Source organism: Macaca mulatta, chromosome 1, assembly GCF_049350105.2.
Source record: "Macaca mulatta isolate MMU2019108-1 chromosome 1, T2T-MMU8v2.0, whole genome shotgun sequence".
NCBI lineage: Eukaryota > Metazoa > Chordata > Mammalia > Primates > Cercopithecidae > Macaca > Macaca mulatta.
In genome coordinates, this window is record NC_133406.1 from 63943220 (window position 1) to 64513475 (window position 570256).

The 570256-nt window shown below is 45.0% G+C and overlaps 7 protein-coding genes, 11 long non-coding RNA genes and 2 pseudogenes across 56 annotated transcripts; 9 read left to right on the plus strand and 11 right to left on the minus strand.

Annotated features, from left to right (window-relative positions):
* Window positions 1-1263: 1263 nt before the first annotated feature.
* On the minus strand, window positions 1264-21713 carry FAM72A (family with sequence similarity 72 member A). 7 transcript variants are annotated; one of them, XM_078004704.1, is made up of 5 exons: window positions 21566-21713; window positions 19781-19998; window positions 15437-15514; window positions 11346-11470; window positions 1264-2390 (listed from the first exon to the last, which is right to left on the minus strand). In XM_078004704.1, the coding sequence occupies exons 1-5, from the start codon at window positions 21566-21568 to the stop codon at window positions 2296-2298; spliced, it is 519 nt and encodes a 172-aa protein (XP_077860830.1). In that variant the 5' UTR covers window positions 21569-21713; the 3' UTR covers window positions 1264-2295. The 7 variants fall into 7 exon arrangements, with proteins under 7 accessions (XP_077860830.1, XP_077860847.1, XP_077860839.1 ...); XM_078004721.1 differs by lacking the exon at window positions 21566-21713 and adding an exon at window positions 20188-20642 and having other exon boundaries at window positions 19781-19974; XM_078004713.1 differs by lacking the exon at window positions 21566-21713 and adding an exon at window positions 20188-20642.
* SRGAP2 (SLIT-ROBO Rho GTPase activating protein 2) lies at window positions 19477-268849 on the plus strand. Of its 19 annotated transcripts, none has more exons than XM_078004577.1 (24): window positions 19477-19587; window positions 21369-21977; window positions 116825-117017; window positions 148537-148699; window positions 189449-189511; window positions 197455-197670; window positions 198305-198433; window positions 205922-206146; window positions 209749-209850; window positions 210945-211142; window positions 220759-220843; window positions 224231-224258; window positions 226074-226098; window positions 234640-234700; window positions 241472-241549; window positions 242480-242614; window positions 244490-244595; window positions 250565-250789; window positions 254865-254944; window positions 257633-257813; window positions 259305-259451; window positions 263040-263364; window positions 264018-264112; window positions 265472-268849. In XM_078004577.1, the coding sequence occupies exons 2-23, from the start codon at window positions 21911-21913 to the stop codon at window positions 264105-264107; spliced, it is 2922 nt and encodes a 973-aa protein (XP_077860703.1). In that variant the 5' UTR covers window positions 19477-19587; window positions 21369-21910; the 3' UTR covers window positions 264108-264112; window positions 265472-268849. The 19 variants fall into 19 exon arrangements, 14 of the variants coding, with proteins under 14 accessions (XP_077860703.1, XP_077860710.1, XP_014973535.1 ...); XM_078004584.1 differs by having other exon boundaries at window positions 205925-206146; XR_013418269.1 differs by lacking the exon at window positions 264018-264112 and having other exon boundaries at window positions 258571-259451.
* On the minus strand, window positions 26514-29874 carry LOC144341434 (uncharacterized). The gene is made up of 2 exons (XR_013418357.1): window positions 29017-29874; window positions 26514-26841 (listed from the first exon to the last, which is right to left on the minus strand). It is a non-coding gene; the product is annotated as an uncharacterized LOC144341434 (long non-coding RNA).
* LOC144341421 (uncharacterized) lies at window positions 37273-39820 on the plus strand. Its single transcript, XR_013418345.1, has 2 exons — window positions 37273-37626; window positions 39554-39820. It is a non-coding gene; the product is annotated as an uncharacterized LOC144341421 (long non-coding RNA).
* LOC144341409 (ragulator complex protein LAMTOR5 pseudogene) lies at window positions 61627-62006 on the minus strand (annotated as a pseudogene).
* LOC144341428 (uncharacterized) lies at window positions 86452-94628 on the plus strand. Its single transcript, XR_013418351.1, has 2 exons — window positions 86452-88220; window positions 92734-94628. It is a non-coding gene; the product is annotated as an uncharacterized LOC144341428 (long non-coding RNA).
* LOC144341427 (uncharacterized) lies at window positions 92500-96009 on the minus strand. Its single transcript, XR_013418350.1, has 2 exons — window positions 93709-96009; window positions 92500-92771 (listed from the first exon to the last, which is right to left on the minus strand). It is a non-coding gene; the product is annotated as an uncharacterized LOC144341427 (long non-coding RNA).
* A 5709-nt stretch (window positions 268850-274558) lies between the features above and the next one.
* On the plus strand, window positions 274559-300798 carry IKBKE (inhibitor of nuclear factor kappa B kinase subunit epsilon). Of its 6 annotated transcripts, none has more exons than XM_015118038.3 (22): window positions 274559-274903; window positions 275362-275451; window positions 277459-277577; window positions 278592-278732; window positions 279419-279548; window positions 280749-280930; window positions 281354-281514; window positions 282413-282523; window positions 282814-282993; window positions 283594-283784; window positions 284522-284586; window positions 284674-284765; window positions 285004-285090; window positions 289185-289260; window positions 289382-289494; window positions 291963-292039; window positions 294772-294811; window positions 295579-295680; window positions 296944-297040; window positions 297187-297299; window positions 297836-297907; window positions 300022-300798. In XM_015118038.3, the coding sequence occupies exons 3-22, from the start codon at window positions 277491-277493 to the stop codon at window positions 300053-300055; spliced, it is 2151 nt and encodes a 716-aa protein (XP_014973524.2). In that variant the 5' UTR covers window positions 274559-274903; window positions 275362-275451; window positions 277459-277490; the 3' UTR covers window positions 300056-300798. The 6 variants fall into 6 exon arrangements, 5 of the variants coding, with proteins under 5 accessions (XP_014973524.2, XP_077860781.1, XP_077860785.1 ...); XR_013418297.1 differs by having other exon boundaries at window positions 274609-274903; window positions 297187-297323; window positions 297790-297907; XM_078004659.1 differs by having other exon boundaries at window positions 274610-274903; window positions 278592-278759; window positions 279365-279548.
* A 4882-nt stretch (window positions 300799-305680) lies between these two features.
* Window positions 305681-307446, plus strand: LOC144341418 (uncharacterized). Its single transcript, XR_013418337.1, has 2 exons — window positions 305681-305904; window positions 306030-307446. It is a non-coding gene; the product is annotated as an uncharacterized LOC144341418 (long non-coding RNA).
* Window positions 307447-311469: 4023 nt separating this feature from the next.
* Window positions 311470-390534, plus strand: RASSF5 (Ras association domain family member 5). 3 transcript variants are annotated; one of them, XM_001087653.5, is made up of 6 exons: window positions 311470-311998; window positions 339467-339588; window positions 384492-384602; window positions 385623-385920; window positions 386444-386559; window positions 388089-390534. In XM_001087653.5, the coding sequence occupies exons 1-6, from the start codon at window positions 311542-311544 to the stop codon at window positions 388239-388241; spliced, it is 1257 nt and encodes a 418-aa protein (XP_001087653.2). In that variant the 5' UTR covers window positions 311470-311541; the 3' UTR covers window positions 388242-390534. The 3 variants fall into 3 exon arrangements, with proteins under 3 accessions (XP_001087653.2, XP_077860900.1, XP_014973516.2); XM_078004774.1 differs by lacking the exon at window positions 386444-386559 and having other exon boundaries at window positions 388089-388253; XM_015118030.3 differs by lacking the exons at window positions 311470-311998; window positions 339467-339588 and adding an exon at window positions 358006-358982.
* On the minus strand, window positions 360493-419890 carry LOC144341440 (uncharacterized). The gene is made up of 3 exons (XR_013418365.1): window positions 419576-419890; window positions 363990-366810; window positions 360493-363118 (listed from the first exon to the last, which is right to left on the minus strand). It is a non-coding gene; the product is annotated as an uncharacterized LOC144341440 (long non-coding RNA).
* Window positions 362941-382711, plus strand: LOC144341439 (uncharacterized). Its single transcript, XR_013418364.1, has 3 exons — window positions 362941-363168; window positions 376095-377889; window positions 379202-382711. It is a non-coding gene; the product is annotated as an uncharacterized LOC144341439 (long non-coding RNA).
* LOC144341443 (uncharacterized) lies at window positions 377167-382099 on the minus strand. Its single transcript, XR_013418366.1, has 2 exons — window positions 381748-382099; window positions 377167-379613 (listed from the first exon to the last, which is right to left on the minus strand). It is a non-coding gene; the product is annotated as an uncharacterized LOC144341443 (long non-coding RNA).
* Window positions 392881-413523, minus strand: EIF2D (eukaryotic translation initiation factor 2D). 3 transcript variants are annotated; one of them, XM_078004909.1, is made up of 15 exons: window positions 413328-413499; window positions 412231-412421; window positions 410418-410501; window positions 409354-409444; window positions 406525-406632; window positions 404094-404347; window positions 403479-403596; window positions 401387-401432; window positions 400856-400959; window positions 400586-400735; window positions 400130-400219; window positions 398241-398336; window positions 396870-396990; window positions 394830-395004; window positions 392881-393528 (listed from the first exon to the last, which is right to left on the minus strand). In XM_078004909.1, exons 1-15 carry the CDS (start codon window positions 413381-413383, stop codon window positions 393524-393526), a joined length of 1689 nt encoding a protein of 562 aa, XP_077861035.1. In that variant the 5' UTR covers window positions 413384-413499; the 3' UTR covers window positions 392881-393523. The 3 variants fall into 3 exon arrangements, with proteins under 3 accessions (XP_077861035.1, XP_028683838.1, NP_001253699.1); NM_001266770.1 differs by having other exon boundaries at window positions 392966-393084; window positions 413328-413523; XM_028828005.2 differs by lacking the exons at window positions 403479-403596; window positions 404094-404347 and having other exon boundaries at window positions 392881-393084.
* A 16181-nt stretch (window positions 419891-436071) lies between the features above and the next one.
* DYRK3 (dual specificity tyrosine phosphorylation regulated kinase 3) lies at window positions 436072-450025 on the plus strand. Of its 3 annotated transcripts, none has more exons than XM_078004819.1 (4): window positions 436072-436383; window positions 437396-437489; window positions 438134-438245; window positions 448220-450025. In XM_078004819.1, exons 2-4 carry the CDS (start codon window positions 437473-437475, stop codon window positions 449795-449797), a joined length of 1707 nt encoding a protein of 568 aa, XP_077860945.1. In that variant the 5' UTR covers window positions 436072-436383; window positions 437396-437472; the 3' UTR covers window positions 449798-450025. The 3 variants fall into 3 exon arrangements, with proteins under 3 accessions (XP_077860945.1, XP_001086002.3, XP_001086117.3); XM_001086002.4 differs by having other exon boundaries at window positions 436072-436300; XM_001086117.5 differs by lacking the exon at window positions 437396-437489 and having other exon boundaries at window positions 436072-436300.
* LOC144341449 (uncharacterized) lies at window positions 448686-455090 on the minus strand. The gene is made up of 2 exons (XR_013418375.1): window positions 454041-455090; window positions 448686-451169 (listed from the first exon to the last, which is right to left on the minus strand). It is a non-coding gene; the product is annotated as an uncharacterized LOC144341449 (long non-coding RNA).
* A 31764-nt stretch (window positions 455091-486854) lies between these two features.
* On the plus strand, window positions 486855-535659 carry MAPKAPK2 (MAPK activated protein kinase 2). 4 transcript variants are annotated; one of them, XM_078004825.1, is made up of 11 exons: window positions 486855-486913; window positions 487134-487475; window positions 530028-530167; window positions 530353-530417; window positions 530713-530792; window positions 531339-531465; window positions 532054-532129; window positions 532504-532628; window positions 533012-533097; window positions 533211-533291; window positions 533966-535659. In XM_078004825.1, exons 2-11 carry the CDS (start codon window positions 487191-487193, stop codon window positions 534107-534109), a joined length of 1209 nt encoding a protein of 402 aa, XP_077860951.1. In that variant the 5' UTR covers window positions 486855-486913; window positions 487134-487190; the 3' UTR covers window positions 534110-535659. The 4 variants fall into 4 exon arrangements, with proteins under 4 accessions (XP_077860951.1, XP_077860958.1, XP_001085549.2 ...); XM_078004840.1 differs by having other exon boundaries at window positions 486878-486891; window positions 486982-487475; XM_078004832.1 differs by having other exon boundaries at window positions 486855-487475; window positions 533410-535659.
* Window positions 497177-498112, minus strand: LOC114680238 (small ribosomal subunit protein uS11 pseudogene; annotated as a pseudogene).
* On the minus strand, window positions 515499-516621 carry LOC144341450 (uncharacterized). Its single transcript, XR_013418376.1, has 2 exons — window positions 516029-516621; window positions 515499-515969 (listed from the first exon to the last, which is right to left on the minus strand). It is a non-coding gene; the product is annotated as an uncharacterized LOC144341450 (long non-coding RNA).
* On the minus strand, window positions 520782-523719 carry LOC144341448 (uncharacterized). The gene is made up of 2 exons (XR_013418372.1): window positions 523615-523719; window positions 520782-521970 (listed from the first exon to the last, which is right to left on the minus strand). It is a non-coding gene; the product is annotated as an uncharacterized LOC144341448 (long non-coding RNA).
* Window positions 535660-570256: the final 34597 nt, after the last annotated feature.

Consider the following 570256-nt stretch of genomic DNA (forward strand, 5'->3'; position numbering starts at 1 on the left):
ATCAAAACCAAAACCAAAAAACAAAAACAAAAAATCCCACAAACCAGTGTCATTTCGCCAGGTGTGGTGCATGCCTGTGGTCCTAGCTACAGGGGAGGCAGAGGCAGGAGATCGCTTGAGCCCAGGACTTCGAGGCTATAGTGAGCCATAATCACACCACTGCACTCCAGCCTGGGCAACAAAGCAAGACCCTAACGAAAACAACAACAACAACAATAACAACAAAAACCCTCAAACCACTCTAGTGTCATGAATATATTTCTTTAGATAAAACTTTATTAATCAGTTTTCTGTTTAGAATTGGCTTTCCCATAATCCAGTTAGCCAAAGGTAGTTGAGTAATTTGAAATATTCCCCAGCTGGAGTAGAATCACATTTGGGGCTTGCTTCAATCAGTGCACCTCTGTCTTGCTTTTGCTCTTCAGAGAGACCCTCGGTCAACCATAGCCTTTGAAGGCATGAGCTGAACGGAAACCAGATGAACTCTATTGAATTTTAAACTTGCCACATTTCCTATTCTAGTATTAAACTTTTCTTCTCTAGTTGAACAAGTTAACCAAAGAAGTATATATATATTTCTATCTTATAGATTATGCCCACCTAAGAACTTGAGGTTAAAACACCCCCCCCCCAAAAAAAAACCAAATCGCCAAATTATTCCATACTCATTTCATTGGTTCTTTTGATGGCCTTCTATCAGTGTTAATGGTTGGTGTGAAAGACTTTTGGAAAAGTTTTCCAGGTGGGAGTAATAGCATTTCCTGAAGCACCTTTTATCTTGGTTTGTGGCAAATGATTCTTTCAATGCCCTCAGGTCACTTATACCCTAAGACCCTGCATGAGTTTATTCAACCTTCAAATCAGTCACTTCTGCCCTCATCTAGGGCACATAACAATGTAGTTAGTTACCCAGCAGGTATCCTGGCTATGTAAGACCATAAATAATTCACATGAGCAGGAGCTTTTGGAGTCAGTCTTCTGTCTGAGCACTCTGACGGGTTATGCTACCTTAACCAAGTTACTTAACTTCTCTCTGTCTCACCTGATTTACCAGTTAAAAAAAAAAAAAAAAAGGATTAATAATGGTACCTACCTCATAGGTTTGTTGTGTGGAGTTAAATGTCTAAAGCACTTAGAACAGCATCTGGCATATGGTAAGTATTCAAGAAACATTAGCCTTATATTCTATACTTTAAGTACTATTTCTTTATACTGTTACATATGATAAGTGGGTATAATAAAAAATTAAAGGAAGAATGGTCATTTTTAGAAAAAACTTTATTTGCAAAACCACAACTCAGTCTGCTTTGGTATTGACAAAATCCCTACAACTGAGATATTAAAGAGATACATTTATTTTAGCTTTACATAAAACCAGAATCCAACACTACCCTACTTTCCTATTCCTTTGTGGCTCTGAGCACAGCTTTAAAAAAACAAAACAAAACAAAGCAAAGCAAAGCAAAGGGAAACAGCTCTTTATAATGTACAATGGCTTAAGCAAATCGCTTCTTTAGTTTTTTTTCGATTTAAGATTTAGGACAGACTACTCATCTAAAATTCGCTATTTACAGAGAAAGTCCTAGGGAACAGGATAACTTATTTAGGTTTAGCTCTCATCATACAGTATCCATAATGGCTTTAGAAGAATGTAAATAAATAACATTGGTAAACAGTGTACACTGATATTTTCTGACAAATTCATTTATCTAACATCATGCTGAGCAGTCGAGAGGATTCCTCCATATATTTTAAATTTTAATTTATTCTATTTCTTGATTCACAAACTCTTGCTCCATATTAAAGCAGTTATCACCAATAGAACCTATGAGAACCAGTGCCCATGGAAACTTAACAGCTTGTTTTTTACATCCCCTATTTAAACTCGGTTGAGCTTGATATATGCATGGTTGAAATATGCGTGGGCACTAGGCCTTTATTCGGGAATGTAAAATTAATGGTATCTGGTATCAAGTTGTAAGAAAAACTCCCCCAGATTGGGAGGTAACTGAGTGATATGTGAAAGAATCTTCTCCTGTCTGAATTTAAGAATACACCTACACTGGGCAGAAGAAGGTGGGGGAGAGGAAGTTTAGAAGTAGAGGAAAAGCACAACTCCACTGGCTTCAATCAAACTGAGGTAATTAATTAGAGACAGAAAATAAATAAATCAACAAACGTCCTATTTTTGTTTTCCAAAAAAGATCACTGGCAAACTAACAATTTTAAAGTTGACCCATTAATATATTTTTTAAATAGAAAAAAATCTGTATATCATATATATCATAATTTCATTCATCTAATACACTCCTCTGCTGAGATATTTAACACATCTTCATCTGTACTCTCTTCTATCTCTGGCAAGTTGCCCCAGAGTAGGACGTTTACACCTGAAAATAAAAAGTCATAAAATTCTTTAATGTTCACTACTGTTATAACTCAGAACACAAATTATGAAACTTTACATGTTAATATTCTTATATAAACCATAATGTTAGCAGTAAAAAGAGTAGCTATTAAAGAATGTACTGCAAATAAAATTATCTAATATTATCCATTTAGGACATAAACTTTATTTATTTATTTTGAGACAAGTTCTCTCTCTGTTGCCCAGGCTGGAGTGCCTGGCAGGATCACAGTTCACAATCACAGCTCACTGCAGCCTGAACCTCCAGGGCTCCAGTGATCCTCCTACCTCAGCCTCCCAAGTAGCTGGGACTACAGGCATGTACTACCACACATGGCTAATTTTATTTTGTAGATACAGGTTCCCATTATGTTGCCCAGGCTAGTCTCAAACTCCTGGGCTCAAGCGATCGTCTCTCGTTGACCTCCCAAACTGTTGGGGATTACAGGCATGAGCCGCCATGCCTGGCAAACACTTTTTTTTAAGGGGTAGGACATAAACATTCTTTAAATCCTTTTAAGCAAGGGCTTGAAATCTAGAATTTTACAGCTCAAAAGGCTCTCAGGAGTCCATTTACTCAAACCCTGCCTCCAGCTGCATTATACCATAATCACTATACACTGATAATTTTCTGATCTATTTTAATGATGTTTAAGAGTGGAGATCACACAAGATCCTTTTAGATTAAGTGCCTCTTTGGAGGGTTCAGGGAAAAGCCCTGAATAAGTCTCCTCATCCCTTCAATAAGCAGAGAAGTAGCTGGTGCCATTTTTCTGATTCAGAAAAAACGCAAGGGTTCAGAGCCAGTTATAATATGAACTGCAATCCTTGGTATCAGTGGGTTTCAGTCCACAGGCAGAGGTGTAACCTAAACTTTAGGGCCAGGTTGCAGCAGTCACTATAATAAACAAAAGAATAATCAAAAACTTCACTGAGAAAGAATAGTCAGATTTCATACTGAAGAATACAGCACGGGTATACAGTAAATGACTAAACATACAGTAGAGGATAATGACAAGTTTATTACTCTGGGCATATGTAAATTATAAGTTCAAAGCACTAAATGGAAAATAACTGACCTCTAGGATAGCCAATTAACTTCACAAGGAAAGAAAATCTTTTTTTTTTTTTGAGTCGGAGTCTTACTCTGTTGCCCAGGCTGGAGTCGAGTGGAGTAATCTTGGCTCACTGCAACCTCTGCTTCCCAGGTTCAAGTGATTCTCATGCCTCAGCCTCCCGAGTAGCTGGGACTACAGGCGAGTGCCACCATGCCCAGGTAATTTTTGTATTTTTAGTAGAGATGGGGTTTCACCATGTTGATCAGGGTGGTCTTGAACTCCTGACCTCAGGTGATCCCCCTGCCTCGGCCTCCCAAAGTGCTGGGATTACAGATGTGAGCCACCATGCCTGGCCAGAAAAATCTTAAGCTGTCCAGTTATCAGTGTGGACACAAAGAGGACTCAGCAATTCAGGATACCCACTCCATACACACTGAGATAGCAGCCATGTGGTAGAATAGAATGAGCCAGCATTTGGAGATTTGGTTTGAATCCAGTGTTCACCACTGCTAGTATACCATGCATGGTTTTACTACAAATGCATGTAACATAGACAATATATATTATTGTTTTGTGGATTTAAATTTTGTATAGAATGTTATTACACTATATATTGTTTTATAATTTGCTTTTTCACTCATTATGTTTTTGAGGTTAATCTATGTTGACTTGTTTAGATTTCGCTCATTTATTTTTACTTCTGGAGATTATTCCATTTTATGAATTTTAAAAAATGTTGCAAATGGAGCCCATTGCTCATCCCTTCCTCAGTTGCCCATCTTGCATAGGTGGTTCATGGAGATATGCACAGGGATGTGTAATGTGACACTGTTGAAACAGTAGAAATAATCAACTGTTTACCTTGACTGAGGGAGATACTGTAATCTAATCTGGCAAGAAGTTAGCATGTATTTGATGCTGACAGGGATACAGATGTGTATCTTACTATTTTCTATAATCTTTTTGTGTTTGAATTGCTTATAATGAAAAACGCTACCCCACCCCCACCCCAAGAATGAATGGTGTTCTGCTCCTGGTAAATGTCATGGAAGAGCTGACAGGAAGAGCTGTAAGGAATTGCGAGGCAAAAATCAAAGAGAAAATTAGAACCCATAAACGTAAACGTAGGGCTGAAGCCATTTTGCCTTTGAGGGCATTTGCCAATTTCAGGAAATTTGAGCTGAGGTTTCCCAAGGCTCCTCCAGAAAGTCCTGGGAAATCAGGTCTCCATATGAAGACTAGCCTAGAAAACAGACCTCCGGGAGTCCTTTTCAGTTTAAACATTCTAGAATTTATAAAGCTTGTCTATGCATTCCTTTGACACTGCTGGCTCAGGTGATTCAAGGACAGTTGTGACGCCATTAAAAACTTGCTTTGATACCAAGCATCTAGAAAATCTTGCTTAAAATCACAATATTAGGGTTACAAAGCAGAAGCTTGATATTCTTGGAGTCAGTACTCAGAGACATGAAGCTGCTCAGCACAATTGGTTCAAAGGAGGAAAAATAAACTAAGAGATTGGATCTGACAGAAGCAGCACCTTCCTTTCTCTGTTAAGAAGGGAGGAAGGAAATCCTGTGATACATCTGTTTCTTATGGATTAGATTCAGTGCAAATGGAGGAACGCGGAGCTTTTATCTTTGAAAAATTGACCAATATTAAAAAGTAAATCAAACTTGAAAAATCTCCACCCTGTGTTTTGAATCCTGTAAAGCAGGAAAAATACTATCAAAGCAGAAACTTCCTTTAATGTGTCCCATGGGCAATACAAATATAAAACTGGAGGCTTAACTTAGGAGACTGTATTCCATTTAGGGGAGTTCAGATAAGTCCTTACATGAAAACGGCCTTCTTAACACACCAAAGTTTTAAATTAAGACCCCATAAATGATAGATTGAGAGCCACAGTTGAATCTCAGATGATTAAAAAAAATCAAATCTATAAAAATCTAAGCATAATTGGAGGATTTAAAGACCCTTGAAAACCTAGCTTGCTATTCATGATCTTTTGGTCTGTGAAGGCAAATCATGTATTTAAAAATACATTTAAGTTCTAAAGGAGACTAAAACATGCATTTAGGAACCTAAGAATGCTAGTGTCGACTTAGATTGTCAAGTTCCTTAAAGTCGGCTGGCAAGGTGTCTCAGGCCTGTAATCCCAGCACTTTGGAGGCTGAGGTGGGCAGATCACTTGAGGACAGGAGGTTGAGACCAGCCTGGGCAAAATGGCAAAAACCAGTCTCTATGAAAAATACAAAAAATTAGCCAGGGATGGTGGCACACACCTGTGGTCTCACCTATTGAGAAGGCTGAGGTGGGAGAATTGCTTGAGCCTGGGAGGTCGAGGCTGCAGTGAGACGGGATTGTGCCACTGCACTCCAGCCTGGGTGACAGAGCAAGACCCTGTCTCCAAAAAAAAAAAAAAAAAAAAAAAAAGGAAAAGTTCCTTAAAATCAGCTTGGTCTGTTGTGTAAATAGATGTTAGATGTTGAGAACATACGTCTTACAACAAAACTCAATGGCTCAAGGCAATATAAAAAGTATTATGTAAATCCCCTTTAAAAATTGGTACTTTGGCTGGTGCAGTGGCTCACACCTGTAATCCCAGCATTTTGGGAGGCCAAGGTGGGCGGATCACCTGAGGTCAGGAGTTCGAGACCAGCCTGGCCAACATGGTGAAACCCCATCCCTACTAAAAATACAAAAATTAGCCAGGTGTGGTGGCGCACGCCTGTAATCCCACCCACTCAGAAGGCTGAGGCAGGAGAATCACTTGAACCTGGGAGGTAGAGGTTGCGGTGAGCTGAGATCGTGCCACTGCACTCCAGCCTGGGTGACAAAGTGACTTCATCTCAAAAAAAAAAAAAAAAAAGAATTGGTACTTCAGGCCAGGCATGGTGACTCACGCCTATAATCCCAGCACTTTGGGAGGCTGAGGCGGGTGGATCCCCTAAGGTCAGGTGTTCAAGACCAGCCTGACCAACATGGTGAAACCCCGTCTCTACTAAAAATACAAAAAAATTAGCTGGGCGTATGCTTGTAATCCCAGCTACTTGGGAGGCTGAGGCACGAGAATTGCTTGAACCCAGGAGGTGGAGGCTGCAGTGAGCCAAGATGTGCAATACCATTGCACATCAGCCTGGGAAACAAGAGTGAAACTCTGTCTCAAAAAAAAAAAAAAAAAAGAGTTAGTATTTCAGTGCCTTAGCGCCTTAACACAAGGAAAAATAATTTTTTTTTTTTTAAATGACGAGGTCTTTTTTTTTTTTTTTTTTAAATGATGAGGTTATTCAGGAAACCCTGTTTCTCTCATCTTGAAGCTCAGCTTTCTTTATGGCCCTCAGAGAACTCTCCATTCAGTTGATAGATGGGTAAATAAAACATGGGGAAGATTCACTTATTGGTCACTGTAACTTAAGGACCACACATCTCTTCTACTTGCATGTCACCAATATCGTCTTTTGGTAACACTTAGCTGCAAGGAAGACTAGGAAACTGAGTCCAGCTTTATCATCAGAAGAAAAAAAAATAGGACTTAGTATAATATATCATAATCTCTTGCCATACAATAAGACACTTGTACATTACTGGTGAGACTACATTAGTACAGCCATTTTGGAGGGCAATTTTTAGTAAAGTATACTTAGAAGAAATTTTAAAAATTAAATATATCAGTGTAAGTACATTTGAAAATGTAAATTAAGTTAATATAAGATATTAAATGATACATAAAGTACAAAACCATGCATGTAGTATTTTAAATTTTACAGAACAATATTTTTCATTGCTCATGAGTATATGTATGTGACAATAGCATAAAAACATGTATAGAATGTTATGTACTGACTTCAAGGTAATAGTAAGTTCCAGGGATAAAATGATGAGAGTTAGTAGGTAATTTGATATCTTAAAAGAATAAAAAAGACCTGAAGCAAATCTAGTAAAATATCACCATGTCGTTAACCCTAGATTTTGCGTATCTGTTATATGTCTTTTCAATGTATATTTGAAGTGCATATTAATAAAATTATGCTAAAAATAAAATCTAAAGAAAAAAAAAGAATTGGTAGTATACTTTCTTACTAAAATAATTTTTTTTTTTTTGGAGACAGGGTCTCACTCTGTTGCCCAGGCTGGAGTGCAGTGGTGCAATCTCGGATTACTGCAACCTCCACCTCCCAGGTTCAAGGGGGGTTTCATCATGTTGGCCAGGCTGGTCTCAAACCCCTGACCTCAAGTGATCATCTATTTTGGCCTCCCAAAGTGTAGGATTACAGGTATGAGCCACCATGCCTGGCCTTGCTAAAATAATTAGCATAGGCATACCTCAATTAATTGTGCTTTAGTTTATTGCACACCATAGATATTGGGCTTTATATAAATGGAAGGTTTTGGCAATTCTGCATTAAGTCTAACAGCAAATGCTTACCTTGTGTCTGTTACATTTTGATAGTTCTCTCAATATTTCAACGTTTTTCATTATTATTATATATATTATGGTGATCTGTGATTTTTGATGTTACTGTTATAATTGTTTCAGGGTGCCATGAACCACACTCACTTAAGACCACACCCACTTAAGACTGCAAACTTAATCGATAAATATTTCCTGTGTTCTGACTGCTCCACTGACCAGCTGTTCTCTCTCTCTTTCCTGGGGCCTCCCTATTTCCTAAGATACAACGATATTGAAATTGGGCCAGTTAATATCCCTACAATGATCTCTAAGTGTTCAAGTGAAAGAGAGTCGCATGCCTCTCACTTTAAATCAAAAGCTAGAAATGATTAAGCGTAGTGAGGAAGACATATTGAAAGCTGAGACAGGCTGAAAGCTGGGCCTTTTATGCCCAATTGTTAGCCAACTTGTCACTGCAAAGAAAAGTTCTTAAAGGACATAAGAAATGCTACTCCAGTGAAAACATGAATAAGAAAGTGAAACAGTCTTATTGCTGATATGGAGAAAGTTTTAGTGACCTAGATAGAAGATTAAACCAGTCATGACATTCTCTTAAGCGAAAACCTAATCCAGAGCTAGGTCTTAACTCTCTGCAATTCTATGAAGGGCAAGAGAGTCAAGAAAACTGTAGAAGAACGTTTGAAGCTAACAGAGGTTGGTTTATAAAGTTTAAGGAAAGAAGCCATTTCTACAACATGCAAGTGCAGGTAAAGCAAAAAGTGCTGATGTAGAAGCTGCAGCAAGTTATCTAGAAGATCTAGCTAAGATCATTGATGAAGGTGGCTACACTAAACAACAGATTTTTCTTTTCTTTTCTTTTTTTTTTTTTTTTGAGACGGAGTTTCACTTTTGTTGCCCAGGCTGGAGTGCAATGGCGTGATCTTGGCTCACCACAGCCTCTGCCTCCTGGGTTCAAGCCATTCTCCTGCCTCAGCCTCCCAAGTAGCAAGTAGTTGGGATTACAGGCATGTGTCACCATGCCCGGCTAGTTTTGCATTTTTAGTAGAGACAGAGTTCTACTATATTGGTCAGGCTGGTCTTAAACTCCTGACCTCAGGTGATCCATCCACCTCGGCCTCCCAAAGTCCTGGGATTATAGGCATGAACCACTGCATCCAGCAGAGATTTTTAATATACACAAAACAGCCTTCTATTGGAAGTAGACGCCATCTAGGACTTTCATAGCTAGAGAGGAGAAGTAATACTTGGCTTCAAAGCTTCAAAGGACAGGCTGAATCTCTTGTTAGAAGATAATACAGTTGGTGACTTCAAGTTGAATCCAATGCTCATTTACCATTCTGAAATTTCTATGGTTCTTAGGAATTATGCTAAATATACTTTGCCTGTGTGCTATCAATGAAACAGCAAAGCCTGGATGACAGCAAATCTGTTGACAACATGTTTTACTAAATATTTTAAGCCCATTGTTAAGACCTACTGCTCAGAAAAATCCCTTTGAAAATATTACTGTTCATTAACAATGCACCTAGTCACCCAAGAGCTCTGATGGCATTGTTTGAGGAGATAAATGTTGCTCTAATGCCTTAAAATAACATCTATTTGGCAGCCTGTGGATCAAGAAGTAATTTAATCTTTCGAGTCTTATTACTTGAGAGATACATTTCATAAGGCTATAGCTGCCATAGATAGTAATTCTTCTGATGGATCTGGGCAAAGTACATTGAAAAACCTTCTGGAAAAGCACATTCCTGATTCATGGGAGGAGGGCAAAATATCAACCGTAACAGGAGTTTGAAAGAAGTTGATTCCAACCCTCAGGGGTAACTTTGAGAGGTTTTAGACTTCATTGGAGGAAGTAACTGCAGATGTGGTAGAAATAGTAAGAAAACTACACTTAGAAATGGAGCCTGAAGACGTGACTGCATTGCTGCAATCTCATGATGAAACTTTAATGAATGAGGAGTTGCTTCTTATGGATGAGCAAAGAAAATGGTTTCTTGAGGTGAAATCTACTCTGATGAAGATGCTATAAATATTGTTGAAATGAAAACAAAGGATTTAGAATATTACATAAACATAGTTGGTAAAGTAGTAGTAGAATTTGAGAGGATTGACTCCAATTTTGAAAGAATTTCTACTATGTGTAAAATTCTATCAAACGGCATCACATGCCACAGAGAAATCTTTTGTGAAAGGAAGAGTCGATCCATGTGGCAAACCTCATCGTTGTCTTATTTTAAGAAATTGCCACAGCCATCCTAACCTCCAGCAACCACCACCCTGATCGGTTTGCAGTCATCAACATCAAGGCAAGACCCTCCACCAGCAAAAAGATTATGACTTGCTGAAGGTTCAGATGATCATTAGCAGTTTTTAGCAATAAAGCATTTTTTTTTCTTTTTTGAGACATGGTCTCATATTGTTCCCAGGCTGAAATGCAGTGGCATGATCACAGCTCACTGCAGCCTCTACCTCCCAAATTCAAGTGATCCTCCCACCTCAGCCTCCTGGGTAGCTGGGACGACAGTATGCACCACCATGCCTGGATAATTTTTGTATTTTTTTGTAGAGATGAGGTCTCAGCATGTTGCCCAGGCTGGTCTCAAATTCCTGGGCTCAAGTGATCCTCCCACCTTGGACTGCCAAAGTGCTGATAACAGGCATTAGTCATTGCTCTCGGTTGAATAAGTGTTTTTTGATTAAGGTATGCATATTGCTTTTTAAAGGTCCTGCTATTGCACACTTAATAGACTACAATATATTGTAAACATAACTTTTATATACACTGGAAAACCAAAAAATTGTGTGACTTGCTTTAATTGTGATATTTGCTTGCTTTATGATTATGGTAGTCTGGAATTGAACCCACAATATCTCCAACTGCACCTGTACAACATACTTTATACTTTGGTGTTAAATATTTCCCTTGACTAAAATTCTGTCATAACGTATTAACATAGATGTCAGGTCTGTTTTTATTCTGAAGCATCACCAGATACAGAGGTTACTTAGTCCTCCTCGTCTCAACTCCCATTGCCCTAGCCTGGCCTCTCCCTTTCTTACACACACGCAGATACACACACAGACACAGACACAGACACACATACACACAGACACACACACACACACACACATTTGACTGGCAAATCTAAAATCTTCAAAAATTCTCTGGAGTCAGAATATGTATTAAGGCAGCAGTTAAGAGCAATTATAATATTCATATTAAAAGACCAAGAAATTCAGCCAAGTTTGAGGCCTTAAGTACAAGGATGAACATAGAAATGACAATGAATTTTGCCTAATAGTTTTCATAAGTGAATGTCTGGGAAAAAAGAATTGAAGTTTCACTCTAGCTGATCCGGTTAAGAAGATCTAAAGGGAATCCCGAAATGATCTATTGGGAATTTTACTCAGGTATTGACAGAGAAATGTTACAGGAATGTGCAAGTCAATTGTTTCTTACCTGTGGAGTCTAGTCTGTTAATATCATAAACTGCCTGGCTGTGAAACATCCAGAAGTGTCCGTTGTTGCAGGAAAGAAGACAGGAACTACATGGAACAATCACGTGATAACCTACAATATTCCCACTAGAAAAGAAAGTAAATGTTACTAGATACCATGTAATAACTGGCCAGATAAGTCTTTTCATATGCTTATATAAATAGACCATATAATTTAGATCTCATTTCCTCCTAACAACTTTCATTGCTGGGATCTTTGGGATGGGATGGGGGTGCAGTTCTACCATCAAGTGGGAAAGCAGTCTTCAAGTGAATAACAGTAACATATTCTCACATTTCTTTGCTATTATTATTGTTGTTGTTGTTATTGAGACAGAGTTTTCCTCTTGTCGCTCAGGCTGGAGTGCAGTGGTGCCATCTCAGCTCACTGCAACATCCGCCTCCCAGGTTCAAGTGATTCTCCTGCCTCAGCCTCCAGAATAGCTGGGATTATAGGCATATGCCACCATGCCCAGATAATTTTTGTATTATTAGTAGAGATGGGGTTTTACCATGTTGGCCAGGCTGGTCTCGAACTCCTGACCTCAGGTGATCCACCTGCCTTGGCCTCCCAAAGTGCTGGGATTACAGGCGTGAGCCACCACACTTGTCCTGCTAGTATTATTTTATGCATTCTCCCTTCAGAAGTTAGCTTCTAGATGCCATAATGTTGCGATTTGTTCTATAAACCACCCAAACTGATGTGCTGTACAGACAAAATAAATAAACTCAGTTCTGTGTGTAAAGGTTTTTGCTATCCCAGGACTATGGCAAGTTGGGTTCTTACATGTTCTAGTTTCATGCCAGCACCTAAAAACTGTTTCAACAGATGGAGAGGTAGGAAGACAGCATGAGTCCCTGTAAACCAAATACAATCTGGCTGCTCTAATTTTAGTCTCAATGTTTTTGAAGGAATTCAGAAATAAAGCAATCTACAGCCTCTAGAGAAAGTTGCAAAAGTTTTTACAGTTTTCAGAATTATCTAGCTGATTATAAGTACCTCACTCTTTCACAATTTTTTTTTTTTTTAAACTAGCTAGTCACATATTAAATAGAGTGAACCTACAGGAAATGTTTTAGCTAGTACTTAAAAAAAACAGCAACATAAACTGTTTATACCTTGAGTTGTAAAAATTCTTATTGAAGCTAAATCTTACTCTGTGAGATTTGTGAGTCAGTCATTTTTATGAGACCCAATAAAGATTACTATAAAAGGTACCATCCCACCTAAAATATGTCTTCTAATTATAACTTGCTTGAAAGGCAAACAAATGAAAACAAAAGTTGTTTTTGGACTAGGACTGACAGTTATTTGTCATGTCCTATATATGCAATATATTGCAAGATATTTGTCATGTCATGTCCTATATATGCAATGTATTGCAAGAATAAATTCCATGGCTTTAATTACCACTTGCATTCATTCATTCATCCATTGATTCATCACTTAACTAACATTTATTGAGTATCTACTATCTGTCAGGCACTGCTCTAGGTGCTAGGAATACAGTGGTAAACAAAACAAAGCCCTTGTTCTCATGGAGCTAACATTCTAGTGGCTACATCAGATCATTCTGTTGCCTGGTTAAAACCCCTTCAACAGCCAAAAACAAAAATAAAACCCCTCCATACCAAGGTCCGGGTCTATGCTGTCAAGAATAATAGCGACTAGCTACATGTGGCTGTCGTACACTTGAAATGGGGCTGGCCTGAATTGAGATGTGCTGTTAAGTGTAAAATGTACACCAGATTTCAAAGAGTAAGAACAAAAAATGGAATATAAAACATTACATTAGTAGTTTATGTTGGTTACACATTGAAATAATATTTTGGATACATTGGGTTAGACAAAATATATGATTAAAATTTCCTGTTTTGGTTTTCTTTTGAAAATGTTGCTTGGGAATGGTGGCTCACGCCTGTAATCCCAGCACTTTGGGAGGCTAAGGCAGGCAGATCACTTGAAGTCAAGAGTTCGAGACCAGCCTGGCCAACATGACAAAACCCTGTCTCTACTAAAAATACGAAAATTAGCTGGGCATGGTGGTGTGTGCCTGTAGTCCCAGCTACTTGGGACGCAGAGGTGAGAGAATCACTTGAACATGGGAGATGGAGGTTGCAGTGAGCTGAGATCATGTCATTGCACTCCAGCCTGGGCAACAGAGCAAGACTCCATCTCAAGAAAAAAAAAATGTTGTTGCCCAAGCGTGGTGGCTCACACCTGTAATCCCGCACTTCGGGAGGCTGAGGCAGGTGGATCAGGAGTTTGAGAACAGCCTGGCTAACATGGTGAAATCCCATCTCTACTAAAAATACTAAATTAGCCAGGTGGGCTGGGTGCAGTGGCTCACACCTGTAATCCTAGCACTTAGGGAGGCCAAGGCGGGCAGATTGCCAGAGCTCGGGAGTTTGAGACCAGCCTGGGCAACACGGTGAAACCCTGTCTCTACTAAAATACAAAAAATTAGCTGGGCATGGCAGTGCGTGCTTGTAGTCTCAGCTACTCAGGAGGCTGAGGCAGGAGAATCACTTAAACCTGGGAGGCGGAGGTTGCAGTGAGCAGAGATCGCGCCACTGCACTCTAGCCTGAGCGACATAACAAGACTCCGTCTCAAAAAAAAGGCCAGTGACTTCATCTAGATTCTGTTGTATTTCCAGTCCTTGTAACAACAACTACCACATACTGGCTCCTCAATATAAGTATAGCTTAAATAAAGGAATGAAATAAAATAGTACATAAGAAGAGTTTGCCAATTTAAATTATTAGGATTGTCATTTATAATAGAAACCCCATCTAAATGAGAAAATTTCAACTTTTTTCCTCCTAAAGTGAAAATAACAACATGTCTGTCTACTTCTCAAAAGATTATAGTAATAGCTCTCAGCTGTGTTGTAATTTATAGTTTATTGAGCCTTTTAACATTCATATTTGATCTTTACAATAACTTGATAAGGTAAACACAGAAGATTATTAAATTTCTATCTTAATAAGACAGAATGGCTAGGCGTGGTGGCTCATGCCTGTAATCCCAGCACTTTGGCAGGCCAAGGTGGGCGGATCACCTGAGGTTGGGAGTTCAAGAGCAGCCTGACCAACATGGAGAAATCCCGTCTCTACTAAAAATACAAAAAAAAAAAAAAAAAAAAAAAAAAAAAATTAGCTGGGCATTGTGGTGCATGCCCGTAATCCCAGCTACTTGGGAGGCTGAGGCAGGAGAATCACTTTAACCTGGGAGGTGGAGGTTGCAGTAAGCTGAGACTGTGCCACTGCACTCCAGCCTGGGCAACAAGAGCAAAAACTCCTTCTAAAAAATAAATAAATAAATAAATAAATAAATAAATAAATAAATAAATTAAGGTAGGATGCGGTGGCTCACACCTGTAATCCCAGCCCTTTGGGAAGCTGAGGAGGGAGGATCACTTGAGGCCAGGAGTTTGATATCAGCCTGGGCAACATAGCAAGACCCTATTGCTACAAAAAATAAAAAACAGCCAGGCATGGTGGTGCCTGCCTGTAGTCCCAGCTACTCAGGAGGCTGGGGTAGGAGAATCACTTGAGCCTAGGAGTTCAAGGCTACAGTGAGCTATGATCATGCCACTGCACTCTAGCCTGAGCAACAGTATGAGACCACTCTAAAAACAAAGAAAGAAAAAATAATAACCTAGAAATTAAATAAGAAAACAGAGGTTCAGCAGTTTAGAGGCTTAAGGAGTTAATTCAAGATCACATCGAGAGTAAGGGTAGGGTCAGACCTCAAACATGATTTTTATTATTGTAAATCCAAGTGTTTTCCCCCACTAACCTACATTGCCTTGTTCTGAAAATTGAAGCGGATACTGTGAATACACTTTGAAAATTGTAAAATTATATACTAATGTGAAGCATCACAAAACCCCTTTTAAAAAATAGCTCTAAGTAATAAATGCTTTTTCAATGGCTCATTGCATGCTTTATACCAGTGCTTGTTGCAGCCCATTGAATCTTTCTCTATGCTTTGGTGTCAATATCCATCTTCCAAACCCAGGGCTATCCAGAATAGTGCCACAAATTACCATTTTAAACATGCGATGTCCTTCAGTTTACATTTGCAGATTTTGGTGAAATAGCATCTTCCAGTGAAGTCCACTGCGCTGGAGAGAGAAAGGTATAAAAAGACAGTCAAATGTACTTTACAAAAAATTTAATTGTGGCAAAAAATTAACAAAATTTACCAACTTAGCAAGTTTTATGTGTGCAGAGCAGATGTGTTAAATATAATCACACTGTTGTGTAATGAATCTCCTGGGTTCAAGTGACCCTCCTACCAGAGTTTCCCAAGTAGGTGGAACTATAGGTACCCAAACCACATTTTGTTTATCCATTCATATGTATAGTCAATGGACGTTTGGATTGCTTCCACCTCTTGGTTATTGTGAATAATGCTGTTAATGAACATGGGTGTGCAAATCTCTCTTCCAAGATCCAGCTTTGAATTTTTTGGATATGAACCCAGAACTGCTGAATCGGATAGTAATTCTATGCTTGATTTAGCACAAATTTTGTCAATCCAAAGAGCTGAAAGCTAACATAGAACTACAGTATATTTTTAAAGAGTCAGTTCAGATTTGTGAGCTCACCATAAACATCTGACAAATTTTCCATTTAAAAATTTTTTATGTGTTCATTGATTCACACACATCTTAGCACGCTAATTCATTACTATTTTAACCCCTACAAAGAAGAGCAGAAAATAGGAAAAACCTGATTCTATTCTAGACTTGGGTCTAACCTGTAACAATTCACCTAGCCTTCCTTATGACTGCCTTATTACTTACCATAGCTATTGCAATGAATGGGTTAATATTTTAAATTTGTGTATGAGCTACTAAAAAGAAAAAGCAGTGGACAATGAATCTCAGAACTTCGTAGCAGTAGGTTCTATTATTTATTTTCTAGTGTTTTTCCTTTTTTGAAATACATATATGATGCACACACACACAAATGTCAAATATTAACTTAGAATTTAAAAAAATTGATAAGATTTTAAAATAACCCATTTATCTCTGCAATAGATGAGAGCCTTTGGCTTTGCTGTTAGGCATGATTACACTTAGATCAATTCAGAAAATATTTCAAGAAAGGAAGAGTACACAGCTTTACCTGGGTAAATTTAAAAACTTGTAAAGCTTCTATCATTATCATGAAATTAATTTAAAATGAATTGTAGTTATTAGCCTGCTTCCTCTGGATCTGTATGCAAAGACTTAGAGAATAACTGTCCACTCATATTTTGGATAATTACTTTCCTTTTAATAATACAATTTCAATAAAGAACTAAATCTTGAAGATTCACGTAGGGCACATATATGGTGACTATGGAAAGGGAAAGTACTATTTAGAGCTAGAAAAAGGTTTATTTGAGTCAAATAAAATGGCTATTTTACCAAATAGGAGGCAAATTCTTAAGGACTCTACACCTGAAAGCAGTTAGTGGCTGAAAACAAACAGATTTTATTTATTTATTTATTTATTGAGACAAAGCCTTGCTTTTGTCCCCCCCACCCTGCCCCCCGGAGTGCGATGGCATGATCTCAGCTCACTGCAACCTCCAGGGTTCAAGCGATTCTCCTGCCTCAGCCTCCCAAGTAGCTGGGATTACAGGCGCCTGCCACCATACCCAGCTAATTTTTATATTTTTAGTAGAGACGGGGTTTCACCATGTTGGCCTGGCTGATCTTGAACTCCTGACCTCCGGTGATCCGCCCGTCTTCGCCTTCCAAAGTGTTGGGATTACAGGCGTTAGCCACCGCACCCGGCCACAAACAGATTTTAAAAGGGTTCAAGTATGGGAACAAATGTGTAATGTCCAAAATAGGCTTTATTGGAGATAAGGATTAAGGCTAAGTCTCTATTTTTCATCCCATAAAAATCTATTTACATCTCTTTCAGAGAGAGAGAGTTTTGAGGAAAGAAAACTGAATTTGATGAACAACGGATCTGATTTAGGATGCCAATTGCAAATAATGGTAGAAAACTGATTTTTTTTTTTTTTTTTGGTGCAAACTTTCATGGATAGAAATGAAAAACTTAAATGACCTCTCCTCTCCAACAGTACAGAAAATTTCGCCTGAATTTACCTAGAGTCTACGTCATGGACTTGATTCAGCGAAATAGGATGGTTGGGCAGGGCACTGAAAGGGGAATCAAACTTAAGAGATGTGTGGTCATATGACTATAATTGAACTAGAAGCATTATATCAGGACTGACCACCTTGGCTAAACCACAGACTTTGTCCAGACAGTCTGCCCACTTAGATATATTCCAAGGGGATCATCAAACTGGTGGGAGTGGCTGGAACACCGAAATGATAACCTCTTTGTTGACTCCCACAGATCCAAGCCATAAGTGTTCCCATTTAGTTAAAAGCTACCGTTGCCCGCCACTAGCATGACTTACTTGGTAGGAGGGATGTCTGTAGAGAAAAGGTCTATTTCAGTATCAGCCAGCAAAACAGCCTTCATTCCCCTAGAGCTGAGCACTTGTTTACAGAATTTGCAACACAGGATGGACACGCACCTGTCCTTGAAACTACAAGTGTTGGTAGACATGGTGTCGCAGGAAGGATGAGGTGTGAGATTTTGAAAAAGGAAACAAGAGCAGTGCTCCTACTACTTTGATTCCCCTAGGCTAAAATTCAAGTTGCGAGATCTCGAGCTTTTCTAAGTTCTGATATTGGGAAGGAAATTAGTTTTTTTCTGTTTTCCCAGTGGCGGAGTAGAAGTATTTATTGAGTAGGAACAGGGGAGCGCGGCAACTTGGCTTTTCTTTTTAACTTTTGGGGAAGGGAGTGGAGTTTGAATTGGAGAGGAGGCAGGTGGGGTTTGAAGGGAACTTCTCAACAGCTTTCCCTTTCTGCTGTCTAAAGGAGTCCTCTACTCTTCAGCCCCTGCCCCTTCATAGCAATTCCCTCAGCCTTCTCCGATCGTCTTATTTAAAGCTTCTCCTCTTTTAAGAGGCCCCTTTCCCAGCATTAAACCCCTCCCGCGGAGCGCTCCCGTTCCCTGCTCTCGGATCTCGGGCTAAGCGTCCCTTCCCACTTCTCCTCTTCCCAGGATTCAGAAACTCCCTTCGCTTTTTCCGCCAGGCGATCCCGGGTTCTCCTCCGTCCCGCCCCTCTCTCCTGGACTTTCCTCCGCTCTGCGGGTCCGCGGGCCCCCTTCCTGGCAACCCCCGGCCCTCAGCGTGCTCGCGCTGTTTCTCTCGCGTCTTTCCTCCTCTCAGCTGTCCCTCGTGCCCCCCGCAGTCCCCTCAGGTCTCTTCCTGGAGCGGCTGTTCCCGGGCGCGCGGTGGTGGTGGGGCAAGGCTGAAGTCGCTTTGGGGGCTCAGTCGGCGCTGGGGTCTGTCACCAAACACGTTGGTTTTCGCTCCCTCTTCCGCTTTTCCAGCCTCTCCAACCCGGTATCAGTTTGAATTGCCAGCGCCGCGCACCGATTGGAAGAACTAGAGTTCGCCCCAGTCCCTCATTGGAAGGCTCCGGGGCCTCCCCTGACGAGAGCTTAGTGGCTCGAAGACCGTAGGCACCGCCCAGTAACGGTGCTGAGATCAGTTCAGCTTTCTGGTTGGCTGAACTTGGCTCCGCCTCCGATCTCATTGGCCGGTTTCGGGAGGTTTCGGCAAACCCTCCCTTTGCCCTAGTGAAAGTGGCGAGGCACGCCCTTACCGCTTCTTATTGGAAGAGGTTCTACAGTCCCCACCGCTCTCTACTCTCTATTGGCTAAAATTACCCGCAACACCCCTCCTCTCTACCCCGGCCCAATTGGCCATGCCTTAGCTCAAGAGTTTGTGTTTGGTCGTCGGTTCCATCTTAATCCCGCCCATCAGTTCTACTCAGGGGTTCGACAGCCCCGGGTGGAGCTTAATCTGTGACCACGCCTCGGCAGTGCTAGTCACACCTCCAAGTTTTGCCAGCTCCTCCCCCTCATTCCGGGCCTCTTGGGATCAGCTCTTCCTATTGGCTATGGGCCCCATCGGTCGATAGAAAACGGGCGGTGATTGGTAAAGGGGTGGGCTCTGCTTCCCGGCGGGGTCCTGCGGAGTTGGCGGAGGCTCCTCAAGGGACTGGGGCAGCGGTCTGCGTAGAAACGGGTGGCGGGGAAGAGAGGGGAGGAGAGCTCTGAGTGGGAAGCGGAGCCGGGGGCCTGGGACCCGTCGCGTCAGAGCCAGGTAAAGGCTCCTTCCCTCTTCCTTTTCTTCCTCCCGGCCGCCGGGCTGGAGCCCTGACTGAACAAACCCGGGCTGGGGCGGGAAGGAGAGGGCGCGGATGCTGCTCGCGGCATCGCCTTAGCGGTGCCGCCCGGAATCCCTCAGACCGCCCCCCCTCCACCCTCTCCAAATCTCCCAGTACAGCCCATAATACTTCTCAGGACTGCGAGTCTCTCCGCCCATCACTGTACAGCCTGGGACTCTGTCCTGGCTCTCGGACCGCAGCCTAGCCCGCACCCAGCCGCCTCTCCCGTTCCTCCGCACACGGGCAGCCGCGGTCCGCCGTGGGGCGGTCGTCGTTGGCATCGCGCGTAACCATCGACCGGCCTCCTCCACTGTCTCCCAGCCCTGGCGGACAGCCCGGGTCCCAGCCTAGGACCTAGGAGGATGGGTGTTCGCTCAGCTTCCGGGGCTCTCCCCCAGTCCCACCCCCCGGCCCGCCCCGATGGACTTCTCTTCGCCCACTCCCTTTCCTAGACCATATCTCGGTCCCCACAGTTCCTGACATCCTTGCGCTTCACGCGACATCGCGACCCAAGATCGTCCCCCAATTCACCTCACCTCTAAGGCAGCCTTCTCCTTGCCCCCTCCTGCCTTCCGAGCGTGTGCAACTCCGTTTGTCCCCGGGCTCCCTTCCAGCCTCAGGACCCCATCTCACACCCGCCTCCCGCTTCCCGCCCCCCTGAAGCCCGCCGCCTCTGCTCCCTGTCTTGCTCCCTCAGTGTGGCCCCTTCCTCCAGCCGTGGGAAGTGGGAGACGCTAGCGGGAGCTTCCTCCTCCCGGAGCTCGGAGGAAAAGGAACGACCAACTAGGAAGGGTCGCTGCTGCGGCACGCGGGGGAGCTAGACGCCGGGCTCCGCGCTCCCGCTTGCGTCCCTCCCGCCTCCTGGGCCTGGTCCGGGGCAGGATCTTCTCGGGCACCGCCTGGTGCGAGGAGTCAGGACTGCGACCTCACCGACCTCCCCCCATCCCCAGCCTGGGATTGGGTGCGATATCTGGGATCTCTGGGCTTGGGTGGGAAAAAAATTTTGGAGGTGGCATTTATAGTCACTATCGTCCCTAGCTTGGGGGAGGCGACGGCTGCCTTCCGCTCGCCGCCCCCCGGTTTTCCCGGCTCCGACCCTATCCTCTAACCCGTTTCCTGCTTCAGCTGACCACATTGTTTTCCTGGATGTGTCCCGTGCCGAGCAGGCTTTTTCCTGCAGATTTGCCCCCCCTCACCCCGCCACCAACATTTTGCTGCCAAGAGAAGCTAGTAACCAAAAACAAAACAACTGGGAGGAGGGGCGGGAGGAGAAGAAAAGTTGTGCCCGGGTGGCTTGTCCCTCCCCGGCTTTGATCCCCTTTGATGTACAGGGAGGTGCCCCGGCCGGGGGTCTGGGGCCCCGTCCGGGGCTAGGTCGGGAGGGCTCTCTCAGGCTGGCCGCTGCCCAACGCTGGCGGGGCTCGGGAGGCCACCGAGGTGCCGCAGTCCCCGCCCGGTGCCCCGCGTTCCTGCAGTCCCCGCCCGAAGCCCGCGCAGGCGGCTGCTCCAAAGTGTTTTCTTTCAGCCTTAAAACAAAATCCGGAGGGAGCTTCCTTCCTCCCCACCTCGCCGCGCCGGGCTCTGCGGGCCAGGAGGCGTTAAGCCGACAGGAATGGGCCCAGGGCGGGCTCGGAACGACGTCCCCTACCCCGCCCCCGCCGCGATTAGGATCTGCGCTCTGGCTGATCGCCCCCTCCCCCTTTTCCTGCATTTACAGGCAAGTGAACCGGAGCAAACGACTTCCGATCCAGTCTGCGCTGCTGCGGCTCCCGTTTGGGATTTGATTTGCAGCATCTTTGAGCCTCTACGACAAAAAACCGCGAAGCACGCCCAGCCCTCTCCCGGTACCCCGAAAAGCACCCACTCCCTCCCGGGGACACAGCTGGGCGCGTCCACACCCCCGCAGCCCCACACCATGTTGTGCGGAAGGACTTCCACTCCCTGCCTGTGTCGTTGATGTCAGACCCCAGGCCAGCCTCCGGGCGCTGCAGTTCTCCCGGCTAATGCTGAGGCTGCGGCTCCGGCTCTAGCACAGGCACCAGCCGCCGCCGCACCCGGCCCCAGCGCCCACCGTCTGCATGTGCCCGCCGTAGCCGCCTGCCCAGCCCGCAGCCCGCGCTCCACGGAGCGCTGGAGACCACCGCGGGGGGCCCCTTGTGCCCTCGAGAGAAGCGGTCTTGGAGGTATTGATTTAGGTGTTTGGATTTTTTCCGTGGATCTATCAATTCACAATTCGAATTTGGAAGAAAGAAGGAAAACATGACGTCTCCAGCCAAATTCAAAAAGGATAAGGAGATCATAGCAGAGTACGATACTCAGGTCAAAGGTAAGGGCTTTGAAAAATAGCACACTGCAAATGCTCTGTGCACTGGTGAGGCGTGTATTTCCACCGTGATTTGCAGGTTGTTCATTTCTTTGGGTGGAGCAGATGGGGGCAGGCTGACCCCAGAGGTGGTTTGTTTCATAGATGGGTCTGAACCTCCAAAGGATGGGCAGTGCCAGGGGCCATTGACACTGGAAAGGAATTTTTGGAGTGGGCTGTAGGAGTATCTTTGTAGGGCTGACCATGATTTTGGCAGCCCTTTCCCCCAAGCTGGACAGGGTGGGGGGAGGGGCAGGAGGCTCTTAGAGAAAGGCACAATTTGCCTCCGGTTCTCTGGGTCAGGTTTCCTTAAAAGACAACTGAAATCTGACAGGTGTTTGGACGTTTGTTTCAGAGATTGAAGAGGAGTCCAGACAGAAAGGCAACCTTGAGAAGGTGTACCATTTGGAGAGCCTTGGGAGAGGCGGGGTTTTTCAGATGCACTGTATTAAAACATGAGATTTGCTGTGGCATTGGCACCAAAAGTCCATTGCCACCTTGGGTGCACCTTGCACCTGCCTGGTCTCTGGTCGGCCTGCATACAATCAGAGACCATGGAATAAGGCCACCAACGCCCGGTCTCCGCCCTCACCTAAATCTGAATAGAGTTGTTAGGGTAGCCGGTTGGTGCTGATTCTGGAAAATGGGAAGACATAATTGTTTAACCCTTCTGTGCTGTGACCCTCTGCTCTAGAAGACATGCTTTTAAAGCCCCATTTCCCTCTCCTGAAAAATGTGAAGGGTAAAGCAAAATGAGGACTAGGAGAAACCAAGTGACTTGTCTTCTCATCTGGTCGACTGTCTGACTTGACTCATGAATAAGAGCCCTTACTCAGATAGCGTTTTTTAAACCAGCACTTCCCATAGGAAGGGTTCCTGCCTGTTAAAAGAGCTGCAGCATGTGTTTGTGCAAGGCACTGTCCCTTCCTGGTCAGTCACTGGAAAGAGCCATGTGGCTCCAGCCCATTGAGACCTTAGCTGGAGAGTGGAAGAGGTGGGTGGCCTTGAATGTTACACCACATGGTTGGAGCTCTGGGTTTTCCTTTGTTTCAGAGTACAGAGGGAGGGGCCCCTCCTTTCCCTGCACCAGTGCAAGGAGACCTTTTCCTATCAGAGAGGACCTGGGAAGGGCCATGTCTCCCCTCTAATGATTGCTGGGGGTTGGGGGTAGGGGTAGAGTTTGAAATGGGCAGCTCCCTTGTCTCTTGGAAGGTTGGAAGGTAGTCTGAAGTCCTCATTGTACCTACAGGATCTTTTTTATGTCATTAGTTTGGTCAATGCTGGAGGTACCCTAAGGGGCCTTCTATCCACTTGGATGAAAACATTGGTAGGTTTATTACAGAGATGGGGGAGTTAAGTGATTGATAGCTTCAGTTGAACTGGGATTGAGAGAGGTGTGGTTGTGAGTTATAATTGAGGTCTTGGCCTCTTGTCACTGTTCATAATCCAGGCCTGTTTTTGTAAACAATAGGCCACTGACCTCCGTGTCCTGTCCAGATGCACTGCATTTGCTCTTGGAATCCCCCCTGCAGTTTTAACCAGATATGTCTTTTTTTTTTTTTTGTACACATCCTATTCTTAAACTGTTGCCGTCGGGAGTGTTAATAACTTTGATCTTCCCAGATTTCTCTCCAGAAGCATGCCATTTGACTAAGGTGCAAAGTGATTTTAAATGTTTATTTTTTGGAAGGTTCAAGGCGATAGGTGTTAATAGAACCATATCTGCCAATTTCTTTTTGGCAAAGGATTTCTCAAGAGTGTCTCAAAATTAAACACTTCGGATATTTACAAACATTGCTCATTGAGATGATGTAATGCAGATGGCTATTTGGGTTTTCTCTTCAACCTTGCCACAAACAGGAGACTGTTTTGCTTTGCTCTGATATTTTTCCATTGATACTATTCAGGATCATAGAATTTAATAGGTGGCTGAGCATGATGTCTTGTTCTGAGAAGGTGCCTGATGAATGCTTATGGAACTGATTTGAATAGTTTAGTCCTTCATTTTACAGCTGAGGAGAATACAGAGAACTGAAGAGGCTTGTCCAAGGTCACACAGCTAGATGGTGGCAGATCTGAAACTAGAAGCAGGTTTACCAACTCTCAATTCCCTATTCTGTATCTTTACTATGAAACATCATCTGACCAGGGTGGGAAAAAAATAAAAAATTCTTAAGGAGCCCAAATCTGTCAATGAATAATGGTAGTAATAATGATAATGATAATAGTAGATTACATTTTGGTTGCTCATTATGTTCCAGTCTGTCCCAAGTGCTTTAAATGAATGGTCTGGTTTAATCCTCACATCAACCCAGGAAATGGGTATTATTATCACCTTCCATTCACCATATAAGGAAACTGAGGCTTAGAGAGGATGAGAAGCCCTTCCAAAGTCACACAGCCAAACCATGGCAGCTTGACTTCATTCCTTTATTTATTAACTATTTATTGAGTGCTTGCTATGTGTTCTGGGGATTGGCAATACAGCTGTGAAGAAGAAAAAGTCTCCACCCTCGTGGAGCTTATATTCTGGAAGCTGGGCTCTCTATGGAACAGCGCAGAATTTGCAGACAAAGGGCCTGCGATCTGATTTGGCTCTGCCCCCCACTAGCTAGAAGCCCTGGGTCAGAATTATTATGAGTGTCAGCTTTTTATGTGTTATATGGGACTCATGGTGCTGCCAGACTTACTTCTCTTACAGATGCCAAGATAAAAAGAAAATCACTGTAACAGCTATGCCGTTTGGTTTGGTGGTTAAGTGCAATTTTTAGAGTCAAAGGGATTCAGGTTTAAATCTTGGTTCTGCCGGTTGCTAGCCTTTCACTTCGGGCAAGTTACCTGACTCGTCTGAGCCTCAGTTTTCCTATTTGGAAAATAGGTAAAATAAAATAGATTTCCTAAGGTAATAGTGAGTTGTTGATGAGATATATAAATTATTTAGAACAGTATCTGGCACTTGTAAGTGCTCAATAATGGTATGGTCTACTCTGTGAGCCTTTCTTTTGCTGAATTGGGCTGACTATTGAGACTGCATTGCATATTCACTCCCAAAATGCCAGCTATTAAATGATAGGAAATAAGTCAAGGAATGAAACTTGAGTTCTAGCTTAAGTTCATTTAGTCGTAACAAAAGATCTCGGGTCAGTCACTTAAACCCTCTGGACATCAGTTTCTTTTTCTGTTAGTGAACAAGTAAACTAATTATTGGCCACTGTGGTTCTGCATGTCTTTGACCAGAGTCCCAGGTCCTGTTTTTTCAGTCAGAATTGTTTGAGTCAAATGGACTCTAAATGGGACCCTCATCTCATGGGACCCTTTCTGGGACCCTCTCTATCCCTTGATTTTGCCTCCCTATAAACTACCTGCTTGCATGTGCCCTGAGGAACTCCTGAGGCTTCAGCCCCAACCCTACCCCAGAGTGGTTTTATGAGGGGTGTGCCTTCTTAGTCAGCCTGTGTTGTAGTGTCTTTTTAAAAACCATCATTGTTTCTGGTTTGTGGGTGCTCAGATTCCTTTGAAAGTTCATGCCTCTCGATGTCTGACTGAAAGCAATAATATTCTTAGTCTTTTTACATAGCTCTTTCCAATTTACAGTGTGCTTTCATATGTGGTTGTCCCTCAGTATCCTCAGGGGATTGGTTCTAGGAGTGCCCCCACTTCCCCCAGGATACCAAAATCTTCAGATGCTCAAGTCCCTGATAAATAATGGTGTAGTATTTGCATACAACCTATGTACACACATCCTCCTGTATACTTTAAATCATCTCTAGATTACTTATAATAGCTAATACAGTGTAAATGCTATGTAAATAGTTGTTATAATGCTTTTAAAATTCGTATTATTTTAAATTGTTATATTGTTATTTTTATTGTTATTTTTTTTTTCCTGAATATTTGCTATTCCCATTTGGTTGAATATGTGGATATGGAACCTGCAGGTATGGAGGGCTGATGTACAATAATCTCTGGAAATTCTTTACAACCCTGGTCGTATTCATGGTCATAACCTGAAGCCTTTGGCCTCTAGCCTGTTAGCTTGTTGCTGGGATTGGAGCAGCGAAAGTGGTAAGGTGCAGGGCATGGTTACCAGGGTTGTGAATCTGGGTGGTATTTGGGTGAATACACATGACTGCATACAGTCCCAGCTGTTGTTCTTTCCTTATTTAAGGCCCCTTTCCTTTACTCTCTCCATACCTTGAGTTTTTACAGTCTCCCAGAAAGCTTGAGATTGACAGTTCATGCAAATATTCCAGGAGAAATAGTCTGAAACAGAGTGGCACTGTATGCTGAGCAGTCACATTTTCTTTCTTGAGAACATTAGGGGTCTTGTCTTTTTTTTTTATGTCTTAGGAGAGCAGTGTATGTGTACCACAGAGCTGGAAGTGAAATTTTGTAATTTCCATCTGGAGCATTTTGATAGAAAAAGTGCAGGCCTTTGCCTGGAACAGTTTAACCCTTTCAGGACCCTTCAAGAGCAGGAGATGAAATTTAAAACTGGAGTCATATTGTGTATGTATATGTACTTGGGAATGCTGATGCCTGGTATATAAACAAGCTCTTTCCCTTGGGAGGTCTCAGCGATTTTTCATTCACGCCAAAAAAGGTCTTCTCCAAAGCTTCTTTCCTCACAGCTCCCATTCCCCAAGGGAGCTTTAAATATAATCAGTTAATCAGTTTTAAATATAATCAGTTAAATATAATCAGTTTGAAAAGCTGCAGTAAAACATTTAGTTGGAATCCTCAAGCAGATGCTGTCATTTTCCTGTAAGATGATTGAGGGCTCCTCATCCCTTGCTCAGGGGAAAAAACAGCAACAAAAAAAGCTACTCTGCAGCAGTAAGGTGAACTCCTGGAAGAAAATGAAGCTCTTGGAAGCATTCAAGTACCATACTCTACATCTTGCAATTGAAAGACCCTGGAGGAAGGTGGTGGGCAAGGAGCCAGGAGATGCAGTGTACTGTGCAAAGAAGCAGTAGTTGGAAACAGTGTTCATGAGGGGTCCTTAGCTTTTTCAATTTCAGGTGTTCTTTTGGGGAATGAGAACAGAAATTTCCTTTGAAGAAGCCTATCTGGTAGTTATGGCCACATCTGTTATGTATCATGCAGTTTGAAAGCTTCGACAGGCTCTGATCATTTCTCTGCTATGAGGTGTCCAGAGTTTGACCTAGATGCAGTATGTAGGCACCCTTACTATTAAAATCAACAGGTGCCCAGACCCTGACTCCCATTATTCACACCAGATAAATTGGGCTACCCAGTGACCCCTGTAGAGTTCTCCTTCCAGAAGTGAGTACTCTTCATGGGAATTGTGCTTACCTTATACCCTTGACCTCTGACAGCTACGTTAGGAAAATATGTCATATTGCAGGGAAAAAGCAGTTGATATGTAGATTTCTGGTTGTAATAAAATTAAAATGAACAGTTTTAACCTGGTGTCAGCTCCAGAATTGACTTTTTGGGGAATCTGGGAAAGTTGCCTTGGAAGTTATTTGGTTTAAAAATAAATAATAGCAGCACTTAAAAGCAGTTTTAAAAATTACAAAATTAACACCCTTATTGATTTTACAATAATGTGTAGGAACTCTCATATCTCCCTTACTCTCTGTAATTGTGGTAGAATACACAGGAGATTGACCATCTTAACCATTCTAGAGTACAGTTCAGTAGCATTAAGCACATTCACATTGTTGTGCAACCATCACTACCATCCATCTACGCGACTCTTTTCATCTTGCAAAAATGAAACTTTATACCCGTTAAACAACAACTCCCTATTCCCTCCTGCCCCTATCTCTGGCAAGCATCACTGTACTTTGTCTCTATTTGATAACTCCAGATACTGCAGGTAAGTCGAATCATAGTGTATATATTTTTTGTTACTGGCTTATTTCACTTCCTGTAATGTCCTCAAAATTCATCCATGTTGTAGCATATGTCCACATTTCTTTCTTTTTTAAGGTTGAATAATATTTAATTGTATATATATATCCCATTTTGTTTACCCATTCGTTCATTGATGAACACTTGGGTTGCTTCTACCTTTTGCCTAGTTTGAATAATGCTGCTGTGAACATAGGTGTAACATAGGTGTATTCTTTTTTCTTTCTTTTTTTTTTCAGATGGGGTCTCACTCTGTCACCCAGGCTGGATTGCAGTGGCTTGATCACGGCTCACTGCAGCCTTGACCTCCTGGGCTCAAGTGATCCTCCCACCTCAGCCTCCCAAGTAGCTGGGGCTATAGGCACATGCTACCATACCTGGCTGGTTTTAAAATTTTTCATAGAGATGAAGTCTCCCTATATTGCACAGGCTGGTTATTTTTTTAAAAGGTACACTATACCAAAGTTTTATAAGCCTGTATATACATTTCTATATAATCACTTGTCCTGATAAATTTTTTAAACTTAAGGTTTTAATATGTGCATTAGCTTGTATATTAGTATATTATTAATTGTAAAGTTGTACACCTTTTAATAATTACGTGAATTACTAAACTTTTACCATATTTTTAATAGCTTTATTGAGATTTAATTGACATTTAATAAATTGCACATATTTAAGGTATACAATTTGATAGACTTTGACATATATAACACTCATAAAACAACACAATGAAGATAGTGAATCTAATCATTACCACCAAAGTTTCTTCATTATAATGTATTAATAAACCAGTACTATTGGCCAGGCACGGTGGCTCACATCTGTAATCCTAGCACTTTGGGAGGCCAAGGTGGGAGGATTGCTTGAGCCCAGGAGTTCAAGACTGAATCGGGAAACATAGTGGGACCCCATCTCTGCAAGGAAAGAAAAAAACAAACAAAAAGACTGGCTGGGCACGGTGGCTTATGCCTGTAATCCCAGAACTTTGGGAGGCTGAGGTGGGCAGATCACCTGAGGTCAGGAGTTCAAGACCAGCCTGGCCAATATGGTGAAACTCTGTCTCTACTAAAAATAAAAAAAATAGCCGGGTGTGGTGGCAGGCACCTGTAATCCCAGCTACTCGGGAGGCTGAGGCACGAGAATCCCTTGAACCTGGGAGACAGAGGTTGCAGTGAGCCGAGATCTCGCCATTGCACTGCAGCCTGGGCAACTAGAGTGAGACTCCATTTCAAAAAAAAAAAAAAAAAAAATTATCTGGGTGTGATGGCACATACCTGTAGTCCTAGGCTCTCTTAGGAGTGAAGCAGGAGGATTGCTTGAGCCCAAGAGTTCGAGATTGTAGGGAGCCATGATTGCACCATTGTACTCTAGCCTAGGTGATAGAGCTAATAATTATGTTATAGAAAAGTCATTAGCTTCAAGATAACTAAGTGAAAGCCTGGTATTAACAAATTTTAAAAAGTAATGATCTAAGCCACCCAGATTAGTTTCTGGAAAATTTGTTTAACCAAGACAATCTCCAAGGGAAGTCGGGTTAATAATTGTATCTCAGCCATTACTCTGCTTTTAGGAGGGAAGGTACAGGATGGAGTGAGAAAGAAAAGAAAAAAAAATCATGGCCATGTTAGGAGTGGACTAATGACAGTATCTTTTTACATATAGATATGGCTTGGCTGGGCGCAGTGGCTTACGCCTGTAATCCCAGCACTTTGGGAAGCCAAGGTGGATGGATCACCTGAGGTCTGGAGTTTGAGACCAGCCTGGCCAACATGGTAAAACCTCATCTCTACAAAAATACAAAAATTAGCTGGGCTTGGTGGTGGGTGCCTGTAATACCAGCTACTTAGGAGGCTGAGGGAGGAGAATCGCTTGAACCCAGGAGGTGGAGGTTGCAGTGAGCGAGATTGTGCCACTGCACTCTAGCCTGGGTGACAGAGCAAGCCTCCGTCTCAAAAACAAAAAAACAAATGAAAAAATAGATCTGGCTTGAACCAGTTTTAGGGCCTCATGCCTTTTTAGAAGGGGTCACAAATGAGCCAGATATCAAGGAGAGGGTCTAGGGGCTCCCACTGGAGATCTACTCAAAATATTTTTAATATGGCTTCTTTCTTCTAATGATTGACTTCCTATTGCCTGCTAAATACAGACCAACTTTCTAAGGTAGATATGAACTTCCTTCTTAGTCTGACTGCAACCTCTTGTTTCAACCACATTTTTTATTTTGTTTTAGGAGGACTGGAAGTCTAACTTGACTGCTTACCATTCTTTAAACATGTAGACTACTAGCTAACGTTTGCTCTTTGTTGGATGCTTACCACTTACTAGGCATTATGCTAAATACTTTATGTAGATTATTCCATAATCCTTACTCCAACTTTAGGAAAAAGATGTTACTAGTATCCCATTTTACTGATGAAAAAAATGAGGTGTAGGACATTCAGTTATTCCGCCAGGGTCTGCAACTGGTGAATGATGGAATAGGAACCTTGGTTGTCACCAGAGTCTGAGTTCTGCGTGTTGTTCATGGAATGCCCCTTTTTCGCTGCCCAGTCCCATATCTTCACCTTTTGAAATCTCACCCTTCTGCCAGGTACAGTGGATCACCTGAGGTCGGGAGTTCGAGACCAGCCTGACTAACACGGTGAAACCCCGTCTCTACTTAAAATATAAAATTAGCTGGGGGTGGTGGCACATGCCTGTAATCCCAGCTACTTGTGAGGCTGAGGCAGGAGAATGACTGGAACCCAGGAGTTGGAGGTTGCTGTGAGCCGAGATCACGCCATTGCACTCCAGCCTGGGCAATAAGAGTGAAACTCCATCTCAAAAAAAAAAAAAAAAAAAAAAAATCTCACCTTTCTGGTAAAGCCCAACGTTTCTGGGATTCCTTCCTTAATTGCTCTGACCAGAAATAACCCTTCTTTTCTATTTCACCCACACAGTACTTCTCTTAATAGCTCTCATATGGCATTGATCTCATACTGCCTTATGTTTGGAATATTTGTATTTCATTCTTTTTTCTTCTACCAGACTTCTGAATGTAGGAATGTTTTGAAGTTGTGTAGTGCAATGCAAAGAATATAGGCTCTGGAACCAGCCCTCAGTTGGAGTCTTGTCAACTTCACTTCTTTGCTGTGTGACTTTGCTCAAGTCACTCAGCTTCTCTTCCAAGCCCCCTCTTCTGTGACATGGAGATAATGAGACCTATCTTGCTATTAATTGCAGTTGTGTTTAGAGTACTGGCTCAGTGTATGGCAAATATTAAATACTAAATAAATAGTTTATTATAAGGTCCCTTCAGATAGGAAACGTGTCTGGAAGACTGTTGTAGCTCAAATGGTGGCTGTCAGTAAACACTTATTGTCTGTAGTACTGAATGAATAAATGGATGACCTAACTACTGCAAATAATCTTTTGGAAGTAGTTTAATTGTATCCTGACACTACATCTTGCACAGTGTCACCAGACTGATTTTTAAAAACTCATTTTTTTTTTGCTAAGGTCATAGCATAAAAGACTGTTACTATTAATCACTTCCCACTTGCCCTGCTTACATTTTATACCGCCTTACAGCTGAACTGCCTCTAGTTTCCTTTCTTTATCATGTTGTGTCATGGTTTGTGCTTTATCCATGCTGTGCCCTCTCTTTGGAATGGGTCCTCTTCCTTGAACCTGGAAAACTTATTCATCCTTTAAAGCCCAGCTCAGATGCCACCCCTCCAGGAAGCCTTCTCTGCTACCCTGTGCAGGATCCCAAGCAGGATTTCTTAGCATCTTCCCTTGCCTTCTGCACAGAGTTCATCAGTACGCTCTCAGCATCTCCTCCGCAGTGTCTTTGTACACTCTTGTATTATTGCACTCATCATATTACATGGCAATCTCTTCGTTTACATCTCTTTGTTTACAACTCACTGAACACCTTCAGGAAAAAACGGTCTTTTATTCATTTCTGCATGTCCAGCTCCTGACACATAGTAAGCACTACAATGTTTATAAGTTGAATTGAACTGTCTTCTGAGTTGAGTTTGGATGTGACAGTGCCATGATGGCATGCTTCTGCATTTCTCCCCCATTCCAGTAATAAACCCATGTTAATATTATTTGAAATTTGATATAGATTAAACACTGTGAATATATTTGCATTATACAAGGACAAGTACAAACTACATAGCCTTATGGATTCTCCCCCATGGGAGTGTGTTTCTCCTTAAATTTATTGCGGGCACGGCCCTCTTTAGAATCGCTGCCCTCTTTAGAATCACTGCCCTAGAGCTATACTTGAGTTGACCAAATTTCTTCACTCACATCTCTTACCTTGGAAACCAAGAAAAATGTTAACACTGAAATTCCCGAGAGTTTAAAACAAACATAAGGCTTTCTGTAATTGAAGCAAAAACCCATTCTACGTTTGTCCAGGATTTATTCACCATTTTTATCAGGCACTAAAAGTCTAAGTTTGAGAAAGTTTGTCTGTCTTGACCTGGAGTTAAAACTGGGTTGACTTGAAAAAGGAACTGTTTTGTTACTCTTTCGAAGCACGGTGTGGAGAGAGTTATTGCCTGGTTAGAACCAGCTGTGAGATCTTTGGTAAATGGGGAAGGAAAGGTCCTAAGGGACAAGCAGGAAAATGGTCCCTTTTGGGTTTTCAAGTCATTTGGTATGAAATAGCCTTGACCTTATTTATATGTTGTGAATGAATGGTTCTGAACTTGAAATATGTATTTGTGTGGAAGAAAAACAGTTGGGACATGTTCTTCCATTTTGGTGTATATTTTAGGATGTCATCCTTTAGGGAGAAGGCAGATTCTCTTTGGGTTTTTTTTTTTTTTTTTTCTTAACCATATCTTCTAAATGCATTAATCAGTGGAGAGGTGACCCAGAAGTCACTGTGAAAGTTGGGACCTTATCTTTGCTGTTTGATCCCAGATCTTGCATTTAAAATCATGGCATGGTGGGCAGGATCTGAATACTCTCCCTGGAGAAGATGACCCTGGCAGCCATGGGTGGCTGGGTGGCCAGGGCTCCACAGGAGGACAAAGCACAGAAAACAGAGGGACTCAAGAACATGAGGTGGCCATGACAAGCCATGCCATAAGCTTTAAGAAATATGTCTTGTTTCTGAAGAGTTGGCTGTTGCCAACTCTTTTCTCTAAACATTGAAATCCCTTAGAAATTTGCTTCCTTTTCCCATTAGTTTTTTTGTGTGCGTGTGTTTATTGTTTTGGTAGGCGGTGGAGATGCTGCACCAGAGCTTGTCAGATGAGTAAGCTGCTCTTTGGGAAGACATCTTGACTGAGGTACCTATTCTGGAGCAACATTTCTTTTGGGCCAATACAGTACTTTGTAACACGTTGAGCTATAGAATTCTATATAGGCAGAATGATCCTAAGGGAAAGAGTGCTGGACTGGGAGGCAGAAAGCTTGGGTTCTAGTTTAGCTTTGTCATTTACTACTGTGATTTTGGAGATAACTCACCTAAGGTCTCAAAATCCCTAGTTTCCCTGTAAAATCCCTATAAAATGGGAACAACAATTCTTGGCCCTTATAATGACGATGATGATGGCTAGCGTTTATCAAGTGCTTCTTATGTCGCAGCTCTGTTTTAGGTGATTTACATATATGAACTCATGAATTTCTCAGCAGCCCTGTGAGGTAGCTGCTATTATTATCCCCATTTTACAGATGACGCACAATGAGGTTAAATAACTTGCTCTGAAGCACATGGCTAGTAAGTGATGAGGACAGATTATGAACCCAAACTGACTTAACACTGATGTGAGGCTGAAATGAAAGAATTCAGTTGAAACTATGAGATGATGTATACACTCAGTTGATTATCCTCATTTCCTAGTAACTTGTTACAATAAAGAATTAATGCAGTGTTTTAAATGTCTTTCTGTTACATACCTACTCTACCTCCCTATGCCTTGGTCTTCTCATCTAAGAAACTAGGGGTTAAACATTAGGAACTTTCTAAGATCCTTCCAGGTTTCAGGGTTCATGATTCTTGTTTATTAATATGTTGAAGATTGGCCGGGCTGGGTGCCTCAAGCCTGTAATCCCAGCACTTTGGGAGGGCGAGGCAGCCCGATCATCTAAAGTCAGGAGTTCAAGACCAGCCTGGCCAACATGGTGAAACCCTGTCTCTACTAAAAATAGAAAAATTAGCCGGGCATGGTGGCGGGCACCTGTAATTAATCTCAGCTACTTGGGAGCCTGAGGCAGGAGAATCGCTTGAACCTGGAAGGCGGAGGTTGCAGTGAGCCCAGATTGCACCATTGCACTCCAGCCTAGGTGACAGAGCAAGACTCCATCTCAAAAACAAACAAACAAAAAAGATGTTGAAGGTGATGATTTGTCCCTTTTAAGTAGACACACTTGAAAGTACAAAAACCATTATATTCTCTGAATGACATTCTTTCCACCCCCAGAACTTGCCATGCCTGCATGGCTGCTGCACACTTATGGAGGATAGGCCCCAGGTGGTAGGTAGTACCAGAGTGGCAGCTGACCTGGAGAGCAGTTGAAATGATACTTGTTGAAATATCACGATCTAATAGGAAGATGTGCCTCACAGCTGGAGAAAAATCGAGGGGAGAGAGAGTTACTTGATGGGCCTACAGTTGAACTTGTGACTGGATCCACTAGGGACAATGAATGCTTTAATCAGGATAACTATTAAACTTTGGACTTCCAGTAAGCTCAGAGACTTCCAGAGTTAGAAAATTCCCTGCTGTAACTGGTTTGTATGGTTTTCCCCGTCCATGTTGGTGGGCCAGAAATGGAATTTGTGTAACTCTTGGTATTACAGATATTTATGTTGTTGTGTGCAGTACTTAAATTTAAAAGAAAAAGGAAGTTAATTGATTGTCCTTAACGAAAATTAAAGAAATAAGGAAGTGGAAGGCTCTTAATCTCTGACATCTGGTTTGGGACAAACCTGGGGGAGGGAGTGTGGTTATGGAACTGGTATAGGGTTGATCTAGACATCTGGGTTGTTCGGGAAGTTCCTTCAGGCCCTTTTAGGATGTGGAGTGGCCTCTTGCCTCTTTTTTTTTTTTTTTTTTTGAGATGGAGTCTTGCTCTGTCGCCCAGGTTGGAGTGCAGTGGCCGGATCTCAGCTCACTGCAAGCTCCGCCTCCCGGGTTCACGCCATTCTCCTGCCTCAGCCTCCCGAGTAGCTGGGACTACAGGTGCCCGTCACCTCGCCCGGCTAGTTTTTTGTATTTTTTAGTAGAGATGGGGTTTCACCATGTTAGCCAGGATGGTCTCGATCTCCTGACCTTGTGATCCACCCGTCTCGGCCTTTCAAAGTGCTGGGATTACAGGCTTGAGCCACCGCGCCCGGCTGGCCTCTTGCCTCTTATGTTGCTCTTTATATATTAGGCCCTTTGTCAACTAAGGAGTTTCTTTGAGGATTGTGATGAAGCATGTCGTAATGCGGAATTGAAATATTTTCATGTTTATGTTTGTTTTATTTTCACCTAATGAATAGGCTAAGTAGCAGTCTGTTGTTTTAAATGAGTACTATTAATAATAATGACAACTCATATTTTTATCATTACAGCATTTAAAAAATATCATTCATAAGGAGGAAGAAATGTAGGGTAATGGAGGACAAGCTTTGTAATGTTGAAGATGTCATTCCACCTTTGGGATTCTCAACTTCTCAGCTGGAAAGTGGAAAGATGGATTACTAGTTCCTTGCTTCATGATTTTTAGGACATATGAACAAAAAATGGTTATTGTTAAGTGAGTTGTCACATAGAATCTGGATGTTGATTATTGTCCTGGAGGAAAGATAGAAACCAGAGAATAGATAGCACAGGTTCTTCCTACTCCCCTCTCCTGCTTCTGGTTTAAGGTTTCATCTTTCTTTTTCTTTGTTTTCTTCTTAAAGGTTTCATCTTTAAACGACATTAATTAGGCTTTGTGTTTTTAGCCATTATTAGAGTCCGTTGTGCTGTATCTCTTGATCTCTCTTATTTATTCAGTGATTTGTGGTTATGTAAGTTATCTCAGTTCTTTGCTGTCAGCAATTTTAAATCAAACATTGAAGCATTTTAGGTGGATGACGTGTTACTTTGATTAATGAGTTCTTGATCTGGATATTTTAAGGCCAGTAACAACACAATGTGGAAACACCTAATTCTCCTTAAAACTACAATTGTGTTCTCACTGCCAAAGCTGAAACTGATTTGTGCCAGTTACTTCTTTTTAACAGTGAATGTGTGTGTATGAGCTTTCTTTTGCTGTTTTGGCCAGGGAGCAGGACTGCCAGTCCAGAAAGGCCAGCTCTTCTGGATTCAGTAGCAAAAGAGTTAATCATTAAGCAGAAACAGAAACCTCCCAAGTTTCTAACCTTCTCTTGCGTTAAATCTCCTTACTCCTAGTAGAAGTAAAGGCATATGCACACTTATGCATGCGCGTGTGCGCATGCACACACAACCACCATACACACAAATACTCTAATAAAACTTAATGTAAAATGATCTCATGTTTATGAGAGCTGGAATTACTTGGGAGGGATACTTGTGTTCTGCAGGCTTAGTGGGCACGATGTGAAAGCAAGGCTATTTGGCCTGTGGAGATTGAAGATAAGAGCGTGATATGTAATTGAGTAAGAATTTGAAAAATTATCCGATAACATTAGGAGCAGCAAAGCAACTGCTTGTGCCTTTTTATGCTGGAAACTATTTGGAGTAGGAGTGAGGAGCTAGCATTGTTTTCAGGGCGTGGGAACCCCCTCCTCACCTCACTAGCCAAATATGTTTGCCTAGGCCGAGAGTGTCAGGTCTCTGAGAGATCATGACAGAGTATTTAAATACATTCTGCCCTCGGGCAGTTCTTCAGTCTTAATCATTTCAGGAAAAGGGCTGTCAGCTAACCTTTAAAATCCTTTCCAGAATAGTATACCACAGCCCATCTTCCCATCTCGTTCCAGTGACCCACCCAATCTATAAATGGTCAGTTCCTTCATTTGCAGAACTTGAAAGTTTAAAGAAGAGACTTGATGAATTGAACTCATGTTTTTGCTGCTGTGGCCACACCCTCTGTACAGACCTTTGCTTCATTTGGGTTCTCAGCAATTTGGGAAGGAGGAGGCTATTGATGAAACTTTCGAGGCGTTGGCTTATAGCTACTGGAGTGTTCTTCTTTCCAGTCCCCTCCTCTCCTCACTTCCTCCAGTGTTGGGACACTTTGTATTGAACAAGAAGATCATGAGCTAATTTCAACCTGACAGCCATTTATTTAGTACCTACTGTATGTTTTCTTTTTTTTTTTGAGGCAGAGTCTTGCTCTGTCACTCAGGCTGGAGTGCAGTGATGTGATCTTGGCTCACTGCAACTTCTGACTCCCGGGTTCAAGCGATTCTCCTGCCTCAGCCTCCTGAGTAGCTGGGATTACGGGTGTGCACCACCACACCCGGCTAATTTTTATATTTTTAGTAGAGGCGGGGTTTCACCATGTTGGTCAGGCTGGTCTCGAACTCCTGACCTTATGATCAGCCTGCCTCAGCCTCCCAAAGTGCTGGGATTATAGGTGTGAGCCACCGCGCCTGTCCCGTATGTTTTATACTACGCTAAGTTGTGGGCATAGAGAGATACAGAAAAAAGTTTCTGCCTTCAAGGAGCTGCAGTCTATTAGAAATGTCTTAGTCCATTTTCTGTGGATTATAACACAATACCTGAAACTGGGTAATTTGCAAAGAAACAATTTTTTTTTTTTTCCAGTTCTGGAGGCTGGGAAGTCCAAGATTGAGGGCTGAATCTGGTGAGGGCCTTCTTGCTGATGGAAAATCTCCACAGAGTCCCGAGGTGGCGCAGGATATCACATAGAGAGGGAGCTGAGTGTGTAAACTTGCCAGCTCATGTCCCTCTTCCTCTTCTTAAAAAGTCACTAGTTTCACTGCCAAGATAACTCATTAATCTATTAATCCATTAATGATGGCATGCCTTCATGATACAGTCACCTCTTGAAGGCCCCACCATGGGGATTAAGTTTCAACATGAGATTTGGAGGGGACATTCAAACAATAGCAAGAGAGGTGGACGGATTACGCAAGTATAGTGATAGGGTCACAGTAGAGAGATATTGAAGGCTCTGTGGACAAGGAATAGTCTAACAGTGAGTAATGCTGATGAGACTGGTTGATAGAGGAAGATGATGATGTTACATAGTATTTACAGGGCACAAGGCAGTCTATGAAGTGCCTCGCCATACTTTATGTTATTTAACCTCAGAATTGTACAACACAGGGCAGGATGATATCCGGCTTTTTTTGGTTATGTTTTTTTAAAAATTATTTTGAGATAATTATGCATTCACATGCAGTTGTAAGAAATAATGCAGAGAGATTGCACATCCTGTTACTTAGATTCCTCTGATGGTTAACATCTTGCAAAAGTATAACACAATACCATAATCAGGACCTTGACTGATATGTCAAAATTCTAAACAGTTCCATCACTGCAAGGATCACTCATGTTGTCCTTTTCTAGTCCTGCCCCTCCCAGTTCACTCCTTCATCTCACCCTACTGTATTCCTTAGTCCTTAACTGCTGGTAACCACTAATCTGTTGTCCATGTTTATAATCTTGTCATTTCAAGAATATTATAAAAATGGAACCATTAGCATGTAGCTTTTTAGGATTGGCCTTTTTTTTATGACTCAGCACAAGTCTCTGAAGACTCATTCAGGTTGTTGTGCGTATCAATAGTGCATTCCTTTTTATTACTGAGCAGTATTCTATGGTATGAATGTATGATGGTTTGTTTAGCCCTTCACCCACTGAAGGACATATGGGTTGTTTCCTGTTTTAGGCTGTTATGAATGAAGCTGCTATGAACATTCATGTATAGATTTTTGTGTGAACAGGTATTTTTTAGAAAGTAAAGGTAAGCCAGGCATGTTGATGATTACCTATAGTCCCAGATACTCTGGAGGCTGAGGCAGGAGAATCTCTTGAGCTCAGGGGTTCAAGATGAGCCTGGGCAACATAGTGAGATCTTGTCTCCAAAAAAAATAAATAAATAAAAAAAAGATGGAGGTGGTTTTTTTGTAATGGCAAGATTGTACATTAGAAGGTAGAAAAGTAGGTTTTGCATCTTACTAGGGAAGATACATGTATATTTCTCTCTCTTTGGACTGATCATTTAAGTTGTCTCAATTTCCTTATCAATAAACTGGCATAATATATGTTCTGCCTACATCCCAGGGCAGTTGTATAGATAAATTGAGATATGGCCTCCTCCCAAGTGACTGTGATTACAGGTTCGTGCCACAATGTCGGGCTAATTTTTGTATTTTTAGTAGAGACAGGGTTTCACTGTGTTGGCCAGGCTGGTCTTGAACTCCTGACCTCAAGTGATCCTCCCAGCTTGGCCACCCAAAGTGCTGGGATTACAGGCGTGAGCCACTGTGCCTGGCCCCACAGTAGTTCTTAAATTGCAATCTAGAGACAACTCTTTTAGGCTGTCTTGCTTTTTCTAATAATTGATGTGTAGGTGTTCCTTATATGTCCTATTTACTCATTGTTGACAATTATAGGTTGCAATACCTGCTCCCAGATTTAGTTTATCATCTTTCTTTTAATTGAATTATGTGATATATAAGAAATTGCAAGTCCAAGTGCGGTGGCTCACACCTGCAATCCCAGCACTTTGGGAGGCCCCGGTGGGAGGAACACTTGAGTCCAGGAGTTCTAGACCAGCCTAGGCAACATATTAAGACTCCGTCTCTACCAAAAATACAAATAAATTAGGTGGGCATGGTGATGTGCTCCTATAATCCCACCTACTCAGGAGGCTGAGGTGGGAGGATCACTTGAGCTCTAGAGGCCAAGGCTGCAGGGAGCTGTGATCATGCCAGTGCACCCCAGTCTGGATGACAGAAGGAGACTGTCTCAAAAAAAAAAAAAAAGAAATTCCAAATTTTAATGTAGTCAAATTTACTTTTTGTTAAAGAAATTAACTTTTTCTTTATTGTCTTGATTAAGACAAACACACACAATCATAAGGATATTCTTTTGTATTTTCATCTACAAGTTTTGCCTTTCACATAACATCTTGAATAAAAAAGGAGTAAATTTTCATCAACAGTGTGAGGGAGGGATCTAACTTTATTTTATATTCCATGTGGCTATATTTATTCAAGCATTCATCTTTTCCCCCATTGATTTGTTATGTCTCATTTGTACATATATTAAGTTTATTATACATATTTGTGGGCAAGATGAGTTCTCCATCATGCTGTAGTGGTGTTGCCCCTGGATGTACATCAGGGGTTGCTGATAAGGGAATCACATGTTTTCCCCTTTGAGGTAGTGGCACTAGGATGTCCCCATAGCTTCAACCAGAATAGCTCTGCTTTTATGTTCACGATATTGGGTGTCCCACTAAGATTTTATTTGAATAACTTTTTAGATGGAACAATTTTAAAAGTTAAAAACTATAATTTTTAAACAAATTACATTTTGGATAGTTGTTTGAGATAGCAAGGGTTTCGTCTCTTATCTTGGGTTGGATGAAAAGTGTAAGACACACAGAACTCAGGACCTAGCAGCGAGGGAAGTGCAGTGCGTGTTTTTCAAAGGGAAAGGAATGCGTTGTTTTGCAGTTGTCAGTGGTTCCAAATACATCAACTATACCACAAATAATGAGTATGTAGTTTTCATGAGAGATTTAGAACTGTCTAGAGCCTAGTCCTTATCGTTTATGATCATAGAAGCCATGGAGAAAAAAAGCCTACCTATAAGAAAGTAATTAAAAAAAAATTAACCCACAGCAATACAAGAAATGACATCAGCCAGTGGATGACTGAAAATGAGTGGTGTTGATAAGAACTTGAGGAATTTTGAGATGGGAGAGGTGTGGGCCAGAATGAATAAGACCTTGATTTATGGACTAGGATTTGGCTAAGTCGAGAGTAGGAGGAAAGAACAGTGGCAGTGTGTCTTCCCTCAGTGGAGTTCCCACAGCCCCCATCGTGCTTACTGCTCCTGTATCACTTCCTACACCCTAATACAATGATGGTTTTATCCACCCTCACCCCCACCCCCACGCTCCTTCCCCCAGACCACACTCACTACCAGAAAGCTTGTGAGTTCTTTGAGGGTGGGCAGTGGGCAGCCTGTCATTTCAACATTCCCAGCCTCCAGCACCATGTTTGCATGTGGTAGGCACCCAATAAATGTGTGCCAAGTGAGTGAGTAGAGTCTTGGGCTGGAGCAGAGGAGTCATAGACAGAGGAGTAAGATCAAACTGGATAGTTTTTGATGACCTTGAAGATCAGCTAGAGTCTGACTTCATACTGGGGCAACAGAGAACAATGGGGGCACTCGGACTTGAAGAGAGATGAAGTGTGATGAAGTTGTTTCCAAGGGACTCCCTGGTTGCTCTGAGTTGCCTAGATGGGGGCAAGAGGCTTGTTCCTGCCCACACAGCATACCAGGCCCTGTGGTGGGTGCTGCAAACAAACATGCTGTTAAATGGGTTCAATTACTAGAGTCACCTATGAGGGAATTGCGAGTCCCCATTTACTGAACAAGACACTTGAGTTCAGGGAGATGATCCGAAGTGATGGTGACCCATGGTGGAATAGGGACTGCAGCTCAGGTCTGTCCAACTCCAAAGCCTGCTGGTTCTTTTATCTTGGATACCATGTTTGACCACACTGTAATTAAGAGATACCACTAAGATGGGAAGATGAGCTGCTGAGATGGGTGTGGGGTCTAGGGGTGAAGTAAGAGTCAGGAATACCTGAGGTTTTTAGTTTGGGAGACAGGGAGAACGATGGTGGCAATGGCAGAAATAGACATATGGAAGCCAGGAAGAGGTGCAGCAGTTGGGGAGAGAATGAGCGTTATTTTAGATACCCTGAGTTTGAGATGACAGTTCCATTCAAGCAGGAATTTCATTAGGCAAGTGACAATGCCACCCCCATCCGCCTTTCATTAAATCTGTCATTTTCTTTTCTTCTAAATTGGGAGTGTTGCAGAGAAACTGTGAAATAGATGACACCTCCTGTATGTGCCAAATTACCTGACCTCCTTTTGCAGCTTCTTACCTTTCACTTTGAGAAATATTTTCCCTTGAAGGGGCTTCGTGTTTGTGTGCAGGAATTAATAGCATTTTCTTTCCCCATGCCCTGTAGGGACAGAGCACAGCTAAACAAGGAGAGAGAAAACTGGAATTCTGAGCTGCCTTGCTCCGAGTTTGGTTGGAGGCCCCTTATGAGGGTCAGCTGGGAATGAAAGAAAAGTCAAGTCAAGCCCTGCCAGCACCCTCCACCACCTGACCTCCCATGGGTGACTGAAGAGCTGGCTAAAGAACAAGTTATTTTAAAGAGAGCCTGGGGAGTGTGGGAGAGGCTGAGTTCAGCAAAACATGACTGGGTGGTGCTGGTGCTGTTTCGGGGTGTGGAGGCAGGAGTGGTTAATCTCCTTAATTTGAATAATTTTGGGATGGTGAGATGGCTCTTTGATAGAGGATTTGATTGGAGATTGTGATTGTAGGATATGTTGAAAGAGGGGATCAGGCTAAAGCCATTTATAGGAAATTATATTTCAGAGATTGGCAGTTGAACTTAATGTATTCCATTCTCACTTCCAAAGGCTTTGAATTTTTAGTGTTATTTCTATTTTGAGGAGAGTGGCCTGTACTTCTCATCCAGTGTGTTCAATCCAAGGAGACTATAGGAGTTATTACTCTCCTTCTTTTAAAATTATTTCTGTGTAACAGAGATTACCCACAGTTGCCTGGAGAGGTTTAAGCCACAGTTTGGTAGAAAAAAGACCACTCAGCTGGAGGTCAGAGGCTTGGGTACCAGTGGTAGCTCTGACCCTTGCCATCAACTATGTGGCCCTGGGTAAGTCTCTAACCTTTCCTGGCCTCAGCCTCTTCAGATATAGGATGAACATATAATTCCTACATCTAGGGGTTGCTGTGTTGACTAAATGAGGTAATGTTTGTGTATCAGCTTAGCAAATTACATACCTCAAACAAATATATGCTAAGATTTTATTTGCTGCAACAGAAGAAAGTGGACCATTTCTTGGTGTTTGTTTTGATGAGACTTGACCTATATAACATTGGCTCAAGTATGTTTGTTAAAGTGAATCACCTGTTGCTTTCTGGGCCATACTTGAAATGACATGCCATGTTATGGTGAACCCCTTTTGCACCGCCTCGAGTTCAGGTTGCCTTTACACAATTTGGGCGAGATAAATGAATACACACCTTCCTCCTTCTTAGAAACAAAACAGTGACTTGGGCAGGGTAGACATTAGGAAAGTGACTTAGCTGGTAAATATGTGATTAATAATGGAGATTTGGCCTAAGTATGAGTGCGAGCCTCTGAATACGGATGGGTAAGTGATAAATAGCAAGTCTGCCAAGTTGAGCACGTTGGGGAACCTCTTGGGCTCTGTTCATGCTTGAAGTATGACTGTGCCAATACTGTACTCGCTGTTTAACAAAATGAGGTCGTACCAGTCACACTATTTTGCACGTATTTGTTTACACATCTCTCTTGTTTGCTAAGCTGTGAGCTCTTTGAGAGCAGGGACTATTTCTGTTTATCTTTGTTTTCTAGCATCTAGCACAGTGCTTAGCATATAATAAATGTTCATTGGATGGATGGATGAATGAGTGAATGAAATTCTTTGCATTTTTATTTGGTTAGAGAGATTTGTTGAAAGGCATATATGTGGGATTATTTTTGCTGTCACCTGCTAATTTCATAGATGTCTTCTCAACTATAGACCTTCACATAAGGGCAAGACCTATTTATGCATAGTTGAGTTGTAGCTGCTGCTGCCCTGGCCTGATGGCACAGTGGTGAGGACTGTCTCAACATCTGTCCCATGTCTCTTTCATAGAATAATACCCTCCCTCAGCCCCTTTTCCCTGTACCTTCCTTTCAAGGATTGCTGTGTAGTTAAGTCTGCTTCAGGCAATTTATCTTATCTGTACTTTTGTCTTCCTTATTCCTTTTCTCTTTTCCAGTGCTTATTCAGTAACCTCAAGGAAGTCTGTTCCAACCCTTCTTTGCTGTTGGTGTATTCCTATTCATGAGTTAAATCCCAAACCAAACATACTCTAATCGGGGCAGTTGAACTTGAAAAGAGCCAGTGAGAAACCTGAAAGGAGGAAAAGCCTGGCCACAAGGCTCCAAGTGAAATGAAAGCCATAAACACCAGCTTCGTCAACCTTGAAAGCTTCTAAAAGTGCCCTTAAGCCTCCTTTTGAATCACTAAAAGTTTTCACTTACCTCCCTGTCTTTCTCAAATAAAATTTCCTCTTTCTCAACTACCAGTCTTAAAAAACAAAGCAAAACAAAACACTTCACACCTCCTTCTTACTCAGTTTTACACTAGTGGAAAGAACGGAATTTAGAGTTGGAAGGCCAACGTGAGCGCCCTGCTGCTACTTAGTAGCTGGGTGACTCTGGAAAAGTTTCTAGGCTTTCTGTGCCTCAGTTTCTTCAACAGTTGACAATACGACCATGTATCATCAAATAATATACTATGATGTGAAGTTTATGTATATGAAGAACTCTTTCAAGCGCACAAAGCGCCAGCTACATGTCAGATATTTCTAATGTTACACCAGTTTTTAATATTGTGTTTCATTTGCACATACAGTACTTGATATCTCAATTACATTAGAGGCTAAGACAGTTTTCTACCAGCACGAGAACTGAAACACGATAGCATGCCTTTTATGGCAAAATGTGTTTGAACTTCAAACAACAAATTGATAAAACTTATTATGCAATATACCCTATCAGTAAATTAATTGAAGGCTGCCTTTAGATTGTTAGGTGTGGATGACAGGAACTTTATTTCATACTTCTTTTGTACCTGCCATTGGTGTTTAACATAGTGTTGGGTTCATAACAAGTGATTAGACAGTCTTGTTGATAGTTTGGAGAGCCATCTTAATCATGACCTAGTATCATTCTTACTTCACAGCAACCTAAATGTCTTGACTAATGTTAAACTGACTAATTTGTTTTGAAGCTGAGAATGAGAAATTGGAGGTCCTTCTGATAGATCTGAGATTCCTTTTTATTCCCGAGTTGGATAAATTAGGGTAAACAAAATCAAATACTTGTAAAAATACGGTACAAAGGAATGACATATGTATGCTGGTTCCCTAGCAGGGTAATTCCATCAGTGCCTTTAAAAAAAAAAAAAAAAAAAAAGATTACTTTCCTTCTCAACCAGCCAAGGGAGCCATTTTCCAATCTCTTATCTTGTTGGGGTGTGTTAGAAAAATATACCAAGAGCGAGAACCTGTAAGCCTGGGGTTTATTAACCTGCTTAAAACCAGTTTTACTTCAAATAGCCGATCTTTAGTGTCGACCATTGTACTTTTGTCTGCAGGGAACAACTCAAGTTTTGTCCTGTCCTCAGTAAGCAGATGAGAGGTAGGGTTGACGTTAGAAGCCAAGCTTTTGTGGAGCAATAAGATAAAATTATGAAGGAAGCCTATTGAATTCCAGGAGAGTTTAAAGAAAAGTGTAGAATACTTTGTTAGCAAGGGTATGGGTGGGCTTCTGAGTGGAGGCAGCAGGCTACACCTTGGGATGTTTCCGTCCAGATTCTGTTTCAGAAGCTTCCTAAATGTATGCAGAAGTTGTGTAATTGTATTCATAACTGTTGAATGTATTATTGGTTTGATTTGGTTTCACTGCTCCTAAGTTCCTTTTGTCTTATCTTGCAAGCATATCACTGTGAGTACTTAAATCATTAACAACTCATTAAAACTCTTTTGACCATTTTCATTTTCTACCAAGCTGAAGCCTGGGTGTGGTGGAAACTTGTGCTGGCCTGCTTGACTGTGCTGTACCTGAGCAGCTCCTAGCAGTTTGGCTGTCAAAAGGCCACTGAATAAACAAATTGATAGGAATGGCGGACATAATCTGTGCAGTTCCTTGAAAAGAAGGAAGGGGCTGCAGAATACAGGATAGTCAAGGATGCTTTTCTTCAACCTGAAGGACTCTTCAGCAATTAACACCTTGACTCTCTTTTTATGCAACGCATTTTTTTTTTGTCCTCTCAGAGATTCTATTTGTACTTATTATTTTCTTCTTTCAGGATTTCTATAGCTTCTTTTAGAGACTCAAAGTGCTTCCAGTTTTGTTACCACATTTATTATTTAGGGGCAGGAATTAAGGTCTTGATGGAGATGAAGTGGTACATCACTTACTGGGTTGTGGAAGCAGTCTACCACAGGCAGTTGCAGCATTTCTTCTGGTTATGTGTTGAGAGAGATAATATATATGTACACATACATATACACACACACACACACACACACACATACATCTTACCTTATTTAGGATCTCCCATAAGAGAATTTTAAGTATTCATAATTTCTATATATTTTAAATGGCTCATAAGTAAAGAAAAAAGGTTTCTCTGCTTTTGACTTGAATTGTTGAACTATTTGTCCCTTAGTAAACTGATCAATTGCCACGCAGATTGAGAGAAAACCATTCAATCAATCAAAATGTTTCTGCTACATTGGCATGCTTTGTAATGGAAATGAAAACGACAGCATGTTTTTGTCAGTTTAAATGAATAGGTTTCCTTTAGATCGATGCTGAAGTTGGCATTATAGGTATCTAGCCTGTGAATGCTAATAATTAATTATGGAAATGCCTCATGGAAGCACTTGAACTTACCCCTGCATCTTACAGATATATCTGCCTGTTGGTGAAGTGTATGCCAGCGTTGGCATTTCTTGTGAGTGCTGGCATGACCCACAACACAGCCTCTGTGGTACCAGAGGGCCCTGTACTGTCTTCAAAGACATTTGGTTCAGTGCATTAAAAAAATTCATTCATTCAATCACTAATTCATTCATGTACTCAACACATGATTATGTATGCCCACTATGTACCAGGCTCTGGTCTCGTGCTAGAGATAGAGTTATTAACAAGACAGAACAAGTCCGTGCTTTCATGGAGCGGTTTTTTTTTTTTTGTTTTTTTTTTTTTTGAGACAGAGCCCAGGCTGGAGTGCAGTGGCGTGATCTTGGCTCAGTGCAACCTCTGCCCTCTACCTCCCGGGTTCAAGCGATTCTCCTGCCTCAGTCTCCCAAGTAGTTGGGACTATAGGCACACGCCACCACGCCCGGCTAATTTTTGTATTTTTTTTAGTAGAGATGGGGTTTTACCATATTGGCCAGGCTGGTCTCAAACTCCTGACCTTGTGATCCACTTGCCTCGGCCTCCCAAAGTGTTGGGATTACAGGCGTGAACCACCATACCCAGCCCGGAATGATATTCTTAACATATGGACTTTTGCAAGGAAGAGTGGCAGTGGCAGCATTGTATGGGGAGCTCTGATTCTCATTTATGCAAGATGTGTAATGCCTTTCTAAAGAATAGTGTTGCTGCTTACAGCTCGGGCTTGGAGATAAGACCCACCACTCTGCAGGTCCACTTGAACTTCTTTGTAAGCCCACTTGAACTAATCTGGAAGAGTTTCAAGCTTTGGTACCCTATTTGCCTACAGCTGGGTACAAAACCGCCTATTGGATATGATTTTAGGGCTGTTGTCAAGGTCCCCTGGAGGTGGATGGACTGAAGACATCTCTTCTACTGGTAGCTTTTTCTCTTTAAAACATTCTTTTATTGTATCTCACTCAAAAGGCTAGCTGTTTATTTATACTTTAGTATGAGATTCCATTTGTTTCTTTACAAGATTTTGATAAGGGTCTAAGGCTACTAGATGCCAGTCTAGTGAGGGAGGGCACTCTGGGGGGAAGTAAGCAGGTATATGGGGCTAAAATCAAAAGATTGAAGCACCTCCAGTTGGACCTACTTAACAGTTTTGCTTAGCCTTGAACCCTTGGTCTCTCTGATAGTTAGTTTTCTAATTTATTTTTTTTGAGACGGAGTCTTGTTCTGTTGCCCAGGCTAGAGTGCAATGGCATGATCTCAGCTCACTGCAACCTCTGCCTCCCAGGTTCAAATGATTTTTGTGCCTCAGCCACCCCAGTAGCTGGGATTACAAGTGTATGTCACCACACTCATATAATTTTTGTATTTTTATTAGAGACAGAGGTTCACCATGTTGGCCAGGCTGGCTTGAACTCCTGGCCTCAAGCAATCCACTTGCCTCCGCCTCCCAAAGTGCTGGGAGTACAGATGTAAGCCATTATGCCCAGCCTCGTTTCCTAATTTTAAAAATGAAATTGTTGGAGTAGATCATCACAATCCCTTTTAGTTAAGTCTGCTCACTGAGTAGCTTTGTACCTAACTGCCCAGCTGCCCAGGCTTTGGTGTTTTTCCCCATTCTGTGCTTCGGTGAGGAGATTCTGCATTTTCTTTCCGTTTGCTTTGCCAGAAAGAGCTCTCTGTGGCAACATAGAAAATATGAACTCACTGATTTCCCCAGAAAGGGAAGAGTCCACAGCTTCAGAATGGTATCTGTCCTGGTGTCTGCATTCTGGTCAGGTGGCTGTGTTCAGTGTCTGTGCTCCCGAGCTGGGGTGCTTATCTGTAGTAGCCAGACGGGCCTGAGTGCCCACAGTAAGTTACGTTTACATAGTGGAGAGGTGAGCAAGCAGATAGTCTGAAGCAAGTAGAAAGAACACTCAGGTCAAGGTTTCCCAGCGGAAAGATTTTGAACCATCATCAGTTAAAAAGAACAGAATCTTCTCTTCTTAAGATCACTGGAAAATACATAGCCAGGGAGATCCCAAGTATCGTGGAACCAACCTAATTATCGATACCTCCTATTTGCTTAGCATTTTATGCTTTTTAAAATGGGTCTCATTTCATATCTCATCTGATCCTAAATATCCTGTGAGGTAAGCAGGTCAAAAATTATCATTATTATTATTTTTTGAGACAGAGTCTCATTCTGTTGCCCAGGCTGGAGTACAGTGGCGTGATCTTGGCTCACTGCAACCTCCACCTTCTGGGTTCGAGCAATTCTCCTTCCTCAGCCTACCAAGTAGCGGAGATTACAGGTGTGCGCCACCATGCCCAGCTAATTTTTGTGTTTTTACTAGAGATGGGGTTTTGCCATGTTAGCCAGGCTGGTCTCAAACTAATCTCAGGTAATCCACCAGCCTCGGCCTCCCAAAGTGCTGGGATTATAGGCGTGAGCCATCTCGCCTGGCCAGCAGGTCAGAAATTAGTAATCCCATTTAAAATTTGAGAAAACTGAAGCATTAGGTAGGCTAAGTGACATGGCCAAGGTCACATAGTTAATAGGGCAGGATCAGAATTTAGAATGCATGCTTTTTCTTTTAAAAACAACTTTATTCAGGTATAATTTGTGTGCAATAAAATTCACTATTTGAAACCTATAGTTCAATGAGTTTTGACAAATGGTATTTATACTTGTGTAGCCACAATTATAATCAATAGGTTGAACATTTCTATCACCCGAAAAAGTCCCTTTATGTTCCTTGGCTTTAATCTTCCTCTTTACTTCCCCAAGTCCCCCTATCTTTTGATGTCTAATGCAATGCTCTTTTCACTGTCCCACACTCGAACTTGACAGTCCTTCAGCCATATCCTTCTGGAGAGAGTCCTGGCTGGCAACCAGCCCACCTCATCATGTTGAGTTATGAGAGTGAATGGGAAGTTAGTGGGTTGGTTACTCCATTGTTAGTTCCTTCCTTCCCTTCTTTTACCAGCTCCAGGCTATAGAAAAATTATGTGGGTTCTCCTTCCCAAGAAAGCTTGAAAAACAGGACACCAGCTCACCTGTCTGCTCTTGCTTCCTGGTAGCCTGCTGCGGGGGAGGGGTGTGAGTGAGCAGGAGGTGGTGCGGTGGTGGACTAGGCAACCTCTAGAGGATGCTCTACTTCTGTATCGTCTGCTCAGTCTCCTCCTTAGGAACCAGCTAGCTCTCTGCTGCCTAGTTGCAGTTCCCCAAGGCTTTAAGCAGTCTGAATTCCATATCCGATGAATGAATCCCAAAGGTGTTGAAGATCCCAGTTCTGAAAAATGAGCAAACCCCAAGTTTTATAGTAGAAACTTGCACAGCAGATCAGGTCCTAGACAGATCCCTCCCTCTGTAACTGAGTTAGGTTTTAAAGGGAGATATTCCCCATTATACTGTTCCTAAGTCCTAGATTTTGACTGTAGTGTTCGGGACATTCCGGAGAGTCACAGTGTTTATCCCGGTGCTGGACCAGAGTTGCTCCCCGGTGTTGCTGTGTGGCATCCAGCAAAGGCAGGTTGGGAGCCTGCTCCTTTTCATAGCCAGCTTTGCCTCCAGACCAGCAAGATGGAAGATAGGTGCCTTCACTAAGCCCCTCAGGTGGCCACAGGATGTGATCCAGAATGGTGGTCTCTACTTTTCTATTTGCTCCCATTTAGCCACCCAGTTTGGGAGCAGCCCTGTGATATTATGATTATCTCTTTCATTCATTTTGGGCTATTTGAGTTTTTAGGGCCCTTTCCTGTCCATTATCTCCTGTTCTTCTCAATAAGTCTGATATCTTCTGTTAGAGTAAAAGCTCCATCTCCTCTGATCTAAGACAGCTGCAAGGACAGAACAGACTCAGATTTCTTCTCTGCAAAGGCTCATCTTAAATCTTGGGCCCTATGGTATTGATTTTCTTCTAGTTATCTCTACAAATTTTTCTGGCTTTGCTGAAGGGGGAAAAAAATCACCAGACTGCATGCTTGAGCTTCAGGTTTCTCCTTAGCTGGCAACCTCAACCAGAAAAAAATTCTTTTTGAGAGCACTGAGCCTCAGGCACTAGTTTTGCCCTGTACTCCCCAGTGTCTAGCTCTTAACAGCTGGTGGCCATCCCTGGCCTCCATCTTTACTTTGCTGCATACCTCAGCTTGGTAAGTCCTTGATGTTGACTCCTTGACCTTACTGCCATCTTCTTTCCCCTGCAGGGGCCTCTTGAACTATGGGGAGCTTAGAAAATAGTGGGCTTTCTGTGTTTTATCTACCAGCAAAGCTGGGTACCTGAATCCTCATGTGACAGTGCTGCATGGCTGACTCCAGTATTCTTCAGGAGACACAGTAGCAGAAACAAAGACTTAGTTGAAAGCCCCAAGTGTGTATATCTGAAGTGTTAATACAGAGATGGGGACAGAGAGCTGCTCATGTCTGCAAAGCAGGACAGTCCCACTTTTGCAGAGGTGACAGTCCATAGCAATGCCGTATCTTCCATTTCCCATTGGAGTTAAGTTTCCAAAGGTCCATGAAGGTTTTATTCGTTTTTATGCCCCAAGAGAACTTTCCACAGTAATGAAAGAAATGTTAAGAACTGCAGGAAATGGGTAAGATTATAGATGGCCAAGGAAGGTGGCAAGGAACAAAAAAAGACAATGTATTTTAAAGGAAGACTTTATGGAGCTATTTCATGGATGCTGCTGGTCACCTGGGAAAATCTTGGATTTATTTGACAGTTCCCATTTTCCACTTAGGCTTCATGTATAAATGGGTTTGGGAGCTAGGAAGGGGAATAATACCCTCCCCAAGGAGCTGTGGCTGAGCTCCCAGTCCCCAGGACCAAACTGAGCTGCTGCAGCTGGGAAGCAGATTGGCGCAGCCCTCCTCAAAGAGCTCACAGCCCTGTGGTTATTCCCTGTCTTTTTCCCCTTGTATATTCCTCTTTGCAGCTTGTATCTTCCTTTTCTACAGGAAATCTCAGCCGCCTAGCCCACAGCTTTACCTGGGCCTGGTTGGGCTGCTGTCTCCTTCCTTTATTCTTCATAGCCCTTAATCACTTCTTATTCTTGGCCTCCCTGGGAGGGAGGGAAGAAGGGTTTTGTTCTGATGCTGGCCTCCTGGAAGGGCTGTATCCCACCAAGACAGATGGCTGCCTAGCCTATATTTAACTGTCTCTGGGGAAGAAGATTCCACAACCTATTTTGAAACCTGTTTCATTGATTGACAGCTTTCAAATTAGGAATTTCTCGCTGATACCTGACTTAAAATTTGACAGCTATAGTTGAAACTCATTTCCTTTCGTTTCTTTGAAATCATAGAGTTTGGGAAGGAGAGGGATTTTTGAAGTCATCTAGGCCTACCCCTAATGAAGAAAATAAGTTGAAGTTGAAACTGAGAATGCCTCCTCATCCTCTCATTGAGGATCCCATCAGTTTTGGGATCTGCCTTTGAAATCACACATTTGGGTACCATTCTGTAAAAATCAATTTAATTTTTGGGGAAAAACCAAGTGATTCTGGAGTTGGAAGTTTAGAGTGCGAGGCATTAACGACTTACTCTATTTTGTTTCTAGTGAGAAAGTTAAATGATGCTTATAGAATAACCTTGCCTCTATTGGCAGAGAATAAAAATAAACTGAGCTCTCCATATACAAAGGCTTCCCCAGTTCTTTTCCTTTCACTCATACCAATGCCTGTCAAGAAAAAAAAAAAGGTTATTTTTCTCTCCTCCATCAGTGGGATTCTCTGTATTTTAAATATCTAAGACTAATGTCAGGTGACTCAAATTCCACTGAAGTCTCCCTTTTTACTTGTCTTTCTGCTGCTGCAGACCTCTCCTGACGTGAGACTCTGCTGCTTCTCTTGACCGACTGCATCTCGATGGCAGAACACGGGTGAGAAGCTAATGATGTTGTCAGTGTGTGGAATCTTGTTATGTGGTATAGAAGTCCAGCATTCTAGGCAAATAAACCAAAAGGTATTAGACTGACTATAAAGGGGTCTTGGGAAGGGATCTTACTCCTTTTTGATAGTTGGTACTTGTACCTTTTCTCAACACCTGTGACATTGTTTTTTCCAGAGATAGCATCGCATGTCAAGTTGGAACATCAGTTGCTTGGATCAACCAATAAGTTGTATCCAGACCTGTGACCAAAACTGAGGTGGTATTTGGGACATCCTTCACCTTTTGGTCTGTGCTTCAGGCCATGAGTAGTTAGTGTATACCTCATGTTCACGGGCATTAGCATCTCAGGCTTTTGAAATACGGCTAAAATTTAGTATTCCACCTGCACTTGATCTACTTGAGAAGTATTTAACAGGTCTATTTTATAAAATCCCAGGGCAGCCTTTTCTGCTACCTGGTTGGATTGGGCTACGTGAATATAACTCATTTTGTTATCAACCTGAGAAATAGGCAGGTATACTGGAAACACCTTCTTATTTGGGGCAATTGGACTAGTAATTGGCCAGTTAATTCCAAAAGTCAGTTAAAACAGAGAGTCTTTAAAAACGAAGACAAAACAATTCTCTAGCATTTTATTTATTTTAATTATTTTGAGACAGGATCTCTCTGTTATTGCCCCAGCTGGTCTCTAACTCCTGGGCTCAAACCATCCTACAGTCTCAGCCTCCTGAGTAGCTGGGATTACAGGCACATGTCATCATCCAGTTAGCATTTTATTTTAATTTAAAAATATGTAAATGACAGACTGGCCAACATGTTGAACCCCATCTAAATACAAAACTTAGCCAGGCAGGTGGCAGGTGCCCGTAATCCCAGCTACTCGGGAGGCTGAGGCACGAGAATCACTTGAACCTGGGAGGCAAAGGTTGCAGTGAGCCGAGATCACACCACTGCACTCCAGCCTGGGCGACAGAGTGAGACCCTGTCTCAGGAAAAAAAAAAAGTAAATGTACACATATTCACAAATCTTTTTATGTGGGCCAGGACTTTTTCTTAAAGTATGGGTCCTTCAAGTAGAGTTCTGTTGACTTTCTTTCATAAATTATACATTTAACATTTGATCTGTGATTTTCCAGTTTCAGTTTAAGTGAACCAAGTTCTTAAATACATTTGAGAAATGAAGGACAGAATTCTTCCAGATTTTTAAGCTCCGCTACTACAACCTTTTACTATTGTCTTGCCCATATCTAATTCAGCAGCATTTTTTTTTTTTACCAACTTGCCTTCAAGTTTTTTCCAAGTATTCAACCTCTTTTTCATAGGAATATCTTTTTTTACACTGACATTTCACTGGTTTGTTTTATATAATAATTTAATATGTAATTAAAATAACAAGTATACCTATTATGAACTAACTACTGACCCTGAAGCAGCCAACCTGGCTGGTGGGAGTAAATGTGAGTAATACACAATCAGCCTCCAGTGTGCTATGCAACTTAGCCAGTTTATTTTGAAGAGTAGTTGAAGTATGTCACATAAGTTGGCAAGTCAGTTAAGAAAGTATCACCTGTATATTTCTCTCCTTTTTGCATCCACTGATTGCTATGGGAATTTTATCTTAGCACCTGTTATCATAATTCTTCTATTAGACTATAAGCTTTTGGATGGCAGGGCCCTTCTCTTAGTTATCTGTGTATCTCCAGTGTCTCCTGATACAGTGTCTGGCCTATAGTAGGTGCTCAGAAGTACTAACTAGATATATATATATATGAATGTATCTTTTAATTATATGTGTACATGTATGTGTATATTCATGTATCATGTACCATACACACATATACTTAGTTCAGTGCTATATATTTGTTGGTGCCAAACAGCTCTTTATTGAATAGATGGATATATGTGTGTATTACATAATGTACTCAAAATCCAAATGAGAACCTATAGAGTATCTATTGTTTAGGATTTTTGCCATACTGGTTCCTTGTGTTTGCATGAGAAACTGAAAATTGACTGTGGAGCTTTTAGGCTTGGATTGGAACAATATGTCTTTTAGGAAGATTACTCTTTTAATAATAACTAAAACTCATTCTTAGAATAATAAAAATCATATCAATACTAAGTAATATTTATCGATTGCTTACTATGTGCCAGGCAGTATGCTAAGTGTATGTTATCTTAGTTCATATCCACAGCCCTTCAGAGGTCTTCAGAAGACACAGCAAGGCATGTTGTGTTATTATTTCCATTTTTAGATGAGGACTCTTTGAGAGCCAGCAAGGAGGTGGTACAAGGTCTAATCTTTGAACAGTTGAGAAATGGGTAGTTTGTTTTCATAGTGTTGCTTCTTATTTTCAGGGTTGGGGGCCCTTCTAGGCGGGGTGAAAGGAACCCTTACATCTAGAGACTGCCTAGAGGGAGAAACTGACACTTGCTTTTGGCTTTCTGGGAACCAGGGTAGGTACTCTGTTGATTCCAGAGACTTAATAGGATCCTGTGACTGGGCATTGGGCAGAGTGTTTGAATAGCTTCTGGCCATGGTAGGTAAAGCCAAAGTGGCAGTGAAAACAAGCTACTGTGGGACATTAGACCCTGCCTGTCACTTTCTTCCCAGGCCACTCCCTTTTTGGAGGGCCCTTCTGAAACTCCTCTTGCTCTGTAGTCTGGATGCTTGTGAACAAGCTGCTTGCAGGTGCCAAAACAAACAGCAGTGTGGGTCTCAGGGCCTGGGCTGGAAGCTGGGCAGAGGGTGGAAGGGCTCCATTTGGGAGCAATGTTAATGGAAGTAATTTTTCCAGCTGAGGCATGGGGTTGGTTCTGAGCTGAATTTAAGAGAAGGCTATGGTCTTTTGTCCTTCCACACTTTTGGGACCCAGCAGATACTACAAATGCAATCTTTACAAATCCACTCACTGCCAGAAATGAATCTAAAAAAGTGCTAGTCTGTGGGCCTCTTGGTCAGGAAGGTGACAGCAGTGACAACAGCAGAAAAACAAATCAAACAAACAAAATGCCTGTGGGCTAGCAAACAGAATCTCTTTGCAAGGTTAATTCTGAATGTCAGACTCTTCCCTTTTTTGTAGGTTGGAAGGAGGCAGCAGCACAGGGAAAGAGAAAGCAGTTGGAGGCCACCTTCTTTAGTTCCCCTTCCCCAAAGAAGAGCAGTAGCTAGTATTGTGGTTGGCATTAAATTGATATAAAGACACCCTGACCTGGAAGTTAAATGAAAAGATTTTTTTTCTTTCTTTTTTGAGACGGAGTCTTGCTCTGTCACCCAGGCTGGAATGCAGTGGCGTGATCTTGGCTCACCGCAGCCTCCGCCTCCAGGGTTCAAGCAGCTCTTGTGCCTCAGCCTCCCGAGTAGCTGGGACTACAGGCATGCGCCACCATGCTGGGCTAATTTTTGTATTTTTAGTAGAGACGGGGTTTCACCGTGTTGACCAGGCTAGTCCTGAACTCCCAACCTCAGGTGATCCATCTGCCTCAGCCTCCCAAAGTGCTGGGAATTATAGGCATGAGCCGCTGCTCTCAGCCAAATGAAAAGACTTTTGATGTACTTTTTAGCCAGAGGGAGTTTATGCTGCTGTGTGGCCAGTTTTTCCGTATGTCTGCGGCAGTTACAATTTTTGACAGATATCTTGAGAAGAGTATAGATTTTGATAGAGGGAGTAACTTTATTAGCAAGACTGATTTCATGTTAGAATGAATTCTCTGGGTGTTTTTCGAGTTACTTTATGTTCCTTAAAAAGAAAGACATTGGGCCGGGCATGGTGGCTCACGCCTGTAATCCCAGCACTTTGGGAGGCCAAGGCGGGTGGATCACGAGGTCAGGAGTTTGAGACTAGCCTGACCAACATGGTGAAACTCCGTCTGTACTAAAAATACAAAAAAATTAGCTGGGCGTGGTGGTGCGTGCCTGTAATCCCAGCTACTCAGGAGGCTGAGGCAGAGAGCTGCTTGAACCCAGGAGGCGGAAGTTGCAATGAACTGAGATTGCTCCATTGCATTCCAGCCTGGCAACAGAGACAACGTCTCAAAAAAAAAAAAAAAAAAAAAAAAAAAAAAAAAAAGGCCTTGACTGGTCTTGGCAGTCTTTGGGTTTTATTCAGAACAACTGTGTAGAGTTGGCCAACTCAGGAATTCTAGACTAGGGAGAGAATTTTGCAGAGCTGTTGAGCATGTCTGTGGAAATGTGCTGTACTCATCACTATAGAATGGTTCTCCAGTTTGACTATAAACTCATGGAGCTGGCTCCTTGAAATGCTAGCATCCTAGCCATGCATGCATGCAAGCAAGCAGAATTTGTTCATGCCTAGGCCATATGTGGATGTCAGTCTTCTTCAGTTTCATATCCGGTTTCTGCTTGCCTGAGTTAGAAATGAAGTCATCCGGCACTCACAAAACCTCTGGTCTTAGAGGCTTAAAAACAAAAACAAAACAAACATAGCAACTATCCCACACCACCTTAGTGAGGTGGATATTATTGTCCTCTTTTCAGAGGTGAGGAAACTAAGGCTCAGAAATTAAGATACGTGCTCACGGTCACACAGGTCCTAGGAACTGGGATCCAGGATCCCAAAGTCTGCCTCTAAAGCCTATGCTTTTCCCATAGGGCTGCTGAACCTGACCTTTGCACTTCTTCCATTCCTTGGAAGTAAATTGAAATGAGTTTGGGTTGGCGCTGTGGCTCACACCTATAATCCCACCACTTTGGGAGGCTGAGGTGGGTGGATTGCTTGAGCCCAGGAGTTTGAGACCAGCCTGGGCAACATAAGGAGACCCCATCTCTACAAATAATTTAAAAATTAGCTGGACTTGGTGGTGCCCACCTGTGGTCCCAGCTACTTGGGAGGCTGAGGCAGGAGGATCACCTAAGCCCGGGAGTTGGAGGCTACGGTGAGCTGTGATCATGCCTCTATACTCTGGCCTGGGTAAGAGAGCAAGACCCTGTCTCAAAAACAAGCTAACAACAACAACAACAACAACAAAACTCCTAAAAAACAAAAGAAATGGGTTTGAGAGAGAAGAAGAGAGAGAAACTAAACTGTGGGTGTTTGTAGTTAGGTACTTGTGGAGGACCACCTACCATCAGATGGGAGTGGCTAGCCCTTTTGTTTTCATTTATGCAGACAGACTTCCTTTTCTACATCTGCTTGTTGTACCCGGTAGAAATAAGGATGCTGCAATAGAGCAGAGGAGCTAAACGTGACTTCCTCTGACTTACATAATAAAATAAGAATCTCCCCAATGGCCCTTTCCTGTCTGCTGGTCACTGTGATGAAGTGGGCCACCCTAGGGACAGCTTCACTTAAGGGCCTCCCCAGGGTTATCAGGTCCACAAAGGGTCTTGGGATCAAATGTGCAGCTAAATTGATGAGATCAATTCATTAGGATAAAGACTTCTACTTCTAAACAGTATGGTGCTTGGGTCAGTGTCTCTTTAGAAGTTAATGTATAGATAAAAAATTTCATATTAGGGAGAGCTCTGTGCTGCCCTTTCCCAAAGCTTTGGTTATTTGATGGGAGGGCAAGACTTCTTAAACCTGCATCAGAATATTCAGCTTTGAAAGATGACAGTTTTTCTTGAGGTTAATTTTGTACCTGCTGTTTCTTTTAGAAATGATTGCTCTATGGGTTTAAAAGGTGACCCAAATGACTTTTTTATTATTATTATTTTTTAACTCTGGGAGGAGTTTGCGTGTGTGTTTGTGTGTATGTGTGTTTTATCTCTTTCAACTCTGACCACCTGGCAGTCAGCCTAATCTCTGCTCTCGTGTTGACCCTTTAATTCAACATTTAATTACCTATCTTGGTATCTATATGAATTTTATTTTATTTTTTTGGCTTTTTTTGAACTCATAAAGGGCATCCTAGTTCCTAGAGGGCATAGTGCCCATCTCCCCCCATCCCCCGGTGGACACTCTTTTCCAAAAGACACATGGTACCCTTCACACCTGAGCTGTGGTGGTTGGGTTTGTCCCCTTTGCTTTTGTTCGCAGAACGCCTTTACACCTTTTGCAGTTGACGGTTCTGTTGTACTTGTAAGGAAAATCAGTTGAAATAAAAAGAGATTAAATTGAGAGACAAAAAGATGCTGTCATACTCCCAGTTAGAGGCAGACTTTAGTCTGTATTTTCAGATTTATTTTGATTATAAAGTATAGTCTCCCCACCGCCACCCCCTGGCTGCTTTTCTTTGTAGTTCTGTAATCAGGAGTCTGTTATTCTCTTTCCAGTGCTGTAATTAGTAGTCTGGTCTAAAACATAAAAACCTGAAAGTTATTAATGGAAATGTCACTACTCACCTCATTTTTACAGAGGCTACTTGGCCTCTAAGTCATTGAGTCTTTGGGAAAACATCATTTAGCATTGACTGTGTGCAAGAACTGTGCTGTATGCTGGGGATTTAAAGACAAATAAATAGGGTTCCTGCCTCTGAGCGTGCATCATCTCACTAGTGAGGCTCACATACAAACAACCAGGCAAAATTCAGTGTCATTGAGAAATGTTATAATTGAGTTATATATAGGGTTCTTATTTTGCACTTCTCTGTAGAGTAGTAGTTTCCATACTGTGTGGTATTTGCCTGTTCACTTGCCTGTACCATGTCTCTTGAGGGCCAGGAACAAATATGGATATAGACATGGAACCACAAGCGAATAGATGTTTCTTAATAATGCTAGGCCTGTCTTACAAGGTGTTCCATAGTGAAGCCACCTGTGAAACAATGGATTTTGCCTTCTTGTTTGTTAACTAAATGCTTGATTTGCTTTTTAGGATTCTATTAGGTTAAATCATATGACATTACCATTTTGTTGATAATTTCACATGATTTCATATAATAAAAAGAGATCAATTTTACAAACTTCTGGTTTTCTTTAAGTTTAGGTCATGCACAGAGGTGAAGTTCTGCACAGGTACTGGGCATCCTATATGTATTTCCACTAGGTTACTATTTCTGAGTGTGAGTCTCTATTTGGAACTTCAGAGAGGGAGCCTGTTGCCCAGTTATTCCAGTGTCACTCAGCTCTGGCGTGGAATTCTTCTAGGTAGTGCCTTTTTGTAGACTGGACAGGGAATAAAACTGCTGCTCTGTGCCCATTTATAAATATTTGCATTTACCTTGGAGAATGTACAAGACCCAGGCTTCATGTGTGTGTGAGAGAAAATAGCAAGTGAAAAGGATGTGTACACAGCAGCATGAATGGGGTGCTATTCTTAGCTGGGGCTCTAACCTAGAGAACAGGAAACAAGATGCTTCTGAATGTGGACTACGGCTGCCCTATGCTAGAGCCAAGAGGCTTTGAGTCATAGGGAAACTCATGACAGTTGCTAGTGTCCTTCAGACCTTCCTCTTTTGTAGAAAGTTTCATCCTTGGTGCATCTCAGACTGAGATGGAGGAGGGGGTGGCTCTCTTTTCTAAGGAATCTAGAGAGAAAGGGCAGATGTAGTCTTGATCAGTGGGCTTCTCAGCTGTGCTGCTTCTTCTGTAGAGACAATCTGGATCTATTTGGTTGATGGAGCAGCTCCTCTCATTCTGAGTGGGTTTAGCATTTGAGAAATAGTGGGGTAACTTGGCTGACTGGACTAAACCTTCTTTGGCAATTTATAATAAATGCTCTCTGATTTATTGTTTATTTTTTCACATTAAGGTTGAACCTGATTTGCCCTTGAAAGTTAAAGAGCAGGACTAGGACTAGAAATGCCTGATGTATACTGTAGCACACAGTGGAGTGTCGTCCATTTTTTAGTCACTTGGTGACTAGTGATTAATTGATTTGAATATGTCAATGTCTGGCAATTGGACCAATTACTCAGCTTCCCTATCTGATGGTGTGGTTGATAGAAATGTTTCCAGGTGGCATTTTCCCACAGGATTAGGATGGTGGTAGCATTAGCCAGGATCTCTTTTGTCACTACCACTGTTACTGAATGATCTGTATTTTGAACTTCCTTGACTTAGTATTATACATCCAGCCCCTACCCTAAATGCTTATTATTTAATATGGACAACTTACAGGTTAATGTTTTAAAACTTTTTTTTTTTTTTAAGATGGAGTCATGCTCCGTCACCCAGGCTGGAGTGCAATAGTGCAATCTTAGCTCACTGCAACCTCTGCCTCCCAGGTTCAAGTGATTTTCCTGCCTCAGCCTCCCGAGTAGCTGGGATTACAGGCAACTGCACCATGCCCAGCTAATTTCTGTATTTTTAGTAGAGACAGGGTTTCACCAGGTTGGCCAGGCTGGTCTCAAACTCCTGACCTCAGGTGATCCACCCGCCTCGACCTCCCAAAGTGCTGGGATTACAGGTGTGAGCCACCGCGCCTGGCAAAACAGCATATCTTTAATTAGAACTCAACATGAGATGGTATTTCTTCAAAGAGGGCCTGAAATTGTGGTATTACCTCCAAGCGAACTCTATGAAAGAAATCGGGTCGGTATATAAACCATTTAATTTCTCCATTTCTCTAAATAGGGAAAAAAAAATTTTTTTTTTCTTTTTTACTCAGAACACCAAGCGCATTCAACCACCTCAAAAGAGGTTATAGCTAGGGCGCCCCTCTTAGAAGAAAAGACATTTTTTTTTCCCTTAAGATTGGTGCATGGAAACTTAGAGCCTCATTTCTACCATCTCTCCTGATTTGATATAGATTTATGAGAAATGAATATGGGGAAAATACTGGCTGTGGACTTGAAAACTGTTAACTTGGTGAACAGCCTGTTCTTTTTCATGTTAACTGTGTACTTTGACTATTCAAGATCCCTATACTTCTCATTTGTCATGCCACATTATTGCTGCAAGTTAGCCTCCTTAGATAAGATACATAGCAGTTAGCTGTCTTCACCTGATGGGGAGGAATAGGGTGGAGAAAAGAATGTGACCAGTTGTTGTCAACTTCTCTGTGGAAGTGGTAACCATGTCAGAGCCAGGCCCTGGAGACCTGGCTTGGAAAAGCATGAAGTTTTCCTACCAGGGACTTCTTTTTTTTTTTTTTTTTCCTCCAGACAGATTTATTGAATATAGCAAAATTCTATATACAAAGTGACTTGGACCTGCTGCTTCAAAACATGATCCTTTCTTACTCATATCTTGATAGTTGGTCCATAGAACATTAGAAAGCAACTGACTCTTAAATAAATAGAAAAGTGCCCAATGCACATTAAATGAATGGCCTAACTTCTGGAACTTTAGTAGTTCTATAAGGTAATTAACATAGGTAGGATCGAGTTCCTGTGATAGGCTGCTGAAGAACAGATATGAGGCGTCAAGAGGCCATTTTGTGCACTGCCACTGTGATGCCATCATGTTTCTGGATAATAATGTTCCCATTATCTGATTCTAGACACACCACAGGAATATCAGTGGGGTCAGAGGTTAGCTTAGCTGCTTGCTGGGCTAGAACAGATACCACTCCAGCATGCTCGTCTGACAGGGTCCCACGGCAACCCAGATTAAGTCCTTGTGAATCTTGTACAGGACTCCAACAATGGAGGGATTCTTCATTGTGTCTTCCAAGTGCTGCTCCAAGGTTGCCTCCATCCCACCCACCGACCACCCAGGCCCAGAACCCAGCGACACAGCATGTCCTTCTCCAGCACAGGCCTCAGTCACTTCCCTACCAGGGACTTCTGTAGAGCCCTAGACCTTTCCATCTTAGTGCCGAGTTAAATGAGTCACATAGCCTTCAGGTAAAGTCATTTCCAAGGGATTGTGAGAATGTGCCCAGCTTGGTATGGACTGTGTCACGCTTACTTGTACTGGCTTATCTTTGCTACTAATTTGTGTGTGTGTGTGTGTGTGTTATTTTTCTTTTAACTATTGTTGATGATTTGAGTGATGCTAAAGATTTTGATGATGGTAACTTTCTGTCAGAGATATAGATGCAAGACACCCAGAGAATTGATCTTGCCCTTCATCTGACACATTGTGACCAGTTTGTTGAACGTGGTAAGGCCTGGAGTTGTCACTTCGAATGTGTTCTTAATCTGGGAAATTTGAAGAGGTCTGCAGCAGGGAGGCTGGTCAGGGAAGTAGCTTTGCAAAATAAAATCTTCATACTGATGCAGTCGCAGGGAACTTGCCTTTGGGTTTGTGATTGCAAAGTGCTGAATCAGTCTTTGGTGTGGATACAGAATATTTGAAGCTAGTTGAAGTGTAGGGGTGTCAGGACAGGAGAAATGATGAGATGAAGGCGTATCAGAGGCTGAAGGTCACGTGATTTTTTCCTAGTAAAGGTTCCTTTGATGTGGAATTTATCTGTTTAGTCCCCCTAATTGGAGTTGTGATCTGGTGTCTGTTCCTGAAGACTCTGCTTTTGGCCCTGGACTACTTAATTCTCTTTGCTCACCAAATCGATGACATAAGTTACAAGTTATGAGATTTAATGCTTAGAGTATGGTTTTGGATTATAGGTTCCTTGCATTTTTAAGTTAGCAGTTAGCAGAAAGAAACCAAGAGAAGCAGCATGGTACAAACAAAACCCCAAATAAGTGCTAGTGTTAGAAAGAACTGGGTTCAAATCCTAGCTGTGCCACATGTAAGTTTTATCATGAGAGTAAATTGCTTTATCTCCCAGAACCTCAGTGTTCTTGTTGCTAAATGTGCACAAAATAACTAGCTATCTTATAGGGAGGTTGTGAAGTTAGAGTGAGTGAAGGTGACATGTCTAGTAAGGGCCTGGCATGTAGAAGCACACAATCAGCTTTAGCTGTTTCTGTTATTAGCAGTGGACTTAGCACTGTGTAAATCTGTCCTTCCATGCTTCCCACTTGCCCATTTGTCAAATGGACTTGACATTCCTTGCTCAATGGTTGACAGGTAGCCAAGTGAGATATCTGAGCTGTTGGGGATGGATGTGTATCTCAAGATCCTGGCATCCAGACTGGGGCTCTACAAGTTGCACTATATTTGCAAGTTGTAGCAGAACTATATTAAAAACATGCCCTGCCTGTTTCCCCTTGTTGGTCCTCCCATTCAGAGAGGGGCTTTCTGGCCTTGTGCTTTAAATAGTCCTCAGATGGTAACGTGGATAGTAGATGAACACAATTCTTGTGAATCCATTTGCCTTGTGTTTGGGAGCTCTATTCTTAGACCACAATCACCGGAATAGAAGCCTCTGACCCCACATCCGAACTGAAGCTATGTGGGCCTGGCTAATGGATTTCTTTGGGAAGCTGGGACAAAGGACTGGGTCTGCTTCTGTCACTGACTAAGCCAGGTATGGAGCAGTCCATTAAAAACCAGTCTCCTCCCAATTGTCTGGAGTTTATGAGCCTGGCTTACCTAGGATCTTTTCTATGTTATGATCCTAATTAAAGTTCAGCTTGTTTACTCTGCTCCAGTCAAGGAGTTACAGGCGAATCAAGGCAGATAAGATGTTTATGGATGAACCCTGTTTCATTTTCCTCGGATCCACAATTAAAGAATTAACAGCACTTGTTATTTATTGAGCAGAACTGTGGGAGGGAGGAGGGCTTTAGTGCTTGTTTTGCTGCTTTTGTGAGCCCAGGGCTGCGCCAGCAGCATTTCACTTTTAATCCTTAGTATTGTTAGGCCTATACTTCCACCTATAGAGGTGGAAATTGAGGATCTTAACTTGCCCAGGGGTTCATGATCACAAACCTTCTGCTACTTCATACCTTGAACACCATCTCTTCTAATAGATGGGCAATAGTATGGTCATTTCTGTGAAGATACTGGTGACTTAAAAGCATTACTAAATGTTTATTAAACACTTGAATATAGTTATATATGTGAGAATGGGTTCACATCTAGGGCTCCTGACAGTATTTGTCAAGATGCTGGCCCCAAACCCTGAGTTTGTCATGTTATTTAGGCATATTTTGTTGCCCAACTCTGAAGCCAAATGATGCCAGGGAGAGGGAACCTCCATACTGTGGGGGTGTTTCTAAGAGCAGCCTGATCCTTAATTATCCTACTAAAGACAGTGTCCTCTGTTTGTGGAGTGCCTTTCTGCAGGGAACCCCTGGAGCTACCAGAGACATGATCTCAGCCTCATAACATCCCTGTTAAGGTAGGAGGGGGCTGAAATCATTTGTTCTCCTTCACATTGAAGGGAGACTCAGGCACGGATGGGAGACAGAGGCACAGAAGTTAAATAATTAGTCCAAGGTCACATCAAATGATTTCCAACTCAGCTGATGAATCTGTCTAGGTCTTGGTCTCCCAAATATTGCAGCTTCCCTTACAATGTAATTTGATCTCGAACACTTTACATGTCTTATTTTTCTTCCTCCTTTTTCTATTTTGGTAAATAAGATGTTTTTTTACACCTACTGCCTGATTAATGTTGGGTTTTAATTTAGCCCTTCAAGATGATCAACGACTTAACCGAGGAAACTGCTGCCAGAATGTAGTTTATAATGTACCCTTTTTCCTATGCTCAGTTTTCTGCTTCTATATATTGTACATTGTCAGTCTCTGTGGGTTAAGAACTTTGGGACTCTCAAGAGTCACCTTGACCGAGGAGCTTCTGCAGTTGGGAATTGTCACCTTTCTCAGAGCAGTGCTATTGGGAAAAAAAAAAAATCTAGACATTTTTGTTCTCAGCTTCACAGAGGAAGTGGAGCACATTCAAGGGTAGCCCATTGGCTTCTCCTATAGGAATAGTATAGATTTGGCTTATTTTATTCCTTGTTTATTATAATATTATTATTCATAAGCATACCTTTTTAGTTACCCTCATGATTTAGTATCTGTAAGAACATGAGCTTACTGTTTGTGTAATATTTGTCCCTGTATTTTAGATGGGAGTTGCTGAGGCGGTGTAAGGTTTGGTGACTGTATCTGGCCTCTCAGGGAAATGGCCAAGTTGTTCAGATTCTTAGCTGTATTATGTGAAGTTGTCAGCGTCATTGCTTACTACTGTGAAATAAGTTATAAAGAGGAACTTTTAATAAAAATAAATAAGATTCACTCAGGGGAGGGGTATTCATTGTTGGTGAAATATGTCTACTACCAGATGCTTTTTGGTCTCCCAATGACCTATCAAACTGCACATCTTTTGGCTTTGTAATATATTCAGTTCCACATTTATTCATTCAAGATTTTTTGTATCCTCATTATGTGCGAAGTACTGGGTTGGATGCTAGGTGACAGAGATGAACAAATCCCTAGTCTTAGGATTTCACAGTGGATGTTGGAATTTAGTGCCGTTTAGCTTCATTAGGTTCTGCAGTAGTCCCAAGATTTTCCAAGATCATCCTGTCCTCCAGTGTCCTATTGATTCAACTTCAGAATATATCCCAGACTCTGTCCCTCTTTACCCTTCACTGCTGTTGCCCTGGGCCCATCTGCCATTATCTCTCACCTGGATTATCTCAGTAGTTTCCCAACTGGTTTCCTTGTTTCCACTCTTGCCTCCTTCAGTTTACTCTCAATATAACAGCTAGAACAATCCTTTTGCAATGGAATTCAGATCATGTTTACTCCTCTGTTCAAATCCTCTCATGACTTTCCATTTTTTTATATGATCTGGCTCCTACTATCTGTCTCACTGAGTTTCCTACTACTTTCCTGCTCTTTCTCCTCTTAATAAACACTGGGCTCATGGTGTTTCCTTTAACATGCCAGGCATGCTTGACCCTGTCCTGTCTCAGGGCTTTGCTGTTCCCTCTGCCTGGAACATTCTTCCCATAGTGTCTGCATGGCTCACTCGCTCACTGCTTTGGATTGTTGCTCAAAAGTCACCTTATCAAAGGCCTTTCCCAAAGGATTAAAAATCATTCTACTATAAAGACACATGCATACGTATGTTTATTGCAGCACTATTCACAATAGCAAAGACTTGGAACCAACCCAAATGCCCATCAGTGATAGACTGGATAAAGAAAATATGGCACGTAAACACTATGGAATACTATGCAGCCATAAAAAAGAATGAGTTCTTGTCCTTTGCAGGGACATAGATGAAGCTGGAAACCATTATTCTCAGCAAACTAACACAGGAACAGAAAACCGAACACCGCATGTTCTCACTCATAAGTGGGAGTTGAACAATGAGAACATATGGGCACAGGGAGGGAAACATCACACACCCGGGGCCCGTCGGGGGTTGGGAGGCAAGGGGAGGGATAGCATTAGGAGAAATACCTAATGTAGATTATGGGTTGATGGGTGCAGCAAACCACCGTGGCACATGTGTACCTATGTAACAAACCTGCACATTCTGCACATGTATCCCAGAACTTAAAGTATAATTAAAAAAAAAAAAAAGAAAAAAAAAAAAGTAACCTTATCAAGAACCTCTAGGCTACTCTGCATGAAATATACCCCACTTCACATTTCCTATTTGATGTCTGACTTCCCCTCCTCCTTCACTGAAATGTAAGCTCCATAAGGGAAGGGATTTTGTCTGTTTTGTTCTGTTGTATCTGTAAATACCTAGAAGGTGCTTAGTAAATATTTGTTGGTTGAATGAATAAATCAGCCTATTATTTAATCAGTCAATGTCTTCTGTAAAAAGGACTTCTCATACCATTGGCACATATCTGTATGATGGCTGGTGTAGAGAGGGACATGGTCAGAGTGGCTCTGTCTGTGTGGAATAGTTTTCTTAGTATAATCCCGGAAGACTCCTATTCGGGTTAAGCCACAGATTTAGCCTTATTAGTACCACTCTTTAATCATAAAGTCAGAGGATGTTACGATTGGAAGGGATCTGGGGGACTGTTTGGTCCTCTTTTCTCATTATTGATGTGAGAATAACAGAGCCTAGAGAAAGTAAGTGAATTACTCACAGTCATAAATCTGTAGGGGCCAATCTGAAATTAGGCTTCTGACATCTGATTCTGTAGTCTTTCCTACATGTGTTCCCCCTGGCTGAGACAGTTTGTGGGCTTTCAGATTTGACAATTTTCTCTCCAGTCTCTAACCAGGAGCTTTTATCTGGACATTCTAGGTTAGCGTAGATGGACGATGACCCTGTAATGTGTGGAAATCCCAAAGGGTGAGCACTGTGAATGGGAACTACCCCAGATGTGTCAGGAGCACCACAGGCACTCTCACTCTTCCATTGGCAGATGTGTAGGGTGGAAAGGAAACCAAAATCAAGACCCTTTGTCACTCCAGTTCTTTTCTTACATGTCACAGTCAAATGTGTCTCCATTTAAATTCAGATTTTTTGATGAATGGCCAGACCAGCTGCAGGCCCTTTGGGCCAGAAGCCTTGATCTCGCCAACTGTTCATTTTCTTGATGGACTTCCTTATTTCAGGCATTTGTGTGTAGCTGGTCTATTGTGGAGTTGTCAGAGGGGTGTAGAGCTCACTCTTTGGGACAGTCAGTCCTCCCCGTGCAGCATGTCCCAAAGCTGGCCTGCCTCCATCCTCTTTCTAAGTGTGTGAGGTCTTTTGTTAAACAGGGTAAAGTGAGAGAGGACTCCTAAAGAGAGAAAAACTCCTCCAGCATTTGCTGGAACATGTTTGTGAACTGACCAAGATGTAATTGGGATGGTATAAAAAAAGACTTACATTTTACTTAATTTCTTGCTGTCCGGTTTGTGATATATGGTGCCCCAAATTGAGTTTAGAAGGAGCTTTGATCATATGTCAAGAAGGTGTCATATTTAATTCTACTCCCTGCGGCCTCTCTTACAATACCAGTCATGCATAAAGCCCATGGTTTTGCTGCATCTAGTTTTACTCAAGCAACGGCTCTGGACTTTCATAGTTTACACCGACATATTTCTAGTTTGCATCTGAAATGTACTCTGAGGATGCTGACTTCCAGATAGCTATTTTTGGGTTAAGGGAAGTTCACGTCTCCTGAGTATAGTAGTCATACCACCTGGAGAGCTTCATTTTGGTTTGGTGACAAAATTTATTTTAGCTTAGTTTTCTTGCATTAGGTGGGGAAAAGAAGACCAGAAAAGTTTAGGGCATTTTTCTGAGACACTCAGCAAAACTATGAGGCCTAGAATTGAGAACTGGGTATTACTCTGTAGATGATGTCTTTTCAAGTTGGGCTAGTGGAGTTTCTGAGCAGCAGCTGCATTCTCCTTATACATCTTCAGGTTTTGTAAAATTACCTTTAGCCCTCTAAGTGATCAGATCTGTCTCACTGTCACTCATGGGAGCCCTTGGTCTGGACAAGGTGGACCTAGAGTAGCTGAGTTCAAACAACTGAGGTGGCAGGAGGGGATCTCCCACTTGATTCTTTTTTTTTTTTTTCTTTGAGACAGAGTCTTGCTCTGTCACCCAGGCTGGGGTACAGTGGCGTGATCTCGGCTCACTGCAGCCTCCACCTCCCGGGTTCAAGTGATTCTCCTGCCTCAGCCTCCTAAGTAGCTGGGATTACAGGCGCCCACCACCATGCCTGGCTAATTTTTTTATTTACAGTAGAAACGGGGTTTTGCCATGTCAGGCTGTTCTCCAACTCCTGACCTCAAGTGATCCACCCGCCTCAGCCTTCCAAAGTGCTGGGATTACAGACATGAGCCACTGTGCCCAGCTCTTATATATTTTTTTAATTGAAGAGTTAGAGAAGCAATCTCAAGGTCAGGACAACTCACCCTGAGGTTCTTCTCACTTGTCAGGGATTGTGCTGGATTCTGACTTAGGTTCTGCCATCAAACACAGAATGCCCTGATCCTTAGAGGCAGAGGCAGCTCTTCAGCCTATGGGGTAAATAACCAGGGAATGGAATTCTCACCAATTCTTATTTTGTATGCTGAAAGTTTTACTTTAAGATTTGGGCCTGCTTTTTTCTTTCTCTCTCTCTCTCTTTTTTTTTTTTTTCCAGTAACAGTTTAAAATTGGTGCCTTAGACACAAGCAAAAGGATATTAGCCCTGCTTTGGAAATAAGTATGAGCCCACATGTAATTTTTTAGTTTCTCCTCTCCCTTCACTTTTTGGTCTCTTGGTAGTATGCTAATTATGTTCTTTTTCTGCATCTTTTTTCCCCGTTCTTTGGCAGATATTATTACTTGTTTTGAAAGAGTAGGTGAAGAGCTGTTTTTAGGACTCTTTGAAAAGGTACAGTATGGATGACAGTCTTGGCTAAATGTAATCAGATCCAGGAAGCTGGAGTCAGTGTGAGCTGGAATCAGTTCAAATGAACAAAGCACTGGCGCTCAGTGGCAAGAATACAAGTGACCACAAAGTGTTAAACACATCTGGAAAGGGATTCTGACATCATCCTGAAAATCTTCGGGGAATACGTGTAGCCTGTAGACCCATTCCTCTTTGACCCTATAAAGATTCTTTGAAGAGTAATACCCTGAGTGGTTTTCTGGCCAGCTTGCCTGCTCATTTATCTTTGAGGAGATGGAAGGAGACAATATGCCTCGTGGAGATCCACAGGCCCCAGAGGTGTATGGATTGTGCATTTGGAAGTGCTGAAGCTGAGAGACTGGGTCTCTTGGTGGACCCTAAGGGATCTGCTTTTCCTCTACTCATTGTCTCTACACAACTTTTCCTGGCAGCCGGCATTGCTGTTTAGATGGGTTGTTCTTTGCTGTTTAAGTTGTTTGGCAGTGGTGTGTCAGGATGCGGGTTTTCTGAATACTTTCCCAGCTGGTTACTTGAGTGGTGGTTAGGGAGGGGCTGTTCTGGGGCTGCTGTGGAGCTGTCGAGGTCGGGTGTCTGTCTGGATACTCACAGCTGGTCTATAGAGGAGAACGCTGTTCTCATTCTGCTGCCTTTGGTGGTGCTGTGTGTGGCTCTTTAGATGTGGGTGGAGATGAGTTGGGGGAGTTAATGAGATCTTTTTTGAGCTGCTTTTGATAAAGTAGACTGCACTACAGGATTCATTGTGACTTTTTCCCTTAACCTGTGCATACTTCTCTGCTAGCCCTTGTGAAAGAGAGTTCAGCCCCTCTTGCCCTCTTGCTCTTTCACTCTCTCTTGCCCTTCTGCCATGGGATGATGCAGCAAGAAGACCCTCACCAGAGGCATGTTCTTTGACCTTGGACTTCCTAGCCTCCAGAACTGCAAGAAATTCTTTTCTTTTTCCTTCCTTCCTTCCTTCCTTCCTTCCTTCCTTCCTTCCTTCCTTCCTTCCTTCCTTCCTTCCTTCTCTCCTTCCTTCTCTCTCTCTTTCTTTCTTCTTTTTTTTTAAATTATGCAGTCTGTGGCATTCTGTTATAGCAGCATGAAATGGACAAAGACGGTCTCCATTTTCAAGAGCAAGCCCTTTTGTAGTTTCTGAGCTAATCATGACTGCAAAGGAAGTTCTATAGGTAGCGTCAGATCTACCACCTAGTAAACCTGCTACCAACCAGATCTAGAATCTAGGATTCTAGATCAAGTGCTGGGCAACATGATACCTCTGCAACTTGGCATCTCTGTATATCCCTCCAGTTGGTTCGGCCCATCAGGACTAACATTGCACCTCATATCCTAGTCTCTCTTGTAGGCAGAAGCCTTGCCTAAACTCTAAGCTGCTTAGCTCACATTCTGTCTTGCTTTTTTTTTTTTTTTTGGAGGAGGTTCAGATATAAAATATACAGAAAAGAAATATAATGAATCTCCATGTACCAAACACCTGGATTAAACAGTTATCTCCATTTTGCCAGATTTGTTTCATCTACTTCAATCTCCCTAAACATTTACGTTTGTACAGGAGAAACTGGATAAATACCTAATTCTACACCCTACCTCCCATTTTAAGTCATTTTTCAGAATAATGAGTTAGTGACCTAGTAACCTCCACTGTAGTGACCAATAGTTTTTTTTTCTGAATATGGTTATGAACTCATAGATTATTGTTTGTATTTGATGTGTTTCAGCCCATTGTAGTCACTATTAATTGTTTTAGATGCTCATATTGTCTCATCTTAGGTTAATAAGTATCTCTTCAGGTTGACTCCAATGGCCTTTTGACGTGATCCTGTAGGACTTCGATGGTTTCCTTGCTTTCTGGCAAAAAAAAAGATGTTCCAGGATCTATATCCTGCACCATACATGGAGTCAGCCATTTCTCTAGGGGGCCTTGATTCCTTTTAGTAGAGAACACAGTTTGGGCTGTAGGACTGAATTATTTTTGTGAACCTCCTCTCCTACGATTACAGCCTGCACCCCTGCTTATAGCCAGTATGAACTCTTGCTGGGCATCAACAGATCGAAAACCACCATGTAGTTCTTCCTCATTCTTAACAAAGATTCATCTCTTGAGAATTTTGTGCTCTACCTCCATTGTAGTCTTTATGGTTCTGAAACTTTTGCTTCAGTCACCCTGAATTTTGCCAGCCATATGCATGCCATACCTTGGATTGCCAAACTGCCCTCACTGGAGCCAGTTTCTCTGGTTAGAATAGTTGTCCCAACTCATGCTTAATACTCTAGTAAGCAAGGTTCCACCTGGGCTCAGGTTAACTTTTGCTCCCTGTGTTCTACCAGCATTCCATTTATCCGAAACCCTCCCTCACCTCATCAAGATCTTATTTGGTCTTTAATGATTTGCTCTGCTGCTTCCTGGGTTCTAAAGAACCCAGTTCAGGAGTTCCTGTTTCAGTTCGAGATCTTATTGGCCTGTCTAATCAGGTTGGTGTCAGCCCAGCTAGGATTAGGCAGAGTGGTATGGGGGGTTGTAGTGCACTTTTGGCACAGCATGTATTTGGCTGACTACTTCTCTATCTTTTCTTTCCTATTGTGATTCATGAGTCTCAGCATCTTCTGAATGGTGTTTGGTGGGTCATCATGTTGATTTCCTGCTCTAGGGAGTAGCATACTCTGGCTGTGTATCATTGGCACACGGATTTAAGGTTAGATGATGGGCTGCAGTTTTGTTAAATGGAACAATATGAAGAGATGGCATTATAAAGAGGCTTGGCAGCAGGGCCCATTTGAATGGTTGGTTCTTGGTTCCCATGTTGATATAGGCAGATCCTTGACAGGAATTTTGTATGGCCCCAAATATGGTAAATCGCTGGTACATCAAGTCATCCTCAGAGTTGTCTCTGTAACTGTCTTGAATGCAGTTTTGTGAATCTCTGGAGATTGTCTGTATAGGGCTTAATCATTTAGTTATTTTAGTTGAGCCTGTTTAGCTTCTTCATAAGAAGATAAGAAATGTGAAAGAGATGCAGACAGTAGGGAAAAAGCTAGGAGCTTTGTTCCCCCCTTCTCTACTTGGATTCTGGAACTGGACTCATAGGTGAGTAGTGAGGAGCTGGGCTTAAGCGAATTAATCCTGGATCTAGCTCTGCTTTGTGCTTGCTCCAGTCCTTGTGTCAAAGTTCACTTTGAGCCACTCAGAATAGCATGTGGAGTGGTCATTCAGGACTGTGCTAACTTACACTTCATTTTATCAAATGGGAGATCCAGTAATTTATAGTCTATTATTTCTGGAGTCTGGAGATGGCTCTGTATAAGCTTTGCTGAAGCAGATTTTATTACATTAGAAGAGAACCTAGCTGGCTGCATCCAACACCAGAAGCTTTTAGATGCTAAGTAAAGAGGTCATAGTTAAGGTAACAGAATGACTCTGGAACCCATTACCCCACCCAAGAAGGAGAGTAATGAATTCTGGGTTGGCCTCTTTTCATTTCCCTTTGATTTTGAGTAATAAATTCCCTCCTTACTTCCCAGCTGAACAATTTGGGAGTCTGTATTCCCTAGAAAGACTCTGTTCACATACCCATCAGGCTAAATTAGGTGAAAACTCTTTGGCCTTAATGAATGTTGAAGGATTTTAAAGGGCTAATGGAAATTCTTCTAGAAGTAACAATTCCCATTCTGTTGGTGAGGCAGTTCTGAAGAAATTCCCTGAACCTCTTAGGTTATTTTATACAGCAAAAGAGCCAGCATTAGGTTTTCTTTGCTAATAGATGACAGGGAGAATGTAGACACTTGGAATCCATGGAGAATCCCTAAGTTGCATTTTAGCCTTTGTGTTTTGTCTCCTTTCCTAACCTTTTTATCAGAGCTGATCACAGGAAACAGCACGATAGATTTGCATGACTTATCTCCCTGCCTTCTCCTGCCATTCTTTTAGAAAGTGGTGAGTGGCTGCCTGCCAGGTAAAATCTGGGTGACAAAATCTAAAGTTAGATTCAGAGTTATAAGCATAGCCCCTACCCAGGTTGCTTCCAAAGAAAAGAAAGGAAAAATGTTGTGCAAAATCTTGCTTCCTTGCCTTTAAATTGGGTACTTACCACATTAGAATCGTGCATTGTGCTAGTTGTACTCCTGTTGATTGATTGATTTCATTCTACATTCATGGAACACCAACAATGTGCCTGGTACTATGCTGAGTACCTGAGATAAAAAGATAAACAGGAGTTGGTCCTTACCACTTAGAGCTCACAGTCTACTACTGGGAGAGTGTGGGAAGGTCTGATAAAAGCTATAATGGTCTTGCCACATAATTTGCTTTTGTATCTTAAAGCCAGTGGGGAACCATGGAAATATTTTAAGTAGGAGAGTGACATGATTCATTTGCATTTTATTTTATTTTTTAAATGAGGCAGAGTCTTGCTCTGTCGCCCAGGCTTGAGTGCAATAGTGTGATCATAGCTCACTGTAACCTCAGACTCCTGGGCTCAAGTGATCCTCTTGCCTCAGCCTCTTAAGTAGCAGGGATTACAGTTGTGCACCACTACACACTGCTATTTTTTTTTTTTTTTTGAAACAGGGTTTCACTCTTGTTTCCCAGGATGGAGTGCAGTGGTGTGATCATGACTCGCTGCAGCCTCACCTACCTGGGTTCAAGCGATCCTCCTGCCTCAGCCTCCCAAGGTGCTGCTATTACAGGCGTGAGCCACTATGTTTGGCCCCATTTGTATTTTTGAAAGATCACTGGTGGCAGTGAAGATACCAGTGGGTTGGAGGGAGGGAGACTAGAGGCAATAACAGTTTAGATAACAGATATTTGTTGAGCCCCTGCTAAGTGCCAGGCACAGATACAGGTGCTGGGAACCTAGGGGGCGAGTGAATAAGACAGTCTCTGCCCTCATGGAGCTTACATTCTAGTAGTGATGGAGTAGTGTGGTAGTAGGGAAGCAGACTATATACATGCAACAAATGATATTTTTTCAGATAGTGGTAAGTAATTTGAAAAAAAAAATAGAGCTATGGGAGTTAGAGTGTTTGGGCATTGGGATGGGTACTGATGGGGGTGGGCAGTGAAGGCCTCTCTGAGGAGGTGATATTTGAGCTGAGACAGCTATGAGAAGATCTAGGCAAGAGTGGTCCTGATGGGTATAACAGCAAGTACAGGGACCTAAGATGTGAACAGGCTTGGCATGGTGTTTAAGCACCGTAAAGATGGTCAGAGTGGCTGGAGCATAGTGGAGCCCAGAGGAGCAAGTAATAGTTAGATGAGGATGAAGCACCTTCTAAACCATGGGAAGGAATCTGGATTAATTCCAGTGGAGTAAGAAACACTGTGATTAATTAAATCAGGGGTCAGCAAACTACAGCCCATGGGTCAAATCTGTCCTGCTGCCTATTTTTATGAATAAGCCATATTGGAACACTGTCACACCCATGGGTTTGCATATCCTCCATGGCTATTTTTAATGTTACAAGAGCAGAGTTGAGTAATTTCAACAGAAAACATGGCCCAGAAGCCTAAAATATTTACTATCTGGCCTTTATAGAAAAAGTTTACTACCCCTGAATTAAATGATCTAATTTAAGTTTTGAGGAGACACTCTGGTTGCTGTTGAGATAATTAATGGTAGGCGACAAGAGTATATCTGAATAGTTCAGTTAAGAAATAACTAGGTGTTGAGCTACCAGAAAGCAAAGATCACACCGTTTTTGTTCCGTTTAAATACGCCTAGCTATACTTTATACTTATTAAATATTGTTGAATGAATGATGAGATGCTGAATAAGGGAATGCCAGTGAATATGAAGGGGAAGTGAGGTTTTGAGAGATATTTAGGAGGTAAAAAATCAGTGCAGCTCACTGTTGACAAGGTGAATAGAAATAGGAGTAGGACAGAAGGAGGACTGTAGGTGCTCTTCAGGCTTCTGGTACAGGGATCTTGGTGCATGGTTAGTGTTCCATGAACATAGAATGAAATAGATCAATCAACAGGCTATTAACTGAGACAGGAGAAGTGGAGATACAAAGAGCATATGCTACCAGAAAGAAGGAGTTAACCTTTGGACATGGGACACCTGGGACATCCAGGTAGCAATGTCTAAAAGGTAATTGGAAAGACAAAGCTCAGTGGCATGATGCCTAGACTTATGGTAACCAGAATTCCGGAGTCATCAGCTAGTGTGGGCTCTCCTAAGAAGGGTGCTTGATGAGAAGGGCAGGGATAGATTCCATAAGGCATTCATTTCCATTACATTTTGGATCCAGAGAGGAGGCAAAGGTAACTAGCTGTGTGGACAGTTTGCATCAGTCAGTCAGGTCATCCCATGACCATGGAATATTTTTTCTGCAGAAGCTGATAGGCTCAGATGAAGCCTTGCCTTATCTGTTCCTCTGGCCGCCAACCTCTTTCTCTTAGTTGGGTTGGCTGGGGCAGCTGGGAGGTTTCCTCCCAGACTCCCTGCTAACGTTGGAACATTTGTGGCCTTTTAATTCTGTAGGCGATTCATATTTGCATTTATCTTTTTTTTTTTTTTTTTTTTTTTTAAGAGACAGGGTCTCATCCTGTCACCCAGGCTGGAGTGTGATGGCATGATCATAGCTCACTGCAGCCTCGACCTTCCAGGCTGAAGTGATCCTCCCACCTCAGCCTCCCAAGTAACTGGGACCATAGGTGCATGCCACCAAGCCCAGCTAATTTTTTATTTTTTTGTAGAGGCAGGATCTCTCTATGTTCCCCAGGCTGATCTCAAACTCCTGGGCTCAAGTGTTCCTCTCACTTTGACTTTCCAGAGTACTGGGATTACAGGAGTGAGCCAACATGTTTGCATTTATCTAGTTGAGGCTATGGGTAGGTAGGAGGGTCTAGTTGTCCTTGGTGTTTTGTTAGAGCAAGAATTCTCTGACACAAGGGTTAGGCAAGTGGCTAAATTTTATTAAACATTGTTAAATATTAATAAATTTATTAAATATTATTAAATATTGTGGGCTCTTTTAACCCACAAAGCTAGATAAACTCCTTACATGTCCTGAACAATAGCTTCCCCTTTCCTTTTTGTCAGGGGAAGGGGAACCACAGAAATACTTAATAAAAAAAGCACTTGTGCTGAAAGTGGTCTTAAAACTGGATGCAAATCTCACCTTTACAAAAGTCCATTACGAAAACTCAAGGATGAAATCAACATTGTAAAGGGAGTAGGGAAGGAGGACCACTCTCTATCCCACTCTTCCACCCCCCTCATATTTTTTTCAGCATACTGTCACACCTCTATTGTTTTTACATTTTTCGAAGACATTTTTCGAAGACATTTTAACCCAGTCTTACATATAATGTTCACATTTTGGGGTCCCATATGTTTTATGAGTTTCTCCTTTTCTAAGGAAACAGTTGAGTGATAGTTTTGCTACTCCTCTAACCTAAATTATTCCTGTCATGAGGTTAGTAACTTCTGACAGACAGAGGTAAGTAGTCTAAAGCCTGATTACCTGGTCCCAAAGTGGAGGAAATGGAGCCTTGAACCAAATAAATAGGTAGTAAAGGTAAATTTAAAATATGAAAAAAAATTTTTTGAAAGGCATCTGTTGATGAGTATTATTTCCACCTCTGTCTGGTCCACCCTGTAGAACCCGTGCTCCTTATTATATGTCACTCTTAATAGTTCCTTATATAGCTGTGCAGTGTTTATGTAAATAAAAGGAGATATGAACATATGTTCTTACGCCCTCACATTCTTTTACATGAAAGGTAACTCATTATATAACCTGTTCTGTACTATTTTGTCCTTAACAGTATGTCTTGGGGATCTTTCCATGTTGGTACAGAGAAAGCTTTCTCATTCATATATCAGAGCTGCATAGTATTCCATTGTGTGGATGGCTGCCTCCTACTTTATTGACTCAGTTCCTTACAAATGTGCACTTGAGTTGTTTCCAGTATTTGCTATTACAAGCAATACTCCAGTGAACAAAAGCAGCTTTTTAAAGGGTCGCACAGTACTGCATATGCTACTTAAAATGAGATTATTATTCTTCATTCTTAGAATGCCAGTTGGTTTTGTTGGTTGATAAATTCCCAATTACTCGTATTCACGAGTGCAACATTGATGATGAATCTGACATCCCTTCATAACTTAAGAATCATTAGTATTACTGCCCCATGGAGGCATACTATTCTATCTCAGGTTTATTTCAATAATAAAACCTTTGGAAATTGTAATAATGAAACCTACTTAAGGCCCTTTGCTTAAGAAGTCTGAATCACTGATCACTGCAATTACTGCCATGGCAGCTGTAGAGCAATTTAACAGGATAATAGTGAATAAGATAAATTACACTTCAGATTCTTAATGGATTGATGTGCAGAAGTATGCAAGGGAAGATGGGGGTGGGAGAGGAGCGCCTTTAAAATTTCAGCACACAGTAATAAAATAAGGAACTGGGCCATTGTAGCCATTACTACTAGGAATTAGTCATCTCCTACAAACCTCTGGGGCTCTGTGGTGGGCAGAACGTCCTGTTTATTATAGACAACAAATTGGGTTAATTCTCTTGTTTGTGTGCCTCTGTGGAGTGGCTGGAAATTCTAGGTGATTTGCTAATTGTCTTATTTGGAATACTCCCCTTTCTACTAAAGAATTAGTATCTTTGGTATAAAAATAGGGAGGCAGACCAGTTTTACAAATAGCTGCTGGCCAGGAGAATAACAGTTTCTGCCAGGTGAGCGGTTAAAAAAAGGCAGACTGGAAAAATAACTGTGGAATGGTGTTTCTTATTTACAAGGCTAACATAAAGTCTCCCTGTGTGTTGGGGATGGGGGAGGGGACGGATCGGTTAAGAAGTAAGTACAGTGCTTGCTTTGTATGTCCCTCAATTTGTGTTTAGGGGAGAATAGTGAGGATGTGGTCATATGGGTAGGCGTGGGGCCCAAGGAAGGGGCCCAAGGAAGCAAATCCAGGAGACTTGGCTGCAGTTCTACCCTTATGGACATTCCTTGGCACCTGGTCACATTGTGGACACCTCAATATCTGCTGGTATTGATCTTGTATACCTTCACTCTCAGTACAAAACACTTAGCACCCATTATCTCATTCTTCCCCACCAAAGCCCTTGGAGATGAAGAGCAGGAGAATGAAGTCTTGTCTCTCTTAATGTTTAATCAGTATTAACACACCTTTAAGTGCCATTGGATTTAGAGCAGTGTTGTGTTGATATTAAAGCAAGCTAAATTGTCTTGAAGTGTAGAAAGCACTTTTAGAAAAAGGAACAAGTTTAGGCTGAGAGGACAAGACAGATGAGGTTACTCCTCTAAGCTGGAAAAGATCTTGTGTCAAAGGAGGAAGCCTCAGAGATAATCTGGGCCAGAAGATTCTGTGTTCAAATCCTGGTTCTGCCTCTTGGTCAAGTTATATAACCTCTGATTTATAATTACTTTAATCCATAACATAAAGAGAGTGATATCTACCATGCAGTTTTTTTTTTTAAATGATTAAACAAGATAATAGAAATAAAGTTGGCCCTCAATAGGTGGTAGCTGATACTATTAATATTATTAACAGAGAGTCTTCTAAAAAGTCTCATTTATAGTTTTGGAGCAAAGGAAGGCATTCTCTTTTACTTGAGGAGATTGGTACTTCTGGCAGTAAATCAAGAGGGCTGCCTTTAGGGTTGGGAAGCATATTGACAGTATTGGAGGAAGGTGTTAGTTGCCATGGCAACCTGGGAATTCATTTGGAGGGAGAGTTGTGACTGGAGGTTATCTCACTGTAAGAGACTGACTGGTGGAGATAAAAAAAAAAAAAAAGCTCGTCTGGCAGGAATGAAATCTTGCTTGCTGTATATCTGCAGGAAATACCAAGAGATGTGCTCTAGAGAAAGAGCCAAACATGAGTCAGAATGATGTGCAGGCCTTCTTCGGCAATGGGTGGTTGTGTCTTAGTGGGCCTAAATGCTGCCACCAGTTGATTGCTTTTGTTCGCATGTATTACTTTGGTAAAAAATAAATGTATGAATGGGATTTCAGTGAACTGTGTTTTTTCGTGGGGTTCTTTTCTTTTTTTTTTTTTTTTGTCATCTGAAAACATGACATCAGATTGTTGCATATTTTCCTACAGTTGGTTTAGTCCCCAAAAAGGTTTTAGTAAAAGAGCACGGATACAGAGCGTACCTGAATCATTTATCTTGTTCCTAAGGTAAATGACATAATGAATACAAGTATTTCCTCTTGATTGGGCAGGTAAGACTTTTTTTTTTTTTCCTGTAAAGGTTCTTCTGATAGTGCCACTTGATTACTGATTTTGAAAAGCCTCTTGGTACGATGTACATAATGTCCATTGTTAGTTTGTCTGCTTGTTTACTGCCTTTGCTGTTATCTGTTACCTTCTGATTGCAGCCTTGCCTGGAGACAGGGCTGGACCAAATGAACCCCTTACAACAGCAAGATTCTAGAGTTGCTATTTAATTTTTTACAGGCTTCCAGTGCTTACTCACATCTATTTCCTTCCTTCCCTTTCAAGTTAGAGGTAGTCATTTCACTTGCGTTGGCTGGCAAAATGTGGCCATACATGGCAATTCTGGGCAGAAGCAGTTGCCAGTATGGGACAGTTCAGTGCTCTCTTTTCCTGCCTTGGTGATCGTGAAAGTTTGTGAGCAGGTGGAACCTCTGTCAGTCTGAGCTCTTGAACTACAATGATGAACAGATTGCCCCTCCCTGACCCTTGTTGGATACACAGCATAAAAAATAAATGACTTTTTGTGATGGTAAGCCACTGAGATTTTGGGGGTTGGTTGTTCATGCAGCAGAACCCAGCCCATTCTTAGTGCTTCAGTAGTCATTTAATACATATCTATTGAGTATTTAAGTTTGTGCTGGGCACTGTTAGGTTGGGGATATAACAGTGAACAACACAGAAGTCTCTTCTCTAATGGAGATTACATCTATGAGGGAAACATAAGTAAACAAAGATAATTAAATATTGAGATAAGTGCTATAAAAGAAAATAAACAAGATCATGCGATAGAAAAATCTCCAAAGAACAAAGAGGCATGAAAAGGAAATGGGAATCCCCCAGGACACTTATTAATGAATTTTAATATTTCCCTATATGTCTTAAGACTCTGGATACTTCTAGAGTAGTTTCTTATGCCTTGGAAAGGGGATAACACTGAAGGCAAGAGAGCAATGTGTTGTATTATTTGGTAGCATGTGACAAAATTAAATAACTAGTGTACTTCAAAATAAATGACAGCCAGGAATGATGTTAGTTTGCTCTGCATCTTTAGAAACTCATTAGTGTCCCACTGGGTTTAGTGGAAGATGAAATCTGAGCTTTGTTTATGTGCTGTGTTAAGCCCCTCCCCGAGGGCATCCATCTTCAGCATTCAGACTTTCCAGAGATCTAGTTGCTTAGTAGGTACTGGTCCAGTTTAATTTTATTAACCAGACTCTCACACTGGGGAGAAGTGGAATGTAAATTGATGCATAATGCTTATATCTTGTATAATATAATTTTGGAAGGAAATAGAATGATGACATATTTCCTTAAATCTTACTTAACTGCTCTCCAGTGAAAACTTTGAGAATGGTTATAACTTTTCTGGAAGAAACATAGGGATAGAGCTCAGGTCTGATCATTGAGGAACATTAGGTTCAGTGCCAGTTGGCAATGATGGTTTACTTTGTGTGACCGTAAGAAATCTCTCGGTATGAGAGTGGGCAGCACCTATTTTATAGCCTTGATAGGAAGAAGTGAGAAAAGTGTTACTTGGGATTTGTAATGGGGTAGGGAGAGCTTTATCTGCTTTTCTTTTCTTCCTTTTCTTTGGGGCAAACCAAAGCAAGGAGAATAGGAGGTCAGGGGAGGAGGCATGTCTAAATGACAGTTATAAGGAAGAATCAATTCCTTCAGAAACTTTGGGCACTGAAAGAGTATGGGCTGTTTAATTCTATGTCCAAACTCAGAAACATGCTTTTGCAACTGCAATGAAGGGAATTCAGAGTGATGTGCATGGTGACATTTGCCCCTCATCCGTCGAGCCAGTCTTATGATCATCCCTGGAGGAAAAGTGAGAATCTCTAAACTGGAGCTCAGATTTTTCTTTCTGTCTTGAATATTTTAGTCATCTCATGTTGGTACATACTCTAAAAATCTGATCTGGATGAAACTCCAGGGAAGTAGGAGAAATTGATCAAAGAACAGCATCGAAGACACACGCATCCTTGCAAATATATGGGTTTATTAATATAGTGTAAATTTCCGTGCCAGGACACATGCTAACAGTTTAATGATGTGTATAGCGAAGTCCCTTGTTAGCCCCATTCAGAAACTCTAAAATAAGTTGCAAGGCTGAAAGTATTGAAGCCAAAGGCCAAAAACAATGATCATGTTACCTAGGGTCTCATGAATAATTCAGCTGAGTTTAATGCTTTTTCCATGGTGAAAATAAAAGCTGAAATATTTGGAATAATATAGGCAGATTGTACCCCCCTTCCTTTTGGGAGGATGGATGGTCATGAGGAATGTAAGGAAGGGTGGAGAAACATAAGGAATCTTTTCATATTTCTTTTAACCAAATATATGGAATCTCTCAACATTCTACCTCTAAAGAAGTAAAAATATAAAAATCAAGTTGGAGATTTAAAGGTGTTCTCTTTGAATGTTCATTAATAACTGAAGATTTGGGCTTGAGAGGCGCTTAGAAAATGGCTCCTAAAGTCCTAGAAAGATGGTTATAGAAATACCAAGAGAGGAGGAATGCTTGTTATTCTTGGTGATAGGAATCACTAAGAATAGTGTATTGGTCTGTTTCAGAAAGATAGTAGTAATTAGACATGAACAAAAGAGCATGTGGATATTCTTGAAAGTTGTGTGCAAATTGAATTACTGTAAATGTAATCATAATTTAAAGGCATTAGAAAAGCATTATAACAAAACCTGCCAGAAGATGAGAATTATTTTTCATAAAGTGAATGTATTTCTTTCTCTCCAGTTCAATTTTTAAACCTAGGTTTTTGTATATTGATTTAACTTAAATTGAGACCTCTGCTGTTCAGGGGATAAAGCTCTGGACATTCTACATCCTTATACTTCAGTTCTTGCCTCTTAAATAGGTAAACTCTCCTATTTCTTTCTACTTTTCTCCTAAAAATAATGAGAAGATAAGCAAGTTAATGGAATCTAAGACTGTTTGAGCTGGGAGGAGCTTAGAGATCATCTAACGCAGGTCACTTATTGGACTGAAACTAAGACCTAAAGAGGTTATGTCATTCTTCAGGGTCCCCACTAATAAAAGAGGAGGCGAATTATTATGAATAGGGCAAACATAACTCAAAGAAGGGATTCTTTTTATTAGAAAATATGAGAAAGGAAACAGACCTGCCTGACATGGCCCATTTCTTTCATTCTCTATGGTTTTTTTTGTTTGTTTTTTGTTTTTGAGGTGGAGTCTTGCTCTTGTTGCCCAGACTGGGGTGCAATGGCACGATCTCGGCTCACTGCACCCCCCGCCTTCCCGTTTCAAGCGATTCTCCTGCCTCAGTCTCACGAGTAGCTGGGATTACAGGCATGTGCTACCACGCCTGGCTAATTTTGTATTTTTAGTAGAGACAGAGTTTCTCCATGTTGGTCAGGCTGGTCTTGAACTCCTGATCTCAGGTGATCTTCCCGCCTCGGCCTCCCAAAGTGCTGGGATTACAGGCATGAGCCACCGCACCTGACCTTCTATATTTTTTATTGCTTAAAATATGATGAGATGCCTGGACATTCAGCTGCCATCTTGTGATGTAAAGTGCTGTGTTAACTCACTGAAGAATTGTACAAAACAACATGGATGAATCTCATAATAAGGAGTGAAAGAGACATGAAACAAGAGTGCATCCTATATGATTCAATTTATATGAAATTTTAAAAGAGGCAGGACCAATCAATCTACGGTGACAGTAATCCCTATCATGGTCACCCTTATGGAAGGGTAATGACTGGAAGGGAGCCCAAAGGGGCTTTTAGAGCGCTAGCGATGCTCTGTTTTTTATCTGGGTGCTAGTTGCATGATTTTGTTCACTTTGTGAAAATTCTTTAAGCTGGCTACTTAAGAGTTGTGTTCCTTCTGTATCTACATTACATTTTAATAAAAGGTTCACATTTAAAAATGTAAACTATTTACAAGCAGAAGATGAGGCTTTGGGTAAAGTCCCATGGAATAGGTGGACTTAGAGTCATTAGAGAGAATAATTTTTAATTCCAATTTCTACACTGCCTCTAGGCTCTAAAGGCCATTTTCTTTTCTTTATGACACTTCAAGGTTGTTCCCTAGATTTGTTTTTGCCATCTCCAAATTAAAAACAGAGTCTAGAAAAACAGGATAGAGAATGCAGGAGTACAGCCGAATACACAAAGGCATTTGGCATAAACCATGGTATTTCATATTGGTGGGATGGGAGAGAGGAATGGATTTTTCAATAACCAATTTTGAGACAACTGGGTAGCCATTTGGGAAAAAATTAAATTGGATCCCTGTCTTCCTCCTTATATGGAAGTTAATTTTATATTGATTAAAATATACATGTACAAAATGAAACCATAAAATATTAAAAGAAAATATAGAAGTATATATTTTTAAACCATGGAATATAATGTAAGCCTGACTGAAAATTCAGGAGCTATGTAAGAAAAGATTGACAAATTTTAAAAGTTCTACATGGTTAAAAATAGTATCATAAAGCCAAAAGATGAACTGGGAAAGATATTTGCAACACATGAGAAGGGGCTAATTTCCTTTATAAAGTGTTCATACAGTCAACAAAAAGTCAAAAAAGATCAGCAATCCAAAGAAAAAATGAGCAAAGAACATGAGCTGTTGTTTCAAACAGAATAACTAAATAACTTACTAACACCTGCAAAGACTTATTGCAACATGGAAACCTATGAACATAGGAAATGAATGATGCCAGGTCTTATTCATAATAGAGGAATACAAATTCAATTGCAAATACAATATGTAGTCATTTTTCACATATCAGATAAAAAACATTTGCTCATACATTGCATTCTGAGTACAGAGTAGCAAGAAGTCTCATATATTGTTGAATGGGCAGTATCAGAAAGAATTTAAGATGTATATACCCTTTGACTTACTGGTTCCCTTCTAGGACTTTATTCTGTAGATACACCCACATCTACATTCATTACAACATTGTTTATGGCAGCAAAAAATTGGAAACAATGGCAGGTACCACCAAAAAGGGACTGGTTGAATAAATGAAAGCATAGCTATGCAGTGGAATGCTATGCAGCTGGTAGAAAGAAGGGGCAGATTGATACGTTCTATACGAAAAAATCTCCGAGATACACTGTTAAATGAAAAAAAAGTGGCACATGTGCCACATTTTAAAAAGGGAAGGAGCATATACACAGATGGTTGTATACACAGAGAATATTTCTTGAAGGATATATAAGAAAATGGTTTCCTCAGAGGTATAGAACTTTGGGGAAGGGTAGGGATGAGAGGGAAACTTGCTTGTCATTGTTTACTGTTTCGTATTGAGAATGTTTTCCCCAGGTGAATGAATGTTATACTCATTTAGGAAAACAGACAAAACTAATTAAACCAAACCATTTCTATATGGTGATTATTAACGGAGATGCCATTGGCATTTTAGATGCATTTTGGGACTGTTCCCCACATTCATGACATTACATTCCTTTCCCTTTGCACTAAGTGCCAGTAGCACTTCCCTAGACACTGATAAACAAAAAGTGCTCCTCTAGATTTCTGAAAAGGCCAGGGTGTGGATTGGGTTGGTGGTGGTGTTTGAGTCTAAAAGAATGTAACTTCTCTTAGGGTTTCCTAATTTCCAGGTTATGTTGGTCTGGCAGGGTCTTGACTGACGTGGACGGTTATGGACCTTTACTTAGCGAAAAACTTGAATGAACTTCCTTTCTAGAACTCACGGTTTTCATTCAGTGAGACTAGACTTTGCCCTGGAGCAGTGACTGGTCAGGGAGCTGTATCTAAGTGGGAGCTGCACCTGTGTGGGCAAAAGTGTGGCGCTCAGATTTTTGTAACAATGGTCAAGATTTCAGGAAGCAGGATTTTGGTTCCTTTGCTTTAAAAAGCATGGAGAATGGCCGAATGTGGTGGCTCACACCTGTAATCCCAGCACTTTGAGAGGCTGAGGTGGGCAGATCACCTGAGGCCAGGAGTTTGAGACCAGCCTAGTCGACACGGCAAAACTCCGTGTCTACTAAAAATACAAAGCTGAGCATGGTGACACTTGCCTATAGTCCCAGCTACTTGGGAGGCTGTGGCACGAGAATCACTTGAGCCCAGGAGGCAGAGGTTGCAGCAAGCCGGAATCACACCACTGCACTCCAGCCTGGGCAACAGAGCGAGACTCCATCTCAAAAAAAAAAAATTAAAAAAAGCATAGAGGATTGGTTGTATCCTAATAGCACTGTTCCATTTTTCTGTGGTGTGCTTTTTAGCTTTTTTCCTAACAAAAAAATCTTACCACATGATTCTCTGCCAACAGATTTTCCTGAGCTGGAAGGAACAGATGTTTCTGTTGGAAATGGGCATCTGTTTCTCCCCTCACTGTGGCGTGTGCTTCCTATGAGCCCAGGCCCATGTAACAGTGAATTATCATTAGAAGGCTCTCTTGTAAGATTCACAGGGAAGAATCTGTAAGACCCTAGTCTTCCAGGAGGTCAGAAGGAGAGCAGAATGGAGGGTGAGCTTCAGAGCACAGAGCAATGCAAGGGGAAACAGTGCTGCTGTCCTGTCTGCTTGGCAGTGACCAGCAGCTGCATCTGGCCCTCATCAAACAGGAGGCGAGTTACTGAGACAGTAGAGAAACCCTGAGTCTTTAGAACTGTATTATCTACCTGGGCCTTATAACCTGGACATTCCCGGGGGTAAATTATATCCAAGTAGAAATCTTCCTTCTCAGAACATACCCAGAAATAATGATTCTCTATTTTGAGTACTTTCTTGTGCAGTATACTAACCAGGTGCCTACTGCTATAAATTAATTTTTTTTCTTTTTCCTTTTTCTCTTTTTTGATGGAGTCTCGCTCTGTCACCCAGGCTGGAGTGCAGTGGCACGATCTCAGCTCTCTGCAGTCTCAACCTCCCGGGTTCAAGCGATTCTCCTGCCTCAGCTTCCTGAGTAGCTGGGATTACAGGCATGCGCCACCACGCCCAGCTAATTTTTGCGTTTTTGGTAGAGACAGGGTTTCACCATGTTGGCCAGGCTGGTCTTGAACTCCTGAGCCAGGTCCTCCACTCGCCTCAGCTTCCCAAAGAGCTGGGATTACAGGTAAGAGCCACTGTGCCCAGCACATTTTTTCTTTAATCTAAGTGTACACATTAATGCATAGGAAATCCCCACCTTTCCCCAACCCCCTAGTTTTTCTTTTCCTTTTTTTAAAAACTGGATTTTCTTTCATTCTTTCTCTTTCTGCTTCCCATCCCTTGCCCTCCCCAAGGAGTGTCGTAGGTACCCCCAGACCATTGCCTCAAAGCATTCAGGATAGTGCTCTGCTGATTTTTAAAAAAAAAATTTAAAATAACATTTCCTGCTTTTTCTAATTAGAAAAGCAACATGTTTATCATAGACAATTTGGAAAATACAGAAAAGCAAAGTGAAGAAAATAATTATCAAGGAAAACAATATACCTTTCTTTTAAGCCATCATTTTCTCTCCATCTTTGCAGTCACAAACTCCTTTGTTCCACTTTTTATGTCTTAGAGTAGCTGGGGGTTGGCACACAGATGGTTGGAAGTCCTTGGATCTCTCTGTCTCCCTGTGTTGTAAGAGTACAGAAATACAGCAGGCAGCTCTTTGGCTTTGTTTTGAAGCCCTGCAGAATGGGAGAATGCTCTGCATCACTGGAGGACATTTGACTGCATTAATCTCCCAAGAAGAGTGGTTGCTGGGAGGAATGAGCAGAAGGAGTGGTGTGTACTAGACTGTACAGGAGTCTTTCCTCCCAAGGCCTGGTCAGCTTTTGCCCTTGGACAGGGAAAGAGAATATCTGGGGATTTATATTTTCTACCAGAATTTGAGCCTTGTCACCTTGACTGTCCCCTTGTGTCCTTGGGTTTTTAAAATGGAACCTCTTTGTTGTAAAATGTTAGTTGTACAGTTGAATTTTTCAGAGTAGAATTGGGATCCAGAGTGAGAAACTTTCTCCCTGAAGGGGCTCCCTGGACTTTTGCTCTTGGTGAGTTGCTGGCAGATACTGACACTAGAAATAAGTGTCAGAGAGTTCTGATATCATTTCAGTTTCAGACTGACCCCGGAACACCCCTTGAGGACAGCAGTGTGTAAGCTCAAAAGAGATTGTCCTAATTTTGATGACCCTCAGAGTTAAGGCTTCTGGGGGAACTCTTCATTTTCGTAAAAACCCCTCTGTGGGTAGTCACTGTGTTGAGAGATGAAAATTTATGAGCCTTTACCGTTGAAGTTGTTTTTATGACATCATAATATGTGCTTCTACAACTGGATATTGGGCTTGGGAGTATAGACATTGTGGGGCCAGGAGCTTTGCAGACTTCCCTTATTCCCAATTTCTTGGATTTTTTTTCTGTCCCTTCATTCAGTTGATTTTGATGCCCTAGTATCTTTTCCTAGATCCCAGATCAAGAGATACTTTTATTCCTAATTCTCCCTCTGAAAATTCTGTGTCTTTCAGAACAAGACAGGGGAAAAGAGAAATGAGCTTATTAAAAACTATGATATCACAAGGTCAGGAGTCCAAGACCAGCCTAACTAACATGGTGAAACCTCGCCTCTACTAAAAATACAAAAATTATCTGGGCATGGTGGCATGTGCCTATAAATCCCAGCTACTCAGGAGGCTGAGGCAGGAGAATCGTTTGAACCCGGGAGGCTTAGGTTGCAGTGAGCTGAGATCGTGCCACTGCACTCCAGTCTGGGCGACAGAGCAAGACTCAGTCTCAAAAAAAAAAAAAAAACTACGATGAGCTGGGCATGGTGGCTCCTCACGCCTGTAATCCCAGCACTTTGGGAGGCCAAGGCGGGAGGATCACTTGAGTGTAGGAGTTGAAGACCAACCTGGACAACATAGTGAGACCTCATCTCTACTAAAAATAAGAAATTAAAAATTCGCCGGGTGTGATGGCATTTGCCTTAGTCCCTGCTAATCCCTGAGGCTGGAGTGGAATGATTGCCTTACCCCAGGAGTTCAAGCTTGCAGTGAACTGTGATCATGCCACTGCACTCCAGCCTGGGTGACAGAGCAAGATCCTGTCTAAAACAAACAAAAAACTATGATGGTTAAAAAAAAAAAAATCTTGGTGAACAACCTCTCTGGATTGTAATTTCTCAAAGAAAAATATGATGTAAAGATTATTTCTCTTGCTCTTCCTTCCAGGTATTTCATCAAAAAGCATAAATTCCTGAGCTTTGCTGGCAACCATATTACTTTTTCTCTCTTCCTCAGTCCCTGTACCTTTCCTCTTTGTCCATTCTGGAATTGTGGGGGTGATAAATGGATTCAAAAATGCCGTTAAGGGTGATCTTTAGGTAGGCACAGATTCTTTATGATATATCCCTAATTAGGAGCCTTTACAGGTTCTCCCCAAAGCCTCTTTGTGCAGGAATAGGAGCCTGCTGTGTTTTAGACTGGATGGGACTCTGACCAATTATTTTTTGTCTTTCCCCACAGGGCATCGTAGTAGGTGCTCAGTGAAGATGTGTTGGATTGAAGTGGTTTGAATTAAATATGATTTGTATGTAATTTTATATTCAAATAAAGTCTGTTCCTGGTCTGAGTTACTTTTCAAATTATATATTGTTACTCTGAAGATTGTCATTTCCTGAATTTTATTTCCTTTGTTCCTTTTCACCCACTTGCTTCCATTGTTCCAAATTTAGTCGTGTTGGAAGTGAGACTAGATAGGTGTGGAAATAACTGTCGAATTAAATTGTTCAGTCAGGGGAAGAGGGGGTAGATGGCTAAAGACATCAGAATCTTTTGTGTGGACAGAAAATGGAAACTGGTAGAGCAAAAAGGTCAAAAAGTATAAGGAATACCCTGGTTTGCTTTAAATCTCTATTTGCCTTAGAGCAGTCATCTGCAGTGTGGTGACCACAGGCTTTCTAATGTGTATGGGTTTAACTCCCTAGAGAGCAATATTCCTTTGGGGTGAGGAGAGTAGGGGGCAGATTCTTTCCTTCCAGGGGCCTTCTCATTACCTTCTTTTTAAATTTTTAAATTTTTAATTTTTTTTTTTTTTTTGATACGAAATCTCGCTCTGTCACAAGGCTGGAGTGCAGTGGCATGATCTCGGCTCACTGCAACGTCCGCCTCCCGGGTTCAAGTAATTCTTCTGCCTCAGCCTCCTGAGTAGCTGGGACTACAGGCGAGCATCGCCACACCCAGCTAATTTTTGTATTTTTGGTAGAGACGGGGCTTCACTACGTTTGCCAGGATGGTCTCGATCTCTTGACCTGGTGATCCGCCCTCCTCGGCCTCCCAAAGTGCTGGGATTACAAGTGTGAGCCACCGCGCCAGGCCCCATTGCCTTCTAATAGCCCTTTTCTCTTCTCTTTTAGCTCTTGGCACTTGAATTCCTATGACCATTCCCAACACCCCCACATGAAAGTGAGGTGAAAATGCCATCATCTTTCTGCCTATCCTGCTTTTAATCATCTTCCAATACAGCAGCAAGTGCAATTCTAGTCCCTTTCAACCCCTTCCATGTGGGTGTTAGACTGAATGTTTAACTTCTTTATGAAAATGCACATTAGCCATTCAGAAACTTAATCTCCTAATGATTTGTGTGTATTGGTAAAAAAGAAAAGCCATCATCTCTGACTGGTATACTCAGATGTTCCCTTTGGTACACTGATGGCAGGATTTCAGAAGTGAAGGACCATTTAATTTAATTTTGCAGATGGCAGGAGGTAAGCAGGAAAGCTTGGTCACAATATGCCCCCTCCTGGGAGAGTGGCTTCAGTAAATTCAGGTTGCTGAGAGCCTTAGATGTGAGAAATTTAACCCTCTGCCTTCTTTCCACTTCCCCTCCCTTATATAAAACTTGGTGTTTTTGTGTGTGTGTGTGTGTGTGTGTGTGTGTGTGTGTGTGTGTGTGTGTGTGTGTGTGTGTATAGGGTGGGGTAGGGGGTGGAGTTGAGGAAGGGTAGGAAGTTGGAGGGAAGATAATTGCCTGGGTTGAAAAGCCAGTGACTGATGTGAGATTACCTCATAGGGATGCTGCTTTGGGCATATGGATTATGACTAGATACAGATTAACCCATTCCTCTTTAATTGTTTTATGGCCTCATCCTTCTGAAATTGCCCCCTTGTAACCTGAAATCCTTTGGGGGGGTTTCCTTAGGCTGGGAACTCTGCTTGCTGTTGAGAAATAAACCTGCCTCTCTCCAGGGCACGAGTTCCACAGTGAAACTGAGGAGTAGATGGATGAGGAATCTTCTTTTGTTTTATTTTTAAGTGGTGCCCTTCCCACAGGGAAGCAAGCTCAGGATTCTGAATTTGTTAATTGCACAGCAGCTGGGTATTTGCTGCCTAGTCCTGTTGAAATTCCAGGATTGGATATCCAAGCTGTTGGCTTTTAAGATACATCCCCAAATGGTCATCTATCACTCTTTTTTTTTTTTTTTTAGACGAAGTTTCACTCCTATTGCCCAGACTGGAGTGCAATGGCGTGATCTAGGCTCACGGCAACCTCTGCCTCCCGGGTTCAAGCGATTCTCCTGTCTCAGCCTCCTGAGTAGCTGGGATTATAGGCATGTGCCACCACACCTGGCTAATTTTTGTATTTTTAGTAGAAACGGGATTTCTCCATGTTGGCCAGGCCATCCATCACTCTTTTCAGCCAATAGTCACACCCAAAATTTTGGTGACTTTCACAGTCTGCTTATTGGATAAATTTGGTTTCAGATCTTGCCAAAATGAGGCGAAATTGTTTTTCTTCATGCTTCAGAGCCATGCTGCTCTATAAGGAAGTCTATATTAAATAGGTAAAGACATATTTCTTTATAAATCATTCTAGATGGTGGTATTCAGAAACTTGACAAAATTATCTTCCTAAAACTTGTTTGTTCCTGCTTACTAAAGGTTAATAGAAGTAGCTCATGGATAAGTTGTGAACTTTTTAAAGTTTCTGTTTTTTTCTTAAATCCCTCCTGTCTTTGCTCTTTTCCCTTCCTTTGTGGTGGCTGCCAGTCCTGCTTTGCAGGTAACTTCTCCCTCATGAAAACAGAGGAGGATCTGATATCATTAATTTATCCTGATAGTTTGACCATTGTAATGTTGTCAGTGAACATTTGCATTTCAGTTGTTTATCTATGAGTAGAAGGCCCACTGGCTGGGAGTGGTGGCTCTTGCCTGTAATCCCAGCACTTTGGGATGCTGAGGCGGGCACATCACTTGAGGTCAGGAGTTCGAGACTAACCTGGCCAACTTGGTGAAAAATACTAAAAATAAAAAGTAAAAAAATTAGCTGGGCATGGCGGCGCACACGTGGTGTGCTACTTGGGAATCCCAGCTACTTGGGAAGCTGAGGCATGAGAATTGCTTGAACCAGGGAGTCAGGGTTTGCAGTGAGCTGAGATCATGCTACTGCACTCCAGCCTGGACGACAGAGTGAGACTGTCTCAAAAAAAAAAAAAAAAAAGAGAAGAAAATAGAGTAGAACACCTTCTTTTTCTTTTAGTCACTACCAAGTGGGTGAAGAGATATTTATATCGTATGTTTTACAATTACTGATTGATTTATTCATTCACTCATCTGTGCAACAGGTATTTTTTGATTATCATGTATCAGACACTACTCTAGATGCTTTATTTCAGTCAGTACAATAAAGATCTCTCTGTGAGTTAACATTTCAGTGGAGGAAGAGGGAGACAAAGAATAAACATGATGAATATATAAATTGCTAGTATTTAGAAGGTAATAAGTACAGTAAGGAGCATCAAGAATGCTGGGTAGTCGTGAGGGGAGTTGCGTTTTTAAAATGTTTCTTCTTTCTTCTTCTTCTTCTTTTTTTTTTTTTTTTTTTTTTAAAGAGACAAGGTCTCTCTCTGTTGTCCAGGCTGGAGTACAGTGGCACCGTGATAGCTCATTGCAGCCTCCAACTCCTGGGCTCAAGGGATCCTCCTGCCTCAGCCTCCTGAAGTACTTGGGACCACAGTCACGTACCACTATGCCTGGCTAATATCTTAATTTTTAATTTTAATTTTTGTAGAGACAGGGTCTCATTTTGTTGCCCAGGCTGGTCTCAAACTCCTGGCTTCAAGCAATCCGCCCACCTCAGCTTCCTAAAGTACTGGGATTACAGGTGTGAGCTACCAGTACCTGGGCCAGGTTTCATTTTAAAATAAGGAGTAGGGAGCTTTAAATGAGGCCTCATGGAATAGGTCACATTTGTGCAAAGATTTAAAGGAGGTAAGAGTGTAACCTGCATGGATATTGAGGGAAGGGCATTTCAGGCAGAGGAAACAGCCAGTTTAAAGGTCTTAAGGTGGAGCCCTAAGGCTCGAGTGTGCTTGGTGTATTTGAGGAATGGCAAGAAGGCCACTGAGGCTGAAGCAGAGTAGTCTGGTGGGAATGAGGGGAAAGTACTAGGAGATGAGGTCAGAGAGGAGAGAGTGAGAGGTTTTTAGGAGGAAAGGAGGAGATGCCTGATCACATCATGCCATGTTAGGCTGTTGGCTTTTATTCTGTAAATATCTATATCTACATCAATTATATCTCTATCATGTAAACACTCTCAGATCTTACAACTTTCCATCTTTATCGTCTTCTGAACTCCATAAGATCTTTCTAAGAATTGAGGGGAAAGTTGATTATAAGGGAGAATATACAAAACCTTGCATTGAAACCTTACTAGAGACCTGGAACCTACTCTTTTTGGGACTTGGCAAATTGATGAGATTCCACGCGCCCCCACCCCCCATTCTCTGGCACACAGAACAGGAATACTTATATAGCTTACTCTCATCCCAACCTTTCCCTTCGTCTGCTTCAAGAATCTCAAATACTTACAATTTTTGGCATATTTGACATTATTTTAATTTCTGAACGTGTTTTCCCACTGTTAACCCTCTTACCCCAGACAGCATTTTGAAACACTTTTTTCTCTCTCTTTTTTTTTTTGGCAGGGTCTCTGTCACCCAGGCTGGAGTGCAGTGGTGTGATCATGGCTTACTGTAGCCTTGACTTCCTGGGCTCAGGCAATCCTCCCACCTCAGCCTCCCGGGTAGCTGGGGCCACAGACATGCACCACCACACCTGGCTATTTTTGTTTGTTTGTTTTTTGTAGAGACAAGGTCTCCTTATGTTGCCTAGCCTGGTCTTGAACCCCTGGACTCAAGCGATGCTCCTGCCTCAGCTTCCCAAAAGTGCTGGGATTATAGGCATAAGCCACCGTGCTTGGCCCTGAAACACTTTTCTATACCGGAAATGAACTTTCTGACAGCATCTCATTAAATGAAATAATAGAAGTGAAAGCACTTTGAAACTCAGAAAGTCCAGGAAGAAATCGGCAGGCTGTTTCCACTCTCTTCATTTACCCACCTGCATGCTGGAGGATGTACATAGCCAGAGGATCACTTTGGAGGCATTTCATTTCATTGGGGGAGGGGGGCGGGGGGCAGTTCTTTTGGCCAGTTGAATATTGGGCGTATCTGGATCTAGTCTAGCCCCGACCTCGTTACAAGTCCCTGGATTTCTTTGTGCTACAAAGTCCAGCATTGGTGTGGTTTTTCAAGGAAGGATATAGAATGGTTTATTTTGGATGAGAATTTCATTTTGTGTACCTGATTTTGTATTTTTTTTTCCTCTTAAGACAAGGTTTCACTATGTTGCCCCAGATGGTTGCCAGCTCCAAGGCTCAGGCAGTTCTCCCCCGTCAGCCTCCTGAATAGCTGGGATTACAGAAACGTACCATTGCGCCCAGCCCTTTTGTTTTTGAAAGCTGTCGTGTTACTGCTTAAAGTCTCCAAATTGTTATTGAGAACACTGACCAGAGCCCTGTCCATAGACCAGTGTTTTTCCAAGTGCAGATTGTAACTCCTTTGCAGAGTAGGTTGTGGAGCCATTTTAGCTGACTACTCACCAACTTTCTTCAAAATGTAAATGGAATAGGATAGAAAAAGAATGAAAAATTGTAAAGTGGATTGGATGCAAAAAGGGTAAATATTGTTGTGTCAAACTTTTTTTGGTGGGTGTGTATATGTTCACATACTGGGTCACATTATAACATGTATTGCTCATTATGGGTTGTGGTCAGAGAAAATTCAGAAAACACTGTCTCAGACTGTCCCAAAGTTGTATTTGCTTATTATGGGGACTAATGAGGATAGAAGATGAGTGGCTCAGAAGGTTGTATCTTGGTGAGATAAAAGAAGACATCAAATGACAGTTTTAGAAAAATAATCCCAATTGAGTTTGTTACTCTTCTATGAAGGTAGAAGATCCTGTGCCAGAACATTATGCTCTTCAGGTCAACAGGAACTAAGCTTGTTGTTTCTCTCTGCATAAAGAATTGTGCAATTTCCAGTGGGAACTCCCCTCTGGAGGTGGAGAGGGAAGGGGAAGGAAGAGTGGAGATAGAGGCAATTAGGCAGAAATCTTTATTGTAAGTCTTAGCTGACCCAGGATCTGCACATAGTTAACTCTGAGGCTTTGTTGGAATCTGCCAAAGATTCATTGTTAAAGACAGGGAAAGCACAACTCATTTCCATTTATTTCAGTTCAACATTTATGCCAGCTCTGCTCTAGGTGCTGGGATGTAACAATGAATAAGACATGGTCCAGGACTTAACGGTGCTCCTAACCTGGCAGGGAAGACAGATGTAAATTGCTAATTATTGTACATTGTGCTGAATGTCATAATACAGTGTAAAATGCTCCAGTTTATGAATTAGAGGAACTATGCTTTCAGCCTTTTATTCTGAGAAATGTGCCATTTAACAATAAAGAACTGGGATATAGGTTTCTTTTCTAAAATTTGGGGAAGACTACTTTATTGAAAAGGAAGATGAAATTTCCAAGGGAATCAGGTTCATCCAGTCAAGCTATTGTGTTATTTTGTGTCTTTTCCTCTAAAAGTATTCTAATGTTAAAATTTTTTTAAAAATCAACTTGACATAATACACACCTGCCCAGAGAATGTGGAGACCTGTAAAATAATTTAAAACAAATTTTTTTTATCGTATCCTTAAAAAATAGTGGCAAACATAGTAATAAGAACTTGAGACTAGGTGCGGTGGCTCACGCCTGTAATCCCAGCACTTTGGGAGACTGAGTTGGGCAGATCACTTGAGGTCAGGAGTTTGAGACCAGCCTGGCCAACATAGCGAAATCCTGTCTCTACTAAAATACTTATAATCCTAGCTACTCCAGAAGGTGAGGCATGGGAATCGCTTGAGCCCAGGAGGTGTAGGTTGCAGCCAGCTGAGATCACACCACTGCACTCTAGCCTGGGTGACAAAGCAAGATTCTGTCTCAAAAAAAAAAAAAAAAAAAAAAAAAAGAAAAAGAAAAACAAAAAACCTGGAGTGCTTTTCTTTGATGGAACTTGTAACACTTTGCTTTTACTTTCTTATTGATCTTTAAAATTAATAATAACTTTTTGGGACATGTAAAATCATGACAAATTCTACGAAAGTTCTCTCAAAGCAAGTCATATAGTCCGTTCAGGGTACAGAACCTGAATTCACCAGCTCCAGGCTGATTCACTTTTGTCAGCTGCATCCAACCTAAGCCTGGAACCAGATTGAATCAAATGCTAAGTTTTAATGTCTTTCATTTGGTTATTTTATTTAGTTCAGTGTTTCTTACTGCTAGCTGACTTGGCTCTGAATTTTGTTCCTGCCTCAAGCAAATTCTGAATATGCCCATCTATGGATTTGAACAGTAGGATGTTTTTTCAGAGGTGTGAAATGATCAGGCAGCTCGATAACTTTAGACATACTGTACGTTATGAAGCATTTTCTTGCTTCTTGTTGTCTTTTTCTGGTGGATTGAGTCAATGCAACTGGTAGAATCTTTTCCACTTATGTTATCGAGGCATGTGGTTGAAAAGTGGCCTTTAAATGGTGTGAGGTGGGTAGGCAGGGGATAAATTCTTACCACCGTTTCTCGGATGAGGAAAGTGAAACTCAGAGGCCAAAATCTTCTGACTCACACAGTGATTCTGGGGATGTCTCTAATATCTAAACGATGAGACTGATCTACTTGCAAGGTCAGGGCATGTGGTCATTTTCTTGCTAGCCTTTGGATCACCAAGCTGTCAGTATTTTGAGGGGGAGTATTTGCATTTTGTTTTATTTGGAAAATTCAGCTTGAGGGAGGCATTATTAGAAGATTCTTAGAACCCTCGAGCCCTCTGAAAATGAAAAGTCTCACATTTCCCTTCTACTTTGGCTCTCTCTTGGAGGGGATCACTTACGTCATTAAAAACATTGTAGTTTGCTTATCTAATTCCCACTCTGTGTTCACATTAATAGCTTCCCCTTGCTCTTAAGAACAATTCCATACTTCTTCAGACTATTTGCAATACTCATCAGAGCTTGACCTCTGCCTCTTTCAACAGTTTCATCTTCTTTTCATCTTCTCATTTAAATTCTATGCTCCAGTTACCCTGAATTTCTTCGATTATTTTAGTTCCTTGCATGCAGCTTCTTTTCTCTTGCCTCTGGGACTTTGAACATGCTGTTGGTTGGAGCACTTTTCCTGCCTTCTTCCCATAGGTAATTTCAATCCTTTAAGTCTAGCTCCTCTGGGAGCCCCTTGCTGAGCCCTAGACCAATTTCTATATATTCCTACAGTGTCGTCTTTTTCCCTGATAATGGGCTTTTTACATTGCAATTACTTCTTATAGTCTGTCTCTCTGGTAGACTAAATTCCTTTGGAAGGCAGGCCCAAGAAGGTGGTTTAAATTACTGGAGTCTGATTAAAAAGACTTTTATATTAGACTGATATTTCCCAACATTTAAAAATGTATGAACTTGGGCCGGGCATGGTGGCTCACGCCCATAATCCCAGCACTTTGGGAGGCCAAGGCGGGTGAATCATTTGAGGCCAGGAGTTCAAGACTAACCTGGACAACATGGTGTAACCCCATCTCTACTAAAAATACAAAAATTAGCCGGGCATGGTGGTTCACCATTGTAATTCCAGCTACTCGGGAAGCCGAGGCGCACTAGAATCACTTGAATCCAGGAGGCAGAGGCCGCAGCAAACCGAGATCATGCCACTGCACTCCAGCCTGGGCAACCGACTGAGACTGTCTCCAAAAAAAAAAAAAAACAAAATGAACGTCTTTCAGAGTAATATAATTTTGTGAACCCCCTCAGGAATTTAAAAAATGTCATTACTTTTATAAACTATTATAAAGCAAATTTATGTAAAATATTTTCTTTTACATCAACATTAAATTATTATACAGCTTATTTTAATATACACTTTAAAATTTAATAGCCTCCATTTTATATAAAGGTGTTTTCTCATTTAATAGGTGATGTACACTATTTAATTTATTTAAATGAATTATGTAAGAGTGTGATTTGTTTAAAGATTTTTAATAAAATATAGTGCTTAGTTTGAGACCAAATATACGTTAAAAATATAGTTGGAAATTTAATTACTTGTTTACATATGTTTTAAAAATAAGAGAAACCTGCATTCTTGACCTAATGTTTGGAATTTTTGCATTTCATACTCTAACATGACTACTTCTTACATGTAGTTTTTAAGTTTTGTTTCTACACGGTAGGGGTTACCACAGAGAGGTTCAACTGCATATCTACAAGGGAGTAACACCTTGTAGCTATGGAATGCCTTTTCTCTAACAGTTACAAAGCCAATTTGGATATGGTTATCCCTATATCTTATGTCTTTACCATTGGATTTTGAAATACTAAAGATTTAATCAGATAAACGTAACACAGTGATCTGGTGAAAATCATCTAGATGTGAACTGGATGGCTTGGTACCGTGAGTACTGGTAGTGTGAATCTCTTAAGCCTGTTTTTATGCTTCTAGTTAACAATTGGGTTTTATCAGTGTCTTAGACTTCTTGTTGTTTGTTTGTTTGTTGTTTCTGAGATACAGTCTCACTCTGTTGCCCAGGCTGGAGTGCAATAGTTCAATCTCTGCTCACTGCAACCTTTGCCTCCTGGGTTCAAGCGATTGTCATGCCTCAGACTCCCAAGTAGCTGGGATTACAGGTGCCTACCACCACACCCGGCTAATTTTTGTATTGTTTTGTAGAGATGGAGTTTCTCCATGTTGTCCAGGCTGGTCTGGAACTCCTGACTTCAAGTGGTCCTCCCGCCTTGGCCTCCGAAAGTGCTGGGATTATAGGCTTGAGCCACCGTGCCCAGCCGACTTCTTGTTTTTAATCCACAGTCCACTACGATTGTACATTTTATGATATATGGCAAAGAATAAGAGCAGTGAAAAATTGTAGAATGCTCATACCATCTTGGCCTATGTGGTGGTTGCAAAACAACCATGGCCTAGTTAGTGATGTTTATTAGCTCATCACCGCTAATCGTTGTGCACGCTCACTTGATATATCTGAGGCTCTAAACTGCCCAATTATAAAGGGATAATTGGGAAAACAATAAGGTTGTTGATTTTTTAAAAAAGGAAATGAAGGGGTTGCCATGATTGTGGTTAGCAGTGTGTGAAGATTCTAGAAGACCTGCTTGAACTCCTGGGGTGTTCACAGTCTGTTGCTTGGTCAGGAGCCTTAGAAAACTTAGACATATGTGTTAGGAGACTAGGTTTTGAAACCTGCTCAGGGTTGCATAAACTTCTATATTAAGTTCCATGATGCCAGATTAGTAGTTCACATTTGCACAGTAGACATGCTATTGCTGTTCCTTTTCTTATCACAAAAAGAGCAGAAGATGCAGATTATACCTGAGACAGAAAGACACAGGGGAGACACTGAGCTTGTCGCCTACCTTTGGGTGCCTCTCATGCCTTGTATTTCACATTGAGCCTCACTTATCAGTGACACAGGGAATGGTCCTTTTGATCTCCATCTTCCCTGTGGCTGCCTGGAGGTAGGGGAGGCAGATTGTGCCACTTGCTGACATTATGTTGCTGTGGATTAATTGGAGGGACAGGGACAGGAAATTTTCCTAGTGGTGCATGTGTCACGGGGGCTCACAGGGGTACTTTTAAATCTTCTCCTCACTGGCCACTGTGATTCTTTGACCCTGGTTATTACATATTCAAAAAGTGTCAGCTTATTTGAAAGGGATATTCTTATTTTGTATTTAAATATAAAATTTTTTTAAAAATTTTTTGGAGACAGATTGTTGCTCTGTCACCCAGGCTGGAGTGCAGTGGCGTGATCTCAGCTCCCTGCAGTCTTTGCCTTGTGGGCTCAAGTGGTTCTCATGGCTTGGCTTCCTGAGTAGCTGGGATTACAGGTGTGCACCACCATGCCTGGCTACTTTTTGTATTTTTAGTAGAGATGGGGTTCTACCATGTTGGCCAGGCTGGTCTTGAACTCCTGGCCTCAAGTGATCTGCCTGCCTCAGCCTCCCAAAGTACTGGGATTACAGGTGTGAGTCACCACACCTGGCCTATCATGCTTTCTGGGTTTCAGGATGCCAACAGTCCTGGATTCTGGCATCTGGATTATGGTAGCAATATTGAAAAAAATATTATAGTGGGGAGTAAAATTTAGGAAAACCTTGCAAATTTCTATTCTTACTAGCTTTGTTTTCATACTCCATAGTCAGCCCTGGGCAATTAAAACTTTTGTTCCAGTAAAGGTTTCATTCTAAAGAGGTTTCATTAATTATGAAAAATTCCCCATGGGCATTACATTGTGAATCCTTTTGTAGCTATCATAAATAATGAAGAAAAAACACTTGTCAAAATACAGCAGAGCTGACTAGATAATGCATCTCTCCTTTGATTTTTGATTGGTTTCCTTTTTTAAGTTTTAAAGGAATAACTCTTGATTATTTTTTAAAAAGGTAAATACTCATTATAAAAAATTCAAGCAAAACTGAAAAGTAAAAAGAAGCCAGCAATAAATTGTTCCAAATTCCATCACACAAAAACAGCTCTTGATTCATTCATTCAATGGGCCTTCATTGAGTGCTTACTCTGTGTTAGGCACTGTGGCATCGGGGATCAGCAGGGAACAAAGCGAAGTCCCTACCATCATGGAACTTATACTCTAGTGGGAGGAGAAAATGATAAACACCTAAGTAGATTTACAAGTGGCATGAAGAAAAATAAAAATTAGGTAAGGGCTTAGAGAGTGTCAGGGGCACTTTCAGATGGAGTGGCCACAAAGGCTGCTGTGAGCAAAGAGCTGAGTGAAGTGAGGGAGCTAACCACGTTACTGTGGGGAAGAGTGCTTCCAGCCAAGGGAAGCATATGCAAAGGCCCTGAGGTGGGCGTTTGCTTGCCATGTTCTATGACTAGAGAGACCAGGGTAGCTGGGGGCCAGTGAGTGAGGGTAAGCTGGGGTATATAAGGTTTTGGAAAGCCGTTAGCTTTTCTCCACTGGGAAGCCATTGAAAGATGATGAGCAGGGCTGCAGTGTGGAGAGTAGGCTGCAGGGAAGCAAGGGAGGAGGCAGCAAGACCAGTTAGGAGCTACCACAGCAATTTAGAACAAAATGAGGCTGAGTTGCACTGTTCAAAAGGTGGAAGGGTTGAATTCTAGACTCATTTTTAAGGTAGAGCTGATAGGATTTGCTCATGAATTGGATTGGGAATTTGTAAGAGAAGAGTCAATGATGATTCTGAAGGTTTGTGGCCTGGCAGGTGAATGGTGGTACCGTTACTGGGGTAGGGAATGTGCTGGGGTGGGTCAGGATGGGGTGTCAAGAGTTCAGGTTCAGGCATGTTAAGTTCTAGGTACCTGTTAGATGGCTACGAGGCAATGGTAAGTCAGTTGGAGGCTGGAGTTGAGTGAGAGGTCTAGACTGTAGATACACATTTGGGAATCACCAGACATAGAATGGAATGGGATCTGATAGGAAGCAAGGAGAGATAGAAAACGGGTCCTACGACTGAGCCATGCATGGGGCATTCAGCATTTAGATGCTGGAAAAGGAGAAGGCCCAACAAAGGAGACAGAATGTGTGTCTGTAGGATATCAAGAGAGGGTGGTGTTCTGGGGCTGTGGTGGTGGTGGTGGAGTCTCAAGAGTTGGCAGTATTTAGCCATGTGCAGGTCATTACCACCCACCACAAGAGTGGTAGAAGCAAGAGGCTGGTTACAGTGGCCTAAAGAGGAAAAGGGAAGAAAGAAGGTGGAGGCAGGGAGTATGGACACCATTTTGAGTCAAAAGAGAAGCCATGATGAAAAGGTAGGTGGGTTGGGAGAAGGGAGGAGATCAAGGAAAATATGTGTGTTTGTTTGTTTAATAAGATGGGAGAAAATACAGCATGTTTGATTGCTGATGGTAATGGGCCAGTAGAGATGGAAAATGATGATACGGAAAATAAGAGTATATAATTTTAGGAGCAAAGGGCTTGAGTAAGCAAGAAGGGGTGGGTTCTGGTTCCCACGTAGAAAGATAAACCTAGGGTAGGGGCTGAGACAGGGCAGGCAGATAGGAGGGGAAAGCTCTGGATTTGGTAATGGCGCATATGGACTTTCTCTTCCAATGTTAACATTTGGTACACATAAACAGAAGGGCGGCTGGTGAGGGTGAAATAATTTTATAAGAATGGCATTATACCATATGTGCTATAAAAATAAAAATAATTGAATTTCTTTTTACTTGAATTTAACAGAAGAAAAGAAAACTGAAATGAAAGTGAAAAAGCTGCTGTACTTAATTTTTCTCTACCAAAGATAATAGTTCCTAAAAGTTTTCTCTAAGGTTAAAAAAATGATTATGAAAACCATTAGGAGGCTAAAGTCATTATTAATGTATTTAAAGACATTTTTAGTTATATCTTCACTTTAGATGATTGTCTGGAAGAATTAGGTAATTCATGTTTTTAAACTTCCTTGCACTTCTCTTCCCTATCTCTCAATTTTTATAGCTTATCTTTTTTTTTGTTTGTTTCTTTTTTATGCCTTAGCAATTTTCTAACATTTACATTCCGACTTGCACGCTCCCATTTTTTGGTCTTGGTGCCATATGTAGCCACTTGTTCTTTGATAATGGCTTCCCTGTTCCTGTGGTTTTTGTTTTGATTGATCTACTGGGTGCAAGATTTCTGTTTCTCAAGACGAGTTTGTGGGTGCTACATAGGCTGAGATCTTTCAAGCTGCAGAGGAAGAGAGATGTCTGAACCTTTTTTACACTTGAGTGATGACTCAGCTTCTCCTAATATTCTTGGATCACAGTTGCTCTCTATCAGAATTTTTTTAGACATGCTGCATTATCTTCAGGCCTTGAATATTGCTATGGAGAAGTCTGAGACCAATCTGGGTTTCTCCTGTGTTTTGTTAGCAATCCATTGATTCTTAAATAACTCTTTCTTTATCCTTGAAGGGCAAAAATTTAAACATTGTAAGTCTTTGTTGATTTTTCTGTGTCCATTTCATGATATATTATGGGCCTTTTCTATTCACAGATTTAGTTCTCTGGATATTTTTTTCTGTTTTATTTATCGTCTTCCTCTGCATTTATTGTGAGTCTCTTAAGCCTTTTTTTTTACACACCATTAATTAGATTTTTAAAAACTTTTTATTATAAAACATTTCAAACACATACAGAAGTAGAGAGACTAGTGTTATGGATTCTCACTTACCCATCACCCACCTTACTTTGATAATCATCAGCTCGTGGCCAATTTTATCTGTATCCCTCACCCATTCCCACTCTCCTCCATTACTTTGAAACAATGGCAGGTATAATTTATCTTTGAATATTTCAATATTTATATCTAAGAGATAAGGAGTTTTGTTTGTTTGTTTTGACACGGAGTCTCTGTCGCCCAGGCTAGAGTGCAGTGGCGCTATCTCAGCTCACTGCAAGTTCTGCCTCCTGGGTTCATGCCATTCTCCTGCCTCAGCCTCCCGAGTAACTGGGACTACAAGGCGCCCACCACCACCCCCGGCTAATTTTTTTGTATTTTTTTTAGTGGAGATGGGGTTCCACTGTGTTAGCCAGGATGGTCTCTATCTCCTGACCTCGTGATCCGCCTGCCTTGGCCTCCCGAAGTGCTGGGATTACAGGCGTGAGCCACCGTGCTCAGCTGGACTGTTTTTGTGTTTTTTTGTTTTTTTTTTTTTTTAAGCTTAACCACTAGTAAGTGTCATCTAGTCTGTTTATAATCTTTTTATTAAATATATGACAACATTGCCTTGTGGTGTTTAGATCAGCAGCTTCTTTGCTCCAAAAGTGAATAACGACGGTTACTGGGCCTCAAAATCAGGAAGACGAAACTAAGAGAACAGGCCACAGGACTCTCCCTGATGTTGAATGGCAGCACCTTAGATTGGGCAACAGTAACATGAGTTGCATACATAGGAAGTGCCCACTGGTTCCTGGGTGTTCTCTGAATTTCTAGTGCTCACGTGAACTGTGGAGGGCAAAGGAGGAGGACACAGAATGTACAGTTTCTTTTCCAGCAAGAAGTGAAACTTAGGCCCTTTCTGATTTAATAATAACCCATGAAGAAGGAGCTGAGTGGTTTGAAGACTGTTCTAGTTCTGCCTTTGGTGGCCATGTGGTTTATTTCCACAGCTTTTCAAATAGCAGGTTGAGACCTTTTACTAAACTATGAAAGCAAATTAGTGAGCCACAACCAGCATTTAAACAGATACAGAAAATATCAGAGTTCATGACTAAGGATAAATGTTGTTTCATGACACTTTTCAGTTGTGTGTGTATGTGTGTGTGCATGTGTGTTGGATTGCCAAAGTTTGAAGCCACTAATTTTGTTCAATTCCTATCACTTTCTGTACCTTCTTTATCGAAAAGTTAAAGGATCAAAGAACCTATGGGATAGATTTTATGTATTATCAGAAATGTGTATCAAGTTGGGCACGGTGGCTCACGCCTGTAATCTCAGCACTTTGGGAGGCCAAGGCAGGTGGATCACCTGAGGTCAGGAGTTCGAGACCATCCTGACCAACATGGTGAAACCTTGTCGCTACTAAATACAAAAAAATTAGCGGGGCGTGGTGGCAGGCGCCTGTAATCCCAGCTACTTTGAAGGCCAAGGCAGGAGAATTGCTTGAAGCCAGGAGGCAGAGGTTGCAGTGGGCCGAGATTGCTCCATTACACTCCATCCTGGGCAACAGAGCAAGACTCCGTCTCAAAAAAAGAAAAAAAAAAAAAAAGAAATGTATATAGTGCTTACAATGTAATGTACCAGGAATTATTCTAATAACTTTACAAATATTGACTCATAAAAACTCTGTGAGGTAGGTACTGTTATTATCAAAATTTTACAGAATGGGGACATTCTGGTATAGAGAGATAAGTAATTTGCCCAAGGTCACACACAGCTAGTCAGTGGTGGAGCTGGCATTTTGAGCCCAGGCAGTCCAGTTCCAGGGTCAGGCTTTTCTCTGCGGCCTCTCCAGTTGATAGCATCTCTAGATGATGGCATGGACTTTTTCCTGCTATTGCCTTCAAGAAGAAATGATTAAAAAGGTGTTTCCTCCTCTTTCCCAACACATACCCTTAAACATTCGGAGTTAAGACAGTGAGTATGAGGATTCTTATTTGATTAAGTTGAAGGAATTCAGGGATTCTTTTTGTTAACCAGTCAACGTTGCCAGCCTAGCACTAAAAGATTCCACTATGACAGACAACCACATGAGGTCATATCTCAGCATTATAAACAAATGGATGGGGGAGAGTGGTTAAGAGCACTGATTTTTAGAATTAAACACATCTAGGTTCAAATCCTGTTGTGATCTGTCACTATCTGAGTGACCTTAGGCAGTTAACTGATCTCTAGGAACCTCAGTGGTCCCTTGTTGTGAAATGGGAGGAATCATGGTTGCCTTTTAATGGAAGCTTACTAGGCATCCGGCATGTAACAAGCACTTTATATTCTCCATCTCTTTTATTCTTCATAACAATCCAATGGAGTGGCTGCTATTACAAACTCCATTTTGTAGATAATGAAAAAGACTTTGAGAGATTAAGTGTCTTGTTCAGGGAGACACAGGTACCAGGTGGCAGAACTAGAATTAAAATCCAAGTTTTTCTCAATGCAGTCTGTCCTCTTAATCACTCGGCTTTGCTGCAAACTTATCTCCCTGGGGTGTTTTGGGGATTAAGTGAGATACCTTTGTACTTGAATAGTGACTCAATAGGAGCCTACTTGGCACGTAATAAGCACTTAATAAATGGCATGTGTGATTATTAGTAAATATATAAGATGTGTCTGCCTATAACTTTTGTGGGGACAGTTTACCTTTCCATAAAAAATAAACCATGGTCAACTAAACCAGTTCTTATAATCAGCCAGTCACTTAACATGTATATTGAGTTGCTGAAAAATAAATGATTAGCTATTCTGAAGGATCTGCTGGGCAGGTTCTTTCATTGGGATAAGTTTTGTCAAGGACAGGACTGTCTACCCAACATCCAGAACAGTAGCTGTCATGAGGTACTTTGATTCATGGAGCCTCCACTTCTCTGTACTTGTTGACATGACTGTTGATTGAATAGGTCACTCCAAATCTCATGCTCCAGTGGCAATAGAGAAAACCTGGGGTGGGATTGAGAATCACGCAGCAGGGGTACAAGGCAAAGCACTGTCAGGCTGGTCCACCAACAACATATGAAGGCCCAGGAACAGCCATTGCAACGGGAACTGGGCAGACTGTTTCAGCCAGCAGCAAGGTAGTTGTGTTCATCTGGGGTGATGCATAAACTGAATCTGGCAGAGCAGGCCCTCAATAATGATAGACTTCTCATTGCCAAAGTTAATGAGCTCTTTGACTTGCTGTCTTATTTAAATACTCCGTAGTTATTGACACTTTTGTACATCTCTCTTCATTCTTAATCTACTTTCCTATCTCTCCTTCCTTTGCTTTCCACCTAAATGGGGATATCCTAAGCCAACGTCTTTTTCATTCTACATGCTCTTTATGGACAGCTGCATTCACTTTCCTGGTTAACTTCCTAACTGCCATTTATAATATTTGCTGATGACTCCCAAATGTCTATTTCTAGACTTGACCTCTCCTGAGAACAGAAGGAGAATACAACTGTCTTTTCCAGTAGGATGCTTCGCAGGCATTTCACGGGCTACCTGAACTTCTTGGTCTTCCTTAATCATTTTTGTTTGTCCTTCTCCCTGGTAATGAATAGGTGCTTGGTCCCTGCTTGTTCAATAAATTTGAAACAATGTGCCAGTATGTATGTGCTGTATTGAAACAATGTGCTGTACGCTAAGCTGGGTCCTGCACAAAATGAAGTAAACTTTCCAGAGCCAGCTCTACAGGAACTTAGGGTCTGGATTTTAATATTGATCTGGTTTGTTTTCAACTCGATTGTGCTGGAGCCTTGAGCACATACAGTGTGCCATTGTCCTCTAAGAGAGTGGACATGTTTGAACTGACATTTGGTCTTTTCAGGAATTGTTTGGTAGGAAATTTCTTGGATTTTGACTCTCCTTGAGCTTTGACTCTTCTTGGGCTGTCCTGCTTTTCAAGACTGTCATTTTGCTTTGTCCAGAGTTTATAGAGCCCTTTAGAACTATGTATCTGTTCTGCTCATCACGCATGCAGGGCCCTCTCTGCTGGCCCTAGCCTGCTTTTCTACCCTTTCTCTTCATACTCTTCTGTGTGAACCTTCAGGTCACAGGGCTTCTCACAGCCTCCTGAGCTTCATCTGCCCATTTTAGCCTCTTTGACTTTGCTTTGCTAACTACAACCCTTCATCTGTCATCCCCCTCGCTTCCGTTTAAATCCTCCCCTACCCAAGGTCTCAAGAGGTCCATGCTAGATTTTACTGATTTCTTCCTCCCTTAATGTAGTCTGGGACCATTATTTTGGCACTTAGGATGCACAGTCTTATACTCTTAAATATTTTTGCATTTAGTCCTCCTTTTCTCCAATTCAATTGTAAGCTCCTTGAGAGTAAGAGACTGTCTTACATTTTCTTGTGTAAATATCTTACATTTTCATGTGTGTTCCAATGATTCATCACCCAGATCTTCCCATAGAGTTAGTGTTAGATAAATATTTGCTGGGTTTGTTTGTTGATTATTGTGGTCCTTGGGAACTGACGTGCAGCTTGTCACTAGCAGTGAATCAGGAGCATCAGACTAGGTGACATTTCCCAGAGGAGCTGCTGGTCTTCACATCCTGCATCTTTAGTTTGTGGTACAAATTAATTCTAAATTTTGGACCTAGAGAATTCTGTTTCTTAGCCATCTCAGCCAAGACCTAGGAGCTAAAATTACTACTTTGGCATTTGATGTGGCAGCTTTTTCATTTGGGAGCTTTTTGTCTTTAACTTGCTTTTGAGTCACTTGAAAGAACTAAGGTGGCCTGCCAGAGCAGTCGCGATGATTGAAGTTCATTGAGATATCCCTCTCATTGGCTTTATGAGATTGCCTTCTGTGCGTTCACTTGGGGGCTGGAAAGTTAATGGATGACTGAATGTCCTTTGGAAACTTGTAGGGCCATTTTTCTTCTCTTTTCCACTGGCTGGTTTCTCTTTGTTACCAAAGGTGCAGGCATTGTTTTTAGGTAGTGTGGAGTTAATGTAAGGGGAGGAGTGGTTCGTTCTTTCATAGCTTTGGGATAATCTGCTGCACAGCGCAGACACTTTTGAAGATGGCCATGTTTAAAGTCCATCACAGAGAACTACAGTCAAAAGGAAAGCCAGGGAGGCCAGGGTTCCAGTCACAACTGCCCCCACTACCCCCTTCCTCCCACCAAGATTACTGTCTTACCTTTGAACCCAAGGATGTCTCTTATGGCCAGTTTGCTGATTACTGTGAAGGGAAGTATGGTTTGGAATCATACGATAGAGTCATGGGCTCTTAAGTATGTGTTGTTGCTAATGATTGGTGTTGGTATGTGCAGAAATTTTCCACTCATGGAATTCTACTCATTTTGACCTCTCTACCATTCAGCTTGTATTGCTCATTAATGTCCACTCCATTTCTTCATTTAGACAGCATAGGACTCCATCCAGCAGACTTCCTTCACTGTGATCTTGCTTCAACTCCGTTTATTACATTCGTCATGACACAAACTTTTACCAGCTCCATTTCTGGCTGCTTGAGATCCAAACTACTCTATTGGCCTTTGGAGCTATTCCTCACCTTGCACCTTTATCTTTGACCAAGCCTCAGTGCCACCTTTTGTTCCAGTAAGGACATCCTCCTCACTACCCCACAGAGAGGGCACGCTCAAACATTCCCATCTCTTGGTGTATGTTTTCTCTAACTCTGGAATATCCCGTCACCCTTCATTTACTGAAATCCTACCCTCCCTCAGAATATTAGTTCAGATTTCCATTTCCTCCCCTTTCTCTCTCTCTCTTTCTCCTCTCCTGCCTTCCCTCCACAAACTTGGAGGCCTACTATAATGCTAGGTGTTGTTCTGGGTCCCACAAGTACATTAGTCAGCTGAACAGACAATTTATTCTTCTTTTTTAATTTTTTTTTTTTGAGACAGAGTCACTCCCTGCTGCCCAGACTGGAGTGTGATGGTGCATTCTCGGCTCACTGCAACCTCTGCCTCCTGGGTTCAGGCAATTCTCCTGCCTTATCCTCCCAAGTAGCTAGGATTACAGGTGTGCGCCACCATGCCTGGCTAATTTTTTGTATCTTTAGTAGAGTTGGGGTTTCACCATGTTCGCCAGGCTAGTCTCGAACTCCTGACCTCGTGATCTGCCTGCCTCAGCCTCACAAAGTGCTGGGATTGCAAGTGTGAGCCACCGCGCCCGACCAAATTTCTTATTTTCAAGAAGTTTAGACTACCTCCAGAAGCCTGACTTTAGTAACGGGATTCCCCACCGATCTCTCTGAGTTTTCAACCCTTTCATTGTAGTATTTATTCTTAATTTCATGTCCTTATAGTATACAATAACATAATTTCTATACTATATAATTATATATCTTGTGCAATTATGTAATATGAATTGTTATGTAAAATTTTGAAATGTATTGTATATTTGGATCATGTCTTCCCAGTTAGATTGTACGTTCTTGAGAACAGGGATCTTCATACTTCTGAATATTTCAGAAATCCTCACTTTATCCGTTAGGGCCTCTTTGCAAGGGACCAAAACTCCAAGACAAAGTGGTTTCTTTTGTTTGTTTGTTTCTTTTTTGTATATTTTTTATTTTATTTTATTTTTTTGAGATGAGGTCTCGCTATGTTCACCAGGCTGATCTCAGACTTCTGGCTTCAAGCAGTCCTCCCATCCGGGCCTCCCAGAGTGCTAGGATTACCAGTGTGAGCCACTGTGCCTGGCCTAAGGCAAAGTGTTTTAAGTGAAAATTGAATGAATTGACTTGTGTAACTGAAAGGCCTAGGGATAGGGCTGGCTTCTCGTTGTGACTTCATTCAGATACTCATGTTTCCTTCTCCCCATCTCTCAGCTCTGCTTCTTTGGGCCAACTCCATTCTCAAACAGGCTTTCCATTCACGATAGCAAGATGTCAGTGGCAGCATCACACTCTCTTTGTCCCCGGGTCTTCCATCTCCCAGCCAAGGCCTGGGTTTGAGAAAGCACACTATCTTTGACGAGGCAGATGTGTGCCACCATGCCTGGCTAATTTTTTGTATCTTTAGTAGAGATGGGGTTTCACCTATCTTTGGAGAAGTCAGGGGTGGAATCAGTTTTGCCAAAAGCATGTGGGGAAAACATGGATACAAGGAATGAAAAACAATTATTTCAGAAATGTAATAGCTCTTTGTTGGTTGGCTGTGCCTGCCTTATTTATTTTTTTGAGACAGGGTTTTGCTCTGTCACTTAGGCTGGAGTATAGTGGCATAATCACGGCTCACTGTAGCCTTGACCTCCTGGGCTCAAGCGATCCTCCCACCTCAGCCTCCTAAGTAGCTGAGACTAAAGCACGCACCACCACTCCCAGCTAACTTTAAAAAAATTTTTGTAGAGATGGGACTTTGCCATGTTGCCCAGACTGGTCTCAAACTCCTGAGCTCTAGTGATTGGCCCACGTCGGCCTCCCAAAGTCCTGGTATCACAGGCATGAGCTACTGTGCCTGGCCTGGTTTGTTCCTTACTTAATAAAGTAATGTGGAAAAAGTCACACTCTTTGAGGAAGAATATTTGCTGTTTCCTAGTTTACTGAAAGTATCTTGATGGCCTTTTCTTGGAAACTGACTACTCATAGATAAGTAATGTCAGTCACTGAAGATGTGTTACAGCCCATATAACAAATTGAGGGCAGTGCTGTGTCTCTCTGCTCTGTGTGCATACTCATTTGTTTATATTATTATTTAACTTTGTTTGTTACCGTTTTTTCTTCTTTCTTCCCCACTACCCTGCTAACTTTGAGGAAGTACTTTTTGTCTGTATTCTCAGAGCACCTGGAAGGCACTCAAATAAATGTTTGCAATAAGAGTAAGTAAAAGTAAGAAAGGACGTTGGGAACTCAGTGACTTGGATTTCAGTCTTGATCTACAACTAAATAGCTGTGTGATCTTGGTCAATCCCCTTTGCTGCTCTGAGCTTTGGTTCTTACATCTGTCCAGCAAGGAGTTTTGAGTCCTTCCTTTACTAAGTTCATAGAAAGGCAAATTAGCAGAGTAGAGAGCAAGACTTGGCAGGGCATTCTGGTATTTTGTTTCCTGAGGAACAGTTTTGAGAGGGGCTGATTACTGTTGTGATAAGAAGTCTTGGTAAGAGATATGGAGGGTAGAGCCTGAAAGCCTCAATTGTATTCTTATGTAACATTCTCTGGAAAGGTACTAGGAATTAATATTCCTGAGATGGCTGAGGTGATATCATGCGTTTTGAAAGGGCTGAAAATGGGTGAGGCACATTGGGTGGAAAAAGACTGACAGTCAGACTAGGTTCCCAATGGGGAGCATGGGCTGATCTTCTGCTCTGCGTGCTGGCAACAGAGCCTGAGGGAGATGCAGCTCCTGCCCCCTGGGTGCTGGCACATCAGGGAGAAAGGAAGGACATGCGTGTGTGACTTTCCTGAAAGATTACATCTGTCTCCTGGCCTGCCCTTCCTCCCCTATTTTCTCCTTAGAAATGTGGTATTCATGACTTAATCAGAGAAAATTCCTCAAGAAGAAGATGAATTTTGAAAGGAGGAAAGAAAGGGATCCTTGAATTGAAAGCAATAGGCTGAACACCCTCACCCCCTGTACTCTACTGGCTGGTGAATTCCCTGGATGTTCTCTGAAGTGAGGGCAGTCTTCAGAGGACTGTGTCATCTGCATTGGCAGGTGTTGTAATTTAGAGTCTACATGATTGTCAGCGTGGCGGGGCCCTGCCTGTTTTTGTTAAATGATCAGTATCCTATTAGGGCTAGTTTTTCTTCCAGTTGCATGCTTATCGAGATCCTTCAGTATCTTTCTAAAAAGGAAATACGCCTCTTTCTAAATACTAGGACGAGTGTAATTAGTATCTTAGCTGTGGCCAAGCATGGACAAGGAGGCAGCATGTCCCAGGGGAAGCTTTGTGGGTGTGTCTGGTGATCCTGGATTTGAATTCACATATAAAAACACTCCCTGGCAGGTCTTTATCTGACATCCTTTGGAATTGGTGATCTGCCAGTGGAGTTCAATGTCATGGCCAAGCCTACTGCCCAGAGGGGCAGCTTCCAAGATTTGCTTTAGGAATAGTCAATGCAGAATTCATTTAATTCATACACACCGGGAAATGGAAACCAAGAATCCATTCCTCCTTTTGGTTCCTGTTTGTTGGGTTATTTTCCCCTTCACTGGCAGATGGTGCTCAACAGAATATGCTATGTGGTGGGGTTCAATTTTTTTATCTTTTTTTTTTCAGTGAGATATAATTCACATACTGTAAAATTCACTCTTTTAAAGTGTACAATTCAATTTTTTAAACATATTCACAAGGTTGAGCAACAGTCATCACTATCTTAATTCAGAACAGTGAGGTTTAAATTTGTCTTGAGTCTTTGCATGAAATATCAACCAGAGGTCAACTCTGATTCTCAGGAACCTTTTTAAAAAATTTGGTTCTTCTTGCAAGGGAAGCTGCAATTTTTATTCAAGTGTCATTTTAAAAAATCATAATAAGAAAAAATGTTAGAGGACATTGGATTTTTCTTAGCCCTGTTATGTGATTTCTTTCTGCTATTGATGATTTTTAAATCTTAGATCTTCAGGTTGGGGCTTATTACCTCAGCTTTGTTACAATAAAGAATATTTAAAGCAGAAACAATAAGACTTTTTGTGTTCTCTTGTCCTTTCTCTTATTTGTCAAGCCTCTTTAGACAGGGCTTAGACCTGTCTTTTTCTCCTTTGTCACCATCACCTCGCACAGTGCCTCCATACAGGAGAGGCTCAGTAAGATTTGCTGAATAAATGGGCTCTATTGGGTGCTCAGGGGAGGCTGTTTGGGGGTGTATATCACTCCAGGTGGCTCATGGCGACCTTAGTACTTTGGCCTTGTGAATAGCCAGGGAATTATTTTGTACCCCTAAGATGTAGCTGCTTCTAGAAAGTGAGAGCTTGACTTCTTCCCATGTATTTCTAGGGAAGGAACTGGCAAGGACCCTACCATCTCCATAGCTCCCAAGAACTCTCATCCTACTGTAAACCAGATGTGTAAAGCCTTCTTGAGTTGGTATCGTGAAGCATGGTGTAAGTGGTATGAGTTGTGTGAGTCTTTGAATGTGCACACATGATGTGCACATGCATGATCGCCTAAGCACACAAGGGAGCTGTGAGGAGTTCCTCTGTGTTTTTATAATTGCCCCTTTCTTCTTTCTGCCCTTTTGTTTGTTAATAGGCCAGGGTTCAGAGGGGCCTCCAGTCTGGGCACATGGCCCAGGAGTGCTGGTATTCAGTGGCCCGTTGTTTCCTGCCCCTTGTGTGCATGGACGGGGACTGGGGCCAGCATAGCTGCCTTCTTGGGGACCATTGTTTGTCTTTGTAGGAGCAGCAGCAGCAGCAGCGCCTAAAGCAGCACATTTTGCCCTGGATAGAACAATTGTCCTGTCTTGGAGCTGTACGCCTAAGAGTGAGAGTGGTTAGAATTTCCCTTAATACCTGTGTGGATGCTTTGAAGATGGTAACGAGGGAGCCATCTTCTTCTTTCTTCTTCCATTCTTCTTTCTTCTTCCTTTCTTCTTCTTTTTCCTTCTTCCTTCTTCATTCTCTTTCTTATTTCTCCTCCTCCTCTTCCTTCTCCTCCACCTCCTCTTCTTCCTTCCTCCTCCTTCTTCCTCTTCTTCTTTTTGGCCAGTATTGAGGGAGGGGAGATGCTCAGTGGTGTCATATCACAAATAAATCACACTGGCAGGTGGTATCTATTAACAGAGCCTCTTTTTTTTTTCCTGGATCAGGGGTGGGGATACTGCTTTCTCACAGTCTCTGTCCCCTGGGCTTCCTGGTAGACCTCAGGGTGCACTCACAGGACAAGAAAAGCACTTCCCTCTAAGCTGTCCTGTAGGGTAGATCTAGGAAGTGGGGAAGGGATCCAGTCTGGTTGTGGACAGATTGAAACATAGCTAGCTAATGAGTCAATGGGCAAGTCTATACTTGTCTTAGGGGCCTGAATCAACCCTCAGCTGGAAGGTGGAAAAGGCGATGTTCCAGGAGTAAGAGTCATGGTCACTGTGATTTACCCAGAAATACTTTCAGAGACTCCAAACTGGTGTTCTATTTCTCTTGTTTTTGTTTCTCTGACCTACTATTAACCTCTCTGACAAGTCAAGCAAACCTTAATTTAGCTCCAGCTCCACTTGCGTGATCGTTGACCCTTTGGTAAATTACCTGAAGAGTCTTCAGTTTTCTCCTTAGTGTAATCAGGATTATTGTGTATACCTTACAGACTACCTGTGAGAATTAAATGAGATGATATATAGAAAGGCCCATAAAATGTATTCAATAAACACATGCTCCCTTCCCTTCAGGGTCCCAGAGGGAGTACCTGTGATGCAGCATACACTGTGCTGCCCTCATTGAGGCACCTGACAAAGTCAGGCTGGATTTCCTTGCTGACTGGATGTGCTTGGGGGTTTCTTACATTAAATCACATATCTCAGAGGCCTCCTATGAAATACTTGTTCCTTGGACAGGCTAAGTCTGGAGTGGCCTACTTCTGGAACTTCATGGGACTTTGCCTCGTCCTCTCTTTTTTTGGCAGAGGGTGGGTGTCATCCAACTAACTGTTTCTTTCTATTCTCCTGGCGAGTGAGATTACTGAGGTAAATTCTTAAGTGCATTACAGGGGACTCAGAGGGACCTGACAGCCTTACTGTCCATCCGTATCCCCTGTACATCTGTTACGATTCAGTACTTGGAAAGCCTTTCTACCCTAAAGAGGCCTTGGTTCTTAATGGATGAGATTTAAGTAATATTAGTAAGCATTGTGAATGCCCTCTCAATGCACAGTTTGCCTACCCAATGCTATTACTATCAGCTTTTCACTAATATATGGAAGGGGTACAATGCCTTCAGGAATAGTCTCAACAAGGGCTGTTCCCTTTAAGAGACCCAGAAATCCCTGGCAAGAACCAGATGCCTGACATAACCTCTGCAGATCTTTACCCCCAATACCCTTGTAATCAGACTCCATAAAACACAGAACAAGAGAGCTTTGATGAGTGATGAGGTAGGCAGCTTTTCTGCACAGCCTTCTGTCTGCATGAAACAATCCTCTGGAGCTCAGTTTCAGTTCAGGTGAGGTTACTGCAGGGCTGGTTGGCATTGGTGGTTGACAGGGAGAGAGATGAGGATGAAGAGGGTGAGAATTGCGCTTACAAATCACCTGAGATCATCTGCAAAGGGCATACTGATATTTGTAAAAACAGAAACAAAAATGTAGATGGGGACAGATTATAGAGCCTCAACTACTTCAAGGCAAAGCTAAATGCACCATTTACCCACCCTCATTGCTTCATGAACATTTCAACATCATAGTTCTCATCCTGTTTTTCTCTGATTTATCTGCAGCTCACATGAAAACTCTAGACCCCCTCTCCCCATAATGATGCATTACATAGCATAGACAGAAAGCATTGTTACAACTGTACTACTTGGGAATGAATTTGGGGCATGCATAAGGAAAGGCATAATATAGGTGATCCTTTTCTGTGGGTTTGGAGTCACTGTCACATCCTAATGCACTTGGAGCTAAGTAGGCTTGCAGAGGAAAAGGATGAAAGAAATGGCTCCATTCTGACTCAGATGGGGATTGGGACATAACTTCAGCAGGATACACACTGCAGGCCTTCTCTGAGCTGAAAATCAGTCTGGCTTTGGCAGACTGCTTCCTGTGAGTGCCAGGTCTCTTGTCAGTAACAAATGCGGTACTGCATTTGAGGCAGATCTGGTCGCATCTGTAGCTTCCTTTGCAGCAGTTCCAGAGAGAGTATTTGCTAGCTCCATACAAGGACCCTGACCAGCCAGAAATCTGTATGCTAGAGCTTAACCAGAAATATTTATAGCTATGACACTATAGAGGCACTTCAGCATCCCTGAAGATTAAGCAACACGGATATGAGTGATATTTGTTAGTGAAAAAAAATCTCTTTCCAAGTCTTCTTTAAAAAATGATTTTCATTCTGTGATATTGGAAACTGTGAAATCTGATTGACAGTGAATGGTTTGCTTGCCCAGAAGTTCTTGTGCTTGTTTTGTTTTGATTGCTACGATTTGACCTTGGGAAATCTTCTTTCAATCTCCATTAAAATATCCTGACCTTCATCCTACTTCATGAAGATGCTAAACAACATTTTGAAATGATGGGGAAAGTGCAAAAAGTAGGAGCATGGGCTCTAAAGTCAGTCTCTTGGGGTTTGAATCCCAGCTTCACCACTTAAAAGTTTGACTTCTTCAAGACTCAGTTTTCTCATTTTTAAAATGGGGATAAGGTAGTACCTGCCTCTTAGGATGGTTGGGGTGATAATTCATTTGGGCCCTCTGCCAGAAGACAACCCAGATTGTGGCTCTCTGCCACTAGAAACATAGTAATATAAATGGTAGATAGGAATATTATTATGTTTAATAAGCAGCTTCTCCTAAGTGATTCAGCAGATTCCTGGTTCACAATGTTCTTTAATGGTGTAAAAAGGGTTGGCATTTTTGGAGGTGCCTCACATTGTATGGACAGTTTAGACTTTAGGCTTTTTTGTTCAGGGCTTTGAATTTCCCAGGGCACGGGGAATAAGTAAATGGAAGGTGGGTGAATATTGGCATGCATGGTGGTTTGTTCAGGGCTGTCTTTCTGACTGTCTTCCTTGTTGTTGTTGTAGAGATCCGTGCTCAGCTCACAGAGCAGATGAAATGCCTGGATCAGCAGTGTGAGCTTCGGGTGCAACTGTTGCAGGACCTCCAGGACTTCTTCCGAAAGAAGGCAGAGATTGAGATGGACTACTCCCGCAACCTGGAGAAGCTGGCGGAACGCTTCCTGGCCAAGACACGCAGCACCAAGGACCAGCAATTCAAGTAGGGGCTCTGTGGCTGTTACTCTCAGACCTTGGAATGGGGTCCAGGGTGGAGCGGGGCAGGGTACACTACTTAGATCCAGTTGGATTCAGGAGCCGCTGGCTTCAGATTGGTTGAAAGCCCTCAAGGACTTCTCGTTTTTCAGATCAGGCTTGTGTGCAGTTCAACATTTCATAGAGATGAGAGTAGATGATGAACCATGCTAATAACAACAGCCAACTTGTTTATAGCTCTATTGCCAGGCATGCTACTAAGGGCTTTATGTATATGTTAGCTTGCTTAATCCCAACAACAACTCCATATGATGGTTATTGTTATTATCCCCAATTTATAGATGAAGAAACTGGGGCATAAAAAGGTTAAGGGGCTTAACTCAGGGTCTATCTTAATCTCTCTCTCTCTCACACACACACACACACACACACACACACACACTCACACACCCCTAGTAAATAGTAGAGCTGGAATTCAAACGCAGGCAGTGTGGCTCCAGGGTCTATGTGTTTAACCATTTCACCAAACTGTCTTTAATTAGGAGAAATAAAAGATGTTGAGGCCATTATATCTAAATCCCTGTCCAGGCAGTTGCTAAGGTCTATTTCTTCTACATGTACTTTATTTTATACAGCTGGCCCCTTCACTTGGTTCCCACTGCCATTGCCCTAGTTTAGATCATCATCTTTTTTTGTCTGAATGATTGCAGTATTTACTATATCTTCTATAGCAGATTTTCAACCCTGGCTGCACATTAGAATTCCCTGGAGAACTTTAAAAAAAATACAGAAATCTGGGCCCCACTCCAGACCAATTAAATGAGAATCTCTGGGAGTGGGGCCTGGGTAACAGGGTGGTGTAAAAGCTTCCCAGGTGATTCTAATGAACAGCCAGCATTGAGGATCACAGTCCACAGCAGGGGTATCCAATCTTTTGGCCTCCCTGGGCCACATTGGAAGAAGAAGAATTGTCCTGGGCCACCCATAAAATACACTAACGCAATAGCTGATGAGCTTTAAAAAAAATTGCAAAAAAAACCTTACAATATTTTTACAAAGTTTACAAATGTGTGTTGGGCTGCATTCAAAGCCGTCCTGGCCCCCATGCAGCCCACAGGCCGTGGGTTGGACAAGCTTGGTCTACAGCTTCTCCCCATTCCAATCTGCTTGCTCCATTGTGATCACAGTTAATCTTCCTGGAACACACTGGTAATCAGAGAGTTTCTTTCTGCAAAACTTTCAGTGTCTCTCCATTGTCTATGTTCTTTTTATTATGATTTTTATTATTTTTAGAGATAAGGTCTTGCTCTGTCACCCAGGCTGAAGAATAATAGTGTGATCTTGACTCACTGCAGCCTCAGACTCTTGGGCTCTAGTGATCCTCCTGCCTCAGCCTCCCTCTTGAGTAGCTGGGATTGCAGGTGTGCACCATCATACCCAGCTATTTTTATTTTATTTTAATTTTTGTAGAGACAGTGTTTCGCTGTGTTGCCCAGTTTGGTCTCAAACTCCTGGTCTTAAGTGATCCTCCCACCTCATCCTTCCAAAGTGCTGGAATTACAGGTGTGAGCCACCACACCCAGCCCATCTATGTTTTTGATGTTCAAATTGTAGTTTCCCAGTGTCAGCATCATCTGTACTGTTAGAAATGCAGAATCTCAGGTCCTATTCCAGTCCTACTATAACATGATCCCACAACATAGCATGTGATTTGTGTGCACATTGGCATTTGGGAAGTGCTGTTCTGTTCACAAAGGTGCATGCTTTTTGGCTTGGTCTTTAAGCCCCTCTACATCTGGCTTCAAACAGCTTTCCAACCTTATTTCTTGTTTCTGTTCCACTATACCTGAGCCAAACAGAACATTCACTCCAGTGGGTCACTGGCATCCTGTTATTTGAGCTTATGTGGTCAGTCTTTCCATGTTTGCATGTCTAAGCCATGCCCATGTCTTAAGAACCATCTCAGGTTCTCCCTGTTCCAGGAAACTTTCCTGATTGTCCCAGAAGAAAGAAAGTTCTCCGTCTTCTGAATTCTTGCAACGTTTTATTTGCTCTTCTCTTAGGGCATTCAGCACTATCTGCCTTCTGTTATCTTCCCTTAGCGGACTGTATAAGTTTGTTTGATCTTCTAGAGTCCCACAGGGCCTAGTATAATATGTGGTGTATAGTAGATGCTCACTAAATATTGTGGAATAAATAAATGAATGAATGAATTTAAGAATTAGTGCCAAGTGTATCTTATTTTCCCCATTTTCTATTTTTATTTATTGCCTTAATAATACAGGACACAAATTATCCTTTAAAAGCCAGCTCTGTGCAATGAAAATGGGGTTAAGGTTGAGGAGAACATGACATCTGAAAATAAGCCAGAATAAGAATTTCCTCCAGATGTTTTTTTTTCCTCAGAGTTTATCTTTCCCAAGTCTCATTCTCTTTATGATAAGAGAATCATCTGATAATAAAATGTTATTTTAGTATGTGATAAATGAAGACTTAGGGGAGGAATCATTTGCTTTAGAAAGTGATTCAAAGTTGGATTTATTCTGTTGGTAATCTCATCCTAAATTTAAAATAGCATTTGATTTTTAGTACTATATCATATTCTCAGCTTATGGACTTATTTGTTACAAATTAAAGTTCAGATGTGTTAATCTCCAAGCCATCTGAATTGCTCTGATTAAGATCACATACTAGGAATAGGGTGATTTCTCCAAGTCTAGAATAATTGATTTTCTGTTAAAGATGGTACTTGGCATCATTTTTTCTCAAATAACCAGCGAGTATTTATTGATTGACCAGTTCTGTGCTTATACAAGGCATTGGAAAATACAAGAGAGGTTGAGAGAGTCATTATGTGATTGGAGATAAGATTTTGAATACAAGAAGCAATTAGACCATATAAAGCAGTAATGATCTCATTAAGACATCATTGGTGTTACATACAACATAGATCTGATGAGAGGTCAGAGATGGATAAAGGTTCTGGAATAGTCAGGAAAGTTATCATGAAGCAGGTGGGACCTAGGCTTGAGAGGTAGATTTGTGTGGCAGAGGAGAGAACAGCAGGTGCAGGTAAGAGGAAGCAGGAATATTTGGTGATAAGGGGGTGTAGGGGCTAGTGTGGGATCCAGCTTTATTAAAGGGAAGGTTCCTAACACATTCATCTAACTGATTTCCATTGCACATTCCTTGAACTCATTTGTGCCTTGGAGTGTAGCAGGGAACAAACTGCTTCTTCCACATAGCACTTAGATGAAGAAATGGGCATTTAACAAATCACACAATTAGATATATAATTTAAAGTTGGGGTAAATGTTGTGGGAGGAAAGTATTTAATACAAGGTGGTACAAGAACCTGGAAGAGGGTGACTGTTAAACTTCATAGCTGGTTTACTCCGATAGCTTCCTGCCTGATCGTATCCTGAGTAACAATCAATCTACTTATTTAACAAATTCTTTTTAAATACCTACGAGTACTGTGCTCTCTGTTGATTCCTATAGGAACTAACATAAGCTTAGGAGTTCCTGGTTAAGTAGAGCATGGTGACTTATGTCTGTAACCCCAGCACTTTAGAGGGTAAGGTGGGAGGATCTCCTGAGGCCAGGAGTTGGAGACCAGCCTGGGCAACATAGCAAGACCCCATCTCTACAAAAAATAAAAAATTAGCTCAGCATAGTGATGTACTTCTCGGGAGGTGGGAAGATCGCTTCACCCCAGGAATTGGAGGCTACAGTGAGCTATGATTGCACCACTGCACTCCAGCCTGGGTGACAGAGTGAGACCCTGTGTCTCAAAAAAAAAAAAATCTCTGGTTAACAGGGAAAAGAGCTACGTAAGTAGTATAATATGAAAAGAACTTTAGTAGAGATATGAGAACACAGATATTTTCAAGAGCAGTAGAAAATAAGTTAAATAAGTAGAGTAGACCCCAAGTGATAGCTCTTTGATAGTAAGCAGAGAAGTTCAGATTGGGTGTGGCAGCATTTTAGTGGGTTCTCTGGGTTCTTAGGTGGGGAGAGAGACATGAGGAAAAGAGAAGGCCAGGATGAAGGTTTCAGGGTAATCTACACAAAAAGTAAGAGAAAAAAAATGGAGGGAGTGGAAAGGAAGTAGGAATATATTGAGAAGGTATTCAAGAAACTAAATAGGACTGGATAACTGACTGGATAAAGCATAGAACCATAATGGTCAGGGGTGACCCAGTGTCTCTACCCTGGTGACCTAGAAGAATTGTGGCATCCATGATAGAAGTGGGGGTGTTGAGGGAAGATCTGTTTTGAATGGTGATCCTACTTTGAACATTTTGGGTTTCGAGCAGTATGAGGCCATCAGGTATGCAGGTGGAGGTGGCATACTGCTGAGGTAAGAGGTTATGACTGGGGATAGCTAGCAGAATCTTCAGGGTAAAAGTGATTGTGGAAGAGATGAAAGTATATGAATTCAGGGAAGAGAAAGAGGAGAACAAAGAGCTAAATCCAGGACCCCAGGCTTCGAGAATAAAAGTTACGCATTGGTAGTAAAAGTTACTATGAGGAGAAGCAAAAGCTACCTGTAGAGAGAGAGAGAGAGAATAGTTTTGTTTTTTAAGGCAAAGGATAGAAGGTAAGGTGGAAAAGTGGTGTCTGATGGAACTAGAAGTGTTTCAAGTAGAAGATCTGTAAGAGCAATTTCTTATTGATATTCTCTCATATATAAGGTATTGTGAGAGATGCAAAGATGACTAAAATGAGCCCCAAACCCAAAAGCTTTCAATTTCTTTGGGTGAAACATATGAAATTGCTGGGTTTTTTTGTAAGGCAAAATGGCAATTTCATATGATACAGCCTGGTAGAAGAGGAGATAGAACATAGTACAAATGCATTGAATACAGGCAAGATGGTGAGAAACTCAATAAGAGAGGCTCAGGCAACATCCTACTTTCATGCATAATTTATTCCTAAAAGTGTATACAGAAGTCAAATGGTTGAATGTCTAACTGCAGTTGTATGTGGGGTAGGTAAGTTCTATTATTATAAATAAGTGTATATGTGAAATTCCAAATTATACCTCATCTGATATATTTTTAGCATTGTATGCCTTGTCTTTAGTTCTATTTGTTTGTTTTCCATGATTAAACTCATGGCCTGCCTGCTCAAGTTCAGTGAATACCTAAAGAGTCCACGTAGCTGATGAGTTCTGCCCTTATCTTAGTAATACAATGATGAGACCTCTACTTCGCAATGCAGCATTAGTAACAGCACTTTCATTTTTCCATTTCCACTCATTTTTGTGTTGCAAAAGATAACCAAGCGTTCAGATGTGTGCATACCCAAGCATTGCTATGCAGAGACAACCATCCCGCTGAAACAGACTTGGTACCTGGCAGTCAGTATCACTGAGACAAGCTTGAAACATGTGCTGGCAACTGAAAATTTGACATTTTGGCATAGGAAAGGCATCTTAGGCATGTCTGATTTGGTAAAGATATAAGTTTGACTGATGTAATAGACCCCAAGTAATAACGGCATACACAAGATAGAGGTTGATTTCTCTCTGATGTCATAGTCTAGGTGTTAGCCATCCAGGGCTCTCAGCTTCTTATTCCATCCCGAGAGTGTTGCCGTTTTCTGTATGACTCAAGATGGCTCACTGCCACCATGGTCTCATTTCAGCCAGCAGGAAGAGGCAACAGGACAAGGGGCAGTTATGGCCTTATTTTTCAAAGGTGCAGTCTGGAAGTGGCACACACATCTCTTCAACTCGTATCTGACTGGCCATAACTTAGTCACATGGTTATGCTGAACTGCAAGGGAGGCTGGGAAGTATAGTTATTGTTCTGGGTGACTATAAAGTAGAGTTTCTATTAACATAGAAGAAGGAGAAATATTGGGGGGCAATCAGCAGCATTTGCCATATTGTCCATGTGTGGTGTATGAAAGGACAAGTGTAGGAAAGACCATGGCCACCCATCCATACAGAGTGTCACAGGTGCACAAAGAAGAGATATTTCTTCCGATTGGGGGACTGGAGAGGGCTTTAGGGATGTCAAGTTCAATGGAAGGGAGATGAAAAAATTAAAGTGCCAGTGCTAGGTATTGATCCTTTAAGCTTAATACAGTTGAGATAATGGAGAAGTTGTAGAAAGAAGGTAAAAAGATGGGAAAGGAAGCATTTTAGATAGAGAGCGCAGTGTTAGAAAAGGCTAACAGAAGTGAGAACAAAGGCTGGTGAATAACTCATCTGTTTTGCTGAAGAACAGGAATTATAAATATGATAGTGAAATAAACCTGGAAAAGATAGGGGCCAGAAGATTAAAAAGGTCTATGAATGCCAGGTGACAGGATTTGGGCTTTATTCTGTAAGCATGGGGGACCACTGATAGTTTTTGAGCAAGGAATATAATTATGGCTGTGCTTTCAAAGGGTAACTATGGCAACGATGCATATGATCAATTGGAGCAGAGAGACTGGAAGGAGGAGGACCTGTTAAGAAAGGAGTCCAGTGGTGAGGTTAATGTGGGCTGAAACTGAGGTCATACCCTTGGTAATAGACAAGATGGGGCCAAGTGTGAGGGCAAGAATCAATGGAAGTCGAAGAAGCTGGGACACAGAAAGTGCTCTTGGTTTCCTGGGTCTCTGGAGTGACAATAGTACTGTATTTTCATTCAGTCGGTGAATTGTAGCCTTGATTTTGCTGACTCTAGGACTGGTCCCAGAATAGTTCATTCTCTGCCCAGAACATCTCAGCGGGCACTCATCACCTCCCCCGGAGCTGTAGCAGCTGTTGGGCTAGCAATGCCATGAATTTGTCTTCCTGTACTGCCAGGAGAGCAGCTGCCAGCAGCAACTCTGGACAGACCCATCTCAGGGACGTGGAAACTATTCAACTTGGGATGCAGCAGGTTGGCCAGGGCTGAATTCGGTCCACATGGATTCATCCCACCTTTTTCCAGGCCACTTTCTTACCCTGGCTAGGTTTCAACCACTCATACTGGGTTAGGTTGGGTATTTTCTTACAGTTCTAAGTGACTGCATTTAGGGTTGGACACTGCTGAACTGCTTTCTTCGTCTTTTGGACACCTCTTCCCCTGGAAGCCATTACCCTGTCACCCTTTGGCTTTGCTTCCTACTCTGCTCTGCTCCTGCTCACCTTTTGTCCTCTCCCACATTGTGCTCAGTGCAGACATCCTCATTAAAGCCTGCACAGTTCTGACTCCATTGCAGGCTAACCCTCTGATTCCATCTCTCTCCTTCTTTCCCCTTCCCCCAGAGAATGAGAGATGCCGCAGATAGAACTGTGGTGATTATTTGACCCTACCTTATTCTGCTTTGTTTAAGACAGGTAACATGACTTCCCCCATCCCTGTGAATTGTGGGAAGACCCTGCTAATAATGTCTGAAATTCTGTCAGCCTGGTTTGATTAAGAGCAGTGATAAAGTATTATGTGAGGGTAGGAAGCCTTTCTAGGGAAGATGTTCTTGCATTTTCTTTGGCTCCTTGAAGAGCATAAATGTATTCCTATTTGTTGCAGAGCCTTTGATTGTCTCTTTTAAGTGGAATCTGTGTTAATATTTCCCAGCAGGACTCTAACTGATAATGCATTGACTGTTTTTTTTTTTTTGTTTTTTTTTTTTAAATAGACTTGCTGTAAATTACCTTTCAGTCGTAGCTCACTTGGTTTTGATCTCCTGCTTTTAATAACTCAGGGTTTTAGGTAGCTTTTTTTTTTCTGTTGAAGTTTTAGAGCAATACTTCTACATTGCTATCCTGCTGTGTTCCTTGCAGAGACCTTCTGCTATTTTATAACCCACTGTCAGTATCTTTTCAGTGTTTCTCCTAGCTTCTTTTTCTCTTCAACACATATTTGTTGACTATTTTAGAGATTTTGTTCTAAACTCTTTAGAGGACAGAGATCCAAAGAAATCAAAGGAGTAGTTCTTTCCCATATGAATTTATAATCTAGTCAGGGAGAAATTAAAATCAAATGCAAGAATACAAATCTTCAACATAAGGCTATAGGTAGTAAGTACTAAGTATATACTGCAGAAGAGATGAGGCTCAGTTGATGTAGTCAGGAAACTTCAGTAAGGAAATGAGATTTGAACAAAACTTTAAAGAAAATGCTCTTGAGAGGGAGGGGAATATATTCTAGGAAAAAGGAGCACAGCTAGAGGACAGAATAAAGCAATTTTGAGGTACAGTGAGTAAATTGGTTTAGCTGGGAGTATAAGTGGATATGGAAGAAATGGACAAAGTGAGATAGGTTTGTATTGTGGAGGGGCTTGACTCTTGATTAGAGATTTGGCTCTATGCAACAGACACTGGAAATCACTGATGGTTTAAATAGGTATGAACTCTGATTAAGGAAGACTAACCTAGTGGTAGTTTGCTAAATGACAAGAAACATGAGACCAAGGAAACCAGTTGCTGCAGTAGATCATAAGGATCTAAATTAGGTTGGGATGGTAGGAATGAAAAGATGAGGAATTTATCCTTCTGTCCATTTAGCAAATATATATCTTCTTACCATGTGCCAGACACATGCCAGATACCCACCCCTGTACTCCTAGAGCTTACAGTCTAGAGACAGATGGAAAGCACCTGGTGCAGAAAGAATCTGCAGGAATCGCTGACTAATGGGATTCAGGTTTCAAGTGAACTTGGAGGCCACAAAAGAAAGAAGGTCTGTAAAGTATCTTTTTGACTTGGGTGATTGATAAATTAATGGTATCTTTAAAAGAAATATAGAGGGGCTTTTTAAGGGGTTTCTGTTGTTGTTGTTTGATTTTTTTTTTTTTTTAGACGGAGTTTCGCACTTGTTGCCCAGGCTGGAGTGCAATGGCACGATCTCGGCTCTCCGCAACCTCTGCCTCCCAGGTTCAAGCTATTCTCCTGCCTCAGCCTCCCGAGTAACTGGGATTACAGGCCTGCACTACCACGCCAGGCTAATTTTGTATTTTTAGTAGAGACAGGGCTTCTCCATGTTGGTCAGGTTGGTCTTGAACTCCTGACCTCAGGTGATTTGCACACCTTGGCCTCCCAAAGTTCTGGGATTACAGGCATAAGCCACTGTACCCAGCTGAAATCTAGAAGTTTTTTAACAGAAGTTAGGAGAAGGAATTGTTTTTGAAGGGGTAAAATATGAGAAATTTGGGTTTTAGATTTTAAGTTTAAGGTGTTGGAAGAGTATTGAAGCTGAAATTTCTAGTAGTTGACAAAATGAATGGCTGTATGCAGGGCTAAAGAGATTTTTTGGCTGTTGGTAGAGATTTGCACATGTGCACAGAGAGGGGATGGTTGAAACTGTGGAAATATTTGTGATTTCCAATAGTAAGGGTTTAGAAGAACAAAGGGGAAGCTTCCTTTGTATCATCTGTGATACTTAGATTACAGAGAGTATAAAGGAATTTAAATGATGTATTTATTTGTGTATCATTCAGTATACATTTTGGGAACCTAATTATGTATCAGCAATTGGGCTTGGTACTGGAGATAGAGAAGAACAAGACAATCTCCTATGTTCACTAATATTAAATTAGCAAAATATCAAGGAGGTAGACATAGAAAGTAAACTTTCTTGTTTGGCTGGTTATCAGTTGTGTCACCATTGGAAGGGATATGAGGGAGCAGGGCCTAGGTATCTCAAGAATTTGGTAGACATTCAACCTGTAGTACTCCTTTCAGTGGGAGGTTAGTTACACAATTAATTAAAGAAAAAGTATTGTAGAGTCTGTGTTCTTGGCCTCAGGCCCAGTATTTGAATGTGCGCCGTCTCTGTAGTTACATCACTACTGCGGATGGGTTCCTTCTCTGGAGGTGAGTTCAAAGTCATTCACCAGTCTCACAGGATAGCATTGGGTTGAAAAGCAGAGTCAGTTGGCCATGGAAAATGTTATAGTTGTGGTTGCAGATCAGAAAAGGGTGGAAGGCCAGAAAGTTCCTCATTGACTTATGGAGTGACCTCGAGAAAGAAAGTACCAGGAAACATGAATCTCCTGGGAGGGAGAACCCCTGACTTCCTGGGACCAGTGCGTCACTCACTCACTTTGGACATATTTGGGAGCTGTTTGTTCCCTCAGGAAAGATTTTGCCCAGATGTAGCATCTCGTGTTGCAAGGGTTGGCTTCCCTTCTCCATGGCTCAAGATGCCTTTCTTCAGAAATTAACAGAAGGTTCTTTGGTGTGTTTTGCATGGGCTCAGTTCATGTAGAACCTTAGATCATGGTTGAGTCCTTTTTGGAGGAAGAATTGGGAGGACTTCTCACACATGGGTAAAGCAGGATGGAAGAGACACAAGAAGGCCACTTGGGAATCAGCAAGACAGGGTGATCCAGTCTTTGGAAGAGAGAAGGAATTCAGTTAAAAGTTATTTGGGAAGCTTTGTGACTTAGTGGGAAAAACCAGAGCTTTTAGCCAGAAAAACTTGGGTCTGAATCTTGTCTCTTCTACTCCTAGCTGGTAACCTTAAGCAAGGCACTTTACCCCTGTTAGCCTCAGTTTCTTACCTGTGAAATGTTGACAGTAATACTTACCTTGAAGGGTTCTTCTAAGGATATATGTAATGTATATACAGCACTAGCTATTGTCTGTGACTTAATGGATGCTTAATAAATGGTAGCTGATATAATTACCAGGAAGAGTCAACCCTGATAGTTAAGATCAGCCACAGGAAGAGTCAACCCTGATAGTTAAGATCACAAGTTCTGGGAACCAGATTTCCTGGGTTCACAATCCTGGATTTCCCCCACTTACTTGCTGTGTGATTTTAGATGAAAGTTTTTAATCACCTCAGTATCTTCATTTGCAAAATGAAGGTAATATTCATACCTACCTTATGGAGTTGTTATGCTGGTTAAGTGAATTAATATGTGAAATACTTAGGACAGAGCTTGGCACATAGTAAATGTAAATAGTAGCAACAATTATCCCTATCCTCAGGATTTGGGCCTGAGCACAGCTATACTGGGTAAAACACTGGTATATTAGATGCACTAGTCATTCCCTGTGCACAGTTAAGTATTCCTAAGCCTGGCTGGGTAATATGTCAAGTTTCCATTTTCTTCAGACCCCTGTGGGCCCTCATGAATGACAAATTTATCCCCCACCCTGATTTTTATGGTATAGCTACATTGGGCAGGACATAAGCAATTATGTGACTCTATGTAATTGCATGGTCAGTCCCTATAAAAACTCAGCAATTGTATGTTTTGTTCTGTAAGGTGTCATATAGTTCAGCCTTGGTGAGTTACTTTTAGATCCACCATTCCATACTTCACATTCATGAAGAGTAGGACATTTGTCATACAGCCACTCTCTGATTTTCTTGTCCTCTTGGAGTTAATAGTTAGCCCTGTTGCCAGATTGCTGAGTTTCTATAAAGATATACCGTTCAGGCCCACAGGTCCCAATTTTGACTTGGGCAAATAAAAGAAGGCCAGTCCTATTCAGCCTCCTGCAGTATCTACCATCGAGGCCAGCAGGCCAGTGCAGTACACACCTTAGTCATGAACATAATAATATGTGGTTTACTGGGTTGTTTGTCTCATGAGGCCAAACAGAAGCTCCCAAGCTTCTGCATAAATGGCTTTATATCTTCCTTTTAGGGTAGGGAATGATAAGAGGGCAGGTCAGAAGCAAAATATGCTTTTATGAGCAATTGGGAGGATGTTGGAGACTCCTGAGAGTTTCCTGTGTCTCCTAGGATCTGCCACTGGAATGTCAGCAGGCCATACCTCAGTCTTTCAGCTCCATGGAGCAAAGACAGTAGTGATCACGTTCCTTGACAACAGTGCTAGTGAGCGGGGAGCTTTTAGTTTTCCTTTTCTCTGCTCCTGTAAGCCCCATAATAATTCTGTAGCAGACACAGGAAGCAATGTGTCTAACTACTACTAGGCAGTGTGTTCTTGGGATTTTTAATTCTCAGGAATTTGCAGCCAATTAAATGAATTTACTTTGATCCAGTTCTCTTTTCAAGGCAAGAGCTGTGTCATCTTATTGGGAGCTGACTGTGTTAAGTGGGAGGGTTTACAAGATAAGAAGAAAAGACAGTCTCTGCTATACATGCTTTTATAATTGAAATGGGGAAAATCGGGCAGGCTGAGAGAGACTAATAAGAACACATGTGCACAGGAATTTAAAAATAGCACCCCATTTAAAGCAGGTTCCAGTAGTCACCAGGAAGAGAAGAAAGGTGCAGTACTCAGGAGGGAAATGTACTTGGTTCAGTCAGGGAAAGGTAAAAGACAGTATAGTTATGTTCTCAATTAGATTTGTTCCCTAGTTAATTGGAGTAAGGACTTTAATATCTAATTCCTGCGCTGCACAGAAGTATCACATGGTGAAGAGAAACAGCGTGACATGGGAAGGACTCGTTGTTAATGAAAGATTTAGAGAGAATGAGAAAAATGTAGGGTTTGGGTTTTTCAGAGTTGAAATAGGTCCATCTTTTCTGCTGGCGCCTCCTCTTATGCATCCCCACTGTCATTGCTCCTTGGGTTTTAAATTCAGGGAGAATCAACGAGCACAGTTCTGCTTCTTAGTATATTTAGGGTGCAGCTGGTTAAAGAGCCAGGATTAGAAAACGAATGGAACAAACTAGGATTATCTTCAATGGTAGGATGCTGAGCTGTGTTTGCTGATTCCTGCTTAAGCAGTCGGGACAGGGCATCCTTGCATGAAATTCAGACATCCCTCCCTGGCAGCCTCTGTGTTAAAGTAGAGGTTGCAGAACAAGTCTGGCAGCTCTCAGCCTGAACCCTTGTAAACAACAGATGTTCATAACTAAGTTCTAGGGTGGGGGTAGGGGTTATTGTTGATGCTTGAAATTCTTTGAATTTATAGGCAGCATCTCAGGGATTTAGCAAAAGGAGGAAGTTGTACAGAATTGATTTCTGCAGTGTACAGGTAGAAATGATGCCTCAGATGGATTTTCTTAAAGACAAAGCACAGGCTATTGAGTGGACTCTAAAACAGAGCAAGGTGAACCCAGGAAGGCAGGCACAGTTAAGAAAGGGTTGGCTTCTTAGTGTATTGATTTCCTCTCCTCCTTCTCCTCCTTCACCCCTTTTTATACATGGACTGGATTTGTCAGTCTCCTTCTTGCTCCTGTTTTCTCCGGTAATGGGTGGAAATGTGTGCCCTTTCTCACCACAGAGTCCTAGATATATGTGCATACAAATTACACAGCATATTAGGCCATTTTTGCGATGCTATAAATAAATACCTGAGGCTGGGTAATTTCTAAAGAAAAAAGTTTGATTGGCTCATGGTTCTGCAGGCTGTACAGGAGGCATGGTGCTGGTATCTGCTTCTGGTGAGGCTTCAGGAAGCTTACAACCAGGGAGCCAGCATGTCACATGGTAAGAGTAGGAGCGAGAGTCAGGGAAGGTCCCAGACTTTTGAACAACCAGGTCTTTTGTGAACTAAGTGAGCATGAACTCACTTATCACCACGGAGATGGTGCTAAACCATTCATGAAGGATCTACCCCCATGACCCAGTCACCTCCCACCAGGCCCCACCTCCAACATTGGGAATCATATTTCAACATGAGATTTGGAGGGGACAAACATCCAAACCATATTACATAGGGGGGAAAACACACAGGAAGAGCACACAGGTGCACTTGCCTTAGTATCTTCTGAAGGACGCAACTCAGGTTTTTTGTGATACACTGATTAATGGCTTATTGTTATGGGCTTTGTCTTGGATTTTAACCTTATACTTTCCAATGTTGGTTTTGCTAGATATTCATTACTTCATTAAACAGAGGTGCTGGGCATGGTGGCTCACGCCTGTAATCCCAGTGCTTTGGGAGGCCGAGGCGGGCGGATCACGAGGTCAGGAGATGGAGACCGTCCTGGCTAACACGGTGAAACCCCTTCACTACTAAATACAAAAAATTAGCTGGGCGTGGTGGCGGGCGCCTGTAGTCCCAGCTACTCCGGAGGCTGAGGTAGGAGAATGGCATGAACCTGGAAGGCGGAGATTGTGCAACTGCACTCCAGCCTGGGTGACAGAGCAAGACTCCATCTCAAAAAAAAAAAAAAAGAAAAGAAAAGAAAAAACAGAGGTCAGTGATGAGAATATGGCTTATGAAGACTTCAATGCTGCCTCTTCTTTATCCCCATCCCCTAGTCTCCAAGCACACGTACCAAGTTCCCAGCCAGATGATCAGTGCCTAGGAAACCTTCTACTTTACAGCATAGTTCAGGGAAGCCGTAATAGAAAAAATATAATACATCTTTGGTAGGCTTCCTTGGTACCAAATTAAAGAAGACTTTAGAAAGGTTCTTATCGTAAATCAGATGAAGAAAAGCAATTTACCAGATCCGGGAATGTTTTTGAGCCACTCTAGCAAGAAACAACTGGCTTGAAAATCTGTGCTAAAATAACTTATTCTTTTGGAAGCTAAGAACATCTTTGTACAATTTTTTTTTTTTCCAGATGGGAGTCTCTCACTCTGTTGCCCAGGTGGGAGTGCAATGGTGTCATCTCAGCTCAGTGCACCCTCTGCCTCCCAGGTTCAAGCGATTCTCATGCCTCAGCCTCCCAAGTACCTGGGATTACAGGTGCACACCACCATGCCTGGCTACTTTTTATATTTTTAGTAGAGATGGGGTTTTTCCATGTTGGCCAAACTGATCTTGAACTCCTGACCTCAGGTGATCTGCCCGCCTTGGCCTCCCAAAGTGCTGGGATTACAGGCGTGAGCCACTGCACCCAGTCCATCTTTGTGCTGTTATTCCTTCTGGAAAACAAGTCCACCTCTGGCTGTTTTGTCCATTTGTATGAATTTGGTGAATACCAATCCTGGTATGGGAGGTTCCCTTAATTTTTCAGCAAACATTTATTGAACCTTTATTCTGTGCCAAGAGTTGTACAAGGAATTAAATATACATAGAAGAATAAGCTACCATTCTAGCTCATGGAAGTTATTATTTAATGTGAAATATTTTAAGTTTGTTTATGTGTATTTGTGTGTGCTCTGATAAGGCATAGACTTCCAGGTTGAGGAGACAGAATTGTTGGGTTATGAGTCATCCTGTTAGTCACCTTTATTATATGTGAATCATTAATAAACACTTGACTTCATTCTCATCACTAATGACCAATAGGTTCTCCGCAGGTTTGGGGTCACAAAGCGGTGTAGGATCCTGTTCTTTCCCTCAGGAAGCTCATGGTGTCATGTGGAAGACAGAGAGTTTATATGAAAAAGATAACACAAAATAATACACACTTATTGCCAAAGGAGCGATGGGAGAAATGATTTCATTTTTCTCCAGAATGCAATCTTTAAACAGTTTTAAAATTTTGCCATAATGTTAGACTTACAGAAAAATCACAGGAATAGCACAAAGAATTTTTGTATACTACCATTTTATCCAGATTGCCCCAAAATGTTAACATATTACTACGTTTGCTTTATACTTCACCCTTTTCATACCCAGTTCTCACACATATTTTGCTTTTCTGAAACACTTGAGAGTAGATTGCAGACATGATGCCCTTTTATCCATACATACTTTAGGGTATATTTACTAAAAATAAGGATGTTCTTTTGCATAATTGTAGTGTAGTCATCAAAATCAGGACGTACAGATTGATACAATACTATTTTCTAATCAATAGACATTCAGATTTTACCAGTTGTTCTAAAAATGTCCTTTTTTGGCAAAAGAAAGTCCAAGATTATGCAATTCATTCAATTGTCTTATCTCTTTAGTTTCCTTTAATGTGGGATGATTCCCAAGTCTTTCTTTGTATTTCAAGGCATTGACCCCGTTATGTTGTAAAATGTCCCTTAATTTGATATTTCTGGCAATTTCTGATAATTTCCTTATGATTAGATTCAAGCCACACACTTTTGGCAGGAATACCATAAAATGGTAATGTCACTTTCTTCTCAGTGCATCATATCAGGAGGCACTTGCTGATGATTTGTGCCATTACTGGTGATGTTAAATTTGACCATTTGGCTACAGTTGTGTCTGCTAGGTTTCTCCACCATGAAGTTGTTCTATAAACTTTGTAATTAATGCATATATTGTAGAGAGATACTTTGAGACCATGTAAATATCAACTTACCCTTCAACTGTTATACTCACTAAGTTTTAGCATCCATTATAATTCTTGCTTGAATCAATTTTTATTACAATGGTTACCAAATAGTCATTTTTCCAGTTTTCATCATTCCTTCTACATTTATCAGTTCCATTTCTACTGTAAAGAAGAGCTTTTCCATTACCCCCACTTTCTGGTCTAGTTGTTGGTTTATATCAGTGTGGACTTGTGGATTATTATTTTATTCAACAGGTTATAATCCTTTGCCATCTTTATTTTAATGTTCATATTGTTCTAGATTTGGCCAATGGAGTCCCTTCATGCTGGCTCCTGTGTCTTATTGATATGTCCCCATCATACTTTGAGCACTTCCTTACTTCATGGCACAACAAGGTGTTCCAGGCTTAACTTGTACTTTCCTTGCCTTTACTCTGGAGTTGGCCATTTTTTCAGAGAGCCTTGGTTGCTTTTAGTGGGAAATGGTATTTAGAAACCATGGATGCTAAATAGGCTGTTTGTGACCGAAGTACCATTATTTATAGTCCCTTTCAGCAGACAGAGGTAGTAGATACATGTATGTACACATAGACACACACACACACACCCATGTACTTCTATAAATAACTGTTTCTTTATCGGTCTGTATGTTTATATATATTAAAGCCTATGAGTTCATATCAGTATCTTTCATTCCAATCCAATACCATGTGTTTTATTTAATTTTCTCCCCTTTCCTGTTCTCTGAACAGTGAGAAACCTGGTTCCTCTTATCCATAACTCATATGTTCACTTAATTGCTCCATCCTAGAGTGTACAGAAAGTTGCTTCAGAATTACTAACCCATGCCTCTGAAAAAGAAGACTACTGACTAGATTTTAATACTGGTTTAGAGTTCTTTTTGTTATTAGCCTTGAGGGCCAAAATACAGTGTTCAAAAGTTAGCTGACTAGTTCTTTCTTTCCTATCTTAGTCTGTTTTGTGTTGCCATAACAGAATACCTGAGTCCAGGTAATTTATAAAGAAAAGAAGCTTATTTGGCTCACGACTGTGGTGGCTGGAGAGTATAAGAACGTGGCATCAGCATCTGCTCAGCTCCTGGTGGGGGCCATGTGCTGCCTGACAACATGGCAGAGAAGCTGAAAGGCTGGGGAACGAGTTCAAAGACAGCAAACACTAGGAAGAAGCTTGCTTTACAACCCCTCACTCTCTCAGGAACTAATCCAGTCCCACGAAAGTGAGAACTCATTTCCATGAGAATGTTAATCTTATACATGAAGGATTCTTCCCATGACCCAGACAACCCCCTAATGGCCCCGCCTCTCAAAACCACTTGCAATTGCAATCAAATTTCAACATGAGTTTTGGAGGGAATGGACCATATTCAAACCATAGTATCCCTCAACCTCCAGACCTTCAATGTAGTTATATTATTTGTTTGAAATATAATTTGGTTTATTTATTTGTTTGTATTTAATGTTTTCCTCTCCAGAATGGGGTCTTGACATTTCTCACTGCCAAACCTTTTCTCTTGACTAAAGATGGAACAGATTCGGGAGAAGTGAGAGACCCATGTATCCATAGATTAAGTCAGGGCTTTAGCAGAAGTCAGTGATGGGGACATAGGCCAGACGTGCACTGAGAACAAACCAACTATTTCCCCTACTTCTGGGCCAACCCTGTCTCTAGGCAAACCATCTTATGGATTGAAACCCTTGCTGATTTCCACTAAGCCTACTCCTAGGTTCTCCTTGCCATTCTCCCTGATCACCTCTTTTGCATTTAGCGAACCAAGAATCCAGTATCAGTATCAGCATCTGCTCAGCTGTAGGCCATGATTGTGTGTACTGTTTACCAGCAGCTCATGTAATATGCTTGATGTAAGACCTTAGGATGATGTTGATCTGGCCTCTCAGACATGAAGCCCCAGGGCACTGCACATTGACACCCAAACTTGCAGACTTTTATGTCCTTTTGCAAGACTGTTTGCTAGTGCCTTGTTCTGAAATCCTTGAAATTTCTCCTCCTGGACTTTCTTCAGTTACATGCTTTGGCCTCTCTAATAGCTGTTTTGCATCAATTCTGATGACCTGGCCATTTTCTCCTGTCTGTCTGGGAATGGCTTCCAGAATCCCCTTCCTCTGCCCCATTTAACCCTCTTCCTCCATCTCCCACACACTCATTTTATTTCTCTTTCCTCCAGACACATACAACCTGGTCAGTGCTGCTGATTCCAGCTGTTCTGAATCTTGTCTACAGCTTAAGTTCAAAAACAGATGGGCCCAAAGTATCCTAGATGCTGTGCCAATTTCCACCACATGAAAACAAATTACTGAAAAGCATCAGGAAATTTTAGAATAGTTTTGGGGTTTGATTCTCTGCCTTCTCAATGGTCCTTCCTCCCCAACTCTTCCATTTCTCTTCACCCTGCCCCCCCCCCCCGCCCACCATTACACCTTGCCACTTTCCATCTCTTCTTTATATTCCTCACTTAGCAAAGGCTGGTTTTAAAAACCTTTATCCTCATTTCTCCTCTTTCTATGTACTGATAGGTTTAACCATCGGGATGGGACTGTGTTGATAATCAAGCTAGGGCTGTTGGTTGTTTTTCTAAATGTTTATACCCTTTTAAAATCTTCCATCTAAGACTAGGGACCTTACATCCTTTTGGTCATATAAAGAAGGTGAGGCTGGGGCCTCTGTGTCTGTGGGTACCTTTATAGGTCAAATAATTCAACAACTTGCGAATAAAGTAGATATTCTTCTACTGACTTCATCACTAGGGGTGCAAAATTGTGGCAGTGCCACTGTCTGCCCTTGTCGGGAGCAAGTAGACACTCCCTGTAGACAGGGAACTTGTTCCTTGGAAAGCAGTGGCTTTGGACCCACACCATTGCTTTCAGAATCCTCATTCTAGGAATATGCCAACTGCTTTCTCCCAATGTTCTGTAGATCATTGTTTAGTTTTGGCATTCCTAGTCACCCTAAAAATAAGAGGAAAACAATCATTGTAGTGGGACCACTTATCTTAGAGGTATATAAGGAAGACACTGGCAGTCATTTACAGAGCATGGGGAGAAAGCTGTTGGCATGGTACAGTGGTTATTGGGTGCCTACTGTGACCAGACATTGTAGGAACTGTCCTCAAGAGAAGCCCTTGAGGGACAGGCTTCTAGAAGTGCAGGTACACGCTGGATTTATCTATGCAAATTATAGTATTTCCCCGCTTCCCTCCCTCCCTCCCTCCCTTCTTTTTTTTTTTTTTTTTTTTTTTTTTTTTTGAGACAGTCTTGCTCTGTCGCCCAGGCTGGAGTGCAGTGGAACGATCTCGGCTCACTGCAAGCTCCACCTCCCGGGTTCACGCCATTCTCCCGCCTCAGCCTCCGAGTAGCTGGGACTACAGGTGCCCGCCACCACGCCCGGCTAGTTTTTTGTATTTTTAGTAGAGACGGGGTTTCACCATGTTAGCCAGGATGGTCTCGATCTCCTGACCTCGTGATCCACCCGCCTCGGCCTCCCAAAGTGCTGGGATTACAGGCTTGAGCCACCGCGCCCGGCCTCCTCCCTCCCTTCTTTAGAAGAGAATACTTAGAAGAGAATCCTTAGATTCTCAAAAAGTATCAAGCAGAGCCCTATGGATGGTAACTGAAAAAAAAAAAAAAAAAAAAAAGATTCTCAAAAGGATCTGGGATACATAATTATCTCCCATAATTTAAGACCATTACTCTGGAGCAGTGACTTTAAAACATTTTGATCATGAATCTCTGTGTTTTATACTACAAGCTGGAATAACATATATACACATAAATAGCTGAGAACAACACTTTCACAAAACAATGCTTATCTTTGCTCTGTATGATGTACTCTGAGATTTTCTACTTTGTTCTGTTACTCTTTTTTTTGTTGAGGTGGGGTCTCACTCTTTCACCCAGGTTGGAGTGCAACGGCGCCATCTTGGCTCACTGCAACGTCTGCCCCCTAAGCTCAAGCGATCCTCCCACCTCAGCCTCCCGAGTAGCTAGGACCACAAGTGCACACCACCACGCCCAGCTAATTTTTTGTATTTTTGGTAGAGACAAGGTTTTGCCATGTTGCCCCAGGCTCGTCTCAAACTCCTGACCACAAGTGATCTGCCTTCCTCAGCCTCCCAAAGTGCTGGGAATGCAGGCATGAGGCACTTCGTCCAGGCTACTTTTTTCTGTTATTCTGTTCTACTGTTTTCTACTTAATTTTTTGAGAAATGCTAGTTGGTGACCTATAAGTTGATTTTTTTAAACCTCACTAATGGGGTGAATCCCACAGTTTGTAAAATATTGCTTTAAAAGCATTGGTTTTTAAATTTTTGGTGTGCATAAAATTACCTGACATGCTGATTTGAAAGGCAGATTCCTGGGCATCAGTCCACCCATAATAAGTTGTAATCTCTGGCAGATGAGCATAGGAATCCACATTTTAAACAATCATTCCAGGTGATTCTGATGCAAGGTGATTTGGGGTCTTGAAGCCTCACACTTACAGAAACTGCTCTCTTTTGCATTTATGAACCTGGCTGTTTAAGGCTTCAGATCACATACTTGCTTGGGGATGGTAGATACTACTGGGGATCATCTGACTCCAGACTGAGAATCTTCTCATTACAGAATGACCCCAATCACTTAGGTTTACTTCTGGATCTTCACAAAAGAGTCCTCTTTTACTGATGTCTCTTATGGCCCTTAAGAAGGCAGAGAAGGGGTTAACTTAGGCCACAGAATAGAGTGAAGGAACTGAAGGGTCATTTTACAGAGTAACTGGGGTGTGGCCCAGTCCTCCAGTAGGTGCCCAGAGCCAGTCCAAAATTAGAATGGGGTGGGATTCAAAACTGCTTTTCCTATTCACTTGCCTTTCATGTGTAACCACATGCAGTGTGTCAACATGCTTTCAGGCGCCGTTAGGCAGCAGCAGTTTTGCTCCCTCTGGGTTCACGGACCCTTGGTATTCCTGTTATGTGTTGTCTTAGAATAGCTCTGCGCTCTGGGGCTCTGAGCATTGTCCATTAACTCTTTTAGCACCAGCCCTTTGAGATGCTAAGGGCTTTTTGAATGAAATGTAATAACCACCACAATGAAATAAGAAAACAGTTACTAGTCAGGAGACCTGGATTCTTGCCCTGCTCCACCACTATCTGTGTGACCTCAGGGTCCCTGAGCCTCAATTTCCTCACTCAGAAAATGACAGGCTTGGTCTAGACTCTAGACCATCTTGAAAGTCCCTTCTAGCTCTGAAATTCCATGATTCTATTTTTGTACACACTGGCCTTTTTTCTTTGCACATGATTCTTTCATTTAAAGTCTCAGCTAGGTTAGGCACAGAAGATTCACTGAGTTTGGGAATTTCCAGAGAATCAGATGATAATAGCAACAAAATGTATTCCTAGCCAGGCAAGGTGGCTCACACTTGTGAGCCTGGCACTTTGGGAGGCTGAGGCGGGAGGACTGCTTGAGCCCAGGAGTTTGAGGCTACAGTGAACCATGGTCATGTCCCTGTACTCCAACCTGGGCAACAGAGCAAGACGCCATCTCTCTAAAAAAAAGAAAGTATGGGCCGGGTGCGGTGGTTCACGCCTGTAATCCCAGCACTTTGGGAGGCCAAGGCGGACAGATCACCTGAGGTCGGGAGTTTGAGACCAGCCTGACCAACATGGAGAAACCTCATCTCTACTAAATAATACAAAATTAGCCGGTTGTGGTGGCACATGCCTGTAATCCCAGCTACTCGGGAGGCTGAGGCAGGAGAATCACTTGAACCTGGGAGGCGGAGGTTGCAGTGAGCCGAGATCGTGCCATTGCACTCTAGCCTGGGCAATAAGAGCGAAACTCCATCTCAAAAAAAACAAAACAAAACCAAAAAAAAGAAGTATTCCTATTTAGTATACTAATGAAGTAGGAAATTTATGAAATAAGTTTATTGTAAGAGGAATTTTGAGATGTATTTGTCTTTTCAGACATGATTCTAGTCACTTTGTTTTGTGGGTATGAATTCATTGTGTGGGCTGTTGAGTAATAATAGTTGTTAATAAGAAAAGATGTTCATACTGATATATAGTTGTAGAACACTTTCATGTTTATGGGCATCACCTTGTTTGATTGGATCTTCACAAAAGTCATTGTGTTAGGTAGGGCAGGTCTGCTGTCCCTGCTTATCCCGTTTTTTTTGTTGTTGTTTTGTTTTGTTTTGTTTTTAAGAGACAGGTCCTACTGTGTTGCCCAGGCTGGTCATTTACAGGCACAATCATTGTGCACTATACCCTCGAGCTCCTGGGCTCAAGCGATGGGCTTAAGCGATCTTCCCACCTCAGCTTCCCGAGTAGCCAGGACTACAGGCACGTGCCACCATACCTGGCTTCCATTTACTTTTTAAAACAGGTGAAGAAATTTTGAGACCCAGAATGCATTCGTGACTTGCCCAAAGTTACCTGGCTAGTAAGTGGCAGAGCTAAGCCTAGTCTCTGGGTCTTAAGCATAGTTCAAGGTGCTTCCCACAGAGTATAGATGGAGTTTCACATTGTTCATCCAGGTTCCTTAAGCACCTGAACTTGATAATTTGATCTACTAACCTGGAAATTGACTAGGGCATCTTTTCTACCACTCAACCCCTTAAAGTTTTGCCAGTAAAGTATCAACATGGTTAATAATATGCTATAATTTAGAGCATACAAGAAGCCAATGGACATACAAATTTGGTCATTCAGTAGCCACCCAGAGAGTGAGTACAGATACATGCTGGAGCAGCTGATTTGGCAAGTTTAGTGGAGGCTGAAGATATTAACTAGTCATTAGATGAATCATGGTCTTTCTGTCCTCAACATTTACAGGATTGCTTTGGCTCTGGCATCTGTTGTTAGTCAATACTGATTAAGTACCCACCTATTCTTGGTGATAGGTGTTCATTAAACATTCTAAATATACCCTGTCCTCAAGAGAATTCCTTACTGGGCCTGGGGGTTGTTCCTCCTGCACCCCCACACAGAAAGAGACTTCCTTCTCCAAGATAAATATCCAAATAACACATGAGAACTGGTAATGACACATGCATCCAATCTGATGATTACGTAGACTTCATTCCATTTAGATCCATAGTTTCACAGAATCAAGAATTTTTTTTTTTTTCTCCTTTTCATTGTTGTTAAGAGCCATGTAAGGGGATTCATTATCCCAGGGACAGGTATTTAGAGGGGGAGATCTTTATGGATACCCTTTCTTCTCAGTGGCTTATTGCTATTTGGCATACTAAAGTACAGTTTGCTAGCCAGGAGGAGTTTCTGGCTGTAGATCAAGCTTCTCCGCTCATGCCTGGTGCCAGGGAGATGCTTGCTCTTAAGGGGGTGGTTACTGCTTTGATAATAAGTGTGTGGATTTCTGAGTGACGTCATTCCACTTTGGCACAGACAGGTATTTATTTCTCTAGAATGAACTACCAGGGGTGAGCCAGACTGTCTGCCTCAGTCATCTCCCAAGGTTTCATTTATTTTAAAAATCTGCTAACACATCTGCGTGTATTTTTTTTTCTCTGTGTGTTTGTCATGTGCTATAATTACTTATGGGGCTTCTGGTGACATCTTAATTAACTAGACAAGAAAAAAACCGAAGATATAATTGTAGAGTTGTTCACAGATTTTTCTGTGGACTTTGTGGATCCAACTATCAACATGATATCGATGGTTATGAATTATTTTTAAGCTGAGAAACGTATAAATTTTATGTTCCTCGGTCATCGATCACACCTTTGTTCTGTCTTTTACCCTTGCTATAGTGTTTTAGTTTAATTGAATGAATGAGTCAGCTCAGGCCTTTGATGTGATCACACCCTATTTTGGGGGGCTTTCAGGGAGCATATTTAATACCTAAGTGAATTTCTAGGCCCTTAGTTCTATGGATTATATTGGGGTGGCATTGTAGCAGGTAGATTGTACCAAGAGAGTTTAAAAGCCTCTTTATTTATTCCTCCCTGTAGTTCTGGGAATGCTAGTGCTAACACATGGGATGTAAACAAAGGGAAGGTCCCAGGTCTACAGAAGCTAGAGAGAGAGCTGGTGGGCAGGCAGATTTTCTAAGTCAGCCAAATCAGGGTTTTGCAATGGGTTCATCCTAGCCACAAGACCAGGATAAGATGTGTGTTGTGGCTGCTGCACAGTTGAGGAGCAGGAAAGCCATGTCTTGGATCCAGAAAATCCGCAAACATGTGAGAAGCAGGTCAGAAAAAAGAAGGTTGATCCTTTTATTCCTAGAACAGTGTCTAGCCCATAGTGGGATGCTCAGTTAATATTTGTTAAATGAATGAATGAAGTAAGAAGAGATCAGGGACTCAGAGAAGGAGCCTGGACAATAAGATATCAGAAACTAGGCAAGAAATAGGGATGGCAGAGATTCAAATCCTGTGTAGACTCCCATGTCTGGTCTTATGGGATCCATAGATCTGTCTTAAGTGATATGAAGACCCTCCAGCTGCCTCCTTTCTGCTCTGAGCACGGTGCCATAGGGGTGGTTGAAAGGAAGGCAAAATCTCTCACTTAAAATAAATTGATGGAGACATTTCCAGTTAGTGTCTACAATGACTTATATTGGGGGGCCATTCCTAGTTCTCTGACCTAACCCACAAGAACCTTGGTCCTATAATCATTCAGGAAATCGTGATTAAGCACTTAATAGATGTCAGACACGGTGCTAGTCCAGTTCTCTACTTCAAAGCAGATTCCTAAGCTCCGGCTCTTGGGTATGCCATTCTCTCAAGGGTGTGGTTCTGCTCCATGGAACTAATCCAGAGCCACAAGAATCCTATTTTCATACAGTCCTTCCCCCAGACCTGATTATAGGGGACAATTTAGGCTATTTTGAGAAGGTGGGTCTACCACTGCTTGAATCCTTTCTAATCATCTGTCTAGGCTACTGAAGACAATTTGTGGTACTCACTTGTCCCTGAAAATTTGAAAGCTCATTTCTCCATATGTAGACTATATTATTTTTGCCTTTGGCACTTTTCTCTGTCTCTGAACTCTCCTCCTCTGATCTCATTGCTGGCAAAGCTGAAGCCAGAGCTGTGATAAGCCCAGAGAAGTGTGCCCGCCCCCTGCCTGCCCGCCTGTCTTTGAAAGATACCTTCAGGCTGCTGCTGTACTACTGGGTCACAAAACCAGCATCCACCATTACAGGCAGAATCATTTTCAAGTCAGTTCCTACCTTGGTGCTTTTTACCCCCTCCTTTTAACACCTTCCCCAGCAAATCCAATCCATCCTCTGGCTTATCTGGGTCAGCAAGAGTCTGATTTTATGTGTGGCACTGTCAGACCATAAATCCGCTGCAGCTTTGCCTCTCTATCCAGCCTGCCTGCTTCTGTCAGCATCAGCAAAATACAAAATAGAGAAAATAAGCCAGAAAGGCTAATAACACTCATCTGAATAAAATAATCTCTTTGGCTGCCTCAGTCCATTTCATTTTAATCAAGGTGCCAGGAGGGAATTTAGGTTAAAAAAATCCAACCTTCTTGTCACTAGTTCCCTGTCCAACCATCACTTAAATGATTCCTTTTTATCATGCATATACCTTTTTTTTTAATTCACCACATAGTTATATGTTCAATAATATATATTGAGTGATGTATTTAACTCTTTGGGTTTTGTCTATCATCACAGATATGTCTGTTTTTAAAAGTGAGAAATTATATTCTGCTTAGATGTATTGATAGTTGCCATCTCTCTATGCAGATTGGCAGGTTTGATAGGAATTCTGAGACAGGGGATGGGGGCTTAGTATAAGTTGCTGAAGCATCTAGGGTTCCGGCAATCTGGGCTCCCTTTGGATTCCTTTCTGTCAACCTCAGCACACAGTTCCCAGTGTGGAATGCAGGACTGATTGTTCTACCTTATCCCTTAGGGAAAAGACAGTGGGAGGTTAAAATCTGCTCTCCCGTTGGTATCTCTCTCACGTCTTCCCAGAGACTTACAACTGCTTTCTTAATTGCCTGTTGCTGCTGTCTTACTCCAACCATTATTTGCTGAAGGCTGTGCATTTTCAGCAGGCAGCGATCTTGGCCCTGGCCCAGAGCCGGGTGAGAAGCTTGTTGGAAATTGATGAAAGCTGAGTCCTAGTTTGTTTGGAAATAAAAATAATAATATTTCTTCACATTTGTATAGTGCTGAACTGTTGGCATAGTTCTTTTGCGTCCATCATTTCATTTGATCCACACAACAGCCCTGAGAGGTGAGCAACTTAGAGACTATTGACCCAAAAGGAAACACACCTCATTATAGCAATGCAGAAGCTCAAGCTATATTCCAGCAATGCCAGTCTCATGCCATGCATTCCATCTGCACAGCCATGAACATAGCAATTATTAATTAAATGGCACCTTAGGTCAGGAGAGCTTCCAGGATTTTACAACTATACTTTGAAGATCTTTAAGGAGTGAGATGTATACCAACAGGGCATGTGTCCATTTTATAGATGAGATGATCAAAACCAAACAGAGGGAATATGGAAAAGAACCATAATAGAGAGGCCAACTTGGACCTTTATGGACTTGGCTCTTCGCCATGGATATTTTAGAGAAATCCCTTTAAGCGCTTGTTGCTAAGTTTGTTGAATGTCCATAAATAGTCCAAGTTGAGGGAGAAAAGCTGGGCTAATGTCTTCGAAGCTAATGATTCAACTGTGCAGGTTTATCTCTTTCAGTGCATTTACAGTGATAATGTCTTTGGCAGATGTACAGGCAGCCTGTGACTTTCCAGGTCTCCTTTCTTTTGACTCCAGAGTCATTCCTTCTAAAGTACAGTATGATGTTTTCTTGATCTTCCTCCTGAAAAAAATTTTAAGAAAAATACTCCTAGATATTTTGTCTGCTTTTTAGGGATTAGTTTTTGAGGAGGTTTGCAGCTGTTCAGCACATTCCTAAGGGATGCAGACCCTTTCCTTTAAAGGCCCAAGTATTATACAACCTAAGGCTCTGGGGGTGGGGAAAGTAAAGAGACTGTGCAAACAAATGATAGATGGAAAAGATATAAAGACAAATTTCAATCTCCTAACCAAACGAAGTTCCCTTGGCTCCAGCGATCCCAAATAAAATGAGGCTGCAAAGCTTCTGGAGCAGGAAACCACTCTAGCAGAGCCTTAATATGCTCCCTATGAAATCACGTCTCATTGCCTTGCTTATTTTCCAGCCTGAAGTGTGTTTCATCTTTGTTCGTGTTGGCTGGGAAAATTGTCTGTATATTTGTGATCCCCTCCTCCCACTTTCTACCTTACTTGCCCTACCACCACCCAAAAATAAATAAATGAATTAATTAAAACACCTCAGTTGAAAGGAAGAATATGTCTGAGAAAGCTTACAGACTCAAAGGACCAGAAATATTGTGTGAAAAGCTGCATTAATAGTAGGAGAGGCGGAGAATTCCTAGAAGAAACAGACAACAGCATCTAGTGCTGGTTTTTTAAGCATAGACTCCTTTCTTAAAATAAAAGTCTTGCATAGAGCCTGAATATATGAAAAAGATCAAAGCAGTATTTTTATTGGTATAAATCTACTTTTAAAGTACAAATTTATAGAGTACTTATTATACCATCAGTCAATGAGAACAATGAGGCTGTTTTCATGAACTAAAAATATTGAGATCAGGATTATGAATCAGTTACAGTTTTATATTCATTTCAGCATCTGGTTTTGGTTTAGGTAGCCCAATATCAAGAAAATTCTGATTAGCATAGATGAGTTATTGTAATCTTGAGCTTTAAACTGATTTAGACGGAAAAAAGAAGATATTTTTGTTTTAAAGTTGAGTCATTATCGTCACCTAGCAGCTATTCCCCTTCATAAATATTAATTGGATAAGCCCCAACATGTATAATAGGCATTGCAACAACTGACAATGAGATGGTATGATATTAAGCATGTTGATTTTCACTACCCAACCACAGTGTAACATGAATCCAGCCTAGGCCCTTGAGCCTTCTATGGCATGTGATTAAACCTTGCTGCTGTGTGTCAAGTTATAGGCTCACCTGTACAGCTTTATTGGAGGAGGTGCACATAGGCTTGAATGAAAAAATAAGCCTATGCAAAGCTACATGTATTCTAATCAATAGCATATTGTTCAGAAGTTCCAAGGCATACAGTGATTCTTTCTTCCAGGGTTTGCATAAAACAATGCTAGCAGCCTGCGAGACATTACGGTGGTATCTAATGCAGGGAAACTGGGTCTCTTGCTCATGTCAATAAGGGTTGCTCATATGAATGGATGTGTCACCATTTTTTAAATTGAAATGTGATTTTCTGCTAATTCCAGAGTGTCTCAGAACACAGTTTAAAAGCTCCTGCTCACTGAAACCAATACTAATACTGTAACTATTGCACAAAATGCTGTAAGAATAGAAATAAATACATGTGGTAAAAGTACTTGTAGCACCTTGCAAGTTCTATTTTCTTTTTTTTTCTTTTGTTTTGAGACGAAGTCTTGCTCTCATCCAGGCTGGAGTGCAGTGGCATGATCTCAGCTCACTGCAACCTCCGCTTCTGGGGTTCAAGTGATTCTCCTGCCTCAGCCTCCCAAGTAGCTGGGATTACAGGTGTGCACCATCTTCACCCAGGTAATTTCGTATTTTTAGTAGAGATGGGGTTTTGCCATGTTGGCCAGGCTGGTCTCGAACTCCTGACCTCAAGTGATCCACCGCCTTGGCCTCCCAAAGTGGTGGGATTACAGGCGTGAGCCACACCTTACAAGGTCTTAATAAAACTTATTAGCATTAAGTGATAAGGCATTTCATTTTAAAAGATTTCTACTGCCAGCTATCCTCTTTATTGACCCACCTTTGTTCACTCATCCTTTCTTTTGAGGACACCCTGGGGATATGTGCTCTGCATCCTTTCCCATGGTGTTAGGTTGGTTTTGCCCCCTCTGCTTCCTCTTTTGATCTGTAGTCTACCTTTCTGAGCTAGCTGGCCCTTTTTCTGTACCGCCATTAAAGTTCTATTTTACTATAGGTCTTTCTTTGTCTCCCTTACTATATTGCAGCATTCGTACTTTTATAACCACTAAAGCCCCTAACACCATGCCTTGTTCATTTAAGATACAAATGTTTGTACATTTGTGGAATTGAATTGTGGCATCATTTGTGTGTATGTAAAGTGCTATAGGGAAAGAACCTATATAGACCCCCCCATCCATGTTCTCCTTTAAGAAACAGATTTAAACCAATTGTCAATGTAAAGTCTCATGAGATCTGCTCCTTTAAAAAGCATGCTTACCGAGGACATGGGTATCTTGCCGAGAGACACCACTTGATTAAAATGTAGATTAGATTATTTAGAATTTTGTAACTGAAATCTAACTGGAATCATTTTGAAAGTTTTCTTGCAGTGGAAACATCAGATGCCATGGAATGCATGTGTTCAAATATCTTACCATTTTGAATTTAGGATTGTTTCCTGTTCACTTTTTTTTTTCCCAGATACTAAACATTTTGAAAGGAGTAAATTAATTATATGTCTCTCTTCCTCTCAGCTAGTATATTTTTGGTTTCCATAGAAATCTTTCAGTTTCTCTCAAAAGGTAAGTGTTGTCACAGTGATTGGCTGTCTTAAGAGTTAGTGATTTTGGCTACAGAAGAGTGATGCCTGGGGCAGGGGGTGGGGACCTGGATACAGGTTTAGAATATTTTCAATTTGGACTCTAATATTAATTGGTTTGAAGTAACTTCTTGGTTTGGGTTAGACAGATATTTGATTTGTCTGATGTTTTCTGAAGTCCAACTAGGTGTGGCATGATAATTTGTTAATAGTTTTTACTACAGAATTGGAAAAGCCTAAGTTGAACTTCACCCTTTACAAATCACATAGTGCCTCGCCTTTAGTGCTGAATGGAGGCGGTACTGACTCAAGAACTAAGCTACTCTCAGCTCACTTTCTTTGTAGTAGCAGTTTGATTGGAGGGAGGAAGAGAGGAAAGAGGGAAAGAAACAGATCGTTATTATTTGCAGTGAATGAGAATACTTGCTTTGCAGTTACAGGCTTGGTTTGAATTCTGGAATTGCCACTTTTTAGCTATATGACCTTGGGCAAAGTGTTTAAAAATTTTTAGTCCACTTTTCCTCATCTGCTAAATGTGGTTAATAACACCCACCTCATCAGGTAGTTGTGGGGTTTAAGTCAAACAACATGTATAAAGGGCCCAGATACGTGTACAGTATCCCTTGATAAATAGTACTGCAAATTATTCCTACTTTTGTTTTTCTCCTTAAAGAAATCCAACTTCCAAATGTAGAACTTTCTGTTGCTTAAGTTGCTTAAGTTAGTCAATAATTCTTTTGGATCACAATGTTTTCATTAGAAATGAGCATCTAGGGCCAGGCATGGTGGCTCACACCTGTAATCCCAGCACTTTGGGAGGCCAAGGTGGGTGGATCTCTTGAGGTTGGGAGTTCAAGATCAGCCTGGCCAATATGGTAAAAACCCATCTCTACTGAAAATACAAAAATTTGCTGGGCATGGTGGCAGGCGCCTATAATCCCAGCTACTAGGGAGGCTGAGGCAGGAGAATCTCTTGAACCCGGGAGACAGAGGTTACAGTGAACCAAGATTGTGCCACTGTACTCCAGCCTGGGCGACAGAGTGAGACTTTGTCTCAAAAAACAAAAAAGGAGTACCTTGGTTTAGCACTTTACTGCTCCACTCAAGCTGTAGACATTTTAGGAACACATATGTTCAGGTATGGTTTGTGTTCTTGATTGTATGGGACATGAGATTATGGCTCAATAAATGAAATCAAAACTTCCTTAGATATGTTCTGTGGAACTCCAGAGTTTTCAGTAATGTTTTAATGGCATACGTCTCCAAAGTTGCCTTTATTAAATCCTACAATGGATAAATTTGTGGGCATTTTGTAGTGCTGTAGTGATTTTTGTCTCTAGACAAAATCTCTAACTTTGGTTTCTACCCTAGAGATAAACCAAATGACTTAGTGGCTAAAGTGATGGACTTCAGAATCACCTTAGACCTGGTCTAGCCAGACAATGCAGAACTGTTGTTCTAGTCCCTGGCACCCTCTTACTTGTTGTGTTAGCCTTACTCGCTGTAGACAAGTGACAACCTCTGTGAGCTTCAGTTTTCTAATCAGTAGAAGGGGGATAATGGTAGTTCTTTTCTTACAATGAAATGATAGAGCTTAGATGAGATAATACATATAACGTATTCAGCAAGTTCTTAGAACATTGTAGGTGCCTGATAATCCTGTTTCTCCTTCTACATCCCCTCTTCCCCCTCTCTCCTTCTTGTCCTTATTTTCTCCTTTTTTCTCCACTGAGTTTTTAGAAAAGGAGAAAACTAGAGAGGTGAGCTTCAGGAAAAATATCTTTATTTCTGGATTGGCTTTGATTTTTGTGATTTTAGGACACGGACTATAGTTGTAGATGTTGCCCTGGCTGCGTATCAACAATGACTTCTTTTCCTTGATGTTTCTCCACAGGAAGGATCAGAATGTTCTCTCTCCAGTCAACTGCTGGAATCTCCTCTTAAACCAGGTGAAACGGGAAAGCAGGGACCACACCACCCTGAGTGACATCTACCTGAATAACATCATTCCTCGATTTGTGCAAGTCAGCGAGGACTCAGGAAGACTCTTTAAAAAGGTACAGAGATATTTCTAGTCACAGAGGTTCTTGGGTGGAGCAATGACATTCTTGAAATTCTATTAGGTATTATGTTGATTACCTGGGTGACAAAATTATCTGTACACCAAACCCCTGTGACATGCAATTTACCCATGTAACAAACTTACACATATACCCCTTGAACCTAAAATAAAAGTTAGAAAGGAAAAATAAAAGAAATAATATCTTATTGGCCCACTTCATAGGCTTTCCACTAGTCATTCCCTACCACATACTTGTGGAGAAAAAAATATTTGAATTGGCATTCCTTTCTTCCTTTCTGAGCTGAATTAATAGTAGCCTTGGGAAAGGAACCATTTGCAAGGTACAAACCCAGGACTGGTACCATAATTCATAAGCTGCATCTATTAACAAAAACTGTGTTTTGGGAAGTTTCCTTAAAGTGATTTGTGAAGCTTTTGAGCTTAAGTGGCCAACAGTGTCATTTTATGTTTTCCTATTCTAGTTCATTTAGCAAACTCATATACGTTTATGTTTTTAGTTTAGTTTTCTTCCCAGGGTCTCATCTGGGCCAAGGTAAGCTCAAAAGTGTGGTTATTCTTATCGTGATATGTCTTTGTCTTTGGGTCTCTGAATGCTTTCAGAACTCAATTGTTATCATACTTCCTTGGGTATAGGTTGAACAATTTGACTAAGGAAAACTCAAAATAATCATGATAATCTTAAGGAGCCAATTACCTGTCAATGATGGACCTAGCCTCTTGAAAACCCAGGAAGCTCTTTTCTAAGCTGTCTCAGCTTGAGCTCAAAGTGGAATCATTTATTCATGAGGTTTGGTTACAAACAGCGGTGAAGACCCCAACCATTGTATATGATATGCCATGTCTACCATTCAAGCGTTGACATCCCCGGAAGACTTTTCAGAAGGCAAATAATCTTCCTATAAATTATAGGTAGAAAAAGGTGATAGAGGGCTATTTAGAATTCATCAGTTTCCAGGTGACAAAATCCATTATTAAAATTTGAAAGTGTGAGAGAAAAGACTGTAAACAGGATTGTAGTCAATACAGTCAAAGCTCTTGATCAGCTTTCCAATTCTCAGTTAGGAAGTTTTCCAGATTTCACTAGATCTGGAATTAATACCCCATTTTTTTCTGTAATTACCAGCCTGATCAAATAACTGATTTGGAATCTTCCATCTACCTAATTGCATCCGTGAAGGTGCTTTCCCTGTGTCTTAGAGACAGAATATTGAGGATACAATCATCTGTCGAAGAAAAGAAGACAGAGAAAGATAACTCCTCCCAGAGCTCACTGGCTATTTTTAGTAGCCCGGCTGTCCTGTGGTTGGGGCCACACCTCATTTTGGGGTGAGGGTACTTCTCACCATCTCTTCCATGGTTTCCAGCATCAGCTTCAGCTTAGTTGTCATTCATTTGAATTATTCTGCAATACTTCATGATGCATGTGTGTGACTAAAATTAAAACTTATTTAGGTGAAATTTTGACAGCTTGTCTCTATGACCTTGACAGCCACTTTTAGACTATCTCAAGAAGGAAAGGGCTTGACTGATAGTTTCCTCCTCCATTTTCTTTGTTCATCTGAGAAAACAACTTTTATAAGATCTGTTCACCTAGCTAGCCTTCACCCAGTCTCTCAGCTCCCTTTTCTCCCAACCTTAGAAGGTTAGAGAAAAACCAAGCTGAGAGAATTTAATAGCCTCTCCAGATCTCAGAGATGCTTATACTGAAGGCAGCCAGATATCAAAGCCACGAGTGTTCCTGACTCTTCAAGTGCCCCATGTATATTTCACCAAAACACTAGGTACATGGCACGTATACAAGGTGTGGGGCGTATGACCTCCATGAAAAAAATTTGTCTGTGAATGATATTCTTAGCCATGCGCTCAGGGTTGACTTCCTTAAGCTGTGTATTACTATGCTAGAGTGCGAGGAAGAACTTATTTCTCACAGGACTGTTTATGTATTACATTTCACTGAAGAAAAGGATGCCTATCATAATTTAATAGCTATATGCATTTTCACAAACTGAATTCACACCTGTGTAACCAGCACCCAGATCAAGAAACAGAACATTTCTGTACCCTAGAAGCCCCCTCATACTCCCTTCGAGGCATCTCCCCACCCTAAATCCCCAAAGATAACAACTGTCTTGACTTTTAACAGCAGAGATTAGCTTTGCTTGGTTTCATACTTTATATAAGTGGAATTGCACAGTATGTACTCTTTTTTGTCTAGTTTCTGTCAATATTATGTTTGTGAGATTTATTCATACTGTTGTGTATAGTTACAGATCATAGGAATTTCTCTTGATCTTTGTATCAATTAAATTGTAGTTGATTAGACTATGGATCAATTAAATTATAGTTGATTAGAGACATTCCAATGATTACTATCCCACAGCATTAATAATTTCTTTTCTCCTTCCCTTGGGGGGGTTCCCATGTAGGCAGAAAACTCTTAAGTTAGGAGCCGGTTGGCAGATCATAAAAATAGATTCAGCCAAGCACCGTGGCTCATGCCTATAATCCCAACAACTCAGGAGGTCAAGGTGGGAAAAATGCTTGAGGCCAGAAGTTCAAAAACAACCTGGGCAACATAACAAGACCTTGTCTCTAAAAAAATTTAAACAGTTAGCTGGGCATAGTGGCCTGTGCCTGTAGCCACAGCTACTTGGGATGCTGAGGCGGGAGTATTGCATGAGCCCAGGTATTTGAGGATGCAGTCAGCCGTTATCATGCCACTGCACTCCAGCCTGGGCAACAGAGTGAGACCCTGATAGTTTGAGGATGCAGTGAGCTGTAATCATGCCACTGCACCCCAGCCTGGGCAACAGAGAGAGACCCTGACTCTTAAAAAAAAAAAAATTGATTCATTCTATTTTGGCTGGGTAAAGAGCCTTTCTGCTTTCTAGTAATGGGCAAAGAAACATTCTTCATACCCCACCCCAGATTTTTAACCTCTTTTGTGTTGTTGCACATGAAGAATTAGAATCCTACTGGTTAAGATGGTATCAGATAAGAGTCCTAAGGAATATCCTCAGCCATTCTATAGTTACATGAATCTTCCCCGGGATTTGCTTTGTGTTATCAGAGGAGATGCCTTTTCCAAGTGACCGTTTCTCTTGGGCCTAGCTCTGCTATTAACTCTGAGACCTTGGACAATGACTTCTTTTTGTGCCTCAGTTCCCTAAACTTTAAAAAAAGAGTGTGGTCTATATGATCTCCATGGTGCCTTCCAAATCCAGGATACCACCGTTCTGTGACGATAAGGGGATTTTACACTGGGAGCTTCCTTCCAGTTGTTAGGTTACCTTTGTTAAATTGTGATAGGTAAATTGTAATCCCACAGATAAGGACAAACAAAAGTGGATATGGGTGTGGAGAGGGCTAGCTTAAGCAAATGAAGACCAAATTTCTTGAAAAATGAAGCATTACTTCAGGTGCTGATATCTACAATGTCAGCAACCAAGAAATACCAAATGGGGATCCAAATATATAAAATAGATATGTTTTACCGGTAAATTTGGTTCCAGTGGCAAAAGGAGCCATTTCTCTGGGGACTTAGGCTTAGAAAAGATACCTTAATTTCTGGTATGGCTGTACACACCTGTGCTTTATGTGAATTTGAGTCTATTTGTCACTAGCCAAAGTCAACATTTTTAAAAATCTTGTTTTAATGTATAAAACTTAAGGATTCACTGAAAACATTATAATAGAAGTCATTATATTTTGAACCTGTATGTGCCAGGTATTGTGTTAAGCACTTTATATGTATTATCTCCTTTAATCCTTACCATAATTTTATAAGGTAGTTACTATTGTTATCATCGATGTTTTGTGAAGGAAGAAACTGTGGCTTAAAGAGATTAAGCAGGCCAGGCACAGTGGCTCAAGCCTGTAATCCCAGCCCTTTGGGAGGTCGAGGTGGGAGGATCGCTTGAAGCAAAGAGTTCAAGACCAGCCTGGGAAACATAGCAAGACTGTCTCTACCCACCTCCCCCCTCCCCCCAAAAAAATTAGCTAGGCATGATGGTACACACCTGTAAACCTAGCTAGCTAGGAGGCTGAGGCAGGAAGGATCACTTGACCCCAGAGGTTTGAGGCTGCAGTGATCTATAATCATGCCACTGTACTCTAGCCTGAGTAACAGAGCGAGACCCTGTCTCTTTGAAAAAAAAAAAAAACAAACCAGAGGGCTGGGCGCGGTGGCTCCACGCCTGTTATCCTAGCGCTTTGGGAGGCCAAGGTGGGCAGTTCACCTGAGGTCAGGAGTTCAAGACCAGCTTGGCCAACATGGTGAAACCTCGTCTCTACAAAAATACAAAAATTAGCCGGGCAAGATGGCCAGTGCCTGTAATCTCAGCTACTCGAGAGGCTGAGGCAGGAGAATCACTTGAACCCAGGAAGCAGAGGTTGCAATGAGCAGAGATCATGCCATTACACTTCAGCCTAGGCAACAGAGCGAGACTTCGTCTCAAAAAAAAAAAAAGAAGAGAGAGAGATTAAGAAAAATGAAATGAAGCTAGTGTTTAACTCCAGTCACCTGGCTCTAGAATCCAACATTTTCATCTACATGCTGTATTAGGATTCTCTAAGTATGTTGTGCAGAGAAGAGAAAATCCTAGATTTTCTCTTTTTCATTGAATTCAGATATCTCACTTATAGAATTAACCTAATTTTTTCTTTTGCACATAAACCTTCAAAGGGTATGGAGATGTTGAACATCAACATTGGATTGTTTTTCCTACCTGGGGTTGGGGCAGGCAGCTGGAAGCTGGGAATGAAATAGGGCAGCATGTTTACACTCCCCAGGGGCAAAATATCTCTGCCCCCTGTAAGAGGGAAACAAGGACTTATTAAATGTGAGAGCTGGCCCAAAATCTGACTCACAGCTAATTTAGCTAATTTAGGGATGTCAGGGTGGCTGCACAATTGGCCCCTCTATGGTATTGAACCCCCTTAAGGGATGCTCCTTGCTAGCCCTCTGGTTTGTGGTAAGGTCTGCTGGGACATATTTTACATTTTGCATGAAGCCATGTTGGAGATTCTTTTAGCTAAATATAACATCTGGAGAAAGTAGCCTCCTGTCCACAGCTTAAAAACAGACTGACTTTGTCTAGGACTCCAGGGAAAATTGAGCCCGTTTGGTGCTCCTAACATCTCCTTTCATGTAATGAAAGTTCAGTCTGTCTAACCTCTGTTGGAACCAGGGTTTGGGCAAATATTATTGCTGCCACCTTCATTTGTTTAATGCGGTGGCTTCAAAAACCATGCCCAAAAACTGCCAAGTTTGGCTCCCATCTGCCTGTGGTCTCCGTGAGGGGCATGTTCTAAAGAAGCCCACCAAGAACAGAAATAATTTTTCCCACTTGCTCAGTTTAAACTGAAATAAACTTGAGTGTGCTTTTTCCTACAGCAGAGAGGATAATCCTGTTTTCTCTTTTTACTTAGCTGGAACACACTAAAAGTACCTCTGACTTTGCTTTCTCAAATCACTGTTTCTAGCCTTTCACAGCTGCTCACACTTAAGCTTGGAAGCTGGTCAGTTCAGACAGTGCTAAGACTCAGTTGCATCCTTGTTTTTACAGCACTGCAGTGAACTGTACTCCTGTTTTACTGTTAGGACTCTTAAGTTTCTATGGCAAAAACTTAGGTTAAATTGAAAAAGCCAAGTCAGATTCCCTGTAGACCAGTAGCTTTCAACTTTGCCTGAGCATGAAAGTTACTTGGGGAGTTTTAAAAAAATCTTTGTGACCTTGAATAAACAAAGGTTTCTTAGGATATAAAAAGCATGAACTATAAAATTTTATAAAGGATAAATCCGACTTCCTCAAGTCTTGGACTTTTGTTCTTGGAAAGACTTTATTTACAAAATGAAAGACAAGATGCAGACTATGAGAAAATACTTGTAATGTATATCTGACAAGGACTTATATCAGAATATAGAATAAAGAACTCTGAGAACTCAGTAATAAGACAAACTGCCCAAATTTTTTAAAATGGAAAAAGGTTTTAATGAACATTTCACTAATAAAAATATATAAATGGCTAATCAGCACATGAAAATATGCTGAATATCATCAGTCATGATGGAAATGCAAGTTAAAACTGTAAGAAGATATACCATACGTTCACTAGGATGGTTAAAATGAAAATATCTGGCAATACCAAGTGTTAAGGAAGTTGGCCAGAACCCTCATATGTTGCTGGTGAGAGTGTGAAAATGGTACAACCACTTTGGAAAATAGTGGCAGTTTCTTATGACATTAAATATGTACTTGTCATACGACCCAGTAATTCCAGGTATTTATAGGCATCTACCCAAGAGAAATAAAAGCATATGTGTAAACAGAGACTTGCACCTGAATATTCATAAAGTTTTGGGATAGGCTGAGTAATGCCCCCCTCAAAAAAAAAAAAAAAAAAAAAAAGAGGTGCATATTCTAACCTCTGGAACCTGTGAATGCTACCGTATGCATGTAATACTTTGCAGATATGACTAATTTGAGGATCTTGTGATGGGGATATTATGCTTGATTAGCCAGGTGGGCCCTAAATGCAATCACAAGTATCCTCATAAGAAGGAGATTACAGATAAAAGAGAGGAAGGTCATATGATAGAAGCAGAGGGAAGCAGAGTCATAGAGAGAGGATGCTATGCCACTAACTTTGAATATGGAGGAAATGGCCATGAGCCAATGAATACAGCTCTAGATGCTGGAAAAGACAAGGAAATGGATTCTTCCTGAGAGCCTCCAGAGCAGAAGCAGCCCTGCTGACACACTGGTTTCAGCCCAGTGAAATTGGTTTTGGAGTTCTGACCTCCAGAACTCTAAGAGAACAAATGTATGTTGTTTTAAGCCACCATGTTTGCGGTAATTTGTTACAGCTGCCTTAGGTACTTTATTCATAATAGCCCAAACTGGAAACAACCCAAATGTCCATCAACAGATGAATGGAAAAACATATTGTAGTGTATCCATATATTAATACTACTCAGCAGTAAGAAGGGAAATGCTGATACAATGTAAATGAGGTCAAAAAACATTATGTTGATAAAAAGAAGCCAAGCACAATGAGTACATTCTGTATGATTCCATTTCTATAAAATTTTAGAAAAGACAAATCTGATCTATAGTGATAGAGAATAGATCATTGATTGATTGCCTTGGGGGCAGGATGGGGATGAAGGATTGACTGCTAAGGGACACGAGGGAATTTGTAGGGTTTTTATAGCCTACATTATATAACATTTTAAATGATGCTTTATAACATTTTTATAATGTTACATAATCTTGATCGTGGTGGTACATTAGACAGAATTTATCATATTATACACTTAAAATGTGTACATTTTATTATGCAAATTATACCTCAATAAAGTTGATCTAATTTTAAAAACACCCATGCCAAGACCCTACCCCAGCACAATTGAGTCCAGAGTCTGTGGAATAGGACCTGGGTGATTGTTGCCTACAGCCAGGACTGAGAATCCCTGCTGCAGTGTTTTCCATCTTGGGGAAACTGCAGAGCACAGAGAATATCTGATGCCCTAAGATCCTATCTATCTGTATGTGAGCCATGTTTGCTTCTGCAACAGACAGTGTTAAAGCATCTAGGCTAGTTTCTCTAGGCAACCCATTGTGGTTTCCTACTTTATTCTTGGAGGCTGATGAAGGGTGAAGTTAGCTTCAGATAAATAAATCTGGTGACAAAGGGTGAATCTGGCTGCCTTCACACTGCAGGAAGTGGAGAATGCATGAAGAGTGCTGAGGAAGGAATGTAAGAGGCTCAGTTAATACTTTTCCCCAGGGCCCTGGAGATGTTAAACATGTCCTTTTGCCATTAGTGAATCAGTCACAAGAGAATTGCCACAACAGTCAGATTTCTTTTGGCACCGAGGAAATGAATCTGGTAGTTAAAAAGGATAAAGGAGATTTAAAACTAAAAGCAGTGCATGTTACCTATCTGTTTGGTATCCCTTTGGACTGGGATAGGATTTCCTATGGTGTGTTTTGAGTCCAGCTGTTTGGCATGCGTGAGGAGAGTGAATAATGATACTGTGAGAAGGCATGTTGGGTGGTGTGATGGTCATAAATAAGAAGAGAAGAAGTGACCCACAATGCTGTTATAGTTGAATGTCCCTGGTAGGTGCTGTTGATTGAATGAATGGAGAAAAAGAATGGTTTTCCAAAGGTTGTGTCCCTGTGCTCTGCCCCATTAAGAAAGGGTTTAACTCTTTGGGAGAAGGAGTAGATGAGTGATTTAACCCTCCCTCCCTTCCCCGTCCACCATATCCCTCCTGCTCCTCTGAACTCAGTATCTGTTATTGGACTGAATTTCCTCCACATTATAGCATGGTCACTAACAGTGTTTGCACAGTGCTTTACAGACAGCTGTTCCAGTTGCCCAATTTATCTTGTTGGTAGCAAAAATCTGTTCTAATTAATTGAGATTTATTCTCTCATATCCGATGAAAAGATCCTCTTTGGAGAAAAGAATAGGATGTGAAACTGAGCTTATTTGAGTAGGGAATGGAAAGCTGCCAGCTACTTCAAAGGTATCTCTGCTGATAAGGGGCATCAGGTTTGCTGCCAAAGCCAACACCAAGGGGAGCTTTGCAGCTAGTGCTGTTGGGGGTGTTTTAGCTTTGGTTTCTGTGACACTGGGTCAGCAGCATCTGTGTGCTCTCCCTTGAGGCTGCTCTCTGGGTGGTCCAGGCTTTTATTTGGACTTAGGAAGGTGCAGCTCAAAGGGATTGCGTGCATCAAAGATGTCTGTAGTCTTTTGCTTAGGTTAGTTTGTGTGTTTGCCTTTTTGGTGTTTTAGTTCTTAGGTATCTGCCTTTTCTAAAAGAGCTCAAGGTGCTATATTTAGAACTTTCAAAGGTATAATAGTACTTCAATTTGTATAAATCAAAGGATTATTAAGGGAATCTAAAGAAGAGGAATGGAATATGGGAAATAGAATATGGGAAAGAGAGGTGCAGTAGACAAAAAATAAAAGTGTCCATATGCAACCTTGTATTGGAATACTACCCTAAATTAGGAGATTATACCGTCAATGAGTATTTTAGTGAATACCGTATACACAGCATTATGCTGCTAGGTGCTTAAAATAGCTTGAAAATCAAATTGAGGAGTAAGATTTGCCTCCCAAGGAAGCTTTGGGTCTTTGGTTTATTTAGGTCTTTCAAAACTTTCTGTGGGATGATGATGACAAAATAATAATAGTAACCTTTTGTAAAATTCACACTGTGAATACCTCCTACTGTAGTAGGCCCTAGATGTGTATTTCTCTGAACCTTTCATCTGTTTTTGCAAAGTTTTTTTCCTAAACTATTTATGAAAGTTAAAATACTTAGAGAAAATACACATATTATAAAGTGTACAGCTCAATGAATTTTTACAAACCAAACACAACTATGTAATCACCCAGATGAAGAATGTTACTAGTATCCCCTGAACCCTCCTTCTCTCCACTTCAAGCCATTACTCTCTGAAGGGTAACCACTATCATGACTTCTAACACAATATAAGTATTTGTCCATTTTTAAAAATTTGTTTATGTAAATGGAATCAGATAATTTTTTTCAACAATTTAAATATGTAATTCTTTTGTCTTCTGGCATCCATTATTTCTGATGAGAAATCAGCTGTGGTTCTTAGGTTCTTATTATTGCTTACTTGTGTGTAATATATCATCTTTTTGTTTGTTTGTTTTAAAGAGGTGGAGTCTGTGTTCCCCAGCCTGGAGTCCTGTGGCATGATTACAGCTCACTATAGACTCGAACTTCTGTGCTCAAGCAATCCCAGTCCTTCCATCTTGGCCTCCCAAAGTGGTGGGATTACAGGCTTGAGCCGCCGTGCCCAGCCCTTCTTTATTTGGCTGCTTCCAATATTTATTCATTGTCTTTGGTTTTTAGTACTTTGACTACTATAAGAGTGTAAGCGTGGTTTTCATTGTATTCATTTGGCTTGGATAAATATAATATTCAGACAATCCCTGATCTGTCAAATATCTAATTTGTAGAAATTATAGGAAAAATATCAGATTTTTGCTCAACTTGAGAAAAAATGTTGGCAAATATTTTTTTCTGTCCCCTCTCTTTCCTGCTTTGCTTTGATATCAATTGCATGTATGTTAGACTGCTTGATTCAGTCCCACAGCTTGTTGATGTTCTGTCCATTTTTTTTCAAATTTTTGTTTTCTGTATGCCTTAGTTTAGATGATTTCTAAAGTTTGCCAATTTGGCTGAGCGTGGTGGCTCACACCTGTAATCCCAGCACTTTGGGAGGCCAAGGCGGGTGGATCACTTGAGGTCAGGAGTTCGAGACCAGCATGGCCAACATGGTGAAACCCCTTCTCTACTGAAAATACAAAAATTAGCTGGGCGTGATGGTACGTGCCTGTAATCCCAGCTACTCAGGAGGCTGAGGCAGGAGAATCACTTGAACCCGGAAGGTGGAGTTTGCAGTGAGCTGAGATTGCGCCACTGCACTCCAGCCTGGATGACAGAGCGAGACTCCATCTCAAAACAAACAAACAAACAAAATACCAGTTCTTTCTTTTGTTCATCTAAGATGCTATAAATGCCATCCAATACATTTTTTTATTTCAGATGTGTGTGTGTGTGTGTGTGTGTGTGTGTGTGTGTATATATATAGATATATATATATATTTTTTTTTTTTCTTTGAGATGAAGACTCACTTTGTCACCCAGGTTGGAGTGCAGTGGTGTGATCATAGCTCATTGTACTCTCAAACCCTTGGGCTCAAGCGATCCTCCCACCTCAGCTTCTCATGTGTCTGAGACTACAGGTGTTTAGCTAATTTTTTTAGAGATGGGGTCTCGCCGTGGTGCCCATGCTAGACTTGAACTCCGGGGCTCAAGTGATCCTTCCCCTTCAGCCTCCCAATTATTGTATGGATATTTTTAAAACATAGTTGGTACTTACTTAAAACTTCTTGTCTGCTATTTTTAACATTGACATTATCTCTAGGTCTGTTTATTGATTTTTCCTTTTGACCATGAATCACATTTTTTTACATGCCTATTAATCATTTATTGCATATTGGACATTGTAGATAATATATCATAGAAACTCTAGGTGTACTTATCTTCCTCTGAAGAGTATGAAGTTTTATTCTAGGAGGCTATTAAATTACTGGTTGATCACCTTGAACTTGTGGGGGCTTGACTTTATACTTTGTTACAGTGGGTATATTTTGGTTTTCCCTTCATCTTAGAATATACTACATACTTAAGGCATGGCCTTTCTGGGGTTTCCATGGGAAGCCCAAGATGTTTATCAAGCCTGTCTAACTTGGCAGGCTTTGAGTGCCAAATTCTATCTTCCCTACAATGGACAGTACCTAAGACGACCAACTATCCTGTTTGCCTTGGGCTGAGGGGGTTCCTAGGACATGACACTTTTAGTTTTATCTGGTAAACTGTTGATGGCATTTGGGTAGTTTTCAGTTTGAGGCTATTATGCGTGTTATAAATAATGCTGCTATGAACATTATATTGGGAAGTTATTCTTTCCAATGTATGGTTGAACCTGGTCACAAGCCAGGCTTTAAGAATAGTGAATTCAAAACCTTTTCTCTCTCTTTGTCTTTCTTTCTCTTTCTCTCCCTCCTCTGTCTGCCTCTCTCCCTCCCCCTCTTCTTTCTCCCATTCCGCCTTCCCTTTCCTCTCCTCTTTCCTTTTCATCTTTCCTTCTCTGTCTCCTTGTTTCCTCCCTCCCTTCCTTTTTTCTATTCTTTTGAATAATCTTTTAAATTTTATAGTAGATATATGTTACAGAAAATGTAAAAATACAGAAAGTAAAAATATGATTTTAAAAACAGATTTATTGTACATACTATTTTGTAATCTACTGCTTTAGTCAAGACCTTCTTTATATTTCAACAAACTTTTGTCTCATCTCATACCCAGCCCATGTAAAGATTTCATTAATTACCCTAAAAATCTCTTTGACAACTAGTTTGTTGAAGCCAGTATCTAATACACACTGGTTTTATGTCCCTTAAGTGTACTTTAATCTAGTATTGTTTTCTTTCCATGAAACTGATTTGTTGGTGAGACCAAGCCAGATGTCCTGCAAAATCTCCCATCTTCTAGATTTGTCTGGTTGTTTACTTGTGTTGTTAAGCTTCTGCCTGTATCCCATATTTCCTGTAAATTGGAAGTTGGTTCTAAAGGTCCAAGTGGATTCAAGTGACTTAAAATTCATAATAAGTAATGTTAGTACTTCATGTAGCATCAGAGCAGGAAGTACATAACACCTAGTTAGTCCACTGATAGTGATGCTAATATTGGCACCCTCTAGAATAGGGTGGTGATAGTCTGACCCTTCCATTTTCTAGTTACATTTTTTTTTTTATCACATAATAGAAACCTGATTGTAAGGTGTTATTCATGGTGTCAGCCTACAAATATTGGGTGCCAGTTCATTCATTCACCTGATAATTTTAATATCAGTTGATAATTTTAGACAAGTTACTTTTTGTCATCTCTGTACCTCCCTTACTTGACTGTAAGATGCCTCTCTGAGGCTGGGCGCAGTGGTTTATGCCTGTAATCCCAGCACTTTGGGAGGCAGAGGCAGGTAGATCACCTGAGGTCAGGAGTTTGAGACCAGCCTAACCACCATGGTGAAACCCCGTCTCTACTAAAAATACAGAAATTAGCCGGGCGTCGTGGTGTATTCCTGTAATCTCAGCTACTCAGGAGGCTGAGGCAGGAGAATCGCTTGAGCCTGGGAGGTGGAGGTTGCAGTGAGCCAAGATTGTTCTGTTGCACTCCAGCCTGGGTGACAGAGTGAAACTCCAACTCAAAAAAAAAAAAAAAAAAAAAAAACAGATGCCTCTCTGAGAAAAGGAGAGGACTGTTAGTATAGCTCATAAGTCACCATGCAAATAGTAGTTTGTAAAAACGTATTAGTCTTGGGAGAAACCATGCACACGAATAGCATGCAAGCTGACTAGGTATCAATTTGTTATAATTAAGAATCACAGCAATAATTTTTTTAAAAAAAGCATAATTCTAAATGAGTACTAACCATGCCTAGGGACATGTTAGGTGTTTTACATGTATTAACCTATTTAATCTCATCACAACAACACTTTGAGATGAGTGCTGGTTTTATCATCCGCATTTGTAGATAAGAGCATGGGCAGGGGGTTTAAGCAGTTTACTCAAGATTATACAGCTGGTTGATGGGAGAAATGGGATTCAAGCCTAGGCAGTTGGCTTCCCCTGATCCCTTCACATCATCATGCTCTGCTGCCTTGCGTGTAGGAAGGTGGCAGTCATATTGGTAAGCTAAAGAACCAGTGTTTGTGCAAGGAATTAATGGCTTATGCATTCTGCAGTCATACGTTGCTGTGCTTCTGTCAGGTCAGAATTTCCATTGTGCTATTCTGATTCTGCCTCTTGCCCAGCTTGTCCAGAGAGGGTAGGCACCTTTGATTTTAGCCTCCCTTGTTGCAGGACAGGCTTCTGTTGATTCTCCTATTTATCTTTGTCAAGACTTTTTATTTGAATTCTTCCCTGCTTGTCTGAGCATGATTTTTATTTAAAGTGAGGACAAAATTTAAATTTTCCTTCTTTTGACACAGCATCTTCAGTTTTTTTCATTTTCATCTTCTTTCCTTGTAATACTGGACTTTCTCTGGTCTCTTAGTTTTTCTACTGGATCCTACCTTTCTTTGATTTTAAGCCCAGCCCTTGGGGTTTTTTGTTTTGCTTTTCTTTTTTTCCTTTTTCTCTGTTCTCTACAAATCATTTGGGTCTACATCCAGCTTTTCCCAGCATTTACTCAACATGAAACTTCCAGTTATAGATTAATTTGAATTCTTTGCACTAATTATTTAAAAGACCATAGGAACCTAGGAACCTCCCTTTTCATGGTCTCAAGAGCTCCCAGAATCATCCTCTTGGTAAGCTAAGCAGTTATTAGTAAGACCCAGGGACAGGACTGAGAAGTAACATCTTCCATTTTTATTTTAGTTTTCCTTTCATTTGGAAGCAAACAAACAAAAAACCCTTCAGCTTAGATTTTTCTCAATTGTTAAAGTGATACTGAGCTTCAGTTAAGGCTATGAAAGAAAAGAAAAAAATTTTTAAAAGTAGTAACATGTTTTTTCAAGATATTGTGGGAAAAACATAATAAAAAGAAAATAATAATTACTTGGAATCATGATTAACATTTTGATGTATTTCCTTCCAATCTTTTTTGTACCATTTTTTTAAAACATGAGAGTTACTTTGTATATTAAGCTTAGTGTAATTTTTTTCATTTAACATTTGGAGTAAGCATTTTTATCATGTCATTGCATCTTCTTTTAAATGTTGCTTATATGGCCGGGCGCGGTGGCTCAAGCCTGTAATCCCAGCACTTTGGGAGGCCCAGATGGGCGGATCACGAGGTCAGGAGATCGAGACTATCCTGGCTAACACGGTGAAACCCCGCCTCTACTAAAAAATACAAAAAAACTAGCCGGGCGAGGTGGCAGGCGCCTGTAGTCCCAGCTACTCCGGAGGCTGAGGTAGGAGAATGACGTAAACCCGGGAGGCGGAGCTTGCAGTGAGCTGAGATCCGGCCACTGCACTCCAGCCTGGGCGACAGAGCGAGACTCAGTCTCAAAAAAAAAAAAATGTTGCTTATTTGATCGTAAAGCAGTCTGTATTCTGGCTGTCCCATAGCTTTTTCATATATTCCTTATGATTTTTTGGCTATGTTGTCTTTTTTGTTTGTTTGAGACGGAGTCTCACTTTCTCAGGCTGGAGTGCAGTGGCACGATCTTGGCTCACTGCAACCTCCGCCCCCCAAGTTCAAGTGATTCTTGTGCCTCAGCCTCCCAAGTAGCTGGGATTACAGTCATAGGCTACCACGTCCAGCTAAGTTTTTTGTATTTTTTTAGTAGAGATGGGGTTTCATCGTGTTGTCCAGACTGGTCTTTGACTCCTGAACCCAAGTGATCTGCCTGCCTCGGCCTCCCAAGTGCTGGGATTTCAGGCATGAACCACCACGACCAGCTGGCTGTTATCTTGACTCTCCCCTGGACTATGTTCTTGTACATCTAGAAGCAATTAAAAATCTCATTGTTGTCTTTTTGGAAATCACTTATTTTTAGGATGACTAGGTAGCCAGTGCTTTCATTTGGAAATACCCTACTTCCATTTACTATAAGGCAAGGAGAGAGGGTTTTTCCCTCTTCTGCTTTCCCTTTTTCTTCCTCTTCTGTCTTGCTCATTGTCTTTGAGTTTAGCTGAGAATCTGGGCCTCAGCGCTGTGCCTGAGCCTGGGCCCTGGCTGGCTCAGTGGAGTTCTTTCACCATACTGAGTTTCAGTTTCCTCATCTTTACACTAATGAAATTACTCATACCCTCACTGTTCCTTCTCAGAATGCTATAGGCATCAGTAAAACCTGGGAACAAAGTGCTCTGCAAAGTTATGTTATGGTCAGATGGTGTCTGGTTGTGTTCATGTAGAAGAGCGTGTGTCTTGTGCCTTCTCCCAGCTAGGGTGGTCTTTGCAATCTCTAAGCTAATCTTTTTTAGCAGTGTGTTATCATATAGGATAGAAAGGAAATACAGAAAACAAACTGGGCGATCCAGTCTCCAGCTTTAATCATCTCTTCTCCAAAGCCAAGATAATCCAAGCCTTCTGCCCACATAAGCACTGCATCCCTTCCTGCCTTGCCTCTTCCCATGACCTTGTTTTCCTTTTGATGTTCATTTTGAGGGTGGAGAGTAGAAAAAGCATTATCTTTTTGCTGCTCTCAGAGTCAGTGGTCTTTCTGGACCTTTGAGTTCTCAGGCAAGGAAAACCACATAGTCTACCTGACCTTTCAGGGACTAAAGAAAAAAAAAAGTATTGCTTTACTCAAATTCAGGAGCACAAGTAACCACTACCAACCCATTCAGTTCAATTTAATAATATTATTTGATTGTCTGTAATTGCTCAGTATTCAAGTTGGCAGTATAAAAGGCCTGCAGAGCAAGCTTAAAACATGGTTCAAGATCTCAGATTTCTTACATCTCAGCTGGAAAGACAGGCCATAGACTCCCAAAGCAGGCTACAATTTAGACAGCAATGTAATGAGTGGTACAGACAATTTGTTGTCTATAGGATCTTGGAAAAAGAACAGATTCATGAAAAGTGAGTCAGGAGAGTTTCATAGAGGGGAAAGAATTGGGCCGATTTTTTTAAATTACCTGCTGCCAGGATTCTCAATTAGCCATCCGTTTCTTATCTTACAGAAATATCTTTTGAAGATTACCATATTATCTGATTCCAAGTTCCTTTCCTGTCTCTTTGTCCCCATTAGAGATGTCACTCATGAGGACAGTCCGACAACAGAGACCTCCTTTTGACCAGCAATGGGAGAAATATGTGGAAATAGCCTGAAGCCTGAGTGTAGAAGGCTTTGAATGCCAGTCTATGGAGTTCAAATTACAGGTCAAAGAGAGCCATTGACAATTTTAGGCAGGGCAATGAAATCTTGAAAATCATCATTTCCAGTGGCATTGGTAGCAGTACTCAGTGTGGTTTAGCTCGGAAGAAACTATATAGGAGCCTGCTACAATAATTCAGAGGGGTAATAGAAACTAGTTCTTGGATAATGGCAGTGGGAACTAAAATAATTAGATTTACCACAAGACAAAGGAAAGACATTATAGACAGGACTGAGTGGCCTGACATGAGGTGGCCTGACATGAGGTGGGAGGAGGTCATTCAACTTAGTCATTCAGCAGTTCACTTAGTCATTCAACAGATATTTACAGTGTGCCTCCCATGTTCCAGGCACTGTGCTAGGCACTGGAATACAGCAGATAACAAAAGGTTCTTGCCTTCATGGAGCTTATATTCTAATAGTTGAAACAGATAATACATAAAAAAGTGAATATATAATATATCAGATGGTGATAAAATAGAACAGGGTAAAGAGGATGGGGTACAAGGCGTATTGCTCTTTTATATAGGGTGGTCAGAGATGGCTTCACTGATAAACTGGCATTGGAACTGATTCTTGGAGGAAATGAGGGATTTTGCTGTTTAGCTGTTTGAGGAAGGTATTTCAGGCAGAGATAATAGTGCACGAGTAAGGCCATGAGATGGGAATGTGCTTATCTGGTTAGAGAAACAGTAAGGAGACCTTGTACAGAGTAGGCAAGAGGAAGAGTGGTGGGAGATGTGGTCGGGACAGGAAGCAGGTCTCATCAGGAAGGGCCTTAGAGACTACTGGAGGACTGGAGAGGCATGATACAGTCTGACTTCTGTTTAAATAGGATTATTCTGGCTTCTATGTGAAGAGAGGGCTTTTGGAGGAGTGGGGTGGAAGCAGCAAGGGAAGACAAATTAAGGGAGCTTCTATAAATAATTAGGACAGGAGATGATAGTGGATTGAAACAGGTGGAGCTGTGGAGATGGTGAAAAGTGGTCAAATTCTGGGATATAGTTTGAAGATGGAGCCAGTAGGATTTGCTGCTTGACTGATATGGTGTATGAAAAAAATAGCAGTTGAAGATGACCCTAAGCATTCTGGCCTGAACGTTTCAAAATTGAAATTGCCATTTATTGAGGGAAGTGTATGGAAGAGCCACTGATTCTAGTCAAGCCCTGTAATTCATGAAGAAGCTGAGAGCCAATGAGAAGTAACTTGCCTTAGTTTACCCAGTTAGGTAGTAGTTGAGATGTGACTGAAACTACCAGGTCTTCTAAATTCTACTCACTGTTCTGTCCAGTGCATACCATATTTTCTGACTTCAGCTTTAGACATGGTAAAGGGAAGGTTTAGTGAGGGCAAGAGCTAGAAGAAGACTTGAAAATTAACCACATAAAACTGACAATTGAGGCGATGAAAGAGTATTCAGAGTAAAGGGTAGTTGAGGCCTAGAAAGGAGACTTTGAAGAGCTAGCAAAGAAGAGAGAATAACAAATTAAAATGGGCAAAAGGAAAATGAGAGTAATAAGGCTCAAAGGACTTGAGAGAAGAAGACTCAATGATGAGTTCTATGAAGAGGTCAGGAAGAATGGGAACTGAACAAATGTTATTAGATTTGGATTTTAGAATCTTGGGAAACTGTGGTGCCTACAACGTAACCTCCTCTAAACTTTTAAGCACTTTTCTTGCCGTTTCAGCTAATAATGAGAAGAAATATAACAGTGTAAGCCTGAGACAGAGAATTAAAAACAAATTTACTTCCAACTCCTGCATTACCTTCTTGTGAATCCTACACAAGAATTTGACCTTCCCAGACTCCCATCTGCCCATCTGTAAACTGAACAAGAAGCATACTTCTTGCCCCTTTGCCTCCTGAAGATCCTGTGAGGATAACAATGACAAAGGATAGGCAACTGCTTTGGAAGAGAAATTTTACATAAATCAAGATATCCTTTTCTAGTTGACTTTAAATTTTTAATTTAAGAAAAATTCTTGAAAGAGTCACAAAAAACTTTACATTAGCGATACATTAAATGCAGGACATGATGACTGATAAAATAGATGTTCTTCTTTGAAACAAAAATACTTCAGTATCATTTTGATTAAATCTTGCTTAATAAGTGTTCGTTAGACTCATATCAAATCCTGTCTTGGCTTTGTTATTTAATTTAATTTAATTTTGTAGTCATTGTTACCCAACCACAAAAGAATTACCCCTGTCCTTAAGGCCACACAGATTTTTCAAACATTGACAGATCAGCATTGGTCCTTACGAAACACAGGATGAGGTTTTCCCTGCTGAGTGTCAGGCAGTCTGTCTGTCTCAAGCTGCAGGATAAAGCCCCAGTGGAACCTTAATTCCATGCTTCCAGTCCCCTTCATACGAAGAGTGGGGAATAATAGGAATGGAAATTAATTGTACCTTCTGGCATTACTAAAGTTAATCAGTGCATATCCCCTCTTGGGCCAGGAGGATTTAAAAGGGTGTGGTAATCAGAGCAGATGATTTCTGACACACTGGATGGGCTTCCTCCCCAGGTTAGATGTAAGGAAGTGATCTGAGCTTGTTGCCTCTGGCCTGATACCACATAGCTCGGGGCTATGCAGTATCTGCCTCATCCTCCCACCAGCCCTGGAGGAAAGCCAGGATCCTGCTCTCTGAATCAGAGATCTCTTAGGTGGGAAATCAGGCCTTCTCACTTAAGACTAGTGTATTCTGGCTGCACATTCCTCACAAGATGTAGTCAGGTTAGGTTAGACCTTAGAGTCATACCTTGTTCAGGTTCAACCTGAGTGAAATAAGGAATTGAGGTGCTGCTCCCTGGTAATTCAGCTCATTTTAGCAAGAGTTTATTAAATGCTTTCCCCAAGCACCACACCAGGCCCAGACAATTCTGCCTGTACACATCCTGTGGTATTTGTTGGTTGGAGGAAAGAGGCTCTTGTTGTAGTTTATGAATTTAAAAAAAAAAAAAAAAATTCCTGATCTGGGAGTGAGAATCTTATCCTACCTTTCACACTGACTCACAGCCTAACTTTGACTGTGAATGCCGCCTAACTTTGTAACCTGTCTGGAACTTATCTGTAAGATAATGGTTTGGACTAATCTTTCTAAGATTTATCTCTGAAATTCTGTAATTAAGTAAGGGAATTTCTATGAAAGTGCTTGGCAAACCATTGGGCTATTATGGTAGTTGTAAGTGGAAACAGTATGTCTGGTCAATACACAGTGAATTGAGTTCTGACTCTCTGGGGGCAGATTGAGTTCTGACTCTCTGGGCCGTGTGTTGAGAATATGAAGATGACTGACATGGCCCCTGATGTTGAGTACAGTGCCTAGTGGGCGAAATAGACATGCACATAAGCTATGATGATACAGTGTAATAATGAGTTCTTGGGTGGAGGGAAATATGAGGTGAGGTTTGCCTTATGATGTCCTTTGTGTCTCAGGAAGAATGGGAGTGTAGGAGAGGGGAGCATAGGGGATTTCTGGGAGATGAAACTGTTTATGCAGAAAGCAAGGGAGTATAACAGGTGAAAAGCATTCTGGAACTACAGGTGGTGTAGGTGAGAATGGCTGCACACAGGTCCCTTGTAGGGGAGTGGCAAGCGATGAGGCTGAGGAGGTAGGCAGGGCCTTGCCTGCCACACAAAAAGGGCTTACACCCTGAAGCCAGTGAAGCAGAAGCCCCTGTAATGTTGTTATTGTTTTAACTTCTTGTTTTGAGATAATTTCAGACTTAAAGAAAGATTGCAAAGTAATCCAGAAATTCCTCTGTACCCTTAACCCAAATTCCCCAAATGTTAAAATCCCATCTTTCCAATATTTGGGGTCAAGATTTCTTAAAAATCTTGTATAATCACAGTACAATGATCAAAATCAGGAAATTAACACAGAGGTAATACTGTAATCTCTCAATCTTACTGAAATTTCACTTGTTGCCTTGCTAATGTCCAATTCAAATTTCTGGTTCAGGATTCAGTTTAGGATCACACATGATGTTGAGGTGAACTGTCATCTTAGTCTCCTCTAATCTCTGACAGTTCCTCTGTCTTGCTTTGTCTTTCATGGTTTTAAAGAGTTCTGGTCAGTTATTTTGTAGAATGTTACTCAATTTTGGTTTGTTTGATTTCCTCATGATTGGATTCAGTTTAAGCGATTTTGGCAAGAACACCATAGAAGTAATATCATATTTTTCTTAGTGCATTATATCAGGAGGCACTTGCCGATGGTAATAATTTTGATTACTCGGTGAGGATGGGTGTCTCCTGATTTCCTTACTGTAAAGTTACTACCTTCCCCTTTGCACTGTAATAAGTGTCTTGTGAAGATACTATGTAAATATCCTATTTCTTCTCATCCTTTGCTTCCTAATTTTTAGAATGCTTGTTAACTGAAACAACTCTACTAGCGGATTTCCAAGAGAGTACCATGGACAGATTTGCCTTTTAGAAAGATTACTCTGAAATGTTTGGATGTCAGAGAGATGTGAGAACAGGGAAAAAGTTACTACAGTAGTTCATTTAAGAGAGGGGCTCTGATCTAAGGCAGTGAGAGGAGGAGTAGAGAAGATGGGAGAGCCATTTAGGCTATGTTTGGAATCAATAAGCAGGGTTTACATTTTGTACTATAGATTTAAATGCTGGAAAAACTTTGAAATGGGGGGAATATCACAGTTTTTATAGATTAACAGATATCTATATAACCTCTGGGTTGCTGCTCTTTTTTTTTTTTTTTTTTTTTTTTTTTTGGAGATGGAGTTTTGCTCTTGTCACCCAGGCTGAGTACAATGGTGTGATCTCGGCTCACTGTAACCTCCGCCTCCCAGGTTCAAGGGATTCTCTTGCCTCAGCCTACCAGGTAGCTGGGATTATAGTGTGTGCCACCACACCTGGCTAATTTTTGTATATTTAGTAGAGACAGGGTTTCACTGTGTTGGCCAGGCTAGTCTCGAACTCCTTACCTCAGGTGATCCACCCACCTTGGCTTCCCAAACTGCTGAGTTTACAGGCTTAAGCCACTGCACCCGGCCCTGGGTTGCTCTTCTAAGAATAGCTGACTTTGTTAAACATATTGTAGGTTTCATTAAATGATGTTTCACAAGGTGTTGCTTCTCCTGGACCAAATTCCTGTTGTTCAACCAAGAGCTATTTCTAATCTCCAGTGTGGATGTACTCATCATTTGGTTATAGGATGTGAGCAAATGAGATGGTGTTCTGCGTAGCCCAGAGGCTGCTTCCATTAGCCCTTTCCCCAAACTTCTGCCACTTTCTGGCTTAGCAGTATCCCCTTCTTGGGTTCAGAATGCCTGCTCTTTGCCCCAATACAAAACCTAGAGCTGTAGGCCATGTTCTTATGATTTGACAGTATCTGGGAAGCATTTCTTAATTGGCTTTTCCAGAGAAAGAGAGAAAATAAACCAGCAAAAAGACAGAGGGGAAAAGGGAAGTGGCTCAGTTCTTACTTTAAGAAACAACATGGAGGATATGTTTGTTGATTTGAGGGTGGTGAATTTTTGCAGTATAGCTCTGTAAGGGAGCTGGAAAAAGCCTTTCAGTTTTTTATGACTGGGAGTTTAATTTGGTTTATAAAATTACTTCAAGATAACTTTGAAATTGGTCTAAGAACTTAGGGTTGGTCCTGACCCCAGGTCAATGGTCTACTTGACCTAGGCAAGAGGAGAAAGAGTTAAGGACAGGGAGTTGAGCTTTTTGCTCCAAAATCTATAGAGGGTACACCCCTCTTACATTCTGGAGTCTTACTGGGTTTCTGAAAATGCCCTTGTGGGTCATGAAACAATAGCCCTTTGAATATATTTCTGCTGCTGCTGATGTGAGCTGATTAAACTGGCAGGCAGATGATGGAAGGAATGGTTACATGTCCCAGGCGGGAGGTCATGACAGTTGGATCTGTGGTTGACGGAGGAATTTCAACACACATTCATATCAGCTCCTAAGATAGATTGTCTGAGTTCCCTGGGCCTGCCTCATGCCCTCCTCAAATGCATTTGACTCCTTCTGGCCCATAATACTCACGCTTCAAATGTTTGGCTTGGCATCCACAAATCAACTCAGGGTGGGGTGGGGGTACTGATGAGCAGTGATGCCCTCTTTGGGAGCTACCACAGCATAGGAAATGAACATTAGACCAGGAATCAGGTAACCTGGGTGGGGACCCAGGGTTCTAGATGGTTTATTTCTTTATTTTTCTTATTGGTTAAAATCCCTACCGCAGTTTTGACATTCTCTTCTGGATGTTGACTGTGGTCTAGAGAAACAGCTAAGGAAGGCAAATCTGAATTAAAATCTGGCTCTTGGGAAAGAATTGAAGTTTTCAGATTTTGCAAAATTATGGAGAGTGCAGACTAGGAGAAAAAGGACAGGCATATTTGTTACAAGGAGCTCTGTTTTCTAATTCTGCATTCTAGAAACAGTACTGATGAGTCCAAAAATATAGAGATAAAATTGTGTCTTTTTTCTTGCTTTAAAAAAGAAAATGCTTCTAAATGTGTACATACTTGCCTAAGAAAATATTTCTCAACTCCTCCAGAATATTTAGTGTTAACTAAAAACTGTAAAAACATACCACAGACCTAGTACACTCTTTATGCCTAGGGTTTACCCAGAAGGTCTGCATGCTCTGGCTTGGAGACCCTGACCCCATCTCCTCAACTTGCTGGTTTCAGCTCTACATATTTGGCTGCAAAGCCCTAAGGCCAGGAGGAATGCGGAACTGACGAGTCCACCCCATCTACAAGCTAGAAGGACATCTTGATTAAATTAGTGTCAAGGGGGGCGGAGAGAAAGGCACAGTGACACAAAGGGTGTTTTGAGGAGCCCTGTAGCGCCTGTGGAGAATGAATGTTCTCGTTAAATATGGCTGTGACCTGCAGCTCCACACATGCCAGAGACACAGCTCAATTGTCCCCAGGATTTGGGGGGTGGGGACAATCATGGGGAGAGGACAGCCTGGCATGGAAAGGCAGGAATGCAGGAACGCCTGTTGTTGCTTTCTTTCTGCTGTAACTACAGCAAGCAATTCTTTGATCATGGTCCTTGTGTTTGGAGAGTGTTTGAACCTTTGCTCTGCTCCTCGCTTCTCTGGGTATTAAGGGGACTCCTGAAAGCACCCATTGTCTTCAGCCTTTTTCCACACCCTTCCTTGGGGCTCCCCAAGAAGGATGTTGCCTGAACTCTGTAGGGCAAGAATGAGAAGCAGTGCCCCCAAGACAGTGCCTACCCTTGTCATTTATCCACCATCCTCATCTCATTTATCCTTAAGTCCCAAGACCAAAGCAAAGAACACATGGGCTGTTGAAGGCTTCCACAGGACTGCCTGGGTCAGTGGGAAAGCAGTAATGCCTTCTAACTGGGTAACCCCTTGGCTGAGTTCCATCTGCACTGTGGCCAGGGTGCTTGATGAGACATGCTTTTGCCATTTGCCCTTTGAACTGCCAACAATCCCAATGTAGCAGATGGATTTAAAAGCTGATTAAGTTTTAAATTTCTTTCCTTTAACCAGAATATTCTAGCAGCTTATTTTTTATAGCTCTGCTTATATGATTCTCTTTTTAACAGATGGAATCACAACCTTTTCAGCAGGAATTTATATCTAAGGAATTTAAAAACTGATACATCAAGAATATTATTTTGTATTATGTCTTTCTTGCGGTGAAAGTTTATGACCTTTCTTACCCCCATCTTCGCTCAATAATTATTAGTTGCTTACTATATGCAAGGTATTGTATAAGATTAGGAGAATACAGATAAGACAAAATAGCATTGAAGGAGTTTATGAGTTCAATTCCAACTTCACCAATTAGTAGTAGTTCTCATGAACAAATTGCTTGACCTCTCTAAGCTTTAGCATCTGTAAGTACTAAGTGCTTTTTGTGCAGAGAGATGTAGAGAGGTGAAATTTGAACTGGGGTTTTAGTGAATGAAAATGATTTTAGTAATTAAAGATGAAAAAGTACAGAGTTTGTGAGCACAGAGAGGGAGCTGGAGTCAAAGGATATTCCATATGGAAGAACAGGCTTCAGGATGAAGGAGAGCACAGGAATGTGTGAGGACTCTTCAGAGGGTGGTGAGTAAAAATAGTTTGGCTAAATCAAAGTGTTAATGAGGAGAGCAGCTGAAACAAAGCCGAAAAGAGCCTCGAATGCCAGACTAAGGAGTTTGAACTTCATTCTGAGAGTGCTAGGGAATGATGGAAGATCTCCTTATAGGAAAATGATAAAATATTGCTGCTGTTTCCAAAAGACTGGGCCTCTAATTCCAGGACAGGGTAATAAGAGCCTGAGATGTTGTAGCAGTGACAGGAGGAATGAAAAGAAGGAGACAGATGCCAGACATATCATGAAGGAGAAATGAACAGCGTATGGCCACTTATTGGAAAGAGAATTTGAAGTCAGTGATTACTTCTTTAAATTTTTTTCTGCTAGTGCCACTTAGGAAAAGCCAGTGTGCTGTTACAGAATTTGAGGTGGCTGGTGAAGCTGACATTTTCACATATGCTCAGGAACTAGATGCCCAGATCTTTCTCAGACCCCAGATGGCCCCATACAGAGTTTTTATATGTGCCAATTTTTAGAATTTCTTGTAGACTTCCTCCATTTGGTGGTCACCAGAGGATCTCTGAGATTAGTATCTGGATTCTTAATCACTCAGCTAATTTCAGAGATGCCCTTTATTTGAGGTAGATTTAGCCTCCTTTTTCTGTTTGATGGAGTGTGGTTTTTGAAAAGTCCCTAAGGAAGTAATGTGAAACCATATTTAAAACCTCAGGCTTGCTTCTCTCTTGTTTTACCAGAATGCTTTGGTTACCACGTCCTGGGAAATGAACAACTTAAAACATAAGTGTGGCAAGCCTTCACTATCACCAGTATCTGTTCATTGTACCAAACAGAGCATATTTCCATTCTTATTAGGTTTCCAGAATTGCACTGGGCCTGGTGATGGCTACAAATAAACATAAGATAATCTGTTTTCAAAATTTAAACTTAGAGTTGTGCTTCTAGAAATGGCAGCTTTTCTAGAAGAAAATTCAGACCAATCCTTTTGCTTCGTGGGAGCTGCTTTCCTTGAAGAGGCTTCTGCCATTTTGGAAAATATTAGTGTCAAAAAGCTGAGCAGAGTGTTTAATAGACTTGTAGGGCTAGCAGGACAAATATGGGAATTTAAGGCCCAGGAGGGGTAGCTTTGGTAAAATTCCCCAGGCTTTGAGACACCAAAGGGATACAATTAAGAAGTAAGGATAAGCCAGAAATAGACTAAGGCAGTTTCACCGAGACTGAAGCCTAGCTTCAAATTATCTTAACCTCTAATTGGATTAAGGTGATTTAGGATAGCCAGTGGCTAGAAACAAATTTAAATCCTCTCTACAGGAAGATACTATGGAAAGACACTATCATACTAGACCTAATACATCACTCATAATTTTTCATTATGATGTTTGGCACTCAGTTGTAAATAATTAGGTCTATGAGGAAATAAGAACTGTGACCAAAAGCTAAGAGAAAAAGCTAGACCCACAGGAGATACTAGTAATGGTGTTAACAGATGCAAACTTTAAATTAACTGTGTTTAATATGTTTTTGAAATTAAATTATAAGAACAAACCTGGAAATAATAAAAAAAGAATTAACTCAAAATGGATCAAAGACATAAATGCAAGAGCCAAAACTATAAAACTCTTAGAAAATATAGGTATAAGTCTTCGTGACCTTGGATTAGGCAGTGATTTCTTAGATATGACACCAACGCACAAGCAACAAAAGAAAAAATAAATAAATTGAACTTCATCGAAATCAAAAACTTCTGTGCTTCAGAGGACACTCTCAAGAAAATGAAAAGACAGCTATAGAATGAGAAAAGGCATTTTCAAATCATATTTCTCATCAGGGTCTAATTTTCAGAATATATAAAGAATTCTTACAACTCAGCAACAAAAAGATGGCCAGTCCAGTTTAAAAATGGACAAAAGACTTGAATAGGCATTTCTCCACAGAAGGTATACAAATGGCCAACAAGCACATTTTTGACACTGTTATTTATTGGGGTAATGCAAATCAAAACCACAGTGAAATACCAGTTCACACCCACTAGGATAGCTATAATTTTAAAAAGGAAGAAAGAAAAGGAAAGAAGAGTTTCGGAGAGGGTGTGGAGGAATCAGAACCCTCATACTTTGCTGGTGAGATTGTGAAATGGTGCAGATGCTATGGAAAACTGAAAATTCCTCAAAAACTTAAGCACAGAATTACCCTTTGACCCAGCAATTCCAAACATACGCTCACACAAGAACTTGTACACAAATGTTCATAACAGCATTATACAAAATAACCAAAAAGTAGAAGCAACCCAAATGTTAATGAAGTGATTTATGGAACAAACTTAAACAAAGTATGGCATACCTATACAATTGAAACAAAATGTGTCATGTCCATACAATGGAGTAGTACTTAGTCATAAAAAGGAAGGAAGTGCTGATACATGCTGCAATATGGATGAACCCTGAAAACATTGTAAGTGAAAGAAGCTAAACATAAAAGGCCACGTATTATATGATTCCATTTGTAGTAAATTTCCAGAGTATGCAACTCTCTAGAGACAGAAAGTAGATTAGTGGTTGCTAGGAGCTGGGGGAAGGAGAGATGGGGAGTGACTACTAACATGTTTGAGTTTTCTTTTGGCGTGATGAAATGTTCGGAACTTAGATAGTGGTGGTGGTTGCACAACCTTGCAAATATACTAACAGCCACTGAATTGTGTACCTTGAAGTGATGAATTGTACAGTGTGTGAATTACATCTCAATAATTTAAAAAATAAATTTTAGTACAAAAAATGCAGTAACTAAAAGAGCTCAATGTGTAAATCAAGTAGCAGATTAGAAGGTGCTGAATAAATAATTAATGAACTGAAAGGTCAGAAAACAATACTGAAGCTCAGAGAGATAAACGGATGGAAAATACAGAAAAGAGCATAAGAGACTTATGGGATAGGGTGAGTAGGCCTAACATGCTTCTACTCGAAGTCTCAGAAGAAGAGAACAAAGAGAATGGGATAGAAGCAGTATTTGAAGAGATAATGGCTGTGAATTTCCCTAAACTAGAAAAGACTTCAAGCCACAGACTGAAGCATTATGATCCCCAAATAGGAGAAATACAAACAAAATACAAACAGCTAGAGGTAAAAAAAGATTTATTATCTTCAGTGGAGCAACAGCATGGTTGACAGCTGACTTCTGAACAAAAGCAATAGAAGGCAGATGACAGTGGAATGAAAGTGTAGAAAGGAATACCCTTCAAAAATGAAGGTGAACTAAAGATGTTTTCAGACAAGAAAAATATGAGAAAATATATCGCCAGCAGACTTGCACTAAAAGAAATACTAAATGGCAATGTTTAGGCAGGAGGAAAATGATCCCAAATAGAATCTTAGAAATGCGGTAAAGAAGAATGAGGAGCAACAGAAACTATATGTAAGAATATAGATCAGCCGGGTGCGGTGGCTCACACCTGTAATCCCAGCACTTGGGAGGCCAAGACGGGCAGATCATGAGGTCAGGAGATCGAGACCATCTTGGCTAACATGGGGAAACCCCGTCTCTACTAAAAATACAAAAAAATTAGCCAGGTGTAGTGGCAGGCACCTGTAGTCCCAGCTACTTGGGAGGCTGAGGCAGGAGAATGGCGTGAACCCGGGAGGTGGAGCTTGCAGTGAGCCGAGATCGCGCCACTGCACTTCAACCTGGGCGACAGAGTGAGACTCCATCTCAAAAAAAAAAAAAGAAAAGAAAAGAAAAGAAAATATATATATAGATTGAAATGAATAATCACTGTTAAAAACAACACTAATAATCATCTGTGGGGTTTTTCTTTTTTAGATGTGTGGGTGGGAGGGATGGAGTCTTGCTCTGTTGCCCAGCCTGGACTGCAGTGGCACAATTATAGCTCACTACAGCCTTGAACTCCTGGGCTCAAATAATCCTCCCACCTCAGCCTCCCAAGTATAACAGCTGGGACAAGAGGTATGTGCCACCATGCCTGGCTTATTATTATTATTATTATTATTATTATTATTATTATTTTTGTAGAGAGAGGGTCTATCTGTTGCCCAGGCTGGTCTTGAACTCCTAGCTTCAAGTGATCCTCCTGCCTTCCAAAGTGCTGGGGTTACAGGCAAGAGCCACCACACCAGGCCGACCCTGTGGGGTTTTAAATATGTATAAAATTAATATAAATGGCAACAATGAAATCAACAATAGAATCTGTGTCTGGGTGGGTATAGGGAAATGGGTTTAAAGATATTTTCAGAAAGTGGTAAAAGTAGTAATTTGTATTAGATGTTGGCAATTCAAGGATGCATGTAATTTTTGGTAACCACTCAAAGAATAGTATCTCTACCAATCTAAGAGAGGGACAAATTCAATTAATAAAAAAATAACTCAAGGAAAGATAAATTCTGGTGAGGGCAATATAGAGATACAGAACAGATCAATGGCTTCCAGTGGTTAAGGGTAGAGGAGAGTTTGATTACAAAGGTGCAGGATACAAGAGGTTTTTGGTGGGTGATGGAACCGTTCTGTGTCTTAATTGTGGTGATGGTTAGACAACTCTGTGCATTTGCCAAAGCACATAGAACTGTATGCCAACAAGAGTGAATTTTCTGAATGGAAGAAAAAAAGAAGGTAGAAAAGGAGAGGAAAGGGGAACATAGAAGGAACATAGAAGAGGCAGGACAAATAGAAAGCAATTAGCAAGTTGGTGGGTTTAAACCATAATATAAGGTGTAAATTGACTAATGCAAATTAAAGACAGATTTTTAAAAAGTAAAACTGGAGTGTATGTTGCTTGTAAGAGAACAGATACCTTTAAATATAAGGATAAAGAAAGATTTAAAGCAAATTGATAGGAAAAGATAGCTACAATAAAATCAGGCCAGGTAGCTCCTTCCTTCCTTCCTTCCTTCCTTCCTTCCTTCCTTCCTTCCTTCCTTCCTTCCTTCCTTCCTTCCTTTTTCTCTCTTTCTTTCTTTCTTTCTTTCTTTCTTTCTTTCTTTCTTTCTTTCTTTCTTTCTTTCTTTCTTTCTTTCTTTCTTCTTCTTTCCTTCTTTTTCTTTCTTTCTTTCTTCTTTCTTTCTCTTTCTTTCTTTTCTTTCTTTCTTTTCTTTCTTTCCTTCTGTCTCTCTCCCCCTCTCTCCCCCCTCTCCCTCTCTCTCCCCCCTCTCCCTCTCTCTCCCCCCTCTCCCTCTCTCTCCCCCCTCTCCCTCTCTCTCCCCCCTCTCCCTCTCTCTCCCCCCTCTCCCTCTCTCTCCCTCTCTCTCCCTCTCCCTCTTTCCCTCTCCTCTCTTTCTCTCTTTCTTTCTTTCCTTTTTTTTTTTTCCCAAGTCTTCCTCTGTCACCCAGGCTGGAGGGCAGTGGTGCAATCTCAGCTTGCTGCAACCTGTGCCTACCGGGTTCAAGCGATTCTCCTGCCTCAGCCTCCCAGATAGCTGGGATTACAGGTGTGCGCCACCATGCCCAACTAATTTTTGTATTTTTAGTAGAAACTGCATTTCACCATGTCAGCCTGGCTGGTCTCAAACTCCTGGCCTCAAGTGATCTGCCCACCTGGGCCTCAAAAGGTGCTGGAATTACAGGCCTGAGACACTGTGCCCAGGCGGTCCAGGTAGATTTTAATGCCAAAAGTATTTTTAGTTATAAATAGAGACATTTCCAGGCTGGGCGTGGTGGCTCACTCCGGTAATCCCAGCACTTTCGGAGGCCAAGGTGGGCAGATCACTTGAGGTCAGGAGTTCGAGATCATCCCGGCCAAAATGGTGAAACCCCATCTCTACTAAAATACAAAAAATTATCCAGGCGTGGTGGTGCACACCTGTAGTCCCAGCTACTTGGGAGGCTGAGGCAGGGGAATCACTTGCACCCGGGAGGCGGAGGTTGCAGTGAGCCTGGATGGCACTACTACACTCCAGCCTGGTGACAGAGCGAGACTCCGTCTCAAAAAAACAAAAGAGAGAGAGACATTTCCTAAAAAGACTAAGGTTCCAGGAGGAAATATATACTTAATAACGTAGCCTTAAATATGTAAATCAAATGGGACAGAATTAAAATGGGAACTAGATAAATGATCAACCCCAATGAGAGATTTAACACACCTGTCTCAGTGAATGATTAAACAACCAGACCAAAAAAGTCAGTGAAAATACAGAAGAGTTGAAAAACAACAAACTTGACCTAAATGATATAAATGGATACTGTGCCTGACAACTGCGGGTAGATACACATTCTTTTCAAGCGTACATGGAACATTTATAAAGTTAAACCTGAAATGGGGAGGAAAAATCGAAGAGCTTAGGGGAGAAATTAGAGCTGGAGACTGGAAATCTCCAGTTCCAAAGTCTGTACCTTCTTTTTCTCACAATTCATTGATTTTTCAGTGGGAGTGGGGTACTGGCCAAGAGGGAAGGTATCCTCCCCCAAGAATATTGATTTTTCTTTTTTCAACTGTATGTAGGCCATGACTAATGGGAATGGCTACCCATGTGTTTACCGTGGACAAGGACAAGAGGCTGCAAACCACCACTGTAGCTGATCCAGGCTCAGATCTTCATCCCAGTCCCTAGGCAATGCATTCTAATTGCTGTCAGTAAAGGGATTTACTCAGTCTCCCAAAGTTGGCTTTGTGCTCCTCTTAGGTCCAACCCTGGCACCTGAGGTGTCAAGAAAATGCTGTCTTCATAACCTTCCGGAGCCTCTTCCTCTCTTGATTCTAAAGGCTACTCCCAAGTGTTCTAAAACTACACACATGAATTGGCTTTGCTGCTGGGTTCCTCTTTCTTAAAAGTATTTAATCAGCGATTTTCCCAGTGCCCCAGGCATTTCCTGTACGAGTGCTGCTGACTGTTTTACTTCCTACCAGGCTGCCCTCCTCCTCTTGGCATTCACACTCCCAACTTTCAGATGAGCTCTATTAACTCCTGTTCTTCCAGCCTCCTCCTGGCCCAGCCATCTGGGAGCCATACAGGCATTCTTCCCATCCCCCAGCTCCTAGATTTCCTTATTGTAGGAGGGCATATGTTTTCAAGTACCTTATCATTCTGGCTCTTTTTTCCCGCCTTCTCTCCCAGTTCCAAGCCATTGATTGCTTTTCCTCCTTCGTTCATTTTACAGCTGCTGAGAGATTTGTGCTCTCATGTTGCCTGTTTGCTTTTGTGTCTTTTGTCCCTTATGTCCTGGTCTACTCAAGGATACCCACAGTCACCTAGATAACATTTCTACTCTGTGCTTCTAGTGTCCTGCTTGGGAAATGGGGTGATCACTCATCTTAAGAATGATCTCAAGAAATGCTTTGGCATGAGAGATCAGGGCCTGAAGACATTACACCCCCACCCAAATCATTATCCAAAAGAGTAAAAGATGGAAATTTGCCAAGACAAAGATCACAGTGGTAGTTTAAGAAATGAAAGCTTAGATTTGATTGTCTGTTTTATTTTAAGGGATGTTGTTTTGATCTTATTTTCTTAGTATTAGGATAGGTCATTCAAAGAGATTGGAACAACCATGGAAGAACATTCAGATTGTTATAGGACTGTGTTTCAGACTGGGAGAGCAGAGGGCCTTTAGCCTCTTCCTGACCCCACCCTGAACTCCCCTGAACTCCCACCCTTGTCCCGAGTATGCCTGTCCCTGACAAGAGACTTTGGTCAGAGACCAAAGTGAGCTTTGTTAGTGAGCATTCACAGAGGATAGGAGCTGAGTCCATGGATTTCACGTCATGCCAAGGAATGGATTTTCTCCCAGGGCCACTAGCATTACTTGTGGGTTATCAAGTGTTATTGCTCACACATTCCAGAGCTTCTGGAAAAGACTTAAGGAAATGGCTTTCAGAAAGCCATTTCTGTCCTAGAGGAGAGGGGTCCTGGATTTCACTGAACCAGAACTTGATGGGTGGTTTTGGTATTCTGTGACGTAGGTAGTGAGGAACCTCCTACCTTTGGATGTTTCCTTTATGCCCGCAGTCTAACCATTTCCTAGTTGTACAGCCAAGAAGGATCTTTTCTGTTTAATCGATCTGGAGGAATAGAAGGTAAATGTATCCTCCTTATTTTCATTCTGCCACCCCTACCTTCATCATTTCTTCCTTTCTGCTAAGCATTTTTTATCATCTTTCTTTGTTTTGTTTGGGGAGTTTTGTTTTTTTGTTTTCTTTCCTCAGGAAAGCTGAATTATTTCTTACAGAGTCATTTAGTTCTTACTGAAACTGGGGAGGAAAAAGATTATGCAACAGCAGGCGTAAGGAAAAACAGAGAACCTTCTTCCCTTCGGGCCCACAGAGCCCATTGGAGGGGTTCAGCTACAGTCCTGCCTGGGAAGTAGTTTCCAGGACCTTCACAATTCCACATAGCATCTTTAACGTGTTTGAGAGTACGTAAGGAGGCAGCATAGTGCTGTGGAAAGAACACTCAAGTGAGTGTTGAGGGGGCTGGACTCTAATATTAATGTTAGCCAACATTTATTGAACAGGCTAGGTGCTAGATTCTGTTTAAAGCACTTTATATGGATTATCTCACTACTCTTATTATCCTATTTTACACATGTGGAAGCTGAAGCACAGAGTATTTAAATGTAATTTACCCAAGGTCATCAGTTGGGGAGTAGAAGTAGGATTTAATTCCTGCTCCAGAGCCTACATGTTGAGCTCTCTTTTAATACTGCATATAGTCCCTGATAGGCTACTGACCCTGGAAAAGTTATTTCAACTTTTAGGGCTCATTGGTGAACCATAACCAAAGGGAGCTCATTGTGGCTAACCTCTGATGGAGTTTCCACTTTTAATAATTTATATGATGAGATGCAGCTATATTGTTTAGTTCTTGTCATTATGTGAAAGCATAGTGTTTAAATTTTGACCTCATTGATTCAGCAACTTACTATTTTATGGCCACTGTGCACAAAGCAGTGGGCTGGGTACCACAGAGGATTCAGAAAAATGCTTAAAAAGTTAAAACCTATCTCTTCCATTAGCTTTAGATGGTTTCATATTGTAGTTGCTTTGAGGTTTTTTTTAGACTAAGTTTTTCAGATAATTAAACAGGAATCAAATTCAAAAACTATTCATATTCCAGAAGAGGAATCCTGAAACAGGTATTGGACCTTAGACTATGTCAAGTTTCTGACATTTTCTTTTAAAATGTAACTTTTGTCACTAGGATGGTTTATATCCATTAACTCCTGAGTGAAGGAGCTTCTGGTGAGATTATTTTTTATGGTGCTTACAAGCTCAAGGGATTCTATAAAAATGGAATGTGACTGCTTTGGGAGTCACTAATACTGAAGCTGGATCATTATAACCTGAAATATCCATTAGTAACTTAGAAAGGCAAACTCAAAGAATTTACTATGTAATAGCTGGATTTTTTGAAATCAGATTTTTTTTTCTGGCAAGCTGGATTCAATATCTAGCTTTCTGTGGAGTTAGGTTATGGTGTGGAAACCTCTTGGCTGGGACAGGAAAAAAAATTGATCTTAAACTAAAAAACTAACTTAAGATATTCCATTTCTGGTAATACCTTTGAGATTGGAAGAATTGCATTCTGATGGGCCCAGACGTTAGATTAATGTCCATCTTTCTCAACAGATTGTAAACTTTTAAACTTTCTGTTTTGCATTCAGACCACAAGTGCCTGACACTTCATAGATGTTCTATAAATATTTGCTCATGGACTCTTTACTGCTCACTCCCTAAAATCCAGCCATTTCTCCCTTGCCAGCGTTCAATAATTGAACCTGCTTTGAAACATCTGATCAGCCACTTCAAGAAGGCAAGTTATTTTAGCTCCTTTCTAAATAAGTTAGTGGGCTACAGTCCCTAAACCACTATTTTCTTTATTAATTCCTCAAGTACAGACTTTTGTATATATCCGGTCTTTTTAAACCTGTGTATAATGACTCATTAATGAGTTGTAAAATAAATTTAGTGAGTTATTACCGACATAAAAAAAATAGAGAAGGCCAGGCACAGTCGCTCGAGAATATAATCCCAGCTACTCTAAGAAGCTGAGGTGGGGGGATCTTTAGGCCAGGAGTTTGAGACCAGCCTGGGCAACATCACGAGACCCCATCTCTAAAAACCAGTTTTTAAAAAATTAGCCAACCATGCCTTTACCAGCTACTTGGGAAGATGAGGCAGGAGGATTGTTTGAGGCCAGGAGTTTGAGACCAGCCTGAGCAAACTCAGTGAGACCCCATCTCTACAAAAATTTAAAAAATTAGCCAGTGTGGTGGTACACATCTGTCGTCCCAGCTGCATGGGAGGCTGAGGGAGGAGGATCACATGACATTTGAGCCCAAGAGTTCAAGGCTGCAGTGAGCTATGATCATGCCACTGCATTCTAGCCTAGGCAATAGAGGAAGACCTTGTATCTAAAAAGAAAGAAAGAGAAGAAAAAAAAAGAAGATAAAAGAATAGGAAATATCATAATGGACAGCACATAAGTGAGAGGTGAAGCCAGCTGGACTTCCTGGGTCGAGTGGGGACTTGGAGAACTTTCCTGTCTAGCTAGAGGATTGTAAATGCACCAACCAGCACTCTGTAAAAATGCACCAATCAGCACTCTGTAAAAACGCACCAATCAGCTCTCCGTGTCTAGCTAAAGGATTGTAAATGCACCAATCAGCACTCTTAAGAGCTGTAACACTCACTGTGAAGGTCCACAGCTTAATTCTTGAAGTCAGCGAGACCAAGAACCCACCGGAGGGAACCAACTCTAGACACATAAGTACTTTTATTATAGACACATATTATGCTGTATTGCAATAAAAAATGTTTTTTTTTGTTTGTTTTTTTTTAACACCCTAGCCTAACCTGTCTTCAGAAGGCAAAAGCACCTCTGGTGTCCCTACTGTGGCATCTCCTAGCCTACCTCTCTATAAAAGTTTTGCAATTAAGTATATTTGTGTTTTATACATCCTTGGGCTTCACGTAGTTTAAGTTCCTAACTGGAGTTTGATCTTTCTCAGAGCCAACTCGTGGTATCCTAACCAATGAATGAATGCTGAATAGAAAGAGCTCTGCTTGCATATATGCAGGTAGTGTGGTGGAGGGGAAATCTAGAAGTCATTTCTCAGCTCTGACCTGCGGGATCATCACCCCTTGAACCCCCAGAGCCTCGGCATACAGCCTCACACCGGCATACAGCCTCACACTGTACCACCTATTTTGGTGGTCCAAGTTAGGTGAGGGAGAGGACCAGACACAGTGCTCACCATCACCTAGCACTGGCCGTGCTACTAAACAGTCATTCCTTTTAGCGCTCTCCTCCCCACCAAAAGCATTTCAGGCAAAGCGCCAGCTCCTGAAATGTGGCCTCTTTGAAGTGGTGAGTGAATGCTTCTGAAACCACCACCTTATGTACGGTGGTGCTTCTGCTGCCAGAGCTTAATACAGGGTCGTGTTCCTTTCCTCTGAAATCTGTAACATAAATTCAGTTTTAAACTGGATTTTTTTTAACAGTTGGTCTCTGAACAATCTTTAGGGTGGGGAGGGGATACTAGTGGTTGTGGGGGAGATATGTGCCCTTGAAAACTAGATTCTTTTTTGGAAAACTGCTGATACAGGCTAAATGGCAGAGAACTAAATGACCGTACTGTTCCTACCTGCTGACAGGCTCAGCCTTGGGATGGGGCTGAAATGAGCTCTTGCCACATGGCAGAGACATGCCTTCCTCTTTTTCTTCTTCTTTCATACAAATAGAAGGTAATTTTGTGCCTGTCAAAAAATACAGCTTTGAGATGTAGATAACCAATAAACAACAGTCCCCCCCCCAACTTGGAAAGCACATGAATGCTGATCTAAATAACTAGAGAATCGGTAACAAGTAACCTCCCTGTTGAGAACAGGTCTGAAATCTCTTTCATAGTTGGTGTTCTTTGGGAAACGCTGAAAGACAAACCCATCCAAGCTCAGGAAACGTGCTGATTTAAAGAGGTCCAAGGAAGAGTGACCAGCCCAGTGGCCAGGCATCCCAGATGCCTAGGATTCTCATGTTTCCGTACATATCTGCTGTTACATCCTTTCTGTGAGCAAGGAGGCTTTGGAACATTACAGTCTTGTCTTGGGGAGACGAAATGACACTGTGCGTTTCAGTTCTGTTTCCAATGCTGTTATCTGTTGGAAAATGAAGCTTTCCTACCCATTTTGTCAGCATAAAACTGGTAGGAGCTGTTGCAATCTCATTGTCTTCTGATCAGCCCCTCCTTGGCAGCAGTCAGAGTGGACGCCCCGTGAAACACACTCTGGCCAAACGGTTGTGGTGAGTTTCAAAATAAGAGATCCCAGCCTGGGCACACCATCACACTTCCCATCCCATAGAACCAGCATTGTTAACTGTGCCACATCTCTATTCTAAATTTAGGCATCTTTTTTTTTTCCAGGCAAAGATTACTATGCAAACATTTAAGAGAAAAACTTTGTCCAAAGTAATTTTTTCCCCCAACTTCTATTTGGTTTCCTGCAATGTTTAGATGACTCATTCTCTTCCAAGAAATTTTAAAGAAAAGAGATGCAGGCTGTATGTTAGTACACAAAGACTGCTCTGTAAATTCTCTTTTTCTTCCCTGTCTAGAAACCCCTTGCCTTTTTATAGAGAACAGAAAAGCTCTACAGTCTTCGTTGTCATGTACTCGGCCTCATCAGGTTTTGTTGTTCCCGGGAATAAATGTCCCCCTTGTCTTTGGGTGGGGCCCCCTTGTGGCTAACCAGCTCTGTCAACCCCGCTGCAGTGGCCAGCACGGAAGCCCTTCCTGGGACCACGCTTTCCCCCAAAGGCACACAGTTAAGGTTTCTGAAACAGAGAACGAATAGCCTTTTATCATCTGTGAAAGGAGAGACACTGGCAATTTCCTGCCTCTGGCCTAGTGTCAGAATTTCTCCTGATTGCTAGAGGCTGTATTGTACATTTTAAGTGGGCTCGCTACACATGTATTCCCAGCCCAACCCTCAGCCAGAGGGAGTGGTAAGTCAGATCACTTCAGCAGCCTGTTCAAATAAACAGGGATAATCGCTGAGTGGTCCTCCCAACTAATCAGTACATGAAAGGAAACATCTGCCTGGGCTTAATTGCTGTTTTTTTGGTTACTCTTTTCCCTCCTCTTCTTCCCCCATCCCCCATTCTGGGGCTAGGTTATTTAAGTCATGGGTAAGCAACAGGGTAGAGGAATAGGAGCTTTCTCCTTTAACCTCTGCCATTCAAACAGAAGGAGGAGTTAAGAAACGATAGGAGGCTAGCAGGGGGAGCTGGCCCGGAGGCAGGAGGGCAGGGCAGTGGGAAGTGATACTCATGGTCACTTCCTGACCCTGTTGCTGACTCTGGGGCTCGGAGTGAGTCATGTTGCCTCACTTCACCTCCTTGGGTCTCTTGCTTCAGTGGAGCTCAGCTTTTCTCTCAATGGAAAGGAGAGGCTGGTATGTGAGATCACAGATGAAAGGCATTCCCTCTTGTGACTTCTTCCAGCAGTTGAGGTCATTGGATGAGAGACCCTGGGAATGGTAAATTTAAGACTGGCAAGATGCCCCTGAACCCGTCCATTTTGTAGAGCATCTGGGTCGCCTAGGAGAACTTGCTCATTATCTTCTAAGCCAACCAGCGGTACACTAAAGGGAGTGATGTTTGAAGATAATATGGACTCTAGAAGCCAGGCAGAAGATCATGTAGAATCATAGAATGGCAGAGGTTGGAAAAGACCTTAGAAATGTTTTAGCTGAAGCTTTTCATTTTATAGAAGGGAAAACAGAGGGCCAAAGAGGTTAACCAGGTTGTCCAGAGTTATCTCTTTGGTAATGCAGGAGCCAGGAATAGAAAGAGAATCTTATGATTGCAAATTTAGGGCTCCTTCCACCCCTTTCCCCACTATCAGATGTAAAAATTCATGCCTACTCATGACAGAGGCTACACATAGGTTATATTCCATAATGAATACCTTAATAGAAAAAATGGGCAGAGAACACCTTAATAGGAAAATGACAGATTATAAAAGAAAAATGAAAATGACTGATAAACATTTTTAAAAATGCTCAGGCTCACTAGAATCAAAGGACTGCAAATTACAGGAGGATACCACATCAAATTGTCAAGACAATAAAATGTGAAATAAACATTCATATATGCTATTGGTGTTATTTTAAATTGGTACCGTTTTTCTCAAAGGCATTTTAGTGGTATAAATGGTAGTCTTTGACCCAGCAATGTTATTTCTAGGAGAAAATAATGAAAGGTGTGTGCATTAGATCATATACAAAGTAATGTGATATGGCATTTTTTATCACAAAAATTTAGAAGCAAAGTACATGTCCAAGAATGGGAGCTGCGGCCGGGCGCGGTGGCTCAAGCCTGTAATCCCAGCACTTTGGGAGGCCGAGACGGGAGGATCACGAGGTCAGGAGATCGAGACCATCCTGGCTAACACGATGAAACCCCGTCTCTACTAAAAAATACAAAAAAATAGCCGGGCGAGGTGGCAGGCGCCTATAGTCCCAGCTACTCGGGAGGCTGAGGCAGGAGAATGGCGTAAACCCAGGAGGTGGAGCTTGCAGTGAGCTGATATTCGGCCACTGCACTCCAGCCTGGGCAACAGAGCGAGACTCCGTCTCAAAAAAAAAAAAAAAAAAAAAAAGAATGGGAGCTGCATCAATATAATGTATTATAATGCTATAGAAGAATAATACATGTGGAAATGTTTACAACATATGTTTAAGCGAATAAGTTACAAAACAGGATTTATAATGCAATCCCAATTTTGTAAAAATAGAGAAGATTAGAAAAGTACATAACAACCCTTAGAGTGATGATTTCTTAGTGGTAGGCATTTAAGAGTTACTTGTTTTCTTTTTTGAGGTTTCCTAGTTTCCTTATTATAATAAACATACATTACTTTTGTAATCAGAAAAAAAGTATTTTTTAAGTAGAGATATATGTATCTTGAAAAAAAGCAAGATTTTAAATGATTGTGTATCTGACATGAAAGACCTTCCTTTTTTTGTCTGGGAGCTAGCAGCCATGGTGGGAGGGATGGGAGACAGTATTATAACTTCTGTTAGGATGGCATTTTGATATCCAAATTTCTAGTAGGGAAGATCTAGAAGGAGCTGGCAAAAGATAAAACAAGGGGTTTCCCTCTCAATGACCCATACTGCCAATCAGTGTTAGCCCTCTTAGGTTTGGCATATAACACTTAGTATAGGAGGTGTGACAGTTTCCTTCCTGCTTCCTCATTCTTTCTTTTCTTTTCTTTTCTTTTCTTTTTTTTTTTTTTTTGAGACCATCTCACTCTTGTCGCCCAGGCTGGAGTGCAATGTCGCAATCTCAGCTCCTTGCAACCTCTGCCTCCTGAGTTCAAGTGATTCCCCTGCCTCAGCCTCCTGAGTAGCTGGGATTACAGGCATGTGCCATCACGCCTGGCTAATTTTTGTATTTTTAGTAGAGACGGGGTTTCACTTTGTTGGCCAGGCCGGTCTCAAATTCCCGACCTCAGGTGATCCACCCACCTCGGCCTCTCAAAGTGCTGGGATTACAGGTGTGAGCCACCGTGCCCAGCCCTATTCTTTATTTCTACTGCTCTATGTAGTTAGATGTCAGCCCTGGGTGGCAGCAGCAAAGAACCCAGGAGCCATCACTGCTCAAGATTAACTAGTTGGAGACCCCTTAACATAGATTTTCAGCATCTAGTAACAGCTAATCTCGCAGGCAGTCAATATTGAGATATCGCTGCCTTGTGAGTTTCGGGTAGAAATAAAGCAAGTAAGAAATATAGTTCCATCCTGTTTGGAGTTTTCTATTTAATTAGGGACTTTGAAGTCCCTGGATGTTTATATACTTTTTCCTATTTCATCCCATTACACATCTTATTTTCCTTTGAAATCTTCTGGAATGCTTGACTGCAAGTATCTGAGAAACCGTGTTCCACCTAACAACAGTTGCTAGGTAGGATGTGGCTTTCAGTCCTGCTCTTCGGGGACCAATAGAAAAATCAAAGGCTACCACCCTTTTTCCCTCCATGCAATTGCCTTTGCTGGGCTATAGAAAGGGCACATTTCATTTTATTAAAACTCTTTGAGTAATCTGACCATAATTGGGTCTGATTGGAGTGGTTATCTGATTTGCTGGGTTAAATAATGGGCCTTAATTGAGTCTGGGTTATTTGTAGAGCCAGTGCGGCTTTTGCCTTCATTGCTCCCTCCTCTCTCTTCTGTTTCCCAATTAACCTTCATTCCTCTTTCCTTGCAGAGTAAAGAAGTCGGCCAGCAGCTCCAAGATGATTTGATGAAGGTCTTGAACGAGCTCTACTCGGTAAATCAGATGGGTTGCTTGACTCTTTAATAAGCAGAGGGAAGCAGCATTTGGCAGCTTGCAGCCATAGTACGTCAGCAACAGAACTGAACTGAGGTTGAGGACAAGTGCATGGTCCCCACTGGGGGTGACCCCACCCATCTCTTTTTTCACACTCGTCTTTTCAAAACAGAATGAGTCAAAAAATACTTCCTCAAAATAAGTTTTCTCCTCAGCTGTGCAAGCTCACCCTGGCTTTATTTGGGGCATAATTGCTAGAGACCAGCCAGAGTCTAGGTCATTGGCACAATGGACCCCATTAGCAGCAAACAGAACCTAACGGCAAGGAACGTAGCCTGCATTGCACTATTAATATGTGCCTGTTGGAAAGGCTTTATTGTTCTAGGTTTTGCATCAGATCTTGGATTGATCTACAGATTTGAGACTAGAACAAATGCTCTAGAGGGCAGCACAGAGTCCTAAATTCCCCCAACAAGAGGGACCAGTTCGGGCAGAGAGAGCTTTGCACTGGCTTCCTGGAGTTTTATAAAGCCAAACCTCAGTGACGAGGCAGGCTGCGGGCTTAGAGAAGAGAACACAATCTGTTCTGAGATGACTGGTGCTTCAGGCACATGATGCCTGTGGCTGGTGCGTGTTAATTCATGCGCAGAGAGGTGGTGGTGGTGGTGGTGGTTGTTCCCCAGCCATGTTTTTCTAATTATAATGAAAACAAACACACACTCACACACATACACACCAAGGAAATTCGTGTTGTTATACAGGGAATACTTAAGTTGTACAGCTAATGCCTTTCAGGGGCCCCTTCTCCAGCTTGGATGTGCCAGCCTACTGTGTCATTCTCCAGCATTTCTCCATCCTATTTGAAGGTGATACTGATTTCTAATGTTTACTTGCTTATTTGCTGCATTTTTCTTTTCTTTTCATTTCTTCCTTTCCTTTCCTTTTTTTTTTTTTTTTTTTAATTCACAGAACAGGCAGTGGTGACATGCATGATAGGCATATGGGATCAGATGTTGCTGATCCAGAAACCTAGGTGTGACCATTTTGTCATAGCAACTGTTAAGCAAGTAAATAGGGTAGAGTAGTCATCTGACTTATCTCCAGTGATGTTCAGTTTGTTTTGAATTTCTACTCTGTGACTCTTCTGCTCTGAGGCCAAGCATAGATAGATGGTACCTTTGGTTCAGCTCCCAACTTTTCATTTCTCTCAAACGAAGTTAAGAGTTTTTAAAAATAGAAACACATCGATGTGAACCATTTTCAGACTGGATGGGTTTCCTGAACCTTGTCTTTTTAATGCTTTACTTCTGCTCATTTAGAGCATTTTCTAAGCACCAAGAAGAGCTATCACTCCTTTCTCTTGGCAGAGAATTCCCTAAGATAGAAAATGACACATGTAGTCACTATATAAATTCTTTTATTTTCCTGTAAGCATTTTGACCCTCTACTATTTGCAGCTGTTTCTGGGAAGTAGTTTGGATAACCAACAAACCTTGCCACTTCTTTAGTGGGACTCAAGGCAGCAGAAGAAGACTAATGTCTAAGGATCTATTAGCTTTTACCCAGGGTCCTATCTCTCTTCATATGTTGTGCTTTAAGAAAAAAATAAGTGAAAGGGCGTAAGCTGTGTTCGAGTGATGAAGAAAACCTTGAAACTTATTTCTCTGGTCTGCAGAGGGCTGAGCTGCTACCTCTGACTGCAGACTTAAGACAGCCCAATATTGGCCAACTACTTTACTGGCCATTGTGAGGCCACAGTCAACGTAGAGCATAACATCTTCCCGTTGATGTTCAAACTGAGAATTGCCTGAGTGTGGTATCCCCTGTCATAAGATGAGCTGGAATATACCTTCATAATCTGTCAAAGGCCAAAATTAAAATGTGATGTTTTCCTCTAGTAGGCAATGGAAAGAGGGAAAAAAGAGTAGAGGCACTAGAAAGTTTCAGAGAAGTCAAAACATTCTGGTCCAAATGGAGTTTTAAGCAGAGGGAGTTTTACCCCAAGGGGACATTTGGCAATGTCTGCAGACATTTTTGATTGTTACAACTGGAGGAGTAGAAGGTGCTACTGGCATCTAATGATCTAGAGGCCAGGGATGCAGCTGAAATCCTACAGTGTACAGGGCAGCCCCCACAAAAAAGAATTATCTGACCCACAATGTCAATATACCAAGATTGAGAAATGCTGGTCTAGTGACTAGAGTCTCCTGAATTAAGCAAGCTAGATTCTACCCTGTCTTGACTACTAGCTGTATGAACTTGAGGGATACCCCAAACCTCTATGACCTTGGTGTCTGCATACTCTCCATGCACTGGTATTTCTATGTCCTAGGGGGTGGAGTAGTTGGGTGAGTTATACTTCCTGAAATATTAGACTATAGCTAAGGATCAAATAGGTTTCCAGATTCTGTAGGCCATTAGAAAGTCCAGTGAGCCGGGCTCGTGCCTGTAATCCCGGCACTTTAGGAGGCTGAGGCAGGTGGATCACGAGGTCAGGAGATCGAGACCATCCTGGCTAACATGGTGAAACGCCATCTCTACTAAAAATACAAAAAAAATTAGCCGGGCGTGGTGGCGGGCGCCTGTAGTCCCAGCTACTGGGGAGGCTGAGGCAGGAGAATGGCGTGAACCTGAGAGGCGGAGCTTGCAGTGAGCCAAGATTGCACCACTGCCCTCCAGCCTGGGGGACAGAGTGAGACTCTGTCTCAAAAAAAAAAAAAAAAAAAAGAAAAAAGAAAGTTCAGAGAATAGAATTTTTTCTTCTGGAGATTAAGATAAGTTTAGGACTGGTCTGAATAAGGCACCATGGGATTATGGTGACTAACTGTCCCTCTTTGCCTAGTACTGAAGAGTTTCCTGGGACATAAAATTGTCAGTACTGAAACTGGAAAAGTTCTAGGTTAAAAAAGGTTAATTGGTCACTTTGCATGGGAGAGTGGTTTTATCAGGTGGGAAGCTGGGACCATTACATGCTAGCTTTGGGAAGCTGCTTGCTGTGTGCACACTCTTGAGGAGTCAAGAAGAGAACAAGGGAGAGTTTCTTGTAAGGAGCTTTCCCATTATTTTCTTGTCAGGAAGGCAGGGAAGGGCCTCTTGTTTCAATGACATTGTAGTAATAGAACTTATTTGGGATCCTTGGAAAAAGGAAACCAAGCATATAAGAAACCCATCCAGTTTTTTCAGTGCTCTTCACATCTGCCCCTAATACCCGTTAATACCCTTTTTTAGGGGACTAGTTATCCAAGGGTTGGTAATTTTAGTAACTTTGTACCTTGATGATCCAAGGAGCAGGACCCAGGTGTTCCCAAAGAAAGATGCCTTTGGGCAGGGGGCCCAGAATACCACTGTAAGTGGCCAGCTGCCCCTCTGCACCTTCCTGTTTTCTGCTTGAAGGGCCTTTGATTCCCCTGACTTGGCATTCTGTGCCGGGGCCTGCTTCCCACAGCTGCTATTCAGAGAGCAATCCTAGCAAGCATTCTTCTCCACGTGTTTTTCCCCTGATAATGAGCTGGCTAGTATATAAACCATGGCATAAACGGTTTTCATTTTCTGACGGATGCACCGGGAATGCCTTTGAAGTCAGAACACACTGCTTCCCAAAGAACTCTGGGATTCTTTGCCTCAGTTGTACTCAGAGGTCGTGTCTGGAAAACCCAGCAAACCCCCACAGGAAGGAGCATACATGGAGGCACTGAAGCCAGTGTGGATTGGCTGAGTATGAAGAGTCAAGGAGGCTCTAGAATTGAGAAAGAAGAGGCTTTAGGACACTCTGGGGCTGTTATTATCCCAGAGGCCTTATGCTTCTATACTCCCCCTAAATATATATCCCCTTGGCTTGGAGCAGCAGCTGTGTGCTGGCAGAGCTACCTCAGACTGGTATTTAGCACCTGTTCCCTTGAAACATGGCACTTAATAGTCCCTCAACTCTGCTTGCCTATTTGACCCTGGCAGTAGGCACTAGGGAGACAAGAACAAATAAGATGTTTCTAACCTCAAGGCGTTTAGTTTTAATTGGGAGAGACAGAAAAGTAAAGCATCAGGTGGAAAATGAAGTGACAAGAACTCATTTACATGTCTTCACAGAGGACAGGGATGAAGTCAGGCTCCTTGAAGAGATACTTGAGTTGAATCTTAATTGCCAAGAACTCTTTTCTTGTTCTCTACATGTTCCCTTTTTTGTTGCATCCAACTTTTGTTTCATGATGCAGTATCATTTTATTTCTCATTTATCTCTCCATGGCTATTATGGATATATTGTTTTCAAACTTTTCTTCTTGTTGTATAATATTTCTTCTAAATTGCTAGTTTTGGTCTTGGTCTTTCATATTAGACATTTCCTTTAAATGCCTGGTTATCCTTAGCTGCCTGTTCACACTTTAAAGTGAGGTACTAAAAGATTCTATATCAGCTGTGGCCTTCACAGTAGGGTGTTCTAACTGGGCTGTGTCCTTGTGGAAGCCCCAACTTTAGTATTTCTAGGTCTCTTATCTTGGATGGTCAGATTGCCAAGAGATCACACTTTTGATCTCCTACTCATGTCTGGGGGCTGAGTTGTGAAGAGGCCTGGACCATCTCAAAATTTAACATAGACTTCAGCTAATCCTCCTGTTGAAGTTCAGTATCCCCCTATTACCGCTGAACCTTGTATCCCCTAGTCCATGGACCCTCTCTAACACAGTAAACCTCTCATCTAGTATTCCGCTACAGTGGGAGAGGGGATCTTGGGATCTCACTGTTCTCAGATTTTCAATAGCTTATTTTGTGTTTAGCTCTACCTTCATCCCACTGCTACTTATTTCTCTTCGGGCTTCTGTGATATCAATCTGGCTGCTTCCTGGTTTACTCTAGTTTTGGTTTAGGACTCAAGTAGATCAGTTACTGCTTGCCTGCCTGTTTTTCAGCTTCTGCTTCCTTTCTTTTGTTTTTTCTCAATTTATACCTAAATGACAATAATTTTAGAACCTTTTTTTCCCTATTATTTTAGTGTGGCTGTCAGAGGGAGCAGAGCTAAATACATGACTTCAGTGTTTAGTTTTTCAAAGTAAAGTAGAATGTTCCTCACAGAACTGAGAATGTAGACTTTTCAATTTTTTGCTATAGTTTGTATTTGCCTCACTATATATAGATAGAAGTATGTATATCTATATGTATACATATCTATATATACATATATGTATAGCTGTATGTCTAAGACATAGATATATAGATATACATATATTTACATATGTATATGTATATAGCTATATATAAGTCCTATCTTGACTTTCTCTAAGTCCTATGTTGACTATAAATATATATTTATAAACATATATTTAATATGTATATGTATATCTATATAAATTTCTAAGTCCTGTCTTGACTTTCCTATTTTTTCAGTTGTTTCGGCTTCAGCTTCTGGGTACCTCAGTTTTCTCTTGAGTTGAAAGGCACTAATAAAGCTTCTCCACTATTTACCCAGAAGAGAGACTGTGTCATGCAGTCATTTGGGCAACCACTTTGTAAAACCACCATTGTGTATATGACATATTTCTCCACTGTGAGAAGAAAACACAAAAGAAGTAGAGCTTACCCTGAAGAATGTATAGTTTCTTAGGCAAAGTAGTGTTTTACTCTCTTTTAACACGAAAGTTCTTTAAGTTTTTTACGGTAAAGGAACATTGTAAATTGTTGATTTTTATTACTTCATTTGTTGACTTGGTAGCGCTATTCTTTGACCTCTTTTTTATCTCATGTTTATTCATAGCGTTTTCTCTTTATCGTGCACCTTCATGAAATAGGAAATCACTTTAAAAAAGAAAAAAACCACTCACTTTTGTAACTGCTCACTAAGCTTTTGAATCCCATGGTCAGATTCAGGTGGAAAAAGAGAAAAAAAAAAGGAGCCTGCTATCTACACTTCTTCATCTGGGATAACAGATGCCTCTTTTCCACTTCTTAGTTAACCTGGAAAGCTGGGGGTCTGTTTGAATTACTTAGAAAGGCTTTTAAATGCCATTGGTTGTTAAATATTATTTCTTCTGTATAGAAAATATGAAGAGTATTATCCTGGTAAAATTTATGGGAAGTAGTGTTAGGTTCAGAAAAAGGTGAAGCTAATTTAAAACATTCTGCATTCAAAATGAGACATAATTTAGACTCTAATGTACTTTGACTTTGTCAGTATCCCAATATTCTTTATTCCTTTGTTTGCCTCCAGCTGATCATAGGGGCTAGATTAGTCTACTCACAAAGTCTTTCTAAGCTAGGTTTTCTCAACCTCAGCACCATTGACATTTGGGCCAGATAATTAGTTGTTTTGGGGGCTGTCCTGTGCATGGGATGTTCAGCAGCATCCCTGACCTCTACCTAGTAGATGCCAGTAGTAATCCCCAAGTTGTGACAATCAAAAATATTTCTAGACACTGCCACATTTCCCCTGGAGGCCAAAATAGCCCCAAGTTGAGACACTGTTCTAACTCAAGTTCATAAATGGAACCAATTTCTCTTTTCAAGAATATCTTGACCATACTTAACCTTTCCTCCCAACCGGTTCAGGTCCAGTCCTATCCAGAGGAGAGTCAGTGTTGCTTAGTGGCTAAGAATGTGGTCTTTGGAGTCTGACAGACCTGAGTTTGAATCCTGATTCCGACATTTTGTATGACCTTGGGTGTGACAGTTAATCTCTTTGAGCCTTATTTCCTTATCTTTAGAAATAGAAATAATAACATTTTCTTTCACAGAGTTATTGTAAGGATTAAATGAGGTAATGTACCTAAAGCCCATGGCACACAATGTTTATTAAGTGGTAGATATTAATAATAATATTGTACCTTGGCACTCCTCTGTTACACACACACATGCGCGCGCGCACACACACACACACACACACACACACACATATACATACATCCACCAACTTCTACTCTAATTCTCCCTCTCAAAGAAATCTTAGGGCATCACACTTTCAACACTGTTGAACTCCCTGGTATGGAAACAGAAAGCTCCCCACAGAGTACAGCAGGCACCGGGTGGCTGAAAGTAGTATGTTTAGTAGGATTGGAAACAAGCTTGAGTTCTAGGCTTCCTGGCTTCCCTGTTAAGAGAAAGGATTGAACTCCTAAATGGTTGTCTTGATGGAAAATCATCCTTCACCTTTTATACTACTTCCTTCCTGTGGCAATTCCAGTTATACTTCATAGGGATTTTATTCCTTCCCAGACTCTTACCTGAATTGCTATGAAGGCTTACAGTCTTCATAGGGTTGTTGTCTAGATTGTGGAATTGCCCTAAGGATGAAATGAGAAAATGTGTGTGTGGTACTTGGCATAAAGCCAGGAATATACTAAGTGTTCAGTAAATGATAACTGGCATTGTAATTGCTGCTGCTGCTCTAGTTGCTGTGAGAGGGTGTTTGATCTGGATAAAGCAGAACAGACAGATCCCCAGAATGCCAGGCCAGTAGAAAGAGCTTTTGGAAGCTTTTCCTCTTCCCTATTTTATATCTGAAAGGTAACAGAAAGCATAGGCAGTACTCCATAGGCTGCACTGCCCTCTTCAGGGTTCCTGACCAGCCCAGGAAGGCTTTGCCCTTGGAGCCTGAGAGGGGTGGTGGTGTTTCCCATCTACTCGGTATTACGAGGTGACTAAGTGATAGAAATCACCTGGCCAATATTAAAGAGAAATGATTACAAATGATAATGAATCGAAGTAAATAATACATGATGGATAGACATGAAGTTATTTCAATGAGAGGAAATGTTGGCTCATTTCGAATACTGCTTTCCTGTGCTTTGGAGTGGTCTTTAATCTGTGTTTGCTGAACCAAACACTTCTGAATTTTTCCCTTAGGGGTGTGAGGATATTACTTCATGGGGGAGAGCTTGAGCTGAGTCGCTGAGTCTGTAAAGCAGAGTATTGACCCCCTTGGCTTGACCTCGGGGGTGGGGGTGGGCGATGTCTTGCAGGTCATGAAGACATATCACATGTACAATGCCGACAGCATCAGTGCTCAGAGCAAACTAAAGGAGGCGGAGAAGCAGGAGGAGAAGCAAATTGGTAAATCGGTAAAGCAGGAGGACCGGCAGACCCCACGCTCCCCTGACTCCACGGCCAACGTTCGCATTGAGGAGAAACATGTCCGGAGGAGCTCAGTGAAGAAGATTGAGAAGATGAAGGAGAAGGTACGTATGCTCCCACAGCTATAGATGCTGGGAAGCAACATTCGGTAAGGCATGGATGATAGGAATTTCCAAATAGGCTCTGGGAAGAGCAGACAAGGAAGCTCTGGGTTCTTTTAGTGCCTAGTGACTAAAAATGAGGCCTTGCTCTGTGCCCTGGAGGGAATACTAGGTATTGGGAGAACTGGGCACGTGGGCTCCAAGTTTTTAGCCTCTAGCAGCAAGAAACAGTAGTCACCTTTCCCAATCCATTTTCCAAATAGAGCTCAATATCCTATTGCTTTGGAGGGGTTGGGGGTGACTAGATCCAGGATTTGGTTTCAGGTATCAGGTGTTCAGGGGCAAGAGTAGTGGTACCTTCTTCAGAGTGGCATTGCAAGAATGAGGAATGATATTTGAAGATAGAATCAAAGTGGAGCACGCATCTTAAGTAGGGAGCCTCATTAACCTTTCCTGAATTGATCTACATTGTGCCCTTGAATCTCATTAAACAGAATTAGAACCCAATTTAAGGCAGATGCGCATAGGGAGTAGCAGCACAATTGTAGTTCTTGAGTACACTGTACTTTTATCTTTTAGAGAACAATCCCCCCTTAAAAAAAAAAAAAGTAAAAGTGAACTTCTGTTTCCTTTTCAGCGCCAAGCCAAGTACACGGAGAATAAGCTGAAGGCCATCAAAGCCCGGAATGAGTACTTACTGGCTTTGGAAGCGACCAATGCATCTGTCTTCAAGTACTACATCCATGACCTATCTGACCTTATTGATGTAAGTGCTTAAAGCTGAGGGCCTGAGGGCACCTCTTTTCTGGTTTCAGAATCCTCATCAGACATTCCCTGATACTATTGTTCAGGAATCTGGTGCATTTTGAGAACAATTATGAAGACAGCAGCCATGATCCATCAGGGTGCTTGCCAAGCACCAAGTGAAATACTTCACACTTATCTCATTCAATCCTAACTGGAATTCTGGGAGGAAGGCATTATTATCTGTATTTTTACAGATTAACAGAGAGTTTAGATGACTTACTCAGAGTCAGTTAACAAATGACAGAGGCAAAATTTGCACCTAGGCCTGATGACTCAACCCAGGCTCATAACCACTACGCTCGTCTATCTGCCAGGAAATACTTTCTTCCTTTTTTTTTTTTTTTTTTGAGATAGAGTCTTGCTTTGTCCCCCAGGCTGGAGTGCAGTGGCCCAATCTTGGCTCACCGCAACCTCCGCCTCCCAGGTTCAAGCTATTCTCCTACCTCAGCCTCCCCAATAACTGGGACTACAGGCATGCATCACCATGCCCAGCTAATTTTTGTATTTTTAGTAGAGACAGGATTTCACCATGTTGGCGAGGCTGATCTCGAACTCCTCACCTCAGGTGACCTGACCTCAGGTAATCCACCTGCCTCAGCTTCCCAAAGTGCTGGGATTACAGCTGTGAGCCACTGCACCCGGCCTAGGAAATACTTTCTTACATCAGCTTCTCTTGCACAGAAGTGAGTGGCAAGAATTTAACTAGAGTTACAATGCCGTACCTTACATTTGTATAGCATTTAAGGTTTCTCAGTGTTATCTCATTTGATTGTCACGTCACCATTATGGGTAAGCATTGCTGTCTCCAGTTGCTGGATAGGGAAGCTCAGGGTCCAGAGGACTACGAGACTCACCTGTCCAAGGTTATGCTGCAAATTAGGGTCCTGTCAGAAAGGTATCCAGCTCCCCCTGACATCTGGCAAATTTTTTCAAAGGTGATTGAGGAAAGCGGTTAATAGGCACATGTGTTTTGCAAGGGGCAAGCCCAGGGATAAGCTTTTTGTTTTTTGCCTGTGAGGTATTCTTGGCCTTGTTTTTCTTGCTGCTTCCCCTTACAGTTGAGTCTTATAAACCTTCTCACCTACAGACTCCAATCTGGCCCAGGTCCTGAGCCACACCTAAGTGAAGCTCTGTAATTACACCCTTTCTCACCTCTCCTTCCAGTCATCAAAGTGAGGCATCTGGAGCCAGTCAATTTAGCAACCCAGTCTCTGGGGCTTCAAGTGTATCTTGTCTCTGAGGCCTGCCATTTATTTCAGGGTCTTGGTGGCAGCAGTTGGGCTTTGCAAAACTTTGGCCAGACCACTCATGCTTTCCTGCCTTGGTTTCTCCACAAGCAAACCTGCCACACCTCACAGCATCATATGGGGTTTGGGTCCAAGTCTTGCTGTTATATCACTACCTGGGTCATCTAGGCTTGTCACTGAATTGTTGTGGAACCCAGCTTTGTTTCCTACCCGACTCCCAACCTCCTCTAGCCAACTGAAGAACTGGACTAATTCCCTGGTATTGAAATCTGGCCTCACGTAAGAGTTGCTCGGGGAACTTCTCTGAAATACAGATTCCTGTCTCCCTTTAGCTGAGGATTTTTGGTTCAGTAGATTTCAGCCACTTAATGCCCTAGGTGTCATTGTCTTGCTGGGTTAGTGGAGCCTTGCTCCCTGTTCTGGTACCTCTTTGCTCTCTCTGCTTGTTGATGACAATCTGAACACTGTCCTTCAATGGAGGTCAAAGCCCTAAACAAGATCCTTTCTTCTCCTTAGGGTTGGAGCTCCTCATTGTTGGGAGAGAGGCCTGTTCTCAGCATGAGGAAGAGAATCTATTCTTTCTTGTGCACAATTTCTGCTATTTATCTCGCATTTGGTAAAAATTCAGACTGTGTTGTCTGCCACACCTCTACTGTTGGTTAGCCCTCTTCTCTTTTTTTGTACTCAAGGCAACTTCCCTACCTTTTTCACCAAAATGCTGATCTCAGGGGAAGGGAGGGGCTACTGCTGTATCAGCCACAACCTTTGCAATCCATAGATTCTCCATCAGGTATAAGCAAGTGTTTTAAAATCAGTCCAAGAAGCAAGGTATTTTGTACCTTGTTTTCATCATTAAAAAAAAAAAAAAGTCTGTTAAGAGCCTGATTTCACAGGATGTGGTGTGACATGCCATTGAAAAAGAGGCTGCCTTAGTACTTGGCAGGGTGTGGGTCTATCACCGGGATCAAGAGGCTACATAGGTAGTAATAAAGTTTCTCATGTTTCTTTGCTGCTGTTTTGGTTGTGTCTTGTTTTATTTTGTTGGTTGGTTGGGTTTTTGTTGTTTTTCCTGGGATGAGGACACATTCATTATTTTTTTTAAAGTTGTATTGTTCTGCTCTATAAACGTTCAGTAAATATTTATTTAGGGAGAAGCCACGTGCTCAGTATCAGGGGTAAAAATGGAATATAGTAGTTCTTGCACTAACTCTAGTATTCATAGACTGTAAGACAGCATTTTTCAAACCATCGGTGAGATCCCTTAGGGAAAGCAGGAAATCACTTTTTTTGGTTTAATCTGTGGTTTCAAATGAATAGATGAGACTAGAATAAGAAAGAAAATATTGGAGTACATCACATTGGTAAGATTATGTGAAACTTTTATGTTAGATGTGTATGTACACACTTGTACATCCTATGGGGGCGGTGTGACAATAGACGATGTGTTTCTTATTGTGAGTTGGGAGTAAAAAACGTGCTTGTGAGCCGTTGTACTATGAGCAGAGAAAGATCTCAGTCTCCTCTGTTAAGTTCTGTGAGAGCAGGAACCAAGAGTTTTGTTTACCTTAGTAGCCTCCAGTGCTTAATATATAGCTGAGCACATAGTGTGTTTACTGAAGGAAGAAAGGAATAGAAAGAGGAGGATGATCATCTAAGCTAAGATTGGTTTTTCTTTTTGTACCTTTCAGTATTGTTTTGAAGTATAATTTACATACAGTAACTAAACTTAAGTGTTACAGTTTCAAGAGTTTTGACAAATTTGTACATCTTTGTGACCTACATCAAGATATAGAATAAATATTTTGATAATAGATATATTTCCATTGCCTCAGAAGGTTTCTCTTGTCTCTTCCCAGTCAGTCCCCCACCCCAAGGCAACCACTGTTACGATTTCTTTCACCATAAATTAGTTTTGCCCATTGTAGAACTTCATAAAGATGGGATTATCCTTTTTTGTGTCTGGCATCTTTTGCCCAGCATGATTAATTTCATCCATGTTTTTGCATGTATCAGTAGTTTCTTACTTTTTCTTGCTGATCTATGCAATAAAAAGGGCCAAAAGGATGCAGTTAGAGCAGGACTAAGTGAGGAGCCTGGGATATTGGCATCCTGATCTTAACATTATCCATTACTTGCTTTAAGACATGGGATGAATCCTGTTTCAGTCTATTGCCATCTGTGTCATGTACACCCTTCTGCCTCCTTCCTATTGGTTTTGAAGCCAAATATGTGCATAAGGCATTGAGGATAAGTGAAAAGAAGTTATTTTTGTCGATGCCATTACATTGACCAAGGACTAGCCTCCGAATTCTTTTTATAGTATAGTGTAAGATTTAAACTTCAGACTGTAGGAATCCAGTTGAGGCTTCTGCCACACTAGGGAAACCTTGACTTCAAGCCAAAAAGACGTTCTGAGCTCAATTGATAGCATTTAAGAATGGTAGGCTCACTGGAATGTACTTTTGCTCCCCCATATTCTTCTGGCTCTCTCAACCCAAGAGCAGATGGATGAATGAAGAACAGGGCGTTGTCTTCATGCATAGCTGGAGTGTTGTAAGTGCCGTGTACATGTATAGAAGGTCTGTGACACCATGTGCACCCAAATCAGACATGAGGGAACTTGGCTGTTTCAGTAAGAAATGTCATTAAGGACAGTTCTTTTTCTCTTCTGTGGGAACTTGAAGTGGGTATTGTGAAACAGCCATTTTTCCTTTCCAGGCCTTCTGGAGTCTCTGGGTGAGGATATCAGTTGGGAAAGGGTTAATGAGCTATCAACTCAAGTCATCATACATCTGGATGGGCTATCATTAAATTCTTACAAAAATTTGATTTCCCCTGAGAGATTATTCATCAAACATTTATATAACCCAGAAATGGCCAGGGGAGCCCAGCGTGGCCACAGAACTCATCAGAAGCCATGGAAAGCCTGCTTTGTCCCCATTGTGAGCAAAATAATGTGCTTCCTCTACTTACTGGTATTCTCCTTGGAACAGGATGAAATATTCAAATCTCATTTACCTAACCTTGCCAGATATTGCTTCTTCGCTAACTGCTTGGTTTCTGGCTGTTCCCCTACAGGTATGTAGATAGTCAAGACTCTGGAAAACCTCTTCTGAATCTGCCTGGTTGGCTAGAGGTGTAGAGGAGCCAGGGGCATATTGTGACTCAGACCCTCACTCATTGGCACAAAGAACCTACAGAACAGTTATATAAATAGAGACAGTGCACCAGCCTGGGAAAACTCCCAGCCTCCCTTTGGCCATAGAGTGAGCAAAACAAAAGGCTTCACTGGCCTCATCTACCCACTTGACTTAGGTCAGTATTCAGCCTAAGTGCTTTATTTCCTGAGAGGCTGGAATCTGTACTTGTGGCATCAGTCAGTCAACTGAAATTTATTAAGTGCCTACTGTGAGCAAGGCCTAATGCTGAGGGATGTAAAGAAGGGTGAGAAGGTAGTCTGGTTGGGGTGATATGACATGGCAAGTCATAGAATGAAGAAGTGTATTCCTTGTCATATGAAAGCTGCAGATTAGTGTGGTTCTAAGTAGAGGCTAGGGTCATTAGAGTCCAGGATTGCAGGGTTGGCTGGCTTCCCAGAGGCTGAGAATTTAATTTGGATCTTGAAGATCTGGTCCAATTCCAACAGGTGAGAGGCGTAGGAAACATTTAAGGAAGAGACATTCTGGGAGCTGAAGGGCAGAGGTCAGTGGATTTGGAGCTATATTAGTATTTTTTTAAAGTGTCTACATGGTACTAAATATATGTAAATATATTGCCTGTTAGCCTACAACAACCTGTGAGGCTGGTGTTATCCTCATTTGAGGCCCAGAGGGATTAAGTAGCTTGCTTATGGCCATATAGCTGATTTGAAGCTTAATACTATACCCTAAACAGAGAGTATTTCGTTGGATTAGAGCAGATGAATCTGAAGAAGAAAATAAAGGGAGCTGATGTTGGATGGATAGATTGAAGACAGATTACAATTTGTTCTGGCTGTTGGACCTTGCTCAAATTATTTAACTTCACTGAGCCTCAGCTTTCGAGCCTGGAAAATTGAGATAATACCAACCTCATTGGGGTTATTATGAGGATTAAAATGTAGAGTGTATATAAAGGACTTAGCACATGGACTGACGTATAGTAAGCATACTTAGTGAAATAGAAGCATTTTTTAAATTTCAAAACTGAGGAAGGTGGATTTTACCTTGGAGAAAAAAATGAGAGGTATTTTAGGTTCTTCAACAGGTAAGTGCCATAATTAAAGTCACATTTTAGGACAGTGAAGCAGACAGCACTGGTGTAACACAGTAAGGGTATGAATAGGGGTAGAGGTAGTGAGAATGGAGAGGAAAGGGAAATTACCAAAAATGGGTAAAGGTTTTTTGAAGGGTAACTTTTCTCTCCCACATTTACCCCCTGCCCACACCCCCTCCACCCACACACATACACTCTGTGGGCCGTGTTACTTCTGTTCATTAGACTTACAGGCACAGAGCTCATCAACAGGGTCTACATAGAGCTAGTCAGGAATGTTTACAGGTTCAAGGGCAGCCTGGTGAGACCAGCAGCATCTCCCAGAGGGCCTGTGCACGTGCAGCGTCCTAATCAGCCGCTTTTGTCTAGCTTCCATTTGCTCTTCCCTCCCAACTGAATTTAATGTCTTTCCATCCTCTGCCTCTAGTTAAGCTGTAACTGCTGTTATTCCACTGCAGCCAGGCAGCTGCCAGGGCCTGTTGGCACTGAACCCAGAGCCCAGCCCAACTGATGCTCTCACTGAGCTTCTTGTCAGATGCCGGGAAAGAGGAAGCACATCATAGGCCTTTTCTTCCCCAATAGTAGCTGCTTCCAATGCGATCATGATGAGAGGAAAAGGCTGTGGGGAGAGTTAATTTGATGCTTGCTTGTGCAATGAAATGGCAATCAGGCAGATGGCCTTACTCTATGCATGGATTCTTCTCTGATGTTTCTTCTCAGGACCTGGACCTCAAAGTTGCTTAAGCAATAGGGAGGATGATGGATGACCAAGGGATTGGGATCTCTGGGTCCTTGGGGAGGGATGGGGAATATTATCACAGAGTTACAGAATGCCATTGCTGAAGAGGGCCTTAGGGATTACATTTGGTCCAAGGATTTTCAGACTTTTCTCTAACAGAAGAATTATTTCTTCAAAGCAGACCTTACATAGAATCCCTAAATATTAAATAGAAAAAAGAGCAGAATTCGCTTGGTTGAAGGAGGAATGGAAGACTCCAAGTCCTAGTAGTTGGGCTGTCCTTTTACCCACTTCTCAAGGGCAGCCTCAGTGCCGGCTCTGGTCTACTGCTTGAAAGCCACTGGCCTGGCCAAATCTGTTCATTTTACTATGGAAGAAACAGGTTTAGAGAAGGGGAGTGGCTTTTCCAAGGTTGCTTGATTCTGTGCCAGTGCTTTTTTTATACAGTTGCCTCTTTCATATCATTTTCGTTTTGTATTTTGTTGTAAAAAATCAGAATCCTTTACATGGCATGAATTTTTCCAGTAACACTTATGCGTAGAGCTTTTTAGTCTTGTAAATGCTATTTCTGTAGTGCAGGGGCATCTGTTGTCAGATGCCAGGAAGGAGGAGGCATGTCAGTAAACCTTAGTCTACAGCTAAGGCCTATCCTAGAATGTTGGGAGTTGGTGGGAATGATGACCCACAGAGTCAGCTCCCTATTCTGTCTTTCTCCCATGTAGAGTTGAGCTTGCATACATTAGCTGCTGTTGCAATACTCTGCTTTCAGAACCCTGAAATGGCCTGGCTTGGTTGCTGTATAGTGATTTAACCACAGTAACCCTCAGTGAGTGGCAGGTTGTATTTTTATTGTTGAATTTTGTTATAATGGCAACCCCAGATAAACTTAAAAATGAAAGAGGATTCTCTTTAACTCTCAATTCTTCTCATGTTTATGAAATAGCACTTAATTAAATAATGTCATTTAATCTTATGAATCTTCTTCCTCCCAACCACCTCATGGCCCTCTAGGGTGTGTTTAACCATTGAATTGGGAATCAAGAACTGAGAACTCTCACCCAGGCCTTGGAAGTCAGAATGTCAGCCCTCTTCCCACTGCACAGCCAGGCTTATTGATGTGGTCAGATCTGCCCTCAGGACCACCCTCCGTTTCCACCAAGCCTTGGGGCTGTCCATGGTGTGCTCATGTGCCTTCTCCTTCCCACAGCAGTGTTGTGACTTAGGCTACCATGCAAGTCTGAACCGGGCTCTTCGCACCTTCCTCTCTGCTGAGTTAAACCTGGAACAGTCGAAGCATGAGGGTCTGGATGCCATCGAGAATGCAGTAGAAAACCTGGATGCCACCAGTGACAAGCAGCGCCTCATGGAGATGTACAACAACGTCTTCTGTCCCCCTATGAAGTTTGAGTTTCAGCCCCACATGGGGGATATGGTGAGGCCCTCTCCCTATACCTCCACCCTCAAGGGGCTTGAGTGGACTTGTCTAGATTCATTACACAGAAGCCACATTATTTTGGGGTGGGAGAGGCCTGGGCCCAGCTTCTTGTCAGGTGGGTGAGGCATATTCCACTTACTGAGCAAACACTTAGTGAGTGCATGCTGTCAGACACTCGGGCTTGGCTGCAGACATGGGAGATTAAAGCCCTTGGGGAGCTTACAGTCTGGGGAATAAGGTCGCTAAGGGGAGAGTTAGAACTATGCACAGAGAGGGGCATCCAAAGGGGCCCAGCAGGATCAAAGAAGGTGAAAAACAGCAGGTGTATTCTAAAAACTACCAACGGTTCAGGATGGTGAAAGGAAAGTGAGGGAGGGGAGCGCTTCCAGTGGTGAGGCTAGAAGAAATGAGAACTGAAGTGGGGCCACATCCTAGAGGCTTTAGTGGAGAAGCGACAGCTAGGCAGGGAATGTTGTGATCTTTTGGCATTTGGCAGAGTTCTGAATAATCTTATTCTCCTGAACTTAGAAGACTGTGATGAAGTGTATAGTTTTGCTTGGGTATTGAACAAAAAAGAATGGGTACCTGCAGGAAGGAAAGGAGCTAAGATGCCATCCCAAAGGCCTGATGCTGGTTGCCCAGACAGGGGAGCATGAACATGGGGGCCTTGTTTTGGACTCTTCACCTCCAGTGACTAGAATAAGAAGGGCCTAAATACACTAAAGTGAGAGGCAAGAGAAGCTCCTGGGTTTTCATCGTTCTGAATCTTTTGGTTCCACTTGTGTTGTTGTGTGTACGAGCCAGAGTGAACCTCATTCCTGTGGGTAGGAGCCACCATTTCACCTATTGGTGAAATCAGAAGGAGGTTGTATAGGCTTATGTGATAGAAAAGATCAAGATGGACCTTTGAGTATAGTTGGCTTTAGGAGGAGGAATTTTACCAAGACACTGTTTCGCTGTCTCTGCACTACTTCCTGTGTGTTAGCTCCATTCTCAGACAGGTCATTCTCCCATGGAGGCAAGGTGACTGCATTTCCAGCCTTCCCTGGTAGGTTGAAATCTAGTGGAAAGAGTCTCTGCCTCCCTCCTCAAAGCCCCCACAAAGTTTCATGTGTCTCTGGTTTTGATTGGGTGAAGTGCTTATGCCTGGGTCCATGCAAAGCACATGGCCTGAGCTGTGGAGTGGGAGGTTCCCCTCGCTAAGGGTAGTCAGACCAAAGCTACCAAAAGAAGGAGGAGTGGATGCCAGGGGACCAAATAACAGCAACATGTGTGCTCATCAGGAATGACGCTTCTCTCAAGATTAGCATCCAGACTCTAGAAATCTCCGCTCCAGAATGACAGCTGTGGCAGTGGAACCAGAGGATTTGCTGTCGTCAGTCGGCCTCTATGGAGAGTGAGACACTGTCCTAGAGACAGAAATGTGGAGTTGATTTCCTTTCTTTCCTTCTTGGGGAAAATCAAACCATTTACAGTTCATTTCCATTGCTGTGACTTAGGAAATGTCAGTGTCTGAACAGATGGAGAAGTGAGATGATAGCATGTGCAATTAGAATTGGGGGAAGGGGTGTCACCAAGCCTCAGGAAGTCCCATTCTTCACCTGCCCTGGCTTCTGGTCAAACTTGCCTTCCAAGCCCCTTCTCCGGCTGTCACTGAGATTCCTTCCCAGGGATCAGTGGAACTTGGGGACCAGCTGAGTGGAATGATACATTTTCTGGTGTTAGTGACTGAGTTGCCTTCTGAGCCAAACAGCTTGTCTCCATAAAGGAGGATTCCAGATGCTGGGTGCTCAGGCCCCCACCTCCCCCTGTCAGTGTCTTATTTCCATACTCCAGAGCGCAGCTGAAGTGTATTACCTTGCACCCCGGTAGCGGACCACTGCCAAAGCATGCATCATCATCAGCTCTGCTACTTCTTAAAGGGACAGGCTTGGAGGTGGTTTTTCCTTCCCTGATTCCTCTCTGCTAGGTCTGGGTTACTTTAAAAATCAATAGCTCACTCTTCTGCTGGGGCGCTCTCTTTATGTGATATAGCTGATCAGTGGCTGAGCCAGGCAGGGGCCAGGACCAGTTCAGGAGCTTGTGAAGGTTCCGCATTCTAGCCTAGCCTTCGTATGAGTGAAAATAAAAAGAGATGAGAGGGTGGGTCATTCTTGGCCTCTGCAGCCAGTCTGTCCCCATCAGTGTGGGTTGTCTGCAGATTGTGGAGGCAACAGGAGGGAGCTGCCTGCAAGTCGTTGGATTAGGGCCAAAGATCGGGTGGCATTTTGACCGGAAGCCTTGAAATTGGCCAAGGCCCCACACTAACTGGTGTTCTGGGGTGCGCAGCATATGAATTGATGCCAAGTGCTCTCAGATGTACTAGGAGGAGGTACTTGGCTCCATTTGTGGTGCCCTCAGAGGCTGTGGGACTCTGGATGCCTGACTGGTGACATCAGGCAGCCAGAGAATTTCACTCTTGGCACTAACCGGTTCTGGCCACTGAGCTTTCTCCATTGTGTCTGCTTATCCAAGAGTTAGAGTGAAATCAGCTCTCTTCAGATCTGAGAGCTGGCTCAGACCAGCCCCTCAGCTGGGGGAGGAGGTCAAGTCAGTTGGAAGCTTAAAAGCCAATGGAGGAAAAGGTCAAGTCCCAGCCCCCTCCATTTGAAGAGAGGTTTTGTCTTTTCAAGCAAGGGAATGGTCTGTGGGCATGTGAATGTGCCCACTCGTTGCTGAGGAGGTAGGAGGCCATTTCTATCCAGATGTCTCTCTGCAGACAAGAGGCTAAAGGACGAACGGTAACAAGGTGACAGGAGCTGTCTCCACATGGGTCCTGCCTCCCAACTCTCTCAGCCTTCTGCTCCTCATCTGTCATCCACGGGACTGTGGATGACCTCATCCCATAACCACATCCCCAACAGGAGACAGTGGAGCAGCCATTCCTTCACACAGGGGAAAGCTAATTGGCAATAATCCTTGTGGGAAAGGCAGACTCCTCTCTTACAGCTCTAGGGAAGGCCTGGGGTAAAATGATGGCTCTTTGGAAAATGCCAAGCTCCTTCAGATTCCATACCCTCTCGGGCCCTCTAGCATAGGTGACCAACTTGTTCCTGGTTTCACGCTTTCTCATTGAATCAGAGCTGTCATGCATGGCCTGGATTTATAAACACATGCTGGCTGCCAGCAGCGGCAAGTTAGCCTCCTGACCCACTTCTCTCCTGCTTTCACTCTGATGTATGAAGGGGGATGAGGGAGGGGCCAGAGAGGTGGCCACTTGGACTTTCGGCAGGAAATATTCGCTGTGCCAAAGCATTGTGTTTCTGGAGCTGGGGCTGCCTGAGGCACTCTTCTCCAGCCTCCTCAGCCTTCCATGGAGCTGCAGACCGTACATAGACCTACCCCTGCCGGGCTCCAAACAGATCCCCCTACCCATTCCTTTCATGTACTGTTTGGTCCTGGAAGAGGCTCACACAAGTTGGCTTTGGATTTTGCTTCAACATAGAAACCACGAGCCTTATACCTTGAATATGGGTAGTTTCATTGCCAGTAATGGGAACTCTGGAACTGCCAAGGGGACTGTATCCTCTTTCTGACCTGGTGTTGCTTTCTTTTGTTAGGCTTCCCAGCTGTGTGCCCAGCAGCCTGTCCAGAGTGAGCTGGTACAGAGATGCCAACAACTGCAGTCTCGCTTATCCACTCTAAAGATTGAAAACGAAGAGGTGAGTTTCCTCCTTAGGAGGCTCAAAGCCACACTCTGAGTTTCCCTGTTGAAACTTTTGCTGCTGCCCGTCTGGGAGCAGGTGGAAGGAGCATGCAGAGAATGTCCGGGTGGCCGCAAACATTTCCTAGCCAAATGTAGGCTTGGACTTTCCCCCTCTGCTACATCCTGCCCTTGAACTCCAGGAAGTTGCTCTTGCATTGCCAAAGGTTGTGCTCTATTTTGAGCTTTTGCGAAATGCTTTTTTTTCCCCTCTACACATTTAATCAAAATGGCACTTGGCAGCTGTGTGAACAATATTGTGTCTCTGAAACCACCTCCTCATGCCTAGCTTTGTCTAGCATGTTCAAACAAACAGAGGCCTTTGACTTTGACACTTCAAACATCTCCATCCTCTTAGGAAAGGGTGAGTTTCTTCTGGGCTCAGTGTATTTGCTTTCAAAAAGCAGTTCAAAAGGGCAGGTGATCCAGCTTTCTGTTGAGCTCAGATGGCTTCTTACCTTGTGTCTCAGTAAGTCTTATTTTCCGCAGGAAGATCAGGAAGAAGTAGGGATAGGTCACTTAGTTTGCAAATGAGCAAACAAATTCATCAGTTTATTGAAGGTCATGAAACAGAACCTGGGGCTTTGCAGTGCTAGGCCCATCACACATTTTAATTAGCTGTTTGTATGAGGGGGTTGGTTTAGATATATTTTATCCTCTTTCCCTTAACACTTCTATTATAATATTGCTGTATAATATTATAATAATGCTAATGTTAAATTGTAAAAGTAAACATTAAAATATAATATATAATATTGCTATATGATATAAAAAGGCTAATATTAAATTTTAAAAGTAAACATTAAAAGATCTGGCTCAAGTACATAGCATGAAGAGTTGTAGTGGCTTTTAGGTTTTCACTGTAGAGAGTATCATGCTGTAGCAGAGTCCATGTGATGTTTACCTCTCACTTAGCACTGTCCAGTGGGAAGCAGAGCTGCACATTCTGATGGCATCCTCTGGCCTTCCCCAGCCCACTCCCTTCAAGCTTCTCCATCACCTGCTGTTTTACAACCCACCCTTCATGCATCCTGTTGACCCTTGTCGTGGCAGGTAAAGAAGACAATGGAGGCCACCCTGCAAACCATCCAGGACATTGTGACTGTGGAGGACTTTGATGTGTCTGACTGCTTCCAGTACAGCAACTCCATGGAGTCCGTCAAGTCCACAGTGTCTGAAACCTTCATGAGCAAGCCCAGCATTGCTAAGAGGAGAGCCAACCAGCAAGAGACAGAGCAGTTTTATTTCACAGTAAGGGAGCACTATGGCTTTTAAAGAGCGTCAGCATGCACTGCAGCACTCAGGGAGATTTGGAACTCAGAGTCCCTGTTAAGTGTCTGAAGGACAGGCGTTGAATATCTTAGATATGAATGTGGGCATACTCAGAGACCATCCCTACACTTAAAGGTGCAAGCATTTATAAGTTGTGTATGTCTAACAGGGATCCCCCCAAGAAAAAAGATGCTCCCAAGTATACTACTCAGAAGATTTTCTTTTTTAAGAAATTTTTAACTAGCTAGTAGGCTTTCACTGGAAAGTTTCCTTCTCAGGCACAGGGGATCCTGAAAGGGGAACTTCATCTTTTAGTTCTTGGAAAGTGCATACAAATATTCGTGATAACACATGTTTTGTTTTTAAAAATCTATAATCTTTTCTAGGCAATATGATGACATTATTTTATAATTTTCAATGTTGGGAAACTATTTTTTCTAATTATTGCTAAAACTTAAAGGATGGGTTATATGCAGCATTACTATTTTGCACATAAATCCAAAACATCATATTTTCTTATTCATGTATCTCTAGTCTTCTTTTAGACAGTTGGAGCCTTTTATTCCTTTTTTTTTTTTAAGTATTGTTAACAGTCCTTTGGAAGTCCGCTACTGGTCTTTGGTGCTGCTTTTTAATAAGTGAGTTATTTTGAGCTTGCCAAGTAGGATCTATTGCCTGGGCTAAAATTTATTTCCTAATCTTCTGATGACCAAGAAAGGAAAAATTAAGTTTGCAGATGTGAGATGAAATATAGCCAGTAAATATGCATACTGATTCTGAATGAAAGGAATTAACTTTTCAGTCAAGAAACAGTCTGCATGCAGTAAATTGAATTTTTCCTGCAACTGGAGTGATTTGTTTAATTATTCTTTGAACACTGCCTTTTCTGCATTAAGAACACTGAAGATTTGCTAACTTTTTTTTAAAGAAATCTGTTTTTTTAATTAAGCTCAGACTTCCTCATATTTTTTATCCTAGAGAAAACTGCTAAAAGGGAATGATGTATCAGTACTATTCTTCTAAAACAACTTTTAAAAAATGATTATACAAAGCCACATATGCTCATTATATAAAATTTAGAAGCAAAAGAAAGGAAATAAAAATTGTCCGTAATTCTACCAGCTAGAGATAATGGTGTTAGAATATATTCCTTTCTAATCTGTTTTCTATACGTGCACAAACACATGTGTGAGCACATATTTATAATTTTATTCTAAAAAATAGGATACTGCTGTACATATTGTTTTACAATCTAAGTCATATAATTATAATATTCTTTAAGCATACTTCTGAGTAAAATATTAAAACCAATACAAAAAAATAATAGAATGGCATTTTAGCTCATTTATTGATTTTTGTTAAATATTTAATACACTCCGTGGTTTGTAGTTCGCGTTCAATAAATGCTAAAACTTTATCTTCACCATCATCATTAATTTATTTATTAATCATTATTAAATTATTCACTGATAGTTTTTGAGGATTTACTATTGCCAGACACTGTGCTACAAGCTGGGAATGCTGAGAGTATAAGATAAAGAGGGAAATGATGGGGGATGGGTCATGTAAAGGGAGAACTTCCATTTTTACTTCATATATATCTGAACAGTTAAAATAGGTTGATTTTTGTAGTTTAAAAAATGTAAAAATGCATACATGCACTAGTGCATGAATGGCAGCCAGGATGAGTGGAGTTGGGGAAGCATCACACACAAAGTGACTTTTGTGTTTGATCTTGAAGAATAAGCGAACCAGGCAGGGAGTCAGGGAGGAGAATCGCATTCCTTGAGGAAAGAGCAGCATGTGGGAAAACATAAATGCACGCAATAACCTGGCTCACACGTTAAGATAACTTTCTGACTATAATGAGGGATGTGTCGCTGCCCCAAGCTTCATTATCTAAGGAGCTTGTTGAACACTCTCTAGAGGCTTTTAATAATAGGATTGTTTAGCTGGTCTGTCTGGACTGCTTAGATATAACACTATTTAAATGACCCAATCTCATTATATTGTGAAGATTTCCATTTTTTAGGTTAAGTAAGAAATTTTGGACCTAAAAATCTTGAATTTTAAGACAGTCGTTGTCAGAATTGCTTTTTGGCTTTAAATGAATTCTGTAACATTTGTATTCTAAGTTGACCTTTAGTAAAAGCAGGAATGGCCGTATTCAAACTGGTGACCTCGCAAATTCTGCCCACCCTTTCACTTTCTGTCTCAATACACTGATGTCCTCTAATCTATTTCCTGTCTTATGTGGTGGCCCTAGTGCCACTTATCAAAATTGTGTGCAAATTTCCTTGGCTAACAGGAACAGTTTTTGTCTGGGCTTGTCTAGCAGTGGGATTCTGTGCAAGTTCATCATTTTTGTGACTGGTACTTCGCATCAGATGATTAATTTCATGATAAAAGGAGCTTTTTGGGGTGGTGAAATAGACATTTATGGAAACTACCTGTTTACCATACAACCCACACAAAGCCAATACAACTACAGATGTGCTTTCTTTAGTCTGTTGCCTCTGCAAACATTGCCCGTGTGTTTCCCTATGCCCTTCAAAAACATCAGAGCAGCACATCCTGGAAGATCCTATCTTTTGGAAGGTTAGGAAGCAGTCTCTTGTCACCGCTTGACTCCTGGGTGGTGTGCCTAGTGACCAAGAGGGCTGCTAAGAAAGCTTTCTGACCACTTATGGCTCTCATTGGACTGATTTGCCCAGATGACATCAATTGGGAATGTGAGGCATGACCTGTAAAGATGAGTTGCTTGCAGGAGTCTCAGGAAAATAATTGTGGAGTGAAGAAACTTGAAGCGATTTTTTAAAATTACCTAACCCAACCTTCTTATTTGAAAAATTAGAAAAATAAATAGGCCAGGCATGGTGGCTCATGCCTGTAATCCCAGAACTGTGGGAGCCTGAGGCAGGTGGGTCTCTTGAGGTCAGGAGTTCAAGACCAGCCTGGACAACATAGTGAAACCCTGTCTCTACTAAAAATACAAAAATTAGCCAGGTGTGGTCATGGGCGCGTATCACAGGCCAGTATCACAGCTACTCAGGAGGCTAAGGTGGGAGGACCACTTGAACCCAGGAGGCAAAGGTTGCAGTGAGTCAAGATTGTGTCACTGCACTCCAACCTGGGTGACAGAGTAAGACTCTGCCTTAAAAGAGAGAGAGAGAGAGAGAGAGAGGGAGGGAGGGAGGGGAGAGAGAGAGAGAGAGAGAGAGAGAGAGAGAGAGAAAGAGAGAAAGAAAGAAAGATTAAAAAATAAATAAATCTGGCTGGGTGCGGTGGCTCAAGCCTGTAATCCCAGCACTTTGGGAGGCCGAGACGGGCAGATCACGAAGTCAAGAGATCGAGACCATCCTGGCTAACACGGTGAAACCCTGTCTCTACTAAAAAATACAAAAAACTAGCCAGGCGAGGTGGCAGGCGCCTGTAGTCCCAGCTACCTGGGAGGCTGAGGCAGGAGAATGGCGTAAACCTGGGAGGCGGAGCTTGCAATGAGCTGAGATCCGGCCACTACACTCCAGCCTGGGTGACAGAGCGAGACTCTATCTCAAAATAAATAAATAAATAAATAAATCTGCCGGGCATGGTGGCTCACGCCTGTAATCCCAGCACTTTGGGAGGCCAAGGTGGGCGGATCACCTGAGGTTGGGAGTTTAAGACCAGCCTGATCAACATGGAAAAACCCTGTCTCTACTAAAAATACACAAAATTAGCTGGGCATGGTGGGACATGCCTGTAATCCCAGCTACTTGGGAGGCTGAGGCAGGAGAATCACTTGAACCCGGGAAGCGGAAGTTGCAGTGAGCCAAGATCACGCCATTACACTCCAGCCTGGGCAACAAGAGTGGAACTCCATCTCAATCAATCAGTCAATCAATCAATAAATCCAGAGAGAATGGGTAGCTCACAAAAGCTGGACCCACTGCTCTGATTACTGGGTCTCTGGCCACAGGCTGCTTCTCTACACGCTGTGGAAGAAGCAGAGGTAAAGGGAAGGGCTCAGGAACAGCTCAGCAACTTTCGCCTCTTATTTGCCCTTAGTGGTGACATGTTTCCTGATTTTCTTGGCTTTGTGTTTATTGCTTATCTTCTATAACACATAGTTCAGCAATGTCTACTCTTTACCCGTTGCCTTTTTTATTGTGATTGTTAAAAATCAGTATTTTTAAAGGATGCAGATATTTAAAAGGGTATACAGGAAAACCTACTATAAAGTTTCTTTTCATTCCTGACTCCTCTTTCCCCTCCCCTCTGCTGGTGGTTGAAACCAGTTTCTTCTGTGTCCTTCCAGAGATACTCTGCATGGACAACAACTGACGTATCTGTAAATACCCTTTAATGCAATAAATTACATTAGAAATGTAATGAAAGAAAATGGAAGTAGATATAGAAGTATACCACTTATACCATTCTTCACTTTTTTAACATTATTTGTCTTGGATCTTATTTTTATGTTAGTCCAAAAAGATCTGCCTCCTTTTTAAATAGCTGGACAGAATTCCACGGTATGAATATGCCATCATTTGTTTAGCAAATTCCCTCCTCACAGGCAGTGATGCTCGCTGTTTAGCCAAGGTTTACCAAAGCTTTATAAGGCTGGCATTTTCCTAAGTATTTCCTTTGTTTTTTGGAGCCCGAGCCTCGCTCTTGTTGCCCAAGAGCCCAAGGCTGGAGTGCAATGGTGCAATCTGAGCTCGCTGCAACCTCCGCCTCTCAGGTTCAAGCGATTCTCCTGCCTCAGCCTCCCAAGTAGCTGGGATTATAGGCACCCACCCCCACCCCCAGCTAATTTTTTGTATTTTTAGTAGAGACGAGGTTTCACTATGTTGGCCAGGCTGGTCTCGAACTCCTGACCTCGTGATCCGCCCTCCTCAGCCTCCCAAAGTGCTGGAATTACAGGCATGAGCCACCACACCCAGCCTAAGTATTTCCTTTTATAGGGAGTTGGAGAATTAGGTTATTGTATGGGGATAGAGCAGTGAAGGGGTTAAGGATCATGGCTGATAAGGTAACAAAGCTAAACAGTCTGAATTCTTAGGGACAGGTTTAAGGAAGGTAATAGAAGAGGAGGCAATGCCTTGGCCACTGGGGCAATGAGCGACCACTAGACTTGGAACTTGTGGTCTGAGATCTTTTTATCTTGGTATTTTCTTGCAGGCCCTTGGTAAACGTGTGCTGGCGAGTACAAATGAGTGAATGCCCCTGTGCTGTCAATTAAACTCGGGAGACATGCTCCATTTAAGGTTTACTCTATTATGTATTCTATCTGACAGCTGTTTCCTATTTTAAAAACTGACGGGGAGAAGGGGAAATGTCAGCATGCCTGCATGGTGGGGAAACAGCCACTATAATGACATCTGTATATCTCTGAGCATGGGCTGGGTAGGTGTACTAACTTTTCCTGCCTTGCTGCAGTGGATACTTAGGGTCTTAGGTTCACGCAGATTAAATCCAAGGCATAAGCAACATCCAGTGAGTTTTATACCCCCATGGTAAGAGTGTATTTAAAGAGAAGAGGTTTTTAGAAATGAAATTTGAAAAGCATTCTAGTGCCTCTTACTACTTTTTTAAGGCCCAAAACCTTCTGCTTTCATTCTGCTTTTATTTTAGCACAAAGCAAAGACACTTAGGGAAGGGATGCTTTTAGGCTCACTGAGGAGGTGATTCAGGTATAAGGAAGCCAGGCCCTGTGCTAATCACAGTAATGCTTATTATCCAATTTCATTCTCACCAACCTTGTGAAAAAAAAATTCTCATTTTTCAGATGGAAAAACTAAGACTCGGGGTTAAATGATTTGCCCAAGGTTAGAAGAGTTAGTAAGTGGTAGGACTAGAATATTCCAACTCATGCTTTTTCATTGTAATGCAACTAAAGCATCTATCAAGGAGGGAAAGTGCAGAAAGAAAAGTTATTATATTAATACTTTTCAATAAACAAAACTCACTGCTGACAGTTAATATCCAATTAGGAATTATTAGGAAATGAATTAATGAGTCATAAAAACTGAGTTGAAGTTTTACAATGGCACTAAACAAAATGCCCAATAGATTCTTTGCCGCCCTTCCTACTTTTTGAAGAAATTCTCAGTTTTGATAAAGTGTGAAAGTTGTTGGGGGTGGGCACTGGTCAGACTGTGTTTTAGGAACTTGATTTTATTTTGGTGATACCTAGAATAAAATATTACCTGTTCTTTTGCTCCTTCATTGAGGAAAACCCCAGGTAGCCACTTTGATTTTGGGTGTTTGGTGAAGGAACGAAAAAGAATTACCTAATATTGGAACATGCCCTAAGTAAGGAAAGTGATCCTCATTGCCCAAGGAAGGAATTTTGAGATTGGAGATTATAAGCATCCCTTTTCCTGGCCCCCCTCATCTCCAGAAATCATTAAAAACCACCTATTCTTCCCTTGCCTTCTTCAGCGGTCTCAGCTCCTTTCTCTGTGTGTCTGTCGAGCAGCAATAGAAGCCTTCTAACTCACTTCCACCAATTAAAGACAAGGTCACTTATCCCCAGCGAGTCTCTCATATGGATAAATGCTGACTTATGGGTGGTATGGGGGAGTGATAAATAAAATAACATGCCTGCAGACTCTGAGATGCCTTTACCTTTCCATACCTGGCTTACCTGGATGGAAAACTCCAACCATGGTTTCCACACCAGTATTAGGGATGCAGTTCATACCTTGACACAGTTATGATCCTTCAGGATTTAATGGAACCCGAAGAGGTAATCCGTCATACATCTTGACGAGATTGTTATTTATTTTAATGGTTCATCAAGTGACAGCCAGAGTTAACTAATGAATTGTGAACATGAATTTAAAAAATTGATTTCCGGAATCACAAGTAGTGAGAAGAAGGAATTTGCATCCATCTCCTTTGAGAACTGTAGCTGTTTTCTGAGCAGTCTGGTCTTGTTTTGAGGGTTACAGTTTCTTGGTGAATTTTCCTCATTAGGAAACCTTTAGCGTCTCCTGGGATAACCTTCCAAAGAGAGAGGCTTTTGAGGCTTGCATTGTTGGCAGTTGATATTTCCTGAAGGCTTTCCACCTCTGGGCCCTAAAGTACTGTTTCAAATCCACAATTAGGCATTGGTTGGGGATTCGGATATTACCCCGGGAAGAATGACAGCAGGTGAGCTGGCATCTGGAACAGATGGAAAAGGGAAGGTGACAACAGAGCCTCTTTCCTTGCAGATGTTCTTGTGCAAAAGCATAAAGGCACAGAGAGAACAGATCATGAATAAGGCAGTAGAAATGATTTGGAGTAAGATTTGGTTTTGGCTTGTTTTGTTTTTAATTCAGTGAGTACGGGCACAATAGGGGCTTGGTTTGTGACTGCTGAGGAAGGGTCTACCCAGAGGAGAGTGAGACTGCTCATTCATTTATTCATCATGCATTTATTGAGTATCTGCTATCTGCTAGGTGTGGTACTATCAGGGGTGCAAAGAATAATAAATGGTCTCTGACCATAGGGAGGAAGCAGTCTGGAGAAAAAGACACATGAGTAATAAACCCCCTGTGACCGGGCTGTATGAGAAGTGCTGTCATGGAGATTTGCATGGTACCCACAGGACCATCTGGGTGAACATGGGAGGGCTAGGCACTGCGTCCCAGAGAAAGCAGATTTTTCTTTTGTTTTTAAACAAGAGAAAGAATCAGATGCAAGCTCTTAGTTAAAAGTTCACATTGTACAGAAAAGTATAGAGTAAAAGTAACTCACATTTGTTCACTTTTCTTTTTTTGTTTGTTTTTTGTTTTTTGAGACGGAGTCTTGCTCTGTTGCTCAGGCTGGAGTGCAGTGGTACAATCTTGGCTCACTGCAAGCTCCGCCTCCCAGGTTCAAGCAGTTCTCCCGCCTCAGCCTCTCAAGTAGCTGGGATTACAGGCACTCACCACCACGCCCGGCTAATTTTTGTGTTTTTTGTTAGGGATGGAGTTTCACCATGTTGGCCAGGCTGGTCTCAAACTCCTGTCCTCAAGTGATCCATCTGCCTCAGCCTCCAAAAGTGCTACGATGATAGGCCTGAGCCACCACACCTGGCCCTGTTCACCTTTTCTTTCTATCACTCTTAATCCTAAGTGAAATCAAAGGTTTGATGTATAATTATATGTTTTACTTAATATACATTAAAAGACAGACAGAACTATTACCATTTAAAATGGTGCATCCACCTAACTACCTCAGTGATCTCACATGTCACCAGTAATTCACGGATCACACTTTGGGAAACCTGGCCATTTGACTTCTGAGTTCAGACATAGGCAGATAGCCCCTGATCTGGAGGATAAACCACTGCAGCAGGAGGCGATCAAGGCAAACTAAGACCCCAAGAATGGCTGTGGAGGAGAGCGGAAAAGATACTTTAAAAATCCAAAGGCCTTGGGTTGGGCCTGACACTACCACTTGCTAGCTTGCAACTCTCAGCAGTTTATTTGATACCTCACCTCCCCTGAGATCATCTTGTCTGTAATAAGGAAGTAATATCTTCCCTATATGTTGTGCAGTTATTTATTATAAGAGTCAAATGAGAGAATATGTGGTAAAGTGCTCTAAAACCTGCTATGTTGCTGCATGCATAGAGCGTTAATACTATGAAGTTTAGTTCTGCTTCTCTCCTTCTCCTGCTCTGTACCATGATGGATGGGACATTTTGTCATAATGGTTAAGAGCACACGCTGTATTGTCAAACTGCCTGTATTTGGATACTGACTTTACTACTCACTAACTGTTTGACCTTGAGCAACTTAATTAAACTCTCGAAACCTCAGTGCTCTCATGTGTAAAATGGAGATGATGATGATGATGATGATGATGATGATGATGATGATGATAGTTCCTAGGGTTGTTTTGAAGATTCAGTGAATTGTCTGGGGACATACGGTCTCTCACTGGGCAGACGAGGGTTGAGAGAGAACAAATCTGAAAGTGCAGCACAGCAGTCATATTTTGACTGTGAGAGCAGGTGGGATCACATTTGTGTTTGGACCTGGATTTGTGTATGCAAGTGGGGGATGGCAGCCCCTTCCACTGAGTGCTCAGAAATCCAGAGCTTTCCATAAAGACTTCATGCAGAATAGAGAAGGAAGCTGTTGAGGATATGGCTCAAAGATGCTCCACATCCCAGGCTTACAGCTGAGGCAGGGACTGAGCCTGCCATTGGCACTGCTCCTAGTGTGATGGAATGCCCTCCCCCTCCTGCCAAGAGGCCAGGACAGGGCAGGATGTCAGTAGAGGTGACAGATAGCAGGTGTGTGTCCTCACACCAAGAAGACCAGGGCTCAATGAGTTCATCCACCCTCCCTGCTCTTCCTCAGTGAAACTGCGGGAGAGGGGCTCTAGGAAACAGTTTCTTTATACTGGCCATCATGGAACTCCCAGAAAAAACATGGAGAAGGATATTAATCCACCATGAAAATCAACAGCTGCCCATATGATCAGTGCCTTAAAGAAATTAAAAAATGGACTGGTAGAAATTGGGTCAGAAACCAAATGACCTCTGTAAAGGGGAATTGTTCAGCTGAGCATCTGTGATTTTTTTTTCTTCTTCAGGAGTCTGATTGCTCTTTTTCCTCCTCCTCTCTTACAGAAAATGAAAGAGTACCTGGAGGGCAGGAACCTCATCACCAAGTTACAAGCCAAGCATGACCTTCTGCAGAAAACCCTGGGAGAAAGTGAGTGTGGGAACCCTCTGCTGGAGGCTTGACAGTGAGGCCAGCTGGAGCTTTCTTGCTGAGCACACGCCTCCATCCTCAGCCAAGTGGACCCGGTCTTGTTATATGAATGCCTTTCTTTTCCCGGCTTGTTTGATGTGGAAGCACACGCCCCAAATGACTGCTTGAGTAATGGGAAAAGGCCAATGCTTAATGAAGCACTAACGTGTATCATCTATTTGTTTAAATGGAGCGTGCCTGCTCTCCACCCAGTCCCTCCACCCTTGCCTCCTCTGCCACTTCAGGGTAGAGAGGCTGAGGGGTTATTTATTCTCCAGACACTTTGTTAAAACTTCTAGCTCCTCTGTGGCAGCACTGAGACTGGAGCAAGAAGGTAGGGAGCCATGAGATGAGATACGCAGCTGCTCTAAGAGGAGAGAATTCTCAAATGCAGGAGATGGACAGACTGCCGCTTTCTATAGCTTCCAGAAAGAGCGTTAGTTTCTTTCTGCTTTGAAAGCTCTTAATGCTGTTTAAGTGGCAGCCCTCTCTCCTGTGGCTATGCTGAGGCCATGGTGCTGAATGGACTGTCTTGTCTTATAGAATGATTTTAACCAGACCCTGGAAAGTAGCAAGGCAGAGAACTGGACTGGCACTCTGGACTTTCTCTCTTCAACTGTCAAACAGAAGGTGGAGGTTGAAAGAGAAGCTTCCCCAGGGTTTTTTGGCACCCTGCCCAGATTTCCTGCCTAGCTCTCAGCATCCTATGATTAATGGGATTCCCAAGTTGGGGATGCCTCTGAATGCCCCACCCCTCCTCCCTGTCCCACTAATCTCCTCACTTAAAGATAAGGGGGAGAGGAAGGGAGAAGCTGCAGGGAATATGGCTAACTTCAGTTACAGGCAAGCCTGTACTTACACAGAGATCTGACATTTTAAAATAAATTATTGAGCACTCTTTAGACAAACTGCAAAGTTTAGGAAAGTGTGCAGTACTCCTTGGCTCATTGGCCCCAGGAATTGGAGCCTCACTTCTTATTATACCAGAGCCTCCTACCCACCTTTTTTGCCCTGTCCTTTTCCTGCCTTGGATGGTTTCCCAGATGATTAGTTTTTTTTCTCTAATCTTTAGACAAATGACTTTTTTTTTTTTTTTTTGAGATGGAGTCTCGCTGTGTCACCCAGGCTGGAGTGGAGTGGCACCATCTCGGCTCACTGCCAACTCCACCTCCTGGATTAAAGCGATTCTCCCACCTCAGCCTCCTAAGTAGCTGGGATTATAGGTGTGTGCCACCACGCCTGGGTAAGTTTTGTATTTTTAGTAGAGACGGAATTTTGCCATGTTGGCCGGGCTGGTCTCAAACTCCTGACCTCAGGTGATCCACCTACTTCAGCCTCCCAAAGTGCTGGGACTACAGGCATGAGCCACCATGCATGGCTGATCTTACGACTTTTTTTTTTTTTTTTTTGAGATGGAGTCTTCCTCTGTCGCCCAGGCTGGAGTACAGTGGTGTGATCTCGGCTCACTGCAAACTCCGCCTCCCAGGTTCAAGCAATTCTTCTGCCTCAGCCTCCCGAATAGCTGGGATTACAGGTGCCCACCACCATGCCTGGCTAATTTTTTTGTATTCTTAGTAGAGACGGGGTTTCACCATGTTGGCCAGGCTGGTCTCAAACTCCTCACCTCAGGTGATCTGCCTGCCTCAGCCTCCCAAAGTGCTGGGATTACAGGTGTAAGCCACCGTGCCCAGCCTGATCTTACGACTTTTAGGGCATTTTCTTTTATGTGAAGAAAGCCTGTTAGATAATTTCTGTTCTCTCTTCCTCACCACCAAAAGGACTCAGACTAAACAAGTTTGGGCACTGAGGACCAAACTTTGCTTATAGAAAATCCTTACTCTAGGGTTATCAGATTGCTCCACGGAGAATCAAGACAGTCTAAGCATAGTCCATAAGTAAGACAGAGAGCAGGGCCTTGGGGTCATACAAATGCATATGCGCTCACACTTGTGTGTGTGAGTGAATGGGTTTACTCACACATTTATGCACTAAATGTGCTACTATGCAGGAACGAAGGCTGACCATTCATTAGTGCTGCAAATTGCCTTAATCTAAAGATGACAAGTTCTAGCAATAAAGAAAAAAACAAAACTATAAATCTTTATGTGTGCAATTCATCACGTCCCTGCCTTCTGAATGTATTTGTCACCATAATGCAGGAGTCCCTTGTTCTTGCCATAGAGGGATAATTGATGTGTATGAATATTCCAGAATGGAGATGGAACAGATGTTGAAAATAATGGCTCAGAATAATATTTTTGCACATAAGAGCTGAGCCTTTGGTAACGAGAGACAGTTAGGGGTGGGTGATGGCATTGCTCAAGAAGAGCTGAACTATAAGCAACAATTACCAACCTTTAACGGCAAGGAAAGGCCCTGCCCTCCCTCCCCCAGCCCTTGGAGTTTCCTTTGCAAGAGCTTGGATGGGGAGGAGTGTGGGAGCTGATTTTTACTTCCCCGGCTCAGCACCTGCTAGGGTTTGCCCCTGGTTTAAATAATGCAGGTCTAAAACAGATCAAGCTTCATTAACTGTGGACCCAAAGAAAGCAATATGTATCACATCATTTCCCATGTAGACATGCACGTATATTTTTTTAAAACATGAGAATACTTCTCATGAACTTGAAGATTTTCAGTTTCATTTTTTTAAAAGCTAGCAATGACCCATTGAACTCCTAAGGCCCACTATTAGATTGAGAACCATGATTTACTAGTAGTATCAACATTGTATCTCCCATCTCCCTTGCCACCTCAGTCAAACCTAACAGGAGAATTTACTATGAATCTCAAGCTAGAATATCCATATCTTCTCTGTTCTGTCCTGCAAACAGCTCCTCTTGTTCTCCCAACCTCCAGCTCTGTGTGTGTGTGTGTGTGTGTGTGTGTGTGTACGTACACTCAGGAGCAAGTAAACTTGGCCTTCCACCCCACCACACACACATCCAACATAAGAGAAGCTGAATTTCATCCCTGGGAGAGCTTCTAATAATTTATTCTATTAAGTATGATCTGTGTTGCTATTGTTCCACTACATCCATCCGTATGTTCCCATTGGGAAGCAGAGTTGGCTCTAAGATTTAGGGAGACCAACCTGGACTGGGAATCAGCATCAGAAACAGTTCTTGCCCAGAAAGAGGGTCTTGGTGCTTTCTCTTCTTTCTCTCTGTCTCTCTGTCTGTCTCTCTCTCTCTCTCTCTGTCTCTGTCTGTCTCTCTCTCTCTCTCTCTTTTGCTACACACTGTTATACTGTGGCTTCTAGGGGAGATAGGCATGGTAGTTACTAGGAGTGGGTCTCCCTCCCTCCCTTCTCCTTTAACATAATGCTTTTTGCCTTTGTCTTTCCAACAGGTCAGCGGACAGATTGCAGTCTAGCCAGGTGAGTGTGGCCTGGGACAGGCCTGGGAAGGGATAGAGGCCTGGGGGGTAGAGCAATCTTAGTCTGGGAGAAAGCCAAGGAGTTGAGTTGTAAAGGCATTGAATGACTTTACAGAGCAATGGCCTGGGGTGGGGTTTACTTCTCTTTGCCTTGCTGACCCCATCTGATCTCAGATAGAAATGGGGTTTTCAGGGACTTCAAGAAGGAGCTAAGCAGAACTGAGTGAAAGGGGTTGTCATTTGCTGAAACTGTACCAGAGACCCCCAGACGCCACTGAATTGCAAGGAACATAAACATTCAACTCTAGAGGATTCTGGTAACCTAACCTTAGCTGCCAGACTTCAACATAGGGGCTCTGGGGAGTCTTTGACCCAGAGAAAGATCAGGAGATGGCATTTGATTTTTTTTTTTATGCCCAGAAAAGAAGGCAGCCCCTAAGTAGTAGTGACTGTTGCTGGATAATGAAATATTACATTGCATTGGCTTGCCAAAGAGCATTGGTAGAAATATTTGTCTGATGTACAAGTATGTACCCCTCCCAATCTTTCCCCACCTTCCCCTTCCTCCTCCACCCCAGCCAAGTATTTTCCCTCAGTCACAGTGCTGCTATGAGAAAATTTGTGAGCTGTTGGAGAGCAAGGTATTCATTCATCCAACAGTTCTCAGATGCCTAGAAATGTGCTTATTTAACTAGAGAAGGGGCTTTAATGGGTTGGACTCCTTAGAGACCCTGGGTTAACCCATTATATCAACCACTTATATCTGCCAAAACACATAATAATCATGAGGCCATTTACAATTATAGGCTCATTATTTAGAGATAGCTTCATTTGACTTTCATTGTTTTGTCATTGTGAATTACAATAAAGATCCCATTAATAAACCGGTCTTGATGACTGGAGGGAACCAGGATAATGGGATTCTCTGGAACACATCTTTTTGGTGTTAAGAGTCTTTAAGTTCACCTGAGCTCCTGAGTCTGTGGAAAGCTCTGTAGGACTGAAAAGAGCTGAATTGAATTTCCTGGTGCTGAGTTATTTTGCTCTGAGACCTTGGGCCATGCTTTTCCCCTCTCTGAATTCTGGTTTCCTCTTCTATAAGACCAGAGCACTCCGCTAGATTCAAGGAGCTCTAGTGGCCTGGTGGCAGGAACAGAGCAGTGACCAGCAACCAGGCTCTGGTCCCATCCTTCACTCAGAGCAGGACAGCCCTGCCTCCTTGGTTTGGGTGTTGTGCCTCTGAGTCAGATTCCCTTTGAGAAAAGGCTTCTGAGGCTAAACACAGATTGGAAAACATTGACTGAGAGGATCCTCAAGGTTCTTCCGAAACTAGATGTTCTGCACTCTAAATCCAGAAAAATTGTTCCCTGTAAAGATAGCAATCTTTAAAGATTTCCTAGAGAAACAAAACAAAACAAAAATTGTAGCATCCTTTGGTGTTTCCTAGTGTCTCCTAGCAGACAAAAAAATCTTCTTATTGTCTAACCCAAATGTATTTTACTACAAATTGAACCAGTTCTCTCCAATCTAATTTTGAGTAGTGCTAGATATTAAAAGCAGGGACGTCTGTGCTTTTGTGAAAAAAAGAGCTTTAGTAGGCTTTATTGTGGAAGTTATTTATCAAGTCTCTTAGCCATTTCTGGGACTGAACTGAGTGATGCCACATGTTTCATTAGCCACCACACAGATTGCTTTTAATTATTAAAAACTTTACTTCTGGGTTTAAGACTGGTTGTTTATCTCATTCGTCCCAATTTTCTCTTTTTCTTCCTTGTTGCTGGATTGGTCCACTCTGATTTGGCGGGATTGGTCACAGGCGCAGCTCAACTGTGAGGAAGCAGGTAAGGGCCCAACCCCCGGGCCAGGCTGGTCTGGCCTGAAAATATAGTCCATCCCACAGGCATTTATTGAACCCCACTGTGTGCAGGACTGACACCTCTGACTTCATGCCTGCATTTGGAATGTATCATTTAGTCATAGTATGTTTAATATTGTGGCAATATCATTGATTTAACTAGTTGGAGTGCCCATAGTCTTTTTGACTTGTTCCTCTCCTTTTCTAGTCATTTATCATCTTGCATACTAGGGGTTTGGTTTGATTGGTGCAGACTGTTCCAGAACTGCCCATGGCATCCTTTTCCAAGACCGCAAAAGAGGCTTGACACTTCCTGCGTATGTGCTAGCATATCAGTAACTCACAGCACCTAATTAGCTAGACCAGACAATCTCGCTTTAAGTTGGCAGATTTTGTTTGATTGTTTCTGGTGGTGTAGTCATTCTAGATGGATTCCTAAGACATGCTAACAATGCAAAGATTAAGTCTGGTCTGGGAATGATAGGCAAGAGCCATTCGACTCTGCAATTTGGTGCATGATCTTCAGTGTTGTATTAAAATCTGCCACTGGGCAGCCAACTCTCATTACCCATATTAGGAGGGATCTTAGCAGTGGCATGGATAATCCACATCAATGGATAATCTAAACAGCACTTGTGCTTGTTTAAAAAAAATTAATTGAAATATTTTTCGCAGTAGCAAAATTGACTCCTAATTATACTTTATGGCAAATACTGAAATGATTTTATGTCCCCTAAGCTCATACCAGCTATGCAGTAGACAGCAGGGAGGGCGGGTGGAGAGAGCTCAGAAATATCTTTGTGTCTGCTCAGGGGAAAGCTAATCCAGGCTTTAAAAAATCATTTTGGGTAATTCTCAGTGGCTCTAGCCACAGGGAGATAATCGAATAAAGAGGGCGCGTGGTTTCTATGGTGTTGGCAGCCCCGGCATTTCTTCAGCTCATCTGACTGCTCTGACGGGGTGGACCATTAAGCTGGGGAACTTGGATAATACAGGCCTCGCTTATCTTAGCTTTGCTGTCACTGTTTTTCCCTTCTCTACTTGGGATCTCATCTTAATGAGAATGCCATCAGATGCAATTACACATTTTTTTAATTATAAAAATTTAATTGCAACTCTCCTCTCTCTTTTTCCTCTATTTCTTTCTTCCTCCTCTTTCTTCCATAATTTCATTTAAAACTGGAGAGGAATGGAGTGACTCCTAGGGATAATTCAGTGCATTTAAAATTAATAGTGCATATCTTGCAGAGGGAGCAAGCCATTTTCTCTTTAAGAAAAGGAATGAACTTGAAGTTTGTTCTTTCCAGTTCCTGGGTTGAAACCAGGCATCTTGCTTATAGCTGGAGCATGTTTGCAAGGGATTTGCAACCTCCACTGTGGCTACAGGAGTGCCAGACACATCAGTTTGGCAGGTGATCTGTGCCCTTGGTTGGGCTCACCGTTGGAGGGGAACAGCACCCCTCTGGTTTGCATCCTGCTGCACCTAAGTAGTTGCAGGCAAAGTGTGTTTGCCTGGTGCTAAATTTGCATAGGAGTTACAGGATATACCAAAATCCCCAATCAAATAAAGATCTTATTTTCATTTGGCTGCCCCAGTTTCTAGCAGTTCAAATCTACTAGTGGATCAGCAAAAAGTTTTCCTAAGATGGTCAGAAAGGTAAAATAGATAGTAAGTTACTTGGAAGGTGAGTAATCTTGTATAAGTAACAAGGAAGTAATTATTTGTTTATGGCAAATCAGGCAAACAAGAGGAAGAAGCTAGTAGTTTTTGTTTTTGAGGGTCCCTAATGTGTTCCAGTCATTTTTGACCCTGTCAAAGACTAGGTTTAAACCATCCCAGACCTTTTTTAAAAAGGAGACAGTCCCACTGCTGCTTCCAGGCCTTCCCTGCTCCCTGTAAGCTCAGCATTATTTCTCTCCTGGCCATGACTTCATATCTTCTTTGTTGGCCTTTCTCCATTCCTCTAAATTGAGGCATTTCTCCAGGGCTCTGTCCTCTCACGATGTCTCTCTATATTCTTTCCTTTGTCACTCTTATTCCCTTAGATGAATCTTTCTCTTCTTCCCTAAGCATATTTTTGTTCTATAATGCTGTCCTTTTGAGTCTTTGGGTGTAACTCCTCAGTGATCGACTAGACATTTATGCTTGAAAGTTGTGATAGCACCTTCTACCTTCAGCATCAGTCTCACCCTCCCCCATCACATTGTGATTTGCATAGCCCCTCCCCTCACTTCTCTGTTTGTGTTCAGGGGGACTCCATTCTTCACAGTCTCTGAGGCCTGAAATCTTATCTTTGATGCTTTTTTCCCTCATTACTCACATATAATCTGTTGTAAAGATTTGTATTTTCTCCCTTGGTAAAAATGAAAATTAACAAATGTAGTACAAATAAGTACCTAACAAAAACTCTAACCCTCTTACTCATGTGAAATTATGCCAGATAATACATATTCACAGATTTTCTGGCCATCTTTCTGATTTTTTTTTTTTCGAGACAGGATCTGGCTTTGTCACCCAGGCTGGAGTGCAGTGGCACAATCTTGTCTCCCTGCAACCTCCACCTCCTGGGCTCAAGCAGTTCTCCCACCACAGCCTCCTAAGTAGCTAGGACTACAGGTGCACACCACCACGCCTGGCTAATTTATGTATTTTTTTTTAATAGAGACTGGGTTTCACCATGTTGCCCAGACTGGTCTCAAATTCCTGAGCTCAAGTGATCCACCTGCCTCGGCCTCCCAAAGTGCTGGGATTATAGGCATGAGCCACTGTACCCGTCCCTTTCTGATTGTTTTCTCCTGCAAATCACTGGACCACTGCTTTACTATGTTTTCCAACTTAGGCCCTACCTTTCTCCCTCTGCTTTTGGTTTAAAGTTCCCTTAATCTGATTAGATGAGAATTTGGCCTGATTCCTTAAAGGCCCCTTCTAACCCTAAGATTTCATGACCAAAAAAAAAAAAGTGTATGAGGGAATTAAAGTGACAAGGGTTTCTAACATTGGAGGAGGGAAGAAGAGAAGGAGAAAGGAGGAGACAAATAGTACATAAAAACGTAGAAACTGCTCAGTCAGGGCTCACACCTATAATCCCAGCATTCTGGGAGGCTGAGATGGGTGGATCACCTGAGGTCAGGAGTTCGAGACTGGCCTGGCCAACATGGTAAAACATTGTCTCTACTAAAAATACAAAAATTAGCCAGCCGTGGTGGTGGGCACCTGTAATCCCAGCTACTCGTGAGGCTGAGGCAGGAGAATCACTTGAACTTGGGAAGCGGAGGTTGCAGTGAGCCGAGATCGTGCCATTGCGCTCCAACCTGGGTGACAAGAGTGAGACTCTGTCTCAAAATAAAATAAAATAAAATAAACTCAGTCAACTCTATACAAAGGCAATGGTGAAGTGCTGGTCATCATGGCACCACAGGAGTGCACAGGCACGTCCCAGGGAAATTAATTTACTCATTGCTCAGAAACACTACAAGGAGAGAGGAGGATGGCGGGAGTGTTCAAAGCCTTTGTGACTTTGTCCATTTTGTGCTCCTACTGGACTCTTAGACTCCACTGGAGCAGTGGGGACTAGAAGATGCTTGTGCAGTAGGACAGGTCATCTGTAGCCCACCCTTGTCTGCCACAGATTATCCATTGGGGACTGCATGTGAGTGCTGCTGGTAACCACAGACATGCAGGTTAATATTTTTCTTGCCCTGTTTCCTGCCAACCCTTCCTACTTACCTTTACCACTGATACTCTGTTTCCTGCATATGCCGGCCAAATTTTGTACTCACACAATTTGTTGAAGCCAGTAGCCTGTAAGCTTTCCAGCTTTTCTCCCTCTAGGTCATATTTAACGTAGGACCAACAAAACTATGCAAACACTCATATCACTATCTTCATTATCTCTGCTGCTAGTATTTTAAAATAATTTTTATTAATACATAATTGTACATACTTATGGGGTACATGTAATATTTTGATACATGCATACAATTTATGATAACCAAATCAGGGTAATTAGGGTATCTGTCACCTCACATATTTATCATTTTTTGGTGTGTGTGTGTTGGGAACATTCCAAATCTTCTGTCTATTTTGAAATATCCAATAAATTATTGTTAACCTATTATCATCCTACTGTGCTATCAAACATTAGAACTTATTTATTCTAACTATTTTTATACCCATTAACCTCACTTTTTTTTTTTTTTTTGAGACAGGATCTCGTTCTGTTGCCCAGGCTGGACTGTAGTGGTGCGATCTCAGCTCACTGCAACCTCTGCCTCCCCGATTCAAGCGATTCTCGTGCCTTGAAAATCCCAAGTAGCTGGGATTACAGGCATGCGCCACAACACCTGGCTAATTTTTGTATTTTTAGTAGAGACAGGGTTTCTCCATGTTGGTCTCGAACTCCTGACCTCAGGTGAACCGCCTGCCTCAGCCTCCCAAAGTGCTGGGATTACAGGCGTGAACCACTGTGCCCTGCCCAACCTCACTTCTTTTTTCTTTTTTCTTTTTTTTTTTTTGTGATGGAGTTTCGCTCTTGTTGCCCAGGCTGGGTTACAATGGCACAATCTTGGCTCACTGCAACCTCCACCTCCCGGGTTTAAACAATTCTCCTGCCTCAGCCTCCCAAGTAGCTGGGATTACAGGCACCTGCTGCCGTGCCCAGCTAATTTTTGTATTTTCAGTAGAGACAAGGTTTTACCATGTTGGCCAGGCTGGTCTTGAACTCCTGACCTCAGGTGATCCGCCCACCTCAGTCTCCGAAAGTGCTAGGATTGCAGGCATGAGCCACCTCACCTGGCCCAACCTCACCTCTTAACCCCGCACTCCCCGCTACCCTTCCCAGTCTCTGGAAACCATCGTTCTACTCTCTGCCTTCATGCAATCAACTTTTTTAGCTCATGCATACAAGTGAGAATATGCAGTATTTATCTTTCTGTGCCTGACTTATTTTACTTAACACAATGTCCTCCAGTTCCATCTATGTTGCTGCAAGTGACAGAATTTTATTCTTTTTTATGACTGAATAATATTTTATTGTGTGTATATACCACATTTTACCCATTCATCCATTGATGGACACTTATGCTGCTTCCATATCTTGGCTATTGTGAATAATGCCACAATAAACGTGAGAGTACAGTTATACTGATACTTCAATATACTGATTTCTTTTCTTTTGGATATATAACCAGCAATGGGCCTGCTGGATCATATGGTAGATCTATTTTTAGTTTCTCAAGGAGCTTCCATACTGTTTTCCGTGGTGGCTGTACTAATTTATATTCCTGCCAGCAGTGTACAAGCATTCCCTTTTCTCTGCATCCTTGCCAGCATTTGTTATTTTTTGGCTTTTTGATAATTGCCATTTTAATTGGGACGAGATTATTTAAAAATTTGCATTTCTCATGATTAGTGACATTGAGCATTTTTTCACATACCTGTTGGCCATGTGTATGTCTTCTTTTGAGAATGCCTATTCAAACCATTTGCCCATTTTTAAATCAGATAGTTTGTTTTTTTGCTATTGAGTTGTTTGAGTTCCTTATATATTCTGGTTATTAATCCCTTATCAGATGGATAGTTTGCAAATATTTTCTCCCATTCTTTAGGTTGTCTCTTCACTCTGTTAATCATTTCCTTTACTATGCAAAAGCTTTGTAGCTTGAGATAATCCCATTTGTCTATTTTTGCTTTTGTTGCCTATGCTTTTGAGGTCTTACTCAAAAAATCTTTGCTCAGACCAGTATCCTTGAAGCATTGCCCCAGTGGTTTTTTTTAGTCATTTCATAGTTCAGGTCTTACATTTAAGTCTTTAATCCATTTTGATTTGTTTTTCTATATGGTGAGAGATAGGGCTCTAGTTTCATTCTTCTGCTGCTATTATGTATAAATGAGAAATGTAATAACAGAAGTCTGTAAACATAAAAAGACTTCCCCCAAATTGAGCTTTTTTTGGCATTTTTATAGTGGAACCCAGTTTCTTCCTTAGAATAAGGAAGAGAAGACAAGGATTCTTCCCCTGAGATCACTCTAGCCTAACTGGCCAGTCAGTGATGCTGACAAGAGGGCAGACGCTGGCTGCTATAGTTGGAAAGCTGGAGGAAACAGATGGGTTTAGGGGTCATGAAGATGAGCATTTGGGTCGCTGAGACCATCCTGACACCAGCTCCACCTTGGCATATACAGTACTCCCTTTGGCATCATCTCTGGTTCCCAGAAAGCTTGAGAGCTAGAGGCTAAGTCAGCTCTTCTCTCAGCCTGACTTCTTTGTGAGACCCAGCTGCTTGCCTAATAGTGGCCAAACCCTATGGCTACAGTAGCAAATTCAGAGCCAGGGGAGGGATCCACGCAAACCTGTCAAACAGGCAGAAGCTACACAGAGCCATCCCACTTGACAGTCCAGTCTCTGTCCTGAACATCTAAAGCCCTTTCTAGTGAAGTTCGGGCCCCTCTCCCTGATCTCTTTCTTCCTCACAGCTGAATTATTGTACATTCAGCTGCATTATAAAACCCTACTGGTTTAGGCCAGGTACCATGGTTCATACCTGTAATCCCAGCGCTTTGGGAGGCTAAGGCAGGAGGATTACTTGAGGCTAGGAGTTTGAGACCATCCTGGGCAACATAGCGAGACCCTCTGAAAAAATAAAAATGTGCTGGGTGTGGTGTGGGTACCTGTAGTTCCAGCTACTCAGGAGGCTGAGGCGGGAAGATCACTTGAGACTATTTGCTCAAGGTTACATTGAGCTATGATCACATCACTGCACTCCAGCCTAGGCTACAGAGGGAACCCCTGTCTCTAAAAATAATAAAATCGTTTAAAATATAAAATAAAACCCTACTAGTTTTGAGTAATACTTGGTATGTACACCTGGAATGTTTGCTGAACTGCTAGGGTGCAGTATGGATAGTGGTAAAGTGTTAGGTCTCCGAGGGAGATTGCCTGGGTTTGAATCCTGGTTTTGCCACTTGCCAGCTATGTGACCACAGCAGCTACTTAACCTCACTAAGCCTTCATTTCTTCATTTTTCTTTTCTTTTTCTTTTTTGAGACAGGGTCCCGCTCTATCACCCAGGCTGGAGTGCAGTGGCTTCATCTTGGCTCACTGCAACCTCTGTCCTCTGGGATCAAGCAGTCCTCCCACCTCAGCCTCCCAAGTAGCTGGGACCACAGGTGTGCAACACCACGCCAGGCTATTTTTAGTAGAGACAGAGTCTGTTGCCCAGGCTGGTCTCACACTCCTGATCTCAAGTGATCTACTGGCCTCGGCCTCCCAAAGTGCTGGGATTACAGGTGTGAGCCACCGCACCTGGCCTCACTTTTTCATTTTAATGAGTATAATAATAATAATATGTACTCCATAGGATTGTTACCAGCACCAGTCCATCTAAAAGACTTAGTACATGGTCTCACACCTCTTTAAATTCCTCTATAAATGGTAGGCACTAATGTTCATGTGCTAATAGGAAATATTACTCTCCTTGCCTCCAGTCCCCTCCCCAGTCTGTAGAAGGCAAATTGAGGCCCAAAAAAGTTCAATGACATGAGCCAGATTGTGAAGCAAAACAACAGAGCAAAGATTGACATCTGGGAGGCCTGCTTCTTTGCTTAGTACCTGTTAGTCCCCACTATTTAGAGGTAGTTTTTCTTTTCTTTCTTACCTTTATACCAAACAAACCGTCTTTCTGAAGCTCCCATTGGTTCATTCTGCTACCTTCAACTGAGAATAATTGAGCACCTCTTATGTGAGAGCATCATGGCCAACCCTGGACACCCAGGAATTGACATAGAATCTGCCCTTGTGAAGTTTGAGCTGTAGTGGTGACAAGTGCCAACAAATATTCACATCCACACATTGGAGTCACAGTCAGGGTTAAGGAGAACATGCCCCCAGCAGGAGCAGCTCAGGCAAAGCCACGAGGCAAAGGAGGACTTTGCAGAACAGAAACGTGGCCAGCATGACTGTAGCAGAAGCCAGGGGAAAGAACAAGCAGTGGAACTGGAGGCACAGGCAGGATTCCTGGCATGCAAGGCTGTGTAAGAGAGTAATGAGAGGTCTTTGAAAGAGTTTAAATAATTAAATGTGCACTTTTAAAGATTACCTAATCACTATGTGAAGGAAGAGAAATGCGGGTCAGAAGGTGGCAAGGATGGGAATTGAGGTATTGGTGGATTGAACTAGGTTGGTGGCAGTTGAGATAGAGAGAAGCAAATGGATTTGAGAGATATTTAGAAGGCAGACATGACAGAATGTATTGATTAATTAGGTGGTGGAGAAGGTGGTGAGAAACTGGTTTGGGATAAAAGATGATCAGTTTTATTTAGGACATGCTGACTTTAAGGCATCTGTGTAGCATTCTCTGTAGGTAGTTGTATTTTTGTGCTCTGGAACTTGGAGGACAGGCCAGGTGCTTCTTTGTAGACCGGCCACTGATCCACTAAGACAGTTCTGCACGATTTGGCCCATTTTCTCTGACCCTGGGCTATCCCTGTTTGAAGATTCTAATGTTGTGTTTCCCTTTGGCTTTTCAGGACTCCAGCCAGGCAATTCCTCTGGTGGTGGAAAGCTGTATCCGGTTTATCAGCAGACACGGTAAGCAGGATGACAGCCTTGTCCATATTTGTGCAAAGATTGGGAAGAACTTCCAGGAATTCTTTGTAGAGTAAGAATAGAGATTGACTTCCCATCCTGACATTCTCAGAAAAGGAATAAGTTCTTATTTGTGCACATAACTTTTGCGACCTCAGAATAGCCACACCTAGACATTGAAAGAAAGGCACCATGTATTTTGACGCAAAATGCCTCAGCCACTTATCACACAGCGTTTTTTTAGCTTGAGAGTAAGTTTGAAATTGCAGCTGTTATGTAAATACAGCTGCTATTACGTGGTAACAGTAGTTTCACCATTACTCACAGTCTTTGCAAGTGTGGGTATCTCCCACTGTACAGCCTGACCATTTTGTCACTTTCTGTACCAGACTAGTTTGAAAACATCTCCTTTCCCAATGTTGCAGTGATTCCTTATAATCAATTTTTGTTCTGGTTTGGTCTTGCTGGATACAGCATGGCCAAGAGCTGAGTTAGTAGCTGGTCTTAAAGCTGTATCCAACTTTTGAGAATCTGCAGAGGCAGGCTGCTTCTCAACCTAGGTGAAATCATACTCTCTTCTACTTGGATGAAGCTGAATCTTATAAACACCATTCCCCACCAGCTACTGGTCTCATTGGACGGAATTTAGCGATGGAAATAATTGCCAGAGAATTGATTTCCCAAGGATTAGAGTGTTTAGAAAGGACAGAACTAGTGCTATGAAAATTTCTAGGAACTGGGCATGAGAAATTGTTTTTAGATGCTGTTCTTTCTGTGATAGGAAAAGGGGCAGAGTGACCTTTCTGGAGCTAAGGAGGTAGATAAAATATTGCTTGTCTAAATTCAGAGGCAGCTATTCTCTCTCCCTCTCCTTGCCTTTTTCTCTCCCTATAAACTGGGGCATTGCTCAGGTTCGTTTTTGGGATAGTAATTATTATAGCATGGTTACAATTGATCTCATTCTAATCAGCTATAATTTTTAAATCTTATCCCTATTCATTTAAAGTAACAGCATTGTATATCAGTATTGAACAGTCAACAAATTTATCAAGTCCCTGATCAATGCTGGGTACCATGCATTGCCATGTAGGAAAGCAGAAACAGGAATAATATACTGTTCCTGTCTTTAAGTGGTTTTATTTTGCAGTTGGGAGAAATAAGTAAGCAAGTGATAAGTTAAATAAAAAGAGATAAGCTGTGGTAATTCAGAATAGGAGTATAAGAAATTTCACAAGATAGTAATGATTAATAGTCAAACAGTTTGCAAAGGTAAGTCCAAACTGAGTTCAGGGGAGGATGAATTATTTGTGCCTAAGGGACAATAGGAGAAAGAAAGTCTGAGCCACTGCTCATTCAGCATACATTCATTCATTCAACAAATACATATTGGTTGCTTATTATATCCCAACAAAAAGATCCTGCCTTCATGAACCTTACATTTCACTGACAGGTGGATAAGCAAATGACCAATTGATCAGCCAGTAAATACAATATGTCAGGTATTGGTGAATGTCTTGAAGATAAGTAAAGCAAGGTGAGGGGATGGAGAAGGAAGAGGGGACACTGTTTGAAGCTGGTTCAGAGAAAAGACTTCTGCTAAAGTGACATTAGGGCAGAGTTGTGAGGGAGTAAGCCTTGTGGTATCTGGGGAAGAGTATCTTGGGGAGCGGGAACAAGTGCAGAGAACCTTGCCACATGCAGGAAGCCAGCGTAACTGGAGCAGAGTGAGTGAAGAAGAAAGCGGCAGGAGATGAAGCTGGAAGCCAGACTCTTAGGGCTTAATGTGCTAGGATTGGATTTTATTCTGAGGGAGATGGGAAGCCACTGGAGAATTTTGAACAGGGAGTCATCTTTTTAAAGGATCCTTGGCTGCTCTCTGGAGATAAGACTGTAAGAAGGAGACAGGAAGCAACTGCAGTAGCCTGAGGAAGACATAATGGTGGCCTAGACCAGGGTGTTAGCCGTGGTATTTGCTGAAAAGTGGACAGGTTCCAGATATTGTGGCGTGAATGTACCTGTTTCTACCCATTACAGGCACAGTGCATGAGGAGACAAAAATTTAGCACATTACTGTGGTGAGGCTCTGGGGAAACAGGCACATTTATATGTTGCTGATGGGAATGCAAACTGATACAACTCTTTTGGAAGGGAATTTGGCAGTATCTAACAAAACTTCATATGCACTTACGATCCAGCAGATTCTAGGAATTCTAGGAATTTACCATGAAGTTACATCTCCAGCAATACAAAAATGCATGCGCACAAGGTTATTTGTGACAGCATTGTTTGTAATTGCAAAATACTAGAAAGAACCTAAATGCCCATACATAGAGGAGTGGTTGAAAAAATTATGGGACATTCATTCAGTGGAGTACTATACAAGAATGGGGAAGATTTACATGAACTGATATGGAGAGATTCCCAGGATATGTTGTTAAGTGAAAAAAACAAAATGTGAAAGAGTCTGTATCGTGTAGAATACCACAGATGCTCCTCGGCCTCTGATGGGGTTACATACAGATAAACCCATAAAAAGTTGAAAATGTACTCAATATACCTAACCTAGGGAACATCAGAGCTTAGCCTAGCCTGCCTTAAGTATACTCAGAACACTTACATTGGCCTACAGTTGTGCAAAATCATCTGGCAACACTATATACTGTAGAGTACAGGTTGTTTACCTTGGTAATCACGTGGCTGACTGGGAGCTGTGGCTCTCTGTTGCTGCCCAGCATTGTAAGAGAATATCATACTACATTTTGCTAGCCCAAGAGAAGATCAACATTGGAAGTATTTCTCCTGAATGCGTATCATTTTTGTACCATCATAAAGTCAAGAAATCGTAAGTCAAACTATTATAAGTCAGGGACTATACATATAGATATTCTTTTGCATTTCATTACCTTTTATGTAAGAGAGAAGAAGATATAAGAATATCCATGTATCTTCTCATTTCTGCAAAAAGAAATGCAGGAAGGATGAATCTAGGAACTAATATTTAATTGGCTACCTATAGGGGATGGATAGAAAAGAGGTGAAAAGAATGGGGCAATGGGAAATGGTAAGGAGTGGCGTTTCTCTTACCTTAGTGTAGTTTTGACTTTTAGAACAACGTTAGTGTTTCCTGTACTCAAAAGATAAATAAGCCGGGCGCAGTGGCTCACACCTGTAATCCAGGCACGTTGGGAGGCTGAGGTGGGCAGATCACTTGAGGCCAGGAGTTTAAGACCAGCCTGGCCAACATGGCGAAACCCTGTCTCTACTAAAAATACAAAAATATTAGCTGGGTGTGGTGTTGGGCACCTGTAATCCCATCTACTCGGGAGGCTGAGGCCCGAGAATCACTCAAACCCAGGAGGTGGAGGTTGTGATGAGATCACACCACTGCTCTCCAGCCTGAGTGATAGGGTAAGACCCTGTCTCAAATAAATAAATAAATAAAGGCAGTGTGTGGGTACAACCCAAAATGGAATGCAGACAGTAACATATAAACCTAACTGTATTACAAGTGAATAACATAACCACAATGAAGAGAATAAGGAAAAAAAATAACCTAAGTAATTTGTCTTGACTATAATATAAATCTAAAGATAAAAAGATCTCTAAACAAATATTTTACAGTAATTAGTAGTTTTTTTATCACACAGATATGGATTAGCAATTCTAAAAGTATTTTATATATATTCTAGGATCAAGCAAATAAATATATTGTGGATTTTTAAAAAATTGAGCACATAGTAGCTGCTCAAAAAACATCTGTTCCACTAAATTGATTTTTCCCAAATAGGGACCTAAGGTATTCATGAACTCCCTAAAAAACCACGGTAAAAATTTTTGTGTGTAGGCATTTAATGAGGATAGAGCTCATAACCTGTGTCAGTCTTGAAAGAGTCTGTGGCCCACTGAATGCTGGGGATTTTCACATCCTAACTATCCTCAAATCCCTTGGGAGGTAGACATTATAGTCCCCATTATATAGATGAGAAAGCTCAGTGGTGGGTGAGGGTGATTCAGGAAGGCTTAAAGGAAGAGAACGGATTTGAGGAACAATCGAAACTGAATCATGATGGGGAAAAAAAAAATTTTCATGAGGAAGGGAGCAATGTAACGTGAACATGAGATGGCTGCTATAGAAATCATTTCAGGAATTCTCCAGGAGAACAACTTTTGGCAGTGGTTGGATTCCGTGCACAATGGAAGGTTTTGTGCCATTTCCAAATAACTTATCCAAGTCTGATGAGTTTTATACTTTCATGTTCGTGTGAACTGAGAAAAAATTTGAAAGATCATGGATGTGTCACTTTGGTTATGCAAGGATTCACCTGCAGTATAATAAAAAGCCAACTGGTTTTTCTCTTTACTTTCTGGAAACCAGCCACTTATTAATGTTTCTCCTTCCAGAATCTAGAGATTCTGTCTGTTGAGCAAGAACACATAGTAGTCCCTCCAAAACATAAGTTCTCAAGAGGAAACAGAGACCAGACCTAAAGAGAGCTCCGTGTGTTCCAGGCCTGCTGCCTGATTTCCAATGAGCTCTCCTCTCATTTCTTCTTGTCCTGGACCCCCAGGCCAAGGCTACTTTTCCTTGGTGTTCTAACCTACCAAAAAGTAACAAGATGATGACACTGTTTCAGGAATGTGTTCAATGGCTTCACCAACTAGAACATAGTGAGTAGCCCGGTTTCCGAGATGACATTTGCTTATACCATGTTGTGACGTGTGGCTGTTTCTCTCAAAGCACTTGTTGTTTACATACTATATTTAAACAACATTATCTGGCTTTTACATCGCATTTGTAACTAGTATTATAGTCCTATTACACTGGTACTAATGAGGTTTTAACGTTGCCTGCCACTCTGTGAGGAATATTCTGGAGATTCCTTTACAGGAGCAGACAACTTAAGGCCTATTACAAGCCAGGTGACTACATTTCCTCTGCTTACTTCTTAATGTTGTTTCAGTTGGATTCAGAATCTGTCCTGGCCTATGTGGTTTACCTCCAGAGGTCTAGCTGATAGAATTCATCTGCTTTAGAGATAAAAGCAGATGAGGCACAAGAGGGTTTCTTAACTGAAGAAACCCTCTAACGGTGGGCAAAATGGAGCATTAGTCTATTTTGTTTTCCTAAAATAAAACTTGAGATTTCTCCAGCATGTCAAGGTTTTTGAAGGATTGTGCCATAACAGAGGGATTTTTGACAAAATGCTTAAGATTGAGACCCAGGGATCCTGAGAAAAGCTGAGCGGTCCTGATGCAATCAGAGATGCTAGTCTAGTCCAACCCCTGGGGCTGGCACTGATGACACACTTGCTGGATTTCTCACCGGTTTTGCAGTTGTGTGTGTGGTGCTGTCTGTAAGTCATGTCCATGCTCAGACTGACCAATGTGGTTCCCAACCTCTGCACTTGCACTCCGATAGGCTCCACAAGCCTGGTGTTGAAGACTGAGTATGATTGCAGCCACAAGGCCTGAGTTTGAGTCCTGGCCCTGGTTCTTACTTCCTGTATAACTTAAGGCTGGCTGTCACTCATCAGTCTCCTCATCCAGAGAATGAGATTGTTGCCAACCTTTACCTTGTTGTGACATTATTATTGTGAGCACCAAGTAATTTGTTTGTGTGAAAGCATTGATTAGCAGCAGTTACTATGCCAGCATTTTTTTTTTTCATGATTTGTTTTTCTCCTCTAATAAAACCAAGAAGTTCTTGTGCACATTATCGTAGTATAACATTCATGCATGTTTGTCTTTAGAGTAAAGCTGTAGTCAGGAACCAGTGCCTAGCACAATGTCTGGCAATACTATCCGTTGACTGATCACTTAATAGCAAGCTTGTTCAACCTGTGGCCCATGGGCTGCAGCACAAATTCGTAAACTTTCTTATAATATTACGGGACTTTGGGGGGATTTTTTCTTTCTCATCAGCTATCGTTAGAGTATTTTCTCTGTGGCCCAAGACAGTTTTTCTTCCAATGTGGTCCAGGGAAGCCAAAAGATTGGACATTCCTGACTTATAGTTTCATGTCCACTCTTTTTCGTAAGTATTGAAAGCATTGCCCCCTTGAACAATCAAACCATGTTAAAACAGCTAAAGCAATATTATAATCTCAGACCTTATGAAACTCCTGATGAGAACTAATGCCTTGACCCATTTCCCATTCTTTTTTTTTTTTTTTTTCTTTGATATAGGGTCCACTCTGTCATGCAGGCTGGAGGGCAGTGTATGATCATAGCTCATTGTAGCCTCTAACTGCCAAGTTCAAGTGAACCTCCTACCTCAGCCTCTTGAGTAGCTGGGACTACAGGCATGCTACAAGTACTGTGCCTGGCTACTTTCAAACATTTTTTAGAGACAGGGTCTCATTATGTTGCCCAGGCTAGTCTCAAACTCGCGGCCTCAAGCAGTCCTCCTGCCTCAGCTTCCTGAGTATATTTTTCTATTCTTGACCCTAGATGATTTTAAAAAAGTACCAATGGGTCACTTCCTTGCTTTACAGATGGGAACAGAGAGGCAAAGACAAGGAAAGGAATCTGCCTCATAGTCGCCCTGGAGTCAGAGGAGTCTCTAACTTGGTGCTTTCTAATGAAAACGAATGCCTAGAAATTATTCCAGTGACTTTTCCAACATCCTTGCACATGTTTTTCTCCTTTGGCCTAAAGAAGAGAGACAGCGTGCTTAAACACACACTGGTTGGGGGAGACAGGTATTCAGCTAAGCTTACCACTGTGCTTGTGAATATGCTTTTTCTTCTTGATCACTTTTCTGTGTATCGCCAGGACTACAGCATGAAGGAATTTTCCGGGTGTCAGGATCCCAGGTGGAAGTGAATGACATCAAAAACGCCTTTGAGAGAGGTAAGGAAACAGTCTTGAAGATAAAACCAAATATTTGCCAGCCCCCTGGGGTATTGGCTCCACCCTTTCTTCCCTAAGAGGTTCCCAGAGGTCAGGAAGCCAGCTTACCTGTCTCTTCAGAGGGTACCTGCTCTCTTGTACACATTCCCCTGTAGATATGCAGGGAAATACCAGGGCACATCCCAGTTTCCTTCTTCCTTCACAGCCCTACCCATCCTGCCTCTTTCATGCCGATGATCTGCCAAAACCCAAGAAGTTAACTATGATATCTGGGCGGTTTATGGCTTCATCTGGAACCCTTGGTGGCAGTTAATATCAAGGCTAATGCGCTTGTTCATTGTAGCCCATTTATTATTTTGTGGGCTATTAAGGTAATGGGCAAGCTTTGGCAATTTCCGTCACTGTAATGGATATATATAGTTTCAATTTGAGGTTGGCCCTATCATTAAATCTAATTACATCTGATATGAAATTTTCCATGGGGAGCTCTGGCATGATTGTTCTGTAAGTAGGTGTTCTTGTTTGCAGGCCAGGAGACGTGAGAGCCAGTCTCAGGAGCTGGCCTCCTTGGCCTCATTTTTCTCCCCTCAGGAGCTCAGTCCCAGCCTGGTTTCATGATTCTTGTGAGAGACAGTTGCTGTGTCCCATCCTCAGCCCATAGGGACCATGTCCCTGAGCCAGGCTGGCACAAGAGAGTTTATATTGATGGACTCGTCTGCCGTGCTTTCGTCCTGGAGCCCCTGAAATGGAACAGTCTTTGCTTTATCTGTTCCCTGGTCTGTCCCACTCATGGCCACCATGCTGAGCAGAAAGCTGATGGATTGGGACCAGGACATACATGGTTCACCCCCTCCCCACCGCCTCTGTTTGTCCTGTGTGTTTTTGCCTCTCTCACTCTCTTTCCTTTTTGCGGGGGTTGCTTATCCTCAGGAGAGGACCCCCTGGCCGGGGACCAGAACGACCATGACATGGATTCCATAGCTGGTGTCCTGAAGCTTTACTTCCGGGGGCTGGAACACCCTCTCTTCCCCAAGGACATCTTTCATGACCTGATGGCCTGCGTCAGTAAGTACGATTCTGGCTTCAGATTGGCTTCTGGGGCACAGCACCGGTAGCAGGAGATAAAAAGTTTCCACAGGGTCTGTGTGTTCTCATAAGCTTTTCAATAAAGTTTTTCTTTTCCCCAGTGAAATTTCTCCTCATCCTCACTCCTTCATCCCCTGGTGGGAGGGGAACGAGGAAAGACTTTTCAGTAAGAATCTAGGACCCTCAAGTCAGGACTCCTGGCTTTTTTTTTTTCTTCTGATTCATCTCTGGGCTTTATCTTCTTTTAGTAAAGTACCTTTACTTTCAATTATGTATTTGAAGCTTATACATCAGTGCTTGTGCTTTTCATGGTACAAGGGGGAAAAGCATAAGCGTTGCAAATATTTCATGCTTGTTGCATTAAACAAGACGTGGCTTACCTGCTAAATGTATTAATATGTGTTCTAGGAACAAAAGCCCTCTGCACATTTAAAAGTAGTAATAGGATATTTTCCCAAAGAGAAAGATATATTCTCTGCTTTATCCTCTTAGGAGTTCTCTGCCTCTAACTCTAAAATTTGGGTCTTGAAAAGCTATTCCTAGCCATTTGGTTTAGCTTGTGGTACTGGAACACCCTCTCATTTGTTTGCCAGGGAAAACAATCAATGGAAACTTGGATTAATACAGGTCAGCCTGGAAGCAGGCCCTGTCTGAGTGATGGCTGCAGAGGCTGGAGGGAGTGGTGCCTTTGAATGGAGAAAAGATCCTTCTTCCTAGGTTGACCAGATCTTCATACCTACTGAGTTTCCAGTTTCACTCAGTATCTGCCCTGAGTACTTGTCCCTCTCTGTTATCCTGAGAAATTTCCAGGGCATTTGGGAAGCTGGCTCTCTGGTTGGTTTGTTGACTTCTGTTTATGGGTGTCTAGTGGAAGTGAGTTATGTGGGTGATTAAGAATGTGATTCCCTTGGGTCATGTCTTTGTGTCTTTTTCCGACTGGGCCTAGGTGAAGTATCTTAAGCTGAACTGGGATTGCCAAGATAGTAAAGATAGTTCAAGATCCCTTGGCTGCCCAGTCCTTCCCTGGAGATACACTCTTCCTCCTAATCCAGTACTTCCCATCTCTTTTTCATATAAAGGCACCCATAGAAAATGGCAGTGTTTACATGGCACACTGTGGAAGTGAGAGGCTGCCTATGATGGAGGACCTGTAATTGACCTGTAATTAACCTCTCCACAGCGCAAGAAAGCCTTTCAGGTCTCCTTCCCCGTATCACTACAAACCCAGGGGCCTGCTGCCTCTTGCCTCAGACCACTTTTTACTCATTTGTAATGCAGATAAGGGAGGGGGAAGATAAGCCACACTTGTCAGAGGATGAGATGGCACGTGTGGAGTGAGCAGGACAGGACTTGCACAGCCTGTCTTCCCACCAAGATGTAGGCCCTCTGAGGCTTTGTGTTGAGCAGTTATAGCAGGTTAGCGGCAGCTCTCTCTCTGTGGTTGTTTGAATAAGAGGGTGGTAGATGCTGTGGGGAACATTTCTAACCCCATTCCCTGTGCCCAAATCCAAATCCAAACTTGTTATTAACAACAAAATTACAACAACCCTAGTTCAGTTTAATTTTAATAATGTGTAATAATGAGTTTGGATTTGGATTTGGCATAGTTCCCCGTGCCCAAGAAGTATACACTACATCCTGCAATGGCAAATGCCTAGAGCCCAGCAAGTGCCCTCTTCTAACAGCCCTACCCCAAGGAGCAACAGGGATGACTTCCTGTCACTGCACCAGTGCTGTGTGTGGGCTTGATCTGATGCTGTCTGTGTTGCCCCTGCTGATAGTAGGTACTTCTGATCATTACTTCCTGGGATCCCAGTCATAGTGGAGGATAACACATGGCTTTCTTCTTTTCAGCAATGGACAACCTGCAGGAGAGAGCTCTGCACATCCGGAAAGTCCTGCTGGTCCTGCCCAAAACCACTCTAATCATCATGAGATACCTCTTTGCCTTCCTCAATCAGTGAGTAACCTTCCCAGTGAACAGCCGGATCAGGCTTTGGCTTGGGCTACTGGAAGTTCCTCTATGGACCTATGCCTATTCACCCAACCCAACAAAATATTTATTGAGCACCTACTGTGTGCTAGCCACAGTGCTAGACTTATTTAATACATTGTTAAATAAAAGATGAAAGCCTTGATGTCATTTAGCTCCTGTTCCAGGGAAGGAAACAGACAATAACAGATATATCAGGTGGAATAAGTGCTTAGAAGAAAAATAAAAGAGTAAAGAAACGGGGGAGAGTGCAGGGGTCTGAATGAAAGGAGGGAGAAGCACTGTAGTTGAGGTGGACAGCAGAGACCTGTCTGAGAAGACAGTGTACAAGCAGCAACCCAGAGGAGGGGAAAGTGTGCCATGGGGCCATTTAAAACCCCAGAGTCATGGTAGTAGCAAGTTTGGATTTAGATTTGGGAAGCAATTAGAATTTTTTTTTTTTTTTTTTTTTTTTGAGACAAAGTCTCGCTCCATCTCCAGACTGGAGTACAGTAGAGCGATCTTGGCTCGCTGCAACCTCCGCCTCTTGGGTTCAAGCGATTCTGCCTCAGCCTCCTGAGTAGCTGGGACCACAGGCATGTGCCACCATGCCCAGCTAACTTTTGTATTTTTAGTAGACACGGGGTTTCACCATGTTGGCCAGGATGGTCTTGATCTCTTGACCTCGTGATCCACCCACCTCAGCCTCCCAAAGTGCTGGGATTACAGGCATGAGCCACCATGCCTGGCATGTTATTACCTGATTTGTGTATTTTATTTTTTTTTAACCTGCCAACTGCTTTGTGGAGAAGTTACTGGAAAGGGTCGTGAAGAGAAACAGGGAGACCCTATTCCGAGGTTACCGTCTGGTCTGGCCAGAGGTGTTAGTGGCTTAGTCTGGAGACTAGTGAAAACGGGTCAGGTTTGTGATACATTTTGAGCATAGCATTAACAGGATTTGCCCATGGATTATACATAGAATATGAAGAGAGAAATCCTAAATTGTTGGCATGAGCGACAGGGACATAGGAAGGTTGTTTATGGAGTTGGAGAAGACAAGGTGTGGAGAAAGGGATCAAGACAATGTGTTGATGTGGTAATGGTCATTTGAGGCACTTGTGAGATGTCCAAATGGAGATTTTGAACAATTGGACCTAGGAATCCAACCCTAAGGGAGAAACCAGGAGTGGAGCTGCCAATGCGGGAGTTACCCATGTACTGGTGGTATTTAGCTAATCACCCAGGGAACAGATGTGGCTACAACAAAGGTCTGAGGAGCAGAGGGACGGTGGGCATTGATGGGGCATTTCTTGTCCAAGCAGCATGTCCTTGTGTGAAGCAAGCTTTGGAGTCCCCACATGACAGGAAAGGCACCAAGCAAGGACGTGATTCTTCCCCTCTGAGGCACCTCTGTCTTTTCACTTTGCTTTTGCTGCAGTTTGGCCCTCAACAGCCTAGACCAAAGGTTATACATGGGCACCCTGAGAGCCAGATAAAGCCAAAAATGTGTTCCCTTCAGGTGTCTATTGTGTCTTGAAAACAGTGAAATCGTGCTTACATTTGGGGAAATTTCACTTTTTAAAGACACAGATTTCTACCTTCTTTTGAAAAATTATTAGATCTGGCGATACCGACTCTGCAGTCCCTGGTGGCAGCAATTCCCTGTGGAGTAAGGGCTGTGCCCCCTCGATGGGGCAGGCACTCCCCAATTCACCACAACCCCCAGCCCTCCCCGTTGCCCCCCAGTCCCAAGGCTGAATTCAGTTGCTATTTATCATCACTCTTGCTTTGTGGTTTTCATAGAGAACAAAAATGTTTCTCTGGATCCATGAATCTATCAAAGTGGGGGAAACAAAAGGTAAACCAAGGGGCCAAGGTGTTTTCGCATATATTTCTTTGTGAAAATGAAGAGCCTTCCTACAAAGTTAGTCTCTGCTTAAAAGGAGTACAACTTTAGAGACCATTTCATAAGTGTCAGCTTGCTTCCAAGTTCGTGGTCAACCTGGCCTTCTAGGTATTTGGGTTAGTGGCCCCAGCTTGAGACCTTTTCTGGGGCCCCCACACTATCATGTAGCCCCCTTGCTGGCCCTGCAGAGCTACAGAGGGTCCTTGTTCCCCAGCATCTCTTCGACATGGTTGTGTCTGCTCCATTCATCGGCCAGGCCCCGACTCAGCACCACCACTGCCTTTGGATTGAACACCCCAGTGAGTCACACAGCGTGTTCATGTGCAGCCTGGAAACTCTGCTAATTACTTTCGAGTTAGTCCCTTCAAGGCTACCAGTCATTGTCTCCCCTCGGAGACCAATACCTGCCCTCAACATGAGCCTAGTCTGTGCCCCTAGAGCGAGGAGCATGAGCTAGGTGAGCAAATGGTGATGAGGGGAAAACAGGGAGGGCTGGGGGACTGTGTGTGAAAGTACAATGGGGAGAAACAATAGAATAAGCATCCATGCAGAGTTGCTGCTTTCAGAGATGGCAGTCACTATTGAAGACAGCATAGGAATTGCACCAATTCAAATTAATTCATTTGGTTTTGCTTTTATTGGGGTTTTTTCCTGATTGAAACGAGATCGATTTGCTCATCAAAGTGTTAACATTTTAAAAATGCAGCATTAATAATGAAAGTGTTTTCTAAAATAATAAATAGAATGCAGGACACAAATGATAAAGCAGACCACCTCCACAGGAAGACAACAGCCGACAGGTGTGCACTTCCAGACAGAGATAGCAGTAATTGGCAGGTAGCTCCCGATGCAGACTCTGCCTGATGGCCCAGACCATCAGGACCCTTTTTCTTCATTGCTGTGAGTCCTGGATGTATGTGTACTTTATTTCTGGCTATGGTTTGTTCTTGGATTGGACACAACACTGTCAATCTCAAGGAACCAAAAAAACTAATATCTCAGTTTCTGTGGGTCTGGAATCCAAGTATAGCTTAGCAGGGGCCCTCTGGAGAGGTAATTGCATATCATAAAAGAGTTAAAAATCCAGAACAGTGCATGCTAAAAAGTAAGTTTCCCACACTAATCCTGGTGCCCCCAAAAAGCCTCTGTTCCTAACCACAATGCTGAACCTTTTTATGAAGCATAAAAGATGACTTCAAATCAATTAGGAGAATTCACTAATAATATGAACTGAAACTGTAGAAATACAGTAGAACTCTTTGAGGACATAACATGAGTGGATATAAGTCGACACCAAAAATTTTAAAGCAGGGAGTTGTTACTAATGTTATCCATTTTAGATATTTATTTTTGTTGTTGTTGTTTGTTTGTTTTTGAGATGGAGTTTTGCTCTTGTCCCCCAAGCTGGAGTGCAATGGCGCAATCTCTGCTCGTGGCAACCTCTGCCTCCCGGGTTCAAGCAATTCTCCTGCCTCAGTCTCCTGAGTAGCTGGGATTATGGGCACACACCACCAAGCCCGACTAATTTTTTTGTATTTTTAGTAGAGACAGGGTTTCTCCATGTTGGCCAACCTGGTCTCAAACTCCCGACCTCAGATGATCCACCTGCCTCGGCCTCCCAGAGTGCTGGGATTACAGGCGTGAGCCTGTAATTACACCATGCCTGGCCTAGATATTTCTTTAAAAATAAAAATCCAGTTTTTTATACTCTTACACTAGACACAGCCTGCAGGGACTTCAAAGATTATTAACACCATGACATTTTACACAAAACTGTGTGCATTTATATGTGCACATATATGAATTTTTCTGGGGAGAGAATCCCTAGTTTTTGTCAAGTTATTGAAGGAACTTGTGTCCCCTAAATAGTTAAGAACCACTGCTTTAGGCCGGGCGCAGTAGCTCGCACCTGTAATCCCAGCACGTTGGGAGTTCAAGGTGGGTGGATCACCTGAGGTCAGGAGTTTGAGACCAGCCTGGCCAACATGGCGAAACCCTCTCTCTACTAAAAATACAAAAATTAGCCAGGCGCAGTGGCACACGCTGAGGCAGGAGAATCACTTGAACCTGGGAGTCGGAGGCTGCAGTGAGCCAAGATCGTGCCACCGCACTCCAGCCTGGCGACAGAGTGAGACTCTGTCTCAAAAAAAAAAAAAAAACAAAAACAAAATCCCACTGCTTCAGCCCCTAAACTTAGAACCACTGTATATTGGAAAAGAAAAATGGATTTTGGTCTATATTTTGATGGGAGTAAGAAAATAGACCTAGATTCATGAGATCACAGTCCACGAAGATGTGTCTCCTCTTCAAGCTCCTGGTCATTGTAGCCACCTATGAATTGAACAGTCCTTACCTTAGCAGGCTTCCCAACATTTTTCATCTTTCACAGAGCTTTGACTCAGGACTCTCAGGACTAGAGTTTGTTTCCCTTTGACCACCAGGCTTCCCAGACACTACTGGTTTTCTTTTATGTTACCAAAACATTGTCAGATCACTCTAAAGGATCAAGGCCTTCCTCCTCTTTGTCCCTCCATGACACCAGGAACTGGCCAGGCTGGGATTAGCTACATCTTAAGACTGTGGCACCTCACGCCTCAGTTGTGCGCACTGAGGTTACCAAGGTAATTATTGCTCCTGTCTCTCCCCAGTTTTAATTTGACTAGGAAATAGACTTAGAAACTTCCCCCAGTCTTTTCTAAATCTCTGCTCTCTTTGAACTCAGGATCCAGGGAAGGATTATACACTTTTAAGAACTCCTGTGAAGCAGTCCAATGAAATTTGTAACCTCCCCCATTGCTGGCCTCTCCTGCATTTGATTCTAGGCCCTAGAAACAGTGATTCCCAACCCTTTCTTCCCATCACGTCCATAATACCACTCTTCAAGTCCTTCAGTGATTCACAAATGGACAGGGGCTACATCTCCAGGAGGGGAGAGAACCATTGAGTCAGAGGAAATGGACTTTGTAATGTGAGACTGGATGAGGGGTACACTACAGAAACAAACTCTGCAATCAGTTCTGAAGAACAGCTACTCAGATGGAGACAGCTGAGTCTCAGGCCTCTAGTTTCCCAACAGAGGACCTTTGGTTCCTTCTCAGAATCAAATCCTGCTGATGCCCATACGGGAGACTCCTCAGCAGAGCTCACAACTCTGCAGACTGTGTTGGGGAGGTATCCAGAGCTGGCCCAGCCCTCAATGCCTGGATGGGCAAGACCCAATGGGACTCATCAGGTGCAATGGCTCATTGAAGACCTTGGGTCCTTGGCCGAGGTTGGAGGTGTGGCTGGAACAGCTGCTGGCTGAGAAGGGGAGAGTTCCCAGAATAAATAAATACCCGAGAATGAAGTCAGCCTGCATCCAGAGGAAGCCCAAGCAGAAGCCAAATGGCATGCTGACCTTTTCCTGAATAAATCCTGAATGTAATAATGTAGAAGGAGATTATGAACATGAAAAACAGTTGCATTCGCTGTTCTAGGAAGAAATTCACTGGCTTGGTGGAATACAACAGCTAATCAGTTGGCTATTTTTTAGTAAGTCTAGAGGCTAGAAGGGAATATCCCTAATAATTTGATTATTTTGTTATGCAAGAAGGTACACAATGCACAGTGCCTGTGCCTCTGACCATATCTTTAGCAGGGCAGCCTGAGGGTCCCTATCTGCCCTGGCAGCTTAGTGTGTTGGTGTGTAGGAGCCATATTCAGCTCTGCAGAGTGACATGTTCTCAAGGTCATGTGGCTTTTTGTAGATAAGATCTGAAGATAGGGATGAGGATGGGGTGGTAAGTAGAATTTGAAATGGGAGCTGGAAAGAGAGAATGGGTCAGAGCTGCAAATTAGCTACCTCTAGTTTGCTTTTCCTGAACTCCTGAATGACCATTCTGGTGGTTACTCTTCTCCCCAGCTTACTTTCTGGAAAGCCTCTGACACCCAGAAAGGCAGGTGGCAATTTGTGGACCTTCTGCTTTTGCTTTTGGCAGCGCCTCCTGTGATTGTGTTTTCTGGGCATTCATGCGAGAGCTTTCCAGCTTACCCCCTTTCCCTTCTCCTCCAGTTTATCACAGTTCAGTGAAGAGAACATGATGGACCCCTACAACCTCGCCATCTGCTTCGGGCCCTCGCTGATGTCAGTGCCGGAGGGCCACGACCAGGTGTCCTGCCAAGCCCACGTGAATGAGCTGATCAAAACCATCATCATCCAGCATGAGAACATCTTCCCAAGCCCCAGGGAGCTGGAGGGCCCTGTCTACAGCAGAGGAGGAAGCATGGAGGATTACTGGTAGGGGGCTTGGGACGGGAGGAGGGGAGGGATTCACTAGCACACACTGGCATGGGAGCCAGATGGCCACACGAAAACCAAAGGGAAACACCCAGATCCTCCCAACTCCTCACTCCCAGGCTGCCAGGGTCTGGGGATGGTATAGGCAGCCCCCACCTCGGCCCCACCCACAGACTAAATGCCACTTCTTGCCACCTCCCTTTTTGATGAGTTCTGAGTGGCAAGGGACTATTTTGAAAGATACTGACAACATTAATTGTGATACTAATCTCTAAGAAAGGACTTTTTATAAAGTTGCATCTTTATTAATCAACAGTGTCTCTTGGGCTTGTACTCTGCTCTGTATTGTGAGAAAAACCATCCTGGGTCCCAGGGAATTGCCTTCTTATTGGGAAGAGTTTAGATAAAAGGCATATATTCCTGACTGAGTTTGGTAAGCTGGCACTTCAGAATGATTTTAGAAATTTGTGAAGAGAAAGAAGGGTCAGCCTTGTTTTTGGCAGGTTAGGGATGGTCCTCCCCTGAAGCAGCATTCCATTCTGTGGGGCCAGGTTTTCCATGACCTAGCTTCGGAACAGAGATCTAAAAGGAATCCCTGGGATATATCTTTGCTAGACCCCTCTGTTAGACAAAGAACAAATCACTATTTCCATTTTATGGATGAAGTCGCTGCAACCCAGAAAGCCCAGTGACAGTATTTTAGGCCACTCTAGTGATGGGAATTTAACCCCAATCTCATCTCTTAGTACAGGATACAGTCCGTTACCCCATGCCACCTGCCATGGTACCATTTACAGTGTCATTTTTTTACTAAACACAAAGACAACTGCCTCTCTCTTTTAATCCCTAATGTCCCTACCTCCCCCCTCCTCCTCCCCCTCCCTTCTTCCCCTAAATAGTGTTTCAGCCTGAGCTGAAAGCACAAGCCAGCCCAAATCGGATTCCGTCTGAATTCAACATCTGGAACCAATTCGGCCAGCCCCATTGCTATCGACTGAGGTAGGGGAGGACAGGGGAGGTTGTTTACTTAATGAGAGGCCAATTGGGCCACACTTCTCCCTGACCCCCACAGAACATCCTCTTGCCCAAAGAGTGAAGAACGTGGCATTTGTGTTCTGTGAACATAGTAATATCAGTGACATCCCTGGGTTCATCCCTCTCTGCTGTACTGCAGATTTCAGTGTCTGGGTCCAAGCTGGAGGAACCTATGCTGGCCAGCTGGGAGAGAAAGCTTTTTGTCACCGACAGATGGTTGGTGGTGACTGGGGAGGTTGTTGGTCACTTTAGGTCTCAGCCTACTGGATGATGAGCTCCAGGGAGCTGTCCTTGTGCATGTGACTTAGAGCTTTGGTTTTTCCCCTTGCATGAGTGGTGGAAAGCTGTAGAATAGCATTTCCTTCCTTCTAAAATCAGGCAGAACCTCCGCCCTCACTTCTCAAACATCAAACCACTGCAGGCTGTGTTCCAGTGCCCAGGGCACAGAGATCCCTACAGCCCTGGCCCCTGAGTCCCAGCCCAGTGGGACAGAGTCCTGGAGGGGTGTGGCTCACGGGCACAGACAGGCGGGTGCCTTCCTCTAGTTTCCTCCAAGTTCTTCTCCCAACCTACCCACCTGTTTCTTGTGCACTCAACATTTATTAGCAGCCTCTGGAAAAACCACAGGATTAGTCAGGGAATATTACTACCACAGACTGGGTGGGAGGCCAGAAGCACCTGAGGAACAAGAGTTGGCGACCTTGGGTTGAGAGGGACCTGTGAAACCACTGGATTCACACCCACCTGGAAGGTTCATGGCCTCTCCTCTCCCTTCTTTGGGAAGTGAGAGAAGTGCCAGCCCTGGGAGCTAAGGCGGTGAAGGAGGTGAGTGAGGGTGGTAGAAGGGGAGATAGAGCACTGAGAAGAGAATGGAGAATGGTCAGGAGACCCAAACAGCCACGGAAAGGAGAGCACCAGGCCACATGGCCTCCCCACAGCTGTGGAGAGGAGAGACAAATCCATTTCACCACGCTTTCCGGTCCTGAAACTGGAACCCAGTTTTCTAGGACTACCTGTTGGGTGGCATGGTGGGCTGCTCCTGAGACCTCAGGTATTTTTGGGCCTGGGTGGGTGCACAAGGGCAAAGGCTGGGGATGAGGTGTGTTTCGAGAGAAGCATAGGATTTTAGGGCTAGAAGAGACCTCAGAAAGCATCCTCTTGCCTTTCTCATAAAGCAGTGGTTTTCCAAGTGAGGTCCCTGGACCAACAGCGTCTGTGTCACAAAGGACTGGTTAGAAATGCACATTATTTGGCTCCACGAAGACCCAGGGACACAGAAACTCTGAGGGTGGGGCAGTGTTTTTTAACAAGCCTTCCATGGCTCCCTGAAGTTTAGAACTATTGCCTTACTGGCTGGCCATGTAAATACACTTGAAGCCCTGAGGGAAGTTTGCCTTTGAACCTCTCCCCCGCCACCCCTAGCACCTCACGGGTTTCCAGAACATCACAAAATTCATCAGATTCATCAGATGGTTTTTAGCCCTAGAAAACAGTGAGAAATTGTGCCTACATTTTTTGACAAAGAGGAATCTCCATTTATATTCTTCTAGAATGTTCTCTGGAGCCTGGGAAACCTCCTTAGAAGTGACTTGCTCTACACAGGACGAGTTCTGAACTGGTCACCCAGTCTGTGAGGAACTTCCCAGGAGTGTAGGATCCATCTCATGGGGAAAGAGGCTGGAGGGTTCCAAGGTGGAAACTGTGCGGCCAGGCTGCCGGGCTGAACGGGTGATGGTGCTTTCACACAACTGCCTGGAAAGCCTCACCTGTTACTGCCTACTACCAGAGGAAGAACTTTAGAAATGAACAGTTTCTGTACTTTTCAGGAAGTAAGAACTTCCTGGTGCCCATCCTCATGAATTCTGAAGTCCACGAGCCAGGAGATCAGGAATAGAAATGACTTTCCTAGTAACCTGCCTATCCTTTCTCGATTCCTTACACTGGATTTTTTTTTTTTTTTTTTTTAAAGACAAGATCTTGCTCTGTCACCCAGGCCAGAGTGCAGTGGCACGATCATGGCTCACTGCAGCCTCGACCTCCCAGACTCAAGCAGTCCTCCCACCTCAGCCTCCAGAGTAGCTAGAACCACAGCATGCACACTGACTTTTTTTTTTCTTCTTTTTTTGTAGAGACAGGATCTCACTAAGTTGCCCAGACTGGTCCCAAACTCCTAGACTCAAATGATCCTCCCAAAGTGGTGGGATTACAAGCGTGAGCCACTGTGCCTGACCTACCCTGAATGATTTTAAATTTCATGAATTATTTCAAGAACTTGACCCAGCTTCTATCCACTGCCCTCTAGTCCATAGCAAACTCCTGTCCTCTAGCCCACAGCAGATTCTTCCTCCCCTACTTTTGTTTCCCACCCACTCCTATGACTCGCCTTCCACTTTTTCACCAGTTCACAGTCTAAACTACAAAGCAACCTAGAGGCACCAACCAAAATGAGAAAGAAGGGAAGCAAGTACTATTTATTAAGCACCCGCTCTGTACCAAACTTGTTACTAAATTACTTTATTAAGTCCTCACACAGCTGAGGATATAGATCATTATCTTCAGTTTATAGATGAAGCAGCTGAGGCTTAAGGGGATTAAGTAACTTGCCCAGGATCACACAGCTACCAAGTATCAGAGCTGGTTTTTGGATCCAGTTTTATCTGATGCCGAAGCCCAGTGTTTCCCTTCCACCCTGCTTCCCCCTTGAAAACCAGGAATGAATTCACGTAGAGAATCAGCCCTTGAGGAGTTGAGTTGTTCTCTATTTTCTAAAGAATTTAGCTTATACCTTCGAAAGGGCTTCCCTTTGTCTTGAGATATTCTGAGTTCCAAGTAGTCTCAAGTGGTTTTTGTAGCAGGAGCTAGACTGGAAAAACTCTAGAGCTTTGTATTTCATTATAAGCATTTGTCTATTGTGTGTAGTTAGAATATAGAGAGAGTAAGATGGATTCAGTGCCCTTGCGCCAGGGAGGCTGTATGAAGGGGAAGAGGAGAATTTTATAAGCAAATGTTAATGTCCTGGTCCCTCTTGCTTCTGTTGCAGTGATAGCCCTCATGGAGAGACTACCTCGGTTGAAGACTCAACCCAGGATGTGACTGCAGAGCACCACACGAGTGATGACGGTACGAGGCCCTGCTTCCTGGTCAGTGGGGATGCCAGGGGTGAAGCAGAAGGAAGTGATTATATATCCTGTGCATCTAATGAACCTGTATGCCCAGTGGTCCCCTGAGGACAGGCAGTGAGCTCCCTGTCTCAATTTCATTCTCTTCCTTCCTTGGAGAGATAGCCCACCTTCTCAAATAGAATTGCTCTGTATTAAACCAGAGGTGAAGAACTAGGCCTTCCATAGCCCTTCAGCCTTCTTGCCCCACCTCCCAGCTCCTTGTCTGGCCTGAGTGCAGCATGATGTTGGTGCCTTATAGCCTAGACTCCTGCCAGACAGCAGGAGAACAAAGTGAAGGAAATTTCATTTGAAAAACAGTAAGCAATTGGGTGTGGTGGCTCACGCCTGTAATCCCAACACTGGAAGGCCCAGGAGGGAGGATCACTTGAGTTCAAGAATTCAAGACCAGCCTGGGCAACATAGCCAGACCCTGTCTCTTAAAAAAAAAAAAAAAATAGTCTGGCATGGTGGTGTGCAGCATCCCTGTAGTGCCAGCTACTTGGGAGGCTGATGTAGGAAGATCCCTTAAGCCCAGGAGTTCAAGGCTGCAACAGGCTATGATTGTGCTACAGTATTCCAGCCTGGGTGAGACAGTGAGACCCTGTCTCAAAAAAAAAAAAAAAGAAACAGTAAGCCTGGGGTGCGAAATAGCAGAGCTGAGTGCCCTGAACCCAACAGAAGCAAGCCAGAGAGAGTGGGAATGAGGATGTAGAAACCACATGCTTTCACACCTACCGACTGGAAAAACTGACCCTTTCCAAAGTACAGACATGCGAGTGCCGAGCAGCCTGGTGGGCGTGCATCAAGGGGAGGAATGCTCAGCTGTCATCCTCAGGCCCCTCAGCAGTGCCCATGCTTTGTGAGGGTCTGTCCAGCCAGCACATTTCCCCTGCTTCCAACAGCTCCACACCTCCATTTCTGGATCACATGGGCTCTGGAAGTCTCAGCAGCTGACAAGGGGCCTCAGAATTTTCTGGGCACAAGAATGAAATGGCACAGTCTGTGGAGCTTTCCCTGTTCCTGCCTTGCTGGGAATTCTGCAATTCTTGGCCAGCTTTTAAAGGAGAAAAAAAAATAGGACTGCTTATTTAGATCCTGATGTCGTAAGGATCCATATGATCATTTGCTACATTCGAGGAGGGGAGTAGGTGAACTAGGAAAATTAGTAGTGGGTTAGAGCCTACCTCGTGGCCAGCTCTGCTAGAGGCTTTCTGTATGTTATCCCTTAATCCCTAGTGAAATTGATATGGCTGCTATTTTACAGTTGAGAAAATGCAGGTCAGGGAGGTCGAGTAACGTTCCCGAGGCTATAGAGAACTGAGATGGGTATATTTAGACAGGCCTTCTCTGACCAGCCTCCTATAGTGAAATCTCCAACCCCTCCTGTTCAGGAGCAGACCCACCAGCTAGGGCCATCTAGGCATGGTCTTATTTTTAAGCAGCCTTTCTCTCTACTTCCCAGAATAGCTGACTTTCATCTCAGGTTCCAGCTTTCTGGGAGCCTTCTCTTTGCTCTTTGATCTCTACCGCAGCCTAGCACAGATGAAGATAATGATAACAATAAGTCATGCACACATACCACTTACTGTGGGCCGGACACTGTTCTAAGCACTTTTACAAATTGTAATTCATTGACCTTCATAACAACTTCATGAAAAAGACACTATCATTATCTCCATGTTACAGATGAGGAGACAGAAGCCCATACAAAAATGAAGATACATTGCATTTGTAAACCCCTTTTACTTTTTCAGGTTACTTTCATGTACATTTTTTTCATAGATTGGTCACAAAATATATTTCCATATATTTTGCTCCTTGGAAAGTTGATTGAGCAAGTTATTTTCTCTTTATAGTGACAAAAAGTTCACATTCTACTTACTATGGGGAATGGATAACATAAAATATTTAGAATATAGTATGATACATTTTCTATAATTATTGGAATTATTATATAATCAGAAAAGAAATAATGCTTAAAAATATAGTATGGCAAGTTTGATGATAGACGTCAAAAGCATAAAGAGCTTTAAAAGAAGTTACTGTGGAAAGCAGGGGATGCGGCCGGGCACGGTGGCTCACGCCTGTAATCCCAGCACTTTGGGAGGCCGAGGCGGGCAGATCACGAGGTCAGGAGATTGAGGCCATCCTGGCTAACATGGTGAAACCCATCTCTATTAATAATACAAAAAATTAGCTGGGCGTGGTGGCACACGTCTGTAGTCCCAGCTACTCGGGAGGCTGAGGCAGGAGAATCACTTAAACTCGGGAGGCAGAGGTTGCGGTGAGCCAAGATCGAGCCACTGCACTCCAGCCTGAGTGACAGAGTAAGACTGTGTCTCAAAAAAAAAGAAAAAGCAGGGGATGTTGAGTTGTGTTTTGATGTGTTTCATCAGGCAGGTAAGAGAGAAGAAGATTCCTGGTAGAGGGAACAGTGTGAGCAAAGGCAGGTAAAAGATGATACCAGTGCTTTCAGGATAATGGTACAGTCTGCATGGGAATTTCTTGCTTTATAGATCATCCATGGCTTCGTTTTCTAAGTTATCTTCCCACCACTGTTAAGTTCAGCTAATTCAGCTTTTCCACCCAGTTTCCTGAGTCTGCAGGTCCCAAGAACGTGTGTTTACTTCTTTTCCACCCTTCTCAGAATGTGAGCCCATCGAGGCCATTGCCAAGTTTGACTACGTGGGCCGGACAGCCCGAGAGCTGTCCTTTAAGAAGGGAGCATCCCTGCTGCTTTACCAGCGGGCTTCTGACGACTGGTGGGAAGGCCGGCACAATGGCATCGACGGACTCATCCCCCATCAGTACATCGTGGTCCAAGACACGTACGTTGGGCCCATGGCATCTTTGCGGGTGGTCCCCAGCTGCTCTATGAGAGTGAGACTTCATTTCTGGAGCCATAGGACTATGAGGGAGGCCAACCCCTGGGGGGTCCAGTGCAGTCCTGAGGCTCACACAGTTCCTTGAAGAGCCCCCCCACCCCACTCCCTGCACTCAGTGGAGAATTTTTTTAAATCTCTCCACTATCTGTGCCCCCTGCAAATCACCCCCTAATCCAGTCATTTTAGAAACCTGCCAGCCAGCCAGCACTCATCCATATTTATACCTGATGAGTGATAACAAGGGGTTTTTATTTGACCACCTATATTTCTTTTCTCGAAAGATCAGGCTGGGAAAACATTTTTGCCTCCCCCTTTTTTTTTTTTTTTTTGACAACTATGCTCACCCCAACCTGTTGAGCCACTCTTCCACTTGCAAACTAAAATGACTAGTTTTCTAGGAGAAATCCGGCTTAAGCAGTCTTATGGAAGTGACCTAGTTCATTTAATCAAGATGAGGTTGATTTGGGGTAAGATGGGGGAAGGAGGGAAAAGGATGTCAAGGAACAAAGGAAACCTGAACTGGTCCCAGAGAGATCTCATCTGAGAGGCTGTTGGTTGATTCTCACACTTTGAAGTAGTTGTCCCGTGGGCCCACCCAAGCCTGCCCCGTCCCTTTGCCCTGCCTCTGTCCCCAGCTCCCCTCCCTTGGATACGATGCTGTCAGTGTTTTTAGTCCTTCCCTTAATATTATTTTTTAAAGGTTGATATCCTGAGTGAGTCTGCACCCTCCCAGCCTCTTCCCGGCTCGTTCTGCAGGGAAATCCTCCCTCTGTTGATAGCATCGCAAACCTGGTGGCAATCTGTGCGTGGACAGGACCCTCCCAAATTTAGCATTATGACTTCACTACAGGATCAAGAGAAGATGAATTGTGGGGGAGAAGGGGCTTTCTTTGTCATCAGTAGCCAGAGGGGCCAGGAGAGCAGTGGAGAGACCTGGGACCGGCTTGGATGCTCTGAGCGGGCCTAGAGGCGCTACGACAGTGTGTGGCGGTGTCCTGCCACGACGCCGCCATCTCCAGAGCCACCACACAGTTGACTGTCCTTACCCGGCAGTGCTCAGGACCTCAGCCGATAAACCACAACCTGGACTTGCCGCCTCCTTCTCCAGGAGGCCGCCCCAGCACGGCCTCCCCAGGAAGCAGCATGGGGTAGAAGGCAGATGCCTCGAATCCAGGTGTCCCCTAGCCACGCTTTCCTGAGGAGCTGAGGAGCCCGCAGAACTCAGTGGATTATTTATTTTTATTTAAACGACCCTTCAAAGGCCCTTAGGTTTCCTTGCCTCTGCTCACAGAACTAGCCCAGCCAGGTGTCGCTGCTGCCTCAGAGCTGTGTGGGGTCGCGTGTGTGTCGGGGGGCCATCTTGCCGATTTAACACTGCTTTTTGTGTTGTTGTTGTTTTCCCTCCTCCCTGCCTGCCTGCCCCTTCTCCCCCAGCGAGGACGGTGTCGTGGAGAGGTCCAGCCCCAAGTCTGAGATTGAGGTCATTTCTGAGCCACCTGAAGAAAAGGTGACAGCCAGAGCGGGGGCCAGCTGTCCCAGTGGGGGTCATGTAGCCGATATTTATCTTGCAAACATCAACAAGTAAGCTCTGCTTTTCATTTTCTGCTCCCCTGAATGACTTGCAACACCCAGCCTCACCCTCTGGCCTAACCCCCCATCTCCATTCCTGTGCTGCACGTAGGGCTCCCAGCTCCCCCAGCCTAACAGTTTGCATGTGGTCACTGCTGCTGCAAGGCGGACAGGGCTGAGGATGCTGCTACAAGCCTCGGGGCAGGCCCACATCTCCAGCTAGCTGCCCTCGTGCTGTGGAAGGGTGCTTTACTATGTGTTCCCGCAGTGTCTGTCCACCCAGACCTTTGTGGCAGTCTTACAGCTAAAACTTTGACCAAAGCTTTGGTCACTTTATGCAACCTGGTTTTGTACTGTTTCTCAGAGGTGCCTTCTTTTTTCCAATCCATACTCAAATAATAGTCTTTGATGTCTGTCTTCCTTGACCCGTGTTCGTGCAAAGATTCAAAGTCTGTGTGTGGCTTCTACTAGGCTGATGTTACACCAGGTGGGTTTATTGAGATATCATGTGTCTGTTCCTCCCCCTGTCCTGCATTCACTCCTGTGGAGGAAAGGAGGCCACAATGTCCCTAAAGAAAGCTTTGTCCTGAGCTCTTCATTCATTGGCTAACCCCTACCTAGCTCCCTTTTCTTCTGCCCTTTCACACCGGGAGAAATAATTTTCCATTTTGTTCCTATTGCTTTGGCCCTGTGTACTATTCTACCCCCTTAGTCCCTTTGCAGATCCCCACTCCTGCTCAGCAGGCTCTTACCTCTGACCCCCAGCTTTCATTGTGGCTGTTAGCAACATCCTGGGGTTTTAACTCCACCCACGCCCGATCTGGCTGTCTAGAGGGATTCTACGCCTGCGTGCTGCCGCCTCCCCAAGAGGCATTCGGGTTATTGGAGAACTAATCTCATCTCAAGGGGCCAGACACCAAGTCCCAAAGCCTACAGACCTCTTTCCGCCAGACCCTGAAACCTGGCCCCGTGCCAGCAGGATGACAAGCCCCAGGGCGCTCCTGATGAATATGGATTGGAGATGATGTACAGTTTTTATTCCCCTCTGGCTTTTGAGGAATGAAATGATTTGCACTTTGAAAACCTGTTAACCATAGCCTCTGGACACTGAGACTGGAAGGAGAATAAAGGATGCTTGTTGTTTTTAAACTATACCAGGTTTCCCAGATCTCTTGGCTTTTTTCCACCCAGACGGTAGCAGGGGGAGTGGTTGGGGCACGTGGCTCTTTTCCATCTCTTTCACCCTCAAGTTAGTAAAGTCATTTATTCAGATCACTTACTGAGTGTAGTTATAATTTAATTCAGACCAGTTAAAAAAAAATTGAGGAGTTTCTGTTTCCCTTCAGCACACTGCCCTGCTGGGAGGGCAAGCCAATATCAAGGAACTGTGGGCTAATCACATTTTTTTTCTTATTTACAATTCTATGTTAATTATAACCCTACAATCAAAAGGCCATAATCCTATACTTAACCCAGAAACCAAGGCAGGGTGGGTGGAGGAAGAGTTAGATAATTAGTTAAGTACATATTTTTAAGCCATCATATATTTGATACCATTTGTGCATAGAAATTGTAGAGAGTAATAACTGAAATGGTAAACAAAAAAAGAAAAAAAAAAGAGTATCTGGTAGAAAGTTAAGGTGGTTCCCTTGATCTCCTTGCTTGCTGGCGTCAGGAGTCTTGGGATGGGGTTCTTGGAGGACAAGCCTCATCACCTGGTGGGTGGGTGAGCGGCGGCCCCCGGGCATGTCTGGCCCTTAGAAGTGAGTTGGCCTTTCAGTCTTACCTCCTGTCCCCCACACCACTCCTCCTCCGAAGTTCCTTCAGTTTCCTGAGTGCTCAGGTTCTCTCTCACCCCTGGGCCCTCACACCTGATGTCTCCTCACCTGGTCACCTCCTCCTCTCCCTTCAAGACTCAGCCCAAAGACTTAGCTCTTTGGGAAAGCCCTTTTGACATCCCTGAGTTCCCCAGGCTGAGTGAGGTGCCCTTATGCTGTATTCCAAAGGCACTTTGAGTACCTTTTGGTACTCACGCTGCACTCAGATCCCCCAACAGATTGAGCTCCTTGAACCCAGGAACTGTATCTTCCTTTTCTTTACATCCCCAGGGCCTGGCCCGGGACATGGCACACCACAGCCACCCCATAAATCTGCCTTCTCAGCAGTTTTAGCCTGTGAGTCAGCCATCTTCAAGCGGAAAAAGGAAAACAGCAAAGAGCTATTAGGGTGTGGCACTTCCATTTAATTCTACACATTTATTAAGTAGCTACTGTTGTGCCAAGCACTGCTGGTGGTTATTCAGAGATAAAAAAGACAAGGTCCCTGATCTCAGAGCTCACAGTCTGGCAAGGTAAAGACCCTATGGACAGGTAACTGAAAGGTAGCATCAGGTGCTCTGAAGGTACAGAGGAGGGAGGGGTCCATTCTTCCTGCAACTGGAGTTAGTGCTGCAGTGGTGCCAGTGCAGCTGGAGTTAGTGGTGCCAGGGAAATCCTTGCAGAGAGGGGGGTCATTTCAGCAGGGCTTTAGAAGACTCGGAGAACATCCTTTTTCCACTTGAGAACGGCTGACTCACAAGCCTAAAACTGCCAAGTGGACAGATTCACGGAGTGGCTGATACATGCCAGGTCCTGGGCCAGGTGCTGCAGGCAGAAAGATGAGGAAGACCTCAGCAGTGAACAGGACTAGGACTGACTTAGAGCACTGTCCCTACCTCACAGACCAGCTCCTTATCTTCAGAGTATGACCCCTTCCCTCCTTTCACCTCAACTCCTGCCTAGGCCCCCATCTCTCTTAGATTCAAGATCAGAGCTGTTCAGCGGCCATCCAAATCAGAAGTTTCATTGCCTCTTAGATTAGACCTTTTCAGATCTGATTCCAAGACAAAATGAAATTATCCAGCCGCAGGCAACACTAGGATTCTGCCAAGCCATTTTGTTTGAGAGCCCTAAGTGGTCTGAAACAAATTCGCCCAGATCCAGGGTTCAGCCCAGTATCGGTGACTTGAGAGTCATGTATTTCCACACTAAGAAAATGCACAAACTGGGCCCTAACTCTGCAGTATTGCTGCCTCTTGAAAACTATTCTGTTCCATGCCTACAGAATAAGCAACAACAGCCTCTGGCCAGAGCCCAAAACAGTTACAGACTTTTTGGAAAAAGAGACATGCTAAAATTTAGAAAAGTTAACTATCCTCTTACCAACAATTCCCGACCTCTTTGGTGATGGTGAGACTTCTTCTCCTACCTGGGGCCTTAGGTTTCTGTTCATGGCAGGTCACAGAAGGGGCCTTTCCATGAATCTCTTTCCCATTAGAAACTTTTGCTTAATCAGACATTTTTTCTGACAGCAACTTACATCTTGACAACACAAAGCCCGTGACCACCAAGTAAGTATCCATTTCTCCTTTGCCCAGCTTGGGGGTGGCCAGGGAATGAAGACATGGAGAATGCAAGAGAAGACGAAGCTGAGGACAGAATGTGTTCGTGTCCCTCTCCTTCCGAAGTCCCTGGGGGCCAACATCTGCCCCCTCCCACTTGTCCTAGCTTCCTTGGAGCCAGGGCTCCCTGATCACACTGCCCTTTCTGTTTGTGATTGAAGGCAAAGGAAGCGTCCAGAATCTGGGAGCATCCGGAAAACTTTTCGGAGTGACAGCCATGGGCTGAGCAGTTCCCTGACTGACTCCTCCTCCCCAGGGGTGGGGGCTAGCTGCCGCCCATCCTCCCAGCCCATCATGAGCCAGAGTCTCCCCAAGGAAGGGCCAGATAAGTGTTCCATCAGTGGGCACGGGAGCCTCAACTCCATCAGCCGCCACTCATCCCTGAAGAATCGGCTGGACAGTCCACAGATCCGGAAGACTGCCACAGCAGGAAGGTCAAAAAGCTTCAATAACCATCGGCCCATGGATCCTGAGGTCATTGCTCAGGTAACTGTGGGCTCCTGGACAGACAGCATGAGTCTACATTCATCACTACCACTTAGTGCCACTCGCCTAATTATGACAGAACTTGAAACAGAACGATTATTTTGTATGTCATATACTGAGTATATATCCACTCTGGACCTGTGGACCCGATAAGACAGCTTAATAAGCAGTCTGCCTGTCCCTCTCTCCCCAGGAAGAACCTAAAGACAGAATAAATAAGCCTAGCTTCTTGCTCATACACTGACTATTAGGAAGGCTGTCGTAATTTTTAAAGCCAGTATTAAGAGTATTTTGATAGCCCAAGTTTTGGGTCTAAAGACCTTGGTAGACTTTAGTGAAACTGCCCAACTATTGAGGCTCAGGTGTAATCCTGAGGCTCAGGTGTAATCCTGGCCACATTTTTATATTGCTGTGCCCATCACCATCATCACGATTCCTAAGGCTAGTCTCTGGTACCGAGTGGGTATGATCAATTAACCTGCACCTGGTCTTAAAGACCTAAAAAATACTCTGGCTGCAGAGAGCTCTGGTAACCAAAAGGATTTGCAGCAGCCCAAGCCTCCAGAGGCTGTGGAGATGAGCTCCCTGGTTGCAGGGTCTTCCTTCTGTGTAAGCACCACACTGATGACTCTCTGTTTTCCATGAAATATTAGAGATCCAACCCCACTTCTAAAAATCCGACTACCGGGGCCACTCCAAGCAGTTCACTCAGACGTCTCTCCCAACTATATAATTTTCATTAGACCAGGTAGGAACTAAGGGCTCATTGTTGCCTTCTTATCTCACCTGAGTTGAGATTCTCCTTACCCCATCTTCCAGGGGGTGATAGAGGCTGGGCATGGTCTCTCTTGGCTTAATTGTGGTTCTCTGCTTACAGAGATGTACCTGGCAAGCCCAGTATTGAGCTACGGGCCTGAGATGTCTTGCTTTGCTAGCCTTCTATTCTGTGCCTCTATTTAAGCTCTTGGCTGCAATCTGCCTTGCACTACGGGTATCCTCCCAGCTCCCTCCTTGGCCAGGTGTTAATAGGAATGTCAGGAAAGGTAGACAGCTGGGACAGACTAGCTGTAGAGTGCGACTGAGGAGGGAGATGGAGTTCTTCCTGAGCATTTTAAAGGTTTGAGAATGTCACAGGGATGAGTGAAACTGAATCACTGTGAACACAAAGCATGCATCGCTCTGTAGGACAAAGAAACCTTAACTAGAGGCCTTCACTTGGAATGTGTGAAATCTTTCCATGTGAACCTAATCCCAGGAAGAAATCCTGTGGTAGTTTGGGGGTGCCAGATACAGGTTTATGGGGAGGGAGCGGGGAGCTGGGAAGTCTCGCTGGGAGGCAGCTGGCTTGCATACAAAGGTTCTTTGGTTCTGCCTTGAGACCCTGGGCTAGGACTGTTGTTGGCTAAGATCTAGAGTGTTCCATTGATTTGCAGGCAATTGATTCACCTACGTGGGCTTTGGCTCCCCCTCCTGGTCACTCTTTGGTCCCCCCTGTGGTGATGGCTGGAAGGAAATTGTTTCAAATTGGATGCTGCCCTGAGCTGGAGAGGAGGGGCGGGGGGAGGTGTCTTGGGCTCCTGAAATTTTCCTCAGCCCCTGAGGAGGAAGGACTAACCCTTTTCACCTTTGGCCTTGAAGTCCAAGAGAATAAAGATCATACATCATCTCTACCACTTTTAAAAAAGTGTTTATTATGTACAATTTCAAACCTACCCAAAAGCAGAGAGAACTGGATAACAAATCCCCATGTACTCATCACCAAAATCCTGGCCCTTCTTACTTTGTCCATGTTTCTCCTCCCCACTAGATTATATGTCACTTCATCAATAAGTATTTCAATATCTGTCTCTAAAATCCAGGGTCTCTAAAAAAACAATCAACTACTTTTTCTAAAGGAAAAAAAAAAACAATCTCATGACAGTAAAAATCCCTCTGTCCCCCTTTCCCCACTTTCTGAGCATTCATATGTTGGAGGATTTGGGCCAAGTACAATGATCTGGACATCTTACGGTCGGTTTCTTCATGCCTTGGCCTGTGTTGTTGAAACCGGCTCCTTGGGGAATTCTCCCCTTATTTGCCTCACCTCCTCCTTTTTCCTGTTTTGCAGGATATTGAGGCAACAATGAACTCAGCCCTGAATGAGCTACGGGAGCTAGAACGGCAGAGCAGCGTCAAGCACACCCCCGACGTGGTTCTGGACACCTTGGAGCCCCTCAAAACCTCCCCAGTGGTGGCCCCCACGTCGGAACCTTCCAGCCCCATGCACACCCAGCTCCTCAAGGACCCCGAGCCCGCCTTCCAGCGCAGCGCCAGTACTGCTGGGGACATCGCCTGCGCCTTCCGGCCTGTCAAGTCTGTCAAGATGGCTGCCCCTGTTAAACCACCAGCCACACGGCCCAAGCCCACTGTCTTCCCCAAAACAAATGCCACTAGCCCTGGTGTCAACTCATCAACTTCTCCACAGTCCACTGACAAGTCTTGTACTGTCTGAGGGATATAATTTAATTGTTCTAGACAAAGGGATTATAGGGACTGACTGTTATTAAAATCTTCCTATTTAACTAGCTTGGGGACTTCAGTTGAAAATTAGGTTCTAAGTTGTTCTTGCAGGAATTAGCCTCCCTGTCTCCCAAAACCTTGAGAATGAAACCCTTGGCATCGCCTCTCCCTTCCCACTGCCCTCTGCTTCCCCCAGTCGTCGTAATTCAGCCAGCTGCAGTCTGTACCGTTCTTAGATTAGCCAGAGACAGGTTTTCATTATCAGGTCACTGTGAAATCTGGTAAGGCAGTCCCGAGGACATGGGCTCAAGTCTCAGTCCCCTCAGACCACAGGGATGCCTTGACCAGTTGGTTGGCTACAGCCATCCAGCTTTCAGTGGCATCTTGTTTTGGGAACTGATTATAGAGAATCATATGTAGTCTAATCTTCATTTTACACACACACACATATTTTACACACACACACATTTTACATACACACACACACACGTTTTTCTAGTCTCTGGCATGTGTAGCCTCTCCTGGTCATAGACCAGTCTCTTTGTAAGTTATTGTGGCAGTTCACACAGTAGCCACCAGGGGTCTCTGTTTCCGTTACAAACTTCGTTCTGTCTGGGCCAGAGAACCTAGCCTTTGAAATTTCTCCATCATATGAAATATCACGGGATGGGACAATCCCGTAACCTGTTTCGGGTTGGGGGCTTTCTCTCTTTGTTCTTTCCATTGATGTGAATTGGTCATTGGTGTTTGCTCTTGCTCTCCTCCATCCCCTAGAAGTACACCCCAGTCTTATTAAGGAGCTTTTAAAGTTTTTCTGAATGTATAGACATTTCTCGGGTTCCTACCTTTGTCTCTGATGGACCATTTTCCATTTAAGACATTTTCCTATATAAGACAGTTTTATAGCTGGTTCGTTTTAGGGTAAAGAGTCTTAAGAGAGTTTTATTGTGTCTGTGGCAGGTTTGGAAAAGGTAAGAAATGGGTCCTTTTTCCGCCTAATGTTTTTGGCACTTAAAACATAAAATTCATTATCCTATTAAAAAATTAAATTCAGCTTTGCTAATCCAGAAATTGTTCCCAAATGAAAACTTGTTTTAAGTCCACCCCTTAGTTTGGTTATTTTACAAGGTCTCTCTTCAGGGACCAACAGGGGCTTAGAGAGCCTTAGTTAGATTAAAGGGAGACCCTGCCTCCTAAAACCAGTTTTCATTGATCCAAACAAGGACAATTAAGGGAATTCTGACCCCACGGGTTCTCAAGTCTTCCCAAGGCTGGAATCTAAAGAAAGTTAAAATTTGAATGCTGAATATTTTGGCTCTACTCTGGCCTTTTTTCTGGTTCCCTTCCAAAATGCACAAATATACCCTTGTCTGCTCCAATCCAGTCTCCAAACCTGGTGTCCGTGGTCCTGGCCCCCCTAGCATCATGCTATCCCAGGAGTACCAGGACCGGAGACATCCACAGCCAGGCTCATGGTTCTCAGACAGCAACTTGAGTTAAAGCTGAAACTCATCCTTCTTCTCTGTGTTTTCTGGTTTAAAAGCTGCACTTACATTTTGGCCTTATTTTCTGTAGTTCAGGAGAGATGGTGGGTTGCCATTCAGGTAGGAAAATCTGAGTTTTCTTATCTTTGACCTAGAAGAGATTATTTTTGGACAAACATGTGAAATTGGTGGTTACATCTATGGAAAGTGGTAGGATTTTTTTTTTTTTTAATCCTGTGCAAAGGAAAAGAGGTGCTTTATGGGAAATCACTAATGAGAAGGCTAACCTGCAGCACCAGAGAAACCTTTCCAAGTGCTAGAAGGGAGAACTAAAGAACTGCAGTGAAATGAGTCAGCCTGGAAGAGGCAACCCACAGTCTTGGTGTGTGTTGCTGTTTCCTGACCTGTTCTTGCCTGTCACCTGGGCCTATACAGGTCCTGAGCCAACAGGGGGCTTTCATACCCAAGGATCTGTTTCCTTGCTGAAAATGAAACCCCATCTTTCACTTTACATTCCTTTCAGTCCAACTGATCAAAACTAGTACCCACACTTGCCGTTTCTCCCTCTCTCCAGCACACTCCCCTCTAAGAAAGTAAAAGCAAAGCTTTCTTAATGGCAACGCTTTGGGCCTGTTCTGTTGCTCCTGCCTTATTTCTCTTTCAACCCTGTATGTAACTCGTGTTCACCATCCCCTTGATCAGTGTCCATCCGCGCTAATTTGCATCATGAACTGAACAGTGTGTGAGTGGTCCCCTACTAAACCCAACTCTGGGGGCAGAGCTGTCTTCCCCATCTCTGGTGCTCCTGACACCTGTGAGATGGTCCTGTCGAGAGGACTAGGAACCGATAGGAGGAGAGTCCTTCTCGGCAGAGCTCACTGCAAACAACTGGAATTGAGGTTGCACACTGTGATTTTTACACCGAAAAGCCAAAAGGAGCTGGCCATCCAGGGCCTAGGGAGACCAGCCTTCCTCAGCTATGCTTGCCGAAACCAGCATGATGCTTCAAAGAGCCCTGCTCTGCCCCTCATGGCATGGATCCTTTTCCTGGTGTGGACTCCGAAGGGTCAGTCTTTGGGGAAGAGAGGTGGGGTGGGGCTACTAGCATCCCAATTTAGAAAATAGAGGAGTTTGTAGCCAGAAGCCTGTAAACTGGAAACACTGGTCTCAACCAACCTCCTCAGGGCGCCCTGGCTTCTCCCCAAGGAGATGAGGAGCAGTGATGCCAGCACCAGTATGCGCAGAGCACTGGAAGGGCTGGTGCAGATCTACTTCCCGTGCGGAAGAGAAGTCAGATCTTCCAGGGAATCGCAATGTGGTGGCGTCTGACTTGTATGTCACATTTGTGTAAAATGGTATATTCTTTAAAATAGTGTTGATAACTGGAATATTGTATGTATGCTTGGAGATGCTTTGTGTGAACCTAAGACTGTCACTCAACAGATGTTGGATTGGGGAAAATCCAAAGCACAACTTCAAAATAAAATACATTTTTAGGTTTCGATGCTGCAGTTCATATCCCTTCTCTCCTCTTTGAAATCTCTGATTCAGGACTCCAGCTGCCCAGGAGGGATTTTGATTCGTCTGTGCTAACAGAGCCCTGCCTGGCAACAGAGAGAGCAACGAGATGACCTTACAGCCAGCCACCTTCTCCCTCCCCACTAAGGCATAGCACACTTGCATTTAGAATGGGAGGTTTTTTCCCCAGCATTTCCATTTAGCCTGTGTGTGGATTCTCATAGGTTTTGTGGAGAGTCTTCCAGCTCACCATTGGACCGCCTGTTGCCATGAGAACCATTGCCTTCACAGAATCCACCTTCCTTGTTTTCTATCTCTAGTCAGATTTCCCCACTTCAGGGAGTGGGGCCTAAGAAGTTGCTTAGAAACTTGGCAAGCTACAACCAAGGGTGACTAGAGGTTCTCTTTCTTCCACAACCAAAGCCCTGAGTCATTCTGCCCTTGACAGCCCCCTGCCTCTGGGAGAAAAGCTGACCAATTTGCTTGTGCTGTTGGTGGGAGTGGGGGATACAGGTGATAGATTGTGAGTCTAGCACAGCTTAAGTTCAAGGGTGAAGTTATTCAAAGGTAACAACTTGAAACAAATCCTAGAGCTCCTAGGGCCAACACTTACTTTTAACAGGCTTGTTCTAATACCAGATGCCCCTGGGGATGGATCACATCTCTCCAAGTGGGTACCCTGTGTTCAGTGGTAATGCAAGGAATCCTACCCTCAGCTCTAGACAGGACACTTTACAACCCCTTCTTAGGTTTATCATCCCTTTCCGTTATTCATATGTCTTTTATTCAGCTTTGCTATGCCCTTCCAGCCTACTGTCTCTTCCCTTCCCCTGTTTTCAAGGAATAGCTACATCTTGAGCTTCTCTTGCTGGGCCCTTGGCCTCGGGTAAGTCAAGGCCAAGGCTACTGTGCCATTCTGGTAGGAATGAGTTCTCCCTGAGTGCAGGGAGAATGGGGATGGCCAGGAGCACCCCATAATAGCTGTGACATGGAGCCAGTTCGTAGGCCGTGAGCAGGGGACAAAAGAGCCCCTTTTCAGAGGGTCCCGAGGCAAAGGCAGGCTATGCTTTTTAGGTCCTCTTTATCCATATATGGTTCTTTTTATTTCATATGTCCTGATGGGGGCTGGATGGAAACTAGTGGCAATGAACTCTGTCAAAACACAAGCCCGTTCCATCCAGATAGAAACCAAAAATGTAGACCAGATGTATGTTAACTTAGGAAACAGTCTTTTAAGACTATCTAACCTAAATGTTTATATCAAACTTGTCCAACCCACAGCTCAGGATGGCTTTGAATGCAGCCCAACACAAATTCGTAAACTTTCTTAAAACATTATGAGATTTTTTTGCAATTTTTTTTTAGTTCATCAGCTGTCATTAGTGTTCGTGTATTTTATGTGTGGCCCAAGACAATTCTTCCAATGTGGCCTAGAGAAACCAAAAGATTGGAAACTCCTGATTTATGTTCATCGGTATATGACATTTCCTTTTACTCAGGAGTTAACCTTGGCATATTACATATACTAAAGACAGTCATTTAGTCAGTCAACAAACATTAAGCTTCTCTCTGCAAGCACTGTCCTATAGTACTGAACAGAAAAAAAAAAACAGGTAATGGAGCTTTCTAGTCAGGGAGGACAGATGAAAAAGCAAAATGAGTATTACTCTGAAAACGAAACTGTAATAAGATAGGAGTTGTTCAGGAAATGAAGGATTCTGCTTGACCTGGCAAGGCTGACATGACTAGTAGACATCTAAGTGGAAATACCAGGTAGACCCTTGGATATACGAATTTGGAGATTTGGGGGTAGATAATACCTGAAAACCTATTAGGAACTGTTACATTATAGATGTATTCAAACAGAGATTCCCAGGAAGAGCGTGGAGATGGAAAAAAGAGAAGGTCCTGATCATTAGAAATGCAGCAGAGGGGCTGGGTGCGGTGGCTCACACCTGTAATCCCAGCACTTTGGGAGGCCTAGGCGGGTGCACCTGAGGTCAAGAATTCGAGACCAGCCTGACCAACATGGAGAAACCCCGCCTCTACTAAAAATAGAAAAAAATTAGCCTGGTGTGGTGGCGCATGCCTGTAATCCCAGCTACTCGGGAGTCTGAGGCAGGAGAATCGCTTGAACCCGGGAGGTGGAGGTTGTGGTGAGCCGAGATTGCGCCATTGCACTCCAGCCTGGGCAACAAGAGTGCAACTCCATCTCAATAAAAAAAGAAAAATGCAGCAGAGGAAGGGGGGCAGCAAAGAAGGCAGAATGAGCAAGTGGCAGTGAGGTAGGTGGCTGGGAGAGCACAGGGTCACAGACAGCAGGAGAGGACAATGCTTCAGCAAAGGGGGAATCTGCTGTTGAATGCCAATGGGGTAAAGTGAGGCTGGCGTAGAAAGGGAATCATTGGTGACCTGGACAAGAGCATTTTCAGCAGAGGGGGAATGAGTCCAACTGGAGTGGGTTAGGTGGCAAATGGGAAGGGAAGAGGCAGTAACTTGACGGCTCGTTGAATGGGGAGCATCGGGAGACAAGGATAAGATGGGCAGTGCAGAGGTGCATTTGTTTGACGGGGTGGGCAGGACGCAGTAGAACGGGAAGAATGAATGTGCAGGAGAGGAGAGGGTGAGCTGCAGGGCACAAGCGGGAGGGTTGGCCATGGCCACTAGAAGAGGCTCAAGAAGAGGCACTTCCTGCTGTCGCGTGGGAGGGAAGGCAGGTGAGTACAGACAGGGCAGGCAGTGGATGTGGGGGAGGAAATGAGGGAGTTCCCTTCTGATTGCTTCTTTTATCTAAGTGAAGTTTAAGGCAAGGTCCTTAGCTGACAGTGTAGGAGGGAATGGTGCGGAGGAGGTTTGAAGAGTGAAGACAATGAGAGAAACACTTGCTTTTCCTCGAAAAGAGATGACGCTGGCACCGGCGCCGATTTCCTTCAGTGGCCTGGATGCTGCCCCACAGCTTGTCCCACTGCTTGGGGCCATAGCAGCAGGCCTGACTGCAGTGTTTGTCCCTCCTTCCACACCCAAAGCTCCTGGCCAGAGCTAACCCCTGCAGGTGACAAGAAGCCGGGCTCCGAGACCTCGTCGCTCAGCCCTTCGCCTTTGTGACTGAGCATAGCAAATACACACTGCCTGGCAATGCCCCCCAGTCTCTTCCATATGCACCCCACCAGTACCCGAGCCCTTTCTGCTTCCCTTTAAGGCACTGGGCAGGTGAGTCTGCTGTGGGAAACTGACTCAGGCCCCTTAGGGGCGGAAAACGAAATTAATATCTCTTCAGAGTGGACCAGGTGCCAGGAGCTTCATCTCATTTTACTTTCAAACCGGCCCTATGAGGAACGTCGAGTGACGTGCTAGGCTCACCCACAGTAGGTGGTAAGATCTGAACTCAAACCTCCATGGCAATGGAGCTAGCCCCTGCCTTTCCCGCTATACTTTTGGCCTCTTTGTAGAAGTCACATGAGATTTTCTTTCTGACAGCTGCTGTCAAGGGCCGTCCTCTTCCGCCTCTGGTCCTTGCACTACCCTTGGATTGCCACTTCTATTTCTAGGACTCCTCAGAGCCACTTGGGAACATGTGGCGGGGACTCTTACAGACTTCCTCTTCCCTTCTGGAGCCCGCCAGCCCCCTGCACCTTCCTGGATGCAACTGGCTGTGCTGCCGACTGGGGCACAGGCAAGACATTGCTTCACTGTGTCCACACAGAGGATGTGACCTCACAGAGGATGCCCAAGGAAACTTGATCTGTCACGGCAAACATGGCTCCAGGCCACCTCTACCTCTCCCCCTTTTCTCAGCCTCAGTCCAGCTCTTCTCATGCTTCTGTACCTCTGCATGTGTGCCCACAGCCTGGAATTCCATTCCCCCAGCCCCCTCTCCTCTGCCTAACTCCCCTCTTCCTAAAGTCTGGCCGAGAAACCCTTCTGGAAAGCCATTCTTGATCACCTTCCTCCCTGCTGCCTGCCTGCCACTCAGCATCTGCCATGCCGTCCTGGACCTCCAGGCTCCTGGTGGGATGCCCAGCCTTTACGCCCTCAGCACACAGTGCCTGCCTCATAGAAGGTGCTAGACACATGGTAGTTGCCTTTGAACGTGCTAAATACACTGGGAAAGAGATTGATGGAGAGAGGAAAGTAAGAGTGCTGCTGAGGACCCAGCAGGTTCATCAGGGTAAAAAGTGGGTAAACATTATGGATCGTCTAAGTTATGTAGCAAACCTCGGTGCCCTAAAGCAACAAAGGCTGATTTCTCACCAAAGCCAATGTCCCTTGTGAACCAGCAGGGGAACTCTGCTCAGGACAGTCACTCAAGGACCCAGACTAACAGAATCACACTGCCAGAAAGCAGAGCTCTGGGAGGGTCTTGCATCAGGAATTAAATGCTTTGGTGGGGAACTCACATGCTCCCCGCATCACAAGGTAACTAGGATGTGCAGTTCTCCCATGTGCCAGGCAGGCAGAAACCTGGGAAGACTAGGCTGGGCGCGGTGGCTCACGCCTGTAATCCCAGCACTTTGGGAGGCCGAGGCGGGTGGATCAGGAGGTTGGGAGATTGAGACCAACCTGCTCAATCCACCTCACCAACCACACAGTGAAACCCCATCTCTTCTAAAAATACAAGAAATTAGCCAGGTGTGGTGGTGTGTGCCCGTAGTCCCAGCTACTCGGGAGGCTGAGGCAGAGGTTGCAGTGAGCCGAGATCGAGATTGTGCTGCTGCACTCCAGCCTGGGTAACAGAGCAAGACTCCATCTAAAAAAAAAAAAAAAAGCAAGCTGGGAAGACTGGGTGGAACATGAGGATCTCAGGCACTCAGGCACATTCCTCCAGGTCCTGCCGTGAGAAGCTGCAGCAGCTCCTCCAGCTGGCAGTGTTATGGGGAGGTCTCTAACAAAGCACCAGGCAGTTCTCAGCTCTGCTCCTGTTCTAGTGTCACTGTGGGAGGGGTGGCGCTGGCGGAGGAAACCACCAGGTGTGGCCATGGGAAAGTCCCTCCAACATTCTATAGAAACATGGAATTTCCTGGTTTTAACCATTTCACATCCAACTGCCATCTCAGAACTGACCAGAGCAGCACAGACCCCTCCAGCCTCCTAGGACATTTGATGCGGGGCATCGAGTCCTGGCTGGGAAGTTGGCACCTGGCTTCCAGCCCCAGCAGTCTCTGAAGAGAATGGGTAAATTCCTGAAGTGTGTGGGCCTCCATACCTTCAAGGCTTTCTGTAAAACACTTTCCAAGCTCCAAACAATTCCAAATATATCCATGTCATCCAATCAACCCATGGAGTAGCTGTTACTGTCCTCCTGCTGCAGGTGAGTGAGCTGGCTGGGAGGGGCTGCATGCTGTGCTCAGGTCACACTGGAGGGCATCAGCTGGGTCCTCGCACTTGCTCGGACCTCTGCAGGCCTCCTTGGAAGGTGACTCAGATCCAGCTTCTAGGACTGGGTCGGCATAACTCCTACATCTCCTTGGGGCTCCTGGGTGCGGGAGCGTGGACTTCCCAGGCAGCTTTCCACTTAGTTAACTTGCCCAACCTGCTCTGTTGACTCCGGGCAGAGTCCTGAACTTCCCTGCTCCAGGGAATTGTGCGAGATGCCAAAACAGCACCCAGCTGCCCACCACAATGACCAGAAGGGCCCCAGTTCCTGGCTTCTCTGTGGCTCAGACTCTGGTCCTATCGCCTACACTTGGGAACTCAGAGCATCCTCTTTCTCTTTGCTGAGCTGGTGGCTGCACCGAGTTGCCTCTGTCTCTTTAAGAGAGAAAGAGAGCGAGAGACGGAAATCAGGAAGTGTGAGAGAGCTGAGAGCCAGGACTCAGTGCTGAGCTTGGTGTCCCACCGCCACAAGGAGGCAGGGAAGAAACCCACTAGTCCCAGCTCCTGGGGTGGCACAGGCCATTGCAACTGGCCCTGCCTGTGGGTCCTAAGGGCCCTTGGCCACCAGGAGGCTGAGAACACTGCTCATGAATGACAGCAAGCCCTGAAAGTTCTGGGAGTGCCACCCAGTCCCACAAACCTGCATCCCCTGCAGTGGAGATGGGGTGAGTGTGCAGCGTGTGGAGGGGGGCGGGGGTGGAATGAGGGGGCCAGGCAAGGGGCAGCTGCAGGGCAGCTCAGCCGGGCACAGGGGTGCGGGCCTGTCGGTAGTGGTGCTCTCACATAGAGCGTTGTGTGTGGCATAGAGGTGAGCCACCATGGGCCAACCACAAGCCCTCCCTGGGCTCTGCTTACCAACACCCAAAGCCAGCGATCAGCTCCCAGCACCTGCCCTCACCTTTCCCAGGGTCTTTCTCCCTGGCCAGAGTCTCAGGAGTAGGAGATGCCGGGAAAGTCTCCCTGAACAGTTGGGGTATAGAGCTGGAAACCCCCAGCCCAGCCCTCTGGGGGAAGGTGACAAACAGGAAAGGGTTAAAGGGCTAGAGCCGGTGGCCTTTGATGGAGGCTGAGAAGCAACTGCACTGAGGGGCGCCTCTCATCCGCCCTCCTCTTTCCGGTGTAGCTCAGCTCCTGGACGTGCCACAGACAGAAAGCATAACATACGCTCACCAGGAAGAGCCTTTGCCTGACTCAGGGCAGCTCAGAGTGTGGGGTAAGTGCATTTGGCCACAGCAGAGCCCTGAGAAGGAAGGGGAGGGGAGAGATGGGTGGGCGGTGGCTCACATGCTTCACTGTCCACTGCTCATTCATCCAACCACTGGTTGAGGGCCGCTGAGCCCTTCTATGCACCAGGTGCTTGGGGTGGTGGGGGGAGGATCTGCAGAGCGTGCAGAGTTGAGCCAGATGTGCCACAACCAGAGCTCCTGGGCACAGAACCCAGGGGCACGCCGCCTGTCTGGGGCTCTGTGCTTTGCACCTCACTGCCTATTATCCCAGAGTCTTCAGCTGTTCCTCGCCCCAGTATCAGAGCCTTTGGTCTTGATTTCAGCCTGCTCTGCTCCAGCCCCAGCCCCCAGACCTGCTGGCTGGCTCCAGCCTCAGCGGGGAAAACCAGACCCACTCATTCATGCTGAGCTACTGTGTTGTCTTCAGGAAGCCTCTCAGTACTTCAGTTGCTTCTGCGTAATGTCCACTCCTACCCGATCTGAAACTAGGAGTTGACCACTGATCTCTTCAAGGGGCCTCTGGCTCAATGAACTGACATTATCAAGGATTTGCGTTTTTAAAAAAGATTATACAGAGAAAAAGTTCAGAATGAAGGAACATAGGATTCTAGGCATGGCAACCCTCAGTTTGAGAACCTCTAAGATGTTAGAACATGAAGACACCTTTTCTAGTCTAGCGTTTTTTAAAAGTATTTAAGTGGCCAGGCATGGTGGCTCACACTGTAATCCCAGTACTTTTGGTAGGAAGCCCATGTGGGCGGATTGCTTGAGCTCAGGAGTTCAAGACCAGCCTGGGCAACATGGCAAAAACCCATCTCTACTAAAAATACAAAAGACAGCCAGGTGTGGTGGTTCACACCTATGGTCCTAAGCTACTCAGGAGGCTGAGTTGGGAAGATTGGTTGAGCCCAGGGGGTGGAGGTTGCAGTGAGTCATGATTGCACCAGTGCACCCAAGCCTGGATGACAGAGTGAGACCTCATGTCAAAAAAAAAAAAAAAAAAGAAAGTATTTAAAGGATGGTGGCCCTTCTAATGCTTCTGTCCCCAGGTATCCCAAAAAGGCCAGCCCTGGCCTTATTTTTCAGAGAGAAATTGAGTTTAACTTCTGAGGATACACTTTCTGGTACTAATTGCTTTAGGAGAACCAGGCTGTGGAGAAAAGATGAGGACAAAGATGGGAAACAGACTTGTAAGATGTTTCCGATTCTCCCAATGGCCAAATGATGAATGTTGCCTCCCCTATACCCTGCTCTCACACACACACTCACACGCTTCTCCCCAACCCCCCTACACAAATACACACACACACACTCACACACACACACACACACTCACACACACTCACACACTCTCACACACACACACACTCACACATACTCACACACTCTCACACACACTCTGAAGCAGCCCGGTCTCTCTTGGAGCAGCACGGACCCAGCTGTCAGCTCACAGCAGCAGGAAGTGGTGGGCCTGGCAGGCAGGCCAGCAGGGGCTGGGGGAGTGGCTCCAGGCTCATGTTGCAATCCTGGAGATTTGTGGTAGTGTGGGAGATGCTGCCTGACCCCAGGCCCTTCCTCCTATACTGTTTCTGCTTCCTGGGACAGTCTCAAGCCTGGATGCCAAAACCCAGAATCTTCAGTGCTGGGGAGAGGTGATAGAGACAAGAGGTTTGTCTCTGTTGAATGACCTGCCTGGGGAGGGGCTTCAAGGGGACTTGGGGAGCCAGGACAGGCAGAAGGCCAGGCCTCTTAGGTGGAACAGGTGCCGGCTGTGGGCTTAGGGCTCAGTGGGGGCCCTCTTGTTGTGCTGTGCGTCCTTTTGGGGAAGTTACTTAACCTTTCTGTGCTTCATACTTCCCCCACTCCCTTGCTTATGGAATGCCCACATGGAGCCCTTCTTAGGGTAGCCTTGGGGCACAGTTACAGGTCAGGCCACCAGTGGCCACCCCATGCCAGGAATGGAATCCTGGGCCCCCAGCATGCTCTTTTTCTAGGCAGCAGGTGACCAGCCAGCTCAGGGCAGGAGATGCAGAGCACAGCCAATTACCTGTGGCACACAGATGACCTGCTGGGGCAGGGGGCCACTGCCAGTGTGTACAAGGCCCGCAACAAGGTAGGAAGCAACCCTGGCCAGGCCTCTGGCCAGCCCAGCTTGGCCTCCTCATGCCTTGCAAGCTGGCCCAGTCAGCCCCCAGAGGGCATTGAGGGCGGTGGGACAGGGATCTCGGGACGTTGTGCAGCACACTCACACTGTGGGTTTGAGCAGAGGGATAGGGAGCTGAAAACGGCTCCTTGAGAGGATGCCTCTGTCAGGCACGAGTTGGGCAAGAGAACTATGAAGTCACAAGGCAAACATCCGAGGAAGGTAGCAGCAAATGGGATCTAGGAAGAGCAGAGGCAGGAATTAGGCCTTGTTTGGATTTATCCTGCAAGAATATACGAGATGATATCCACTCTGTTTTACTTAAGAGTGGTAGCCGGCTGGGCGCAGTGGCTCACACCTGTAATCCCAGCGCTTTGGGAGGCCGAGGTGGGTGGATCACGAGGTCAGGAGATCAAGACCATCCTAGTCAAGATGGTGAAACCCCATCTCTACTAAAAATACAAAAATTAGCTGGGTGTGGTGGCGGGCGCCTGTAATCCCAGCTACTCGGGAGGCTGAGGCAGAGAATCGCTTGAACCCGGGAGGCGGAGATTCCAGTGAGCTGAGATCTTGACACTGCGCTCCAGCCTGGGGACAGAGCGAGACTCCGTCTTAAAAAAAAAAAAAAAAAAAAAAAGGAATTGGAGCCAGCCAGACCAGGTTCCAGTCCCTTCCCTGCTGCTAACCCCAGGGAGTGTTAGCTGCCCTGTGGTGATTGTCAATGGCAATTGTAATAATAACAACAAGCCATCCCTTGCAGGAGATCAGAATTTCAGGCTCTTGTCACCTCCCATTGTGGGACTGTCTACCCCTTGAGAGGAAAAGGAGGTGTGGATGGGAGCCCCCATCCAACCAGGCTCATCTCTGGGTTGGGCTGGCGGGAGAGGCTGAATGGAGGCCCAGGAGAGGGTGGCTGCTCCCCCGCGGGAGTGGGACGTGTGCTAATCCCCATGCTGTCTCCCACTGCTCCCTCCCCAATGGCAGAAATCCGGGGAGCTGGTTGCTGTGAAGGTCTTCAACACCACCAGCTACCTGCGGCCCCGTGAGGTGCAGGTGAGGGAGTTTGAGGTCCTGCGGAAGCTGAACCACCAGAACATCATCAAGCTCTTTGCGGTGGAGGAGACGGTGGGTCTGGTGCTTGGTCAGAGGATGGTCTTGTCCTGGACCCTTGTCGTCTGGGGAGAGTCAGGCCACACAACAATAGAGACTTGGTCCCATGCTCATCAGCAGGTCAGACAGAGCAGGCAAATTGCAGAAGGGAGCAAAGGGTGCAAGGGGGTGGGAGCAGTACACGGGAAAGGAACGATGGGCAGAATCAGTACCTAAGCAGAGAGGGCTTCCTGGAATAGGTGACTTTGGATTCCAGTGTTTGAGATCAGTGTGAGGACAAGGAGGGAAGGCCAGGCTGGAAGCTGGGACCTGGAGAATGGGGACTCTGGGCTCCATCCCCACTAAGATGGATGGTGTGATGATGGCACAGTGGCATGGGTGTGCTTAGTGCCAATGAAGTGTACACTTAAAATTAGTTAAAATGGGAAATTTTGTTATGGATATTTTACCACAATTGAACACCTAATCAAAAGAAGTAATACAAAGAGAGGTGCCGCCCTTGGGGAGACAGAGCCACCACTCCTCTAGGTTTCCTAGAGAGTCCGGATGGCACCTCCATACCCTAGTGTCCTTGAGACGCCCTCCTCAGCCCCATGTGTGTCTCTGGCCTTCTGCCTGTCCCATGGCTCTGAGCCACTTCTTCCTAGTGGGTGGGGAGGAGAAGCGCTGTCCTCAGGAGCCCCTCTCTGTCCCACCTGTAGGGGGGCAGCCGGCAGAAGGTACTGGTGATGGAGTACTGCTCCAGTGGGAGCCTGCTGAGCGTGCTGGAGAGCCCCGAGAACGCCTTTGGGCTGCCAGAGGATGAGTTCCTGGTGGTGCTGCGCTGTGTGGGTGAGCCCCTCCCTGTCCCTGCCTCCACCCTCAGACCAGCAGCAGGCCTGGCACAGACGCTGACGGGCAGTACCCAGGCGTCTGACTCCTGCTAATCATTCCATTTAAAATTCCAACTTAAAAATTAAACCTAAAAAGATTGTACACCGACGTTCTTAGCAGCATTATTTACAATAGCCAAAAGTTGGAAACAGCCTAACTGTGAAAACAAAATGTGGGCGGTTCCTAAAATAGAATATTATTCAGTCTTAAAAGGAAAGAAATTCTGACACCTGCTACAACATGGATGGACCTTGGTGACATTATGCTAAGTGAAAAAAGCCAGACACAGAAGGACAAATCCTGTATGATTCCACTCATACATTCACAGAGACAGAAAGTACCATGGTGGATGTCAGGGTCTGGGGGCAGAGGAGAATGGGGAGTTGTTTAATGAGTGCGGTTTCAATTTTGAAGAATGAGGCTGGGTGCAGTGGCTTATGCCTGTAATCTCAGCACTTTGCAAGGCCCAGGTGGGCGGATTATTGGAGGTTAGGGGTTTGAGACCAGTCCGGCAAACACAGTGAAACCCTGTCTCTACTAAAAAAAAATACAAAAATTAGCTGGGCATGGTGGCGTGCACCTGTAGTTCCAGCTACATGGGAGGCGGAGGCATGATAATTGATTGAACCCGGGAGGCAGAGGTTGCACTGAGCCGATATTGAGCCGTTGCACTCCAGCCAAGGTGTCAGAGTGAGACTCTGTCTCAAAAAAAAAAAAAAAAAAAAAAAAAGTGGACAATGAGAAAAGTTCTAAGATGGATGGTGTGATGGTGGCACAGTGGCATCGGTATGCTTAGTGCCAATGAAGTGTACACTTAAAATTGGTTAAAATGGGAAATTTTGTTATGGATATTTTATCACAATTGAACACCTAATCAAAAGAAGTAATACAAAGAGGGGTGCCGCCCTTGGGGAGACAGAGCCACCACCCCTCTCGGTTTCCTAGAGAATCCAGATGGCACCTCCATACCCTAGTGTCCTTGAGACGCCCTCCTCAGCCCCATGTGTGTCTCTGGCCTTCTGCCTGTCCCGTGGCTCTGTCAGCCCATGGGAACTCCTGTGTCTCTGGGTCCAAGGACAGCCTGCCCACCAAGATGAGCCTCAGACACTAGACTTTCCCTGGCCAGAGCCAGCTAGTGGCTTCCCTGTCTGTCCCCAGTGGCCGGCATGAACCACCTGCGGGAGAACGGCATCGTGCATCGCGACATCAAGCCCGGGAACATCATGCGCCTCGTGGGGGAGGAGGGGCAGAGCATCTACAAGCTGACGGACTTCGGGGCTGCCCGGGAGCTGGATGATGACGAGAAGTTTGTCTCAGTCTACGGGACTGAGGAGTACCTGGTGGGTGAGCTGCTGGGGACCCGCTGCCCCCCTTGTGAGCCCCTCAGAGCCCCCATAGGGAGTGTGGCCCACCTCCTGCTTCCGACAGGGTTATGTCTCTCCCCTGTACCCCAACCAGAAGAATGCATTCTGTTCTCTAAGACAGAAAAGGTGAGGCTGCAGCCTGGCCAGGCCACCCAGCCTTGTGCAGTTAACTCCTTGCCGGGACTCTCGGGAGGATGGGACGTACAGGTCCCCAGGGCACAGGGTGGCCCGACGGAAACGCTCTGGGTAGGGCGAATGTGACACCCGTTTTTAAGATGACAAAGGAGAAGGATTTGAACAGTTCTGTTTTCACCTGCAGGCAGTGGAAGGGAGTCTGACAGGTTTCAGGCCCTTGCCAGCCCTCCCGCTCCATGGCCGCGTTCTGGTTCTCTCCGGCAGCACCCCGACATGTATGAGCGGGCGGTGCTTCGAAAGCCCCAGCAAAAAGCGTTCGGGGTGACTGTGGATCTCTGGAGCATTGGAGTGACCTTGTACCATGCAGCCACCGGCAGCCTGCCCTTCATCCCCTTTGGTGGGCCACGGCGGAACAAGGAGATCATGTACGGTGGGCCACAGGGCAGGGAATGGGACAGACTGGTGGTCCCCTGGCCCTTCTCCCACCAGACCCTGCTGTGTCTCCTGGTCCCCTCACACTCCTTTGTTCCACCCCCCACCCAGGCTCTTTGTAGACCTCTTTTTGTTAATCGGATCAAACAAGCAGCTGAGCTCTGCCCGGGGCTGCCGGGTGTCTGTGAACACACCCTGTGTTAGTTCGGTGCTTCACTCTAGCCCTCCGCTCCCTTACTGCTCTCCTTGTCTTAACCGAAGCTCAAAGAGTGACTTGCCCAGGGTGGCAGAGCTCGCCAGGGGCAAAGGTGGCAGCTTCCTGTTTCCAGGTCCAAGGTCTTTCCATGGTTTTGTGCCATCGGACAGGGAGGTAGTAAGTGGCTGGAGACGGCAGCGGCTCCCTCTGAGCGCACCACCTGGAGCAGAGACGTCAGCTGCTTAGCGGGAAGGTTGCTGCACTCGCCTCAGCCCGGGGGTCCAGCTGTGTGGAACCTATATCAGGACCGTGAGAGGGACAGGAGACCCGTGTGGACAGGGGTTGTCAGGGAAGGCTGGACTCTGAAGGGAGAGAAAGAGGATGAGAGGATACTGGGGCCATGCATAGCATGGGCAAAGGTGTGGAGGAGGCTGGCCAGGCTGAGGGAAGTGTAGCTGGGAGGGAGGCAGTGGACAGGGCAAAGGTGTCTCTATCTGAAGCAAAGGGCTCCAGGAGGAGTGCTGAGGCAAGGTGCTCTCACAGCTGAGAGCCAGGTCTCTCACATTCCATCACTCAGGCTACCTTTGGGTGGCTGGGTGACTTGAACCTGTGCTTGGAGCCCTTTGTGCTGAGTGTGTCGTTGCCTCGCAATGTGACGGCTGGGGATCCCGCTGACCCGGTCTTGCTCCCGCTAGGTACCGGATCACCACGGAGAAGCCAGCTGGGGCCATTGCAGGTGCCCAGAGGCGGGAGAATGGGCCCCTGGAGTGGAGCTACACCCTCCCCATCACCTGCCAGCTGTCACTGTGAGTGGGACCCTGCTGGGTGGGTGATGCTGGAGTCTGAGCTGGGTATCACTTCTCTCTGCTGAGTCAAGACTTCTGAGGCCTGTTCCAGCAGGTTCCGGGCATGCTGCAGGCTTGGGCACACCACTTTCCCATCTGGATGCTGGAACGAGTTCTTCCAGCTCTTCCTCCCCAACCCACCTGGCCCCACCACCTTGGTCCTAGCTCTTCAGGACATGCCCCTGTTGCCTGCTTAAGGAGGACAGGTCTGGGCCCCCACCCCTGACAGTCTCCATGTCCTGGGAGGGCAGGGGGCTGCAGAGCCAGCTGGTGCCCATCCTGGCCAACATCCTGGAGGTGGAGCAGGCCAAGTGCTGGGGCTTCGACCAGTTCTTTGCGGAGACCAGTGACATCCTGCAGCGAGTTGTCATCCATGTCTTCTCCCTGTCCCAGGCAGTCCTGCACCACGTCTACATCCATGCCCACAACACGTAAGTGGGGACAAGGGAGGGAAGCAGTGAGAATCTTCTGTACCCAAGCAGCGGTGCCTGTCCAAAGCAGCATCTCCCACAGTACGTTCCGAAGAGTGTATACGTAGGACCGCTTCTGGGTCCAAACATAGTTTGGAAAAAGACTAGATCTACAAAGTTAAAGCTAAACAGGTTTTCTTGCATGTACTTCGGAGAGTCAGTACCTTTTCTAATGCTAATATGCATTATACATCTGGGAAGTGTGTGCGTGTATGTTGGCTGTACATTTCCTAAATGTACGGCTCATAGAACCCTTGATTCCTGGATAATTTTACAGAACTAGGTAAATGTAATGGCAGTGTGACACGAAGAGGTGCAGAGTCAGAGACTGGGTATTGGGACTCTTGGGGCCTGTTCCCACTCTGTCTCCATCACTATAAGATGTGAACTCTCCCCTTGGCCTCTCCACCCTTGATGACAGAGAAAACCACCCCCGTCCCTCCCTCTGCAAAACAGAGCCCTGCCTATGGGCAATGCTTAGCTGGGGCTTAGGAGTCCCTGGCCCCCTGCCCTGCCTACTGACACCCCCTGTCCTCTGCCCCCCACCATGGCTATGTCTAGGATAGCCATTTTCCAGGAGGCCGTGCATAAGCAGACCAGTGTGGCCCCCCGACACCAGGAGTACCTCTTTGAGGGTCACCTCTGTGTCCTTGAGCCCAGCATCTCAGCACAGCACATCGCCCACACGACAGCAAGCAGCCCCCTGACCCTCTTCAGCACAGCCATCCCCAAGGGGCTGGCCTTCAGGGACCGTGAGTAGAGCCACCTGGGCTGGATCTTTCTCCTCCCCACATTTCTTGTGAGACAGGAGTTTGCAATCCAGGCCATTGGTTACCTTCCTTTGTGGGTGTTTCCTTGGGGCCACAGGGAGCCAGAGGCAGATGTGGGTTTTAATTCTACAGATGCGGGTTCTAATTCTGCAGATGCCTCTGAGATGCCACATGATGTGGGCTGGTGGCTTGACCTCCTGGGGGCTTTCCAGCATCCTCAGAGCTGTGGAAAGAGCTCCAGTAGAAACAGAGAGATCTGGATTTAATGCAGTTTCCATCATCTCCGATTTGTGGGGAAGCCTCAGACAGTTTGTGTTGGAAGAAGCCCAAGTCTGAGCTCCTGGAAAGAAGGGAAGGGGGTCAGGGGTCCAGAGCTTGAGCCTTTCTCCAAATCCTAGCAAAAGTTTCCTTTCTTCTCACTTGAATAACTCCAGTTTTATCCTCCTGCTCTGAGGCTAGGAAGGGGTATTCACCTCAAAACCTGTGGGCAAGAAGGTGATTTAGTCCATTTTCGGCCCTTGGGCATGAGCATGTAGTTCTCAAAAGTGGCCACAAGGTGGCAGTGAGGGATCACAACTTTAAGTGCGGCCAAGGCTGGCAAGGTGGGGGGCTCAGGGTGAGTTGCAAAGCCTGAGGTGGGAGATTGGCAGTGAGGGGTGAGTGTACGCTGGACTTAATGAAAGATAGGCAGGCCCCTCAGACAGGGTCTTTGTCTGCAGCTGCTCTGGACGTCCCCAAGTTCGTCCCCAAAGTGGACCTGCAGGCGGATTACAACACGGCCAAGGTGAGGGGCAACCCCCAGGTGGCAGGGAGGGGCATGGCCCAAGGGTAGGAGGTGTGGGACCTGGCCCTGTGCACCTCTGTGTTTCAGGGTGTGTTGGGCGCTGGCTACCAGGCCCTGCGGCTGGCGCGGGTCCTGCTGGACGGGCAGGAGCTAATGTTACGGGGGCTGCACTGGGTCATGTGAGTAGCCATGAGGGCTGGGCACAAATGGGGAGGTGGGCAGGAGCGGGAGGTGGGCAGGAGGGGGGGTGGGCAGGAGACGGAGGCGGGCAGAGAGGGGAAGACCAGCAGGAGGGGGAGGCGGGCAGGAGGGGAGGCCGGCAGGAGGCGGAGGCCAGCACCCTGGGATGCTGTCTGCATGCACAGTGCTCTGAGTCCCCCGATCAAGGCAGCTCTGACTCAGTCTCCCCTTGGACAGGGAGGTGCTCCAGGCCACATGCAGACGGACTCTGGAGGTGGCGAGGACATCCCTCCTCTACCTCAGCAGCAGCCTGGGGACCGAGAGGTGGGTGTTTGCCCCAGGCCGCTGGGACCTCTCAGCCCTGCTCTGCTGCTCCTCACCCTTAATACCTCCAACAATGCACCTCTCCTCCCCAACCCAGGGCTCCTGCCTTCCCTGCCCTCCTAGAATAGAGGCACCCCCACCCTATCCCTTATCCCCACCTCACCAAATAACTGCAATGGCTCCCCCCAAACCCAGTCCCTCACCTGCAGGGGAAGGGGCCCATGGGGGCACAGACTCTCCAGGTACCAAGGTGGCCTCCCTCTCCCAGGAAGGGGCTTGTGTCCTGCCAAGTCCTTCTCTGAATGATTTAGAATGCTCACGCTATGCCAAGTGCCAGCAGAACTCTAGGGGGAGGACTCACACCCACACACAGAACAACATCCCGGTGGTCTCGTTCTCCACACCTCATCTCCTGCTTTCTCTGACTCTTCAGCTTATCCTTGCCTTCCTTGGGTTCCCTGCCCCAATCCTTGGAACCTGACTCCCTCCACTCCCATGTCTCGGGCTAATTAGTGGGGATGAGTTGGAAACAGAGAGAGACTGGGGAGGAGGAAGTCAGGTGGAAGGGTCTGGAGATGGGGAGCGTGGGAATACTTCATTGGTCAGAACACGATTGAGAAGTGGGCACAGCACCCCAAATCCTGGAAGGCACGAGGCCATGGTACGGGTGAGGGTGGGAGCTCTGCAGCCTAAGGATGCCACTGGTGGCGGGAGTCTTTGGGGACAGAGGATCAGAGACTGCGCAGATGCCTGAAGGCCCTCCTCCTCTCTCGCCACCCCCCAGCCCTTGTCTCCAGGGAGCTCCAGAGAGTTTCCCAGCTGTGGGCTGACTCATGCAGCCCCGCGTGCCTCCTGCTTGGCAGCAGCAACACAGATGATGGGGCAGCTGGGAGGTGGAGGAGCAGGGAGGAGGAAGAGGAGCATCTCCAGATAACAGGGATGGAGTCTCCATCCAGACTGAGCCCCTCTCAGACGGTGACAGAGAGTGGGGTTCAGTCAGCAGAACTGCGAGTGAATCTCCTTTGAGCAGAGCTCTGTCCAGGACACAGAGGGGGCTCCGGGTAGATGTGGCCTCCTGTCATTCAGAGAGGCCCATGCTTCCTGCGGAGCAGCTAGCCCTTCCTGGACATGTGAGGGCTGATGGGATTGTTGGGTAAGAGGAGACTTGAGATGGGTAGAGGCAACCACGGAGGCCTTCCTGAAAGGTGAGGCTTTTAAGGCCAGAAGGAAGGAGAATACCTCAGGCAGGAAGGTCTGTGCAGAGACAGAGAAGAAAAGGGCCCTGTTCAGGGGGAACGAGGGGGTGCTGGGGAGGCTTACTGAAGCCACAGTCATGACGGCAGGTAGCCCAGAGCTAAGCCAGAGGCAGACAGAGGTGGGTGAGGAGGGGAGGAAAGAATGCATAGGGCCCTGGAGGGTCCAGCTAGAGGGAGGTTGGACCCCAGTAAAACAACCAGCCGGGAGCCACTGTAGATTGTTGACCTGGGAAGATGTGTTTGGAAAAGCTTTGTGGGTGTCTCTCTGCCCACTTGCCCTGGATGGACAGGGGCTGGGGGCGAGTGGCACGCTGGCCTAGATCTGGCGTCCTGGCATCCTGGCGTCCAGTGGCTGCTGTTCCCCTGTTATGGCTCTGCAGCCTCCTCCAAGGCGGCCTCGGTGGTATGTCTAGAGAGCTCGGGTCAGGCGAGTGCCTGCTTTGAAGCCTATTTCAGCCTCCCATCAAGGAGGAAGATGGGGAGCAAAACCAGTTGTGAGCAGGGAGCCAGAGGGCCAGGTGCAGCCTCTTCTCTTAGTCTGGGTGTGACTCCAGCCCGTTGTCACCTTCCCCTACCTGGGCCTCTGTGTCCTCATTTCCAAAATGAGAGGGTTGGATGATCTCTGCGGCCTCCCAGCTCCCACATGTTGCAAGCCCATTCTTGCCTGAACATCCCCAGACCTGTAGATTCTCCTAAGGTCTGAAAACACTAGCTCCACCCGCAGTGGAACCAGGTATTTTCATGAGCTGAATGTCACACTGGAGGAACCCAGCACCTCATGCCAAGTGGCCCACCTTTGCCCAGCCTGGTGACTCGCCCCTCTCCGAGTGTGCTCCTCCTGCCTCAGGTTCCCCAGGACAGCTCCTCTGGCAGAGCAACCTTGCCTTTGTCCTAAAGCTTCCTGGCCCTCCTGGGCAGCTGCTGTCATCCGGAGGCACTGCTCAGGCAGCCAGGATGGGCTTTGGGAATCCTAGGGCTTCCCCCAGCCCCACCACCAGGCAAGACTTTCCAGACAAGACTTCATCTCTGAGGTCCCTTTGGATCCCTGTAAACACCTTATTAGGTGGCAGGAAGGAAATTTGTCTCCTCATTTTATAGACGAAGAGCCTGAGGCCTGGAGAGCTAAAGGACTAACCCAAGGTCATGCAGATAGCAAATGTGACTGCCAGGACTAGGACTCGAACCCATGTCTCCTGACTCCCTGTGGAGATGGATTGGGTCCAGCCTCACCCTCCTCTGCCATCAAATATCCCAAACCTTCATCCGTATGTGCACTCAGTAAAGCCTTCAACATCCATGCACTGACGGACTACTGCGTGCTGAACACATTGCTAGGCACTGGGGCCGTATGAGGAGCAGAGCAGCGGCACCCCTATCTTCAAGGAGCCTGCAGTTCCTTCCTGATTCTCTCTTTGCTCAGCTCCCCTTTCCTCCGCTAATTCTCCATTCCCAAGCCAAAATACACAGGATACTTTTTAAAATCATGATTATTACTAAAATGTATATACTAATGGTAGAAAGTTAGAAAACAGAAATAAGCAAAAATAAGAAAATTAAAATCCTGTATCCTACTATCTAGAGATAGGTTATCACACCTTAGAAGGACACAACCTTCTAGATATTATTCTACTACGCGTAAACATTAACCAACATGAAATGATGGTGTATTTGCCATTTTATAACCTGTTTTTGGGATCACGTCCACGGTCCCACCTTCTGAACTCATCTAGAGTTTCCCCTTGAAGTTGTTTGTCTTGTCCTTCTTTCTCAGCATTTCCTGTAAACTGGGAAGTTTAAAAAAAAATTTTAGTATTTTATTTTATTTATTTTCATTTCTTTTTTTTTCAAGGCAGAGTCTCACTATGTTGGCCAGACTGGTCTTGAACTCCTGGCCTTAAGCGATCCTCCCACCTTGGCCTCCCAAAGTGCTGGGATTACTGGTGTGAGCCACCATGCCAGGCTTTTATTTTGTTTTTTATTTTGTTTTATTTTATTTTATTTTATTTTTATTTTTGTAGAGACAGGGCCTCACTATGTTGCCCAGGCTGATCTCAAACTCCTGGCCTCAAGCAATCCTCCCACTTCTGTCTCCCAAAGTGCTGGGATTACAGGCATGAACCACTGTGCCAGGCCTAAACTGGGAGTGCATAAGGCTAGATGGATTCCAGTTGAACATTTTTTGCTAGAATACATTATTGATGATGCCGGGTATTGTATGTCGATATACCATTGGCTGGTGACAGCCTGATTCCTCTACTGTAACGTTACATTTTCCCTGTAGAAGAAAGAAACAGAGTGGTGTGACCTTGTCACCGTGCAAATGCTCACCCCTTTATCATCTATCATTGCTTGTAACGCTATGCCTCAGATAACAATTTCACTGGGCAGCAAGATGATAATGTTCAAACTTCTGATACATCATTGCCTAGTAGTCTACAAAATACAGCTTTTCCCTCATCAGAAAGCTGTTGGTTATCAAGAAATACAGTTTCTACTGGACAGGAACTTAATTCTTTCTCTTTAGTTACAAAGTTTCCTGGTAAGGAGATCATTAATAGCAGCCTTGCATCATGGGCCCATGGATTTTCATAGACTCAAGGTGTTACAGTCTGTCTCAACCTTTATTCTTTGCAATACTCAACAATGTCACAACTTGGGTGAGTAGGACCCTCTTCAGGATGGTGCCTCTGTCCCAAACACAAAACTCCCCAGAGACCCGGAGAGCCACCAAGGCTGTCCCAAGATGCTATGCCCAGCATGTGCCCACAGAGCTCTCTGCCTCCCACCTTGGCTGCTCCCAAGCCCCCAAATGTGGCCTTTCTCCTTGCCTCCCTCAAGGTCCAGCAGCGTGGCTGGAATGCCTGAGATCCAGGAACTGAAGGTGGCCGCAGAACTGAGGTCCAGGCTGCGGACTGTGAGTGAGGCTGGAGGGCAAGGGCTTAGCAGGATCAGAGCTGGGGGCCCATGGTCCAGCCAGCCTGCCCACCAGTGCCCAGGCTGAAGACCCCACGGGGGTCTGCCTTCTTGCCCCACAGCTAGCTGAGGTCCTCTCCAGATGCTCCCAAAATATCACGGAGACCCAGGAGAGCCTGAGCAGTCTGAGCCAGGAGCTGGTGAAGAGCCGGGATCAGGTACATGAGGACAGAAGGTCTGTGGGATTTTCCTTCTTTGTGGGGTGGGAGTGGGGGAGTGGGCAGCACCAAAGGTCCAGTAGCCTTTAGCCTTTACAGACGTCAGCTTGCATTCCCCTTTCTCTTGGCAAGGGTGCTAGGGCCTGGGGGAGTGGAGGAGATCCAGCAATGAACAAGAACCCCCCGCCCTGCATGCCCCAGACACCAGCCGGGAGGAGAAAACGATCTGGGGTCCTGCTCCCATCTGGGAGTTTGAGGAACATTTGGGAATCTTAGCAGGTGCAATAATTCTGAATAAAAGAAGACTTTAGTTCTCTTTCTCGTGTCAGGCCCTTGGGCAGGTCCTCTCACATACAGCATCTCATTGAATCCTGAAAACAATAATGATGCTACGATAATGCCCTTTTTGTAGAAGCTCGGTCAGTGAGGTTAACTTATCCCAAGTCACAGCCAGTAAATGACAAATGACAGAGGTGGCTTCAGGTCGGATCTGTCCACCTCCAAAGCCTATGTTCTTGGCCTATGCCAGGCAGGGGTTTACAAGCTTTAAAGCACGACTGTCCCTTTCAACAGATATAGAAATACCCCCTTCCCCCAGCCCCAGCTGACTGTGTGGAGCCGCTGCCTACCTTGCCGCCTCTGACCAGGGGGTGGGTGGTGCCCAGTGCAGACCTCCTCCCCATTCTCTTTGGTGCCTACTGTAATCTGGGCCTATCCCCATCCATCATCCCATGCCCTCAATTCTAAATTCAAACAGCTCTGAACACCACAGGAGGTTTTCTTAACTGTTTTGGTCATAAAACCTGACCTAAACCGAATGAGGCTCTTTACAGACTTTATCCCACTTGGGGTGAATGTTCTTGTGGTTCTTTGGAGATGTGAATGTGTTTGATTAGGAGTTGATGCCCTGCTCAGGCCGTTCCACAATACACTGTGTGGGCACCAAATTGCCTTTCCAATATCAGAAGACAATTCTGAATTCAGAGCACATTTGGCCCCGAGCCTTTTGGATGAAGGCTGCAGATCTGAGGCCTGTCCTTTTGGATGAAGGCTGAGGATTGAGGCCCCGTCCTTTTGGATGAAGGCTGTGGATCCCAGGCCCTGTCTTTTGAATGAAGGCTGTGGATCCCAGGCCCTGTCCTTTTGGATGAAGGCTGAGGATCTCAGGCCCTGTCCTTTTGGATGAAGGCTGTGGATCCCAGGCCCTGTCCTTTTGGATGAAGGCTGAGGATTGAGGCCCCGTCCTTTTGGATGAAGGCTGTGGATCCCAGGCCCCGTCCTTTTGGATGAAGGCTGAGGATCTGAGGCCCTGTCCTTTTGGATGAAGGCTGTGGATCCCAGGCCCTGTCTTTTGAATGAAGGCTGTGGATCCCAGGCCCTGTCTTTTGGATGAAGGCTGAGGATCGAGGCCCCGTCCTTTTGGATGAAGGCTGAGGATCGAGGCCCTGTCTTTTGGATGAAGGCTGAGGATCGAGGCCCTGTCTTTTGGATAAAGGCTGAGGATCGAGGCCCTGTCTTTTGGATGAAGGCTGTGGATCCCAGGCCCTGTCTTTTGGATGAAGGCTGAGGATCGAGGCCCTGTCCTTTTGGATGAAGGCTGTGGATCTGAGGCCTGTCCCAGCTACTTCGTCTTCCACCTGCATATTCCTGGTGGGGCAGGCTCCTTCGGCTGGCAGAGCCCTGGAACAAGCCCGTGCTCTGTTCAGAGTCCAGCTCCAGAAATAGCAGAGATGGGGTCACTTGGAGGTGCTGCAGGGAGGGAGTGGAGCTACATAGGCCTGAGGGTGAGGAAGAACTTTCCCCACACACTCCTGACTTCTCAAACAAAGTGTTTGTATCCAGCCTGAAAAGGGGAAGGAAGAAATAATAACGACCTTCAACCCCAGACCAAGAAGGTCTTCAGGAGATCATCTCCCCCGTTCCTCCACCTCCAGGCAGGACCAAGGCCTGTTGATTCATTCTTGTTTTCAACAAGGATTATTGATTCATTATTTATGTGAAGTTTCTGCTGTGTGCCACGCATTGGGTAAACCAAGAAGCTATACTCTTCTGCCTTTTCCAGTCGACCAGAGAGAGATTTTAGCTCCCCTCCATCCCCAAGCGGTCACTGCCAGACACGCTCCTAGGTTTCACGGGGCCTAGGCTTCTTCCCAGGGCCTAGTCCCACAACTTCTCATGTAGGAAAGGCCACGTTCCTGTCGCCTGTCCTGCTTGGCTTCCTGTCTCTCTTGTCTCTTACTTAACTCATGCTGTGAGTGCACGTATGTGAGAGAGAGGAAGAATAAGCCATGAGGATGAGAGAGGGCTGGCTGACTGTATGGGGTCTCAGATAAGCCTAGAGACAGTCACCTCCACTCCCAAATTGATCCCCCAAAACTGTGGCAGTGAGGCTCCTCCCCTATTCCACTGCCACCCTTCGCCTCCCTCCTCTTTGCTCTGTGCCGTTAGATTCTTCCAACACCTGGTCCCTGTCATCTGCCCACAGCATCCAGCAGATTCAGTGCTGTTTGGACAAGATGAACTTCATCTACAAACAGTTCAAGAAGTCTAGGATGAGGCCAGGTGAGCCCGGGGAGGGCAGATGCCCCTTCTCTCTCCTCTGTCTCCCTTCTTTCTTCCTTTTCTCTGGTGAGTCATTGCTACCAGTGGCCACTAACCTCCAGCTAAGTGGCCACTAACCTCCAGCTGGTGGTCTTGGAGGCCCACTAAGTGGATGGTTCTGTGCAGCTGCTCTAGGGCAGGGCCCCTGTCTGCAAGCTGCCTGCAGGCCGGTGGGGGACGTGAAACCTTTATATGCCTGCCTGTTGCCACATGAGAGACTTGGATCACGTGGTTGGGGGATCCAGTGGGGGATCCACCAGGCTCCTGGAGCCTCGCTGCTCTAGGAGAGGTGGTCCTGGAAAGAGATCCCTCACCTTGGCAGAGCATTTTAAAGTATAAAATGTCACTGTCCATTGTGTCCTTGGGGCACTGAGATAGTCAGGTTTTCCAGAAAAGGGGGGATCAGGAGAAGTCCCATTTTGAGTCACTGAGTCAGGCATTTTGGCTGCATGATCCATTAATCCTCACAAGGACGTTGTGGCAGGTTCAGCCCATTCACAGGCTCGGGGGTGGGAAGCTGCGTGTCCAAAGTGACTGCCGTCGTGGGGTAGTGCAAGGGGGGACCCAGGGAGGGCTGGTGAGGGGGTTGGAGGGAGCCTGCGGAGGCTCCAGTTGACACTTCTGGTTGGGGAACTAACACACCAGGAACCAAACCTCCCCCTCCCCTCCCAGGCCCCAGGCATTTCCTAATCTGTAGACTGAAGGTCTTGGGCTTGATTGCCAAATTATCTTCTATCCTTGGGATTATCTAAAAACCACTGTCCAATAGAAATGTAATGCCAGACACATGTGTAATTCTAAGTCTTCTAGTAGCCAATTTTTAAAAAGTAGAAACAAGTGAAATTAATTTTAATGTGTTATTCAAACCAATATATCCAGTGTCATTTTAGCGTGTAATCAATATAAACAAAATCACTAAAGAAATACCTTACATTCTTTTTGTGCTATCACATAAATACATAACTTATTTCCTTAGCAATTCTGTTTATATTGATTACATGCTAATATATATATTTGAGATTCTCTGTCACCCAGGCAGGAGTACAATGGCATGATCACTGCCCACTGTCGCCTCAACCTCCTGGGCTCAAGCCATCCTCTCACTTCAGCCTCCTGACTGACTGGGACTACAGGATGCTTTCCCATCACTTTATGGTTTTATATTTCACATATATATATAATTCATATATATATATATTACATTTATAACACATCTCTGTTGGGAAACTAAATTTTATATGTGTGTGTATGTGTGTGTATATATATATATACACACACACACATACATGGAGCTGGGTGCGGTGGCTCATGCCTGTAATCTCAGCACTGTGGAAAGCTGAAGCAGGAGGATCACTTGGGCCCAGGAGTTCAAGACCAGCCTGGGCAACATAGTAAGACCCCATCTCTACAAAAAGTAAACAGAACTAGCTGGACATGGGCATGTGCCTATAGTCCTAACTACTTGGGAGGCTGAGGTGGGAGGATCACCTGAGCCTGGGAGCTGGGAGTTGGAGGCTGCAATGAGCTGAGATCACACCATTGCAGCACTCCAGCCAGGGCAAGAGCGAGACCCTGTCTCAAACATCAACAACAATAATAAAACCTCTAGACATCATTACCTTCCCCATTTTATAGATGAGAAAACCAAGGCACAGAAAGGTTAAGCAGCCCAAGTAATCTAGGCCCAACTGCTTTTAACCATCCCATGTCACAGCCTCAGAGCAGTTTTACTTCTATTGGTCTTTAGGAGTCCTTTATTAAAATTAAAAATGAACATCTAACTGTTAAAACCCAGCGTGTTGAAAGATACCATTTTTTAAAAATGCCCAGTGGTCTTCAGGGCACTCTCGCTTGAGCCTCACGGGACTCCCGTGTGGAACCTGTGATGGATGAGGAGACAGGCTCAGCGAAGTGAAATCACTCGCCTAGAGCCGCCTGCCAACAGGAGAAAGGGCTGAGGTTTGTCCCAGGTCTCTTGGACTGCACACATGCTCTCAGCTGGCCAAGTGCAGGGCCCAGGAGGGGGACTCTGCTATTGGAGGAGCGGGATGGGGAGGCCCACCAAGAGAACCTCCATCATCATTTCATCTTGTGGCTGCCGCCACCCTGGAGGCCCATTCCTGCGGGGAGCAGCAGGGGGCAGCATATCCCTAGTATATGAGCCTTAGGGCCCTTCAGGAGGCAGCCAAGGCCATGAAAGCTTCAGCCTTTGTGGCAAAAGTGGCTGGGCAGAGCGGGGACGTAGAAGGTGGTGGCCTGGTTTCTCTAGCTCATTGCAGGCAGAGCCCGTGAACATTCAGGGATGAGACCATCCAGCTGCAGGCATCAGTCACTCTGGGAGGGTGCTAGATAAGGGGCTATGGCTGACTGAGCCTCCTTCCAAGCCCATTCATCCCCCACCTCCCACCCGAAGCATCCCCCACGTCCCCACCCTGGCCCTGTACTTTGGGCTGCCTTCCCCTGGGGCCCTCATACAACTTCCCCATGGCTTCTTGAGGCCCCGGCTTTGTCCTAATCAGCTACTTGGGTGCTGGCTTCACTCCTTTGCCCTTCCTTTTCCGCTGGGCCGTGAGTTCCCGTGAAGCAGCATGGGCTGGGCCGTCTTCGTCTTCGAAACTGTCTCCCGACCCTTGCTGCACTCTGTTTGGTTGACTGATTGAATAGGTGACATCTGTCCTGTCTGTTTCCTCCAGGGCTTGGCTACAATGAGGAACAGATTCACAAGCTGGATAAGTGAGTGGCCTGTCCGCCTGCAGGCGGGTGGGCAGGAGGGTGGGTGTCCTCGGGGCAGAGCGATCCTCAATGCCAGAGGAGAGGCCGTGAAGGGCCCTGCCCCGGGCTGCAGCTGAGCAGCTGGGGATAATAGGTTATCTGGGGCCAGGGGAGGGAGTGTGCATAGCTTAGTTGGAGGGAGGCTTCTCAGATGCAATCTTGATGTAACTGGATTTGCTTCTGGTATGGACAAGACGGTTTGCAGGCTTTTTTTTTTCTCTCTAGTCGTCCTCACTGAGGGACCACTTACCACTTCCTGCTTCTGCCCTCTGCCTGCACCTTCCCTGCCTCCCCCTGCTCCTCTGTCTCCCATGTTTCCTGGACACACTCATGTCCAGGAGGCCCTCCCTGATTTAATGGTTATCTGGGAACTCACTCCCCCAGTTCTACAAGCACCCAGACCCCCCACACACGGACACACACACCTTCTTTCCACGACTGCCTCACTTTCCCTTCCCTTTCTTGAGGACTAAGCTTGAGCACGTGTGTGTTCCCCGAGGACCCGCTGTGTGTCTCCCATGTCTCCCTGTTGATGTGGGTTTTGCTGGCCACCGCAGCTTCACAATCCAAGTGTGTGACCGTCCTTCCTCCTTTCCCAGAGACATAGCCCTGCTGTGGTCGCAGGGCTTGGGCACTTATGACAAGGTGGCGACAGAGACTGAGGGATGGTGGGCTTGTGCACAGTGGTTCTGGCGGCTCATCTGTGCCTTGGTTCCCTGTCATTCTAGGATGAATTTCAGCCATTTAGCCAAAAGGCTCCTGCAGGTGTTCCAGGAGGAGTGCGTGCAGAAGTATCAAGCATCCCTAGTCACGCACGGCAAGAGGATGAGGTAACAGCCCTTCCTGAGCTCATGCAGCCCAGGGCCTGGCCTGGCCCTTCTAGACTTCAGAGGACCCAGGGCTTTGTGGAGCCCTGAGGGAAAGGGAGGAACGAGTGAAGGGGTGTGAGCAGATGAGTGGTTTTGTGTCTCTGGGTGGACCAGGCAGTTGGCTGGGAGATTTCTATAGCTTAGCTTATTTAATCCCACAACACCTGCCCGATACGGCAGATATCATCACCCTATTTCCTAGACGAGGAAACTGAGGATCTGAGAACAGGCATCCTCTGCACATCACATGGCTAGTAAGTGGCAGACCCAAGACCCATATGTGGCTCTGTCTGCCTCTACAATCTGGGCTTTTGAGGGTAAAATCAAATCAAATCTGGATTCTTTCTACCGTTCCACCTGGTTGTATTGAGAAATCTCCTTTAGGAGAACACTAGATCCCCCTGGGATAAGGACAGTGGCAGTGGCCCTTAAGGAGAATCCTCTGTCACGCCGTCCCCTTCAGGAGTTTTGGGTTCCACCTTCTCAGATCAGGCCCACTCTCCATTCCCCTGCCTGTGTGAAAGTTGGCCCCTCCAGAGAAGAGAGGACAATTTCCCACGTGCTGCCACATTCTGAGGCCTGTAGGACCTCACCTTGTTATGGGGCTGAGACCTGGGCACTCACCTGTCCTCATATCGGAATACCAATGCCTGCTTCTCCTACTCCAACCCACCACACATTCTGGTGTAATTGCTCTGGTGCAGGGCTTGGATATCAGTGTAGTACAGCTTCTCCAGGTGATTCTAATGTGTGGCCAGGGCTGAGCACCAACCCCTGATTTCACGGCTCTGGGCCTTGGGGAAAATGTTCCTGCTCCTTCTCTCCACTTAGAAGCAGAAGAGAATTCACTCTGGAAATGAGAGTGTGGGCAGTTCCCCACACTGACAGCCCTAGTGTGGGCTATCCTCTGCCTCTCTGCAGCCTGACTGGTGCCACACTCACCATAGCTGGCATGTGTCACCCAGCCCCAGCCACACACATGTTGTTGGTGCTCCCCACTGCGGCTCTGAAGGGGCCCTCCCAGCCTCAGCCAGCTGTGTGCATCTGCATTATTGCAGTGGGGCGGGCAAGCGTGGAGGGCACAGCTGGCAGGGCAGAGGCAGCGAGGGATGCAAATACCCAGGACCCACCTGTGTCCATGTGCAGACCCGATGGCAGCTAGGCAAGCCCTGGTGAGTGGGCTGAGTCCTGCTCTAATTCTAAGTCTCTGTCTGTTCTCTTGAGGGTGGTGCACGAGACCAGGAACCACCTGCGCCTGGTCAGCTGTTCTGTGGCCGCCTGTAACACAGAAGCCCAGGGGGTCCAGGAGAGTCTCAGCAAGGTGGGCATGGCAGAGGAATTCTAGGTACCCTGGGGATGCTGGCTGGGGCTCTTGTTACCCATGTCTTCACCTCCTCAAGTACTGCCCTTACCCAGCCACACATAAGCTGGCTACTAAGTGCTGACCAAAGTATGGCTTCCCTACAGATCCTGGAAGAGCTATCTCACCAGCTCCTTCAGGACCGAGCAAAGGGGGCTCAGGCCTCCCCGCCTCCCATAGCTCCTTACCCCAGCCCTACACCAAAGGACCTGCTTCTCCAGTAAGTGCTGGGGAGAAAGGGGGTGTGTATCTGTGTGGAAGGGAGTTGTGGGGAGCATGCTGAGGTTAGACCTTGAGGGGTTTGGCCTCATGCCAGGCCTAGGAGGCAAGATTAAAGAGACTGGCTGGGTGCAGTGGCTCACGCCTGTAATCCCAGCACTCTGGGAGGCCAAGGTGGGTGGATCAACTTGAGGCCAGAAGTTCAAGACCAACCTGGCAAACATGGTGAAACCCCAACTCTAGTAAAAATACAAAATTTAGCTGGGTGTGGTGGCATGCACCTGTAATCTCAGCTACTCCGGAGGCTGAGGCACAAGAATTCCTTGAATCCAGGAGGCAGAGGTTGCAGTGAGCCAAGATAGTGCCACTGCACTCCAGCCTGGGCAAGGGAGCAAGACTCCGCCTCAAATAAGCAAACAAAAAAGAATAAAGAGGCTTCTTTGGTGGGGCTGCAGAGGAGGGTGGGCCTCCCAGGAAAGGGGTCTGGGCAGGGCAACTTCCAGCCTCAGCCACTTCTCCTGCCTCTGCCTTGGGCAGCATGCAAGAGCTCTGCGAGGGGATGAAGCTGCTGGCGTCTGACCTCCTGGATAACAACCGCATCATTGAACGGTAAGGAGCTTTCACCTTGTGTGGGTCAGGGCTGGGTCTTCAAGCTACCCTTGCCTGGGGGCGGCGAAGAGTCCCCAAGCCTGCCCATGCAGGTTTGATGACACGTGTCCATTTTCCAAGCAGCCCTGTTGAAGATTAGGCGTTTTCCACAAATGAGTTGACATCCTCAGGAGGTGTAGGATTCAATTATAGCCTTTAAAATGTGACCCCCCATGCCGTCAGGGAGGTGGGGGCCTGGAGGCATGGGGTTTGCGCCTGTGTCCAGCTCTGCACTCCATATGTACTCTGTGCCCAAGCTGCCCCAGACCGCCTCCTTCAATCACAGCCATCCTCAGGGTAGGTGCTGTTTTCATCCCCATGTGCTACCCCAGGAAGCCACAGCACACACACCTTGGGTACGATGTCCAAGGCCAGTGTTTCTCTGGCCTTGTGGGGCTCCTGTCCCTCCTGCCAATGCTCATGCGCCAGCCCGGGGCTGCAGGATCATCTCCTGATTCAACTCCCCTCCTCGGGGCACTGAGGGGTCGTGAGAGGTTGGTGTGGGAACGCAGCAGGGCTCCGGCTCGAGATTGAGATTTTGTGTACCAGTAAAAGTTCTTTTTCTTTTTTTTTTTTTTTTTTTTTTTGAGAGGGAGTCTCACTTTGTCACCCAGGCTGGAGTGCAGTGGTACTGTGTCGGCTCACTGCAACCTCCATCTCCTGGGTTCAAGCAATTCTCATGCCTCAGCCTCCCAAGTAGCTGGGATTACAGGCACCCACCACCACATCCAGCTAATTTTTATATTTTTAGTAGAGATGGGGTTTCACCACGTTGGCCAGGCTAGTCTCAAACTCCTAGCCTCAGGTGATCCGCCTGCCTCAACCTCCCAAAGTGCTGGGATTACAGACATGAGCCACCACGCCTGGCTACGTACCAGTAAAAGTTCTAAAAGAAAACTCAAGACCAACAGAGTTACCAGCTGCTCACATAACCAAGTAAGCACATTTGAAGTGAAAAAAAAAAAAAAGCCCTGCCATCGAGTAACCCCACTTTATAAAACACATGTTATCACCAAAGAGAGATAACCTCAGGATAAAGGATGGTCCTTGCTTGCCCTGAAGGCCAGCAGCCCTGTTTATATACATGTACACACATGCACGCATCTCCCACTCCTGCCTGTCATCCTCGTGTCTGTCATTTTCCTGTCTGGGAACCAACGGCGGGGTAGAGTCAGCAGAGTTTCCTACAGGATTTCAATCCTGACCCTGCTTCTCACCAACTGCGTGATCCTGGGAGGCGTGTGCAGCTTTGTGCTTCACTCCCCTCCCCTGTGAGACAGGAGTAATAATTTCTACCTCATGCTCTTGACATAGGGATTAAATAAAACGAGATATGCGAGGTGCTTGGGGGTAGGGGCTGTGGAGGGAAGGGCTCACTAAATGTGACTTCTTCCCCAGAGGCCACTCCAGTCTGACACTAGAATTGGGGCCAGGAGGTAGGGAAACCAGGAGCAGAGCTTGTGGTTTGTCCCCAGAGTTTCAGGGGGTCCTTGGGTAAGGGAGGAATCTCCTCCCTGTCCTGTTCCAGCAAGAGAACCCGTCCTCTTAAACACCCACAAAGAGGACATTTGACAGCTTCTTGGAAGGATTTTCCAAAACAGCCCTCTTGGTCAGGAAGTTCTAATTTTAGTGACAACATAAATTGCTCTTGCTGTGTTATGTGATCTATTTGCAGATAGCTCAAAACTGTATTTTAGTGAATTTTCACTTCCTTATTCAGAGCTGTAGCCAAAGAGCCAAATGAACCAGTTTAAACTCCTTTCTCCTCCTCCTAAACCTTGGCTGCACATTGGAATCACCAGGGGATCTTTTAAAAGTACAGACGCCTGGGTCTTGCCCCAGAGACTCTGGGTGCAGCTTGTGGTTAGGATTTGTATAAGCTTTCCAAGTGATTCCAACATATAGTCAGAGGTGAGAGCCAGTGGGTTCTTGTCAGGGAGTGAGGCTGCTACAAGAGGAGAGCTGAGGACTTGAATGGCTCAGTGTTCTTGAAAGCTAGTTGTGCTGGGTCCTGGAGTGTGGTCTGCAGGCCTCTCCAACAGGTGGGCAGTGCTAGCCTGTACCTTTTCTTGTAGGCTAAATAGAGTCCCAGCAGCTCCTGATGTCTGAGCTCCATGGGGCGCGTGAGGCATCCTGAAGCATTAGAATGATTCCAACACTGCTCTCCTGCACCGTGAGACCAACCCAGGGCAAGATCCCATCCCATCACATCAGCCTACCTCCCTCCTGGCTGCTGGCCGGGATGTCGCCAGCATTACCTTCCACTGCCTTTCTCCTTGGGAAGCAGCACAGCTGAGCCTGGGCACCAGTCCACCTCTGTTGGGACCCACAGGAAAGAGTGTGGCAGCCACTGCCTGGGCTGACCTTTCCATCTTCTCCAGGCTCAGGTACTGCTCCTCCATGCCCCTGGCTGGGCTGTGGGGAGAAGAGGCTTCCATATGTCCTCCCACTCCCTCTGGTTTACAGGACTTCACTCCCTAGCCAACAGGAGAGGAGGCCTCCTGGGGTTTCCCCAGCGGACTAGGTCAAACGACCTCATCACAGTCTTCCTTCCTCTTCAAGCATTTCATGTTGAACCCAGCTCTCTCTGCTCCCCTGTGATTTCTAAGGGCCACCACTCTCAGCCCCAGGCAACGTAGAGCCTCCTGTTCTTTCTATGCTTGGTCTGACTGAGCCTAAAGTTGAGAAAATGGGTAGCCAAGGCCAGTGCCAGTGTCTTGGGGCCCCTTTGCCTCTCCCTCACTCTCTGAGGCTCCGGCTGGTCCTGGGACATGCAGCCAGGCCTGTGAGTCTGGGCAGGTCCAAGGCCTGCACCTTCAAGAAGTAGAATAAATGTGGCCTTCATTTCTGTTTCTGGTGGCTCTCCCTGGGCTGTGTCTGTGAGGCAGGGAAGGCTCTCAGCTGAGTGTGCTTGGCAACCAAGTCGGGTCTGGGCGGGGATCTATGAGAAGTGCTGGGAAATGGGGGTGGGAATCGGTCATGTCCTGATTTCTGCCTTTCCCCTAAATGGGCCCTAATTTCAAGGAAGAACCCAAGGGGTGCCTTCCCATTCCTTGCGTTCTCTTGCCCCCCATCATTTGGAAAGCTATGTGAAGGGCCTGGAACTTAGGGAGAAAGGTATTCTTTTTTTTTTTCTTCAAACCCACCATCTAAGTGGCTACTGCTTTTTGCCCATCTCCACCACTGTTCAAAACCTAGGCTATGTCCTAAATAGTGGGTTTGAATAGTAGTATGGGTTATTTTAAGCATTCCTTCATTTTGTCTAGAATCTAGAGTGGTGCCTGGGCAAAGCATTCTGACTTTTGCAAACTGCTTGCAAATTTACCTCCAGCCTTCCCATAAACCAGAGCTGGACTACCCACCTACCTGGGTGGGTGAAGGAAGGGGAAGGGGAAACGCAGTAAGGTAGCCCCAGTAGGAGAGAGAGATGAGTGGGAAGCCCCCCTGTGCTTTGAGGCATGAAGACACATTATGCTTGACTGGAAATGACCCCAGAGATCCTTCCTGCCCATCTTCATGGGAGCCCCCACATCCTGAGGCCACTCTACTGACCTGGCAGGGCCAGAAGTGGGGAAGGGTGAGTCCTGGAGGCTGCTGTCCTTTGTGCTCCTTCTCTGTGGAAAGACCAGCATTCTAAAGGCCCAGGGGAAGGTGGCTGGAGGTTATTTCCTTGCATCAGGCCCAACTGGCTTTGTGTTTGCTATTTGGGCCTCAAGCCCATGGAGTCACTTAAGCCCAGGGGTTCAAGTCCTGGGGCCTCAGAGACCAGCTGCTGCCTCGATGTTTCTGGGTACTAGACCACCTCTCGCCCACTCTCCTGGCCTGAATTTCTGGCCAACACTTCCGGCCCATGAGTGACCCTTCAGGGAAGTCCCACAATGGGTTTTCCCTGGCAGCAGCTGCTGCTCTGGACCCCATGTGCTTGGTGGAGCTCAGTGAAGAGCCAGGGGATCCCTGAACGCCAAATGCAGATTTTTGGGAGATGATATGATCCAGGCTCTATGATCTCATGAGCAAAGCCCATGAGATGTGGTGGACACTCACTCAAAGGCTTCAGTTCAGTTTGTTTGTCTTTTTTTTGGGCAGGGTTTTGCTCTGTTGCCCAGATTGCAGTGGAATGGTACAATCTTGGCTCACTACAGCCTTGACTCACTGTAGTGATCAAGCGATCACCACTACTACTCACTGTAGGACCAAGCAATCCTCCTGCCTCAGCCTCCCAAATAGCTGGGACTACAGGCGTGCACCACCACATCCAGCTAATTTTGTATTTTTTGTAGAGATGAGGTCTATGTTGCACAAGCTGGTCTTGAACTCTTGAGCTCAAGCCACCCTCCTTCCTTGGCCTCCCAAAGTGTTAGGATTACAGGCGTGAGCTACCACGCCCAGCAGCTTCAGTTCGTTTCTATGCCAGGCAGAGCTGCTGACATCAGTGCCTCCCCGGATCTGAGGTTCTGCAGAGCTGCTGATTCCATCTCAGTAGAAAACGAGGAACTGGACCAAGACCCAGAACAACCCAAAAGATCCTCAGGTGTCTGAAGACCTCTTTAATGTACCTCTCCATTCTCTGCAGTGATTCCTAACATAACACTTAAAATGAAAAGAGCCCATTCAGTTCACCAGACGAGAACTAAGCCCTCACAATGCACCAGGCCCATGGGATGCTGGAACTACAGAGGTGACTAAGCCACCTTTCTGGCTCATAGTGAGTTCACCTCTGTGGGGGAAGACAGGCATGCCACAGATAGCTTCCCATCACGGAGGAGGTGCTGCGCTAGGAATGCAAATCTCCAGTGTGGTCCTGAGTCACCATCTTCACAAGGGAGGGTGCTTAGGTCAGGCTGGGAACCCTCCTAAGTGTCAGGGAATGACTTTGAGAGCAGGTGACTCCAAAGAGGAGTCTTAGCAGGTGAACAGGTGATACCTAGCAAAGAAGGCGTGGGAGGCACTCCTGGCCGTGGGAGCAGCAGCAGCACAGGCATGGGAAGAGCTACAAGTATTTCTGTATGACTGGAGAGTAGGTTAAAGTTGGAAGCTGGTATTGTGGAAAGGGAGGAGCCAGTCCAAAAGGTCCTTGCAGGCCACACTGAGGAACTTGGGCTTTACCCCAGAGACCACAGACAGGTTTTAGGTCCAGTCCAACTGGTATTTTAAAGGTACTACTCTTTGGTGCCCGTGCGGTGAGTGGAAAGTTATGGGTAGGAATAGATTAGCTATGTGCATAAAGTGCCTAAAACACAATGTTATTAATATTATTATTTTTTGAGACGGAGTTTCGCTGTTGTTGCCAGGCTGGAGTGCAATGGCGCGATCTCAGCTCACCGCAACCTCCACCTCCCAGGTTCAAGCTATTCTCCTGCCTCAGCCTCCTGAGTAGCTGGGATTACAGGAGTGTGCCACCATGCCCGGCTAATTTTGTATTTTTGGTAGAGACAGGGTTTCTCTATGTTGGTCAGGCTGGTCTCAAACGCCCGATCTCAGGTGATCCACCCATCTCGGCCTCCCAAAGGGCTAGGATTACAGGCGTGAGCCACTGCACCGGCCCAAAACACAATATTATTAACACAATAGTTTTCTGCATACTCTGCTCACCTTCCTCATCCCCTCCCTACCTCATTCAGCTATGAGCCCCTGCACAGGGTAGGTAGAGGAAACAGAAGGTCTTGTCTCAGATGGGCTGAGTCGGGGGCTCAGATCGGTCACAGATATCTGGGAAGATTCCATGTGGCATTCAGATTCATGGCTAGCAGACTCTTAAAACAGGCTGACCCAAGCTAAAAGGGGGCCTAACTGGAAGGATGAGGGGGCCTGTCCCAGGTACCCAGGCTGGAAGTACAGTCAGCTCTGGAGGGCATGGTACTACAGGGCCACATCTCTATTTCTCTCCCAGAATCCACACAGTTTCCTCTCTTGAGACTGCTGTCCTGGTTTCAAAACACATATTTTGGGACCCCACTCAGCTCCTGAATCCAATCGTTAAGGGTGTGGCCCAGGAATCTGTATTATTGATGAGCTTCCCTGGTAATTCTCACACCAGCTCAGGTTTGAGAACGCTGAGGCAGAGTTTACAAAGATCCCGCAGAGGGCATGTGAATGGTCCAACAGAAGCCAATTGGCAGTGCATGGTACACTGGACCAGGCACCCCACCCCATACCCACCCTGAGAGCTGAGGCCAGGGCAGCCAGTCTAAGGACAGGATGGATCTCAACCATGGCTAGGCCACCCACCTACTGGAACCACAGTTTGCTTTCACGGAGCCGCTTTGCTTCACTATCCTCAAAGGATTGCTGCAACTGGTCATTTTGGGTTCACTTCCAAACTGCTTCGCTGATTTTTTAAAATTTATGTTAATATATTTATTTAGGACAGAGTCTTGCTCTGTCACCCAGCTGGAGTGCAGTGGCGCAATCTTGGCTCACTGCAAACTCCAACTTCCTAGTTTAGGTAATTCTCCTGCCTCAGCCTCCCAAGTAGCTGGTATTACAGGCACGTGCCACCACGCCCAGCTAATTTTTGTATTTTTAGTAGAGACAGGGTTTCATCGCGTTGGCCAGGATGGTCTCGATCTCCCGATCTCGTGATCAGCCCGCCTTAGCCTCCGAAAGTGCTGGGATTACAGGTGTGAGCCACCGCGCTCAGCCTGTTTTATTTATTTATTATTTATTTATTTATTTATTTGAGACAGAATGTCACTCTATCCCCCAGGCTGGAGTGCAGTGGTGCAATCTCGGCTCACTGCAACCACCTCCCAGGTTCCAGCCATTCTCCTGACTCAACCTCCCTAGTAGCTGGGTCTACAGGTGCCCGCTACCACGCCTGGCTAATTTTTGTATTTTTAGTAGAGACGGGGTTTTCGCCATGTTTGGCCAGGCTGGTCTCAAACTTCTGACCTCAGGTGATCCGCCCGCCTCGGCCTCCCAAAGTGCTGGGGTGACAGGTATGAGTCACCAGGCCCAACCATGCTTCGATGATTTTTTAAAGGGTGGAGTTCTGGCTTCTTTTCCCCCATCTCACAAAGGATCCTTAATCAGGCAACCCCGATGGGAAGTGTTAAGGAATGAGCCAGGCTGACCTGAAATAGCTTCAGTTTCTGTTCCTTGGGAGCTCAGAATGACTGCCGCTGGAGCAGTGTGGTGCCCTTCTCTTCATTCTTCACCAGAGACAGAGGAGGAGGGGTGAGATAAGAGGTGGGAGTGAGAAAGGAGAGAGGGAGGGGGAGATGAAGACGGATGGAGAGGGAGAGGGAGAGAGGATGAGCAGGGCACGGGGAGAGGGAGCAGAAAGGAGAGGCAAGACAGGGAGACACAGAGCACAGAGGAGGAGACAGGTGGGGGCCGGGGTGGGGCAGGAAGAGCCTGTGAGGTCACCCAGGCCACCCTGCTCTCGCTGGTCTGTTGTAACCCAGTCCATGACTTCCTACCACCGCAGTGGGCCAAGTTGGCTTAGTGCTGGAATGCAAGTGGCTATGGCTTGGAGCTTTCCCTCTGGCTGAGGAAAAAAAATTGCTGACAAATCTGCCTGGAATATCTGAGTTTTTCCAATGCAGAAAGAAGAAACATACAAACACACACACACACACACGTACACACACACACCAGTCTTATCATAAGCCTGGTAGAGCAGTTCAGGATGGAAAATTTTCATAATTGAGATGGATGGAGGAGGTGCCACTAAAACTGGTGGAAAACAAGCCCCACCTGCCCCCACTCTATATGATGACACCTTTCCAGGAGCCCTCGTATCCCTCCCTGCTTTCGTCCCCCACCTTGATCTGCCCTTCTTGTCCCCAAGTACTGTCAAGGACCTAGGAGATCCCCTTGGGAGCACTGGAGTTTGGTGACACACAGAAAGCCCATTCCACCAAGAGTGGAGATGGTGCCCCACCAGCCCTCAGCCCTGGCCAGCTACAAGCATCTGGAGGCAGGAAATTCACCCAGTGACCAGCATCTTGGAGGAGGTACATGAGTCTTAAATGGAGCTCCCAATACTACTCCAACTTCTACCCCGCCCCAGCAGGTCCTCGGGGACCTTCCATGCTCCCCAAACCAAACGATTCCTCCATCTCTCCATCTCTGGGTGCAGGGGGCATGGCTTGAAGAGAAAAAAATCCTGGAAATTTACGAAAAATCCTGGAAATTCTGGAAATTTAAGAAATCCTGGAAATCCTGGAAATTTAAGAATCCTGGAAATTTAAGAAAAATCCTGGAAATTTAAGAAAAAAATCCTGGGATAGGTACAGGTTAATGAGCATCTCCAGTTAGCCCTGCATGGTGGGATCAGAAAGACCACAAGACCCAAGTAAGGGAGGCAAACATGTGCAAACTGAGCTGCGACTCATGTTAGGATACTCTGAACGTCAGAGGTACGATGGGCTTCTTGTGAGATCCCAGGTAAGGAGCCATGAGTGAGGTCTGGGTGACTCTGAGAAGGCTCTGGAGGACCTGGCGTTTGGACTAGACCCTTGGAGTGGAGCGGGGTTTCCACAGGGAGAGGAAACTGGGAAAAGATTTTGCTGATCCTTCAAACTGCACCTACAAAGCGTGATCAGAGATTCTGAGCCCTGCCCTTTCTACCACGCCAGCTGGGCAGGACAAAGACAAATTCGTGGACCTGAGTGGATATGAGTCCAGACTGTGATACCTGTTTGGGCCAGTCACATGACTTCTCTGAGCCTTGATTGTCTCATCTGTAAAATAGGAATTACAGCCATTTCACAGAGTTGCCATGAAGATGAAGTCATTCAAGCCAAAAGTGCCTGCCACATAATAGATGCTCAATGTATGTTTCTTGAGCAAATATGTGTAACATATGGCACTTTACAAGGGATTTCTTTCACAAACACAATTTTGATCCTCCAAAACATTTTGTCATGGTCCCTGCTCTCAGTCTCGTAATGTAAAATATGACTGACCCCCATCACACATTGCAGGCAGCACTCACTTCCTGGGAAAGCTGAGCTCTGTATGCAACACGCTGCCCAAGAAGGAAAGGAAGCAGCACTGGAGACCTGTGTTTCGTCGTTAATCAAGATAAGGGCATTTTTTTCCAAATGTCTGTGGAGGGGGTCACACAATTTTAACCATTCACTGCTGTAACCCCATTTTCAAAGTGTGGTCTGTGAGCCATATGAATCAAAGTTTCTTGCAAAATCCAGGCCAAAATCCAGACATAAGGAATCAGAGGGTCGGGTCCAAGAATATGCATTTTGAACAAACTCAGGTTCATAAAGCTTGAAAAGTTTTTGAGGCTGTTGTGCCTGTTGTTCTCTTAGTCTGGTACATTCTTGCCCAGAGAGACAAAGGGCTTGCTTCGTTCAGGTCTGTTTAAATGTCTGCTCCCCAGAAAGGTCTTTCTTGACTACTCAAATAGAGTAGCCTCTATCACCTTCATCCCCTTAATGTGCTGGATTTTTATCAAAGTACTTACAACCTGACATCATATTATTCTTGTGTTTGTTTATTGTCTGGCTCTTTCATTAAATGTAAGCTTCATGAACATATCCATTTCACTGTTGTACCTTTAATGCTTAGAACAGTGCTTGATACATAGTGGATATCAGAGAATTACTCATTAAATGAATGAATAACTGCTCTATGCCCTTGAAGACTGCACTGGTCATTAGTGCTGACTGCCAACTATTTCCAGTTCTTTCCCCTTCTGAGCACAAGGTAGACTTGTAAATCTGCTCCTGTTTGTAGGATGGGTTCATATGACTAGTTCTGGTCAATAAGCTGTGAGTGAAAGTGACTGGAGCTTTTAAATGCTGGTGTGGGATCCTCCAGGCTCTCCGAGTTTCCCTTTGGCACAGTGATTGGCAAAATTAGACATGGTGAGTCTGATGAGAAGAGAGCCCATGCCAACCTGCAAAAGGCATGTAACGTGAGTGAGAAAGGAGACTGTTATTTCAGGGCACTGAGCGGTGGAGCTTATTACTACAGCATAACCTAACTTGTCCTGACTCTTACAGCGATTCCATGTAGACAGTTGTGCAACTGTGAGAATCCCTGGGAGTTCCCTGAAAGCTTCGGGGATTTCAGGTGACTTCAAACGCCTCAAAGCCAAACAAAACCAAAAAACGTCCCTTTCAGGAAGTCAGGCCATGTTCTGTCCTTCCATTTTCCTTCTTACTAGGGGACTTGGGGAGGGAGACTGAGGGACGGTGGTAAAACAACTCACCCAACAGGAAAACCAGCACGCTCCGGGACCACCTCTGAAGTGATCTCACACCCTGACCACACACTCTAACCTCACTGTCATAATCCTTCCCCTTGGTCAAAAATAAAAGCAGCACACCCACTCTGCTGGGAGTGAGTCACAAACAGAAAAAAGTCAATGGGTCTGAGCCAAGAGGATCTACTAACAAGGGGGAAAAGCTCCCAGGGGAGGTGTTTCAGCAGATGCTGTGGTCTCACCCTTGTAGCCTGAATGACCAGACAGATCCAAAAAATGTTAAAGTCCGGGCATCCGACACTACCCCAGCAATGTCCTGACCTTATAATGAGACTAGAGTTTCTTTAGCACTTCTTCTCTGGAGAAGAAGGAATAAGTTGCTATTCATGTGGGGGGTGTGTGTGTGTGTGTGTGTGTGTGTGTGTGAACAAGAAAGAAGTCTATGTGTGTGTGTTGTGGGTGGTGGGGGGATGCTATTTCAGGGAAGAAGGGGACTGGGCTGGGAAAACTGGCATCAGAGGAGACATGCCCCAGCCAGGGAGCCTCATGTTGAGGTTGAGGAGGGCAACTACCCGCCCCAACTCTAATTTCTTGGCTCAGGGAGATGAACTTTAAGATAAACTTTATGATAAACTTTTTGGATTGGTTACATGGAGTTATATGATTAATATCTCCATTTTCATCTCCATTCCCATCCAAGAAGCCAAATGTAGGGCTCTGGCCCTGCACTATCTCCTCCCGCATTCATGCTAAGAGCAGCCCCTGCCACTCCACCAAATCAGAGCTGCAGGAGGAAAACAAAAACTAGAGCATTTTTCTGTACAGCCCAGACAACTGGGGAAGAGCTTTATGCCTGATGGTTTCAGATAGTCCTCAGTTTCCCATGGCCAGAGATGATGCCCCTCCCCATGAGTCTCTCTATCCAGGAAATTTCGGCTGGGATGCCCAAACCATGCTTTGAGGCTGCAGGGAAGGACAGAGATGGAGACTGTTAGCAATTATTTCACAAATGGCATTTCAAAGCCGATCTTCCAGGGATGCACTTGTTGTCAGATCCCTGCTGCTTCTTGCTCCAACAGGCTGTCACTCAGAGCTCAAGCTGGGTCCATGCCCAGGACCTCACCCACCCACTGTAATCCTGGAAGGGAAGGAGTCTCAAGTGTGTGGAGATGGGCAACAGGGTGTGGACACAGCAAATGTTTATATGGAATACAGATTTCTGCAACAACCCCAAGAGAACTGCTTGCAGAAAAAGTAGGAGATGAAAATAAGACACCACAAGAGCAAATTGTATTTTCCCTTTTACACCTTCAGCAGAAAGTATTCAGGAATAGCCCCTATTGGGCTTTTCTCTGTCATGTCCACTGAAGTACACTTGTCCTGGGGAGAAGGAACAGAGAAGCTCATTCTCTTATCACCACCTCAGACCTAGAGCAATGGTTTTCCAAGTTGGGTCCCTGGATCAATAGCATCAACACCTGGGAACTTGCTAAAAATGAGTCATCTCGAACCCCAGCCCCAGACCTATAGATTCTGAAACTTTGGGGATGAAGCCCACTAATCTTAACAAGCCCTCCAGGTGACTGTGATGCATACCAAGGTTTGAAAACCACTGATGTAGCAAAAGCAAGGTTAGGAGAGGGAAGAGGAAAGGTAGAGGAGGGGTGGGGCAGAGGGGGTGGCCTGTGGCTCACACCCCTCTTCGGAGCTCCTCTATTTGGTAGCTCTGTGGGGTTGATTGTCCCCTGGGTCATTCCTCAGAAACCACCTCATAGGGTGAGCTCCGGCCTCTGGTGAACCCCAGAGCCCCAGGAACCTCTCATCTGCTACAGATATGGGAGGCAGAGGACTATGATTACCATGAGGGAGAAGCCATGGACTAAAGCTGACTGGGAATTCCCTGGCCACTGGACTCTGGAATTCTTAGGAATTACCTAAAAATTACCTCCAAGGGAAAAATAAAAAGCAAAAGTGAAGATTCCCCTACAAAGCACTAGGGGGAGACCAGTCTCTGGCCTGGGAAGAGAAAGGAGAGACCAGGTCCAGAAGAATTTTAGACTATTCTTCTAAAAAATGACCACCGCTAGACAGACCAAACTGAACCCGTGTTTTAAGAGGAAAGCTGTGATCACTGAGTCATAATGACGGAGCTGGAAACACCACGTTAACACCCACCCGTCTCGCTACCTCCAGCCCAGTGTGCAGTTAACAAAATTGGGGCTGGAGAGGGCCCAGGCCCAGGTTCAGAGATCCAGGAGTCCTCCTTATCCATGAGATGGGCCTGTTTCCATGGGCAAAGGTGCCTGTCAGGAAAAACTACATAATTTGTGGGAACCGGTGCAAAAAGAAGACGCCTGGCCCTTTGTTCAAAAAGTAAGACTTTCAAGATGGTGACCGCAGAGCGTTAAACCAGACAGGAGTCCATGAAGCAAGCCTTCATTGGGGAAAGTGCCGGGAGAAAGGAGATCTCTCTTTGGGTCCCATGACTGAGCCGTCCATACCAGGTTCCACGTAGGGCATTTAGGGGAACTGGTATCTCCATAGTAATTACTCGAGCAGCTCTAGGGAGCGGAGGGTTGGCTAAGGAAGAAAAGCTCCCCCAACCCTTGGGGCGCGGGAGCATTCTCTGCATCGAGTCCCCCTACCTCCCCCGCACCAGTCTTCCAGGAAAGAGGAATACCCTACCCGGCAGGACTGCAAAGGGAGGGGAAATCCAACCAGAGCGAAAGTCGCACGCGGACAGCTCTGCCAGCCCCAGCTGCGCTGGCTGCATCCGGCGGTCAGCCACGGGACAACGCGCGGCTGCCGGAGCACGAGCGGGGCATTCCCGACCCGCGTCGAGCTCGCCTGTAGAGGGGGCGGAGGGCGGCGACAAGCCGGAGAGAGAAAGGGCCAAGGAGCACTGCCCTTCTGTCCGCACGATCAGCGGGAGGGTGGCGGGCGGACGCCTAGACGGAGGGGCCCTACTGAGACCCCATCAAGCCAGTTCCCAAGCCTTTCCCTCCGACCTGCTCCCTCCCGGGGCGCGTGAGGGTGCGGGTGGCGGGTGGACCTGGTGTTGGGGGAAGTGATCGGCAAGGGAAAGAGGCAGGGCTGAAGGCCGAGGGTCCCTCGCAGAAATGCGCCCTCTGAACTGTACTGTACAGAGGCGCTCCTCTGCGGAATCCTGCAGCTGCTCCAGGTGACGCCCCAAATCCACACTCGAGCAGACGTCACCCCGCACCTACCCTACCCCTCGGTCAGTCGGTGGTTCCCTTGGGTAGTTCTTCCTGCCACTCCGACTCTCCCCGCCCCCGCCCCGCCCAGCAGGCTGCGGTCCCTTTAAAGGCGCGCTGATGTGGGGCCGCCCCTTCTCTCGGGGCTGCCTCGGGAGTAGCGCAGTCGCCAAAGCCGCCGCTGCCAAAGCCACAGCCACTAGCCGGGCATGGCCATGGCGTCCTCGGCCATCGGGCAGCGCCCGTACCCGATACTCTTGGACCCCGAGCCGCCTCACTATCTACAGAGCCTGAGCGGCCCCGAGCCGCCGCCGCCGCCCCCCGACCGGTCCTCGCGCCGCTGTGTCCCGGCGCCCCTCTCCACTGCGCCCGGGGCGCACGAGGGGCGCAGCGCCCGGAGGGCTGCCCGGGGGAACATGGAGCCCCCAACCCGGGCCTCCCGACCCGCTCGCCCGCTCCGGCCTGGTCTGCAGCAGAGACTGCGGCGGCGGCCTGGAGCGCCCCGACCCCGCGACGTGAGGAGCATCTTCGAGCAGCCGCAGGATCCCCGAGTCCCGGCGGAGCGAGGCGAGGGGCACTGCTTCGCGGAATTGGTGCTGCCGGGCGGCCCCGGCTGGTGTGACCTGTGTGGACGAGAGGTGCTGCGGCAGGCGCTGCGCTGCGCTAGTAAGTGTGAAGGCAGGGGAGGGGCGCGCGGGGAGACCGCAGTCTGGGGGCGAAGGACTGGTAGGGCCCTGGGGCAGGGAGAGAGGGGCCATTACACTCTCTGGCTCCAGGGGAGCCCCGACCATAAGGAGGTAACCCCTGGGGACAGTCTTCTCCTTAGCTCCCTGCCCTGTATCCTTTAGTGCCTGCCCACTGCCTAGGTATGGTTATGCGGTAGTTAACAGATACCTGTCTCCTGACAGGTGCATGCCTCGGCCCTACACACACACACACACACACACACACACGCAGGTTGTGGGGGGTGGGTGGGTGATGGCCTCAGCGACAAGGTCATTCTGTCATCTCCCTGTGCACCCTCATGGTTTCGTTGTGAGTTCTTGGGAGTGGGTTGTGAGACTGCTGTTAGATGACCGTTTGACCCTTGCTTATTAGGGTTACTGACAAAACGCTTGTTTGTCCGCTCAGACCTCTCCTCCAGGCTCAGACCTCTCCTCCAGGGGGACCTATTGGGACAGGGAGGAGACCTTGTTAGGCTCCGGATAAAGGCAGGCTGTGAGACTGAAGAGAGCCTGAAGTCACCCTGAACCCGTGCCCCCTCCTGCCTTTCGCCTCTGGCCCCTCAAACCTTTGGACTCTGCTCCAATGTTTGGCTGTGCCCTGCCTCCTCCCCTTCCTCCTCCTGGGTTCCTGCCCTAGTCGTCATGCTCTAACATTACTCAACTCCTGACAGGGTCCCTTCATCTCCACAGCTCTCAGGCCCCTCCAGTCACCTCCTGAGCCAGGCTCTTCTCAAAGCCAGAAAACACTGGGCCCCCAGTGTATACATTTTCTGAGCTAATCTTCATTTTTCTTGGGGGTTTATTATTTTTCTCCTCCTACAGTTAGGGGTGCGTATGCCTTTAATAGGTGTCCACCGTCCACCCCCTCCCCGGCATTTGCTCTTGCGTGTTTAGCAGAGGATATCCACAGCCATGTGTTCATGTGTTTACATGATATTTCAAATAACTGAAGCCCAAAGCACAGACAATGGCACAGCCTCTAACAAGCATCTCTGGAAATGGATTGTGGTTTGCATCTTTCAGCAAAGGCCCTTCCCCCATGACAGCAGCCTTACATCTCCCATCCAACGGTAGCGTTGGACAGCAGCAGCGATTTCCACATCAGGAAAAGCCTACCATTTTTCTGCCTGCAGTCTGCAGCCGAGGATGTTCAGTGTGCCACCCGCTGCAGCTGGCTGCAGGGAAATAGAGCTCAGACTCTAAGCCTGGATCAACTGGAAGGGAAAGATTGGAAGGGCAAGTGGGTGGTGCTCTTTCCTCCACCAGAACTCGCAGTTCAGGTGCTAATTAAGAAGGAAGGAGCAAAGGTTTGTAGAGGTACATGTTGTGGGTAGAGGGGCTGCTGTCCTTTGGTAAATGCCTTTGACTGCAGTAGAATCGAGTGCAACTTACCCTTGGGTGTGTCGGCAGCTTTTGCACTTTCAAGATTCCCTTACTGCATCCAACAACCCCTACACACAGGGAGAGAGCCGGGAGCCTCAGTGAAATGAGTTTTATCATAGCTGGAATCCCAGGAAATCTGCTTCATTGGCATTCTAGTTTGTAGTTAGACTTTGGGGGACTATATCACTTGTTGAAGATTTTGCACATAGTTTTGTGATTTTCTTTTTCTGGTTTGGTGATAATGGTACCTTTGTGTGTATTTGTATGTGCCTGTGTGAGATACTCCATGATTAAATGAATTGATCATCATGTCACATCAGAATTGTCGATCTCCTTTGATTAAGTCATACATCATTTCTAGTGGCAGGAAGACTCAGGCCCCCAGGCAGTACCTCTGACTTTGTGCGTGACTTGGTGAGGTGTTTTTACTTTCCTGGGCTCTCATGGCCCCCCACATAGTTGGTTTAATACTAACGATGTCTGAACACTGGAGAGAAAGCAAAACTGGAATCAAGGGGCTACAAAAAGGAGTCTCTGTTTGTCATGATTAATATTTAACTAATTGTGAACCTATGGCTGGATGGCAAAAGTTGAGAAACGTTCTGATGTGCAGATGAGGGCTGGCAGGTGGAGACATAGCAGGCCAAACTCGTGGAGCATCTTTCTTCAAGCTGAAGGGTCTGATTCCATGGTGGGGTTGCTTTGTTTTATCTTCATTTTGAAAAGCAAGTGTTAGAAATAGGACTTTAAAAAATCATACTATGCAGTAGTTAAGAGTACAGACTGGAACCAGAGCCCTGGGTTTGAATCCTGACTACCACTTAGTCCCCATGTTACCCCCGGACGTCTGTGTTCTGCTTCCTTGTTTAAAAAAAAATGGGGATAATGATATTACCTACTTCAGCATGTTAATGTGAGAATTAAATGGATTAATATACATAAGGCACTCGGAACAGGGCCTAGCAAAATGCAATACGAATGTTTAATTCGATATGATTGTTATTGTCCCCTCCCATCTAACAGCTGTAACAACTAGTCTGGGCTCGTGACACCTCCTAGGATTACCTTTCGAAGCAGTGAGTACAATTTGCAAGCTCTGCCTGGTTGCTGAGCTAAGTGGGGAGGTGACTGCCATAGGCATCCCAGAAAATTTGGGTATTAGGCGTTCTGTAGAAATGCCACTCCTACCTGATGTCCTGCTGTGGCTGAGGAGACCCTTCTGTGCCTGGCATAGGGGCCACAAAGTCCTTGGCTCCTTGTCTTTGTGTTACTTGCACCTAGCAGAGTGCCAGGCACACAGCAGGGTCTCACCGCGTGGTGAGTGATGAAAACGATGGCTTGTTTGTGCTATGAAATATCCCTGCCCTTGGAAACAAGCAGGAGGGCATTGGGTATGTGAATGTGAGTGACATCTGTCTGCCCAGGAGGCTGACACTGGGTGGGAACCATGTTGGCAGAAGGGGCTTTTAGTAAGGAAAACATTTTGGAAAACACTCTTCCCACTGTCTGTCTGCCTTTTTAGCAAAAGTTCATCTAACCTAAGCTTACCCCACTTCAAGGTCTGTAACCAAGCTCTGGTTAATGCTGGATTTGTGAACAGGGAAGTTCAGAGTTAATATTAATTTCTAGGATTAAAGAAATCATAGTTGTGAGATAGAGAAGGAAATCCAGTGGTGATATGTGGAAAGACAGAGAGAGAACGAAAGGTTGTGTGAGCACATGTGTGTGTTTTGGGGTAGGGGTGGTGGTGATGGTGAGAATGCATTTCTAGCATTCTAGCGGGGGAATGGTCAACAGCAAATAACCAGAGAAACTCACTGGCTGCCCTTTGACTTTGTTCTCAGGGACTTTCCCTTACAGATGATGTCCCTTCCTCTTCCTTCTGTAGAAGGTGCATGGAGGTGGCCTTTTACCTTTCATCTCATTTTGGTGACTGCGTAAGCCATCCTGGACCAGGGAATGGTCTGGCACTTGGAGAAACCTAAGCCTTACTCAAACCCTCCTGGAGATGCTTAGACACACCTTGACCATTGTCAGTGGATGCCACCTGTCTGCTCCTGGAGTCCGAGTCTCTCTCCAGAGGGGGCGTTATTCAGGGCTGTGAAGTGTTAAGTGATTGGAATTACATGGTTGAAAGGGAGGCCCTCTAACCTCCCGACTCTGTGATAGATTTTAATGATGCTGTGAATACAAGGCCCTGCCATGCAGCCCTCAGGGAAGGGCACCGGGACTATTCTTATTAAGAATGGCTGATGTCTCCCAAGGCCTCTAGTCCGGTCTCTCTAGTCTTGCTGCTGCACTATTGGCTGGGTTCAACTCTACTTTCTGCACTTTCTGCACGGCTGGAAGCACCTGCGTGACAGCCCCCGATCCTGCAGACCCATCCCCCCCTTGTGCATTCTTTGTGAAAAAGGCTCCTAGGACATTGGCACTGATTCTTCCTGTAGCAGAGAAAGGTCTTCATTTCAGGCCTCTCAGAAATCATCCTGTGTTATTCTGGCGGCTTCTGTATTTATTTACCTTCGGCACTTGGAAGGTATTTGTGCACCCAGCAGCACTGAGTGTGTCGTGTGTGTTTTCCTTGATTTAGCCCCATGTTTGGCTTTAGAGTTTAAGAAAATGAAGCACAGAAATGGATATTTTGTTGTTAAAGATTGTGGGAATCCCCCACTCCCAAGCCCTCTCCTACCCCTGGCTCTAATTGGGGTCTTCTTCTTGGGCAAGGTCCTGTTGGAGGATGTGTGTGTTAGGGGCCAGGGAAAGGACCTGGAATGCTTTCAAAGAGGCCTTCTGAGCTCCCCACGCTGCAGCCCGGTTTTCCTCTCCTCCCTGCTTCCTGTCTTATCAAAAGATGAAAGTGAAAGGATTAAATGTGCGCTTAATTTTCCCCACTATTCATCAGAGCATGAAATTTTCTGATTATGGAGTGTGGGGGGCTTGAATCCCAGGTACAGTCAAAAATGATTAATGCCACTTGTCTGCCAGCCTAATTAGACTTGGTAATGAACGTGTGTGTTTGCCTGCTGATCCTGCGGAGTTATTAGGTGGAAGGGAATTGACATCTCCTCGCAGCATTGAGGGTTTGGTCTGCTATCCTCTCTCTTCTCCCCAGTTCTACGGGCGAGCCAGCCTGTGCCAAGCCTGGCAGGTAGTCCCTGAGTAACAAAGAAAAGACAGCCCCCAGCCCAGTCCCAAGGGCCCTGCTGGGTAGGAGAGTGAATTTATCCTGTCAGGGAGCCACTTCCTGTGAAGTGTGAGCAGATCTGGGGCCAGAGCTCAGGAGAAGCTGCCGCAAGGCCGAGTCCAGGTCTGAGAATGGGCACAAGAAGAATTCTTCGCATGTCAATAGTGTCTTTTCCCTGAAGAGCCTAAAGTGTTTTCATGCCCCCTGCTACATTCATGCTCAAAATAGCTCCATGAGGTCAGAATACAGGGATACAGGGATGCTTAGCTCAGTTGAAAGGGAGTTACCTGGTCAGAGGTTACTTGCTGGCTTTGCCAGGGACAGTGGTAAAGTTAGAACCTCTCGGGCGGGCCTCATTCTGACAGGTCTTCAAGGCTGTCGTGATGTCTCAGGCCCTCAAGCCATTTCCTCCACTTTGGGCTTCAGATCCAGCACCTCTGTGTGAGAGGCAGTTACCTGAGATGGGATGGCCATGGGTGGGTCCCAGCTCCTGCACCCCAGTGTTCTCCCACAGGGCTCTCTCTGGCTCCCACACCCACCCCTCATCCCTCAGTTTCCCCGTGGAGGGCAGCTGCTGGCACTCTTGCCCTGCCCAAGCTTACTATGAAGGCTGCTGAGGAACCTGTAAACACATCTCTGGCCTCACCAGAGGCCATTCCTGTTCGCATTCCTCAGATGGCAAGGTGAGTATCCTTGGGTGGGTGAGTATTTGTGGGTGTGCAAAGCATGCAAGTTCCCCACCCCCAGCCCTTCTGAGGGAACCATGTTCCTGGGGCTCAGTCAGCGCCAGCTGGTACAATGTCCTTCTCACAAGCTTGCAGACCTGGGTCTGTGCTGGTGGCAGGATGTTTTCTGCCCCCCTGCAGGGTCTCGCTCCCTCTCTGCTGACTCTGGGCACCTGCCCCTCCCGCGGGGCTCTTTCTGACTCTCCAAGGCTGGGTGGGGAAGGGCTGGCGGCAGCTGGGAAGGCCGGGCCTGACTGGGGAGATGGTTTTGCATTTAGTCATTTTCAGTTTTTTTCCAAGAGTTTTGGCAAGCCTCTCTCCACATGTTCCGGGCTGGATCTCAGGGTCGGAAGGGGAACAGAGCCAGTTTTGGGGCTTAGGGGAAACAGCAAGGAGGCTGAGGTGATGATGTTAGACCAGGCAGAAGGTTGGGTTCCCTGGGGGCACTGGTTTAAATGGAATAAGGTCGGAGCTTGGGAGCAGTCAGGGGTTGCCCCACCCCAAGGTCAAGACTATCTTGACTCAGACCTGGGGAAGTGACTTTGAGTTTTTTCTGAAGCACTCATAACCATGCTGAGGAGACTCAGGCAGAGCCTGGTAGACCCCAAGAACTCTCCGTGGTGTGGTCTTTGGCTGAAGTGGCCACAAGGCCATGCCGGGCCTGTTCTAGCATGCCTGTGGTTCCTGGAGTACACAAAGGTTTGTGAGAGATGTACCCATCCGGAAATCTTTGAGGTTTGATTCTCTTTTTTTGCCCTTTTTGGAGAGGAAGGAGGAAGAGCAGTGGGGTCCCTCCGGGCGTCGTAGCATGTGTCCAGCCTCCCAGGGGAGAACGCCTCACTTTGGCTGAGGAGTCTGGTGACCCCTGGGAATTGTAGCACGTCCCAGATTTTCTTTCGGATTTTCCTACCTATAACTACTGCCCTGGCCCCATTCGAGGGCATGGGGCAGAGGGTTGAGGGGGAGTGCAAGATGTGCGTGCTGAGGGTCTGCAAGAGGGTGGTGTTGGAAAGAGCAGTCTGTTCATTTTTGTGTGGCACCGAGCAGGTGAGTGGATGGCTGAGTATGACATTTACCTGTGACAGGTTTATTCTTCAGTGGAGGGCCTGTGTGCCACCTTCTTCTGAGGTGATGATGTTATCCTGTGTGCTCCCCATTCCTGTTTTTTGAACAAACATATTTCCAGGGTGGGGCAGGTCTTATTTAGATGTCTGCAGTGGCCATTGGCTGGGGCTCCTAGAAAATTAAATCGTGGCTTACACAGACCTTTAAGAAATCAGACTCCAGGTTTTCATGAAAGTCAGGCCAAAAAGAAAAGCGATGTTCTTACTTTTTAAAAATCCTTTTATGTTTTGTTTCTACTGGACGCTAGAACTGGAAAAGAATTACCATTGTGTTTGCTGAAGATACAAGCTGGCATTCTGTGAACCTGCTAGGATGAGAATTTTCACATGGAAAAGGAAGAGTTGAGAATGCAAAGAAACTGTCGGAGCAGAAATAACTGTTGCACTTGGCCGTCACTAAGGCCATTTGATATGCACTGCCTCTGTCAGGATTGCAGTTCTCTTGTTTGGTCGATAGAGCTGATGTAATCAGGGCCATCTCATAGATGAGGAAACACAGCATTCAGGGAAGTCAAATGACTTCACTAAGATAACCCAGATCATTAGTAGCAAAACCAGCACCAGAACCCAGCATGGCATTTTGCCTTAGACTAACATCATTGATCACGCAAGTTAGTTGAGTTCACTTATTCATCTGCTGCCCTTCTGCCAGTGAATGCGGAAATGTCCAAAAAGGGAGGTACAGAAAAAAAAGGAAGGTGAGCCATATGCAAGCTAGAGAATCAGCCAGGGCTGGGTAATTGAGAGTTGGCTCCACTTAAGCCGATTTTCAACAATCAGTTTCTAAAGTGATCGTCTTCATGTGTAAATCATGAGATCTTTAGACAAAGGGTGAAGTTTTTCCACATCTTAAGATGAAAGAAACAAGTGTGTCTCTCCCCATTCCCACCTCACTCCATAGGTGTTCAGTGTGTGAAGGGGGTGGGCCTGGAAATGCAGATGGAGGATCTTTTTCTGTTCCACTTCTCCTTCTTGCCATGGCCCAGCTGTCAGAGCTCATGACACAGGACTAGTCAGGGGCCAAAGTGAAATTAACAGACTGGATGCTAGAGCGGACAGCTAGGGTGCAGAAGAGATGGAAAGGGACTGGACAATAATCTGAGGTTGCCTAATGGACCTCTGGCTCTAATCTCAGGCAGCGATGTGGCCCCACGAGAAACAGTACATCTGGGGAAACCTCCCACCCCTAAGCCAGCTCTGACTCTGTATATTTCTCCAGGTCCATCTCTTATTTGGGAGCAGGTACCATTGCTTATTTTTCTTGCTGATTTGCAGGAGGCTGTTTTTTCTACCCAAGTTGAATGGAAGTTGCAGACTTCGTGGTTTCTGCTGAAAGAATTATGTGGGTTTTTTGCATCTGAAGAAGGTATTAACCTCCCCCCCCAAACAAAACTTCAGGGATGTCTTATTATTCAACTGGAACAACAGATTCCAGTTGTAACATGAGAGTTTTGAGAGAAATGTTGAGCATATTGTCCATGAATGTCTATCCTAGTGATGAGTGTTTTTTAAAAGCCATCTAGAGGTAACTTTCATATAAAATAGGGTGATAATATATTGTACCCCAGCAAGTAAGATGGTGAAGGTTGTTGCTTCAAATTATGCCAGACTTTGGCCGGACTTGCCTCCAGCATGGAGGTCCTTGAGTCATCACTTAGATGTTAGAGACAGCAAGAGGTCATTGCAGGCATTTCCCTGCCTCTAGGTAGTTCTCCTCCCAGACCATCATTACAGTAGAAAAATCTATCTAGTTTTCCAAAGGTCAGGAGTGAAGATCCTAGAGCTTCTGAAAGCCCCATCTCCAGACTCTGCCAGTTCTTTCCTGTTGTCTTTCCCAATGACTTAACCTGTCAAAGAACAGCTCAGTGATGAGGAGAAAAGAGAAGTGAGGTCAGCATATTCTGCAGCCCAAACGGGGCATTCGGAAGGGATTTCCCCACATTACACGTGCCTTTTTCTTTTCTTTCTTTCTTTCTTTTTTTTTTTTTGAGATGGAGTCTTGTTCTATCGCTCAGGCTGGAGTGCAGTGGCGCAATCTTGGCTCACCGCAACCTCTGCCTCCTGGGTTAAAGTGATTCTCCTGCCTCAGCCTCCTGAGTAGCTGGTGCTACAGGTGCATGCCACCACACCCGGCTGATTTTTTTGAATTTTTAGTAGAGATGGGGATTCACCGTGATAGCCAGGATGGTCTCAATCTCCTGACCTCATGATCCACCTGCCTCGGCCTCCAAAAGCACTGGGATTACAGGTGTCAGCCACGACGCCTGGCCGTGACTCACATTTTAAAGTTCCCCCAGGAGCCCCATGTTCTCTTCTTTGAGGGCAGGGATGGGAATGAGACCTTGCCTGTGCTCAGCCAGGCAGGACTTCCTGGGCCTTCTTGGAGATCTTGGGTGCAAGGACTAGAGTTACAGCGGGGCAAGGAACTTGGCTCCCACCCCTGGCTTGATGGTCCCAAGTGTCATTTCAGGACCTGGACTTGCTTATGCCCTTCTTCTGGTACAGAAGTTGCTTGATAAACTAGAGAGGGCCACAACAAAGGCTATGGGCAGCTCCCTTCTCCCTGAGGAAGCATTAGGGAGAAAGAACCAGTCTGCCACTGAGGAAGGGTGGCATCTGAGCACAGACGTGTAAGTGCATCTTCCACAAGAGATTCTGCAAGTGTGTGATTCCTCTGAGGTGCACTTCCTCTGGTTAAGGGAGAGGTGTCCCTGCTGGGCATGGTGGCTTCACACCTGTAATCCCAGCACTTTGGGAGACTGAGGCAGGATGATCTCTTGAGTCCAGGAGTTCAAGACCAGCCTGGGGAACATGGTGAGACCTCCACCTCTACAAAAAATATAAAAATTAACTGGATGTGGTGGTGCCCGCCTGTAGCCCCAGCTACATGCTGGGAGGTGAGAGAATCACTTGAGCCCAGGAGGTCGAGGCTGCCGTGAGCCATGATTGGACCATTGCACTCCAACCTGGGCAACAGAGCAAGATCCTGCCTCAAAAAAAAAAAAAAAAAAAAGAACAAGTGTCCCTCCTTCCTGTTAAACTGGTCCCCGCTGGTGGTTGGCAGGTGAGTCCTGTCATCTCTGGGCAGCCTGGGAGGGGCACCCCTCTCTAGTGGCTTTTCTGGAAGGCTCTGCTGCCTGTCTGGTACCAGTCTTCTGTCTTGGACTGGGCAACAGGGCCTCCCAGAACTTTTCTACTAGGGCTTGGCAGATTCTAGGAGTCAGACTGAGGGAACACCTGTGAGTACTGTTTTGGGGCAAGAGAACAACATTTCTGCCCTTTTGTGAGAGACTGACCTTTTCTCACCACCCCGCATCCTCTTCTGCTCAGGTATCTAGTCTCAAATAAATGAATGGCCTGACCCTCTTAAAGCAACACCACCTCCTTACGGGCCCTTCCCCCACCTGGGCTTAGCACGGGAGGATGTGAATTAGCTCCAGTTTGTCCCTTAGGAGCCTGTACAGCTGGTGAAGCATTAGTAATCCACCATCCCCAAAGAAATCCATTAACGATCTCCTGGGCTGGGCACGTGGTGTGAGGTAACCGATCACTTCTGTCGTCTGAAACTTTGGAGACATTGATTTTCAGACTCACAGGCACGACTGAGAAGTGAGGCTCGGGGCAGGCTCTTCCCTGCAGCCTGTTTGGTGGGGGCATTTTTATCTTATCAAGCTAAAAGCCCCAGGAATAGAAAGTTTTCCATTGGGGGAGGTGGAGGGGAAAGGACCTCAGTGCGGAGAGAGAAGGATTGTCAGTCAGTTGGTGCGTGTACCAGAGCCTGAGGGCCCAGGTGACTGTCCGGGTCATGCGAGGCCCAGGGCCCTCCCCGGAGCCCTCCCCCACCCGGCACTCCACCCCTGACGCCAAGCCCGGAGAAAAGCTATTGATCTCCTGTGCTGAGATGACTGAGGGCCAGGAGGAGAAGGCTACCACTGCCTGCTTTGGGACGGTCACTGCTCAGCTCCAGCGGCTCTTCTGCAGGCTCCCGAAGAGCCACTCGGTCTCCAAAAAGCACCAGATCCTGCAGAGGTTCCGCAACGGGGCCCGGAGGGCTCGGGGTAGGTCCAAGACAATCTGGTCGGGGGAGCTTGGGTTCTGAGGCCTCTGCTCCTGGCCTCTCCCATGGAAAAGGAGTACAGGATCTTTCTGGCAGTCTGCTATTTAGTGCTGAATTCAGCACTACTCCTTGGCCCTCCTGATTCCACAGAGAAAAGGCTTAGGTACTGTCACCTTGCCTGGTATGGGCTGAACAGCCAGACCCAAAGGACATGGTCTGCCTGTTTCGGAGGCCTTGAGTTGGTAGTGGATTTTAACAACTTTTTGTTGGCTGACAATTAGGGCCAAGCAGTCGTCTTAATCAGGATCACTGAGCTGGCAGAATATGGGTATCTCAGATGGCCACTGTTTTCCATTCTGCCTATCCTGTAGCCCTTCAGACCCTGCTGAGCTGCTGAATCAGCCTTCTGAGGACCGGGGAGCAGTGACGTTTCCCAGGCAAAGGCTTCTTACCTGCAGAGTTAGTGAAGGTGCAGGCTGCACGGGGCTGGAGGCTGCTGGGCAGAACACAGCTGGACAGGAGCCCTGGCCTCGGGAAGTGGCCAGACTACTGATTCCTCTCCTGAGCACTAACTAGGGCGAGAACAGTCCTTGCTTGAAGAAGGATAACTGGATGGCATAGCAGTGAGTGAAAGATAAGAGGCAGAGACAACTGCAATCCAAATCATCATAGGACCTTAGGTCATCCCATGCCCCTTTTCCAATGAAAGAAAGCTAGGACCAACAAAAGGCAGTCTGCTGGTGGCAGTGCCAGGACCAGGAACCCTGGACACGTGCCTTCCAGCCTTGGATTCCTTCCGCTGTCTCATGCTGTCCACAGCATCTTACATTTCTGTAGCACTCTCTGCTAAAGACTCAGAGCATTTACGTTTGTTTGCCTTCACTATCATTTATTTCCTCCAGATGCTGGTGTGGTGGGAATGGGAAGGGGATTATTCTGTTTCACAGATGAGACAGCTCACACAAGTAAGGCCCCCGTTGAAGGTCATTGCCATCTGGCCGGGTCTGGAACCCACTTCTCTTTAACGGTTGGCACTCTTTGGGGCATACACACTTTTCTTGGGCCCCCTGTCCCCATTTTTCTCTATACTTCTCTCATATACTTTCAAGAATCAGTGGGGATCTAGGCAGGGCACCACACTAAGTCGTAGGAATGGGACTAAAATGAAGTGCCATTTTTGGGCTAAGTTTTTGGAAGCAGAGTTTTAAAAAACAATAGGATCTTGACTATGAAAAATATGACTTTTCTGATTAAGGCTTTCCCTCTTGAGAAGTGGAAATTTTAATTGAACTAGACCTAATCCCCATTTGGAGACAAATATTCCTTAGCCAGCCTGAATAATTTATCCTCATCGATAGCCTAATACATACTGTGACCTTCACTGAGAAGAGAATTGGACACCGAGTTCCTCAATTTAAATGCTCACGAGCATGTTGGTATTCATCCTCTCTTTCCCCCTCCCTTACTCTCTAAGAATTATTCAACAGATCATTTCCTTGCTCCTTTGCTATTCAGCCCAAGGAGTTATAGATTTAAGTAAAATCAATCAGGGCTGAAGTGGTAGCATTAAGGTCAGGGCACATACTGCACTGTGGCTGCAATGGGCTTGCTTAACTTGTGTTAGCATTTGGGCTTAATTGACAACAGAGGAGGGGAGAAGACAGGATGCTCACGATGATGGGAAAGGTGGACTGCAGACTGTGGACGTCTGGAATATCCTAACTCACTCGCAGCCTGGAGTGTGGCATTTAAGAAAACGTGCTTGGTGGCCAGGTGCAGTGGCTCACGCCTGTAATCCCAGCACTTTGGGAGGCCAAGGCAGGCAGATCATCTGAGGTCAGGAGTTCAAGACCAGCCTGGCTAACATGGCAAAACCCCGTCTCTACTAAAAACAGAAAAATTAGCTGGGCAAGGAGATGGGCACCTGTAATCCCAGCTACTTGGGAAGCTGAGGCAGGAGAATTGCTTGAATCTGGGAGGCAGAGGTTGCAGTGAGCCAAAATCGTGCCACTGCACTCCAGCCCGGGTGACAAAGCGAGACTCCACCTCAAAAAAAAAAAAAAAAAAAAAAGAGAGAGAAAAGAAAACAGGCTTGGAGCCAGGCTGCCTTGAGTCAGTATCCTGGAGTTACCACTTTCTGGCTGTAGGGCCTTTCTCCTACAGATTAGCCTCTCTGAGCCTCATTTTTCCAAGTATAAGATAGTGCAGAAAATCCCAACTGGTGTGGGGTGGATTAAATGTCAAACAGTTGAAACCATGCTTGGTGCATAGAAAGCCCGGCACTGGGAGCTGCTGGTGCTGAGTGCTCCCAGGAAGACTTTTCAGAACTGCTCCCCGTAGGTCACTGGGGCAAGCCTGCAGCACGGTTGTCTGCTCCTCCATTGTACCTGGGCCAGGGTGGACTGCCTGCATCTCAGGGGGAGAGATGGGATTTGAAGGTTGCCCAGGCAAACGTAGAGGAGAGACATAAACTCATAAACACATTCCCTGGAAAAATTCCTATCATTGAGTTTACTGCATCACATAATTAACAGGCAGAGCTAGATTAGCCCACTGGGTATCTTTAGGAGCTAAGCAAGCATGTCACCAAGGAGCAAGTCATATGTCATTTTAAAAGGCTGCTGGGAGGTCTGCGGGAAAGAGGCCTGGGTCTTTCCAGAAGTCTCTGGTGGTCCTGGCTGCAGCGATGCAGCTGTAAAGAAGCCTTTGTGTGTCTCCAGGAGAGAGAGCCTCTGACATAATCTATTTACTTTCCTTCTCACTGCAAAAAAGCCTGCTTTCGCCCAGTTGATGATTGGCATTTTGAATGGCTGCAAGTGACATCAAAGCAGGTGTGGAAAAACCAGTTGGATGTAGTAGCCTGGCTGTCCCATGATGGACTGAACCTGCCTGCTCCTGGCCTCCTGTGACCTCCTGGCACTAGAACTGGGCATACCTGCGGTGCATTCATATCTGTATTTCTGTACCAGCTTCATCTGCCATCCTGCAGTTTGCATATGCCCAGCCAGGTCTCCTTGCAATCCTATTTGGCTGTCCTTATCTTTGGGGTCTGTGGCATACTACCACAAATATACTCCAGGCTAACAAGAAGCTAGGCTGCCCTTTGCCCCTTCTCAGAGATGATTGCCTGCCTTAAACACAGAAACACAAGCAAACAAAAGCAACCCTCCCCTCCTCTTTCCATATGTGTCCCTCACCTCTACAGCCCAAATCCTTTGTCAGCTACTCAGGGTCCTCCGTCTGTCTTCTCAGGGGCCCCAGGGATGGCTGAGAGGGCCCAGAGCCCAGGGCTGGGGGACCTCTGCTGCTTTGTCTCTCTTACACCCGGAGCACAGTGACACATGCCTAGAGGAGGGGCCCCTCCTGAGCAGGCCTGGGGCCGAGAGGGTATCTGACAGCTCCACACTGGCTTTGGATACCACGGGCTTGTTGCTATTTGCTGAGTTCCCTTAAACCCAACTGCCTACAGTGTTTTAAATTATTTTTTATTTTCTTAAGGTGCCTGGCAATAGGATTTCTTTTGTGGTGATGATCAAGCCAGTATATCTCTTTACTGAGCTCGCTTTCTCTCTCTCGAATCCTTTCACACACTTCTTCCTGTCACACACAGTCTTGGTTGTGACTGCCTGTGCTTTGTAACAGTGAGCTATGGGAGGCCCTCAGTCAGCACATGGTGAGTGAATGCAGGCTACACGTGCACAAATGAACAACTGGTTAGGAACTGGGTGGATGTGGAAAGAGGGGAGATGGAACCATAGAAAAAGGTTCCCTCTTCTCTCCTTGTGTATCTCTGAGTACATGTGTCCTGATGGTCACACATAATTTAATTGCCCTGTTCAGAAACTATGCTATGTCTTTGCACTTCTCTCTGCATGGCCATACCCTAAATGCAAATTGAGCGTTTCCCGATATGGTGTCGGAGGGTCCAGGTGACAAATCTCTCACATTCACTTGCACGTGAGGAAAGAGGTCCGTTTGGTTTGCTCGCCCCAGCACCCTGCACCAAACCATTTACTTTTACACTTTCTCCCAAAATAGATTGCCTCTTACCATTCTTGACCAAGCGGGGATTCTCAGGGCTGCTCTGTGATGTGCACCGAGGGCCTGCAGACTTTCCCACCTCTTTCTGCGCCCTCCACATTTTCTCTCGGCCATCACTGTCATCAACAAGCTGTACTGCATGAGGCCACAGTGCGATGGTATAAGAAGGTCGGTCAAATAGAGGTGCATCTCTTAAAGGGGCATAGAGCATCATCAGGAAACATAATGTATATAAAAATTACAAAGAACCCCCTAAAATGTAGTCAAGCCAAAAATGAATTAAAATTTAAGAAATTTAAAAAGGTTTAGCTATTGTAAGATGACTGAATTCATTTAAAAGTAAAGCTAATTTTAGACAACAGTGGGCTATGGTTAAAACAATAGAAACGTTATAAACATTGGATGTATTAAAAATATATATGCCAGGTGTGGTGGCTCACGCCTGTAATCCCAGCACTTTGGGAGACTGAGGTGGGCAGACCACCTGAGGTCAGGAGTTCAAGACTAGCCTGGCCAACAAGGTAAAACCCTACCCTACTAAAAATGCAAAAATTAGCCAGGCATGGTGGTGGGCACCTGTAATATGATATTAGGAAACATCAAGGGATAGGGGTAGAAGAGATGGGAAGGAGAGCTCTCACATTGTCCTAGCAGGGAGTCAGTTAATACAGTCTAAAGTTGAAGCATAGTTTGCTAAAAATGACTCAACACTATTACATTTATTTATAATACACACACACACACACAGAGAGAGAGAGAGAGAGAGAAAGAGAGAGAGAGAAAGTGGGGACATGCTTCAAGCTGCAGCACCCCCAAAGAACAAAATGGTGGGAACAGGCCATGTGGAGAAGGTGCCGGGGGTCAGGCCTGTCCCCCTTGTCCTGGGTGCCTGGCAGGCGCTCCTCTTACTTCCTGCATCTTGTGTGAACTTGTTGTGAACTGTCTTGCCCTCTCTTCCTCTGCCCGCTCCTCCCAAGACACCCCCACCTCAACACGCCCAGCCTGGCCTGGCCACAGTACCTTCCTTTTGTTGGTGTTTTCAGCCTAGGGATGTGTGGTTGTGTTGGAGATGGATGATTAATGTGCCTGCCTGAAAGGCACACCCACCCACACCCACCTACGTGAGACAGGATGGTGCCCCTACGGGCCAGCCGGGGTGCCCAAGTTCTGCCAGGCAGGCGGGGTGTGTTTGGGAGGAGGGCACAGGGGACACATCCAGCCTACCTGGGAATGTGGCTTGGAGAATAAATCACTGATACGTTGGGACCCAGGTTCCAGAAAGAATTTTTTTTTTTTTTTTTTTTTTTTAGAGACAGGGTCTTACTCTGTTCCCCAGGCGGGAGTACAATGGATCAATCGTAGCTCATTACAAGCTTGAACTCCAGGGCTCGAGCTGTCCTCTCACCTCACCCACCTGAGTAGCTGGGTCTACAGGCACACACCACCCGCCACCCAGACTAAGGTTTTAATTGTTCTGTAGAGCTGTTTTGTTTTGTTTTAAAGAAAAAAACAATTGTTTTAATTGTTTTGTTTTGTTGCCCAGGCTGGTCCCAAATTCCTGACCTCAAGCAATCCTCCTGCCTCAGCCTCCCACAGTGCTGGGATTACCGGCGTGAGCTACCTTGAGGGCCCCAGAGAGAATTTTAATATCTGCTTTGGTCTCTGAGCAACAACTGAGCAGATCTTATGCCTTTCCCTTTAGTAAAAATGGCCGCTCAAAAGTGTATGTCAACCCCACCCAGCCCTGCCACACAGAAAACTGATAGAGTCATTTTGGAAGAGAGTAAAGACCAGGATCTTGGGATGGTCTTTGGCTCTCTTGCCTGTGCCTCGGTTCAGCAGAGGCTCCCAGCTTCACCCCATGTTTCCAGCACTTTCCCTCCTCGCCGGCCTTGGAGGAGCCTCCTTCCATAAAGCCCTCCACCCCAACCCACTGTTTTACATGGGAACTCAGCATCTGAGCCAAACTGGAGCATGCTTAGGCGCATCCCCTCTTGGCTCTTCCCACAGAGACGACAGCCCCTGGGTGTCAGCTGCCCATCTTGCCTGTGCACGTGAGGGGCTGGCCATCTCTGACCTTAGAGTTCCAGGTCACTCATCTTACCATTACATTGAGCTTTCCTGTTTGCTTCCTGGCTTGTTTTCTGGCACTGTGTGTGTGTGTGTGTGTGTGTGTGTGTGTGTGTGTGTGTGTTGGAGTGTGGAGGGAGGGAGCAGTTGTGTGCCTCCAGGCCCTCTGGGTTGGGCTGCGGGATGCTGAATGCCCCCAAGGTGGTCTGTCCTCTAAATCAAGGAACTACAGTAAGTGGTCTCAAGAGGGCTGGGGTTCGCCTCCTTCCTGGAAACATAAGGATACAGATGTCCTGAGCTGGCTGCCTGACCCTTGGAGTGAGGAGTTTCCATTCCGTTGCTGCCAGCCTCACTAGGAGTTTAGCCAGGAGTTTGAAAAACTTATAGATCGTGTTGATTTTGGCAATGGCTGCAGACCTCCAGGCTTGACTATCACAGTCTCTCTGCCTTCCCACTCACCAACAGCCCCCTGCTTTACTCCTCTGGACCCATTAAAGGCAGAAGTTGGAGGGAAGTGGGACCAGGTGGGAGGAACTCAGAGGAGCAGGAAAGTTGCACAATTCTTCTTATCCTAATACATTAGAAGAGGACCTGAAAATTGAGAGGGTTTTTGGCTGGCATCACATGCTGAGTCCACAGGAAGCTGGGTGGACTCAGGCATCTCACAGCATTGAAAATGACAGCTGCCATTTACTGAGCACCTACCATATGCCAGGTGCCATTGGATGCTTTGCATATATACTCTCTAATTTTGGCAACAAATTTGCTAGCAAGAAAGATATTACCAGCGCCATTTGCAGTTGAGGAAATTGAGGCTAACTAAATTCCATACTTAACTGAGGTTAATTGTCCGGGTGTCTCATACCCAATTAGAGGGAGGGCTCAGGCTCAGACTCTGATTCATGTGACTCCAGAGTCCAGATTCATTCCACGCCCCAGCTCCCGACTGAGTGTTCCATCTTTTCCACCCATTCTCCAAGACCTCTATCGCATATGTTAAACAGTGTGTTTCAACGGATCCCACCATCTGGGTAAGGATTTCTGATGTATGGCTGGTAAGTGGGTGTGCTCTGGTGCCAATCTGTGAGGCAGTTGGTGCTGGGAACGTGGTGTCCATTTTGGCTTTGTAGGGAGTGGGTTTGCAGAGGCTGGGCCTCTTTCAGTGGGGAAGGCTGAGAGCCTGCTGTCTTGTGGAGCCTGAACTTGGCTGAAGAGCTGAGCCCTCAGGACAAGAACCTTTGGCTGCTGCCTGGGTGGTTCCAAGTCTCCCAGATATGGTGTTCCAGAGACAAAGGGGTCATGGATGGAGGACCAGTTCAGAGCAGGCAGACAGTATGGGTGGCTTCAGAAACTCCCAGGATGCTGGCAGCCTCCAAGGCTGAGTGACTTGGTTGAGCTTGGAGGACAGCTGTGAAGTGGCACATCTCAGGCCCTCCAGAGACAGGACAGAGACCTCAGGTGGGGCACTCTCCCTGCTCCCTGTTAGGACAGAGCAAAAAGCACTCCTTTCCCAAATTCCTTCAACCCAGGCTCCTGCTGGCCTTGGACCACCCTGACTCCCATCCCTGATGAAGCCCATCCCTGGCCTCACGCAGTGCAGAGTAGGGACCAGGAGTAAGTGGAGGGGATGGTTCTGAGGAACGGGCTGTTGAAGAGCAGCCAGGCGTGATGCATCTTCACTGTCCACCCTGCCACTCGCCAGCTACGAGGCTGCCAAAGGTCATTTAACTCTTCGAGTCTCAATTTCCCCATCTCTAAAATAGGAGTAGACCCAATGAGTTAAAAACTTATGTCCACAAAAAAACCTGAATAAAGTTGTTTATAGCAACTTTAATAAAGTTGCTATAAACAACTTTATTCAGAGTTGCCAAAATTTGGAAGCCACCAAGATGTCCTTTGGTAAGTGAAGAGATGAATAAACTATGGTCATCCAAATAATGGAATATTATTCACCAATAAGAAGAAATGAGTTGTCAAGCCATGAAAAGACAAGGAACCCCATAAATATATATACAACTTCTATGTACCCACAATTTTTTTAATTAAAAAAAAAAGACAGGGAAATAATACTAAGTGAATGCATAGTACTAAGTGAAAAAGCCGATCTGAAAATTGGCTACCTATCTTATGATTCCGACTATATGATATTCTGGAAAAGATAAATCTACGGAAACAGTTAAAAGATCAGGGGTTGCCAGGGTTAGAAAGGAAGAAGGGATAAATAGGCGGAGCACAGCGGGTTTTTAGGGCAGCAAAACTACTCTGCCTGGGGCTATAATGGTGGGTGTATGTCATTACACATGTGTCCACAGCCATAGACTGTACAGCACCAAGAGTGAACCCTAATGTAAACTATGGACTCTGGAGATAATGACGTGTCGGTATAGGTTCATCAGTTGTGACAAATGTACCACTCTGGTGGGGGACGCTGATAATAGGGGAAGCTGTGCAGCATATGTAGGGGCAGAGGATATAAAGAACTCTCTGTATTTCCTGCTCAATTTTACTGTGAACCAACATTATTCCAAAAAAGTCTATTTTAAAAAAATTAGCAGTGGCTAGGCACAGTGGCTCACACCTGCAATCCCAGCACTTTGGGAGGCCGAGGCAGGCAGATCACTTGAGGCCAGGAGTTTGAGACCAGCCTGGGCAACATGAAACCTCGTCTCTGCAAAAAATTAAAAAAATAGCTCTCTCCTCCCACCACCCAAGATGCTGAAAGGAAAGAAGGCCAAGGGGAAGCAGGTGGCTCCAGCCCCTGCTGTCATGAAGAAGCAGGAGGCCAAGAAAGTGGTGAATCCCCTGTTTGAGAAAGGCCTAAGAATTTTGGCATTGGACAGGACACCCAGCCCAAAAGAAACCTCACCTGCTTTGTGAAATAGCTCCACTCTATCAGGTGGCAGCAGCAGAGAGCCATCCTCTATAAGGGGCTGAAAGTGACTCCTGCCATTAACCAGTTCAGCTGGTTAATGCCAAACAGCTACTCAGCTGCTTAAGCTGGCCCACAAGTACAGACCAGAAACAAAAGCGAGAGAAGAAGCAGAAGCCGTTGGCCCTGGCCGAGAAGAAAGCTGCTGGCAAAGGGGACGTCCCCACTAAGAGACCACCTGTCCTTCGAGCAGGAGTTAACACCGTCACCACCTTGGTGAAGAACAAGAAAGCTCAGCTGGTGGTGATTGCACACGACGTGGATCCCATTGAGCTGGTTGTCTTCTTGCCTGCCCTGTGTCGTAAAATGGGGGTCCCTTACTGCATTATCAAGGGGAAGGCAAGACTGGGCCGTCTAGTCCACAGGAAGACCTGCACAACTGTTGCCTTCACACAGGTGAACTCGGAAGACGAATGCGCTTTGGCCAAGCTGGTGGAAGCTATCAGGACCATTTACAATGACAGATGCGATGAGATCCGCCGTCACTGGGGCGGCAATGTCCTGGGTCCCAAGTCTGTGGCTCACATCGCTAAGTTCAAAAAGGCAAAGGCTAAAGAACTTGCCACTAAATTGGGTTAAATGTACACTGTTGAGTTTTCCGTACATAAAAATAATTAAAATAATATAAATTTTCCTTCAAAAAAAATTAGCCAGGTGTGGTGGTGTGTGCCTATGATCCCAGCTACTCAGTGGGAGGATCACTTGAGCCTGGGAGGCCAAGGCTGCAGCGAGCCGTGTTCACGTCACTGCACTTCAGCCTGGGTGGCACAGTGAGACCCTGCCTCAAAAAAATCAATACAATAAAATACAAATTAAAAATTGGGGTAGAAACACAAATTGCCCAGTCATAGTATGGATTACATGAAATAATGCATGTAGAATACCTGGTGTATGGTGGGTTCTGAGTAATGGTACCTGAGGTCATCACAGTATGGGTACATAATTTTTCTTTGTTCCCTTTTTGTGGCATTTTTCCATTAGGAAAGAATATATTTTCATTATAAAAATTTAAACAATTTAGAAACTATAAAGGTAGGAAAAGCACTTGAAATCCCATCACTCAAAGCAAACACGTGACCTGCCTTCCAGACATCTCTCTGCATAATGTGTAAGTATGTATAGATTTTATATCACTGAAATCATAAAATGCAACCTTTTTCCTTTTTTAGATCGATGCTGTGGACATATTTTCATGTTGACCAATATTAATATGCATCATCTTATGTAATGGCTACACAGTATTCCATTTCAAAATATAATTATAACTAGTCTTTTGTAGATGGATGTGGGGGTATTTCTAGCATTTTGTTGTCATAAATAACTGCGTGATGAACATTTTCGTGATGATATATTTAGATATGAGTAAATACACACTCAGAATGAATTCCTGCAGGAAGTTGATACCACCTTCTCATTAGTACCTTCTCATTTCCCCACATCCCCTTTAATACTGGAAGTTATTAACTTTGGTTAACAATTTTCTTTTCTGACACTAGAGTGAGATTTTAGAAGTTCAAATGTTGGAGGAGGGGTGAATAGAAAAGCAGGGAGGAGGGATGTTCCAGGGGGCCGGCAGAGCCTTTCTGCCACGTGGGGCAGGGTTACCCCTTGCAGACTCCAAGCAAGTACACCCAGCCACTCCCCACTGCAGGGAGTTGAGCCCTGGGGCCTCCCTTGCTCATAGGGGAGCCATGGACATTCTGAGGATGATCAAGACCTTTTCCTTAGGACCGTGATGCACCTACAGGTGAAGGTCTGGAGGAAGGTCAGTGGGCACTGATGGGGTGTGCACAGACGGGCTTTCGGGATGAGGATGTCTGATGCTGCGGCCACTGGCCAGATGGACTTGGATGTTAGGGAGGTAAAAAGAAGAGCTAATATTATTGAACTCCTAGTATGTAGCAAACGTTGTGGTGTTATTTACATAACTTTCTCATTTAATTCTCAACAACTGTACTGCTATCATCTCCACTCAACAGATGAGGAAACCAAGGCTAGTAGAGAGTTAGGACCCCGGCCTGGGGTTGGATCAGCATTCGCACTCTGGTCTCTCCACTTCAGCAAAAGGCAGAGAACCATTCCTTCCTTTAGTCACTCAACCAATTCATAGTAGTCCCTTTCTGAATGCTTGCCAGTGAATGGGCTTCCCAAACTCGAGCAGGGCCCAGAGCAAAGGGCTGCAGAAAGGGTCGCATTCAGGAATTGTGGCCGAGGAGATCTGGAGCAGGCGGTGAGGCTGCAGAGGGAACGACTGTGTCTATTGTATGAGAGTCTGAGTCTGAAGGGACATCTTGGGGCCAGGTTGAGAGGGGGTATCCTAGCTGGGGAAGCTGACACGGTAGAGGCTGCAGGGTGAGGGTGTGGGGGGCTGGAGGCCCCAGGGCTCAGCTCCCTGCAGTGGGGAGTGGCTGGGTGTACTTGCTTGGAGTCTGCAAGGGGTAACCCTGCCCCATGTGGCAGAAAGGCTCTGCCAGCCCCCCGGAACATCCCTCCTCCCTGCTTTTCTACTCACCCCTCCTCCAACATTTGAACTTCTAAAATCTCACTCTAGTGTCAGAAAAGAAAATTGTTAACCAAAGTTAATAACTTCCAGTATTAAAGGGGATGTGGGGAAATGAGAAGGTACTACTTTATTGATGGTATCAATAAAGCCGCTTGGGATGGTCTGTGCTCAGAGGGCACTGGAGACCCTCTCTGGGTGGTCTTGGAGCTGCCATAGCTAGTCCAGCCCAGAGGCTCCACCCAGTGGAAAAATGGGGGATTCTTAAAGGAGAATCCCCTTGAAAAGGGAGTGAAGATAGGCACCATGAGATGACGACAGTCCCCACTGACTTGTTCAAGAGGATCAGGACAAGCTTTATACCTGTCTTTTTAAAACTTTGGTAAATTGTAATTTTCCAATGCATATTATTTTTTCAGATTTCCCTGTAGTGCCTAAGAACAAAATTATCTTAAAACTAAAAGTGATTTGTGTGCTTGTTTTGGAAATACCTATAGGGTTAAGGCTGGTGAGACTCAGGAATCCACATAGCAGAGCAGTGGAAGGAGAGGGTAGGGGATGGATCATTAACTCTTAACTGGGAGCCTCCACCTTCCAGGGCTTCTATGTAGTTCTTGACATCAGGAACCCCATTTAATCCTCATGGTAGTCCTAGGAACTGGCTACTATGATTCCTATTTTAAGGTAGAGAAAATTAATGCTCAGAGAAGTTCATAACTTACCCAGGGTCACAGAGCTAATTGAGCGGGGCCTGGAGGCCACGCCTTCTTCAAAGTCCATCTCTTTCCATGACATCATAGCATAGGCCGCTGGTCCTCAGGGAGAGTGGGGAAGGGGGTGTTAAGGTTTGCTGTAAGATTGGCTTTCTTCAAAAAGGCCTAGCAGTGTTCAGAGAATGGACATAGGTTCCTGGATTCAGAAGTTGTCCTGCTTTCCCTCAGGCATCAGAAGTTGCTTTGTCCATGCAGAGTGAGAAGCTGCTGTTCACTGACCTGGGATTGACCACAGGGGAGGCTGGTAGCTCTGCTGTCATCCGGGCTCAGTCACCTCGGTGCCTGCCTCGCCCTCACCCACGCCTTGGCCTGGGCTGGAGGCAGGGAGAGTTAAGTGGAGAGTTCTGTGTTGTTTCTGTATCTTGCATGCAACTCTGGGGTGAAAGGGCCTTAAGGGTTTCTTATCAACAGAATAAGTTCTTATCAACATACCCGTTTTCTGGTTCAGAAAACAGCCACTTGGGCTATGCAGCCACACGGCAGAGGGTGCATGTGTATGCCTCTGTGTGTGTGTGCATTTGGCAACTGGGGTGGGGCAAAAACTAACATTGGCAGCCCTGGGGATTAAGGGGAGGTTTGTAGCTTCTGAATTTTGGAAAAAGTCTCCTAGCTGTGGAACTCCTATGTAGTTCCACCTGCTGGCTTTACCTCCTCAGGGCTAAAGGGAAAGAAGTAATGCCATCTCCAAGCACAGGCCACGATGGCCTGTGGGCCATGTTTGAGGTGACCTTGGCAGTAACCTTCAGGGACTGTGAAGCTCAGGAGCACGCCTGGTGGAGGTAGGCAGGCCACCTTGGCCTCAGTTTACCACTCCCTAGCCTCCCCGTCCTGTCCTGCCAGCCCACTGTGATCTCTGGAGAAGGTTTCCAGTAGAAACCGCCATCTGTTTGGGCCTAAGGGCTCTGTGCTCCTAATATGGCCCAGGGAGGGTCCATGTTGTGGACTGAACTGGGCTTTCCCCCAAAATGATATACTTAAGTCCTAAAGCCCAGGCTGGGCATGGTGAATCACGCCTGTAATCCCAGCACTTTGGGAGGCTGAAGTGGGAGGATCACTTGAAGCCAGGAGTTTGATACCAGCGTGGGCAACATAGAGAGACTGTGTTTCAACAGCAACAAAAAAATCAGCTGGGCATGGTAGTGCGCACCTGTAGTCTTAGCTACTCAGGACACTGAGGTAGGAGGATGGCTTGAGCCTAGGAGTTTGAGGTTACAGTGAGCTATGGTCATGCCACTGTACTCCAACCTGGGTGAGAGAGTGAGACCCTGTCTCAAAAAAGAAAAAAAAGTTCTATCCCCCAGTAGCTCAGAATGCAACCTTATTTGGAAATATGGTAGTTGCAGGTGTCATTAAGATGAGGTCACACTGGAGTAGGGTGGCCTCCTAATTCCATATGACTGGTATTCTTACAAGAAGACAGAAGCACAGGGAGAATGCCACGTGACGATGGACGCAGAGGCTGGAGTCATGCAACTGCACACCGAGGAATCCAGCAAATCATCAGAAGCCAGAAAGAGGCAACACAGGACTCTCCAGCATATTTCAGAGCAGGCCTGGTCCCGCCAACACTTGATTTTCATCTAGCCTCCAGAACTGCGAGACAGTAATTTTCTATTTAAGTCACCTGGTTCATCATACTTGGTTCCAGTGGTCCTGGGTGCTGAGGTCCTGGGCCCTCCATCCCAGCTCCTGGTTGTGGCTCCCTCCTGGGGAGAGGGGCTCCTATTGTGGTTTGTCTCCTTCGTTTCCCTTTACAGTTGTCCCCTTCTATATGTTTTCATAGGCCCCTCTTCCAAATCCTGGAAGCACATTTGCTTTCCTCAAAGCATCCCCTAGGAATAGGGATAGGGGCTCTCGTTGGAAGGAAAGGTTAGAAAGGGGAAAGGATCATTTGACTTTACAGATGGCAATGTCAATATCAAGAAATGCCTCTTCTCCCAGAGAAACTACAGCTAGAACCTACAAATGTTGCTCCCTAATCTGTTGCTGCGTCTTGTTGGCGAGATGCTTGTTCTCTTTAGTGATGACAGAATCCCATGCCTCCTCTTGGCCCCTGTGATTAGGTCATAGGGGTTACCTGGAGTCTGATCTCCTCTGGAAGCTCCCCAGAGCTGCCTGCACCCTGAAGCCCTCCCTACCTGCTCTGGCTGGCAACTGTCTCTGGTTGAGCAAGCTTCCTAAGTCTGTGCCACAGCCAGGCCCCTGCTTTGGGCTGTCTCTGTTGTTAAATATCTTTTCACATGTGCATCCCATCTGCCCAGTGAGCCTGGGTTTCCCAGGTTTCTTGTCTAATTCATCCTCACCCTGTGGCTGGCACAGAGCATGAGGAAGTCCCCATGCTCCAGACATTGATGCTGCTGCCAGAGGAGATGGCACTAGCTGTCCAGGGAGGGCTGACCCCTTCCTTCCTGGAAGCTGTGCTCCACCCAGAGTTTCACTTTTCCCTCCCTCCTTCCTCATCCAAACTGAGCACCTACCCAGGTGCAGTGGCTCACACCTGTAATCCCAGCACTTTGGGAGGCAGAGGTGGGGAAATCACTTGAGCCCAGGAGCTCGAGACTAGCCTGGGCAAAATGGTGAAACCCTTTTTAATTAGCCAGGTGTGGTGGTGGGCGCCTGCAGTCCCAGCTACTCAGGAGACTGAGGTGGGAGGATTGCTTGAGCCCAGGAGGTGGAGGTTGCAGTGAGCCATGATAGCGCCACTGCACTTCAGCCTGGGTGGCAGAGTGAAACCCTGTCTCAAAAAGAAAAAACAAAAAAAACAAAACATAAATTGAGCGCCAGCTGAAGATTGTGGAGGACAGTGGAATACCAAGGATAGGGTTTGGTTTGGTTTGGTTTGGCAGCAGCCCGTGATGGGCTGCCTTAAGGGAACTGCAGTCTGTGGAGAATTAACCACCGGGCTCTAGTGGAAAGTGGCTCTGTCTTTGGAATCTTATGGGTCTCCCCAATCCCTGAACACGTCAGGCCTGCAGGCTGTTGCTTTTGGGTTTGGAGAAAGGCATGGGGGCTCTGACTTCATCTCTGCTGGCCTAAAAGCCCTGAGCTTGGCATTTCCAGGACCAGGAAATATGAAGATGTGCTTCAGGTTTTGCTGCAGCCTGTGATTACACGGTCCGATGGAACAAAGTCTTTGGTGCTCAAACAAGCTTCTTATAAAATCCCAGAACACTTCCCAGAGTCTTCTGCTCCTTAGCGTTGTCCAGCTCAGCATGGTGATGTTTTCAGGGTGTATGTGTGTATGTGTGTGTGTGTGTGAGAGAGAGAGAGATTCAGATGCACAGAGGGACACAGACTACCTCTGCCAATAGGACGAGAGCTAAAAGAGGAGGCGAGAGAAACTCCTCCTCTCCCAGGTGCCTTCCCATTTGTGCTTTATGGCAGCTCTCATCACCGTGGAGTTCGGTGAGCTTTCAATCCTTCCTCCTTTTCCTTGTGGCCACTTTTTGGCATCCCCAGAGCATTCTTCATCGCTCAGAGCTCTGCCCGAGCCATATAGGTGTGTCCCAGGGCCAGCGCCGGGAACAATGCTGTCCATTGAGGGCTGTGGCCTCAGTGCTCCCTTATCAAAGCCCTGGTGTTTCTGGGCACTGCGGGCAGAAGTTTGGCCTGCACTTCCCTTTGTACCCTTCACATTACTAAAGGGGAGGCTGTTTTTGTGCTGAGCAAGAGGTCTCCCACGGAGGGCCCAGAAATGCATGTGGGTGCCTGCAGGTGGATGGGTGCATGCCCCAGGGAGCTGACTTCATTCATTTCTGTCTCCAAGTGAGAGGAGGAGGGAGGCCTAGCGAACCGTGGGATCTGAAGGAGAGGATATTGGTGGGCTTCACTTTCGAGCACAAGAGAGATGAGCAGTGCAGCTTCCAGACGCTGTTGCAGAAAGGTGGTCGGGCCATGGGTAGGAAGGTCGTGTAGTTCTTGGATCTCTGTGTGTCCCCACATTTGTCAGGGTGCTCCCCTGCAGACATTAGTGGCAAAACCCATGCAAGAAACATGGCCCAGGTGCTTATCTTTGGGTGAGTAAGGGAAGGGGCAGCTGGGGAGACGGAGGTGTCATTCCAAAGCTCCCCAAAAGAGGGGAGAAAAGGAGCCATCACTCCTCCCCAAGACAGCGTGTTCTGTGGTGGCTTTAAAAGTCGACACCAAATGTACTGAATTTTTGGAGCTTGCTAGAAGGAAGGAAAAGCGCTTCAAGGTGCCTGAGCCTTTATCAACCAAAAGTGGTCCCCTAATCCCCAGGTATGCAACCAAGTCCAGGCTGTCACGACTCCTGCCACAAACCCCGACCACCAGTCTGGGAGGCAGAAGATCTGACCTTGAGAAAGTCACTCAGTCTCTAGGCCCCAGTTTTCTATCTGTAAAATGGAAATAATAATGATTGCAGAGTCACACAAAGTAATGCAGGTGAAAGCAGTTTGCAAACATGTAAAGCACTTAACTTGCATCCTTCCTGGGGGCTCGGAGAGCAGGGTGGCATTGTCACGCTGTCTCCCGCCCCACCACTTCTTTCCTGCACTGCTCTTCCCACGGGGAACTAATGCAATCTTCCAGGTTATTTCTCTGTGTGAAAGTGGGGAGGAATCCTGCCTGTCCCCTAATCTCCCTTTGGTTCTTTTCCTCCAGACTGTAAATTCACCTGTCACCCAGAATGCCGCAGCCTGATCCGGTTGGACTGCAGTCAGCAGGAGGGTTCATCCCGGGACAGACCCTCTCCAGAAAGCACCCTCACCCTGACCTTCAGCCAGGTAGGCGACAAAGCTCCCATGCCAGGGTGGGAACAGCCTCTGCCGGTGCCCCAGCTTCCACTTTTTCTCCCAGGAGCTCTGGTGAGCAGGAAGTGGCATGAGGCCTCAGATTCCACATGCACTGGATGGAGTTCACAGACACCCTGCTCCAAGGGGACTAGGGGCAGTGACACAGAGAACTCTGAAGATACTCAGAAGTCCCCTGTAGTTCTCCCCCAGTACAGAGCCTATTGTGGCTTAGGGCTCTGAGCCAGAGGTGTGGGTATGGATGAGCAGTGGGGTGGCTTCCAGAAAAGCCTTCTGACGGTCCCTAAAGGCCTCACAGCCCTGGGACAGTGGAGATGCTGGGGCTGAGGCATTTCAAGCACATTGTCCAGCCAGGTCAGCCCAACCTTCAGAGGGGCTGGGCAAATGTTCCCTCCCTGTGTTAAAGAACCAGAAAATGGATGTCCAAAGCAGTTTTTGGTTCTGGGTTTTGTAAAGACACTTGAACTGCAACGTATCTGAACTTTGATTTCTAGGATTTAGAATGGAGACAGAGGAGTGTGTTTGTTGCTTCTGGCATTGAACAAGCATTTATTGAGTAGCTACTGTGTACCAAGCATGAGTGAGAGTTGGGGTAATAAAAGATACATCACAGTTCTTGTCCTCAGATAGCTTACATTCTGGCAGGGGAGGCAGAATACCAACAAATAGCATATACTGTGATGCATGTTGCAATAAAAGTATGAACCAAGCATTTGGATATATAATACAATTGTTTCTGCTGGGAGAAATCAGGGAAGGCTTTCCAGAGGAGGTGATGTTTGATTTAAGCCTTAATGTGTGGGATGAAGGTTGCAAGTCAGAAAAGTAAGAATATCATCCTTTAGTTCATTTAACAAATAAGTTTCAAATGTTTACCATGTGCCAGGCCCAGGAATGCTGAGGACTTAATGATGAAAATAACAGACATGGCTTCTACACATCCAGGGTTTACAGTAGGGTAGGGGAGCGAGACTTTAAACAAATACATATCCTGTGTCTCTGATGGAAAAATCTCAAGGTGCTCTGAGAAACTATACTGGGGAACCAGGTGCTGGATGGGGGACTCACGAGCAGCCCCAGGTCTCCAGAGTAGCCATCACATGCTTTTTCTGGAACACAATCAACAATGTTCAAATGCCTAATTCACCATGGGTGTTACCAGCCTCCCAGCTGTTCTCCCATGCCTTTCTCTCTCCCTGGACAAAGAATTATTAGAAAGCAAGAATGATATGTTTTTATAAGGGTGATGCTGGATTGGTTCTAAAATGTATATTTTAAAACTCTGAACATCTCATCAAAGACGCTGCGATAGTAACTATTTCTGGTATAACCTGAATGTAACCAGGCCTCTTGGAAGGGCCTTGCCCTTAGCAGGAACCTGTCCATCCAGGGTGGGGCACAGGGAAAGGGGGGGAGGCACATCTGGCCCCCAAAAGCGCTGATGGGCAGTGCAGATGTTTCCTAAAAGTTTTCCTCAGAAGATGGAGGGAGGAGGTTACATAGCACACCATAAAGCAACATTTCCTAAAAATCGTATCGAAGCAATCTTTTCTGGTTTCGATTTGCTTTTCTCTTTGGGAGCTTCAAGTGTCTGTCCTTTCTGGTCTCCTCAGCCCTGCCCGTGCCCCGCCCTGGAGCTCGGCTGCCCCTATTACTTTCTGGGTCTCCTCTTTGGGTCTCTTTCTATTCCTTCCTCTAGAGCAGCAAGTCTCAAAAGGCGGCAGTTTTGCTCATCCCCTAGCACGTTTGTCTGGAGACATTTTTGGTTGTCACAACTTAGGGGATGCTACTGACTTCTAGAAGAGGCCAGGAATGCTGCTAGCCGGCCTGTATTGCATAGAGCAGCCCCCCACAACATAGAATTATCTGACCTCAAATGTCACTTGAGCCAAGACTGGGAAACCCCGCCCTAGAGTGGCCTAGCCAGCTCCCAAGTGTGGCAGGCAAAAGGCCCGGGGAGGCCTGGAATTGGCTGGATTCATTGTCTCATCCTCCAAATGTCAGCAGTGAAGAGGTGCTTTCAAGTCTGAGTTTTTGGAAACAGAGTGACTCCCTTTCATCTGTTGGAGAGAGGAGTCAACCTTGGAACCCTCTGGCAAGTGAAATCAGGGCTTGTCTAGAGCAGAAACACCACTGAAACATTGCAGAGGAAAGAGCCAAGAACCCCACGTGGGAGCTGAACAGCCCCCAGTGGGCAAACAGCCTGGCGTGGGCTTTGCTTCTGGGCCGACCGGATCAGGCTGCTGCTGTATTTGCCTTGGACAGACCTGACTGCATGCTTCAGCAGAACTGGGGCAGGACCCAGCCTTCTATCAATAAAACCTGGGCCCTGCTCCAGGCCCACTCGCCTCTTCTGAAAAGCCTGTTTATGCTCATTTCCGCCTTGGCTTGCTTTTCTGTTAAATCTCAAGATGGAGCTTTCTTTCACCTTGACATCGTCACCTGGGCTGAGCTAACTTCATGTGCTAGTGCTGTTTTCTTGGGGGATTTAAGGGAGCAGGGGCTCAGGTCTGAACTCAGCTAGTTTTGGGTACATATGGCTTAGAGGGTCTCATGTCAGTGGTATTTCTCCTCTCTGATCTTTTTTCTTTTTTCCTGAGACGAAGTCTCACTCTGTTGCCTAGGCTGGAATGCAGTGGCACAATCTCAGCTCACTGCAACCTCCACCTCCTGGGTTCAAGCAATTCTGTCTCACTCAGCCTTCTGAGTAGCTGAGATTACAAGTGTGCTCCACCGTGCCTGGCTAATTTTTGTATTTTCAGTAGAGATGGGGTTTCACCATGTTGGCCAGGCTGGTCTCGAACTCCTGACCTCAAATGATCCACCCGCCTTGGCCTCCCAAAGTGCTGGGATTACAGGTATGAGCCACCACACCTGGCCCTCTCTGCTGTTTAAGGAAAAGAAAATCATTTATTTTCCCCCATCCAGAGAGAACCATTCTTTATTAACATTTTTATGTGTTCTTCCTGAACATTCATATATTTTTTCAAAACATGATTGAGATCACCCTGTAGATAAGTATTTGGCCCCAACATTTTAAAAGCAACAATCCCAAGGTTCTGACTGTCTTGTCTCTGCCATACCAGAGGGAGGCAGCTGGTGAGGAAGGAGGGACAGGTGTGGAAGCGGGCAGGCATGAGCTCAGAATCCCCAATGGCAAACTCAAAAGGTCACTGGAAACAGGCATCAGAAACCAAGGGAGGCCACTGGGAGTTGTTCTGTGGTCGTTTTGTCAACCACAGAAACGAGGGTTTCGGAGTCTCTCCTTAAAGATCTCTGAGGTCTCTGATGTCTGACTTTTCCTTGGGCACCCATGTGTGACCAAGCAAATCTCCTTCAAGTCTACCCTAGACCCCTTTTTCAGTTTAAGCCTCATTTGCTAAGGAACATCATCGCTATTGGCTAAAGACCACACTCAGTTACCCAAACAGCTGCAGTTCTTTTATTTAGGATTTTACACCCCAAAGAATTTATACTTCTGGTGGTCTTTAAGGGGCTCTTATCATGTCACCCCTGGGAGGAAAAAAGCCCTCAGTGGCTCACGATGAAGTGAGGCCTCTGATGGCTTGGTTCAGTCCTTTCGCTGCCTATGGAGAAGCTGGCCCCAAGAGAAGAAGTCTTTGTCCTTGCCCACCACTGTGGATTCTCATTATCACCTGCTGCAGCCCAGGGCAACCCCAGCAGCTCTGTCCCTTTGGCCTTGGGTGCCACTTTTCTTGGTACATGGAATGCACGGATTGCAAAAGAGAAACTACCCCTTCCACTGCAATCCCTTCCAGCCAGTGCTCGTGTTATGCCAGCAGGCCCAGAGCCCGACCCCTTCCTCCTGACCCTCCAGAGTCCCTGATATGGTTTGGATGTATGTCCCTCCAAATCTCATGTTGAAGTGTGGCGTCCAGTGTTGGAGGTGGGACTGGTGGAAGGTGTTTGGGTCATGGAGGTGGATCCCTCATGAATGGCGTGGTGCTGACCTTGCGATAATGAATGAGCTCTCGCTCTATTAGTTCACACAAGAGCTGGTTGTTTAAGACAACTCTAGCCTCTCTCTCTCGCTCTCTCTCTCGAATGTGACACGCCTACTCCCGCTTCCCCTCTACCATGAGTAAAGGCTTCCTGAGGCCTCCCCAGAAGCCAAGCAGATGCTGGTGTAATGCTTATACAGCCTGAAGAACCCCTAGCCAAATAAGCCTTTTTTCTTTATAAATTACCCAGCCTCGGGTATTCCTATATAGCAACGCAAAATGGACAAAGACAGTCCCTGGTCAGCAACCTCGGCAACCAGGCTCCCAGGCCCTCAGCTGCAAAGGCCAGCCCCTCCCATGGCCATTCCCAGACCACACTCAGGCACCTTCCCCACTCAGGACTCTGGCCCTGCTCATGTTCCACCTGTTGACTATTTACTTAACATTTCTCTTTAAATAGACTTATTTTATTAAATTTAAATAAACTTGTATTAAAGGAAATTTTAAAATACCCTTGAATCACTGGTGTGATGTACTTAGGAGTTTTTTCTCAGCACACATTAAATAGACACTTATAATTTCTTTTAATATGTGTCTAAGGACTGCCTCAAATTTATTCCACAAATACTTATTAAGCCAGGCACTAGCCAGGCACAGTGGCTCACACCTTTAATGTCAGCACTTTGTGAGGCCAAGGCAGGAGGATTGCTTGAGCCCAGGAGTTTGAGACCAGCCTGGGCAACATAGAAAGGCCTTGTCTCCACTAAAAATTAAAAACATTGGCCAGGTGTGGTGGTGTGCACCTGTAGTGCCAGCTACTTGGGAGGCTGAGGTAGGAGGACAGCTTGAACCAAGGAGAAGGAGGCTGCAGTGAGCTATGATCATGCCACTGTACTCCAATCTGGGTGGCAGAGTGAGACCTTGTCTAAAAAAAAAATCCAGGCACTGTTCTAAAGTCCTTTCAGGTGTCATTTGTGGGAGATGCTGCCCTATAGAGGCCACTCTCTTTGGCCATCTGGTGCCTGGACTACCAGGGCACTGGGTCCAGGGAGTGCCTAAGGGGCAGCGTGAGCAGTGGAGAGAACTCCTGGGATGCTGAGAAGGAATTGCCAGCTATTCTTACCAATACCAAGGTGCTCTTCCAAAGGAGATGTGGATCTGGATATACTGATACAGAATTGTGCACGAACGCAGGTCCCTCCACAGTACATATAGGACCAGGTCATTTGTATTTTGCAGGTATATATACACGTGTGTGTGTGTGTGTGTGTAAGTGCAGAACAAGGGCCTGGCAGTGCTCAGCTAACTACTGAAAGAGATTTCACCCTGGGACGGGGTGGACATTGAAAGGGGTAGAGTGAGACTCTCACCTCTTGCCCTTTGTTTCTGTGTTATTTGAATAGCCGAATGCTTTTCAGATGTTCCTAATGTCATTTTTTTTTTTTTGATATGGAGTCTTGCTCTGTCGCCCAAGCTGGAGTGCAGTGGGGTGATCTCTGCTCACTGCAACCTCCACCTCCCGGGTTTAAGCAATTCTCCTGCCTCAGCCTCCTGAGTAGCTGGGATTACCGGCGAGCACCACCGTGCCCAGCTAATTTTTGTATTTTAAGTAGAAACAGGGTTTCACCATGTTGGCCAGGCTGGTCGCGATCTCCTGACCTCATGATCTGCCTGCCTCGGACTCCCAAAGTGCTGGGATTACAGGTGTGAGCCACCGCGCCTGGCCGTGATGTCATATTTTTAAAGGCAGTAAAGGTTTTCTTAAAACACAGACTCTTAACCTGTATGCCTGAATAGCTAGGTTCTAATCCAGATTGTGTAGACGAAATACTTGACATATGAGCCAGTACGAGCCTCTTAGTTTCTTTGAGTCTCAGGTTTCTCCTCGGAGAAATGGGACCCTGTGAGGTTCCATCAAGAAGAGGCATGTGAAAGCGTGAGTGGACAAAAGCATGAGCATTCTAGGTGACAGTCCTGGGCCATCTCTGGTACCTCTAAGAGTCTTACTAGATTTTTTAACTTTGTTACTCCTGTGATGAAAACCCTCAGTGGCTTCCCATTGCCTTCAAAATGAGTCTAAATCTGGATTAGCACACACAACCCTTATGGTCTGGCTCTGCCAACTCTCCAAAACACCAGAAAGTAGGGTTATCGTCCTGGATATAAAACCAGGACTCTCTGGCTTTGTGATCTGAGTGGACATTTTTTGCTCTAAGGCTTATAACTATCATTGAGGCCCCAAGTCACTGTTCCACCCTGTGGATGAGTCCCTGTCCCCACCCACCAAAGGGACAGATGGCTTCCAGGGTTCCAGGATAGATCAGCCCAGCCAGCCAGCATTTCAGCCCTGCAGGTCCCTGCTGCCTTTCTGCCTACACCCGCAACCCCAAACGCTGTCAAGCCTTAGCAGGGCCCCTGCTGTAATCACCCCTCAGCCCCTGCCAGTCCTCAGCCCCTGCCAATCACCCCTCAACCCAGTGGTGACTCCGCTGGCTTGGAGTTCTGTGTTTCCTGGCTCCCAGCCCTTTGCTCCCTCCTGCAGACATGCCACTGTCTGCGTTAACCCGGTCTCTACCTTTCCAGACCCTTGAGAAAAAGAAGCTCCTGTGGTCAGTCCTGCCTTGTCCCTCGGCCCAATAGCCACGTGTTGAACCTAGGATGACCACATGGGGGAGCCAGAGAGCAAGAAGAAATGCGCCTAAAGGGGCAGGTGCTGGGGGTGGGGGAAGATGTCCTTGCCTCAGGCCCCGGGCTCCCTAACACGCTTGATAGACCTACCTGCACACCTCTCAGGAGGTGCAGGGTCTTGGGTCTCTTCTGAAAGCTTCAACACATGTTAATTGAAATGTGACTGATAACAATAGTAGCTGACATTTGTTGAGGCATACCTGTGTTGTGTCTACTCATTTCATTTATTGTTGAGAGAAGTGTTGAAATCTCCAACGATAATTGTGGATTTGTCTATTTCTCTTTACAGTTAATATGCCTGTATTTTGAAGCTCCATTATTGGGTGCATAAACTTTTAGGAATTTCTTGTTTTTTGTTTTTTTTTGTTTTTTTTAACAGACAGGGTCTCACTCTTTCACCCAGGCTGGAGTGTAGTGGTGCTCATTGTAACCTTGAACTCCTGGGCTCAAGTGATCCTCCAGCCTCAGCCTCCCAAGTCACTGGTACTACAGGTGTTTGCCACCATGCCTGGATATTTTTTGAATTTTTGTAGAGATGAGGTCTTGCTCTGTTGCCCAGGCTGGTCTTGAACCCCTGACCTCAAGCGATCCTCCCACCTTGGCCTCCTAAAGTGCTAGGATTACAGGCACAAGCCACCACCTGGGCTACTTTTAGGATTATTATGTCTTCTTAGTTAATTGACCTGCGTATCATTATGAAATGACCTTCTTTATCCCTGTTAACATTCTCTACTATGAAACCTACTTTGTCAGATAGTACCATAGTTACTGTAGCTTTCTTTTAATTACCATTAGCATGGCATTCCCTAATCCACCCTTTCATCTTTAGGCTATGTGTCTCTTTATATTTAAAGATCATTTCTTATAGGCAGCAAATAGTTGGATCTTGTTTTTCTTTAAACCAATCTGCTCATCTCTACCCTTTGAGTATTTAGATCATTTGCATTTAATGTGATTATTGCAGTGGCACAATCCCAGCTCACGATATAGCTAGATTTTAGGTCTATCTTCTTACTACATTTTTTCTTTTCTTTCTTTTCTTTTCTTTTTTTTTTTTTTGAGACAGGATCTCATTCGGTCACCCAGGATGGAGTGCAGTGACACAATCATGGCTCACTGCAGCCTCAACCTCCCCAGGCTCAGGTGATTCCCCACCTCAACCTCCTAAGGAACTGGGACTACACATGTGCCACCACGCCCGGCTGACTTTTTTGTATTCTTTTGTAGAGACGGGGTTTCGCCATGTTGCCCAGCCTGGTCTCAAGTAATCAGGGGCTCAAGTGATCCTCCCACCTCAGCCTCTCAAAGTGCTGGGCTTATGGACATGAGCTATGGAACCCAGCCAGCTATTGGTTTTCTATGAGTATTCTATCTGTTCTTCGTTTTCTTTTTCTTTTTTTTTTTTTCTTGCCTTCTTTTGGATTAATTGAATATACTTTATGATTGCATTTTATCCCATTTGTTGCCTACAAGCTTTAATCCTTCGTTTTGTTATTTTAGTGGTTGTCTTAGCGTTTACAGTATATAAATGGTCCTTAATTTATGGGATTACATCCCAGTAAACCCACTGAAAGTTGAAAATATCTTTTTTTTTTTTTTTCTTTTTGAGACAGAGTCTCGCTCTGTTGCCCAGGTTGGAGTGCAGTGGCCGGATCTCAGCTCACTGCAAGCTCCACCTCCCGGGTTTACGCCATTCTCCTGCCTCAGCCTCCCGAGTAGCTGGGACTACAGGCGCCCGCCACCTTGCCCAGCTAGTTTTTTGTATTTTTTTAGTAGAGACGGGGTTTCACCGTGTTAGCCAGGATGGTCTCGATCTCCTGACCTCGTGATCCGCCCGTCTCGGCCTCCCAAAGTGCTGAGATTACAGGCTTGAGCCACTGCGCCCGGCCGAAAGTTGAAAATATCTTAAGCCAAAAATGCATTTAATACCCCTAACCTACCAAACATGATGGCTTACCCTAGCCTATCTTAAATGTGCTCAGAACACTTACATTAGCCTACAATTGGGCAAAATCATCTGACGCCAAACGTATTTTCTTATAAAGTGTTGAATATCTCATGTAATTTATTGGATGCTGAACTAAATTATGGTTTCTATCAAATATGCATCTCTTTAGCACCATCTTAAAGTTGAAAAATGATAAGTAGGGCCATTCTAAGGAGGGAACCATCTGTACATCTTTAGCTTATCACAGTCTACCTGTCAAATGATACTATGCCACTTCATGTATAGTATAAAACCCTGGCCAGGCACAGTGGCTTACACCTGTAATCCTAGCACTTTGGGAGGCCGAGGTAGGAGGATCACTTGAGCCCAGGAGTTCAAGACCAGCCTGGGAAACATAGTGAGACCCGGTCTCTATTTTATATGAAAAAATAATTTTAAAAAAAGAAAAGAAAAAACCAAAAATAATAGTATCCTTCCATTTCTCATCTACAGACCTTTGTACCATTCTTGTCCTGTATTTTATTTTTACGTATACTACAAGCCAGGGGTCCCAGCCCCCAGGGTCACACACGTGGCCTTTTAGAAACCAGGTCACACAGCAGGAGGTGAGCAGTTGGAGAGCAAGCCAAGCTTCATCTGTATTTACAGCCACTCCCCATGGCTCGCATTGCAGCCTGAGCTCTGCTTCCTATCATATCAGTAGCAGCATTAGATTCTCAGAGGAGCACGAAGCCTGTTGTGAACTGTGTATGTGAGGGATCTGGGTTGCGTGCTCCTTATGAGAATCTAATGCCTGATGATCTGTCACTGTCTTCCATCACCCCCAGATGGGACCATCTAGTTGCAGGAAACAAGCTCAGGGCTCCCACTGATTCTGCATGATGGTGAGTTGTATAATTATTTCATTATATATGACAATGTAATAATAATAGAAATAAAGTGCACCATAAATGTAATGTGCTTGAATCATCTGAAAACCATTCCCCACACCCCGGTCCATAGAAAAACTGTCTTCCACAAAACCAGTCCCTGGTGCCAAAAAGTTTGGGGGCCGCTGCTGTAAGCCCCTTACAATATTTTATTTAAATGGCCAATTATATTTTAAGGAGATTTAAATGATAAGAAATTGTTTATTCATTTGGTTACCATTTCTGGTACTTTTTGTTTTTTATTTTGGTAGATCCAGGTTTCCATCTGATATCATTTTCTTTCTGCTTGAAGGACTTTCTTTAACATTTCTTGTATTTGTGGGTGTACTGATGATGACTTTTTTTCAACTTTCTGTGTCTGAAAAAGTTCTAATTTCATCTTCCTTTTTGAGAGATTTTTATGGGGTAGAAATTTCTAGGTTGGCACCTTTTTTTCTTTCGTTGTTTTAAAGATGTTGCTTCACTACTTCCTCACTTGCATTATTTCTAACACTAAATTTACTGGTATCTTTATCTCTGCTCCTCTGTATATAACATATTCTTTTTTTTCTTTTTATCGCTATGTATTAGTCTGTTTTGTGTTACTATAAAGGTATACCTGAGACTGGGCAATATATAAAGAAGAGAGGTTTATTTGACTCATGATTCTGCAGACTGTACAAGCATGGCACCAACATCTGTTTGGCTTCTGATCAGGACCTCAGGAAGCGTTTGCTTATGGCGGAAGGTGAAAGGAGAGCAGGCATGTCACATGATGAGAGAGGGAGCCAGAGAGAGAGGAGGAGGTGCCAAGCTCCTTTGAACAACCAGCTCTCACATGAAGGAACAATGCGAGATGCTCATTACCATGGGGAGAGCACCAAGACATTCATAAGGGACCTGCCCCCCCTCAACCTAGACACCTCCCACTAGGCCTCCTTTAACATGAGGGGTCAGATTTCAACATGCCATTTGGAGGGGACAGATAGCCAAACTGTATCACACTGGTTTTGAGCAATTGATTATAGTATGCCTTTTGTAGTTTTCTTTATGTTTCTTGTTCTGAGTGTTCATTGAGTTTGTTGGATCTGTGGATTTATAGTTTTCATCAAAATTGGAAAAATTGGGGGCATTATTTCTTCAAATATTTTTATACCCCCCCCCCCACTCTGAGGGATACCACTTACATGTATATTAGATTGCTTGAATTTGTTCCACAGCTTACTGCTCTGTTCATTCAAAAAATTATCTTTTCTTTCTGAGGTTCATTTTGTTTTGTTTTGTTTTGTTTTTTGTTTTGTTTTGTTTTGAGACAGAGTCTCGCTCCGTAGCCCAAGCTGGAGTGCAATGGCGCATTCTCGGCTCACTGCAACCTCTATCTCCTGGGTCCGAGCAATTCTCCTGCCTCAGCCTCCCAAGTAGCTGGGATTACAGGTGCCCACCACCACACCCAGCTAATTTTTGTATTTTTAGTAGAGATAGGGTTTCACCATGTTGGCCAGGCTGGTCACAAACTCCTGATCTCAGGTGATCCACCCACCTTAGCCTCTCAAAGTGCTGGGATTACAGACATGAGGCACTGTGCCCGGCCTGTGCTTCATTTTGGATCATTGCTATTGCTGTGTCTTCAAGTTTGCTAATCTTTTCTTCTGCAAAGTCTAATCTGCCATTAATCCCCATCTAGTATATTTCTCATCAAAGGCATTGTAAATTTCATCTCTAGTAGTTTGATGTGGATTTTTAAAATGTATTTTCCATTTCTCTACTTAACTTTTTGAATAAATAGCATATACTTATTCAGACATTTCTCTGGGCTCCTCACAGCCTATCCCCTTCTACCCTAGAAGCAGTGGGCTGCCTGAGACACCAGAATTAGTGTCTTTGAACAATGCTAATATCTGTGTCAGTTGTTGTCAGTAGTCGAGACAGAGTCTCACTAAGTTGCCCAGGCTGATCTCGAACTCCTGGCCTCAAATGATCCTCCCACCTTCCACTCCCAAAGTCCTGGGATTACAAACATTAGCCACTGCACCCAGCCCTGTGGAAATATTCCTGAGTTTTGTTCTAGGACCCAGTTAAATTATTTAGAAGCGGTTCGATCCTTTTTAAGATTTTAAGATCCTCTTTAAGATTTGTCAGGATTGGAACAGTGCTCAGTCTAGGGCTAATTACTTCCCACCGCTAAGGTAAGACTCTCTGCGTACTCTGCCCAGTGCCTAATAAATGATGAGGTTTTCAGGTCTGGCTCGTAGGAACAGGCACAATTCCTGACCTCTACGAGGGCAGACACTGTTACCTGTAATCCTTTTGGGTGGTTCTTTCTCTAGCCTTGGGTCATTTCTTCCCATGCACACACTGATCAGTGGGCACCCAGGTGAATACTTTAGGGGCTTTTCTGCAGTTCTCTCTCTCTGCAGCTGTCTCCATTCAGTTACTCTATCCTGTGAACTCGGGCTGCCTTTGTCTCCCTAGACTCTGAGCAACATCTCCTCAGCTTCAGGGGGTTTTCCAGGCTTCACCTTAGTACCCTCTCTGCACCACGCCTGGGAGTAAACTGGGAGTAAATGTAGGGATCAACTCATTTGTTTCCTGTCTCTCAGGGATTGCTATTCCTCGTTACCTGATAGCCAGTATTTTAAAAACCACTGTTTTGTAAGTTGTATCCTTTTTTTTTTTTTTTTTGGTTGTTTTGATCAGGAGGATATATCTGAATCCTATTCCCTCACCTTTGGCAGGAGCAGAACTCCCCCAGGCACTGATCTAATACTAATTCATACTAGTTCATTTAATACCCAGCCTTACACATTGGGTAAATGCCTTGAGGGCAGGGATCCTATCTTTTGCCATTTAGTCTTCCTCATAATGCACTGGGCCTTGCACATAGTCGGTGCTCAAGAAGTCCTTCATTTTATTCGATTTTGAAATTGGATTTGTAGAGGTTTTTGGCATTCAGAATGCTGGTTCTCCCACTCACTATGACACTAGGAAAGTACATAACCTCTCTTAGCTATTACATGGGGACACCAGTGTGGTCGCTGTGGCAACTGTATAAAAGCACTTGTAAACTCCATGGAGCATGAACCTTGTTTGTTTGCCAGTGTGTTCCCAGCACCTATCACAAGGAATATATATAATAGGACTGGCACAGAGCATAGTTTCCCTTGCCCCCATGGTGTCTGAGAGCCTTCAGCCTAGCAGGCTGCCTGCCCTCTGTAGACACATTATCCTTAAGATAGCTATGGGTGTGAACCATGCCTGCTCTCATCATCTTAAAATATGGTGACTCTCCAAAATGGGAATTTTGTGTTGTGCCCTGAGCACACGGTCACAAATCCATGTGCCCGCCCTGGTACCCAGTCCTAAGGCTGCTGACAGCCCCTTTCTGCCATCTTGGAGCAATTTTAGTGCTCCCAGCTCTAAAATCTGGCTTTCAATAGCTTAATAACTTTATGATCTAGCGACCAATTGATATTGACAGCATCTTTTGTTATTCTCTGGCCAGCAGAAATAAGAGGAGACTCATCACCTTTAGTTGACATGGCAGGAATGTCAGAAAAGTCAGAAACTAGGGTCCCACATCTAATCTTTCCTGGTAGATGTGAGGGTGGGGAGCGGAATACATTAGACCCCACTTCATCCCTCAGTCAGTATTTCCTTAGATTCCAAACCCAGAATTTGGCACTGCTTTCTATTCTGACTCCTTCCCTTGATAAGAAACAAATGACTGCTCCCAGGGGATTCTAGAGGTGCCAGATGCACACCAGCCCACCTACATCTGCCAAGAGAAGGAGCCAGTCCCCTGCTCCCTCCACCTTACCCTGAGCAGAACATCCTTCATCCTTACCCTGACTAGGCTATCCCATCTGGGACAGCCTTCTCCATGGCTCCTTCGCAGATTCCTGCCACACTTTAGAAGCCAGAAGTGCTGGCCAAAGCTGTCAGTGATTCATCTGCACTGGACAGCTGCCCTCACAGGAGCCTCTCCAAGGCCTGTCTGACCAGCCCCAGATGGGCTGGCCCACGCCAACGTATTTCTGATTAGGCAGAATGGAAATGCTTCCCAAAAACGAGGCACCTGAAGTCCTGGCCACGTGGAGGGGCAGCGCTCTGGTGCATATTTCTCTAGAGATCCTTAAACCCTGGAGACATTTCTCTGGGCTCTTCACAGTCTATCCCCTTTTACCCTAGAAGCAGTGGGCTTCCTGAGATGACCCCCAGCTGGGCTAGGCTAGCCCTGAGGCTCTCAGGCGAGAGGCAGCAAGACCTTCCTTGCTAGATATAGCAGTGCAATAGTTGTTCACGTCTCACCCTGGTGACCATGCTGCCCGGGATGTTGGAGGATTGGCCCTGCCCAGAGAAGGGCACATCAGGGAGATGGCTGTTGATCAGAAATGTCTTTTGTCACTCTCTATTCTCACTAGGGAGGAAAAATAGAGGACAGAGCCCCTGGGCCTGACTCAGACCCTGACATGAATTCCTGAGGGTGTGGACAACTTGGGTAACTCAGCTATCTTCAGTAGTTTCAGTGTCAAGGCCTATTGAAGCTGTTAGCCTGGCAGCCAATCAGAAGTGTGGTGTGGGTTAGCACCACTGAGAAAGTGACTGTAGGGTGAGTCTAACCTAAATGGTGTGCCACCACTCACCTCTTACAACAGGAAGTCATCTGGGGAGACACTGAGCTCCCTGCTGTACACAGCCATTGAATGCTGAAAAATGCTACCCTAGGGATGACTGGCAGCATGTTAAGATTCAACCCAGATAGGACATCTGGTTAAGGATGCTTCTCAGAGTCAGATGGAAGGTGTGGGAGGTATGGATGATATTGGAGAATATGTGTCAGGAAGTAGGGAAGACATAGGAGGAGGATTTTGACATCAGAGGAGAGAATAGCAAGAGCTAAGCCACAAGAGGGAAAGGTGGCTTCTGGGAATGTGAATCGAATTTTGTGCAGCTGTAATGAGACTTGCTTGACTGCACCTGGAAATGGGTGTGAACTGTTGGCTGGGTGTGCACCGTGAAGGGTCTTGAAAGACCTGCTCAAGAGTTTGGAATAGGCGCTGGGAGTTGATGGAGAAAGGACAACTGTAATGGAAAGTTACAGGGGCTCTGGGTTTGAATCTGATTCTACCATTTGTTTGCTTGGGCAAGTTTACTCTGAACCTCAGTTCATTTATCTGCAAAATGCCTTCTTGCAGGGTTCTGAGGATTAAGTGAGATAATGAAATGTGTAACTTTCATTCAGTAACTTTAGTAGACCACCTTATTCAATGTTATTATCACTAGACTGTATATTATTAGAAGGTAGGGACTGTGTCTTATTCATGCCCAAACTCAAACATCCAGTCTAGTGCTTGCCTGAAGGAAGTGCTCAGTAAATATTTGTTAAATGAAAGAAAGAACAAGCAAGTAGAACTTGATATGTAGTAATTATTCGATAATTTTTCATTGAAATCTGAATAGAAGTTGTTATGGTACCATGATCAGATCTTCATCTCAGAAGGATAACTGTGGCAACAAAAAGGTAGGGGGTTTGGAAGAGGCAGAGATAGGAACAAGGGGAACTCTTGGAAGGCTTTGCACTAATCTTGGTTAATGGCACTGATCAAGACAGGAAATACTAAGGGAGGAAAAGAAGGAGCAGGTAGTTGACAAGGCAGGGAATAACAAACTCAATCTTGACCCTGTTGAGAGTGAAACTCCAATAGGAAGGGCTGGGTACTCAGTGAGCTGTTATAGATACCCACCTGGAGATACCTGGGAGAGAAAGAATTATGAGCCCTGAGTCTGTCAGGTGTGGTTGATACCATTGGCATAGGTGAGACTTACCCCCCAGGGAGAGCAAGGGTACACGGGGGAGAAGAGAAGACCCCAGGAAGCTGAAAGGAAGATGGGGGCGTAGGCAGATGGAGAAAGTGGTTCCTAACTTGTTTGTAATGAACTGTAATTTCAGGCATATTGTTATTATGTTATTATGAGAGTAATCACAGAGGTAAACCATGAGGCCGCAGAGTTTAGAGTTCAAGGACTTGGGTTCTGGAGTCAGACCCAGCGGGATTGATATTTGGCTCACCATCAACTAGCAGTGTGGATATGTGCAAGTTACTTAACTTGCCTTAACCTCCTTTTGCTTTCTGTAAAATATAGATAATAACTGGAGCTTCCTCAAAGGATTGTTGTAGGGCTTAAATGAAATTATGAACAAATTATTAGTACAGTGCCTGCACATACTAGCTAACAGTGATTTCAAAATATGTCTCAGGGGTGGAGTGGCACCTCGCCCTGGTTTTCAGCCTCTTTATATGCCACTACATCTGATCATAAGATCATAAGGTCCTATATCTGATCTCTACCCCGGCTACCCTTCAGTTGGACAGTTGAGGAAACCTGATGTCCATGGTTGCTCAAGATACCGTATCAAGCTGGAGTTGGAGCTGGGACTAGAATACAAGCTCCTGACTTCCAGACCTGTATCACAGCTTTTCTGGTACATGCAGAACTACAGGGTGGATCTTACAAGAGGATCTGGCCACATGACAGGATTGCATTTGAGAAAGGAAAAAAGCTTAAAATAATGTCTTTCATCATCTGACACTTTGAGTTAGGAAAGTGGCCCATTCATCATTTCAATGGGGCTTTCTGAACCCCAGCACGGTGCCATGGATTTAGGGCTCTGGCTGCTACAGCTTTAGATCCAGCCTCCTCTTCCTAAGTCCAGGGACAAGAACAGCCAGTTCCCATCCTTTGTGCGATTGCGTCTCAGGGCCTTAAACGCTCTTGCTCAGACTCTTCCATGCCCCCTCCCTCTTACCCTGGCCAAGCTATCACTATTATTGATTATTCATAGGGAAGAGGTTCAGAGGTTCAGACAGGGCCATTAGATGCTGCAGGGAGTCCTGTCTTTCTTCCTTTGAGACTCTGGGGCTTCATTCTGGATTTTTTCTCCTGGAGGATGGCCAACTTTGGTAGATCATATATGATCTTTGTATATTTCTTCTAGTCCTAAAGTCCCTGCCAGCACAGTCTCTGTTTTGCTGACTTCTTATACATGGCTTTCTTCCAAACCTAGATTCACTGACAGCTGGGATAGGGTAGGGAAAGAGACATTAACTAGAAGTCAAGAGGCTTTGAAAGTAATGAGCTGTGATGGAACAAGTTACTTCCCTCAGTTTCCTTATCTATAAAATGGGCATAGTACCTGCTCTTAAGATAAAAGAGTAGCCTGGGTGAAATAATGGATGTTAAAAGGGTTTGAAAGGCTCTATTCAGATATCAGATTTTCATAATGTTTGGAATGGCAGGGAGCAGCACCCTAAAAGAACACAGTGTCCCTGAGAACTTTCCTAACCAGGTCTGGCATCTGGTGTGTTGCTTCTAAGGAGAGATTCATGCTGACTCCTGGGGTACCTTGGCTTGGTGTTTGAATAGGTTGTTACTAACTGTATTTGAAGATTGCACATTTTGGACATGCAGCATTGCCGTTGCATTGCAGTTTCCCCGCATGAATCCAAGGACACGGTGTGGCCACAGATAATCTGGGTCCTGGTTTTTTTTCTTAAGTATTAGATTCCCACTGAGCAAGGATGTTCTTTTTATGAAGAAAAGCATGTTGCTTAGCTGGTTGGACAACGCAGGTGAGCTGTTATTGATGGCCCGAGGACCACAGGAAACCACCTCTCTGGGGAAAACCCCCCAAAACAGCCTCTAAAATACCCATTTGAAAAAAAGATTGCTCCAAAGCCAGAACCTACTTTCACCCCCATTAATGTGAGATCTTCCCTTGCAAACACCCAGTAGCTCACCCCAGCCCCTGGCGCTGACTGTCTCCTCTTATCTGCCTGCCAGAGGAGACAGCTACCGGTATTGACAGTTCTCCTGCGCGGAGGGCAGCCAGCCGGCTGGGGTGCTGACTCTCAGCTCTCTTGTGTTTGTGCCTGCCAGGCACTCGCAGGCTTCTGGGAAGAAGACTGTGTGGGAGGATGAAGCCAAATTGGGCTGCAGTTTGAAACCTTCCTGAGCACTGACGGAGCTGGCTTAGGTGGGAGAGGGAGAGGCTTTCTCATGAAGGTAGCCAGAGCTTAAGATGGAGTTGGCAGCTTGGTGTCCGGGGGGCTGAGTCTAGTCCTCCACCCAGCTTATTTTCCCCAGGACGGGATTGTTTCAGAACTGTAGGAAAAGTTACACAGATTTGGAGAGAGACCTGATAACCCCTCTCACCCACTGTCCAGGGCACTCCGGGGTCCATGAGCCATCAAACTCCATGAACATGGTAGCAAAGCCAGGTCTCTGGAGGCTGTTTCCCCACCGGGACTCCAGCTCCCAGTGTATTTAAAGATGGCAAAGTGCCCACCCAAATAGCCTCATCACTGCTGAGGGCCTGTACGTGACAGTGACTGGGGGCGTAGGCAGCCGCACACACCAGGGCTGAGTCCCAGCACACATGTTCTACCTGTGTGACTCCCAGCCTTAGTTTTCTCATCTGTACACAGTCTCTGTCTCAAGGCTGTTGGAAAGAGTCAATGATAGACTGCATGTAAATCACCTGCACAGAGAGTTGTTCAAACAATGGTAGCTAGAACTACTATTGATCTATTGGGGGGTTATTGTCTTAACTGCTTTGAAGGATTCAGCCTTACGTGTTCCTTTGTCCGGTCAGATGGGGAAATAGAAATGAGCCCTCCTCAATGTTAGAAATGACAAGATCTGGCCAAGACCCCGCTTTCTCAGACTATCAGGAAGATGCACAGATAATGGTGTCTGGATGGTGTCTGCAGGCTCCCGTGTATCCTGAGGCTTCCTGAGGGCTAAGTTCTATGGGTGGGAAGGCAGCTTGCTCTCTAGGTTGCCATAACTCTGCATCTGATTTGCATGTGTTTGTGGTGACCCTGCACTTTCTTCTGGCATTTCCAACTGAAAATATTGCTGTTTCCCCAGGCAGGGCAGATACTGATTTTCTTCTTCTCTAACCACTCCGATTGACTCGGCTCCCCCACCCAGCGAATGGGGGAGGGAGTGGGGGGGTGAGGAAGTGGATGTGGGAGAAGGGAGGAGGGATGATGTTGCCCTTATAGCTGGCACCTTCTACTCCGTGGAACCTGAGTCACTGGGGCTGATGAGAATGGGCTCCTTCCAGAAGCAAGTGCATGATGAAGAAAGAACAGAGGGAATGTTCCCCCTCGGGTCCATCCTGGTCCCTTCCTTCTCCGCATCCCTTACATGACCTGCGGTTCCGAGTCCACTTGCCACCGGGGGCGGGTGGCACCCAGGCGGGGGGGAGGCGGGGGAGGGGCGCAGTGACAGCCCAGCCGGCTTTGAGGAACCTTGCAGAGGAAGTGGCTTCAGAACTGCTTTGCGCGAGGGGCAGGAAAGGCGCGGGAGGCGGGGGAGGTGCGGAGATGGCGTTCTGCACCGCGGCGGAGGGAGGGCGCTGGCGCCGGGGACACGAAACCGCAGAGCCCGGACGAGTCAGGGAGTGAGGCGCGAGCCGGGCGCCCGGGGCTCTGCAGGCGCAGGCGGCGCGGGGACTGGAGCAGGTTACCCGGCCGCCCGAGCGCTCGCACCCCGCTGAAAGAAACACAGGCGGCCCGCCGGCTCTGCCTGGCCCGCTACCCGACCGGCTCGGGGCTCAGGGCTAGGGGCTAACGCCAAGCGGAGCCCGGGGAGCGGTGCCCACCTCCCTCCGCCGCATCCCGAGGCCGGCCCCCTCTGATGCACTGGCGGCCGCGTCCGGGGACTCTGGGCTAGATGACCGTGGACAGCAGCATGAGCAGTGGGTACTGCAGCCTGGACGAGGAACTGGAAGACTGCTTCTTCACTGCTAAGACCACCTTTTTCAGAAATGCGCAGAACAAACATCTTTCAAAGGTAAACCTAATAATGGAATGCAGGAGCCTTTCGTTGGGGAAAATAACCTCTGTGGTCAATCTAGAAGGAAAACCTTGCTCCCAGCAAAGGGACAAAGCCACATGTCAGGAAAGTGGCCAGGCAGTTGCTCTGAGGGCTGAGCATCCTATCTGGAGCCCTTCAGGGACCCGCGCTATTCAGTTGGTCAGTCCTCCTCACAGCGGTTGCGTCTCCAGATCTCTTCAAAATGGCTCTCTAGAATGTGGGGACTGCGCCTGGCTGGTAGATTGGCTGCAGGTTCACCTGTGCCTGAGTGCAGGGTCTCATAACCGCACCCTCTCCCCAAATCCTAGCTTAGAAGTTCTAGATGGAAACTGAATGGCACCCAATCCTTCAGCAGGAGAAACATTCATCAGTTGATAAACATCATAAACACACATTCATCAGTTGAGACTTCCGTATTTGAAGTGGCAGAAACCACCTTAAGTCGTAATCCAGCAACTTTGCAGAAGTCCAGGGTGTTTTTAGAAGCAAACTAAAACTTCTTGCCTAGGCTGCTGTCGTGCTACCACTTTAACTTCCTGGGTCGGTTTAGGTAACCTAAAGGGGTTTGCGTGTGTTTCCTGATGGCATGATTTGTGTTTCCTAAAGGTGTCTGCCTCTAGATACCCAGCAAGCCTGGGTGCCCTGGCCATTCTCCTAGTTGGCTGCAGGCCTCGCGTCTGTCAGTATCTTGGTGGGAGTGGAGGTAAAGCTGAGTTTGTTTATTTGTTTTGCTACTTAGATGAGAGGGCTCCAAGCCAGGTCCTTAGAGAGGTTACCTAGAAGGAGCTGTTTATAGACAGAAGTGAGCTGTTATATTTCACAGGTGTGTGGCAGGCTCATCATTAATTCAGCAGTGCCACACCAATTCAAATTAACCAAAACCTTCCCCAGGCCTGACTCTGGGGCCTCCTTTGTTAAGAATTCATCTTGCTTGTAGGCCCTGCCTTTCCTGGGTTCTGAAGTCAGGCAAATGCACTGTACCTTCCCACTGTGAGAAGAGGCCCAAGAACCAAAGGAGAGATTGTGATTTTACGTTTGAAGGAGTCAACTAAAATAGGCCCCCGTAACTAGCACCTGTTTTCCGGGGCACCACTCATGAGGCTGGAGAGCAGGGGATGTTCCGGAGGGTGAGGGGCAAAGGGACAGGCGTCCCTTTCCCTGGCTGTAGCTGGGGCTCATGCAGAACACGGTGGCTGCAGAGGGGAGGTGTCCCACCCTCCTATGGGGTTCTTGCCGCATGGTATAAATCCCCCCATCCCCCCACAGATACTCCAGCTAGCTAGGTATTTAGACCAGTGGTTCTCAACCTTAGCTACACACTGGACTCACAGGAAGCTTTAGAAAATACTGGTCATACCTGGTTCCCATGCCAAGAGCGTCTGATTTAATTGGCCTGGGGTACAGCCTGGGCATCAGGATTTTGAAAAGCTCCCTAGGTAATTCTGACATACAGCTGAGGTTTTGAACTGTTTCTCTAGAGTGTTTTGTTGCTGCCTGGGAAGGAAATGGTTCCTGTTTTTAAACCAAAGTTTAGGTGCTGTGCCTGCCTCTCACTGCCAGCTAGGCTGCAAGCCCTCAGTTTCAGAGGGTGAGATTTTTGCATAATTAGGTGAGGAAGAGGCACTGCAAAGATGGGGTTTCTTTTACTTGGCAATGAAACAGATAGCTGTTTCTGATATTTCTTGGGAGAAATCGAAATATCGTACAAGAAAATACGCTGGGATGGGGTTGGTGCTGGGGGATGACTTGCTGCATGGCCTGAACAGCCATCTCTCTCCCTTCTTCCCCCGAGTTCTCCTTCCTCACCTGGCTCCAGAAAATATACCTTTGGTTTGGTCCCTGCAGAAACACTTCCTGTACTTTGTGTCTTGAATCCACCTCATATCTTGAGGCCTCTGTATATCTTCCTGTGTCATTTTGCTGGAGTCTGTAAGCCCTCAGAAGACAGGAATCCCTTCTAAGAAACTCCCTTTACTGAACCCCAGACAGGGTGATCGGGGATAAATGCTTCAGGGTGGTGGGCATGGCCCCTCTTATCCTTACAGGAAGCATCTTGACTGGATATTCAGGTCAGAGACAGTGTTCCTCAGCACCAGGCTGGCCTTCAGCACAGAAAACTCCAGGTAGGGGCAGGGCTGGGTGAGCAAATGCAGGGGTGGACTGAGGAGAGTGAGGCTGACTGAGCTGGGGAAGCGTCCTCCAAAGGTTTCAGTCTTTCATTCCTCTAGGTGCCTTTTTACCTTCAATAACACTTTTCCACTCTCTTTTCTCCCTTGGATCACTTCTGGAAAGGGTTTTAAAGAGCTCTGCCATATTCCGACCCCGTTCTGACCCCTTACAGTGCTTTTTTTCTTACCCAAAGAGAGATCACATCTGAGCTCCTAAGATAATTTCTTTTTCCTGTCTCCAAGGAAAGGAGTTGATGTGTTTCCCGGTCATTGAGAGACTGAGGCCCTCATTTGGGAAGGGCTGAGCTTGCTTCTATAAATTGCCTTGTCAGAACAACCTGTGTGGCTGCTCAGTCTGTGCCTGGCTGGAACGGAGCTTCAGGGAAGCCTCGCTGCTGTGTGATGCCACCACCCGAGAGTCGTCACTAGTCAGTCCCAGGAGTTCCCGAGACTCCTCTCCAATGCCCTTAAGGAAGAGGTTGGAGGGGTAGGGAAGGTCTCCCCATTTCATAGGGAGGGGGTGCCTAAATGTCAGGAGACAGCAAGGGAGATGGCGGCACCAGGCCCTGGGCCCTAGCTTGGTCTCTCCTTTCAGAAAATGGCAGTTTCCTGGGGCCACATGCCTCCTTTGAGAGGGGCCGGGGACTTGGTTTTGAGTCACACCACAGTTTTAGGAGGCTGAGGCAGTACTCTCCTGGTACTTTCCCACTTGACCAGGCACAATTAGATCTGGTTTCTCTGAGTCATGCATGTCACAAATGGGGCCTGGGGGAGAGCCAGCCTATGGGCTCAGGCAGTGCAGACGTAGATGGTCTCAGTAAGACCGTCATAGTTACCTCAATCTAAGGTGTTGCCTAGATGGGTAGGGGGACTTATCAGGTCACAGGACAAGGTTTTGATGGACCCAAGGTTAGAACTTACCTCTTTTGTCTCCCAGCCCAGAGAATTTTCTTCCTTAGTCCCACGAAAGACAGGGTTTGGTGATTTGTAGGACTGGTGACTGTGAAGTCAGGCCAGGCCCTCTGTCCATCCCTGATATTTGTTCATTTTTTTCCTCTCAGGGATCTAACCCTGGAAGTGGGGCCAGCTTCCATTCCCATCAAGTTCCCAAATGCCTACAGGTGGTGGCCATTTAGGGTTTTGATATCTGAGCAGGAACACGAGTGTTCTGAGCTCTCTCTGCATGTTAAACAGGCTCTGGGACCCCAGGACTCTGGCATGGCCCAGAGCATTGGGGTGAGTGCTCTGAGGACAATACAGCTTGCTGCTTGCAGAATGTCAGAGCACGTCACTTTACAGATGGAGAAACTGAGGCCCAGAGAGGTGGAAGGATGTCACCAGGCCACACATCTGTTTGGGTAGAGCCAGGACTAACACCCCTCCAGGACTCCTTGTCAAGTGCTCTTCTTCTTGGTCTTTTCCTACTCAGCAGGTGACCCAGGATATAGGCCTTGTCCTCTCAGAACCTTCTACAAAATGGAACACTCAACTTCAGGCTGGGTCAGGTCTTGAAAGGTCTTTCCCATCCCTCCATTCCTTAAGGCACGCCAGCTAAGGGGACACTGACCCTACACTTGACACTAGCAAGTGGTCCCTGTAATCTTACAACTTTAGTGATTTAAAATTATTCTAGGTGTCTATCCTACAACTGAAATACGTTAATAGATAAACATCTATCTTCCCATTGGAGACTCCTCCTCATGTGTGTTTTTCTCTGTGGATACGAAGAACAGAACGTTGACTATATCTACAGTTAAATATATATTTCTTCTTTTCTTTTTTTTTTTTTTTTTTTTTTAAGATGGAGTTTTGCTCTTGTTGCCCAGGCTGGAGTGCAATGATGCAATCTCGGCTCACTGCAACCTCTGCCTCCCAGGTTCAAGCAATTCTCCTGCCTCAGCCTCCTGAGTAGCTGAGATTACAGGCGCCCATGACCACACCCAGCTAATTTTTGTGTTTTTTTAGTAGAGACAGGGTTTCACCACGTTGGCCAGGCTGGTCTCGAACTCCTGACCTCAGGTGATCCCCCTGCCTTGGCCTCCCAAAGTGCTGGGATTACAGGCGTGAGCCCCTGCACCCGGCCTATAGTTCAATATTATACTTAAGTACATAGAAAACACACTTCCACGCCTCCATCCACCTAGGCTTTCTTGGGTCTACAGTGACACCATTGATTTATTTTTCTTCAAGGAAGATGCAAGAGGAAGAGGGTCCTGGAGGTCAGATCCTACACTACTCCCTGTTCCCTGCCTGTAATTTTTCCACCTCCTCCTGCCTGGCCAGTCAGCTCCTCCCTGGACAGGGTCCTTGTGGTACTCTAGGGACACTAGCCAACCCCACTAGCCCTGGGACAGTTGGGGAGGTCCCCATCTCTCTGCTAGCAGAAGGCACACTCAGACCTCAGGCATGGCACCTACCCCTCACCACCTTGGCGTGAGAGAAAAGAAAGAATACTAAAAATAAGTTAGCTCCAAATTTGAGCAATAAAAATTTATTCATCTTTATTCCAAGAATCTTTGGAACCATTGGCCCATTTGACTGTTTTTTGTGTGCTAGCTCAAAGGCTTACATGGCTCAAGACTAGTCCCAAAAGAGATTTCAGACTGGCACAGCCTCCAGGTAGCCTCATTTAGAGATACCGCCCAAACTCCACACTGGTGGGATTCACTGCCCGCTGCCTCCTCTGGCCCTTCCCAGCATCGTCAGCCCTATAAGATCAGAACTGGCATCTCCTTCAGGTCCAACACCACCAAGTACTTGGTTACAAAAGCCAGTATTGGCCGGGCGTGTTGGCTCACGCCTGTAATCCCAGCACTTTGGGAAGTCAAGGCGGGCGGATTACAAAGTCAGGAGATCAAGACCATCCTGGCTAACATGGTGAAACCCCGTCTCTACTAAAAAATAGCAAAAATAAGCCGGGCGTGGTGGCGGGTGCCTATAGTCCCAGCTACTCAGGAGGGTGAGGCAGGAGAATGGCATGAACCCGGGAGGTGGAGCTTGCAGTGAGCCGAGATCATGCCACTGCACTCCAGCCTGGGGGACAGAATGAGATTCTGTCTCAAAAAAAAAAAAAAAAAAAAAGCCAGTATTGACCAAATACTGCTTGGGTTGATGCATCTTCTCTCTTGCATCTTGTACAATCGGGTTGGACTAACTTGAAACAACCCCTGCTTTTCAGTCATTGAATATAATCAGAGGTTTATTTCTTCCTTTACTTAAAGTTAGATTGGCAGGTGGGGATCAGGATAACACATGGGAAGCTTGTGGGCCAGACCCACAAATGGCGGTTGTTTCTTGCACCCACAGGCCATTGGCTGGAACTCAGTCACGTGGCCACACCTATCCACAGGGGAGGTTGGGAAGTGAAGTACAGCTGTGAGCCCTGGCAGAAAAGGAAGCAGGTTGTGGTGAGCATTTAGCTGTCTCTGCCATGCATGCCTCCTGCCACCGTTTCTGTTCCAGGCACCTGGGAAGCTCTGCTCATACCTGCTTAGTAAAGGACATGACCTCTGTTTCTCTGACCTTGTACCTCTCTCTCATCTGTCACTGAGGATATTCTGTTCTTGAGATTGGGTCCTGTCTCCCCCATCTAAACTAGAAACCCTTTGAGGATGGGTGCTTTTCCTCACTCAGCACTTTTCTGGTTTCTCTGTAGCATCTGAAACCTTCAGTGTTGTGCCAAGTTGGCCTCAACCACCTGCACCACAATTACTCTTTGAGAATGGAGTTTCAGGGGCCCTACTCCAGAGCTACTGGCTCCTGAATCTTTGGAGATGGGACCCTGGACTCTGCTTTTCTAACACTTTTCCCAGGTGATTCTCATATATACTGCAATCTAGGAACCACCTGTTTAGGAAATAGTTGGTAATTGACTGCTTACCCCAACTGGAATGCAAGATGAGAACGTGTCACAGATTCCTAAGAGGTTCCTAGGCTGGAAACTGAAGTCTAGAGAGGGAAGAGGATTTGCCCCTAGTCACACAGCTCAGTAGAGACAGATCCAAGGAGTCAGGCCTCCTGGGTCCTGCTCAGAGCTTTCTCTGCTAGTCTCATCACATGCTGAACTCTTATTTCAAGGCTGTTTGGGTGACAGCCCTTTGAGATCTTGATGGCACATGATGTAAGGGAAGACACACAGCACTAACTATAAATGAAGTCCTGCCTTCCCATCCAGCTCCAGCCACTAAGAGGTTATGGCGAAGTCACTTCAATCATCAGACTCAGGTACTTCATCCTACCCTTCTCAGCAAGCACCCTTGTCATGTGGGTGTCCTTATCTTCCCTGATAACTGAGAGTCCCTTGCCTCTTTGCATGGGAACAGACCCTTTTTACTAGTTTCTCATGGGCCTGGTAGAGATTCTAGATATTGGTTCCCAAGTTCTCTAAACCATAAGGACTTCCCCTAGGGAGGAGTCAGAGAGAAGACCCCCTCCAGGACCACCTGAAACTCACCCAAGACATCCTCGTTCACACGCCACTTAGTCCAGGCCATCCCTCACTCTCTGTTCTGGTTCCTCCCCTCCTGCCCTCCTTCCTCCCCTCCTGCCCTCCTTCTGTCTTCACAAGTTTAGACGTTTATCCAGAATCAGCTTTTCCCTATAAAGCAATTTCAGTTACAGTTTAGGGCACAAAATATCCACCCACCCAAGCAGTTTAGGGAGAAAAGAAGAAAGATTTTATGCCAGTATCAAACCCTGAATCCCGGGTCTTATTGCACATTGTCAGATCCGGCTCTGGATCCAACTCCTAGCCTAGGAGCTTGAAGGGGTCCTAGCTTGGGGACCTGGATTCTCTTCTCTTCTGCTCTTAACTTGCCAGGTAACCCACACCTATGTACCTTCTGGCTTTGGGAGCTGCCTGGGGGGGGAACCCAGACCTGTCCTGCAGGTCCTTGGTTTCTTCTTCTTCATGGTTCAGTCTACCTCAAAGAGTATGGGGTGGGGATCCAGACCTAGCCTGGCATATTCTTCAGAGACAAGAGGATGAGATAAAGTGCCACAAATCCAGAGCACTTGATTTCAGGGCCAGGAGGGAGAAAAGAGCTGCAGTGACAGACGGCTTCAGGCTTGAATCGCTGAGTCTGTGGCTTCTGTTCACAGAAGGCTTCTGTCCTGGGGCCTCATCTCCTCTCTTTTCCAACAGCAGCCCAGCTTTAGCTGGTCACCTCTAGCCTACATCCCTCACCCTACTTCTCTTCCTAGCTCTAGAATGGCATTTTCTACAGCTTCCTGGAGGTCTCTGATACCTAAAATTTATTGTGTTCAGAACCAACTCATAAATCAGAGATAACTGATTTATTTCTCTGTCTCTGCCCCACCCTCCTAGTCCCCCACCTTCAATACCTCAGGAGCCTTCACTTCTTCTATTCACCCCATCTGTCCCCACAGTGCTGCAGGGGTCAGACCTCCCCTCTCCCTCCCCACCCCACCCTGTGTTGGGTGCTCATGGCCTCTCACTGAGATGCTCCAGTAAGTCAGTTACTCTGCAGTTTCAATCCTTTGTTTTCTCCTCTGTGTATGCTGCCTACAACTGCCAGGGGCTTATTTTTCCCATATCCCAAAGTCTTCCCAGGCTCCCTTTGCTTCCAGAGTGAAGCCCATACTTGGTTCTTCCTCTTTAATACAGCATCCAAACTCTGCAGCACACGGTCTCAGTCAGAATGGTGTGTTTTTTTAACTTTCCTATAGCACTGAGCACCACAGGTGGGGGACATAAAGATGGATGAGATGGGGTCTCTGCACTTGAAGGCCTTAGGGCCCCCAGCCATGTTGTGTAACAGACCCGAGCTACTCCATTTCCCCATCCATGAAGTGTTTGGATGGGGGCCCTGACCACGGAGATATCCTAGTGGAAGATGCTCTCAGCATCTGCCTTGCAGCCACATGGCTTTTATCATGACATAGCAGCAGCTCCTGAGACAGGGAGGATGGAGGGGCTGACTCCTAGAATCAAAGGGTTTGAACAGGAATTGCCCACGAGGGGCTAGGGACAGGCTGCCAGCAGACACAGTGACAGAGCTGCACCACCACTGAGGAGGATGGAGGGGATTCACCTCACCTCTGAAAAGCAGAATCTCCCGGAGCTGGAGGAGATGGTTAGGGGTTATCACAGCTATTCCTCTGTCCCCATGCAGGACTGCACGTAACCCATGACAGGCAGGGGAAGGAAGGTATGTTCATTACCACCATCCTAAGTTAGTTTACCATCCTAGGCTAAGTTAGTTTACTATCCTAGGCTAAGTCAGTTTACCATCCTAGGCTAAGTTAGTTTACTATCCTAGGCTAAGTTAGTTTACCATCCTAGGCTAAGTTAGTTTACTATCCTAGGCTAAGTTAGTTTACTATCCTAGGCTAAGTTAGTTTACTATCCTAGGCAAGAAAAGCAGGGAGGGAGGCAGCAGAGTATTCGTGCCTGACAGATGTCGCTGGCAGAAATTCTGCTGCCATCAAGCCAAAGGGTTGACACATTCTATGAGGTAACATGTGAAAGGGGGTGAGCCAGGGGCAAGGTTGCCAGCCCCCACACTTGTCCAGCTCCAAAGCACATGCTCGTCCCACCACACACACAGCTGAGGGAAAGTCCAGCTTTGAAAGGCTCCAAATAAGCTCCAGTCACCCCTCTCAAGCTCTGATGTCCTGCCATAGGAAGCTGTTTTTCTCATTCAGTCAATTTCCTGATGCTGAAATTCAGGCCATTTTTTTTCCTGTTCTAGTCTTGGGAAATCTGGATTACTGTACTTTATTATCATGATCATCTCATCAGCCTCCAATTCATGAACCCCTCATTATCCTCCTCATCTCTAGGCTCTCCCCGATGTGGTGAGTGGTGGTCAACTGTTCCCCCTACTTTGCTGTGGATGACATGCAGGAACTTGGTCTGCAGGGCGCTCGCTTTGCATGGGGAGCAAGAGGCAGGTCTCCTCACCCCAGAACTGAAGTTCCACCTGTCTCCTCCATTGGCCGGAGCACAGTGAAGAGGCACTTGGCACCTATAATGCCAATGCTCACACTTGGCTGGGAAGGCGTGGGTTCAGGAGGAGAATGTGGCAGCTGGTGAATCCGGGGTGTTAGAGAGCATTTCCAGTTGTAACTTGGATGCCCCCTTCTCTGTGCTCCCCAAACACCTGGCCTCTCTTTCTCTCCTATCTCTCCTTTCAATAGGCTATAATTTTCTGGACCAGGGACCACAGCTTGTTCATCACTGTGTCCCCTGGCACATGGTAGGTGCTTAATGTGGGTTTGACAGAGGAGGAGTGGGTTTGGAGCTTCTTTCCCAGGGAACATGAGCAAGTACTTTAGGGCAAGGTTTGTGAAAGTTGATCTCAGGACTATTTTAAAGGGAAGCTTGCTAAAATTCTGGATGTGGAATAAATGGATTTTTCCAGATACCAAGAAATGAAAAATCCCACTGAGTGAGCAGAAAATGCAAGAACAACTTTTCATACCTAGAGCAGCCCCCTCCACCCCAGCTGTTTGCCCTGGAGGATGGGGGTAGGCAGGGTGGGTCACTAAGCAACCAAGCCCTGGCACCTGTTGGCAGGAGAGTCGGCGTGGGTCTTCCTCAAGTGGGGCCTCCGAGGGGGTTGGGCAGAGGGGCCTATGGGAGGAGGTAGGGGAGCCTGCTCTGACACATACCCTCTGCCTATCTTTCAGCCTTGGGGAATGGCAGGTTGGGGAGGAAGAAACCAGGAAATCTTTTGTTTATTTTACTCTCCCAATTTAATATTGAGTGGGTGAAAGATCCTGGTTTGGCAGTGCCATTGGTCTGGGCACCCACAGTCAGTGGATGGAGTGGGCAGGAGCAGGCTGTGCTGGGGCCCTGTACCTCAAGGGAGCCTGTCCCTGGGCCTGAGAACCCAGGCCCAGCCTTCGCTCTGTGTGACCTCGGGGAACCACCACTCTAGGCTTCACTTTCTCCGTCTGTAAGACGGGAAGACCTGCCCTGCCAGCGGAAAGTAAGTGATAAACATCTGATTGTGAGAACTCATGGCGAACTCTGGGGTTGGGGATAATAAAGGCCATTTTGAGAAACACAGTTGCCGGAGGTAGGGCTCATGACTAGGGTGGGTGGAAGTGTAAGGCTGTGTTCACAGACAAGGGCGGGTGCAAGGGGCTGCTGGGAAATGGCTGGAATGTGCAATAGTAATGACTGGTGACTGGGCCTTGATATGTGTCGGGTACTGTCCTAGGTGCTTTACAGGTAAACACTCAATTTAATCCTCACAACTACTATACTAGGTAGGTACATTACTGTTGCCACTTAAGAGGAAACTGAAGCACGGGAAGGGGTCAAATAATGTGCCCAGGGTCACATAATAGTAAGTGGCAGATCCAGAAGTTGGACCCAAATAGTCTAATGCCAGAGCTCCTAACCACTAAGCTGTAGCTCTTTCCAGAATTCTCCAAGTAGTTGAAGCCCAGCGGCAAGGCCAAAGCATGCCCACAAATGCAGCCTCATGACAGCAGTACCATCTTGGAGTCACCGAAGATAGGACCCTTTGCCAGGCCATTTAGGGGACAGAGGAGATCAAATGTCCCTGCCCCTGGGCCTTTGTGGCACAGTGAGGGGATACAAACATTAAAAGACTTGGAGCTAGTTAATAACTACATGGACACATTTTAGTATCACATATTAATCCCTGAGCACCTGGGTGTCGAGACTGCCAGCCTGGGGTGGGGTTAACAGGGCAGGCAGCATGTGAGGACTCGTGTGGGCTGGTGAAGAGGCGCCCAGCCCTCAAAGCTGCAGACGGAGGGAAGCCAGGAAGGGCTGCACTTCCCCAGTGGGCAGCGCAGGCTGGTGTCCTGGCTGCTGGCGCAAGTCTCAAGCTGCCCCTCCCTGCCTAGCAAGCATGGGCAGCGTGGGTATGCAGGGTGCTGGGTACTGACTCACCTCCGGAGACCACTCGGCTCCCACACACCACCTCTGAATGATCTGAATCATTTATGGGGCTGAATGCCCTGTCCTCCAGGGAGCTCCAGCTGGAGCTGGAACCGGCACATGGAGGTGGAGAAAGCTCCCATAGTCACCCGGACCGTGTGCAGCCTGCAGGCAGAACCTATAAACTGGACTCCTAAAGCCACTCCTCTCAAGGACTAGAGATTCTACTGAGTTTCACTCTGTGGTTCTCAGAGCATCTGGAACTCTACATAAAGCTGAGGAACCCTTTGTTTAAAGCATTACTGTGCAGGGAAGTCCACTATGTGAGGGCAAGGATGCGATCTGGAGGTGGAGATGGATAGCTCCGACAGTGAGTCAGTATGTAGCTCCTAGCTCTGGAGCACCAAGAGTGTGCCACATCCATCTCTCTAGACGCATATGAGGCTGGAAAGCCAGATTTTGACCTCACCTTGACCTTGCCATGACAGGGTAGTGGGAGAACATCTGGAGAAGGCTGGGAAGTCCCCACTACCTGAACCTCCTGTAGGGGCCAAGGCAGAGCTTCCCCTTGGCCCTCTGAAGGTTTGCTGAAAATCACTGGCATGAGGCAAATTGATGAGCAAGCAAAAAGGCACACAAATTTATTTAATGTGTATTTGCGGGAGCCTTCCGAGACGGGCGGATCACGAGGTCAGGAGATCTAGACCATCCTGGCTAACCTGGTGAAACCCCGTCTCTACTAAAAAATACAAAAAACTAGCCGGGCGAGGTGGCGGGCGCCTGTAGTCCCGGCTACGCGGGAGGCTGAGGCAGGAGAATGGCGTAAACCCGGGAGGCGGAGCTTGCAGTGAGCTGAGATCCGGCCACTGCACTCCAGCCTGGGCGACAGAGCGAGACTCTGTCTCAAAAAAAAAAAAAAAAAAGAATGAAGACCCAACCCCCAGTGGGGTACAGAAGCTCACACACATCCTGAGGTTTCAGAAAGACTGTGGGCTCAGAGCATGGCCCCAAATAGGTTATGCTTGGTAATCAGGTTTTAGTGGCAACACAGGTTTTGGGAGGGGAAGAAGAGGAGGCTTGGCTAGCCAAGGTGGTCTTGTTATGTAGATGAAACCTCACAGGTAGCAACCCTCAGAGAGAAGACATGGTAAATGTTTCTTTCAGATCTTTAAAGATGTCAGACTTCATTAATCTCTCCTAGATCTGGACAAGGGAAGAAGGTTTGGCTGCATTAAAGGAGATTCTCTACAGATGCAAATATCCCCCACAAAAGATAGCTTTGCAGGGCCACCTCAGTCTGCCGGCCCTGTGGCAGCCATCTCAAATTATGTCAAAGTAATATATTTTAAGGTCACATATTTTTATCTTTTTCACTCCTCATGACTCAGTTTGCTCTAGAATATGGGTAGGTGGACCAGTTCATCTTGAGGCCCCTTCCTGATCTCTGAGCACAGGCTTCTGTGCCCTTGACCTTTCTGGGCCGTCTCCTGAGAGGTTTTGAGCAGGCATGCCTGCTACGCCTGCAGCAGCTCCTTTGAGCTGGGCTGGGGTGTCCAGGTCATTTTTCATGTTCATTCTGCACCCCAGGAGAGTGGCCTAGTCCTAGGAAAAGAGGCTGGTCTTGGAGGGCTTATTTCACTTAGCTTAATGTTTTCAAGGTTCATCCATGTGATAGCATGTGTCAGAACTTCATTCCCTTTCAAGGCTGAATGAGATTCCATTGTACGGATACAACACATTTTTTGTTTATTCATCCATCAGTGGATACTTGGGTTTCATCATCAGTGGATACTTGGGATGCTTCCACCTTTTTGGCTATTGTGAATCATGCTGCTGCGAACCTGGGTGTTCAAATACTGGTTTTCTGATATTTGAGTCCTTGCTCTCACATCTTCTGGGTGTACACCCAGAGGTGTAATTGCTGGCTCACATGGTAATTCTGTTTAATTTTTGAGGATCACCGTACCATTTTCCACAGTGACTGCATTATTTTACAATCCCACCAGCAATGCACAGGGCTGCAGTTTCCCCACATCCATGCCAATGCTTGTTATTTTGTTGTTTATTGTTTTTATTAACAAGCATCCTGATATGTATGAAATGGTATCACACTGTGGTTTTGGTTTGCGTTTCCCTAATGATTAGTGATATTGAACATTTTTTTCATGTGCTTGTGGATCACGTATAGATCTTCTTTGGAGAAATGTCTGTTCACGTCCATTGTCTATTTTTTAATGAGGTTTTTTGTTGTTGTTGTTGTTGTATTGTGGTAGTTATTTATATATTCTGCATATCAATCCCTTATGACATATATCATTTGCAAAGGAATACTCTCTAACTTGGCCTGAAAGAACTGAGAGAGCTTAGGAGAGAGTTGGCCTGGGATGGGGTATTGGGACCCACTCACTGACCTACCCACCGTCCATCCTTAATTCACTCTGCAGTACTCTGGTTCAGGGTGGTCTGGGAATACAAAGATGGAAAAGGTACAGTCACTGACTGTGGTGTGCTCATAGTCTAATGAGGGACACAGGCTTGTACCACTAACACTAACGTACAGTGTCCAAGCAATGCTGGAATAATTGGGCATATGCTGATGTTGTTGGAAAATCCACTAATTCTAGATAACAGTGGGTATCCCAAAAGACACTGTCAGTTCCAGGAGCAGGAGGCCAGTTCTGTCAGATGTAGAGAAGGACTTCTCAGGCTGAATGGTTAGATGAAGGGCTCAGGGAGATTGAAAGGAGGCTGACCTAGGTGAGGCTGGGCAAGTGGACAGGGACCTAGCCGGAAATCCAAGGAGGAAAACACCCAAAGAAAGACTTTCTAGAAACTCTTGAGGGCATAGGAAGATGTCCCAAGGGAAAATTCCTGTGGCCATCTCAGAAGATTGAGTGTTGCCCTATTCTGTCTGGTTCAAACTTTAGACATCTGAGCTGAAAAGGGGGCTTCATGAAGATCTGGAGCAGGGGAGAACAGAAATGGAAAGGATTTGGGTCATCTATTCCCAGGGGCAGAGGGCAGAATTCTCATCTGGTGTTCAATAGTCGCAGAAGTAAATGGGTCCATGGACCAGAAATACTATAAGACCTTTATAAAATTCTGGAACCTTTTAATTACATTTATTTTGGGGTTTGGGGTGCATGCGTGTTACTGCTTCTTTGTATTTTCTCCAATACATGAAGCAAACGTTTAATGAACCCCTATTGTGTGCCTGACACTGTTCTGGGAGCCGCCTCCGTGAACAAGCCAAAGACCCTGCCTTGAGGGAGCTTCTTCCGAGACAGCCCACACAGTTGTGTCCTAGGCCACAGCCTGGCCTTGGAGTGGCTGTGGATATCAGAAAAACCTCCAGAATCGAGTACATGGGCACAACGTTACAGAGGACAGAAGAGCACATGGTGCCCCTGGGATGCAGCAGGGAGGAAGGGAGTCTGTCTAGACCTGGGGCTAGGGTAACCAAATGCACTAGTTGCCCAGGACTGTCCTGGTTTTAGCATTGAGAGCCCTGCATCCCAAGAAAACTCTCAGCCCCAACACACTGGGACAGTCGCCCTACCTGGGACTGAACAGCTGGAAAGCATGGTCAACTTCTCCATGAGGCACAGCAGGCAGAGTGCCAGAGGTGCACATGACTTTAGAGGTGCACAAAAATGTTTTAATTTCTTTAAAATCGTGAGAAAAAAATGAACATGTAGGTTGAGGAAAGTTTTAATATAGGATATTGATGTATTTGTCTTTATACCAATGCAATCATAGATTAAAATTTTCAGTGGTTTTTTTTTTTTTTAATGGAGGAAGGGGCCCTTGGCCCCAAAGACAAAAGTTCTTAGGACCCATGAAAGTCATAATGTGGCCTTGGCTGAAGGGTCTGTCAGGGATCAAGGTCCCATATTGGGTCCCCACTGACCAAGCTTCGGTCAAATGACTACTGAAGATGATAATGGACAAATTTGGACAAATGACTACTGAAGATGATGATGATAATGATGATGATGATGGTGATGATGATGATTTGGATGATGACATGCTACCTAACATTTATGGAGTGCTTACTGTGTCCTTACATTGTGCTAAGCACATTCAGGCCTGAGATCTCATTTCATCTTCACAACAAATGTATAAACTGCATTTCACAAAGAAATTAGGCTAGGTGTGGTGGCTCATGCCTGTAATCCCAGCACTTTTGGAAGCCAAGGTGGGAGGATTGCTTGATTTTTACCTTCACATCAATCCTGTGAGGCAATAAAGGATTTTTATCCCAAATTTATAGATGAAGAAACTGAGGCATAGAGATTTTCTGATTTTCTCAAGATGACATAGCTAGTAATAGGAGTCAGAAGCCAAACACACTCTCGTGTTCATCCTGCAGGTATTTACTGAACCTCTGCTATATGTCAAGCTAGCACTGGGATCTGGGACGCCATAGAGAGCAAGACAGGCATGGGTGTTTCTCTCACAGAACTCAGTCTAAATGGAAATCCAAGGCTCACTGCACTGTAATTCCTAGGAGAAATTAAGACCTCAAGAACCATTGAAGGTTCTTGAGCAAGTATTTCCTATTTGCCTCATGCTCAGAGCCACCAGGCATAGAGAAGAAGTAGCAGTGGATGTAAGTCATCAAAGAGCTTTAGTCTAGTTGGGAAGAAGACCCGAGATGGATGGTCTACTTGGAGGTTAATATGAGTAGCCAAGCACAGTGGCTCACGCCTGTAATTCCAGCACTTTGGGAGGTCAAAGCAGGAGGATCACTTGAGGCCAGGAGTTTGAGACCAGCCTGGGCAATATAGTGAGAGCCCCATCTCTTAAAAAAACAAAATAGAAATCTGAGTCTTAGTGAGGTGGACTTGATCAAGTTTACAGAAGACCAAGGGCATGGCCAGCACAGGCCACTTGTGGCCCAGCATGCAAGGCAGCACGGCCTAATGGTGAAGAGTAACAGCATCTTTCTTGTTATTTAAGGGATTCAATGAGATCAGGACCTTGAACCCTTCAGGGCAGTGCCTGGCTACTGGCGATTTTTAACATTATAATGAGGCCCTGCCGGGCTTGAACCTAGGTCCCTGTAAGGGAGCTACTGTTCCCTGGTGTGACCCACTCTAGCTGAGCTGCTGACCCACTCTAGCTGAGCTATGCAGAGACTGAGATGGTACCTCAAAGAGCAGGGGACCCTGTGCCCAGGCTCTGGGGCATGCTGGCAATGGGGGGAGTCTGCTGGAGTGGCCTGATCTGGGCTGCCTGAGGCTTTTTGTCCCAGATCGCACTGTACTTGCTCTGGTGTGCCACAGCGCATGCACCTCTGTCTTCCCTTCTCAGGTCACCTGCAGACCCCCAAGGACAGGGTCAAACCCCATCTGCATCATCTCCCAAGGTGCCTTTCACGATCCTCACCCATAGGCAGTTCATTCAGTTACTACTGGCAGACTGTTGACATTGACCATCTGCTCTACGTTTTTGTCTTTGGGGACATGAGTCTCTTTCCATTCTCAACCTCCACTCCCCACCTCTTTTTTCCCTCTGCTCTGTTAATACATCCTACCAGAGCTGCTCAAATTCCACATGCTCTGCTGCAAATAACCTATTAGAGAACACAGTTAAGGAGTTCCCAACCCTTTTATTTTTGGGACAATGGACAGTGCCATAGAGGGACCTGTGGAAATCAACCCCTTCACTGCCGTGGGTGGGTCCGTGGAGTCCATTTCAGAACACAGGCCTTTGAAGACCTGGGAGGGAGCCGTGCAGCGAGGCCCCATAGGGATTCCTCTTTCTCATTTGGTTGAGACCATCACAGAGGGACCAACAACTTTTTTTTTTTTTGAGACAGAGTCTTGCTCTGTCACCCAGGCTGGAGTGCAATGGCACGATCTTGGCTCACTGCAACCTCTGCCTCCCAGGTTTGAGTGATTCTCCTGCCTCAGCCTCCCGAGTAGCTGGGATTATAGGCGCATGCCACCATGCCCTGCTTACTTATTTATTTATTTATTTATTTATTTATTTATTTATTTATTAGAAGAGGCAGGGTTTCATTATGTTGCCCAGACTGGTCTTGAACTCCTGACCTCACCTTTGAATGTGGTTTGGACATTGAGCAGGGTATTCCAAATCCAGCCCAGATAGATGGGTGTCTGCCCCTTGCCTGCAGAGGTTCCCATCTAGGGCAGGCCCGACAGAAGCACCGGGTGTTTGGGGTCTGGAAGGCAGCTGAAGACAGACAATTTCCTGTAGGAGGGGCCTAAGGCTTTCCTCCCTGACTTAAGCCTGGAGATGGCTTCCTTCCAAGGGCAAAAGAATTGCTGCTAACAGATTTGCTAAGAGCTGAGAAAGAGGAAATGTGGCAAAGGCTCATGGTGAATGGCTTCCGGGGTATTTTTTGTTTTGTTTTCTTGAGTTGTGTGTTAAGAATGCGTAGACTGGCTTGGGCTTGGCTAAGATAGAGTCTTGCTGACAACAGAGAAAAGTGGTGAGCAGTGAAAAAGTAAAGTCATGATGGTTAGAAATGTTCTTCGTGCTCCTTTAGATTGGTTATTCCTGCTGCCATTCAGCCATGCTAACTAGCCTCCAAGAGGCCCCCATCTCCACACCCAATTCTCTGAAATAGAAGAGGAAGCAATGATGAAAAAAAACACACCCTATCTTATGTGTAAAATCTTAGTCCTGCGAAGGGGCCCTTAGAGCTTCTCCAGTATCACTTCATGATTTCACAGATAAGAAAACTGGGGCCCTGAGAGGGGAAGTAACTCCCCAGAGGTCACAGGTCATTTGATGGTCTTGCATTTGTTCTCATCAGCCAGCTGCCAAGGGCTGAGCCATAGGGCTAAAGCCAAAGTCCAAAGCCTCATGTGTGTTCTTGGCATCAGACCCTCAGGGTGCAGCTGAGTGTGAGGTGCTTCTGGACCTAAGGGTCTGGGGTGGGCTCTGGCCTGAGACTCCCCAGGCTGTCTTGCCCTCCCCTGCCACCCAATCAACAGGTATTTATCTGACACCTACTTAAAGTTCGGCCCAGGTTTCAGCCAAGCGGGGTGCCAAAAAGCTTAGGCACCAAACTAATATCTGTCTCCCTCCAGAGAGCATCTCAATGGGGAGATGGGATTAACATGTGAAACAATCATTAAACAATAATTTTATTTATTAAACAATAAAAGGCAGCATATAATTAGATGACAACTGTAGCCATACAGGCTCTGAAATCACCTCTATAGGCTTTTGCAGTATGGATTTAACATTAGCCAGCAGCTGCAGAGATCTGTGACGATGGTAATTTGTACTTTTGCTGCAATGGGAATCTGAGGCTTTGAGGCCATGGGGCTGGTGTTTGGGAGTGAGTCACAGAACCAGGGAGTGAGCCTAGCCGTCTACCTGCATTCCTACCCCAGCCAGCTTTGTTGCCTCCTCATGGCAGAATGGAGGAAAGTAAGCAAAATCCACGGAAGTGCCCAAGCCTTTGTCTACTTGTGAAAAGTGTCCATGAAATGAGAGTGAAGTTACAAAGGCCCATTAACTGGTGGTGTGAGGAAATACACAGGAAACATAGGAAGTATGATTCAGGAGAAAGAAAGAGACCAGGACAAAACTGTGATTACCTTTCTCCATGTGGGAATCAAAATGCCAGGGATCTGGTATATTAAGAGAGAGGATGGAGAGATGGCTATAGACTGGAGAAACTGCATTGTGAAACTACACAGAGAAGACAAAACTAGGGCTAATAGTATTCTAGGCAGGGGACTCTGCACAAACAACAGTGTAGAGCCAACTGCTGCCCATGGCCAGGTTCCATAAATAAAGTTGGTTTTGTCTTTGAGACAGGGTCTTGCTCTGTCACCCAGGCTGGAGTGCAGTGGCACAATCATGGCTCACTGCAGCCTTGAACTCCTAGTAGGGGCTCAGGTCATTCTCTCACCTCAGCCTCCTGAGTAGCTGGGACTACAGGTGCACAGGTGCACTTCACCACGCCCAGCTAATTTTTGCATTTTTTTGTAGAGACAAGGTCTCACTATGTTGCCCAGATTGGTCTTGAACTCCTGGGCTCAAGCAATCATCCTGCCTTGGCCTCTCAAAGTGCTGGGATTATAGGTGTGAGCCACCATGCCCAGTAAATAAAGTTTTACTGGAACCCAGTCACTCATCCAGCAGCCGCTTTTGTGCTACAATAGTAGAGTTGAATAGTGGCAACAGACTGCATGGCCTGCAAAACCTAATGTATTTACTGCCTGGCCCTTTACAGAAAAAGTTTGCCAACCACTGGTGCAGAGAAAGGAATGAAAAAACTCTATGAGCTTGTGGCCAGTCAGAAGAAGGACTCAAGGAAAATGAAAACTGAAATTGGCTCAGAGGGGTAGAGCTTTGTTTTCCTGGGATGATAGTCACCATACATGCCTTTGGATAGGTCTGGTGATTTTCAAAACACTTTTGTACCCATTATCTCATTTGATTTTTACCTTCATATAAATCCTGTGAGACAATAAGGGATTTTTATCCCAAATTTATAGATGGAGAAACTGAGGCTTAGAGATTATCTGACTTTCTCAAGATCACGTCGTTAGTCATGGGAGTTAGAAGCCAAACACACACTTGTATTCATCCTGCAGGTACTGAACCTCTACTATGGGTCAAGCTGGTACTGGGATCTGGGACGCCATAGAGGGCAAGACAGGCGTGGGTGCTTCTCTCACAGAACTCAGTCTAAATGGAAATCCAAGGCTCACTGCACTGTAATTCCTAAGAGAAATTAAGACCTTTTTTGTCCACTGTAGGCAATAGTGGATCATGTAAGGTTCTTGAGCAAGTATTTCCTATTTGCCTCATGCTCAGAGCCACCAGGCACAGAGAACAAATTGAAGTATGATGTAAGTCATTAAAGAGCTTTAGTCTAGTTGGAAAGAAGACCTGAGACGGATGAGTCTACTTGGAGGTTAATGTAAGTAGCCAGGCGCAGTGGCTCACGCCTATAATCCTGCCACTTTGTGAGGCTGAAGTGAGAGTATTGCTTGAGGCCAGGAGTTTGAGACCAGCCTGGGCAACATAGCAAGGCACCTCATTTCTACAAAAAATAAAAAAATTAGCCAGCAGTGTGGCGCATGCTTGTAGTCCCAGCTACATGGGAGGCTGAGGCAGGAGGATCGCTTGAGCCTAGGAGGTCAAGGCTGCAGTGAGCTGTGATTGCACCAGTGCACTCTCGCCTGGGTGACAGAGCGAGACATCTCAAAAAAAAAAGTAAGTGTGTGTGTGTAAGTAGATGCACACTTAAGTGCCAAATAGTACAGTGTTGCCTTTAGACGTAGGTTAGCTTTAACCTCACTGTGGCTCACTTTCCTTGATGGTAAAATGAGCATCATAATAGTATTTTTTTGTGATACATTTGCTTTGATGAAGAAATGAGCTAATACATGCTAAGTAAGTAGAATAATGCATGGTACATATTAGCTGTAGTGAGTCATCATCATCATCATCGTCATCATCATTCAGGGCTGGAGTGATCAGGAAAGGCTTGACAAATGAAGCGACTTCTGATGGGCAGACAGGCGTGAGATGATTCAAATCGTGGGCCAGGAGGAGGAAAGACTGACAAATTTAAAAAGAGGGAGAGTGAAATTTTTAACAAAAATGAGGTTTGTGATTTTGGTTAAGAAAAAGTAGGCACGAATGTATATAATAGCTGCAGCACCGCGGGTGGGACACACATCCTCCTCAGCCCACCCTCATCCTGGGGAACCCCCTCTCATTGCTGCAGCATTCCTGGGTGCCCCGTGCCCACCTGGGAATACCAGAAGTCATGTGACTCACTCAGAGCCTCTCATTAGGTCACTCCCACTCACCAAAATTAAGATTACTTATGTCATTGATTAGAATGCAGAAGTAGGGTTTTGGTGCTGTTGCTTTAGTGATAAAATAAAGAAAAACAGCTTAGGGAAATACTGCTCTGAGTTAGACCCCAGACGACAGGGGTATGGTCCTCCTTATTTTGTTAAGAATATTTAAATGGAAGCATTAGAGAATCACTCAGAGAGGTGTGGGGGGGGGGGTCGCTCTGAACCCCTAGCACCCAGCCTCTTTACTTGGCTGTTCCCCAATCACCTCCAGAGCTAAAAGAGGACATCGCCCTTTTCCACAGCGTAGGACATGTGAGCACAAACCTATTTTTCACCAGTGCCCTGGACATGCCAAGTGCATTGGGAACAGCTCAGCCATCTGCCACCAATGCCAGCGGCTTAATCGGAGCAGATGAATTCCATGCCAGATGCACCGAGATGTGTGAGCCCCCCAAGAGAGACACCTCACATGCCAATGTCTATATTTGTTAAATCATAACAGAGTTCCCTATTCTGTCTCTGTCTTGGGCCACCCCAAGAGACAAAACTGTCTGCTTGGTTTCTCGCTTTGTACCCGTGGACAGATCCTTCACTTTGAAGGCTTAAGAATCTGGCAGGTGAATAGAAATCAGTCTTTGTCTCATCCTCTGACGATTGCTATAGTATCGATCTCGCTCACATGGCAGATAGTGCCTGTTAGGTAAACCTTTGGGGTGTTCGTGTGTTTCTTGGCGCCAAGTGTTAATTCTGCAGCTGGATGAATACCCTTGAGGTCTGGAATTGTTGTGAGGGGTCTGTCTATTTCAGTTCTTTTCAAATGTTGCTGCGAATTAAAATCAACTGGGAGATTTTTAAAATTCTGATGATGCCCAGACTGCATCCCAGATCAATTAAATCAGAATCTCCAGGGATAAAGCCCAGGCAGCTAAGTTTCTAAAGACCCCCCAGATGATCGCACCGTGCAGACAAATTTAAGAACGACTGGTCTAGATGATACGCCATCTCTTGGGTGGAAAAAGGATCCATGAGCCCTTGTGGCTGTGGCTGGCTGACCTACTTCAGGAGGTGATTCATTTGGTCCTTGGGTCACATCTTGTCTGCCAGATGTTTTTGTGGGCAGCAGCCATCCCAGACCTGGGTGCTGACATTCCATGGCTGTGACATTCGTAGTGTTGGCTACACACGGGGCTCCTGGCACTCCCAGACAGAGCTCCCCATCACCAGCCAGAGGGCCAGGCCTCAGAATGGTGAGGTCTGGGCTGCCGTCTTTTGCGTCAGCCCTGGAAGGCAGAGGTGCCTGTGGCCACTTTCGTCACTTCCCCGCGTTCGTGGTGGGAAAGGGAGAGATAGATGGGTCTATCTGCTGAAGAAAAGGGGAACAGGAAGAAGAAACCCTAGACTAAGACAGCTTTGCTTCTCACTGTATTGAAAATCAAGCCTTTGAAAGCCACAGCAGAGCTGCCTTTTCTTACAGGGAAATGGCTCTAGCTTGGTTGGAAACTATGAGAGGAAATCTTTCCGGAGCTTCTACAATTTTCTTTCCATCACTTAATTCTTTTTTATAGACAAGTATGAGAAAGCTATTACCTCCTGAGGAGCAACAGCCTACATGCATCAGAGAGAGAGTGAGTGTATAATGGTAACCAGACAACGGGATCTTTCCAATTGGAAGCTCCCAAAGGGAAGGCGAGATAGGGGTAGGGCCAGGGTCAGGCACATCTGGTCCCACAGACACGTGCTCAGCTGGCAAAGACTGAGGGCAGGGAGCTCTGGGAGCTACCCAAAGGAAGGGATGAGGAATGAGAGGTTTCATTGTGAGAGTCCCGGGTTAATGGACTGACAGTGAATGAAGAGAGTCTGTGAGGCTCACACTACTTGCTACTCACCTCTGGCAAGTGGAGATGGCCAGGGCTGCTTGCCCTTGGGTGGTGTGCAACAGCATCAGTGTTCAGTTCCAGAGACCTGGGAAGGCACGCGGGAGAAGGCTGGGCCCTGCATCCTGGTGGCTGCATCTCAACTCGAGTTAGAAGTCCTTCTTTCCCACCTTCACAGGTGACATGGTGCCTCTGGGGCCTGACCTTCTGCTTAGACTCATCTTAGATGAACATTTCACAGATCAGGGAACTTACAGGCTTTGGTTTAATAGCTGCTCGTCCCAGCCCTGCAGCATGGAGTTTCAGTGATCATTATGGGCGTGGCAGGCCGGCCCCCTCAGCAAAAGATGCCATCCCATGGTGGCTACATGTGAATTGAGAAGAACATGGTCCTTAGATGGATTTGATTCCAGTTCCTACTTAGCCTCTTACTAGCAGTGAACCAACCACAGGCATGTTTCTTAAACTGAGCCTCAGTTTTGTAATCTGTGAAATAAGAATGACCTATGTAGTATGTGAGAGAAGGTATTTGAAAGTACCCAGCACAGGCTGTTATTAATAGGTCAGGACCCCTTGGGGAGAGTACAGCGGGAGCAGACAGGCCAGGGAACGATGCCATGATGGAAAGAGGATGTCAGAAGCTGGGCATGGTGGCTCACACCTGTAATGCCAGCACTTTGGGAGGGCAAGGCGGGTGGATCACTTGAGGTCAGGAGTTCGACACCAGCCTGGCCAATATAGTGAAACCCCGTCTCTACTAAAAATACAAAAATTAGCTGGGCATGGTGGCATGCACCTATAATCCCAGCTACTTGGGAGGCTGAGGCAGGAGAATCGAACCTGGGAGGCAGAGGTTGCAGTGAGCCAAGATCGTGCCACTGCATTCCAGCCTGGGTGACAGAGAGAGATTCCATCTCGAAAAGAAGAGAAAAGAAGAGAAGAGAAAAGAAAAGGAAAGAAAAGAAAAGAAAGAAAAGAAAGCAAAGCAAAGAAAAATAAAGCAAAGAAAAGGGGAGGGGAGGAAGGAAGGAAGGAAGGAAGGAAGGAAGGAAGGAAGGAAGGAAGGAAGGAAGGAAGGAAGGGAGGGAGGGAGGGAGGGAGGGAGGGAGGGAGGGAGGAAGGAAGGAAGGAAGGAAGGAAGGAAGGAAGGAAGGAAGGAAGGAAGGAAGGAAGGAAGGAAGGAAGTCAGCTGTGCTGAGGGGTTGGAGGTGAGAGGCTGGAGCCATGCCAGCTCCTCTTGGCAGCTAGAGCCTGACATTGTATTGGTTCTGTGGGATTGGAAAGTGGGAGAAGGAAGTGATGGCAGGTTGTTCAGGATGGCGTGCCTCCCACATGGCTTGCTGAAGGGAGGAAGGTAGGGCAAAGCTCAGTCACGGGTGCCCCGTTGTGTTCCACGGGGTGGTGGTGTGATGTCGCGGCAGCTGTGAAATTCCCCAGCCAAACCCAGACACCCACAGGACAGTGTCAGATGGTGTCAGAGTCATCCCTCTCTGGGCCTCAGTTTCCTCATTTGCCAAAGGAGAATCCTGATCCACCCCAAGTCTGCTACACTTCTAACATCAGGCAAATTCTGGGTGGGTTCTGACCAACCAGTTCCTGCACTCCCAGCCATTCAGGGACAGTGTGAAGATAAAATTGGGAGGTGGGTAACAGTGAACTTGAGAGAGATCCAGAGAACTGACTGAGAGACAGTGGCTTCAACACCAGAATTCACCCCTGTATTCTCTTTACAAGGTGAGGGCCATTGACCTCAATCTCCTCAATTTCATTCTTCACTTATCCTTCCCAGGGAGTGGGCGGAGGAGGGCATCTGGGAACATATGAGAAGAACGAACACATGGTCTCGCAGGAGGAACACAACGGGACAGACTTGGAATTTCTGTTTTGTTCTGTACATACTGACTGTAGGGTGTGAGGCAAGTTGCTAAACTTCTCTTAGTCTCAATAGTCTCACCTGTAAGATGGGATAATAAACTATCCTGCAGATTTCTGGTTTGTGAGAATCAAATGAGAGAATGTATGCCAAGTACTTGGCACAGAGGAGGCCTCGCTAAGTAAATTCTAGGTGTCCCTGTGCCCAGTAGCGGTTTATCTCCTCTGTTATGGTAGACAGCTACAGCCCTTCATCCCTGCCGGTTCACTCATTCATTTGACAAATATTTACTTCTTGCTATGTGAAAAGCACTGTGGCAAGTGATGTGGGGCCTGAGCTGGTCTCCATATGTTCTTGCTCCTTGGGATCTAAGAGAATTCTTGTCTTTCCGATCAGCAGTATATACTGGCACCACGGGTAGATGCCTGTCCCTCCAGCTGTGTTGTTACTTCCTTGAGGAGACAGACCATGGCTTGTATTTCTTTGCATCTCCCATAGCATCAAAGAAGCATCTTTTCCATAGCAGCCCTCCGTAAGCAAATGTGGCTCTGCTCGTTCACCAGATTCATAGTCAGTGCCTGAGTGCCAGACACTTTCACACTTATCTCAAGACAAGCCTGTGCAGTAGGTATTGTTCCCATTTCACAGAGGAGGAGACTGAGGCTTAGAGATATCTGAGTTACTTCCCCAGGAGGGCTGGCTAGACACTGGCACAGCTGCGATTTGACCTCTCATTGTCTCACTCTGAGTCCGTGCAGTTAGTTCCACTCCGCAGGGCTGGTGCTCACTTCTTGGTTAGAGAGGCTTTGGGGAGGGCGTGGTTGTTCCCTTTCTCACGCTGAGAACCACTACTCATCCACTTCCACTTCTGTGTCTCTCCCAGAATGTCTGCAAACCTGTGGAGGAGACACAGCGCCCACCCACACTGCAGGAGATCAAGCAGAAGATTGACAGCTACAACACGCGAGAGAAGAACTGCCTGGGCATGAAGCTGGTAAGTGCCCGCCTGCCCTCAACCTGGTCCCTGCTCCACCACCCGCTTTGGGTTTGGCACCTCAGACCTTGCTCTAAATTCTGTGGCTACTAAATTCTGTGGCTACTCCCTGGCAGGTCCCTTCCTTTCCTCCGGCCTCCAGAGGCCTCAGGGGTCTGGAAGGCTGATAGCCAGAGCCCTCAGTGGCCTCCATGTGCTTTAGGGAAATAGATCTGACCCTTTCATTTTTTGCTTGTGACTTTGGGAAGCTCTTTTAACTTCTCTGAGCTTCAGTGTAAACTAAGTGATTAAATGATACAAATGACCAAGGGCCCGGTATTGCTTGGCCCCCAGGGATCCAGGACAATGGGACTTAGCTGCTCCCCTTCCTCCCCCTTTGACTGTGAGAGAGGGACATACTTTGTCAGACAGAGGAGGGCACCCAACTTAGCACCCGGTTGGGAAAGGCTGTCTTCAATAGGGAGGGGAGAAGGTAGAAAAACACTGCCCCCTGCTGGTGGCTGTCATCAACTGGCTCTTCGGGGTTCAGCCAGATGGAGCACCAGAAAATCCAGTCACAAATGGACCTGGGATTAAGTCTTAAAGGCTGTTTCTTAGTAAAGAGATGCAGGAGGAAATCTAGTGTGCTCGTTCCCCAAGGCCCTCATTATAGAGCCTTCCTGCTTCCTGCCTGGTTCAGGGGTACAAACTAGAGTGGCTACCCCACACCCGCCTCTTACAATGGGGACCCACCAAAGGCAACTGGCTGCAGGAGGTTTGGGGGAGCTGGCCTGAGCCTCCTGGGAGGGAAAGCCACTGCAGTCCCACAGGTCCTCTATGGTAGCTGGATCCTGAGGGTCTTCTCCCAGCCCACTATGGGGAAAGGGATCTCTGCTCCTTCCTCCAGCTCTCCCAGGTCAGCAGAGGCAGGAAAGAACTCAAGGAGACAGGCGGGTGGTGCTGGGGCAATGGTCCCGAGTGGCAGATATGATCATGCAAGATGGACGGCCCTGACCCCTTATGACATGCCCCCACTGGCAGAGTGAAGACGGCACCTACACGGGTTTCATCAAAGTGCATCTGAAACTCCGGCGGCCTGTGACGGTGCCTGCTGGGATCCGGCCCCAGTCCATCTATGATGCCATCAAGGAGGTGAACCTGGCAGCCACCACGGACAAGCGGACATCCTTCTACCTGCCCCTAGATGCCATCAAGCAGCTGCACATCAGCAGCACCACCACCGTCAGTGAGGTCATCCAGGGGCTGCTCAAGAAGTTCATGGTTGTGGACAATCCCCAGAAGTTTGCACTTTTTAAGCGGATACACAAGGACGGACAAGGTAGGAGAAAGAGTGCACCCAACCAGACCATTCCCTTCCTACCTGTGTCCAAGCCCACCCACTAAAACTCCTGCCGGCCTTGGGTGGGAGCTGTGGGCTTCTCCTGAGCACCAGGGGTCCAGCTGCCCATGTGGTGTTCAGATCTGTGGAATCCGGGCAGGGAGGAAAGAGCAGCGAGCTTGACAGGGCAGGTCACTGTGTCCCTGACTCTGCATGTGACTTCAGGAAAACCGCACCCTAGGCTCCCATTTCCTGATCTGTGCAATGGGAGGGATCTGCCCCACTGTTCCTAATCTTTCAGGAGATGATGTGAATGGAATCATGCTTTAAACTCTGAGCAGACACCCAACATAAAAGGTTATTGCCCTGTTCATGACTGTCATGTTCATTTCATTAAAAGGCCCCCCTGTGTCTACTTCCGTTTGTATGTAACCCACCTCTACGTTTCCAATCCTTTCCCCAAAGCCTGGGCCCCGCCCTTCTTTTCTGGGATGAGCTCCCAGCCCCCTCTCTTGGTTTGCAGTGCTCTTCCAGAAACTCTCCATTGCCGACCGCCCCCTCTACCTGCGCCTGCTTGCTGGGCCTGACACGGAAGTCCTCAGCTTTGTGCTAAAGGAGAATGAAACTGGAGAGGTGGAGGTAGGTCTGGACCCCTTGTGCAAACCCAGCCCTTAGGGCACCCTGGGTGGGTGCAGGTGGGCATTGTCCTAACTACCCCACATAGGTGGGAGTCACGCAGCAGGGGCAGGAAGATGACTGCTGAGAGATTGAGCAGGGGTAGGTGATGGCCCTGGGGGTCAGTGTTTCAGCCAGGACTCTGAGCACCCTGGGGTAGCATGTTAGGGCCTGTGTGTGGCAAGGCCTGTGGAAAGAAAGGATTTCACGTGCTTTATTTCTGAAAACTCAGGGAGGAGGGAGACCAAGAAACTCCCTGTGCTCAGGCACAGGCTGTTTTTGCTTCAAAATGGCCTGAGGCCTACGGAGCTCCATCTCTGGGCTCCACTGGGTATAGACGTTTTTGAGCCATTTGTCCTCCCTTTTCTTGAATACTGACCTCCATCCCCAAGGGGAGCTAACCAGTGTGCAGTCTTGTGGCTTAAACTGGGGTAAAAGAAGGCCGGTGCCACCCATGGCCTGAGAATGACCAACAGGGGAAAGTCTCAGTGTTTGTCACACTGTGTTCAGTGGAGGCCTAGAGTTTTAAGGAGCAGTCTTGGGAGTCACTGTGGAGATTTAGGGATTACGGCAGCCAGGACTCTGTCCCTTCTCCCCATTTCAGCAAGGGCCGCTCTGCTCCCATCTGCTTTCTTTATTGGCATCTGTGCAGAATATGTTTGGAAAAAGTATTCCACGGACTGTATCTGAATGCTGCTGGCCCTATGTAAAGCTCAGGTGCTTTGGAGTGTGGAGACCTGGGTTCCAGCTCCAGTTCTGCTGCAATAAGCTCTGTGATTGTGATTATACCACCTTCCCTGTGTGGACCCAGGTTTCTCACTTATCCACAGTGAGGACCAAACCAGATAAACCTTAGCACTCTCTTGTGCTCAAAGAGCGCAGGAGTCTCAATTGTTGGCTCCACAGGACTTCTGCTCTCGGGTCAGCCTGACAGAAGTCCAACTTGCCTTCTGCCCTCAGAGGCCAGGTCCTTTAGGGGTAGGCCTAAGCCAATCAGGCTCTCATTATCTGCTCTGCCAGTCATGGGAGGTAGATACCCCAATTTCCCAGCAGATAACAGGCTGAGAAGGGTGGGAAGCTTTGCTCGAAGTCACACCACTGGGGAGAGGTGGAGTCAGGCCCAACCCCGAGTCCACGTTCCACTCCTCCACCTGCTTTCTGAGGGTCTGCATGTTGGAAGCCTGGGTGGTTCCAGCATCACTGTCAAGATCTCAGCTGCTACACAGAAACTTAAGATTATTGAGTTTCAGAATAAAAACATGGTTCACAGACTGGCAACTCTTGGTCATGAGATGCCAGCATTTGGAATTTTGCTGCTGCTATGACAGGCATGCAAAGCCCAAGCTTCCCTGATTCAGTGTGTTCAGTAGCGAACTGTGTGTGAATCACAGATGTGAACGGGAAAGGAGAAGGCAGCAGGGCCCCTTGGGTCGTGTCAACTTCTAACCTGTCTCCTCTTGTTTCTTCCCACAAATCTCCCTCTCGCCTCACAGTGGGATGCCTTCTCCATCCCTGAACTTCAGAACTTCCTAACAATCCTGGAAAAAGAGGAGCAGGACAAAATCCAACAAGTGCAAAAGAAGTATGACAAGTTTAGGCAGAAACTGGAGGAGGCCTTAAGAGAATCCCAGGGCAAACCTGGGTAACCGGTCCTGCTTCCTCTCCTCCTGGTGCACTCAGATTTATTTGTATTATTAATTATTATTTTGCAACAGACACTTTTTCTCAGGACACCTCTGGCAGGTGCATTTGTGCCTGCCCAGCAGTTCCAGCTGTGGCAAAAGTCTCTTTCATGGACAAGTGTTTGCACGGGGGTTCAGCTGTGCCCGCCCCCAGGCTGTGCCCCACCACAGACTCTGCCAAGGATCAGAACTCATGTGAAACAAACAGCCGATGTCCTCTCTCGATCTGCAAGCCTTTCACCAACCAAATAGTTGCCTCTCTTGTCACCAGACTGGAACCTCACACCAGCCGGCAAAGGAAGGAAGAAAGGTTTTAGAGCTGTGTGTTCTTTCTCTGGCTTTGATTCTTCTTTGAGTTCTCTTATTTGCCACCTACAGTACCTTTATTTATGAGTGAAAAGTTGTAGCACATTCCTTTTGCAGGTCTGAGCTAAGCCCCTGAAAGCAGGATAATGCTTATAAAAGGACTGTTCCCATGGCCCCAAGGTGCCTGTTGTTCACACTTAAGGGAAGTTTATAAAGCTACTGGCCCCAGATGCTCGGGGTAAGGAGCACCAAAGCTGAGGCTGCCTCAGAGATCTCCAGAGAAGCTGCAGCCTGCCCTGGCCCTGGCTCTGGCCCTGGCCCACATTGCACATGGAAACCCAAAGGCATATATCTGCGTATGTGTGGTACTTAGTCACATCTTTGTCAACAAACTGTTTGTTTTTAAGTTACAAATTTGAATTTAATGTTGTCATCATCCTCATGTGTTTCCCCAAAGGGAAGCCAGCCATTGACCATTTAAAAAGTCTCCTGCTAAGTATGGAAATCAGACAGTAACAGAAAGCCAAAAAGAGATGCAGAGAAACGTGTCTAAGCTGTCTTCAGCCTTCCCCAGCTAGAGAGCAGAGGAGGGCCTGGGCTGCTTGGGTTCCCCATCGGCCTCCAGCACTGCCTCCCTCCTCCCACTGGGACTCTGGGATCTCCAGGTGCTGCCCAAGGAGTTGCCTTGATTACAGAGAGGGGAGCCTCCAATTCGGCCAACTTGGAGTCCTTTCTGTTTTGAACCATGGGCCAGCCCCAGCACTGTGCTCAGAGAGCCAGTGGGCCTGGCCTCCTCGTTGACCTCAGTGCCTTTTTGTTTTCAGAGAGAAATAGAAGCAGGGCAAGTTTGCCTGCAGCTCTGCTGCTGGCTCCTTCTGCCAGGAAGTGGACAATGGTGGTGGTGTGGGAGACAAGGCCAGGAGAGCCGCATTCAGTATGGGTTGAGGGTCACAGACGTCCCTCCCATCTGGGTGCCTGAGTTTTGACTCCAATCAGTGATACCAGACCACATTGACAGGGAGGATCAGATTCCTGACTCTACATTTGCACTGGCTTCTTGTTTAGGCTGAATCCTAAAATAAATTAGTCAAACAATTCCAACAAGTAGCCAGGACTGCAGAGACACTCCAACGCAGAGGGAGAAGGACTTGTAATTTTCAAAGCAGGGCTGGTTTTCCAATCCAGCCTCTGAGAAACCATTTCTTTGCTATCCTCTGCCTTCCCAAGTCCCTCTTGGGTTGGTTCAAGCCCAAGCTTGTTCGTGTAGCTTCAGAAGTTCCCTCCCTGACCCAGGCTGAGTCCATACTGCCCCTGATCCCAGAAGGAATGCTGACCCCTCGTCGTATAAACTGTGCATAGTCTCCAGAGCTGCAAAGGCAACACGAGCTCGCAACTCTAAGATTTTTGTAAACCACAAAAACCCTGGTTAGCCATCTCATGCTCAGCCTTATCACTTCCCTCCCTTTAAAAACTCTCTCCCTGCTGTATATTAAAAGGAGCAGGTAGAGAGTCATTTTCCTTCGTCCTGCATGTCTCTAACATTAATAGAAGGCATGGCTCCTGCTGCAACCGCTGTGAATGCTGCTGAGAACCTCCCTCTATGGGGATGGCTATTTTATTTTTGAGAAGGAAAAAAAAAAAGTCACGTATATATACACATAAAGGCATATAGCTATATATAAAGAGATAAGGGTGTTTATGAAATGAGAAAATTATTGGACAATTCAGACTTTACTAAAGCACAGTTAGACCCAGCCTATGCTGAGGTTTAAACCTCTGAAAAAAGTATAGTATCGAGTACCCCTTCCCTCCCAGAGGTGGGAGTAACTGCTGGTAGTGCCTTCTCTGGTTGTGTTGCTCAGCGTGTAAGTGTTTGTTTCCAGGATATTTTCTTTTTAAATGTCTTTCTTATATGGGTTCTAAAAAAAGTAATAAAAGCCTGTTGCAAAAATGACTCATGTTAGAAATGTCTCCCTTGAACTTCACCATCTTACATTGGGAGTAGGGGAGAGAGGGTGAGAACGGACATGATCACATGCTTCCTGGTGGAGTCAGATTTTCTTTTGCCAGTGAGCAGAGGAATGAAGGCTATTGTTCAAATAATTTGGAGAAAATTGTCCAAATGCGTAGGCGAGAGGGCGCTGCCTGGGTGACCAGCTGTTCCATCTCCAGGGAGCAGGAGAGTCAAGGAGCCTGATTGCAGGTGGAGATGCTGATGTTTGGGAAAGAGGAGGGCCTTCTGGAGCTAAGGGTGATTTGACACCAGGACAGGCTACTGAGCTGAGCCACCATTCTTCTACATCTAGAATTATTTTAAGATAAGGTCGAAATGAATAGATCTTTAAAAGTTTAAGATCACTTCACCTGGAGGAAGGGGGCTAGATGAAATGACCAAAACAGTCCTTTCACTTGAGTTCACTGACTTTCATCAAAGGAACATCTCAGTAATCATGGAAATAACCACACTAAAGTTATTACAAAGAAATTCTTGCCTGCCTTCCAGTATTGATCACATAGAATGCAATAAATAGGGCCCAAAGAATGAATGAATATCCAACAAGCATCCTTAAAATTGCCCAAGAATGGGGCACATCTGTAACATTTCTGTTCACCTAGACCTCCACGAAACGTATCTTTCAATGATTTTGCCAAAGTCTAAAAATGAAGCAGTTTCTGCTTTTCACTGAAACTCATATGGTTATGGCATGGGTTAATAAATTCAAAGTTGTATGTTTGACATTGATACAGATTATCTGACTTAGCACATAGGAAAAAGAACCTGTTACAGAGTCTGACTCTACTCTGCCTTTGAACATGTCCCTATGCTGTTCACAGGGGGAGAGGGAAGATGACTCAGTGCAAATGTGTCACCGTTACTGGAAAAACACTCAATGCCCAGGTCTGGACAGCACTGGGTCATGGCAGAACTGTGGGTCAAACCACAATCAAGGGTAGATGTTCATTTTAGACCCAGCCCTACCACTTACTGGCTTTGTGTCTTCAGCAGAGATCAACAAGGCAGGACATGACCTTTCTTAGCCTCCACTCTCTCCAAGATCGTGCAAAACAAATTAACTTTGTGAAAGAACTTTGCACAGTGCTATATTTTACTTGTATTCACATAAGGACCATAGTTCATTACTACTATACAGATCATAATCCCTCCATCAGACTCTGGCAGGCCAAAGGCTTTAACAGGATCCTGTTTAGGCTCAATTTCTGGAAATCCCTTTCCTAGTTCCATATGCTCATGCCGGTAGAGATAGGATTAGTGAAATTAAGGAGTTTACTTATGAGTATAAAGGCCTATTCCGGGCCTGATAACAGACGGTAGGAGGCGTCACACACACATTTTCAAACCCATTCCTTTTTTCCTTTTCAAGCCTCAAATGGGCAATTTGTGGATACTGTGGATATTTTTAAGCCTTCTTAATTGGAGAAAAACCGAGAAGAGAAAGAAACAAGTAAACTGAAGTGCAACTGTCTCTTAATGGTAAAACCCAAGAACTCAAGGAATTTAGCCCAGTTCTCCCTCCTATTGTACAAGCAGAGATCCGGTCAGAGAAATGATTCCATAAACTGAGCAGGGACCAGCGCAGTGGTTCTATACCTTTCTGGCCTCAAGTGATCCCTTTGGGAATCTGACAAGAGCATGGTCCCTCTCTCAGGAAAATGATCGTACAAAATCTGTGCACCATTTCAGGGAGTTTATGGATCCTCTAAAGACCTATTAAAGACCCCTTCCATGACCTCCACATTAAGAAGTTGGAGCTGAAGAGGGCATGTGTTGGATAAGACTCTTCACTGTAACAAAGCTGTCATCTAGAGTTACATCACAAATTTACCAGTTAATGGCAGTGTCCTAAAGTTGAGGAAGAATCACTGTCCTATAGAAACCCATGTCCTGATATGCCTGTACTGTTTCTGATTTCTATCTAGCCTAAATTCTGCTGCAATTTAGGGTCAATTCTTTCTTCTGTTGCTTTGATTGATGACAGAGAATAGCTGGGTTCTGTTTTCTATGTGACTAACCCTTTGAGATGAGAAGGAACTATTTTGAGGCTAGGAAGTTAATTAGGCAGTAGGATATTTGGTAGGAGTTTAAAAAGCGGAAGGCTCCACCTGCCAGAACTCTGAATGGGTTGGCCTGCCTGGAAAGCAGGGAAGGAATGAAATCATTGAAACCACGTGGGCAGAAAGGCAGCCACCATGGCCTCTTCTGTCCATTTAGAATACTCCCGACTTCAAAAATTAGTACAACATTTTAGCTAAGTGGAGGAAACAGAGGGAAGTCATATTTAGATTAGAATAAAAATTTATTTTTGTAAAGAATTATATTTTGTATTTGCAAAAGCTGAAAATGCTCATAAAAATTACCAGCCCAGAGCTTGGATTTCCAATGGATCCACCACGTGAGACAAAAGAGTCTGTCACTTCTTCTTGCCAGGTTTGGGGGCCTTTTCTAGACCTTGGATGTGTTTTCGAGGGAGCTGATACTCTTCTACAATCCAAAAAGCACACACTCCTCAGCGGAGCATGACCTGGCTCCGCAGCTGGCCCTCCACCAGTCCCCGTTGTCTCACAATGCCATTCCACCCAGCTCAAACTCAACTTCGGGACTGACCACTTACGCCTACACCTCAAGGCTGATGTGTATATTTCTGAAATTTTCACACTGAGCTACTTTCTGGGTGTATTTCAAGCGTTTAAAATTCTTTCACGAGAGAGAATGTGTCTGTTCAGTCTGTGCTCCTCTCTCTTCCTCATAACATTTCTTCTCAGTACCTCCTATGGGGTTCTTCACATAAAGGGGCTCGATTCTAGAAGTTAACTTGTCTAGAAGTAACATGCCATAGGCCATGGAATACATTTGCCTAAATGAGCACTTACTATATGCAGGCCCTGAGGATGAAAAAGGCAAGGCTTCTGGCTCATGCAGCTCAGTCTGGCAGGAGGTTCAGACATTAGAAAAAATTAGCCAAGCTGCAGACATTAACCAGAAATATAAACACAATTGGAAAGTGCTACATTAGCAATGTTTAAAATGCTAATTTAGGGACAGGTCTCGCAGGACCCCTGAGCTGGGCCAGTGAGCCTCTGAGGTCAGGTGGGCTTAGGCGTGGGAGGGCATCCTAGGCAAGGGGATAGCCCAGGTGGAAGCATATGTGGGTGAACATGCAAGGAGAATCTGGGGAACTGCAAGGAGACCAGGACCGCTGCTGCCTGCAACGTGGGTGTAGGAGCTGCCAGAGAGAGCCTGCAGGGAAGGCTGGGGTAAGGCCAGGGTCAGGCTGGGAGGGTCTTGTTTATTGAGCTTAGGAGTTAATTCTGAAGGCATTGAAGAGGCATACAAAGTTTTTTAGAAGGGAGTGATGTGATCATATTTGTTTAAGAAAGCTGACTCAGGCAGAGATGTGAAGGCTGGTTTGAAGTGAGGACAAACTGGAGGCTGGGCTACCCAGAATTAGTATAAAGAACTTAGGCTTTAAGCCAGGCATGGTGGCTCACGCCTGTAATCCCAGCACTTTGGGAAGCTGAGGCAGGTGGATCACCTGAGGTCAAGAGTTCAAGACTGGCCTGGCCAATATGGTGAAACCCCGTATCTACTAAAAATACAAAAATTAGCTGGCTGTGGTGGCATGCACCTATAATCCCAGCTACTTGAGAGGCTGAGGCAGGGGAATCACTGGAACCCAGAAGGCAGAGGCTGCAGTGAGTGCAGTGAGCCAAGATTATGCCACTGCACTCCAGCCTGGGTGACAGAGCGAGATTCCGTCTCAAAAAAAAAAAAAAAAAAAAAAACTTAGACTCTGGAGTCTAAAAAGTTCCGTGCCCAGATGTATCACTCAAGAGTCAGATCATCTCAGGGCCAGGCACAGAACCTCTCTGGGCCTCAGTTTCCTCATCTGCAAAACAGGTAACAGCTCTGTGGCATCATTATGATTAAGAGAGATGCCTGCAAAAACCCCAACAATGGACCTAGCACAAAAGTTTGGGTGCTCGCCGAATGTTTTATAAAAAGGGACCAACCAGGAAGAAAACTACTCTAATGGTGGAAAAGAAAACACTGAATTTCAAAGGAGCCAAAGGATCTGATTCAAACATTGGTTCCATCTTCTTGCTAGCCACTAAAATCTAAATGGAGAGAGAAAGAGTATGTATGTATGTGTATTATGCAAGTTGAGTTGGCAGGAAGGTCTTTGCTGAGCTAGACCAATGCCTCCACTCTTCAGAGGGGATGCTCACCAAGCAATAGCCAGCCGAGGTGGTGGACCTGGTTTCCCTGGATTTGCACCTGAAGGCTGTCCTTGGCCCCAGGGGCAGAAGTGACGGTGGTGCTAGCCTGGCATCGCTGCTGAAGGATGGCAGCCACTGAGTATGGGTCCAGACCATAGGCCTCCAAGTTCCGGACCACGGTCACCTGGGGGGACAGTGGGGACAGAGACTGACGGTGGTGACTGCATTCCCTTCCCTCCAGAGGGTCTTCCGGAGCCTCAGCAGCCTCCTCAGCCCATGTTCTCTGATGGTTCACCTTTCCTATAACCCTAGTAATTTTTTAATCCAAATAACTTATTTTTGTGCTTCTAAATTGATTCTCTTTACCCCATCCAATATATGTGTTATATATTTAGAGGGACAGACACTCTCTGTATCACATAGAATGTCTACCTTTTTTTTTTAAGTTTTTTTATTTGGAGAATTTAAAACATAAATGAAAGCAGAATAGTATATAAACCCACATGTACCTATCACCAGTTTCAACGATTATCAATTCATGGCCAACTTCGATCCATCTATATCCCTGTCTACTCCCCACTCCTCTATTACTTTAAAGCAAAACTCCCCAGACATCAGATCATTTCATCTATAAATATTTCAGTATGTATCTCCAAAAGATAAGACTCATTTAAACATAAAAACAAAACCATCATCACATCTAAAAATAAATTAACAAACAATAGTTCCTTAATATCAAGAATCTAGTCAACAACACATGCATTTTTCTGTTACTCAACTTCACAAATGACAAGTGACTTTGAGATAAAAAAGAAAAATATTAGTGCTTTTAAAATATCACAGTTCTCCTCCTTGTTGCTTTAAAACAAATTTTCATTCATAACTACAGATGGTAAAGTGTATTACTATCAGGGGTGTGTGAGGGATGACTGCTATCAATAAAGACTATAAAAGCTCCAACTACCTTATGCTTGTCAATGGGCTCCAGACCCAGAAAATCTTAGAATCAGTAAGACGTTAGAGGACGTATCTCTTCCAACTGCCCACCTGATGCATGACCCCCCAACTACATCCTCCCCCAACAAGTGCCTAATCTTTGTTTGCAGACTCTCCAGAAAAAAATTCACTATTTTATGAAGCACCAATTTCAATTTTGGACAATTCTATTTGCCATTATTAACAGAAAATTAGTGTTTAAATAAACTATATATATGAAAATTATTTAGTTCGGTGTCTGGCACATAATTAAACTCAATAAATAGTGACTATTACTAATTATTATAAAGGTTATCATTACTGGTTCTCAATTATTGAGAAACAAGTATTTATATGCCAAGTACATTCTAAGTGCTTCAGCTTCATTTGATCCTCAAAATGCCTTACCAGCGAGGTATTATCCCCATTTTTCACAGAGTAAAACTCAGACAAAAAGAGATGAAGTAACACATTCAAGGTCAGGCAGTGAGGCAATGGCTGCATTTGAACCCAGTCCTATCCAAAGCCCATGCTCATAACTGTACACTACTACAAAGTTCTTTATTTTGAACTCAACTCTGTTTTCTTGGAATTTCCACCCAATAACCTATTTCTGTCTTTTCAAGGCATATAGAATAAGTGCACTACTTTGCCAGGGGACAGCTCTGCACATATTTGAGGAGAGATGTCACTGGTTCCCTCCAACTTTGTGTTACCAAGCTAAACACACTCAGTTCCTTCAGCAAGTGTTTTACAAGTTATTTTCATTGAGTAAGGCCTAAGAGGTGAAAGAATATGTGAGAGCTGAATGCCCATAACATATTTCTAAGAAAAAAATAAAAATAAAATCTTGTTTACTTTTGGAACCAGGCTCTAGCAAGTTTCCTAAAACAAAATCCTAGAGTGAGCGGGGTCAGCTTTACCTATTTCATACAGAGCCCAGCCCAGGCACATAAACACGTTTCATAAAAAATCTTTGATGTGTTTCAGGCCGATCTAAAACCTCCAATCACATTAGGGAGACCAGAACTTGGCAAGAACATTACATCACCATCCTTGAACTTTGTAAATTACCTTTTTATTGGAAGCTCTTTGTGCTAGGGTGATGTCAATTGGACAGATTTTCCCTTTCTTCACAATGGGCTCTTGTCCGGGAAAGGTCACTTGATAGGCAGGCTGTAATTTTTCCAAACACCTGAAGCAGAAGTTATGAGTTGCAAACTGATAAAGCCAACAGGAACCATTTCCTCATACCCCACTACCAGCAGGCAGTTAGGTGTAGGCTGAAATTGAAGGTTCACAACCTTGGTTGTATATTAGAATTATTCAAATCCCTAGGGAGCCGCAGCCAGATCAATGAAATCTGTATCTCTGACCAGGGCTACGTATTTTTTAAAGCTCCCTAAAGTACAGCCAAGGTTGACACCCACTGATTCAAACATGGGAACATCAGTGACTTGAGCCCCTGGAAACAGTCCACTGACCTGGCCTTTTGAGAATCTGCCCTGTCTGCCTTGTGGAGGCTACTACCTGTCTCAAGAATGTGCCTTAAGCAGCCTATTGCCTGCGAGTGCTGCTTCACATTTCTGACATGTTTTATAGACCACTTTTACCACGAGGAGTTTCTACCTTTTATCTAACTAAGTTTTCTCTTGCTATCACATATATCAGGATCAATAAACTTTTTCTATAAAGGGCTAGACAGTAAGTATTTTCGGTTTTTTGGCGGTCACCTGGTCTCTTACAACTACTCAGTTCTGCCATTATAGCACAAAACCAGCGCACAGACAACACATAAATGGATATGGTTGTGTTCCAATAAAACTTTATTTACAAAAACAGGTGGCAGGCCAGATTTGACCCATGGGCTGTAGTTTGCTGACTCCTGATAATAAACTATTTTCAGTTACGTGGAAAACAAGGAATATTAAACATTTTTCCTTTAAAGACTTTAAGACACTTACCCCCAGCCTTCTTTTGCTTCTGCATCTTATTGAAGTTCTTATTTTTTATTTTTTTAAATGCCCTCACTTTAACAGAGTAAGTTCTTTTTTTGAGACAGGGTCTCATCTTGTCACCCAGGCTGGGGTGCAGTGATGGGAACATGGCTTAATGCAGCCTCCACCTCCTGGGCCCAAGCAATCCTACTGCCTTTGCCTCCCAAAGTGCTGGGACTACAGGCATGCACCACTAGGCCTGCCTGAAGTTCTTATTTTTAATTAGTGTTCCTTTTTGTTCTTCCTTTCAAGTTCTTCTATGTCATATTGGCTCAAATTGTTCCAAAGATCCCCCAAATCACAGTTCCTCAAGCCTGTGTTTATGTACACTGACTTGGTATGAATTACAGAAAGAAAATCAAAGGCTAAGATAGTGACAGTATTAAAGTTCAATGTGATCGATATTAAGGGGAGGGGATAGAAAAGTTGGAGAGGCAATGCCCGTTACCTGGTCAGAAGACTGTCCCATGGAAGCTTCATGACTGTATGCTGTTCATTTTTCTCTAAGATGCAGTCACATAGGATGGGATCCAATTTCACAAGACTAAAGGGAAAGAAGAGGCAATGAAGAAATCCTAGACTTGTCCCTTCTGACCTGAAGGCTAACTCAGGATTCATCTCTCACACGGCTTTTATAGACATTCAGGATATGAATCAATTATGGGCCCACAGTCCAAAAGGCAATGTACCTTATGGGTGGGAGGTACACATATGCTTTCCTAGGAAAAGCAGGAGGTGGAAGGGAAAGTGAGATGGGATAAATTTGAAGATCAGAAGCCTTAGCTACTAAGCATGTGAACAAAGCTTTCTAAGCTTAGCATCACAACTGGCTAGTGAGGAAGAAAGAAAGAAGTGGGGATCTTTAAAATGAAGGTGTTGGCCAGGTGCAGTGGCTCACACCTGTAATCCCAGCACTTTGGGAGGCTGAGGATGGAGGATCACCTGAGGTCAGAAGTTCAAGACCAGCCTGGCCAACATGGTAAAACCCCGTTTCTACTAAAAATACAAAAATTAGGCTGGGCACGGTGGCTCACCATACCTGTAATCCCAGCACTTTGGGAGGCCCGACGGGTGGATCACTTGAGGTCAGGAGTTCGAGACCAACCTGGCCAACATGGTGAAACCCCGTCTCTACTAAAAATACAAAAGTTAGCTGGGCGTGGTGGCACATCTCTGTAATCCCAGCTACTTGGGAGGCTGAGGCAGAAGAATCGCTTGAACCTGGGAGGCAGAGGTTGCAGTGAGCAGAGATTGTACCATTGCACTCCAGCCTGGGCAACAAGAGCAAAACTCCATCTCAAAAATAAAAATAAAACATAAAATAAAATGAAGGTATTAGATTAAGCTGGTATGTCTCAACTTTTTATCATGATGATTTTTTTAAAAGTGAAAAAAAAAAATTTTTTTTGAGATGTGGTTTCACTACGTCACCCAGGCTACAGCGTAGTGGCAAGATCATTGCTGACTGCAGCCTCAACCTCTTGGGCTCAAGCAATCCTCCCACCTCAACCTCCCAAGTGGCTGAGACTACAGGCATGCCCTACCAGGCCCGGCTAATTTTTGTATTTTTTGTAGAGACAGAGTTTCATCATGCTGCTCAGGTGGGTCTCAAACCCCTGGCCTCACGTGATCCTCCTGCCTTGACCTACAAAAATGTTGGGATTACAGATACGAGCCACAGTGCCTGGCCATTAAAGTAAAAAACAATCAATGGAACTCTCTTCATCTGGTAGTTTACCATCTGTATCCCCTTTTAAGAAAATAATACCATAATGGGTACAAACATACAGTTAGACAGAAGAAATAAGTTTAATCTTTGAGAGCAGAGTAAGGTGACTGTAGTTAATAATGTATTGTGTATGTCAAAATAGCTAGAAGAGAGGACTTAAAATGTTCTCAGCACATAGAAATGGTAAATACTCGAGGTGATGATACCCCAAATACCCTGTCTTGATTATTATACATTCTGTGCATGTAACAAAATATCACATGCACCCCATAAATATGTACAAATATCAATAAAAATAAATACCAAATGCTATGACTTCAGTAAATTCTTTGTAAGCTTACATTTTATTCCTCACAATAGCCAATTAAAGATGATTCATGGGTATTTGTGAGAGAATATTTACCTAGTCTGTAGTCAATGTTGATAGCATACATGGATCTGAACACCCCAGACAATAACTCTGAGTGTCCACAGCCCATGGTTTGGAAACCACTGGTCTTAATTACCTCCAAGACGCTATGGTTTTCTATTCTCCCTCCCCAAATGTGTCTATGTCTGCTAAAGACAAAAACCCAATAAGACAGATCTAGTGCTTCTCATGCACTCACTTTTTGTTGTCTGCATCAACCAAGTCATTTTTCTTGGCGTAGTTAATGATGATCGTTCGGACCTCACTGCCCTCCAGAAAGCTCCCCTTCCTAGGTGAGGAGAAGTGACCCACGGGTTAGTTCATGCTGTGCCATGAGACAAAATGTAGATGCCCAGACTCACTCCCTGCCGAGCAGGGGACTTTCCTTAGCTTTCGGCCTCTAGTTTCTTCCCTTTTCCTGACTGAAGTGAGCATGACCATGTGAAGAATAATTACAGGCAGAAAAGGTTAAGACCTACTCGTTCATTTAGTCCAGAGGAACTTGCCCAGGGAAGGAGGCTGGAAGCTGGATTTTGGAGAAGGGAACAGGGGCAGAGCAGGTTTTGCCAGTTGCAAAAGAGCACTACTCAGGTTGAGAGGAACTGTAGGCCAGAACACCAAGCAGGCAGAGAAGGGCTGCTCTCCAAAAACTCACTTGTGGCCAGACTCCTGGAAGAGCAGGGTCATGCTGGCTGGGACACAGTAGAGGGGTTTTATATCTGGAGGGTGATAGGGCTGTTCCCTGCTACCCTCCTGGATAGTCTGGGAGGTCGGGGAGGGCTCGGGTATGACGAAAGATGTAATCCTAAAACCCAGCAGAAGGAAAGAAAAAACACATTTTATACTAGCATCTCAGCAATCCCCAGTCCGTGGCCCAGGTGCCCTGGGGCCAGCTGGGCTACAGTGACAGGCCCCCTGCACTCACCTTGGGTGTTTCCAGTCCACAGCCACAATGCTCTCCACCCCTTTGCTCAGCTCCTTCACCTGTATAATCTGCTCCTGCTGCATTTGCTGCAGGAACTTAGAGAGCTAAGGGAGAGAGGGCCAGTGGTAGGGGACTTCATTGATTCCACACACATACTGAGCACCCAGGATGTGCCAGAGTGAGCTAGGCAGGGACTGTGCAGGGATATGAGACAGCCCCTGCCTTCATCAACCAGGAACTGGAAGGCCCCCAACCTGAGGGTCAGGGAGCAAGAAGCTGCTAGAGACTAATTAGTGAGGCCGTTCAGAACTCTAATCAGATATAAAGGGATCAAAGGGGAAAGGAGAGTGGGTGCCACCAACTGCTTCAGCCCAGAGAGAGTTTCTTTCTTCCCCCTTATACTTAGAGTCAAAAAGCTTAATTCTAGCCTGAGCCCGGTACACAGGACTTCCCCAGTGTCCATCTGGCTTATGTCATATGTGCCCCTACACAACTCTCTGCATGGGATCTGCAAAGAAGATCCTTGCTTACCTTTTTGTAGCTTGACTTCTTTATGTCCAGTTGTCGTCCTTCGGGGCTGATGGCAGATGGAAAAGGCAAGTTAAGCTAACGAGCAGTCATGCTGGGACCTGCCTGACACTGAGAGGAGGGCCTTTTTCCTCAGCCTTCCTGCCCCACCTTCAGAGAGAGGCCACTGTGCCAGAACTGTCTGCCCAGGGGTGACATCAGAGAGGGGCACAGACTATGGGACATTCTAAATCAATGCTGTTCAACAGAACTTTTCACAGATGTGGAATGTTCTCTGTGTTATCTAACAGGGCAGCCATTAGCCACATGTGGGTAGTAAGCACTTGAAGTGTGACTGTGACCAAGGGAACTGAATTTTAAATTTTATTTACTTTAAATTAATTTAAGCTGAAAATAGTGACATGTGGCCAGTGGCTACTGCATTGGATACAACCTTAGATTCCTCCCACACCAGACAACCTTCTGTGGCCTCCAAAGTTGCAACAGCAAACTCACACCGTGGGCAGCCAGGCCTGGAGTGGGGCCCAGCAAGCCATGGCCTGGGGTCAGGTCTGGCCAACTAATTATCTACTGTCTATGGTCACATTAGTGCTACAATGGCAGCATCAAGTAGTTGCAACAGAGATGGTATGATCTGCAAAACTGAAAATACTCATATTTACTATCTGGCTCTTTACAGAAAAACGTGCTGACCCCTACACTACAGCAATTAGTTTTGAAGGGGACTTTCCTGATAAAAGCTATGATCTTTTCCTCTCTCCAGAACTTACATCTTCTCTCAAAACATGACATGTAGTAGCAGTGGATTCTCGAGGAGTCCTTCTAGAATCCACCCCAGGATCTTATCCTACAGAGAAGGGGCCCCCTTTACCCTGTATCTGCAACCCAAGAAAGTCAGGACAGATTACCAAGTATCCCTCCACACACCCCAGACACCACACTTATACAGGATAGCTTAAAGATGCCCAAATATAAATGGGAAGACATTACATTAAGAATCACCTTTTAAAAAAATCACAGCCAGATTCTCAAAAAGAAAGAAATTCAGGCCGGCAACAGTGGCTCACGCCTGTAATCCCAGCACTTTGGGAGGCTGAGGCAGGCAGATCACTTGAGGTTAGGAGTTCAAGACCAGCCTGGGCAACATGGTGATACCCCATCAATACTAAAAATACAAAAATTAGCTGGGTATGGTGGCATGTGGCTGTAATCCCAGCTACTCAGGAAGGCTGAGGCAGGAGAATCTCTTGAACTTGGGAGGCAGGGGTTGCAGTGAGCTGAGATTACGCCACTGCATTCCAGCCCGGGTGACAGAGTGAAACTGTGTCTCAAAACAAAAAATAAATAAATAAATAAATTCAATCTCAGGGTAAAAATCAATAAGCAAACCTCCTGACATGATAGTATTTACTGAATGCTTATTATATTTCAGGTTATGTAATCTTTACAGCAATCCCATGATTATTAGAAATTAGGACCCAGAGAAGCCCACTAACAAGCTAAAATGCACCTTGCTCGAACACCCTGGAGACCTAGCAGTTGAGCCCGGATGGCTCTGTCTTCAAAATCCAGGTTCTATCCACATGCAATACTACCTCTCCTGGTGACTTGTGTTTTGGATGGGGTGGGCCGGGACGGGGTGTTCACACCAATTCTTCTTCCTAATAAAACCTAATGTGGCCCCCCCACATACTTTTCAGAAGTGTGAGGAGGCTGAATGTTCCAGAAGAAGCTTGCTGACAAAGAGGCTGCCCTGGGACACTTCCTGCACAGGACACGCTGCCCGATTTGTGAGGTTGCCCAGAAACCCCATGGCAGAGGCAGTGTTTACAGAATCTCAGGAATTTTAACTTTCCAGTCCTTAATATCCTTTCATTGGCTAAAATTTAAGATTTTGTTTTAACAGCCCAGCAAGCTAAGAATTAACTTTTTAGAACCCAGGAACTAATATATTTGTCAGATAAGCCTTCCCCTCCACTCTTTCCACAGCATGTCCCTCAACCAGTCCCTGCATCGGCCCCATTCTGTCCTACTACCAAGGAGCACACGTGAGATCCCGGCCCCGGCCTCCAGCCCACATCAGTGCCTTCCATACCAGCAGGAGAACATGTGGCTGCCAAGGAAAGTGCTGGTGAGTAAAGGGAGGTCAGCCTTTTTGACTCGGCACTTCAAGGCATGCAAGAAGCATTGCTGTAACAGCTCATCCATTTGCTCTGCAGGGAAAAGACAAGAGCCACATCCTTCCTGAGGGATACAGAACACCTGGTACAAGAAAACAACCCCCAGCTTCATCCCTACTTTGCCCCCTTGGCTCTGAAAGGAACCTATTCCCAGGTACCAAAGCTCCCAGCCTCTCTTGAGCACTGAGCCTTTCAAGAGGGTTGACCCCAGAGAAGGAGTCAAGCCACAAAGTCCCACCAAGCTAGGAGTGTTCACCCAGAGAAGCTGAGCCAGAGGAAACCTTGGAGGGCTTTGTAGCTGAAAACAGGCAAATGCCAGGGCAGATTAGCACCCAGGAAGACATGACTTACGTGGAAAGGACTCAAAAACAAGCTGTGAAAGGGCTGCTGTGCCACCCTCACAGAAAATAAGGACCTTCCCCTCCTCCCCTGGGAGCTTAACGGCCATTCTAGTCAGCAGTGGAGTGGAGCTCGTCAGGCTCCTAAATTGAGAGGTGGGGACATGGGCTCTTCTCCTCCTAGAGTTATACCTTGAAGCGTTTTGCTATCTGTGGAGTCTTGGTTCAGGCCCCCTGTGCTGGTGTCTTCTGGGGCTTCTGAGAGAGACTTCTCTTCACATGCCTGGTGAGCCTCCCCATTCTCCTCTTCCCCCTCCAGGATCATGTGCCTCATGTCTCCCTGCAGGGTGGAGTCCACCTGGACAGATCCCTTCTCTTCACTGAGATCTGCTGAATCCAGGGCCAGTGGAGCAATGGAAGGTGGAGAGGACTTGTTTCCAGATCGCCTGGAAAAATCTCATGTCAGAAACATCAAGCAGCAGCCCCAATACTCTCCAACCCTGCTGAGAAGAGTCAGCAGTGAGGTCAGAGACAGCAGACAGCCAATAGGCAGAAGTGGCCAGGAGGGGGCAGAGAGCCTGTGCCTTCATCTCAAGCATACTTTTAATTCCGGGCCCCCAAAAGTTCCATGCCTCAGTTTCCTCATCTCTGAAATGGGGAGAATAAATCTTGTCTCCTCCCTATCCCAAAAGAATAATACTATTAATAGACATCCCAAGACTGAGAGAGATTAAAGGAGTTTAAGATAAACTCCCAAAAATGTTCCCTTCATCTGAGTTAATAATAAAACCAATTTGAATTAAATATGAACATTAAGATCACAAATGCATCTGTAATATCTATTTGGTGAAATGCAAACCCAGGGTTCAGCATATGTTATGAAACACAAACACCTGGACCTGCAAAATCAGTGGCTTCTGTGTTACATCAAATGCAGTCTAACGTGGAAAGCAGAGATTGCCATGGTTTTATGCCACTAAGCCTTAGGAAGACAGGAAAAAAGGAGATGCCACATAGCAAAGCACACAGAGCAGTAAAAAGCTTTATCTTAGCCAACATCATGCAAATCAAACTAAGTTTTAACTAATAGCTATGGCAAGGCTTCTCAGTATTATTCACAGTAAAGCCAAAGGGTATGTTTAGGCTATTCTGATCAGCTAAATACCATAAATATTTTTTTCAAGGTGCAAGGAGAGAACCAAAGCAGCTGCTGCTAAAATAACTTAGACAACCTGACCTTGATTGCTGTTGCCCAGACTGCTAGTTAAACAACAGGTGCTAGGAGAACATCAGTCATCAGCCCTCAAATATCTAAAAACAGGCTAAAACGAGGTTGTACCTCCAGCAAAGGAGGGCTCAGACAGTACTTGTAAAATTAATAACTCTGGCTGGGAGTGGTGGCTCACGCCTGTAATCTCAGCACTTTGGGAGGCCTAGGTGGGCGGATCACGTGAGGTTAGGAGTTCGAGACTAGCCTGGCCAACATGGTGAAACCCTGTCTCTGCTAAAAACAAAAAAATTAGCTGGCTGTTGTGGGCACATGCCTGTAATCCCAGCTACTCGGGAGGCTGAGGTAGAAGAATCACTTGAATCGAGAAGCGGAGGTTGGAGTGAGCTAAGATTGCGCCATTGCACTCTAGCCTGGGCAGCAGACCAAGACTCCATCTCAAAAAAAAAAAAAGGCTAGGTGCAGTGGCTCACGCCTGTAATCCCAGCACTTTGGGAGGCCAAGGCGGGTGGATCATGAGGTCAGGAGATGGACACCATCCTGGCTAACACGGTGAAACCCCATCTCTACTAAAAATACAAAAAATTGGCCGGGTGTGGTAGCAGGCGGCTGCGGTCCCAGCTACTCGGGAGGCTGAGGCAGGAGAATGGCATGAACCTGGGAGGCGGAGCTTGCAGTGGGCTGAGATCAAGCCACTGCACTCCAGCCTGGGCAGCAGAGCAAGACTCCATCTCAAAATAAAAAAAAAAATTAGTAATTCCAAGACTGGGCTAGAAAATATAAGAATGAATTTGTATCAACAGGCCACAATACTTCGCTAAATGTGTTTTTTGAGAAAATCACTGCTTACTGTTTTGCTAAAATGAAAAGAAAATAACCAGAAAATGAACAGGTACGGGTCTCAAGAATGCAACCTTTACAGTCAGAATGCGTTACTTCCATGAGGAGGAGTAGTCTGGAATGTGAAATCTGAATAACATAAAAGTAATCAGGTTATAATCCTGGTATCTAAAGGTCTACCCTGCCATGATTTGGATTCAGAAGCACTCATCATGGGGCCACATGATGCCTAAAATGTGCATGGCAGCTAGGGCCAGATTGACCAGGGCTATAAAAAATTGAGTATCACTGTATTGAGAGGAGAGCAGATGATCCCTAAGGCCTTCTTTTGGGTCTAAGATTTATAATTCACTTAGAAAATAAAGTTCTCTCTCATTACTTGTCCAAGCAGGGGAAAAAATATTTTCTTTATATTTGGCAAGGAAATGAAAGTCTGGGGTTAGCAACTTGCTTAAAGACATGGCTAGGACCAACACTCTCACTCCTGAATCTCAGGCCCCATCCTCTACCCAGCTGCCCCGGTTCTCCGTAAAACAGAAGAAACTCTGTACCCACCACAAGTGGTCTTGGTAAGTATGGAGCACAGAGAAGCCCCTTCCCTTCAGGCCTGAAGTGAGCATCTCAGCTGTGGACATGGCTGCGACTCCAATGGCGACAGGGGCTCTAAGAAGAAGGAAGCCAGAGACCAGGGTCAAGGAAAGCCAATGGGAAGGGCACATGTTAGGATCATCTTCTGACACATGTGGTAAAAATACCAACCTTACCAATTTGAAGGTCTTGTATCATAGAACCAAACTCAGTCCACTCTCAGTTTTCTTTAGATTACCTATAAATATTACTTTCAAAAATCCCTTGACCAAACATTAAACTTCTGTATTAGGAACTCCTCTGTTGACTTTATCACTGCCTTTGTTTTATTCCTGCTGTGAATTAAATCCAGGTAGATCTTGGAAGGATATTTAATGTTCCCTTTCATTAATTTCAAAAATATAAATTATCTCCTCTACCTTAAAGAAGTCATAGCCATCCCACAAGGAAGTTTAAAGGGGAGGCAATTCATATATGATAAATTAGGCTGAGGGATGCCATAGGGAAGAGGGAAGAGACACACAGTGGTGCCAACTAGAGAAGTTCCTTCTGAGTTGACTTTATAAGAGGGATTGCTCAGTGTAACTACGTATCTAAGAACTGGATGTTTCCAGGATATCAAAAACAACCACATATATAGTAACTACAGAAACTTCCAAAGCCCAGATGACAAATCTGTTAGCCCAGTGTTACTCAAGCATTGATCAATCAGATATTGCCTGTAAGGATGGGTGACTAGCTGGATAATAGTGGGGGAATAATACATAAGCCTGGCAAGGTAGCCAGGGTCCAAGTGAGAGTTCCCAACACTTGAACTTACTTTATACCTGGCAGCTCTGCTAACTGTACCAATAGGTCAGTTCCTGCCACAAAATCTGAATCTGGCTTCTTTCCCAGTTCTTAAAAGGTTTTTCTCATCTACCCCTGAAAGGTCAATGGCTTAAGAACTCCAGTCTTGAACATGACTTGTATTTTTAACAACCCCTCATATCATTACCCCCACCACAAACCATCCACAGCTCCACCCCCGTATATACTCTAAAGGCTAAAGTGAACAGGCCAAATATTCATTTACATAGTTTCCTCCTATCTCAGATAGAATATGGGGGGAAAAAAACGGTAACATCATCATTCTTTTCAACTGTAATTTCTGCTACAGGTAAACAAAAGTTTTTAGGTGCTTGGTTCCAAAGCATTTAAGGAAAATAGAAGAATATGAGTAGCAGAAATAAGAACTTTGAACACTGACCCCTATCATGCCTACCATCGCTCTTTCCGTCTCTCTCAAAGAGAGACTCTATCAAAATGACGAGTTCACCTTGGCCATCTCCATAAAAAAAAAAAAAATAGTAAGATGTAATTTTTCACTCACTAGGATAACACAAATGAAGATGACCCATCATATCCAGTATTGGTGAAAGTATAGGGAAATAGGCTCCATATATGCTGCAGGTAGGTGTAAAAACTGATACAGCTTGTTTGTAGGAAAACAGAAAATACACATGATCTTCAACCTAACAATTCTGCATTTTAGTATCTACTCTGGAAAAATACTGGCAACAGTGTCCCTAGAGGCATCAATAAGATAACGTTTGTAATAGAGACAAATTGGAGGCAACCTCAATGTCCACCAGGAGGGGGCCTGTTCCATCATCACACAACAGGTAAAAAGATTTGGCAGATCTGTGTGTTCTTATTTAACACACAGTTAAATTTAAATGTGTATTAAGTTAGTATTTAAATGTCCACATTTAAATATTAAGATGTAACAGTTTAAAAATGAAAATTAAAAAAAGAAAATGTCCACACAATATTAAGTGAAAACATAACACATACACAGTATAATTTTGTTTGAATTTTAAACACACACACCCTAAGCCAGGTATTTTTATATGCACATGTATATATGTGTAGAACAACAACAAGAAGGACACACATCAAAATGATAATGGTTATTTCCAGGAGAAAAAGATTGTGGGGTAAGGGGGGCTTTTAATTTTTCAGAGTTGTTCATACAATTACTTCTTATTTTTAAAAAGAAGCAGTGGAGGCTAGACGCAGTGGCTCATGCCTGTGATCCCAACTCTTTGAGAGGCCAAGTCAGGAGTATCACTTGAAGCCAACAGTCTGAGACCAGCCTGAGCAACAGAGTGAGATCCTGTCTGTACATAAACTGTATCTCAATAAAGCTATCAAAAATAATTAAAAGATGAGGATAATGATATGGATATAGGGAAAAAGCATGAGGGTGATGAAAGACAACGAAAAAACAAAAAAGGTCACAAACAGACGGAGACTAAGAAGACACGACGACTAAATGCAAATTGGTATTTTACATTGGATATGTGAAGAGAAAGAAGACACCAGTGAAAAAACTGAGAAAATATGAATAAAGTCTGTAGTTTAGTTAGCAGTACTTTGCCAATGTTAATTCCTTGGTGGTAATAATCTATGTTGTGGTTATGTAAGAGGCTACCATTAGAGGAAGCTGGGTAATGAGCATGTCAGAACTCTACTATCTTTGCAACTCTTCTGTAAATCTAAAAAAATAAAATAAAATAAAAATGCTAAGTTGAAAGAAAACAGAGCAGCAACAGCAAACAGCAAATATACTCTGCCGAGATGCATGGACTCCCCATAGGTTTGCTGCCATTCCCCTGCTGGCCCACTCTGCTTCTTCCAAAACCGATTTTTGCTTTCACTCTTTTGTTCATATGCTTTATAAGCTGTTATTCCCCTCCAACTTCTCTTTTACACAAGTATTTCCCCCAAAGGCACAGTTGCCTGGCACAGTACCTGTTCCCCACCAAGGAAATGGCACAGAGGTCGCCCTTCTGTACCTGAGGCAGACCAGCAGGGGGCATCACTAGTCCAGGCAGCATCAAATCTGCAACGAACAAAACAAAAACATCACAACCTGCATTCGGCCTCCATCTAACTCTGTGTTTTACTTCATCATTTCCTGACTCACTCAATGAAAAAATAATTATTAGGTATCAACTATGTTATTCATAATAAAAATGAAAAATAGCAACTTCAGTATCAGACCTTCTCCCCTCAGGGGGTTAAAGGTCAGAGTTTGAGTGTCCTGGCTGGGTGCAGTGCCTTATGCCTGTAGCTTATGCCTTTGATGACCCCTTCGCCCATCCAATAGCAGGATATTTATTTTTATTCAAATGGTGGTTTCTAAGTCAGAAGTGGGAACCTTCACTTCCTCTCCAGACTCAGCTCCTAACATTCTCCTGACATAAAAGAGGTACTTTTAGCCAGGTGCAGTGGCTCACGCCTGTAATCCCAGCACTCTGGGAGGCCAAGGTGGGGGCAGATCACTTGAGGTCAGGAGTTCGAGACCAGCCTGGCCAACACGGTGAAACCCTGTCGCTACTAAAAATGCAAAAATTAGCCAGGCGTGGTGGCGCACTCCTGTAATCCCAGTTACTCAGGAGGCTGAGGCAGGAGAATCCCTTGAACCTGGGAGGCAGAGGTTGTAGTGAGCCGAGATCATGCCACTGCACTCCAGCCTGAGATTCTATCTCAAAAAAAAAAAAAAAAAAAAAAAGTTTGAGTAGCCTATAACATGATCTGTCTTGTCCTAATTTCCTAAATTCAGCTTATTGATTTATGGTATAGCACATGGTGGCTAACAAAGTACTTTCACAACACTTATTTAAGCCTTACAACAGGGCCAGAGAGGCCCAGAGATCTTGTGGAACCAGCCAAGTGAGAAACATAAAACGAACAGGAGAAAAAATTCCATTTTTCAACCACACAAACACAAGAAATGGGTAAGTTTATTACACCAGTTGGCTTTTGCTAAGTGGGTTTCAGCCAATAGCCAGAATATAGGAAAATCCTATTACCTGCTCCCCCTACCAGTTTCTCGAGTACCAGAGGCCATGTTGTAAAGGTTGGCAGAAGATCAGGATAGGACCACAGCGTGTACACTGTACAAAAAGACATCCAGAAAACACTATTACCAAAAAGCCAATCTTTTCGAGAAACGGAAAAACCTAACACTATGGTCGCTTTAACTAGAATACAAGAAAGAAACTCAACTCAAAGCTAAAGAGAAGGTTGTAAGGGGATGCCCAGAGAGGTTTCATTTTTGAGGAAGGAAAAAACCTAAGGAACTGAGTGTCACTTGAAATTTGGAGGCACCTGGATTGCAGCAGCAGAAAATGGCCACAGTGGACAAAAAAGTGAGGGCAGAGAACCAATGAAGCTTTTATTTATGGCTTCAGAAGCAAGTAGCCTAAGAACAGGAAGCCAGCTGTATAAAATTTGGAAACTTTCCCATGTTTACCATTTTTATCCCCTCTGTTTCCATAGTGATTAGCAGTAAAAACCCCTAGGTCAAAAAGCATTGTGGTTGTCTTCAGGTACAGCAAGGACGTAAGATCAGGGGCACGAGTGGCCTACGGATATTGCATTGCACTGTTACAGCCAACCCTGGAGGATGAAAAGCCCCAAGTTACAAAGTAGGTGTCAGCAGCTATGGAAAAGAGAAAAGGAGACTGAGTCCCTGAGATTTGTGACAGAGAAGGCAAAGATTCCTAGAGAGCCACTCAAAGCCTAAAAAATCCCTGTGAGACATATGGTTAAAGAACACCATGAAAACAGCTGGATACGTAGCTTATCAATCCAGCTTCATTCCTATTACAGTATCTCTTTTCAGTATTTTAGGAAAATCCTGCTACAGACAGTTTTAAGAAACATTTTTTGGGCTGGGCACCCTGCTCATGCCTGTAATCCCAACACTTTGGGAGACTGAGGCAGGAAAATCACTTGAGCTCAAGAGTTCAAGACCAGCCCGAGCAACACAGTGAGACCCTGTCTCCACCAAAAATGTTCAAAGTAGCCAGACATGGTGGCATATGCCTGTAGTCCCAGCTACACAGGAGGCTGAGACGGGAGGATCCCTTGAGCACTGGAGGTTGAGGTTACAGTTAGCTACGATCACACCACTGCCCTTCAGCCTGGGTGACAGAGTAAGATCTTGTCTCTAAAAAAATATATATTTTTGGCCAGGTGCGGTGGCTCACGCCTGTAATCCCAACACTTTGGGAGGCCAAGGCAGGTGGATCACAAGGTCAGGAGATCAAGACCATCCTGGCTAACACAGTGAAACCCTGTCTCTACTAAAAAAATACAAAAAAATTAGCCGGGCGTGGTGACAGGCGCCTGTAGTCCCACCTATTCGGGAAGCTGAGGCAGGAGAATGGTGTGAACCCAGGAGGCAGAGCTTGCAGTGAGCCGAGATCACGCCACTGCACTCCAGCCTGGGCGACAGAGCAAGACTCCGCCTCATGGAGACATGCCCTGAAACTCCATGCTTTTCAAGACCTCTGCTCTATCCCTAGTCAACCCACTGTAAACTTCTCAGCCACTGTTCCTTCATCTCAGAACTTCCCTTTGCAACCACCCTTACTTACTATGTTAGCCCTTTTTTAACCCCTCCTATAGTGGTTTTGCATAAGAGAAAACCTTTTACGTCCTAGAATTGGAAGATTCAATTCCAGGAACACTAAGTCCACAAAGATCCTTGGGGATGGTATTGGGAGATTTTGTGCTTGCTTATTTTATGCAAGACAGGTTAATGGAAGAAACAGAGAGAAGCAGATGTTAGGCAAGAACGACCTAATGGTAATGGCTATCTTCATCCTGTTGTCATACCTGTTGGATACAGATTTTTCTCCAGTTCAAAGAGGATGGGGTTACCACCACTCACGTACACAGTCACTGCATCCCCTTTGTAAGCATACAACTTCACAATGTTGAGTTCCTCCTTTCCAGGTACTAACTCAGAGACTTGATCAGTTCCAAGGGTGGGGAAAGCAGTTGTCACATCAGCTCGAAGCTTTCTCCTGTAGAAAGCACACCAGCACTGTGAATGCTGCCTGTACAGACTTTTAATAAATATCAAGAACTCAAAAGTGCTCACTATAAAATCACAAGGGCAAAAGAAAGATTGCCTGGTTTATGATGTCCTAGTCTCATACACTCTTCCGAAACATCCTAAATTCTTTTTCATCCATTGTCATCTATTTTCACTCATTCCTGGGGTATGCCTTTCCATTTTATGGGTGGGGAAACAGGCCCAGTGCACAATCCAAGTTAGCCTGACACAGGAAACAGCCCTGTCTTCCTGACTTCATGCCTAGCCCTTGGGCCCACTTCTTTCTCATATGTGCTTCGCAAATCTGTCAGTTTATGATTAAATAACTATGCCATGAGACCTACAGACAACTATAAAGCATTGGTTACAAAATTTCAAACACAGTCTCCATTTGTGACCCTGTCTGAACAGATACATTTCTTACCACATGTGCCTTATTCCCTCCCACCTCAGTTTCCAGCTGTCTCTCCTGCCAGAAGTAATCACTAGTCATTTTTTTCTCTTATACTTTTAATCCTTGGTATCCCATCCGATCTCTTCCAAGGTGTATTAATCTCTTTGGAGGGCAAGAATCCCGTATTCCTTCATTTCTGCATTCTCCACAACCCCTTAAATAGTGACTGCACACAGTAAACGCTGTCTTAACTACGTTTTATTTTAAACTCACTAGACTATCCAAAAGACAGCCAGGTCCCCCTCCATCCTCACTTCAAAATGTGTCCAACCCACCCTTGCCTCCTGGGGTCCCTTCCCTGGCATACCCCTCGGCCTCCACCCGAGGATGTCGGCCGAGAATAGCGAGGGCTATGGGCCAGCCGGGCCCAAGAGATGTCTGGTTGTTCTGGTGGCAGAGCAGGCCCCTTTCCTCCCTCACCTGTCCGACCCCTTGATGGCCGTGTTGGACTTGACCCGAAAGGCCTTGGCAAACATGTCTGCTGGGGTGGCCTGGGGAAGAGAGCACAGAAGTCAGGGAATGTCAAGAAAGCGAGGGCGCAGCGGCTGCCAGGCCCACAGCTCTAAGGGTATCCATGCTGGGGCCCGGCCGCGAAAAAGGCCCGGCTGGAAACCAGGGCCGCGCAGCTTCGTGGCCGTTGCCGCTGGGGAGGCCGCGGCCGCCCCCAGTGGCGATGCCTGGAACTAAAGCAGGGCAGGGAGGGGCAGGGCCCAGGGAACGCCCCTCCCCTGCCCACCGTCCCATCCCCTCGCGGGCCTGGCTCTGCGTCTGCGCGAGCAGCTCCGGTTTGGCAGTCAGCAGCGACTCGGTCACGCCAACAGCGGTTCTGTTTGTTTTCTTCCACTCCATTAACCTTAGGAACTGCTTTGCGTAGAAGCTCTCTGCAAGCTCCCGTTCCACTCGGTTCGGTTCAATTCAATTCCGCAAAAATAATTGAACTCAAAAACACGAGTTCAGGCTTCGGCCGGGCACCGTGGCTCAAGCCTGTTATCCCAGACTTTGGGACCGAGGCGGGCGAATCGCTTGAGCCCCGAAGTTCGAGACCAGCCTGGGCAACATGGTGAAACCTCGTCTCTATAAATAATACAAAAAGAAAAAAGAAAAATAATTGGGAGGCCGAGGCGGGCGGATCACCGGAGGTCGAGAGTTCAAGACCAGCCTGACCAACGTGGAGAAACCCCGTCTCTACTAAAAATACAAAATTAGCCGGGCATGGTGGAGCATGCCTGTAATCCCAGCTACTCGGGAGGCTGAGGCAGGAGAATTGCTTGAACCCGGGAGGCAGAGGTTGTGGTGAGCCGAGATTGCACCATTGCACTCCAGCCTGTGCAACAAGAGTGAAAGTCCATCTCAAAAAAAAAAAAAAGAAAGAAAAGAAAAATTCAGCCGGGTGTGGTGGGTGCATGCCTGGGGAGGCTGAGGCAGGAGGATCGCTTGAGCCCAGGAGGTGGAGGTTGCAATGAGCCGAGATCGTGCCACTGCACCCCAGCTTGGGCAACAGAGTGAGACTCCGTACCAAAAAGCAAACAAAAAAACCTTGAGGGCCTTTTGAATATTTTTCTTTATTTTATTTTATTTTATTTTGTTTATTTGGAGAGAGGGTCTCGCTCTGTCACCCAGGCTGAAGTGCAGTGGCACAGTCTCAGTTCAATGCAGCCTCGACCTCCGGGTTCAAGCGATCCGTCCACTTTAGCCCCCCGAGTAGCCAGGACTACAGGCGGGCACCACCACACCCGGCTAATTTTTGTATTTTTCGTAGAGACAGGGTCTCACCTTGTTGCCCAGGCTGGTCTCAAACTCCCGAGGTCAAGAGATCTGCCCGCCTCAGCCTCCCAAAGTGCTGGGATTACAGGACAGGTGTGAACCACCAAGTCGGGCCTAAATGTTTTTCTAAAAGGCATTCTATGATTAAGGTCTATTCATTGTACTATAAGCTAGAAGCCTCAGCTAGGATTTTCTGTAAGATTTTTCTCATCCCTGATTTTTAGTTTACATGGGTGGTAATAACAGTAATAGAGAATTCACTGTTGTCCCAGATTTGTCCCAAAGTCACACAGGCAGCGAAGAGAAATTAGGTTTTCCTCAAAGGGACAGCTGTGTTCCCTGGAGACAAGGAGTTAAACACCTGGAATCCTGGCTCTTGGTAAATTAAGTTGCCTATTAAAATTACATTAAGTAATTTAAGTAATAAAAGTAAATTATGTTTTGCATATTAAAACTTCCAAGTGTCCATTCACCAATAAAAAAATCCTAATTGATTCAGTGACAAGGTTGCAAAAAGGAGAATTCCACACTGGCTTTCCAAACATTAGGCCTTCTGCAATGTTTGCCCAGCACCTATAGTGGCCTAGGGACCAGCCCCAATTCCTCCTAAACCTGTGACCCACTAGGCCTTTACTCTGAAGTATCCCAGCCACCAGGCCAATGTCAGAGGAGCCCAGAGGAGGACAGTGCCTACAACAGACCCCTGTACCCTTGACGTCCCATTTGGCCTCTCTTGGGATGTGCAATACATTTGGGGTCTTTTGCAGCACAGCTGCTGAGGAAGCCTCTTTCTTAAGGAACAGAGGAAAGCTATTTAGGAAATACTAAACATTTTAAGCTAGGGGAACTTTTGTATACCAGATGTCCTTGGATAAGAAAACATCAGTTATAACCTAAAAATTAATTAGTGGTGGACAAGTAGGAGCCAAGACCCCAGAGGATTCTGCACCATGGCATCCAGCCTCCTCCTGTGTAGGGCAAGAGCCCCCTTCTCCAGTGGGCACAATCCCACCTTCTCTGCTTACATCACAGACCTGCCTGCTCCCTGCTGGCTGATCCTATTGCAGGGAAAGCGGCCTGAACCTTGACTTCAGCAGGCCCTGATTCCTGAGCTGATTCCATCAGCAGCTCCAGAGCCACCCCACAGGGCTCCCAGACTGTTCCCCACTGGTGGGTCTGAGCTGCCAAGTTGCAGCAAGGCATAGGACAACTATACCAAGAAAGCTGCCATTTACTGAGAAAAAGGATCATTTTCACTAATTTTACCTGACAGCAACTGGCTGTAAATTGGATTCCTTACAAGAGTACCAACTATTTGGAAGCAAGGGTAAGCCAGATGAGAGATTCCCTTTTCCCTAGCCTTCCTTTTTCTTCCCTTCCCAGTGAGTCCTAATGGAGAAAATTAGTTTAATTCATTGAAACTTTACTGGAAGCTTTCTAGTCAGGCTCTGTGATTTTTAAGACAAATTAGACACAAGCACTCTGCCTTCAAGGAGCTCACAAACAAGTGGTATTTATGTTCTCTTAAAGTCTATATGACCACAGGGTACCCAAACTGATAATTCATCCATGGCTACCTACTATTTACTCCTTCACTAGCCTTCTCTTCCCTTCTACTGAAGCCCACACTCAAATCCCCTGAAAATATGGATCATTGGCATCTATATTTCAAATGTGACCAATGGTTTGAGAATTCTTTGCTGGACCTGGATGGCTTTTCAGATGAACAGGTGTGTTCACAGCCTCAGTAAGAGTCATGATATCTTCACCCATATACAGATGATTCAGGGATATGGGATTTTTACTTTTTCAAATGTCTCCATGCCCATTGCCTCATGTTACCTTCATACCAGTGCTGTAGGCAGTTATTGTTAACCCCTTTGCCAGGTGAGAAACCTGGAATACAGAGAGGTTAACTAACTTGTCCAGGCTCACACAGTTACCTTGCATGATTTAGTCTGTGGATGATGCTTTCCAACCACTAGGAAAAAATGGATGCAATAAATGATGTCAGGACAAATGCTTATCCATTTAGGAGGGAAAGTGTACCTCATATTTTCATAAAAAGAAATTCCAGATAAAGATCTAAATGTAAAACAAAACAAACAAAAACTATCACAAAACTAAGCATGCTTTTACTATATAATCCAGCAATCACTCTCCTTGGTATTTATATAAATGAGTTGAAAATGTATATCCACACGAAAACCTACACATAGTCGTTTATAGTAGCTTTATCCAGAATTGACAAGACATGGAAGCAAACAAGATGTTCTTTCGTAGGTGAATGGATAAATAAACTGTGGTACATGCAGATGATGAAATATTCTTTACCACTGAAAAGAAATGAGCTATCAAGCCTTTAAAAGACATGCAGGGCATGCCTGTAATCCCAGCACTTTGGGAGGCCGAGGCGGGCGGATCACGAGGTCAGGAGATCGAGACCATCCTGGCTAACACGGTGAAACCCCGTCTCTACTAAAAATACAAAAAAAATAGCCGGGCATGGTGGCAGACGCCTGTAGTCCCGGCTACTCAGGAGGCTGAGGCAGGAGAACGGCGTGAACCCGGGAGGCAGAGCTTGCAATGAGCCAAGATCTCACCACTGCACTCCAGCCTGGGGGACAGAGCAAGACTCTGTCTCAAAAAAAAAAAAAAAAAAAAAGACATGCAGGGGCCAGAGTGGCTCACGCCTGTAATCCCAGCACTTCAGGAGGCCAAGGCGGGCAGATCACTTGAGGTCAGGAGTTCGAGACTAGCCTGGTCAACATGGTGAAACCCCATCCTACTAAAAATACAAAAAATAGCTGGGCGTGGTGGTGGGCACCTGTAATCCCAGCACTTTGAGAGGCCAAGACAGGTGGATCACTTGAGGTCAGTAGTTTGAGACCAGCCTGGCCCACACCCTGTTTCTACTAAAAATACAAAAATCAACCAGCTGTGGTGGCAAGTGCCTGTAATCCCAGGTACTTGGGAGGCTGAGGCACGAGAATTGCCTGAACCCAGGAGACAGAGTGAGCCAGGATGGCACCACTGCACTGCAACCTGAGCGACACAGCCAGACTCCATCTCAAAAAAAAAAAAAAAAAAAAAATCTGGAAAATTGCAAAAAGAGTAAATTTTAAGTGTTCTCACCATAAAAAAAGTATGTGAAGTAATGCATATGTTAATCAGTTCAATTTAGCCATTTTACAGTTTACATGTTTCAAAACAATATGTTGTACATGATAAATGTATACAATTTTTATTCATCAAATAAACACATAATATTTTGGCTAGGCATGGTGGCTCGTGCCTAAAATCCCAGCACTTTAGGAGGCTGAGGTAGGAAGATCACTTGAGGCTGGGATTTTAAGACCAGCCCAGTCAACATAGCCAGACCTTGTCTCTACTAAAAATAATTTTTTAAAATTAGTCAGTTGTGGCCGGTAGCAGTGGCTCACACCTATAATCCCAGCACTTTGAGAGGCCAAGGCAGGTAGATCGCCTGAAGTCAGCAGTTTGAGACCAGCCTGGCCAACATGATGAAACTCTGTCTCTATTAAAAATACAAAAATTAGCCAGGTGTAGTGGTGGGCGCCTGTAATCCCAGCTACTCGGGAGGCTGAGGCAGGAGAATTGCTTGAATCTGGGAGGTGGAGGTTGCAGTGAGCCGAGATAGCACCACTGCACTCCAGCCTGGGCAACAGAGTGAGACTCCATCTAAAAAAAAAAAAAAATTTAGTCAATTGCATAGAAACAAGTAGATCCAGAAAAAAAAAAAATTAGTTGAGTTTGGTGATATGTACCTGTACAAGTCCTAGCTACATAGGAGGCAGAGGCAGGCGGCTTGCTTGAGCCTAGGAGTTTGAGGTTGCAGTAACTATGATTGTACCACTGCACTCCAGCCTGAGTGACAGAGCTAGACCCCATTAAAAAAAAAAAAAAATATATATATATATATATATATATATATATGACATGTTAAGAAAATGAAAAGATTAGCTATGGACTGGGTAAAAAGATTTATATCTGTAATATATAAAGATCTGTCAAAACTTAATGATAAGGAAACAACCCAATAAAAATTGGACAAAAGATTTGAACAGGAACTTCACCAAAGAAACTAGTTAAATGACAATTAGGCACATGAAAAGATTCTCAACATAATCATTAGAAAATGCAAATTAAACACAATTAAATACCATACACATTTATTAGAATGGTTAAAACAAAATCAAAGGCCAGGTATGGTGGCTCATGCCTATAATCTCAGCACTTTGAGAGGGCAAGATGGATGGATCACCTGAAGTCAGGAGTTTGAGATCAGCCTGGCCAACATGGGAAACCCTGTCTCTACTAAAAATATATTACCAAAAAAAAAAAAAAACAGTGCTGGGGGTGGTGTTGGGCACCTGTAATCCCAGCTACTCGGGAGGCTGAGGCAGGAGGATCCCTTGAACCCAGGAGGCGGAGGTTGTAGTGAGCCAAGATTGTGCCATTGCACTCCAGCCTAGGTGACAGCAAGATTCTGTCTCAAAAAAAAAAAAAAAAAATTGACAATAAATATTAAGTTGTGGCAAGGATGTGGAACAACCGGAACTCTTAGGCATTGCTGGTGGGAATGCAAAATGATAAACTTTGGAAAACAGCCAGGTGCCGTGGCTCATACCTGTAATCCTAGCATTTTGGGAGGCCAAGGCGAGTGGATCGCTTGAGCCCAGGAGTGGGCAACATGGTGAAACTCTGTCTCTAAAAAACTACCAAAAAATTAGCTGGGGATGGGGTGAGGGGGTGGCTGAGGTGGGAGGATCGCTTGGGCTCAGGAGGCAGAGGTTGTAGTGAGCCAAGATCCCACCACTGCACTCCAACCTGGGTGACACAGTGAGAACTTGTCTCAAAAAAAAAAAAAAAAAAAAAGAGACCGGGCAAGGTGGCTCATGCCTGTAATCCCAACACTTTGGGAGGCCGAGGTGGGCGGATCATGAGGTCAGGAGATTGAGACCATCCTGGCTAACCCAGTGAAACTCCGTCACTCCGTCTCTACTAAAAAATAGAAAAAATTAGCCGAGCATGGTGGCGGGCACCTGTAGTCCCAGCTACTCAGGAGGCTGAGGCAGGAGAATGGCGTGAACCCTGGAGCCGGAGCTTGCAGTGAGCCGAACTCGCCCACTGCACTCCAGCCTGGGCGACAGAGCAAGATTCCATCTCAAAAAAAAAAAAAAAAAAGAGAAAGAAAACTTGTGTTTATACAAATCTGGACATAAATCATACCGAAGCTTTTTCATAATTGCCAAACCCTAGAAACAATTCAAATTTCAAATGTCATATATACAGGACAAAGATCACAACAAAAAAGGGTAGCATCACTGTGCTTTCGGGCTAACCAGTACTTTGCTGGTGAATTGGATGTCGGGGGAAGGGGAACTCTGACTTAGAGTGCTTACCCATTTCTGCAGTGTAAATACTCCTACCATGGCCTATTTCAAGTTAGGTTTAACAAACTGCAGCTTGCAAAATTCTATTTAACAATCAGCTTGACCAAGTTATATAATCTCTCTGAGCATCAGTTTTCTGTAAAATATGAATGGATAAAACTGCCTGGCCAGGCATGGTGGCTCACACCTACCTGTAACCTTGGCATTTTGGGAGGCCGGGGCAGGAGGATCCTTTCAGCTCAGGAGTTTGAGGCTAGCCTAGGCAACATGGCAAAACCCTATCTCTAAAAATATACAAAAAATTAACTTAGTGTGATGGCATGAACCTGTAGTCCCAGCTACTCGGGAAGCTAAGGCAGGATAACTGCTTGAACCCAGTAGGTCGAGGCTGCAGTGAGCTGAGATAGCATCACCGCACTCCAGCCTGGGCAACAGAGTAAGACCCTGTCTCAAACAAAACAAAACACAAACAAAACTGTCTAACTTCATTGTAGTGAGGATTAAATGGAGTAATATGCATCAGACTCTTAGCACAGGGTCTAGCAGGTAGTAAACACTCAAAGGGTAGCTATTATTATATTGATTGCTTAGGCCTTAATATAGAATACTCAGCTGCTTAAAGCAGAGAAAAAAACCAAAATCATACAACCAGTGTCCAAAGTCTGCAGCACATGAAATAGAACGCTCTAAAGGATCATTATGATGGTGATTGGTTGGAGGTTCTGAACAATTTTCCCATGTTAAGCTTCTCCAAGTCCTGAGGTAAGGAGGGAAACAGAAGAGTTTCCAACCATAATGATGGATTATGATGGATTCTGGCTTTCTAGTCAATTCTTGCTCATTTGCACTCGGAGACAAGAAAGAAAAACTTTTGAGAATACATGGCCAATGAGAGTGGAAGAGGCTCTGAAATCAGGGAATCATCTGTTATTGCTGTATGCAGATATGTAGCTGTTATGCATTATTCCCAGGTTCAAGGTTCTTAAACCTTAGAAAAGGTTACAATTTTGGCAATTTAAAGTGTGGTCCTATTTCATTTAATCTGGAATCACGGGACTCATTCTGTTTTCTCCCACATATCAGCCACAGGGCTTGGTCATAGTTGCTTCACAAATGCCTGTGGACTTGAATTCCACATTAGAGCTCAAAGGTTCCTCAAGAGCTCCTAATCCCAGGATGGCAAATAAGCTTTATGTACCATGTCAACTCTCCCAGGTTGGTACCAGCTGACTAGAGAGCCATGCTGAGGATTCTGAAGCCAAATCTGAGGAGCTGAGAAAAGGTTGTAATTAAAGGGCATGCTGTTTTCTCGGCCCCAGAAGGGAGAGTGGTGATGCATAGGCTGTTTATTGCCAATGATACCCTAATCTCACCCTTCATGTACAGCAGAACAACCTGCAAGTCAAAAGTAGAGACCCAGGATAAAAAATAAAAGTATTCTAAAAACTTTTAGATAAAGTCATGGGTAACAAAGCTTTCATGGGTCATTGTGGGAAAAGTAGCATTTTCTTTCTCTAAACTTTGAGGTCAGACCATAATCTTCTAAAGTATCTTTTAAAAGTATTCCTTGGGTGCCGGGTGCGGTGACTCACACCTGGAATTCTAGCACTTTGGGAGGCCGAGGCGGGAGGATCACCTGAGGTCAGGAGTTCTAGACCAGCCTGGCCAACATGGCAAAACCTCCATCTCTACTAAAAATACAAAACTTAACTGGGTGTGATAGCACATGCCTGTAAAAAAAAAAAAAAAAATGTGAGGCCTCACTGAAAAAATGAAAATGGAGGAGAGAGATGGGTGGACGACAATTATCCTACTGCTCTCGCTGCTAATCTTATTAGTTCTAGAGCCACACCTAGGGCTGCTTCCCACTCACCTCTGACCACCACACCTCATCCTCCCTCCCTGTCCATCGTTCACTAGAGGGTCGTAATCCAGTGGTTCTCAAAATGTGGTATCTAGAGCCGCAGTGACATCAGCTGGGATTTTGTCAGAAAACCAAATTATCAGATATTACCCTATACCTACAAAATAAGGAGTTTTTTTTGGGGGGGGGGTTGTTTGTTTTTCTTTTGAGATGCAATCTCGCTTTGCCGCCCAGGGTAGAGTACAGCTGTGCAATCTTGGCTCACTGCAATCTCGCCTCCCAGGTTCAAGTGATTCTCCTGCCTCAGCCTCTCAAGTAGCTGGGATTACAGGCACTCACCACCACGACCGACTGATTTTTGTGTTTTTAGTAGAGGCAGGGTTTGGCCATGTTGGCCAAGCTGGTCTCAAACTCCTGACCTCAAGTAATACACCTGTTCGGCCTCCCAAAGTGCTGGGATAACAGGTGTGAGCTACTGTAACTGGCCCTGTGCTTTTTTCAATAATAGCTTTATCGAGACATAGTTCATTGCCCTACAGCTCACACATTTAAAGTGGACAATTCAATAGCTTTTAGAATATTCACAAAGTTGTGCAACCATCACCACAATCAACATTTTAGAACATTTTCATCACCCTCAAAAAAACCCTGTACCCATTAGCAGTTACTCCTCGATTTTCCTCAGCTGCTCAGTCCTAGACAACCACTGATCAACTTTCTGTTCCTATTGATTTGCCTTTTCTGGACATTTCATATAAATAGAATTATACAATGCATGCATTTGTGACTGGTTTCTTTCATTTAGTTCACTGTTTTCAAGGCTTATCCATGTTGAGCCTTTTATGTACATGTGTCAGTACTTCATTTCTTTTCATTGCTAAAGAATATTCCATTGTATGTGTACATGACATTTTGTTACCCATTAGTCAGCTGATAGACATTTGGGTTTTGTAGCCACTTTGAGGCTACGAATGATGCTATGAACATTCATATACAAGTTTTTGTGTGAACACGTTTTTATTTCTTTGGGGTATATACATAGGAGTGAAATTGTTGGGTCATATGGTAACTCTATATTTAACATTTTGAGGAACTCCCAGAATGTTTCCCAGGTTGTTTCATATTGTTTTTGGTATTATGCTGTCTCATACTGGTTTTGATTTGCATTGCCCTGATGGCCAATGATGTTGAGCATATCTTCGTGTGCTCATTGTCCATTTGTATATCTTCTTTGGAGAAATGCCTATTCAGATTCTTTGCCCATTTTTTTTTTTTTTTTTTTTTTTTTGAGACGGAGTCTCGCTCTGTCACCCAGGCTGGAGTGCAGTGGCTGGATCTCAGCTCACTGCAAGCTCCGCCTCCCGGGTTCACGCCATTCTCCTGCCTCAGCCTCCCGAGTAGCTGGGACTACAGGCGCCTGCCACCTCGCCCGGCTAAGTTTTTGTATTTTTAGTAGAGACGGGGTTTCACTGTGTTAGCCAGGATGGTCTCGATCTCCTGACCTCGTGATCCGCCCGTCTCGGCCTCCCAAAGTGCTGGGATTACAGGCTTGAGCCACCGCGCTCGGCCGCCCATTTTTAAATTGAGTTATTTGTCTTATTATTGAGTTGTAAGAGTTCTTCATTTATTCTAGTTACAAGTCCTTTATCAAACATATGATTTGCAAAAATTTTCTCCCATTATGTGGATTGTCTTGGTATTTTCTTGATGGTATCCTTTGAAGGACAAAAGTTTTATATTTTGATGTATTCTAATATACATTTTGTTTTTGTTGTTCATAGTTACTTGTGCTTCTGGTGTCATGTCTAAAAAACCACTACCTAATTCAAGGTGATGAAGATTTATGTCTCTGCTTTTTTGTAGATGTTTGACAGCTTTTGCACTTACTTTTAGGTTTTTGATCTATTTTGAGTTACTTTTTGTAAACAGTGTGAGGTAGGGAGTCAAACTTTATACTTTTGATATAGATATCAAGTTGTCCCACAACCCTTTGTTGAAAAGACTACTTATTTCCCCATTGAATTGTCTTGTCAAAAATCAATTTGCCGGCCGGGCATAATGGCTCACATCTGTAATCCCAGTGCTTTGGGAGGCTGAGGCAGGTGGATCACTTGAGGCCAAGAGTTTGAGACCAGCCTGGCTGATATGGTTTGGCTCTGTGTCCCCACCCAAATCTCACCTTGAATTGTAATAATCCCCACGTGTCAAGTGTGGGACCAGGTGAAGATAATTGAATCATGGGGGCAGTTCCCCCCGCATGCTGTTCTCTTGATAGTGAGTTCTCACGAAATCTGATGGTTTTATAAGGGGCTTCTCCTTTTGCTCGGCACTCATTTTCTCTCCTGCTGCCCTGTGAAGAGGTGCGTTCTGCCATGATTGTTAGCTTCCTGAGGCCTCCCAAGCCCATGCAGAACTGAGTCAATTAAATATCTTTTCTTTATACATTACCCAGTCTCAGGTATTTCTTCATAGCAAAATGAGAATGGTCTAATACACTGGCCAACATAGTGAAACCCCCTCTTTACTAAAAATACAAAAATTAGCCATGTGTGGTAGCATGCGCCTGTAATCCCAGCTCTTTGGGGGACTGAGGCATGAGAATCACTTGAACCCAGGAGGCGGAAGTTGCAGTAAGCTGAGATCACACCACTGCACTCCAGCCTGGGCAACACAGCAAGACTCTGTCTCAAAAAAAAAAAAAATCAATTAGCCGTAAATGTGAGGCTTTATTTCTGGATTCTCAATTCTATTGATCTTATGCCAGTACCAAGTGTTTTGATTACTATAGCTCTGCAGTAAGTGTTGATATCAGAAAGTGTGATTCTTCCAACTTTGGTCTTCTTTTTTAAGATTGTTTTGGTTATTCTTGGTCCCTTGAATTTCTGTATGAATTTTAGGATCAGCTTGTCAATTTCTGTAAAGAAGACAACTGGGATTTTGATACAGATTGCATTGAATCTGTAGATCAATTTGGCAAATATTGTCCCCTTAGCAATATTAAATCTTTCAGTCCCTGAACATGAGATCTCTTTCCATTTATTTAGGTATCATTTAATATCTTTCAATGATGTACTTTTTAGTTATTTGCTTAAATTTATTCCTAAGTATTTTCTTTATTATGCCATTGTAAAATGAATTGTTTTCTTAATTTTATTTTCAGATTGTTCATGCATGCATATAGAAATACAATTGATCTTTGTGTATTGATCTTGCATCCTACAGCCTTGCTGAACTCATTTATTAGGTCTAATATTTTTCAGTGGATTCCTTATGATTTTCTACAAGTATAGATAGATACAATGTGACAGATACAAGATTATGTCATCTGCAAAAGCAGTGCACTTTAAGAGGCCTTCCAGGTGATTCTTATGCAAGTTAAAGTTTGAGAAACATCACATTAATCTAATTTCTTTCTAAAGTTTCAGCGAAACTAGACTCCCATTGAATCTCTTTCTTGTTTCACTTAGATACTGTATCTGTAAGCAGTAAGCATGTAGGCTTTAATGTAGAAGCAGTATAGTGTGGCATGATAGCATAGGAGGGCTAGGAAATATAAATAGCAATGTATTGGCAGCTGTGACTTTTCCAACTACTATTCCTTTAATTTTTCAAAACTGCCTTCTCAGTACTATACTTCCACTGTTAGAAGACAAGAGGGCCAAAAAGGTCATAAGTAAAATTTAGGGATATGAGAATTTAAGTAGTATTCCAGATGATTGAACAATTCCAACTCTTAGGTATTTATCTATAGTGGGTTGAATAGTGTCTCTCCAAAATTCATGTCCACCTAGAATCTCAGAATGTGACCTTATTTGGAAACAGAGTCTTTGCAGACATCATAGTTAAGCTAAGATAAGGTCAAACTGGATTAGGGTGGGCCCTAAATCCAATGACTATTGTCCTTATAAAAGGAGGAGAGGACACACGGAGACAGAGACAGAAGAACGAAGACCCTGTGACAATGGAGACAGAGACTGAAGTGATGTATCTACACGCTAAATAATGCCAAGGATTGCCAGCAGCCACCAGAAGCTGTGAGAGAGGCATAGAAGATTCTCAGAGTCTCCAGAAGGAACCAGCTTTGCCAATACCTTGACTTTAGACTTCTGGCCTATTGAAGGAAAGGCCATGTGAGCTCACATGGGGAAGGCACCCATCTGCAAACCAGAGGTGGGCCCTCACCAAGACCCAACCATGCTGGCACCCTGATCTCGAACTTCTAGCCTCCAGATCTGTGAAAGAATAAATGTCTCTTGTTTAAACCACCCAGTCTATGTTATTTTTGTTATGGTAGCCTGAACTGACTAATATATACATGCTGTATAATTTCATTTATATGAGGTTTAAGAACAAGCAAAACTAATCTATGATGGTTGTCTCTGGGATGAGATAATTAACTGGAGAGGGGCACAAGGGAACTTTCTGGAGTTATGGAAATATTCCGTATCTTGATTTGGTGTATGTTGCACAGAGGCACACACTTGCTGAAACTCATCACAATATGCATTTAAGAGCTGTGCATTTTGCTGGGTATAAAATTTATCTTAAAAATTAGTCAATAAAAAATTCAAAAACTAAAAAAAAAAGATTTAGGGAATAAGATTATATGCACTTGAGTAGGTGTGAGGTTATGTGAGTTTGTAAGAGGGAAAGAGGAAAAGTTACTTAGGATGATTTTTCTAAGATTAGGTTTCAAGTCTAATTTAAGGAATTACAGCTGAAGATTTTATTCCTTCCATGTAGTATTAAGATTTAACAAATAAAATCATGAAGTGCCCAGTTAAATTTGAATTTCAGATAAACATCGAATCATTTTTTAGTATATTATATTCCAAATATTACAGGGGACACACTTATACTAAAAATTAAACATTATTTATCTGAGATGTAAATTCAGCTGGGCATTCTGTATTTTTTTTGGCAACCCAACTACACACATCCTAGTCATACAGTAGGGATATGCTGAGCTTGTGAGGTCCAGCCCAAGAAAGGCAGGTAGAGCCAAAAATGAGAGGACTATTTAGGAAAAGCGGACGGAAGCTGTCAAGTTTCTGTAAAGGGTACAGATTCAATGACTGTGAGCTGAGAACATGATTCTTTGTAAGTGAAAAACAAAGACAGGCAGGAGAAAGGGGGGGCCTCCATGGAGATCATGGGGTGTGGATGAGGATCTGGTTCCTTCTGTACATCTAGCAAAGGGCCTTGCCTATAAAAAACATTTGTTAAATACAATCTGTTTGATTTTGGTGCACACATCTGGAGGAAAAGAAGCTGAAACTGTGGTTTTTGGATCACTTCAATGTTGATTGTATTTCCTAAGAAGTTCAGGTAGTTTACAGGTAAAGCTATTTGGTTTTTTTTGTTTTGTTTTGTTTTGTTTTGAGACAGAGTCTTGCTCTGTCACCCAGGCTGTACGGCAGTGGTGCAATCTCAGCTCACTGCAACCTCTGCCCCCTGGGTTCAAGCAGTTCTCCTGCCTCAGTCTCCCAAGTAGCTGGGATTACAGGTGTGTGCCACCTTACCCAGCTAATTTTTTTTTTTTTTGTCTTTTTAAGTAAAGATGGGGTTTCACTATGTTGGTCAGGCTGGTCTCAAACTCCTGACTTCGTGATCCACCCACCTTGGCCTCCCAAAGTGCTGGGATTACAGGCATGAACCACCGTGCCTGGCCTAGCTATTTGTTTAATCAAAGACTATATGAGTGTAGGCAATGTCTTGGAGTACCATTGTTCTTTTAGAGGCTGGATTTTAAAAAATCAAATTTCCTTTCCAGTTCTCTCCAGTTCCTAGGGCTATGACACCTCTGGGGAAAGATGATATGAAGACATATTGCTCTTACTTCAGTGGACCTTTCTTGATCTTCATGTTCAATATTATTAAGGAGCACGCACTGGATAAAACTAGAGTTCTTTAAAGGTGTCTCCCTCATTGAAAACTGTGATTTCCCAATTCAGTAGTGGTATCTATATCTCAGGAGAGCAGCTGTGGAGCTTCCAGATAGCTGAATGCATGGAGGTTCCTAGACAGTGGCATGCCCAGAGAGGGCATGGAATCTCTGCACTGCTTCCCCAATGCCTCACCCTAGGCATCTCTTCATCCGTATTCTTTGTAATATAAAACAGCAAACATAAGGCTGTGAAGATACCTGTGAAAAGTTCTCATCCCTATTGCAAGCCAACGAGAATGCAATTGATGTGGTTTGTCTGTGTCCCTACCCAAATCTCATCTTGAATTGTAGCTCTCATAATCCCCATGTGTCATGGGAGGTACCTGGTGGGAGGTAATTGAATCATGGGAGCAGGTCTTTTCCATCCTGTTTGCGTGATAGTGAATAAGCCTCACAAGATCTGATGGTTTGATAAAGGGGAGTTCCCCTGCACATGCTCTCTTGCCTGCTGCCATGTAAAACATGCCTTGCTCCTCCACCTTCCCCTATGAATGTGAGGCCTCCCCAGCCATGTGAAACTGTGAGTCAGTTAAACTTCTTTCCTTTATAAATTACCCAGTCTTGGGTATGTCTTTATCATCAGCATGAAAATGAACTAATACAGCAATCTGACAGAATGTTCTCATCATGGAGTCTTTATTAGACACAGGCTAGCATGAGTTAATGCCACTTAAAAACCTGCAAGGTACCAATGCTCCTGGGAGGAACAGCAGCTTTGATCCCTAAACATTGGTGCAGCTGAGCTTATTAGAGGTTTTCCAGACATTAACAAGAGGCTGTGACAGTACTGAGACCCTGAAGATGGTGAAAAGGAGCCTGGAACCTGGAGGCCACCGACTTTTACAGGATTCTGGAAATCCTGGTCTCAATCCAAAGCTAGAATACAGAAAGACATCCTCTCAAATCCCTTTACCTTAAAGCATAATTTTAAAAATTGGATTGGTATCAACTATTAAAACCATCACACACAAGAAGAAGAGAAAGAAGAGGAAGAAGAGGAAGAAGAAGGAGGAGGAAGAAGAAGACCAGCAACAAATGTCAGAGCATCAGAAGAGAGCAGCTCCTGGAGCTCCAGACAATAAAAGCCAAGGAGGGCCTGGAAATCCTGAAGGAAAGAGGCTGATTTCCAGGGCCCAGTGGAGACATATTTGCTAATCTCTGCAGTTCCTGCAGAGGTCTCAACCTAGGAAGGTTGTGTGTGTTTCCAGGCTTCCAGGACAAGAGCAGGCTTTTCTCTTAAATAGCAAGCAAGTAAGCAGCAAGCAAACAAACAAAAGTGAAGGGTTTCTCAAGCCAAGGTGACCAGCAAGTAAAATGTTGGGAAAGTAGGACGAATTAAGACAGAGATGTCTATGTATTGGGGAATAGTTTCTAAAATTCTGCTGACATCGGCATCCTTGCTGAGAGTCACTAGTGTCTGGCATGGGGAATATGAAGATTATTAATAAATAATGAAGGAGTCAGCCAGACCCATGCATACATCATTCTAATCAATGCCCATGGAAACACCTGAATTTTCCTCCAACCCAGATATTTGATCATCATTATTAGAGGAGGGGCTGAGCTGGACAGAGAAAAGGACAGAGAGGAGGACCTCCAGCTTGAGACTCCCCAGTCCTGCAGATAACTGGATCTACCCTGCTTTGAGACAGTGTAGGGATCATTAGGATTTTTTGGAATGTCTCTTGGGAGCCTTACCCTTATACCCCAACTATTCCCACTAGGTGCTCAACCAAGCCTTTCTTCTAGGCACATATGGTTGTTTCCATGAATGTAATCTAAATCAAAACAATATTCTGCAACTTCTTACATTTCCAGCTTAGTTTTAACAACCCTAGGAAAGGAACATGTTTGACCGGAACATCCCCAATCCAGCTTTTATTAAAGTACAGATAGGTGAATGAAATTTGAGCATTAGGAACACAGAGGCATGGTGGTAGGGCCCCTAGGTGCTGGGCTGTGATTATCATGCATGAAAGTACTTCATGAATTGTTTTACAGAGCTTGGGGGCCATTTTTGAGGCAGAGGGGAACCTGTCTTCCATCGTTTGGGTGACATTGTGAGATGCATTTCAAAGTCTGGTGTCCAGGTTTTTGAGACTTGGGAATTTTAAAGACTTCCAGTAGCCTGGTGACCCTGATGTGGACTTTCGGGACACAGATAAAACTGATTTCCAACACCTAGCTGTAGTGAATACCTGTTGTGTTTTCTGTACCATATTCACGTATCTCTTTTTTGGGACCTTCTATAGCAACTTTCCTCTGAAAGTCACTGTTTCCCTAACTTTCTGTCCAATATGTTTCTACTGCTGGGTCTAGGAGCCTCAGGCCTGACCATTCGGAGTATTATGTTTTCCTGGCCGCAGATATGGTGTAACAATGGGCCCAGTCAAAGCCAGTGAATTACAGAGAGACTGTGGGATGACTGAGACAGCTTTTCTACTGAGTTGAATCTGGAACTGCAGTTGCCAACTTGCTTGCACAAAAGAACCCTGAGAATGAAACTAGTATGTTGGAATACAGAAACAAGAAATGGAGATAGGACAGGCACCCATCGTATCCAAATTTAGCTTTACTGCTTTTTAAAAAAATACTGTAAAAAAGGTATATGGTACATTTTCTTTTCTTTTCTTTTTTTTTTTTTTTTTTTTTTTGAGACAGAGTTTCACTCTTGTTACCCAGGCTGGAGAGCAATGGCACAATCTCTGGTCACTGCAACCTCCACCTCCTGGGTTCAAGCCACTATCCAACCTCAGCCTCCCAAGTAGCTGGGATTACAGGCGCCTGCCACCACACCTGGCTAATTTTTGTGTTTTCAGTAGACACGAAGTTTCACCATGTTGGCCAGGTTGATCTCGAACTCCTGACCTCAGGTGATTCACCTGCCTTGGTCTCCCAAAGTCCTGGGATTACAGGTGTGAGCCACCGCGCCCAGCTGGTACATTTTCTTTAAGCAGTTTTAGGTTGATATTTGTAATAGAAAAAGCCCTAACCTGTACACTAGGTCATTGAGAGAGAACTAGTTCCTTGGCCCAAATGCTGTGAATAGAGCAGGTATAGTGGTCCTCTAAGACCTTCCAAGAGCCAGGTGACCCAACAGGACTTGGTCTACACACGAGTGATTTCCAAACCTGGCTGATGAACAACAGCCACAATAAAAAGATGAGCAGGTATTCTTACCAAGAAACTGTTCATCATTAGATTTGGTGGGATGGAGGGTAGGCATAATTGGTACTTTTCAAAAGTTCATTTATTTATTGCTGTACCCCAAAGCTTAATGGCTTAAAGTAACCATTTTATTTGCTCATAATTCTCAAGGGGCTGTTGATTTGGGCGGGGTGCAGCCAAGAGGTTCTCCTGCTAGCTTTGTGTGGCGCTCTCATGTGGCTGCTGTCAGCTGTCAACTCAACTGGGTGGCCCTTCTCACTTGTCTGGCAGTTGGCATTAGCTGAAGACTACAGAAATACAGCTCAGACTTGTCCACATGGTGGCAGCATCTAAGAGAAGGAGAGCAGAAGCTGTAAGGAGGTCTCCTGAGGCCTCAGCTCCTAAATCACACACCAATTCTGTCACGTGTCATTGGTTAAATCAAGTCACATGGCCAGTCAGCTTCAAGAACTAGGAAAATAGTTTCCTCCACTCCCTGGGAGCAGCTGCAAAGGATGTGCTATGTTTAATCTACTACAGTAGACAAGGTTCCTAAGCTTTAATGCAACAAATTACTACAAATTTAGTGGCTTGAAACAAGCAAATTTATCTTACAGTTCTGGAAGTCAGAAGTCCCAAAATTAAGGTTTAAGCAGTGATTCGTTTCTTCTAGAAGCTCTAGAGGAAAATTTGTTTCCCTGCCTTTTCCAAAAGCTTCTGGAGGCCACCTTCATTCCTTAACTCATGGCCCCTTCCTCCGTCTTCAAGACCAACAACAGCATCTTGAAATCTCTTTCTCTCTCTGACCTCTGCTTCCACAGCCACATTTCCCTCTCTGACCCTCCTTCCATCTTTTTTTTTTTCCCCTTCCATCTTTTTTTTTTAGATGGAGTCTCACTCCGTCACCCAGGCTGGAGTGCAATGGCGTGATTTCTGCTCACTGCAAACTCCGTCTCCTAGATTCAAGTGATTCTCCTGCCTCAGCCTCCTGAGTAGCAGGGACTACAGGCACACACAACAACGCCCAACTAATTTTTGTATTTTCAGTAGAGACGGGGTTTCACCATGTTGGCCACGGTGGTCTTGAACTCCTGACCTCAGGTGATCCACCCACTTCGGCCTCCCAAAGTGCTGGGATTATGGGTGTGAGTTACTGTGTCCGGCCTCCCCTTCCATCTTAAAAGGACCCTTGTGATTACAGTGGGCCCACTCAGATAATATAGGAAAATTACCCCATCTCGAGATCCTTAACTTCATCACATTTGCTAAGTCCCCTTTTGTCAAGTAAAGTGACATATTTACAGATTCTTGGCATTAGGATGTGGACATCTTTGGGAAACTATCATTATGCTTACCACCTTCAGAATCTTAAATCAAGGGAAACTATGTTACGGAATTCAAAGGATCCAGTGGTCTAGCCTGGCTAGCCTCCCAGGCTCAGGGAATACAGGTGGAATACAGGCAGTTAAGAGGCTGGGTTTTTCAATCGAACAGACCAGGGTTTGAATTGCAGTTCATAATTTACTGGTTGGGTGATCTTGGACTGTTTTCTGAAGTGTAGGACGGAGATAATACCCATCTCACAGGACTACTGTGAGTTTTAAATGAGCAAATATGTTATAGTGCTTCAGATGGTGCTTGGAACATAATAAATACTTAGCAAATAGTAATGATGATTAGAAGGACTCCTGGTTTGGTTTCAAGATTTCAGAAAGGAAGCTTCATAGGACCCCTCAGGGCTATAGGTGGAACTGGTCACGCTGACTTAGGAGGAGCAAGTGGAAAAAGATGGCAAAAGTTTTGGAAAAGAGAAATAGGTGAAGGGTTTGGGATAATAAGGGCAACCTTCAGGGTTTAGGAGACACAGAACTAAGTGTGGATAGTAGTGGAAGAGGCCGTACTGTAGTACAGCACTGCGGGCATGGCTTTTGTTTGCTGTGTTAATAAGGGGCATTTTTCAAATCTTGGTGGAGAGGGGAGGACATAAGAACAGGAGATGCCTGAGGTATAAAAGAGAGACAGTTTTCTGAGGCTCCAAAAAAATAAGCCATGGCTTTAGTGTTCCAGTGAGCTAGATGTCAGTGTTTCTGAAAAAAATAGCAAGTATGTATTTCAGGAACACAGGTGAATTTGAGGTTAATATAGCTTGGGGAAAAGAGTAAGTTTCACTGGTTCTCTCAAAATGATTTTTAAAAAATATTTTTCAATTCTGTGACACACATGTTACAGTAGGCATTATGGCACATTTTGCTGTACAGAAATTATACCAATGAAACTTGTTCAAACTTAACATAACCTACCAACAGCTATTTTATCACAAAATTCCAGGTACAGGCCACAGGGATGTTTTCTGAATCTGTGCATTTGAAACTTTGATCACATTGTGAATGTCCCAATGGGTTTTTAAGATCCTGGAATAGTTGCATCTTTTTTGCTGTTGTTTATTTCCTTAGTCAATGTATTAGAACTCACAAGTACCTTATTTTGCAGATGTCTTAGAACTGGCTTCAAAGGACAGACAGGCATCTTATATGACTTTTGACTAAATCATGGTGGGTAAATCTGACTTTAACTGCATGAAGAATGATAATGGTGATTTTAAACTACTCTTGAATGAGGCTTTGGAGGGGAAGAAAGGGCATGAATGATGTGGAAGCTGCTTGGGAGCTGGAGGGGACAGGGCAGCGCTCAGCAGGGGTGTGGAGGCTCCTTTCAGATCCCTTATGGGACGTTAACCCCATCATACAGGGGCTCTTTGAAGAAACATTGGGTCACTAAGGTCAGAGATTTATGAAGCTCCAGCACCCTCAAGGGGTCCTCTTTCCCTTGACCATGGGAACAATAGGCTAAAGACAAAGGAGGCCTCTGTATTTCCCACCTTAGGAGTCAGAAAGAGAGCAGGAACACTTCCACTCGGCTCTGGAAGATGTGTCTTAAACACAGACTGAGGATGCAATCGTCTCACGAGCAGTGATTCAGGATGAGGTAAGAGATCATGTGGGAGCAAGTCTCATTCAACTGTTCAGGAAGGGCAGTAAAGTGGTCTGAGGTGTCCACATAAGTACTGAGAATGGGGATTATTTAATAGAATTTTGCAATCTTAGAGCTGGAAGGGACTTCAACAGTAACCTCGTCCAATCTTTGCGTTGCCATGGAACTCTTTCCTCAAACAAAAGCTTCATGAGAGCCCAAATACAAACCCCTGTGAAAGCAGAATTGCTCTGGTTGCAGAGTGGGGGAAGGGGGAGACAAAAAGAAAAAGTTTATTTACAAAATTAGAAAACTTTAAAAAATAATCACGGAAGAAAACTTTTTTATTTATATGCATACCATAAGGCTAAAGTAACATTGATCACAAAAAATAAAATTCCCCAAACCAATAGATTCTTTTTTTTTTTTTTTTTTTTTTTTTGAGACGGAGTCTCGGTCTGTCGCCCAGGCTGGAGTGCAGTGGCGCAATCTCGGCTCACTGCAAGCTCCGCCTCCCGGGTTCACGCCATTCTCCTGCCTCAGCCTCCCGAGCAGCTGGGACTACAGGCGCCCGCCACCTCGCCCGGCTAGTTTTTTGTATTTTTTAGTAGAGACGGGGTTTCACCGTGTTGGCCAGGATGGTCTCGATCTCTCGACCTCGTGATCCGCCCGTCTCGGCCTCCCAAAGTGCTGGGATTACAGGCTTGAGCCTCCGCGCCCGGCCACCAATAGATTCTTATATAGAGTGAAGCGACTTTGGCTTTTTAGGGACATTTTTACTTGGAGTCACGAGAACAGAGAATATGACTTTCAGTCACACGGAAATGAGCCTTGGATGGGAATTTTTAAGATTTATGGGAATTGTGCTATACTGATTAGGGACAATGAGCGTTCTAGTCCCACCAGGTGGCGCCCGCGTTCGGCATTCTGAGAACGTTTGGCGTCTTCTGGACTCCAGAATCTGGACAGTCCGACCGCCTCGTGCTTGGTGGGTTTACAAGCTCTGGTTCTTACCACCCATCTTCCAGGATTTTTTTTTTTTTTTAAACAAACAAACCCACAAAACATGACTGGATGCCACACTCAAAACACTTGTGTTCGGGTGTTTTAACCTCCAACGATGGAAATCTGCTTAACATTGGTGTTTCTAAGGTGTCTTAGCATCAGAAAAGGAAAAAGACACATATATACGCATTCTAAGGAAAACGCCAGGAAGGGCCTCGCAGGGGTCCTGGTGCGGCAGGAGGACGGTTAGGCGTTAGAAGCTTCTAGTTCAGGCTTTGCCGCTTCACGTTCATGAGGAAGCGGGGCTCCTCTGGCCTTAGTTTCCTACGCTGTCTTCCCGTCTGTGGCTGACTGTTGCAGGGGAGTCAGACAAAGGCCCAGCTTCTATTCTGCATCCCAGCTAAGTCTGTAAAAGACGAAAGTCGTCGGGTACCTCGGTTACTGATATCAAATGTTCATAAATGGAGGCATCGTGTCAATAAATGGGTTTATTATTATTGCTTTCTTATGTAACTCACAAACCCCCGGAGGGTCGTCCCCGTGGTGGGAAAGCCTAAAACAATACACATATGTTTTCTTTAATTTAAAATTCATATTGAAGCGGGAGGTTTTAGAACTTCCAGGATGCAACATGCTACTTAAGGGACCGCGGACCGTGAGGGGCGGGCAGCCCTTCTGAGATCGCGGGCTGTTACTTTCACCCCTCCTTCGCCGGACCCCTCTGTCCGTCCGCAGCTCGCGCCAGGGAACCCGAGGCGCCTAGGCCGCGGGCTTCTCACCTCCAGCCTCCCGCCTCCAGCCTCCCGCCTCCCGCCTCCAGCCTCCCGCCTCCCGCCTCCAGCCTCCCGCCTCCAGCCTCCCGCCTCCCGCGCCAGCGCTAGCACCGGCTAGGAGCACCGCGTGGCCTGTATCCGCCACGGGCCCCACCCCCGTGCGTCAGCGCGTAGCTGCGCCGAGGCGTTTCCCGGGGGCGTGCCGCGGTTGCTAGGCGACCAGACCGCTCCCCCTCCCGCCCCTGCAGCTGCGTCTCCCCACTACCCAGCCCCGGCCAGTTGGGAGCGAAGGCGCGCTGAGCTGCAGTGTCTGGCCGAGAGTCCCCGTAGGAGCGTCGCGCCGCGGAGGCAGCCGTCCCGGCGTAGGTGGCGTGGCCGGCCGGACCCTCCAACTGGCGCCCCTCCCCGCGCCGGGTCCCGAGCTAGCAGATGGGAGGCACAGCTCGCGGGCCTGGGCGGAAGGATGCGGGGCCGCCCGGGGCCGGGCTCCCGCCCCAGCAGCGAAGGTAACGGCGCCGCGGGGTAACGGGCTGGAGGCGCCTCAGGGAGCGGCTGGCGCTGGCAAGCGAAGCTTGGGGGCTGGGAGGAGGTAGAGTGAGCCCTCAGCAGGAGGGACGAGGGCAGGGGTCTGACTGCCTCCCCGGGACCTCCCCCCACCTCCTCTCCGTCAGGGCCCCCTCCCCCCATCCCTGGCTCACCGGGCGCGGGGGAGGGGGCTAGAGAGGAGTTAGAGCAAGAAGAATTTCCACCCCTGGAATACCCCTGAAACCCTAGATCGGGGTATATGGTAAGGGATTACGAAAACTAGGACTTTTTGTGGGGCTTTTTAGTAAACGGGGAGAGACCGGGAGCGATACCTTGGAAAGAAGCCCTGTTGCTTAGAGCGGATAACCAAGGGCTGAACTCTTGGGGTTTGCTGTGAGGGGTGCGGTCTAGCTTCGGATGTGCAGGTTGTGGGCTGTGCTGGGTACGGCTTTTTCCGGATCCTATTTTGAGAGATTCCCCACCTTGCGTTGTATTTTACACCTCAATGGAGAGAAGAGACCCCTGCTCCCCGCTTTATTTGCATGCAGACTCTTGTTAATTTCCTCTGGCTGTTAGTCACTAGGCAATTTTGAACGTTTTCTTTTTCTTTATAAATGTGGACGCCTGTTCTGGTTTGTTTTATCAGGCTTATGGCAAAGGGTCAGTCACATTCAGAATATTTGGTTTCTGTCAGTGAAGCCGTTGCCTGTTAAAAATATAAATAATTCTATCAGAATGTGAGCATGTTTTTAAAAAGAGCATTCCAAAAATATTTGTAGGGTTTTCTCCCCCTTGTATTTTTATAACACATCTATAAAGAAAACTCTAGAACGAATTTCACAAAACAGTTTTTAAAGGTGACCAGAATATTCCAGGATATTTTAAAAGACATTAAACAAATTATTCCTCTGCAACATCGTCATTGTTATATTCATAGTGTATCATGTAAAATGATACAATGAAATGCTGATGTGTGTAACTGGGAAATCCGTGTTCTTGGTAGCAGATGAAATACATTATTCAGGGCCATCTTGTGGATGAAATAAATCCTCTCCGTCTTTTGTGTTCCCTTACAGTGGTGGAGCCACAGTGTTAAAGAACAGAGAAGTGATCCTTAATCATTTAGAATTTTGCCTCCACCATTCACCAGAAAATGAAGTGGAAAGAGAAGTAAATTCATTACATTTTATATTTTAGAGCATCCTTTTAGTGTTTGCTGTAGTACTTAACTGTATTTTTCTACAAGTTAGGTAGATGTAAGTAGGTAAGCAAGTAAATTAATAAAGAGAAGACAGCCTTAAAAAGGCCTTTTATTTCTTGCCTGTAAGACCCAGAAGTGTATAGACTGGAGCTAGTCTTCCATTAACATGGGGAAGACAGGCTCAGAGGAGAAGGTAGCACAGCCAGTGTTAGAGCTGAGATTAGAATCCAAGTCTCTGACTTTGAAAAACTATTACCTCTGTTAGTTTTTTCTGGTCTTTTTTTTTCTCTATGAACTTCAGATTCAAACTAGACTTTATTTTCAAGTAGTAAGTTATTATGAGATCCTCCTGATAGTCCTTATTATTTTTAACAACATTCAGAGAGACTTGTTTCAACTATTTTAAAATAAAAACCTAGAAATGCTGTCCTTGAAAAACAAAAGTTGGATTTCCTCTGTTCCTCTTCCAAATACCCGAGTTGTTTATATTCAGTGCCAAAATGTGTAGACTTTTATTTCTATTACTGTTCCTTGTAGCAGATATGAAGCAGTTAAGAGACAGGATTTTATATTCTTCAGTTACTGACATTTTATCTGTAATCCTTTCAACTAGGTTGGGGGATGGTGTCTATGATACCTTCATGATGATAGATGAAACCAAATGTCCCCCCTGTTCAAATGTGCTCTGCAATCCTTCTGAACCACCTCCACCCAGAAGACTAAATGTAAGTAAAAGAAGTAATTCTTTGTACATGAATTGTTTTGGAAAGGAGGAAGTGCTACTTGATGCTCAAGGTACACTTATGTATCACTGACTACCAGACCTTTTTTTTGTTTCTTTTTGATTCCTCTTGACTTTGAAATAACAATGTCTGTGGTCCAAATTTAGCTTTTCAGAATGATTTCAATTTGAAGCTCACCTTTTTATTTCAGTTTCCACTGGGATAAATATATAGCACTAGGAAAAAAATAATATGCTACTTTTATGTAGGTAATGCTTATTTTTGTATAGGATGATATACACCTAGTATTACAAAGGCTCCTTTTAACAAAAATAAGAAACAGAAAACATCTCGGAATTCATAGATCTGCAGGGTTTTTTTCCCCCTGCACGATGGAAATGTAGTCTTCGTTTATTAGTATGCTAAAGAGAACCATTTTATAGATAGATGGTAATTAACACAGTTTGGGACTGCGACACTTAGCCTTTTTTTTTTTTTTTTTTTTTTTGAGATGGAGTCTCTCTGTCGCCCAGGCTGGAGTGCAATGGCATGATCTTGGCTCACTGCAACCTCTGCCTCCCAGGTTGAAGTGATTCTCCTGCTTCAGCTGCCTGAGTAGCTGGGATTACAGGCGCGCGCCACCACGCCCAGCTAATTTTTGTATTTTTAGTAGAGACGGGGTTTCACCATGTTGGTCAGGCTGGTCTTGAACTCCTGACCTCGTGATCCACCTGCCTCAGCTTCCCGAAGTGCTGGGATTACAGGCATGAGCCACCGCGCCTGGCAGCTTTTTTTTTTTTTTTTAACTTAAGATAAAATTAATTCACATTCCCTCGGCATGCGTAGAGTGGTAGGCAGAGCAGGGTTTGGCCAAGTTCCATGACAAGGAGAGGCTATCCTATGACTTTAAAATTTGCTGCATATGTTATCAGATGAACAAACTGAATAATTGAATTGACTCATTTGTAATATTTCTCTTTCACATTTCTGTGTTTAAGACCTGAAATTGTTTCTATATGGAAAAATCACTTGTATTTTTCATAGTCCTTCCTGTTGTCATCAGTTTTTGCTTAAAATCAACCTTTTTCCTTTTTTTTTTTTTTCCTAAGATGGAGTCTTACTCTGTCGTCCAGGCTGGAGTGCAATGGCGTGACATCGGTTCATTGCAACCTCCGCCTCCCGGGTTCAAGCAATTCTCCTGCCTCAGCCTTCCTGAGTAGCTGGGATTACAGGTGCCTGCCACCACGCCCAGCTAATTTTTGTATTTTTAATAGAGACAGGGTTTCACCATGTTGGTCAGGCTGGTCTCGAACTCCTGACCTCAAGTGATCCACTTCCCTCGGCCTCCCGAACTGCTGGGATTACAGGCGTGAGCCACCGTGCCTGGCCCTTTTCCCCACTTTCAGCACTAATAGTATACAAAACGTGAGCTAAAAATATCTTGAAGGCTGGTCACCCTATTTTTTGTCTCCTTTTGGAGTGTAGTGGGGTTTTTTTTCCATTCTTTGCAAGTTTGTTTCTTTAATATGTCAAAATGTCTAAGAACTTCAGAACCATATACATCTTGTGTTGCCCATCAGATTGCTTGGTTACTTGCTGCCAATTGGCTCATCTCTATAGGAAACTATTTGCAATTGGGTTGAAGTGTTAACATCTGACTTTAAGTCATTTTAACTTTGATTTTTTTTTTTTTTTTTTTTTTTTGTGGTGGAGTCTCACTCTGTCGCCTAGGCTGGAGTGCAGTGGCGCTATCTTGGCTTACTGCAACCTCTGCCTCCCGGGTTCAAGCGATTCTCCTGCCTCACCCTCCCAAGCAGCTGGGATTATAGGCACCAACCTACATGCCCAGATAATTTTCGTATTTTTAGTAGAGACAGGGTTTCACCATATTGGTCAGACTGGTTTTGAACTCCTGGGCTCATGATCCGCCCACCTCAGCCTCCCAAAGTGCTGGGATTACAGGTGCGAGCCATTGCGCCTGGCCAAGTCATTTTAACTTTGATTCAGAGTTAGCCAATGCTATTTACCTTCCAGTAGGTTACTTACTTTGTATGTTTCAGGATCAAAAATGAATTTCTTACTGCATGGTGTTCGGCATAGCAGTTTTGTAGGGGAGCAAGAAGAAAGATGTCTTTCTCGCGTAAAGATGTCTTTACTTTTTACTCATTTCTTTTTTTTTTTTTTTTGAGACGGAGTCTCACTCTGTCACCCAGGCTGGAGTGCACTGGCACTCACTGCAAGCTCTGCCTCCCGGGTTCACGCCATTCTCCTGCCTCAGCCTCCCGAGTAGCTGGGACTAAAGGCGCCCACCACCTCACCTGGCTAATTTTTTGTATTTTTAGTAGAGACGGGGTTTCACCGTATTAACCAGGATGGTCTCGATCTCCTGACCTCGTGATCCGCCCGCCTTGGCCTCCCAAAGAGCTGGGATTACAGGTGTGAGCCACCGCGCCCAGTCCTTTTTTTTTTTTTTTTTTTTTTTTTTTTTGAGATCAAGTCTCACTCTCTCACCCAGGCTGAAGTGCAGTGGCGCAATCTCGGCTCACTGCAACCTCCACCTCCCAGGTTCAAGCAGTTCTCCCTGCCTCGGCCTCCCAAGTAGCTGGGATTGCAGGCATCTGCCACCATGCCTGGCTAATTTTTGTAGTTTTAGTAGAGATGGGGTTTCACCATGTTGGCCAGGCTGGTCTCGAACTCCTGACCTCAGGTGATCTGCCCACCTCAGCCTCCCAAAAGTGCGGGGTTTACAGGCATGAGCCACCGCACCCGGCTGTCCTTACTCATTTTGCTGAAAAAAAAAAAAAATGCGTTTTGACCTCTTGGTGCCACTTACATTTCATTATGCCATGACTCTATCCCGAGATCCTGTTGCCCTTTTTACAAAGTTTTCTAGCGTCCTTTATTCAAGGGGCTCTTATGTTCTCGTGGTAAACTATAAATATCTGCCCCACTGACTTTTATTGGGTTAAGTTTTGTGTTGCAGGGATTTAGGGTTTGGGAGCCGGGGAAAAGGTAGGGTTTTATATCTGAGTGAGAAGGATATTCCTTTTGAATTTCTCAGCAAGATTTTTAAAACTTGATTAATGTAGTAGGATATTCTATTTGAAATGCCAGAAGCCCATCAAATTAGCAGGGTATATGAAGCATTCTTATGAAATAAAACATGATAAATATGACATTATTCATCTCTCTGGATATAATTACATGGTTAAGAAAATACTTCATAGAGTCAATCATATACATTGCTTGGTTATTGCAATTCTAACCCTAGACTAGAAATATTTAGTGTTTTTTTTTTCAATAGGTTTTTGGGGAACAGGTAGTGTTTGGGTTACATGAACAAGTTCTTTAGTGGTAATTTCTGAGATTTTGGTGCACCCATTACCCGAGCAGTGTATGCTGGACCCAGTGTGTAGTCTTTTATCTCTCACTCCCCTACCACCCCATCCCCCAAGTCCCCAAAGTCCATTGTATCATTCTTAAGCCCTTGTATCCTCTTCATAGCTTAGCTTCCACTTATGAATGAGAACATACCATGTTTGGTTTTCCATTTCTGAGTTACTTCACTTAGAATAATTCCATCCAGGTTGCTGTGAATGCCATTACTTCATTCTTTTTTATGGATAAGTAGTATTCTATAAGATATATATGTGTGTGTGTGTGTGTATATATACACACATATATACACGTATATATATGAATATATATACACACATATATACATGTATATGCACATATATATACATGTATATATATACACACACACACGTGTATATATGTGCATATATATACCATAATTTCTTTATCTACTCCTTGATTGATGGGCATTTGGGGAAATATTTAGTGTTTTAAAACAATTATACTTTAATATGTGTGAACACTAGATTTTTTTAGAGCAATGGAAGGAATGTTTTATTTATAGCTCATCAGACTTGATATGTAATTGATTCAGGCCAGTATTTGAGTTATTTACAGGAAAGGAAAGAAAGTTAAGAAGAGAACCCCTCCCTGAAAGGATTCCCTATTTAATAAATGGTGCTGGGAAAACTGGCTAGCCATATGTAGAAAACTGAAACTGGATCCCTTCCTTACACCTTGTACAAAAATTAATACAAGATGGATTAAGGACTTAAATGTTAGACCTAAAACCATAAAAACCCTAGAAGAAAACCTAGGCAATACCATTCAGGCCATAGGCATGGGCAAAGACTTCATGACTAAAACACCAAAAGCAACGGCAACAAAAGCCAAAATTGACAAATGGGATCTAATTAAACTAAAGAGCTTCTGCACAGCAAAATAAACTACCATCAGAGTGAACAGGCAACCTACAGAATGGGAGAAAATTTTTACAGTCTACCCATATGACAAAGGGCTAATATCCAGAATCTGCAAAGAACTTAAATTTACAAGAAAAAATCAACCCTATCAAAAAGTGGGCAAGGGATATGAAATGTCTTCAAAAGACCTTTATGCAGCCAACAGACATGTGAAAAAATGCTCATCATCACTGGCCATCAGAGAAATGCATATCAAAACCACAATGAGATACCATCTCACACCAGTTAGAATGGCGATCATTAAAAAGTCAGGAAACAACAGGTGCTGGAGAGGATGTGGAAAAATAGGAACACTTTTACACTGTTGATGGGACTGTAAACTAGTTCAACCATTATGGAAGAGAGTGTGGCGATTCCTCAAGGATCTAGAACTAGAAATACCATTTGACCCAGCCATCCCATTACTGGGCATATACCCAAAGGATTATAAATCATGCTGCTATAAAGACACATGCATACGTATGTTTATCGCGGCACTATTCACAATAGCAAAGACTTGGAACCAACCCAGATGTCCCTCAATGATAGACTGGATTAAGAAAATGTGGCACATATATACCATGGAATACTATGCAGCCATAAAAAGGATGAGTTCATGTCCTCTGTAGGGACATGGATGAAGCTAGAAACCATCATTTTGAGCAAACTATCGCAAGGACAAAAAACCAAACACCGCATGTTCTCACTCATAGGTGGGAATTGAACAATGAGAACACTTGGACACAGGGTGGGAACATCACACACCGGGGCCTGTCGTGGGGTGGGGGCTGGGGGAGGGATAGCATTAGGAGATATACCTAATGTAAATGACGAGTTAACGGGTGCAGCACACCAACATGGCATATGTGTACGTATGTAACAAACCTGCAGGTTGTGCACATGTACCCTAGAACTTAAAGTGTAATAATAATAATAAAAGAAGAGAACCCCTCCCTGTGTGGAAAAATTACCTCCCAGAATTCTCCAGATTCACTGGAGAAGATGACCTTGATGGTGGACTACACTGACGTAGCCTGCTTGGTTCTGGAGCATGCTGTAAGAGAGACATAAAGTGCAGCCTATGTTGCGAATGTGAACAGGAGAGTGAGGAAGCCTGATGTATGTTGGGTGAGGTGAGGCAGATGTAGTGGGGATGGTAAACCTACAGAATGGTGGAGACAGGGACAGCACAGCCCCTTTTAAGTATCCAGAGGGCTCCTACTTGAAATTTGGACATTTCTGTGTGGTTCCCAAAGGCAAAGTAAGACTTATTTTGCAAGGAGAGAAATTTGGTTTACCTTAAGGAAAAACCATGAATCAGGGACTCCAAATGATATCATTAATATTATTGTAATAGTTCCATGGAAATTACATTTCTGATATGTATCTGTTCTTATTTATGTTGTGTACCTGAGACCCTCTCATTATCACAAACAGAAATGAAGGCCTTCAGAGCCAGTGCAGCCTTACATGTAAGCAGAGTAGGGGAAATTCCCAGGGACAGACCCTGCACCACAAATAACCTTTCCTAACAGCTTGTCACTGGTGACTGCAGTTCCTAGAGGCATTCCTTTGGGTTAGGGCATTGATCTTCTGTTGAAGTTCAAATATCCATGGAGAGGTAACACAGTCCATTGTATAGCGAGTGGAAAGTATGTTTTATGTGGGGAGAAAGTGGGTGAGGCAATTCCGTGTATCCTAAGTGAAGGCCTATTGTGGGGGCCTTCATTGAGCAGAAGGTGTAGTTAGTGCTAGATGCTTGATGGAGGGAGATCAGACTGGAGAAATGGAGGAAGCCACCAGAGAGAGAAGAGAGAAAAGGGGAAGGGGAAGGGTGTATAGGAACTTAAACTTCAATGTATTGAGAATTTTGCTGAATTGTAACCAGTGTCTTAAATATTTTATAGTTGGTGAAGTTATTATTATTAATTAGACAACATCCTACAAGCAGATATTATTATCCACATCTTGCAGATAAAGAAACTGAGGCTCAGGAAGGCAACAGGGATCTACAGTTTTTTTTGTGTTTTTTTTTTTGAGAAGGAGTCTTGCTCTGTCGCCCAGGGTGGAGTGCAGTGATGCAATCTTGGCCCACTGCAACCTCTGACTCCTGGGTTCAAGCAATTCTCCTTCCTTAGTCTCCCAAGTAGCTGGGATTACAGGCACACACCACCATGCCTGGCTAATTTGTGTATTTTTAGTAGAGACGGGGTTTCACCATGTTGGCCAGGCTCATCTCCAACTCCCAACCTCAGGTGATCTGCCCACTTTGGCCTCCCAAAGTGCTGGGATTACAGGCGTGAGCCACCACACCCAGCTGGACCTACAACTTTTAAGTAGCATAGCCAGGACCCCAACCCAGGCCTTCTGACTCCCTGTTTCTTCAGGATGTGTTTCAGAGACTTCAGCAGTAAATATTTAGATGCATTAAAGTTAGGTAGTAAAGATTTTAAGGACAACTAGCCAAGATGCTTGTAGATGTTTGTTTTTGTTATGTAAATCTAATTAAAAGCAAACAATTAAAATTCTTTTCCTAGTTCCACCAGATTTATTCCCTGATAGATGGCAGGCTGGAGTGCAGTGGTGCGATCTCAGCTCACTGCAACCTCCATCTCCCTGGTTCAAGTGATTCTCCTGTCTCAGGCTCCTGAGTAGCTGGGAATGCAGGTGCGCACCACTACGCCTGGCTAATTTTTGTATTTTTAGTAGAGACAGGGTTTCGCCATGTTGGCCATGCTGGTCTCGAACTCCTGACCTCAGGTGATCCACCCACCTCGGCTTTCGAAAGTGCTGGGATTACAGGCATGAGCCACTGCGGCCAGCCAATATTTAGATTCTATATGCAGGCCTGTTTATTTTCTTGACCAGTGATAGTTTCTATTTTGGTATCAGAGAGACTGTATGTACTTGGGCAATATCTGGCCCCTTTATTTTAAAACTAAATGCCAAGCTGTGGCTACATTTGAACTGGCTTGTTGACTTTAAGATCATATAAGACATGATGTAACTATAAGTGTTCTATAAATATTTAAATTGATTAAATGATTTTTTAAAAGGACAATTTTTGTTTTGCTTAGGTTATATTAAAATTTCTAGTTTTTAAAGGTTTGACCACTTTTTAGCTTACATTTTTAGAGATTATAACTGTAGCCCAGAGCTCCTCCGGAATTAATCTGTTCCTCATACTACAGGCTCTCTCAAATTATCAAACAGATAAAGGACATAATTCTTCAGGGTCCGTTGAGAAAAACAGTTGTTCTTTTAAGTATCCTAGGCTTCCTTTTATTTTTAACAACAGATTTAACATTTTTATCTTTCCAGCCCCTTCTTAATATTTTTCACTGATTTCTTTTTTTATTTTTTTGAGACAGTCTCTCTCTCTGTTGCCAAGGCTGGAATGCAGCAGTAGCGTGATCTTGGCTCATTGTAGCCTCCACTTCCTAGGTTCAAGTGATTCTCCTGCCTCAGCCTCTCAAGTAGCTGGGATTACAGGCATGCATCACCACATCTGGCCTTGTTTTTTTGTTTTTGTTTTTGTTTTTTTTTGTATTTTTAGTAGAGGTGGAGTTTTGCCGTGTTGGCCAGGCTGGTCTCAAACTTCTGGCCTCAAGTGATCTGTCTGCCTTGGCCTCCCAAAGTGCTGGGATTACAGGGATGAACCACCATGCCTGGCCACATTGTTTATTTTATTTTTTATTTTATTTATTTTTTTGAGACGGAGTCTCGCTCTGTCACCCAGACTGGAGTGCAATGGCATGATTTGGCTCACTGCAACCTCCACCTCCTGGGTTCAAGCAATTCTCGTGCCTCAGCCTCCCAAGTAACTGGGATTACAGGCATGCACCATCATGCCCGGCTAATTTTTGTATTTTTAGTAGATACAGGGTTTCACCATGTTGGCTAAGTTGGTATCAAACTCCTAACCTCAAGTGATCCACTTGCCTTGGTCTCCCAGAGTGCTGGGATTACAGGCGTGAGACACCACACCCAGCCAAAAAATTTTATTTTTTAAGGTGTACAATATAATTGTTTTGATACAGGTAGTGAAATGGTTACTACAGTCAAGCCAATTAAACGTACCTGTCATCTCACAGTTACCCTTTTTTCTCTTTCTTTTTTTGTTTTATTATACTTTATGTTCTAGGGTACATGTGCACAATGTACACGTTTGTTACATATGTATACATGTGCCATGTTGGTGTGCTGCACCCACCCTTTTTTCTTTTTTTTTTTTTTTTTTTTTTTTGAGACGGAGTCTCGCTCTGTCACCCAGGCTGGAGTGCAGTGGCCGGATCTCAGCTCACTGCAAGCTCTGCCTCCCGGGTTTACGCCATTCTCCTGCCTCAGCCTCCCGAGTAGCTGGGACTACAGGCGCCTGCCACCTCGCCCGGCTAAGTTTTTGTATTTTTTAGTAGAGACGGGGTTTCACCGTGTTAGCCAGGATGGTCTCGATCTCCTGACCTCGTGATCCGCCCGTCTCGGCCTCCCAAAGTGCTGGGATTACAGGCTTGAGCCACTGCGCCTGGCTACCCACCCTTTTTTCTTAATATTAATTAATATTAATTTTACTTAGGTGTTTGGTTGTTTTTGTCCTTCTTTTCCTCCATCTTATTTCAAGAAACCTTGTTTCAATTCAAAGAATCTTAATTCAGAGGAGTAAGTAGAGCTTTTTTCTGTGGGTCACTGTCCCTTCCAGGAGAAGACTGTGGAAAACCTAGTGAAAGAAGTGGTACTCCTTAATCAAGTAGGCTCTTGCTGGGGAATAGTTTTTAAGAAGCACCCCAGGGACCTTGGACCCTCACTGTTACCAGGTACTTGAAGAATTGGTCCAGTTGATCTCCAGAATTCTCTCTAACTTAGAGCTTTTGTGATTCAATGAACTAAGTTAAAAGGCTGCAGTAATTTATATGGGGACCTGGGAGTGTATGATTGAACACTTTGTTGATTCCAGGCCACAGTCAACATTCAGCCCTCCTAGTCTACAGATGCTGGGAGAACCTGGAGCTGAGTTATATTAATGGGAAGGGCCCTGGAATAGGAGCCAGAAGACCTAGGTTCAAATTCTGCTTCTGTCACTTGATGGTACCTTACTGTTTACACTTCAGTAGGCATTATTTTGACCATGCTATTTGTCTTTAAGATTTGGGAAGATACTTGAAACAATTAGTAAACAGTGTAAGATAGTGCATATATTATACATAATCAAGTACCAAATTATGTGGCATAAACTGGACAAACTGCAGTTAGGATGTGAGGTTAATTAGTATGGGCTTGGAGTAGTTCTAAGTGGAAGAGAGAGGAATTGAACTGGGCTTTGAAGGGATGTAGGAGTCGAGGGGATGAGGGGTAGAAGGATTCTCAGTACAAGGACACATCTGTAAGGAGGAACCTGGCATGTGGGGGGCATGGTAAGACCATCTTGTCTTGAACAAAGCAAGGCATGTATGGGGATTAGGGATGGCTGCAATATTCAGGGAGTCTGAAAATTAATATAAGTTGCTAGAGACTCTTGCTTTTCTTATCTCCTTTTTGGATCATTTTAACCTTAAAGTAAACATGACTGGATATGTTTTGATGTTATTCAGTTAGAGGAGGGAAGATTCTTCCATCTTTCTGATGTCTTTAATGACTTTAACATATTCATTGTCTCTTTCATAGATGACCACTGAGAAGTTTATAAGGGATCATACTCAGCACTTTTTGGATGGAGGTGAGATGAAGGTAGAACAGCTGTTTCAAGAATTTGGCAACAGAAAATCCAATACTGTTCAGTCAGATGGCATCAGTGACTCTGAAAAATGCTCTCCTACTGTTTCTCAGGGTAAAAGTTCAGATTGCTTGAATACAGTAAAATCCAACAGTTCATCCAAGGCACCCAAAGTGGTGCCTCTGACTCCAGAACAAGCCCTGAAGCAATATAAACACCACCTCACTGCCTATGAGAAGCTGGAAATAATTAATTATCCAGAAATTTACTTTGTAGGTCCAAATGCCAAAAAAAGACATGGAGTTATTGGTGGTCCCAATAATGGGGGGTATGATGATGCAGATGGGGCCTACATTCATGTACCTCGAGACCATCTAGCTTATCGATATGAGGTGCTGAAAATTATTGGCAAGGGGAGTTTTGGGCAGGTGGCCAGGGTCTATGATCACAAACTGCGGCAGTACGTGGCCCTGAAAATGGTGCGCAATGAGAAGCGCTTTCATCGTCAAGCAGCTGAGGAGATCCGGATTTTGGAGCATCTTAAAAAACAGGATAAAACTGGTAGTATGAACGTTATCCACATGCTGGAAAGTTTCACATTCCGGAACCATGTTTGCATGGCCTTTGAATTGCTGAGCATAGACCTTTATGAGCTGATTAAAAAAAACAAGTTTCAGGGTTTTAGCGTCCAGTTGGTACGCAAGTTTGCCCAGTCCATCTTGCAATCCTTGGATGCCCTCCACAAAAATAAGATTATTCACTGCGATCTGAAGCCAGAAAACATTCTCCTGAAACACCACGGGCGCAGCTCAACCAAGGTCATTGACTTTGGGTCCAGCTGTTTCGAGTACCAGAAGCTCTACACATATATCCAGTCTCGGTTCTACAGAGCTCCAGAAATCATCTTAGGAAGCCGTTACAGCACACCGATTGACATATGGAGTTTTGGCTGCATCCTTGCAGAACTTTTAACAGGACAGCCTCTCTTCCCTGGAGAGGATGAAGGAGACCAGTTGGCCTGCATGATGGAGCTTCTAGGGATGCCACCACCAAAACTTCTGGAGCAATCCAAACGTGCCAAGTACTTTATTAATTCCAAGGGCATACCCCGCTACTGCTCTGTGACTACTCAGGCAGATGGGAGGGTTGTGCTTGTGGGGGGTCGCTCACGTAGGGGTAAAAAGCGGGGTCCCCCGGGCAGCAAAGACTGGGGAACAGCACTGAAAGGGTGTGATGACTACTTGTTTATAGAGTTTTTGAAAAGGTGTCTTCACTGGGACCCCTCTGCCCGCCTGACCCCAGCTCAAGCATTAAGACACCCTTGGATTAGCAAGTCTGTCCCCAGACCTCTCACCACCATAGACAAGGTGTCAGGGAAACGGATAGTTAATCCTGCAAGTGCTTTCCAGGGATTGGGTTCTAAGCTGCCTCCAGTTGTTGGAATAGCTAATAAGCTTAAAGCTAACTTAATGTCAGAAACCAATGGTAGTATACCCCTATGCAGTGTGTTGCCAAAACTGATTAGCTAGTGGACAGAGATATGCCCAGAGATGCATATGTATGTATTTTTATGATCTTGCAAACCTGCAGATGGAAAAATTGCAAGCCCATTGGTGGATGTTTTTGTTAGACTAGACTTTTTTTAAACAAGACAAAACATTTTTATATAACTATAAAGGAATTCTTTAAGGGCTAATTACCTAACCAGCTTGTATTGGCCATCTGGAATATGCATTAAATGACTTTTTATAGGTCAATGCATCTTTGTTATTATCGTCAGAGGTATTTCAACTGATGTATTATACTATTGGCTTAAATCTCTTTCTCTCAAGATAGAAGGTATAGCAAAAAATGTATCCCAACTACTCCTCACTTCTAGTGTCCCTCGGTGTCTGTTCTGGAAAGGGTAATTTGGGATATGGTGTTAGTTGTGGCTGAAAGCCAATGCTAGGTCCCTTACCCCAGTAGGGCATTCTCTAGGCTCATCGTAGGTGAAAGAGCTCACAGCAGACTGGGGGGTGGGGGAGCACCAGGAAGCTGTTGGTGACCTGGACAATTGGTGTCCCTGGTTTTCAGTGACTCATTCCTCTTCCCTTCAGTTCTCTGATGTTTGGTGTTATTATGTTCTTATTTTGCCTCTGATTTGTTTCCTAGTCACTCAAAGCATTTTACAGAAGCCTTACCACTTTACCAAATAACCCTGTAAGGTGCTGATTTAAAAGTTGAGTCATATGCATCCCTCCTTCTTTCCGCTCCTGTGTCCAAGGAAGATAAAACAGCTTCTCTGCCACAATTGACCCAGAATGCTAAAGATAGAGAATCAGCATGAAAACGGCAGCTCCCCAGCTTTGTGGTACTCCACGGACCAGCCTCCTTGCTGCATTTTTATAGAATCTCTTCCTTATAAAAGTAGTCACTCTCGGGTAAACCTTACTACAGTTTAAAAATGCTTCCCTCTTCTCTTTACAGCTACCTGCCACCTTAGTGTGCCACATTATTTCCTACTTTCACTTTAAGCTTAGTGCTATTCCCTAGATCTGAGTGAACTTCAGTTAGAAGAAAACTAAAAATCCAGAAACTGGTGATAATCAGTTGTTTTCCCCTTTATGTTTCTTAATTTTATTCTCTTCAACAACTTTTCTTTTTCTCTGCTAAGATTTAAACAGTGAGGGCTGATAATAAAACTAGTTGTTAAGCCAGTGTCCTACTTAGAAGGGTGGAGAACGGACAGAAACTAACTCATTGCTACTGGGTTTTGTTTGTTTTTTCCTGTCCCTTCCTCTATTTCTGTCCTCTTCCAGAACAAAAGTATGCTCAAGTTCTATCCTAAATGTGTACTTTTGGCTGGGTATAGTGGCTCATGCCTGTAATGGGAGGCTGAGGTGGGTGGATCCCTTGAGTCTGGGAGTTCAAGACCAGCCTGGCAACCTGGTGAAACCCCACCTCTACAAAAACAAAAATTAGCCAGGCGTGGTGGCACGTGCCTATAATCCCAGCTACTTGGGAGGCTGAGGTGGGAGGATCACTTGAGCTGAGATCGTGCGGCTGCACTCCAGCCTGGGCAACAGAGTGAGACTCTGTCTAAAAAAAAAAGTGTGTTCTTTAAAGTAGAATATTTGCTTTTTACAATATAGTTCTCAGAATGATCCAGTTCCATTTATTCTAGAATGTGGTGCAAACTCAACGAGATTGGAAGAAGCTCTTTTTGTTGGGCAGTGTAGTAACAAGAAAAGAAAAGAAAAATACCATGGGTATATTGTTTAGGGAACTTTTGCTTTATCCAAAAGTAGTCACGATTGCTGTAGCACAGGCTGTGAAAAATGAGAGAGTGCAAATCTCTCTCATTTAAATGTCCAGGGTGGCTTTAGTCTCCCAAGTACAAAGGCCAGATGGCAGAGAACAGCTTAAACTGAGCCTTTAGCCTCATTAATAGGAGGAAGTCTTGGTACTTTTGGTGACTAAGAAACTGGATTATTTAAAACCTTAATTATCTCCTTTACTCCTGGTTTACAGAAGGCAATGAATATACAACTCCTTTAGATCCCTCTAACTGCTGCTGAATTTTCTTTCTTTCTAAGCCTGCATCCTATCTCTTGATTGCATTGTCTGAAGAAGCTGTGTGAAATTTGTCTGGTCATTGGTTTTCTTGTCTGATAGTGGTATCTTGACCTCTTCACATGTCACACTAAATGCTGCTCATAACCCATCCTCGTCATCTTTACTCATCACTGCTTTCTTCAAGGGAGGTCTTGAAACTGCCTAACCTACCTCATGATCTGCTAGTCAAAATAGTGACTCTTTGGAAGACTGGTAGTCTCTGAATGAATTATCCAACGTCTGCTTCCCCACATTAACTGCATTGTATAGTTTTGGGAACTTTGCAGGTGCTAAATCTTCATGGCCATGAAGATGAAACACCTTGAGAAATGGGAACACCTCTTCACTGTGTACTTGGATCAGCCTTCTTCAACTACCAAGAAATGCATGATTTCTCTGCCAACTCCAGGAAGTAGTATAGCACGATTGAATCCTTCAGTGAATCTCTTCATCGTAACATAGGGTGTAAAAGCTCACATCTACTCAAAAAACTCAAATCTACTTTTTCAGTGGATACGAGCTTACATTGACTTATGAATGATTTTCTTGTAGGCCCAACTGTGTCACGACCCTCCAGTTGAAACAAAGCATGAGTTATTTTTATATTGAGTCCTTGAACTGCTAGCCAGGTAGATGTCTCCTTAAAGTCCAGAGCAGGATCCAAGTCAGATGAAGGAGGTGGCACACCTGGCTTAACTGCAGATCAGGGAGCATTGAACCTCTACAATTTGCTGCATTGGATTTGTGCTTGGGTTTCTCACTGAATAGTAAATTAGAGAAAATGCTGCTTTTACTATTTTGCATTTTATATCAACATTAGCAGCCTGTTCCCACTCGGGTGCTGTCCAAGGCACATGTTTCCTTGGGATGTTTGGACAGAACGATCTGGCTTGATGTATTTCTTGGGTTCTGGTACCACATCATAGAGTTGGTTAAATGTAGCCAGCAGCAGTGTCAAGACAGCTGACACTGTCTTCCAAGAGTGAATGTGTTGGCCTTTGGAACTGCTGCTAACGCCATGTGTGGGGCAGCGAGCACATTTTTAGGTGGTGGCAAGGCTGTATCTGATTGACACAGATCTGCAATCCCTAACACCATATTGCTGTTGTCCTGAATTTTCTAACTTGGAGAAATTTAAGGATCTCCTGCATTATCTAGGCAGAGCATATGTTGAGGTTGTTTTGCCAGTTGTTATCAGTGTTGAAGAAGTGCTCCTGCAAGCAAACTGTGTTAAAAGGATTGCGACCCCATATGCATCTGATGTACACTGTGTTTTGGTGTTTGTGTTTTCAGAGTTCTAGCCAGTACTGCGCCTGAACTTCGGAGAGAAAGGAGCCTGTGGCTGAGGTTTGTGCGTGCTCTATTTCTGTGTATCAAATGGACTATAAGGTTACTGAAACTGGGCTAAGTGAAAGGGCATAGACAACTCTTTACACTGTAGACAGATTTTAGAAAGCTATGGGAAGGCAAATGGATGTTTCTGCCTAAATTTGGCAACCTAGAGAGTGATGCAGAGCAGAGTCACTGAGGTTGGCATGCCTGTCTTCTGCAGGCCAATGCAAGTTTTAGGAGAGTGGGCTGCTTAAAACATGGCGCTTGTCCACATGAATTTGATGGTTTATGGGTGGATTTCAAGCTTAGGGACAAGTTGTGGTTTTTAGATGCAGTAACCCTATGCCACCTTTTGGCCACTGTTAAAGTTTCACTTGGATCCCTGCCCAGCCATAGCAATGAATGACCGAATTGGATCAGTTAGTGTAGAAATTCAGACTGTCTGTTCCTCAGTTACTGGATTGTTCTTTAGCCATTTTTCTTGTCATTTCAGTCAAACTGGTTAGGTTAGGTGACTTACTGATTTCTAAATTAACAAAATTGAATTTCCAAATTGTTTCTGACATGGTGAGAGTTGGGTTAGAATTTTGGTTTCATTCTCCAAGTCATTTTTTCTTTTTCTTTATTTTTACTTTTTGAGACAGAGTCTCACTCTGTCGTCCAGGCTGGAGTGGAGTGGCACAGTATTGTCTCACTGCAGCCTCAACCTCCCAGACTCAGGTGATTCTCCCACCTCAACCTCCAAAGTAACTGGGACTACAGTCATGTGCTACCATGCCTGGCTAATTTTTTGTATATCTGTAGAGGGGGAGTTTCACCATGTTGCTTGAGCTGGTCTTGAACTCCTGGGCTCAAGTGATCTATGCGCCTTAGCCTCTCAAAGTGCTGAGATTATAGGCGTGAGCCACCGTGCCCAGCCTCATTTTTTCTTCCAATATGGAAAATTGGCTAATCCACCTAATACCGCTCATCCTCTTGTATTCTATCCTACCTTCTACCCTCAGAGTTATTGATGTACTCTTTCATCATGTGCTATCATGATTTCTGCTTAGATTAGAAAGTAAGCTTAAAATGGGCAGGCCCATGTCTTCATATTGTTCTGAATTAACAGATTTTGATGGCCGCTGATCATGTGCAGATAATGGAAGCTCATTTCCTTCCATGAACCAGGAGCATGCTTGCCTCTTCTTTTAAGTTGACCTGCACAGTCTCTGATGTCTTCTTTTTGGAAAGGGTAATCAGATAAGGATTATGTAAGGACACTTTCTTCTGGTCTAGTGTTAGATACAGTTACCTTGATAATAATGAAAAAAATGAATATCACCAAAACCTAACTATGATGTAAGAATTCTGCTTCTGTCCCCCAGGGGCTCTGAAAGAGTCTAGCCTTAATCTTCTTTCCCAGAGGAAGTTTGACTTATGACCATATTAGTATGCTTTATTCCTCAGTGTTTAAGGGAGTTGGGGCTGACAGGTTAGCTGGCTAATGTCATTACATTTTAGTTTTTGTGACATTTAATCTGTTAAGAAGGGGGCTTATTGCATAATCAAAAAAAGAACAATAAAAAAATAAAAATTTCTACTGTGAAACTATTTTGATCTGTAGCAGCTAGTCATGTTAAAACACTTTCTGTTTTGCTTAATTCGTAACTAGGCATAATTAAAGTTAAATGCTAAATTTTAGGTAGCAGCTGATAAATGCTTCTAAGCTTTCCTGACAGAATACTCCTACTACTTTGGTGAATCATGGAAAATTCTTTCTCCTTTATTTTTAATTATTTCTTTTGCATCTGTTATTGATGTCATCAACACGGAAGTTGGAAAGGTGACAATGATTGTTCTAGACTGCCTCTGTATGCTTTTTCTCCTCTGAAAATTAAAAATACATACTTATACCTTGAGCCAGGTGGAATTGCCAAAACATGTTTCCCTCCGTGTCTTCAGTCTAGGTGATCAGTCTGTAGAGTGCTATAACTTACTAGGCTTAGAGCAGCGGCCGGCATCCATGCTATGGAAAACCTGGAGTCAGTACAAATAAGGAGTAAGAAGAGGCCAGGGATTGGCAAATCAAAGAAGAGTTCTGCTCTGCCAGAGATTAGCCTCCCAGTTTTAAATATATTTTTAATATCCCCATTTTAACATATCCCATTTTCACCTTCAACCTATACTTCCCGAAGCCCAAACTTTTAAAGAATTTACCTCTAGACCTGGCCTTCAGCCTAATATGATTAGGGTGTTTTTCTGAGTGTCTGTCAAATTATGCTGGCTAATTTCAATGAGAAAAGATTTTAAGAGTCATAGTGAACCCATCCATAAAAGGACTAAAAGCTCTCTGGTCCCTGAGATCCACAAGCCCTGAGAGAAGCCAGAACTACAAATACATCGTCTAGACTTTGAAGAAGCAGGATGTGATTCTTAATATAGCTCACCCACCGCTAAGTCAAGCCTAGACTCTAATATTTTTCTATAACAGGAGAAGCCTCCCTGACTGGAGACTAGAAAGAGTCTCACATCTTCTGCCACCACATGAATAGACTAAAAAGAAGGGAGAGTCCCAGATGGGGCCAAGTGGTGACCTGTAGCTATTTCAGCTCAGAATGTCAGCCTCTAAAGCATCAGGTTTGAATGACTTTGGTGTCATGGGATTCTATCCATTGTCCGTTTGAGTCTGCTGACATGCTTCCTCTGGAAAGTGCAGTTTGGCATGGATGAGTCAGTGGTTTTTTATTTTGGGGTGTTTTTTAAAAAATAAAAATGAATTACTTTGAGAATTTTTTAGCATCTCCTGATTGTTTCAAAACCAAGGCCGAGAACTGTCGCAGGCAAGAACTTGTGTGCCGAACTCTGAAGGAGGTGAGTACCAGTCACTGGGTAATTAGGGCTGTGCTGCAGGTATAGCCTCTCTCACTTGATGACAATGATACAGAGAGAAAATCTTGGGAAGGGACAAGGCTTCCCTGAGAAACAGCCTTACAGAGAGTCCACCAGTATTCCTCCTTTAGTACCCAGAGCTTCTGTTCACAGCCTGCTTTGTGAGCTCCGGCCTTCCTGTGAAGGAAAATGGAAAAACATGTAGAATGCTCAGGGCTGACCATCTCCCAGGAACCGGAATCAGCAGCTCTCTCATTTACCCTCTTGGGGCCCAAGCTCAGCTTAAGGATGAAACCTGACACGCAACTTTAAGGAATACAGTTTTTTTGGGAAGTTTGGATGTTTTTCTTAGGCCCAGGCCTCAGTCTGTGGGATAACTTTTAAAGCCTGAGGGAACTGAGCAAATGAAAGAGGAAAACAATATTCTTAAGGGCTGTGGGCTCTGCTCCACCCTGCTTCTGATCTGGCCCTGAGCCACGATTGCCCTGGCAACAGGAGCTAATTGGATACCTAACAGGGACTGCCTTCCGCTGCCCTTGAGTTGTCCCCTAGATTGTTGTGGCCTGAATACAGTTCACTCCAGCCTTAACCTCCCTGGCCTCAGGTGATCTCCTACTGCAACCTCCCAAGTAGCTGGAACTACAGGCATGTACCACCATGCCCAGCTAATTTTATTTATTTATTTATTTTTGTTTTGAAGATGGAGTCTCACTCTGTTGCCCAGGCTGGAGTGCAATGGCACAATCTCGGCTCACTGCAGCCTCTGCCTCCCAGGTTAAGTGATTCTTCCGCCTCAGACTCCCGAGTAGCTGGGACCACAGGAGTGTGCCATCACACCTAGCTAATTTTTTGTATTTTTGATAGAGACGGGGTTTCACCATGTTAGCCAGGCTAGTTTTGAACTCCTGACAGGTAATCTGCCTGCCTCGGCCTCCCAAAGTGTTGGGATTACAAGTGTGAGCCACCGCGCCTGGCCAGTTTTTTTTGTGTGTTTGTGTATTTTTTTTGTTGTTGTTGTTGAGATGGGTTTCACTATGTTGGCCAGGCTGGTCTTGAACTCCTGGCCTCAAGCCATCTGCCCATCTCAGCTTCCCAAAGTGCTGGGATTATAGGAATGAGCCACTGTGCCCAGCTTTCCCTGGATTCTTGAACAGGGTTTCTGCCTTATGGGAGCCCAGCCTAAAGCTAGAAATGGACCTTCCCATATTCACATGGAGCAAATCCAGGTTAGAGACATTAACTGCTGCTAGAGGAACTATAGACCAGGCAGAATTTGAAAGAACATTCAGCCTGCAATATCGCTGTTAAAATTTACCCATGATCAGGCCGGGCACGGCGGCTCAAGCCTGTAATCCCAGCACTTTGGGAGGCCAAGGCCCATGGATCACTTGAGATCAGGAGTTCAAGACCAGCACGGCCAACACAGTGAAACGCTGTCTCTACAAAAAATGCAGAAGATTAGCCGTATGTGGTGGCACATGCCTGTAATCCTAGCTACTCGGGAGACTGAGGCAGGAGAATCACTTGAACCCAAGAAGCGGAGGTTGCAGTGAGCCGAGATTGCACTCCAGCCCGGGCAACAGTGGGAGACTTTGTCTCAAAAACCAAACAAAACCCATGCTCAAAGGCACCACAAACCAGGATACTCCCATGGCTCTTTATGCCTTTTAAGACAAAAACTATCAGAACTTAGAAAAGGCAGTGAAAATGGCAATGAGGACTACTAGTGCATTACCTATTGCTTTTTACTTTCTAGGAAGGAATTTGTCAGTCCAAAGGCAGAAACGTAAAGTGACTGCATCTAGTCTGTGCAGATGCTAAGGACTGACCTTGACCTTCCGGTAGAGTGAGCCTGGACATGATTTGACCTCATTTTGCAGAGGCTGCTCAGCCCTGCCTTTGAATCTGGCTGTTGATGATCTCCTGATTGAGGAGCAGATCCAGGACACCCAATCTGAACCACTGCAGAGAATTCTTAAATCATTCCCAGGATGGACCCCTGACCCAAGCTGCACTCACCTCTGCTGTTCTCAAGCATGTCTATATAGGCCTTTGTTGGTGCATTGATTCTTTCACCAGTGACTTGTTGAGCAACTGTTGTGTGCAAAAAAAGCACCCTAGTAGCATTTATCAAGGATAGGGAGTGTCAGCAGCATTGCTGACCATATGTTTAGAATCTAACAAAAGCTAGGCAATGGCTTCAGAGAAAACTTGCTAGCAAGTTATCTGCACTCTGTTCTGGTTTAAAATTTGTGTAACTCTGAAAGTGAATGGGATGGGGAAGGGAGATGGTTTCAGAAAAGAATGTCCTCTGAGTCTGTGCATAGTATAGAATAAGGGGCTTCTGTCCTGAGCTGAAGGTGGAGGAGAAAAGATGGTAGGAATGAAAGGCATGAAAGACATGGCTATCCAGTAGCAACTTGGCTCTCACCTCCCTGTTTCTGACCTTGAAGATGAGATGGGGTTACCCTTCAGGTTTCTCTGCCATGATTTCAGATCACGGGTTTGGCTCTTTCTTCTCCCTCATCAAACTGATTCTATCCCAGATTAGCCATCTTGAGGTCCGCGGGGGAGGAGGAACCAGCAGACCAGGCTTCCCTACCTCTCTTCCCCGATTCCCTCATTTCCCTCAACAAGTAGCCCGCTGTGTTGCTGTTTTCTCTGGTTGCTAAAACTACATTCATTGCTTCTGTCCCACCAACAATCCAGCCAGAGCCTGAGACTGAGGTGAATACAAGAGATGAATTCAGAAACCTCATCCCTGGGATCTTTCACCTGAGTTTTTAAGCCAGTGTCCCACATTGTCCTGGTACCATTCCCCTCTCAGCAAACACTCTTCATTCATCCCTTTTCCCCTTGGAACTGAAGTCACTGGCTGTTTTAAAATGCCAGCGAGATGTCCAGGCAAAGTGGCATGAGTGAGAGGGAGGAGGCTTCAGAGCTCTTTGGGGGACCAAGAGGAGTGATGGACCACAGGTGCTTCCTCTCAATGCTGCTGAGATAACGAGGGGCAGGCGCTTCCGTGGTCGGTCTTCCCGCAGGCACAATTGTTTCCCAACCGCTGTGTCACACACGCTATTGCTACCCCTTCCCAACCCAACCTGGCCTGGGGCAGCTGCATTTCAAAGAGAGGGCTTCCTCTGTTCTTCATTTAGTCCCAGCCTTAAATTCTATTTCATTCAGAAGGGGAGGCGCCGCTGTCGCTGGGAAAGCTGGGCTGGAGCCGGAGGAACACACAAGGCGGAGATTTCCCAGACCACAGAGTCGCAGTTGTAAAGTTAGGAACCTGGTAGGGAACAGCTGCGGGAGCCTCCTGGGTGGGAAGTGTCCTACCTCCCCAAACCCTGCGGCTACACTTCCACGGGGCCCCCCGAGGGGGCGCCAGGCCCCGCCTCCACCTTTCTCTGCCTTCTCTTCAGTCGCTCAGTAAATGCCCAGTGTACTCGGTGGGCCAGGCGCTGTGCTGGATCCATTCAAACATAACACACATATTTAGTGGAAGGTCAAACATGTAAAGAATTGAAATACAATGAGATGCATATGATGGTAGACATGAACTAGTGCCCTAGGAGCTAAGTGTTCCTCGAAAGACCCATTCGGATGAAGGGTCCCTCACTAGCCATGACCATTTCCTCTCCTTTGTTTCCCTTATTTCTACCCTAGCCACCACCCGCAGCACCAGTGACCACCCACTATCTCCAGTGCCTTCTGCCTCAGAGATTGGGAATGAATGGTGCCCAGGCTCTTCCCAGCTGAAGAAGTGGGAGGCAGAGTGCCCAGCTGGAGAGATCAAACACCCGTCCCTTCAGTTCACAGCAGAGCCAGGGTTTACGACCAGACCCCTCCCTGCTGCAACCAACCCCATCCCGCCCCCACTGTCGTGTTTACAGCGCCTTTTCAGCAGTCCCCATCCCACTCCCCAAAGCTGCCAAATGGGTTTATTTTTACCTACTGGGTTGGAAAAGGGGCAAAGGCTGAGGCTGGGGCAGTTCTGTGGCGCCAGCTGAGGCTTAAATACAATGAGAAAGTCCCACCCTGCCAGCTCTGCCTGAAGAGAACCCAGTAGGAAATAAATAGCGCTGTGTGCCCTGCCTGGATGCCTGGCCTGCATATGTCTGCCTGGACTCCAGCCTGTCACATGAGCCGAGGCGGGTTAAAAAGAGAGCTCGGGTGATCTCCCAGCTCAGGTATCTGTCCTGGCATGAGGAGCTGTGGGGTGAAGGTGCCAGCTTTTCTTTACAGGGCCTGGTGGACAGGGAGGCCCAGTGGGCAGGGGCAATTTGGGCCAGGGAGGGAGTGGGCCAGGAAGGGAGCCGGACAGGTGGACTTGGCCCCAGTGCCAGTCCGCCTCCAGCTATCAGCCTCCAGCTCTGGGCACTGGGAAAGGGTGATAACGTTGGTAAGGACACTGTGACTGCCTAACATTAGTAAGGGCAGATGACTGAAAGGGAGAAAAAGCTTGGCAGAGGTTCCAGGACTAAATCTTAATTTGGCCAAAGCCGTTGCTTCCGTCACACCCCACCCCGTGTCCACTGCGTATCTTTTTCTTTCCCATAGCTTTGATCCCCTTCATGCATTCCTGCCCCCTCCTCCACCCCTTCCAGTTCAGAATGCTAGCATCTGCCTATCTCCAGCAACACAGACACTTCTCCCTCCTCCCACGCCTCTCTCCTGGGACTCAGGCCTGTGGCTGCTTCTCCTTTCTAGGCCTCAGTTTCCCTTTAGACAGCGTGTCTCAGATCCCACTCCCAGGGCCCTCTAGGCAATTTAGGCCAGAAGACAGTGGGAGGCTCCTGGGAGAAGTTTCACTTTTACTGAAGTCCCAGAACTAGGTTAAAGGATTCAGCAAGCTGAAGACCTCCCTGTTCAGATCTGAGTTCCCTGAGATGTTGGGGGACCTTGAGTCGAGAGGCTCATTTGCTCAGATCCTCTTGGTGAGGAAAGTACCACATATATTGTGGTTGGACCAGTGCAACCCCCAGAACACCTGTTCATTGCAGTGGGTTGGCTGGATGGGGGTGTCTGGGGATCCTGAAGGGACAGAAAACTTGCTCTGTGGGATGATACGGTGCTGGGGAATGGGGACGTGGAGGGAACAGGAGCTGTTGTAGGCCCCAAGATGCCTGAACTCCAGGAGCCTGAGCTAGAGCGATGGCCACAGCATGGGCAGGCAGGACATACTCAGTAGCCCTCAACTAGATAATAGTTGTGTTTTTTTGTTTTGTTTTGTTTTGTTTGGTTTTTTTTTGAGATGGAGTTATGCTCTTGTCGCCCAGGCTGGAGTACAATGGCACGATCTTGGCTCACTGTAACCTCTGCCTCCCGGGTTCAAGGATTATCCTGCCTCAGCCTCCCAACTAGCTGGGATTCAAGCATGTGCCACCATGCCTGGCTAATTTTTTTTTTTTTTTTTTTTTTTTTTTTTTTTTTTGGTCTGAGACAGAGCCCAGGCTGGAGTGCAGTGGCACGATCCCGGCTCGCTGCAAGCTCTGCCTCCTGGGTTCACACCATTCTCCTGCCTCAGCCTCCCGAGTAGCTGGGACTACAGGCCCCTGCCACCATGCCTGGCTAATTTTTTTGTATTTTTAGTAGAGACGGGGTTTTACCAAGTTAGCCAGGATGGTCTCGATCTCCTGACCTCGTGATCCGCTGGCCTTGGCCTCCCAAAGTGCTGGGATTACAGGCGTGAGCCACCGCACCTGGCCAATTTTTTGTGTTTTTAGTAGAGATGGGGTTTCACCGCGTGGGCCAGGCTGGTCTCGAACTCCTGACCTCAAGTGATCTGCCCGCCTCGGCCTCCCGAAGTGCTTTTCAAGAGAGAAATTGTCCCTCCTCTGTAAAAAACCAACTGCAAGTTTGCATATCTAATTGGTCTAGAAAAACACTGGACATATAGGGAGGGAAACCAGTATCATTTGTAATTTCAAGGACTATTCTGGAACTCCAAACTCCATGGAGATTAATCCTAAACACTGGGGACAAATGCCCATTTTCTCTGGTTGGGAAATTTAAGAAACCAAGGTGGAACTGGGCCATATGCAGAAGCATCTGACTTCCTGGAATATAATCAACAAATGTGATTCTGAGCCAAGTTGGGATCAATGCATCAATGTCAAGCAGGCATCTGCGGAGCCCTGACAACATGGAGCTCGACGTGGGGGTCAGAGACATTCCTGAGGGTACTGTGTCTAATTCTCCTCAAGGTGAGATAACTGGGGAGTCGAAAGAAGACACCATTTATAAAATGTGGGCAGGGTTTCGGGAAACTACTAAGGGACAGTGAGGTACACCCAGGATAGCCACGTGGTGCAGAATGAAGGGAGTGGTTGCTGGAATCTTTGCAAGCAATAGCTGTGGATAAGGCTGTAGGAGAGCGTGGCCTGCCTGACAGAAGCTGTGGCTTTTGGTAGAGGAGGGCAGGCACTGCAACCTCTGGCCGGTGGGGAGACACCAGAGGAATAAATGTGCTGGCCTCACGCTAGTGCCAGCTTATCTTACTCCTGTGCCTCCCATTGGCCTAACCTAATCAGAAGCCATGTCTGGTTGGCATAGTCAAAAAATGCCATCCTTGGCCAGGCGCAGTGGCTCACACCTGCGGTCCCAGCACTTTGGGCGGCCAAGGTGGGAGAATCACTTGAGCCCAGGAGTTCAACACCAGCCTGAGCAACATAGTGAGACCCCATCTCTAAAAAAAAAAAAAAAAAAAAGGAATGTCATCCTCCTGGCACACAGAGCACAGTGTAGAAGGGTGGAGAGTGGATCCAGAGGAGCAAAGAGTATATACGGCAAATCTCTATGATCCTAAGCAGGTAATTTCATCAGCATTAAGAAACGTTTTTTTTTGTTTTTGTTTTTGTTTTTTTTTACGGCTGGGTGCAATGACTCACACCTGTAATCCTAGCACTTTGGGAGGCCGAGGCGGGCGGGTCACGAGGTCAAGAGATGGAGACCATCCCAGCCAACATGGTGAAACCCTGTCTCTACTAAAAATACAAAAATTAACTGGGCGTGGTGGTGTGCACCTGTAGTCCCAGCTACTTTAGACTACAGGCACGCGCCACCACACCCAGCTAATTTGTTTGTTTGTTTGTTTTGGTAGATATGGGGTCTCGTTATGTTGCTCATGCTGATTTTGAACTTCTAGCCTCAAGCAATCCTCCCACCTTGGCCTCTCAAAGTGCTGGGATTACAGGTGTGAGCCACTGCACCCACCCGGCAGTAAAGTTTTTCGAGCACAAACCATGCACAGGCATTTTGCTGTGTACCAAGGATAAGACACAGAAATGGATTTTCAGCAACCTGATAGTCCAGCTGGGAGTCAGAAGCAGGAGTGTTCAGGGAAGGCTTCATGGAGGAAGTGGGAATGTGAGACGGGGTGGAGGTGGGGATTGGAGGACAGGTGAGCAGAGAGCTGGGAGTGCTTTCCTTCACTATAGCAGAATGTCATTCAGCAACTCGATCCACCCCCAGGTCAAGTTTCAGATCTTCCATCCCTGAGATTTTACGTAATAGGCATGGCCAAAGATACCCATCTGACTATAGCCATATGACTCCACATATTACGTCTCACCTCACCTGGGAAGGATCAGTTTGCCTAAATGTCATTCCTGGTGGGTTCTCTGAATGACAGCTTTCTTCCAACTCCAAGAGTGATGTCCTAATTAATCAAGCAATCCATCAATAAAAATTCACCAGCCTCTTAAGTAGAAGGCGCTGGGAACTTGGGCTACACCTCTTCAGAGCACCTCTTCTTCTCAATGAACTCATATTCTAATGGAACAGAGACATGTAGAAATGATTAAAATGTGTTTGGTAGGAGGTGTAATGGAGTTATGAGCAAAGTTCTGGGAAAATGCAGTGGAGAGAGTGACTCATTCCTAGAGGTGTTAAAAAAAGGCTTCAGAGAGGTAATATTTGCACTGCAACTCCATTAATGAGTAGGACTTGCTAGGCAGAGGAGGGAATTCCTGGCAGAGGACTTGAAATGTGTGGAAACAACAAGAAGGTGAGAAAGGATGGTGAAAAATTCGGGGTGGCCAGAGCCTAGGATGGCAGTAATTGAGTCTAGTGGAAAAGCTGTGGGCTGGTTTAAAGGGTTATTATAGCTCCACTTATGGAGTTCGCCAGTTAAGCAGACAAATAAGGAACCAAAGATGGTCTAACACAAGGGAGGGGCATAATGAGCTTCTTTTTGGAAAGGCAATTTTCTAGGAGGAGATGACACTGCTCAAATACAAGCAATAGGACCTGAGACAGGGATCGTTCCTCTGCTCCTCTCAGGGCCCCACCCCACATCGCACCTCCTCACCTCCCCATCCCCATGTTTCTCCAGAGAACAGTTGTTATTTGAAATCTGTTACCGTCCTGATTTTGCAACCAAAGAACGGGGCCAAATAAATGAGCTTGTTTCCTCTTCTAGGACAATGTGGGTTGAACACCCAGGAGAACATTTCCTCTTCCTCCTGTTTTTACCCCATTCCCAAATTTGAAAACCGAGAGAATGGGATGAAACCTTAAGTGGAACAGCCAGTCTGTGGGACTCAGGACCTGCCAATCCTAGAGGAACCAGCCAACCATAGAGCTTGTCAGTCTCCCCAGGGCTCGTTCCACATTTTGTGGCAATTCCCCCAGGTCTTAGCTGAAAAACACCAAAAAATAGGCCAGCTCTTTTCCATTTAATTAACCATTCCTCCAAGGATGCCAGGTGGAATGAAGTACAAGCAGATGCATGGGGACAAGGAAAGGCGGGAGTAGATGCTAAATGGGGTTCTATGAGTCCAGGCTCACCTCTACCAAGGCTGCTTCTTACAACAAGGAGCTCAAGAGGCAGACGAAGGGGCTGCAGCCTTTGGGCTTGCAAGCCAAGGATCTCAGGCACTGGGCACGGAGGGGAGCCGGCATGGCCAGTGAGGAGGCGAGAAGGGTGGGAGCAGGTGCCATGGGAGCAGGTGCCGGGGAAGCTGTGCAGGGTCTCTAGGGCAGGAACCGCTGCTTCCTCTGCAAGGGCGAATGCAGGGTCGCCTGGGGCTCACCCGCCCTAGTCTGGCTCCTGTTTCAGGGCTGTGGGCAGCCAACAGCCCACACTGGCAGCCTTGTGACAGCAGCCAACTGAGGTGCTGGAGTCTATTTTTGGAGCTCTTAAGAGTAGGGGGAACTGCCAGCTGCCTGGGACCAGATGATCTCTGCAATGCCTTCCTTATCTAAAACAGGGTGATGCGTGCTAAGCAAATGCAGGCAGCACTCAGGCAAGGGAGAGAGAAAAAGACCCCTTAGAGCCCTGAGGGTCTCTTACTCTTAGCAAATACCTCCTTAGCGCCGCAGAAAGACCACCGATGTGGAGCAACTACCCCCCCTGGTGGTGAATATCGGGATAAGGTTACACAGGGATAGCTTACTTGGCCCTCACTTGGCCTTGCAATTTCTCCCCCAAGTCCCCGAAAGGTGACTGGGAGCCTGCGGTGTGAGTCCAGGGCTGATTCCTTTTCTTTTCTTTTTTTTTTTTTTTTTTGAGACGGAGTCTGGCTCTGTCGCCCAGGCTGGAGTGCAGTGGCCGGATCTCAGCTCACTGCAAGCTCTGCCTCCCGGGTTTACGCCATTCTCCTGCCTCAGCCTCCCGAGTAGCTGGGACCACAGGCGCCCGCCACTTCGCCCGGCTAGTTTTTTGTATTTTTTAGTAGAGACGGGGTTTCACCGTGTTAGCCAGGATGGTCTCGATCTCCTGACCTCGTGATCCGCCCGTCTCGGCCTCCCAAAGTGCTGGGATTACAGGCTTGAGCCACCGCCCCCGGCCAGATTCCTTTTCTTTCTAGCTTCCTTCTCTTTCTCCTATTTGCAGTTATGGTCCCTAGCTAGAGGCTTTCAACTTTATGGATCAACATGGCACAGCGGAGGAAGCATTGGCGCTGTGCCCTGAATCTGAGTTTGAATTTCTTTATTTAAGCCTAGCTGTTTCCATATCTGTAATTTGGAGATGATGCTAGAGGCGCTGTCTGCCTCCCAAGGAGGCTGTGAGATCCAATGTGAACCACTAATCACAGACAAGGGAAGAGGGATGCTTCCTGGTCCCGGGACTCAGTTAGTTCCATTGCTGGTCAGGGTGGTCTTCCCTGTCAGAAGCCAGCACCACTGTCACCCATGCCTGGTCCTGAGATACCCCACAAGGTTCAGCTCCTCATGGCTGCCAGGATTATTTCATTCTGGTCAGGAAGTCACCTTTCCAGCTGCCTAGGCTGATGGCCAGGGGAGGACAGGGTGACATGGTGATTATGGCACTCAGGCTGGAAAGACATAGGGAGGAGTCGTGGGCCTATTTGTTGTTGTTGCCACTTAACAGTCTTATTATTTACATTTATTTTTAGGTATCTTACCGGACATTTCTTTTATGCACGGTGACTCTTTGTCTATCAGAAGCTGGATTTTGTTGGTGGGACACAAGAGAGAGAACAAATTCTTATTCTCCCGAAGGGAGATACTTTGCCCATGCTTGTGACTCTCTTTCCGCAGGTCAGTTAGCGGAGCTTTTGCTACAGCTTCTTTTCTTTTCTTTTTGTACGCTGGCTTAAAAACAAAAATGAACTGAGTTGTCTGAATGGTCTGAAAGGTCAATTCTTTGGGAGCAATGTTGCACTGTGTGTTTTAAAGTTATTTTCGAGAGTTTTGCTCAATGTTTTTATTGTGGCAAAACACAACATTAAAGTTACCATTTTAATTATTTTTACATGTACAATTCATTGGCATTAAGTACATTAACAATGTTGTGCAACTATCACCATCATCTGTCTCTCGAACTTTTTCATTATCCCCAACAGAAACTCTGTACTGGGCCTCCGCTATTCAAGAACCATAAAGAAACTATTAGCTTCTTTATGACTTAAGTCACTGCTAATTATCTTTTCAACTGCACGTATTCTCTCCTTCTGGTTTCCCTAGACTGGGCACAAGAGTAGTGGGCTACTGTGTTCTGGCCCCTTCTCCAGGAGAATTAATCAGATAATACAACAGAGAACGGGGCTGGGGCTTCCTCAATTTCCTATAGTTGCTGAATTCTTTGGCAAGAAGAGTGCCTCCAGGGGTCCTGAATGTCTCTCCTCAAATCGGAACCAGAGCCAACCCATAGCTTAGCTCTGGGCCTGACATATAACAGGCACTTAATAAAGATTTGTTTGATAAATGAATCTGGACAGAGAGATTTGCCATCCCTGGGAAAGGAGACTTTATAGCTGCTCATGGTCACAATGAATTGACAAGGGCATGCACTTTGGAGTCAGAAAGATCTAGGTTCATGTGCTGGCCCGATTCCTTACTAAGTATGTGGCTCATTTGTTGTTGTTGAGCCACAAAATAGGAATAACAATTCTTACCTTATGATGTGCAGTTTGAATGAGGCAATGTACATGAGGTCCTTTACCTCAGAGTAGTAGAAGCTCAATGATGTTAGTTCTGTCTCCCTTCCATCTACTAGAAGATCTCACAGATACATCTCCAGAAATGACTTTCTCTTCTCAATGCCAGTTCCTTTTCCCATTGCCTCACTTATTGTCAGTTCCTAACAATGAGAATCCTCCTTATTTTCTGAACTCTAACCTTAGCCCTTTCAAGTTAGGATTCTAATGCTGGTAAAATGTGAAAAGGAAATGATACTTTCTTTGTGTTTTGGAATTGAGCCTCCTCGATTTCTATTTCATTGGATGGATTTGTGTTTTCTTTTCTCTTTTCCCTTCTCTCTCTCTCTCTCTCTTTTTTTTTTGACATGGAGTCTCGCTCTGTCACCCAGGCTGGAGTACGGTGGTGCATGGTTTGATCTTGGCTCACTGCAACCTCTGCCTCCTGGGTTCAAGTGATTCTCCCACCTCAGCCTCCCGAGTAGCTGGGATTACAGGTGTGCGCCATTACACTCAGCTCATTTTTTTGTATTTTTTGTATTTTTTGGGGGGGGGGGCAGGGACAGAGTCTCACTCTGTTGCCCAGGCTGGAGTATAGTGGCACAATCTCAGCTCGCTGCAACTTCTGCCTCCCAGGTTCAAGTGATTCTCTGCCTCAGCCTCCCCAGTAGCTGGGACTACAGGTGCATGCCACTACACCCGGCTAACTTTCGTATGTTTAATAGAGACAAGGATTCACTATGTTGACCAGGCTGGTCTTGAACTCCTGGCCTCAACTGATCCGCCTGCCTCAGCCTCCCAAAGTGCTGGGATTACAGGTGTGAGCCACCACGCCTGGCTGTTTTTTTGTATTTTTTAGTAGAGATGGGGTTTTGCCATGTTGACCAGGCTGATCTCGAACTTCTGACCTCAGGTCATCCGCCTCGGCCTCCCAAAGTGCTGGGATTACAGGTGTGAGTCACTGCGCCTAGCCAGATTTGTGTTTTCTTATGCATGTTATGTGTTCCCTTTCTCTCTTCTCATGCCCTCACCCTCACCACCACCCATCCCTGCCTATGATGCATAATCACTGACACAAGCCACTTCTCTCACCCATTAAACTGAAACTATCATGTCTTTTACTATTTCCAAATCCAAGGACTTGGCCACATTCCCCTGGGACAGAGGGCATAGTACTTGTCATAGGCACTCAAGTCTTAATAATAGCCAGGAATTATCATCATTCACAAGGCCTCTTTCATTCACCCCTTCCTTCCAATTACTTGGCACATTTGTTTTCACCTCCAAATTCTAAGATAAAGGCGTGGAGTAAATTATTTGTGGAAAGTAAGTGAGCTGGCTAAGGTCTATACCCTGTTGGATGTATGACTCTGTCTACCATGTGAAGTAGCTGGAAAAGTTAAAACCCAAAGGAAAGTAATGCACTTCAATTTCAAACCAGTAAATGTTCACTGGGTGCTATGAATATTCAAGGTTTTGGGGCAATATGAGCTTATGAAATCTGCAAATCTGATGGCAGAGATTTTAAAATAGTATTTTAGAATAGTCTCTTACTAATATCCCAGTCACTATGTGTCCCCTCCTCAATCTAATCTACACAGCACTTACAGTTTATATAAATAGTGCTCATGACTTAGGGGTCAAGACTGTGAAGAGTCCCGTATACTCTAGGGAGTTTGGCCCATTTCTCTAGGCTCTGCAGAGCTGTTCCAAGATTTTTAAGTCCCCTGGAATCAAATGATCACATCTGCATTTTAAAAAATTATTGGGGTGATATTGGGAGAATGGATTGGAAAGGGGAAGACCAGAAGCAATCAGGGGGCTGGTGCCATAATCCAGATGGAAGCTGGTGAATGTCTGAAGCAGGGCAGTGGCATGGGAATGCAGAGAAGGGAACAGTGGGGAGGTGACATTAGCTGGAATGGTAATTGATTACTGGGGGTGAGCGACAGTGAGGAGTCAAGGTTGACTACCAGCTTCCGCCTTTGGCAACCAGATGGAGAGTGGTACCTTCTCTGAGTGCAGGATGAAGGAGTGTGTATGTGTGTGTGTGTGTGGTGTAGATAGAGTCAGTTCTGTAGATACTGAATTTAAGCTGTCTGAAAATAGTAGTGAAAGTCCACTATGGGTATGAGTTCAAGAAAAGTTTTTGGGTTGAATTTGTAGATTTGGGGGTCATGAGTGTAGATTAGCTGGTAGTTGAAACCTGGAAAATAGTATAAAATGATTAGTAAAGACAGTCAAGGGAGGAGCCCTGACAAACTTTGACATTTTAGAGGGAAGTAGGGGAGAAGAGCAACTAAAGGAAACTGAGAAAAAGTGGGCAAGGATTTAGAAGTAGAATTCAGAGTGTGAGGTCCTGATAATCAAAGGGTCCTGTGCTACAAAGAGGCCCAGGACAGAGTTTTGAAGGAAGAAGAAAGGGTTGGGGCAAAGTAAAATTCAGCAGAGAGATCTAAACTGAGATGGTGAGCTAAGATAAGGAGATCAGAGGAGTGAGTGGCCGAGGCAAAAGCCAAATTTCAGAAGAGTTGAGTGCTCAGGAGTTGAAGAAGTGGAGACAGGAAGTACAGTTAAACTGCTCCTTCAGTGAGTATGCTAGGAAACGAACAAGAGGAAACCAGGCAGGCATCAGGGAGAGGCAGGACTGAGGGCAAGAAATACTTAAAGATGTTACAGATTCAGGGGAAGGTGTCACTTGAGTGGAAATGGAGCAAATGCTGTTCCCTACTCAAAACCATTCCCCTCGCTTGTTGGGCCCAGTGATGTGTCTGTAATCTCAGCACTTTGAGAGGTCAAGGCCGAGGGATCCCTTGAGCCCAGGAGTTTGAGTCCAGCCTGGGCAACCCAGTTGAAGCTTCTTTCTCTAAAAAACAATATCAGAACGAAAAACCCATCCCCCTTTTCCTTCCTTGCGACAGAACCCACACCTGGTTCAGCAGGTCGGTAGCAGAGTGCCAGAGGAAGTTTGGTTCCTCCCCGACCTGGGGGACATTCTGGTTCTTTTGTGCAGCCATTGGTTTAGGAGTGGGCATGTGACCCACTTCTGGCCAATGGGACATTATGGGAAGCCAACTGAAGTTCTTTGGGAAATATTTTTCCCTTGATAAATGAGATAGTTATAGGAGGAAATTTTATTTATTTATTTATTTATTTAGGACAGGGTCTTACTCTGTTGCCCAGGCTGGAGTGCAATGGTGCGGTCTCAGCTCAGTGTGGCCTTGATCACGTGGGTTCAAGCGATCCTCCCACCTCAGCACCCCCCGAGCAGCTGGGATGAGACACACATTACCACTCCCAGCTAATTTATTTTTATATTTTAGAGAGATGGGGTCTCTGTATGTTGCCCAAGTTGGTCTTGGACTCCTGGCCTCAAGTGATCCTCATGCCTTAGCCTCCCAAGGGGCTGAGATTATAGGAGTGAGCCACTGCACCCAGCCAAGACTTCAGTTTTTTAAAAATTTTACTTTTATTTTCTATTTCACCCTTGCCTCTTTTCTTGCTCTGTTGAATCATGCCATGTGAAGATGTGATACTTAGAGCTGTTATAGCCGTCTTGCAACAATGAAATGATATGCTAAGTTGGATGGTGGAGATGTCCTGTCTGCTGAGCATGGCAAAGCAGAGGACGGTCAGACCTGGATCCTTGATGGAGCTTGAGGACTTTGTTGAGCTGCTGAACAACCCAAGATCACCTCCCTTTAGTCTTATTAAGAAACTATTAGCATCTTTATCATTTAAGCCACTGCCAGTTGTCTTTTCAGCTGCATGCATCCTAACTGATATAGGATGGTTCTCATATTCTGGATCCAAGGTAATTTAGGCTGGTTTTAAAATGAGATTAGGGTACCAGTAAGACTTTTTGAAATGTTGAGGTAAGCCATCTTTGATTGCAGTTTCTTCCCTAAAGTAGTACTCAAGGCCATCATTCTTTAAAACAATCCTGATTATTTAAACAGACCAATGACTTTGCTATGGGTAGTGAAGATTATGGAAGTCAGGCCTTTCTGCCTTTTTTGGTTGAAGCCAAGTCAAACCAGCCTTCCAAGCAAGAAACACCCATTAGTCCGCTCCACAGCTTCTCATAATTATTACCATGCCTTATTGTACATTGGGAAGTAAACCCTCCTAATCATTCCAATTGGCTACATTTTTATTGTAGTGTGAGATAGGACTTCGGATGTCATGCTTTTCTCTAGAATTTAAGACAAAGGAACTCTCTAGACTGAGAGTTCAAAAGGCTGAGCTGTTGTCTAGAACGTGAGCCTGATGGAAAAGGAGAGATATTTGCAAGGGAGTCATTGCACACATACTCAGCAATCACAGACTGCTCCTCTCGGGGCTACTGAGTGGGGCACAGGTGACTGGGAAAGGAGTATCTGTCCTTGAGAAATTGACAGCCTGGGAGAAAAAAAAGTCCTCAAAAGTGACGAATAAAAGCCCAAGTATAACAAGCATCATAAAGGATGGATTGGAAAAGCAGGGGGTTGAAGGCAAGGAGTCTAGTTAGTGAGCTAGTGGAATATTCTAGGTGAGAGAAATCTAGGGCAGTGGCAGGGGAGATGGAAAAGAGGGCAGGATACAGGAGGCCTTGCTGAGATAGAGTCAGCAAGAATTGCCAGCTGATTGGATGTGGGATGTGAGGAGAGCAGTGAATAAAAGGACAAACCTCCTAAAACAACAATGGGAGAGATCTTAACAAATCATTTGTATTGTCTTCTAAGTATGGGGGAAGATAGGAAGAGAAGAAAAACATCATCTAGATCATGGTTCTCAAACTTTCATTTAGCTGAGGAATACCTTCTTCAACAAAGCCATTCACACACAGCCAACGTATTTGGGGTAGGATGTGCTTTTCTCCCTCCTCTTTCCTTGTTTAGGAGCTGGGCATGCACCAGGGTAGGAAAACAGAAGACAGCACAATTGTTCTGTGCAATGATTCAGGGAGATTCTCTGCAGGGCCAGCTTCATGGGCATGCAAGCCATACAGTTGCACAGGGACCTGCGCTTATAAAGACCCTGTGTGTATTTAATACTCACTTGGAATTCCTTTTTTTTTTTTTTTTTGAGACAAAGTCTCGCTCTGTCACCCAGGCTAGAGTGCGGTGGTGTGATCTTGGCCGCCTCCCGGCTTCACGCCATTCTCCTGCCTCAGCTTCCCAAGTAGCTGGGACTATGGGTGCCCATCATCACGCCTGGCGATTTTTTTTTTTTTTCATTTTTAGTACAGACGGGGTTTCACCATGTTAGCCAGGATGGTCTCGATCTCCTGACCTCATGATCCGCCTGCCTCGGCCTCCCAAAGTGCTGGGATTACAGGTGTAAGCCACTGCGCCCTGCCTGGAATTCTTAATAATTTCTGAACAAGGTTCTCTGCATGCACTGGTTCTCTGCATGCACTGGGTCCTGCAAAGGAGATAAATGGCCCTGAACAGAGGTAGGGAACTAAAGAACCTTATCTTTTACAGGCTCGGAGATGCCAAGACAGCCAGGGTGGAAATGCATATGAATGATAATGTCCCAATAGTAGTAGTCTATTTCACAGGGTTATTGCAAGTGTTGAATGAGAAAATATGTGGAAAGTGCTTAGAACAGTGCCTGGCACATAGGGAATGCTGTGGAAGAGTTTGATATCATTACTGTTCCCTCCTTGCAGTGGTTCGACACCTGACAGCCTGAGGTTGATCATTCAAAGGGTCACAGTGGGCTTTTCTCATTTTCGCATTTCTAACCTGTCACTTACCATGCAGCCCCAGGCTTATGATTGTCCTTTGGGGGAAAAACTCCAACAACAATAATTATCACAATAAATACATAGGTGATATCACATCCTTTCTTGATCCTTAGTGTAGCTAGCTAATGCTTCAGGGTATGTCTGTGTGCTTTGTGTCTGAGAGAGAGGTTTTTTTTTTTCATTTAATTTTAATTCAATTAATTAGAGGCTCTCTCTGGTGGTTTCATTTTTTTTTTTCTTTACCTGCCTTTTTGGTTCATATAGAGAGGACCCTGAAACCACCTGCTTCCTTCCCCCTCCCCTTCTCCTCAGATCCCCAGCGGAGGGAGGGCAGGATCTAAAGGATGACTGTGTCACCATTGTCATCAAGATAATGGCTTCCTCCCCCGCTTCCCTCCACTCCCATCTCATTCTCTTGAGCCTGTGGAGTGTTCAACCTTTGTCCTTCGAGTATAACCCTTTACCAGTGGTAAAAAATTAAAATACTGGCTCAATACCTCTACGCGAAGCTGTTGTTTTGACCAAAGTCTGAAAGCTGCCCCTCCTACCCCTATTCTAATCTTAGACATTCGCAGCACATTCTTAGTAAGAGAGAACTCTCTCTCATTGTCCTAGGGTTTTAAATCTGCAAGAACTATGCTTTTTTTTTTTTTCCTTAGCAGAAGCAGTTGTACTTTTTCCTGACAAGTTTGCAAGTTCCCCATAAAGTTGGAAATTCCCTTCCTCGTTACGGCTCTTGATAGATGTAGAAGAAGCCTAGTCTGGTCCTGTCTTCCCTCCTGGCCTGCTGTGGGACTCTGGGAAGTTAGCTTAAATGTTTTTGGGCCTCAGATCACAAAGATTAACTTGACTGGGGACAGGCTGAAGGGTGAAAAGTGTTTGGGAATGATTTTTTTTAGAGGATCTTGGGAGAAGGGCTTTATAAATGTCTCTAAGGTAAGAATAGCCATTTGGGGAGTTACCAACCCACTTAGATTCCCCCTCTTGAAAAAATGAGTTTAATAATTTCCATTGCTAATTTCTATGTCCCCACCCTTTCCTCCAAGCCTGCCTCCACCCTCAGCTGTTGATTGATGGAGTAGATGTGCTCTACTCCCCCTCCCACTGATGCACACACTTCTGGGAGGCCCTATATAAATAGAAGCCAGAGGCAAGGCTGCAGAATTATTATTATCATTACGATGATTATTACATTTTCAGCATGAGAAACAGGAAGTGAAACTGACTAAAATGCCCAGTGATACGTGGCTGACCGTGTCTCCTCAGCTGGACCTAAAGGCAAAGAAGAAACAGGCCACAGAAAATTGTAGCCCCACCACAAGCTTTAACAACTTTTGGTGGTGTGTGATGTGTGTGTGTGTGTGTGTGTGTGTGTGTTTGTTTGTGTGTTACAAGGAGTGTCTTTAAATAAACAGCTTCTAGAAATTGTGATCTTTCAACCTTATTTTTATGCCCAAGCTTCCCGCTTCATGTGATATCCTCAGGGTTCTTCCTTACTACTTCCTTCCCCATTTCCTAGAGAGAGCTTCTCACGGCTGTCAGAAGACGTTAAAGGAGAAGTCCAATGATTAATTGCTTCTCACTACACATGCCTTATCTGCCCAGGCCAGGTCTGAGCTGTGTGCCTTTCTTGATCACCGGGTCTGTCTCCAGGGCAGACACATTCCCTGGGCCCCCAGGCCTTTCTTCCTTTTCCCTTCGGGGGACCATGTTTTCTCTTCTGCCTCACTGCTTGAGGCTCCATCTGCTTGGTCGATTATTCATGTCCTTTGTCTTTTTCAGGAATCGATTATGGATAAATGGTAGTTAGAAAACAGGGCTTCAGGGCCGATGTAATTATCCCACTTTGACATTTCCATTTTCAGCACCATGGCCTCTGGAAACACTGAAACAGTGAAAATGACCTGATTTTCATACTACCTTGTTAGTTCAACTTCCCAGGGAGAAAAGAGCAGGCAGCTATGTGGGGAGTAAATGAACCAAGTTGGTGTTTCAGAAACACCTCCTCATTTGGACAATATTCTGGGGAAAAAAAAAAAAAAGCATAGGGAACAGAAGAGAAAAAGGCATCTGCAGGGGATAGCAAAGAAAGAGAAAGAAAGAGCATTTCAGCTATGCAGGGCTTTGGGCTCATGTTCTGGTCCCTGGGCCCACACCTTTTTTATGGCTGTCATACCAAGATCTTGAGCTAGATTAATAGATTATTGGAATTTTGGGTTGGGAAAAACATAACTGTCTTATTCTCGCTATGATTTTTTCTGAGCCTAGACTTGGAATCCAGCGAAGCCCACCCAGGGGCTGGAATGGAGGATGAGGATCATAACAAGGTAATTGATTGAGGAAGAACAACTCTAGTATGGAGCTTTATATCCCAAATTGCAGCAGTTGTAAGTCTTACTCCCTGCTTGGGAGAACATGGTGGCTGAGAAGACAGGTGTTAGGTCCCGGCTTCCTGCATTCAGATCCCCACTCCAGGCCTTACTTTAAGTTGCTTAAATTCACTGGGCCTCAGTTTCCTCATCTGGGCCCCTGGAAGGATATTAGTAACACCTATCTTGCAGGGTCATTATGGGGCACTGATTGAGTCAACACCTGGAATCACAGGCATTGTAGGAACATAATAAGTCCTCACTAAATGAGAGCTACTACCATGACCTTTTAAATTTGTCTTTCTCTATGTGCCATTCACCATCCTCCATTTTATCCATCCAGCAAAAATACAAATACCATATTCTGTGACAGGTGCTGGTCAAGTCACTAGGGATAGGCACAAAGTTAGCAGAATATAAATCTCGTCAGAGGGTTGATCCCCTCCCCAGGTTTCTCTTATTTCTTGATCCGGTTTCTCTTATTTCTTAATTTCTTAATTCTCTTGTTTCTTAAAGAATTAAACATTAATTCTTAATGTTAAGAGCAGAACATACAATAAGTTTGAACTCAATTTTTGCTGTTCCTTGGTCCTGTTCCTCACCCATTCTCTCCATTTGCTTTTTCTGCTTCCTTGCTCTTTCTTTCCGAATTCTGTAGGAAGATAGGCCCCAGGTGTCTCCGCCAAGGAAGGACCCTGGAATCCCCCCAGGCTCTTCTAGGGCTCTTCTTGGTGAGGGAGCTCTGGGAGGGGCAGATCCCCAGGGAAGCCTACCACTCCTCCCACTCAGCAATCCCTCTTGGGCCAGGCTCCCCTTCCCAGGCCCTCAGCTCTCCCACAAGCTCTCTGGGGAAGCTGGAAGAGGGCCACTAGGCCCTGTAATAACCACACTTCTTCATGGTAAACAAGAACCAGATTCCTGGGGAGTGACGCAGGCCGGAGCTCTGTGGCTGAGGCAGCTGTGTGATTACACCAAGACATGAAGAAACACCTCTTGCTCGGCCTTGGCCTGCTTGGGGAAGGCCCACGGGAGAGGCTGCCCACGTGTCCCTCTTTGCTACCCTTCTAGTCATTCTTGGCCTGAATTACAGGGGCCTTGGCACCAATTGGCTCTGCAGATACGAGTGGGCAACCATCAGCCCCCATCTCCCAACCAGACTAGGTTCCTCCATCACCTCTTCTTTTCCAGGATTTTCCCCACCCTCTTCCCTACTCACGTGTCTGACTCCCACCCTTGGCTGTCATCCTGCACTCCCTGTGCCTTCCTTCTTGAGGGAGAATCATGCATGTCTCTCATCAATGCCAGGTGAAACCTTAGGCTCCTGTGCAGAGGCCTTGATCCCGGGCACCCAGGAATGAAGCCTGCCCTGAAGGGGCACTGGCCCACAGGCTGTAAAAGCTGGTCCAGGGCCTTCATCTTCACAATATGACTTCTGAGTGTAGGATCAGGTCTCCTGGATGTTTAGGCCAAGCACAGTTCTTGCTAGTTCCTATATGGAAGGTTGAACTGTCTTAAATACTTCTAGAATACACAGAAGCTGGGGTGGAGAACTGGGTGGCTGAGGGGTTAGGTGGCCAGGGAGAAATTTTACAAGATGCTGTTTAGGGCTTTTGCATTTTGTACCATGTGAATGTATTAAAAAAATTTTTTTTTTTTTAAAGAATTCTGTGGTCTTGTAAACCTCTTGTATGTCAGATATAGAGAATTTCTGGCCCCTGTCCTCATGGAGGAAGGGATAGTGGGATAGCCTCATGGAAAAGGCCTCATTTGGGCCAGACTTCAGGCTTAGAAGGGGCTGACAAAGGCAGGTGGCTGCTTGGGTTTGAGATTTTCTAAGTGTCTGAATGACACAGAATCTTGCACGATGAGGGTTGTGTTGCTGAGTGTGATGGTCCTGGAGGGAGGAGGATGGGCCTGAGCTTCTATCCAGGCCTAGAAGGACATTTGACCTTTTGTGTCTATGAATTTGACTACTTAGGTACCTCAGATAAGTGGAATCATATAATATTTGTCTTTTTGTGTCTGGCTTATTTTATTGGCACAATATTTCCATGGTTAGTCCATGTTATGGCATGTATCAGAATTTCCTTTTTTTTTTTTTTGAGATGGAGTTATATATATATATATATATATATATATCTGTTTCATTCTTTTTGGTATATCCCCAGAAGTGGAATTGCTAAATCATATGGTAATTCTATGTTTAATTTTTTGAGGACCTGCCATACTATTTCCACGATGGCTGCACCATTTTGCATTCTCACCGGCAGTGCACGAGAGTTCCAATTTCTCCACATTTTAGCTAACACTTATTTTCTGGGTTTGTTTTTATTTTAGTAATAGCCGTTCCAATGGGGATAGCCTTAAGAAGGTTTAAGCATGGTGCCCTGGGGCTCAGAAACGGGAGAGATATATGCAGGAAGCTCTCACTGAGAAGGTGACATTTGACCTGGACTTCTAAGGATGGGCAAGAATTCTCCAGGTGGAGGAGGAAAACCACATAGGAGAAAGACTTAACGAAAAGAGGAACGAAGAGAGACAAGAAACTGCATGGCCTGTTTTGAGGCAGCAGGTGGTTAGCACCAGCAAGAAATACGGTTTGTAGGGGAGGGTGTCAAAATGTAAGGTAAGAGGCAGATTTAAGGGATAGAAATTCTTCTCAGGCTTTGGACTTTGGTCAATAAGGAGCTATTGGCGATGTGTTGTGCAAACTTCAACACACTCTATAAATATAAGAATGTAGAATAAAAAGGAGAGAAACGTTTTTAAAGAGATGAAGTGTGACAGGGCACGGTGTCTCATGCCTGTAATCCCAGCACTTTGGGAGGCCGAGGCAGGCAGATCATTTGAGGTCAGGAATTCGAGACCAGCCTGGCCAACATGGTGAAACCCTGTCTCTACTAAAAATATGAAAATTAGCCTGATGTGGTGGCACACGCCTGTAGTCCCAGTTACTTGGGAGGCTGAGGCACAAGATAGAGAATCACTTGAACCTAGGAGGCGGAAGTTGCAGTGAGCTGAGATCATGCCACTGCACTCCAGCCTGGGCAACAGAGCAAGACTCAGTCTCAAAAAAGGAACAAAAGTACCAAGATCAATGCACAATGCCTATTGTATAATCAATGCACAATGCCTATTGTGTATTACACAATATGGAAGTAATGTCTGGCATCCATCTAGGAGAATCCTGGGTACCCATGGCACTAGCACTGCCCCATTCCCTCCCTGTCAGCTTCCAAATACAAGGCTAACCAAATAGCACAGAGGGCCTGCCCCTGTTGACCTCTCTGGGTCAGGAGGGGCTCCTGTTATCCATTAGGTGGGAGAATCACGAGGCCATCACAATTCCCTGCAGTCTCAACCTTTTAGGCTCAAGCAATCCTCCCACTTCAGTCACCTGAGTAGCTGGGACTATAGGCTCCTGCCACCATCCTCAGCTTTTTTTTTTTTTTTTTAGAAAAAAAGTCTTCTATCCTGGCTAACATGGTGAAACCCCGTCTCTACTAAAAATACAAAAAAAAAAAAAACTAGCCGGGCGTGGTGGCGGGCGCCTGTAGTCTCAGCTACTTGGGAGGCTGAGGCGGGAGAATGGCGTGAACCCGGGAGGCGGAGCTTGCAGTGAGCCGAGATCACGCCACTACACTCCAGCCTGGGAGACACAGCGAGACTCCGTCTCAAAAAAAAAAAAAAAAAAAAAAAAGAAAAAAAGTCTTGCTCTTTTGCCCAGGCTGGTCTTGAACTCCTGGTCTCAAGTGATCCTCCTGCCTTGGCTTCCCAAAGTGCCAGGATAATAGGCATGAGCCACTGCACCCAGCCTCTTGTGGTACAATAAATGTGCACCAGAAGTTCTGAGAGCCTAGTTTTTCTTTTACTTTTCTTTCTCTTTTTTTGAGACGGAGTCTCGCTCTGTCACCAGGGCTGAAGTGCAATGGTGTGATCTCCACTCACTGCAACCTCTGCCTTCTGGGTTCAAGTGTTTTCTTCTGCCTCAGCCTCCCTAGTAGCTGAGACTATAGGCGCACACCACCACGCCTGGCTAATTTTTGTATGTTTTGTAGAGACAGGTTTTTGCCATGTTGGCCAGGCTGGCCTCAAACTCCTGACCTCAAGTGATCCACCTGCCTCAGCCTCCCAAAGTGCTGGGATTACAGGTGTGAGCCACCGTACCTGGGTTGAGAGCCTAGTTTTTAAAGTCACACACCTACCTGTCTGTATGATGGTGTAGAGGCGGTCTTTGGAGGAAAGGTACAGATCTATCCGTACATGTCCCTTTTGTCTCTACAATGTTGTAGTTTTCACCGCTTCATAAGAAATGTGGGAAGAAAAATTAGGTCCTACTTTGATCTGTCATGGAATGAGCAAAAACTATAAAAAAATATACACTATATATACACACACTATATATATACACTATATTTTGTTTTGTTTTTGCTCATATACAGTGTGTATATATATAGTGTATATATATAATGTGTTTATATATGTATATACAATACACATATACTACATAAATTATATCACATATACCTCAAATATTTAGGTACTTCCTCAAAAGTTTACAAATGCTAAGATTGCAAATCCATTAATGCTCAAATGACTCTATTCATTGCCTTTAACTGTCTATCTTAGTGGTAGGGACAGTCTCTGGAAGCTCTGAGTCAGTTGCAGTTGCAGACTGTCTTTTTCTCCTGAGCCATGCACACAGGCTGAGATGGCTTCCCCAGGTCAGCCTGGCAGGTGTCAGGGAGCTGGACCACTTTCAAGAGCATTGAGGAACATAGGCTCTGACACATGTGGAAACAGGTCTTCCCCATCTAGTTGTGTGATGACTGGCCAGTTATTTAACCTTTCTGAACCACAATGTTTTCAGTGATCAAAATGCCAGAAATACTACTCCTTAGAGCATTGTTGAGAGGATTGAATGAGATGGTTACTATGAAAGTACCTGCTGCATAGTAACTGCTCACATTTATAGAGGCCAAGTACTATGTGTCTGAAACCATTGAAAATGTTACCCTGTATTTAATCTAGGGAATATTATTTAATCCTTCATTATACAAACAGTACAATGAAGTGCAGTTAAGTATAGTAGTGAGTGATGGGGTAGGATTGGAACCCAGAATTTGATTCCACCATTCTCTGCTGCCTTAAAGTTATGTTCTCATGTGGAGCTATGGCTCATTATACCCTTAGGAAATCTCTACCCATTCCACATACACATGTGTATATCTCTCCCCTACCTTTTCTACCTTTCCACTTCCATTTACTTATCTTAAGCAAGGGAGAAAATTCCAGGCATCACCAGGTCACCAGGTAAGAAGATAATGATCCTTTTCATTGACCCACCTTGATTGTGTTCCTAGATAGTTCCCCCTTTCCTTTCCTCCTTTCCCAATCATTATCCAGGCTGTTACTCATCTGAGTAGCAACTGATATGCCAGATATAAGCTAGGTTGGAGGGCAATGCTTTTAATACAAGGACAACAGCCTTGGAAGCCTTCTTGAATACAGCTGGATATTTGCCTCTCTTCCCTACATTTCCCATTGTAAACCGTGGATTTAGCATTAGGCATCCTGGCTGGGTGCAGTGGCTCACGCCTGTAATCCCAGCACTTTGGGAGACCAAGGCGGGTGGATCACCTGAGGTCAGGAGTTCGAGAGCAGCCTGATCGACATGGTGAAACCCTGTCTCTACTAAAAATACAAAAATTAGCCAGGCATAGTGGCAGGTGCCTGTAATCCCAGCTACTCGGGAGGCTGAGGCAGGAGAATTGCTTGAACTCGGGAGGCAGAGGTCGCAGTGAGCCAAGATTGTGCCACTGCACTCCAGCCTGGGCAACAAAGCAATACTCCGTCTAAAAAAAAAAAAAAAAAAAAAAAAAAAAAAGACTTAGGCATGCTGTAGTCCTAATTACTCTCATTTGTAGTCCCTTTGGACCATATTATGTCTGTTGATGTGCAGAGGTGAAGTTTCTGTTCCCCTTTGGGTACTTCCTTCTTTCTCTTTCTATTCGCATTCTTTGCCACTGCCCCAGCTGTTCCCTTCCATGGCATTAAACTATCAAAGGATGAAGTGCAGATGAGGGCACCGAGGGCATCGTGGGTGGGGGAGCATTTTTCCCCTCTGGGATGTCTTAAGTAGGGCATTACCAATGGCAGTTGCTTTGGGTAGAATTCCTTTCTGTGAGGCAGCCGTTAGCATCTTCAGAAAGAGCTAAGATAGAAGGGATGGTAGAGACCATCCTGACCAATATTTTGAGGTCATTTTCTGGGCCAGAAATTTTTGTGACTAATGAGTCTTATGTATATATATATCTGTCACTTTTGCTTTGGGGGAATTTCTCATTTTATCACAGAAATACTAGCCTATGACATGAAGACTACTTCTTTCTGGCTCTGAGCCATTTTTCTTTCCAAGGGTGGGTTTTTAGTGGACAGAGCTTCTTCTGTAAATCATGCTCCTTCTTGCAATATTTTGTTTGTGGTAGTAGCAGTGGATACAAAGGCTGCTTTATCTGTGTTCACGCGCAGACCCGCCAGCCTGTGGATGATCCTCTCTCATCAAGAGAGTGTTAGCTGAAAATTTCCAAGAAATCCACCTCCATAAATTTCCACCCTCTGTCACTCGTTCATAATGCCACGTCATAGTAAAACAGGAAACTTATACTCCCTGATGGTGTGAAGGCTGGGTGGGGGAATCTTGAAGAAAAAGATTGTCACAATGTATCCTATCATATAACCCAGTCATGCAAATTAACATAGACCTATATGCTGTAACGATTAGGCCAAGATGGAAGGAAATTGAGGTGGAAAATTTATGTTGCTCTAAAATGGAAAGAATAGCCCATACCTCTTCAGGCAATTCCTGCCCAGAAATAGCAGATACCGTATTTCTGACATTAAGAAGGATATGTGAGTATATGTCTGCTCAGGATCTACAGTAAGGACCGTGAGCCTGGACTTTGGGTCAGAAAGACTTGGGTCCTGTCCTTTGCTAGTGGAATGACTCTGGGAAAGTTCTTTAATTTCTTTTTTTCTTTTTTCTTTTTTTTTTTTTTTGAGACAGAGTCTCGCTCTGTCGCCCAGGCTGGAGTGCAGTGGCCGGATCTCAGCTCACTGCAAGCTCCGCCTCTCGGGTTCACGCCATTCTCCTGCCTCAGCCTCCCGAGTAGCTGGGACTACAGGCGCCCGCCACCTCGCCCGGCTAGCTTTTTGTATTTTTTTTTAGTAGAGACGGGGTTTCACCATGTCAGCCAGGATGGTCTCGATCTCCTGACCTCGTGATCCGCCCGTCTCGGCCTCCCAAAGTGCTGGGATTACAGGCTTGAGCCACCGCGCCCGGCCTAAGTTCTTTAATTTCTCTGGGACTCAGTTTTCTTGTTTAGACAACAGATAAGTGAGGATAACAGTACAGACCTCATAGGGCTGTATAAAAGTAGGATAAGGTTTGGCTGTGAGTGACAGAGAACCTAGACCATCAGTCACTTTAACAAGAAGGCCATTTATCGCTCTTTCATATAAAAGTCTGGATAGGTGGTTCAGTGCTGATATGATGGATCTAGGCTCACCAGGATACAGACTCCTTCTGTCCTTTTGTTCTGTCTTCCTCAACCTGTAACCTCCACTTCACAATCCAAGATGGCTCCAGCTGTGAAATTTTTATTCCAGCCAGTAGGAAAGAAAAAAAGAGAAGGAGAAGAAGGACCTACCTCTTTCCATAAACCACTTCCATTTACAAGTCATTGGTTATAACTTAATCTTATGAAGGTAACTGGCTGTAATGGAGGCTGGACAAGTGGGAAATGTAATTTTTATTCCAGGCAGTCTTGTGCTTAGCTAAATATGGGGGGCTCTTTACTGTCAAAGAGAGGAAAAAAAGGTATTAGCCCACCCAGCTAGCAATCTTGGCCACGGATTGTCATGAGATTTAAATGAGACAATGCAGGTAGAGGGATGAGCACAGTGTTGGGCACTCAGGAAGCACTCGACAAACATTGTCATCATCATCATCATCAGCAGCAGCAGCAGCAGCAGCATCATAAGAAGGTGAGGAATACTTTGAAACTATGACAAGGCATTTTCTTATTTTAACCTGGTCTTGCTGCTAAAGTCACCCTTGGCCACCTCCCTTTTAAGATGATTTGAGTTTCATCTTTTATGATACATTTGAACATGCCTTCATGAAATAAAACTATATAAAAAGGAAAGCAAGGGAAAGATGAATATAGGACTCAGGATGATGGGGTCTTGGGCCAGGGAAATGGAGGAGTTGGGGGAGTGTGGGTGGAGGAATCATCTAGTTAGATGTACATAATTGTTGAAGTTCTAGTTTTTATTTTGGGTAGTGGATTCACAGGTGCTTACTGCATTATTAAAAATAATTATTAACTAACAATAAAAGTGGAGCTGCATGGATCAATGATCCAATGACGAGAGTGTGTCATGAATCAAGGATTATAATTAATCCATTTCTATGTACCTGAGGTCCTTAAATTGTCTTTGTGTGTGCTATATTGTATGGCATATGTGTTTGCATATTAATAGTAGACAAAAATAGGACTTTCTATTTGCATATACTTTCAAGTTTTGAAGTGCTTTTACACATCCATAAAAACTGTTTATTAAGTAGTTCATTACAGATAGCTGAGAGCCTGGTGTTACACAAATAGGACTTTGGACTGCTTCCTGTGGGTATTTTATTTTATCCTTGCACAAGCCCTACAAAGTAGGCAAGGCAGATGTTATTGTCACTATTTTATAGATGAGAAGGAAGGAACTGAGGGAGCAAGGGGCTCTCATGAGGTTACATAGTGAGACAGTATCAGAATGGAACTTAAGACTCAGGATCTCTTGTCCAGTGCTTCTGCATTTAGCACATCTCACTCCTCAATTATTCATCCACTAGGCGTTTATTCTATTACATGGCATGCTGTGCTTATGTGTTGTGTTCATATATGTGTGTGTTTTCTGGTGCTGTGTGCACAGTTCATATAATCTCTATCCACTATGTATGTACCCTCAGAGTCCCTGTGTGCCCCCTAGGCCTATTTGGCTCTTGCAACTTTGGGAGGACTCTCAGGTGGGAATTCAGTTGTCCTGTTATTCCTAGGTCATAGGGCTTCACTATCTCCCCAGAGCTCCAGCTTGGTAGGAAAGCGGCTTTGATATCAGGAATAGATCTGTAGGCCGTGGGCACAGAGCAGAGGAGCAAGCCAACAATGTCCAAATAATGGTGATATTTAATATTTAATGATCATTTATAGTTTATGCTTTAGGATGTGTTCTCATAATTACTATTTCATTTTATTCTCTCTCAGCCCTGAAAGTAGATTTTATTGTTTTTCTCTATTCTTTTTCAGATACTGAGAGATGTTACATGTCTTGCTCAAGGTAACCCAGCTGGAGGACAGCCTTGGCTTCAGCTCATTTGTCTCTAGATCCTGTCATCTTACCGCTGTGCCTTGTTGCCTCTGAAAAGGCAGAAAGAAGTTACTCTCTAGCTTTGTGGAGAAAAACAGGTGATACCTCAACACCAAGCCATAGGGAGCCTCCAGTGACTCTGCAAAGAGAAAAAAGACCAACTCAGATTCCAGAGCAGCCCCAGACCAGAGCCTGAGCAGTTGGAGCCTTCCACCTTCCCACCTCTGTGTTCCTCTTGTCCTTGGGCATCTCCTGTGTGTGCTTCCGGGAGATGACAGCAGTGCTATAGAAGTGTTGGAGTGAAGATGTTTTCCCATCCCCTTGGCCTTAGGTAGTGTCTTTGTCTTTGAAGAGTCAAGGGAATCCGGGGAGCTGTCTAACCATATCTATCCTGTAGACTCGGGAGGAAGCTGCTAGCTGCTACAGACAGAAGAGAATCCCTGTGCTTTGGGCTCCTAGGAAGGTGTCTGCCATCCTCTCTGTGCCACTGGTATCTGTCTTCTTCCCCACCAGATTAACACCATCCACCGCTGCAGGGCTCAGCATGGCGCTGAGCAGATGCTGCTTGAGAAGAGCAAATGTTCGTGTCCGGGAAACCATGTCTCTCCTTGGTCCACAGAGCCCTGCCTGCCCCAGGAAAGGACAGCGTTGGGAGGGTAAGTCCCGCCCCTCACTCCTCCCCCTCATTCCTGCCTCCACAAGCATCTTCTGGGAAAGGTGAATGAGGGAAGAGACATTGGCACTTGTGCCTTACCTACCTAAGTTCTATCCCCAAGGGCCCCTTCCGGAGGTGCTGTCTTCTTTCTGGAGTTTTGGGGGACCTCTCAGGGGGAATGTGTGGCCATAGGTCAAGCCTCATTCTCTAACTGGCCTCACCAAGACTTAAGCTGAGGTTTTGTGTTCACCTGTCTGGGTCGCCTGCCATTTCTCAACTGTTCTGTCAGTCAGAGGTGGGAGGAGGTCAGCAGGGATGCACTTGGTCATCTCGAACCCCATTAGAATGTGTGTGGAGGCCTCCTGGCAGCTTCTATGCAGGGTCCAGCTAGATCCCTGGGCTTTTCCTGAGATACACGGGGCTAACCCACTTCTTACGGATTAATTTTTCCACATCGGAAATCAGAAGCCATTCCCCAGGGCCTCCCCTTCAGTTTCATTATCTCCTCTGACTCTGCCCACAACCTTTGAAAAACTCTCACTGTTCTTCCCACGGAGAGAGAGGTGCAAGGCTTGCTCAGCCTCACGCAGCCAATCCGTGGCAAAGGATGGCGGGAATTATGGCGGCCCAAATCTCAACCCATCCTCTTGCCACCCTGTATCCTTTTTAGTTTTTTTACATGAAAACATGTTCAAAGGTATAATTAGTAAAGTGCTCCTGACACAATAATACGTCTTTACTGAAAAACAATAAATTAATGAGAAAAGAGATGCAAAAAACCTCAGAGGAAAATGTTGAAGTTAGGGAAATATTTAATACGCCCGCCTTTGGCTCACACCTTTTCCTGGGACGATTCCAGCTCCCCCGCGAGGTCTCATCTAGCTGGACACCTACCAGCCATCCCTCTCCTTGGAAATACACCCTTCTCCCAATTTCGCTGACGCTGAGAGGCCCAGACAATTGGAGAGGAGTGGATTTTCCATCTGAATTAAGCAGCTCCTTTGACACGCCTCCCCTCTCCCTTTGCATGGCCTTGGTTAAGAACTAGGATTTCCTCGTCCTCGCTCCTTGTCCCCCAGGCAGCAGCCCCCAGACTACTCCGCGATCCTCCCAGCTCCCGGCACCGGGCGTCCTCCCCTTTAAGGACCGCCCTTCCCCCACACCACGCCTCCCCAGGCCACGCCCCCCTCCCCTCCCCTTTAAGGACCGGCCCCGGACGCAGACGAGGCTGTGACGCGGCCGCCGGCCCGGGGCTGGGTACTTTGTCGCGCGGCCGCTTCCCCCCGGCCGGGCCCCCGCCGCCCCGCGGTCCCCAGAGCGCCAGGCCCCCGGGGGGAGGGAGGGAGGGAGGGAGGGCGCCCGGCCGGTGGGCGCCAGCGGCGAGCGGCGGGACCCACGGAGCCCCGCGACCCGCCGAGCCTGGAGCCGGGCCGGGTCGGGGAAGCCGGCTCCAGCTCGGAGCGAACTTCGCAGCCGGTCGGGGGGCGGCGGGGAGGGGGCCCGGAGCCGGAGGAGGGGGCGGCCGCGGGCACCCTCGCCCGTATCCCCGAGCCCCCGGGCACCATGCTGTCCAACTCCCAGGGCCAGAGCCCGCCGGTGCCCTTCCCCGCCCCGGCCCCGCCGCCGCAGCCCCCCGCCCCTGCCCCTGCCCCGCCGCACCCCCCGGCGCAGCCGCCGCCGCCGCCCCCGCAGCAGTTCCCGCAGTTCCATGTCAAGTCCGGCCTGCAGATCAAGAAGAACGCCATCATCGATGACTACAAGGTCACCAGCCAGGTCCTGGGGCTGGGCATCAACGGGAAAGTTTTGCAGATCTTCAACAAGAGGACCCAGGAGAAATTCGCCCTCAAAGTAGGTCTGGGGCCCGGGGAGGGGAGGCGGGGCCGGCCCCGGGCCCTGGAGCTCCCCAGCGTCGGGTTCCCGTCCCGGCCTGGGTCGCGGCGCTGGCGGAGGGGTGGCCGCGGCGGGGCGGGGCGGCCGGGCCGGGGGTGCCGAGTGCGGGGCGGGCGGCGGGTCCCAGCGCCCTCGCCACCCTGACCGCTTCCGGCCGCTCCCGGGCGGGAGCCCTGGAACCCGCTCCGGGGACTCAGGGGACCCTGCCATTTTGGGGTTTGAGCGGAATCCAGCCGAGTCGGAACGGTTGGCCTCGGGACTTCTGCTAATTTCACTCCATCTCAAGGAAGTGATTTTGGGGGGGGTGGTTCCCCGTCCTCTCCTCCCTCCTTTTTCTCTCTCTGCGGGCACAAAAGGCCCATTACTCATTGAGCCGGTTGGTCGGTTGGTTTGGAGAAGTCGGATCGCAGAGGTTTATTTAGCCTCGCTCCTTATTTGGGAGCCGGAATGTGTGATTTCACTTCCCCGAGCCTCGGGAGGGCATCCGGGCCGCCTTGGGGCGCGCCAGCCAGGAGGTGTGCTGAGGCAGGGTCCTGGGCGTCCCCCGGCTGCGGGGGCGGGATTGTTTGGATCCCGGAGCTGGCCCCGTCCCACCCCCGCGCGGGGCGGCTCCGGGGAGAGGCCGGCGGTGTCCGCGGCCCGGCTGATGATTGTGAACTGAGTCTGTAACCCGCGGCCGGACCCGTGCTGATTCCGACTCCCGGAGAGGGCCACTTGCTGTCCTGGACTCGCGCGGTGATGGGCAGTCTGAGGAAACATTATCCTTGAGCCGGGGAAGCCCATCCCTTTTCTTTCTTTAAGGGGTGTGGTGGTGGGGAGAATAAGGATTCAAGTGAGAAAATCGACTTCAGAAGTTAAACAGAATGGAGTGGGAGGTCTCTGGAGATGGGTGGGTCCCCAGTGAAGTGTGAGCCGGTCTTGCAGGGACACCAACAAGGTTTTCCTCTCACAGGGGTTTCAGGTCAAACCAATCTCTAAAGGTGACATTTCAGGTTTGTTTCCCCTGGGGTGTCTCAATGATTGGAGGAGGAGAAAAATACTTCCTGTGTTGTATTTTTCTCTTCCCCATCAGCCCCCATAGCGAGCTGTATTTCAGTTATCAAATACAAAACTCAGAAATGAGGTATGGGTGGAACTATTGGAATATACAATCAGATGTTTTGAAAAACACCAGTACTTCGAAGTTGTACAGAGCAAGCATGTTCCATTTCTAGATTTTGAGGCCTCTAGAATTATTTTCCTGCTGCTCTCATACCCAACCCTGTCAGAGTTCTGTGGTTTCTGCTGTAAGTTCTTGTTGTGGGATCTCGGTTGTTGTTTAATGTTGGCTGTTGGAGAGGGAATAAGTATCTTCAACACTTCAATATTTGTGCCTTAGACTTCTCTTTCCCTACTCATAACTGAAGGGAAAGGAGGAGGAGAAATTGTTTGGATTGACCATTCACCCAACTCCATGACCTTGGGGACTGGAGTTGGGTGAATACAGTTTGACCACAGTTAACCTGTATCATTGAGGAAGTGACAGACGGTCTTTACAGGAGCGTTTGCTGTCCCCTCTGAGACACCATCTGCCTTCACCCATTAGTAGTTTGGGAACACTGGCTGTTCATTTTCTTGGATATTTGGAATATTATGTAAAGACTTCAGAACAAAAGCTCCCAGCTTCTGCTCTGTATTCTGTGTAATAGACACATGCACAAAATCATCCTGTAAAATGCTTTTGAGTGGCAATTCAGATTTCTCTTGTAACTAATGGGATAGAGGTTTAGATATTTTTCTACTTTGAATAGTTTTGGAAGGAAAAATCCAGCAGTGTGTTAAATAACACTTATAGTTTATCCCTCTCAGGTTAGAAGTGGGTGAAGAGTGAAGTCAGTCTGTTTTGACAGGCAGCCTGCTCCCAGATCTTTTAAGTTGACTCAACTGTTAAATTGTGGATTTCCCACACACATCTTTGTGTTAAAACGTAATAATGGAGGAATAAAGGAGAGACAAGGCATTTGGAGTCTGACAGCAGTGTTAACAGCACTTCCATATCCAAATATTGGCTGAGACATAATTACAGCTGTGAGGGGAATCTGGTTCAAAGAACCCTGTTCCAGAGACACACACCAAAGAGATTTCTAGATCTTGAATTTTGATTAACCTCAGATGCTGAGTAGTGAAATGGTTTTCAAAACCAGAAGTCTCATGATTATAAAGCAGGAGAGGAAGATGGAGTGGGGCAGGAGGGATTACCCCCTTGGGAAGGTGCCTGAGAAAAGGGGAGGAGACCTCTATTCTGCAGTGTGCAGAGGCCAATGCTGGGGGCTAGGGCAGAGCTGGAGGGCAGCAGCCCAGCCTCTGCTGGGGTTCAGAAGTCTGCTATGTTGCAGCTCTGAGAGTTGATGGCAGCTGGCAGGTGCTTAGATGCTCTTCTCCTTGCCTGTAGTCTGGTGACCTCTTAGCCCTGTTAAGTGAAATCAGCGTTTGAAAAACAGTCCCAGCTCACCCTGCTGCTTCTCTCCCTCCACCTCAGAGAGCTCCCATTTAAATGCTTTTGGTGGGTGCTTTGACCTTACCTCACCATCTCTCCTGGCTGCTTTTGCTAAGTTCTGAGTCATGCTTCCAGTCAGAGTTGCAAGGGACTTGAGAGGTCATTTTGTCCAGCCCCCTCCTTTTGCAGAAGAGAAAACCAAGGCCTAGAGTGAGGGAGTGACTTGCTCAACGTACCATAGCCATTCACTTGGCAGAGGCAGGATTGGAACCCAGGTTGCCTGACTCCCAATCTCAGGCTTCTTGCCACTTACTTCCTAACTGAGCCACAGGCTCAGGGACATGGCCAGCTGCTGCTCCAGGGTGCCTCCAGCCTGAGGAGCTGTTCTGTCACCTCAGGCCCTGACTGACAGGAGAGGAGGTCAGCGAAGGGGGATGGGTGGGTATTTGCCCCCCTGCCCCCCCGCCCTCGAGCACAGTCCCCAAAGTTGGAGGGGAACTTCAACAGTAGCTCTATGCATTTTTTTAACCACTCCCTCCCCTTTTTAAGAGAGTATTTGATAGACACCTTACTTATTGTTTTTTGTACAAGAACATGGGAATTCTATTATTTCTTTGATAAGGACACCTAGTCTCAACCCACTTGTGTATTAATTAGTTGTATTCCCCGGGAGGGTTCCTCAGCTGCTTGCTACTTCACTGTGTCATGGTGACCCTTAGGTGTTAGCTCAACAAATTTAATTAAAGACCGTATCGTTGTTCTTCTTTGCTGTGCAACTCTGATTAGGTGAGGTATGTTGCTGCTTTATAGAATGTTGTCGTAACTTATCTCTGTGTATCTTTCCATTGCGTGGATTAGAGAAAACAAGGTCCTGTAGTTTCTTTTTCTTTCCTTTCTCCAGCAGTCCTCTCTCCCTACGTCGTCGTGGAAGTGCCACTGCGATGTGACTTCCTTTGTTCTGGTGAAGGGGAGATGATTAGAGCCTCTCATGATTGTTCTGGATGCTGTTGGAGGGAAATGCCAGAGCTCCCACATCCTCACAGTACAGGCACCATCTCCTTTCCAGCACACCTCATACTGTGTACCTGTGGAGGGCAAGACAGGTAGTGTGGCTAGGTGAGAGGCAGTGTCCCAAACTGGAGTTTGCTGGAGGAGTCACAAGGTTAGGAAAATTTCATTGACCAAGCTGCCTCTTTTATATGCAATATGGTTACAGATAGGTAACAGTTTGCTGCGTATCTGTCATAAGCTTAGTTGCATGGAGGACACACATGTAAAAACTGGCCTGTAAAATTTTGAGTCAAGAAACCTATTTAGAGAGGGTGAAATTAACACATGTAGGCTAGGGCTGCACTGTCCAATTTGGTAGCCACTACCCTCACATGACTAATTACATTAAAATTAATTAACATGAATGGATTAAACTAAATTAAATTTGAAAAATCAGTTGCTAGCCACACTTCAAGTGTTCAGTAAACATGTAGCTAATGGCTATTGAATTGAACAGTGCAGAAGAACATTTTCATACTTGCAGAAAGTTCTCCTAGACTTTGCTGGTCTGGGAGCTAAATCATGTGGCTGGGATAGAGGAACTTTGAAAGAGGGGAATCTGTGGTGACTCTGGGAGCTAAGGGAGGCTCCAGCTGGGGTCAGTGGGACATGGCTGTGCCTCTGAGGAGTAAGCAAGTCTGTGAGAGGTGTGGTGATGTTGGCCTGGCTAGAACTGAGGAGAGGAACAGGAGGTCAGAGTGGTCAGGGGTTGGTGGCTCGAAATTGAAGCTAACTCATCTTGTGTCAAAGCAGGCTTTAAAGTTTTTGAGGGGCATGAAGGTGTCAAAAAGGTTAGGGATCATTGAGGTTGGGCTTGCAGAATTGTGAGGGAAGGGTCAGGTTTCTGGTTTCAGAGATCCTGTCCTTCCTGGCCCTAGCCCTGGACCCTGGCTCCTGCAGCAGGGCTCTTGGTATCCGCTGAGGCAGGTTCGAAGCCGGGTTGGCTCATTGTCCTTTTTCACTTGTGAGTTCTGGGCTTTGACTGAGCTTGGAGACCATCTCCAGCTAAGATATGGGATCAGTGGCTGAGAGGAAGGGAGAGAAAAGCAGTCCCTGGGCCTTAGGGCCAAATATTGGTGGGTGTCTAGGAAACAAAAGAACCCCTTTGTGGGAGGAGGAAGGTGTTGGGACCTGTGACGTTTCTACTACTTAGGACCTGAGGGATTGGGCCATCCACAGTTGATGATTTTTCTTATGAAGCAGGTACAAGGGATTGGGAGGAGGGCCTGGAAGAGTCCAGCCTCAGAATTGCTGGAGGCAAACTTAATCCTTGGGCTAGGGGAGGGGCCAAAGCTCCCATTACCCAGAGCCCAGGGGTGTGCTGAGTGGGTGCCAAGAGGAATGTCAGCCAAGATGGGGAAGAGCAGGGCATAGTCGTCTGCATCTGAGCCATTGCCCAGTTCCCAAGCAGCCTTGCCATGCTTTAAGCTGGGGTTCTTCCTGGTGGCGTGATGTCTGTGGTGCAGGATTCACTCTATTCTCCTACCTTTCCTCTACTTCAGGCCCTGCCGAAGGTCATGTGAGGTCTCTTTTCCCCCTCTTTCCCCTGCACTGTATCTTTCCAGATGGTTCTGCGTCCTGGAGGGAGGTGGATGGGCAGAGAAGAGTTGTTCTTTGCAGGGACTGCAGCTTTTCTTGGTAATGGTTTGAGGCCCAGTGGCAAAGCGACCCACACTTCATAGTAACTTAGAACCCACACTCCCTCGCCATCTTTCTTGATTCCTTGCACATCACTGAGGAAGAAGCTGGGCCAGTGCAGAAAGGTTCAGTGGCATGTCCAAGGTCTTACATGGTGTTGGCATCCAAGCCACATCTTGAGACCTGGTTCCTTGGGACCTGCTCTTGGTCTGGGCTCCTTTGGTTTTTGGTTGCTAGAAGACTGCAGACCTGGTGGAGCAAAACTGAGCTCCACTAACACATCAGCTAGGATCTTTCCACATAGGTCACCTTGTAAAAGGGGGCACTGGTGAAGAGAAAGGGCCGTGCTACTGGACAGTGTGATCATGTATGGCAGTTATAGAACCCAAATCAGATTGCTGTGTACCTTTTCTAGTTTTTAGGAAAATACTGATATTTTGTATTTTAAGATATATATAGATACAGATATGTAGAGATGAGCTTGTTACCATGGGGTATGTGCTAGATAAGAAAGCAAAAATAAGTACATACATAAATAGAAAGGTTCTAGTGTTTGTATGCTGCTAACAAGTTACATGACCTTGAACAGGTCGGCTAAACTTGCCAGGGCTCATTGCATAGAGGGTCGGCTCGAGCAGCTTCTTGAACACTGGCAGGGTGAGGCAGTAGAAGGTGGTGCTGCAGGCCAGAGGCGGAGGGCAGGCAGGATAGCTTGCTGACTTGCTCCGGGTCTGACCATCAGCAGTATTTGGGTCAGCACAGATGCCCTTTCGTAGGCTTAATGCCGGGCTCCAGGGCAGCCTGTGTTCAGTTAATGAGTAATCGTCACTGACCAGCTGCTCCTTCTCTTGTATGAAGACTTAGAAAGTGTTCTAACTGGTGACTCGGCAGAGAGGATAGACTACATAATTTAGCAGGGTGTGCATCTTCTCTTTCCTTAAAATCAGAAGAATCATGGTGTAGTGGTGGTGCAAAGTAGAGATGAGGAACTCTATTCCCTACTTGAGATTCCTTTCTCATTTCAAGTCATGGGGCATTCGAAGGCCACTGTGATTGCTGGTGCAGCCTGTGCCCTGTGCACAGGGATCTGGTTGAGGAACTAAGGGAGGGCTGAAGTCTAGCCACTGTCCCCTTTCTCGACTTTGTCTTTGTGTGTGGCTGGGTTCTTTCAAAGGAGTGCCTTTTTCTAATTCACCAAAGGTATAGTTATGGATTAGGGGTGGTTCTGAGTTTAGAGTTGGGGACTGATTCCCAGAGCTGATGAGGAAATTAGGATTTATATTCAGGTGACCCTCAGCCCCTGAGGCAGGCCTGAGTAAGAAGAGATATCAGGACTCCAAGGAAGCAGGAAGAAAAGGGGTTGCCTGGTGATGTCTGTTCTCTTTCCTCCTCTTCCTGCCCATGCAAGGCTAGAGCAGCTGTTTCAGCCCTGGAGGTTTGGACTGTGGGGTCCTCTGTGCTGGGTCATCAGGTTTGGTGGGAGGAGGAAGAAAACCACAGTAGAAGGAGACATAAAGTTGGGCTGGGCCTCTGGCAGTGAAAGGTTCTTGGGGTCTTTATTCTCTGATCAGTAAACACCTCTGTGTGCCAGAATGAGCTGGGACAGGGTGCCAAGGTCAGCCCATATTTGTATCTGGTGTTCTCCTCCAAGACTAGCCAAGCTGTGTGCTCATTCTGCTGGGAACCTGAGCTCTCCAAAAGGGTCATATGAAAGGGCATCTTATTCTTGAGGGACATTTCCAAGCTTCTCTGTGGCCACTGTCCATCCTGGACTCATCTGAGAGGTGAAGAGTGGTGGCCAGAGGCGGAAGCCAGTGGCCGCCCGATGGAAGCCTTTTCTGTTTCAGAGCATATGAGGGAGCTGAGGGAGCTGTACAGTTGATGCCTTCTCTCTGGCTCATCTCCATGAAGATTCTTTTGAACCAGAAGCAAAGGTGAAATCTCTCCAAGGGGAGGGGCTGAATAGGAGATCTACTGACTGTCCCCTTGCCGACTCCTCCCCCTTCGTCCTCCTGCGGGGCTCCTTATCCTTTTGCTTGTCTACAGGGAGATGATTGAATTGATCGTTTGCTGCCATTTTAATGATCCATATTGTTAGGGGGCTCTCAGCACACACCAGACCTTAGTAGCCTGGCCTCCTGCCCAGGGCCCAGAACTGTTACTCAGCCCCTCTGCCCAACAGCTAAAAATAAACCTGCCACTGCTGCAGTCTCCCCTCACAGCCAGGCCCTGTTAGCTGTCCCAGTGCTTCCTGCCACACTGCTGACCTGTTTCTCTCACTTGTTGCTGATGTTCTCCCTGCTTACCCCTTTCTCTTCTAGCCTGAGCTTGGTAGGTGATTTGGGGCTAACTCTTCTGAGTGCTGGGAGATGCGCTATGGTTTTTATGTCTCCAGGTGCCTAGAATTTGTGTGTATGAAAGCTCTGTGAAGCTGTCCTGCTTATTTCCCAGTAGGGAAAGGGTTAGACAAAAAGGAGAGTGACCAAGCTCATCAGAGTGGATCAGACCTTCTACTGTGCTCGCCTCCAGACCTGGCTTCCTCCAGTTTTACCTCCAAGCAGGCTTCTCTGCCAGAGTTACCTAGGGATGCTAGGACAGCCCCATGTGGGCATAGTCTGCCCCAGGCCTTCACCCTGACTGCCCTGTCACTGAGCATGCTACCTACCATGTACTCCTGTCCTGTTGCTACGTTATATTCTCCACCCGCATTGTGAGGCTTGGGGCTACCACAAATGTGTGACGTCATCTTGTCAGCTTCCAAGAATAACTGGGCCCTGGCTCTCAGTACCTCCTTCCTGAGTCAGGCCATGGCACCTCTGGCCCTCCCAGCTCAGCCACGTGCAGAATATCACCAAGTGCATGGGTTTCTTCTACCTCTTGACTGCAGTATTGATGTGTGTCCATGGAGGTGTGGCCTCTTCCTCTGCTCCCCAGAGATCCTGGAGACTTGTGGAGCAAGATGAGGAAAGGAGCTCAGGTAGCTAGAATATCTGCTTAGCTGAGAGATACTGGGCAGAGTGTGACATTGGCATTCTGTTCTTCAGCATGGCGTTACTATTCTTTATGTTTTTTTTCTAATCCCTAGACAGGTGTTGATACTAATTGTGACCTAGGAGGGCTCTATGTCTGCTTTCGGGAATTACGGTTTATTTGGGGGAAGGGGTGTATGGTGGAGAGTGATGGTAATGGCAACCAAGACATAGGACTTGAGGAACCCTCTGCCTTCAGCTAGAGTTACATCCTCTGACCATGTGTCCATGGCCTCCTTCTCCCACCTCTCCCTGGGGCCTCATTTCCTCTGCAAGGGAAGATTAATCTGCCAGGGCCCATTGGCCTGTGCCGGGGAAGAGTTGGTTATAGTTGCTAAGTGTTTATTTTTAACTCTGACAGAAGGAGCCCCTGTCCTCAGAGTAGCCATATCCTCTGTCTTTCCCTATCCCAACTGCCTTCCTTGGCTTCTGTGATTCCTAGAAGAAGGTTAGTAGGATTCTAAAGGCCAGGCTTACACAGGAGCTGGAGAAGGGCAGCCTCTCTGAGTGAGGAATCTGCAGGTTGCTCATCATGCTTGGCTTCTGCAGAGCTCAAAGGGTCCTGCGGGGAGAGTCCTGGACACTAAAGGCCATGTGTCTGGAACTTGGAGCATCCTAGGAATGCAAGTGGCTTGATGAGGAGGCTGCATGTGCCCTGCAGCTCAGAGCAGCCTGGCTGCACAGCTGAGCTGGACAGCCCAGCGAGGGGTCATCCCATGCCTTCTCCATCCTTACAGGCACCCAGATCTCTGGCAGATGGGGAGGCCACAGGGAGAAAATGAGCATACGTAGTAACCTGCCTTGGAAATGCTTGCGCTTGCAGACATGCCAAGTGCTGTCATTCCCTCTGACTGCCAGGCTCACGAGCATCATGTCCTCATGTCCTTTCTAGCAGAGCCCACCTGGGACTCTTAGTGACTTCATACCCTTTGTGTTCTCTTCCCCTGATGTGCTCTAGGGACCTGTGCTCACAGAGAGGAGGAGGAAGGGTGGCAGTGCCCCCTCTCCTGGGTCTCAAACTCGGCTAACTTTATGCATTTGATTTGGCTACCTGGGCTTGGATGCTTTAAAAGGAAATTAGGTTTGAGATGTAACCAGAGAGGGAAGGAATAGAGAGTAGTAGGGGGTGGGATGGGTGGTTGAAACATGTGGCTAACTCTGAGAACCCTCAGCTATGGAAGGAAGGTCTTGCCCCCATGATTCTTTGGTGTGCAGTGGGGGATTAGTTTGCCTGGAGGCCAGCCCTGATCATGTAGCTTCCTAGCTTAAGCCCTTCAGTGGGTCTCTTTGCCTGCAGAATACATGAGATATCCAAATCCTTCCCAGATCTGGCCCCAATCTGTTTTTTTTTTTTTTTGGAACACGTGCTTTTTTTTTCTCCCCGGCTTAAGTGGCTTATATATGTTGTTTCTTTAACAGAACTGTGCTTTCCACCCCCACACCTTAGCATCTATCCATCTGTGTCTTCTCTGTACCATGCCCGTCCCCCGTCCTGTCTATATCTACCTATTCCACCCTGCACAGATGCTGCTTTTCCAGAACCTTTCACACCACAAGCGGGTCTTCCCATTCTTCTCCATCAAACTTGGTGATACACTCTTACCTTTTATTTCTCTGTTTAAGTGCATTTCTCCATGTGCAAGGCATCTCTCTCTCTCTCTCTTTAACAGGAAGGCAGTTTGTTAATGGAAAGTATTTGAGGAGTCCTGTGCACAGGCAGTGACCACGGCAACCCCCTTTCCTGTGGGTGTTGTCAGAGGGGTTGAGGGTGACGTCCTCAATCTGTCCAATCTTGATAACCGGGCGGGCAAGAGCCCTGAGGGCCACCTGGGCCCCAGGTCCGGGGGTCTTGGTTCTACTTCCTCCTATGGCTCGGAGTTTGATGTGTAGGGCAGTGATACCCAGCTCTGGGCCACATCCCGGGCAGCCAACAGAGCAGCATGTGGTGAGGATTCATCTCAGCCTGCCTTCACCTTCATCCCACCAGTCGCATGGCAGATGATTTCTTTGCCAGAAAGATCAGTGACATGGACAAAAGTGTCATTGAAGGATGCAAAGATATGGCAGACACCAAATACATTCTCTCCTTCAGCTACCTGAGCTCTGAGGCTGATGACCTTTCTTCTTTTCCTTCCCCTTTCAAGGTGCCATTTCTGCATGTTGTTTCCAGATTCCGCACAGGAACTCAAGGCACCTCTTCAGATATCGGATTGGATTGTAAATTCCTTGAAAACCCACATCTTCATTATTTTTGTATGCTCTTATTTTCATGTAGTGACTGTATGTCCTCATTGAAAAACAGGCCAGGCATGGTGGCTCACACCTGTAATCTCAGTGCTTTGGGAGGACAAGTGGGAGGATCTTTTGAACTCAGGAGTTCGATATCAGCCTGGGCAACATAGCAAGACCCCATCTCTACAAAAAATTAAAAAAATTAGCCAGCGGTGGTGGCACATACCCATAGTCTCAGCTACTTAGGAGGCTGAGGTGGGAGGATCACTTGAGCCCAGGAAGTCATGGTTACAGTGAGCTATGATCATGTCAGTGCACTGTAGCCTGGGTGACAGAGCGAGACCCTGTCTCTGAAAAAAGAATCCTAGAGTATTTTGGCACTGTGCATTATACACATTATACTTAGCTGCTGAATAAAGGTGTGATAACTGAGTAATAGTGGATGCCACAGATATTAAATGTAATGTACTAGAGGTAATCCTCAGAGTCAGGGGCGGTGGCAGCCCCAGAAGTGGGATAGTACTGGGCTGTGCTCTGTGGGACTGAGCTGGGGTAGAGTGATGATCTCTGACAGTGTCTGTTTTTATTTTTCCTGCTGCTGAAAAGCTGCTCTTAGACAGTCTTCTGAGCATTTCTTCCCTCTACCCACTTGGATCTTCTGACTCAAGCAGGCACCTTCTATTTCTGCTTACAGAGTTCTCATTCTTACAAGGACCCTGACCACAATTTCTCATTGATACCTCTCCTTCTTCTCCCTGTTCCAGGGCCCCTCCTATTCCTGTTCAGTCATGGAGATGACCTTTTTGCCCTTTGGAGAACTTGAACTGAGGGAGGGACAGATGTGGAGCTTGCCAACTTTCCTACAGCTCCTGGCATTTTCTAGTTAGCTACAGACATGGCATAGACACACAGATGCAGTCCATGGTGTTCTATCTGCTGGTCCTGCTCCTGTGTGTTGCAAGACGGACCAGTGTTAAACACTGTATTAGTCCATTTTGTGTTGCACTAAAGGAGTATCTGAGACTGGGCAATTTATAGAGAAAAGAGGTTTATTTCTCACAGTTCTGCAGGCTGTACAAGAATCATGGCACCAACATCTGCTTCTGGTCAGGACCTCATGAAGCTTTTGCTCATGGGGGAAGTTTAAGGGGGAGCAGGCATGTCACATGTTGAGAAGAGGGAGCATGGGGGTGGGGGCGGCCCTCGACTCTTTTTAACAACCAGATCTTGTATGAACTCAGAGTGAGAACTCATTGCTACAAGGGAGGACACCAAGCCATTCATGAGGGATCTGCCCCCAAGACCCAAACATCTCCCACCAGGCCCCACCTCCAACACTGGGGATCATACTTCAACATGAGATTTGGAGGGGCCAAATAACCAAACTATATCAAGTACCCAGTTGCCGGGACTGAGGTCAGAGGTTTGAATCTCAGGGGGCTTCTTAACTCCATGCCACAACAGATTTGCACAGGAAAGAGAACCTGACACTAGACTGGAATCTGAGAGACCTGGCTACTAACTCTACCTATGTGGCCCCAAGCAAGTCCTAGGACCTGTCTGGGCCTCACTCAGTCTCCTCATTGTAAATGAACAGGACCAGACTTGACCTTGAAGGACTCTTGCACCGAAGGCCTTTCATCACTGTTGTTGCATCTGCACTGCTGGGAAAATAACCTAATGCTGGGAAACAAGTGGTCAGCCTGGGTCCCAGGGAGCCTTCGGGACTAAGAGCCATCATGTCTGTCCTCAGTTTCTGCAGGACAGTGTTACTTCACCTTTCTCCTGGCTACAGTGTTTTTATTCATTCAGACAATGTTTATAAATGTTTATTCTTCTCCATGCCTGCCTCCTGTCTTTCCTGCTGACTGGCCATCAGGAGGCCCAGATGGCAGGATTAGCTTGGAATGGCAGAACAATCAAGGGTCATCCTCTTGGGTTTAGACCCCTTTAAAACCTCTGCTATATGAGATGAGAAGAATTTAGAACATTGATTCCTTCTAGCAGCTTAGACTAGGACCCCTGCCTTTCTAAGCAGGATTTGCCTGTGGGTGCCTTCTATACCCTTGAGATCCAAAGCAACTTACTACTCAAGAAAATTAATTGGCAATGCCAAGAGTGACTTGTACAGCTTCCCTAAGGATAGCTCAAAACAGCAGATAGACTTTGATACAATATAACAATTTTCTATTATTCAGATCACTGTAGGAAACTTAGCAACTCTGTGAAGGTTTCCTAGATTAATAACAAGTCTTTATTGAGCAGATACTGTATATCAGGCATTGTGTTAGGTGTTTTACTTACATTCTTGTTAATCCTTAAAATAATCCTTTTAGTGCAAAGTGAAAGTCCCTGTTTTACAGAAGAAACATGTTCAAACATATACAGAATAATTCATTAGCAGTTATTTATTGAGCACCTACTAAGTGCTAAGCATTATCTTGGGCTCTGGATATACATCAGTATGTAAAACAGACAAAAAAGCTATCTGGGGGGTGTGAAGGGGGACCAGGTAGAGGAATAGCAAATGCAAAGGCAAAAGCCTGAGGCTTATTAATGAGTGTGTCTAGCTCTAAAACCTAGGCTCCCTCCAGCTGGCAGTATTGCCTCTCTAATGATCCTTTGTGACTCCATTATAACTGGGTACTTAGATGACCTAGCAATTTAAGTTTATCATCCAATATTTATGGGATACTTACTTTGTGCACATTGCTACGATGATATGAATAAGTTGTAGGCCCTGCCTTGGGAAACATACAGTTTAGAGGAATGAACACCCGTGTGTATAAAATGAATGAAAGAAGACTTCCTCTCAAAATCCAGGTTGTACCATTTCTTGCATGTTGTCATTTGACTCTTGTAGGCGCCAGGTGGTGTGGTTCCTCATTTTGTATCTGAAGGAAGAGGTTCAGGGAGTGGGTGGGGGTTAAGTGTCTGGGCACCAGGGTGGCCAATGAAGGATGCAGAGACACACAATGGGCTCTTCAAGGTGGGAGGGAGTAGAGGGTGGGATCACTGCCTGGCATGGGCAGAGGATACTTCATGGACACATACCTGTGACACACCCAGGGGAGGGTGCAGATGAAAATACGTCCAGTGGGATGGTTTCTAAGGAGAAGTGTGAGGAACTGCACTGGGGCTCCCATATTTTGGCTAAGGAGGGAGAGATGCTGCCTCTCCAGGAATCTGGTAATAGGCAATGCTTGAGATTGGTGTGAACCGAACCGTCACATAGAGCCGGGAGAAGTCACGAAGGAGGCATGAAAAAGAAATGGCTGGGCTGAAGCTGTGGCACAGCCTTTTTTATCCTCCTTTGGGCCCTCATATGGCTTCTCTTCTGCTCTGAAGAATCTCATCCTTCTTGAGTTTAGCCTTCTAGGTGAAGGAGTGGGCAGACTGTATGCAGGGAGATGGGGAGGCTGTGTTTGTGCCCTGCAGCTCAGGAGCTGAGAGAACAGAGGTCAGGGCTTCGGTTAGTGCAGATGGGAAAGTGAAGCAATGGGTTGGGTCTGTTCGTTCCTGAGCATGTCCTGTGACAAAGGAAGTTGCAACATGTCTGTCTTTCTCTCTCTCTCTCTTTCTTTCTTTTCTTCTTTCTTTTTTCCATTTCCCTCCCTCCCTCCCTTCCTTCCCTTTCTCCTTCCTTCCTTTCTTTCTTTTCTCTGTCTCTTTTCTTCTCTTTCTTTCTTCTTCCTTTTTTTTTTTTAAATAAAGAAGCAGGTAAAACCATCTTCTAGGAAACGTCAGAAAAAGTATCTGGTCTGTGATGGGTGGTTCTTGCCCCTCCCCTTGTAGTGCTTTTCCTGTGTAGTTTTTCTTTTTTCCTTTCCCATCTACACCTTCCACTCTCCTTTCCTCTGAGAGATTGTGTCTCTGCAGCAGGCCAGCTATGTCTCCAAAGAGAAGTAGTCAGTGCTTGGACTGAGGCAACCTTGAGAAAGAATCCTCTCCATTGTCCTCCAGGTGAGAGAGCTGTTGCACCAACTCACACCTGGAAGGTTGCTGGTTGTCTCTCCCTAGACAGAGAACTGTTTAAATGTGACAGGTGGTTCCTGATTCCCACCTGGCATTTTTTTTTTTTTTTTTTTTTTTTTTGGCTGCTGCACAGGTCTGTGTTGTGTCTCAGAAGGCCGAGGGAATACTTACTTCTCAACTCAGATAACCACCTTGTTGGTAGATTCAGTGTGTGTCTGTGTCAAGGCAGATGCTGGGAAAAAGGGCCCAGAATGTGTGTGTGAGGTAGAAATCAAGGCTAGAAGACCACACATGTTAATCTGGAGTACTTGGTCAGGTTTGATTTTGGCCTGTGTGCTATAGCTGGGCAGGAAGCCAGTTGTGTTTGGAAATGTACAGATAATGTATTTTCCTGATGAAACCTTTTGATATCTGGAATAAACTTAGCTCGCTTTCTCTCTTTCCCTCTTTTGAGATTCAGTTTCTCTCCCTTGGACTTCTATACCCCAGTAGAGCCAAAAGTTCCAGTACAAACCAGTTTTGAGACTCCAGCATTAGTCAACTAAGGGATGTTCTAGGTCATCCCTGAGAATGAGGTCTGCTTGCTCCAGGGAAGCTAGGAAATGGCACCAGGTGTCAGGCCCTGCTGCCCAGGATGGGGTGACAGCTGCTGGTGTTAATTATGTTTCTGGGCAGAACAGGGTAAAGTCCTTGGGGGCGAGAGTTTTTGTTCAGGCACTGTGTTCCCTGTACCTGTTGCCTCTGGTACAGCTGCTGCAGAGCCCCTCCTTTCCTTCTGTCTTCTTTGAATTTAATCTCCCTGTGATCAGGTGCATCTCTTCAGACTGGAGACAAGCTTAGAGGAGTGGTGGAGGAAGTGGGGCCAGAATTTACTTGTTTACTGGATCCCACTGAGAATACAGAATCTCTCTTTCACGAGAAGCTATGCTGGCTTCTGTGGTAGCCACTGGCCATAAGTGGCTATTAAAATTAAGTATTAATAAAATTTAAAATTCAGTTCCTCAGTAGTGCCAGCCACATTTCAAGTGCTCAGTAGTTAGCTGGTGGCCATGGTTTTATGCAGCACAGATAGAGAACATTTTATCATCACAGAATATTCTCTTAGACAATGCGAGATTCTGAGATAATTTTTCTAATCCTGGTAAACACTTATCTGAGCTGGAAAGGGATTTGAGGAAGGGTGCAGGGAGAGGTTTTGAAGCCCAGGTGAGAGGTCAAGTAGAAGGTATTCCTTTAGAAAAGGATCTTAAAAAGTTTTTAGTTTGTAGGGCCAGGCGCAGTGGCTCATGCCAATAATCCCAGCACTTTGTGAGGCTGAGGCGGGCAAATTGCTTGAGCCCAGGAGTTCGAGACCGGCCTAGGTAACATGGCGAAACTCTGTCTCTACAAAAAATACAAAAGTTAGCCGGGCGTGGTGGCATGCACATATAGTTCGATCTACTCAGGAGGCTGAGGTGGGAGGATCACTTGAGCCTGGGAGGTCAAGTCTGCAGAGAGCCATTATTGCACCACTGTACTCTAACCTGGGTGACAGAATGAGACCCTGTCTCAAAAAAAAAAAAAAAAAAAGGAGTTCACCTTGTTGAGGACTACATCCTAGCAGATGGTCACCTGGCCCAGTGGCTCCCAAACCAGGGTGATTGTTAGACTCACTTGTGGGTAGCATTTCAAGATTCAGATTCCTGGGCACCACTCTTTGTGTCTAATTGAGTCCAAGACTCTTCAGACAAGGTAACCGGGATGTGCATTTTTAATGTGCTCCCCAAGTGATAATTATCTGGGTTTGGCAACCACCAACCTATCATACCTATGCTTAAATTCTTCCAATGGTGAGGAGCTTATCCCTTTTTGAGAAAACCTTACCATTAAAGAAAAATTTGCTGTTGTTAAAGTTCTATGTTTTTCAAATCTTGAGATTTGGTTCTTTGAGGTCGTGAAATCCTTTGGTACTCATTGCGTCTTCAGAGCCTTGCAGAACGCATCATCTTCATCTCCGCACTCAGTCTTCAGCAGGTATTTGAGGTCAGCTGTGGTGTGGTCCCTGCCACTCCAAGTCATGGCACGCATCAGAATGCCTGATCTGCCAAGGGCTCTAGGGAAATGCAGAGATGCAACATCATTCCAGGATCCTTCCAATTGTCAGGCCTTGCTGAGACCCAGAGGAAAGGTCTGAATCTCAGTGGAGCCCTACAGGGACAGCCCAAGGGCCATCCAGCTGGTGAGGGCCATGTGTACCTCTGCCTCTCTGCATCCTGCTCTGTAGGGAAGAGTCCCTGTTTCTTTGCACGTTAGCACTTGTTAACACCGACCTGGTTTTCTTCAGAGGCATTGAGAGATTCAGCCATCCATTCCCGGTGATGACAGATGTCATTTCTGTTTCGAGATCTTCAGTAGCCTCCCTTCATCTCCAGTGTAAAATTCAAACTTCTAAACATGGCATTCAAGCAAGCTGGTTTGTCCTGCCTTCCACCCTCTCCCTTCCAGGAGAGCACTCCTTCCTGCTCTGCCATGCATTCGTTTGCTTGGAACTTACATTTGCATCTTCTCTTGGATCTCACATTTGCTCCTCTTAAGTTTTTTCTGTAAACTGTATTTATCTTTCAAGGCTCATAATAGATTTTACCCCCTTACTCCCCTGCCCAATTCCAGGCAGAACTGCCTCCCTCCTCTGCCCTAGTGATGGTTCATTCTGCCTGCATGACTGTTATGCACTCGAATTACAGCCCCCTGCCAGGCCCTCTCTGCTAGACCGAGCTCCTTGAGGATAAGAACTATGTCTTGCTTGATATCCCCAAGTGCAAGCAAGCACCGGTGCCGGAGCCCCTTTCCAGCACTGGTATTCTTACCCTCAGTGGCCCAGAGCTCATCAGCTCCAATGAGAAAAGTGCTACTTAGCAGCTGATAATTAACAGACAGGACGTGAGGTTTGGCTGCCTCAGAGGCAAAACTGGTATTTAAACAGTAAGGTTTTTAAAAATCAAGCATTAAAGTGTCAGCTTCAGAAGCAGCTACTTCCAAACATAATCCTGCCCAGTTAGAGAAGATAAATGGAATAATGAGTGGAACCAAAGATTTCTCTCTAGCCTTGAGAAGAGTCCAGGGGAAAGAGGCCTGGGTGGCATATTGGCAGGAGCTTGGAAAAGGGGCCTTCATGTTTCTGTTCTCTGGGGTGGGGCTGGAGCTGCTTGGAGAGCAGGTGGGAGGTGCTTCCCTAGAAAGGGCTGTCTGTGTTCTCTTCCATTCCCAGTTTCTATAGATTGGACTAATTTTGCCAAGTGACCAAGAAGAAAAATTGGGAAACAGAGGGTAGGCATCAACCCTGACATTTATCCTAAGGTGATGCAGCACACACTTGTATTCAGCGATAGAGACTTTTCCGTAGTGCCTGGTAATGTCTCATTGTATTTTCTTTTGATGCTCCTGGGGGCAGGAGGGGAGAGCTGACATCAGAGCCTCCTCCCTTCTAGATCACAACCAGAGCATGAGGAATTCCCCAGCCCCTTGAGGTACCCAGACACTAACCACAGTCTGCATCTCTGCTGAAGGCGTTGTAAGAAACATGCAGGCCAGGAACAGTCAGTGGCTTCAGAGCAGGGGCAGCTGCTAAAGAGGCAGAGGCTTCTTGTGAGGGCGGGGAGCTTGAGAGTGCTCTGCACCCCATCCTGGGGGAGGTGAGCATCTGCTTCGGGGTTCAGCTGCCTGCGGAAGTCGGTGGGAGACACCCTTTCAGGGTCTGCTTCATTATGAATGAAGCAAAAAACCTATCCCAGGAAATCACAGAGGCTGCTGGGTATATCCCAGGGTACACAGGCTGTATTTTTTCAACCCAAAGTTAGAGTCTGTCTGATAGTTTTTCTTGGGGTTGGGGAGGGGTCCTACTTTCAGATCCAGAAGAAAATCTGAGATATGTCATTCGAATGTGAACGCACTCGACTTTCTGGGAAATGTTGAAGATTTACTCCTGTCTGAGTGTCTCTCACTCATTGTTACCTGTCCATTCGTTACCTGGCCCACGGATGGAGGAGGTTGGATGGAGTCTCCCAGGGTCCCCTTCCTGGGCAAGCTTGGTGGGCCTTCCTGCTTTTCCTTTCAGGTTGTGGAATTCGTGGTGGTGGTGGCTCAGCTCACCCAGACTGTGTGTGATGGTTAAGGTGGTGACTTCTCACTGACTGCTGATGTGTATAGTACGTTGAAAGCAGTCACCCAACTTCCTTTATAGCCAGATGCAAAACAGTGCCAGAGGTCCAGGGTGGGGGAGGATTTGATAAGGGAATAAAACCAGCTGGCTCATCTGGGGGCTGATATCTGTCTGTGGTGACATAGGCACAGATGATCTGCAGTCAAGATTGACTTGAGGGTGTGCATGGGTTCAGTCCCATTTGTGAAGTCTAATGGTCCTTCCGGAAGCTTCATCATCATTTGAACTGAGTAAGTGAAGATGAGTGCACCACAAGTGTGTGTGTGCACTTATTAATCTGTCCATTCATCTGTTCACTGCAGGCTTATTGAGGGAGAAACATGTAAGCAAGGTATTTCTTATGTACTCCAAGTGGTAGAAGAGCTATGTTCAGGGAACTGGGTGAACTTGGAAGAAGGAGCCGCCCTTTTCTGCAAGTGCTGCGCCAGTCCCGAGACACTCTGTGATCCTAAATTGGGGAACGGTCTGCAATGCACATTACTGTATTAAAGGCTCTGAGAAGTTCTACAGTGAAAGAATCTGTTTAACTTTGTTTAACCTAGTGCTTCTGCCATCTATACGACCCCTTTTTACTTAGCACTTATTAACATCCTACGGAATACTATTTGAGAAATGGCAACAGTCCCCTGTCCTCTGGGAGAACTGTTCAGTGATTCAGAGCAAAAGTCACCTGACTCTGGGTCAGCACAAGTTGGAGAGATTTGAAAAAGGTGTATGTATGTTTGCATGTGTATGTGCGGTGGGTTGGGGGGAGGGGTGTGGCAGAGGAGGGGCCCTGGCAGGTGGCTTCTATTGAAGTCAGCCCTGTCTGCCTCCCTGTTGGCTTTGTGCTTCTGGAGAAGCTTTTGTCCTGGCATGAAAATACTGAATAGCAGCTGCATCTGTCATGCCTGGGAAGCAGCAGTGTGCAGCATGGGGGTGCCTGAGCAGACACTCCTGCTGGAGGGCCAGGCTGCCGAGAGTGCCTGGGTATTGGACAAGGGAGAGCCTGGTGATTCTGAGGCAGCTGCTTGCTAATCCTGGAAGCGGAGGGGAACAAGATTTGGCTCCCTTATCTCTCTGCCTTCTCCTTTCCGATGGGGGCAGTTGTGTTGACCCTTGAGGGACAGCCAGGAAGAAGCAGGTGGGCTGGATGCTTTCTCCTCTGTCCACCAACCCAAGGGCATCTGGAGGGTGGACCAGGGTGGAAAGGCGATTAGCTCTCTGTTACCCAGGGGAGCTGAGATGAAGGCATTTTGGGTTAAATTCAAGGAGGAATTCAGAATTGTGAACTGGATTTATGGAGGTTTGTGGAGTTTGAAAATTCGAGAGCCCTGGCTGGCCTTGTGCTTGGAACGTTCGTCGGAGGTGGATATGAATGATGGGTCCTGCAGATGGCCGGCTCCCCGAGACATGCCTGGGGCCTTACTGGATTTTTCGCTTGGAACAAACCCAGGCGTAGGGAATTCCCGGAGCCTTTTGCAGGCCTCAGCACCCTTCTGGCGCAGCTTCGCTGTGAGGCAGTGGTTATTTCTCAGGAAATGGGCAACTGGGAGTAAATGGGAGTGTGGGGTGGGAATCAGCTACTCTTCCTGAAGATTATATGCTTCCAGTGTAATTAAGGCGGGGTCAGGATTTCCTATCTCTGTTTTATTTATTTATTTATTTATTTATTTGCTTAATCTTAAAAGGCTGCTTTTCCCCTCCGGGTCTTTCCACAGGGATGGGAGTTAGTCTGTTCCCAGAAGGAGCTAGGGGAGGTGTCCTTCGTCTCCCAGTCCTTCTGGCCCTCTCCCTGCCTTTCCCTGGCCACAGCCACGGAGACCCAGAGTCACTCAGAGCAAAGCCAGTCCCTCTCATCATTGCCCCTTTGTTAGTGGAGAAAGGGCAGATGCTGCTCCACAGTTACCCCCACCACCCTGCAGGACGTCTGGGTGGGCTGGGGTTTGGTTTGGGAATCGGGAGTATTAGCTGCAGCTGCCAACTGGGCTTGTACTTGCAGACTCGCAGGCTCCAGGCTCTCTGAAGGGACCAGCAGCTCTGACCCCCGTGGGCTTGCTGTGGTCCCCAGGGAGCAAGCCCTTGCCAAGAACCTCTGAGCTCACCGAGGTGGGTGTGGGGTAAGGATGGAGAAGGCCTCGGGAGCAGGAGAAGTGTGCAGATGACTCCCTCCTTCCTCTCAGCTGGGGATGCATCACCGCTGCTGGGAAGACGTTCAGGCCACTTCTAGACAAATCGGTCATGATGGAAATTTTTTCTTGCCCCTGGGTGGGGCTTTACTTGTTCAGAAGAGGCTTCAGATGTGCTCTTTCTAGGTCCTGGCTTGAGTGCTGAGCATTTACCTGCAGCCCCTCGGGGCTAGAAGGCAGGGCAGTGTCTGAGCCCCTTTCCTACCCCTCGTTCATTCTCTTCCTCACCTGTCATTCCACCCATCAGCCCTGATCAGCTTGGCAGCCTTGTGGCTCCAGCTGGAGCTTAGTAGGCATGTAGTTGGAGGAAGGGATGGCATTGCAGCCGCACCCTTCTCTCTCCCACAGGTCTTATTCTTGTTGGGCCTCCACTTCCTGTCAGGGCCCTGCTTGCAGCTGTGGCACATCTGGACCTAGACGGAGTGTCCTGTTATCCTGCATGATGAGGATCCCAGATTTCCCCTAGGTGATGACCATAGTCATTCCAGGGTGGGAGCAGGACTTCTCCCACCCCCAGGCACTCCAGAGACTTCCTCTAGACCCCCACTTTCCAGTGGTGACCTCTAAGTAGTCTGTCCCCAACTCCACCTCCCCCCATGGAGAATGGTGGGAAGGAAGTTCTGCCAGAAGTTGTTTTTGGTTTGTGAGGCAATAGACTTTGCTTTGAGAAACATACATCTCTCCCTCTTCTTTAAGATGTGAAGCCAGAAGCACTAGACTCTAGTTTCCTTGGAAACCAGAGTGGCAAAGGCAGAGAAAAAAGGGGCTGGTTGTAGGCATTGAAATTGAGGAGAGTTCTCTGGGTCCCAGCGCTTTTCTGGGGAATCCACATGGTCTTCCCAGGGCCCGGGGTTGTAGCCCTCACTGTGTTAACGGGCTGTGTAACCTTGGTAAACACCTGCAACTCTCTGCACCTTAGTTTCCACCAAGATGCCTAAGGTGGGGAACATGTTGGCTTCACTCAGATTCTGTGCCCCAGAGACCTGCTGGGTTGTGTGTGTGGGGGCTTGGGGGTAGGGCAGGGGACTCCTGCTCACTGATTTAGTGTTTGCTGTGGCTAAACTACAAAGTGGACAGTCCACATGCAGACACTTAAGAGCTACTTGCACCCAGGTCCTTTCTTTGAGAATACAGTGATGTAGCAGGAGGCTCCTTGCATTTTGCTTGTGTGAAACCACCTGGATTTTGCTGAAGCTGTAATTGTGTCTCTGCATTCTTTTATTCCTGTCTAAAAAAAATGGTTTCCACAAATGTTGTGAGGAATAGACTGTCAGAGCTGGAAAGCGTTTAGTAGGGATCCTTTAAACCTATCTCTACATTGTACATTGATCCCTTCAACCAAAGCCAGAGAGGGGCAGGGACTTACTTGCTCTGACCACACAGTCAGAACAAGAACTTACAACAGTAAAGCTCTGGGTAGCAGCCTAACATGTGCTAAGATTCCCTGTTGGCTAAGATTATCTGTGCCCAGGTCACCCTGGCCTTTTGCAATTCTGCCCTTTGCAGGCCCCTGTGTTGGCTGAAACTAGCCCTCTTCCTCCCCTTGCGCTTTCCTCCTGTGACCTCCCAGCCACCTCTTGTTTCCCTTGTGGTGCTTCCCACCTGTTGTTACTTCCTACTCCTCCTCACAACTTTTTATTATGAAACATTTCAGATGTGCAGCAAACTCGAAAGAATTGTACAGTGAACAGGATTACACCAAACCACGTAGATTCTACCATTAGCCTCTTACTATGTTTACTTTATCACGTCTCTGCATGTTTGAATCTCTCTATCCATTGACCAGTCCATCTTATTTTGGGGATACATTTCGTAGTAAATTGCAGACATCAATGTACTTTACCCCTAAATATCTCAGCATACACAGGCATTAATTTGAGTTCAATATTTGTTCATGCATTTTTTTGATGATAATATTTATATAACAGTGAAAAATGCACAACTTTTAAGGTATCACCTGATAAGCTTTGATAAATCCCTCTATCTGTGCAACCCAAACCTCTGTCAACTACAGAACAAAAAGTTTTACTACCTAGTTAGTTCTCTCGTGTTGTTTCCCAGTCATCCCAACACATACCCCTTCGCAGGTAATCACAGTTCTGATGTTTTCTCACTGTAGATTAGTTTTGCCTGCTCTGGAACCTCATATAAATGGGATAATCAGTGTGAACTCTCCCTTTTGTGTGAATTTCATCTGCATGGTGACATGTATCAGTAGTTTGTTATGCTGAGTAGTATTCCATTGTATAGATATAAAATTTGCTTCTTTATTCCCTGTTGATGGACATTTGGGCTGTGTCCAGTTTTGGGCTATGATGAATAAAGCTCCTGTTAGCATTCTTGCACAAGTCTTGTTGTGGACGTAATGTTTTCATTTCTCCTGGGTAAACAACGAGGAGTGTGATTGCCGGGTTACAGGAGGCTGTTACTTATTGTTCCTGTCTGACTCTCTGCCCTGCCCTCTCATCGTACTGTGCACCCAAGTGTTTTACGACTGTTATCACATCCAGTCCCTCAGTTGCTCCTTCAGGGTTTCTCTTCTTCCGGCATATCACCCCAGTTTATTGAACTGTTGCTCATATGTTATGCTCCTTAGATCTTTTATATCCTGGTTGTCCTCCTCTGGAAATATAATACTGTTTTGCAGATGTGTTGCCCAGAACTGAGTGCTCGCTGCTCGATGTGATCTACATGTGGATTCTAGGTGTGGGAGAAATACAGAGTGTGGGTGCATTTGGATCCCTGTCTTGAGCTAGGTACTTGATCTGTCTATGAGCTGAAGGAAAGATTAACTTTTTGGCAGCCACGTCATGGCATCAGATCAGATGAGTTAATGTTTGTAAAAATACCACAAATCTCATATTAAGATATCCATTCAGCTTGAAGTCAGTCCGAACCTCTGATACTAACGGCATTTATTGTGAACTTTCTACTTGCCATTGTGTCATTTAGTTTTTGCCTACCACTTGGTGAGAAAGGTACTGTTCAAAATAGCTTAATAAAAACTCTTTGATTTAAAACTAGAGTACTTAGCTTTGGCACTGTTGACCTTTTGGACCAGATAAGCCTTTGTTGTGGGGGATTGTCCTGCACTTTGTAGGAGTTAGCAGCAACCCTGGCCTCTACCCACTCAATGCCAGTTGCAACTATCTACCCATCCCCCCAAGTTATGACAATAGAAGATGCCTTCAGACATTGCCAAATGTCCCCTGGGGGGCAAATTAACACGAGCTTGAGAACTGTTCCCAAGGTATAGAGCTTAATCACTGATAAAAAATTTAAACAATATAGCTCTTCCTGAAAGGTAATCCCTGTCAGCTCTTTAGCATATATACCTACAGATTATGCTCTTTCTATGGGCAGTCCTCAGTTTCCATGGTTCTAATCTGCATGAGTTGCAGTTACTATGGTTTGGTTAAATAACATCAGTCCTCCAAGAATTTGACTCAAATTTGAGTTGCCAAGATATCTGTATTATAAGTAGGTGCATGGAGTACAAACTGCTGTTAGCTCTGCAGTCCACAGATCACTATGTACGTAACAGATGCTCTTCATGGTCACTGACCAATCATGTTTCTTCTTGAAGAGTCTTTTGGTGATTGGTCACTGCCTGTCTGTTCACTTCACACGCAGACAGGAAAGTGTGTAGTTGTGTTGCCTCCCTGTCTCCTAGTGAGAAACTCATGTGGCATTTTACAAAAATGGACAATTGATGAGGGAATTGGCCAGGAATGATGAAATTTCAAATGAAATGTGGTAATGCTGGTAGTGAAATTCAAGCCAAACGTAATGGAATTATAGACTAAATAGCTGACTGTGGGACTGTCAACACTGCCACTGTTCAAGACTACATGTACAGCCTGGGAAACTCAGTGAAGGCGGCATGTCAGCATAAATGGGGAAAGTGGTTTGATGAAAAGGACGAAGAGGTCCCAGAGGAGGTGACACTGCAGAAGGAAACTTCATATTAAAGGCATCCTTGAACATATTTCACAACATTGAAAGTGCAAAGGATAAAATGTTAGAAACAGATCCAAACTTAGAAAGGAGTATGACAGTTTGCAAAGGCATACGTAAGATACTCATTTCATATTGGATGTTAAACAACAAGAAGGCAAGTGCTGTTCAGATTACTCTGGATAAGGTTTTTACAAAGCAATAAAACACTCATTCTCAGTGAATCTAGTGTTTTAAATTAGAGGATACAAAATAAATAGTTTTTACTGTTTTCTCATTTCCTTATTTATAATTTGATAGCAAGAGAATTTTTAATGTTTTGACAGAAATTTTTAAATGTCATGGAAAAATCATAATTTTCCTCATTGATGATTAAGGTTGGTTTGCATGGTCATTTTTATAGTTCCCATCACTGTGCAAAGCAAGAGCTGCCTGTATTTACAAGAAGTGTGGGTGAATACACACGCATGCACACACACGTGCTTTTTCTCTTTTTAAAACATTTTACAAAATGGGATCAGCCTATATGTATCAAATTACAACTTGCTTTTTCATGGAAGTTTTTTTGTTTGTTTGTTTTTTGAGACACCATCTCTCTCTTGTTGCTCAGGCTAGAGTGCAATGGCGCTATCTCAGTCCACTGCAACCTCCATCTCTCGGAGTTCAAGTGATTCTCATGCCTCAGCCTCCCAAGTAGCTGCTGGTACCACAGGTGCATACCACCACACCCAGCTAATTTTTGTGTTTTTAATAGAGATGGGGTTTCATCATGTTGGCCAGGCTGGTCTTGAACTCCTGACCTCAAGTGACCCACCCACCTCGGCCTCCCAGAGTGCTGGGATTACAGGTGAGAGCCACTGCGCCCAGCCAGAAGAATGTATTTTTGAAGAACTTTTGATTTCAGTATGTCTTAATCTACCTCATTCTTTTTTTTTTTTTTTTTTTTTTGAGACAGGTCTCACTCTGTCCCCCATGCTGGTGTGCAGTGGTATGATCTCTGCTCACTGCAACCCCTGCCTCCTAGGCTCAAGTGATCCTCATGTCTCAGCGTCCCAAGTAGCTTGGACTACTGGCCTCTGTCACCACAGCCAGCTAGTTTTTTCTGTATTTTATTTGTAGAGACAGGGTTTCGACATGTTGCCTAGGTTGGTCTCAAACTCCTGGGCTCAAGTGATCCACCTACCTCGGCCTCTCAAAGTGCTGGGATTACAGGTGTGAGTCACTGTGCCTGGCCCAGTTTTCTATGAACAGGTGTTTAGTTTATTTCCTTCTGTCCCCCAATTTGAAATAATGCTAAAGTGAGTATTTTTGACTGATACTATCATAAACTCCATTTAATCGATGAGTTCAGTGGGGATTTAGAATGTGAAGTAACTGGCTAAGGTCAGGCAGCTACTAAGCTTTAGCGCTGCTGGTGTTTGAACTTGGGGTAGCATAATTTCGGAGCCCTTACTTTTAATCACAATGCTTTACACCTTCTCTTCCCTGTTCTTAGAAGCAGCTTTTAACAATGACAACAAATAATAACAAAAGATCTTACTGAGTCAGGCACAATTCTAAGTGCAATTACATTGTTATTATTCACTAAATAACAACCTGCCAGTTAGATACTGTTGTTATCCCTGAATTGCAGTGAAGGAAAACTGAGGTATAAGAAGGTTAGGAAAGGTGCTCAGGGTCCACAGCTGTTTAATGGAGGAGCTGGGACTGCCCCCATGCAGCCTGGCTTAGAACCTTGGCTCTCATTCATGTTATAAAGATACGACTTGAGAAAAGTCTCTTTCATCCTGTGCTGTTATAGATTTTTTTTTTTTGGGGGTTAGTTTTGTCATATATTTTCTCCTACTGTAATCTTTTAAAAATCTACTACCCAGCGGCCGGGCGTGGTGGCTCATGCCTGTAATCCCAGCACTTTGGGAGGCTGAGGCGGGCGGATCACGAAGTCAGGAGATCGAGACCATCCTGGCTAACACGGTGAAAACCCATCTCTACTAAAAATACAAAAAAATCAGCCAGGCCTGGTGGCGGGCGCCTGTAGTCCCAGCTACTCGGGAGGCTGAGGCAGGAGAATGGCGTGAACCCGGGAGGCGCAGCTTGCAGTGGGCTGAGATTGTGCCACTGCACTCCAGCCTGGGTGATAGAGTGAGACTCCGTCTCAAAAAAAAAAAAAAAAAAAAAAAAATTCTACTACCTAGCACAGCCTGCCTCTCCCATTGTTTTCTTAGGGGGTGTCACTTGGAAGTATGATAAGCTTATTGCCTACAATGTCTTTAGTCAGCTTGTCGGTGGCTTACGCCTGCTGTAATCCCAACACTTTGGGAGGCCGAGGTGGGTGAATGACTTGGGATCAGGAATTTGAGACCAGCCTGGCCAACGTGGCAAAACCCCATCTGTACTTAAAATATAAAAATTAGCTGACTGTGGTGGTGAGAACCTGTAGTCCCAGCTACTCAGGAGGCTGAGGCACAAGAATCTTTTGGACCCGGGAGGTGGAGGTTACAGTGAGCCAAGATCGCTGCACTCTAGCCTGGACGACAGAGTGAGACTCCGTCACACAAACACACGCACACACGCGTGCACGCGCGCGCGCACACACACACACACACACACACAAATAGGTTTGCCACTGAGGTTGTTCTTTGGGTTTAGTCAACAAATACTCATTGAACACCTCCTAAATGCCATATACTGGGTCTAGAATTTGCAATAAAAAGATGAACAAGACATTGTCCCAGCCTCCAAGAGGTACATGGTCTACAGTGAGAAGAGAAACCATTTTATAAATCCCACTGGTGAGTGCTGAAGTAGGAGTTTAGCAAGACTCTGTGGGCACAGAGAGGCAGAGGGGCTGACTCTGCCTGGAAGTGGTCAGAGAGGCTTCACAGAGGAGGTGACATTGCCATGGTTCTTACAGATGTGATGTCATGACAAGGCCTGGCTTGCCTGAGGTCAGGAAGTACATTGTAGCTTCAATATAGGGGATGTATCGGGAGGTGAGGGTAGCAACAATGTGGGTAGGAGCTACGGAAGAGTAAGTTAGGGAATTTGGATTTTATCATGTCAGCCAGTGGAGATGTTTAAGGAAGAAAATGTCCTGCTCAGCTTTGCTTTTCAGCATGTGACCCAGGATATACTGGGATGAAGTAAGTCTCCCTTCTAGAAACCAGTTAGAAAACACACAGGAGTAGGCCATGCATGGTGGCTCACGCCTGTAATCCTTGTACTTTGGGAGGCCGAGGTGGAGGGATCACTTGAGGTCAGGAGATTGAGACCAGCCTGGCCAACATGATGAAACCCCGTGTCTACCAAAAAATAAAAAGTTAGCCAGGCGTGGTGGTTGCATGTCTGTAGTCCCAGCTACTCAGGAGCTTGAGGCGGGAGAATCGCTTGAACCCAGGAGGCGGAGTTTGCAGTGAGCTGAAGTCATGCCACTGCACTCCAACCTGGGGGACAGAATGAGACCCTGTCTCAAAAAGAGAAAGCACACAAGAGAAAAGGGGGCTGCAACCCAGTAAGCAACAGCAGGACTGGAAAAGGAAAGATGGATTTGGGAGATCTTCCCAGAGACAAAATTGGATTGGTTCTGTGGGTGAGGGAGGGAGAGAGGCTGAGGATGAGTATTCAAGATTTATTATATTGAATTTACTGAGATCCTGGAGCGAATTCAAGGGGGCGGTGAGTTGAGTTGGGTGCGTGTTCAGCAGCCTGTCCTAGATCCACCAAACAGCACTTTATTACTGGTCATCTGTAACAACTGCAAATATTATCTAAATGCTTTGTCATCGCACTGCCTCCTTCTTTGTCATCCCTAAGGTCTGGCAGGAGACCGTGTTCATACACATTATAGAGGTCCAGACCTCTTGCATCTGGCATTCCTTTGGTCTATAATTCAGTAAACTCTGCTAAAAAGGAAACGAGACTAGCTTGCTGTGGCCTCTTAAGCGACCCAGGCTAGCTTGTGATGGTTCAGATTATGTTTTTTTCTAGAGCTTTTCCAGAGACAGATGTTAAGGAGTTTATCCTATTTATCCCCTTGCCTTTAAACAAACAAAAGTGCTGGCTGGGTGCAGTGGCTCACGCCGGTAATCCCAGCACTTTGAGAGGCTGAGGCAGGCAGATCACCTGAGGTCAGGAGTTTGAAACTAGCCTGGCCAACATGGTAAAACCCCGTCTCTACTTAAAACAAAACAAAACAAAACAAAAATTAGTCGGGCGTGGTGGTAGGCGCCTGTAATCCCAGCCACTCAGGAGGCTGAGGTGGGAGAATCGCTTGAATCTGGGAGGTGGAGGTTACAGTGAGCCGAGATCGCACAGTTGCACTCCAGCCTGGGTGACAGAGTGAAACTCCGTCTCAAAAGAAAAAAAAAAAAAAAAAAGAAGTGCCAACACCCCAGTTCTTTATATCCTCTTAGTCATCATAGTTTATTAACAGTTTTGTTTACATATTGCTTCTTTTTCCCTCTTGGCTAGACTGAGAACCTTGAAGCCCTGTGAGCTTGGTCTAGTGCCTGGAGCATTGTGGGTACCGGGTACCGAGAGAATGTGTGCTGCCAGAAAGCAGAACGCCGCCACCTCCTCTCCCCTCAGCTCCTGAACCACTGCCAGCAGTAGTTCCGGAATCAACCTGCACTTTCCTTCTGCATCCTGGGGTGTAATTCTGGGTGATTGTAAGTTGGTTTATGGTCTAGCTTAGATTTGAGGCCTCTCTTGAGAGAGAGAGAATGTGTGTAACTGTTTAGCTTGTTCTAGTCTGGAGCATTCTCCTTCATAGAAAAGATGGGAAATGCTGGAGATGAACATTCCCCCATTCTGTGTCATTTTGTGTATTAGAGTCTCTGTCCCCATCCCGGGGCCACTTCCTCCCTGGTTCTTCTTGTGGCTTTGGATATAGCTTGAAGACGTGCTCCTAGCAGCTCTTGCATTTTCACAAGCTCTGCTCATTCTGTTTAGTGAGCCCAGACTACTCCCTTTGGGTCTGTCCTGTCTCAGGGGCAGTTGCTCGTGTCTTTGCACACATCCTTTACTATCTCAGCTCCTCACTCCTCGTTGACATTTGTGGCTGCCTTCTCCTGGTTTCTTCTTTAGGGGATTATTGTATTTTAGATGATCAGAATTCACATTTTAGAGACTTGGACCATGTCTTTCAAAATGCATTCCCTTTTGGGATCTCTGCCCATCATACTCCTTGGTCTCAATATCTAAATATTGTTTTTTTTTTCTTTTTCTTTCTTCTTCTTCTTCTTCTTTTTTTTTTTCCTTGAGACAGGGTCTCACTCTGTTGCCCAGGCTGAAATGCAGTGGTACAATCATTGGCTCACTGCAGCCTTGACCTCCTGGGCTCAGTGATCCTCCCTCAGCCTCCTGAGTAGATAGGGCCACAGTCTAGTACCACCATGCCCCGCTAACTTTTTAAATTATTCGTAGAGACAGGATCTCCCTGTGTTGCTCAGGCTGGTCTTGAATTCCTCCTTCTCCTTTTTATATTCTCTTAGTCATCAAGCCATCCTCCTGCCTCAGCCTTCCAAAGTGCTGGGATTTCAGGGTGACCCACTGCACCTGACCTAAATATTGGTTTTTTTGAAGTCTAGGCAAAACAACTGTTTTTGTCTCAGTTTTTTTTTTTTTTTTTTTAAATTTCCCTCCTTTGAACTCGGAATTGACAAGGTTACTTCCTCCCAATGTGGTGTTCTTATTATTGTTTTTGCTAGCTGAAGTTTTTTTTTTTTTTTTTTTTTAACATAATTTACTAGATTTTTCTTCCTGGTCAGAAGTAAGTACAGGGTAATAGTTCCCTTCCTTGTGTCTTCAGCTGTGTGAAAGGTGATGTAGAATGAGAATTTATCAGGTGCCCTGCTCGTAGCAGAAGACGCGACTTCTCTCTCACAGGTGACCTTGTGTTTGTGTTGGTGGCTTGAACTCACGCTTGTGTCTGGGCCGTTTCTCTCACTGTGTAGGAAAGAATGGTTCCTGTCTTCTCCCTGGCCATGTAGTCTGCTGTGTGTCACCACAACAATGATCTATCTTCTGGTTCTTTTTCCTTCTCTTCTCACCCAGTAGTCTCCAGTCTTAGGCGTATGGAATTGTGTACCGGGTGGAGGATGTGTGTGTGAGCTGTCCTCTTGATTTGTAGGATCCTTCTCTTCCTCCACATTCTGTCTCAACTCCCCTCTGCCCGCTATGAGATCTGTTGACTCAGGTATATATTGCCTTGAGTCTCATTCTGCTCAGCTGGGGTGATGAAGGTGAGATTGCTTTTGTCACTTCAAAGTGAAATTTTAGATTTGCTTTGGCAGCCACGCAGGGTCATGTGCATGGGGGCTGCTTAGGCCAGAGGCACCGTGTTGCTGACCTCCTTCCATCTTACTTTCTCTTGCTAGTTTGCCCATCTCTGTGGATTTTTTTAAAGTAGATACTAGATACCTCGATACTACTAAGATCATGATCTTTTTCTTCTTGCCACTTGGATTTTAGCTTAAAGCCAACTTGGAGCATTTAGGGTTTTTCCTTCCTACCACTGTCTGCCTGGTCTCCTAGGGAAAGATGCCTTGTATCTTGTTGTTCTGGTGTACAGTCTGCCCATTTAATCAGTAAGTGTTTATTGTGGCTCTTCTCTACTGGGCTCTGGCCCCAGGCCTGATGCGAATAGGGCAGGCCTGTGAACAGAGCAAAGACGAGTCACTTAGGAGGGGACGAGAGAGGCCAATGGTAAACTAATATTACCAACTCAGGGTTTATTTGTCAAAGCCTCCTTCGTTGTGAATAAAAGGTTAGATCTGAATTGGATCTGAGTCCTGGCTTTATCACCTACTAGCCATCTGGCCTTGGGCAAATTATTAATACTTCCTTGGGCCTTGGTTGCCACACCTGTACGATGGAGTCAGCGATGGATCCTGTTTTGTAGGGCTGCTAGGAAGCTTAAATATAGCAATATTTTCTATATATAAAGTGCACCTGGTACACGATTGATGCGGTTTATATGAAAATTCCTCTTTCTCTTTCAAAGTCATTTGCTGGAAGAAACAGAAATATCTCTGTCCCCATCTTTCAGTTTCCTACCCAAGACTCCTGTGTGGTTGACATCACTGCTGTGTGCAGTGTTCATGTCCATATAAGTCAGAAGTGGTTTGCAGCAGTGGTTTGGGGCTTTGGGGCCTCTGCTCGCTCCTTATCAATTCTTAGGGTTACATCCTCTGGGAAGATGCCAGGCCTGGTCAAGTGTGGCCTCTGACCTAGAGTTATGCAAGGCCTCTCTTCCTCCTGTGGCCAGTGCAGAAATTTCTCATCTTTGCTCTCCTGCCTCCAGCAGGAAGGTTGGCCTACATTTGGGGCATATTCGTGTCACTGTCTCAAACCAGGGGTTCAAATATAAGACCTGAATCATACTACACCTCAGAATCCAAACCCTTTCACTTAATTTTTTTAAAAAAATTTCATTCAGATGGTAAAGGTTCAAACAATACAGAGACATATAAAACAGAAAAAAAAAATACACACCTTTCTCTAGTACCTATTCCCCAGTAGTCAACACTGCTACCTTTTTTTTTTTTTTTGCAGGGGAAGTAAATTCCTCCAGAAAAAAATTTAAACATCTACAATTTCATATATCCTCTCCCCTCTCCCATAAAAAACAAAACAATAACAACAAAACTACGCAAATGGGATTATGCTATGTATTCTGTTCAGTACTTGTTTCTGAAAATTTAAAAAATATGCAAAAGAAGAAAATGTCATCCCTATTACTACCACTTAAATTAACCACTAATTAACTTTTTGGTGTGTTTGCTGCTTGTCTTTCTGAATATACTTTAAAAGCTACTTAAGTAAGGTGGAAGCAGTTCCATTTAAAAAATTAGGATGTTAAAGATAAAGCCAAAGTATTATATCATCTTGGTCCTTATCTGCTTTCCCACTTAATATCATCCTGCTGTCCCCGTCGCTGCGGATGGGGAGCTGCCTCTTTCTTCTGCGACGCTGCACGTTATTCCGTTGTATGGATTTGCTGTCGTTTATCTGACCAGCCTCTTACTGGTAGGCATTTAGGTTGTTACCAGTTTTTTTGCCATTAAAATGCTTTATGAATATAATTTGTAGGATGGTTTCTTGCTGGGTAATTACTGGGTCCAAGGTTTGAATGTTTACAATTTTGATAGACATGGCTAAATACCTCCCCCAAAATACTAGTTTATTTCTCTACCAACTGAATGTGTAAGAGAGTGCCTTTTCTCCCTAGATCTTTGCATAAACCCGGGGGTTTTGTTTTGGTCAAACGTTAAATTTTTTTTTTTTTTTTTTTTTTGCCAGTCTGGTGAGATTATCATTGTTTTTATAAACATTTCTCTTTGAGCTACACTGAGCATCTTCCATTCACCGTCTGTGTTTCTTTTGCTTTGAACTGCCTGTTCTTATCCTTTGTCCATTTTTATACTGGGTTGGCGATCTTCAACAATTGATTTGTCTGAGTTAAGTTAGCCTTTTATCCATCATGTGATGTAAATATTTTAAATATTTGTCATCTACAGTGTGATTTTTAGGCCTCTTGACTTTTTGGTTGAGCCCTAGGCTTTTGTGACAGCTCTGGAGAGGGGGCCGACAGGGACGGTGGCCCGCAGTCGAGCCAGGCCCCATCTTCTGGGCAGTGCCGCGTGGTTGTTTTAAGGCTTTTGGTACTGGGATTCCCCGTTGTAAGTTTTAGCTTTGTTTTGGTTAGGGACTTTTCCCCATCATATTAATGAACATTAATAACAAATAGAGACTTGCTTTTGCCTCCCAACCAAATGTTTGGGAATGTGTGCATCCATGTGAAGGTTCTGTGTGGTATCTTTATCTCATCAACCTTCTAAGCCTTTTAAAATCTGTTGTTAGATTTATGTTTAGACCATGGTTCTAGGGGAGAACCATTGTCACTCCTCATTGAGCTTTGCAGAGGCTCTGAAAGGAGGATATAGTCTCTTCCCCCATCAATGTAGAGGAAAGTCAGTAGTTCAGCCAAGATTGCTCTGTCTGCCACCTCTTATGCTTCCAAGCTGGGCTAATTGAGAAGTGTGACGTCTCGCTCCAGCCTATAAGCAGCTGTCTGTAATTTTGAGAGAGGAGAGGGATTCTCCCTTAAAACCATTGCCACTTTTGTGGCTGCATCTTATTTCTTTCCTTTGTAGCACAAATCACAGTGTATAATTAAAACTGTTTTCTTTGAGCTTGTTTTTTGTGTACCTCCTGCACTAAAATGTTGAGTTCCATGGTGGTCACGGGCCTTATTTGTCATATTCTCTATTATACCCTTGGCATCCTCTAAACCAGTGTGTGGCGCATGCTGGGCACTCTGGGATTTCACTGAGTGATCCGTTCTGTGAGGATGGGATCAAGTGTTCGTGTGTCTCCTCCTGTGTCCCTCTCTGACTCCAGATCTTCTACCTGGCAGGGTTTCTGGAAGCCCCAGAGATATGCTCCATGGCCATAGGGCCTGAGGCGTGGAAGGCTGCCCTCTGACTAAAATTTGGAGAGCTAAGCTTCGTCTCTTTAAAAAGTAACATATACTAATTGTAAATAACCTAGAAAATAAAGATATGATAAAGGAAATTAAATCTGTGATTCTTTCAGAGATCATTACTTTTAACAAGTCATTGAGTCTTAATGCCTTTACTGTTTTTGTTGTTGTTGTTGTTGTTGTTGTTGTTGTTTTGAGACAGAGTCTCACTCTGTTGCCCAGGATGGAGTGCAGGCTCACTACAACCTCCACTTCCTGGGTTCAAGTGATTTTCCCACCTCAGCCTCCCAAGTAGCTGGGATTACATACAGGTGCGTGCCACCATGCCTGGGTAATTTTTTTGTATTTTTTGATAGACAGGGTTTCAGCGTGTTGGCCAGGCTGGACATGAACTTTTGACTTCAAGTAATCTGCCTGCCTTGGCCTTCCAAAGTGCTGGGATTATAGACGTGAGCCACCGTGCCTGGCACCTATGCTTTTATTGTTTTTATATACAGATCCAAATAAATATCCATATAGCACCGAGTTTATGCTGTACATAAGGGTTCGTAATTTTCATTTACCATCAGACATGTTCTGATAACGAAATTTAAAGAAAGTACACATTGGGATTTGGGTTGCAAAAGAAAAAATAGGATAGTATTCTAGACAATGACAGTGATGATACCTGAGAATCTAGTAGACACTCAGGAATCCACATTTCCCCATTTAATATTCATCTGAAACACCATTTTAGTGACTGTAGATTGTGTAGCTAAACTCACTTTTAAATAAAACAACCTCTATTACTTATCTCTGGGCCTTAAGTTTGTGATCTAGTTGGGATGTTTGTTTCTTCCAAATCTCATGTTGAAGTGTAATCCCCAGTGTGGGAGGTGGGGCCTGGTGGGAGGTGTTTGGGCCCAGTGGGTAGATCCCGCATGAATGGCTTGGTGCTATTCTCAAGATAGTGAGTTCTTAGGAGATCTGGTTGTTTAAAAGTATGTGGCACCCCGCCCCTGTTGCTCCTGCTCTTGCCATGTGACACCCCTGCTCCCCCTTCATCTTCCACCATGATTGTAAGCTTCCTGAGGCCTCACCAAAAGCAGATGCTAGTGCCACGCTTGTACCAGCTGCAGAACTATAAGCCAGTTACATCTTTTCTTTATAAATTACCCAGTCTCAGGTATTTCTTAATAGCAATACAAAGTAGACTAATAAGTTTGTTAGCTATTTCTGGTAAAGGTAAATAACTCTTGAGATGTATATTTTCTTAAAGATACATCTATGATTAATACCTGAGGATGAAATTCTAAAAGTAGAATTTTAACATCAAAGCGTTTGTACTTTAAGGCATTTTCAACTTCCATTTCTGGCTGTTGCTGTTGCAGGCAGTCTTGGGCAGATTTTGAACTCTTTGCCTTACTGTGGGGTGGTGGAAAGGAGGCTGTAGGAGCAGCTAGAGCAGGATTCAGATTCCAACCCTGCCAGGGACAACTGTCCAAAAGGTCATGAATTAATGACTCAGTGAGTTTTCTCATTTATAAAATAGGATGTTTCCTCCCAGGGAGGGGTGAAGTGGGAGAGATGGCCCATTTGAAGTGCAGTTCAGTGTACTTCAGCATACAAAAGGCTGGTTCTGGCACCACGTGTGTCAGAAGGACAGTTGACCCGTGAGCAATGCAAGGGTTAGGGCCACTGACCCCTCAGCAGTCAACAATTCACAGAAAACTTTTGATTCCTACTTTGGGAGGCCGAGGTGGGTGGATCACCTGAGACTGAAGTTCGAGACCAGCCTGACCAACATGGAGAAACCCCATCTCTACTAAAAATGCAAAATTAGCCGAGCATGGTGGCACATGCCTGTAATCCCAGCTACTCGGGAGGCTGAGGCAGGAGAATCACTTGAACCCGGGAGGCGGAAGTTGCGCACCATTGCACTCTAGCCTGGGTAACGAGAGTGAAACTCCGTCTCAAAAAAAAAAAAAAAAAAAGAAAAAAAGAAAAAAAGAAAAGGCTGGGCGCAGTGGCTCATGCCTGTAATCCCAGCACTTTGGGAGGCCGAGGCGGGTGGATCATGAGGTCAGGAGATCGAGATCATCCTGGCTAACACGGTGAAACCCTGTCTCTACTAAAAATACAAAAAATTAACCGGGCTTGGTGGCAGGCACCTGTGGTCTCAGCTACTTGGGAGGCTGAGGCAGGAGAATGGCGTGAACCCGGGAGGCGGAGCTTGCAGTGAGCTGAGATTGCACCACTGCCCTCCAGCCTGGGTGACAGAGCAAGACTCCGTCTCAAAAAATCAAAACAAAACAAACAAAGAAAACTTTTGATTCCCCCAGAACTACTATTAAAAAGTAGCCTACTGTTGCCCCGAAGCCTTGCTGATTACATAGTTGATTAACACATATTTTGTCTGTTATGGGTATTTTATCTTTATTCTTAGAATAAAATAAGCTAAAGAAAATACACATCATTAAGAAAATCACATTGAGTAGGCTGAGGAAGAGAAGGAGGAAGCAGAAGGGTTGGCCTTGCTGTTGCAGGGCTGGCAGAAGAAAATCCCTGTATAAATGGATCCACACAGTTCAAACCCAGGTTGTTCAAGGGCCGACAGTACTTAGTAGCCACTTAGCACAGAGCACTGCCAGCGCCCCTCGGCCTGCAGCCTGCTCCAGCACCTTGCTAAGAGGTTGCTGCAGCAGCTGCCCTCCCGAGTCCTCTTTCCTTTACACCCTGCAGAGCACCCGGGCCAGCCATCCTCCATGTGGTGCAGCAGAGGCACCGGTGGTCCAGGAGGCGGAGAGGGTGGCCCTGGCCTGGAGGCACGGTGGGTTAGTGTGTGACACACGTGGCTTTCCCCCGACCCCCAGCTGCCTCCTGGGAGTGAAGAGGAGGTCTTGTTTGACAACACGCACCACATACCGCACCACACACCCACAACACACTTGGTGCCAGAATGAGCCTTTTGCATCGCTCTTGGTGCTGAATCAGTCTGTCTTCGGGAGGGATGTCTTCCTTCTCTCATTACATGTGCATCCCCGCCCCCAGCTGCCCAGCTTTGGTGGTGTAGTGAGGGAGCGCCTAGGGCTGGGATACCACAGCCTGCTTTCCTCCCTGTATCCCAGGGTCCCCTCTCTGTCCAGTGCCCAGAGCTATTAATAACACTTTCATTGAAATGGGTGTAATGGAATCCCAGTTGCCCACCCCAGTGGAACTCCAACACATGGGGAGTGGGGAGCAGAATAATAATAGCAAACACAGATGCAGTACTTATTATGCCAATCATTATTCTTAGTTATTTACATCATGCACATCTATTAACTCATCTCATATAGCAACCCCATGAAGTAGGGGCTGTTACTGTCCTATTAATGGATAAGGGAACCAAGGCACAAAGGGGTTGGAAACTTTCCCAAGTTCACATAGCTAGTGAGCAGTGGTGCTTGTGAAGGGGGTCCTACTGAGGGCCTGGGGCCTCCTCCTTCCCAGTCTTGTCCTCATATCCACCTTGCTGGCAAGTGGCACGTCAGGCCCTGGGTGCCGGCTGCTTTCCTGTCCTCTGGCTCAGCCAGGCTTCTAATGCCGACCACTCCTGAGTCTTTCCACGTGGCTCCACAATGGCAGACTTGCAGGAGGAGATGAGGGGAACCATGCACACCCTGAATAGGGGGAGGGGTCCTGTCCTTCTTCCCCTCAGGTTCTGGCAGAGACAGAGAGGCATAGGACTGTATTTAGGCAGCTCCCGCAGCTCCCTCACTGCCACTGTCCTAGAGCTTCCTCCCCAGGCAATGGGCTCTGTGGCTTGACCCCCTGCCCCTGCCACAGTTGGCAGGGGGCCTTGCCTGTTGCATTGCAGCTGAGCACACGCAATCATTAACCTTTTCTACGTGTAGGAGCATTTCAGGCACAAACTGTGTGGGGCTGAGGTGAGTCACAATGTTGGACCGGGACTTAGTTTGGGCTTAAAATATTTCACAATTCCTCCAGGCATTCCTTGACTAACGGTCTGTGGTCTTTCAGTGGGAAGACCCTTCCTTCTTCTAGTCTCCAGTCCTCAGAGCTGTGGTCCAGGGCCTGTTGGCCTCCACTGCCCATGGCCATGCCCATGCCCAAGGAGCGGGGGCCTTGGCTTCTGGGTGGGCCCTCAGCCTCACTCTGCTGATGGCCTCTGGCAGTGCCCTAGGAGTCCTGCTTTCCTTCCCTGTCTCTTCTCTGGCTTGGAGCGCAGGCCACCTCCCCTGCTGTTCTTTACTTAGCCCTGTACTCCAAATTAGCACATTCTTGGTTTCCTCTCTCCAGGCTTTCTGCGCTCCACACTTGTCCACAAAGCCACTTTGGCACTTCAGGGCTGTGCGCCCATGACGTCAGCCAGCCTGCCTCACCCATTTGAAGGTCTTTCATTGCTTGGGCTGATTTTCCTATCCAGTCAGGGATTTCTGATAAACATGTGCCTGGATGAATGTCAATGACCAGTCCTTTTTTTTTTTTTTTTTTTTTAAATTTAATGTAAGTTCTGGAATACAAATGCAGGATGTGCAATGACCAGTCTTCATGGGAAATTCTTGCTGTGTTTCTCTAAGAAATTAAAAATACTACCTTTTCCAATTCAGGACAGAAAGGACAGCTCACCCTCACTCAGTCACTGGGGGAGAGTTTAGTAGGGAGAAGAAGCAACAGAATGAGGCGATATTGGCTCAGAAATTCCTAACCACTAGGTGAGGGAAGGAAGAGGGGAGGGAGTAAACAGAAATCAGATTAGATCTTGCCCATTAGAAACTCAGTTAGGTTGGGCAGATAAGGCATAAATATGCAACAGGGTAAATTTTTTAAAAGTAAAAACTACCCTGTATAGAGTTTCTGAAGCACCTTCAAGGATATTATTTCACAAAGTTGAATCTAATTTTACCGATGAGGAAACCCTTTTCAGAAAGATAGGTGGGCTTGCCTGACACAAGCTAGGAAGTGCAGAACTGGGATTCAAAATGCCCGTAATTGCAAAACCCAGGTTCACTGTGCTACACCCGCCTCCTCTAATGGGTAGAGAGTTTGTGCAAGTCTGGAAGTGCGATGTGAACCCAGCCCTTCTTGCGCAAACTCTCCTTTGCCTTGTACCATGCACTCTTAACGTGTCTAGGGCAGAAAGTGTGGAGGTTGCAGTGGGCGCTTGCAATTCAGGGGGTGCCAAGGAGCATGCATTTGGATTTGGATCTTGGTGCATCCTCACTTAGCACAGCTCTGGTTGGCGGATGTCCTGGTGGTGGTCACTGCACTGAAGACAGAAACCCAGCCTACAGTCTTGCTAGTAACTTGTACTGGTTACATCTACATGCTCCAGGCTCTACTCACTGGTGACGGAGGGACCCCCCGTTCTGTGGCATTAGTGGTACTGGTTAACAGTGATGAATGCCTTTCTGACAATAAAGCACTTTTAGAGGTATTATTTCATTAGATGCTCATAATGTTTCTGTGAAGGGGAGGCTAGGCAGGTATCATCGCTCCTAAATGCATGTGGCACAGGCTCTGAAAGGCAGACCTCTCTGTGAAGCTGTGCAAGAAGAAACTGACAATTTTCAGACTGGGCCAAGTCTTCCCTGATTGTAGCTCTACAACCATGCATTGCTTCTGAGTAAATCTGACAACTTTAATTCTCCTCTGGGCTCCAGGTCTTATGTGCCTGTAGGGGGCGATCGAGGTTCTTTCTGCGTGGCTGCTCTGGAAACCTTGTTCCTCCTGAACCCTTTGAATTTAGCACTCTTACAGCATATAATCTCACTGGATTTTAAGGATTTTCTGTGTCTCCCCTCATATCTTCTTCTGCCTCCACTAGCCTAGGCTTTTCCAGATCAGGACTGTTCTATTTGGTTTTGACATTCAGTGCAATGCATGGCCCATAGTAGGAGCTCAGTAAATGCTTGTTGGATTGAATTATATACAAAGGAAACTGGCCATTGCCTTCTCTTGCTCCCCTTAGAGCATGGGAAAATAAACTTTTTTCCTGGTACATCCAAATGAATGAAGTCGAAGGCTGGGCGTGGTGGCTCACACCTGTAATCCCAGCACTTTGGGAGGCCAAGGTAGGTTATCACTTGAGACCAGGAGTTCGAGATCAGCCTGGCCAACATGGCGAAACCCCATCTCTACTAAAAACATCAAAAAATTAGCCAGACCTGGTGGCTCACACCTGTAATCCCAGCTACTCAGGAGGCTGAGGTGGGAGTATCATTTGAACCTGGGAGGTGGAGGTTGCAGTGAGCCAAGATTGTGTCATTGCACTCCAGTCTGGGCAACAGAGCAAGACCCGGTCCCCAAAACAACAACAAAAAATCTCGAAGGAAGTTAAAGGTGGCAGAACTGAAGACCCATGCCGTGTCCTCATATGGCCACAAGGTGGCAGTGTGACCTCATGGGAACCTTGCCTCCTGCACCTATTGGCTCCAGCCACCTGTTACTCCATGGTATCTAGCCATTGATTCCTTCTAGATACCTGTTTGGGGAATTGCCTCTGCAAAGTCAGTCAGAGAAATCTTGGCTTCCAGCCTCCTCTAAAAACTGGGTGGTGTGGTGGAAAGCCTTGGTCTTTGGAATCTACCAGGCCTGGATTCCAACCTTGGCTCTGCCTTTTCTCAGAAACTTAGCCTTGGGCATGCTACTTCCCTGAGCCTCAGCTTCCTCATCCTGTAAAATGGCAAATGTACAGTTAGGAAAAACCCAACATACCATGGGCCATAGCATGAATGTATGCCAGCTTTCTTGTTGGAAATGCTCATTTGCCCTTCCCTGCCCCCTGCAAGCTGGCTCCATCGTGGCCATCTGATCTTATTTGCAAGCTTCAGACACTTTCTAGCAGGTTCTTAGGCCTCCCTGCTGTATCACCCCAGCTCCACTCCATCTCAGTCAGTCAGCACCTGCTTGCCACATTCCCCTCTGCCTGCATGCCTTCCCTCTGCCTGTCCATTTCCTTCCCAGCCTGTCTCTTGGACACCCCAGCCCTCTGAATGTCCAAAGCAGCTGGAGTGTAGACCATATAGGGCTCTTCTTGACTTCCCATGAAGATGCTAAATCTATGAGTGTCGTTGTCTGAATTATTTTGGCACCTGTGCTTGCACTTAGCAGACAATTGGTGATAAAAATGACAGCTATTAGTGAGCATATATGTCAGACACTCTGTGAGGTGCTTTGTGGAAATATTTCACTTAATCCTCACAACAAATATGTGAAACAGAAGCCATTATCCATCCCCACTTTACAAAGGAAGGGTAGATCAGGATGATTTTGGCTCCAGGCAATAAAAAATTTCACGAAAAGCAGCTTAAACAGTAAGAAGAGTTTATTATCTTGTCAAAAATAAGTCCTGAGGGATCCCTGGTGATGTCAGCAAGGATCCAGGTAGTTGCCATCTCTCCTGGTTGCCTTCCTTGGTGCATTGGTTTATCCTCTTAGGCCCCCCTTACTGGTAATGATGTGACTGTCATGGTCCCAGGTGCCATATACAGGAGAGAGATGTAGGTTTCTTGTGCTCCCTTTAAGAAGCCTCTTAGCAGATTTCTTACAAGGTTCTTGGCCAGTTGGGTTGTAGGCTCGTTCCCAAGCCAGTCACTAGCAAAGGGACTGGAATTAATGAGACTGGCTTAGACAAGTCAAGATTGAACCCCTGAGGCTGGTGAGAAGCCAGCCTTCTTTAATACCCCCAGCCAACTTGTCCAGGGAGAAGGGGTATCAATGAGGTTCAGTGAGTTAAGTAACTTGCTCAGGCTTGGAAATCTAGTAATAACTGGATTCAAATCGGCATCTAGCTGACTTCCAAGGCCATCTGTTGCCTGGTTGAAGTCAGCCACAGAGGTAGAGAGAACATTATTCTGGATTTGTTGTGCTGGGTCTGAGTAATTGAGGAGGTGCCTTTTCCTCTGGACTCTGGAGTCTCTGTTCTCTCTAGCCCCCTTTCCCATACTGTATTGGTTTTTCTCAGTCGGCCTTTCTTCCTGAAGCCCCTTCACCCCCTGCTTCCCAGTACCTGAGTGCTGTTTGCCTTCTAGAGTAGACTTCATGGCCTAAGCTGGAGACAGGCCTAAGCTGGACTGAATGGCCCGAGGGCTGATCTCAGTGTAGCTGTCAAGGCCCCAAAAGAGTCATCGTGAGATTTCATATAGAGCAGATAAGGAAATGCAGAGGCCTCAGGAAATGTGCCAGGGGGGCTGGTAGGAAGGGCCAGCAGGAGTGGGGGGTTTGTGGTGTGTCGGTGGCAATGTCAGGGCATGCGGGCCGGGGGCTTAGAGCAGGGCCATGTGATAGCGCAGTCACTCAGGAAGCTGTTTGGCCTGCAGATGCTTCAGGACTGCCCCAAGGCCCGCAGGGAGGTGGAGCTGCACTGGCGGGCCTCCCAGTGCCCGCACATCGTACGGATCGTGGATGTGTACGAGAATCTGTACGCAGGGAGGAAGTGCCTGCTGATTGTCATGGAATGGTAAGCAGCCACTGTTCGGGTCCCGGCCCAGCCTGTCCCCTCTCCTCACTCAGGCACGTTGCCCTCTGAGAACAGCCCAGGGATGGGCCTGAAGCCTGAAATGTAAACACTTGATTTTTGGGGGGTCAGTAGAGAGTGGCGGTGGGCTGTTGTGTTCTCTGGATCTCACTGTGGCTTCATTTCAGTTTGGACGGTGGAGAACTCTTTAGCCGAATCCAGGACCGAGGAGACCAGGCGTTCACAGAAAGAGGTAGAAAGGGTCTGTTGTGGGAACAGGTGCAGGCAGGCAGGGCAGTGGGGGTGTGAAGGGGGCCTCTGCAGTGCCTGCTCTTGGGGAAGGGTGTTGAGGCTGCTGTCCCCTCCAGCACACTGCAAGGGCTGCCTCAGCTGACCAGCGCAGCTCCTGGTGGCTTTGTTTCTGGGGTGGGTGGTGGCTGTGGGGAGCCTCAGGCTACACAGAGGTGGGACTGGTGCACTGGGTTTTCAAGCCTAATGACATGTCCTTGTGACTTTCCTTCCCACTCTCTCTTCCCTCCCTTCTACAGAGGCATCCGAAATCATGAAGAGCATCGGTGAGGCCATCCAGTATCTGCACTCAATCAACATTGCCCATCGGGATGTCAAGGTGCCAACTGTTCACAGCCCTAAGCCCGAGTGCTGTGGGGGCAACAGGGGGGCCTGGCCACCCCAGGGATGGTTGCCAGGCCACCCGACGTCCTTGCTGCCTGGTTCCTGAGCATGCCATTCTCTGCCCTGTAGGGCCTTGCCCTCTCTGCCCATGGGCAAACTCATAAACCCAGTAGTGAAGCATTCTCTGACCCCACTCAGCCCTGTGGTTCTCCTCAGGCAGAACCCCCCAGTCACACTGTTGGTTTCTCTGTCCCTGTGGTGTTTACTGTGGGTTCTGTGTGTCACTCTCTTATCTCCAGGCACTCTGGAAACCCTGCAGAGGCAGGCACTTGCCCATAGAGAGCTGCCACTCCTTGTAGTGGGCAGTGCATGGGCTGGGCAGACACCCGCAGAGAGCTGCCACTTCTTGTGGTGGGCAGTGCCCGGGATAGGCAAATGGTTGCTGGATGAGCAGAGGAAGGAAGGAACCAGCACCCTTTTGTTTCTGATAGCCCCTCCCAGGTCCAGCAGGGTTGCTATTTTTCTGTCTCTCTTTCTGTAGCCTGAGAATCTCTTATACACCTCCAAAAGGCCCAACGCCATCCTGAAACTCACTGACTTTGGCTTTGCCAAGGAAACCACCAGCCACAACTCTTTGACCACTCCTTGTTATACGCCATACTATGTGGGTAAGTCCCCAGGGGGCCCAGGGACCTAGTCTTTTCCCAGAACTTTTCTCAGCCCCTCCTCTTGATTGTCGGGGGGCGCCGCAAATCCTAGGAGAGTTGTGTCTATGGCCCCTTCTGGTGCTGGTTCTGCTGGGACCTGCTGAGAAGTTGGGCTTGTCAGAGCGAAGCTACAGTGGAGGAATTGTAAGAAAGGATCTGCTGGGATCTTTCTGAGAAGAGCCATGGTTTCCATCAGATTCTCAGTGGAATCTGGACCCAGGTCTTGTTCTGGAGCCTCAGCTGATTGGCATGGAAAAAGCTTTCAAAGCATGTTCAGAGCATCTGTGAAATTACATGGATGGCATAGGTCTGAAAGTCTCATGCAGTTCAGGATCTTTAAAATCTTAAGATCCTAGTTCCAGGGTTTCTCGTGGAGGAGGGTATTCTGTTCCAGTCCCTGGGCTGGGCTTCAGCTCTTCCTTCTGCACCCCAGCTGCTGCCACCTCATGATAGGCTGAAAGTTGGGATGGGGAGCATCTTTCACAGAGAAACTGAGTGGATCACAGGATTCTGAGGGCTGGCCCACCCATGTTGACCTTTGGTTTGCAGCTCCAGAAGTGCTGGGTCCAGAGAAGTATGACAAGTCCTGTGACATGTGGTCCCTGGGTGTCATCATGTACATCCTGTGAGTGTGCTGGGGAGGGCGCTGGGTGGGGCAGGGAGTCAGGGCGGCCAGTACTTCTCCAGGACAAGAGGAAGAGGCAGATGTTAGATTCCTCTTTCTACAGGGGAGGTCCCCTGCGTGCCCCTTCTCTCAGTTCCGATAGCTAAGTGGCGGGTGTAAACCAGCTCATGGACTGGAAAGTGTGCGCCTTAGATACTTGCTATGCTGGATTCCCGGGCCCCGTCCTTGGCTTTGTATGTTGTGCTTGTGTCAATGAGCCCTGATTTCTCTGTGACCTTTACAAGGAGAAGAGCCTGTTTCTCATCCTGTTCCTGGTGCAGGGCCCCTAAGTGACAGCTGTTGTGTCTCCCACTTCCTTCCTTCTGTTGATGCAGGCTGTGTGGGTATCCCCCCTTCTACTCCAACCACGGCCTTGCCATCTCTCCGGGCATGAAGACTCGCATCCGAATGGGCCAGTATGAATTTCCCAACCCAGAATGGTCAGAAGTATCAGAGGAAGGTAAGAACCCAGGCTTTCAGGACAAGGGGAAGAGCCTCTGTGTGTGTGTGTGTGTGTGTGTGTGTGTGTGTACACACAGACACACGTATGGGCCTCCATCTCATGTGCCTGGTGTAACTGTGGGTTAACACCTGTGCCCATGCCTGCGGGGTGCGTCCTGCCTCATTTTGCCTGTGTGGAGGGCCAGTGGCAGGGCCGAGGCTGTGGGGCTGGGCAGGGCCTATCAAGTGGTAGAGCCGTCGTGGTCCTTGGGGCTAGTTGTTCAGGCAGCCTGCCTCCATGCAACCCCTCTTTGAATCTGGTTTCCCCATGAAAACTGGGGAAAGGAGCAGGCCAGCGAGAGTGGCCCCTGAGCTGTCGCTGCCCCCTGCCCCATCCCACAGTGAAGATGCTCATTCGGAACCTGCTGAAAACAGAGCCCACCCAGAGAATGACCATCACCGAGTTTATGAACCACCCCTGGATCATGGTAAGCTCGGCAGACTGGGGAACCTTGGGTCCCACGTGACTATTCCACGGGACAGAGTCTTAGGACCCTGCCCACCCCAGGCTTTCACTCGGACCCCTTTTCTGTCTTCTCAGCAATCGACGAAGGTCCCTCAAACCCCACTGCACACCAGCCGGGTCCTGAAGGAGGACAAGGAGCGGTGGGAGGATGTCAAGGTGAGGGGCACCACTGGGCGAGAGGGGCTCCGGGTGGGGTGGGCGGCTTGCAGGGATTGCCCAGGTGTGAGGCATGGTGCTGGTAGGGGAGAGCTTGATTCTGCCTCTTTCATCCCAGGGGTGTCTTCATTACAAGAACAGCAACCAGGCCACTTGGCTGACTAGGTTGTGAACAGAGAATTCTGTGTTCCTGTCCAAACTCAGGACTGTTTCTTAGAATCCCTTTACTCCCTGGGTCTCTAACGGGACCTTAAAGACCATCTGGTATAATGTTCTCATTTTGCAGAAGAGAAACTGAGGCCCCAGAGCAGGGGGACAGGCAGTCTGCTCAAGGTCACGCAGCTGGTGACTGGTTGGGGCAGACCGGACCCAGGTTTCCTGACTCCTGGCCCGGGGCTCTTCCTCCTTTCCTGCGGGGTCACTGGGGGGCTCTCAGGGAACAGCAGCAGTGCTGTAGCCAAGCTCTCTGCTGCTCAGTGCTGGGGTGAGGCTGCCGTTGTCAGCGTGGACCACTAAGCAGCCCGTCTTCTCTCTGTGCTCCCACCCCTGCCGCCCTCACCCTGCTCTTGTCTCTGTCTCTCACGTCTCTCTTCTGCTCTTACATCTCTTCTGCTGTCTCTCCTTCCTGTCTTCTGGCTCTCTCTGTACCTTTCCTGGTGCTGCTGTGCCCCCAGGAGGAGATGACCAGTGCCTTGGCCACAATGCGCGTCGACTACGAGCAGATCAAGATAAAAAAGATTGAGGATGCGTCCAACCCTCTGCTGCTGAAGAGGCGGAAGAAAGCTCGGGCCCTGGAGGCTGCGGCCCTGGCCCACTGAGCCACCGCGCCCTCCTGCCCGCGGGAGGACAAGCAATAACTCTCTACAGGAATATATTTTTTAAACGAAGAGACACGGAACTGTCCACATCCGCCGCCTCTCCTCAGCTGCATGGAGCCTGGAACTGTGTCAGTGGCTGAATTCTGCCTTGGCTCTGGCCACCCCAGAGTGGGAGAGGTTGGGAGGTTGGGAGGCTATGGAGAGAAGTGAGCAAGGTGCTCTTGAACCTGTGCTCATTTTGCAATTTTATCAGTAATTTGACTTAGAGTTTTTATGAAACCTCTTTTGTTGTCCTTGCCCCACTCCTCCTCTCCACCAGACGCCTTCCTCTCTGGATACTGCAAAGGCTTGTGGTTTGTTAGAGGGTATTTGTGGAAACTGTCATAGGGATTGTCCCTGTGTTGTCCCATCTGCCCTCCCTGTTTTCTCCACAACAGCCTGGGGTCGTCCCCACTGGCTCAGGCGTTCTGGGAGCTCAAGGCCACCTTGGAGGAGGATGCCATGCACCTCCTCTCTCGGAGCCCTCAGACATCTCCAGTGTGCCAGACAAAAAGGAGTGAGTGTGTGTGTGTGTGCACACGTGTGTACGAGTGCGCAGATCTGTGCCTGGGATCGTGCATTTGAGGGGCCAGGGGCAGGCAGGGCTGCAGAGGGAGACGGCCCTGCTGGGGCTTAGGAACCTTCTCCCTTCTTGGGTCTGCCCTGCCCATACTGAGCCTGCCAAAGTGCCTGGGAAGCCCATCCAAATTCTGAACCAGGCCCTCTGTGGCCTGTCTCTGTTCGCTGGGTTCCGGGAGGCAGAGAGGAGTGACCGGGCACTGGCACAGCGATCAGGAAGACTGGACCCCCAGCCCCAGGGCCCCCTTCCCCCCACTTAGTGCTGGTCCTAGGTCCTCTGAGGCACTCATCTACTGAATGACCTCTCTACTTCCCCTTCTTGCCATTTATTAACCCATTTTTGTTTATTTTCCTTAAATTTTTAGCCATTTCTCCATGGGCTGCCGCCCAGCTCATGTGGGTGAGCCTGGGCAGCTTCTGTTGACAAAGCTTTTGCATTTCCTGTGTTTCTCCTGGGTTCTGGGGCATCAGCCAGCTACCCCTTGTGGGCAAAGGCAGGGCCATTTTTGAGGTCTTCCCTCAGATTTCCATTGTGTGGCCTGGTGGGTCAGGGGGAGTCTTTGCACCAAAGATGTCCCGACTTTGCCCCCTTGCCCATCAGCCATTTGCCATCACCCCAAACAACTCAGCTTCGGGGCCGGTGAAGGGAGGGGCCTCCCCCAGCACAGTTGAGGAGCAGCTGGGGTAGGCTCTCTGTGCCATGGCCCCCCACTCCCCCTTCCCTTGGAGGGAGAGGTGGCAGGAATACTTCACCTTTCCTCTCCCTCAGGGGCAGGTGGTGGAGGGGCACCCAGGGTTGCCTTTGTGCACCGGGGAAGGTGCTGGGTGCCTGCAGCGCCTCCCTTGTCTCAGACGGTGTGTCCAGCACTCGATTGTTGTAAACTGTTGTTTTGTATGAGCGAAATTGTCTTTACTAAACAGATTTAATAGTTGAGAGTTTTTCTTTCTCTTTCTTCCTGGGGCTCAGGCGCTAGCCCCCAATGCCTCTGCGTGCAGAGGGGTTTTGTTGGGTGGTGGGGGTGTGGGTTGGGGGTCCTGGGAGAGGAGCAGAGGGCCTCCTGGGCGAGCAGGGGCCAGCACCTCATTGGTGAGGACCTGGGCAGGATGTGTGTAGGGCATCCTCAAAGCAGGACAGGGAGGCTGCAAGGCTCAAGCCCATGTTCTTTTGCCAAATGCAGAATCAGGAGCCAAGCTCTTTTTGGCATATGATTCTTTGACCTACATAACCACCACCAGGTGCTGGCACCTTTAGCCTGTGAAAGCCGACTGGTATAGGCTCCAGGGAAGACGGGGTGCTGGTGAATTTTGTTGAAATCCTGGAAAAGATACCAGGGGAGCAGGTTAGTGTAGTACCGGCACTCTCCAGGAGGTGGTGATAGGGGTCAGGCAGAAACCAAATGCTCTACCTCGGAGCTAGAAGAGAGCTCAGGATTCCTGTGGCCCATTCTCAGTGCACAGATGAGAAGACTGAAGCCCAGAGCTGGGGCCACGTGATGACTTGACCTGCAGCAGAGCCTAAAGTGGAAACTGGGCTACCTGCCCCATTGCAGTCCCTCCGGGTCAGACGGGAAAACGGCATATCCTTCACTGTGTCACCCGCATTTTCTTATGTGGCCCTCAGAGCTGCCAGCGAGAGACAGTATAGGGTGGCTGCTGATGGCTGTTTTAGTGTGAGGAAAGTGACTGAGAAGGCGGGATAATGTGCTGCAGCTGCGTGGTGGGATTGGAAATCAGATCCCGCTTCCCGCTGGAGGAGAGACCTGCTTGTCCCCTCTGCTGCCAGAGGGACCATGTCTCCACCGTCAGCTCACGGGAACATCAGGCCCTGGACCTCCCCTTCATGACAATGGTTGCTGAAGTTGGTTCTTGCCTTGAGACACTACTCATCACTCTAAAATCACAGCTCAAAACAAAGCAGCATGGGGGTTTGCTTTCAGAGAAATCCATTTATTTTGTGTGCAAATATGAAGGTGTTAGAAGCAATAACCCGAGAAGGAGGAATGAGGGGTGGTAGGAGGGAGTGAGGGAGAGAAGGAGAGGAAGTTGTCAGAGTTCTGCTATCTTTAGAAGTTGTATTAGTTTCCTGTTAACAAAACTTCTACCATATTAATTTTATGGCTTAGAACAACACAAATGTATGGTGTTCCTGATCTGTAGGTCAGGAGTGTGATAGGGTCTTCCTAGGCTGGCTGGAGTCCGGGTCTCAGCAGGGCTGCATTCCTCTTTGGAGGCTGTTTCCTTGCCTTTTCCAATTCTGGAGGCTTCCTGCATTCCTTGGGTCATGGACCCCTTTCTCAATCTTCAACTACAACCTTGCGTTTTTCTGATCCTTCTCTGGTCACATCTCTGACCCAGCTGGTGTGATAAGATTGAGCCCAGCCAGATAATCCAGGATGATCTCCCCATTGCAGGGCTCTTAACTGTAATCCCACCTGCAGAGTCCCCTTTGCCATGTAAGGGAACATAGCCACAGTCTGGGACCAAGACGTGGGCATCACTGGGGGCCAGGATTCTGCCACAGAGGCCCATCTCACAGCCGCCTTGTGCTTGTGCCCAATGTTGGCCCTTGTGTTTTGCTTCCTTCCCTGACTCAGCCCAGTTCAGGAGGATGCTTCTGTGGTCAGCAAGGATTCAGCCTGGGGTTGGCGTTCAGGGAAAATGGCTGGGGCGAAGGGCCAGGAGGGGTCTGGCGTGGTTAGTGGGGTCTTGCCACACCTTTCCACCCCCCATGCCCATGCCCTTGACCTTCCATGCTGGCGTGGCCCTGCGAGTCCCTGTTTCTAGGGAGAACTTAACACCTCTGCTAAATGCCTGGGTGGGATGGCAATGGAAACTTTTGTCCCTAAGGGCAGATGCTGACTTGCATGAGTTCAGGAGCAGGTGTGCTTCTTGAACACCCTTAAGTGGTGTGAGATGTAAAGAGGAGCCTACAGACACTCCTGGGCCCCTGCCAAGCACCTATGCTGGGCTCTTCGCCTCCATCTCTTCATCATCAGAACCCTCTGAGGTAGTCAGTCTCGTCTCCAGCTTACCTATAAGAAACTCTAGCTCAGAGGAGTAAAGGGACTCGCTCAGCATCACACAGCTAGTCAGGGATTCTGACCTGGATCTCCTGTTTCCAAGTTGAGAGCTTCTTTAACAAAGCACGTGGACGTCGTCTTGGTAAGCAAGTGCAGGGGGGGCCGGGAGGAGAGGAGATATGAGGCTGGATTCCGCTCCACTGAGGAAGGTCTAGTTTTCTTTGCTATGGAAGGAGGGTGATAGTCCTAGGCCCGTGGCTATTTTAAGGAATTCAGTGAAATGGTGGACTGATTGATTTATTTGAGATAGAGTCTTACTCTATCACCCATGCTGGAGTGCAGTTGTGTGATCTTGGCTCACTGCAACCTCCGCCTCCCAGGTTCAAGCAATTCCCCTGCCTCAGCCTCCTGAGTAGCTGGGATTACAGGTGCGTGCCACCATGCCCAGCTAATTTTTGTATTTTTAGTAGAGATGGGGTTTCACCATGTTGGCCAGGCTGGTCTCAAACTCCTGACCTCAGCTGATCTACCTGCCTCGGCCTCCCAAAGTGCTGGGCTTACAGGCATGAGCCACTGTGCCCAGCCTAGATGGTGGATTTAAATGCCTCCTAAAATGCCAGCTGCCAGGTGGCATTTATCACCAGGAGGGTCCCACCCCTCAGTGAGCTGCTCAGCAGTGGGGGCACAGGGAGCCCCAGGCTTGGAGTCAAGTCAGTGGCCTAGGACTTGTCCATGTTCCTGCCCTGAGCTTCAGGGAGGGTCTCTGTGCCTTGGGGTGAGCAGGTAGTTGGGTTGGTAAACAGTAACAGTAAATTTGGGAGTTTCCTTTGACTGGGTTGGAGACAGGAAATGCAGGAGGCTGTGAGTGACGAGTGGGTACAGTGGGTAGCAGGTAGGTCGGGTAGGTCGGGCCTGCTCATGGTGTGAAGGAAATTCAGTTATTCAGGGGAGGAGGGTGAGGGTGGTGAGGCTGGGGAAAGTGGCTGGCCCACTTACTGGTGAATATAAACAAACCCTCTGGGCACTGCCCAGGTGGGGCAGAGTGGGGACAGGGGAGGCTTTGAGGGGCAGCCACTGCATCCTCAGCCCTGAGAATGCAGCTCCTTTCGGCCTCTGTCTCCGGATCCCTACATTTAGGGGCTCCAGCCACCCCTGGGTCCTTTTGCTGACTTCATCTCCCTGTCGCCTCCCTGCACGCAGTCGGAACAGTGTGGCTCCCCAGCATACTCGACCGCTAGATAATCCAGGCACTTGGTGTATGCCCTGTGCTTTGGGAGAAACAAATGAAGTGTAGGGCCCAGTCCCTGCCCTTGAGAACCTAGTTGGGGAGATACAAAATGCCTGTGTGCAGAAGCAAGTGACTTTGTCTTTCCTTTCCCTGTACCCACAGGCCTGGACACATTAGGGGCTGTTCCAGACTGTGAACAATGTGTCATCCAAGCCCCGGTGGCATAGGGCAGCTGCCCAGAGGTTTTGAGATGACCATGAGTGAGGTGAAAAAACCAAAACAAAAAAGCAAACCACACCCTGGATCCTCGTCCTCTGGACGAAGACCTCACATCCATGCCTTGTTGGGGAGGATTTCATGAGGATTAAATGAGGCTTTGCCAAGACTTTGAAAGGTGGGGGAAGCGCAACTCATATGTGGAAAGATAGGACTGCCCCCGAGCTCCAGGCCACCATTCAGACAGGTCAGTGCCTTGGCCTTTTCAGCCTAGGCTGCTCTTTAAAAAGAAGACCTTCAGCCACTATCCAAGAGTAAAAATGCCATTTTCAACATTCACCTCATGTTGAGCACCTCCTCTGTGTCACGCCCAGTGCTCAGGACTTTGCAGACACACAGATGACTCCAGAAGTGGGGCTAGCCTTTGTGGAGCTCAGTGTAGAGGAGTGGCGGGCGTTGTTGTAACAGAAGGAGAACTGATGCTCTCCAAAACAAGAGCAGAGGTGGTTGGGGTGCATAAGATGGAGCTGTTCTGTTAGAGACCCAGGAGAGCTTCCTAGCAGCCCTTGGAGCTGGCACCTGACTGACAGTTTTGATGGTAGAAAATGGAACAGCATGATGGAGATTTCCCCATTGCATTTCTACTCTTGCTTCTCTCTGCAAGAGCTAGATCCTTCCTTCTCCAACAGGTTCGCCCCTCCTGTCTTTTGGTCTGAACTGCTGTCTGCTCATCTTGTTAGCTTGACCTTTGACCCCTCATGGGTTCTGCTCACAGAAATCTGATTTATGTCCCTCTGTGGGGTGCCCTTGGGGTGTTTTCTGTCCATTTTCCCTTTCCAGCCCCTCCAACTTGGATTCCCTTCATAAGTGATGTTTGCTCCCTGAAAACCAAAATTTGGGGATGTGGTCTGATGGGGATTTTGCCACATTTCACCCAATTCATTAATTTTTTAAAAAGTGTTACAGTGGTACACCTTAAACTTAGATCTTTTGTAGTCGGGCACTTTATGAATCATCATGGAAAATGATGACATTACATGAAATTGGGAGCCCTCCTGGAAGAGCAGGATTGTTAGGGGCTTCCTTGTCTCTCTTCCCTCTGCCTCTAAAAAGCCTTTCTCATCTCTTTGTCTTCATGGTTCTTACTCCACTCAGTTTGAAAGTGGAGCCCTTGGGAGCCTCCCTGGCACTTCACACAAAAATGTCAATATACTTGGCATCCACCCTTTCCATTTTTAACACACCACCATCTGGAACCCAGGATTACCTAGGAATTTACTTGTCTCCTCTAGAGGGAGTCATAGTTGCCTGGAAGGTAAGTTGCTGCCCAGAGCCTCTGGCCAGGAAGTCTTTTGGCTGTCAAGCCTGCAGGATTTCAGGTGGGGCTGCCGAGGTGGTGGAACCTGTGTATGATAAGTCATTTTTAGGGACCACGGCTGCCATGCAAATACATTTGTTTGCATAACTTTCTTGCTCTCAGGGACAGTAAAGTTTCCTACCACCATCCCACACCCCTGCCAGGATTTGCAAGTGAAATACCAGGACTGATTTTCCCCTTTCCCTGCTCACGAGTCCTCCTTCCTTCCTAAGTCCTCCCCCACCCCTTGGTTTTGGTGTTGTCTCTGAGGTCCTGTGTGACCAAATACTAGTCTCAACCTCTCTGATCCTAGGATAGCAGTGTTCCCAGGACCCGGATATCTGTACAAGTTTATGCAAATGAGCATCCTGTCTGGGTGGCTCTGGTCCTAGCCCAGGGCAGTTACTAGCTCTGACTACTGCTGTCTGAGTGTGTGAAACGTGATCTTGCTCCTTCCTCTGTCCAGGCAGCTGTGGGTCTCTTGTTCCTCAAACAGCTACCGCCTCTTGGGGTAATAAGGCCTCAAGTTTCAGAATGAGCTGAGTTCTCTCAGCCCTTACCCTCTGATTTGGAGACATGTGGTTCTGAATTCACCAGTCAAAGGTTTACTTTTTAAAGAAACCACGATCTCATCTAAGTCTTAAGACCGAGACCTTGGTTAGATGGAGTCTGTGGTGCAGAGAGACCTGGTATTTGTAGTAAGACCTAGAGGGGCCTTTGGTTTTCTGGCACTCAGCTGTCTCCTTTTCTGGTCACAAACCTATTCTAAGGAAATGGTCCTCATAATGAGACTCTAGCCCTACCCACCCACAGGAGGGTTGAGGGCAGGAGGGAAAGGATGACAGCCAGGCATTCTTTGAGCCGTGTGCAAGGAAGAGAAAGGGTAGATGAGAAATTCAGTCTGATTGGCTTATTTCAGGCTTATTTCAGCTTACTCAGGGTAGGTGCTTAGTATCTGTTGGATGGATGAGTGCATCTAAAGGAAAATTAACACAAGTAATTTTAGTAACTCAAACAAGACATTATATATACATATACAGACATACAGAGTGAGGTGTGAACCTTTCTCTTTATAATCTCCACCTCTGTGATGCCAATTCCCTCTCCAGAAATAACTTCATTGAATGGCTTTATTTTTTTTGAAATTTTTATCCAAAAATTTGTTAATTTATCTAGATATAAATATACTTATAAGCACAACTGAGAAATTTCTTTGACAGTTATAACAAGTATAAATGGAATCATTAGGCATATTGTTCTGCAAGCTGCTTTTAAAAAAGTGTGATAAAATACACTTAACTGAAAATTTGCCATCTTAAACATTTTAACTGTACACTTCACTAGTATGTTCACATTGTTGTGCAACTGACAGAACTTTTTCATACCCATTAAACAACATGCAACTTGCTTTCTTCACTTAGCATATCTTGTGAATTTCCATGACCAAACTCATAGAACTATCATTCTTTTTTTAAATAGTTGCAGAGTATTTTATAATATGATGTGCCACAATTTATCTGCTATGAATGGATATTTCCCTGCCTCTTTTCTTTGTCTTTTAACCTCATTTGCACTGAAGGACTACCTGCCCCCCTTTTTCTACTGTTTACATAGATCTCACAAATACCTTGTACAGTATCTTTGAGCACATGCGTAAGGATTTCTGTAGTAGAGATCCCTAGTAGTGGAATGGCAAGATCTAAGGGTATACACATTTTAGTTTTTGATAGGGACTGTCAAAAAGACAGTATTGATTTATGAATGAATGCACTTTGCATATTGCTTTCCAAGTGAGAGCTTTATGAAAGGGTTTGCTGTCAGCAGCAAATCTGGGGGTAGAGTCAGTCAGCCGAGAGTAAAAGGGCATTTGTAGCACTTCCCAAAACTGATAGATGTAGACCTTTGGTCACATTGTGGGTGAGTGGAAAAGTCAGATGTAGAGGGGTTTAGGGGATTCCTTCAACATCTCCCCACATCAGTGGCACTGCTCACTCAATTATGATTATTTGCATACATTTTGGGCGTGTAGGCAGAATGGCTCAAAGACAAAAATCTGAGGTTCAGCCTTGTTCGGCCTCCTGGTGTTTGATCTTGACCAGGCTACCTACTTCTCTGGCATGCAAATGCCTGTGGGGGATGACAGGTGTGCACATAACGTAAGTGACATAAGGCTGACTCTGGTGGGTGCCATAAGACAGGCCCAGAGTGCTGTGGGAAGTTACAGAGCACATTCCTCTGGTTAGGAATAGCAGGGAGGAGGAGGCGGCTTCGACTCGGGGTCATAGGTGTTATGGAGCACACAGGACACATGCAGGTTCCACTATATAGGAGCTCACTAGACAGGAGCTCAGCCACATTGCCTCCCAGTGTGACACTGATTGTGTGCCCAGCCCTCTGCTGGGTACCGAATCTGAGGCATCAGTCTTGGGGATGGCTTGGGATACGGTGGTCAGTAGCTCATTTGCATATGGCACAAGATAAATCTTTGGAGTTACTCTAAGCTGGGTCCCAACTATGAGCAGATGACTAGTCCTCTCTGAGCCTCAGCTTGTCAACCCAGTAAAATGAGAATTATTATTGAGGCACCCATGAACATATGCCCCACAGGCCTCCTATTATGGGGAGCTTAATTGTCCAAGGACCCCAGCTACTGCGCTCTGAAATTCATTGTCTCATTTGTGTGGAGGCCACACTTCCTTCTTCCTGCTCCCAGTGACAGCACAACAGGGATGCAAAGGCACAACCATTCCTGGGAGAACCAGGACTCGAAGGATGGTCAACTTCGCCCCTGGCAACTTCATAGACACTTGTGCCTGGGGCCCTTGTGCGCATCCTCCTTTCTCTCTTTCCTTAGTGGGGTCACACACTGTCTGGTGGTTCCCCAGCCTCGCTTCACACTCCCTATTTTCTCTCATAAAGAAATTTCCCCTAACTGAACCCTTGTATGTGTAACCCTGTTTTGGCATCTGCTTGGAAAATCTAGACTACGGTATTATCACCAACCTTAGAAGGTGGTGAGGACTAAATGACAAATCAGGTAAAAAAAATCATATGAAAGACTTAGCATAGTTAAATCATTTAAACAATTATGGAAAAGCCTTAGTGTGGCACATAGTTAGCACTCATTATTATCAGTATTATGTAGTGCGTACTGTAGCCATCATCGTACTGGTGTGAGCAGGTTGATTTAACTTAGGAGACTGCATTTAGGAGTCAAGAAGCCTGTTTTCCTGCCCCTTCCCTGCTCCATCATCTCTTGAGTTCTCTATCCCCTCACACGTGCCCTTTTTATAAGAGTGGCAGTTGTTACTGTTAATTCCCTAGGCTGGCCCTGGACTCCTCTTTTTGGGATAAAGGTGATTAACGCTGTGTGGCTTTCGTTGAGAAGGGAGGCTGCTACGAGGGTCTGCTGCAGGGACGTTCAGACCCAGTGGATTTGTGGTTCTCTAGCCCTGCAGAGAGGAACCCCTGCCCTGCTGAGCTGTAGGCTTGCTGGGAGGTAGCAGGAGTAGGTGGGTGGGTCACTGAGGGGTGCTGGCAGCCGGGCAGAGTTGGCGGTGGGGGCTGAGGGAGGATGATGGGAAGACAGTGAGCCTCCGAGTGAAACAGACCATGAGAGGCGAGGTGAGTCACAGGTTTCTCTCAAAACCCCCATACCCATGGTCTCTAAAATGTGCTGAAAGTGGAGCCCGCCAGCCCCAGCCTAGGCCCCAGTTCTAAGAATGCCTCCCCTTCTCTCCCTCCCACAGTCGCCCAGATTAATCAGGCCCTCAGCTTTGGGGGGAATCATGCTCTTATAAGAATGCGGCAGAGAAAACCGCTGGGTTGTATCCCAGCAAAGGAGGCCACAGAGATTAGGGCTGATTGGGAGGAAATGTGAGAACAGCGGTGTCTAGTTTAGGTTTTAGAACCTGGCTCTTCCTGCTCACACCACCAAAGAAAATTTGGCTTGAGAGAATCAAGAGAGGTTGTGTGGTGTGTAGGCTGGAACCCCAGACTCCTACAGTTCTGGATTCATGGTCTTGCTCTAGCACTAGGCAGCTCAGAGCCCTCAGTGTTTTTATGCCTCAATTCCCCCATTAGTAAAAACAGTGATTTAAGAGCATCTTTGTCATAGTGCTGTTGTGAGAATGAGATAGCGAATCAGTGTTAACCTTTAGCCCAGTTCCTAAATTAAAGCCCTAGGAAGAGCCTCTCAGCTTCAGTTCAGAGACCGCCAGTTCCGCCTTGTGACTCTTTCTTTTCTTTTGAATTTTTGATCTCCAGTGACTCCATAGGAAGTGAAATAATTATCCCCATTTTATAGATTTGTAAACTGAGGCTCAGCTTGATTAAGTACCTAGGAAACAATCCTTTGTAGTACAGGACCCTGGGGTTCAACGGAGGTTTATCGCCTCCTTGGGACACCTCCCAAAGGCAAACGGGAGGCAGTGAAGGCATTTGAAGCTCAGAGAGGCTCAAGGCCAAGCCACAGCTTAGGGACCTGCAAAGTTCACGGAGCTGCAGAGCTGGACAGGTGCGGTAGAAGCCACTTTCCATCCTCCAGGTCCTCGCAGTGGAACATTTCTCAGTTATCAGCAAAACTCATTTTGAGTGTTGTTCACATGTGACTTTTTCTTTTCTCTCTCTTTCTTTCTCTCTCTTTCCTTTTTCTTTTTCTTTCTTCCTTTCTTTCTCCTTCTTTCTTTCTCTCTCTTTTCTTTCTTTCTTTCCTTCTTTCCTTCCTTCTTTCTTTCTTTTTTCTTTTCCTTCCTTCCTTCCTTCCTTCCTTCCTTCCTTCCTTCCTTCCTTCTTTCCTTCCTTCCTTCCTTCCTTCCTTCCTTCTTTCCTTCCTTCCTTCCTTCCTTCCTTCCTTCCTTCCTTCCTTCCTTCCTTCCTTCTTTCCTTCCTTCCTTCCTTCCTTCCTTCCTTCCTTCCTTCCTTCCTTCCTTCCCTCCCTCCCTCCCTCCTTCCTTCCTTTCTCTCTCTCTCTCTTTCTTTTTCTCTCTTTCTTTCTTTCTTTCTTTCGAGGGAGTCCCACTCTGTCTCCCAGGCTGGAGTACAGTGGCACGACCTTGGCTCACTGCAGCCTCCGTCTCCTGAGTTCAAGTGACTTGTGCCTCAGCCTCCCATGTAGCTGGGATTACAGGCACCCGCCACCACGCCCGGCTACTTTTTGTATTTTTTAGTTGAGACGGAGTTTCACCATGTTGGCCAGGCTGGTCTCGAACTCCTGACCTCAAGTTACCCACCTGCCTCAGCCTCCCAAAGTGCTGGAATTACAGACGTGAGCCACTGCCCCCCGGCCACATGTCACTTTTTCAATGACATCTACCCTTATTGTCTGATTTAGAACTGCAATTTTCCTTCCCACCTTTGACTCCTCACTCTGGGCACTCTCTATAACCCTTCATGGCTCTATTTTTAAAAATCATTTTTATTGAATTACTCTGTACATACACATAGTTATCCTACTTAATTTTCTCCCATAGATCTGATCACTTTCTAAAAATCTGTATAACTTGTTTATAATGGCGGACGTGTAACCTCTACAAGGGCAGGGATTTGTGTCTCTTTTATCCATGGACACATCCCAGTGCCTGGCACATAGCAGCTTTCAGCTACTTGTTGAAAGTTGGTGGGAAACTGCTGGCATCCAGTACTCTTTGCAGAGAAAGAAGATGAACCTCCCTGACTTGACAGTTTCGTGGAGGAAAACACAAGGCGCTGTATGAGTCAGTGCCAAGGGCTGTGGTAGAGACAGCAGCACGTGCTGGGGCCAGGAGCAGGTCCCCAGAAGTCTGTGAGATCCAGGGAAGCTCTCCTGGAGGAGGTTAGTTGGCACTCTCATTTCTTTAGCTCCCCCAGCAGCTGAGACAGCTCCCCTTGCCCTGATAGAAGGAAAGCTTCACTCTTTCAAACCCAGATCGCTCCTGCTCTTTCTGCCCATTTCCTCTTGTTCTACCCTCAGTGGGTCCTGTGGCGGTAACCACACTAACCATTCCAGCCCATCTCATTCCTCACCCCACCGTCCCAGCAGGCTAAGTATGGGCTGCTGCAGACAAATTGCCCACAGGCTTGTACAGCCTGGAAGGGGCAAGCAGCAGACAGCTTGCTCTCGGAGTAGGGTTGAACCCATGGATGCACATCCTGGCATTTGTCATGAAGCCCAACACATAGATGATGCTCAGTAAATATAGGATGAGTGGATGGACAAAGCTGAGAGTTAAAAGATGCCTGGAGGCCAGGTGCAGTGGCTCATTTCTGTAATCCCAGTGCTTTAGGAAGCTGAAGCAGGAGGATTGCTTGAGACCAGGAGTTCAAGGCTGAAGTAAGCTATGATAGCACCACTGCACTCCAGCCAGGGTGGCAGTGCCCTAAAAAAAAGAAGAAAAGAATAAAAAAAGATGCTCTGAGAAGGCATTTAAATGATTCAGCCTCTGTCTAGACACAACAGTGGCATCATTTAAACAAATTTCTGTGTTTTTTTTTTGTTTTTTTGTTTTTTTTTTTTACTTAACTATGTGTTTGTATTTAGCATTTTATTTTATGCCACTTTTTCCAAATGGAAGCTTGCATGATCGTATTCTGTGTGGCACAAAATCAAGGAAATAGGAAAATAATAACGAGAATGTAGGGAGAGGAGGATACATACCAAAAGCTCTCACTCACTGGAAACGGGTGGAGCTGAAACCCAGATAGTAAAGCCTGCTGTTGTCTAGATGTTTAGACCCCCTGCTCCTCCAATGAGCCGTTCTGAGGGCAACCCTGGGCCACAACCCTATTGTGGGTGTAGGAGTATGTCACTTGGTCCTCATGCTTATAGGAGAAGTGGAGTGTCACAATTCTTATGGGGTCCCAATTGCTCTCTGTGTTTATATTAATATCACATGTCCCTAAACAGGCATATTGAGGAGTAGGTTGAGACATGGGCATTCTAGGGTATTTCTGAGTCATAGAATCTCAGGGCTAGAGGCCCACGAAAGGATACTTTTGTTTATTTCTCAAACATTCTGAAATCATAGATCACCAAATCATAATATTTGCCATGCTCCACCCCTGCAAACTTTTTACTTAAAAGATGTACTGACTCCAAACCTCTGAATAGCCATATATAGAGCACAAACTGAGGGGATGGAATTGTTTTAGGTATTGTGATTGCAAAGAGAGAACATTTCATCAATCTTCACTAACAGAGCGTAGAGAACTCTATTATTTTTCCCAATTCTCATAGAACACCTGCAATTGTTTTCATAGGATCTAGACTAGAGTTCCATGAACTCTATAATTGAAGTCACCAATCCCAGAATGTACTTACTCCCAAGAAGGAGTTCTGTAGCCACATTGGAAACCACACCCCTTTCTTCTTGATTTGTCCTCATAGGACATGAAGAGTGGTTGGTGATGCCTCTTTAGCTTCATTCTGTGATAACTTATAACCCGAGGCTTTCATGGGGAAGCCAATGAATGCTGAACTTCAGAGCCTTGACTTGTGGCCGGATGCAGTGGCTCACACCTGTAATCCCAGCAGTTTGGGAGGACAAGGCGGGTGGATCACTTGAAGTCAGGAGTTTGAGACTGGCCTGGCTCACACGATGAAACACTGTCTCTACTAAAAATACAAAAAGTAGCTGGGCATACTGGCATGTGCCTGTAATCCCAGCTACTCGGGTGGCTGAGGCAGGAGAATTGCTTGAACCTGGGAAGTGGAGGTTGCAGTGACCTGAGCTCGTGCTGCCGCATTCCAGCCTGGACAATGGAGTGAGATGCTGTCAAAAAACAAAAAACAAAAAACAAAAAACAAAAACCAAACCAAAACAACAACAACAACAACAAAACAGAGCCTTGACTTGCAAGGACCCTTTGCTTATTTGGTATCTGTAATTTTTATTTTCTTCTTGAAGACAGCTTCCAAATTATTCAAGCTTTGGGCCCCACGAAACCTGGATGAACTGCTGCTTGTATTCCATTGTGGAATAAGAGGCTGACTATACACTCAACTCCTTCCCCCTTTGGTAGTTGTTGCTGGGAAGTGACTGCCCAGCCAGTTACATTTCCCAGCCCCTCTTGCATCTAGGGGACTTGGTTCTAGCCAGTGGAATGTGGGCAGAAGGGACATGACCACCATCCCCAGGCCTGACTTACGGAGACCTTCTGTGCAATCCTCCATTATCCCTCTTTTCTTATTGTCTGGATGCATGCTGACATCTAGGGCAACCTTGGAAGCCATGCATTGACAGCAGCAAAGTGTAGTGGAATCTGACTCTATTTTTGGTATTTGTTGACAGCTTTCAAGCCCACCACTCCTCTAACCCCATCTGCCCCATAAGCTGAAAAGAAGTCTGAGCACTTCCTTCTTTGGCACTGGCAGGATGTTCAAACCGTGCAAATCCAAGCCTGAACCCAGAGATCCTTAACCCTATCCCTTCCCCTAACCATCATAAAACCCAAGCCAGTTGCCCGTCTTATCTCTCTCTCAAGGCATTTTTGGACCTACCTGGGAACCTGCCCAGATCTCCCTAGAAAGCCCTATTATGTGAGCAAAAAACCCTTTTATAACTTCTTGGTGCATGCATGGCATCATCTGTCTTGATGCTTGAAACACATTTGGGGTGTGTGGGTCCATCCTGTTTCTGAAGAGTGACTAACCCAGAGCCTCCATCAGCATGAGTGACTGTGTGGAGCAGAGCTCTTGCTTGTACCTCTCCCCACCTCCCCTCACTGCTGCCCCCTCCACATATATTCTTTCTGGGAATGAGAAATAAACTCCTGTGTGTTTACACTGCTGAGATTTCAGGGCTTTTATGTTATAGCATCTAGTGTTACCTTAACTAGCATACCTGATGACAAAGCTGTCTCTAGTTCTAATCATTTTCTGTCTAATTAATGCCAATATCCCCAGTAGCTTTTGGGAAATCAGAAAAAAAGAAATCACTGGGTATTTTTCTTTCTGGCTACAGAGAAGGTGCTGACTCTGTCTTGCGAAGAGATTGTGGATAGTGAAGACTTGTGATTCAGGATACAGGAAGAAAGGTGTCATAGTTCTGGAATGATGGATCGTTTCTTTGGTTTACAGTACTAATATGTCTTTATTCATTTATAGTATTTTCCCATGGAAAAAAGAGGGGATGGAGGAGAGGGTTAGCATATGTCATGAAACAATAGGGGAAGGAAAGGAAGAACCCATTACAGCAGAATCAACCATCAGATAAATGTACCCCAGTGAGGGAGTCACCCAGGCCTAAGGGAGCTGTAAGTCAGGGATGAAGGGAAGGGATGAATCCAGACAGGTGCACACTTTCCCACCCTCCTTCCTTCTATATGCAACATTTACACAAAGCTTTGGTTCCTGGCAATACACATGGAGATACATTTGTACCATCTTTGGCTTAACAAGCCTCAGCTTCTGTGACACGTTTCTCACATCAACAGAATAGTTCCAATGCGCGTGCTCCTCTCCTTTCTCAGTCTCCCACTCACTCCCACTTTCTTTGTGGAAGGCTCCCTCCTGCTTCTTTCTGTCATAGGAATGGAGTAGAGTGGATTGGCAGACTGTTAAACCAATGGCTGTGGGCAAGCAGAAGAGAAGGCAACAGTTGTTAGGATCCAGTAAGCATTCACTGTTCAGGTCCCACCTTAAGGCTGTGAATGGTACCTGTTGGGACTGTGCTTAGGAACTACTGTGTCAGGAGGAGCCTGTAGATGTGGACACAGAGTCAGATTTCAGAGGAGCTGCAAAGTCATGCCTGGTGAGACAAAGTACCTCAAATGTGAAGGCTGAGGCAAGACCAGAGCAAGTGACATAGTTGGGGGTCAGATTATGGAGGGTAGAGAAATTGAGGTTCACTCCAAATGAACAGATACTTTTGCCTGATACCTGACTTGTGTGGAGACAGCAGACTTGAGGTCATTCTGGTCCAGACAAGTGGCTCATTTCATATGGTCACTGGACTGGTAGATATGGATTTCCAGCAGACTTTTGATCACATAAGAAGTCATCAAGATATAGCTGTCTTCTATTACTTCTAGTTAGGAGGCGGCCTTTTTTTTTTTTTTTTTTTCTTTTTTTTGAGATGGAATTTCACTCTGTTGCCCAGGCTGGAGTGCAGTGGCATGATCTTGTCTCACTGCAACCTCTGCCTCCCTGGTTCAAGTGATTCTCCTGCCTCAGCCTCCTGAGTAGCTGGGATTACAGGTGCCTGCCACCACACCCAACTAATTTTTGTATTTTTAGTAGAGACAGGTTTCGCTATGTTGGCTAGGCTGGTCTGGAACTCCTGAGCTCAAGTTATCCACCCACCTCGTCCTCCCAAAGTGCTAGGCTTACAGGTGTGAGCCACCACACTTGGCCATCTAACTAGGAGAAGGACCTTGGTATCTGATATACTATGGCCTTGACCTTCCATGTTTAACCTTTTGTCAACTTGGGCAAAGGTGTAGAAAACAAGTTTAAAAGGTAGATCAATTGCCCAAAATACCTAAGAGCAAAGCAAACATGGATGAGCGTGTCATTAATTTAAAAAGCTTCAGTGTGCAACACAGAATGAAAATGAGGCAAATAAATAGTTGAGATAAAAAAGGCTTGAGATTTTAGCTGACCCCAGGGTATTAGTTTCCTAGAGCTTCTGTAATAAACTACCACAAATTGGGTGTTTAAAACAATAGAAATGACCAGGCATGGTAACTCATGCCTGTAATCCCTATACTTTGGGAGGCCGAGGTGGGCTGATTACCCGAGGTCAGGAGTTCGAGACCAGCCTGGCCAACATGGTGAAACCCGTCTCTACTGAAAATATCAAAATTAGCCAGGTGTGGTGGTGCATGCCTATAATCCCAGCTACTTGGGAGGCTGAGGCAGGAGAATGGCTTGAACCTGGGAGACAGAGGTTTGCAGTGAGCCAAGATTGTGCCACTGCACTCCAGCCTGGGCAACAGAGTCAGACTCTGTCTCAAAAAAAGCAAAAACAAAAACAAGTGTGCTCTGTCATAATTCTGGATGCTAGTGGTCCAACATCAAGGTACCTGCAGGCACATTTCTTCTGAAGGCTCTGGAGAAAATCCTCCTTACCTCTTTTAGTTTTTGGTGGTTGCTCGCAATCCTTTGTTCATGGCAGTTTAATTCCAATCTCTGTCTCTGTCTTCATGTGGTTGTCTTTCTGTGTGTGTATGTCTCTGTGTCCAAATTTTAGTCTTATCAGGCCTGGTCATCGGATTAGGGCTTACTCTAATCTAGTGTGACCTCATTTTAACTTGATCACAACTGCAAAGACCCTATTTACAAACACAGTCACATTCACAGGGTCACATTCACAGGTACTCGGGGGTTAGGACCTGAACATAATTTTGGGAGATACAGTTCGACCCACAACACCCAGTGTGGTCAACAACATGGTGCAGCTGCCACTGAAGGATCAGCAATAGTGGTGAGGCTGCATCACAACAGACGATCCTGGAGGAGGAGGAGGATCCTCCTAAGCTGCCTGGACCAGGCCAGCTCCAGGGCTGTCAGCAGGACTTGGCTCCTCTGGCTTCCCTTGGCTCCATGACCTCACACTCCCATCTTCCCTTTCATCTTTTTGGCTGTTCCCCCTTGGTCTCCATTGCTGAGACCTCTTCCTCAACTCAACCAGTAAATGACCGTGTTCCTCAGTGGCTTAAACTTTCTCTTCTCAGTAGCTGGGATTGCAGGCGCACACTATCATGCCTGGCTAATTTTTGTATTTTTAGTAGAGACAGGGTTTCATCATGTTGGCCAGGCTGGTCTCAAATTCCTGACCTCAAGCGATTCACCTGCCTCAGCCTCCCAAAGTGCTGGGATTATAGGCGTGAGCCACTGTGCCTGGCCTAAATTGGGCTCTTTATTGTAGTCCTTTTAAATTAAATTAAATTAAATTTAAGTTTTTAAAAGACTAGTGAAATGCAGTACTGGGAAGCAGGGAGAGAGGATAGCAAGGAATTTGATCTGTACCTGACTGTGAACAATCAATTGAGATAAGGCGCTACCTTTGGGACAGCCAATTCCCACCCCCTCTGCCCCGACACTTTTTAATTTTTTTAAACCTAGGCTTCCTTCAAGATTTCCAGCCTCAGTAGGTGGCACCATCTGTCCATTTGCCTGTGAAGTCCTTGATTTCTTCCTTTCCTTCACTCCTCACATCCAGTCAGTCACCAAGTCTAATTGACTTTACATTTGAACTAGCTCACAAATGTGTCTACATAATGTCCTAGTTATTTTAACTACCACTACCTTGGTTTCTGGCCACCCTCTAATTTTTTTTTTTTTGGCTTGGATTACTGTAACAGGTTTTGAAACGGTCTCCCAGCTTCTGGTTTTATTCTCTTCAAATCCACTTTCCATACAGCAAGCTGAATGCAAATATGATCATATTATTTTCCTGCTTAAATCTCTCCAGTGGAATCCCACCCTCTTTAGGATATGAGTCAACCTCCCTAACATGGCCTGCTAGACACTGCAAGCTCTGACCCCTACTTCTCGAGCCTCATTTCTCTTTATTCCCTCTTCTTTCTGTCACTTCCTCTGCCTCCTGCTTTCTCCCCCACATTTTTCACATGCTGTTCTTTTAGCCCAGCACACTGTTCCTCCCTTGCTTTACATAATTAACTGACACTCATAGTTCAGGTCTCAGCTTAAATGTCCTTTCTTCTAGGGAGGCCTTTCCTGACCCACAATTTGCTTGCTCCCATCAGTGCCTGTCACCAAGTTGCACAACTCCAAGGGTGAAATTTGCATTGTATTATGTGTGAATGGTGCCCCTGAAATGGGGCAATGCATGAGCCAGCACACTTTGTTCCTCACTGTCACTGTTTGTCTTCCCTCCTGGACTGCAAGCTCCAAGTCAGATTCTCTGATGTAAGTTTTGTATAAAGTAAGAACTCAATCAGGCCGGGCGCGGTGGCTCAAGCCTGTAATCCCAGCACTTTGGGAGGCCGAGGCGGGCGGATCACAAGGTCAGGAGATCGAGACCACAGTGAAACCCCGTCTCTACTAAAAATACAAAAAATGAGCCGGGCGCGGTGGCGGGCGCCTGTAGTCCCAGGTACTCGGGAGGCTGAGGCAGGAGAATGGCGGGAGCCCGGGAGGGGGAGCTTGCAGTGAGCCGAGATCGCGCCACTGCACTCCAGCCTGGGCAACAGCGTGAGACTCCGTCTCAAAAAAAAAAAAAAAAAAAAAAAAAAAAAAAAAAAAAAAAGAACTCAATCAATATTTGTTGAATTAATAAATGAGATCTTAACAGAGAAATGGCTAATGGGAATGTGTACAAGAAATATGAAACAAATTTCTGGAACCCTCCCCTCTTACAGAATAATTTAAGTAATTGAAGATATTTAGTTTGGACAAATGAAGATTTAGAACAGATATAATAGCTGCTTTCAATATTTGTAGGGCTAGTATGTGAAAATAGAATACATTTTTTTTTAATCCCAGAAACATAAATAAAAGAGCTGAAGACAGGTTATAGGGAAGCAAATTGAGGCCTGATAATAAAATTGAAATAAACTTCCAATCCTGAGAGTTGTCCAGAAATGGAACAGATGGCACCCAAAGTAATGAGTTCTGCTTCACTGCAAAGATTGAAGTCTGTAGGATCGAACTCCATCTGTAGGATCATTGAAGGCAGCAGCCGGACAAGAGAACTTTTGAGGCCCTAACTCAAAATTTTATCTGTGATTGTATGGCTGTGGGGAAAGTTTACTTTTTACTTGAACTCAAGCATTTATGTGTGCTGGGGACCACTGGAAACATGCAGAGATCTGCACTCATCCCTGCGCTCAAAGATGCACAGCCAGGTTGGAGGGACAGTGTCAAGTTCACACTCTGAAGGCAGAACCTTGCAGAGTATCACCGAGTGTCTAAATGTTCAATACAGAGTGTGGGCTGGCATTATGCTGGAAGGCATCACAGAAGGGGAGAGGCTTGAAAATGGTCACAGTGGATGGGGAAGAGGTGGAGGGAGGGTCCACTTTAGGAGGAAGGAGCTGATGGTGGAACCTGAGAGAGAAGCAGACGTGGCCAGTACACAGCCGGCGCGCCTCATACCTTTCATTTACAGCCTTGGAGTCTGCAGTGGGCTTTGCATTGCTGATTTCCTTAGCTGAAACCAATGAGGAAGATGGGATGGGGCTGGCCTGAGAATTTGCTAAAATGCAGGAGTCATGTCCTGTGGTGAAAGGGAATGAACTCCTTGTCTATCCTGAACTCCTTTAAATATTCGGGGTTCACTGGGTGAGTCGGAGATGACTTAGCTGCTCAGAAGGAGGAAGGGAGTAGGGGAAGCCCCGGATCAAAGGTGCCCAACTGTTTACAGCCTCAGAGCTCATGTGTCTATTTTGTACATCTTTTGGCTGCAAGTAACTGAAAACCCAATTACCAATGACTTAAAGGAAAAATTATTATCGTACATATTGAAAATGCTGAAGTAGTTCTGATCTTGGATTGGTTAATTCATGGATTTAACAAAAACATCGCTGTCCTACTTCTTTCTGTTATTTTGTTTGTTGCTTTTCACATGTTGATTTATCCTCTTTGACTGAGTCCCTTCATGGTTCCCAGAAGATTTTGGCAATTCCAGGCTTCAAATGTGGACATTTAGAGGCAGAAAAAAAGCGTAGTTTCCTTGCTTTTAAGAGTAAGACAATATTTCCTGATACTCCTTCGGTCCTGGAGAGACTCAGACCTCTCTCCATGTTTTATTGTCCAGGTTATATCACAAACCCTTTCCTAAACCAGTCACCGGACAGGTGAATTACCATGGAAGGGGTCCACTTCCCCTGAAGCACATGGATGCCTGATACCTGAACAAAATCAGGGTTTGTTATCATGAGAGAGAAGGATGTCATGTTTTCTCCTGAGTTAGGATGCTAAGTTCTTCAGGGATAATGGAGACCAGGGTAGAGATGAACCGGCCAGTACTATTTGCATTACCTGAGCTGGGGGCCCCAATCGGGATATGCTGGCTGTGCTGGGGTAGCTGTGGTTGGTTCCTTGGTGGGGACTGAGATTCTCACTGGAGCAGTAGGTTGTACGTTCAATCAGATGACCTTTAAGGCAACTTACAACCCTTACCATGAGCCTAGTATTGTGCTAGGCCCACAGCACAGTGTCTATTACAATCTTCATCTCAAATCTGCAAGTGAAGAATTATTCTTCCTATCTTCAGGTAAAGGATTAAAATTTGTAACTTACCCAAGGTCAATAGTAAGTGAGAGTGGGAATATGAAATCCGGTTAGTCCACGTATAACATAAGTGTTTGTCCAGTGTATGTCTCACTATGTCTTTCTTCCAACTTAAAATCTTCTATGAGTCTGGAACAAGCCTGGGAGTGTGGCTTAGACCTGTGCTTATCAAACTCCCTTTGGCTAAGAGTCAGATTGTTAAAACATTTTAATCCATTATGGATCAACATTTTTTGTAAAATATAAAAAAAGAAATACCAGGAAAATGAAATGAAAATATAATAATACAAAACACAGCCCTGTTTTAAATTATTCAGTATAACACACACACACACACACACATACACACACACACACACACACACACACACAAATAATCCATCAAATTGCTATAAGATTTTCCAAACTCTTAATTTCTGTACTTACCTTGCCACAAACTGGCAACAAACAGATCATGGACCAGCCCTGGTCTTCAGCCCACACTGAGTAGCACTGATTCAGACAGCTTTCTGCCTCCGTCCTCTTCCCTGGGCTGCAACTAAAGATATTCAACGATTGGATGCCTTTGCTGAGGTGATGGTGGGAAAATTACTGGTTGTAATGTTAAGGCAAACATCAGAGGAAGAGATTAGATTTTGCCCGTTGTTTTCATAGGGACTTCTGTTTTCTTTCTTCCTTTCTTTTCTTTTTCTTTTTTTTAAGAAGAAGAAGAAAATTTTATTATTCAGTAAGCATTAACTAGAACGGGATGTTCGTCATAGGCAATTTGCAAATAGATTGCAAAGTCAGAAAACAAAATTCACCCTTCTATACAGACAAGCCCATACAATCCTTTTTCCGTACACGTTCTCAAGATAAACACGGCTAGTCCTCAACTTGACTAGTCCTCAAGGGAGAGGACTTGACTGCACTATTGGTTACACATCCTAGATTCACCTGGTAGCTGGGGTGACCATCTGTGTTTGCTAATTGGATTTATCCAAAGGAAAAATAAATTTGTCATATCTTTGTGACAAGAGGTAGTTTTGGAGAGAGGTGCCTGCCCACGTTAGGCTCCTACTCTCTAGAAGAGACGGGAAGTAGGGGCACTATCTTCCTTAATGATTGCATTTCAAAGAGATGGCTCCCAGGTACTTGAGAAAGACATTGCTGAAGGGAAGAAAGCTGGCAAGAGGCTTATTTACCTTTTAAAAAGATTTACATAATTTCAAACAGGTAGAGAAAGAACTTATAAGTTTTCTAAAGTAAATGGTCACAGGGAAAATTAAGCCTCTTTTTTGAAATTTTAAGTTCAGAGGTACAAGTGCAGGTCTGTTACATAGGTAAACGTGTGTCATGGGGTTCTGCTGCACAGATTACTTCATCACCCAGGTATTAAGCCTAGTGCCCATTAGTTATTTTTCCTGATCCTCTCCTTCCTCCCACCCCCCACCCTCCAGGACGTCTATTTTCATCAAGAGATTTATATTAGACTTGAGAAAACAATTTCCTCTTTCTTTCTTTCTTTCTTTCTTTCTTTCTTTCTTTCTTTCTTTCTTTCTTTCTTTCTTTCTTTTTCTTTCTTTCTCTCTCTTTCTCCTTCCTTCCTTCCTTCCTTCCTTCCTTCCTTCCTTCCTTCCTTCCTTCCTTCCTTCCTTCCTTCTTTCTTTCTTTCTTTCTTTCTTTCTTTCTTTCTTTCTTTCTTTCTTTCTTTCTCTCTCTCTCTCTCTCTCTCTCTCACTCTCTCCTTCCTTCCCTCCCTCCTTCTTTATTTCTTTTCTTTCTTCTTCCTTTTTTTTTTTTTTTCAGAGTCTTGGTGCTGTCATCCAGGTTGGAGTGCAGTGGCATGATCACGACTTACTGCAACCTCAAACTCCCAGGCTCAAGCAATCTTCCCACCTCAGCTGCTCAAGTAGCTGGGATTACAGGCGTGTGCCACCAAACCTAGCGTGTACCACCAAACCTAGCTAATTTTTTATTTTTTCTTGTAGAGATGGGGTTTTGCCGCATTGCTCAGGCTGGTCTTGAACTCCTGAACTCAAGCGATCCACCTGCCTTGGCCTCCCAAAGTGCTGGGACTACAGGCATGAGCCACTGTGCCTGGCCCCCTTAGGAAGCAATTTCTTGATGGTGATTTTCCATCTTTTTGCTGTGTAGGAAAGAGACTGAGCTCCATGGTAACATGTGAGACAGAAGAGACTCAAGGGACTAAGAACCTGTGCCTTAAAAGGAAGGTCTGTTTTGGAGATTTGCTGGAGGTTCCCCATTGGATGTGTCATTGAATGATGATTCATCCTGGCTAAAAATAAAAGCTTCTTGAGCTGAGTGACTCTAAGGTTGTGTGTGGTTTATACTTAGGCATGCATTACTTTTATGACATAAAAGTGACTTCAATCTGGTAAGATAGATTTATAAACAAAGAGGTCCTTTCATTTATTAGGAAATTCCAATTGTGCTAGGGAGTCTTTCCAAGAAACCTAGATCTATTCTCCTTTAAGTTTTAGGAAATCTAAGCTGGGCATGGTGTTGTTCCTGTAGTTCAAACACCTTGGGAGACTGAGACAGGTGGATCACTCAAGGCCAGGAGTTTGAGGCCAGCCTGGCCAACATGGTGAAACGCTGTCTCTACTAAAAATAGAAAAATTACCCAGGTGTGGTGGCATGCACCTGTAATCCCAGCTACTCAGGAGGCTGAGGCGTGAGAATTGCTTGAACCTGGGAGGCAGAGGTTGGAATGAACCACTACACTCCAGCCTGGGTGACAGAGTGAGACTCTGTCAAAGAAAAAGTTTTAAGAAATTTGGAATGATCATTTGTCCAGTATATGAAACTTTGAGAATACTACACATGTGGAAACTAGAATTTATCAGAAACTCCAGGATGCTCAAATATCTTCTCCCTCTCTTCTTCATTCACAAATGATTTGAACACTTATATTTTTCCTTCTACTGCTTTCTACTGATCTCCCTTCTACTGCCATGAGTCTGATGGGCTTCAGTACCATTATGGCTGACCAAATGTGACTTTTCAATTCTGTGACTTTTATATTTCCAATGACCTTTTCTTTGCCTCTACACAGCAATTTGCTCTAATGGTTACAGATTGGATTTTGTTATTCCTCAATAACAAACGTGGTAATAATAACACGTGAACCTTCAGTGAGTTGTAATCTTTGTGCTGGTCAAGGGTCTCACCTTGATGTTGATGGCTGCTGATTAAGGTGGTGGTTGCTAAAGGCTGAGGTGGTTGTAGCAATTTCTTAAAATAAGACAGCAGTGAAGTTTGCTGCATTGATTGACTCTTTCACAACAGATTTCTCTGTAGCATGCAATGCTGTTTGATAGCATTTTACCTACAGTGGAACGTCTTTCAAAAGCGGAGTCAGTTCTCTCAGGCCTGTCTGCTGCTTTACCAGTTATGTTTATGGAGTATTCTAAATGTTTTGTTGTCATTTCAACAATATTCACAGCACCTTCCCCAGGAGTAGATTCCCTCTTAGAAACCACTTTCCTTGCTCATTCATAAGAAGTAACTCTTCACCTGTTCAAGTTTGATCATGAGATTGCAGCAACTCAGTCACATTTTCAGTCTCCATTTCTAGTTCTCTTGCTATTTCCACCACATCTGCAGTGATTTCCTCCACTGAAGTCTTGAACTCCTCAAAGTCATTCTTGAGGGTTGAAATTAACTTCTTCCAAACTTCTGCTAAAGTTGATATTTTGACCTTCTCCCATGAATCACCAGTGTTCTTAATGGCATCTAGAATGGTGAATTTTTTCCAGAACGGTTTCAGTTTACCTTTCCCAAACCCATCAAAGGAATCATTATGGCAGCTATAGCCTTACACAATGCATTTCTTAAATAATAAGACTTGAAAGCCAAAATTACCACCTGATCCAGGGGCTGCAGAGTGGATGTTGTGTTAGCAGGCAGGAAAACGAGACTCACCTTTTTGTAAATCTGCATCAGAGCTCTTGGGTGACCAGGAGCATTGTCAATGACGAGCAATATTTTGAAAAACATCTTTTTTCTGAGCAGTAGATCTCAACAGTGGGCTTAAAATATTAAGTAAACCATGCCGTAAAGATATGTGTTGTCATCCTGGCTTTATTGTTCCATGGATAGAGCACAGGCAGAGTCGAATTCGTATAATTATTAAGGGTCCTAGGATTTTTAGAATGGTAAATGCCCTTGAGGTGGGCAGATCACGAGGTCAAGAGCTCAAGACCATCCTGGCTAACATGATGAAACCCCATCTCTACTAAAAATACAAAAATTAGCTGGGCATGGTCGTGCGTACCTGTAGTCCCAGCTACTCGAGAGGCTGAGGCAGGAGAATCACTTGAACCTGGGAGGCGGAGGTTGTAGTGAGCGAAGTTCATGCCACTGCACTCCAGTCTGGTGACAGAGTGAGACTCCGTCTCAAAAAAAAAAAAAAAAAAAAAGGACCTTGGCTTCAACTTAAAGTCACCAGCTGCATTAGCCCCTAACAAGACAGTAAGCCTGTCCTTAGAAACTTTGAAGTTAGGCATTGACTTCTTTCTAGCTATGAAAGCCCTAGATGACATTTTCTTCCAATATAAGAATGTTTTATCTACATTGAAAATCTATTCTCTAATGTAGCCACTTTTATCCATGATCTTAGCTAGATCTTCTGGTTAACTTGCTGCAGCTTCTACGTTAGCACTTGCTGTTTCACCTTGTACTTTTACGTTAAGAAGATGGCTCTTTTTCTTTAAACCTCATGAACCAACTACACATAGCTTCCAACTTTTCTTCTGCAGCTTCTTCTAATCCAGAGCAAGGACCTTGAATTGAAGAGAGTGAGGGCCTTACTCTGGATTATGCTTTGACTTAAGGGAGTATTGTGGTGGGTTTGATCTATCCAGACCCCTCAAACTTTCTCTGTATCAGCAATAATGCTGTACTGACTTATCATCTGTGTATTCAGTAGATTAGCCCTTTTAATTTCCTTCAGAAACTTTTCCTTCACATTTACAGCTTGGCTGTTTGGTACGAAAGCCCTAGCTTTTGGCCTGTCTCAGCTTTCAACCTGCCTTCCTCACTAAGCTTAACCATTTCTAGCTTTTAATTTAAAGTGAGAGATGTGTGAGTCTTCCTTCTCCTTGAACACTTAGGGACCATTGTAGGGTCATTAATTGGCCTAATTTCGGTGTTGTGACATCTCAAGTAATAGAGAGGTCCTAGGAGAAGGAGAGTGATGGAGGAGCAGGCAGTTGATGGAGCAGTCAGAGCACACACAACATAAATGAAATGTGAAATTACTTGTTAAGCCCCATGGAGGGAAATGAACAATTCTCTTTTCCCCTAAAATAATGCTACTAAAGCAATTAGCCTTAGTCTAGACAAGACAGAAGATGTATAAGTGAAACATTAGAAGATCCTTAAGTAAAGAGTGAATTGTAGTTGTTGGTGAAAAATAAGATTAATTTTATATTTGCTACCATAAAGCTTTTGTGTATCACTTATATCAATAAAGTTATTAAAAGGTTACAAAACCAAAAATAGATTCACTTTTTAAAATTTTGTTTTAATTTTAGACAAAATTGACTATTTAAATTGAGTGAAACTGCATGCGACATATGAACAAAAGTGACAGTTCAATACAACATAAGAAAATCAGAGCAAGGAAAATATTTGCCTGACTTTGAAGGCAAAAATTCATGCACAAATAATCCTCAAACTAATTTCAATGGAATCTGTTTTCTGCTCATTATAGAACAAGCCATAATCTTAACTGTAGAGAGATTTGAGCAAACTGGTAACTTTGAAATAATTTAAGATGTAGCATATGGTTCTAGATATTGCTTTAAGAGATAAAAATTACAACATAAGTGATAGCAATTTATAGGACGAAATTAAAGCATTTTATATTTTGTGCAAGAAAAAAGAATACACACAACATTGATCAGTTAAGTTCTCAGTCTTATATGGACACAGTTTGTGGTGCCCCCAAACAACTACAATATTAGCATCAAAGATCACTGATCACAGGACACCACAACAGACTGAATAATCATGAAAACTTTGGAATATTCTTTTTTTTTTTTTTTTTTTGAGACGGAGTCTCGCTCTGTCGCCCGGGCTGGAGTGCAGTGGCCGGACCTCAGCTCACTGCAAGCTCCGCCTCCCGGGTTTGCGCCATTCTCCTGCCTCAGCCTCCCGAGTAGCTGGGACTCCAGGCGCCCGCCACCTCACCTGGCTAGTTTTTTGTATTTTTTTGTAGAGAGGGGGTTTCACCGTGTTAGCCAGGATGATCTCGATCTCCTGACCTCGTGATCCACCCATCTCGGCCTCCCAAAGTGGTGGGATTACAGGCTTGAGCCACCGCGCCCGGCCTGGAATATTCTGAGAATTACCAAAATGTGACGCAGAGACACAAACTGAGCACGTGCTGTTGGAAAAATAGTGTCGATAGACTTGCTTGTCATGGGTTGCCACAAACCTTCAATTTATGAAAAAAACCCTGCATTATCTACAAAGCATAATAAAGTGAAGTGCAATAAAATGAGGTATGCTTGTACTCTCAACTCCTCCTCCTTGTCTTTTTGTTATACTCACAGGGCAAAGCAATTCTGCCTTCTATGTGTTGCTCCCCAGGCTGCCAAAAGAATCCTGAGAAAAATGATACAGTCTGGCAGATCACTTTAATTCATGATCACCTACCTCAACTGGGCTCAACATTGCCTGGGAATCTACTACATTTCTCTAGAGTCGTTTGTCTTCCGTATCTCTGCAAACATCATTTCAAATCTTTGTTTCTCTCCTCAAACCGCCCTGCATTCTCTCCTCCTTATTCATTCTCTTAAGAATAAATATAAGTCATCTGATGAAATTAACCTCAACTTCCTGCCAACGATTCTTCAAACCAACCTACTTCTGTACCCACCGTCTCTACTTTCTTCCTGTTATTATTCAGAGGAGGTGCCCTCTTCATTTCAAAGATAGTTCTTTCCTCTGCCTGCATCCCACCCCGTCCTGCTTTCTGAGTAACCTGACTTCATCAGTTCTCCCATCTCACTCTTCTGTCTTCAACTTCTTCTTCTCCTCTCCTGGCCCAATGTCTTGAAATAGTTGTCAACGCTTGTCATCCTATTATTATTATTTGATAATTATTGCTCTCTCACCCAGGCTGGAGCGCAATGGCACGATCTTGGCTCACTGTAACCTCTGCCTCCCTGGTTCAAGCAATTCTCCCACCTCAGCCTCCCAAGTAGCTGGGATTACAGGCGTGCATCACCACGCCTGACTAAACTTTGTATTTTTAGTAGAGATGGGGTTTCACCATGTTGACCAGGCTGGTCTTGAACTCCTGACCTCAAATGATCTGCCTGCCTTGGCCTCCCAAAGTGCTGGGATTGTAGGCATGAGCCACTGTGCTGGTATTGCAGGCGTCAGCAATTTTTTCACCTCCTATTTCATGTGCAACTGTCCATCTTCCATCCCTACCACTCTACATCCCTACAGCTGTACATCCCTACAGCTCTTTTGATAAAGTCAACAGCACCTTCATGTGCTCCATGCAGTAGGGGCTCTTTTGTCTTGATTTTACTTGACCTTTTGATAGCATTTGATCCAGCTGACCATTCTCTTTCTTGAAATGGTTTCTTTCCTTGTGCTCAGGGATGCCACTCTCTTCTGGTGTTTCTTTTTATTGCTCAGGCCACTCTTTAATGAGTTCCTTTGACAGTTTCTCCTGCTCTGGCTTATGAATATCTGGGTTCTTCGGAGCTTGGTTCTGGGCTCTCTTGTCTTCCATTCTGCACTCTTTTCCCTTGGTAATCTTATCCACTCCCAAGATTTTACTCATCATCTTTGTATCAATGACCCCCACATAATGATCTCCAGACTCCATATTGATGTCCATCTGACCAAGTGTATATTTTCACTTAAAGTCTCAGAGGCACCTCCAACTCAGCAGGGCTAGTGTAGACCAGATCATCTTCCCCTTCAAACCTGCTGCTTCTCCGCCCAACTGCTCAGACCAGAGATGAGGGTTCATCTTGGCCGTCACCCACTCTCACCCTTCTGACCTAAATAATTGCAGACTATTTGAAACCTTGCGCTCTTCTCAATTCCTGTTTATTACCACCTTAGTCCAGACCACAATTTCTTCCTGTCTGGACTGGAAGCAGATGGCTCCTAAATGGTCTCATACAGAAGGTATATATTCTCCTCTCTGCTTAGTAGCCTTCAATGGCTTCCCTTTGCTCTTAGAGTCTAAATTTTTGACCATAGTCTACCATCCCTGAATGATCAGACCCATGCCTGCTTCTTCAAGCTCATCTTAAATCTCTCCCTGTCACGTATAATGTAACTTACTTTCTGTGATTCATCTTTTAGTTTCTCAAACAGTTTAAGTTTCTTCTTGCCTCAGGGCCTCAGAACATGAGATGGGATGGAGAAGTCAGAGGGCTGTGAAGGGAGCCCAGGGTCCAGCTGGGTCGCGAATTGATACAAATCTACCTTTGCTCCAGAGGTAAACCTCTTCTCCCCCATTCTTTGCTGTTCCAAGAGGTCTTTAAATCTGCAAAATGCTCTGCTTCTTACCACCTCTCTCTTCACTGGGCCAGCTCCTGCTCATCCTTCATGTCCGGTTGAATGTTACCATCTCATGAAAGCATCCCATAGCCCTGAGTCTAAGTTAGTTGCTTTCTTAAATCTCACACTTCTAATTAATAGAAATAATCACAATTATAATAAAATTATATAGTTAACTTTATAATATCTGTTTCCTCATCTAGCTATTAAATTCATATAGCTGGAGCCAGGATTGGTGGGAGGTTGAGGCAGGAGGATCACTTGCACCCAGGAGTTCGAATCCAGCCTGGGCAACATAGTAAGATCCCCATCTCTATTTTAAAAATTAAAAGAAATCCATGAGGGCAAGGATTATGTCTGTCTTATTCACTGCTTTTTCTTCGACACCCAGCATAGTACCTAGAGCATAATAGGTTCAAGGGAATAAGGGTATATCTTGTAAAACCTCTGGCTTGGCTTGCCTCCAAGCCAGAGGTTTGGAGACTCCTTTCCAAAAAAAAAAAAAAAAGAAAAAGAAAAGAAAAAAAGAAAAAGATGTAATAGATGACTGCCAAATAGAACTCTGATTGGCATGAGGCAACCTGTCTTTCCACACAAAGTGGATGACTCCATCTTTGCAGATTATGGAGAAGCAGTCTACTTCTGCTTTGATTGGGGTGTCATGATCATCAGATATGAATGTGGAGATTATTATGTAGGGAGATTCAATTAGTTACTTAATGCCACATACTGACCAAAGTTACTAATTTAGCCTTGGTGAAGAGTGTATAACAGGGTCGGTTTGCAGAAATAACACCCCACTTCCCTAAGTAATGCAAGAAGACTTCTTTAAAAAGGCATAGGATTCCATGTTGTATACTGGACACACAATGAGCTCTGTTATGTAATGGCTTCATGATCTTGGAAAATATTTTTTTCTTGAATAATGGTAAGGGAGAAGCAGAATAGTTGCCTGAATTATCATATTTCACATTACTAGCAGATCAGCAGCAATGATGGAGAATGAGCATATTTGAGCAAAGTCCAGTGCTATAATCAAATAAGCTTTCTACATGTTCAATCTAATCCATACTTAATAATATGTGTAGCTATTATTGTTCTAAATGGCAGTTAGGCATGTATGTTAAGCTGTTCACTGGATTTATAGAACTCTAGGGGCTATAATTCATAACATGTATTTTTTTACTTCACCAAGCCAAGCATTTCTGAGGTCACCTTCAAGAAATTGAAAGTAGGCACTCAAAAACTGTTGCTTCCTTTCTTTTCCCTTCCAAGTGCAGGGACGAACCTTTTACTCTTTCCGGCCAGAAATAGTGGGTAGGGAGGCAGAAGGCATTGTTAGGAAAATCCCAGGTCTATGATTCGTACAAGTGCAAGGCATGTCCAGCTATCTTCCATGGTGTTGGCACCTATAGTTCCATCTGGTTGGATGGAAGCATTTTCCCAAATGTCTACGATAGAGCTGCTTTTATTAAGTATTTACTCTGTGCCAGGAGATTTTTATGTATTCACACCCTTATTTTTTTCTAACAACGACACCTTGAAAGAGTAATTATTCTCTCCATGTTACAGAGGAGAATACCAAGCTATGGAATGTCTCAAGGTCATGTAGCTGAGAAGTAAGTGGCAGCCTGGGCTTAGACTCCAGAGGCTGTGCATAGCACCCTGTGCTGTAGAGTCAGAGGTATGCTATATCACTTTCCTTAGGTCTTTTATGTCCCCCTTGTCTTCTCCAGCCAGGATGCCAAGGAGGCCTCTGGAAGCTGAAGGCTCAATGGCAGCTCAATTCTGCTGGGGGAGGGAGCTGTTGATGATACAGAGACAAGTGAGAACTGCCGGGAAAATTAGGAGTGCAGATGCTGTAGACATAGGAATGAGTCCCGGAGGAGGGTCCAGTGGGAATAGGCCTGGTGGGCTGGAGGAGTCAGTGGCTGGAATGAGGAACTACAGGCTTGAACAGAATTAAGAGGTCATCTACTTTAGTGGTTTTGAAGCTTTTAATTTAAGGATTGCTGCTATTAAATTCCTCCAGAGACTCTCTATTTTAAAATGTTTTGACTGCTTAAAAACTTTTAAAGAAATAATTCCATTTTCTGATTGCCTTAATCAAAGATGTAATAAGATGGGCTGAGCGTGGTAGCTCATACCTGTAATCCTAGCACTTTGGTAGGCTGAGGCAGGTGGATCTCTGGAGGTCAGGAGTTCAAGACCAGCCTGGCCAACATGGTGAAACCCCGTCTCTACTAAAAATACAAAAATTAGCCAAGCGTAGTGGTGGGCACCTGTAATCTCAGCTACTTGGGAGGCTGAGGCATGAGAATTATTTGAACCTGGGAGGCAGAGGTTGCAGTGAGCTGAGATCGTGCCACTGCACACTCCAGCCTGAGTGACAGAGCGAGACTCCTTTGAAAAAAAAAAAAAAGATGTAATAGATAACTGCCAAATAGAACTCTGATTGGCATGGGGCAACCTGTCGTTCCACACAAAGTGGATGACTCCATCCAGACAGGGAGAAGTGCTTTTTAATAAGCTTGTGCAGACTTATGAGAGGAGGTATTGCTGAATGCACAATTTCTATGAGGCTTTTACAAATTTTGGAAATTGCTCAGACTACCCATCCCATGCTCTGAGTGCTGTCACTCTTGTGGCCCCAGGGGCGATTGGCTCAGGGGCGATTGGATCCACTGTAGTGGCCGCAAGGGTGAATGGTTTTCCCCAAGGGAAACCATTGATTCAGACTTATTTTCTTATTTACTATTGAGGAAACTGAGTCCCGGGCGAGTTAAGTAAAATCTTTGAAGTCACCAAGTGAGTTAGTGCCTAGAAGGGGAATTGAATAATGGAACCCATGTGTCACCTGGGACCCACTAGCCCCTCAGAGATATGCAATTGACTGGTTCATTCTGTAGACAGTTCTGTCGCATATGAAAGTTGAAAGATCTTCCCATCATTTAAAATTCTAGGTTTATGTTCTTACAATTCAGTTCCCATTTCCTTGGAGTGTTATGTCTGGTTTTCCCTAAATCACCCCAGGACTAAAGCTGGTTCCCACATTCCACAGTTAAAACTACTCATATAAGTGTTTTGAGAGGGACACATGTCACAGAATGGGCAATATTTGCCACTGAGCTAACTTGCCTTTTTCTTTTTCTTTTCTTCTCTTTTCTTTTCTTTCCTTTCCTTTCTTCTTTCCCTTTCTTTCTTTCTTTCTTTCTTTCTTTCTTTCTTTCTTTCTTTCTTTCTTTCTTTCTTTCTTTCTTTCTTTCTTTCTTTCTTTCTTTCTTTCTTTCTTTCTTTCTTTCTTTCTTTCTTTTCTTTCTTTCTTTCTTTCTCTTTCTTTCTTTCTTTCTTTCTTTCTTTCTTTCTTTCTTTCTTTCTCTCTCTCTCTCTCTTTCTTTCTCTCTCTCTCTCTCTTCTCTTTCTTTTTCTTTTCTTTTCTTTCTTTTATCTTTTCTTTTCTTTACTTTTTTTTAAGTTTCACTCTTGTTGCCCAGGCTGGAGTGCAATGGCACAATCTTGCCTCACTGCAATCTCCACCTCCCAGGTTCTAGTGATTCTCCTGTCTCAGCCCCCTAAGTAGCTGGGACTACAGGCTTGAGCCCGACTTTTTTTTTTTTTTTTTTTTTTTTTTGTATTTTTAGTAGAGATGGGGTTTCACCATGTTGGCCAGACTGGTCTTGAACTCCTGAACTCAGGTGATCCACCTGCCTCGGCCTCCCAAAGTGCTGGGATTACAGGTGTGAGCCATGGCACCTGACCTCTTCTCTCTTTTCATCTCTGATCTCTTCCCCTTCCTTCTGCCTTGTGCTTCACTCCCAGGGTGGAAGAACCTATTTGCTTCTTCTCTAATTTCTGTCAGTGGCTCCATAGGTAACCACATTGTCATCACAGATTGCAGGAACTTCTCACTGCTTCCACCTTCCTTACCTCCAAAGCCAGGATCACAGACAAACAGAGATTCTCATTCTCCACTATTTTTCAGACTCAGGTGTAAGGGCACAGCGTAGACATGGAAGAGAGGAGATAGTTGCTTTTCTTAGAGAATAAAGGCTTGTTGAAAAACAAATCCCATCAAAATCTCATCTCTGCGCTCCCTGTTCAAAACACATACGTACCTTCATACCTGAGATTTCATTTGGCAGTTATAGCAAACCTGGTATATTAGTCAGCTCAGGTTGCCACAGCAAAATACCACAGACTGGGTGGCTTAAACAACAGAAACTTGTTTTCTCACTGTTCTGGAGGCTAGGGAGTCCAAAATCAAGGTGCTGGCAAGGCAAGTTTCATTCTGAGTCCTCTTCTCTTGGCTTGGACGTGGCCGTCATCTCACTGTGTGCTCACATGACCTCTTCTTTGAGCGCACTTGGGGGTAGTGGGGGGAAGACAGCAAGTTCTCTAGGGCACTAATCTCATCCTGAGGGTCCCACCCTTATGACCTCATCTAATCCTACTCACCTCCAAAAGGTCCCCCCTTCAAGTACCATCACACTGGGGGAAAGGGCTTTAAAATATGAATTTTGGTGAGACACAAACATTCAGGCCATAGCACCTGGGAAGACGTTTTGCTAGTTTTCCAGATGAGAAACTAAACCTTAGAGAAATAAATCTATCAGAGTGAGCCTATGAGAGAGGACTGAGGGTGGGAGTGTGCATGATGATGGCCTATCCAGGCACACTGAGGCCCACCCAATTCCTCCCCTTTTCCCTACCAGCTCAAGAGCACAAAACTATTTCTTCTAGATTCTTAGAAGGTTGTGATTGTTTTAAAACAGGTGCACAAATGCTTGGACACTCCTCCCTTCAAAAGGCAGAATCTAATTCCTTTTCCCTTGAATGTGGGCTAGACTTACTGGTTCACTTCTAACAAATAGAATATAGCAGAAGTGATGGTGTGAGATTTCTGGAATTAGGTCATAAAATATACTGCAACTTTCTCCTTATTCTCTCTTGCATCATTGGCTCTGGGTAGGACAGCTGCCATGTTGTGAGGACACTCAAGAAGCCCTATGAAGAGGAACCAAAGCCACCTGCCAACAGCCCTATGAGTGTGCCATGTTACTCATGAATCTGCTAACCCAGTCAGGCCACCAGGTGACTGCAGCCCTGGCTGTCCTTCTGACAAAGCCTCATTGGAATCCTGAGATGGAATTCCTAGTTGTCACTCCCAGACTCCTGACCTACAGAAGCTGAGATAACAAATGAGTGTTGTTTTAAGCTGCTAAATTTTGAAGACAGCAATAAATAAATAATACAAAGAGAAAAGTATTTTATTCTATACACAGTTCTCCATTCTCCATGTTTCCCATGTGTCTAAGCCAGATTGACATTTCTCATGCTCCCAAACAGCTAGTGGGTCAAAGAAGAATTTAAAAACATCTTGAGACAAACAAAAGTGGATACACAACATACTATAAAACCTGCATCTCAGTGTTTCATGATACAAACAGAATTATATTAGAAAAGAAGAATGGTGCAGTAATTTACCTGTGAAAATGACTTTAGGAGTGTAGGATAATCATTAAGACCATGGACTGTCATTTAACAGCTGGATGACCAAAGGTAAATTACATAGCTTCTCTGGGTCTCATTTTCACTACATGAAAACATGGAGATATTAATAGTGCCTCATAGTTTTACATGATAATTAATGAGCTAATATATATCAAATACTTAGCAAAGTAGCCAGCAAATGACTTTAGTCAATGTTCATATTGCCATTAACATAAATATCAGGTATACGGGAACAATTATACACACAAACAGACGATAAATTGGAAGTGCAGAGCCTATGTTTTCTCCCAGGTTAACCTGTGGTCAACTCATGATTTAAAGAGCTGAGTTAATATGCTTGTTCCGAAGCCTTGACTGTCAAATATGATCTACAGAATGTTAGATTATTAAATACCATTAGAGCAAATGCAACAGAAAAAAATGACTTAGTATCAGCTTCCTCTTAGAGAAAACAGCAATAATGCCATGTAATTGCTACATA

Excerpts from the sequence above, each read along its gene's own strand:
- DYRK3 (XM_001086117.5), top strand. The coding sequence starts at position 436,224 with ATGGGAGGCACAGCTCGCGGGCCTGGGCGGAAGGATGCGGGGCCGCCC. Across the intron at positions 436,301-438,133 it reads CTCCCGCCCCAGCAGCGAAG|GTTGGGGGATGGTGTCTATG; the intron begins GTAACGGCGCCG and ends CCTTTCAACTAG. Across the intron at positions 438,246-448,219 it reads CTCCACCCAGAAGACTAAAT|ATGACCACTGAGAAGTTTAT; the intron begins GTAAGTAAAAGA and ends TCTCTTTCATAG.
- SRGAP2 (XM_015118049.3), top strand. The coding sequence starts at position 21,911 with ATGACGTCTCCAGCCAAATTCAAAAAGGATAAGGAGATCATAGCAGAG. Across the intron at positions 148,700-189,448 it reads CAGGAAGACTCTTTAAAAAG|AGTAAAGAAGTCGGCCAGCA; the intron begins GTACAGAGATAT and ends CTTTCCTTGCAG. Across the intron at positions 211,143-220,758 it reads CAGAGCAGTTTTATTTCACA|AAAATGAAAGAGTACCTGGA; the intron begins GTAAGGGAGCAC and ends CCTCTCTTACAG.
- FAM72A (XM_078004704.1), bottom strand. Across the intron at positions 15,515-19,780 it reads GAGACTCGCAGTCCTGAGAA|CGCAGTGGACTTCACTGGAA; the intron begins GTATTATGGGCT and ends TTCTCTCTCCAG. Across the intron at positions 2,391-11,345 it reads TAACAGACTAGACTCCACAG|GTGTAAACGTCCTACTCTGG; the intron begins GTAAGAAACAAT and ends TTTTATTTTCAG.
- EIF2D (NM_001266770.1), bottom strand. The coding sequence starts at position 413,383 with ATGTTTGCCAAGGCCTTTCGGGTCAAGTCCAACACGGCCATCAAGGGG. Across the intron at positions 412,422-413,327 it reads GCCATCAAGGGGTCGGACAG|GAGAAAGCTTCGAGCTGATG; the intron begins GTGAGGGAGGAA and ends TGCTTTCTACAG. Across the intron at positions 406,633-409,353 it reads ATTTCCTTGGTGGGGAACAG|AGCCCCTGTCGCCATTGGAG; the intron begins GTACTGTGCCAG and ends CCTTCTTCTTAG.
- MAPKAPK2 (XM_001085549.5), top strand. The coding sequence starts at position 487,191 with ATGCTGTCCAACTCCCAGGGCCAGAGCCCGCCGGTGCCCTTCCCCGCC. Across the intron at positions 530,418-530,712 it reads CCAGGCGTTCACAGAAAGAG|AGGCATCCGAAATCATGAAG; the intron begins GTAGAAAGGGTC and ends TCCCTTCTACAG. Across the intron at positions 531,466-532,053 it reads TTATACGCCATACTATGTGG|CTCCAGAAGTGCTGGGTCCA; the intron begins GTAAGTCCCCAG and ends TTTGGTTTGCAG.
- RASSF5 (XM_001087653.5), top strand. The coding sequence starts at position 311,542 with ATGGCCATGGCGTCCTCGGCCATCGGGCAGCGCCCGTACCCGATACTC. Across the intron at positions 311,999-339,466 it reads GCAGGCGCTGCGCTGCGCTA|ACTGTAAATTCACCTGTCAC; the intron begins GTAAGTGTGAAG and ends CTTTTCCTCCAG. Across the intron at positions 384,603-385,622 it reads ACTGCCTGGGCATGAAGCTG|AGTGAAGACGGCACCTACAC; the intron begins GTAAGTGCCCGC and ends CCCCACTGGCAG.
- IKBKE (XM_015118038.3), top strand. The coding sequence starts at position 277,491 with ATGCAGAGCACAGCCAATTACCTGTGGCACACAGATGACCTGCTGGGG. Across the intron at positions 278,733-279,418 it reads TCTTTGCGGTGGAGGAGACG|GGGGGCAGCCGGCAGAAGGT; the intron begins GTGGGTCTGGTG and ends TCCCACCTGTAG. Across the intron at positions 292,040-294,771 it reads GAAGTCTAGGATGAGGCCAG|GGCTTGGCTACAATGAGGAA; the intron begins GTGAGCCCGGGG and ends TGTTTCCTCCAG.